The sequence below is a fragment of the Chrysemys picta genome, chromosome 10, assembly GCF_011386835.1.
Source record: "Chrysemys picta bellii isolate R12L10 chromosome 10, ASM1138683v2, whole genome shotgun sequence".
NCBI classification, from domain to species: Eukaryota; Metazoa; Chordata; order Testudines; family Emydidae; genus Chrysemys; species Chrysemys picta.
Genome location: NC_088800.1, coordinates 17,620,039 through 18,112,964, shown reverse-complemented (window position 1 = coordinate 18,112,964; position 492,926 = coordinate 17,620,039). Strand labels below are relative to the sequence as shown.

Here is a 492,926-nt window from a genome sequence, read left to right as displayed (position 1 = left end):
TGAGGAAGAACAAGTCAGCCAAGCACCTGAGGGAGAGAATACTCAGTAGCATGTCAGAGCCCTAGCCCATCCCATGCTATGCCCCATCTCCAGCTGTGGCCATTCCTAATGCTTCAAAGGAAGGAAAATTAAAAAAAAAAAAAAAAACAATCCCAGAATACATTGGGAGGAAAAAAACCCTTCATGACTCCTGCAGATGTCTGGCTGAAACCTTAAAGGATGAGCTTTTAGGAACAAACACAGACACAAACCAAAGGTGAGCCCTAGGGCTGTTGAGCCCTGCCCTCTACAATTACGAGCAACTCCATTCTACAATCACATTAATAATTTATCCACCTTTCTCTTGAAACTAATTAAGTTGTTTGTTCCCACAACTCCTGTGGAAGGCTGTTCCAGACCTCACCCCTCTGATGGTTAGGAACCTTCTTCTAATTTCCCGCTGAATTTGTTCTCTGTCAGTATATACCCATTTGTTCTTGTGCCAGGGTTGTCCTTTAGCTTAAACAGCTCTTCACTTTCCCTGGTATTAAACCCCCAATATATTTATAGAGAGCAAGCATATCTCCTCTCAGCCTTCTTTTTGCTAGACAAAATAAGACAAGCTCTTCCAGGTTTTTTTTTTTTTTTTTTTTTTTAATATGGAGATATACCTATCTCATAGAACTGGAAGGGACTTTGAAAGGTCATCGAGTCCAGTCCTCTGCCTTCACTCGCAGGACCAATTTTTTGCCCCAGATCCCTAAATGACCCTCTCAAGGATTGAACTCACAACCCTGGGTTTAGCAGGTCAATGCTCAAAACACTGAGCTATCCCTCCACCCTGGCCTATGAGTTTCCTCTCATACTCCAATCATCCTAACGGGTCTTCTCTGCACCTGTTCCAAACGCAGTTCATCCTTCTTGAAGATAGGCCACCAAAATTGTACAGAGTATTCCAAATGAGGTCTTACCAGTGGTTTATACAATGTCATTAATACTTCTCCCTCTCTACTGGAAATGCCTTGCCTGATATATCCTAGAATTGCATTATCTAATGAATCATTTCAATAATGTCAAAATATTTCATTTTGATAAGGTCAAAACATTTAGTTTTGACTTCATTATTTCATATAGTTTTAGACTTATTTTAAACTAAATTTTAATGTTAATATCAGGGCCGGCTCCAGGCAACAGCATTCCAAGCAGCTGCTTGGGGCGACAATCTGCAAGGGGCAGCAGTCCGTGTGTTTTTGCCGCCCCAAGCAGGGCACCGAATTGCCGCGCGGATGGCGGGGGCGGTCCGTGTGCCGTTAGGGCGGCAAGTGCGTTTCCGTGGCGGCGGCAATTCTGCGGCAGCTTCTATGTTTAGCTGCCTGCGGCGGCAATTCGGCAGCGTCTGTCTTCCGGCTGAAGACAGAAGCTGCCGCCAAATTGCCGCCGCCGCGGAAACGTGCGTGCTGCCCTAACGGCACACAGACTGCGCCCGCCGTCCAGGGCGGCAATTTGGCGCACTGCTTGGGGCGGCAAAAACAGTAGAGCCGGCCCTGGTTAATATATATATATATATATATATAATCTTAAAATAAATTTTATATTGTAATATAGAAGTCAAAATGAAACATATTGACATTATTGAAACAATTCAACACTATCAAAACTAAATGATTTGATGGTCCTGCATGAACATTTTTAATTTTTCAGGAAGTTTCAAAATTTTGTTTTTTCATTCCCATTCAGAACAAGTTCTGAAGTTCTGCAATTTCCTACAGAACAGAAATTCCAGTTCCACACTGCTCTATATCTGAATTTGTTGTCTATCCACTTAGAAGAACGCAATAGTGGACGTCAACCTGCTGCCACTGAAGTCAATACCAAACTCACATTGACTTCAAACAGAAGAAGGATTAGGCCCAGGAAGTCTTTACTGGTGTAACTCCATCCTAACCTGAGTAGAGGCTGCCTCATTCACTTTCATGTTGTCTGTAATAATAAAGGACAGTTCCACTGTGACTCCATGGTGGGGAGCAAGGTGACCAGATAGCAAGTGTGAAAAATCGGGACAAGGGGTGGAGGGGGTAATAGGAGCCTATGTAAGAAAAAGCCCCAAATATTGGGACTGTCCCTATAAAAATCAGGACATCTGGTCACCCTAGTTGGGAGGGAGCAGGTTAAACGAAAAAAAATGGCAATCTAGGCAATCTACAGTGGCTGGGTAGCACTTCGGCCAAATATTATTAATGGCATTAATATAATCCCACTGCAAACTGCGACAGTCATTTCAGGTCCCTATAGTCCTTTAAATAGGTTAGCCTATTATAACAAAATGTGTGTTAATAGCACCATCAGTATAATGATCTGTATTCTAGTTCTGCAGGAATCATACATCAGCAGTTATATTTTGCTAATATTCCCACTGATCAAACCGTTTCTCTGCTAGGCAGCATTTACACTGCAGTTTCTACATGATGTAGCAAGTCTATCCCCCCCTCTTTTCTAATAAGCCTACAACAGATTATGACTCCATTTTCATTCAGCTTGTGCAGTTGTCTGCCCTGTGGCTCTCCTCCCTAGTACTGACTTCTGAGGCTCTCCTCCTGCAAAGTATATAATGTGTTCAGACACCGGGGATGCAGGGAGAGACTGCAGTCAACATGAGGCATGGCAGAAATGCCAGCTACAATCACAAACTTGCCCCAACCAATTCTGCTTCCGACATAAACTATGTCAGGCACAGAGTTGGCAGGAAGCGGTTTCCCAGGCAGTTAGCAAGGATGCAGTCAGTGAGCATGAGCCAGCCAGCCTTATTTAGGAAGGAGAGTGCAATTGTTTTTTAAAAGCAAAATATTTACCTTGTTTCCTCTCTGTCCTTCTCAAAAGCTCTCTGCTAAGCCAATGCATTTCAGTGGTGAGAAAAGGTGTGTCTCTATTTTTCTACCCAAATGTCCCTATTTCTAACTTCCAAACACTGGTGGATACAGAGGGCCAGAGAGCACACAACCTGCTGCAGATGGGCAAGTGGATGGGAGCCTTCCCCTTCTTGTACCCCAGTGGAGGGGCAGGACTCCATCATGGCCAGGTGTGCAGGTGATTCCAGGTGGCAATATGCACCCTTACCACCCCCAGGGCTGGATTAAGGAATCCCAGGCTCAAGGCACACCAGGACATGTGGCCTTGCCTCCTATTTGGAGTGGCAGTGACAGAGGATCCCTCTGCCCCTCCCAAAGAGGCAGGGTAGTGGTATAGCGCTTCTCTTCTGCTCCCAGAGTGGCAGCAGTGGTCCCTCTCTCCCTTCCCTCTGCTGAGAGGCAGGGGCAGCAGCAGTAGCTCCCAGTACATGCCCTAGTAGCCCAGATGTATCTGCCTCAGTGGGTTGGCTAAGCCTGCTACACACTCCTGCAACACACACAGTTCTCTGCTGGGATTGACAGAACCCCCCAGAGCAATGAGTCTTGGAGTTAACACCCCATTGAGTTGCATGGGTACTATCACTCCTCTCAGAGCTATTGTCTTAGGGCTTGTCTCCACTTACCAGGGAGCGACACACAGTGATCGATCCACCGGGGGTCGATTTAGCAGATCAAGACCCGCTAAATTGACTGCCGATTGCTCTCCTGTCGACTGCGGTACTTCACCAGAATGAGAAGCATAAGGAAAGTCGATGGGACAGCGTCTCCTGTTGACCCAGCATGGACACCGCAATAAGTTGACTTAAGGTATGTCGACTCCAGCTACATTATTCACATAGCTGGAGTTGCATAACTGAGGTTGGCTTAGCCCTGTAGTGTAGACGTGCCCTCAGACTCAGGCAGATATACCTGCATCAGTTTCACTCCAGTCATGTTTTCATCCACCAAAGATAAAAATTTACTTAAAAAAATAATTAAAAAAAAAAAAGAGAGAGAGAGCTGCCATTCTGAGGTAATTGCATGATGCCAGGAGCTGGGCCCTAAGCACAGGCCCATTGGGTCTATGCCTTAATCCAATCTGGACTGCCCCAATGTTGTCCAGTGGCTGAAAAAAAATAATTTTGGGACACAGAGGCAGGGTGGGCTCAGTATTCTCTCATTGTCACAGCGGGGAACTAGTATCCAGGTTTTGTCATGGACTTACCATGTGACCTTGGGCAGGTCACTTAAGCCTCTCTGTGCTTTAGTGTCCCCACAGGTGAGATGAATACAACAATCTTACCCACCTCATAGGGCTGTTGGAAGGCTTATTTTATTTTTTCTAAATTACCTTGAGATCCTCAGATGAACAGTGCTGACAGTGTAAATTATTATTATTCCTCTCTAATTACAGCTCTAGTCCATGCTAGGGGACTGAGTACTCACCTTGAATGCTGTTTCACAGAAAAATGAAATTTTAAACATTTGGGAGAGTTTAAAATAATAAGAGAACCAGCTTGTAGTTTTCATGCAACTCAGAGTCAGCTCCCCACAGAAAGCCAGTGGGCTAAATTCACCCCTGAGCTACTATGTTGGCTTCTGTCAATCCAAACCAGGGCACAGGGCTTCTGCCAGGGAGAAGAGAGGTCACACAAGTAGAAAGGACCCACTGCCTTCCCTTTGTACCAAAATGAGGCCAATATAGCACTTGGCCAGAGAAGGTTCATTCCCATGGCAGCCCAAGATGCCCTGATCAATGCATCCCTTGTGGCAGCCTCTACTGACAGGGTTGTTCTAGATTTTAAAGCTGTCTTTGGCAGAATCTTCCACAGGGGAGAATGATGGCAGATCCCCTCCGGCAATTCAAGGGGCTTTGTTCAGGCATGGACAGGTCTTTTGCAGGAGTAGAGATGACTCCAGCTAAATGGATGGAATCCATCCTAGATGTTGTCTTTCATGTTTATGGCATTATCTGTGGTTTTGTCTTATGTTCTATTGTAGTGCTTAATGTATGATCAGATTAAGCAGGGTACCTGTTTTTTGACTGGAAAATAGCTGAATCACTCAAATGCTTTGGAGGTGGAGTAGAGCAGTGTTTTACAGCTAGCTGTCCTCATTTCTCAGTGGTCACAGAGTGACAAAAACATCAATGCATATCCACTATGCCAACTGTATTATTGCTGTGCAGAAACTCCCATTTGGCAAGATATGAAAAGGAGCTTAGAAATATGCTAATAGTAATTAGGGTTTACTGTGCTCTTAGCACAGTTGTAGATTACTACTAGAGATAGCCCAAAATCAGAATTCTGAATCTAACCCCCTTCATATTTAAGGGGAGTTTGGATTCAATTCTTCCTCCAAATCCAAACCTCTGGCTTCAGTACCTGACTGGCTCCAAGATTAGAAGGCACCTATTTTTTGGTTCAGATGCAGGGCCGTCTTGGAAGACCTTATAAAATTTCTGCCATTTGCAGCTCAAATATAACAAGAAGACTTGGTGAAGTTTTAGTGACGTCAAATCTGAACCCAAAATCTGATTTGGCTTCATAACTCAGGCCCAAGACCTAAACTAAACCTAATACAGATCTCAACGTTGCCTTGTAGATCACTCTGTAGGTAGTCCTGTGCCAGTGGGAAAAGTAGTCTATAAAACACTAAGCCAAAAGCATCCCTGGTGCAACTCCACTAATTTGATGAATATGGCCCCAAGTTTATTCTGTAGGAATACACAAGGAACTAGTTTTATGGATAGTTAAGATTGTGAGTATGGGTGTAATCATCTCATCTTGGTCCCCATTGGAACAGATCCCAAAACCACCACACACTTTGACACTGTTTATTACATTTGGCAACCTCTGTCGAAGCTAGGTGGGTGCATTGGCAGAACTTGTAAGGAACCTCTCCTCTTTAATTGGTGGGAATATACCTGTAAGCCTAAGCAGTGTTTGGTAAGGCTAAGCATTCCCGCAAGGGAAAACGAAGTGAGACAATTCAGTTGGTGTTTAGACTCTCAAGAGACAGAAGGACTGAGGCACTCTTTCACGTTGCCTAAAGGGCCCTGTTAATACCTTCTGTTGGTTTACTCTGAAACTGTGTCCCTTGTCTCAGTTAAAGCAGAACTTGATGAAACACAAATCCAGCCCAGAGGAGTTCTTCCCAAGCTCTGTAGGGAAAGTTTGGACAAGGCCCAAGTGAGGCTACTGTTATTATACTCTTACTTGCATGAACTTCAAATTCATGCTCAAGCTTCTTTAAAAAAAAGGTTTTGACAAACTCTTTAAAGCAAAGAAATTCAGAGTTACAACTGGCAGTAGCCTGGTATGTATATTCCTTACATCATTCCATATCAGCAAGATAACTGTGCTCAAGAAGTGAAAAATTAAATAGAAATATTTTTGGGATGTTCACTGTGCCTAATGTCTGCCCTGTGCTTTTGTGTATTTGACTCAAAATTTGTGATGGTTATAAATTTCCTAAAATTAAATACAAATTTCACGTGTTGATCTTAGCGCCCACTGGCACACAAGAAGACTTAAGAATAGAAAATGCGGAAGAGGGGAATTCATTTAGGTTGTATCACAATTTTAACATTAGTAAACCTGTTTTTATCAAGAGTGAAAGGACTGGACACAATTCCCAGTTTCACTTAACTATCCATAGCCACATAAATGCCATTGTGTGGTTGTGTGTAACAGAGCCACGTGAACTCGGATGCTTGAGCTGATGGAGACTCTCACATCTAACCACATTCTGGTCTTCCAGCAACTACAGGCTAAGGTTGTTACAAACTGAAACCCCTGAACAGGTGGTACATATACACACAGTCCCCCCGACACGTTACACTGGGCCATAGGTGCCAGGAGTTCTGTGGGAGTAACATGCTCAACTGATGGAAATAAAGATGTATGTAGTTAATGCTTAAGGTCATGTGATTCTACACCCTTTCCTTAACATATGATGGTCTGATCCTGTGAGGGACCACATGCCTTCTGCAAGGTGCTCCTAGTTAAGCCAATGGGAAATGAGGGATCAAGTTCTAATGGCTCCAAAAGGGAGCCAAGCCTGCACCGCCTCATGTACACACAATCTTATCTATCTCCCAGGCCTCCTCACCCCGAAGCAAACTGGTCTCACACCCTGCAGAGTGTGTGTAGGGGTGGTTATGGGAGGGAGAACAGTTGAGTGAAGGGAAAGAAGTTGGCAAAACATTGTGAATTGTGAACAGGTGATTGATGTTATTAGGGACTCTATATTGCAGCTGTAACAGAAATAAAAATCATTTAAAATGTGTAGGTGTGAGAGTTTAATCAGGATATAGATAATGTAAAAGATTGGGGCTTTGATAATAATAAATACTTACACAATAAAATACTTTTACTAAGTGTATTTCAATGTACAAATATCCTCACTCTTTTTAATAACAGCTAATACTGTCATTTGACATGTTTTGTGAAGTAATTTTTTTGGCTATGATTTGTTCAAAATATTAAGAGAGAGAGAGAATATAATCTGGTAGTGACCACTGCAGTTGAGGTTGCATAACAGTTTCAGTTAAAACTATCTGTTTTCACACTGGCCAACAAAATTAACCCTTTGTATTGACATTTTTCATGCCTGGTCAGTGTCCAAAGGTGAGTAATGTTTTAAAAAAGTTGGAGGATTTGTTCCACAAAGGTGAAAAAATTCACCTTTTAAAAAAGTCTGCTTGTTTGAATTTACTATAAAAATAGCAGAACTTTGGGATGTGGCATGTGAATAGTCGTCAAAGAGGAGGAGGTACATCTGCGAATTAGTTATAAAAATTAGTGTGATGGTTAAAGTTATCAAAGTAACAGAAAAAACACCCCTTGGTACACTCCGGAAGGAGTTTTTAATCAATCTAACGAAGCCCTGCCCACTGTGTAAGATCACACTATGCATTCTCCATTCCTGGCCCTACCAGGGGAGTTCAGGCAGGTATTAAAAGTGACTGCTGATGTCAGGCTGCTGAAGTGATATTTTGCAAGATATTGTGTGTCTCAGCTGAACACACAGCAAAGTTCTCCATAAAATCACTGCCTTAACCTCAAAGACAGGAGGAAAAAATGGCAGATCAAGAAGGTTAGGATATCTCTACAATATTTGTTTCATTCTGCAAAATCCCATTAATTCCAGGCTCGCTAGTATTTAAAAAGCACACACCTTTCTAATGCTCAGATACAGCCAAAACAATGGGCTCAGTCCTGCCCTCATTGACATCAATGGGATTTTTGCCATTGACTTCAATGGCAGAAAGACTAAACTCAATTTGAAGAGGTAGAGCGGCTGCCCTGTTAACCCAATCTTGTAGAAACAAATTCCAGAAAAACTGCAGTTGTAGCAAAGGTTGTAATTTACCCCTGACCCACACTACTCAACCCCATGAGGTGTGAATTGCCTCCATCTCCTCTACAACCAAGTGGCTCACCCATTAAGGCTGGGGCTAGCCAACCCAGATTACAGAATGAGCCACATTGGGGCAAGAGCAGGATAATTCTCAATAAAGGGCAGCACATAGCTGTAGTGAAGGGGGAAGCAAGAAAGGTTTCTGGAGGGAAGACCCTGACAGCAGGGGGTTTGGAGGCAAAAGCCAGAAAGTGAATGCTCCAGCCAGGGGCTGGGAGTGACCTGCCAAAGCAGGAAGGCCTGGGAGTAGAGTGAATTGAAGACTGCTTGGAATGAACAAGCTTCAGCAAAAAGTCCTGGAATATGTACAGTGAGACTACAGGGAGTGGGAGTGACCTGACAAGAAGGTAAAACTGATGGACTGTGTTTTAGGACCTTGACTTTCATTTTGGAGCTTTATTTAGGTGAATAAGCTCAGACCCCTGAAAAAAGGGGGCAAATGGACAAGAGAAGCCTCTGTGGCATTTAAGAAGCCCTTTGAAGGAGCAATTGTTATCAGGGCAGTACAGAGGTGCCCCTGGCCTTGAGTGGGCACACAGGCTGCAGCAGACCCCACTACACCCTCACACATCTCCTAAATTAGATGTGTACTACAAAGCTTCCCGCTGATTGTTTCAATGCTGACGTTGCTTTGCACAAGCAATACTTGTCACTTCTTCCTTAAAAAAAATAAATTCAAGGAAATTAAGTACAACTCCCCCCTACATTATGCAGGCTTAAGGTTACAGTTAAAATTACTTCTCAGGAAATGCAAAATTTAACTTTCCTACAGCAGCATTAACTTGCCCTGATTGCACAGTTTGTATTTTGTATGATATTCATTTTTACTTCAAACTCAGTAACTTGTCAAGCTATGAATTCAGCTAGGAACTACTACGTATGTGCAACATATGTGGGGTGATAGTGATGTACAGACTTAAACCTTAGCATTTCTTGACCTTAATATTTTTATCTGTGCAATCTTAAGGTTGCATTTGTATAGGGTTTCTCATCTTTTGTCATCCCCCAGCCCCCCCGGCCCATTGAACATTATAAGGCTGCCGAACTAATATGTAAGCCCAGTGTGAACTTTTATGGCTGGGTTAGAATTACTGAAAGTGGAAATGCTGACATAATCTTAGCTATAGCTGTGTTAGCAGAAGAATATTTAATGGAAAAAATGAAGGAGACAGATTCTTTTAGCTACACTTGCTTCATTGCTTTTAGATGAAAATTCTGGTAAGTATATCCTCGGTTTATGTCCTTGATTACTTAGAGCATTCCTTCATATATAGGAAATATTGTGTATATATAAGAAATACTATGATACACACTGAATGACAAGAAGTATTGTCAGTACACAGAAACCTCTGTTACCAATAGGCACTATTAAAAAATTAGATGTTAATAACCTTATGCATGATTTCCAATATATGTTAGTTACTATAACATTTTTAAAGATCAGAAACAATTGTATTGATTGGGGCGTGAATTGGTCATTTTCTACCAGCTCATCCTGATGTATTATTCATTTGCTTACTGCACTGTAAAGCCTTGACAAAATACTCCTCAGAGCCGCGTCTACAGTTTTTTCCTTTCCCACACCTGCCTCCCCTCCACAACTCAGTGGACTTCAGATTTAGCTTAGGCTGTAGTCTTTCCAGATGGCCTATCTATGAGCTCTGGGCTTTATAGCTGTCGAATGACAGTTCTTATCAGCAACTCCCTAATGAAAGTGGGTTACCAAGAGGGTTCAAATGGCACCAATTTATGTTACCCCCCTCCTCTCTCAAGGTCTGTGGAAATATGGATACTTGTAAACAACATTCAATTAAGAGCAGACCCCAAATTTGTAATTTGTTAGAACACTCCAGGCAGTTTTAAATCTTAACAAGAAAGTAAAACCTGAATTCAACTTTCACGTAAGGTGTTCTACTACTTTGGGCCACATTTGGAATGACACAGTAGCACCTCAACAACTAGCATAAAGGGGTTTTTTTGGTTGTTGTTTTTGAATGCACATACAAGTAGAGTAGGTAGGCGTATTTCTTATAAACATTTTAAATTACAAACAAATAATACATAAAATGAACAAATTGTAGAACTGTTGAACTTGGCCGAGTATATTTAAGATGCCAACAATGGGTAAATCAAGTTGTCTGATAACGGAAAAAATGAAAATAAACCCAATGGAAAAGATGAATAGGGGGAATGACAGTTCTACAGTTAAATTTAACAGTTCTTTTATCAGCATGCCAAAGAAGCTGCTTGCTAGCAGACTGGGGCAACATTAACTAGAAGGTCATTCTTCCTAAGATGATACCTGGAGTTCAATTTTTACCTTAAATGATAATGTCTAAGCCCCCATTAGTATGCTAAGTAATATCAATTCTTTTGTAAAATATCTTGAAGAAGGACCTGTAAGATATCAAACACCGATGGGGCTACTCAGTGACCAGGTGCTTTGTTGTGGTAGCAGTTATCTGCAAGGTCCTGCTCTAGACTCACCACCAAGCCTTTAGGAACAATGTGCCAAGCAAATATTTATGTATTGCCTTGACTCTCCTGGAACAGCAATGCAAGTGTCTCCCAGGCGGTGTAATATGAGCCCCAGCATGAATTTCCTGCTAGGTAGAAGGGAATCTACCACTTTCTCAAAAAAAGCTATAACTTGTAATCTCTGCTTGTCACACGTCCAGCCATCAGGGTGAGATTTGGCACCAGTCAGGATACAGAATGCTCCCACGCACAGCTAGCCTTTGAGGGAAAGTTCACAGAGAGTCCCCATCCCCAAGTACTGCCAACAGGCAAACTGCAGCTGTCTGGGCCAGCCTGGAGCTATGTGAATGGCTCAGGCTTGGTCATCTTGATCTTTCTAATAATCTTGTGCATCAGAAGAATATGTAGATCATTTCAACCAAGGATCTCAAAAGAGCTTAGCAATTACTGACAGCGGAAGGATCCCAAGTGCACTTTAAAATGTAGTGGATCAGATTCTGCCCTCACGACAGTAGTCTTAGTCCAGAGTAATTCCAAGGAAGTCAATAAAGTTACTTTACATTTACACTGGTGTAACCAAGAACAGAATTTAGTCCACTCATTTTTCACTATAGCCTGTTACCCCTACAGATGTGGCACTTGTACTTTTTTAGTCTTCTAAATGTTTCATGGTCTAACTATTTTTTTCACCTTTGAGAAAAGGAGGTCTCTGTTCTGAGCTGGATGAAAATTGTGGAGGATGCAAAAGAAAGGGAGAGATTTCAAATATATTTTCATCAAAACTTTCATTTCTCTCACTGGCATTGCTGGTGTTAGCCCAGAACCCCGCAAAAGGCAAGCTGCAACCCATCATACATCTCAAGATATGAAGGGGTTAATTTCCTTTCTTGCAGTTTTCTATACCAGACCAGATGCTTGGTTGGGAGGAAATGTAACCCAAGCACCTGGACTAGTACAGCATATTAAATAATGAAAATATTTTTATGCACTATGCTTATAAAATGCCCCGCTCACTGTGCAATACCTGGTATGTTTAGAGCCTTCTTTCAAGGATTTTCATTTCAGACTGAGAAATAGATCCACATGCTCCTTGTTAAAATGCAACTACCCTGTAAAATACCTAAACTTCTTTGTGAACACTGATCCTTAGCTGTTGGTCTGTGGATTTACTGTACCTTAAGCTTGCATATTAAAAATAATAAACCAAGGTGATGGAAATCAGAGTATTTAAAGTGCCACTTTAAACTTCAGTGTAAAGTTTATACATCAAGTGCAGTGCATTCTTCTGTTTCTCTGATGACAAGTTAATGTGGGTGATAAGATGGAAACAAAAAGCAAGGGAATAATCTTTGATTCAAAGAGGTTAAACACAAACAGCAGTAGAGAATATTATTCAAGGAATGCACAGGTTCTCTTTACATAACACTTATTTCAGCCAGTTATTACGACTGCTGTCTTAAACCATGACAGATTGTGAAGGGTCAAAGATAATTTTTATCAATCAGCCTCTTTTTGTCTTTGGCAGGTTTAATCATGTCACTTGGAATGTAGCATGAGGGGTCTGATGAAATTGGAAAAGCATGTGGAGATAAAAATCACTCTCAGATGAATTCAGACACTTCCTGCCACTCGGCAGATGCCACAATGCTGCAAGCCACCCTCCCAGGGGAGATGATTCACCTGGAAGGAGGGCCAGCTCTGCCAGATGTGTAGGAAGCTGCCTGAGACCCACATGCTAACACAGTCTCAATTGTATGAAGCATATGCTTTCAGTCAAGGGTGGAAAATACAGGCACCAGCACATGCCAAAAGTCTTTCAAGCATGGCCCACCAGTCAGCCTGAAGCTTAATGCGCTGATCCATCGAGTCAGCAGATGTGTGTCACCACAGTACAAGTTGAGGCTGGTTACAGCTATACAAGAGCTAAGTGACCTAATCCAGATATTTAAATCCTACAAAGAAAACCATCTTGTTGTCACTTGGAAGGCTTAATGTGGGACTTCAAGGTTTTCAGTATTTGTGCTTAAAAAAACCAACCCATACATAGCTTTGAAAGTACAAACCCCAACCCAGAGTTACACTTGTATGTATTCAGAGTCAATCTGATCAAGGCATAACATGACATTGCTTTTAAGCATGGCACACACAAAATGAACATCTGCAGAATTTTATTGCTAGAGCCGTAAATGCTCCTTATCCACTTGGTTTGAGGCAGAACTCCAAAAATACCTGAACAGAAAGTTTATTTGCAGTGTACCACCATGTACTTGGTAGAACCAGTGAGTTATACAAGCTATTCCTTCACTCCCAGTGAGTACTGTTTGTGTCAGCAAGGAGTCCAGCAGCAGCAGCTGGCTCCGTGCTGCCTGGGAGCTCCTCCCTCTTTTCCATTTAACGATCTTTTAGTGGGGTACTGTGTTTCCTGGCACACACAGAACAATTTACCACTGAACTATCTGCCTTGTCCACACAGAGGGACTGGTTTAAAGAAATCAAAACTTCTTAGCATCCAAGGATCAACATAAGACAGTGCAGGAGTGCAGAGCGCCACTTCACAGTCAGCAACAGTCATTTCAAACAGGTTGTCCAGACATAAGTGATAAGATGTAGCTCTTACTGGACCAGGGCCGGTGCTACCATTAAGGCAAACTAGGTGGTTGCCTAGGGCGCCAAGATTTGGGGGTGCCAAAAAGCGGTGCCTCCAAATTTTTTTTTACAGCATTCCTGGGCTGGGCTGCCGGCGGCGCGCTGACACGTGCGGCTCAGACTCTCTCTCCCAGTGCAGCGGCCGCTCCATGCAATTATTGTCATTGCCGGCGGCGGCGTGCTCGGGGAGGGGGCATAGCAGAGGTGAGCTGGGGTGGGGAGCCCTGTGGCAGCTTCCCCCCCCCGCCCTGAGGCACCCCCCTGCGGCAGCTCCCCACCCCAGCTCATCTCTGCTACGCCCCCTTCCCAAGCACGTGGTTGCCGCTCCACTTCTCCCGCCTCCCAGGCTTGCGGCGCCAAACAGCTGATTGGCGCTGCAAGCCTGGGAGGGGAGGAGAATTAGAGCCGGGGCAGTGTGCTCGGGGAGGAGGCGGAGCAGAGGTGAGCTGGGGCGGGAAGCTGCCACACGGCTCCCGGGGAGGGCGGAGCTGCCGCGGGGGGGGGGGGGGGGCTCAGGGCGGGGGGGGGAGCTGCTGCAGAGCTGGGGGTGGCGCAAGGTGGAAGTTTCGCCTAGGGCGGGAAACTTCCTTGCACTGGCCCTGTACTGGGCAAACACAATTAGGCTGATGGAAAGCCTTTTCTTAAAAGAAAGTCTTTTCTATAGATCACCTGGAGTCCAGTTCAGAGAAAGCTTTCTTAAAATGTTTCTGTCTGTAAATACCCAGACCTTTGGAAGAACACTGATGTTTCACAGTCATTTAATTGTGCTTTGACATGGCTCCCCTGTGTCTGTGGCAGTCACACACCTGTTCCATTTATGCCCAAAAGACCACAAAAGGCAGATTTACCTCAATCAGTATTTAAACTCAAAATAATAAACAGGACTTTTCTGCCTTGGAAAGCGTCAGTCTTGCAATCAGTTCTTTGGAAGGAATACCTGGACATTTAAAAGTTAACTCCTGAGCAGATAAGACCATATCAGATTTAAGAAAATAAAGATTTGTTGGTTTATATAGGAAACTCACTGGACAAGCAGAGATTTTTTTCTATCACAAGCCCCACATATACTCTGCATCCTCAGGCACACACCCATTCTACACCCCGATAGACCCCCCAATCTCACATTTGCCTCTTGTCCTAACAAACCTCTGCTTCTCCTGCAGCAGTGGCATTGTTTCACCTCTCCCAGGCTTAAGGGAAGCAGCTCCTCTCCTGCTTCCCAGACCTGGTTTTGCAGCACAGGGACTGGGGGAGTGGGGAGGTAGCAGGGAACAGACTGACCCATTTTTCACAGGAGGGGACTGGAGAAGGAGCGAGCAGAGTCACCCTGAGAGCTCTCTTCCTCTATTTTGAGAATAGTCTTGGCTGCACTCCACCCTAAACCTTGTCTCTACTTCTGAAAGTAGGAAGAGGAGCATGCGGTCTACCACCTGCAACAGCTGTAACTGGCTGTTCTTCCCCAGGAGGTGGGGAGTAGGGAAGGCAGCCAATTGAGAGGCCATTTCCTCAGCCCATCGCAAAATTGCTCCAAGGCTGGAGCTTCTTGCATCATGGCAAGATTGGCCCCAGCAGAGGTCAAAATAGCGATAAATTCACGAGAGGGTTGCCAACGCTGCAGACAGGGGTGGGAACAAAACAACAGTGACACAAACACAGTCCAAAAGGAGGAGAAAATGAAATGGCTTTCTGTTCTAGTTTAGGTTCTAATGCAGCATCAAGCACCATCCTGTCTAGCTGTCATAGTAACCTAACACTGTAACATTGATGTTTACAGCTTTATATACGTGTTCACTTGTTTTTAAAAGGCAGCATACATTCCAATTATTCCTTGCTTAGAAGATCACCACCGACTTCCTGTTGAATTACACACCCTAGTAAAACCAAAACTTATTCCTTTACTCTATAAAGTGAAGAAATTGTGAGCTCTTCAGGGCAAGAGATGTGTCTTGCTGCATGTTTGGACAGTACTTAGCGTGTTGTTGGTGCTATCAGGATACAACTGCATCAGTACACTCCCAATGATTTTAAAGAAACAGAAATTTTGTGAGGACAACAATATATTGTTAATTTAATTAAATATGTAATGTATTTAAGCAATTGGGAAACATTTGTTTTTATTCAAACCAGCTGTTCTGAAAGAGTTAAGCTACTGAATTATGTGTGGGCGAACTGCTTTCCGTAATTGTTATCTACAACAGATCTGAAGGGAGATGTTTATCTTCTGAAATGAAGTGTGTAGATGCAGGTTTCTGTAAACCTTCTTAATAAAAATACCAACCTATTTTTTTTTTTGCCATGGATCTTTTGTGTGCAAATTGCTCAAATCCAGACGGAAAATTAAAGACCTCTCCTTAGACAAGTACAGTCATTTGAACTTATGAAAATACATGGCCGCATGCAGAAATCACATCTAAACAAACATGACAAAATGTCCCTTCTGCCCACAGAGGAACTGATCATATGATTCATAGTTGGAGTTTACATGTATGCATATTCAAAAATAATTAGTCATAGCTGCTTTTTCTGCTCCATTGGAGCAGTAACAGGTAGCAGTACAGAATGGCCTCATACACTCACAAACTCTTGCTCAACTTTGTACCTTGGAAAACCTCCTCCCCCCAAAATCTTTATTAGTTCCACTAACCCAAATGTTTTATTTTCATGTCTAGAGACAATAAAAAAAAAAAAAAAAAAAAAAAGAAAGAAAAAGGTCAAACACCCCCCCCAAAACATGCAATTCTAGGAGTCCGCGTGTATACAACTTGTTGTCCGGTATTGGTTGAGGGATACTTTCATTCCAGCGAGTTGGAATTCTAATGGCGAACACAAGGACAGGTATGGCAAGATGTATATATTACCATATAATCTTTCATGCTGCTGGGATTTTATCTTTAAATTCATAGGAGCATTAAAATATTGTATTATTACTGATGCAAACATTCCCAGAGCCTTGAATAGGAGTCCTTTAATTATTTTAAAGCTAAACAAATAAAAATAATTAAATACAATCTTTGACCATAAAGCATTACTGAATTGCTCCTTTCAAGCAAAGATGAACTCTGAAGCCTAATTATGACTACTAAGATGCCAAAATAGTTAACACTTGTAACAGGATGGCTTGCCCTTTAAGGATGTAAAAGGATGGTTACTCAAGAGGCACACCTGAGTTGGATCAGGTAAAGGGCAACAGGTGGCTACAGTGAAGGGGGAAACAGAGGAAACTGCAGAAAGTAGGAAAGGCTGCTGGAGGCAAGATCCTGATATCAGGGGGTCTGGAAACCACAGAGTCCAGCCAGGTAGGGTCATGTGGGGGTAGCCTGCCAAAGCAGGAAAGGCCCCAAGCAGGAACACCTTGGAGTAGGTTGAACTAGAGACTGCTGAGTGTGCACGGGGACCAGCAGAAAGACCTGGAATGCAAGGCTTCCCTGCTGAGACTACAGGCAAGAAAAGCCTGGGAGTGACCTGAGAAGAGGGTAAAACGGATGGACTGTTTTGGTACTTAGTTTTATTTTGGAGCTTTATTTATGTGAATAAACTTGGACCCCTGAGAAGGGGTGGCCAATAGACAAGGAAAGGCTGTGTGGTGTTTAAGAAGGCCTTTTGCTAGAAGGGCACTGCTGAGGCACAGCTGGCCACAAGGGGATGCTCAAGAAGTGGCAGACCCTCTTACAACACTGGTACGCTGCTGAATGACCTACCAGATCCAGTCAGCAAATGCTGGTGTCCAATATGGCTGACCACCCTGGGCATAGATAGCTTGATGTTACATTTGTTTGAAATGAGATTGCATAGGTGACAGATGCCCACGACAGGAAAGACTGTGAAACAACAAGCTGTGGCAGTTTGGTTTAGAATAAAAAGTTACTATATTTTTATATATAAATAAAATAAAGCCACCAAAAAGGGGATACGCTTGTTAGCTCAGGGCCCAGGGACACACTGTAATAGTAACTCTCCCAATGCCATTTCTAACCATCAACTATATTTATCAGGTCTATTATATTAATTAGAATGTAGTTCAGCTAGTCTGCACCCAATCATTCCCTTTTACAAAATGGAGGGAGTTATTTTTAGGTTGGAAAAAAAAAGAAAGATCGATCATACGCCTGTTTCTCCATTGCTTTACAGTAGTCTAGTCATTACTACCTGTGCAAAGTGAGCATAAAACTTTATGAAAACAGAATGGCATTACTTCTTACTCAGTTTGCATATGTCATGTAAATGACTACAGAAGGTGCCAGGCAGTAGAGATTCAGGCTCATAAGACTTGCAATATTCTCTGCTTTCCTCATAAATATCTGCTTTCTGAAACTAGAAGGAAGATATAGCGCCAGACTAGTTTTAAAGTCACACTGTGACTGTATGAAGTGTTTGCATGAAGAGACACTGTAATTCCTGGAGATGTGCTGCCTGCAGAGAACAAAGAGTAGGCAGAATGCGTGGAAGAGAGCATACAGGAATGGCCATGGCTACACTCAGTAACGTAACGGTGCTTCCTCCAGTATGTACCACCCCAAATCCTCCAGTGGGTCCATATGACCACAAAACCATGTCCCAGTGCAGTGGGTCTCAGCTCTTACAGCAATCAGGGAAGGGCAGGGTTGCCATAAACCCTGACACCTGGTTGTGATCCCAGGATTGAGAGAACAGTCCCAGGACTACAGCCCTATTCAGGGAAAGCAAGTAAATTATACCTCTGTGAGGAATTCAGTTAGGCCCATAGATTTGCAATGGCCTCTATTTACAACACGGGGGCTTACTTCAGTTGTTTTCAGGAGAGCCTATACAAATTACTTCTGTTTACAGTCTTTAATTACTCCACAGTTTTAGTTCAATACTAATTTTGAAATGGTGCTTTAAAAAAAAAAAAAAGTCATGCCAGATTTGCTCTTAAGTCAAGACTAGTCTTTTTTTCTCTTTGATTGGGTCTTTCTATCCACCTTATGCTGTCAACAAACCTAAAATAGATAAGATATCCAATTTTAAAAAATCCCTGCAACTTTATTGCCCACCCCCAATAATTACCACAACAATATCTTTTATGGCTCCCAAAGAATCCTGCTTGGAAAGGACAAAAATATACAAATCTATTACTTAAATATCCTTTGGATGATTATTTTTGTCTAAAGGTGGAGTTCTTCTAGGGAAGAGGATAGAATTATGGAAATATAGGGCTGCAAGGGACCTTGAGAGGTCATTGAGTCCAACCCCATGCACTGAGGCAGGACCAAGTAAACCTAGACCGCCCTGAGAGGTGTTTGTCCAACCTGGATGATCATTCACTGTGGACTCAAGAACAAAACAGCACCATGTAATTCCTTTTCTTGTCTTACAACACACCTTCTTACACATTTTTCAGTCATGCAGTATCTATTTGATCATTTTCCATGGGGCACGTGAGGAGACCCTTTCTTGCCTTTTGGCACCAGACACAATGAACATCCAGCACTATTCTAGACGCTCAGCACTTTAAACAAGAAATGTATGCATCATCAACACTATTCCAATGCACACAGCATTCATTACATGGCACACTTGCTAAAGCTGACCTCGTAGACTGGGTAAATGTCTTCATTCAGGTGATCTTTGAACTTATCCCCTTCTTATGTCTTTCTCTTTCTCTCTCTCATGACACACTTCAAAGACTGGGAGTGTATGATCTTCCTTAGAGGGAAAATTTATATATGGGGAGGGGGGGAATTATGGCACTTTTGTAGCCAAAGATGAATAGGTCAACTAGAGACGGAAACATTAATAGAAAAATTAAATAGCAATGGCACTTTTGAGTCATAAAGCCATGCTTGCAACCATTAGGCTTTGTAAGGCAATGTTTCCCAAACTTGGGACGCCGCTTGTGTAGGGAAAGCCCCCAGCGGGCCGGGCCGGTTTGTTTACCTGCCCCATCCACAGGTCCGGCCAATCGCGGCTCCCACTGGCCGCAATTCACTGCTCCAGGCCAATGGGAGCTGCTGGAAGCAGCGGCCAGTACGTCCCTCGGCCCGCGCCGCTTCCCGCAGCTCCCATTGGCCTGGAGCAGCGAACCGCAGCCAGTGGGAGCCGCGATCGGCCGGATCTGCGGACGCAGCAGGTAAACAAACCAGCCCGGCCCGCCAGGGGCTTTCCCTACACAAGCAGCGTCCCAAGTTTGGGAAACACCGTTGTAAGGGATTAGTTACATAAACTCTCATTTTGAAGTGTCTATAGTTATTTTTTTATGGGAGGTGGGGGTGGGAATAGACATGTCCCTGGGCAACAATTTATTGGGCATGTTAATCTGAAATTTCAAGATTGTTTCTATGGACATCAAATTTTTCTGTTAAAGATTTCACAACTTATTACCTAGTGTTTTGTTGCATTGATGTTAAAAGGGTAAACATCCAGCTATTGGATCAGGGTACGCTGGATGGGGGCCTAAATCCTGTTCCTGTTCTAGGCCTGACCATCACTTCCTGCTAGAAAAGTCACAGGCAGTGTACGAAGGGAAGGAAATCCATAGTTTTTTTCCTCACAGATTTACTCTGGTTGGTTGGGAGCATGTGTGTGGGTGAGGAAATGAGGTTTGCCCTAACCACAGAACAGACCACAGGAGATGGCCCACAAATTCTGCAGACACACAAGCATTAGCAGCACACCACGGCCATCCACGTGGAGCCCTGTGCATCCGGTAATCCCTACATCCACTTAGAATGCAACTCCATTGGAGTCTTGCTATCAGGGACTCTGCCATTAGGGGCTGCCCCAGGAATCCAACTTAAAGGGAGGATCTCCATTGTGAAGGGAGCCCATGGAAAGAGAATACAAGTTGGGGCTAAATTATCTTTCCTCCGTGATTTCCAAAGGCAAGGTGTGTGTAGGGGAGAAATGGTGTCTCCCACAGGCCTAGCAGCCTTCCCTATTGTGTGGGCCCACAGAACACCCTCTGTGAGGTTCATGTGAGGTAAATGTGGGAGTATTTGCCATGGAGGAGGCAGAGTCTCCTTTACATATTGGGAGGGTGTGATCCACTCTCAGAGGGTCCTTGTTGGGATCAGAAAGATACAATCAGGCCATTGGTTATTCTAGATTTACACCGATATACTGCACATATGCCAACGGAGTTACTCTGAATTAAAAATGGAGCATCACCTGACCCAATATTAACTAAACATAACCTCTCTGCCAATATTAACTAAACATATACTATATTAATTTTCTACTCTGTAAAGATAAACACTATATGCACTAAATAATGCTACCTCTATTACAAAAATACAATTTAGATCCTTCAGAAGAATAATTTTCCTGGCTTAACTTTGAAATATTCTCAGTATTGCTTTAAAGTTGGGCATTAAAATAACTGTTAGGGAAATACATCACTAGAGACTATTGTTGCTTTCAAATGCAGTTTACTAAAAAAAAAGTTTAATTGAGTATCAGAATAGTCAGATTTTTTTTTTTTTGCTTTGAACTGCTCAGGCAGAGCATGGTTTTGTCATTGTTACTAGTAGACGGCATCTGGTATTTCAGATCAAACACAGTATGTAGTCCAGATGTGTTAACTGTCACTCTAAGAGTAAACATTTCTGATGGACAGTGTGTTAACAACAGATTATTACTCACGATGTTACATAGTTACCAAAAGTTAGTCCAAGAATCAGAGATAACACCACAGAGTACTGCTCCTAGAAACGATGCAGACTGAAATGTTTATGGATATGTTTACTTTTTTTTTTAAACCTACTCTTAGAGGGAGACTGAGACATTACAGTCTTCTGCAAAAACAAGCGACTTTAAACAGCTTGCAGTGACCACATAGGCAGTATGGTACTATTAATTCTGGGGGGCAGAACTGACAATAAACCAATAGCTAGCAAGGAACAGTTATCCACTAGAAGTACTCAAAATATATGTAAGTGTGACTTTAGTGCTAGGCATGTTATTATTTCAGACTCATCTATTTACATTTTAAAGGGAATGTAATGCTTGTGAAGTGTGCCAGATTGACAGCCCTTTAGAGGCAAGATATTTATCAATCCACACACCAGATGCAGCACAAACAATAGTATACGCAGTACAAGTTTCTCCCCACACCAACTGACCTCAATCTTGATGAGAAGAAACCTTTGTGAGGGCAGGACAATTGTTCAGGTTCCATGCCCGTTCAATCCTGGGTTTTTCTTCTGAGACTGCCAACAGTATGTTGTGTTCTGTTATGAGCATGACCTGTACTGAGATAGTCAGCCCATTTCACGTAGTTCACCAACCAGCCATCAATGGCAACAATCTTTGATCACCAGGTTGAACCTGAGCCAATTCTAGATATTTTGTTTTTTGCTTGTTAGGTTATGTGGCTGTTGTCAATCTCAGACAGATGTTACACCATGAGAGAGAATTTCAGGCAGCTAAGGACTTGTCTACACAGGGAGTTATTCTGGAATAGCTATTCCAGAATAATTTCCTATGTGGAACTTCCTGCGTGGACGACTTCTTCTCAAACAAGAATGCCTTATTCCAAATGATCTTAACCCACATTCAGAGGGCTTATCTAGACAGAAAGTTAGTGTGCAGCAAGCTGGGGAGTAAATCTACATGCACTACTGTCACCCAGGTAGCCACATTCTGGCCTAAGAACTGTCACAGAGAGGCATGGCACTAATTGCTCTCAGCTGTTCGCAGTTTTCATGCTACTGGGTGCTCTCACACAGAGTATTATGAAACAGATCGAGTACAATATTTAGTGGATCCCAATGCAGGATCAGGGTCTCAAATTCTCAAGTCACCAATTAGTTTCCCAGGACTAGATACGTTACCTTAGAGAGAATGGACCTTTGCCTGACACTCAAATGTCATTATGGGAGCTGCCTTGCTTTGCCCATTAGGATAGTTCATATAAGCTGAACTGGCGCTCTGCACCCCCATATGCTGAGGGACAGTACAAGGCCTAGGCAGTACTGAAAGGCCCAGCTAAACACTCAAAATAGGGATTAAGTGGGATTTGTGAATTTCAGCCACACTCAATATTGTTAATTTTGTCAAATATCTGTCAAATAAGTTACAGAAATCAACATAATTTACGTTTTGGAGAACCCCAGTTTCCTATGCACTGCAAACTTTAGCTGCTCTTTAAAGTCATCACGCTTTATGCAAATCAACATAGCTCCACTGAAGTCAGTGCTATGCTGACCTACTCCAGCTGAGGAGATAGCTCATTGGTCCCACCCTACTCATATAATATTCTTTACAGATTTGAATAGGAAAACATTTTAAATTGAGAAACCATTAGAAAGCATAAAAGTCACTGCTTAGCACAGGAGATATCCACTTTAGTGTTAAAACTGCAGGAAACGTGCTTTTGATTACAGGGGTGTGCCAGTGGTGTTACAATTAAAGGTGTGCTGTCACTTCAATCATAAGTCATATTGTTCAGTGTTTATAAAAAACTTGCCGCAGGCTGAAATGTCTTCTAGAAGTTCTCAGCTAGGGAACAAACTTATACCCAAGATTTTAAAAGAAAACGAATGAGCCATGTCTTATGTTAGACTTTGAGTGTGTTTTGTGCTTCTAGAAATGAAACATTTAAAAATGTTTTATAGTTCTAAATCTTCAGTGCAGAGAAGGCTGCTTGCTGATTTCTTGCCACAAAATTATGGAGAAATTCAGCTGTAGAAAATGTGTGGTTTGTGTTGTTTGTTTTTGTGTGTAAAAGCATAAAACTTTTGCAAGTCTCTCTGATAACTAGAATTGGTGGACAGAGCCCACCAAAGCAATAAAAGGCAAGGTTGGCAGTGTAGGAGGGCAAGATTGGTAGAATGGGGGGAGGGATAGCTCAGTGGTTTGAGCATTAGCCTACTAAACCTAGGGTTGTGAGTTCAATCCTTGAGGGGACCACTTAGGCATCTGGTGCAAAATCAGTACTTGGTCCTGCTAGTGAAGGCAGAGAGCTGGACTCAATGACCTTTCAGGGTCCCTTCCACTTCTATGAGATGGGTATATCTCCATATATTTATTATTTTAGTCTAGGAGAACCAAACCCACTAGTTACCCAGAGAAATTACCAAGCATGCTGGTTCTTTGGTGATGTGGATGACTGTTCACTCTGAAGAGGACCCATCAATGCAGTACACACAGTTCCTCATTCCTGTGGCATTGGCACACACTGAAGTTCACGTTCCAGCACACATGTTTATGCTACTCTGGCAGTTGCTAGGAAGCAAGAAGAAAATGCTGGCACTGGTTCTGAGACACGTATAGGCAACTTTCCTGTAGCACGGGAAACAGGCAGGAATTCTCAAACAGATTTCCAGGCAGGATATGCGAATTAAAATTAAAAGACTATAACTGCAAGGTTGGGAATGATGGAGTGAGGTAAAGAGGGAGGATACTGATTGTGCATGCCTCAAAGATGTTATTTCTGTGATGAATTTCAAATGGGCACCTTGATGTACTTACTGAGCAGCTGACATTCCAACAAATCTCACATGAATCTCAGCTCAGGATAATGAGTGATAAATGGTGATAGATAAGTACAATAAAAAAAAAATCTATTGAGGGCAGTACTGGTAATACACTTCAAAAAGATACTCCATATCCAGCACATCTTATTGTGGAAACTGCTGACAGAACCCAACGGCAGAGTTTTCCTGATGGAGGAGACTGAAACCAAACTGCAGGATAATTAGAAAGCTGTAGCGCTAAAGGTGCTCCAATAAATGGGAGAGCTGTGACTGTGGTTGCTATAGGGTTGGGGAAGTCAAAAAACCTGTCCTTACTTGCTAAATTAATTAGAAATCTACCTGGCTGTGGGCCTGGCTGTTTCTGAGTGTCATGGGTTTCACATAACACGAAAGGAACCAAGAGTGGTAGAAAATGACAGGATAATGCTAGATTACAATTTTCTGAAACAATTTTTTATGCAGCAATTCAGGAACTTGATGGTAATGAGCCTTAATTAAACTGTAGGTCCTGATCCTGCCCATTGAAGTTAATCGCAATATGCCCCAATCCTGCATGTATAAAACCTTATTATTGCAAATAAAAGACTAACATCCTACACCTTGATTTGCAGATACAAATCAGATTTGAAGCCATAAAAAACAGAATATGGACATCAGTAAAAAGACTGTACTAGAGGAGAGGCTTTATATTTGCCCACATAGGAATATAAGTTATATATGGCCCCTTATCTACAGCAGTTTTTGGCTCCTTCTACTTTCGATTTTCTCACAGGGAGGCCCAATTGATTGGTAACTTTCCTCTGGTGCTTTCAGGGGTGGCCAGAAGGTTCACCCCCACCACCCAGTCCTTGTTCAGTACGTTTGGTAATGCTCAGGGATCTGCAGCATTTCTCTTTCCTGTCTCCTCCCCCTCCACCATGGTGCTAACTATTAACAGAATGGGGGCATAATGCTGCTGGTGACAGCAGGCAGGAGAAAACAACAGTCATTTCCTCCTCTTGCCACGTATTGCTTCTGTATGTTGTGCACCTAGAAGCGCAGAGCAAGTACCATATCTGATTTCAAATACAGAATTGATGATGATGTTAAGCTGAAAGCCTGAGTGGCATTAATGTGTATCTGCGATTAGTACTGTATTTTGATATATTCTATACGCACTCATTGTAAACATGTTTTCAAAGGCAATACAATCAAATAAATGATTAACTTAGAAATGACTTACTTTACATTTTAAAAATGCAATAATTGTTAAATATAAATATTATCATGAAACAAATGCACAAATATAGTCCAAAACCCTTTTTATAGGGATCATAGGCAGATTTTCAGCCCTAGCTCCACCTACTCTGCAACTTTCCGCATCAGAGAGGAACCCTGGGATGGCATATAGCCAGCTCTATGCTACCTGCTCTTTCCCACATCCAGTTGTGTAGAAAGCATTCTGGGGTGGAGTTCCCGGAATCTTGCTTGATATCAGGTTGGCACAGTGGTTTCTGTGAGATCACAGCAGATGGCACAATTTAAAGCAGCCCCCACATCTATCAGTACATTTTTTCTTACTGATTTTCTAAAGCAAAGATGCGTGATCCAACCTTTTCATATTTTAAGATGCACCCAAACTAGATAATGAGTTGAGACATACAAAGATATTGGGCCAGAATCTGCATTCATTTGTACTGGTGTAAATCTGAGTGCAGAATCTGGCCCATTGTACACACACACACACACACACACACACACACACACACACAGAGTGGGTCCAGTGTATGGTGCTGTTCAAAAAGAAAAGAATGTTGTTGTTGTGTAGGCACAATATTGTCCAGCTTTTACTGGCATTTGAGACCAAGCTGCACTAGGCCATTTTAGCAATAACAACCAAAGCCCAAGCCTTCCCTGAAAACTAATGACTGGTTAGGAGGATAGTTTGAGGTCCGTTTACCCCAGCTTGTCCTTAAACGCTGCAAAGGCTTTTCCTGAGAATTATTATTGCTGTAAATTGAAAATGGAGGGAAGGGTGAGGTGGTTTCATCAGTACAGTGCATTTCTGTTATACAATAATATACAAGCCCTGTATATTAGCCAGACTGTTTGAATAATTTAAGCATCTATTCATTTATAAGTAAATAACTCTTTGTGCTTCTAATACCTCTCCTCTGACCCGAAATCCTTTGCAGCCAATTAATTAAGCTGCAGTACCCCTGCAAGATAAGTGAGGAAAGATAGGGTTACCATATTCAAAAATTTAAAAAAAGAGGACACTCCACGGGGCCCCGGTCCCGCCCCCGTCCCTGCCCCAACTCTGCCCCTTCCCCACCCCTGGCCCCGCCCCAACCCCGCCCCTTCTCCACCCCCAGTCCAACCCCTTCCCCAAAGTCCCTGCCCCAACTCTGCCCCCTCCTCTGAGCACCCCGCATTCCCCCTCCTCCCTCCCGCTCTGATCTTGTTGGGGGTTGCTAAGTGCTTCCCTGCTCCCCACTTGCCCTGCAGCCCCTGCACCCCCGCACCCCTGCAGCCTCTATGCCCCTGCCTGCCCTGCTCCGCCTCGCCCTGCAGCCTCTGCGCCCTGCAGCCCCCCGCCCCTGCAGTCTCTGTGCCCCCTGCTCCCCACTCGCCCTGCAGCCTCTGCAGCCCTCGCCTGCCCTGCCCCTGCAACCTCTATGCCCCTGCCTGCCCTGCTCCTCCTCGCCCTGCAGCCTCTTCATGCCCCCGCATGCCCTGCTCCCCCCCTCCCCTGCTCACCCAGCAGAGGGAGAGCTGCGGGCTCCACGTGGACTCAAACACTGCCGTGCTGCTCTGCGGGGGAGGAGGGAGCGGGGGAGGGGGAGGGACTCTGGCTGCTAGAGGTCCCAGTGGCTGCAAGCGGCTTTCAATCAGGCACAGCCGTCCAATCAGCCGTGCCGCACTCTGCAGGAGGGGAAGGGGGAAATCCCGGACATTTCTACTTGATTAGAAATCCCCCCCAGACGGCCATTTAACGCTGAAAAAGCCGGACATGTCCGGGGAAACCCGGACGGATGGTAACCCTAGGAAAGAGATATATAGGGATCACTTCACTCTTCAGTGAAATGCAACTGAAGTTTGGGTGGAGAGTGATATCTATTTAACAGCTGACAGCACCCCTACACAACATGTGAGGGCAGAGAGCAAAGAAGGTCATAATCAGCTTAAACTACAGCAGGATGTAGGCAGACAGAATGTAATTGCTTGAGCAGAATTTGGCCAGGGAACTGAAGCCAATATCCCTTACTCTTGCAAAAGGTAGCAGTGGTTCTTTAGGGATAGACTGCTGAGCAATTACAGAAATAATTCCACTGAACTTTAATGGGACTACTGCAGGGAGTAAATGCTCACCAGTGTGAGTAAGAGGTTCACAATCTGACCCTTATCACAACAGTCAAGAGTGTATTGGATCATTGGGGTTCCCCAAAGCCTGTATTTTGTGATTAAAAAGTACTAATTCACCCAAATATGTTGGACTATAACAGGAGTCACTCTTATTAAGAAAAGTACAGCTAATTAAGTTTAAAAAGTATCAAATACTATATCTTACCCCAAACTTAATTTCACATCAGACTATAGAGCATTAGTAGTAATTAGCCTGAGGAGGGGACAGAGATTTTTTTTAAATGAGCACAATGTGGCAACCAACTGACAGGTCAGATTTAAATCTCAGAGGTGTTACTTTTAATTGTACAGAGGTTGGCAATCATGTCAAGACTTGAAGTAGGCTATGTACCACATTTCGCTGTGTATTTTCCCACAGCTTTAATCTAATCATCAACAACAACAAAAACAACTTGTCTTTAGCATTATTATAAAAGAAAAGACTTCAGGCATTCAAAATTAATCATGTGACTCAGACAGTTCATCTCTTTTTAAAGGCTCAACACAGCAAATAAAGTTAAATAGGCTTAATTTGTGATGAAAACTTTTAGGAGAAGGTTTGATCCAAAGCCTTCAAGAATCACAGAAAGAAACCCATTGACTGGAATGGGTTTTGGATCAGACCCAGAGAGATATTCTACAAGGGTTTGATTGTTTTCTCATATACAAATAAACTAGATACTCCATGTGCATAATTGCACATGGACAAGATTTAGGACCAGGGCAATTTTTGCCATTTAAAACAAGTCTCTTCTTACCCCCAACTGCATTCTCCATCCCTATCACCATGGCCTAGATCCTTAAAAGAAATAGATTTTCTACACTGGCCTCCATTCTACTTGGTGTAAATAATAGTGTAATTATTTGCACCTTCAATTTAGACCTCTTAAATGTTTAAACCCCACATTTCCAGGCACAGAGATTTGGTAGCCTAAGTGAACCAAAGTCTGGGAACAAATAACTGTATATTCTAAATTTGACCCACAGTTATTTGCACCCAGAATAATGGAGATCCACTGAAGGCAGTGGGAAAATTTGCTTCCAAACATCACTCTCTTTTAGACATAACTTTTTAACAAACTATTTTAAATATAGTGTTGAAAAAATGCAATTTACACTGAAATCTTGACGTGGTGCACTTTCCTCCAAATATTTTTAAATTTCAGGTTTGAAGTCTACATATAAAGAACTTTGGACTGAAACCATCTTCAAAAGCTGATGAAACTTTACATTCAAAAAACTATTTTCTGAATGTACAAACAAATATCAATGTTTATTAGAAATTAATGAAGAGATCTCAATGGAGATATAACTCAGAAATCAAAAGTTTACAGATCTCTTTGTTAGTTGATTTTATATTCACAAACATACATTTCCTTTTATGAAATGTTATTCTGATATAATTGAGTTTATGAAATTTCACACTTTGGGCCAGATTCTGATCTTATTTATCATGTAAATACAGAGTAGGTCCAGTGGCATCCAGTTTACACTTGTGTCCCTCATGTCCCAGAATCTGTCCCTTTTTTTCTTTAGACAGCCTAGGCTGTAACTTTCTGAAAAATCTGATTCAATGGAAATAGAAGATCGACTATGAAGGAAGTCATTCGTGCTCCTGTACTAAGAATAGCAAACAGGAGTCTTGAGCTCTGAATAATTCTAACATTCCCATTCCCAGATAGTAAAATAGTGCTTCTGATCTACTTATTTGTCTCCATTAACAAATTAAAACTTTGTCCCTGAAAACTGGGCAAATAGCAGTCTGCGCAAATGTATGTATTACCATTACCTGACCCTTGCTCCTTTCCTTTGTTGGTTTCACTCAGCTGCTGTGTCTCCTCTTAAAGTAATGACTTGATCCTGCATTCATTAATTTCAATGGAGCAGGATAACGCCCTCACATTGTAAGTTATCTGAGGTAGGGGCAGTTTCTGTGGTTCTACCTCTACCAAATGGGGGATGAAAGAAATGATTTGTAAAACATCTACCTCAAACACCTGATTCTAGGTGAGTGCCTAGACCCCTTACTATAGTTATCTGGCCTTGAAAATCACGACCATCCCTCCACCCCGAGGCTTTCTAGAGCAAAGAGAAGAATGAACCTTCTGCTTGATAATAACTTTTAGAGCTTAGTACAGCATATCTCCTTAAACAAGAGAAGCTGATCTCATTTTTGCGGGCAGGTGTGATGCAGAAGGGCACAATCGGATTGTTAGGTGCCCATAAAATACTTACAGGGGAAACACTCTTTGGACATTAAAAAGGGACATTGTCTGATCAACATAATTCATAAGAACAGTAATGTGTGGCATTTCCAGTCACATATAGAACCGAGAAGGCACCAGAATAAGCAAAAGTGAACCCTGCTTATACATGCCTTCCAAACCCATTTTCCTGTATGTACATGGGAAGACAGCAGAACAACAGAGGTGGGGAAGTTAGTGTGTCTGGCTTGGCTTTGTGTTTATGAAAGATAAGCCATGCCAAGACAGAGAGGTTATGCTGACATTATTTATTGGCACTTCACTGTGAAAGCTTATATACTTTACACTTTATTAATTTCCTGTTGTATACATGTATAATAAATTTATGTAGCTCCACTTTTTTTGGCTCATACAGCCAAGCCATATCCCTTGGCTTTAGGCTACTTCCAAATGTCCTGACTTGTCCTGGTTTACATGAGAGAGAACGTCCACACTATTTGGGTGTTGCTTTAATGACATTTTGGGGGATCTAAACATCATTGCTAGAAACAATTTTACTGTATTTACTCAGATACCACTACAATGGGCACAGTACAAGAACCTGGAGAGACAAAGATTAGACTGGATAGATACTATGATCCCAAGTAATATAACAACCAAATTCAAATGAATAGCTGGTCATTTGGATGTTGTGATTCAGACTTGAAAGCAGTAAGCATCAGAAAGACAACACACTGAATAAACATGTGGTGCCTGATTCTTCACTACCTTGCAGCTTGTACTGTTACCAATATCCATAGAGTGGATGTAAAATGCTTCCAAATCAAACAGTAACATTTTACTTTCTCCTTTCTCATGAGTAAGTGTAAGTGACGATTGAAGGTAGAAGACAGAGAAGAATCAGGACCTTCATGTGAGAAATTCTTTGTTTCCATACTGAACATTCCATTGTTGATCTCCAAAATGAAACTTGTAACAGAGATTGGGTTCAAAAGAAAAAAAATATTAGGAAAGTTGCTGATTCTTAACTGTTTGACCTTGCTGAAAGTAGAATTAAAATGTGGTCCTCAATGCAGAGCGGGGGGGGGGGGGGGGGGAGATGGCAACATCCACATGGTTCTAGCTGTTAAGTTCTTTGGCAAGACCGATGCCACAACATGGCAGCCAAATACCGATAGATCGCTCCACAATCTAAAAAGCAATGATTTCAAGCAAAATAGCCTTTCGAGGGCAAACATCAAAAGAGAAACAAACTCATACCTATGTCAACTTGTCAACAGGCAGTTAAACACTGCTATGAGAACTGTCACAGGAGTGCTGAGGTCAACACTGAAAATCTGGCTCCCCATTCTTGTACATATCTTAACACCATTCCTCCAAAGAGAAGCAGCAACAATATGTGAATACGACTGCATGATAATGAACCCAGACTTGTCACTCTATGACAACCCCTTACCCTGCCCCACATGCTGCCGTAAATTCAGGAAACCCATCTGGTTAGTGGCCAAAGCTATGAATATTTTAGGACAGTCACCAAAAGATAAGAAGTGGAGACTATAGGGAAACAGAGGGTTCAAGATCACGGATCCCACAGACCAACCATCCATTTCACCATGCCACTTAAGATCTGGATCACAGCAAATTGCAACAGAACTTCACAAGGGTGTTGCAATGACCTATTACACAAATAGAAAATGAAGGACAGCCAGATATGTGAATGTAAAGAAGATATCTAAACCATGGAATATCTAGTAAATCTCTGCCCTCTAAGATCCTTCTCCAGCGGGATAGCTGTGAGTGATTCATTCTATGCCACTGGAAGCCATAGAATGGATGGCTAACTGGAACATCAACCTTTTGTGTTGCTTTTTAAGTTGCCATATAAAAGAAGAATGCACAGTATCTCATGAAACAAGGCAGTCAGCCACGTTTTAAAGTGCAGTTCTACCTTAAAATGTAGCCACAGCTATGCCTGTGCAATTCTGTTGTCTTCAGATTATATTCTCAGTAATGGCTATACAATTCCATTAGCTCTAAATAAGTGCAAAAAGGTTATCACTAAAGACAACAGGTTGCACAGGTGTAGCTAAGGGTATAAATTGGCCAGCATAATCTTTGATTCATACAGATGCATGAAATGGAAAGAACCCAGTTTGGCTGTCTGAGCTCTGTTGAGTTTGTGGGTATACTAAATATGGGGATACAAATTTTACTTGTGAACTGAGCAAATTCGATATGGGAATAAGCGAACACATTGCATTTGGAACCTCAAAGACTCATATTCAGAAAAATCATTTTACATTTTTTCCTAAATAAGGATTTAGAGCCTGTTGTTGCTCTTGTTGACATCAATAGTAGTTTTACTATAGAGTTAAGTGAAGTAGGATTGGTTGCTTAGGTCCAATTTCTGATTCCAGTTACACTGGTGCAACCATAGAATAACCCTTAACTTAAATGCAAGAACCCTTGATTTGTACTGGTGTAAAAGTAGAGTTTGGCCTTTAATTTATATTTGAATACATTCAAGCAGACTGCTTATTTGGAACTTGCTCATTCAAGATCAGTATCTGTTCTCAGATATACCGGTGTAAATTGGGATTTATTCTGGCAGAAGTGAAAAACAGTATTTATCTCTTAACTTGGAAAATATTCATAAAACAAGCAACATTTTAGCCATTAGATTCGAAGTGTTACAGTATACGTGCATATGTTCATCTGGTTAACATGCAAGGCATCTAGTAAGACTTATGGAAGTAATGCATGCAGGAGAGAACACAGCCTAATGTGTAAAACTTATGTATGATGACACAGAAGAAAAGATACAGCTGTTACACATAATATTGACATCTGTAAGCATTAAAAGTTTCTATCACCATACATTCATTCTACCACCATGAGTGCACAATCACCATTATGCTTTAACAAAGCAGCAGAAGGAAAGTTATTATGCTACAGTTGTGAATTAGGTAGGAATAGAACATAAATATTATCTTTTGCATTAAACTTTTAATAGTCAAGGGCTATGCCTTCTTTACTATTTTAGTCCTGAGAAGTAGCTAAAGATATTGGGAAAGCAAAAAATAAAACAATTCATTGAGCATAAGAAAAAAATGTCATTTAATCTACTCTGTTCGAAGAACATGAATTGTTAAGTTTACCTTGCTGGATAGTTTCTCATTATATATGAATCCATTGATAAAAAAATCATGACACTCATTTTCTGCTCAGTAGCATAACCAGCCATTTATAGTATGTCTCACAGTGACAGGAAATGGGGGGGGGGGAAATTAAGACTTACAGGCAAAGTTTAATGCAAGCTAGCATAGCATATTTTCTGCTATCTACAATGCAGAAACTTCGTTTCACATAAATTTTACATGCAAACCTATTATGCTTTCAAAAAGATGTTAAACAACGAACATAATATGCTTATAGCTAAGCTTAATTAATTAGCCAAACTGTTGAAGGAGGAAAATTGATTCACTGTGTAGAAATTGTGTGAGTTATATGTGGTTTCCCCTGCAACACCACAGAGTACAGTTCATTTAATGTGGCATTTACAAGTACTTTCCATGTATTTCCATATTGTCTATTGTAATATATCATCAGTGTATCCCTTGATTTAAATTGTTGCCATCATTCACTGTTGTGCACTAATATATGCAATGTTTCAAATGCCAAAATACCGTAGCCTTTTTGTGCTACATACCAGATTTTGTAAATATGTGGAATTGCCTCCAATGCTTACAAGTTGTGAGCAGAGGCCAAAAATGAGCCTCCCCAGACACAAAAAAAAATAATGACGATTATGATTTAGTATTTCACATTCTAGCCACAGTTTCAACATCCCGTACCCCGTGACATTAGGGAAGGATAAATCAACAAGCATGACAGCTCCCTTGTAGAGACTGGTACGGACCTGGGATCTGCCACAGCCAACACCCACACAGCTTCTGCCAGATGTCTTTGTTTTGTGGTATTAACCCCTTCAGGAAGAAGTAGTGTTCTTATACTGAACTCTTACTAAGCAGAGTACTTTTAAAAAAAAAAAAAGAATAACTGTTTTGACACAAGTTAATTCAGCACAACTAAGCTAACCAAAAGAATAGATATAGGCTAATAATGATAACGAACAATTAAATCTGAGCCATTTAAACTTTATGTAAATACATGAAATACCTGAATAAGTTTTCCTTAGCTTAAAGAAATGCAAAAGCTTGGGTGTTAGTGTTACATCTTTTACATTCCATGGTCTGACTTGATTACCATAACATAGTTTATGTAGTTTACTCAACTATAGGATAATAAAAAAATCAGAGTAGTATGTTAGGATCATTACATTTGGGAGCCAGTTCTGCGTTCGTTGTGCACACAGAACTTCCATTAATTGGCCTTAAGCCAAACAGTTAGCTCTTTAGGGCCCCAATTCAATAAGGTTTTTGATCCAATGCCCTTTGAAGTCAATGAAAGCACTCACATTGACTTTTCTGGGCTTTGGATCAGGCCCCAAGGCTCTTAAGCATATTCATAAGTTAATCATGTGAATAGTCCCATTGGCTTAAAGTTATGCACATGCTGAAATTCTTTGTTGAATGAGGGTCTTAACTCTGGAATGAAATGGAGGTTGTGTAAAGAATAAACTTTTTTAAAAAAAGCATTTTCCTCCTGAAATAGCAACTTCATGCAAAATATGCAACAAAATATAAATTCTGCATCTTAAATTGTACAGTGGCTATTCACGAGGAGAAGCCATCAACATTAATGTGTGTTGTTTGATTTAAAAGGGCAGTCAACTTAAAAAAAAAATCAAACGTCCTCTGAAATTCCTTCATTTAGTATTGTAGATAAATGTAACTACAGGTACAGGTAACACCCATGATGACTTAAGTATCAGAAAAAAAAGTGGTCTCTCAGTTTCATTTAGTTTACTTTGTGCATTTGACAGCACTTTGTCTAGTTCATTTGACTGTCTCTCCTGCATTTCATTTCTTAGTCTCCCCAGTTTGTGCGGTTCTTTTTTACAGCAATAGGGAGAAAAATATAATTAAAAGGAAAATGTGGTACAAACAGCAATATTGGAAAGGGAACTCATGAGCAATGTACTTCATGGAACTGCTTCTAATTCACTTCTTAGATTAACTAGATTTCAAGTTGACAGTATCCCTTTAAAGGATTATAAATGATCCCATATCAATTTTTTGCCATTTGTGACAGAATTTATATTGAGAGAGAGAGAACTCTTTCAAAACTGTAAGTGCCATGTTTCTGAAAGCAAAAATATTTACAATCATTACTGTTGGACTCCGTCACAAAAATTAAGTTTAATACTTACTGTAACTATTTTTATTCTCAGTAACATGCCATTGACTGTGCTAAAACATTCAATATAAATTTCATCTACAAAAAGAAGAAAACTTAAGCTGAGATTCATTACAATTGTTTAAATCACACACACCCCACTCCAACACACACTAACACTGGTGGATTCAAGACTAACTTTTAACATCTGATTGGCTACTGTACATTTTAAGTTGCAGAATCTGTATTTCATTGCATGTTCTGCATCAAGTTGATATTTTGAGAGGCAAATGTATTTTATAAAGTTGTCTCTTTACACATCTTCCATTTCATGCTAAAGGGTTAAGTAGCTATAATATACTAAAGAGCAAACTGTTTGCGCCTTAGGGCCATCTTCTCCTTGTTCCTGATGAATTGCCTGACACTTCATGCATCATGCATTACTTTTCATTAGGAAGTAACATTTGGTTCCAGTCATGGTACAAGACCTGGCCTTGGTGATGTGAAGCAATAAGGAATGTGCCAGAAAATTAAACTCTTTTAGCGTCTGCTAAACAAGCTGTTCCTAAAGTGTAAACTTATTTATAAATGAATGTATTCATCAGTTGTATTTTAAAAGAATATTGACATAACAGTATTTGAAGGTTAAGTTCTACATAAGACAAGGCACACAGGAAAACATGAGTTATGCTAATGCACTTCATAGATATTTATGTAATCGCACTACGTTCTTTTGCAGCTATGTGCTCCAGGATGTAAATATCCACCTATAAAGTTATTCAGAATACAAAGGGTAGATTCAGCTAGGCAGGTATGAAATTCCATAAGTTTTCTCCTGTGCAGGACAGTCACATATGCTCCTGGGACTTGAGACCCAGAGAGAGAAAAATAGGATTACAGATGTAATTTTAAAAAGCCCGGACACTAGCTATTGGGGAAGATCATCTGGCTAAGGCACAGGATTTGTGTTTCGGAGATGTAGGTCCTGCTCCAGGCTCTAACACAGCCTGTGTGTGGTGTTACGCAAGTGTTCAGAAGCACAGAACACTTATAGCTCCCATTGGAGTTGCCAGTGCTTAGTAACTGAAAAAAAATCAGACCCTCAACCTCGTGTGACTTATCTCCTATTTTATGGATAAGACAACTAATACTTCCCTACATCACAGGGGTGTTGCAAAGGTCAAGTCACCACTGTTTATAGAGCACTCTTAGGCAGAAGGTGCTACAGATGTGCAAAATCCCTGGATTACAGGTAGGCTTGGAAGGATTAAATGTTTATCAGTAAATGTTGATTTCATTGTCCACACACACAAACTCCAGACAAAAATATTTCTATCCATAGTAACTGAAATTTACAAATAAGCAAAGTAAGAAAAATGCTGCCTGAGAACTTAGAGACAAAATTCAGTGATTTAGACTTTGAATTTGGCTGGTTACAAATGGACTACCAAATAATAATAAAAACAGATATGATTAGTTGATTTAAGGATATTTGTTTTATATATTTTGACATGTGATGTTGACAATTTGTGTTTTAATGGTTATAAAGCTTTAATTTTCTGAATCTCAGTGTCTACTGTCATAAAATAATTGTGTGACTCCCCCCGCAAATTTCGTGCAACTGTGAAAGTTTAGCACCATGTACAGAACTAAGAGCAGGGAGAGATTCTCTCCTATGCTCTCAATACTCCCCCCTGTTGGTACCTAAGCTGTGTGAAGGAAAAGGAGGAAGCATCTTGACTTGCTTGAATGCTGAGAAGTGAGGCGCAGGGGAAGAGGAGGACAGCAGCAGACTGAAGGGGGTGCAGGTCAGGGGAGAAAGGAGCAGAGGAGGACAGGGATAGGCTGTGTATATTTTATATATGTAACCCTTCTGCCCATCTGAGTTGGCAGCAACAAGGGCCGGGTTCAGTATCTATTTCAATAACACAATGCAAAACTGGCTCGAGCCCCCACCCAGTGACCTGGGACAATTGCATACCATCCCCCGGGCGCCTCTAATAAAGGAGGGAAACAATGCGGCATTATGTTGGGGAAACACCACAAACAGGATTCATGACACAAACCATGAGCAAAAGACCCACCCCCCTCAGGGTCTTAAGTGCAGCAACCCAAAAATCACCCAAAAGTCCAAGAACCCAAAAGTCTCTGTCCCTGGTCAGTGCAGCCCCAGAGTTCAAAAGTTTATCTGCAGAGTTTTACCTCCCAGCCCGGTGGGGGGTGGGGGGCACAGCAGTGTTAAGGGGTACCTTACATGGTCCAAGGCCGACTGCCCCGCCTCTCCATGGGGTTCTGCTGCAGCCTTCACCGCAAGCCACTCCACCAGCCACCCCGTGAGCCGCTCCAGCCGTTCTGCAAACTGCTCTGCTCCACCAGCCATCCCATGAGCCGCTCCAGTCGTCCCGCAAACTGCTCTGCCAGCCGCTCAGCAACATATCTTCACCCCGCCCCCCAGCACTCAGTGATTTCAGCTCTCAGTAACTTTAGCTCTTTAGTGATTTCAGCTTGTAGTAGGGGAGCCTCAGTGCTGGTGCACCATTGGCCCAAAGTGAATTCAGCTCACCAGCCTGTAACTAGATTCCTAATAGAATTAAAATTAGCTCTGATATTCCACACTGTAGAGAGAGAGAGAGATGGAGGTGGTAGTGCAATCAGTATTTCAGGACCTCAAAGGGCACCCCTACCATCAGTTGCAAATACCTACCCCCAGCCTCTCTCAATTCACTGGGTTTTGGAACCCATGTCCCTTGTCTAGCGAGTGCTACTTAGTTGATGGCGAGTCCCTCTGTCATAAAACAGTTTCATTGTCCTTGATTCACATAATCAGGGTAACAACACTTTATTCTTCCTGCCCCAGTAACGGAGAAACTGGGGATCCCACAGCAGCCAAAGTGACCATTTGGGCTCATGCTAGGCGGGGTGGGTGTGCCTATGCAAACAAGATCAGCCCCTGAAGATCTTTTCCACAACTCACCATAATTCACCACCAGATGTCATGGTAGAGCTCATCCTGACTCTGCTTACATCTATATATATGTATATGTAGGTGGGGGAAATAGAAGTGGGGCAGGAGGTGGGGGGGAGAAAAAGATAGGTAGAACCCAGGATTCCCAACTACCAACACTTCTCTGCTGTACTGTGTAAGGTTCTAAACTAAGTTTTCAACCTTGCTGATGACCCAGGTGTGGGGGATCAAGATGGTTTTTCATTTTGGTTAAAAAACACTTTAGGAAAGAACATTAAAATTATGTTAAACAAAATTAAAGTTGCAACACTGAGCATTCTAAAGTTAAGAAATGCCAGAATGAAGGTTGTCTGTGCAACCTTAATTAGGCCTTCTTTTATACCAGTATTATGATAGTCTTGGATTCATCACACTTTTTGGGGTTTTTTTCTCCACAGGACTCCTGCTTCATTCAGTGCACAGCATGGAAAGTGCTGGGTAAAGTTATGGCCTGTATGATCTTGCCTCATTTGTTGCAGAAATTGCGAGATGTACAGTGAATGAGGCAAAGGATTGCAGAAAGAGAAAAGATGGCCTTGTGCTTAAGGCAACTGAATGTAACTCCGGAGATTTGGATTCTATCCTTGCCTCTCCCAAAAATCATCTGTGTAATGCTGGGTAAGTCATTAAATAAATCTTTTCACAGGTGGTCCCTATGGCTTCCTTGTTTTCTCAGTGCCTAACTTGAGACACTTGGGGACTGATTTGCAGAACTACTGAGCACTCACAATTGCAACTGGTCGATAAGAGCTGTGTGAATGTACAAAGAGCCATAAATATGCTAAGTACTGTGAAAAAGTCAGGCCCACCTCTATTTAGCATCCAAACTTAATAGATGCAAGATAAGTTCAGCCATAATCATATCAGACTCTTAGATGTAAAATAGAGACAATACCATTATACCTTATAGGGGGGTTGCAAGTAGGGAGACCAGGTGTCCAGTTTTCAACTGGAACATCTGGTCGAAAAGGGATCCTGGTGGGCCGTTGACTGTCTGGTTGGCAGCGCCATGCAGCGGGACCGGCAGGTTCCCTGCTAGCCACCGTCCCGTGCGGCTTCCAGGAAGCAGCCGGCATGTTTGTCCCCCCTCCGGCTCCTACGCCTATGGCCCCATGGTTCATTTCATATGGCCCGCAGTACCCGCCCCAAATCCCTCATCCCCAGCCCGACCCCAGAGTCTGCACCCCCAGCCAGAGCCCTCACACCCCCTGCCATAGCCCAAAGCCCCGTCCCTCACCCTGAGCCCCTCATTTCTGGCTCCACCCTGGAACCTGCACCCCCAGCCCAGAACTAGTACCTCCTCCAACCCCCTGCCTCAACCCATAGTGGCGGGGGGGGTGGAATGGAGTGAAGGGGCGTGGCATGGGTAGGGCATCGGACAAGGGGTGGGGCAAGAATGTTCAGTTTTGTGAGTAGAAAGTTGGCAACCCTAGTTGCAAGGATAAATTCATTCATGTTTGCAAAGCATTCAGATTCTACAATGAGTGTTTTAGAAAAGCCAATGAGAAAATGAATAATACTATATTTAGTAAGAGTTTAAATAGTGCGCAGTCAATAAGGCATGAGGCCACACACTGGATAAGGATAAAAATAAATATTAAATGGTTTCCCCATTCAGTGAACTCTTATCCATTATGTACACTGAATGAAGCTGGGCCCTGTGGAAAAAACTAATATATGATTATGTAATTAAAGTCTGTATGTAATGTACATGCACAATGGGGCTGGATGAAGGCTGCACAGGCATTCTGGCATTTCCTAACTTTTGAATGCTTAGCTTCACAGTCCTAATGTACTTTTAAAACAGGATTTTTGTAGGCATTATACAAACATGGTAGTAAATTTCCAAGCAGCCATCAGCCATGACAAGAGCATAGATGTTTGGCCTTCACAGGAAACTGCAAGTGACTCAACCAAACTTACATTGTACATAGTTAAACCCTAGCCTTCTTCCCCAATTGCAGGTACTTGTCTAAGAGTCTGATTCTCTGCAGACTTCCAAAGAAGCAATCTTTTGGGGTTTTGACTCTGAACAATGATGTTTTGTGGCCATCCTCCTATGGTTTGCTACGTTTGCTCTGTAGGGCCAGATCCTGATATTGGCTAAACAGGCCTAAATCCAGACTAACTTCATTGATTTAAAATTAGTTACTCCGAATTTAGACCCAATGATTCAAGATCAGAATGTGGCCCTAATACTTCAACCCTCTACCAGATCTTGATCCTGTCTCAGTCTGATTGGAGAACTAAAGTAGCATCCCTAAAACTCAAGCACATTTGGATTTTTTGGTTTTGACATCTCCTATTAGAATTATTAAAAAAAATCAAATGGTTTTATAATGACAGCAATTTAAAAAGAGGGAGGAAAAAACAAAAATAATGATAACATAAAAATACCTTGAAAATACAATAAAAGATCCAGAGGATGGAAGTTAAACAAATAAAGGAAATAAAAAACTTTGCCTAATTCAAAACTGCCCTTCAAAGCCGTTACACAGCAATCAGAGAAGTGATCAACAGATGCAAACATCAGATGAAATACTGCAATTAGGACAACCCATTCCAGAGATAAGCTTCTCAGTCTTTTTGAAGCCTAACACCGTGCTGATTTGGCTGTAAGAAGAGTTACAGCAAGGTTTCAAGGAGAAAATACATTAGGACATAAAGCAAAAAGGATAAAAGCACATTTCCATATCTATGTCCACTTGCTTTAGAGAGGCCTTTCATGTTTTTAGTTTGTAGACTTTTGTTCATGAAAAGGTCATATTCATCCATGAGTAATAAATATAATCAGAAAGTCTGTTAGCAAGTGAGAGATCATCCTGGTGCCAGACTCCCTGTAATTGCAGGGGACACTCCCAGCAAGGCGAGATGGAATGTTTTAATACAGTAATTAACTCATAACACGTAGACCTTTGCTGTGACAATAACTTCTTAGAATTTGAGTGTCCAAGGCTAACCTGAGGATATAGCTGGAATAGCAGCCAGTCACTAAAGTGATGTGGAGGATCACTGTGGATTATTACTACTGGCAAATCTATAGCAATTACTGTTGAAATTTTAAAGCATTGTAAGGATTTTTAAACTCTTCTTAATTCATGCACTAGAAAAGTTCCATTTGTCTGTTTCTGAGTGTTCTGAATCTGTTAACAATTAGCCATTATCTAACCACATCATGAGTGTCTAAACATCAGAGGCCAAATCATGCCCTCCTGCAATAAAACCCAAAGAGTAGAAAATTCAATGATCCTGAGGTCAAACAGATTCCAGCAAACTACCCTGTGAGGGCCCTGGGGTTGGGAATCTGCCCCTTTAATATTTGTATTGTCCAAGGATAATATTCCCCCATCTGCCTGTGAATTCTTTAAGGAGCTAAATCCATATGTGCCTCTCTCCCTCAAGACCCTAGTGCGAGATGATTCTGGGACAGAGAACACAGTTCCACAGTCTAAATAAAGGGTATTACCTTTGCCACACAACACAAATGTGGCCTCTTAGAGTAGTATGTGACCATGGTCCTTGAGGTGGTCGGCACACCAGCGATCTCATTCACAGATTCCTCCCCATCCTAGGGTGACCAGATGTCCCGATTTTATAGGGACAGTCCCGATTTTGGAGGCTTTTTCTTATATAGGCTCCTATTACCCCCCACCCCCTGTCCCGATCTTTTACAGTTGCTATCTGGTCACCCTACCCCATCCCCTTTGTTTGTACCATAGGGGGAGGGGACACAGCCCCCCCCCCCACACACACACAGTGGTTTGGAGAAGCTCCAAGAGGAGAGCTTTGTAGTCTGCATCCCCCCCCAATATGTTTGCAGCTTGTTTATGTATTTCCCCCTTAGTTTTCATTCCTTCCTACCATCGATAAAGGCAAGCTATTGAAGTCTTGTGGAAGCGCCCTTTGCTCAGAGCGCGATCTGCTACACCACGCCTGACCTCTGCCTATCGGACAACACATTCCGTTTAAAACACCGAGTAGCCAAGAGAGAGTCCTCCGGAGGCCGGTCGCAGCAGCAGCAGAAGCCAAAGGCTGTCTGCAGCCTGAACTGTTATGTTTCGGCTTGTGCCTCCTACGCCCTGGGGAGCAGCTGAGCGCGGTGACTGCAGCCCGTGCTTTCCCCTCCTGCTCCCTGAAACTTCCTCATTGGGCTCTGCAGCCTCTCCCACTGGAGAGCCGCTGGGACTGGGACATCCACCCGTCCAGGCTTCCCCGCGGAGCTCTGCAGGAAGTTCCTGGCAGGGTCCTAGCCTCGGCCGACCTGACCATGCTGCAATGTGTCTGAGCGTGCCCCATTGAGTCCCCGGCTGGGCTGCATTTCCCACGAGGGGGCAGCTGGGACCGGACCGTGCAGCGGGCTTGTCTCCCCAGCACGTTGCAATCAGACACCAGCTGGGGCGGGGCCGGGGGGCGCTTCCGAGGGCTCCCTGGCTGCAGCCCCCTGCGCGTCTGCTCGGAAGGGGGCTCGATAGCGGTGGCAAAGCCCTCCAGTCCCCCTGACACCCCGCGTCTCCCCCGGCCCACAGCCAGGGGCCGCCCTGAGCCCGCCTTGGGCTGCGCGCCAGGTAGAGACGGGGAGGGGGGGGGTAACTTTACACCTCCCCCTGCCTAGCTCTGTAAGCAATGGGGCTCGAGCCCAGCCCTCCCCCGCTCCGGTGCCCACACGTCTGCCCCACGTGCGCAGTCACCCAGCTGGTCCCGCAGCCGGAGCGCGGGGGCTGCGGCTGAGAGAGCCGCCTGCATGAACCGGTCCGGAAAGTACTTACCGCCTCCATCTCCAGCGGGCCCCGGGGGGGACCCAGCGCGGTGCTGAGCCGAGCCTGGCTCGGAGTCCAGCAGCCACCCCGCGTTGTTGCGGGAGAGGAGGGAGAGCGAGCGGCCCCGCCGTTTAATGGCTCTGCCCGGTCAGCGGGGAGGGGGTGACACATGCTGATTGTCACCTGCCCCGAATGTCCCCCGGCGCGGGGGCGAACCTGCCCAGCCACACCTGGGAGCGCTGCGTGGGGGCTGCCGCTTCCCGGGGCAGGGGGAGCAGCTAAGCGCCAGGCTCACACGCGGTCGGAGCGCGGGCAACTGGCCCAGGCTTCAGTCCCAGCCTGGCCAAGTGATCCTCCTGGGCAGGGAGGGTCCCGAACTGGGGGTGAGTGTGAGGCATCCTCCCGCGGCTGGGAGAGGAAGGCTTAGCTGGGTGGGCTCAAGGAGACCGACGACTGTTTAGCAGCCTCGCTCTCTTAGGGAGCAGGCCGGGGCTGCACCAAACTGCTCTGGCCCCAACTGCTAGCTTCATCTTCAGCTGTCCTCACCCAGAGAGTGCCAAGGACCTGCTGGTTCTGTGCCACGTGAGCCAAAAGGCAAAGACAGGTGGCTCCTGGGGCACCCAACTGCAGTGGCCACATTTGGAAAGTTGGGCTCTGCTCTTGGCCGGAAGGATTTTACAATTTAATCTCCAGGCTCAAGGCAGCCCACAAAGTTCTTCAGCATGGCCCTCAATTCTGCTAAGGAGCTGGGCTATCTGCTGGGCTCTTAAACGGTGGCATAGTCTCCTCTCCATCCGCTTATCCCCGGTTATGGAGACTGCGCCTCTCAGAATCAGGCCCCCAATGCCCATTTTATAAGTTATGGTGTAGAGACCCATCTATGCACCTATGCCATTAACTTCATCCTCTGTATCTGGTTAGAAGTTTCCATCTGAAGCACAGAGCCTAATTCTGTTTTGGAGGCCATCTGTCACTGCTAGTAGCAAATATCCCCAATAGCTGGAGGTGGGATACTAGATGGGGAGGACTCTGAATCCCCACTTTGAACTTTAGGGTACAAATGTAGGGGCCTGCATGAAAACTTCTAAGCTTAACTACCAGCTTAGCTCTGGTTCCGCTGCCACCATCAATTTTCCCTCCCTGGGAAGCCTTGAAAAACCTTCACCAATTCCCTGGTGAATACAGATCCAAACCCCTTGGATTTTAAAACAAGGAGAAATTAACCATTCCCCCTCCTTCCTCCCACCAACTCCTGGTGAATACAGTTCCAACCCCCCTGGGATCTACAACAGGGAGAAATTAACCATCTCCCCTCCTTCCTCCCACCAACTCCTGGTGAATCAAGATCCAAACCCCTTGGATCTTAAAACAAGGAAAAATCAATCAGGTTCTAAAAAGAAAGCTTTTAATTAAAGAAAAAAAGGTAAAAATCATCTCTGTAAAATCAGTATGGTGCTCACTCTGAAACCTGAGTTTACAGTGAATTCTTTCCCAAGTGTGTGGCTGGTGGGCCTTGCTGACACACTCAGGGTCTAACTGAATGCCATGCTTGCAGTCAGGAAGGAATTTTCCCCCAGGTCAGATTGGTAGATGCCATGGAGGTTTTTTGTTTTATTATTTTTGGTTTGGTTTGGTTTTGCCTTCCTCTGGGGCACTTGCTGATTTAAACTAGAATAAATGGTGGATTTTCTGGAACTTGAAGTCTCTACATTATGCTTTGAGGACTTTAATAACTCAGGCAGAGATTATGGGTCTATTACAGTACAGATCTGTCACATCTTAGGCACATTTAACATGCACGATTTCAGCTTTATGCGGTCGGCAAAAAACAAAACAAAAAAAAGAGAAAAATAACAATTTAAATACTGTTTCTGTAGTGCGGGTGAATCCACCCGCCATTACACTCAATGTAATTTTGACTATACACGATTTTCGCTTTAGGCGCTGACTGTGGAACGTAACCCCAGCGTAAAATGAGACAGACCTGTAGTGGGTGGGTGAGGTTCTGTGGCCTACAATGTGCAGGAGGTCAGATTACATGATCATGATTGTCTCTTATGGCTTAAAGTCTATGACTCTTATCAATATAAATCAGAAGGAATTCTATTTAAATAAATAGAATTACACCAGTATAAAACTAGTGTAAGTGAGAGGAGAATCTGGCCCACAGAGTTTTCACTTTGTCTTTGTGTCTTCCACAGCTACACAAGGGCCCCAGGATTTAGTCCTGTGTGCTCACAGACTGAAATGTAAAAAGCTGAATGATTTATATTTGTTTTCCTGAACAACATGCATATGTGGAAGTACAGGAGTCTAAGTGTGGAACTTTCAACAAACATCAATGACAAAATTAATATAAATACAGCATGGATATTACACATTCCATGAGGATACCCTATATACTGTATGTGTGGGAAAATGGAAAAAAATCTATTAACTCTTTATAGCAGTAATAACTAGTAAAGAGAGTCTCAAGAGATTCTAATGTACTTTTCTGGGAGATAATCTTGTACAGGTGCAGCACTACCATTTCAGTAATACACAGTTATAACATAAATAGGTTGTAATTTATATGGAACAAGTATACTGTACATCACGGAGATGATATTTTACTCAACTGCTGACAAATATGATTAAGTACTCTTGCTAGGTCCAAAACTGCAAATGTTTACACATGAGTAACTTTATTCATTCTGTGGTCCCATTGACTTCCCAATGGGAATATTCAAGTACGTAAAGTTCATCACATGAGGCAGTGTCTGCAACATCAGAGTATTAATCACACACAAACTAATATTCAGATAATGAATTAACTAAGCAATAAACTAAAAGCAGTTTGCTTTTATGGCTGTTGCTTTAAAAATACCACTGCAGTTTCTTTAGCTATTAGACTTTTTTCAGTTTGTGCCTTTTTTATTTGCCACATATTTCCCCCAGAGCTACTACAATGAATATAGTTTAGAAAAAAAAAACTAATGTGTTAAGAATACTTACACTCAAAGTTTAAAAAAAATAGTGTATATTGTAATAATGATTGAACAAGAGGTGCAACTTTTTTGGTAAAAAATATCACTGCAATTTACTACTATAATCTAAATTATTACTAATTATATCTTTCTTTAATAAGAATTTTGAAACTAAACACCACCACAAAGACATTTGATAGGACACATTTTTTATTGACGTTTGTGATAATATCAGCAGGACACTGGAATGAGCTAAGCCATGAAATTTCTTCTGCTTAGAAAGTCTAGAAAATTAAGTCTTTTACAAATATAGTGCATTTAAGGATTTACAAGGGTAGTGGAAAACTTGTAATCAGTTTAATTGTATAGAAAAGAACAAAGTTCTTGTGGCACCTATGTATTTTTAAAAGTCACTACACTAATGATTTGAAAAAATCTAAATACACAGACAAATAATGATTCTGAATTGGATAAATATATGAATGAGAGTTTTAAGAATTTGATTATTGCTTCTATTTTGTAAACAGGAGTTTAAAACCCTTTTGTTTTGTAAGGTGAATTGATGCTTATGAAAGTAAAGGGCTGAAAGCACTGGTAGACTAGTAGATCAAAGAGTACTAGAGAGAAGCCGTTGAATTCAGCTCCTTCATAAGACTGTGCAGTTCCCATTGAATATGGTCAAAGCACTTGAAACTGAATCAGGATCTCCTTCTTGGCAGCTTGCAGGACTAACCCCAGCCTACCAGGCCAGCCTCTTGATCACTTTTCAACGCAGTGAGTTTAAGTTCGTGACCATGACCAGCTGTGTGAGATCTTCCACAAAAGGAAAGTCCACAGCAAAATGAGATGATTTGATATGCTCATTTTGCCCATTTCCATTAGTTTCCTAGAGTGCTGGTTTCTGAGTTCTGGAACAAAGTGGAAAGATTTGGGAGCATGTGTGTGTCATGCATACTTTTCTACACTTTAAAACATGACCATTTGCAAACAGAGGCCGGGATTCTGCTTTGTGCAGGCATGTGTGACTGGAGCGGCTGAGTCTTCTCACACTTGTGCAGCCTGCGTATGAGCTAGGCACAGTTGCAATCCCTGAACTCAGGGAAGCTTCAAGGATGCCTCTTGCTACTCCTCCAGTGGTGTATGACACCCTAAAAGGGGTAGAGAGAAGGCGGCCAGGGTTCTGTTCCTCCCCACCCAGTGCACTAGCCAACAGAGCCAACCAATCACCTGGAGAAATACTGAGCTGCACCCTCCCTCCCAAAGGGAATATGCAAACCCAAGATCCCAGGGAGATATTCTGGGATCTCTGAAGGATACCTCTTGGTTCCCCCATCCCACCATGCTAAATTCAGACTTGCTGTAAGCAGGCAGAATTTCACTGAATAATTATATTCAATTTCATGGAATAATAGAATGTCATTGAACCCACAGCATCACACAGGGTCTGTAGTGGGTAGCAACATCTGGCCCATAATTTGTTTGGGATGCCATATTATTTTGTTAGAAAAACACATTGCTATTAAAGTATTAGAAAAAACTGCATATTCAGTAGCAGCTGTGTAAGGAATCCAGAGCCAACCTTGTCCTGTAATAATAACTTTTAATACTTCATAATAAATATTACCTAGAGTACTTAAACAAATTTACTAAATCACCTATATTCAAAACTATTTGGAGTAAAGCAGCTTGGAACAAAAGTGATCGCTTCTGATCTAAGCACTGTGAAATGATCAGATGATCATACCAGGTGCATATAATTATAGAGCCCCTGCTATCATCATAAAAGAGTCCACTGCATGAGTCTTCAGTAAAAGAATTTGTGTGTAAAGCTTTAACATACAGCAGTGTGTAAATTCCTTAGAATCAAAAATGGCTAAAAGGAAAATGGCATTTGGGCATAAAAAGCAATTTATCCAGTGCCATGGTGACTTAACTCACACATGATCATGTATTCTGCTTTTGGTATTTTAGCTCACCCCGGCCGCCAGCAAATGAGTAAGATACATGTCCATTCACAGAAGGACAGTCTACTCTACTTCTGAAAATGATATGGTGCAGCTTCACTTCTGGCTCTTGTTTCTTCTTGTACCTTTATTACGGGTCTAAACTTGCCAGGTTGTGATGACCCTCAACTGAATTTATGGTTACTCATGCCAGCTTAGCTAAAGGCTTGACTCTGCCACCCTTATTCAAGCTGAGTGGTTCCTCATTCTGAGAGACCTGGAATGTGAGTGGTGGTGGCAGAATCGGGTCCTATGTGTTCAAACTCTCGGTTTGTTACTAAAAGGTTGTCAGGTGGCTCTGGGTGTTCACATAGGTTGTCAGATCATATCATAGAGTATAGGAAAGGGGTAGAAAACAGGGAAAGCACTATTGTAGTTTTTAGCCAAAACTTACCAAAGGTTTAATTGTGTCTTGTAGATACAGCTCTGTGTTGTGGGCAGAGCCCAACTGCACTGTCTCAGAGGGAGCACCAGGAGGCATTCTATGCACCCTCTACTCTTCTATTTATGGAGTAGAGCATGCTACCCCACACATAGCTGGCCTGGATGGTGTGGAGGGGGTCATATGTATGTCTCCCTCCCTTCCCCACTGGAGAGCTATGTGCCTGTGGGAGTAGGGAGAGAGGAATCTGGAATTCTGCCTTCAGCAGGCTATGCAAAAGGTGTAGTAAGACTTCTTAAGGTCACCTCTCTGCCCACCCACAGAAGGGTCCAGCAGAATCTGGCCTTAGTTTGGGAGAGATTCCTGAAGGTTGGTCAATGGTCAGTATAATTCTAATATTTAAAAACTGACAAGAAAGTCTGAGTCACTGTGAAATATTGACTCATCTAATCTTTTCTTATGCAAATCAGGACGTTTCTGCCCTGCTACAGCAGCAAAGGCAGCATAACTGTGAAACCCTCACAAATTATATGTTCTTCTGTGTCATTATTTTCTTTCACTGTGAGCCTTATTTAATAAAGCGCTTAGCATCTGGAATTACAGACCAGTTTGCTTAATTTCAGATGTAGGGAAGATATTAGAAAGTACTTTAACAGATTAAGAGGAGGAGTACCTAGTAAAGGCATCCTTCAGCCTGATTAAGGATAGACAACATACTTTAGGAGGCAAAAGTCACGCTTCAATACCCTTTTGGAATTCTTTGAAGATAACACTGCCAAGAGAGGGTATACAGTGGACATTATATTGTTAGATTTTCAGAAGCTATTTGACAATGTTTTACACAGGAGATTAATGTTTAAGGAGAAGAGGATCAAGGAGCAGGAGAACATTTGGCTCATTAAGTTGAAAATTAGCTATAAGGCAAGAACAATTAGGAGCTGAAAATGAAAATTTTTATCCGCTAGAAAAAATATAACTTGTGAGGCCCCCCCAACATATCTATGCTGAGTTAACTTGTTTAAATAAATTATCTGGATGGAGGTACAGTATTGAAACTGAAATGGTATGATTATTTCTTTGTAGTGCCTAGAAGCCCCAAATGAGATCGTGGCCACAGAGTGTTAGGCACTGTACATTCACATACTTAGGCTACATCTACAGTATTCACTAGGGGTGTGATTACCAGCTTGCATAGACATACTTGCACTAGCTCTTATCAAGTTAGTGTGCTAAAAATTGTAGTGTACCCGGGGTAGCACAGCCGTGGCAAGCAGCAGCACGGGCTAACCATGCCAGCTACATACTCATAGGGTTTAGGCAGGCTTGTAATCAGCACGGCTAGCTTATGCCACCGTTCTCCACTGCCCATGCTACACTACTATTTTTAGTGCTCTAGATTGATGAGAGCTAGCACGAGCGTGTCCATGTGAGCTGGGAGTTACCCCCCCAGCTCCAAGTGCAGGAATACTCTTAAGAGACTGTCCACGCTCCAAAGAGATTAGCATCTAAATAGACAATACAGACCCAGAGTAGGAGAAAGGAACTATTATTTCCCTCATTTATAAAGGAGTTTCTGAGTAGCAGCCATGTTAGTCTGTATCCGCAAAAAGAACAGGAGTAGTTGTGGCACCTTAGAGACTAACAAATTTATTTGAGCATAGGCTTATGCTCCTGTTCTTTTTAAAGGAGTTTCTGAGGCGCAGAGAGTAAGTGTCTTGTCCAAAGTTGCACAGAAAAATTGTCAGAGCTAGGAATTGAACCAGCTTTCCTGAGTCTCAGTCCGGTGCCTTAGTCACAAAACCATCCCTCCTCTTAATCACAGATGTTATAGTTTGCAGCTGACATTTCATAGGGAACAACAGAAAATTCTAAGGAACAACAAAGCGGCCCAGTGGTGCTAGAACTAGAGGGGTTGGAGGTGCTACTGCACCCCCTGGTTTGAAATAGTAATAACAAACACCAAATGCATGGTTTCCATCATCAGCACCCCCACAATCAAAATTGTTCCAGCACCCCTGGCAAAGCCATGCTCCAAAAGGGAAATATCCCCAAGTCAACAGATGTCAAATGTATTTCCATACCGATATTTTGAAACATTTTAACCAGGAAAGAGACCTGGGGTTTATTGTAAAAGGACATCTTGCAGTGTCACCCCAATATGCAGCTTCAGCAAAGTCTTTTGAATACATTGAGTGACTTGTGAGAGCACATTAAAATATGTAGTTAGCTCTCTGTGGGGTTAACAATGTTACAAAAAATGATACAACATTCCTATTTAAATCTAGCTTGAATCATATATGACTACGTTATAACCTGAAACCTTGTCTTAAATGTCATGCCTGTTTATGTAACCATTGTACAATGAAAGAACCCAACTGTGCACACCCCTTATTTTGTCCCATGATATGCAAATGATAGAACAGCACTGACAAAGTGAGCAAGTGTGGGAACTGATCTGTCTACAACTTGAGTCTGAAATATAAAACTATGTAAGATGTGAACATGACAGCACACATATTCCAAGAATTTTGCGCTCCCTACTTGTGCCTAATTCCTAGCGTACTGTACTTACAATCTAAACTGGGGATCCCGTTTTCAAAATGACTGCTTAAATAAAGTGTACAAATCATGCATTTGTATGCACAAATGGATGTTTTAGGCTCAGACAGGCATGCAAAATGGATCCAAGTGTCTTTTACTGGACACAGTTTAGGTGACTACTTTTGAAAACTGAGGCCAGTGTCTTTGATCTAACCCTGCTCTTGTCCTGTCCTTAAGTATCCCATCCATGAATCCTGCCTGATTATACTACTCTTCTAAGTCTACACCTTACGCGTGTAATTCAGGTGACTTCAGTGGAGATATTCCTGATTTACAATGGTATAAGTAAGATCTGATTCAGGTCTATTGTGTTCAGAAGTGTTGCCACCCTCTCTGCTATTACACTTGTCTTCCCCCATATTACTGATAGCTCTGCCAGCTATCTGACACTGCTTTATTCAACATCTTTGATCGTTGCTGCTCTGCTACTTGCCCATCTATAATCTACTAGTTTTGCGTGTGCACACATATGTGAATGAGAATGTGCTAGTGTTCTCTAGGGCTGCAGCACAGAAAGGATAGTGAGCTGATACAAGCAGCAGCCAAGGGAGTTTTTCTTTAACTCAAGTAGTAGAGGCCAGTGTTTTGGAGCTGAATGACAAAGGTTCTAATCTCAGTTATGTGTGTGTGATTTATGTAATAACTGTGTCTGTTTTATGCAAACCGGGGATTTGTTACATGTCAGATGAAGCACCCAAACAAGCACTGTTGTAGCTGATACAGGGGCAACTATAAAGCAGTGAAAACACAGTGGATTACCGTAGTTGGTGCTCCAGAGCAGAGAGGGCCTGATTCATCACTCATTTATGTTGGTGTAAATCAGGAATAAGTCAAGGGAGTTGCACTGGAGTGAGAGAAGAATCAGACCCAGAGATTTAATCCATACAGTGAAATTTATTCTTTGTGCAAGCTGACTGCGTTAGGGTCTTCTAGGAAGACTTCAATATAGAGTGCAGCTGTGCTTAGGTTAGGAGTGCCACACCTTTTATGTGGGCATAAGTATCTAAGCTAGCAAAGCTGTTCAGTGTGCTGTTATTGCTTGTGCTATGTCCTAAAGGAACATGAGTCAATCAATAATTAAGCCATACAGTATTACTTGTTGACATGGCAACATGTTCACAGAAGTGATGTGAACTTAATGTCCTTCTTTCATGTCTCCTATGCAAGTAAGACTCAGATATGGAACAACGTGTACAAATGGAACAGGCTCTACTGGGGAAAAGGACATAATGTAAAACTCAGTCACTTTCTTTTACACACACTGATCATTCAGAAATGTGAGGTGTTCTTAACAACTTTTAGAGAGTTGTTATTGTAAAAATCTGTTATTGCTAATTCCCTTTTGGAAATTTGAAAGGAGCTTCCCTTTGGATTTTTTTAACTGATTTTTTTAACAGCACTTAAATGAACACCATTCCTTTAGTTTACATCTCGTTTTAGGCACCGGATGATGTCAGGAAGAATCTGCACAGCTCAGAGAATGTTAGCTGACAGTGGTTTATGCTAAGTGTTGGTAGTTAGTCCCAGATGTGGAATTGTCATCATCAGCAGTAGTCTTTCCTGCTGGTGACAACAGATTAAGCAGGAGCATTTCTGGAATCGTAGATTGCTAAAAGACTCCTCAGTTTCCACAAGTCGGGCAGGAATAAGAGTTCATTTTTGTTGCTTGCATCTGCAACTCCTGTACGCTCTCTCTGCTTGCCATTTACCCTCTTTTTTTGTTGACTTGTCTTGCTTCCAAGTGTTCTACACCAGATTTTATTTTGGCTCACCAAAATGATTCATTTGCCACTGCAACTTCACACATGTTACTATCTGTGTCACAGTGGGCGAGGTTCTTTTTTCCAGGGCATCTTTGTATTCCTGCTTCTATCAGTCCCTTGATCTTTTACACATTAAGAGTTTCCAGATTTTTTTTTTTCTTTGGGAGCCTTTTGTCATCTATGCAAAGGACATGTCCAATCCAGTAAAACTGTGCTTTTATAAGATTGCTTCAATGCTGTTTGTGCAACCTCTTTGCAGAACTTCTTTATTCATGATTTTATCTTGCCACTTGATATGCATAATAGCTCAAAGGTGCCGTTGATTAATTTTTTTCCAGTGCTTTGATGTGCCAGCACTACCATTTCCATGTTTTCTAGCTGTAGAGTAAATTGGAAATCAGTACAGCATGGTAAAGTTTGTTTTTCACCCTTTGGGTGGTACCATGCTGGTTCCAGACTCAGTGGACCTGATTCTCCTTCTCATTTAAAAATGCATTAATCAGGAATAAATCCACAGAAGTGAGTGAAATTACATTAGTTTAAAACTAGTATAAAAGAGATGTAGACCCAGCTTCCAATCTGCCATACTCAAACCCTGCCTTTTTAAAATTCAAGTAACAATTTTTAATCAGTTAAGTCAGTTTTTGACAAAATTCCTCCCAGGTAGGTAAAATTCATTGCCTCTTAGAGTTCATCACTACTGATTGCTATACTCAGTGTGATGCATTTTCCAAGATGTGGGTTGCTACACTGCCTCAGTTGTCTTCAGATTAATGGTAAAGGTCTATAGATTTTACCTACCTCAGCAGATTTTTCAGTGATAAACTAGAGTTCTAATGGAATGTGTCCAACAAGAGCACTGTCATTGGCAAAAGGAATCTTATAACGGCTTTTTGTGGAGGATTCTATGGCTTTCAGTCTGCCCAGGTTTGAAACCTTGCCAGAAGTTCAGAATGTGAGAACTCCTGGCATAACACCTCTGATCACACCCTGAGTCATTGATCATCACTGCAAAGAAGAGGCTATAGAAAGGGATTCAGTGCAAAAACACACCCTTTCCCAATTCTATTTCATGTTACAAATAGAACCAATAGTTTATATCCAGTATTCTGTTATGCAGGTGATGGATGGTTTATTCAAAAACCTCTGTAAATTCAAACTTTTAGGGGAATTTCTAAAATCTTAGGCCCTGACCAGCAAAGCGCTTAAGCACATGCATAAATTTAAGCATGGGAATAGTCTCATTGACTACACAGGTGCTTAAGAGCCATAGTTAGGGTGACCAGACAGCAAGTGTGAAAAATCGGGATGGGAGTGGGGGGTAATAGGTGTCTGTATAAGAAAAAGCCCCAAATATTGGGACTGTCCCTATAAAATTGGGACATCTGGTCACCCTAGCCGTAGTCAGCTGACAGCATAAAAAGTTTTGTTAGTCACTGGGCCTGATGCTGATAATATGAAATAAATTTTCACATATAGATATGTTCCCTTCCCGGAAGAGTTTAAAATTTAAATAAGAAAAGACAAAATGTACAAGACTGTAAAATACTCAGGGCAAAGGACCAAGTCTTCTCATGTGTACAGCACCTCACACAGCAGGGCAACCATCCCAACTGGAGACTCTTGGCACTACCGCAGTATAATAGAAAAAGAGCTAGAGGGAGATTCTGCTCTGCTGTGCATGGCAAGATGCTGTATAAAGTGCATGCCATATACTGCATTAAGATTAATGCCATTCCCTAGCTTGGTTATAGTTTGAATCTGCATTCAAACTATCAACCAAACCTCAGCCATAGGCTGATGCACAGTCTGAATGTTTTGGGGGCTATATTACCTTGCAGTCAGTACTCGTCCTCCCCTTCCAAACATAAGGTATATGAAGAAATAAGATACATACACAGTGTTATAAGGGAACAGAACAGATTGCTAAGACAGCACGATTACTATACATCCTCAGCAAGTCCACCTAAGTGAAGAAATTTCACATACTTTTACCCCACTACTTCATTTTCACCTCCTCTTTCATAAGGAAAAGTGTGTCCCTCTCTTGTTCTTCTCTTTCGTTTGTTCTCTGCAGCATCCTCGGCAATTCAGATCCTCACACATTTGAACTCTTTTTAGGAAAACTTCTTGCTCCTTCTCCTGTCTCTCTGTGCATCAGTTTTGGCCACAAAGTTGCAGTATACCAAATACAACTCAGAACTAGGGTCAGAATGAGTTTGAGAACTTCAGGGCCTTAGCTATATTCTTGGTATTAGGTCTGGGCAAGATGTGCAGTTGCATAGTGTATCTCTTGCACCCTTAATAAATAAATTGCCCACTGGCTGCTTTGCAAGAAAACTGGCAACTCTTAGGCAATGCTCATGTGTCCTTGGTAATGTTTGAAAGACAGATTCTATTGAGCTGGAAAAAGTAAAAACCCTGAATATTTAATTTCAAAGACTGAAATGGCAGTAACAGCTTTGTTATTCATTTAAAAATAATGCTCTAAGATGCCATAGTTCTTGATATGGAATTTTGCTGTGACTTTTGAACACATAAATCAGTATATAAACCATACAATCCATACAATAATTTACAAACAAAAACTAAAGACATTTAATGGGATTTCTGCAGGCACCTTATAATTACACCCAAACAACAGTCAGAGAAGGGAGTGACCATAGTCACATTAGGAAAAAAGGAGCATGACTATCTATGCAAGACTTAACTTGATGGAAATCTAAGATATTCCCATGGCAATTCCAAACACTGGAATTATTTGGTTTAGTACTTCGTGCCCAATCATGAAACCTTTACTTTTGTGAGTAGTCCTTATTTGGATGAATAGTACATTGAAGTAAATGGACTGTTTGTATGGATGAGAATGACTCAAGTGAATAAAAGTAGCCCTTATATAGTCTAACACATGCAGCTCATCTCAGATCATACTCCAATACACACACACTTTTAAAAAGTGTTTTTGCTAATGATAGTATTTTTCTACTTCATTCATGTAACTTTAATAGCTAACCTAGCAGGAATGACTTAGCACATGCTTCTGAGTGGCTCTGTTTTAACAAGGTTTTTGTTAAACTTGTTACTGAAGGAGTTTTGGTTTCCCACTGAGTGAGACATAAAATAGATAGGGCAAGTGAAATCAGGGATACCTATCTCACAAAGCTGTGGAGCTTAATTATTTTGGGTTTGTAAAGTGCTTTGAGATTGTCAGAAGGAAGGTACTTTTTTGGTGATAAGTATAAAATGGGTTTTTGTGGGACACTGTCTTCCCAAAACATTCCACAAATTTCCACTCAAAGAGAAAAGACAATTTCAAGTAATGAAAACTCAGAAATTCAGACTAAATGTAGCTGGCAATGACCACTGGAAAATAAATTGGAAATGCTTAGGGCAAAGTTTTTCTTTCAGTTTGGGGGAGAGGGATAGCTCAGTGGTTTGCACGTTGGATCTGCTAAACCCAGGATTGTGAGTTCAATCCCTGAGAGGGCCACTTAAGGCTCTAAGGCAAAAGCAGTACTTGGTCCTGCTAGCAAAGGCAGGGGACTGGACCCAATGACCTTTAAGGTCCCTTCCAGCTCTATGAGCTAGGTATATCTCCATATATTAATATAGATCAAGTCTGTTATCCGCATTGGTACAAATATCTAATTTGAATCCATGAGCTCAGCAACTGTGCATGTAGACTCAAAGAACAACAATGCATGTAAACTCTGAGCACGCCTGTAGGATATTGGTACGTGGCCTTCTTTGTAACTCTAGGGGTTTGTCTCAGTGTCCGTGGCCAAATCTTTCCCATCCCTTCTTCCCATTGTTGTATAGCTTGCAGTGCACCACTAAGATTTTTGCCTCCCAGGCAGCTGCATTTCATTCAAGTAGCATCCACATTTTCATTTATTCACCTTTTGACTTAAATGGTTGTTTAGGCTGCCCAATGAATGAAATATAGGGCCAATTTACCAAGTGCTTTCGGAGACTTCTGGAAGGAATGTGTTACATAAATAATTATTATTGACATCAAGGTCAGTTATATGCATGCAATATGCAGCAGAGATCCCCCTGGCTAAGCATGCAGCAATGCAGTTATGAGAGAGGTGGTGGTTTAGTGAGTGTGGCTGATAAACTCATATTGATAGAAGAAAAAGCAGATAGGTGGAAGACTTTACAGAGCTTTCCCTTTAGCAGTTGCTCTGAATGATGTAAATGAGTGATAGTAATATGCATTTTTTAATTTGATTCACTACACATTTCATCATTATCGTCATCATCATGTTCCTATTACACCTCTGGCGTTTAGGGCAGTGACGAAGCTCCTCCACTCCTGTCTGTTTCTGGCAAGTCTTTCAATGGTTCCCCAACTGTGTCCCAGGTTTTTCAGCTCGGCTTCCACAGCTCTTCGCCATGTTGTTTTTGGGCAGCCTCGTTTTCGCTTGCCTTCAGGTGTCCATCTAATTGCTACTCTGGTGATGGAATCAGTTTCCATCTGAAGCACATGACTGAACCATCTCCATTGACATTGTTGGCATCACCGAAACTTGGTGGGATAATACACATGATTGGAATGTTGGTGTGGATGGGTACAGCTTGCTCAGGAAGGATAGACGGGGGAAAAGGGAGGAGGTGTTGCCTTATATATTAAAAATGTACACACTTGGACTGAGGTGGAGATGGACATAGGAGTGTTGAGTCTCTCTGGGTTAGGCTAAAAGGGGTAAAAAACAAGGATGATGTCATGCTAGGAGTCTACTACAGGCCACCTAACCAGGTGGAAGAGGTGGATGAGGCTTTTTTTAAACAACAAAATTATCCAAAGCCCAAGATTTGGGGGTGATGGGGGACTTCAACTATCCAGATATATGTTGGGAAAATAACACAGCTCGGCACAGACTATCCAATAAGTTCTTGGACTGCATTGCAGACAACTTTTTATTTCAGAAGGTTGAAAAAGCTACGAGGGGGGAAGCTGTTCTAGATTTGATTTTAACAAATAGGAAGGAACTCGTTGTAAGTAGAAGGCAGCTTGGGTGAAAGTGATAATGAAATCATAGAGTTCACAATTCTAAGGAAGGGTAGAAGGGAATACAGCAAAATAGAGACAATGGATTTCAGGAAGGCGGATTTTGGTAAGCTCAGAGATCTGATAGGTAAGGTCCCATGGGAATCAAGACTGAGGGGAAAAACAACTGAGGAGAGTTGTAAGTTTTTCAAAGGGACATTATTAAGAGCCCAAAAGCAAGCTATTCCGCTGGATAAGAAAGATAGAAAATGTGGCAAAAGACCACCTTGGCTTAATCACAAGATCTTGCAAGATCTAAAAAATAAAAAGGAGTCATATAAAAAATGGAAACTAGGACAGATTACAAAAGATGAATATAGGCAAACAACACAGGAATGCAGGGGCAAGATTAGAAAGGCAAGGGCAAAAAATGAGCTCAAAAGGGCAACAAGAAGACTTTTTATCAATACATAAGAAGCAAGAGGAAGACCAAGGACAGGGTAGGCCCACTGCTCAGTGATGAGGGAGAAACAGTAACAGGAAACTTGGAAATGGCAGAGATGCTTAATGACTTCTTTGTTTCGGTCTTCACCGAGAAGTCTGAAGGAATGCTTAACATAGTGAATGATAATGGGAAGGGGTAGGTTTAGAAGATAAAATAAAAAAAAAGAACAAGTTAAAAATCACTTAGAAAAGTTAGATGCCTGCAAGTCACCAGGGCCTGATGAAATGCATCCTAGAATACTCAAGGAGCTAATAGAGGAGGTATCTGAGCCTCTAGCTATTATCTCTGGAAAATCATGGGAGACAGGAGAGATTCCAGAAGACTGAAAAAGGGCAAACATAGTGCCCATCTATACAGACCAGTTAGTTTAACTTCTGTGCTAGGGAAGATAATGGAGCAAGTAATTAAGGAAATCATCTGCAAACACTTGGAAGGTAGTAAGGTGATAGGGAATAGCCAGCATGGATTTGTAAAGAACAAATCATGTCAAACCAATCTGATAGCTTTCTTTGATAGGATAACAAGTCTTGTGGATAAGGGAGAAGTGGTGGATGTGGTATACCTAGACTTTAGTAAGGCATTTGATACTGTCTCGCATGATATTCTTATCGATAAACTAGGCAAATACAACTTAGACAGGGCTACTATAAGATGGGTGCATAACTGGCTGGATAACCATACTCAGAGAGTAGTTATTAATGGTTCCCAATCCAGCTGGAAAGGTATAACAAGTGGGGTTCCGCAGGGGTAGGTTTTGGGACTGGCTCTGTTCAATATCTTCATCAACAACTTAGATATTGGCATAGAAAGTATGCTTATTAAGTTTACAAATGATACCAAACTGGGAGGGATTGCAACTGCTTTGAAGGATAGGGTCATAATTCAAAATGATTTGGACAAATTGGAGAAATGGTCTGAGTTAAACAGGATGAAGTTTAACAAAGACAAATGCAAAGTGCTCCACTTAGGAAGGAACAATCAGTTTCACACATACAGAATGGGAAGAGACTGTCTAGGAAGGAGTATGGCAGAAAGGGATCTAGGGGTTATAGTGGACCACAAGCTAAATATGAGTCAACAGTGTGATGCTGTTGCAAAAAAAGCAAACATGATTCCGGGATGCATTAACAGGTGTGTTGTGAGCAAGACACTAGAAGTCATTCTTCCGCTCGACTCTGTGCTGGTTAGGCCTCAACTGGAGTATTGTGTCCAGTTCTGGGCACCGCATTTCAAGAAAGATGTGGAGAAATTGGAGAGGGTCCAGAGAAGAGCAACAAGAATGATTAAAGGTCTTGAGAACATGACCTATGAAGGAAGGCTGAAAGAATTGGGTTTGTTTAGTTTGGAAAAGAGAAGACTGAGAGGGGACATGATAGCAGTTTTCAGATATCTAAAAGGGTGTCATAAGGAGGAGGGAGAAAACTTGTTCACCTTAGCCTCTAAGGATAGAACAAGAAGCAATGGGCTTAAACTGCAGCAAGGGAGGTTTAGGTTGGACCATTAGGAAAAAGTTCCTAACTGTCAGGGTGGTTAAACACTGGAATAAACTGCCTAGGGAGGTTGTGGAATCTCCATCTCTGGAGATATTTAAGAGTAGGTTAGATAAATGTCTATCAGGGATGGTCTAGACAGTATTTGGTCCTGCCATGAGGGCAGGGAACTGGACTCGGTGACCTCTCGAGGTTCCTTCCAGTCCTAGAATCTATGAATCTATGTCATACTTTCTCATTCCCCAGCATTCTGCACTATAAAGTAGTGTTGAAAGTACGCAGCTCTGATAAATCTTGAGTTTGTTTTTGGTGTTGTATTTTGATGATTTCCAGTCTGTATTTAAGCTCTTGAAGGTGTTCCTGGCTTTAGTGATTCTGTTCCGGATGTTCCACCTTCTTGGCTGATGGTGCTGCCCAAGAATGTGAATGTTTCTACATGGGTGAGAACATAATCCTGTATCCCAGTGTTTCTCAAACTGGGGCTGCCGCTTGTGTAGGGAAAGCCCTTGGTGGGCTGGGCCAGTTTGTTTACCTGCCCCATCCACAGGTCCAGCCGATCGCGGCTACCACTGGCCGCGGTTCACCGCTCCAGGCCAATGGGGGCTGCTGGAAGCGGCGCAGGCCGACGGACGTATTGGCCGCTGCTTCCAGCAGCTCCCATTGGTCTGGAGCAGCGAACCGCGGCCAGTGGGAGCCGCGATTGGCCGGACCTGTGGACGGGGCAGGTAAACAAACCGGCCCGCCTGCCAGGGGCTTTCCCTACAGAAGCGGCAGTCCGAATTTGAGAAACACTGCTCTATCCGTACTGGTGATGGTGAGGCAATATTAAAGGTTATGATATCTGTCTTATTGCGGTTGATTTTCAGTCCAATTTGCTGGCTGACTGCATTGAGTTGAGTTGAGTTTTTTTGCATATGGTGTTGGGTATGTGATAGGAGAGTGACATCATCTGTGAAGTCCAGGTTTTCAAGGCATGAGAAAAGTGACCATTTAATGCCTCTTTGCATGTCTTCTGTTTTACGCCGCATTACCCAGTCGATGGCAGTGTTGAAGAGAATTGCAGACATGACACACCCCTGACGTACTCCTGTTTTGACTTCAAAACTGAGCTCACTGTGATCAACACAGCATGTAAAGTTGAAATAGAAACTTTTGATGACATTGATTATACGGAATGGAATTCCATATGCCTGCAGAATGCGCCCTAGGCTGGTCCTGTGAATGCTATCAAAAGCCTTCTCAAAGTCTATGAAATTTATGTAGAGTTGCCATTGCCATTCTAAGCACTGTTCTATTATGTTTTGTAGAGTGAAGATCTGGTCTGTGCATCTACCCCCTTTCTGAAAACCAGCTTTTACTTACACTTTTTACACATTTATTATAGTTAAATAAGTTTCACTACCTAGGATACTAATAAACCTGGAAACATTTATCTTACACCATGGGAGGAAAAGGGGGAGCCAATCAAGTGGAGGCTTGAAAGCAGCCTATCAGGGCCAGGCTGGGCCCTATAAAAAAGCTGCAGGGCAGAGAGGAGCCAATGATGAGAGTGGCTAAGCCAGACTTCAGTTTGCCCTTGGAGGAAGGGGCTAGACTGAGGACTGCAGTGAGCCACTAAGGTGAGTAATAGAACCAGAAGCCGCTGGTCCCCCGGAAGTGGGGGGAGAGCCAGCGGAGCAGGTACAGCCAGACGGCAGTGTTCAGAAGTGGATGCGGTCTGGGAGTGACGTGGGTTCGACTGTGAGGACGGTGGAGACCGAGAAAGGAACAGAGGATGAGACACCACTAGCAAAGGCACGCCGCTGAAAGAGCTAATTTCCTAACCAACCATCAGGAGGTGCCGCTGTGGTGAGTCTGCGCCCCATTACAGCTTGGTATAACTAACATGCAGCAATCCCCTGCAGCATTTCAATTTGAAGGAAGAAAGTCTCTTAAGATATATCTACACTGCAGTTAAAAACCTGCAGCTGGCCCATGCCAGCCAACTTGGGTTCATGGGGCTTGGGCAGTGGGGCTGTTTAATTGCGATGTAAATGTTTGGGCTTAGGCTGAAGCCTTGGCTATGGGACCTTCCCACCCTACAGGACTTTTAAAACAAGTTAGAATCTAACAGAAAGAGAAAAGCATCCCTACAAAAGAGAACCAAAAAGAGAACGAATACATGTAGTGATTCAGTTCCTTAAAGTCCATGGTGTAAGATAAATGTTTTCAACTGTTATGGAGCAAGAATAACAAGTGGTATTTTCAAAAGTGATTATATTACTTCCATCACTAATGAGGAGGTAATTGGCTGAATTCACAACATAATCAGAGTGATACTTGATATCATCAAGATGATCTGATGAAGAAAACTTGAGTTTGCTTAAAAGTTGCTAGGTGAAATTTTCAAAAGGACCTAAGTGACTTAAAAGCATGAAAGTCAATGAGGACTTGTGCGGCTAGGTCTACACTACGGGGGGCAGGTCGACCTAAGTTACGCAACTTCAGCTACGCAAATAGTGTAGCTGAAGTTGCATATTTTAGGTCAACTTACCTGGCTGTGAGGACGGCAGCGAATCGACCACTGCCGCTCCCCCGTGGACTCTGCTTCCGCCTCTCGCTGCGGTGGAGTTTCGGAGTCGACGGCAGAACGATCGGGGATCGATTTTATCGTGTCTACACTAGACGCGATAAATTGATCCCCGATAGATAGATCGCTACCTGCCGATCTGGCAGGTAGTGAGGACATGCCCCTGTGCTTCTAAGTAACGTAATCACTTTTGAAAATACCACTTGTGACTTGTTATCCTTGCACCATAACAGTTGGCACCTGACTTACAGGGCCACATGATACCTTTCTGCTGAAAATCATGCATAAATACTAAAATAGCATGGAAATTTCTGTGCAAATACCAGTGCACAAGATACAACACAGGATATCCTCAAACTATAAAAAAAACCACACAAATTATTTTAAAAGAAAACTTGGGAAATTCATCAGCCAAATGTACAAAATTATAATTTCCTACTAAATAGCAATGCTCTTGTAATATCTTTGTAAGTGTATAAGAAACTTCTCTTTATCCTTCCAAATGAGTTTAACATAGTGGTCCAAGTACCTCTGTCCTGGCGCAGTCATAATTTACCCTGCAGTTCTACTGTTTTCTTTCTTCAGAGATGTTCTGTAATTAACATGGTTTTTGATCATAGGTAGTCCATCATTTTTTGCTTCACTGCATCTCTTTACAGATCTCCCTAAGTTTTAAGAGAGAAGTGGCCATTTATATACAGTGGAAGAATCGGATCCTGCAACAGGATTACTTAGATGATTAAGGATTACTCACGTAACTAAGAGTTTGCAGGATCAGCCTGAAAACAGTACTGTTCAAAGGAGTGAGGGACCATTTGAGCATTGGTTGCAATTTTAGAAGCGGTACAGGGAATTTAGTCACACACTAATTTTTAAATTAACGCAAAATGTGTAGCTAAATTTCCTAATCAGCACTGAAAATCTCAAACATCAACCAGAGTGTTTCCTCAGAAGATACACGAAGAGCCTATATTTAGGAGGCAATGGTTATTACCTCCTAAATAATCATGCCACAAAAAACAGGTTGAGATGTAGCCATCTGAATAGCAACAGTGAAAAATGGACACTGCAGTTTAGTTTGATGTGATCTGCAGCAGAGCTAACCCAGACCATTTTTACTGCTACACAGAGGTCTGGCTATCTCCTTTCCCCGGGCTAATCCATGTTCTCTTCTTCAGGAATAGTACTCGCATCTCTGTGTGTTCACTTGAAGAACAGGTGGCTCAGATCAGCCAAATGTTAATCCTGGCAGACCTTGAACTTACTGGAACGGTATTGCTGTTTCAACAGGCTTAAAAGTTCCCTTTTATTTTCCTGCCATTGCTGTGATTAATGCTCCTTCCATACACACACATGCACACAAATTAGAACTAATATACACAAAATAGAAAACCTAATGGGTTAAGACGCTGAAAAGAGAAATGAATCCGAAGAGCAGAAGCCAACAAGGAATTTGCAGTTGGTTTTTTTTAACGTATGTGTTTGAGGGGTGGGGATGCATATTTTTACTAAAGGAAGGGAGAGAGTTAGTACTTCAGATAATCTTACAAGTCAGAAACAAATTCTCCTCATTATGCATTGATTAAAGGAAAAACAGTTTCCTAATCTAGATCCACGAACAGCTGGACAAATCACAATACTTTTTAGATAAATTATTGCCAAATGTTTTGAACTATACTATGTCCTGCCTGTCCTGAGCATTCAGACTGAATGTTTATACTATTTGATTATCTGAGATGACCAATTTGTACTTAGACTGGGGCAGAGCCTAAGACAACACATCTCTTATATCTATCCATTCTCGGTAATTATTTCCAAAATCTAAACTGCCCACCATGCAGTTGGAGTGCTGAGACCACTTACGGACACTTTTCCAAATTATGACTCATTACATTAAGCCTTCTCTTCATGAAACTATGCTTAACTGTGCATGTGCTGATTGTTTTCTTTGTCATCTGACTTTCAGACTGGTTACTGATCTCCTTTGATATACTGTGTATGACATCCTAACAAAACCAAGTCTTTAATCAAAATGATGAGGATTCAAATGAGTGCCACTGTCAGACGGCAGGTTAAGGCTAACATGCAGCAGATGTGTACTTGCAGGTCAGATGGAATTAATGGATTTAAGACATCCAATTGGTAAAATCTTGAGATTAACCCTAGATCTGATTTTAAAACCCAACTGGGACATTTTTGCAATGCTGCATGATGGTTTTAAGTGTCATTTGGAGAAAGACCTAATAACCATTTTATAAATTTTGTCTGATTTCAGAAGTCTTACAAGTGATAATCTATTAGGGAACAGGAATTTGTCCCTGGGAATGCAAATGCTTTAATGGCTCTGTGACGAAGTGTCTTGCTGCTGGGAATGTATAGATTGACATAAATCATTTATTTTAGTGTTATCGCAAAAAATTCTTTTAGTTTTCATATAACTAATCTACAATATATGGAAGAGGAAAAGAAGCAACCCAAGGACTGTTGTTTCTAACAGACTCTTTATGAAAACAAGTACAAAATACTAGATAGCTGTAGGCTTTCTTTAAGCAATAAGCCCCAACATAGCAGTCCCTTATTACTCAAATAAGGACTAGTCAGGGTTAGGAAGTACCCAAGGCAAATATGCGATTATACTCCTCATTATGATGTCATATCACTGCCGAACGGGGTAATGTAGGGCATGTGGATTTAATCTTTTTTTTTAGGTCCTCAGTTGAACATTACATAATGTATCTTCTGCCCCAAGTAAACAATACATTAGGAAGGGGCCAATCCTGCCAATGTGCTAAGCACATCCTCCAACCTAGCGGGAGTCATTTTACAAATTGCAGGATCCGTTCCTAAGTGACAGGTTCCAGTGTTTAAGCTTCAGTGTACTGTCTCTTTCTTGAATTCAATACAGATGCAAAGGTTAAAACTGCGTAGAGACTATTTAGAGCACAGTTTTTCATTAAAGAAAATGTCACAAGGTATTTCTTTTACCAGTTTTGATCTGTTCCAGGGAAATACTCTAGATATAATTTAATATACTGCAGAAGAAAAAGAAGCAGAATATGCTATATTGATGGCTACAGCAAGATACCAGCTGGGGTAGTGATCTTCGTTTCACACTGATAAGCAGGAACTGAAGAGCGCCCCCTCATTGCTACTGGCATATACCTACAATATGTGAATTCAAGCTTTAATGTACACTGGTTAATTGTAAATTCACTGAAAATTCCCCAAGAAATGCTGATGTAATAATAAAATGAATAAGCATTAAACACAATTAAACAAAATATCATGGTGATGAGCATAGTATAAATACCCAGGTACATGGGTAGTTAGATTGTTCTTGGGCTCAATCCTGAGACCTGCTCTGGCCCAGGTGCCACTCTGGTGGCTCAAAGAGGCCAGAAACCTGGCAGATCTTCCCAGCTGGGGATTCCTCTTGAATTAAAACGATGGCACCCTCCTACCCCATCCTTTCTCTGCCCCAGTATAGGAGTATGCCAGTACAACAAGTGGGTATAGCTAGACCACACCGTGTTCTGGTGAGCCCCATCTGGTACACCAACAACTTGGGGCCCATAGCCAGATAGACATAATTTAGAGCAGCCCTGAGGGTGCTTTGATTTATGCCAAGGGATGAAATGGCCCCTGGGAGTCCTCAGGTTCGGTTCCCTCCTGCGCTGACCCCAGCACTTACTGGGCACAGCTGAGACTTGAGGATTTTCTTTTGTTCCTGATTAACGGCTCAGTGCTGTAACCCTTATGCAAATACTCCTTACTCCTGTAATTAGTCCCAAACCACTGAGGTCAATGAGACTGTGCACATGCATAAGGATTGTGGGATCAGGACCAATGCTTGTATTCGGTTTTATCACATACTATACTATTTGTATGGTCACAGATTTCCCTGGCTTTAGAGATAATACAACAATATCATTTTTAAAAAGGTTTCATAGGACAAGTGCCCCTGTTGTTTACTCAAATGTTCTATTAGGTCTGCTAAATTGTGAAGCATACATTACAAAAACTACTTTTCAAGTCAATTACTTTCCTAGATTATTCTTACTGATATAAACACAAAGAAAGGCTTTTGCATCACATGTCTGTGTTGGAAAGATATGAGGCTCAATTCTGATCTCACCCACCCCATTGTAAATCAGGAGTAACTCTGCTGAAGTGAGTGGAGTTACACTAGAGTAAAACCTGTGTGAGAGCAGTATCAGCTGCTTTGTAGCTCCCAGCATACCCCACCCTATGTGCACCCAATGAGCAATGGGCACATCAGACAATCTAGTCTACATTTTTCCTATCATAAGGGGAAAATATTATATAAAAGTTTTGTATAATTATGGAAATAAAGGATGAGAACTGAAAATGTACGTTCACACTTGTGATCTTAAGTAGCACATTTTTCTTCAGCATTGTTCAGCAGGCTGTGAAAACTAGCCACTTGAGGTCAAGATGAGAATACACACTGTTGCCAAAGCAAAGCATAACATGCCAAGTACAGAATATTGTAACAGTTGAAGGTATTAAATAGAATTCTCTCTGCATGACCATGACCATGCGGGTTGGTTATTAAAATAAACTAAATGCTGTATAACTTACGTTGCACATTGCTAGACAGGACTTTACTTGGATGGTTTCTACATGATATCACAAAATATCATGCCATGTCACCAGTGTTAATGAATGAACTTACTCTGGTATGTTATGAACAGTGACCTCAGGTACCTATATAATTTAGCAGTTAACTTGTATCACCACTGTACATGGTATTCACTGACAGTGAAGACTAGTGGGAAGTTTCCCACTGCTGTTGCAAAACACTTTGGGGCCAAATTCTGCCCTGGGATACATACAACCATCCAGTTTTTAATGGGGTGGACAAGGGTGCAGTTAAGGCAGAATTTGTCACTGTAGCCAGCATCATAGCATATTGTCTTTCTATATTATACTGTAAACAGGCTGCAGTAAAGAAACTTCTTAAAAGTGATCTCAGCTTTCACCATCCTTGACTAGTAAATCAGTACAGCTCCAGGACTTGGAAAGACCGATACATTTCTTTCTCTAGAAATCAAAGAGCATGAGTATACTTTGTGGTCTGGTTGTCTTCTTTTAAAAAACAAAACAACCCCCCCCCCCTCTCTCTTGTTGTGACAAAGAGGCTTTAGGCAACACAACAATCACAGCATGGTCTCCTCTTCACCATCCCTTCCCAACATACACAATAGAACAGGAGACTGTATTTTATCATGGAAATGGCCACAAGAGGCTTACTTTAATGTTATTAGCAAAGCTTCTTTGTGTCCAAACCTGAGGGATCCAAGTCAGTATGTAAATTTCCACTTTGACTAGTTGAACAAGTGAAAAATGCAGCAATGTTTTCATAGTGCACGGATACCCAATAAATAGACTGAGGAATCGGATAGTTTCCTAAATGCTGCACATAATGCTGCCCCAGGATTGGGCACAAGAAAACCCACTCATGACCACACTCCCACACCACACCTCTTTCACTGTTTTGCATCATGGCACAAATTCTAAGTGCAGAAGCAGTATACTGGCCTTATGCACCCTTTGTTTTTCTAGGCTGATGTAGGCATCTGGGGTGAAATCCTGGACTTATATGAAGATTTTCTTCAATAGAGCCAAGATTTCACCCCTGGTGTCTAAAGGAAGCAGAATTATTCCAAACTTGCCATAATTGGTGTTAGTTATTCTGCTTAACTCATTGTTGAATCAGGACTAGCTGTGAGCCATTGTCCGTTTAGGATCAAATTAATAGATGTATACCCTTCAAGTAGAAAAAGCACATAGCTTAATTTATTATAAATCCAGAAGTCTTATGTCAACAGAAAAGTAGTAAATCTATGTGGACAAAACAGGTTAAATAAATCTCTGCTGTAAATCTGTTGCAGTCAATGGAGTTACACCAAGGTTGAATTTGGTTCATTATCTTCAGCCATTATTTTGGCATCCTATACATTCTTTGAACCACAGTTTGAAAGTACCCATTAAACTTCTCTTCAGTATCAATACACTAATGTAACATTCCAAGCTTGAATTAATTCAGCTATGTAAATCAATTCAAAGAAAGAGTCCAGCTGTGCATTTCCTTATGTAACTTGTATTTGATGCACTATTTCACCATTATAAGAGTTACCGGTCAATATCTGAGTTACATCACTTTGTCCTTATTACTTTCGTTTATTTTTTGAGTCTGAAAGTCAATATACAGTACAGCATTTCCCACTGAACTACAATGCCCGTGTGGATTTTTTTTACCAAGAGGGCTAAGCAAACAATGTTTTTATCTCCTTCAATACAAATTCAGTTTGGAGCTAATTGTACATCATTTTTACTAGCTGTAGTGAATCCATACTCTAAACTTACCTGATTTCTGGTGAGAATTCTACTGTGCCTATAATCTTAATGGCTCTTTACAGCCTTTAATAAAAAAAAAAATTTAAACCTTTATTACTTAAATATCTCTTGGATCAAAAGAACAGCCATAACTGAAGAAGAGCCCCATCCCAAAAAGCTTGAGAAGATGCAGATTACTTAGGTCTAGATTGTGAACCACTTACATTGATGAGCAGCTAAAAATGCAGGCAGCTTCATTTACTTCAATACTGAGGTCCATATTGAGGTATTTCTCTTCCTGATCCTAGTTCCTTTATTTATCGGGTTTTTATTCCAAACAGGCTGAAACTATGGTCATGTCCATGTTACCTGTCTGGTATCAGAGTTGTTTGCTTGACACCTCCAACACAATCACTCTCTGAATATATAACTATGGCCTGTTTACTTAGAGTCCAGTGGTTCTGATGCATCACTATTTTGAACTAGACTTAGCATAGCTTAGCTTTTCTCTAGTCAAATTTTGTTTCAGTGTTTACGAGAGATAGTAACATGAATGAAATGACTATTCATATCACCTAAAAAACTGAGTGAAGGGAAGAATTCATCAATAAATCCCAAATTGCTACACTTGTCTTTTAAATTCATTACCATATAATACTTGATATTTTTTGGCTACTGCATGGTTGCACTGTGTCTGTCATAGTATCACAAAAGAGCTTCAGTTTATAGCAGAAATGGTAGAATGCTATTAGCTTAAAAAATTTAAACTAGTAATTAATTAGATTGGTTATGAACAGAGATATTAAAGTCTCATACTATCATACTGTAATTTATAAAAATCAGTATAATCTGTATTACAGTATCAGCCACATTTCAGTTAGGTGTCCATGCTGGCTTGTTTGTTTAGCTTGTATAATGACTGTACGTATAATCATCCCTTTGCCTGTGGGTCTTTAGCCTTTTGCAGTTCATTGTTCAATGAGTGTGTCTGTTTGCTTTTTTCGCTTGCTGAAAAAGAATTTCAGGCCTTGATGTTATCTTAGGATACTTTGTCTATCAGTCATTGATTGAAAAAACTGGAGATAATCTCTAGGAAAATAGAAGAAATGGGGGTGCACACACTGGAATTGCAAAATGCCTCTGGGGCAAGCAAAGGGCATCCATTTCTTCTGCTTAGATTATACAGTCGCAAAGAACTCTCTAACAAGGTAGATATAGATCCAGACTTCACAGCATGGTCCTCTCTATTGAATAAACCAAATCAAAACTCTCAAGATGATCCAAAACTCCCACGCTTTGGTAGGAATAATGTGCTGGATTTAAATGAAAAATGGTTACCAGTGTGTGTCAGGATCTGGTTTGCTTTACTGTAAATAGGAGGCCACCAACCTAGAAATCTCTTTCTGTATCAACAGCAGGATTTGTTTGGATAACCTGTGGTACACTTCAAACCCTTAGAGTAACCAAATCCTGGGATCAGTGCTACAAGTGCTGCATCTGCAGAAAGAGACATTTAGAGCTGGCATACCAGTCCGGCTGAAGACTTAGAAAAGAAAAGCTTTGTTGGAGCTGAAGGGCAATGGGAGCGACACTGCACTTACATTAGTTTCTGTGGGGCTTTGAGTGATATTTGGAGCGCATGCTTTTATTTTTAAGATTCAAGAAGATTTGCTCATTATTGCTACTGAGAATGTGGAGATGAATTTGGTCCTGTATTGAAATCCATTAGCTCATTAAGTCTGCTTCCACAGCAAAGAGCAGACTGAAAGCCAGTTTAACGGGCCACCTAGGGATTCACTGGATGTAGGAGCATCTCCAAGCGGTGCACGGCTGATGAAATGACTCCTATATCCCCTACCTTCCAGCTGCACTGTAAGGGGTGTGGCTGGGCAAAATTGTGTGTGGCCAAGGAACTCCATGGCTTGCCTGATTCCCAGCTGCCAGAAGGGCCCCTTGGGGCCATAGTCCGGTGGTACAAGACTGAACAGCCCTGAGGCTGCTCCATCACATCACATTATTTCCAACTCTCACAGCAAGTCTCATGATATTTGGTGTTTTTCCAAAGCCCCAGCTTCTGAAATCCTGTGAGTAGGTGAAAATTTCAGCTTTCATTTAAAAATAAAAAGTTTCTAACCTTCATGATTGCAGAGAAAAACTTGGAAATGTGACTCAAGTGTACTATAAAGGCCCAGAAACCAGAAGGCAAATAAAAAGAACCCAAATTATAATTTTTTAACAAATACATTTCATGATTTTTAAAACAATCTTGGGACTTTGGGGAACTTGAATCATGTATTTTGAGCACTTGGGGTTGCCTTTGCTGCTATCTTGTGCTGGGACTGTGGAGCTGGGACTGTGGTACGTCTCCACTGCAATTATAAACCTGCGGCTGGCTTGTACCAGCTGATTCGAGCTCACAGAGGCTCAGAGGCTGCTTAATTGCGGTGTATGCCTTCAGACTCAGGCTGGCACCCAGGCTCTAGGGCCCTGAGAGGTGGGAGGGTCCCAGAGCTCGGGCTGCAGCCTGAGCCTGAACATCCACACTGCAATTAAACAGCTCCTGAACCCGAGCCCACAAGCCTGATTCAGCTGGCACAGGCCAGCCGCAGATATCTAATTGCAGTGAAGACATACCCTTAGTGCCATTAGACCGCCCCTACTTGCTCCAGGCAATCAAATGAATCTAGGCCACAGTATTTGGGGGGATGTTTTCATGTGAAAGGTTGACTGAAAAGCTCCTATAAATAAATAAAACACCCATAAGGACCCAAATCCATAACAAAATATGTGCTCTCTGCAAACTCAACGTTACAAACATATTTCTATTCTAAAACAAAATATTGAAAATTAGTTTCCTCCTCACTTACCTGCCTAGGTCTGAGTTTATGGTTCCATGTTTCAGCAGTGGTTGAGGACATGCCAGCTATTTACAGGATTATAATTTCCCCATACTTGGATGGGTTTCTTGTTTGTATTAAGACTGCATGATGGTGCTATATAGCAGTGCCGGGAAAATAGGGAAAAGATCTGGCTTACGACTTTGTTGCCATCAGTTGTACCAGGAAAAACGACGAGAGACAGATTTGCTAAACTTGCCCTCCCTTTTTGCACTTGCAGTTGGTGGGCACAAATGATTGTGGATGTGTTGTTCATTTTGCACCCACAGCTATTTGCTGGGAAAATTTAGACCTCAGAGGACCTAAATGCACCCACAAATCAGACTCTTGGGGCCTTCATCCTGCAAGGTGCTGAACGCTGTGGCCCAGATCCATGGAAGAGCTTAAGCACGTGCTTATCTTTAATGAGCAATCCCTCTGAAGTCAAGCATGTGCTTAAGTGCTTTGCTGGATTGGGGCCAGAGTGCTCAGCCGTTGCAGGACTGAGCCCTCCATGTCTAAATGGCCTAGTTATTTGCACCCCAATGTTTCAGACACAGAAAGGAAGACTCAGGTACCAGAAAGGAGGAAAATATTTGATTTTAAAACAATTTTTTCCCCATTTTTATGCTTACAAATAAATGTTATTAATGATTTGGGATTTTAAGTAATTTAATTTTTTGAAAGCTTTTCAGCTCATATCATGTGAATTTAGGAACTCCTTCAAATGCCTATTCATGCGTTAAAATGTACTTTGGAGACTTTTATGAGGCTTAGTATGAATTCAACAGACCATAATGACACCTTCAGAAAAGTTAAGGTCTATCAGATAAATAAGTATTTAGGGACTTCTTAAAATGCCTATTATTTACTCAACAGACTGTAACTGCTTCTCTAGCATACCAATACTTAGAGACTTAGTCCATAGATTATTCAGTTGCCCTGTGTGAGAACAAAGTCTATGTGCTAAAAACTTGTTATGAAATTTTGATTGAAAAAATTGTGTATGCACTAACCAGCTTTCAACATGAGATTGCTCAGCCATATATTTTTCTAAAATGCCAACAGGTTTAGTTCTCCATTATTTACTAATTACTTGCAACATTTTATTTAAAACACATTAATATTTGTTTAGTTATAAGAGCACAAAACTGTAGGACTCGATGGCTCAGAGAATTAGTAGTGAGATATGGCGCTCTTTATTTCTGTCACCAGTATGAATTTGACCCAGGTCAGTAGTGACTGAGAGCCATTACCAGCTAATGGCTGTTTGGTGGCCTATGTCAAATAAGCTGGTGGTCTCACTCTTGGTGTAATGGTCCAAGGTTTCATACACAGACACCGCAGTCCTGAGCTAAAACATATGCATACTGCCTGGAAAAGACCATGTAACTCATGACTGATGTTTTTAAAACACAGGCTGCTACCACTTGAGTCAAAAAAGACACCTGTGTCAGCAATTAATAGTGGCAAGTCTTCTATTGTGCCAGTCACAGGGGACAAGACAGTCACAAATAGGCAAGTCTGTTTCCTTCTGCTCAGGCAGTAGAATGCATATGTACTAGCTGGAATGTTACATTATACTAAAAAAAACTACTCGACATACTCTACTAAGTATAGTTGTAGCTACCAAGTAAATCCCTCATGCCACCTGGAGTCTGTGAGCAAAAACTCAGTGAACGGGAAGGTAAAGAGACGGAGAACCAAAGTGGGGGCAAGGCAAGAGGGAGCAGTAAGGTGATGGAATGTTGCTGGAGAAGAAGAGAGAGGGAGAGAATAGAAAGTGAGATGGCAAAACTAAGCAAATAGGTTGAGGAGGGAGCTACACTTTCAGAAGGATTCGGCCCCCTTTTGTTTTAATCCATCCCCTGTAATGCAGCTTCTTAGTGCATAGAAACCTGGGCCCAAGTTCAGGAAGGCACTAAAGCATGTGCCTAACTTTAAGCATGTGAGTTATCCCATTGACTTTTGTGAGTCCATGCCTCATGTAAGATATGTACTTCAATACCTCAGTGGATTAGAGCCCTAGTAGGGGTTAGTGACCGCACTATAGGGACTGCCCAAACTAATGGGCTTGGCTATGATTTTGATTGGTGGTTTAACTACACCACTGGGAGGTGGGATGACAACCAGGAAGTTGTCAAGGAGCAGCAAAGGGAAACAAAAAGCACTTCCTGAACTGAAGCTTTTAAAAAGGTTGGGAAGGTTTTTAGAACTGATACATGCTGGGTCAGGAATTTTTCCAAATTGGTTCACCCAATCCTACATTTGCTATTAAATATCTGTGAATACATGGGTTGGTTCAGTAGTGAAAGGCTTAAGGATCAGGCCTGGTTGATATTTTTCTTGTAAGGCTCAATATCATGAAAGCATTTGAAGGGTAAAGTGCTGCCGAACTGGCTAGTTTCACATGTCATACTGATGCTGTGTGGCTTTGTAAAGAACTGATACACTTTGACGCTGTAGGCCTGAAGCAAATACAAAGCAAAGGACTTCAGAGCATGTTAAGAGACCGTGAAGCAGCAGCAGAAAGCACCAGGTAAGATCAGATTCCTGGCTGTCTTCCATTTCCTTGTCACACTGTGTATGCCTAATAAACTGTTTTACAATAGTGATCAGATATGACTGCCACCTGCATGATATGTAATATATATACTCTATGTTGTAAGCACATTTAGCAGCTGCAAGATATTACTAGTTAAACTTAGAATATCTAGGTGTTCTTTGGTGAGTTTGCCGCTCTCTGAGCTGTGAAAATGCTTAATCTGCATGTCACTTTATATTAATCTGCAATCTAATGTTATCAGTGGGTTGGCACAGGGGCATAACCAAGGGCAGAATCAGGCCTATCATTTTTAGTAAGATATGGTTCCTCAACCAAAAATAGTGCCGGCCAATGTGTGTATATATTCTGTTTTGTTTTCCACATTTGAAAAGCAGTTAAGAGTGGCTCTTGCTCCTTTCAGAGCTGCAACTGCTAGCCCCTTTAAAAACATCAGAGCTCATTGCTGATATGAGATAATCTATAGAGGATAAGAATATGGACTGGTTTCTAAAGAACTATAGGAAAAATAACCAACTATAATTGGCTGTGAGCTGCTTTTTTGTCTGACTGATATTTAGATTGCAAGCTCTTTGGAGCAGGAACCATCTTTTTATTCTGTGTTAGATGGTGCCCAGTACAATGGGGCCTTAATTCTGATTGGGACATCAAGCTTCTACCACAATAATTAATAACAATTAAATGTACTATAAGGCCTTAGACTAGAGTGGCCTCAGGCATTTGGTTTAGGGTAGGGTCCAAGAGATTTATCAAGGGCTTTGGTATTAAAGCTCCTTTTCTGTCCTTAATTCTTTCCTCTTTTGTTTCTTATAGTTACTTTTTTGTCAGCTTCAGTTGTAACACTTCCTTCTTTTTATGACTTGCCCTGTAATACCAATAGATTCTGCTCCACTCAAAGGCAAAACTTTATGCTAGAGTTATGGCAGAGGATTTTCTTGATGTGTTTAGCCCTTCACTACAAACTTGGTGCTTCCCACGATCAGGTTGCCATGGCAGCCCTAAGACTATTACAACTACATTTTTATCTTCTACACCCCACCATTGCTGAGAACATAAGAAATCCCAGCATCTTTCAAGAGAGGGGAAAGCATCTCTCTACTTTCCAATAGGTAACTACTGATACTTCATACGTAACTATTGATTTTCTATCCAGGGATATGCAGGAAATTGTACAAAGAGCATGAGTAAGGATGCATCTAATAACATGTCAGACTTTTCCTGTTTCCACACTTGGATGCTCAGTCCAGAATACTGATCCATGCACCAGAGAACAACCACAGTTTACAAAGTCAATATATACTGTATGAAGTAGCCGTATAGTGATGATAGCTACCACAGGGAATGAAACCTAGACTTTTTAGATGCAAGCACAGAGCATGGGCAGGATCTGACTTTCCTCTGAAGTAGGCTCAGCTAGAGGAAAAGTATTGATTTTCACCACAGCCATCCCTCTTTCAAAAATTATTTCATGTTTGAAAGGAATGTATGAGGTTATGGAGGAAGAGAAAAAGCGTGGAATATTATTTTAATTTTTATAATTATTTTATTTACAGGCCCCAGTCATTTTATTTTTTGTTCCTGAGTAACAAGAAACAAATCATGTGGAGGGTTTTCTTTCACCGCAATGCACAGTGCAGCACTGTAGTGTGAGTAATGAGCATTAGCCGTCAGGCCGACTAGTCTTAGCAGTTAGTGTGTGGGCAGACTTTAGTAGTTATTCTTTCTTCCAACTAGATATCGTGGACATTCATATAAAATAAGAAGTATCAATAAGCAAATCATGAATGGTTTGGGTCCATTTGGATAAGGACCCAAACAATGAGGTACTTCTCTAAACCATTCCAGACTCTTGAGTCTGCAAAAGAGGACAAGCATTTCTCTAAGGCTCTGTGAAATCTGCCGTTTCAGTTCATGAGGATTTCACAAACGAAAATCAGTAGGTTTGATTCATAGACCTTCAGTTGATACTGGCCACTGTGAGAGGCAGGATACAGGACTAAGGGGTCTGATCCAGAATTGCAGTTCCTTCGTTCCTATGCCTATACTTCCTGCGTGATTGAGGAAAAAATTATAATAATAATTACCATATATACTCGTTCATTAGTCCATTTGTTTATAAGCCGACCCCCCAAGATGGTAGGTAAAAATAGCAAAATCTATATGACCCTTTCATAAGCTGACCCTATATTTCAGGGGTTGGCAAACTTTGGCTCCCGGCCCATCAGGGTAAACCACTGGTGGGTTGGGACGTTTTGTTTACCTGGAGCATTCACAGGCATGGAGCCTCTCAGCTCCCAGTGGCCGCGGTTTGCCGTTCCCAGCCAATGGGAGCTGTGGGAAGTGGCGCGCCACTTCCCGCAGCTCCCATTGGCTGGGAACGGCGAACCGCAGCCACAGGGAGCTGAGGGGCTCCATGCCTGCAGATGCTCCAGGTAAACAAAACGACAATGTATTAGATATTCAATTCAGTGATTCCATAGAGTTTAAAATCATCAAATTTTGGTGTAGATCCGTTTATAAGCCGACCCCCGCTCTTTGATGCATCACTTTTTCCCCAAAAATATTTGGCTTATGAACAAATATATACAGTACTTATAAAAGAAACAAAGAGCAATCCATACAACTCTCACATTTTGACATCTTAAGTGGGATAACTGTAATTAACTGGTTTGGAAATATAGCAGAAGAGTTATTGTGTAACTGCCTGTAGCAATATAAAAACAAAAATATAACTGCAGTACATATATTCCGGTCATTTTAATTCTAATATCATTCCTATCCCCTTTATAAAAACTGTAACCCTGATTTTTTTTTAAATTAAACAGTTTTTTCTTTGTGTTCTCTTTGTACATTTTTCTGAAGTTCTGCCTGAAGCACTACTACCGTATACTCACACAAGATATCAAGATATCAGCATTCTCCTGTATTCCAAACACTCCTAACACTGCAGTGCAAACAGCTGAGGCTGCATTTTTTGAAAAGTGAGACTTGCATATTCTTAAAGAGTTGAAGTATTTTTTAGTTAAAGGGCTCAGCCCTGAACACCCTTCTTGGGCAGAACTCCAGCCAGTAGTTCAATAGGAATGCTACACATAGAAGGTTTACAGGTTCAGGCCCAGAATCTCCCAGATGTTTTTTGTGACAACAACGACAAACAAACCCACAACTCAACAACAGCAACACCACCCACCCAACAGCCTTGTCTATATTAAATGCAGCTATTCATTTGTGAAAGAGTAGATTTTTTAGTATATGAGAAATATCTATGTAATTAAAGTACTGCATTCTAAATCAAAAGCCTGATCCTGCATTCTTTGCCCACTCAAAGCTTCCACTGATTTCACACAGCAACAATGAGGTACATAGGTTTGGTCTACACTACCAACTTATGTCAGTATAAATTCATTGCTCAGGAGTGTGGAAAATTCAATGTAGCAATGTAGTTATACCGACCTAACTCCCAGTGTAAGCAGCGCTACGTTGACAGGAGAAGCCCTCCCGTCAATATAGCTACCGCCTCTTGGGGAGGTGGCGTACCCACACCAACGGGAGAGTTCTCCCATCAGCGTAGATAGCATCTTCACAAGCACACTACACTGGGGCAGCTGTACTGGGGTAGCTGTGCAGTGCTGTAACTATAGACAAGCCCCAAATCTATGTAACTGTTATGACATTGTTTTTGTCTCCTACAGAAACTAGCAGCCATTTTGTGTTCACTTCAGTGCAGACTGTGGTTACAGAAGAGAACTAGGCACTATATTCTCATGAAAACATCACTTTTGTTCTTTTCTGCTGTCGTTCTCTCAATCTAATATAAAAGTTAGAAAGATAGTATGTGTTTGCACTGTGCATATGTAAAAACATAACACCAAGAAGGTAGTGATATTTTGGGGATTTACATTGGTAACTCCCAATAGAATTAATAAGAGAACATACCCTAAACCAGTGGTTCCCAAACTTGTTCCACCGCTTGTGCAGGGAAAGCCCCTGGCGGGCCAGGCTGGTTTGTTTACCTGCCGCATGCACAGGTTCGGCCGATCACGGCTCCCACTGGCCGTGGTTCGCTGCTCCAGGTCAATGGGAGCTGCTGGAAGCGGTGCGGGCCGAGGGACGTACTGGCCCCCGCTTCCAGCAGCTCCCATTGGCCTGGAGTAGCGAACCGCAGCCACTGGGAGCTGCGAGCAGCCGAACCTGTGGACGCGGCAGGTAAACAAACTGGCCTGGCCCACCAGGGGCTTTCCCTGCACAAGCGGCGGAACAAGTTCCCTAAACTGCCCTAAATGTTCTTAAAATTTCCTTCTTTATGATAAAGTTCAGCTGTAAAAGAACATACAGGAAACATGAACCACATTAATACAGCAGTTATAAGGAGTTACTAAGAATCAGGTAATTATAAATTATATCAAATGTATAACAAAAGGTCATGGACCTCAACTGAAATCTAGATGAAAATTGAGTGATGGACTTTGGCAGATCCTGCTAAGGAACAGCAAGTTGCAAATTCACTGAGCCCAGCAGAGGGAATTAGATGAACTAAATACAAGATCATTCATTCCTCAGTTGACTCTGAAGTAAAACACTTCTGCATGAAATAGATACACTAAAGCTTTCAGCACTGATACTTACAGTGGCTTATTTAAAACACCAGACATTGGAACATTATGGGAAAATTGGTGAATAGATTCCTACCAGTTTGACAAGCCTTAATACTATTACTTGTGCTCAGAAACAAGGTCCAAAATTCTTGTATGCTGATATATGACAACACGGGAATGTCTGTCGTCAAACTGTATTATATAGTAAAATCTGCAGAAATATGTCTTCAATTCTTTTCTGAACAAGATAAATTTCTTCTGTCAAGCCAGAGCAGTGTGTAAATTCCAAGTCAAATTGCAGATGAATGAAGTAATAAAATGAGAAGGGCTTAATTACCTGATCATTTAAAATGTGAAGATGTCTGGGTTTTTTTTACTTGTTTAACATTGTTAAAAGAGACTATTTTAATGGAAGCTGTTTTATCTGTGTACTTTAAATATATTTTAAGTGAGGCTATCAACTTTGAGGGAGATTTTTCAAAGAACAATGGGGGCCCCACTCCCACTGATTCTCACCTCTTTGTCCTTGGTGTCTTCAAAAATCTCTCCTTTTATGCTATTTCCTTCCATTGAAGTCTCATTGAAATCAGTGGAACATCCAGACATACAAAATGTGGTACTGTAGGTTAATCTACATTGTCCAGCAGTCAGCTACTGCATTAAATCAACTTAGATATTTTTCTAACTGTTAACTCTTCCCACAGAACACAGAGTGCAAAACTGGTCCGGAAGTTTTAGAGAATGTTTTAGTGTCTTATGGCATCAACTGAATCCTGCCAGTTGAAAAAATGAGAGGGAAAAACATGGCAACCCAAGCTGTTACATCTTCAGAAGGATTCATCCCTGGAAAACACTGCTTATATTCAGTGAAATGGCCTCACGAGACACTAGTCACTCCATCTTGTCAGCCTCTCATTCCCCCCACAAATCCAATCCATCTCTCATATCTATATGACCCTTGTCTCTTCCCAACACTGAGCACAGCTATTAGAGTGCTTGGTCATAGGTCCACAGTCCTATGTTAAATTTGGTTCAAAACCCAGCCCTGATTATTTTCAATCCATCAGAAAGTGGATGAGCAAATTTAACAAGATGTTTATACTTAATTGGATGAAAAAGTGGGTTTGTGGAGATGCCCCAGGGGCATACAAAATTGAAGCAGTGTGGGAAGAACAACATTCTCATCTGTCAAAACCGAGTAATTTCTAGTCCTGAGGTATTCTTTCACAAAGTGAAAGAAACCCCCACTTTTCTTAAGGCCAATGGTAACAGGTTCCACAATTTGATGACAAAGGACTTTTTATCTATAACTTGTACAGAAGGCTTTCTAGTGCATGGTAGTTTTAATCCCATAATGGAACATAAATTATTAACTGTTCTTTTTGTTTATGCAGTATAACCTTACTAATTAAACACCAGTGACTGGGAACACCAATATCAATTACTACATTTGCAAATTTGTGAGTTAGCAAACAGTGTTGCCAACTCTTGTGATTTTATGAATTTAATGATAGTTGGTGCTTTTTCTGAAAGCCCCAACTCTGGGAGACGGGATTACATGAGAATCTCTGCTTCCATTAAAAACAAAAAACACCTAGGTTTCCAGCACTAGTGAAAGTACAGTTGCAGAAAGTGAGTTTGAAAACATGACCCAAGTGACCCCTAAAGACTCAAAAACCAGCAGGCAACTAAAAAGAACGCCAAATGTATCATTTTTTAAAGATATCATGATTATTAAGCCAATCCCTTTATATTTTATGGCTTGATTCATGGTTTAGGAACACTTGTGGTTGGGGCAATACAGAAAACAGCACAATATTGAAACAAACAACACTCCGAGGAACCTATAAGACAAAATTAATTTATTTATTTGCATCCTGAGTCTGCAAGTTGCCAAGCTACTCCCAGTGGGAGCTGAGGGCGCTTAGCACCTCTACAATTTGCTCAATATTGTACAGGATTGGGCCCATATTTAGAAAGTGTAGTTAAATAATTTATGAAAATACTTTGTAAATCTCCATGTTATAGTATAGTATAGACCATAAAATCAACGAAGTCTTGGCAAAATGAGACTTCAGTACAGCACTCTGGCCCTAATTCAGCATAGCACTTAACACGTTTATAAAGTTAAGCATCTGCTTCAGCGTGATGACTATTCTGTACCTCTCTTTTTTAATCTTTGCTGAGAAGTATAGAGAGGCTGGTGGCTTCTGGATGCCCTTTAGAGGGTGCCCAAATTATTTAAATCACATTTTAATTTTATTTTATTTTATTCTTCATTTAGTGAAATGAGTCAAGCGCTTTCAAGCAGAGGTATGGGCCACTCTTCATAAACCGTCGGACCTTGTTTTATTCCATGTTGGAGGCGCCCAGTTTTCTCAGAATACATCTGCAAGTACACTTGCTTGCGGGCTGAGGAACACTTTTATCTGGATTCCAAATTGTACTGGTAATGAAGTGATGTTTCTAATAAGCATATTTGGGGTTTTGAATGTTTTGACCTGGTAGAATATGGCACGTATTCCTTTAGGATTATTGCAGTCATCTCAGCTAAATCCTTACATCTGCCAGAATACAGGATTAGACAAATTGGTAAGTGGTAATACTGGCCAGCAGTACTGGCCAGAAGTTATGAGATTTAGCTGGCCATTATGGTCAGATTACATAGGGTAGCAAGAGGCAAGGAAGGACGTCATTTAATACACACAGTTGCTTCTGGCACAGCACTGTCTCCCTGCTCCAGATGTGCTTCTGGAAAAAAAATCACTGGGGAGCAACCAAAATTTGAAAATTATATTACAAATTAAAAGTGCAATCAGAGTTATAGGGAATTTGCTTAATAGACAGATTTTAGTCTGGCATCATACCCCAACACACTCTTGGGCAAGCAGGAGAAGAATCAGGCAGAAATCAGTCATTTTATGAAGCTCAATGAGGATTTATTGTGGGCCTTATGGCAGAGAGCTGGGGTTATTCTGCTGTCCAGTGAAGTGTTCATCTGCGGGTTGATTAAGGGGTCAATTTGACATGTGGGGTGTAGGGATGTGAGGTATATGACAAAATGCATATGCTGGTGGGAACCAGGGCAGAGACAAAAGACCAAGTATGAAATCCGGCCCACACTCAAGTCAATGGCAAAATTCCAAGTAACTTACATGGGGCTAGGAGTTTACCTCAGATTCTTCACAGGTGTAAATCGGTCTAGCTCCACTGAAGTCAACTGAGCTACATCATTTTATACCAGCAGGCCCCAAAAGAGGGATTGGCTTTTATTTTTGACACCTCTGAAGGAAGCTCACGGTCTCTGGGCCTGATCCAGTGCCTGTTGAAGTCTAGGGGAGTCTTTTCACTAGCATCAGTAGGCAGTGGGTGATGCCCTGTATTGGGGAGCCTTGGCCTGATGCTTGCAAAGAACACATTGTGTTATTATCTGTACTTATTGTCATGCTGTCTGGAGTGGTTCAGAACCATGAGTGCCAACCTCAGGACAGATTGTCAAAAAGCAGGGCACAAATCCCAAACTGGGAACGTGTTCTACCTCCAGCTTTGTTGTCAATATCCATTGTGACCTTGGTCTAACCAATTAACGTCTTTGGACCTCGGTTTCTTGATCTGCAAAATGAGGATAGTACTTGCCTATCACAGAAGGCAGTTGTAAGGTTTAATTAATTAATAGTTGTAAAATGTTTGAGATCCTTGGGTGTAAGGTGCTATAGAAGTGCAAAGTGTCATTACATTACATTGGGAATATGGAAGGTCAGAGCTTGCTTTATGTAATGCCAGGAATTCCAGGTATGCCTCATTTGGAGAGGTGAGCACTTCCATCACATACTACTGTACATGGGCTTGTGGGCAGGAAGATTTGTTTTCTTTCATTTGAAGTGCATAGTGACCCTGGACTGTAAGGTCTGCTCTCTGGTGAGGCCAGGGCAGTCCCTAGGGAGGTGCAGGGCCCAGGACAACCCCACCCCTGCTCCGGCCCAGGCCCTGCCGCCGCTCCACCCCTTCCCCCAAGTCCCTGCCCCACCTCTTCCCACCCCTGCTCCGCCCCCATTCCACTAGCTGCTGTTGGTGCCAGGCTCCCCGCTAATCCCCCAGGCCACCCTATACCCTGCTTCCCAAAGCGCGGGGCCCCCCAAAACACGGGGCCCGGGGCAGTTGCCCCGGTCTGTCCTATGGACGTGTCTCTGAGTGAGGCGAATAATATGGATGTTGTGTATGTTAAACTGATCTAGCGTTCATGACTAATGCTTGTTTTTATGGATAGATATGGCTATTAAAGCTGCAGTATTTATATGCCACTGTTGTGTGGTGGTGTGTTCTTGCAGAATAGATGGGGGGAGAGCTGGTGAACAGGGCAACATTAACAATACTCCAGGACTTGTGAACTTCTGCATATTTTAAAATATTTTAGTGAGAACCTTTTACAGAAAACTGCCTTTCCCCCCAGATTTTGGGGTTTATTTTTTCTTTAAAAAAAAAAACTTTTTTGTAAGCAGGATAAAAAAGAGAAAATATTAAAGGGTCAAATTCAGCCCAGCGCTTTGTAGTTTGTTGTGTGCTGCCATGTGGTGCTGTTGTGGGAATGATGCAAAAGCTAGTTTTGTACAGTTTGGTGGAGTGTGCCCGCAGAACTCACCAGTGTGTTTACAATGGTCATGTCTTGTGTAATATGGTCATTTGAACAGCTAATCCTTTCCTCAGAACATGGCTTTTTTTAGATACTTTAATACCCTTACAATTGATTTGGGTTTATCTGTGTTGTAACTATTCATAGCTTGTGTTCCAATGTCTCTGAAATATATTTTAATATAATTTTTATATCCAAGTTTCACCATTGATCTAGCATATAGTATGAGGTGGGGTCATCTTTCTTCCCAGACCAGGTCTTTCTAAGACTTTGAGTTTGGTCATCTCCCCTCCAGATGACCCTTTTGCTGGTTCCTAAGTGTAGCATTTCACAGGTTGGTGTGTAAATTTCTGCCTGACCCACCATGCTATTGTTTTTGATGGGTGTACTCATCGTCATTGGGGAGCATACCTTCATCTGGCTGGGTGGAATGTTTTCCCCCCGTAAATCTTCACCTCCTCACCTTCCTTGGTTATCAGATATCAATTTTTTAACGACAGTAGTTGGTCTGTCACATCCATTTTACCACATTTTTAAAGGAACTTGAAGTCAAAGTTTATTAAGGAGATCTGCCAAAATAAATAAAGAAAGAACAAAATCTGTCTGGACATCATTCTAAAAGTACAGGATCTAGCATTAAGCCAGAATTTACACAGACAGAAATGTAGAACTCAATACAATTTAACAAGCTATGTTGTTTTAATAGCCACCTCGGTAGAAGGCAGAAGATCTGTAGCTCTGTAAATATGGAGTAAGTCTACGGAAGTCAATTGATTTGCACCAGTATAAAACCGATGTAAAGGAGTTCAGAAGCAGGGCCTATTGTGTATCTTATGTATTCTGTGCAGTTCTTCCTGGTCAATCTAAGGAATGGATGTGTCAGTCAACCGAAGAAGAGGATCAGAGGAGGGACCATCTGATATTCTTGGCACACATCCCATTTTCATCCCATTTATGGAAAGTGATTTCAGCAGAGATATAGACTACACATTGGATGGGGACTGAATGCCAGACATGGTACTCCAAAGATACCAAAGAGGGAGGGCATTTTTAAATTATCCTGTGGGAACTGTGATTAACCTCCCTGACTCTGGAGGTCAGGAGACCTGAAAAACTCCCACAGATGCTACAAAAGCAATTTTGTATTGAATCAAGCCTTTAAAGAAAAGTAGAACTTGAAACAATAGCAGGTACAAATGGGCTTCTGGCAACGTACTTTAAATCACGTTTCATTAGTTTGCTCAGCAAACTTTCACCAAAGGTTGCCTGGAATTCTGTATATTGATTCAAGTCATGCTTCAATAAATGTTCAACATGACTTCAATGGATGAGTGAGTTTACATTTGTGGCTGCTCAGTTTACTAGCAGACAATGCTTCTAACCCCTGTGGAGATGCTATTAGCCATTGGTTGACCTGAAATTCACATGAGCTGGCTCAAATTCCAGGGTTGGTCTGCTCTGCATGGTTTGCCTTACTTAAGCCACCGGTCAAAAAAATGTAAGTGTTGTTTGAGTTCAGAAAAAAGGTGGAGGGAACTGAGCATGCTTTTAAAAAGTTTCAGCAGACTCTTCACTAATGAATGGTAGCTTGATGGGGCAGTAAATCTTAAAGGACACTTTGCAAAAGTAAATATTATGGACTTTTTTTCAGACTCATGTTATGCAAATCCATTCCAGTGACTGGAATTCAGTTTTGTAACTCATCCAGTCATTTTTAGAGCCTTTGTATTCTCTAAAATTATTAGATATCAATATAAAAAAATCTTTCTTTGCAAAGGAACTGAGAAAAGAGGAAGGTGAGCAAGGCAGACTTCTATTTTTAAATACTAGGGACATGCTCCAATACTACACTGATGGACCATTGTCACAAACCCCATCTTACATCTTCTGAAAGAAATTTCCTCTCTCTGATCCTTATGGTCAGCCTCTCAGCATTGTGCTGCTGTCCAGATAGCAACTCCTTTGCATCCACAGATCTTTCTTATCAAGCCCTTGTGGCTGGGTCAGCTTTTGTTTTCTGACCCAGCTCCCTTGATCTAGGGTAGCTACCTCTCACTTTCCAAACTAATTTTCTCCTGTTACTTATACACACAGTAGGGTTTGGACTCACCATTTTCTCTTGGAGATGGACCATTGAGAGTAAAAAGACCAATTAACAGTGACTAATATATGACTTTCAAAGGCTTAATGATCTACCTCAGATACCGCCTTTCACAGACCACCTTGGCTGATTGTCTGCAGTTTCAGTCAGGCCTCTTGTTGAAATCCCCTAAACAATTTTTCTTTTTCAAAAGTCCCCAAACCCTCTCTCATAACTATATAAGTACTTAAATAGAAGATACAGATAGATGTGCTGCTGTGCTGTTAATTTGGCCTTGCAGAAGACAATCTACAGGCAAATAGCAACAACAGCAAAAGTTTGAGCTTACCACTTCCCTAATCCTGGTTGTTTCAATGAGGTGTGACCTTCAAAGTCTAGGGACTTGTCTACACAGGAAAGCTATTGCAAAATAAGCTCGGGTATAAATTTAGAGCGCAATAGCTATTCTGCACTAATTCTCTTGTGGGCTCTCTTATATGTCATTTTGAACTTTAGTTCAGTCCACTTCCCAAGTGGGTTAAGCTCTTCCCAGCTATTGTGGGCTATTTCCCTATGTAGACAAGATCTCAGTGAGATGATTTCAGTGCTACACTCACTAAGCAAAAACAATTTCTTTTTTCTCATCTTTCCTTAAAAAAAGGCAACAATGCAGTTTAACATCTTTTGGGGGCATTCTTTTTTAGTTTTGGATTGTTTTCTTTTTATATTTAATTACCGGTATTTAAAAATCTAATCTGCGGCAAAATTTCAAATGTAAAAATTATTAACATAGAGAAAATAGACTATTTATATCCTAACATTTGTTACTAGGTATCTGGACTAATATAAGCTATTCAAAATGGATGATAGTACAAGATACAAAGTGTGACTTACAAGTGTTTTTAACTTTAAATGCCCTGATTTTGCACTCCTTGTACATCAAAAACTCCCTGGTTGGTAATATAAGAGCAGAATTCCAACTCTCTTCCTTGGTATTTCTTCTATAGAATTTTTTAGTCTTGCCATAGATTCAAGAACACGGATAGTATAAACGCCTTTATCCTGAAATGACTTTCTTAAATAAACAAATAAATAAATAAATAAGATGGTAAAATAAGTTCTCAGCACTCACTGCTACATCAGTTTTTGAGAAAAAAGTATTGCCAATTAAAGAGAAAATGAGAATCTCAGTTTTGGTTTAACATGGCCTCGCCATTTTCACTAGCTAATCAAGATCTATAGGGACTGTAGATAAGTGTGTGGTGATTCCACTTATCTTGTACAGGTCCATCCTAGAAAGATACATGGTTACTTACGCCTGAGATGGACAGGAAATAACAGTGAATGGGAAGAAAGTCCTTATCTCATTAATAACATTACTTTTTCTATAGTGCATTTTATTCATGTGTAAAAGTTAACAAGACAATGCTAGCTTACAGTCCTGGAGGAGGGATGTGATCCTTATAAATAACGTATCTAGAAGTAGCAAGATTTTTCCTAATATATACTAAATAACATTTCAAATATACCCTGTGTATTTTTGGGTTAAATACATTTTTGTCAGTTCCTTGTTCTAAGTCTCAAGGGCTGCATCTATACTGGGAAAATTAATCTTATATATACTTGCTCAGTTTTTAAGTTAAAACAGGAGTACGTCAGGAGTGTGTCATGTCTGCAATCCTCTTCAACATTGCCATCAACTGGGTAATGCAGAGTACAACAGAAGACATGTCAAGAGGCATTAAATGGACACGCTTCTCATCCCTTGAAGACCTGGACTTCACAGATGATGTCACTCTCCCATCACATACCCAACACCATATACAAGAAAAAACAACTCAACTCAACGCATTCAGCCAGCAAATTGGACTGAAAATCAATCGCAATAAGACAGATATCATAACCTTTAATACTGCCTCACCATCACCAGTACAGATAGAGGATTATGTTCTCACCCATGTAGAAACATTCACATACTTGGGCAGCACCATCAGCCAGGACGGTGGAACAAGTCAGGACATCCGAAACAAAATCAATAAAGCCAGGAACACCTTCAGGAGCTTAAATACAGTCTGGAAATCATCAGAATACAACACCAAACCAAACTCAAGATTTATCAGAGCTGTGTACTTCCAACATTATTTTAGTGCAGAATGCTGGGGAATGAGAAAGTACGACATGTCCAAACTGTCTTTATTCTATACAACCTGCCTCAGAAAAATCCTCTGTATCTTTTGGCCCAGAAAAATCTCAAACCTAGATCTATTGACACAGTGCAGCCAAGAGAATCTGAGCACCATCATTGCCAGGAGGTGTTGGAGATGGATCGGTCATGTGCTTCAGATGGAAACTGATTCCATCATCAGAGTAGCAATAAGATGGACAGCTAAAGGCAAGCAAAAACAAGGCAGCCTGAAAACAATATGGTGAAGAGCTGTGGAAGCCGATCTGAAAAACCTGGGGCACAGCTGGGGAGCCATTGAAAGACTTGCCAGAAACAGACCGGAGTGGAGGAGCTTCGTCGTTGCCCTAAACGCCAGAGGCATAATGGGAACATGATGATGATGACATTATTTATTACTGAAGCACATAAAGGCCCCAGTTAAAGTTGGGAGCCATTGTACTAGATACTGTACAATACACAGGAAGACAGTCCTTTCCCAAAAGAGCCCACAGTCCACACTGACAAGACTGACCAAAGAGATTGTATTTCCATTTTACAAACAGAGAGCTGAGGCAGAGAAAGATTGCCACACAGGATGTGTGTGACTGAGGTCTGAAACAGTTGAGTCTTTTTCGGGAGCCTATGTTTATCAATCCTATAGGTTCTGTGTAGGTGTAGCTATGGGGATACTCTCAATCACAGCTAAGTTTACCATACACATAAAAAGGTACCTTATTGGCATCTTTTACCTATCATTATATCAAAATTACTGTGAACCAGCTGCCATGTCTTCAAGATGCTTCTTCCCATATGTCAACAAAGGGTTGGTTGTAAGAATAGATAAGAATCCATCATACCTTTGGCACTATGTAAAAATACTTAAAAATTCTTCTTCTCTTATAAGTAACCTCTTTGCCTTCTTTCCTTAAGTTTACACACATAACTGGTTGTGGTTCTGCTTAACATGTATTTTTCCTACTTTTTTGTACAGGTAGGAACTTTTAAATTAACTTTGAATACACCCCAAGAACAAAATAATTGGTCAGTTCCTTCTCAGGAACTTTTACAACTCTTTTAAAAATCCTCAATTATTGATCAAATCTGATTTAAGCACGGACACTTAGTAATAAGAAACATGAATGTTTGATTGCAAGTAATACTGATAAAGAAGAATCATTTAGAAAAGTAAAAATGTGAAGTGATACCAATTCATTAAAAATAATAATAATTAATATAGTGATAGTCAAATACAAGAATTGTCTTTCCCCTGTGGTACATGCTCATAACTTTAAGAAAAAAAATAATCTGAACATTCAGAAGTGGTCTAAACTTTGTATCTGCCCATGGGTGAATTTTTTGGAAGGTTTAGCACAAAATCCCTTAAAATGTTGTGGCCCTGTATGTATTCATGTCTGCTGACACTTTTTACTGCCATTGTCCATGCACAACCAACACACTTAAGAGAGACTGAGTTGGACTCTCCTCCTTACTGTTCATCATCAAACTGCCTTGTAAGCTGTTTTTTAATTATCGTGAAGGTGCAAAATATGACCATGTCCCCAGCCCTATCCCCACTGCATTACATGGTGGTTATCATTATTTTTAATTATTATTATTTATTTGTATTACTATAGTTAGACTCATAGACTCATAGACTTTAAGGTCAGAAGGGATCATTATGATCATCTAGTCTGACCTCCCGCATGATGCAGGCCACAAAGCCGTCCCAACCCCTTTCCCTTGACTCTGCTGTTGAAGTCCCCAAATCCTGTGGTTTAGAGACTTCAAGTAGCAGAGAATCCTCCAGCTAGCGATCCCTGCCCCATGCTGCGGAGGAAGGCGAAAAACCTCCAGAGCCTCTGCCAATCTACCCTGGAGGAAAATTCCTTCCCAACCCCAAATATGGCGGTCAGTAGAACCCCGAGCATGTAGGCAAGATTCTCCAGCCAGACCCTCATTGGCCATTGATACTATTGACCAGCGATGGCACGCTGTTGATAAACTCACGTTATCCCATTAAACCATTCCCTCCATAAACTTATCTAGCTTAATCTTAAAGCCAGACAGGTCCTTTGCCCCCACCGTTTCCCTCGGAAGGCTGTTCCAATATTTCACCCCCCTGACGGTCAGAAACCTTCATCTAATTTCAAGCCTAAACTTCCCCACGGCCAGTTTATATCCATTCGTTCTCGTGTCCACATTAGTACTGAGCTGAAATAATTCCTCTCCCTCCCTGGTATTTATTCCTCTGATATATTTAAAGAGAGCAATCATATCCCCCCTCAGCCTTCTTTTGGTTAGGCTAAACAACCCGAGCTCCTCGAGTCTCCTTTCATACGACAGGTTTTCCATTCCTCTGATCATCCTAGTGGCCCTTCTCTGTACCCGTTCCAGTTTGAGTTCATCTTTTTTAAACATGGGAGACCAGAACTGCACACAGTACTCCAAATGAGGTCTCACCAGTGCCTTGTACAACGGAAGCAGCACCTCCTTATCCCTACTAGATATACCTCGCCTAATGCATCCCAAGACCGCATTGGCTTTTTTCACCGCTACGTCACATTGCCGACTCATAGTCATCCTGCGGTCTACCAGGACTCCGAGGTCTTTCTCCTCCTCCGTTACTTCCAACCGATGCGTCCCCAGCTTGTAACTAAAATTCTTGTTAGTCATCCCTAAATGCATCACCTTACACTTTTCACTATTAAATTTCATCCTATTTCTGTTACTCCAATTTACAAGGTCATTCAAGTCTCCCTGCAGAATATCCCGATCCTCCTCCGAATTGGCAATACCTCCCAACTTTGTGTCATCCGCAAACTTTATCAGCCCACTCCTACAATTGGTTCCTAGAAGTCCTAGTCATGGACCAGGACCCATTGTGCTAGGTGCTGTACAAACAGAACAAAAACATGGTCTCTCCCACTAAGAGTTTACAGTCTAGATTCTTGATCCTGCTTCTATTTACTTCAATGGTTAGGGTCAGGCTTTGTTTGCTCTAAATTATTGTGTGTTGTAAAAGGAACAAACTGTTGTATGAAGCCTCAGCAGAAAGACTAAGGGTTGCGTGAGCAAAGAAAATGAAGTTCCCTCTGACCCTAAGTTGTCCCTATGGGCCCCAGTTGAATCATATTTGCGGGGTAGCATGAGGAAGTCTGCACTGACGCTGCCTGGGACTGTTTTGTGGACAACCTGGAAACTTCTATTTAGGTTACAATGCTCTTAATGCCGAACCATTTACTAGTGCTAAATTCATCTATAAGACAAAACACTTCCTTGTGCTATATCCACAGGAGGACTTCTAGAACTTTGACACTGCTTTCCTTAAAAATTGTATAGCTCCTATCCTGACATTGTTTTATACACTCCAGTGGGAATTATGCATGCAGACGGAATGCCGGCTCAGTAAGTATCAATTCCAAAACATACCTGATTTTCACTAGGCCAGGCAGTCTGCGTCTTGAGATTGATGATGAACTGGGGTCTCCTACAGTCCTGACACACTAGCACAAAGGAAAAAGATTACAATCACCTTCACTCCTTCTTTCCTTTTTGCAACCGTGTATGAAATGAAGTAGTAGCAGCGCTACTTGAGATACTTGTTTGCATTAACTTTGGGTGACAAAATTCACTATGAGCCAATTAAACATATTAATTTGTTTATGCTCCAAGAAAGTTGAATTACTTAGATACATTTACTCTGCTTTACATATTTGCTCTTCACCTTTTGTACAGCAGCAGCCCATCCCAAGCTGCACAGCTCTTTTCATAGAACAGAACTACTTTGTTACCTATTTCCCCACCACAACTAATAAAATAAACCAGATATCCAAGTGCGCCAAGTTATCTGCATGTGGCAGTTCGCTGCTCCAATGGGAGCTGCTGGAAGCGGCGCGGGCCGAGGGACGTACTGGTCGCCGCTTCCTGGAGCTCCCATTGGCCTGGAGACGCGAACCGCGGCCAGTGGGAGCCGCGATTGGCCGGACCTGCGGACGCGGCAGGTAAACAAACTGGCCCGGCCCGCCAGGGGCTTTCCCTACACAAGCGGCATCCCAAGTTTGGGAAACACTGCTATAGAGAATAACGGAAGCATAAGACATCCAAACTACAATTTGCATAAGGCACTGTGTCAGCATTTCAGAATCAAAATATTTCAGTTTTCAATATTTCACTGAAAACTCAAAATTTGACATGAGAAAAAAATCCATTTTCTGATTGGCTCTGACTATAGGGGATAAAGGGTAATTGGAATAAATGATAGCCTATGCTACAGAAGTATCTGAAAGTCCCATTAACTCTTTTGGGGTGTCCATTGTCTAGAAGGACACATCTCATGGAGGCAAGAGATCGTACGCTGATGGCGAACTGCCAAAATGTTGGAGATTGTAACCTGTAATCTTGAAGTAAGATGGCTAGTCTAATGGATATGGCACTAGATTGGCATTCAGGAGATCAGAGTTCAGTTCCTGGCTGACCTCTAGACTTCCTCTGTGACCTTAGGCAAGTCACTTAATCTACTCTCTGCCTCAGTTCCCTATCTGTGACATGGATTTATTACTTACTTTGCAGGGATGTTATAAGGATAAAATCCATGAATGATTGTTAGGTGCTCAGTTACTATGATGAGGAGATCCATAAAAGTACCCAGACAGACAAATCATGGAAGTAGAAAAATAACTGTAGACTATATTCAAGTGTGAGTGTGAATGTATTGTTGTGGAATTAATAAGAAGAGGGAGTGGGAGAATGGAAATGAAAATAAGTAAAATAGGAGAAAGGATAAACAAAAAGAACAGTGTGACAACAGAGAGCATGACAGGGTGCTACATAACTTTATTAGAGACTAAAGGTAATTGTCTGTGTGTGTGTGGTATATTTAAAAGGACTCTGGTATATTTAAAAAACAAATTGTTTGAATAAAATGTATCTTAATTAAGATTTTTTGCAAGCTTACAAATTTTACCAGATTGTCCCTCTGAAACGTTCACTGTGTGGCAAAGAGCATCTCTCAGAGACAGGAGCAGCTGTTGCTTCAATGCCAGCTAATGTATGTGTTTTGAGAATGTAGGAAGTTAGTTCATTGAACCTGAAGTAAGTTCTATCTACGACATTAATTTTTTTAGAGACATAGGAAACAATTTGAGTATTTGAGTTAGATTCACTGTGCTTTTTTTTCTTGACTTACAGCATGAGAGAGATTGTGTGTATGTAATTAAAGAGAGAAGTCTATAAAGAAAGGCCCTAATGACTCTCTCCTTGAATGCCCTCTCACATTTTGGGATTTTTTAGGGGGGAAAGGGGTGACTAGGTGCAGTACATCTAGGGAAGATTAAGGGATTAGTCTTCTGACAACAAAATGTAAGAGGCAAAATATTCACTATCTCGTTAAAAAGCAAATTCTTTTTAAAGAATGTACAAGGTATGTACAAATGAGGTGGTAAATTAGGAGAAAGAAGTGCTGCTGCTTTGCTTGATTTTTACTTCACATCTCCCATGTTCTTTTGTTTGTAAGTATATATTAAGGGCATCGGGGCCTTGGATGGGCATGCTTTGGTGAGGAGTTTGTGTAAGACCAAGCTCTAAATAAATAAGTCCCTTACCAGTAACACATTTTAAGCTCATGTTAACTAAGTACATTAATAACAACACTAAAGTCAATACTAATACAGTGATACTAATTCTGACCTGTACGTGACAGTGACCTCAACTGAAGTACTCAGGTACTTAAAAAGTTATGCACGTGCTTAAATGTCTTGCTGGGTTGGGGCTTAAGTAAATATATTTAATAAACTAATATTCATTTCAGGGGGAGTATAGAAAGAAAACAGGAAATCCTTTCTTTGTTTTATAGCCTACACTATTTGAAAGGTGTAAACAGTGAGAAAGGAGAAGTTATTTAGCACAGCAAGAGGGGAGGATAACTAAAAGTAACCGATGAAGTGGGCTGTAGCCCTCGAAAGCTTATGCTCAAATAAATTTGTTAGTCTCTAAGGTGCCACAAGTACTCCTGTTCTTTTTGCGGATACAGACAAACATGGCTGCTACTCTGAAACCTAAAAAGTAACTGGATGAAATTAAGAAAAGGCAAATTTAGGCTAAATATCAGGAAAAACCTCAAGATATTGAGATCTCTTAGGCTACGGTAATTGCCAGTGGAAGTGGTAGAAGACACTGTTACTTCAATAGTATGAGAAATGTGAGCCCCCCTTCTACTCTGCCTTATATTGGCTAAAATTCAGCCCTGTGCAGAAAAGTCCTATGCATCATTTAACTCCTACTTAAGCCCTCCAAAAACATCTTAAGTGATGCCCAGATCTTATGCAGGCTCTCTGCATGGGTAATAGTTGGACCTGCATCTGTCAAAACTCCAGTTGACTGCAAAGACTGCAACTTTAAACTTAACTTGTTTTTACAGATCCATTTGACATTATATTTTCAAGTGTAATTTTTTTCTAATGTAATAGTGGAAGGTCACTGCCACCTATGGATTAGAATTAGTATCTCCATATTAGTATATACTATAATGAAAAACACATAGCAGTACAAAGGGTCTTTGGCCCAGAGATTCTATCCCATTTCCCTCCCTGCCTCCACCCTCCCCTTCCTCTACTCAGCTCCTCCTTACCTGAAAAAAGCCACTTTCCCTGTTTCCTGAAGTAATACTTTCATCAACACATCTTGTAGGAAAAGTGCACTGTGTCTATTGTGCCATACTGTATTTAAGAGTCTAGAACCTTGAGACTTTTCATGCTGAGTTTAAAAAGTCACCCATGAATTTTATTGTAGTATGTGAATAAAAGCCATTATGAATGAAATTTTCTGAAGGGCCTCTCAAACAGTGACTGAAAACTTTGTGGATATTTGTGTATGCGGATTGGGTAAATGGGCACCCATGCACAAGTGCCTGGTTGTATTTGCAATTGGATACACTTGCAAATGCAAAGGCACTTTTAGAAGCCCTTATAAAAATCAGGAGCTATATATAGTTTAGATTGAAAAATTAAGTCATAGTCTTCCCTTCTCCCCACTATGATAATTCTAAGGAATTTCTGGAGAAGCCTGGTGCACTTTTAAAATATTGCAATAGAACCGTACATATGTACATCAGATAAAAGACCATTACATTTAATATAGAATCTAAAAGCAATTGTACAGAAAAACAAGAGTAAAAACATAAGGGTTCTTCCATATCTAAATGCAGAAATATGCAGGTGGAAGGTCAGTTTATTTGTCTGCAAAATGTTTTCCTTACACTTTTGCATCAATTATTTTTTGTTATCTGAATACACAGTGGTTGCTAGTACACTAATAGTGACTACTTTAATCACTTCCATTTTTATTTGGTTTCACTGAATCTTTAAACTTAAGGCACATCTATTTGCCAGCTCAGGCATATGAAAATTTTGTTAAAATTTTGTATTATTTAAGGTGACATGAATTGCTAGTTTAGGCCTAAATCCAACAGTATTATACATATGACACACAAAGGAAGTAGCGGGAGAGTATGAGGGAAAAAAAGATGGCTAAACTCCCATTGATTTATATGGGTGCAGGATTAGGCCCGTTTAAGTTATTTTTCCTTTCCTCTCAGGTTGACAATGACCATCCAATAAGGATAAGAAAAAGTAAATGGTGTTCAAACAATCTGCAAGTGATCACCCAATGAGGATAGCAGGATAAAGAATGTGAAATTAAAAGAGGTTCACATAGTCTGCATGTGCAGGGGAGTTTAGCTGGCCATCTACCCTCATGCTCTCCGAGTACTCCTCTGGTGCTTGCCCAAGTTAGAGAAGTTCCCTCTTTTCCCCTCTCCTTGTGCATCAGTATAATATATAGCAGGGTAGGATTGTGTTTTAACTTGGCAACTCATTTCACCTTGATAATACAAATACTTAATAGGCCATATTCAATGGTACGCTCTGTCAGCATAGAGCTGCTCTGGTGGAACAAATCAGCCATAAACCTATTACAGCGCAGAATAGCCACAGTACAACAGTGAATCTGGCCCAACATCTTTTAATTGTGAATATTGAAAACATCTGCAGTTTCTTGCAGGAACTGCTCAGCACTTTCCAGAACTGGACCTTCAAGATGAGATTTTTGAAAATAATCCGAAAGGAATTACGCACTACAATCCTATTGAATTGCAATAGGATTTGGGTACCCAACTCCTTTAAGGCCCTTTGAAAATCCCAATCTCAATGCACAAGTGCAACTCTCTAAATTTAGAGGGTGAATCTTGGCCCCATTGAAGTCAATGGCAAAACTCCTATTGACATCAGTTGTGCCAAGAGTTCACCCATAGTGTTGATTCAGCTGTAACTTTAAAGGACACACTGCAATAGTTCCAGGTTGTTTCTATAAAAAGTCAATGTCAGGTGTGTTTATTTTTAAAACTATCCCATTTCCTTAGGAAAGTAAATATGTTTGGACCTTTAAATTTCAACTAGCAAGCTAGAAAATGCATAGAAATTTGGACATTAAACTTTTGTGAAATATAATTTTACCAATTTTATAATTTTAATTAAATTTAAAAGGATATCTGGTAACTTTTGGATGAAGGCCCTATGTTTTCTTCCAGACTTTAAAAAAACAACAAAAAACACATTTCTCTGTAAAGCCAGAAGGTGGCATTAATAGTTTACTAAATGCCATTTCTTCTTTGCACATCTGTGTGTATAACTAGTCAGAAAAGCATCTGGAAGAAAAATACAGGCTCTAACATAATATAATTTACACAGTTAACTACAGTGGTTAATGTTATGTGCACAGCAACTTAATGTATTTCTTTTTTTCATGTTGTAAGGAGTGGCAGAATTATCCACTAGCAGACAGACCCCATCACCATTTCTATTAAGCAGGGACCTCTAAAATTGTTCTTATCTCACTGTAAAGATTTGATAGTAAAAGTGCTTCAGTAAGGTCATTTTGCTCCCCTAAATCCACACATTTTTGAATAATTCACAAACCCCAGTAATCTCCACCATTGTCACAAAGAGGTCTTTCTTTTGCTTGTGTTGCTTATTTGAACTTGATCCAGTCAATTAAGCCTAATGAAAATCTAGTTGTTCCCTTTAGTGATCCAGTGGGTCTATGGACTGTTGCCATATTTAACATCTGCGACCTATCAGGTCTTTCCTGTTGCCTCAATGATCAACAGATAACATGTGTGATTCCCAGATGTTCAAAAATGGCAGCTCCCAAAAGACCTATTAAATTACACTGAAAGGAAAACAATGTCCATGCTGTAAAACTTGTTAAAACTAGGCACGTGTGAATATTCACAAACTCCTACCAAGATGCAAGAATGTTTAAAACATCCAGGGCATGCAGATATCCAATTTACTTTCATCAGCATTACGGGTAAAAGATGTTTCCATGTCACATTAAGTTGAATTTATATTATATAAGGTGCTGTCTGTCACAAGAATGATTTTAACCCTGCATCCCATAGTATGAATTGAAGCCAACTGAAAGAAAATTGAGCATGTATTTTTGTGAGTGTGGTTACGCCAAAATGTTTAATATTTTATCCTTTTCAATTAAGAAAAAATCTCTAAACACATTCCCCCAAAAGATCTTTATTCAAATTTCTGCTGGTTGCAAACCTATTACTGACAAACCTGAACAGATCATTATTACTAAAAAGGTACTGTATATGTATTATCTTTCCTGAGTAGTAATATAAGGTAAGAGCAGATTAATCTTTATTGTATCCCTGCACTTATTTGCTTCTGATTGATTTGTATAGATTTAAGATATGTTATGTGTACCAATGTACAAATTATTTTTGCATTCAAATGAATGAAGATGGTTTCTGTTAACACTGTTTCTCAAACTGGGGTCGCCACTTGTGTAGGGAAAGCCCCTGGTAGGCCGGGCTGGTTTGTTTACCTGCCACATCCGCAGGTCCAGCCGATCGTGGCGCCTACTGGCCGCAGTTCGCCGCTGCAGGCCAATGGGAGGTGCTGGAAGCGGCAGCCAGTACGTCCCTTGGCCCGCGTCGCTTCCAGCAGCTCCCATTGGCCCTGGAGCAGCAAATCGCAGCTAGTGGGAGCCGTGATCAGCCAGACCTGCGGACGTGGCAGGTAAACAAACCGGCCCGGCCCGCCAGGGGCTTTCCCTACACAAGCGGCGACCCCAGTTTAAGAAACACTGTATTAGAATACTTGCCTTAGTCCAGTCACCATTTTCAATTAATAATGTTATTTTTAGAAGGAACTTTTAACACTAGGCTACTTAATAACATTGAGCAAAAATCAGAATTTTCATCCTGTGGAAAATTCCAATATTTCAACATTTATTTGTGTCCAAAAGCAGGATGAAAAGTTCATGTACTAACATTTTTATGGAATGAAAAATTAAACAAAAACAAAAACAAAAAATTCAGTTTGGAAAAGGTGAAATGTTTCATTTTGGAATTTTCAATCAGAAAATGAAACTTTTGGGTATTGTTGAATCAAAATGGTTGAGTTCAGTGTTTTGAAATGACATTTTGAGTCAGTTCAACATTAAGCTGCCTCTTCCTAAACTGCTGCAGTACCTCATGGAATTGTAGTTTGGATACATGATGCTCCATTCTCCTCTATGGACTGTCCTCCCTGGCTGGACTACATCTTCCATGATGCAAAATAGTCTTCCCTCTGACTGAGCCACATGGTACATTATGGGACTCACATGACTGCAGGTGCATCTTGGGAGATGTAGTTTAGTGAGGGAGCCTGGCCTATAGGGATTTTTTTTTTTAATTAATGGAGATATCCTATCTCCTAGAACTGGAAGGGACCCTGAAAGGTCATCAAGTCCAGCCCCCTGCCTTCAGTAGCAGGACCAAGTACTGCTTTTGCCCTAGATCCCTAAGTGGCCCCCTGAAGGATTGACCTCACAACCCTGGGTTTAGCAGGCCAAAGGGGCATTAGTCACCCAAACTACAACTGGAGAGAGTTGGGGGGAGGGGGAGAGGGAGAGAAGGCAATCCAAGGAGAAGGGTGTCATGTCATATTTTGTCAGTTTTCTCTTGGATGAAATTTGTGTGATATTATGTAGAGAGAGAAATGGAGGGAGGAGGAGGAGAAGGTTTGAGGAGTGGGTCAAAAGTGGTAAAAAGGCAGCTGGGATTGCAGGGATTCAATTAAGTTGGAGAAGTAGAGTTGTTTATCTTGGAAGAGATCAAGAACTGAAGAAGAACAGAACAAATTTGTAGTGGAGGAAGTCAGTCTGGTCATGGGCATTTCACCAGAGACACTGTAGCATGAGAGCAGGACCAGAGAAAGCAGATTTTGGGAGTGAATAAGAACTGGGTATTGACAGGGTGGACCTTGCCATAGGAGAGAGGGGCAAAAGAGTCAAGGATGGAAGAGACTGAAGCATGGAGAGAATTCAACAACTGTATCAATGGAAGACAGAGCACGGAGGAGAGGCCTGAGGGCAGATGAGAAGGCACAGAAAGGCTGAGTGACAGGGCAAAGGGGGCTAATGGGCAATGCTGAAAGAGACCTGGTGATGGGGGAACTCAACAACAGAGATATCAGAAAGAGAGCAGAGCTCCATGAAGGCAAAGTCAAGTGAACAGCCCTATCGGTGAGTGGGACATTTGAAGCAAGCCTGCAGGTCAAATGAAGGTCTGAGGGTGAGGAAGTGTGCAGCTAGGGGGACAGATGGGTCATCGACATAGAAGCTGGAGTCACTGAGGATGAGTGTGGGAGACTGTGAAGAGGGGAGGAGGGAGAACCATGTATTGAAATCAGAGAGAAAGGCTGATGAGAAGATGTTGGGTGGATGGTAGATGACAGGAACATGGAGGGGGAGAGGAGAGAAGTGTTGGATGCAGTGCTGCTCAAAAGAGGAGATAATAGGAAGCAAGAGGACTGGGGCTGCAAACAGCAGGGACATGAGAGGAGAAGCCCAATTGCCCCACCAGGGTCTGATCTGGGAGGGCAGTGTGAAAGGAGAGGCTTCCATAAGAGAGGGGGCAGCTGCAGAGGCAGTGTCAAATGAAGGGATCTAGTTCTCTGAGAGAGCCAGGAGCTGGAGAGAGTGACATATGAAGAGATTGTGAATGGACCAGAGACAAGAGAAGGGAAGAGAGTAAGAGGAGGGGATGGACTTCAGGTTAGGAAGGTGGCACGAAGAGTGTTACTTCTGGGGGAATTCTGCACCACTGTGCGTGCACAAAATTCATATCCCCTGTAGATTTCTTTGCTTCCCCACAGAAAAATGACTTTCTGATGGGGAAGCAAAGGGAAGCCGCAGGAGTGATCACGCGCCTCTCCCCAGCAGAGCGGGCGCATCGTTTCAGACACCCAGAGCATCTGGCGGAGAGATAAATCACAGTGGGGAGCGGGGCTTAGGATGCCCCTGCTGGTGGCTCAGGATGCTGGGCCCAGCTGCTAGTCCTGGCTGGGCTCGGGGTGGGAGGGAGGACAGGACTTCCTCTCTCCCTGCAAGGAGCGGCTGGGGTCAGGGCAGACCCACCCCCAGAAACCTCCCACAGCTGCAGGAAGCTCTACACCCTCCCCCCTTCCTGCCCCATTGCTCCTCAGCTGCGGGGGGAAGAATCACTGTGAGGGGAGCTACTCCCCCTGCCCGCCACCTGTGCATCTGGATACTCCCATACCCAGAGCCCCCCACTGAGCACCCCCCACTGAACACCATTCCCCTGTAGCCAGACCCGCCCTGAACTCAGATCACCCCTCGCTGAGCCTCCAGCACTCGATCTCCCATCCCACCAAGCCCCACTGCACCCAGACCCACCCCGCCGAGTCCCCCACAACCAGACCTCCCTGCTGAGCTCCATCCCCCCACACTCAGACCCCCCTGCTGAGCCCTAGTCACCTTCAGCTGGACCCCTCTGCAGAGTCCCATTGCCCTTGCACCTGCAACCCCCCAAAAAGCCTCTGTGCATCCAGATCCCCCTGCACCTGGACCCCCCACTGAGCTGCCTGCACACAGATTGCCCCACACAGAACCCTCTCACTCCACACCTGGATGCCTCCACACTAAGTCCCTCCACACTTGGATCCTGCTGGGCTGAACCTGCCTGCCCCTCACCTGGTGCAACTGGTGTGGAGGGGAAGGGTCCTGGAGTGTTTCTGGGGCAGGCCTGGCCCTTGCGCTGTGTCAGCGTCAGGTGCAGCCTCAAGGCCAAGTCCATGTCCTTGGGGTGGTGGGGAGGGCTGCAGGGGAATCTCCCACCTCTGTGCAGCCAGTGTCCTGTGCTCCCCACTCCCATGCTGGAGTCTCCACATTTATTTATTGACAAATAAAATTTGCAGAATTTTAAAATATTGTGCGCTTGTGGAGGGAGGAAGACGGGGGGTTGTTTTTTTTTTTTTTGTGCCACTTTTTTTGCCCTGCCCCCCCCGCGCCATACCCCTCCCCTCTCCCCCCCCCCGCGTCCCGATATTTGACCTAGGTGATCTGGTCACCCTAACAGTACTATAGTCAGCACTGCCCATCCCAAGCATTCAAGAATCATGAGTCAGACCCCACCAAATTATTCCTTTGCCACTGGTACTGCTCAATTAAAGAATAGTATTATTACTATTAGTGTTACTAATCATTTCTGTTATTATTAAAGGAGATGAATTTTGAATACATCAAATTTGGAACAGAAATTTTGTTTTTGGCTACAACACAAATAGCCTGATTTGCAAAATTTGGATCCCTGAGTTTGGAATTTGAAATTTGGGTGAGTTCAGGTGTGGGGTTTTGCTGCTGTCCCATCCCTTGATCATTATTATTAACCAATCAGTTAAAAACACTTTGGAATTGCCTTGCCTCTTCTTTACTGTATTCATATCTTCCAAGTTCCTTGTAGCAATCAAAATGATCTGGACAAACTGGAGAAATGGTCTGAAGTAAATGGGATGAAATTCAATAAGGACAAACGCAAAGTACTCCATTTAGGAAGGAACAGTCAGTTGCACACATACAAAATGGGAAATGACTGTCTAGGAAGCAGTACTGCAGAAAAGGATCTGGGGGTCAGAGTGGACCACAAGCTAAATACGAGTCAACAGTGTAGCACTGTTGCAAAAAAAGTGAACATCATTATGGGATATATTAGCAGGAGTGTTGTAAGCAAGACACGAAAAGTAATTCTTCCGCTCTGCTCTGCCTCAACTGGAGTATTGGGTCCAGTTCTGGGCGCCACATTTCAGGAAAGATGTGGACAAATTGGCGAAAGTCCAGAGAAGAGCAACAAAAATGACTAAAGGTCTGGAAAACATGACCTATGAGGGAAGATTGAAAAAACTGGGTTTGTTTAGTCTGGAAAAGAGAAGACAGAGGGGACACGATAGCAGTTTTCAAGTACATAAAAGGTTGTTACAAGGAGGAGGGAGAAAAATTGTTCTTCTTAACCTCTGAGGATAGGACAAGAAGCAATGGGCTTAAATTGCAGCAAGGGAGGTTTAGGTTGGACATTGGGAAAAACTTTCTAACTGTCAGAGTGGTTAAGCACTGGAATAAATTGCCTAGGGAGGTTGTGGAATCTCCACCATTGGAGATTTTTAAGAGCAGGTTGGACAAACACCTGTCAGGGATGGTCTAGATCAGGGGTTCTCAAACTAGGGGTCAGGACACCTCAAGGGGTCATGAGGTTATTACATGGGGGGTTGTGAGCTATCAGCCTCCACCCCAAACCCTGCTTTTGCCTCCAGCATTTATAATGGTGTTAAATATATAAATAAGTGTTTTTAATTTATAAGGGGGGTCCCACTCAGAGGCTTGCTATGTGAAAGGGATCACCAGTACAGAAGTTTGAGAAACACTGGTCTAGATAATACTTAGGACTTGTCTACACTGGCAACATTAAAGCGCTGCCGTGGCAGCGCATTAACGTGGCTTCTGTAGTCACGGCATAGTGCTGGAAGGGAGCTCTCCCAGCGCTCTAAAAAACCCACCTCCACGAGGGGCGTAGCTCCCAGCGCTGGTGCACTGTCTATACTGGCACGTTACAGCGCTGAAACTTACAGCGCTCAGGGGAGTGTAGACATGCCCTAAGTCCTGCCATGAATACAGGGGACTGGACTAGATGACCTCTCGAGGTCCCTTCCAGTACTATGATTCTATGAAAATCTTGTGCAAAACACAACAGTGAAATGCACTATATGAATGACATAGGTGTAGTGTAGATAGATAGGCAAGCAGGTCTTGGGGTGTCTGAAGTTGGGTAAATGAAGAAGAGAGAGAGAGAAATTAGATAACAAAGATTAGATGAAATATAAATATGAGAAAAATAAGATAAGGCTGCTGGTGTACAACCTATCATGTTGACCAATAGTGTCTCATTATTTCCTTGCAATCCCCCAACTGTTTTTCTGTCCCCACCTGCAGTCTCTTGTCTTATACTTAGATTTTAAAGGCTTTGGCGCAGGGACCGTCTTTTTGTTCTGTGTTTGTACAGCGCCTAGCACACTGGGGTCCTGGTCCATGACTAGGACTCCCGGGTGCTACAATAAATAACAAGATGTGGGAGAGTGCATGAGCTTGACTGGACAGAGTAATTGGCTAGCGATGAGGTGAGATAAGAAAAGAGAAAGATCAGACAGAGAGGCTGAGAGATTGAAAAGGAAACTGAGTAGGGAGCTGGCCAGACACATGGATAAAGGGATAGACGGCTCCGGGTGCTTGGCGAAGTGTACAGCGTGGGAATGATGCCCCTGCCTGCCTTCTGAGGTTCTTGTGTGTGTTCTCGGGCTGGTAGCAGCCTGGCAGGGACCTCTCCGGCCGACTCAACGCTCCCTCCCTCCAGAGTTGCTGGAACCTCTTCGCTCCCTCCTTCTACCGTCTCCATGCAACACTGTAGCGTGGGCGTCATCTGATTCCCCAATCGGCAGACAGCTGTGGCTCTCTCATTTACATAGACTTCGCCGGGGGCCAATGGGCTGGCAGCAGTGGAGCCCGTTTGGAAGGCGATGTTTCCACCCGCGCGGGGTTCCAGCGCGGTGTGTGCCCGTGACAGAGCCAGCGGCCGGGCTGGCCCTAACAGCCGGGAAGGGACTGGCCGGGCGCTCGGCCTGGGCAGCGCTAGGAACCGCCTATTGTTCGCTGCGGTGCAGGCTCCTGGGAGCGGCTGCTGAGCCCGGAGGAGGGGGCGCCGCGGGGACAGGATGTCTGTGGCGGGGCTGAAGAAGCAGTTCCACAAAGCCAGCCAGGTAAGAGAAGCGGGCCCTGGGGCGGGTGGAATGGCAGTGCCCCCGCTGCCTGGCATTCAAGGGTTACCCCTGCGGGGAATTACCCCCTCTCACGCAGGGGTTTCCCTTCACCTTCTCTGTCCAGCTAGAAGGATTACCCCCTCCCATACAGGGTTACATACATTTAAACCCTCCCCTGCTGGGGGTGGTTACCCACTCACCCGGGGTGTTACCTCCAATCCCTCTCCTTCCAGGGAGAGAGTTGTCAAACTACTCTTATTACCCCCTTGTACCCCGGGATTTATCCCTTTATTCACCCAATACCTTCCGGGAGGATGACCCCCTTGAATCTGCCGTTTCTGAAGCGGGATTTCCCCCCCACACACACACCCACCCAGGACATTATCTCCCCCCCCCCCCTTCCAACGCTATTATTAATGTTAATTAATTGGGACAGAGCCACAAAACAATCAAGGATGTGCTAGGTGCTGTACACAGGTCTCTTTCATCCATGCTATTAATTACATCATATCCCTTCACCTATTGCCCCTTTACTAGGTAGCTGGGGGCCTACCCTGTTGTTCTTCTGGTTTTACTCTTCCATTCTGGGATGTCACCCTCTTGTTTTATAGGGGTTACCAACCCTTCCAAGGAGTTTCTCCCTTTTCTAGGTGTCACATACTATCATCCATTTCTAGGGGACTTTACCACTCTCAGCTTCCAAGGAATTGCCACTTCTCCTCTTCCCCTCTCCGTGGTTCATCTTTTACCATGATCCTTTCCTCTCCTATTTTCTACCCCCTTTATGTCATGTGACTCTCTTACACACTTTTGCTGATTTTCTCCAGGATATGAAACCCTCTTTGGTAGCAGGTGAATTGATTGCCATGTATCATGAGCTGACATGAAAAGAATGTATTTTTGCTGATAGTTTCAGCAGCCATTCTCTATAGCTGAAGTGTATAGAAATCTGTTCAATGAAGACGCTGAGCACCAGCCACCTGTGTAGGTTAGATTGTTTGTTTGTTCGAAGTCCCAAGAGCTATGTAATTCTGTTTGCTATTATTAATGATAATGGTAACACTGAAATCAGCTGTAACCTGTTGAGTCTAGTTAGGCTCTGCTTGTTCTTGCTGTGAATGGAGAAAATGAGGGTTCGCTGCCTGATTGCCTGGCTGTCATTTTGTTGTGTTTTGTTGTCTTTATTTCTAGTATCTGATGGTTTGTGAACAATGCACACACATCAAAAACGTTTGGAAGGGAGTCATGTTCTTATCTTTCCTTGCAATAATGTCTTTTCAAGGCATCTGACTAATGTTTGGATGAAACAGTGTTACGAATTTGCGTGCTCGGCTCAACTCTCATCATGCCCATGACAAAATGTGGAGATCCCTAGATAAAGATATTCAGGGGGTAACTTGCAGATAGTTTGGGCTTGTTGTGCACCTTGAGTGTAAGATCTCTTACGATGATAAATGATACAACCTTAAATATGGTGCCTTCATAATACAGAGAACAAAAACCCCATAGCTGAGGAAGTTAGAGATGTAACCACAACAAAAGCAACATATAGTGTAGAAATTGCTAGTGACAGTGTGTTGCAATCTACCCAATCCTCTGGGAGATAATGAGCTAACAGAAACCAAAGTGGTGTATGTCTAGAACAAGCTAATGGAAATGTAGTGAGAGGTGATACTGCACTGCTTCCTATATTTAGTACAGCATATAACCAGGAAATTTTAAAAAGCACATCATGACCCAGAGCCTGATCTTGCTCCCATTGTGGTCAAGACAAAGCTCCCATTTCTTTCTGTGGTGCAGGATTGAATCTATAGTATGAAGTAAAGTGACTCAAGACACCTATGATTCTTAAGTAAAAGCACTAGTATAGCTGAAATTCAAGGGTGGGCTGGGAGTGAGGAAGACCTATTGCATTGTGTTCTCGAAAATGCTGAAAAAAATCCAAGGCAGTTGTTTTAGAACAAATTTTGGAAGAATTCAGCAGCTAGTATTGGGTGAAATGGAACAGGGTAAAGTAGTAGATGGGAAACACACAAGAGAAATTAGGAGTTTATGTATGGTCAAAATGTATGTGCTATCTAACTAATATGACTAACTCTCAGCAATCCATCCTCCCCACACACATACTCATATACTTTAAACTAATTTATAGCAGACAAACAAGGAGAGCAAAAAATAAGCCAGTGCAATAAAGAGGTTATGCCAACTGGAAATATTATGATAGAATTAAATTCAGAGAGTGTACTTATAATAATTACAAGACGAGCAAATGTGGAGTATGAAAGGAATATTGCTCATAAGGGCTTTTTATTTGTAAGTGCATAAAGAATAAGAGATCACTGAAGGAGGCATAAGTATCTCTCTGTATATGGAATGAATAAGAGATGTCAAGGATAACTGTTGACAGAAGAGGTAGGCATTGCTTGGGGGGAATGAAATTAATTCTTTGCCTCAATGTTCCCAAAGGAGGATGGGGGCAGATGACAGAAACAGGCAAATTTCCCAGAGGAGGAGAAGGAAATTCTGAAGGGGAATGAGGATCATGCCAGGCATGTGATAAAGAAATGAGAACATTTACAGACTGACAGAACTTGAAGACAAGAAATCTAAAGAAAGAAGCATGTCAGATCAGAGTCTACACTTACCAAATGCATTAATCATGTTGAAAATACAGAGATCTTGGCATTTCTTAGGCATTTTATGTTACAAGAGATTCTTATCCTGTTACAACAGGTATGATATTCTGTTCAGCTGGAATAACCCAAAACTCTCTGTTCCAGTCTCTTGAACCTGGAATTTCATCATTATACATCTCCATTTATCGTAAATATAACTTACATTCTATAAAAAGAGAGCGCTTTTTCATTTTCTTTCTGTGTTGCAGTTTTTACATCACCTTTCCACAAGCTTCTTGTCCATTAATTTTACTTCCAAGTTCTGAATTTCAGGAAAAAACATAATTACAAAATGTCTTATACACCACAAACGTTTGAATTGAATATTTGAATAACATGGATCTGACTTAAAAAATGTGAATGTAATTTGTCAAAACTTGTGATCAAGTAAATTTTGTTTTTTTTGTTTGTTTTAAAGGTCCTAAATAAAAGTGGCCAGTTTTTACTGCTTTAAAGGAGTTCACAGAAAGTTAAGGCTGACATGGTCTTACTTCTTTAGTCAGGGTACTAAAAGATCCTCTTGCCTGTGGATTTGTAATTGTATTTTTGAGTTCATTATAAATGTTTGTTTCCTGAAGTTTTGCCCTATTTGTATTTCCCCTCCCTCCTTTAGAAGTACAAGTCCACAATGACCCTCATTTCATCAGCCCCACTGTTGGGTAGTAATTTTTGATGGTTAGTGATAGAAAGCCATGAGAATGTCTTATTTACTACATGAACTCAGCTCTTTATTGCTATATTAATTGTACTTTTGCCTATTTCAGCTTCTAGGGGGCAAATTCTGCCCTACCTTATATCCTGTGCAAGCCCATTGACTTCATTCTGGTTTCAGATGGTGTAAGTAAAGTTAGAATTTGGCCTTAAATACATTATAGCTTTTTGGGGTTGGTAGTGGATAGGGTTACCATAGGTCCGGATTTCCCCGGACATGTCCGGCTTTTTGGTACTCAAATCCCCGTCCGGGCGGAATTGCCCAAAAGCCGGACATGTCCGGGGAAATAGGGAGGCAGCATAAGCCAGGGTCCGCCCAGCCCCAGCACAACCCGTCGGGTTCGCAGCGCAGCCCAGCCACCCGGCTACATTGTAGCGAGCTTGGGCGGGGGAAGGGGAGGGGCGCAGCCGCAGAAAACGGCGAAGGGGTCGCTGCTGCCCCCGGAGGCCGGGCGGACCGCACGCCCCAGCCGAGCCCGCAGGCCATGGGGAGGCTGGGCCCAGCCAGCGGGAGTGCGGCATGTGCAGGGAGTGCAGCAGGGAGGAGGCTGCGGCGCGGGGCAGGGAGTGCGGCGTGTGCCGGGGCTGCAGGGACCCGCGCTGCCCCGGTCGCCGCTGAGCATCCGAAGCCCCTGCCAGGCAGAGGCTGCCGGGTGAGTGGGAGAGCAGGGCAGGCGGGGGAAGGTGCAGAGGCTGCAGGGCGAGGAGGAGCAGGGCAGGCAGGGGCATAGAGGCTGCAGGGGCATAGAGGCTGCAGGGGCAGGGCAGGCGGGGGGCGCAGAGGCTGCAGGGGCGGGGGTGTGTGCAGGGGCTGCAGGGCGAGGAGGAGCAGGGGGGCGCAGGGGCAGGGCAGGCGGTGTGGTGCAGAGGCTGCAAGGCGAGGAGGAGCAGGGCAGGCAGGGGCATAGAGGCTGCAGGGGCATAGAGGCTTCAGGGGCAGGGGGCGCAGGGGCAGGGCAGGCAGGGGGCACAGAGGCTGCAGGGGTGGGGGGGTGCAGGGGCTGCAGGGCCAGTGGGGAGCAGGGGGCATAGAGGCGGCAGGGGGTGTGTGCAGGGGCTGCAGGGTGAGTGGGGAGCAGGGAAACACTTAGCAACCCCCAACCAAGATCAGAGCAGGAGGGAGGAGGGGGAATGCGGGGTGCTCAGAGGAGGGGGCAGAGTTAGGGAAGGGACTTTGGGGAAGGGGTTGGAATGGGGGCGGGGAAGGGATGGGGTTGGGGCGGTGCCGGGGGTGGGGAAGGGGCAGAGTTGGGGCGGGGCTGGGGGCTGGACTGGGACCCCATGGAGTGTCCTCTTTTTTTTAAATGTTTGAATATGGTAACCCTAGTAGTGGAAGAGTTAAAAGTCTTGAAGAAAACTAGAAAGGCAACAACGACTTTATTATATATGTTATTTAGGCTGAATTTAAAGACAGACTATGCAAGCAAACTGGAGTCAGGAGCATTCTCATTCCCATGTACCTCCTCTGACTGATAAGACACTTAACCAATGAAGCACAAGATAGAAGCACTGGAACATCAAAATAACTCTCATTGGTTGATCACTGGCTCTGAGAGCAGGATATTTCTGAGAGCTGATTAATTCTATTATGGGCCTCATTTACAACACAGGTTTTCTCCTGTTTATTGATATATTTCCAAATTGAAATTAAAAAAAAAAAGCAACCCACAGAGAACTTTCCTTTTGATCAATAGTTTGTCTACCATCTGTTACCACCATTCTTGTAGCTTCTGCAAAAAGAACAGGAGTACTTGTGGCACCTTAGAGACTAACAAATTTATTAGAGCATAAGCTTTCGTGGACTACAGCATAAGCTTATGCTCTAATAAATTTGTTAGTCTCTAAGGTGCCACAAGTACTCCTGTTCTTTTTGCGGATACAGACTAACACGGCTGCTACTCTGAAACTTGTAGCTTCTGTTTCCTGTTTTTTAACTCAAAAACATTTTGGCACAGTAAGTTTGTCTGACTTTTTGGTACTGCTTTTGTAATCCTCTTTCATATCCCAGTTGCATGTTTGTGGTAATTTAACCCAAATAGTGGTTGGATTTCATTTTCAGGTGTAAGCTAGGAATGTTTTTTAGAGAGATGTTTCTGTTGAGTGCCTCATGCCCTTATTCTCCTTTGAGAATTCATGCCATGGTGTCTGACTCAGGGAGCTTTCAGTTGACCTCTCAATACATTTTTGGCTTTTTAAAAAATATACTATATAAAACCTGTGGTTGGTGCAGAAGTCCTTATGCAACAACAGCTTCTGTATTTACAGCCTACTCAAACGACTCTTCTTAAATAGTTATCAAATACATTCCTTGCATTGGCTTCTGAAAGATAGCAGTAGTTCTCTGTGAGAAACAGAGATGTTAACAATTGATACCCAAAGACTAATGATGATTTAACTAACAACATAAAAGCAAATATTCTCCTGTGACCTTGTCTCCTTATATGCTGTTAATGACACAGAAGTCTCTCTAGGTAATGTATCTATAGCAAATGCTTTTGAAGGCCTCCTTGAATTGATTGTACTGTTCGCTGTCAGCAATGCCTGCTTTCTGGCCAGAGGCTGATCTCTTTGACATTGTTCTAATTACACTGATTTAAGTGGACTAAGTCAGGAGTAACTCTAATGTAAATATGATCGGAATCAAGATCTTAGTTACTTCCTTATGGAAGAATGTGTCTCTGTATGTCTTTTTCCCCCTCTTTCTTTAATGTGTATATGTCAAAGGTGGATGACATTAGCCTGCGTGTAACACTCCCACCTGTTATATCTTTATTTATATCAGGGCTGACATAGGTTGTCAATGTCCCAATGTTAATCAATTTGTTTTATTTTTACCATAAACTAACTCAGTGCCATGTTTAAATGGAAGGGGGTATTTACCCCAGTTAAATTAATAACCTGTGATGTGTTTGTGTATCTTTAGAGCAGGGTGGGCAAACTTTTTGGCCCGAGGGCCATATCTGGGTATGGAAATTGTATGGCGGGCCATGAATGCTCCTGAAATTGGGGGCTGGGGTGCTGGCTCTGGCTGGGGGTGCAGGCTCTGGGGTGGGGCCAGAAATGAGGAGTTCAGGCTGCAGGAGGGGGCTCTGGGATGGGGCAGGAGGTTGGGGTGTGTGTGTGTGGGGGGGGGTGAGGGCTCCAGCTGGGGGTGTGGGCTCTGGGGATGAGAGGTTGGGGGTGCAGGAGGGTGCTCTGGGCTGGGACTGAGGGGTTTGGAGAGTAGGAGGGGGATCAGGGCCAGGGCAGGGGTTTGGGATGTGGGAGGGGGTCAGGGGTGAAGGCTCTGGGTGGTGCTTACCCCAAGCAGCTCCCAGAAGCAGCGGCATGTCCTCCTCCGGCTCCTATGCGGAGGCACGGCCAGGCGCCTCTGCACCCTGCCCTGTCCTCAGGTGCCACCCCGCAGCTCCCATTGGCCATGGTTCCTGGCCAATGGGAGCTGCAGGGGCAGCGCTTGGGGTGGGGGCAGCATACAGAGCCCCCTGGCTGCCCCTACACGTAGGAGCTGGAGGGGGGACATGCTTCTGCTTCCGGGAGCCACACAGAATGGGGCAAGCCCCTGACCCCACTCCCCAGCTGGAGTGCTGGAATGGGGCAAGCACTCCAGCTGGGGAGTGGGCTCAGAGTTAGATGCAGCCCACCCCTGCTTTAGAGGAACCAACAAATCTTCTTATTTCTCTGTAGTGTCTAGGGGAGGGCTGGACACTACAGAGCACACAGTTTCTGGGAAAATTTGGGAGTGGGAGTGTATTGGGGTCACCCTGCAAGAAATAACTAAGAGACTGGTAGAGACCAGGGAGTGCAACTGATGTTTTGCTGGCCGGCTTCTGGGGTCAGAGTTGCTGCAGTTATACACAGACACTCAGGGTGTGACTTGCATACTTGTTGCTTCCTGTGAACGTCCCAGGCAGAGAGTTACAGTAGCAAAGCATTTGGAGCACTCAAGGTTACAGGGTAGGTGGAGATTCAATCCCTCACTGGTCTGGATTACACCCGGAACTCCGTAACATAGGTTAAGTGATGCTAAGCAAAAGGAATAAAATAATAGATATCTCACCCACCTTGTAACTAATATCCTGGGACCAATATGGCTACAACACTGCATACATAAAGTCTTAAGTAAATAAACCATTCCTGTGCATTACCCAGTGTCCACCTTATATTTAGCTGTGACACTCTGAATACATTTCCGAGACTTGAAGAATATCTCTGTGTAAGCTAAAATTCTTGTCTCTTTCTCCAACAGAAGTTGGTTCAGTAAAAGATATTACCTCCTCCACCTTGTATCTCCTAATAAGAGTTTATAAATATTAACAGAAGCAGAGACTGTAGTACCTGGATAAACCAAAAAGAGGCAAATAATATATGTGAAAGAAACCCTAAGTCTCACTATTGAAATAGAGAGAGAAACTCGTTTTGACTGAATGACACTTATAATTGTGCCAAGTGACCACAACTCTTATCACATAGTCCAGTGTTTCCCAAACTTGGGACGCCGCTTGTGTAGGGAAAACCCCAGGCCGGTTTGTTTACCTGCGTGTCCGCAGGTCTGGCCGATCGTGGCTCCCACTGGCCGCGGTTCGCTGCTCCAGGCCAATGGGAGATGCTGGAAGCGGCGGCCAGTACGTCCCTCGGCCTGCACCACTTCCAGCAGCTCCCATTGGCCTGGAGCAGCGAACTGCGGCCAATGGGAGCCGCGATCGGCCAGACCTGTGGACACGGCAGGTAAACAAACCGGCCTGGGGTTTTCCCTACACAAGCGGCGTCCCAAGTTTGGAAAACACTGAGCTAGACCATTGCTGACGGGTGTTTGTTGAACCTGTTCTTTAAAACTTCCAGGGATAGAGATTCCACAACCTCCCTAGGTAACTTGTTTCTCTTTAACTACCCTTACAGTTAGGAAGGTTTTCCTGATGTCTAACGTAAATCTCCCTTACTGCAATATAAACCCATTACTTCTTGTCCTGTTCTCAATGGTTAAGGAGAACAATCTATCACCCTCCCCTTTATAACAATCCTTTAAATACTTGAAGACTGTTATCATTCCACCCCCCGGCCCCCAGTCTTCTCTTCTCTACAAACCCAATTTTTTCAATCACTCCTTTTAAGTCATGAACTTCGAGACCTTGATTAATTTTTTTTTTTTGCTCTCCAATTTGTCCACATTGTTCCTGAAGCATAGTGCCCAGGAATGGACACAGTACTCCAGTAGAAGCCTTATCAGTGCTGAGTAGCGTGGAAAAATTATTTCTCATGTCTTGCTTACACTTCTGCTAGTCCATCCCAGAATGGTATTCTCTTGTTTTGCAACAGTATTACATTGCTGACTCTCATTTAGTTTGTGATCCACTATAACCCCCAGATCCTTCTCTGCAGTACTCATTCCTAGGCGTCATTTTCCATTTTGTATTTGTGAAATTAATTATTCCTTCCTAAGTGTAGTACTTTGCATTTGTTCTTATTGAATTTCATCCTATTTATTTTAGACTGTTTCTCCAGTTTGTCAAGATCATTTTGAATTCTAATCTTGTTATCCAAAGTGCTGGCAACCTTTCTCAGCTTGGTATCATCCACAAACTTTATAAATGTACTCTCTATGCCACTACCCAAATTATTTATGAAGATATTGAATAGAACCAGACCCAAGACAAATCCATGTGGGACACCATTTGAATATGCCCTTACAGCTTGACTATGAACTATTGATAACTACTCTCTGTGTACAGTTTTCAAACCATTTGTGCACCCACCTTATGCAGTAGGTTTGTCTGAGGCTATATTTCCATTGTTTGTTTATGAGAGGGTCATGTGAGACAGTATCAAAAGCTTTACTAAAGTCAAGATATCACATCTACTGCTTCATATTTGACCTATCCAAAAGTCTTAGTACCCTGTCAAAGAAGGATATGGATTTAGTTCCCAGCTCTGAGACAACTTTCCATGTAACATTGAGCAAATGATGTAATCATCCTGTATCTCAATTCCCCATCTGTAAAACAGGGATACACAGGTAGTGAGGATGTGAGGATAAATCTGTTAACCATTGAGACACTGAAATACTATGGGATGAGTCCTGAGCAAGACAGAATTACTTACACCTGTCATAAAAATGTTTAGCTAGTCTGCACAGCCAGCATGTTGGCAAAATGTTTGCCAAATTTATATGTCTATAGTGGCAGGACAATGAGGGATGAGGGGAAGCCTCCCTCATCTTTAAGGCATTCATTTGCACAGCAGGAAATGGATGTAAAACTTTAAATATCAGTAACACTCACAACCAGAGCACAATAAAAAGGCTACAGTCAAGATGGACAAGGAAAGAAAGATGAACTGGTGGTTGATCACAGAAGTGAAAACCAGTCTGGAATCTATTCCCAGCATTGCCACGTACCACCTCTGTAATAGAGGACATGTTGCTTAAGTTCTCTGTGTCTCAATTTCTACACTTGTAAACTGGTGATAGTAATATCAGTTGCCCTGGAATATTGTGGGGCTTTCTTACTCAAACATGTAAAATGCATTGTGATCCCCAGATGGAAGGGGCTTTAGAAAATGATTACAGTATTTGAAGTCTGTGCAAGCTTATTCCCAGTTTTCAAATATCTTTTTAGACTAGACATTTTCTAAAAACTGCCTGCTCTCTAAAATTAGGAGTGCTAGGATGTTGAAATCCCCATGCCAGGAAACCCACACATAAGGGCATGTCTCCAAGAGAAGCAGTTGTGACCATTTCAGCCTCCTTACAGGTCATGAACTAGCAGAAGGCAGTAGTAATATAAACATGCATTTATGATTTCTAGAAATGGAACTCTTAAGGCTTGCAGTAGGTGGGTCACCAAGTCTGGGAGCTGAGAATCTAATATTGACACAGCCTGCAATTTGGAGGACTTGCAGGTGTGTGTTGAAAAACGATTCTCAGAAAATCATTACAGTAGAGAAAATTTGTTTTGTAATAGAGTCAGATCTGGAACTGTCTTCCTTAAGTTGTGTATCCTTTTAAAATTGTCTTGCTTTATTGGAGCATGTCATGCAAGCATAATGAAACTCCAGGCTGAAGCTGACACTCCATTCTTAACTCATATTATTGTCTGAGTCACTGCAAAACATACTGGGTGATATATTACAGTATGTTCTCTTGAGAACCTGCAATACTAAGGACAAGTAGACCAGTTAAACACAGTAACAGTATCACTTTTAAATGTCCTTGTATTTATTAGTTTGCATCACTACCTAAATGCTACTTGAATCTATTGTCTTAAATATTACTTATTTGTTAAACATAACCAAATTCTCTTGTCAGTTACACCAATACGGAATTTAGCCCAGAAGCAGTATTTTAAACACAACAGGACTGATTCCGCTTTCAGTTACACTGGGGTAAATCTGCAGTGACTCAGTGTAGTTTCTTTTATTGGTACATATGCATACTACCAGTGTAAGCAAGATCAGAATCTGCCCCTCACTGCCTCAATCTATATGCACCATTCCTGTTGACATAAATGGGAGATCCCTGTGTGTTCAAGGGCATGACAGAGTTACAATTTAAAAACAAAACTAAAGTGAAGAATAAGTTGAAATATATATTCCATCTGCTTATTGTGCGTTCCATGAATCAGGCCCCTCTGTAACTTCCATATAAACATATAAGAAACCTGAGAAGTTAGAAAATATGTCTCCTTCGTCACCCCTTTTGTAACAAAATTGCTGCCTTGATTTGTAATTGTGTTGTTAAAATTATTCTTCTATTAATACCACTTTCATGTTTGTATATTAGGACAGGATAACTCCGTATTCTGTACCATTCTTCTTATAAATGGATCTCATGGGTGCACACACACCACAGAAATGAAGCCACTTCTGGAGATCTCTTATGGTTTAACATTTAGAAAATTGGGAGATGAAGGGCACAAGATACTTTTTTTTTTTTTATAACACTTTTAACAGGCCCTATTAGAAAGTGGACTGTTGAGTGTTGTCACATTGTATGTTGAATTCTACACTATACAGCCCTGTTCTCTCATCATCAGTAGTATAAGGGCCCTACCATCAATCAAACCCTAACCCCGCCCCTTGACCCCCTTGGCCCCTCCCATCTGTCACCGGAAGTCCCACCCCAAGGGGTATTACTTCCGGGGTCAAGGTGCCACCTGGCCGGAAGCTAGGTGTGTCATGTGACCCCTCTAAGAACTCCTCCCACCACCCTCTACCAATCAGGAGGGGTTTTGTCCCGATAGGACCGCCCCGAGAGGAGATTTTGACCAATTAGGGTGACTTCCGGGGCGGGGTGACCCGTCCGGAAGCGGGTCGTGTGACCCCTCTAAGAACTCCTCCCACCAACCTCTACCAATCAGGAGGGGTTTTGTCCCGATAGGACCGCCCCGAGAGGAGATTTTGACCAATCAGGGGGACTTCTGGGGCGGGGTGACCCGTCCGGAAGTGGGTCGTGTGACCCCTCTAAGAACTCCTCCCACTGCCCTCTACCAACTAGGAGGGGTTTTGTGCCAAAAGGACCGCCCGAGAGGAGATTTTGACCAATTAGGGAGACTTTTGGGTTGGGGTGACCCCTCCGAAAGGGAGTTGTGTGACCCCGCTAAGAACGCCCCAAGGCCCTCCGCCAATCAGAGTGCAGCACCATTACCCCATAAGTCCCAGCGCCAGACAGAGGAGGCGGCCATCTCTTACCAAGGACACCTGCTTTCGAAAGCGCGGAAAGGCTGCGGAGAGGAAACATGGCCTCCTTTACCACTCCCGTGAGAACTTCGGACTTTGTTTTAGCCCCGAGGCTCTTTGACCGCCGCTTCTTAAGCATTCATTTACCTGAGCGCCGTCTTTTCCGTTTGCTTTGTCCGCCTGTGACTCCCCCGAGCCACGATCGCCTTCCACCTCTAAGGGGGTGGACAAAGAGAGGCCGTCACGCTCACCGGTCTGCCTCACAAGGGTTTCGGGGTCGGGTTCCGGCGTATCCATCAACGGCTGGGCCAAAGGGCTCCCCTCGGTCGCTCCCTCCTCCTCGGAACTGTCGCTGATGTAGCGCTTTCTCCGCGGACGGTCAAAGAGCCTCGGGGCTAAAACAAAGTCCGAAGTTCTCACGGGAGTGGTAAAGGAGGCCATGTTTCCTCTCCGCAGCCTTTCCGCGCTTTCGAAAGCAGGTGTCCTTGGTAAGAGATGGCCGCCTCCTCTGTCTGGCGCTGGGACTTATGGGGTAATGGTGCTGCACTCTGATTGGCGGAGGGCCTTGGGGCGTTCTTAGCGGGGTCACACAACTCCCTTTCGGAGGGGTCACCCCAACCCAAAAGTCTCCCTAATTGGTCAAAATCTCCTCTCGGGCGGTCCTTTTGGCACAAAACCCCTCCTAGTTGGTAGAGGGCAGTGGGAGGAGTTCTTAGAGGGGTCACACGACCCACTTCCGGACGGGTCACCCCGCCCCAGAAGTCCCCCTGATTGGTCAAAATCTCCTCTCGGGGCGGTCCTATCGGGACAAAACCCCTCCTGATTGGTAGAGGTTGGTGGGAGGAGTTCTTAGAGGGGTCACACGACCCGCTTCCGGACGGGTCACCCCGCCCCGGAAGTCACCCTAATTGGTCAAAATCTCCTCTCGGGGCGGTCCTATCGGGACAAAACCCCTCCTGATTGGTAGAGGGTGGTGGGAGGAGTTCTTAGAGGGGTCACATGACACACCTAGCTTCCGGCCAGGTGGCACCTTGACCCCGGAAGTAATACCCCTTGGGGTGGGACTTCCGGTGACAGATGGGAGGGGCCAAGGGGGTCAAGGGGCGGGGTTAGGGTTTGATTGATGGTAGGGCCCTTATACTACTATCATCATACACATTTTTACTAAAGTTAATATCAGTTACTCATATGCATTGATGTGAGCATATATCCTTTAATTTCTTAAAGTATCTCAATTATCAACAGCAGTGTAAGTGAAACACAAAAATAACTTGGCCTTGCATGCTGCCTTTCCAAAGAACAGGGCTTTGAGTCTCTGATGAGAATAAGTTCTGTTTCCGTACTACATTAAACTATATTTTTTTATATTGTACCTAGGTTAATGAAACGTACAAAAGAGCCATCACTGTAGTGACATTAATCTAGTTAGGAAGAGAGTATAACTGTGACTAAGTATGGAGGCTATGACCTTATATGAAATCTAGGGTTTTTTCCCATGAACGACAGTTTCCGTGATCTTTGTGTACATGTTTGTATTAGAGATTTATAGCCAAAAGGAAGGGAAATTTTCCTCTTCTCTTTGTTGAAGCTTAATGAAATAGACTATTATGACTCTAATATAAGCAGTGCTTAATAATAATAATAGTTCTTAACTAGCCCTTTCCTTCCATAGATTTCAAAGTGCTTTACAAAGGAAGGTAGTATCATTGTTCCCATTTTACAGATGGGAAAATTTAGGTACATGGCAGTGAAGTGACTTGTTCAAGGTCATATGGCATGTCAGTGGCAAAGTCAGTATTAGATTTATTGTGTCTTTACTCCAAATCCAGTGCCCTTCAGTTAGAAATACTGCCTTCTGACTTAAATGGGATTTGGGTCAGCGTAGAAAGGTACAATCCACCACTCAGTATATTTCCCCACTCCCTTCATTAAATTTTGCATGCAGTTGCTGGTTGGCATAAAACTGTGGGTATGACCTTCATATAAATATTTTGGGCCAAATTTGTTGCTGGTATCATTGCATTGATTTAATCAGAATTACAGCAGGGATGAATTTGGCCCTTTCCTTTAACATTTCTGATTTTAAAATGATTCTATTACTGTCAAGTGACAATTTAAGAGCTAGGATTTTCAGGTAGTGATTAACCAGAATCTATCTAATTATATAGGAGATCTGTCTCAGGTTGTTGCTCCCATTCACAATTCTATACTTGTTCTTTATTTTCCTGTTGGTAGAAGTAGAAACAGAACTTTGAAAGGTGGTCTCACTGTCTCCTAAGTCACAGAATGCCACCAGTACGCACTTGTTTTCTATCTCCAGAAGAGGATATAACACTTCTCAGTCTGGCTTCTATCACAGTAAAGAGTAAAGTAAATTATTAATCAAAACCTAGAACTTTTCATCCACTTCAGCACTAGCAGTTTCATTTTGCTATCTAGAAATCCCTTCCTAAGAAAGTCATGATAAGATTTTAAAAGAAAACAGGTCAAATTTTGCTGTCCTTTGCAGTGGTGTAAATCCCACAGAAGTCAATAGAAGTGTGTTGTTGTAAACGTGGAGAGAATCTGACTCTCAGAATTTACTCAGCACAAAGTTTGCTAGCTTCTCATTTTGTGATCTTTCAAAAGCTAAATATTCCTCACTTACTATAATTTTCTAAGCAAAATACTAAGAACATTAGCTGATTCAAACTAGATAGCTGTGCAAAAAGTATGAAATATAGTAAAACCAAACAAAATAGCAAAAAATTGGCATTTTTCTCACCCTTCCCTGCAGCCCCAACACACACATGCTATGGCCAAGATCTGCTGTCAGTTACAATGCTGCAACTCAATGGAACTTCGCCCCTCTTATTATGTAATTTACATTCATGCTAGCCTGAATCTCCATGCCTCTCTCCTCAGTGTTTCATTTCCCCTTCTTATTAAATTAATGGCGTGTAGTTGGAAAGACAGGCATAGAAACACAAGTGACATTGATTTGCAGCTTTAGGGTTAAAAAAATATCAATACAAAGTTGACTGAAAGGAATCTGAAGGCTATTTTCTCTCTGTGTTTGGTTGAGTGGGAGGAAGAGGAGTATTTTTATTTAAGCCTTAATTTTAATGCACCATCAAAATAAATTAGTTTCCTATTCCCTATACTGTCACTAATCCTAATGCACTCATATTAAGTGGTATTGTAGCCTCTTTTATAAGAGTTCCTTGTAATCCAGCATGAATCTGTCATTCAAATAAAATAGTGGCACATGTTCAGATGAATATTGGAGACTAAGAACTCAATGGGTAATGCTCTACTTTATCATCAAATTAAAGATGTTCCAGGATCAGTTAGAATCTAACTCCACTTCTTGCAGTTGCTTGGAAACATACTCAGGAATATTGCCAAGGTTATCATCACTGGGAAACTCAGGCTATTGAATTAGGCAAGGAAAAAATAAATGGGCAGAAATCTCAATTTCTGAGGAAAATGCAACAGAAGACACACAGAGTGAAATGTGAATTTCTCTAGTGCATGCTTTCTCTAGTCAGAATTGGCCCTCTGTGTCTGTGCCTTCTTATTCCAAATATTTGTTTTGCTCCTCCTCCTTGTGAGCATATTCTGTAGTATCTGAGTATCGCGCTATAAATAACATTTCTTGGTGTATCTGACCTGATTACTGGATCTGTGGAGGTAAGTGTGATGATCTTTGGGTTTCTTGTATATAGTCATATATAGCATTCCATTGTTGAAGCATTCCATTGTGTCCAGGAAGTTCATGTTGGTGTGGGAGTGCTCCAGAGAGAATTTGAGCGATGGATGGTGGTGGTTGAAGTTGTGATGGAAATCTATGAGGGAGTCTAGGTCACCTATCCATAGACCGAAAATATCATTGAGGCATTTCAGGTATATCACTAGTTTTGTGGCACATTTGTTCAGAAATTCTTTCTCGAGGTGGTCCATGAAAAGGTTGGCTTATTGAGGAGCCATCCTAGAACCCATGGCTGTTCCCATGGTGGATAAAGTGTTTGTTGTTAAATGTAAAATTGTTATGGGTGAGGATGAAATGGATGAGTTTGGAGAGGATTTCTGAGCAGTGTCCTTTATCTTGTAGATATTTGAGGCAGGCAGTGCTGCCATCATGGTGAGGGATGTTGGCATATAGGGAGGTGTGATGTCCATGGTGGCAAGGAGGTGTCCTGAGGGAGGTTGTTAGTGTTGCACAGTTTTTGGAGGAAATTAACTGTCTTCTGGAGGAAACTGGTCCTTTGTGTGGTGAGTGTTTTGAGGATGGCTTCTATGAGTCCTGACATTCCTGCAGTAAGAATGCCATGGCCAGATATGAGGGCTGCCTGGGTTGCATATCTTGGGAAGCATGTTGAAGATACCTGGGGTGGATTCATAGAATCATATGGTTGGAAGGGACCTCAGGAGGTCATCTAGTCCAACCCCCTGCTCAAAGCAAGACCAATCCCCAGACAGATTTTTGCCCCAGATCCCTAAATGGCCCCCTCAAGGATTGAACTCTCAACCCTGGGTTTAGCAGGCCAATGCTGAAACCACCGAGCTATCCCTCTTCCCCAATTAAGGAGTTTTTCACCCCAGATGGAACTTGAACCCACAATCTCTGGCTTAGGAAGCCAACATCTTATCCATTAGGCCACTGGGGCATGAAATTGTAGAGTTTCTCTTGGAGTTGTTTGGGGAAGAATTTGATTATGTCCTTAAATTCCTGTGTGAATTGTAGTGTGGGATCTTCTTTAAGTTTGTTTATAGTATGTGGTTTTGAGGAGTTGTTGGTTGGCCTTGTTGACATAGTCATCATGATTGAGATGATGGCACCCTCTTTGTCTGTTGGTTTGATCACTATGTTGTGTTAGGGACTGTCTTCTGGGTAGTGGAGAGATTGTGGTGGATATGTTTTGTTAAGGATTTCACAGTCAATTCTACCCCACGCCCCAAAGTCCCAAGCAGTTGATAGAATTTCAGGTTTCAGATTTTCTCATGTATTCAGTGGCTTAAAATGAATGAATTTGCCAAAGTTCCAGATTGTAGACCAACAAAAGCACGCAGTTTTGTCAGTTGATGTTACAAGTGTCTGTATATATACATTAGAAAATGCAGTTTTCTTTTTGCCTTCCTCTGAGGGGCAAAACTGAAGAGGACTGTGTCTCCTTGGTTTTGTTTTAGTGACTCTTTAAGATAAAATTCTCTCACATACCCAATGCTACAACAGGTTGCAATGCTTAATTATAAGGCCTGTTTTGTCACAGAGTTCTCTGGGACAATACAATATACATTAATTGGAGTAAAGTGAAAAATGATGCAAAATTGGCAGCCTTAATGATACTTCTGTGTTAGAAGCTGGCTTATTGTCATTAGTTACTTTGCTTGTTTTTCTAGCTGTGAGCCCTTTATACCTCCTTAACATGCTGTCTAGCCTATTTGCTCTTCCAATCATCATTCCATTTTATAAGGTAATTGCCCCCAGTTTTCTCTGCCCTCAAATACTTTATTTTTATAGAGATTCATGCAAAGTCTTTCCACCAATTATCTCTATTTTGATTACTCTAGGGCCTTGTCTACACTACGAGAGTAGTTCGATTTTACTTGCATCGAATTTTTGGAATCGATATTGCAAAGTCGAACGTGTGTGTCCACACTAAGGACAGTAATTCGACTTTGTGAGTCCACACTAACGGTGAAAGCGTCGACATTCGAAGCGGTGCACTGTGGTCAGCTATCCCACAGTTCCCGCAGTCCCCTCTGCCCATTGGAATTCTGGGTGTAGCCACAAAAGCCTTCTGGATAACAAAATGTGTCCAGGGTGCTTTTGGATAAGTGTCGTCATCCGTCCATCAGTCCCGCCCTCCCTCCCTGAAAGCGCCGGCGGGAAATCAGTTCGCGCACTTTTCCAGTCATTGACAGTGCGGACGCCACAGCACTGCGAGCATGGAGCACGCTGCGACCATCGCTGCAGTTGTGGCCGCTCTCAACGCCTCGCAGCTTATCATACAGGTTTCCCTGAGGCAGATGCAGAAAAGTCAGGCGAGGAGGCTAGGGCATCGCGGTGATGGCCTGAAGTCTGAGAGTAGCACAGACCTCTCAGAAAGCACGGGACCCAGCGCCGAGGACATCACGGTGGCAATGGGTCATGTTGATGCCGTGGAACGGCGATTCTGGGCACGGGAAACAAGCACTGAGTGGTGGGACCGCATAGTGCTGCAGGTCTGGGATGAATCCCAGTGGCTGCGAAACTTTCGCATGCGGAAGGGAACTTTCCTGGAACTTTGTGAGTTGCTGTCCCCTGCCCTGAAGCGCAATGACACCCGGTTGCGAGCTGCACTGACTGTCCAGAAGTGAGTGGCCATAGCCCTCTGGAAGCTTGCAACGCCAGACAGCTACCGGTCAGTCTCGAACCAGTTTGGGGTGGGCAAATCTACCGTGGGGGTTGTTGTGATGCAAGTAGCGAAGGCAATCGTTGATGTACTGCTGCCAAAGGTAGTGACCCTGGGAAACGTGGAGGCGATCATAGATGGCTTCGCAGCGATGGGATTCCCAAACTGCGGTGGGGCCATAGATGGAACTCACATCCCTATCCTGGCCCCGGACCACCAGGCCACCCAGTACATTAACCGAAAGGGCTACTTTTCCATGGTGCTGCAAGCACTGGTGGACCACAGGGGACGTTTTACCAACATCTACGTGGGATGGCCGGGCAAGGTTCATGACGCTCGTGTTTTCAGGAACTCTGGTCTGTTTAGACGGCTGCAGCAAGGTATTTACTTCCTGGACCACAAACTAACTGTTGGGGATGTGGAGATGCCTATTGTCATTCTCGGGGACCCAGCCTACCCGCTAATGCCCTGGCTCATGAAGCCCTATACTGGCGCCCTGGACAGTGAAAAGGAACTCTTCAACTACCGGCTGAGCAAGTGCAGAATGGTGGTGGAGTGTGCTTTTGGCCGTCTCAAGGGGAGATGGAGAAGCTTACTGACTCGCTGTGATCTCAGCGAAACCAATATCCCCATTGTTATAGCAGCTTGCTGTGTGCTCCACAATCTCTGTGAGAGCAAGGGGGAGACCTTTATGGCGGGGTGGGAGGTTGAGGAAAATAGCCTGGCTGCTGATTACGCACAGCCAGACAGCCGGGCGATTAGAAGAGACCAGCGGGAAGCGCTGTGCATCTGGGAGGCTTTGAAAGCTAAGTTCCTGAGTGAGCAGGGTAACCTGTGACTTTCAAGTTTGTGTACAGAGAAGCTGAACCTGCCCCCATTTCTTTACCCAGTTAATGTTGAATATCCTATCCAGTTACATACCCCCTTCACCCCTCTTCCAACACACGTTTCGAAATAAAAATAGTTCAACTTTGTTAATGCACACCGTTTTCTTTAATACTGTTTTCGCGGGAATTTTTTAAAACTGGGATGCAGACTGTGGTGCGGAGCGGGTGTAGTGTAGTGACGCGAATGAAGCTTCTAAACTCAAGGATTGACAGGCTCCGCTGCGGTGGGATGGTTGTTTCAACGGAGCCTGTCACCCCTCCTGATCGGGACTGTGTGTATGGGGGGGCTATGTGACTTTGTGGCAGGGGGAGGACGGTTACAGATCCCCTGCTGCGTGGCTCTGTGATCCTGCATAAGGACCGCCGCTTAAGATCTGTAACTGCCCTCCCCTGCCACAGAGTCACAGAGCAACCCACCCCCCACCACATAACATGAAAACCACCTCCCAGACTAACCAGGGTAACTAGTCACTGCATCACTGCACTGTGTATGTGCCCTGCTGCTGTACCTGCCCCCGCCTATGTACCCTGCCAAAGGTGACTGTCCTGTCCAATTACCAACCCCCTTTCCCCTCCTCCTCCAAAAGAACGTGATTGAAACAGTAGTTAACAGAAACGTATTTTTTATTATCAACTACACATGGATCTGGGAGGTGAAACTTGGACGGGGCCTTGTGTCAGGCGGGAAGGAAAGAACTTTTCAAATTTTGGGGAATGAGAGCCTTCTGCTACTAGAGCTCTCTGCAGGGGTGGAGTGAGAGTTAGCACGGACTCTGCAGCCTCTCCTTCTTTGCACTTTGGGTGAGGTGGGTATGGGACTTGGTGGCGGGGGAGGGCGGTTAGAGATAGACTGCAGCGGGGCTCTGTCCTCCTGCCTCCGTTCCTGCAGAACATCCACAAGGCGCCGGAGCGTGTCTGTTTGCTCCCTCAGTAGTCCAAGCAGCGTTTGAGTCGCCTGCTGGTCTTCCTGCCGCCACCTCTCCTCCCGATCCATGTTTGCTTGGTGCATTTGGGTCAAGTTCTCCCGCCACTGGGTCTGCTGTGCTGCCTGGGCTCGGGAACAGGCCATAAGCTCAGAGAACATGTCCTCCCGTGTCCTCTTCTTCCTACGCCTAATCTGCGCTAGCCTCTGGGAGTGTGATGCCAGGCTAGGTTGAGACAGTCGCAGATGGGGCTGTGGAAATGGGAAAAAGGGAGTGAATTCCTCAGAAAGATAAATGTAGTTGTGAACAAAGAACATAGTCTTTCTCTGTGAACAAGACCATGCACAGCACCTATCACATGCGCACTCAGCACAAGGTCGAATTCTCGGCCTTCGCATTCAGTGCCTGGGGTCTTGCACAGCACATTTGAGAAGCGGGGCAGCACAACGGAATTTCTGTTGCAGGCAGACATGGTAAGCCGTACACTTGTGGCAGTTTAAAACTTTTATATTACCACTGGCCTCATTTCACATTTAAAGCAATGTCAGTCCCTGCTGTCAGCAATCCGGCAAGCGGGAACTCTGCCCCTGTCCCACCCCCTCGCGGCTGTCCCCGGGAACGATCCCTTTCGGCTGCCCCTCTCCCGCCTCCACCGCGTGGCTGCAAACCAGCGGTTACAGTTCTGTCAAGGAACGGGAAAGCAGTCCCAACACTAACATTCCCCTACCTAATTCAAAGCAGGTCACCCTGGGCGACATCACCCTGATGAGGATCTCTGAGAGCGAGAGAGAAAGCCTCCAAAGACCAGGGCCGTATGCCGCCCTGCTGTGCAGAGCAATGATTCCCGAGTACTTGATAGTCTCGTGGCGCGGCAACGTGTCGTACTTCGGAGGACCCAATAAGGCCGCTCTCCCCAGGAACCTCATGCAACGGCTTTACAATTACCTCCAGGAGAGCTTCATCGAGATGTCCCAGGAGGATTACTGCTCTATCCCCGGACATATAGACCGCATTTTACTGTAGCTGCAGTAGCAGGGACTAAACAGTAGAGTGGCTTGGGCAGGACAATCACGGAAAACCGGACATTGCTAGATTTTTTTTTCAAAACTTGCACTGCCCATGACTGAACCGTTAAGCGCCTAGGGCAAAGTAATCATGAACAACCCATTCTTTTAATTGTTAATATTCCTGTTCTGTTAAAAGTAAATGTTTAGATGTTTACAACACTTACTGGCTGATCCTTCCCCAGATTCTGTGTCCGGGGTAATGGCTGGGGACGCTTGGTAGGGGATCTCTGTAAGGGTGATGAAGAGATCCTGGCTGTCGGGGAAATCAGCGTTGTGAGCGCTGCCGACTGCCTCGCCCTCCTCATCTCCTTCCTCATCTTCCCCGTCCCCTAACATGTCCGAGGAACCGGCCGTGGACACTATCCCATCCTCGGTCACTGGTGGGGTAGTGGTGGCGACCGCACCGAGGATGGAATGCAGTGCCTCGTAGAAACGGGATGTCTGGGGATGGGATCCGGAGCGTCTGTTTGCCTCTTTGGTCTTCTGGTAGCCTTGTCTCAGCTCCTTGATTTTCACGCGGCACTGCGTTGCATCCCGGCTGTATCCTCTCTCTGACATGTCTTTAGAGATCTTCTCATAGATCTTTGCATTCCGTTTCTTGGAGCGCAACTCAGAAAGCACGGACTCATCGCCCCACACAGCGATGAGATCCAAGACTTCCCGATCAGTCCATGCTGGGGCCCTCTTTCTATTCACAGACTGCACGGCCATCACTGCTGGAGAGCTCTGCATCGTTGCCAGTGCTGCTGTGATCTCCACGATGTCCAGACAGGAAATGAGATTCAAATTCAAATTTTCCCGGGGCTTTTCCTGTGTGGCTGGTCAGAGCATCCGAGCTCGTACTGCTGTCCAGAGCGTCAACAGAGTGGTGCACTGTGGGATAGCTCCCGGAGCTATTAGCGTCGATTTCCATCCACACCTAGCCTAATTCGACATGGCCATGTCGAATTTAGCGCTACTCCCCTCGTCGGGGAGGAGTACAGAAGTCGAATTAAAGAGACCTCTATGTCGAACTAAATAGCATCGCAGTGTGGACGGGTGCAGGGTTAATTCGATGTAACGGCGCTAACTTCGACATAAACGCCTAGTGTAGACCAGGCCTAGGAGTCAAGCTATATTTCTAGATCAATTAATCTTTTCTAGTTTTGATTGTATATTTTCCTACAGCACATTCAGTGGGAATGTAACCTTTTATCCCTTCAAAGGGATAGTCCTTACCAGTTTTTTTTAAAGTGAAGTATCTTGACTTTTTAAATCCAGTTATAGCTTCAGATATTTTGTATGGTTCATAAGCCATTAATAAATTCACTAGTAGTTATCCTTTGAGGTTTGATGATCCATTTTTATAGAGTCAAACAATACATTTTGATATTATAGTTTGTATTTCTCTTTGAGGACTTTCAATTAGTAAAAAGAATTGGCGGAAACTGCTGCTTATCCACAATAAAAAAAATTGCGATCTATAAAAAGAGATTATGGCTCATATTTGGAAATGTTAAAAGCTATTCAAAGGTCTTACCCAACACCCAACTGAAATTAGTTAAAGAACTCCCATTGATTTCAGTGGTTATTGGATCAAGCCTTGAAGGGTGTGATTTACACTCTTTGTAGTTGAGGACAAACTCAGGCTTGTGGGGCTCACGTCTTGCTAGAGCATGGGGGCCAGCCCGATCCAAGACATCTACACAGCAATGAAACAGCCCCACCCTGTGATCCTGACTTGGCTACCATGGGCCAGCAATGAATATGTAGTTGCTATGTAGACGTACCACAGAGCTCTTCTTCAGGTGTGAAGTCTGAACAGAAGTTGTTCCAATAAAAGATAGCCTGAGAGACAAGGTGGGTGAGGTACTAACTTGTTACATTTTGGCTTTGTAATGTACATCTTGATACAAATAAGTGCTGTATATATTAGAGGTGGGCCTGAACCAAAATCCCACATTCAGAATGCTCCCAAACTGCAGGGGAGTTTGGCTCCAAAGTTAAGCTTTGTGGCTCTCTTTTAAATAACACTTTGTATCTAAAGATCCCAACATGCTCCACAAACTATAGATATGATATAACTACACCAGTATCTGCAGTCACCACTGAAGAGAGAGGGGGGAAGAGATGGCAGCCTTTAAGCAGTCCTTAGCAATACTCCACAGCGATTCAGCATAAAATACAAGAAGATTAGTTGGAATATTTTGAGTTATGAACATTTGTCCTGTGTGTGCTAAAATATATAACCAGAAAGCTTAACCCCTTTCTTTGAGTTATTTGAGGTTTAGTGCCAGAGTAAATACTAATATTAGTAGCATGAATAGAAAGAAGACATTTGTAAATTGGGTTAAGAACTGGCTAATTGACAAAAAGACTATAAAAAGTTGTCAGTAGGGGATTATCATTGAATGGAGGTGTTTCTAGTGGGGTTCTGCATGGATTGGTACGAAGCCTGACACTATTCAACATTTTCATCAATGATCTGGAATTAAATATGAAATGAATGCCAATAAAATTTGCAGATGACACAAAGATTGACAGAAAGGTAAACACTGATGAGGACAGAGCAGCCATACAGAGCGGTTCACTTGGTATACTGGGCTCATTCAAACAAAATGTGTTTAAATACAATCACATGCAAAGTTATGCATCTGGGAATCAGAAATGTAGGCCAGACATACAGAACAGGGGGCTGTATCTTGGGAAGCAGTGAGTCTGAAAAGGATCTAGTGGACAAGCAGTTCAAAAAGAGAAATGATGTGGCAAAAAGGGCTAATTTAATCGATTCACATGGCATATCTTTTAATTCATTCATACAGCAACCCTAAAGATATTGCCATTGCATTACAGGATGGAGTATTTTTATATGTTCAGTTTCTCATGTAACATGCTAAATGTATCAAATGAACTGTTTTTTAATAAAAAGAAGAACAGGAGGACTTGTGGCACCTTAGAGACTAACAAATTTATTAGAGCATAAGCTTTCGTGGACTACAGCCCACTTCTTCGGATGCATGAGTGGGCTGTAGTCCACGAAAGCTTATGCTCTAATAAATTTGTTAGTCTCTAAGGTGCCACAAGTCCTCCTGTTCTTCTTTTTGCGGATACAGACTAACACGGCTGCTACTCTGAAACCTTTTGTTTTTTAATAAGTATTCTGACATGCACAAAGCAATAAAACTATAACTCCCCTAACAGTTTCTGGTATTCTAACAGATGAAACTAGAGTAATTCTTATGATTAACACACCCATACAGTCTAACTGTTCTAAGTTGCATGAAAGTAAGTTACATTTCTATTGTCTTGGAGTTTTTTAATAAAGTGAATTAATTTTAAGTCTGACAATTACAACTCTCCAACATAGCTTATCATTCGTGTTGAGTCGGTAGTGCTGTGCAGGAAGCCTGCCTGTGCCTGCCTTTTTTTTTTTTTTTTTGCCTTTCTAGTATTCAGTACACATAAAAATTGCAATATGTGCTTAGATTTAATTCATTCAGGCTGTCTGCAAGGATTACTCAAACTAACATGTCATTTTTAAAGTCTTAATGAAGAACAATGACAAATATTGAATGATTTTTGTCATCTTCCACAAAAATATTGAATACCAAGCAAGTATAGCAGACATTGAAAATATATTTGAATAGATGTCTGGGTCAGGAATCAAATTTATATTAAAACAAATACCATGAGCTGATTTAGCAAAGGGACTTGGGTGTTGACTGATCCCAGTTTTTTTTTTTTAATTCTTTCATTTATTTTTCCACAAAGACTCTTGAAATCTCAAAAACACTTCATGAGTCAGTTTGTGAACTATCTTAAAGTTGTAAAGATTATTAATAAATGATGAGCTCATTTCCATAGATGTTTTCTGATCACCTTATTATTTGGTCAGAATGTACAAGACCGCATCCATGGCTTCACTATGTGTCTACAATATATCTATCATAAAATTCCCATTGGAAGCAGTTTTGTGAGCGCCAGTGATTTAGATTTAAGTGATCTCTTGAGTTGTGGTTAAATGTTCTTATTTTATATTCCTTCAGCTGTGCTCTATAGCAAAGCACATTTATCCCTTTCTCTCACTGGTCTTCAGTAGGAATCTTTGACTACAAGGCATTGTGCCCGCACAGGGGTTGAAATGCTTCTCGATCTCTTGCACTAACACATTTCAGGGCTGCCTTTCAAAGAGGCCTCAATTACGATTTCATCTTTGTCCATGCATCAGGCTTTACCTGGCTACATGTGCAGTTGGTGGATGCTCAGGTGTTAAAATCATTTGTCCACCTGTTCAGGAATTAGTGCTGCCAAGTGTGTACCTAGGTGCTCTCACACACAACTTTTCACAAACCTAGAAAGAGGTCACTGTTTGAAAATCAGTCTCTGGGTGTCTTATATGCTATGGGCCCACCTGGCTGCACAGATGTGGAGGAGTAAACAAGAATCTTTCCTACCCCCCACACAGCACAAAAGCGGCACACCACATCAGGGACTGCATGCTCCTGGACCCATTCCCACCCATCCTGAAAGCAGGATATGAAAAAGGAGGCAAAGAGGGATGGAGAAGCAGAACCCTGGCTGGGCAATGCAGATCTGAACCACCCATGCTAAGGCTTAAGAGCCACAAGCCAGGCATACATATGTTTCTGCGTGCAGGATTGCATGTAACAAAGTTGTGACAGTTGAACCACGGGCTTGGTTTAGCAATAAAGTAAAGCAAGAAGAAGCAGTGACTTCCTCATCTCAATAGCAGTCACAACAGTAGCAGCTGAGGTGGGACCGGGGACAGTGATGCAAACAGCAAGTTTACTTGTGTTTTGTTTTGGGTTTTTGTTATTGAATTGTGCTGTGGAATGCATAGAACCCTCAGCAGTCACAGTAATATTTGAGTCTGGAGGGTTTTTTTTTTTTAAATACATGAGAACTGTAATTAGCCTTTGGGTGGCATCAGTACAGAGAGCAGACATCCTAGGTTCCTTCCCAATTCACCAAGGCCCTCATCCAACTCCCATTAAAGCCAGAGGAGCTGTAAGACTGTCATTGACTTCACTGGGAATTGCATTGGGCTACTGTCAGAGCCTCTCATCTGGATTTTTATTTTCAAACTCTTTGCCTATAAAACAACTTATGTCAATTATTTTGTAAAGGGCACAAGAGCAGAAAGAAGCACTGCTTTATTGGTCGAACATTGTATCCTTGAACTGAAAAGTTATTTTTGGATTCTGAAAAAAGGCCAGCCATTTTTAAAAGAGAAACCGAAGCGACTTCAAGAACTCAAAAGCAAAACAGACAAGGAAGTCTTGATAATTTAAAGGCAGGGTTGGTTCTTTCATTGTAGCAGAACAGGTCATTGCCTAGGGCAGCAAAATATTAGTGTCAGTAGAATGTTCAGTAACAGTATGAGTGACAGAGGTTAGGTAAGGGGTGTTTTACCAGTACCCTAAAAGCAGCAGAAACCCTAAAGCCAGCCCTGTTCAAAAAGTAAGAAATTATACCTAGGTACTGCTGCCTCAACCAAAATAATGGGGATGAGAAACAATTAGCAAGAGAATTAATAAAATTCAAAGGGTAAATAAATGCTGAAACAGTAAGCAATATTTTAAAATACCAGATTATGTGGGGTGGAGGATCAATAAGCTATTTCTTTAGGGATGAAGCCATTTACAACTATTTCTTGATTTTTTTTTTTTAAAGAAGGAAATACTTTCTAGAAGAGCAATAAATAGAGTTTGTTGCCAGATAGTTTGTCAACTGATTATCAATTTTTCATGCACACAGAATTAATTTGCTGCTTGTCACTGAATAGAATATTGGGATAGCACTGGGGGATTAGTGTTTGAATAAAGAGAGAAATTAATTCAAAATCTGTCAAAACTAAAACTAGGATTTTTTCAATGCCAAGTTAATTCATTGTATTTACTTGTAAATAGCAGTTACAATGGAATTTGGCTCTGTAGAACCAAAGACACTAAAAGGCTGTACTAAGAATCAGACCAAGCTACATGGGCATGTGTTTTTTTTTTTTTTTTTTTTAATTAATTTAATTTTAGTTGACAATCTCGCATGGTGAAAGTGTGACACTTCATCTGGGCATATTGGACCTGCCCATCTTGAAGACATTTCTTCAACAGTATCACTTAAATGGATGTGATAAAATCATCCCTTTGAGCTACATCTTTATCAAGAAGTGTCTTATTACAGCTTAATAAATAAATGCATGCCGGGGGCACAAGTTCACTTGCACTGGGACTTTCAAAATTAAAAATGTCGCTCTTGATTATTTGCAGTGTTGAAAAAACATCCCTCTGGGTTTACTGTTCTGGAGTACAGACTAAATTAGGCCTTGTCTACACTAGGGAATTCATAAGTTCTGAGCAGAGAGGTAGAGGACAGTGTTAGAAATGTATGCATCTTGTCCACAGTAGCCCTCCCACCATTGCTACTACCAACGGAACGGTACTGGTGCAGAAAAACACAACATAAAACATGTAGGGCTCAGTCCTGCTGTCTGTTACATCAAATTTACATTGGAATTACTCCTCTGACTTCAGAGAAGTTGATCCTGATTTACTTTGGCATTATGGAAAACAGAATTAAACTAGCCCCCTCCACACAAATGGGTGAAATCATTTGCTCTCTACTCAGCTTTTATTCAGTCGTTACTCAGGCAAAGTTCCCACTGAAGTCAGTAAGATGTGAAAAGACAGTGTGAAAGGACTTTAGGGTCTGGACACACTGGCATTGGAATGTGTCTGAGGAATAACCAAAGGAAGAAACAGTGAGTGAGCAAGGTCCTTGGGATATGGTCCAACATTCTCTGTTTCTTTATATATTTTTATTTACAAATATGCTGAGCTGTGCTATTAGACCAGGGCTGATTTTAAATGGCCTTTTAATATTCTGTGAAAGCTGTCCAATAAATAGGAATCTCCTTGCCCATGAAAATCACAGCAGGGAAACTGGGTTTTCATGAATAATGCACTACAGTTAGGTGCATTCAAGAATCAATTACGATGTAAATGTTTTAAGTATTTTAGCAAAAAGAACAAGGAGTACTTGTGGCACCTTAGAGACTAACAAATTTATTTAGGCATAAGCTTTCATGGGCTAAAACCCACTTCATCGGATGCATGCAGTGGAAAATACAGTAGGAAAATATATATACACAGAGAACATGAAAAAGTGGGTGTCGTCATACCAACTCTAACGAGACTAGTCAATTAAGGTGGGCTATTATCAGCAGGAGAAAACAGTTGACAAGAAGGTGTGAGTAACAGTAGGGGGAAAATTAGCATGGGGAAATAGTTTTTACTTTGTGTAATGACCCATCCACTTCCAGTCTTTATTCAAGCCTAATTTAATGGTGTCCAGTTTGCAAATTAATTCTAGTTCTGCAGTTTCTCATTGGAGTCTGTTTTTGAAGTTTTTTTGTTGAAGAATTGCAACTTTTAGGTCTGTAATTGAGTGACCAGGGAGGTTGAAGTGTTCTCTGACTGGTTTTTGAATGTTCTAATTCTTGACATCTGATTTGTGTCCATTTATTCTTTTGCGTAGAGACTGTCTGGTTTGGTCAATGTACATGGCAGAGGGGCATTGCTGGCACATGATGGCATATATCACATTGGTAGATGTGCAGGTGAACAAGCCTCTGATGGTGTGGCTGATGTGATTAGGTCCTATGATGGTGTCCCTTGAATAGATATGTGGACAGAGTTGGCAACGGGCTTTGTTGCAAGGATAGGTTCCTGGGTTAGATGTTTTGTTGTGTGGTATGTGGTTGCTGGTGAATATTTGTTTCAGGTTGGGGGGCTGTCTGTAAACCTGTCTCCCAAGATCTGTGAGAGTGAGGGATTGTCCTTCAGGATAGGTTGTAGATCCTTGATGATGGCTGGAGAGGTTTTAGTTGGGGGCTGAAGGTGACGGCTAGTGGCATTCTGTTACTTTCTTTGTTGGGCCTGTCCTGTAGTAGGTGACTTCTGGGAATTCTTCTGGCTCTGTGAATCTGTTTCTTCACTTCAGCAGGTGGGTATTGTAGTTTTAAGAATGCTTGATAGAGATCTTGTAAGTATTTGTCTCTGTCTGAGGGATTGGATCAAATGCGGTTGTATCTTAGAGCTTGGCTGTAGACAGTGGATTGTGTGATGTGGTCTGGATGAAAGCTGGAGGCATGTAGGTAAGTATAGCTGTCAGTAGGTTTCCAGTATAGGGTGGTGTTTATGTGACCATCGCTTATTAGCACTGTAGTGTCCAGGAAGTGGATCTCTTGTGTGAACTGGTCCAGGCTGAGGTTGATGGTGGGATGGAAATTGTTGAAATCATGGTGGAATCCTCAAGGGCTTCTTTTCCATGGGTCCAGATGATGAAGATGTCATCAATGTAGCTCAAGTAGAGTAGGGGCGTTAGGGGACGAGAGGTGAGGAAACGTTGTTCTAAGTCAGCCATAAAAATGTTGGCATACTGTGGCACTGCTATGGGTACCTGCATGGCCCCACAGTATGCCAACATTTTTATGGCTGATACAGACTAACATGGCTACCACTCTGAAACCTGTTAAGTATTTTAGTTACCCATTACACACATGGGCCCTGATTCATATGCTATGTAATATTTCATGTTTAATTAACTAGGTCTTTTATTTTTATTTTTACTCTTTGATTTGAAATCCAGCTTATGTTCCTTTACGCAGAAAAATGTTGCAGGTTAATCACAACTCTCTGAAATGTCCATGTGAGACTTAATGCTACACATCGTATTTGTGGTAGATACCCAGCAATACACTGGCACATCACTATGGCCTTGATTCAGCAAGGTACTAAAAAACGATGTACCTAGCTTAAAGCATGTGCATAGCCCAACTGAAGTCAATGGGCTTAAAGTTAGCCTATGTCTGCACCCTGAGCTAGCAGTGTGATTTCCCCGCTCGTGTAGGTATATTCACTATAGATCTCACAGAGCTAGCACAAGTATAAATATTAGTGTAACGGCATTAGCATGGGCATCAACAGCGGTGGCATGGCTAAGTACAAACCCACCTGAAACCAGTGGGTAGGTGCTCAGCATGGCAAAGCCGTGCCTCCACTGGCACTGCCTGTGATACTGCAGCTATACTACTTATACTCGCGCTAGCTCAATGAGAGGTAGCCCAAGTATGTCTGCAGGAGCTGGGAATCACACCCCTAGCTTGTATTGTAGTTGTAGCCTTTGTCATGTACAGGCCCCAATTCAGCAAGGTGCTTTTAGCATTCTATAGTATAGTCATTAAAATGTGAACTAGCCACTCTGTCCTAATAAAATATGTTGCATGCAGTCTTGTTATGGCCATGTTGGCTCCAGGATACTAAAGAGACAAGGTGGGTGAGGTAATCTCTTTTATTGCACCAACTGCTATTGGTGAGAGAGAGAAATTCTCAAGCTTTCATAAAGCTCTTCTTCTCAAAATTGTGATTGGCATCTACTAGTTTTTTTCTAGGACAAAACAGAGCATGAATACTTGCTAGATGGAGGAGGAATTGATAACTGCCCTGTGACAATGACAGAAATGTAGAAACACTGTGCAGGTAAGGTAATATTAATTTATTTTAGACAGTGAGGCACCAACATATAGGAGATAAGCGTCTCAAAAACAGGGTTTTAGGTTACTGTTGTGCCCAATTATTTTTACTGTGCAGAAAAGCATTAGGTTTTTTGAATCAGTAAAAATATTTGATCTTAAATTAAATTTATGGAGATATCCCATCTCCTAGAACTGGAAGGGACCTTGAAAGGTCATTGAGTCCAGCCCCCTGCCTTCACTAGCAGGACCAAGTACTGATTTTGCCCCAGATCCCTAAGTGGCCCCCTCAAGGATTGAACTCACAACCCTGGGTTTAGCAGGCCAATGCTCAAACCACTGAGCTATCCCTCCCCCCAAATTTTTTAAATTTAAAGCTTACAGTCTAAATGGTATTAATGAATATAATAACTGGAGCAACAACACCGCAGACACAGGAAAATAGGGATACATTGGTGAGATCAACACATGAAGGCTTTGCAGATAGAGTATGTTTTAAGGTGGCATTTGAGGCCTGATCCATTGTGCACTAAAGTCAACAAGAGTCTTCCAGTTGACTTCAATGGTCAATTGATCAGGCCTTTGAAGAAGGAGGGAAGAGAGAGAATGCTTGGTCCATGGGAAGTGGAACCTGTTTAGGTGTAAGGGGCAGCATAGAAGGAGATCCTGAGCAGTTAGGATAGAGGATCTGAAGGTGGTGTGGGATGAAATGAGAGCAGAGACTTAGGTAGGGACAGACTTGTAAAGAGACTAGAAGGTAACAAGAGGGAACTGAAACTGATAAATTACTAAGAAATGCCTCCAAAATGACCAGAGACAAAGGTATGTTCATGCAGTATAACCTGCTTTACCCAGTTGTTGAACTTGCTACAACTTTCTGGGCCTGGTGTCTCCAAGATCTGGACCCTCAGTTGATGGACCTGCTGACCAACACAGCCCAGGCCCCCCACCATACTCTCTCTGAGAAGCAACTAAACCTGACTTCCCTTCCATCTAATGAGTGTATTTGCAACACCATGCATGACCCCCTAACCGAAACCTGGAGAAGCAACTTGGTCACCCTCCTAGTAGCATGTGTAATATAGACCTGTGCTCCTTATCCTTCAGTGCAATGAATATTTAAAGCTTATTCTAGATACTCTTCGGGTAAAATTAAATCTCTTCAGGGACCTCTTAATGATGGCTTGCTCCTGTCCATAGAAACAAGCTTCAAGCTGGCTGTTGAGAGCCTTCTCTAATGCAGGGAGATTGAGGTCAAGCAGGAGTTGGAGGAGTTACGAAGATAATATGAAGCGTCCTTGAGTGTACAGGAGCAGAGCGCTATGTGCTTTAAGTGAGGTACTCACCTTAAATAAATGAATGTTGAGGATTGTGGTTATATCACCAAACCAGTCCTTCTCAGTTTCGTTAAAGGACACATAAGAGGATGCCAGAAGAAAGGCAAAACCCACTTATAAGTACAAAGTACATCTCAAAAAGAAGAGTTTGTTTTAAGGCCGAGTTGAGAGTTAGAACCTGTAATTGTGTCCTTGCCAACTGAATTTTTGTTTCAGTAGTTGCTCTAGTATCCCGTAAAAGGAAATATTTAGTATGATAAATCCCAGTGTAATCCCTTGCCCTGTTTTCATAAACCCAACTCTTCTCTGTGGAGCGGAAGAGTATTGGCCATTTGTTCTATCTTTTAAATAAGATATTTGAAAGAAATGCAGAAAACGTAGTGCCATGTTACATGCTTAGCATGGACTCTCCCTCTCAATTCTCATTCATCATAATAAATGCTGTGGCATGCTGCCTGCATGCCCACATGCTTCATTTCAGACCTGATGCATCTTCTTTCTCTTCATAATCATGCTTAGCTTATCAAGGTGGATGAAGTAATATCTTTTATTGGACCAACTTCTGCTGGTGAGAGAGACAAGCTTTTGAGTCACACAGAGCTCTTCTTCAGGTCTGACAGGTGAACCTCAAAAGGCTCACAGTACATAATAAGAACTGAAAAGTACAACTGCCTAGCTGAATTACCTGCTCCTCTAAAGTCTGCAGAACTGAGTGGGAAGTCACTGGAATTAATAAGGAGAAATAAAAGTTAGCTGAACCTGTTTAACCTGTAGCCTATAGGACTAACCTGCTTGCTTGCAAATATGTATCTTTTCTTATAGTTTAAGTCAATGGTTCCCAAACTTGTTCCGCTGCTTGTGCGGGGAAAGCCCCTGGCGGGCCGGGCCAGTTTGTTTACCTGCTGTGTCCACAGGCTCGGCCGATCGTGGCTCCCTGTGGCCGCGGTTTGCTGCTCCAGGCCAATGGGAGCTGCAGGAAACGGTGGCCAGCATGTACCTCAGCCCGTGCTGCTTCCAGCAGCTCCCATTGGCCTGGAGCAGCAAACCACGGCCACTGGGAACTGCGATTGGCCGAACCTGCGGACGCGGCAGGTAAACAAACTGGCCTGGCCCGCCAGGGGCTTTCCCCGCACAAGCGGCGGAACAAGTTTGGGAACCACTGATTTAAGTATTTGGTTTATTGTAATAGGTTTATAGATCTATATTAAAGTAAGTTTGGCTGTAATGCAAGAGACCTACAGGCCAAATCCTGTATGTTAAGCTAAGGCAAAGTTAGCATATCTATATTAAGACCGTTTACTCAGAAAGTAAAGTTGACCTATAACTTGTTAACTAAATAGATAAGTACCCACGCCTATGTCTATGACCTTTTATCTAGACTAATAGACAATGGAGAATGGCATAAGGAGTTTTTCAATGTTGTACCCACAGACTTAACAGATACACCACAAGGAAACATATGTGCGTAGGTACATGTCATCAATACGCACATACATACTAGCCTATGGGGTAAGTGTACTCTAACATTTTGTGGGTGAGGAATGAAATTTGGGCGTAGGAGGAAGGATTTCTGGAACTTTGCCCTATAAAAGAGGTGACCCACCTCGATAGAGTACTCCATTCTCACTTACTTCCTCCACTCTCTCTATCTATTCTATCTATCTATGATGACTGCTACTATTAATAGGCTGTACTTGTTCTTCTTAAACTTTAAGTTTCAAGGGAACTAGGCTAAGCTTGGTTTCCCTAAGTTTTATTCTTAGTTTTGTTTATTAGGTTTTGATTTTAAGTTTAAGTTAGTCAAGTAAACCCTAATTTAGTTTTGATAGCTCTTAGCATTAGATTTTTCTAAGCACTGCATCCCTCACTCAAGAATTGAGAAACCTGAACTGCAAGGCTGGTCCTGTGTCTCTTACCACAAGGTTATCAAGGAAGGGTGTGAGTATATTAACCAAAGCGTTGTTGCATATAATACTATTTTATCATATGTATCTTTTGAATAGCAGTAATACAACTGTAAATTTGTAACTCTGATTATTTTACCATTTACTTACTATTATTGTTTTTAATAAAAAGTCTTTAAGGCTATATCTGTCTCAGTGTGAGCTTTCTGTCATACCCCCGAGGGTCCTTGTAAATTCTGTGGAGCCTGATTCGGGACAAGAACTTTAGTGACTAGATTCTACCCAGACCTATGGGCTTGATTAGGTCCACTGACAACAGAATGGTGACTTTACTGGTTACTGGACCGGTTTGTAACAAGGAGACTATTACTCATGAGTAATCCAATTTATTTCAATGTGATTATTTGATACGTATGATATGACTCTACATGAGGACCAGGGGCAGCAGGTTTGTAGAAATTTTGGTGATGCCCAGAATGCCCAGAGCCCACCTGCCTAAGGCTCTGGGAGGGAGTTTGTGTCGGGGGGAGGAGGGCTGAAGTGCAGGCCCTGGGCTGGGGCATGGGATTGGGGTGCAGGATTTGGGAAGGAGTTTGGGTGCAGAAGGGGTGAGAATTTGGGCTCTGGGAGGGAGTTTGGGTGGGGGAGCGGGTCTAGGGTGCAGGCTCTGGGATGGAGTTTGGGTGCTGGATGCAGGCAGGGGGTGAGGGTGTAGGAGGGGATGAGGGGTGCAGGCTCTGGGATGGAGCAAGGGGTAGGAGTGTAGGAGGGGTGCAGGCTCTGAGATGGAGTTTGGGTGCAGGCTCTGGGAGGGAGTTTGGGGGCAGGAGAGGGTGTGTGGGGAAGGGGGTGGGGGTGCAGTCTCTGGGATGGAGTTTGGGTGCTGGGTGCAGGCTCCGGGCCGGGGGTGGGGATGCAGGAGGGGTTGACGGGTGCAGGCTCTGGGACAGAGTTTGGGTGCAGGCTCTGGGGTGGGGCTGGGGGTGCAGGCTCTGGGAAGGAGTTTGGGGGCAGGAAGGTGTGTGGAAAGGGGTTGCAGGCTCTGGGAGGGAGTTTGGGAGGGGTGTGTGTGGGAAAGGGGTGGGGATGCAGGCTCTGGGAGGAGGTGTGGGGGATGCAGTGCTTACCTGGGGCTCCTAGGCAGGGCGGGCCGGGGGGCCTCTGCACGCTGCTACCCTCAGGCACTGCCCCTGCAGCTTCCTAATGCCCATAGGGGCACTTGGGGTGGGAGCAGCGTGCATGGACAGAAACCTGACCCACCCCGCCCAGGGGCTGCAGGGAGGGGCCGGTAGCCACGTGGAGCAAGCAGGCAGGAAGCCACTCAGCTTTGCTGCGCTGCCAGTGGTGGGTGGGGGCCACGGGCCATTTTAAATCACCTGGGAGACGCACGGGGGGGGGGAGCACCTGGGAGCGGAAGGCGGGGACGAAGGAAAGACCCGGCCTCAAACATTGCCAGAGCTGGGCCCTGGGCTAGAAATATTCCTGGTGCCCAGGCACCACGGGCCCATAGAACTTGCCACCCATGATGAGTACAGGTAATAAAATCTATCCTAAAGGGATTGGGTTTGGCTCAAGGCTGATCTGATGTCTGTGTGCTCAGATGTTAGCGAGACAAGGTGGGTGAGATAATATCTTTTATTGGACCTCACCCACTTTGTCTGTCTAATATCCTCAGACCAACATGGCTACAACTATACTGCATGCTCTGATGTTCTCCTAATTTAATTGAAATCAGGCTGGTTCTTTTGCTTAGTGATGATATTTTGCCTCCTACATAAGGGAACTGAATATTTTTAAATAATTTTTTTAGGATAGATGAAAGCATATAATTTTGTTCAAATAGCAAATTACTCTTCTCTTTTAGCAGAGTGTAACTCGTGTGGCCAAAATAGGTTGGATTAGCTAAACCTGATCATCTCAGTTGAGACATTCTCTTCGTTCTCTTTATTGGGAATCTAGCTTCTGCTTGATGACAGCTGATCTTTTCTTCTAGCGTATAATCCATATTTTTTCACATTATTCAACAGCTAGTGTTTAAATTCTGTGGTGCTGTTTAAAAAGAATAAAGGATGTATGTAATTATGAAGCTGGAGAAGCTGTTATATATTATTGGGGAAGAAATAAAAGACATCACTTTTACAGCTATAGCACACTGTCTTGCCAGAGATATCTATGTAGAGTTACTGATTGCTTAATAGTTTGCAACAAATACAGATTAATAAATGGAAATATTGTGCCCCATGTACAGTGTGCAGGATAAGAAAAACATTTAATCTCTTTAAGCTACAGATGGCAGAATAGACTCCTTTAAACATAGTTAATAGTTTCATGTTAGAATAACATTAAGCATTTCACATGCTCTTCAAACTATAAATTTGTCTTGTAATCTTATCTGACAGAATTTCAGGGCCTGACCTGCTGCAGCTGAAGTCAAAGGAAATTTTGCCATTGACTTCAGAGAAAGCAGGATAAGACCCTAAGGAACAAGTTTTTCATGCTTGGAGTTAAAGGTTTTGTCCATGTAATAGCTACTGATGGTATTTTTGTCCAAGTGACTGAACTCTATAGGAATCCTCTACTCTAGTTAGATGATTGAGGCATGAGAATGCGATCTTTTCCTGAACCCCGCATTACAGTAACAGAATAGGCATCCTAATAGCTAGCTGCTTCCAGTGAGCAACGAGAAGGTGGCGGTAATCTGTTGTGGCTCAAGTTTAAGTGTCAGTGTGTTTGTGGGAAAGTGCTTTGGCAATTTAAAGTCGGTAAGGCCAGAGTAATCAAACAAAGAATCGTAAACAGAGCATATCATTGTGATAGAGGTTAAAGCTGAGAGCAAGTAGCTTTTCCATACAAAGTTTTATTCTTCTTCTCCTTGAAAGCAGAAAAGCAACATTATATTTCTTTCTACCTCTTCTTTCCCCCTCTCCCCTCATTATTATCTGTTTCTCAAAATAATAGCAAGTACATTTTCTTCTCTGGTCGGTTTGCTACAGTATTTGTCTCCTAGGACTTTTTATTCTTTCAGCCTTGAGTTTGAGGCAGCATAAATCAATAATATAAACTAGGCTCCTAGTTTGATAGAAAAGCACAAGTGAGCCAATAAACATCTGCTGAGCAGAGCCTGGAGGAAAAAAAAAAAAAAAAGCAATGCTACATGTAGCCTATTTTTATAGTCTCGGTACAGAGGAAGGAGAGAGAGGGCGTATTGGTGGTTGAGAAAGAAGGCTGCACAAACTAACAATCATAAATAGAATCACTAATTAACTCACAGACTCTAAAAACATCACATTTCTTGTGTGAATATAACAAAGCTGCCTCCTGTAGATGCATCAACCAAAATGCTGTTGGCAGTGGAATTTTTTCTTGACACTAAGGGTATGTCTAGACAGCAAAGCAAAACCTGCGGTTGGTCCATGCTAGCCAACTTGGGCTGTTTCATTGCTGTGTAGCCTTCTGGGCTCAGGCTGGAGCCCAGGCTCTGGGACGCTTCCACCCCACAGGGTTCTAGAACCCAGGCTTCAGCCTGAACCCGGAAGTCTACACAGCAATGAAACAGCCCCACCGCCTAAGCACTGCAAGCCCAAGTTGGCTAGGATGGGTGTTTAGGGTATGTCTATACAGCAACTAAGTGTGAAATTCATCATTGTGCAGAGAGCCAGAACAAAAAGTGTTGGCACCACTTAGGCCCTCAAGATAGCATATAAGTGAGACTTAAGTGGCACATAGACCTTGTGCTGGTGCTCTGCAGAGGGGCAAATTTCATTCTAAGTGAAGATTAATTTTGAATTGGTACTTAGCATAGTGAATTCTGACACATAGTGTCAAAGGCTAAAGGATTTGCGAGGATCTGGAACAATTTTTTAACCTCGCTAAAAAGGAGGTGGATTGGAAACTTGGGGACAATCTCGCAATTACTTGCATGAATAATCGCTTGGTTTTTAATTGGTCTACTCTGGTGAGTAAGGACTACTTTTGTAAGTAAAGGCCAGAAAGCTGGGCCCTTGGATTGCAAACCTCAGAACTCTTTTGGAAGCAAGTGATTTAGAAGGTTTACACCAAGCAGTAAATGAACGATGGACATTTGTTGTTGGTGAGAAGAGGAGAAGCCAGGGCATTTGAAAATGCCAGTAAATTGAATTAATCCCCACAGTGTTGTGTAAATCGTATTGAATAGGCTACTCTTGACTTTCATAGTGGGATTCTATCTCTGCCCCTGTGATTGCACTTGTTTTCATTTTTATTTTAAATCTTTTCCTTGTGATTCCAATAAAAATGTATTATGGCTTGTATGCAGTCATAGAAATCTCGTGGGGCAGAAGACAGCAATAGCCACCTGACCAAGTTTGTCAGTCTGTTGGGAAGAAAAAGGAGCATGAAGTTTCTTTAGGGCAGTCATGATAAGTCTCTGGCATTATATAGTGTTGGTTTATCAGAGGAGTATTTAATTGTTATTGGTGTTACTCTTATCCCAAGGATGAGGAAATAGGCAAGTAAGTGGTGTTTGAACTAAGTCCAAAGTAAATCTCTCTACCAGATTTGCCTGCTGGACAAATTGCCAAGGGCCGTAATGCCACATAGAACAGATCCCCAATCAATACTTTTGTTATGCAGCTCCTGCTGATAGATATAATGGGTTACAGATCATACAAAACCTCTGTAAACCCTATAATTTGTAGCTTCAGAAATATCCTACTCTCATGCCATAATCTATCAAATACATAAGTTTTCAACAGATTTTCTGAGAGCTTTTGTTATTCTTATACACTATTTTGTCCATGCAGCTGAAGCGGTGGCACCACTCTCAACTCTGAGGTTTGTTGGCTTGTAATACTTATCTCATATTTCCAACTCTTGGGAATAGCAGGGTTGGCACATCTAGATAACAGCTGTATTAGTTTCAGCTTCTATCACTCAACAATAATTGAAAATTGAGGCCCCAAAGTAATATTCTGCTATTCTATCATACTTGGGGGAAAAATACATTCTACACAATGACTTAAGAATAGGTTGGGCATAGATAGAATTAGCTTCATCCATATCGCCTTAGCAATCCCCAGAACTAACCTCTTACCTGAGTATTATAACATTGTCTTGTTTGTGTTAGCATTTGTTGAGTTTACTGTACCACAGTGTTTCTTCTCTCACAACCAGGGAGCATATGTCAGCACTCGGAACTTGCTGATAGACTATATGGGAAAATAAAAAAGCACACTACAACACCAGCAGATTTCTCATAAAGGGACACCATCAGTTTGAAATGTGGATACTTTTAAAATAGTTGTATTAGTTTCAGATACTGCTGTTGCCGTGGCTTTGAAGAGAAAACAGTGGAAATGATTGGACAGAAGGAGCTGTCAATTGTGCAAAATCAACTGAAAAAAGAGATTCCATCTCTGCTCACCACCCAATTCCTCCCAGATGTAGCTCTCTTAGTGCTTCTTCTTCTTTTTTTGTTTATGCATTACCCCATTATGATCACTGAGTGCTACCTGCATGTGTTGGGAAAAGAATATATCCCTAAGTTTGCAGTATCAGTACTGTGTATAATGAGGAAGTGATCCCCACAAATCAACAATAAATATGTAAAACAGTTTAGATTTAAATGCTAATTTTGCTCATAGTTCCATGCATCTGAGAAATATTTAAATTTTTTTTTTTTCAGTTTATGTACATTTTAAAAAAACACGTATTCAATTGTTCCAGGGCCTAGGTGCTTTTGGAAACTTCTTGAAAAACATAACCATTCAAAAACAAATCATCTACAGAAACAGTGGATACAGCCACCCATGCTCTATGTGGTTTCTAGAATCAATTTTGAAGCTCACTCTGGAGTGGGAATAAAGATGCTTATTTTCCATTCTAACTCTGGAGAATTCCCTTTTATCCAACCTCTGAAGCCTCTGGTAAATCAGCAGGGTGTGTTGCTAGAGTAATATGGTACTATGGCAGAGAATTTGGCCCATAAACATGATGATGATGAAATTTCTCTATGAAATATAGATAGATAGATAAATAAATAATGATACGATCAAGTAGCCTACTCTGATGACAGCCAACACTGTTTTATCTTACATGGGTGTCCATGACACCCATCATTATGTCACTGACCGGAAGTGCAACAGAAAGCTTTGCAATCTATTCCTTTTGTTGTCTTAAGCTTTTGCAGTGCAGCAATGCCAATACTTTTTATGTTTAGCATGAATGGAAAATCACCTTAGGTGGATTTAAATTTAAAACCACAACAGACTGAAGATTATTCTATGGATAGTTCTGCTCATGTCTGGGTTTTATGATAGGAAATTGCAGGGGCTAGGGGAAATGACCCATGCACCCTGGGCATGTCCTTTCTGACTGTGTGCCATCTCTTGTTTGCTAGTGTGGGATTCTACACCACCCCCAGTACTAGATTTGTACCAGATCTGAAATAGTGCCTTTTTGTCCAGGAAAAGCATATTTATACTCTTTAGGTGAGGAGAGGAAAGTGAGACAAAAGGAAAAGAGAGAGAGGAAATGAAGAGGAGAGTAAACAACGAGAGCGAGAGAGAAAATCACAAGGTGTGAGGCAACTGAGAGCAGACTACATGGAGATAAAGTGCAAGTGAGAGAAGAGAATGAACTGCAAGGCAAGGAGGTGAGATTAAGAGGTAAATAGTTTTATCATGAGGCAAAAAATGTGTACACATTATCAAAAATATTGAAAGGAGATGGGAATTCTGCCTATTTAGGTGGAGGTGGTCGGAGAATGCAGAGCAGGTAAAATCTAAAGCTTACAATGGGTTAAACGATAACCCAGTAATTTAGGGTACTTGGCAGCCATCTCACATTCCTGAAACTTAAAGTATCAGAAAGCTACAGCGCTTGGTAGAAATACTCGAGAGATCTGAGAGAGTGACAGCTCGCTGATTATGTACTACAGTGTAGTTAAGCATGCAAATAGGACTGCCAAGAAAAACTGCCATAGCTCAATCAGTTAACTCAACTGAGTGCCATTGAAGTATAGCTGCAGCTCATACAATAGTTGTCAATGAAGAAGTATGAAGAATGTAGCTAGGGCTATATAAGAACCCTGCTACCAGAGGCTGCCTTGGGAATATTCTGAGTGCACCCCTGTCTGCCTGACTCATGCTTCATCCTTTGTCACTTCTGCTCGCTTTTCGATCTGTTGACTAGTTAATGGTCACTTGTACAGCAACAGCCCTCCTAGGGATGGACTTTCTGCAAGCTGATGCCCTGACCCCTGGGTTATGCTGGCAGAAGTTGGTATAATCCTGGGATGAATTGAGCCAATTACCTTTCATTTAAAAGTAATAGGCAGAATTTGGACCTATGGGAGTTGCATAAGGGAAATGGAAGGTAGAATTTGAGCCACATAGTTTTAGGATAGTAAATAAATATAATTTTAAGCCATTTATTTCAAGGTACCAAGTATATTGCTCTTTCATAGAAACATTTTTCCATCTCTGCAGTTTCCTTTAAAGTTTTTCTGATTTTGCTAGTGCTCTCACTAATGATACAGATGGGAAAGTTGGCTGGGAAATCTTTCCGACTCTGAAAATATCCAGTTGGTCAAGCTGTACTAACATAACAGAGAATGCTAATGGTTGGGAAGTAGTAGGTAAGGCAGAATGGAAAATTCCTAAAAGAAATAAATGAGTCCATTACAGAAAGAAAAGGATTGCTATAGGACTTCTGCAACAATAATATTAATTAATTAATTTAACATTATTATCTGTGCCATTTTTGTCCGAGGAGAAATTTACATTAGTTTGGATGCAAGTGTGTAATGTCTTATTCTATTCTATATAGGTTTTTATATGGCGCTCATCACCGTAGTATCTGATTTGCTTTACAAAACTTTATCCATTTATAATTATTATTGCTGTAGACTGTAGGAGCTTTAGTCATAGACCAGGATTTCATTGTGATAGGTGCAGTACAAATTCCTTCCTTTTAAAAAATATTTATCAACTTCCATACTGTACTGTAGTTTTAAACGTGAGATTTATCCTGCTGGAAAAAAAGTTAGGTGTTGTCAGGTCCTGTACTCAAAATTTTGAGGCTATTTGAAGTATGTTAGATGCTCTTTTGTAGACCTCGACACACAACATAGTTTACAAATGAAATAGTGGGTACAAACGTACATGTTTGTCCACATATCTTTGTGGTCAAGCATTGATGTGATTATGGATCATCTCTGGAGTGGTTTTCTTCATGATCGTTTGGAACCAGGCCAGGAGATGGTTGTTCAAACTGCCTACACTGGACAGCACAAATTATTGTGTTTCTCTTTTGCTCTCATTCATTTTGCATTCATCCAGATGGCATGGTGGTGTGTGTGTGTGTGTGTGTGTGTGTGTGTGTGTAAATAAGATTATTTAAATAAAGAGACACTTAGACCCAGATCCTCAAAGGTATTTAGGCTCATAACTTCCACTGAAATCAGTGAAAGTAAGGAGCTTAAATACCTTTCAAGACTGGGCCTGTGTACCTACCCACTCCTTTTTTGTAAACAAAATCTGTTCTGCTTTGAGGTCCTAAGGACTTTTTTCTGTGCAGAAACAACAGTGTCTGCAAGAAAATGCTGCTTGAAAAAAATACGGTGCTATGTGTGACAGACCCAGACCAATGGGGTACAGGAGTCTGGTAGAGGGCAAATATACTGGTCACTGGATGAGTAGCTTTCTGTTCCCTGAGTGACCAGAGCAGGGGCTGCACTAGAGTAATCAGGAACCTGCTAGAACCAGTTAAGGCAGGCAGGCTAATTAGGACACCTGGAGCCAATTAAGAAGAAGCTGCTAGAATCAATTAAGGCAGGCTAATCAGGGCACCTGGGTTTTAAAAGGAGCTCACCTCAGTTTGTGGTGAGAGTGTGAGGAGCTAGGACCAAGAGTTGCAGGGAGCTGAGAGTGTGTGCTGCTGGAGGACTGAGGAACACAAGCTTTATCAGACACCAGGAGGAAGGTCCTGTGATGAGAATAAGGAAGGTGTTTGGAGGAGCCCATGGGGAAGTAGCCCAGGGAGTTGTAGCTGTCATGCAGCTGTTATAGGAGGCACTATCAACAGCTACAGTCCACAGGGCCCTGGGCTGGAACCTGGAGTAGAGGGCGGGCCTGGGTTCCCCCCAAACCTCCCAATTGACCTGGACTGTGGGTTCTTCCAGAGGGGAAGGTCTCTGGGCTGTTCCCCAATCCGCATGGTGAATCTCTGAGGCAAGAAAATCTGCCAATAAGCACAGGACCCACCAAGATAGAGGAGGAACTTTGTCACATATGGTAGAAGCTAATTAAGCCTATGCTAGGTGTTTATGGCTGGAATCGGAAATAAAACAGACATCTGTTACCCTGGAACTGTTATTTGTGTACACGTTTCTAATATGTCTCTCTGAGCCAGATTTTCAAAGATATTTAGGTGCTTAAAGATGCAGATAGGTGCCTAGTGGGATTTTCAAAAACACCTAGGAGCCTAACTCCCATTGATTTCATACATGTTTGAAACAAAGCAAATGGAGATCATATTTGCCAATGTATTGCTTGCAAACTGTATATATGTTCTAATTACTAAGTGAAATTAGTGTTTGTGAAAGATACCAGATTCACAGCCTAGCACAGAAATCCTCTCCTTATCCACCAAATAGATGTAACAAAAGTAACAGCAAAACAGTCTTCCCACACTGCCCTGCCAATGTGTCTCAATCTCATTTTTCAGAGAGACCAACTTTAGGCGCAAGAAAGTAGTTCAGTCTCACTGCTAGTGAAATATTTAGCTTCTTTCCTGAGGCCTCCAGCTCATTTCCCATAGTGAACAAAATGGCCAGCAGATAATGTATTCATTTACTATCTCTCCTAGCTCACATTTGAACTAGTGAGCTATGAAGAGGTGAAACGCTCGATAGTCCAACACCAATTTATTGAGTCACTTCATAAATATACATATTGAAGTTGAGTAACTTCCAGTCTTCCTTTTCCTTACCATTTTTTTGTTTGTTTTCTTCTCCTTCCCCTTTGTTTGATTATTTCATTTTCAAACTGGGGCAGAATCTCACTAATCCTTATTCCTGGTGGCTCACATGAAAAGTGGCAGTCTTTCCCCACACATTTAATCACACAATGCCACAATAGGGTCTCTTATTTCTAAGATGTCAGGTTTTTTTTTACAGGGCATTTTTATTAGTGCATTATGAGGGATTTATATGTAAAGAGCTAAAATGAAAATACATGTGTAAGAATTAATGAACAACGAATATTTTGTAGTGCATTGTCCTTCTGTTTCTGCTAATTTTTCATGGTTCTCCTGGTCAGAACAAGTGAGAGACTGTTGTATTTACTTGGCTAATCAGTACTGAATAAGAAGAAAAATGTAATTGCAACTTTTATAAGCACACATATTACAACCCTTCATGCTTTATTATTTATTTATTTTAAAAGATAGCTTTGTTAGTTTGTATGATTCTTTACAAAATGTATAACAATGGGCTTGAGTTGTAACTTTACTCAGGTGAGTGGTTCCATTGATTTCAGTAGGACTATTTATGTGGATAAAAAGTTACTCGTGATCCATCGCTGCCCATCCTGGCTAATAGCCATTGATGGACCTATCCTCCATGAATTTATCTAGTTTTTTGAAGACTGTTATCAGGTCACCCCTAGTCTTTCTTCTCGTCTCAAGACGAAACGTGTCCAACTTTTTAAACCTTTTTTAACCTTTCCTCAAAGGTCAGGTTTTCTAAACCTTTGATCATTTTTGTTGCTCTCCTTTGGATTCTCTCCAATTTGTCCACATCTTTCCTAAAGTTGAAAATTGGACACAGTACTCCAGCTGAGGCCTCATCAGTGCCAAATAGAGCAGGATAGTGACCTCCCGTGTCTTATCTATGACACTTCTGTTAATACACCCCAGAATGATATTCACCTCTTTCACAACTGCATCTCATTGTTGACTCTCCTTCAATTTGTGATCCACTATAACCTCCAGATCCTTTTTAGCAATACTACCTCCGAGCCAGTTATTCCCTATTTGTAATTGTGCATTTGATTTTTTCCCCCTTCCTAAGTGAAGTACTTTCCACTTGTCTTTATTATATTTCATCTTATTGATTTCAGACCAATTCTTCAATTTGTTGAAGTCATTTTGAATTCTAATCCTACCTTCAAAGTGCTTGCAACCACTCCCACCTTGGTGTCACCCACAGATTTTATAAGCAAAATCTCCTATCCATTATCCAAGTAATTAATGAAGATATTGAATAGTACCAGACCCAGGACTGACCTCTGTAAGTCACCACTAGATATATCTTCTTAGTTTGACAGTGAACCATTGATAACTGCTCTTTGAGAATGGTCTTGCAACCAGTTACTCACTTACCTTTTATAGTAATTTCATCTAGAGCACATTTCCCTAGTTTGCTTGTGATAATGTCATGTGGGACGTTGTCAAAAGCCTTACTAAAATCAAGATCTATCATGTCCCCTGCTTCCCTCTACATCCACTAAGCCAGTAACCCTATCAAAGATGGAAATTAGGTTGGTTGGCATGATTTATTTTTGACAAATCCATGCTGGCTATTCCTTATAACCCTATTATCCTCCAGGTGCTTACAAATTGATTGTTTAATAATTTGTTGCAGTATCTTTCCAGGTATCGAAGTTAGGCTGACAGGTCTATAATTCCCCTTTTTAAAGATAAGTGCTATGTTTGCCCTTCTCCAGTCCTCTGGGAGCTCGTCCTCCATGAGTTCTCAAAGATAATTGTTAACAGTTCCAAGATTGGTTGAGCTAATATCTTAAGAACCTTATGATGGATTTCATCAGGCCCTGCCAACTTGAATATATCTAACTTATCTAAATATTCTTTAACTTGTTCTTTCCCTATTTTGGCATGCGTTCCTTCCCCCCTTCTCATTAATATTAATAGTGTTGAGTATCACCATTAACATTTTTACTGAAGACTGAAGCAAAATAAGCACTAAACCCTTCAGCTTTCTTGATGTTATCAGTTATCAGCTCTCCTTCACTGCTAAGTAGAGAACCTGCACTTTCCTTCATCATCTTCTTGCTCCTAATGTATTTAGAAAGCCTTATTGCCTTTTACGTCCCTTGCTAGGCATAGCATCCTTTTTGCTTTTTAGGTCTGTGACGTTATCTGTTTAAAATATAACCATATAGATCGGGCTGGACAAACGTTTTGGCCCGAGGGCCACATCTGGATGGGGAAAGTGTATGCAGGGCCATGAATGTAGGGCTGGGGTTGGGGTGTGGAAGGGGTGCAGGGTGTGGGAGGGGGTTCGCTGTGCAGGAAGGGTGCAGCGTGTGGCAGGGGGTTGGGGTGAAAGAGGGGGTGTGGAGTGTGGGAGGGGGCTCAGGCCAGGGGGTTGGGATGCAGCAGGGGTGTGGCTGGGGGCTCAAGGCAGGGGGTTAGGGGGCTCAGGGCAGGGGGTAGGGGTGTGTGGTGCAGGAGGGGTTCAGGGTGCGGGCTCTGGCCCGGCGCCGCTTACCTCGAGTGGCTCCAGGGTGGCAGTGGGGCTAAGGCAGGCTCCCTGCCTTCCCTGGCCCCACACCACTCCCAGAAGTGGCTAGCATGTCTGGCAGTGGCTCCTGGGGGTTGGGTGGGGCAGGCGGTTCCGCCATGCTCTGCCCTCGCCTGTGGATACAACTCCCGAAGCTCCCACTGGCTGCGGTTCCCCGTTCCCGGCCAATGGGAGCTGCGCGGGGTGGTACCCGCAGGCGATGGCAGTGCACGGAGCCTTCTGTTCCCCTCTCCCCCAGGGGCTGCAGGGACATGGTGCTGGCTGCTTCCAGGAGTGGTGCGGGGCTGGGGCAGGCAGGGAGCCTGCCTTAGCACCACTGCTCCACGGGGCTGACTATCCCGCAGGCCGGATTGAAAGCCCTGATGGGCCGTAGTTTGCCCTCCCCTGCTATAGATAATTGTTGCAACCACTGTTATATATTTGCAACAAATCTTGTACAAAATGTGGCATGTAAGATGTCTGTAAAAAGGTTATGATTTCTGGTTATGATTATGCTAGCTGTCTGCATGTATCATTTTTGTATTTGAAGTTATGAGTATTGGCGCTATACCTGTATTTCAAATGTTTGCTCCTGGGGTAACTAACAAGGTATTTAGCCAGCACATCTTGGAGGGACTATTCAAATTGAGTGGCCCACCAAAAGGACATTAATTCACAATGGACCTCGGGAGACGCCCATCTATACTGAGTGGACTGTCCTGTATACGTGCTGTCTGGAATATAGGTAATGGCTTCCTGCAATGTCTGAGCGAAATTGGGCATGGACATGTGATTCCAAACACCCATATTTTACCTGTAATTTTCCACTAGCTGTGCAGAAGATATAAAAGGCCCTGAAAACCCCTGCACCAGCCTCTATCCTGCCCCAGCCTCTGGACTATGGACTATACTGCTGGGAGTATTCTAACCAATGGACTGAGGACTTTCCAATGATTTGCAAGCAGCCAGAGACTTGACTTAAACCAGCAGTTTATTCCATCACTGCTACAAGCCTGAACCAAGAACTTTGCCATTATTGTATGTATTTGATTTCTTTCTTTCTTTAAACCTTTAGATTTTAGATACTAAAGGATTGGCATCAGCATGATTTTTGGGTAAGATCTAAGTTATATATTGACCTGGGTGTGCAGCTGGTCCTTTGGGATCAGAAGAACCTTTTATTTGATGAGACTGATTGTAAAGAACCACTCACTACTTTAAATCCAGTGTTTTCGGTGGTAATACAAGGAGTGGAATGCTGGAGGAAACTGCTTTTATGACTCTTGTTAGCCAGTGTGGTGAAACAGAAGTTTTTACTTTTGTTGCTAGTTTGGTATATACTATGGGGGATTAGCCACAAGTCTTGGGGTGTATCTGCCCTATTTCTCAGCAGTTTGTCCTGACTTTGGCATCCTCAGTTGTGGCCCACTGAGGCATGGTTACAGGGTCATTAAAGATGATCTGATGGAGTGTAGTTGTAGTTATATTGGCAAAGTTGTGCTTTTACCAGGATAGTTTATTTTGTTCAGGACTAGTGAAGTAAGCTACACCAGTGAAAGCGCAACATTGCTGGTGTAAAACGATCCTTCCTAAACTGAGTGGTCTTAGCATGCAACTTATGCACGTGTTTTCCACTGTGATGTCCTTACAACTCTTCTTCCCATTACTTGTCATTAGTTTGATTCCACAGCTGTGTTTTACAGATGAACATTAAGTTCAAAGGTTATTCTCTGAATTATTTCGGGATCTCAATCTTGTATTGGTTTAAAAGTGACCTTTTCATAATTACAGTTGATGTTTTGCCATTTTTCTTCCCCCTCAGATTTAAAACAAAATTCAATTTTCTGTGTTGGTGTCTGCACTAATGACGGGAACACATCTATAGTTATTCTTTGGATTCCATTCAAGAACATCTTCCTTTTGCACTGGGTGTAGAAAGCTCATGTTCATTTTGTGGTTTCATTAATTGTTTAACAGTGGCTATCAAATGACAGGGATTGATGTTTCAGTTTTTTAAATGATTGTTAATTTTTGGCAGTTTACAAGATATTATACAATCCAATGTGATTTAGGTGGACATATCTGCAAAGTGTTAAGCTAGATAAGGAGCTTAGATGTTCTGATATTTCTCCTTTTCACTCCTGCACCTAGCAATAAGGCTCTGAGGAATTACAGAATTTGCTGTTTCAACTCTCAAAGATACAGAAGTGGCAAATATTTAAAAAAAATAAGTCTAACAAAAATTATATGGCTCCTAAGTAGTTGCATACTTTCCAATGCAAAGTGTCCTATTATAGCTGCTTACTTTCTCTTTTCCTCCTTCTCACTAGGTTATTTTTGCAGTTCTCATTTTTATGCCATAGTCATGACTTCTTTAAATATTGTGTACTTGCAATTTCTAGTTTCACCTCAGTGCTATTTATGCACAGGGTAAATTTTTTCAGTACAGCTCCAGTATTTTTGATGGGAGTTGCATGCCTAGTTTCCCCTGTTGTTGGAATTGTGCTTCTAGGACAAAAGATTAATTTCTGCTACATTTTGTAAGTTTCACTTGTAGATGTCATGTTTGACAGTTTCATTCTAATTAGTCACAGATAAGGCATGCATTTCTAAGAACTGCAGCCATGAGAACCAGACTAAAGAAAGTTTCTCAAAATGTGTACATGTCTGCAATTATTTAGAAAATAGAACTATTTGGAAGTCTGGAATTTATTTAAAATATGTGATTACATAGGTCAGCACTGTAAACCATCATCATTTTGCAGATCTCAGATCTTAATAAAAGTGTTATCATTCCAAATCTGAAAATCCAGATGACAGAGGAAACATCTGGCCAGATTAGTTTAATCATGGAAAACAAGTATAACATCATTTTCAATTTCAGTTTTTCAATAGACTGTACTATGCATACACGGTGTGTGTTTTAATCTTGTTTCCTGATAAAATCTGGAATTCTTGTAATTAATTTTGTCACTGTCAGTTATTGCACTGTCACTATTTTTTTCCTAATAAATATAACTTAGATTTTATTTACATTAAATAAAAGTACATAAACAGAATAGCATATGAGAGGAAGCATGGAACTCCCAGGGAATTGGGAGTCAAGATTCTTGGGTTCTAGTCCCAGATCTGCTCTTTACTGGCAGACCAGCTAAACTCTTTCTGCCTAGGTTTCCCCTTCTGTAAACAAGTGGCATTAATACGTACATTACTGGGAAACTTCAGTTAATGTTTGTAAAGTACTTCAAGATCTGCCTTCATAAATTGGAAGTATTGTTATTCATATTCAGAATACCTTCTCTTCTATTAATATTTCCCATTCAGAATGCAGAGCTCAGAATGGAACTCAGAAGCTGAGCAGGGAATATCAGAAGTAGAATTTACTGATCAGGGCATGGTATTCCTCTTATGATATATCCAGGGCTCTGAGAATTCCATATGAATTGCCAAACCAACTATACCTTCATGCACGGTGAAGATAAAATATTCTGAAATATGTTAAGAGTTCAAGAGAATGGCATCTGAAAGGGAATATCTTAGAAGAGGAGGAGTTAGCATAATTCCCAAAGGTCTAAATTGCGCAACCTTTACTTACATTGTCTTCAGTGGGACTGTTCTTGTGAGTAAGTGATTGATCTAGACTATAGAATTCTTTCTTACGTTGGCAAAGAGAGCTTTGTAATGCAATGTATATACTGTAAAATGTATGTAGTTTAGGCAAACACCTAATTAGTAAAATCTACTTCATAATAAGGTAGACTGCTGAAAATGATTCATTTAAAAGATTGCATCTGGATTAATTTGAGGCTTGATCATGCATTCACTGGACCGCAGGATTGGGATCTTTGATCTGATTGTGAGAGAGGCTGAGTGCTCACAACCCCTTTACAAGTCAATCTTGGGATCAGACCCTTTGTGTTCAGCTTCCTGCAGAACAACTTGAAACGGAATCACTGCCACAGTATAACTTCTCTTGATAATGTTCCCAAGACCAAAAAAGCAGCTTCTGTAAAAAGTTACATATGTGGAATATGCTAGAAAGAATATAGGTATAATACAGAGGCAAAGCTTAAAGCATTGTTGCCCGAGAAAACAAAACTCAGCATTAATTTATTTCACAGCTATGGTGCATAACACATTGAGTCATAAATAACACTTAATTAAAAATCATCATTGACTTTCATAAATGATAGGTCCATGACTGGCACAATGTGGTGTTTTTACTGCTGATTAAACAGTTAATGTTGGACATTTCAAGTTACCTGTGTAGTTATTGATCATCTTTAGAGCAACCAGAAGTCAAGTGCATTGTTTCCCAGGTAGTTCAAACCTTTGGAACTTCAAAAGCACCTACACAGTCTCCAAAAATATTTCCAGGCCTTTTGTGTACTTTTGTCCTGTTCTTATTTTAAAAAGCGGGACTCAACAAAGTTTCAGGCACGCGCTGGTTATGTCAGTAGAAATAATTGCAAAGCGGCTAGGAACATTCAAAAGTGGTCAAGCACCCACATCTCATGTATCACATACCAGCTGATGTTACCATAAAAAAAATCCTTATCTTTGTCAAAACAGTTTGCAGTTATATCTCCTAATACTTTCTTTACAAATAATACTAATATGCAAAACAGAAATCTTTGGTTTTAACCGTGCAAAATATCTTTTTAATTATTTTTTAAAAATCTTATTGAAAGAATTAAATCAACTTCTATCGCTAACCTAATGTAACTAACCTAGTACATGTCTATTCCTAACCTAATGTGTCTCACTTCTTGAATTCCCTTCTCCCCCCCCCCTTTTTTTTTTGTTTGATGTGGCTTTTAAAGCCCAGGCCACTAGATAAAATAAATGTCAAAGCTATTATTTTAACACTTGAATTTGCAACCCATAGTCACCCAAGCTTACTGTAGCTTACTCCTGGAGAATTCTGCACCTCTGCGCATGCACAAAATTCATGCCTCCCTCAGAATTCTTTTTCTCCACAGAAAATCCGTTCTGCTGGAGAGGCGCTGCAGTTATGCCTTTTCCCCCACCAGAGTCTGCTGTGGCACCAGAACAGAGGGCAGCCACTCCTGGGCGGGAGCAGCCTCTGTGGATAGGGAGGAAAAGAGGCTGCATTCCTCACAGCACCCTGACCTTGGAGCCAATGAGGAGACATGGGCTATGGGCACAGGGGACTACTGGGGGGGGGGTCATAGATTAGGGTTCAGAAGGGCTAGTTCGGGGACAGACTGGAGAGGGGCCTGAATGGTAGTGGGGATGCAGGGCCGGATGGGGGAAGAGGGGTGGCTGAGTGAGGGTGCGGGGCCACATGGAGATGGGGGGAGGAGTGGCTGAGTGGTGGTGGTGGTGTAGGGCCACATGAGTTGGGGGGAGGGTGGCTGAGTGTGGGGGTGCAGGGACACATGGGGACAGAGGTAGACGTGACTGACTAAATGAGAGAAGCTGGGGTCAGCCAGAGTCTGCATGGGCAAGGCTCCCCAGCTTCTTAACAATCCTCCACCCCACCTCCCAAAATAACCTGTTCCATACTTCTCCTGCCCACACCCAACAACCCTACAGGTTCACTCCCAGGCTTCTTCCCGACAATTACTTCCCTTTCCCTCAGCTGCTCCATTACTCCTGACTCCCCCAAGCCTTTGCGCTGCTTCTGAGGAGTGCAAGAAATGCATTTCTATATAGTGGTTTAAATGAATGATTACTCAACATTCTGTATTAATATGCCTAGTAAGGAATGTATTCATCAAAAAACATTTCCTGAATCTTTTTTCTTGTCTTTATTGTTACAGACATACTTGCTGTCCGGTATTTTGAAATAAATTACCAAAATAATTGAAACTGGCGTGATTATATTGTGGTGTTATGACAAATAAGATATGCACAATTTTAAAATATTATGCACAGAATTTTTATTTTTTTGCCACAGAATTCCCCCAGGAGTAGTAGTTGCAAGGAGTCACGCTGAAGTGAGTGGGAAGATCTGCTGAAAATGTAATAGCAAAATAGGACTCTACTTAGGGAATTGAAATCAGTGGGCTCCTTGTGCGAGTAGGATTGGGACTTTAATAGAGGTCTTATCATGCCATTGGTTTGGAAGCAGAACTCCCCATTGGCTTCATTAGGGAGTTTTGCTGAATAACAAATGTCATGGTAATGGCCCGTGATTATGTTGTGAGAGTTTACATAGATACGTCTGGTTTGCAAAAAAGAATTTGGCCCTGAGCTCCACGTATTTAAAGGCACACGTAGAGACTTTGTCAGTCCAGCATGGACTGGTCACACAATTTGGGCTTCCTTTCTAAATAAAACCTAACTGCCAGTTCTGACTTTCTGCCAGGACTGTGCTTCTGCAGCTCAACAGCTGTAAGCTGTTCATTGATTGAATTTGGTAGCTCCAGCCCTAGCATTCCAAGATCTGATTTTTTTTCCCCCTCCTGTACTAGCATATGGGGTTTTTGTTGGACTGAGTCCACCCTTGTTGATGCTGGCAGCTGTAGAATTGACTCTAGTTGGTCTCAGCTGATTGCCTGGCTGGACTACCTTCGCTTTTGGATCATGCTTAGCTGTGAAAGATTTGCTCCTTGTTCTAATGTAGGTTTAATAATAATGATTTATGTAGATCCAGATGCAACCCATTACCAGTAAAAATGTTTTAGGCTAACAGTGGTGTAGTAGTAGCTCACACAATATCACTATGCAGGAAACATGCACATGGGGACAGCCTTGGATCCCGGCTCCCGAGGCAAGTGGAGACCAAGCACATTGCAAACAGATCTTTCCACTGTTCCTCGTCATAAGGCTCATTACTGTACACTCATCTTCTGGGCCTAAATTTACCTCTGACCTTGTTTGGTCTCACTTGTATTATTGTAGACTGTTTGCATTAGAAATACTGAATTAAGAAATGAAGCATTTATAAAGGGTAGGTAGACAGACTAAAGCACAGATAGGAAATAAATCCAATACTCTCTGCTCTGTTTCTTGCAAGGGGCTGGGGGGAGGTGGGGTGTGTTTGTGTCCCTCAGATTCAGAGCTATCTGGGCAGAGAAGACATGTTTGGTACCTTGGGAAGTGAGGCCCTCAGTATTCTTTAAATAGGATTTTAACTTCATTGAGCTATGGGTCAGGGTTTGCAGGTGGATCCACCGAAATGCAGTAATGAATACCTTGGGGCACAAGCTGCTCTTTCTACATTCTCAAACAGAAATACAGTATTGCGGTGGCAGCTGCCTCAGTCTTTGTCGTGTCCCTGTACATGTATATATGCCTAAAATTTTCATTTCAGTGGTAATAGGATCAGGTCCCTTGTGGGAATCAAGGGGCCCTTGGATGTGTAGGGTATATTTTTAGAGCTTAGTCTTACTGACTCTCCATTTGTAGTATGTAGAATTGAGCCTTAGTAAATTACAAGAAGAACCATGCATTATATAACCATCCTATTGTATTTAATAATTGTTTGCCTGTATCCTCATGCAGCCCTATGAAAATTTACCTCTGAACATATTGTCCAAGAAGTCGACATTGTTCTTTATACACTTTAGTATTTAAAAAAAAAATTGAAAATGTTTTGATATAAAATGGCACACTAGTCACCTAAATATCCATGCATAAGGATATTTGTATCAGAAATATTTCACCCCTCCTGGAAAAAGAAGAGCCATATTTGTTTTTTGCACCTTATAATTCTGCCTCCACAGAGGTACAGACAGCCATAAATCAGAGATTTCTGGGGGGAAAAAAATGTAACACAAAGCTTGACACAGAAAGCAAATATCTGGAGAAACTTGATGGCAGCACAGGATATTTTAAAAAATAGTTTTCCACGTGAAGAGGCTTAAGGAACCTGAATTTCAAAAACAAATTTCCACTGCTCTGAGGCACGTGTTTTAAAGAGGTGTGGCAAAACTAGCAAATTGAGAAATAAGAACAAATGTGGTTTGGTGTGTTTGTTAATTTTTGCAATGGGAAGCGGCATAAAACACAAGATGGGAACAGAAAATAGATCTGTACATATGAATGGACCCAGTTCAATTACTTGTTCAGTTTCTTTTTTTAAACAAAAGGTTCTACTTCCTTGTGGAGAAATAATGTGGGCTACTCCCATACATGTTAGTGAGAGTTAGTACTACAGTTGGCCAAGTGTTTAGTAGGGCCTTGGCTACACTTACCCGCTAGTTCGACGGCTGGAAATCGAACTTCTGGGTTCGACTTATCGCGTCTAGTCTGGACGCGATAAGTCGAACCCGGAAGTGCTCGCCGTCGACTGCGGTACTCCAGCTCGGCGAGAGGAGTACCGCGGAGTCGACGGGGGAGCCTGCCTGCCGAGTGTGGACCAAGGTAAGTTCGAACTAAGGTACTTCGACTTCAGCTACGTTATTCACGTAGCTGAAGTTGCGTACCTTAGTTCGAATTAGGGGGGTAGTGTAGACCAAGCCTTAGAGTATTCAATATACAGGTGATGCCCATTGCAGGCTTGGTCCTGCAAGGAGCTGAGCAGTCTGATCTTGATCCATTAAAGCATTTAAGCACATGATTAAATGCTTTACTGGGTAAAGATCAGAGGACTCACAGGACTAAAACAGATACACACATTGCAGCAGACCCTCTATTTTAGAGAAGAGAGAGAGAGAGATCTGTCATGCAGAGCAGGATAAATCTATCCTCTTTCAAACAAATCAAAGCATGGTAGCCCTGTTTTCTTTTGAAGGTACATGTTATTGCAGCAACTTCAGCACTGAAGAGGTTTCACTGTATTTTGGTGCTTAACCTCTACAAAGCAGGTTGTTGGTTTTCTTCATAGCACTGGAATAATATAGATTCTTCGGTGTTGGCGATTTAGGTTAATTAAACAACACCCTCAAATGCTGGTACATTTTTTGGTTTGACTGTTTTGATCTCCACTGTTTATAATTGACTCTCACAATCTTGAAAATCTTTCTGCATATTCTGCCCATTTTCATTTGCAGATAATTATTCCCGTTTTTGTTTTCCCCTATAAAGCAGGGAATGATGGATGGATGGGTCTGTGCGGCAGCACACCCTGGCTTTGAAGTAGTAATAACAACTAAATACATAGTTTCTGCTTTCAGCATCCGCACTATAAAAATTGTTCCACCATCCCTGCCATAGAGATTCCTATAAAACTTCCTGGTTCTGTTTATTCCTTTGCATCAGCTAGTGTAAACTGGGGGGCCTAACCCTGTATTCGTTGGGAATTTTAGATGCACAAAGAGTGCATAGCCCTAGTTATCAGAGGTGTAGCCGTGTTAGTCTGAATCTGTAAAAAGCAACAGAGGGTCCTGTGGCACCTTTAAGACTAACAGAAGTATTGGGAGCATACGCTTTCGTGGGTAAGAACCTCACTTCTTCGGATGCACCTGAAGAAGTGAGGTTCTTACCCACGAAAGCGTATGCTCCCAAGAACCTCACTTCTTCAGGTGCATCCGAAGAAGTGAGGTTCTTACCCACGAAAACGTATGCTCCCAATACTTCTGTTAGTCTTAAAGGTGCCACAGGACCCTCTGTTGCTTTTTAGCCCTAGTTAGTGGAGCTCTGAAGTTTGGCTTTGTTTGTTTGTTTCCACGCCCTCTGCTGGAACTTCTGCTGCAAAGTACCATGCAAGTGGCTTACATAAATAGGAGCCTTTTATTTAGGTTCATATTTTCAGGTGTATTAATTCTGGACACTCAGTTTGAGACACCTACAGCCTGATTTTTGTAGAGGTGCTGAGCACTCAGAAATTCCATGGAGCGCTGGAAATCAGGCGTTAGTTGTCTTAAGTTGAGCACCCAAAATTAGTGGATGCTTCTGACAATGATCTCAATAATGCATGGACCGACTTTCCACCACACTAGATATTCTTGGGCAGGCAGACCCTTAACTGATGTAAATTGTCGCCGCTCCATTGAGGATCTGCCTCTTTGTCTCCTAAGTACATTCTAAGTTACACCTTTTTAAGGCAAATTGTATTGAAGATTGAATTGGTTGCTAGGGGATAGTCTGCTCAGTTACACCATTATAAATCTAGAGTGTCTCCAGTAACAATTACCCTATTTTTCCAGTATATCAACTAACCTATGTGCAATACAAGAGCTAGGAAGAAAGAAGAGCAAACAGTGGTACATCATAACACAGTAGTTAGCACTGAAGGGACGAAGCAGCATTACTGGAAGATGTAGATAAGAATTTTTTGTTTTGGAAATTTCTAATGCTCCGTAACCTCCATTAGCAGAGTTTGAAGAAGGAGCATGCTTTGAAATTGTGATTACTTGGTATATCTGATATTATAAATAATTTTTGCAAGACAAGATTTTCTAAAATTCATATTACAATATATACGATGGTGGAAAAGTAACTGCACCTGCTTGTGCAACATAGATTATAATTCCTTAGAAAGCTCTGGTTAAATGTTGAAAGGAAACTAATCTATTTAAAAAGCTAGATGGAAGATAAGTCCTGTTGACTGAAAATAGCTAGTTAGCTTTAGATCTTATTTCAAACTATCAATGATCATTATAATCTGGGCCTGATTCTGATTTTGTTTAGAACATGTATATCAGAATTCTAATGAAATTGGTAAAAATACACTTATGTAAAACTGGTACGAGATCAGAACTGAGCCCTGTGTATCTTTGAGTTTATGGAAGAGTATTTTTCCACACAGCAAAAGCCAGAGGATGTTGGAGGTGTAAATTCTTTAGAAGATCGATGTTTACAGTGCTGCATGAAGCTGTACTACAGAAATGTCTTTTATATTTTCAACATTAATTGCGCATATGGAGTTAGCTAAAGCATGACAATGTTTTGTTTCTTTTCAAATCCCAGTTGAATATTTTCTCCACATCTGTCAGTCAGGCACATTCCAGAGAAAGGCATTTAGCTTGTGTGCTGCTACATTGTATTTAATGTTTCAATATGAAAAAGAACAGCATGGTCTGGGAAGTGATTGGAGCCAAGACGTGTTTATGCATATGGAAGTACAGTATTTCTTCATGCAGAAACTATACCCTTGTATGCTAGACAGAATACTGGCTCTATTAATAAACTGTGACTTGGTAGCTTGCAGTAGTATGTAATTATGAATAAGAACTAAACAGAACAGTAACAGAGATGGTAAAAAGAGTTTTATTGCAGTAGTGTAATTGGGCTCAACTCTGTGCTCTAATGCAGCCACTGATTTCAGTCAGGCCCTAGTGTACAAGCATATATGGTGTATTACCCATGTGGGCTCTTGCTAGCTTGTGGAATTTGTATACTATAATATTACAGTTTTTCACTATTATTTTCAGCCTACCGTATAAGAGAAAATAAAAAAAAGTTCTAAGCAGTGAACCCTTCTCTGCTGCCCTCATCTAGTACAGGAGAATTGTTGTGGGAAGTGAATAAAGGCTCTATTCACTTTCCTCCCTGACCAAGTGAGTAGCTAGATTTGGTGTATGGGGGTTCCACAGAGGTTTAAGAGGAAGGAATCTTCCCCCATTCCCACACTGTGGAGCTCCTCTCTAGTCATCAGTGTAGTAGATTACAGCCCTATTTAGGTCTGAAACTGCATTAGCTCCACCAGCAGAATGGCCAGTGAATCCATAGCTCCAGCCACTGAGGATGGATGTGCAGGGAGGCCCTGCAATGGTCTCATACAGTTAGACTCCCAAATGCTGGCCCCTCCACTGTGCAGTGGAATTGCACTGATTCCACTGCATCTGAGGGAGGGGTCAGGATTTGCCCCATACAAATAATTCTAAATGGTTGCAGTGCACAGGCCCATATAAATTGTAGTAGTGGGTTCTGCGCTTGACTGGCCGACTCATCAAAACCGATATATGTAGCCTTATAATTACCCAGGTCCACAGTCAACCATGTTCCTGTTTAAATCCAAACCATTATGTTGCATACACGTAAATGATGCTTGTAAGATAGTCATATAACAAACACTCCGCAGTCATTTCCACGGGGCAGCCATTCTCAATAATTCATTGGGTATCCTGTGACTTTTCATTGTCAGACTAGCAGTGCCGCTCTCACAACTGTTAACGTCCGTATGATCAGAGCAGAAGCCGCAGAAGAATTTACGTTTCTTAATGTGAGAGGAGTAAAACTGATCCTGAGCCAATGTGAAATTAATTGTAATTGTAAAATTTAATAATAATAACAACACATCTATAGCTGAGGGGCTTGAAGGAATTCACAGGCATTAAAGGAATAAGCCAGGCAGCATCTCTGTGAGGTAATGAAGCGTTTAACCCCATTTTACAGCTAAGGAAACTAAGGCCTGGTCTACACTACGGGTTTAGGTCGACTTTAGCAGCGTTAAACCGAATTAAGCCTGGACACGTCCACACAACGAGGCCCTTTCTTTCGACTTAAAGGGCCCTTTAAACCGGTTTCTTTACACCACCTCCGACGAGGGGATTAGCGATAAAACCGGCCTTTGCGGGTCGGAATTGGGGTAGTGTGGACGGAATTCGATGTTATTGGCCTCCGGGAGCTATCCCACAGTGCTTCATTGTGACCGCTCTGGACAGCGCTCTCAACTCAGATGCACTGACCAGGTAGACAGGAAAAGACCCGCGAAGGTTTGAATTTCATTTCCTGTTTGCCCAGCGTGGAGAGCACAGGTGACCACGCAGATCTCATCAGCACAGGTAACCTTCATGGAGTCCTCCCAGGATCGCAAAAGAGCTCCAGCATGGACCGAACGGGAGGTACGAGATCTGCTCGCCATATGGGGAGATGAAGCAGTGATAGCTGAACTCCGTAGCAGTAAAAGAAATGGAAAAGTATTAGAAAAGATCTCCAAGGCCATGAAGGACCGAGGCCATAACAGGGACACACAGCAGTGCCGCGTGAAAATTAAGGAGCTACGGCAAGCCTATCACAAAGCCAGAGAAGCAAACGGAAGGTCCGGGGCAGAGCCGCAAACTTGCCGCTACTACGCGGAGCTGCATGCGATCCTAGGGGGTGCAGCCACCACTACCCCAACCGTGTGCTATGACTCTCTCACTGGAGAAACACACAGGGAAGACGGTTCGGGGAACGAGGAAGATGACGATGGAGGTACTGTAGGTAGCTCACAGCAGCAAGGAAGCGGAGAAACCGGTTTCCCCAACAGCCAGGATATGTTTGTGACCCTGGACCTGGAACCAGTAACCCCCGAACTCACCCAAGACCCTCAGGGCACACAGGAGACCTCTGGTGAGTGTAACTTTGTAAATATTTGTAAACATTACCAAAAAAAAGCAAGCAAGTCTGTTAACGTGTATGGGGATGGAGCGGAAATCCTCCAGGGACATCTCCAGAAAGCTCTCCTGGTTGAAATGGGGTGATTTTATTAAGGGGGACATTCAGAGGCGCCCGTTCCTGCTATTCTGACCAGAAATGTTCCCCGCTGTTAACCACGCGGTGGGGGGGAGGGGTGAAGTGATCATCCCAGAGAATCGTGTGTGTGTGTGTGTGGGGGGGGGTGGTTTACTTGTGTTTGTGCCGCATGTTAACCGGGAAACCGCAGCCCCCTCCTTTTACATTGAAACCCCATTTTAAATGGACAACCCAATTCATCCTTGATATGGGAAATGCGCTGCTGTTTGCAACCTTTCCCGCATGTTAAGAAGGTTAAAAAAGCCAAAACACTGTGGCCTACGATGGCTGCCTGCAAGCCGAAATATGCGACCTTGTAATGAAAGAGTGTACCCATTGTTCCCTAAAATGTGTCTTTTTTAACCACCTCTCCCTTCTCCTCCACCAGCTGCAAATGTTTCTCCTTCGCAGAGGCTCGTGAACATTAGAAAGAGAAAACGTAAGACGAGGGACGAGATGTTCACGGAGCTGCAGATGTCCTCCCACGCTGATAGAGCACAGCAGAATGCGTGGAGGCAGTCAATGTCGGAGATGAGAAAAGCCCAACATGAACGAGAGGAGAGGTGGCGGGCTGAAGACGATAGGTGGCGTCAGCTTGCAGACAGACGGCAAGAGGCAATGCTCCGTCTGCTGGAGCATCAAAGTGATATGCTCGAGCGTATGGTTGAGTTGCAGGAAAGGCAGCAGGAGCAGAGACCGCCGCTACAGCCCCTGTGTAACCAACAGCCCTCCTCCCCAAGTTCCATAGCCTCCTCACCCAGACGCCCAAGAACACGGTGGGGGGGCCTCCGTCCACCCAGTCACTCCACCCCAGATGATCGCCCAAGCATCAGAAGGCTGGGCTTCAATAAGAGTTAAAGTTTTAAAATGCAGTATGTCCTTTTCCATCCCTCCTCCCCCACCCATCCCAGCTACCTTGGCAATTATCCCCCTACCTCTGTAAGGAACTAATAAAGAATGCATGAATGTGAAAAAACAATGACTTTATTGCCTCTGCAAGCGAGAGGGGAGGGGAGGGTGGGGTGGGGTGGTTGGTTTACAGGGAAGTAGAGTGAACCGGGTCGGGGGGGGGGGGGGTTGGAGGGTTCATCAAGGAGAAACAAACAGAAGTTTCACACAGTAGCCTGGCCAGTCACAAAACTCGTTTTCAAAGCTTCTCTGATGCGCACCGTGCCCTGCTGTGCTCCTCTAACCGCCCTGGTGTCTGGCTGCGCGTAATCAGCGGCCAGGCGAGTTGCCTCAACCTCCCACCCCGCCATAAAGGTCTCCCCCTTACTCTCACAGATATTGTGGAGCGCACAGCAAGCAGCAATAACAATGGGGATATTCTTTTCGCTGAGGTCTGAGCGAGTCAGTAAGCTGCGCCAGCGCGCTTTTAAACGTCCAAATGCACATTCCACCACCATTCGGCACTTGCTCAGCCTGTAGTTGAACAGGTCCTGACTCCTGTCCAGGCTGCCTGTGTACGGCTTCATGAGCCATGGCATTAAGGGGTAGGCTGGGTCCCCAAGGATCACGATAGGCATTTCAACATCCCCAATGGTCACTTTCTGGTCCGGGAAGAAAGTCCCTTCCTCCAGCTTTCGAAACAGAGCAGAGTTCCTGAAGACGCGAGCATCATGTACCTTTCCCGGCCATCCCACGTTGATGTTGGTGAAACGTCCCTTGTGATCCACCAGGGCTTGCAGCAGCATTGAAAAGTACCCCTTGCGGTTTACGTAGTCGGTGGCTTGGTGCTCCGGTGACAAGATAGGGATATGGGTTCCGTCTATGGCCCCGCCACAGTTTGGGAATCCCATTTCAGCAAAACCATCCACTATTGACTGCACGTTGCCCAGAGTCACTACCCTTGCTATCACCAGGTCTTTCATTGTCCTGGCAAATTGGATCACAGCAGCCCCCACAGTAGATTTGCCCACTCCAAATTGATTCCCGACTGACCGGTAGCTGTCTGGCGTTGCAAGCTTCCACAGGGCTATCGCCACTCGCTTCTCAACTGTGAGGGCTGCTCTCATCTTGGTATCCTGGCGTTTCAGGGCAGGGGAAAGCAAGTCACAAAGTTCCATGAAAGTGCCCTTACGCATGCGAAAGTTTCGCAGCCACTGGGAATCGTCCCATACCTGCAGCACGATGCGGTCCCACCAGTCTGTGCTTGTTTCCCGGGCCCAGAATCGCCGTTCCACGGTATCAACCTGCCCCAGTAACACCATGATTTCCACATTGCTGGGGCCTGTGCCTTGTGAGAGGTCTATGGCCATGTCAATTTCCTCATCACTCTCGTCGCCGTGCTGCAATCGCCTCCTCGCCTGGTCCGGGTTTCGCCTTGGCATGTTCTGGCTCTGCATATACTCCAGGACAATGCGCGTGATGTTCATAGTGCTCATAATTGCCGCGGTGATCTGAGCGGTCTCCATGATCCCAGTGCTAGCTATGGCGCCTGGTCAGAAAAAAGGCGCGAAAGTAGTATCTGATGGACCAGGAGAAGGAGGGCGGGAGGGAGGGAGGGAGGGAGGGCCGAGTGACGACATGGCGTACAGGTACAGGAACAGGGAGAAACACAAACAACTGTCACACAGAATGGTGCCCCCAAAGATTAAACTGGAAACCCTGGGCTTAGCAGGCCGTTGATTTCACGGAGGAAGGGGAAGCAAATGAACACAGAACAAATCTATTTTTTACATCTTAAGGTGGCAGCCGACGCTGCAGCATGAGTGACAGCCATACCAATACGACGACGATGGGTACCAATCATAAAATACCATCATCTGCCAAAAGGCAAGGGGCTGCTGCTGTGTAGCAATGCAGCCCCACGTCTGCCAGCCCCACGTCCGCCAGCACCCAGCATCGCCCTCGGCCTCTTCTGGGTGCTTAGCAGACAATACTGGGCAATTGGCAGAAAATAGTATATTATGACTGGTAACCGTCATCATCAAAACAGTAGCATGTCTGCCCAGGTGGCCATGATTGACAGCCATACCAGTATGACGACGACGGGTACCAGTCACAATATACCATCGCCTGGAAGGGGCTGGTGCAATGCAGCACTACGGCTGCCAGCCCCACGGCTATCACTCATGCTACACTGTCTACCGCCAAAAGGCAGTTAGCAGCTGCTGCTGTGTTGCAATGCAGTCCCACGTCTGCCGGCACCCAGAGGACATATGGTGACGGTGAGCTCAGCTGAGCTGAGCAGGCTCCATGCTTGCCGTGGTATGTTGTCTGCACAGGTAACCCAGGTAAAAAGGCGCGAATCTATTGTCTGCCGTTGCTGTGACTAGGGGGGAGGGGCCTGACGACATGTACCCAGAACCGCCCGCGACACTGTTTTGCATCATCCGGGCATTGGGATCTCAACCCAGAATTCAAAGAAAAGGCGTGAAAGGCGCTTCTCGGCTCGAGCTGTGGCGCAAACGTAGTATCTGACGGCCTAGGGGAAGGAGGGAGGGGGGCCGAGTGACGACATGGCGTACAGGCACAGGGAATTAAAATAAAGAACGGTGGCTGTGCATCAGGGAGAGACACAAACAACTGTCACAGACTGGTCCCCCCCAAAGATTAAACTGAAAACCCTGGGTTTAGCAGGCCGTTGATTTGACGGAGGGAGGGGGAAGCAAATGAATACAGAGAAAATCTATTTTTTTACATCTTAAGACGACGGTGCAGCGTGACTGATAGCCCTCGGCATCTTTCTGGGTGCTTGGCAGCAAATACGGGGCGGTGTATGACGATGGTCTTCAGGCCTATTGCACAAGCTGCTGCTCAGGGAAGACTCTGCTAACGTGCGATGACCCGACTTGTAATAGGCCGGCTAACAGTCATAATACACCATTTACTGCCAAAAGGCAAGCCCCACGGCTGCCAGCACCCAGATCGCCGATGAAGGCTACCAGTCTACTGCACCGTCTACCGCCAAAAGGCAGTTAGCAGCTGCTGCTGTGTAGCAATGCAGTCCCACGTCTGCCGGCACCAAGAGGACATATGGTGACGGTGAGCTCAGCTGTGCTGAGCGGGCTCCATGTTGTCTGCACAGGTAACCCAGGTAACCCAGATAAAAAGGCGCGAATCTATTGTCTGCCGTTGCTGTGACGGGGGAGGGAGGGGCCTGACGACATGTACCCAGAACCGCCCGCGACACTGTTTTGCATCATCCGGGCATTGGGATCTCAACCCAGAATTCCAAGGGGCGGCGGAGACTGCGGGAACTGTGGGATAGCTGTGGGATAGCTACCCATAGTGCAATGCTCCGGAAGTCGACGCTAGCCTCGTACTGTGGACGCGGTCTGCCGACTAGAGCACCTAGAGCATTTTATTGTGTGGACATACACAATCGGCTGTATACAACCGATTTCAATAAAACCGGCTTCTATAAATTCGAACTAATTTCGTAGTGTAGACATACCCTAAGGCTCAGAGCAGCTGTACAACTTCTCTAAGGTTACACAGGAAGAATGCCGCAGAGCCAGGAATTGCCTGACTGGTTGATGTTTGTACAGCACTTTGAAGCTGTACAGCTGGATTGTTTTTTTTAATCTGGACAATTCTTTTGCGCCTGGAATCAGTCGAGAGCATGATGTAGGTCATTTAGATGTTTTAAGTATGTGCCTGTGCCTGCAAATCTAGTATTTATATGTGGATTCAATTTCTATAATTTAGACAACTAATTTTGAATGCAAAATTGCTCCTTTATTATCTGCAAATAGTAGATGATGGATAAATCTCTCTCCAATGCCCTCTTGGATGAAGATTGATGCAAAGAAATCACGTAACTCTTTTGCAGCATCTTGGTCTTCCTTAATCGCTCTCTTTACTCTCTGGCAGTCCAGCAGGCCTATTGATTCCCTCATATTCAGTGATTCATTGTCACTGTAAATTTTCCATTCTTGTATCAGTGGGATCAAACTGCAACAGCACAAAAGAACACTGAAAAGTGTTTTGCTGTGCTTCAGAAATGAAAGCAAAATTGAATCTGAAAAGGTAATATGTAAATCGAGTGATGCATCTTACACATGCATAAGATAATCTGAGTTACTACACTGCGTATATCTGATGTCGCTGAAGATATAACACATAAGAACGGCCACACTGGGACAGACCAAAGGTCCATCTAGCCCAGTATCCTGTCTTCCAACAGTGGCCAATGGCATGTGCCCCAGCGGAAATGAACAGAACAGGTAATCATCAAGTGATCCATGCCCTATTCCCAGCTTCTGGCAAACAGAGGCTAGGGCTACCATCCCTGCCCATCCTGGCTAATAGCCATTGATGGACCTATCCTCCATGAATTTATCTAGTTCTTTTTTGAACCCTGTTATAGTTTGGCCTTCACAACATCCTCTGGCAAAGAGTTCCACTGATTGACTGTGCATTGTGTGAAGAAATACTTCCTTTTGTTCATTTTAAACCTACTGCCTATTAATTTCATTTGATGACCCCTAGTTCTTGTGTTACGAGAAGCAGTAAATAACACTTCCTTATTTACTTTCTCCACACCAGTCCTGATTTTATAGACTTCTTATTGTGCTCTGTTTTTAACATTTTATTGTTGCTGTTTTCAAATGATCGCAAAGAGCTCACTTTAAACTGGTAAAAACCTTTGAGCAAATTTCATGTGAAAAAACTTCCTGTTTTTTTTTTTTGGAAGATGTATTAAAACACTGTCCAAAGTACAGTGACACTCAGCTATGCCAGTTTACACCAGCAAAGGATCTTGCCCTTTGTAATTTTCCATCCTATTAGTAACATAGTGCTGAGATCTTAAATTACAAGAAGCAATGACTTGCATATGATGTCAGACGGGATTTTTTTTAAGCACCTAAGTGAATTAGGAGCACAAGTCTCTTGACAATATTTTTTTTTGTGAAGACCAAAAATAACACTGATGGGCTGATGTATCCTGCATACAAAAGATGAGGTGACATTTCCGGTATCTTAGAATGGTTCAAGTTGCTGGCTGGAATCCTGCAATTAAAGTTGCTTCTATGAGATGCATAGTTTTGAAGGCAGCATGCTTTCCACCCTCCCACCCCCTTAAATAGCATAAAAGGTAGTGGATTGTTGTTGATAAGTCTATCTGATTGGAGTGTGCATGGATAGCTCCCATTAGTGTTAAAGGGAGTTTTATGAATGCACTTACAGGAATCCAGGGCCGGCGCTTCCATTAGGCGACCCTAGGCAGTCGCCTAGGGTGGCAGAATTTGGGGGGCGGCATTTTGCCACCCTGGCGGAAATTCTGCGGCGGGGGGGTGGGATCCTTCCGCTCTGGGTCTTCGGCGGAAATTCGGTGGCAGGTCCTTCACTCACTCCGGGACCCGCCGCCGAATGCTCAGAGGAGGAGCGCTGCCGCCTAGGGCGGCAAAAACCCTGGCGCCACTCCTGCCAGAATCTAATCTCATTCTAAACTGGAGTAACACCTTTGACTTGAAAGAATTACTCTGGATTTGCACCAATTTAAATGTGATCTGGCCAGTAGACTTCTATAACTGAAACCTACAGTGTAGCTTCTGAGAGTACAAATGATTCAAGAATGAGAAATCCTTTCTTGTTCTTCTAGATCACTTTGGTGATTTCCTAAAAACCCCTGTTGGGCATTTCCCCCTCCCTACAGATGGCATTTCCCTTGAAGAGAAAGGAATGTTTCTTTCCTCCTGTACTTACTACAGACGCCTTGCTAATGTTTTCCAATCTCTAATAACTTTCTTTTGTCTCTCAGGTGTATGTGTTCTTTCGTAAAGTAACAATACTTCATTTTGTGTTTTGCAGTTGTTCAGTGAAAAAATTAGTGGAGCAGAAGGAACAAAACTAGATGAAGAATTTCAAGAGATGGAAAGGGTAAGGAAGCCAACATAAGCTCTTCAAGGTTACACCACTGATGAAATATTTTTTTTCATTCATTCCTTAGCATAAACAAAATATGTAATCCAAAAAATAAGTATGTAAAAAAAATCCATAGCTATTATATGATCCAGTCCTGTCCTCCTTGAAGTCCATAAGGGACAAATTCTTCTTACAGTAACACAAGAATATTGAACTCAATGAAATCACACTCTTGTAACTGAGAGAAGAATTTGACCCTGAAAGTTTTGTCTATGACTTAATCAGGAACAACATTGGGCTCTAAGAACTTAATTTGTTAGCATGAACAGTAAAGTATTTGTGTGGCAGATATAATCTCGGTAGAAGTGCAAGAATTTAAAAACGATAAGAATTGCCCACTGTGTAAGCACTGCAGTATGGCAGTTGGAACAATGTTACTCTCAGCTTTTTTTTGTTCCTGCTTTCTGGTTCTCAGTCCTTCACTCTGGGTCTTTGTCAGATATATTTGTTACATATATTACGGACCCCTCTCCATGGGCATAGTTTAACTTCTATATTTGGGGAGCAGCTCCAGTCAGGCCAATGGAGCCGTGGGGGGCAATGGGGGGGGAATGGGCAAATTCTGCGCCTGTCTGAAGCTTGCAATTTTTTTGCGGGGGGGGGGGGAGGGCAAACAGCCCTCTGCCCCTCCTCCCCCATAACTCTTTCTGAGATTTTGTTGTTGGCGGATTAAGAAAAATGTTCTGCATAACTTGTTTTTTTGTTTTTCAACACACTTATTTTGTATCTATAAACATGTTTAAGCTTCAATTTTCTTTGGTTCCAAAATAATCATCTGTTTTACAAGAAGAAAACACTGTGAGTCATAGAATAGAAAAGAGAAGAGATAGTAGTATACAGTATTTGAGATACTATTGACTGGAGATGCAATATGGGCTCATGCAATGAAGTACACAGAACATAGGACTCGGAGGTAGGAATTCCTGAATCTGCTTCCCAGGTAGATGGTTGATATAGTAGTGACAAGAGGGCGGGGGAGGAAATTGTGATTCCAAAATGTAGAAGTGTTATTCATGAAGAATAACTCCAAGCCCTGACACATCTACACTTCGATGATGGCAACTGGGCTTACTCAACGCTACACTCAACTTCATTTCTTTTCAGCATCAATAATGAAAGCTTTGGCACCACAAAAATTAAAATGATAATGTTTTGTACTGATTTTAATTAACATTCCTTAGTTTGCCAGAATAATACATTGTATCTAGTCAGAGGATAAAGACTCAATAAAGGATTGTGGAATTTAATGTCCTGTTACATTTCTCTTCCAGAAAATTGATGTCACCAGCAAAGCTGTAGCAGAGCTTCTGTCAAAATCCACAGAGTATCTTCAGCCAAATCCGGGTAAACTGAACTCCTACAGTTTCTCTGTCATACTTAGCCTATGAGTTGAACTTGAACAAGGGGATATACTGAACCCCTGTGGGTTGCTAATATTTTTAGGGAATATGAAACATATCAGTGAAACGTAAGGATATCTCTCTCTCTCTCCCTTTTTCAATGACTTCATCTCCTTTTCTGAGGACTCCTAGGTTTCCATAACAGACATTGGGAAGCTCATTTACAGGATTTTTCAAATTTCAGTTTGAGAACAGAGAAAGGAGGGACATTGATGCTGGTCATTGGCTTGATTTAATGTGATCAAGACACAGGGCATTAAGAGACTGATCCACTGTCCACTCAGTTCAATGGAAAGACCTCCATTGTCTTCATTAGAACAGAGGCTGATCCTGGATTCCTTATGCAATGACTTCAGTGAGATATCTACCCAGCATGGGTGCATTATGAGACTCATGGCCAGAGGGAGATTTCAATAGATTTCCCTGAGTAAGGAGTGTAGGATTAGGCCTTATCAAAGCTTAATGGTTGTCTGGGAGGCTCCAGATGAAGCCAGAGACCATGGCTGTTAATCTGATGAATGTCCAGCACAAGTCCACTCTTGTATTATGAGGCTATTGTGTGACGAAAATTAAGAGTGGAGTGGGAAAAACTCTTTAAAAATAATTGTCTGCTTTTGACACTGCATGCACAGAACGTCGACGAAATCAGCATTATTCAGCATTAGAGCAGTTCTAAAACATTAATTCACGGTGTCTTGGCCAGTGGAGCTGAGCAGATACTCCAGGGGAAAGTAGTTCTGAACGTTGGGGGTGGGGAGGGATAGCTCAGAGGTTTGAGCGTTGGCCTGCTAAACCCAGGGTTGAGAGTTCAATCCTTGAGGGGGCCATTTAGGGATCTGGGGCAAAAATCTGTCTGGGGATTGGTCCTGCTTTGAGCAGGGGGTTGGACTAGATGACCTCCTGAGGTCCCTTCCAACCCTGATATTCTATGTTTCTATGTTAACTGAAATAAGACCATGAAGTTGACTTTGGCAGCATTCATATCCCTTTTGTGTTTGCTTTCTGTAAAAATTCTAGTAAAGGAGTTTACTAGTCGGAATCTTCCTGGGAATAGTGAATATTAGTATATATCTACTGAAGGTGATTATGGAACTCTTCAGTGCAAGTATTCACACCATAAACCTATAAGAGCTAAGCTTATCCAATCAGGGAACGGAACAGTATCATATGACCCATATGAAAACATCACTCACATTTTGATTAATGAGCATTTTGTTGCGGGAATTCAATAATCTACAGACCAACTGTCACCCACTGAAATTATTTGTCAAATAATTTAAAGTAATTTAGCATGATTTTCTGTAATTGGTATAAATGGATGCTTTTTTCATACGGTTTGTAATACTTCTAAGCATACAGAGCCAAACTGGGAATGCTGAACACTATGTCGAAGATCAGGGGACAAGTTAAAACCACAGGATATTCCCAGACAGAAGGGCTATTAGGGGATTGTATGCTACGGTATGGCAGAGAACTTGGGGAGGATTCTACATTTGGTGAGTTTGTATAGCTCCCCTCTGCATGTCTCAGCATATGTTGTACGTGGAGTAACACTACTTATGTATATGTGATTATTGCTTACAAGATGGAAGCCTACATGCCTAACATATAGTGATTAAATATTGATAGATACAATATATGACGCCTTTAAGCATTTTTTGTTCCATCATATTATAGGTAGTGCTGGCAGTATGGCCTATTGCCTGATAATTCCCGTTATAAGACTTTGTGTTCAGTTGCTTGTAACTTTTCCAAAGTTCAACCATTTGGGCTGAAATTTTTCAGACTGTCTGCTTCCGGCTGATTTTGGTAAATTTCAGACAAACCAGTTCAGTCATTTCTGAGAACGAAGCTGGGTGGAAATATGTTCTGCCCATGTTAAAAAATCATAGTAACCTTTTCCGTGAAATGCTGTAGGGCTCTCGTGCTTTGGAGCAAGGACCTGGAATTTGGCAGGGTGGTAGCCTTTGTTTCAGGGTTGTGACTCTCGCCATCCCCAGGAAAATCCAACCTACGTTTGGCCAAGTTATCAGGCTTTGAAAAATTGCAGTTTGCACATGCTCAGTAGAGAACTGCTGAGCGTGCTCAAGCCTCTGGCAGCACCTAGGGCTGACCAGTCTGCACATGTACCATCCCCACAGAGCAACTGAGCCTGCTCCATTCCCTCACAGCTTCTACATGTGAACAGACTGCACATGCAGTACAGAGTGTCTGAGCATATTCCAACCCAGGGCTACGGGGGCTTAGAAGGAGTTTCCTTGTAATGGCTGCTCCAGGCTGGGGTGGGGCTGGGCATTGGAACTGAGAGCAGATAGCAAGTCTCTGCTGTGGTCTGTGACCACTTCCCTGCTGGTGCCCATGCAGTGTGAAGGGGGAAGCTGGTATTACATTATGTACGTTTGTATCTGTAGTGCCGCATAAGAAGGTCTTGCTGAAAGAGCAACAGCAAGATAGGCACTGGAGACTTAGGACTCAAGATAAGGCTTAGCTTTCCAGGCTGTGAGACATGTTGTGGAGGACACCGTTATTCTCTTGGAGTTTGTTTATTCTCTCAGGAATGAGTGAGTGGTGCAATGCCAGTCACGAGCTGTGTATATTTGTGCATTTGCAGGTGCCATGGGGATACAAATTGGAACCAGGGCCAGGGGAAAAGAAATGTCAAACAAAATGTTTTGCATGGGCACACTTGAGTATGTTCTGCGTGCTTAACAAATAATCAGTTACACTACTAACATGCTTAGTTTTTTTTTTAATCCATATTAAAACATTTTTTTAACAATATCAGCTTTGGCCAAAACCTGGGACAAATGAAAAGTCATTGTGATGAATCTGAGATACTGTGAAATTACATTTTTGAGCTAAAAGATATTAATATTTTGGGGCATTTTGAACCCAAATTAGCCAATTTGGTTTCCAGTTTGTAAAATGTAAAAGATCACTTACTGTCTTCATGTTGTTCTGTCTGCACATCTCTTGCCCTGAAAACAAGAGTTCTCAGACTTGCAGGTACTAATTGTGACACTTATTGCAACCGCACACAGTATCTTTGGGGGAACATATTGTATTAAGGTTATGAATGGTTTATGTATCCCTGTGGGCCAAGGATTCTATGCGATTCTGGGGGGAGAGTGGCACTTAGCTTCTCCAGGAACTGAAAACAGTGGGGGGGTGATTTGAGTGACTCACCTTAGTTGTAAACATGTCCAGAGAGGCACCACCTGCTGGGAATGCTTGCATATACTGGGTTTTCCAGAGACCAACAAACAAAGAAAAGGCTTTTGGCATAAAAAGGCTGCATTTAAACTGGCTCGGGATCTTCTTTCTGATCCAACAAATGGACAGCACCTTCTCTGTCCAGGGAGGCTCCAACCCTTGTGGGAGGGTTGGAAAGACTTTGGCCTACTAGGGCTTCATAAGACTGATTGGTGACCTCTGGTAAGTTTTTAGCATGTGTTAAAGGAACTTTTCTTGTTTTCAATGTTTTCTCTGTAATGCTTTTACCTTAAGAATAAATATGCTTGCTTAGAAAGAACTGTGTGGTACCTTGTAACACCTAGCAATACACTTTTCATAGCGCTCCGAGAGAAAGCAAGGTGCAGGCACTGGCCTTTAGGCAGATTGGCTTGCTGGGGGTATCACAGTGTACAACAGGGAGCTGTGCAGCCTCCAATCCCCCGAGAGGAGGGAGAGGGAAGCGGGTCTCCACCCAAGACAGGTGATAGATGGGAACTTGAAACCCTAAGTGGGACCCTTGAGGGGGAATACCAAGTGCAGTTGCCCTAAAACTGTGACACTAGTCATGTTAAAGTGACATATGGTATCTTTTGGCCTTGTGATATTTCTGGGGCCCTACCACCTGGAGAAGCAGCTACAGAAGAGACTGTGTATCCCATTTTGAATAATCCAAGAATGGAGACAATAATGCAAGCCAACAATAGTTTTCTTGGAGGGGTAGTGGATAAAGATGGAAAACATTAGGACAAAATTCTTTCTAGTTCTGGAAACTCTAGGAGAAGAGGGCAAGAGTATAGTCTTATATTCTGCATTCTACATCTTAAAGGGCCTGCAGTCAACATTTTTAAGAGTTACCTAATAAAAAAATGTCTCCTCTTTTTACATAAAGTGCTATCTACTGTGTATAAATATTATGTTCTTCCCTGTAGGCAATGCACTGCTGGATGTTGGTGAAAGCATGAAGCAGATGGCAGAGGTGAAGGACTCTCTCGATATTAACGTCAAGCAAAACTTCATTGATCCTCTACAGTTATTACAGGACAAAGACTTAAAAGAGATTGGGGTGAGTTTTTGAGGTTAAAAATTAGCCCTATGACATTGAAAATATATGAATAAACAAAGTCATTAGAAACCTAATCCACAGGAACTTTTTATGCAGTATATTCCGCCATCAAATTTTAAGCAGAACTCTCCTGTGAAATCAGTGATGAAATCTACTTAAAAACTAGTGTCAGGATATATAGGTCATGGGCACACCTATTTTACTTTATTTACAATATAATAAAGTTGAATACAGTAAAGGACAGTGTAGCAGGGTGGTTACCCACTCCGGCCCTGACAGGGTAGAAGCCAGCCCTGGGAGAGGGTGAGGGGCTAGGAGAAAAAGCCCAAGCTGATTGGGGAAGGAGCTACACCTGGGCCACGCCCCAATCAGGGCAGCTGGGCCTTATAAGAAGGCCAGGGCAGCTAGAAGCTGAGCGGAGTCTCTCCTCTAGTGTTGGAGGGAGACTGGCCTGGCTGCAGGGGAGTAAGAAGGTACCTGGGAGTGAAGCAGGGCTGGGGAGGAGCCGGGGAGTTCCAGTCTGGTGACTCCCCAGGCTGCAGGGCCTGGTTCCAGGCCCATAGAGGTACTGGGTGGTAGAAGAAGGCAGCAGGCCAAAGCCCCTTGCTTGTGATGAGTGGATTTTATACTGCAGTCAGCCCCAGTGGGCGGGGGCTAGCTAAGCACTGGCAGTAGCCCAGACTGAGGTGAGGTGGGGGTAGTGGGTGGGGGCTCCCTCGGGAAGGGAGACCCACAGAGATTGTGGGGGTATTGCCAGGAGGCAGCACCCCAGAGAAAATGGGCACTGGAGTCTGGGAGGGACACGGGGGCCAAGCTGTGGCGGATCACCGGCATGCAGAGGGTGCTCCGGGCTGGAAATCGAGCTAATTCCCTGAGAGACCAGCAGGAGGCACCGCAGGGGTGAGTCTGCACGCTTACAGACAGTAAAGAAAATGAATATTAATATTTTCTGTTGCTTATTTTAATATAACATTTCATTAATTGTTATTAGCATGTTGGGTGCCAATTATTTCAGTTTAGTTCTGGTTGATTTTGAGTTGCCTGCCTCTGGCTCTCCCATGCTGGAGTTAGCTCTAAAAAGGAGTCAAATAATATTACTAATATAGGCTGTTTAGGGCAACAACAGTGAGACACATATGAGACCAAAGAGCAGCACGACAAATAACATGAACCATTGTGGCAAAAAATAGGAAGCTGGGGAATTAATTTTTAGCCTTCAGAAGAAAGTTTTTCATTGCATTTGCTTATGATAGAACAACTGTCCGGAAAGCCAGGCACAGTTTAAAACTGGGCCTCTAGATTCCTATAGACTTGGGTAATAAGAAAGTTAAAACCCTGATGAAACACAGAAATTGAAGTTATATTTACTTATACAAAAATGGATTTAGAAACCTGTGCCCAAATTAAAGAGCAGAGAGACAGTAATCTCTCAATGGCTGCAGATTTCTCATGTGCTGGATGACTCTATTCTCAGTTATTGAGTTCTGAATTGATGAAAAGAGAAAAAAACCATGTAACGTGTTTTAATAAGCACCGTGTGCAGTTGCTTTCACTCCATTTTGAGAGTTTGTCAAGTGCAGGATTTTTGGGGGCTGGAAAGCTTTGTGCAATTTGCTCATTCTCAGATTAATACCTGACAAAGAATTCAGGAACGAAGGGGTTAGTTGGAGTTCTGCTCCTGTAATGGGAGCAGAAAATAGCCCTTTAAATTTTAGCTGTCACGCTACAAATAATACAACCGCTAGAACTGAATTACCGCCAGACTGTAAAGGAAAAGCACATTTCGTCTGGATCCTGCTTCTAATTTAGACAATCTGCAGCTTTTGCATGTTTAGCAAAGTTCATGAGGTGGATGTCTTGTATAGCAAATTTAGGTAGCCAATTCTCAAAATGTTCCTAGATGGTGCTTCTTGATGTCTGTACCATTTTACATTTCATATATGAATAATTGTATCCATAATGAAAACCTACTTACAATCTCAACATGCTTGTTTGGGTTTGTCTCCATTTGATCTAATGGGAAACATTTTTCTCTAATTTAGCATCATCTGAAGAAGCTAGAAGGCCGTCGTTTGGATTATGATTATAAAAAGAAGCGTTTAGGGAAGATCCCAGATGAAGAAGTTAAACAAGCAGTAGAAAAATTTGAAGAGTCAAAGGAGCTGGCAGAAAGAAGCATGTTCAACTTTTTAGAAAATGATGTAAGTCTGTTGTGCTGCTGCGAGTCCTGCAGCGCGCACAGAAGGGAGAGTGTGTATGTGTGATAGGACAAATCCTCTCCTCTCCTTCCCAGATGTGCAAGGACTAAAAAGTAGAGCAGCAGCTATGGATCTGTGGCTCAGAAAGGGATGTGCTGCAGAGCCATGTAAGGGTACTCCACAACCCTGCCCTATGGAGCAGCACACTGGGGCTGTGAATGTGGAAAGTTTGTGGGAGGGAGGAAACTGCCAGGGTCATGACCCCCATGCTCACAACTAGGCAAAGCCCATGTGCAGGGGCACATGCACTGCTACAGACAGCTGGCAGTAACAGCAGTCATGGAGTAGCTGAGCTCATACTGAGTATCTTGCTGCTGATTTAGAAGGGAGGATTCTGTCCCCACCAGCCCCATGCATGTCCCCTGCACAAAATTTGTTCATCTGGGCCTTACTCAGGGTCAGAGTTTGCTTAGCATGCAGGTATACCATCAAACTATGTCTAAATTAATGTAGCAGCTGTGGCCATTTAGGTTAGTGTTTGAACCATAGTGGGAGGCACTGGCAGGAATGTCTATATATGTATTGAAATGTAGATGTGAAGTAACATTAGGGTTACCATACGTCCGGATTTTCTTGGACATGTCCGGCTTTTTGGTCGTCAAATCCCCGTCCGGGGGGAAATTCCAAAAAGCCAGACATGTCCGGGAAAATAGGGAGGGGTCGTGGGGCTTGGATCCGCGCTCGGGCCAGAGCCGGACGGGCTGGTGCCCCGGGACCCGATCCGAGCTGGAACCGCTGGGGCCAGAGCCGCTCGGCCAGTGCCCCGGAGCCGCTCGGCTGGGGCCGGTGCCCGTGCCTTGGAGCCCAAGCCGAGCTGGAGCCGCCGGGGCAGGCCGGAGCCACTCGGCCGGAACCAGGGCCGGTGCCCCGGGCCGGAACCAGGGCCGGTGCCCCGGGCCGGAACCAGGGCCGGTGCCACTGGGCCCGGAGCCACTCGGCCGGTGCCCGTGTCCCGGGGCCCGAGCCAAGCTGGAGCTAACGGAGCCACTCGGCCGGGACCAGTGCCACGGGGCCCGAGCTGAGCTGGAACCGCCGGGGCTGGCGCACTTGGCTGGAACTGGGGCTGGTGCCCCAGGGCCTGAGCCGCTCGGCCAGGGGGCTGCACTGGGCCGCGCCGCCTCGTGCCCCCCCCGCCCCAGTTTACCTGCTGCCTGCCTCCCTGTTTCAGGCTTCCTGTGAACATTTGATTCGCGGGAAGCAGGGGAGGGGGAGGAACAGGGGGAGGAGTGTTCAGGGGAGGGGGCGGAGTTGGGGCGGGGCCCCTTGAAGTGTCCTCTTTTTGTTATTTTAAAAAATGGTAACCCTATGTAACATGAAATTTTTTTGTGCCAGATCTTCAGCTGGTGTTGGTCTCTTGACTTCAGTGGAGCTACATCAGTTTACACCAGCTGAGGATCTGGCCCGATGTATTTAAATTATGTATATTGTGTGGCAATGTTTTGCTTCATTAGGGTTCTAGCAGAGCTTTCAGTAAACACTTTGAGTAGGAAAAAGCAGATAAAATATTCAACACAAACCAATAATTTAATCTTAACAAATCTACCCAGACATCTTCTCCTGATCAGACTGAGTAGAGGCCTGAGAATGTGATATGTTGCATTTCACTTTGTCATGTATTTAAAAAAAAACAGGGAAAAAAAAAAGAATGAGAGAAGAAGAAATAGACTACTTTTTCAGAGTGCTATTCTTGGATTGGCCAGATTGTGCTGTGGGGCAGAGAGTATTTTTACTGTTTTTACAAATATTTTTGTGACTGCGTGAGAGAACGGTGTTTCCCTCCTTCCTCCCCCATTTCAATATACAGATTCTGGAACAATTAGCTGCAATTTTTAAATCTGAGCTGATAAATAAAATGTTATTTATCAGTTTATAAATGCTGCCACCTAGTGAGATAAGTCTGGACCTTTTTAGGACTGCAATTTGTGGGCTAAAGCAATTACACAACCCATTAATGTTGTTTTGTAATAAGATATGGCATAACCTCACTTAGGGTAGGTCTACACTACCCGGTAGTTCGGCGGCAAGCAAATCGAACTTCTGGGTTCGACTTATTGCATCTTGTCTGGACGAGATAAGTCGAACCCTGAAGTGCTCGCCATCGACTGCGGTACTCCAGCTCGCCGACAGGAGTACTGCGAAGTCGACAGGAGTACTGCGAAGTCGACGGGAGAGCCTGCCTGCCGCGTCTGGACCGAGGTAAGTTCGAACTAAGGTACTTCGAACTTCAGCTACGTTATTCACGTAGCTGAAGTTGCGTACCTTAGTTCGAATTGGGGGGTTAGTGTAGACCTGCCCTTAGTCAGACCTCACTGATCTGAAAACCACTGCTACCAGACATGGGATCTTGTCCTTGTCCTTGTCTGTTTCAGAATAGTTCCCAGCTAAGTTAGGGGAAAATATACATGTCTTTGATCAAGTTACTTCGTTTGAATAAGCCCCATTGTGGACACGAGACCATGCCCTGTATTATGGTCCTGATCCTGCAGTAAGCCCCACTGGGGCTCAGCACAGTCACAGGGCTCTGCTCACATACAGCTCATTGCAGGCTATGTCAAATCCTTACTATATAGAAATATCCCCCTGTAAGATCTCAAGAACTTATGAGATACCTGGTCTATTTTGAGTGTTTGTAACTGGGTTTATTATTGTCTGTTTATAACCCTTATAGTTGATTCCATAGCCGGCACGCAGACTCCTTAAAGTCATTTTCTATTTTATACTTCAGGTAGAGCAAGTTAGCCAGTTGGCAGTATTTATAGAAGCAGCATTAGACTACCATAAACAGTCCACAGAAATTCTGGAGGAACTGCAGAGCACACTGCAAAACCGGTAAGAATAAACCTGGTCAGAGAATTCTCATCATCTTTTGGAGCTAACGTTCAGGAGTATGAGGAGACATTGAGTTGCAGTTCAGAAGCAGCAGCATTTCACAGATACCTCACGTTTGCATCTTTTTATATCCATAGTCATTTGTTACATCTCTGTATCTCAGTGGACTTAACCACCTTAAACTCTTGCTAGCTGTCACTTCTTGATGCACTGTAAGCCTTTAAGAGTTCACACCCCTATGTATAATGAAATCTGACCACAAAACTTATGGATACATCCTTTTGTGCTCATGCCAAACCCCACACCCACATATACAGGAATTAATCAGGAGCTTCTCCATTTACTGGTGGGTTTTGTGCATACAAACAGGCATGGCCATATGTTTTCTTAGACACGTTTTTGGAAGCCTTGTTAAAAAACTGACATATTTATCATCCTGATGGTTGTACACACACAATCCTACAATGCATCACGAAATTGCCAGCTAGGAGCACAGTTCTGGTGTGATGTGTTGATGATTGGCCACAGAGACTTTGTGTGATACTAATGGAGCAGAAAGGAAAAAAAATTACCACTAGTAGTTATGCTTTATGCTCTCATAGTTAGAACCAGCAAGGATCTGGATTCTAAATGGTCTGACTCATCATTGGCTTCCTGGCTGCGTTTCTGCACTTGTCATTTTGTAGCCTGAGTTTCAGGATGTTTATCACCCAGAGCATCCACTGAACTCAATGATAGCTGTGGGTGCTCAGCACTTCTGAAAGTCAGGCTATTCATCTTTGTGCCTCAGTCAACACAGCTATAAAACTGGGTAAAAGTAGAGACTTTCTGAAATGTTACATTGGAGTCAAGCAGTTCTGGGTGAATAAATTACAACTGTATTTTTTTTTTTTTAAACCAGCTGTCCTTCAGTTGTTAAAGCACTGAATCCAAGTAGAAGCTCCAAAGGTCCTGTTGTCTTCCAGAATTAAATCTCGTGCCAATCTTTCTCTGTGTTTCAGAATAAATGGAGCATCTAGTCGTCCTAAGCATGAATTCAAGCCAAAACCTGTAATAACTTCAACTCTGGAAATCAGTGATAATCAGCAGCACAATGGGATATCGTACATTTCTTCAATAAAATCATCAGGTGAGCCCATGATTGAGGAATCAGCCTGTTGATGTATGCATTTTATGGAGGAATTATAATTACTGGAGTTGAAGTATTGCTCATATAATGCTAGTTGAAAACCCATAGAGTCCCACTGCTGTCTAAGCAACTAGGCTGCCTATGCCTACAGTTAGCCACCCACACTTGGAAAATGGTCTCCTTTCTGTTTTTATTAACTTTTAAAACAGTTAAAGGTAAAACTTTAGGTGTAACACAGAAAATTAAATATGAACACAACTTATTTTGTTAGCATGTAACCCCTTTTGGTTCCACAAAGGCAGATCAATAAAATGTGCAAACTTATTCTGTGTAGGAGAGACTGCTGTACCTATTAACATGTATCTGTTACCACTTCACATGCATAGACCCTGATCTCGTGAAAAAAATTATGGTCACCTTTTTTGACATTCTCTTCTAGGTATTTAATATTATGAATCTTGTCACTGGTCAGTGGAGAAGCTAAATGTAATAACTGATTTAAATGTTGGATCAGACCCTTTATTTCTCATCTTACTGATCAGATGCACTTTTCATCTGTCTCTCTTACACCCTTAGTGAGCTATATGCAAAGGCAAATAATGAAACACAAAAGACAAACAATAATAAGGCAAAAGGAAAAGAGTAAGAAGCCACCAGCACTTTTTCCATAACCAGGATAGGCGAGGATCTGAAAGGAAAGCACCGAGGGAAAAATTGATCCAGAGGGTTCATCCTTCCCTTGGCTTGAGAATTAGGAGCTGGCTGTTGACTCCAAGACACCGTTACTCTCTGGGCTACTTTTCTACCCTCTGGCTTTATTCACTCTTTCCAGTTTCTGTTTTCCTCCTGTCTTGTTTCTTTTTACAGAGAGCTGGGAGGGAAACAAAGAGAGAGAATTATAAGTGGTGGAGGAGGATGGAAATATGGGGCTATACTTCATGCTCTCAGCTTGAAGAGAGGAAAAAAGGCTGAGGGTATATCTACACCAGGCTGGGAATGTGCCTTGTGCCCTGGATAGATTCACTAGCTCTGCTTGAGCTAGTGCCCTAAAAATAGCAGTGTGGATGTTGCAAAGAGAAGGATTGAGGGAAATATTTTGTATTCTGTTCTATAGACTCTCTAATGATACCAAAAAGGTACACATTGTGGTTACCTATTCTAGCACACTCAATTTTTCCCCCAAAAAAATTTGAGGACTTGGTTGCTGTTCTTACCTCTCCCAGCAGATGTTATCAGTAACGTCATGGGTAATTCTCCTCTGTCTCCTCCTTCCCTGCACTAGAAAGTGAGCACTAACACTATTGAGTTCTGTGCCAGGGATAAACGTGGCTCTGGCAGTATAACCTGGGAAGCTTGCTGTGCTTATTTTATATTTAAATAAGACTGCTGAAACAGATTTGACTTATACTATATGATTTAGAAAATACTGTTCAGACAGTTTATGCAAAATGGTGCCAAGTGTTTTAGATGTTAGGAGCTGGGGAAGCTTGACAATATGTTCAGCACTCTCGCCTCATTCAGATCACTCCTATAAACTCTCTTCTATTTTCTACAAAAGCGAGCATTTTCACACTTCCCTTCTCTGCCCATCCCTGCTGACACAATCAAAATATGTGTCTGGCATCCCTCTGGTCACTTGAACTAGATCCTTTATCGGGGGTAGCCGTGTTAGTCTGTATCCACAAAAACGACGAGTCCGGTGGGACCTTAAAGACTAACAGATTTATTTGGGCATAAGCTTTCGTGGGTAAAAAACCTCACTTCTTCAGATGCATGGCGTGAAAATGACAGATGCAGGCATTCTATATTGCAGGGGTAGGCAACCTATGGCAGCCATGCCGAAGGCGGCACGCGAGCTGATTTTCAGTGGCACTCTCCCTGCCCGGGTCCTGGCCACTGGTTCAGGGGGCTCTGCATTTTAATTTAATTTTAAATGAAGCTTCTTAAACGTTTTAAAAACCTTATTTACTTTACATACAACAATAATTTAGTTATATTATAGACTTATAGAAAGATCTTCTAAAAATGTTTAAATGTATTACTGGCACGCGAAACCTTAAATTAGAGTGAATAAATGAAGACTCAGCACAGCACTTCTGAAAGGTTGCTGACCCCTGGTAAACTGACACAACTAGATCCTGACACTCTTTCTCATACTAAATAGAACCTTCCTCAAATATATCCATTGAATTCAATGGGACGTCTTGCAAAGTAAGTTACTCCCCGTTAAGTGTAACTGCTATCAGAGTCTAGCCCTTTGCTTGTATGTTGGAATGCTTTATTCCATATTGTGCCTTGTACATTGTAAGCTCTTTGGAATAGGGGTGGTGTTTTCCTTTGTACAGTTCCTAGTACAGTGGGACTACTTACAGGAGAGACATGCAAACACAGTGAAGTATCAGGTCCTTAGAAACATTATTTCATGGAAAAAAGTCCTGGATGATTTAACTGCTTTACTGATTAAGTGCAGATGACAAATCTATGTTTTGTTCTAATTTGCTGTTATCCTAATTAATCAGCAGAAGCTGAGAGTGTCATCTGGCTCATTATGAAACAGTTTAAATGCAGAGTCACATCTTGCCTCTCATTCATTTTGCTCATCAAAGGAAAGTAGTTGTGGTTAGCTGTCCTATGTTTGAATTTAATGGGACTAACTCATGGGAGTAAAGTTGCTTACGTGTTTACAGAATCATGCTGTAAGAGGGCTAGAATAATTGTATCCTCAGGCACATCTAGGATGTGATTCTGTCTTTACTATATATTTTGCTACCGTATGTGTACTTCAATGTGCGGCAAACAGAGGAGCAACACCTGCCAGAAGTTTCTTTTGAGGAAAAGTGGCATTTTTAGATGGTCATCTGGCATCAGATAGGACAGTCCCAAAAGTACATTCAGCCTCATGCTTACCAATACTTTCTCCATGTTCTTTCATTATAAATTCAGTCTGCATTTGGGGAGTCCAATAGGTCAGCATAAACAGTCTTTCGATATGTTTGTTTATTATGTTTGTTTATGGTGCATTCGCATAGCACCAAGGAGCCTTGTCATGGACCAGGACCCATTGTGCACAGTGCTGGACAAGCGTAGAGCAAAAAGACAGTTGTTGCCCCAAGAGCTCTCAATCGAAATCCATGAACTCAGCAACTACAGTAGGCAGCATGTTGCTTCAGCTACAATTAGAGAAGCAGGCGCAGTACTAGAAATTAACAGAAATGCTGCCGCAGTTTCCTTAGCTTCTTAAATCTCTGCAACAGCCTTCAGATAGTTTGCACAGTGGAGAAGGATGGTGCCATGTGACCTCTTTGTGTTTGTTAAATTGTGTATTTTAAAACTAGCAACCAGCGCTGCCTCTGCTCTGTTCAGCTGGGAAGCTTTGTTTTGCCAGACTGTACAGTAGTGACACCAGATGCAGTAGATTAGCAGCAGCTGCATTACTCTAATGAAGACCTTGACTGATGTTAGGCTCTGGAGTAGCTGTAGCCATTACTTTAAGATCCTTCTGTGTTGCCTGAGATTACCCTCCTCCCCCATGTGTTTGGAGCTTTAAAAAGCAAAAAGTTCCTTCCCCACTCCCAAACTTTTTATCCCTCCTCTCTTTAAGAAAAACAAAACCAATGCAATATACTGTGTAGTTATGATCCTAAAAGACTCACGCTTTAAAAAAAAATACATTCTGCACCCAGCATTCTCAACGTAACATCATATATCTTGCTGTGTCAGAAATAAACTGATTGGTGGAATAAAAGTTGTATGTCAAGCCCCGGGCCAGAACAGCTGGTGAAAACAAGAAATGTTTTCAATTATTCAGAGAGACTTCTTCTGCTGTTGGAACTTCATATGAGCAGATACAGCTTCCACATTTTATACTGAAGAAGCTGTTTGAAAACACTCAATTATTTTTTTAAACTATTCACCCTATTTCTATGGAAGACTATGGCCCAGATCCTGGCTTCGTCCCAGCTGGGCTTAGCATAGGTCAGGAAGAGAGTACAAAAGTACCTTTAAAGAACCATCTGACCTGATTTGCTATTGTGGCTGTGAATGGAAATAGCCAGAGCACAGCAGATTCTGGCCACACCCCATTATGTGCTCTAGTGCAGGGCTGTGAGGGGAGTGGCATAAAAGCACTCCATCTTTTCTACAACCTCTAAGGGAACCCCCTTTTGCTGAGGGAATTCCCTGGGGGCCATTTCTACTGTGATTATTGCCCTTTTACATTGCTAGAGTGGTGTAAACAGGCTGGAAAGGAATGGGGAATCCATCCACGAAGCATAATGTTAAAATTTTGGGGCAAAAAAAATCTAACATTGTGTCCTTACTTTTGTCATCATCGCTTTAAACATCCCTTGCTAGTGTTCGTCCACAGATACAAGAGAAGCATTTACTGGTTGAGTTGTTTTGCTTGCTCAAGATACTCTTTCTGCTTCTCGTTGCTAGAAAATTTGTCTGAGCAGCTACTTTCTGATAGTTTCCTTTCCTTACATTTTATAACAATAGCACTGATTAGCAGATTTAAAAACTAATTTTAATGAGTGACATGGAATTTTTAACAGCTTAATTGGTTTTGAAAATCTGCGTGCGTATTGCAATATTTAACAGAATGTATAGACTATTCCAGACAGAAATTAGACCTCAATCTGATTGCTTGATTAGCATGCTAGATAATTTGGAGAGACAGACAAGATCAGAATATTTGAGAATAGTGCAGCTTTTGAGCAAAAAGAGTAGCTAGAATAATTTAATATTAAAGAGCCTCCTTAGCTGTTTTGCTGTAAGTATTAAAGAGCATTAAAAACTTTTGTCTTGATATAATGCACTTTCCTACTGTAAATTAGCAAGAGGCAGCATGAAACCTTCCCCTGCCCCCATTTCCCCTTTGTAAATAGACTTTATTCAAAATCACTGGATTTTTCTTTTAGTAAAATAGGTAAAAAATAAATTTAAAAATCAATGTCATAGAAAAAAATGAATCTCAGCTGAACCTATGGGTAGCCCTCTGCCTATGGAACCGATCTCTAGAATATGAATAGCGGAGGAATGCTGTTAGAATAATTTCCTGTTCAGAGGTTAAATGAATGACTATAATAATGTATTATTCACATATCCCTAGCTGGCTTGGATATATGCTAACCATCCATACATGAGAATGTCTATAACACTGAAAAGATTACATTCGCAAAGTTAGCCACTTTGGCTAGCTGTGAAAATCTCTTGTACTTTATTAATCATACATGTACAATAATTATCCATGTTGACTTTTCCTCATAAGTTTAAGTACTGGTTTTAGTATTATGTATATAATGCCACTAATACTTAAACACAAAAGAAGGTTTGGAGTGAACATGTTACAGTGTAACTAAGCCAAACACAATATACTAAAATCACAAAGCAAGTCAGATACTGTGTGAGTGGGGCTGCAATTAATCATCATCCAAAAAATAGTTTTACAAACTTTAAGAGGCACTGTTGTTCGTAATATAACTGTTGATCTAATGGAGGTAAAGGGCAGATGCAGTGAGTGGTTTGAACACAGGAGCTGCCCTACCAAAGCAGCTATCTGTAAATACAACTTAGAGATAATTGTCTCTCTTCATGTGGCGAAGAGGATAGAACCTCATATCCCCATTTGGCAATTAAGGTCCCGATCCTGAAAACATTTTCATATAAGAGGGGTGCTCCTGAAATCAGTAGGGCCATTCTCACGCATACATGTTTGTAGGATTGGATCTTTAAACTGTTTATAGTTCTGGTGTATAGTGTTCTTGTTGAGTTCCTGTCCTCTAGTTAGATTCCATGCAGCCCAGTTCCTAGTTTTATAGGGGCAAGATTAGAAAGGCAAAGGCACAAAATGAGCTCAAACTAGCTACGGGAATAAAGGGAAACAAGAAGACTTTTTATCAATACATTAGAAGCAAGAGGAAGACCAAAGACACAGGGTAGGCCCACTGCTCAGTGAAGAGGGAGAAACAGTAACAGGAAACTTGGAAATGGCAGAGATGCTTAATGACTTCTTTGTTTCGGTCTTCACCGAGAAGTCTGAAGGAATGCCTAACATAGTGAATAATGGGAAGGGGGTAGGTTTAGCAGATAAAATAAAAAAAGAACAAGTTAAAAATCACTTAGAAAAATTAGATGCCTGCACGTCACCAGGGCCTGATGAAATGCATCCTAGAATACTCAAGGAGCTAATAGAGGAGGTATCTAAGCCTCTAGCTATTATCTTTGGAAAATCATGGGAGACGGGAGAGATTCCAGAAGACTGGAAAAGGGCAAATATAGTGCCCATCTATAAAAAGGGAAATAAAAACAACCCAGGAAACTACAGACCAGTTAGTTTAACTTCTGTGCCAGGGAAGATAATGGAGCAAGTAATTAAGGAAATCATCTGCAAACACTTGGACGGTGGTAAGGTGATATGGAATAGCCAGCATGGATTTGTAAAGAACAAATCGTGTCAGACCAATCTGATAGCTTTCTTTGATAGGATAACGAGCCTTGTGGATAAGGGAGAAGCTGTGGATGTGGTATACCTAGACTTTAGTAAGGCATTTGATACGGTCTCGCATGATATTCTTATAGATAAACTAGGCAAATACAATTTAGATGGGGCTACTATAAGGTGGGTGCATAACTGGCTGGATAACCGTACTCAGAGAGTAGTTATTAATGGTTCCCAATCCTGCTGGAAAGGCATAACAAGTGGGGTTCCGCAGGGGTCTGTTTTGGGAGCGGCTCTGTTCAATATCTTCATTAACGACTTAGATATTGGCATAGAAAGTACGCTTATTAAGTTTGCAGATGATACCAAACTGGGAGGGATTGCAACTGCTTTGGAGGACAGGGTCATAATTCAAAATGATCTGGACAAATTGGAGAATGGTCTGAGGTAAACAGGATGAAGTTTAACAAAGACAAATGCAAAGTGCTCCACTTAGGAAGAAAAAATCAGTTTCACACATACAGAATGGGAAGAGACTTTCTGGGAAGGAGTATGGCAGAAAGGGATCTAGGGGTTATAGTGGACCACAAGCTAAATATGAGTCAACAGTGTGATGCTCTTGCAAAAAAAGCAAACATGCTTCTGGGATGTATTAACAGGTGTGTTGTGAGCAAGACACTAGAAGTCATTCTTCCGCTCTACTCTGCGCTGGTTAGGCCTCAACTGGAGTATTGTGTCCAGTTCTGGGCACCGCATTTCAAGAAAGATGTGGAGAAATTGGAGAGGGTCCAGAGAAGAGCAACAAGAATGATTAAAGGTCTTGAGAACATGACCTATGAAGGAAGGCTGAAAGAATTGGATTTGTTTAGTTTGGAAAAGAGAAGACTGAGAGGGGACATGATAGCAGTTTTCAGGTATCTAAAAGGGTGTCATAAGGAGGAGGGAGAAAACTTGTTCACCTTAGTCTCTAAGGATAGAACAAGAAGCAATGGGCTTAAACTGCAGCAAGGGAGGTTTAGGTTGGACCATTAGGAAAAAGTTCCTAACTGTCAGGGTGGTTAAACACTGGAATAAACTGCCTAGGGAGGTTGTGGAATCTCCATCTCTGGAGATATTTAAGAGTAGGTTAGATAAATGTCTATCAGGGATGGTCTAGACAGTATTTGGTCCTGCCATGAGGGCAGGGGACTGGACTCAATGACCTCTCGAGGTCCCTTCCAGTCCTAGAATCTATGAATCGACATTTGTTCAGCTGTTGCCATCATGCCTATCCACTCGCCTCTTTTTAAAAAAAAACCATGGTAATAGAATTCATGACCACCCCAAATGTTAGTGATTCAGGTTTCCCAAGGGAATTCAAATGGCAGTAAAAATATATATTCGCTTTTAAGGAGAGGAAAAGAGAGCTACCCTGTATGCAGTTCATCACCCTTTATGCTGTACATGACATTACATGGCAGGAACAGACTTTCTATAGGTGGAAGTGGTGGAAAACTAACAGCACCCACAATATGGGCCCATTCAGCCCATTGCTGCTTCCAGCAGTGCTAAGTTTGTCTCCTTGTTTTCATGCTCAATAGGTAAGTGGAGTACTTTAAAGCGATTATTAAATATTTTCTTTTCTGTCACTGGGGCAGGTTCTTCAGTGCACATGGATCAGCCTTGCTGCCAAGCTCTGTATGACTTTGAGCCAGAAAATGAAGGCGAGCTTGGATTTAAGGAAGGTGACATCATTACTTTGACCAATCAAATTGATGAGAATTGGTACGAAGGGATGTTAAATGGAGAGTCTGGCTTCTTCCCCATTAATTATGTCGAAGTGATGGTACCTTTGCCTCAGTGAACACCTAATTCAAACAGTGAACATAATTTCATGATTGAAATGGATTCACAATTGTTTCATCGATGTGGCATTCTGTGAAAGCCTTGCTATTTGACTGACAGATTTTTGTATGCATCTTTTTTTAAATGTATTTATTTTGTATTCCTTTAGTTTGTATACAAAAATATCCCCAATCCTTCCTTGGCTACGTGAAAATGCAAAAAACCCAACCTCCACTTTTTTTGCTTTGTGCCTGGAAGATTACTGTCTGAGGTGTTTACTGGTAGCTCAGTGTTGCTCCAAAAATGCATTCCTTTGCTCTTACTGTATGTGGAGCATTTTTTAAATAATCCTCTGGCTGCAATGATTTTTGCTGTTGAAAACTATTTTTAAAAATACTGAGTAAAACTAACTGTAACCAGTTAAGAATTACTAATGTCACTAAGCCTTTTTCATCCATCGCAATGTAATTTACTGTGATCAACCTAATCTGTGCTTCACATTGAATGTTGACAAAAGGCTAAGATGTTCGTGTACTAAGTACAAAATTAGAATTGAATATTCCTCTAATTTACTGACTATACTTAATAAATATTACTGTGGGGAAAGTGTAAAGACTGCTGCTCACACAGTTGGATTTCTGGAACTTGTTTTCAAGCAGTGTTTTTAATGCTGTGGCCGAGCACGTTCCTCTATAGATGCACCTCCATTTTCAGACGGCCTTTATGACATTGTACAAAATGAACTGTCAGGACCAATTCCCTGAATCTTCAATGGCTGCATTTGTAACATTGTGGTCTCACTTAAAATAGAATCCTAGAAATGTAGCTCACTCACATTCATTCATAATGCCTGTTTATATTATCTTTTATTGACAGGAGAGGAGAAAAGCAGCCTTTCTCTTCATATTCATTTGAGCCAAGTACAAACTGGTGCTAGATCATGTCTGCTGTGGAGAGAGCTGTAGAAGATAACTTGATTGAGATGGATGGGGAAGTGTATTTCTAGAGACTGGCTTGTAGCCAATTGAAATGACAATGCTAATTGACCCTCCCCTTTTTAAGGGGGAGGGAGGAAGAGGAGCACCAGAGAATGTGCAGAAAAAGATGCAAGCCATTTCATAGCCCAAGAGGTACAAATCAGGCTAAGTCTCTGTCCCTGCCTTATTTCTGCAATGGAGGTATATAGCCCAGTGGTTCTCAAAGTGGGGCCACCGCTTGTGTAGGGAAAGCCTCTGGTGGGCCGGGCTGGTTTGTTTACCTGCCCCGTCCACAGGTTTGGCTGATCACGGCTCCTATTGGCTGTGGTTCGCTGCTCCAGGCCAATGGGGGCTGCGGGAAGCAGCACGGGACAAGGGATTTGCTGGCTGTTGCTTCTTGCAGCCCCCATTGGCCTGGAGCGGCGAACCGCAGCCAGTGGGAGCCACGATCGGCCGAACCTGTGGACCCGGCAGGTAAACAAACTGGCCCGGACCGCCAGGAGCTTTCCCTGAACAAGTGGCGGACCGGCTTTGAGAAGCACTGCTCTAGGGCACCCTTTCCAGCCAGAGGCCTGCATCTTCCATTCTTCCACTATAGAATCCTGTAATTCACTTCCACTCTTTGACTAGCTCACCAGATGACCATACTCATTTACCAACTATAGTACCACTGCAGCCCTAACTAGGTTTGGACCTTGCTACAAAATTATCTCCAGGAACTTGTAACTAGTATAAAACTGCAGAGACATAGGGCAGCTTCTTTTTTAAAGAGTATGATTTATGTTCATAAAAACTATAACATGCAGCGAGAAACCAGTTAAAATAATGAGTCTAAACACATTCCTACCTTAACCTAACATTTGCCTCATAAAAACGGGCACCAGGATTAAGCAGGGGTCTGCTCCAGTACCTAGGCACTGGGGCCCTATCTGTTTCTCTGCAGACCCTTTTTCTCTCTCCTCCCCCCCCCCCCCCCAGCTCAGCTTTTAAACTACTTTCAAGCTCTTCATTTGCATGTTACCACCTTGAAATGCTGGGAGTCTCAAACTAGGTTCCCCCCAGCCAGTTCCTAGTCTGCAACAGTAGAGTTGAATGTCAAACAAATTATCACTTCTATGTCTGCTTGAGTAGTCCCAGTTGCACTAGTCATTGTCTGGTTCCTGTGTGTGTGAGAAAAGCTCCAGTGGGAATGAACTCTGTTCCACAGCTATTATGCTTTGATTATTATATATAACTCCCCCATTCTTCATCAGAGGTAAGTGATACTATTTCAACAGGAAAATGCATATTTTAAATGCTTAAAGCCTTCACCGATTTGAAGTAGGCCAGGGGTAGGCAACCTATGGCACGTGTGCCAAAGGCGGCACATGAGCTGATTTTCAGTGGCACCCACGCTGCCTGGATCCTGGCCATCAGTCTGGGGGGGGCTCTGCATTTTAATTTAATTTTAAATGAAGATTCTTAAACATTTTAAAAACCTTATTTACTTTACATCCAACAATAGTTTAGTTATATATTATAGACTTATAGAAAGAGACCTAAAAACGTTAAAATGTATGACTGGCACGCGAAACCTTAGAGTGAATAAATGAAGACATAGCACACCACTTCTGAAAGGTTGCCAACCCCTGGGGTAGGCTCACCTAGTTCTAGACCAGAGAATGAATAGTCTCCTCCTGCTGCCTGCAGTCAACAAGGGATGGAAACTTGTACAGAAGCAGAACAATACCAAGGGCACAATCTAGAGGCTGAGGGCCGTGTGGGGGGGAAAACCAGGATGCTCTACAACTGATTTGTTCTAGCAAAAAGAAGCTTCCAAAATTGACAGCAAAACAAAGTCAAAGTGATACTTTCTTGACCTTAATGCCCACTTCAGCCAATTAACAGCAGCACAACCTATAGCAACACAGTATAAATCCTTCTCTGCTGTTGATGGATGCTTTCCAGGGGCATTTAATTGGGAAATGGGGAGCTTTTACTTAAATAGCTCCCAGCTTGTTTATTTGCAGTGCCTAAGACTAGAAAAGAAGTCCTTGTGGCACCTTAGAGACTAACAAATTTATTTGCGCATAAGCTTTCGTGGGCTACAACCCACTTCATCAGATGCATAGACTAGAACATATAGTAAGGAAATATATATATACATACAGAGAACATGAAAAGGTGGAAGTAGCCATATCAACTCTAAGAGGCTAATTAACTAAGATGAGCTATTATCAGCAGGAGAGTATCACTACAAAAGTTTTTTTTATCAAGCTGGCCCACTCCAGCTTGACAAGGTGTGAGGGTACTTAACATGGGGAAATAGATTCAATTTGTTATATACACTGCTCTTATTTATCCTATGCCCCTCATGACACAGCTTGTCTTAAGTACAAGACATCAAGAAGATCTAGCAAAGGTGGGTAGGTATAGTTTCCAGAGATGGGCCCTAGAGAAGCCAGTATTAAACACGTGGTTAGGATTTATTACTTTGCCTAGAGCTAGTACATGTTATTTTTGCCTGTTGTATACCTGTAGCACTATCCATGCAGGACCTAGTACTTTCAGAATAAGTTAGCTTTAGTGTCTATTAACCAACAGTTAGCCCCAGACCACCATTGAGTGTCCTATGACCCACTGTGGGAGGATGTGAGCTGATTTTATGTCACCTGGGAGTTACCCTAGGGAAAGCACTTTAAGCAAGCTTTTGATTGTCTTGGTGCCAAGGGGACAGCAGAGATGAGAATATGGAATACATCTTTGATAGCCTAAAACAGAGCTGCTATTGTGTGCTAAGGCAGCCTGGTTTACCAACAACTATTACAAGCTATACAGCAAGGGGTGAGTAACATTTGCCTTTTTGGGATCTTGAGAAACAGCTCCCAAAAACTGGCTGCAACTGCCTCACAGAGTCTGTGTTTAGAACCCCAATCAGTGATAGAAGCTACAAGGCCAGGTTGACATGCTAAGACAGCCCAGACCTGTGCTCTCCACCCAGATAGATAGTATTCAGGGGAAGGGAGTTGGCTACTGGGTACCAGCAGAATGAAACTGAGCTGCTCCCTGCAGGGGTAGGCAGAGAACTCCATTTTGCTTCTCACCTGAGTGACCCAGCTGACCAGGAGCACTCAGCTAAGGGGGACGCACCTTGTGATGCAAACTACTTAAACAGCCAAGCTGTTGAAAGCACCTGACAGGGAGGAAAACCTATCAGCCTGACTGAGCAGGAAAGGATTTTCTGTTGACCTCACCAGTTAGGCCACCTTTGCCCTAGAAGTCCAGAGCTTGAGCCACTTGGGAACTGCTCCATCCAGTGAAAGATCTGCCTTGTAGCTTTAACTGTAAGTATTGGGGCTACTTCACTTAACTAGAAAGGAAAAGGCTCCAGGTAGGGGGCCACAGGCACATCGGAGGAGGAGGAGGGTACCTCCATTGTAAATCAGCAATAGGCCTGTAGCCTCATTTTTATATAGTTCCCTGCTGTTCAGGCAGCCCTCTAGAACTCCACCACAAGAACTGTGTACACAGCAGCTGTGTCTGGGCCAGGTTGGGATTGTATCTATCTGATTTTTTTTATTTTGAAGGGATATTTTGAAGATATTTCTTTTAAGCTGGATCTGTGCATTAGGTGCAGGGTTTAACCTGTTTATCTAGCTGTTCCTTGGCTTTTCCCCCTTGTGCCTTTTATGTCCTAGGGGTTGCATTTTAATTTATTAACCCAGTCCCCCAATAGCGAGACTCTGCATTGAGAACAGAGTTTAACTCCAGCAACCAACAAGGTAAGGGTAAGACTCAACAACCCACTAGTCCTCAGGAGGGACAGAGCCATACAGAGGGAAGTGGATAGTCTTAAGGGGTTCAGGAGGGGTCTACATGTTGAAACAGGGCATGGAGGTGAAGTCCTTACTCTAGTGGAAAAGACAGATGGAGTGATATTTCAATAGTTTTGGCTCTATTTTTAAGATGTACAAGGGGCAGTTTGTCTTCCTGGAACTGTTTTGAAAAAGGAGTGCAAAGACAGCAGGAGGACTCCTCTTGCTTTCAGAATTTCTTCCACAGGAGGGCAAAGTCCTCATTAGTTGATAAATCATGAGTCCTTGACCTAGGGACTATGGTCTCTTCCAAAGATGTAACCAAAACTGGTGTTCTCTTAATTTTATCTAGGCCTGAGGTGGGCAAACTACAGCCTGTGGGCCACATCCAGCCCCCAGGACCCTCCTGCCCAGCCCCTGAGCTCCTGGCTCAGGAGGTTAGCCCTCCTCCCCGGCAGCCTCAGTGAGCTGCATCGCCGGTGCAATGCTCTGGGCGGCACACTGCAGAGCCTGGCCTGGTGCTCTGCAGCTGTGCTGTGGCATGGCTAGCTCCAGCTGGGCAGTAGTGCTGCCAGCCACCGGTGCTCCAGGCAGTGGGGTAAGGGGGTGGGGGTTGGATAGAGGGCAGGGAAGGGGTCAGGGTAGGCAGAGGGTAGGGAATGGGGGGGTTGATTGGGTGCAGGAGTCCTGGGGGGGGGGTAGTCAGGAAGGAGAGGGGCAGGGTTGGATGGGTCAGGAGGCAAGGGCCAGGCAATGCCACACCTGGCCTAAGCAGCCCTCCATACAATTTCAATTTCCAGGTTGGAAAGGAGATTCGGGGGCGGGGGGAGGGGGAGAGAAGGGAAGAAAAATATGATCAATCTAAACTTATGACTGGTGTGGAGAAAGTAAATAAGGAAGTGTTATTTACTCCTTAACACAACTAGGGGTCACCAAATGACATTAATAGGCAGGTTTAAAAACCAACAAAAAGGAAGTGTTTCCCCTCCCCCCCCACTGCAGACAGTCAGTGGAACTCTTTGCCAGAGGATGTTGTGAAGGTCAACAGGGTTTTAAAAAACAAAATAAAAACAAACACGACTAGGCAAGTTCATGAAGGATAGGTCCATCAAGGGCTATTAGCCAGAATGGGCACAGATGGTAGCCCTCGCTTCTGTTTGCCAAAAGCTAGGAATAGGGGATGGATCACTTGATTACCTGTTTTTTATTCCCTCTATGGCACCTGGCATTAGTCACTGTCAGCAGACAGGATACTGGGCAAGATGGACCTCTGGCCTGATATAGTCTGGCTGTTTTTATGTAATTTATATTTAAGCACTGCTGACTGGGCTTTATTAGCTTAATAGTAAAATTAGGGTGATTTAATTTTTATGGTGCTGTTCACATCTTTGCAGAAGACTGGCTGTTTGAAAATTAAATTACTAGCAGTTTGAACATAATTTGATTCAAACTGTTGCAGCTTCTTTAATTAAAGATTACCAGCATTTCATCCTCACATACCTGTAGCATAGTATACCATTAACTCCTGTTACTATTTGGTATGTAAAAAACCACTTTTCTTTGTACAGTAGGTTCAGTGCAAGTTCAGCTTTATTCAGAAAGTGTGAATAGTGTGCAATACTTTCTAGAGCAGATTAGTCTATTGTTGAAAGACTTGCTTCTTAAGGGAAAGGAGACTCAGTTCTTTAGGTGTATTTGTTTTTCTTAGCTACAAGTAGAATTCACAAACAATACAGATGTTAAAATAACTAAATCTCTCTAGCAAAGTGAGCATAAGTTTAACCATTAAAGCCCAAGAATGATAATGTACATAGAAAATATCTTTAATAGTAAAAATCAATTGAACAGCCCAAGATTATAAACACAGCAAGATCATAAACAGAGCTTATTTTAAATTCTTCTAAAGTGATAAGGTGCAACAGAATGAAGAATTTGGGTCTGCTAAAATACGAAAGGCCAAATTCACTCACCCTTTAGGTGTCCAGTGTCTTAAAATGCTATATTTTTTTAATCAGTCTAACTGAAGGGAACTCTAAAGCACTCTAAAAAGCACGGTCCTAACATGGGCCAGATCTTAAAATTCATACAATACAGTAGAGACTTTTGGCAAGGCAACAAAGAATTCTGAAAGCTGCTCCAGTGCTCAGATGGGGCTGTATTATCAGTTAACTTTTTAGCACGGAAACAGACTTGTGTTGCTTAACTAGGGACTCTTGCTGGGTTATTTCCCCTCTTTTGAGTATAGCCACTAGGTAAACAAAAAACCCCATTACAATGGCTAACTGGAGTGGCTACTCATGACCAACCCCTCTGTGCTAGACATTTTAGCTGTACCTTGTTACAATGCTATATATTAATCCACTTGAACTCAGTGCTGTAATAGAGAATATATCTAGCTATTTAACAAAATAGAAGTTGTCCTCACCTCAACTATGAATACAGAAGTACACATCCTTATTTCAGATGTTTAATAAACACAGGAACTTTCTTTAAAAGTTATCAAGACTTAGCAATCATTGGAGTGTGTGATCATTAGCTATACCAAACTAATTAAATTAGTTCAGTCCCCCATTAATGTTTTGCCAAGTAAGCAGTTAACTTGGGTACTGCTGTATTTAACCACAGTATTGCTATGTTGGCATCAGACTAGTTCACATTTATAGTGCAAAGCTACTCACCTCAAAGTTTCAAACACTTTACTGTACATAGTTTAATAAATAAACTCAAAATGTCTAACCGGTACTCGGCTATAGAAACAGTATAATGGTTGGTTTATTTAACTACAAGTTAAAAATACATGTTTTACAAATAGCTTGCTCATTTTAAAACTTTACACCAGTAGATTATTATATCATTTGGCTTAGACCAATCAAGGGAACTTTAGTATCAGCTTCAAACATAAAATGAGTCCTGGGGTGTTTGAAACAAGGATAACAGTTTGCTCTGACTTTCAATTCAGTGGAGCTGCACAAGGTAGAAGTTGAGGCAGTATTTGGTCCACCTAAATTTTGGTCAGGCTTGAAACAGTTCTTCTAAGTCCACTTTTGAGAAAATATTTTGAATAAATCAGGAGTTCAGAAAGCTGAAGCCATTAAATTTGTGATCATTTACCACCCCTGGCTAGGACGAGACATGCCCAGCAGGAAGTTACTGTAAACTTTAGGGCAAGTAGTTGTGGGTGAATAAATCACAATACTTCTATTTGTCATGGAAAGACTTGGAAAAGGAAATGTGCACTTGGATCTAGTTTCATTGAAGGCAGGGCCCAATATCAACAAATAGGAAGTTTCACATTCTGGAGGATGCTTTCTCCAAACAGGTCCGATAGGGGAAAAAAATCCAAGATTCACATGTTCCAGAAGTTGCTGAAAATTCATGCAGTCTGAAGGGTCACTTTGGTTTAAGGAGTGGTTTTAGGTAGTCACTACCCTGGTTTAGTTACATGACAGAACAGCTAGGATCTTCATTTTGCTGGAGACACTATAAAGAGAAATTAAATAGGTTAAGCCCAATGAACTACTGAGTAGACAATTTAGCATCCCTATTGTAATCAAGATTAATAAGAGAAAGAATGGAGAGGAGTGCATGATTAGGGGTTAACCATTTACCTTCTAACCAATTCCCATGTGGTTTACTCTTTGTTCTAGAGAAATTTTGAAGGTTAAATTTCTGTATTAAAAGGAAAGCTTAAGCCATAACAGAGGAGATGGCTTCTGAATTACAAACTGCTCAAAGCAAGCAAGACAGTCTAATGAATTCAAAGCTTGTCTTACATACATGCAAAAATCATGCTTTAAGACAACTAAAATGGCATAGGGCAGAAGCAATAGGAAAAAGTTGTGCTGTAGTTTAACAAGGCATCTTACATGTTCTTTTCACCTACACAACGCATGAGGAATTACTACATATTCCTTCACTACTCTTCTGGCCTTTCCCTCTTGTAATACTATAGGGCCATATGGCTCTCACAGTATGGAGTCTTGCTAGTTAAACCATGTTTTGTTAACAAACAGAAAAAAATAATCTATTTTGCAAGCTAGACATTCTTATTACACTCTGCCAATAGTACCTTCAAAGTTTGTTTTAGGCTGCTAGCAAAGGTGGGTGTTGGTATTTTAACACAGGATTATTTAAAAAAAAAAATAAGTGTCCTATTTAGTATGTTCTGTATTTGAATTTCAACCTGGTTTAAGAGCTTAAGCAGAGCCATTTTGCCCACAGGGCTGGCTATATCAATAAAAGTTGATTAAGGGTATTAATACACTTAAATAGGTTGCCTAGCCTATGCAGTTAGACAGCAGGATCAAAAGGTCTGATTTATTTAAAGTAGATTCTACGTGTGTGTTTGGGGAGTTCCAACTTAGAGATTAGGGGTACAAGGATTCTAAACTTTAAGAATTGTGATCTACAGCAACATTTCAGAAAGTTCTGTACCTTAGTTCTGCACTGTAAGGTTGTCACCAACTAACATCAGGAAGAAGTTATCCTTCCAAGAGCCTAGTACTGTAGTTCGCTAGGTGCCTGCTATTTTCCCTTCTAAAGCACCTGGATATATATATTGAACAAGAGGGACAATTGGTTCATTCTATGTGGCATCTCCTGTATCCCTTGTAGGTGTGACTTGGAGCAAGAACTGGTTAAGTACAGCCAATCATTTTCTAGGATGCAAGAGATTGTAGACACCCTTAAGACCCATGGCTGCAGAAGTCTATAATAGATCCCTGTAGTAGAAGGTGCAACTCCAAAGGCCAATTTTATTCTGTTTGACATTTTTGGGATGGTAAGAGCTCTGAAGTTGGGAGGGATACCTAGGTAATCCCTCTCACAGTTAGTATAAAGCAGCACTTAGAGTATAGTCTACTGGCTTGCATGACTGTTCCAGCCAAACTGGGATGTCCTATTGGAGTCAGCACTTCCACAGTCAGAACACTGAAAGTTGTTTGAAGTCTTCACAACTGTGAATAAATGATGCAATAAGAGTCTTGGTACCAAACTTTAATTTAGAATTCAGTTTTAAGTGACCAACACAAATCAAATACACCAATTAATCTTCATCACTAAGAGTTTTGTAATCCACAACTCAAGCCCCATTTGGAGGGTGTGTGGTAGGTCTTTCACATGACACGATGATCCAGAAAGTGGCCAAGACGACACTAGGTAAGTTAAATAGCCAGAACATGTTTTGGCTTCAAGTGGGCTTACTCTCACAGTACGGCCTGCATCTGTTCTGATCCCACCTGGAAAATAAACTCAAGGGAAGAGACACTAGTGGGAGGTAGGGATTAAGCTGCAAGTAGATAACTATATGCAGTGGATAAATTTCAAAAGCACCTATTAATAATGGCCTTAGGAGCCTAAGGCACTTATGAAAGTGTATCCAAGGGCTTTTAGTACATTTCAGTGGAAATATTTTCCTTCTATAGTCCAGATTTGAAGTTGCTATTATGAAACAATAGAAAGGACACACTGAAATTGGATATTCCAAATGAAGGAAGTCACTCCCCATTCCTTCTTCTGCTTGGTTTCCACAATTGTGGAAGCAAAAGATTTAACTATGTTACAGTACACAAGATTTCTAGTTGCAATAAGTTAGATGCACAATATTGGTATGAGTATTTAGTCATCATTCCGGTCTTATACTACAGTTAGCTAGTGAATTTGTTCCTAGGCATGAATAAACAGTAAAAAGGCTCTGCTAGTTGTAGTTTGTTAACATTCTGACCAGTAAAAGACGAATTAAAATGTGAACCTCTAACTACAGCAATGTTGTGCTCCCAGATTGGATATGTGAAGCACTGATTTCAGCTCACATGCAAAGCCATGCAGAGACTACACAGAAGCAAGAGATTTCAGCACTACTGATGAAGCAAACATTTCTGCAAGAAAACAAGCACAATGCTCACTCTGAAACAAGCAGGATGCTCACTCTGGTCTCACCTATTTTGTGATGCTCACAGGAAACACAATCATGACACCAAACAACATTTCTTTTTTCTTCTTTTGGTCTGACATCAGGGAGAAAAATGGCAAGAGTTGTAGGCCATGGGCAAGACTTTGGGGCATGTTTTTAGTACTGTTTACTACAAAAGAAAGCCACTGATTACTTTTGTTGCTACTATGTTCTGAATGCAGAAAGATTCTTACCCGACGATGAAACTCCATTTCGCTCCCTGTTATTTCTTCTTCATCAAACTCATCTTCCAGTTCACCACCTTCTTCTCCTCTGGATACATGTATGACCTTCCGTTCTGCAGTCTCCTGCAATAAGTTGTGTCCCCCCCACGCAAATTAAATAAGCTTGTTTGTTCTTCAGCAAATTGAAGACTAAGCAATAACCAGTTGCACCTTTTCTACTTACCTCTCCATCAGCATTGATGAGTGTAACACCAATGTTATCCCCAGTTCCCCAAGACTGCTGGGATTTCCAGACCAGATCACTAGGACTCTGGTTTACACCAGCATCAGCACCCCAGATCTAGAGAGAGATTTAACTGATGAGCTTTAAAATAAAATAAAATAAACCTTAATTTTAAACAGTCAGTAGACTGGTATTGGAACATTAAAGACCAAATTCAGTTTGCAGTAAGTGTCTATAGCTCCCATGTAAAACACTAGACACCTGGTCTAGCAGAAATGTGGCTGTGAGGTGCTCAGAAACAGGTCTAAGTGGTAAATTAAGGCAGATTCCATGAGTTGCCGGAACACTTAGTCTACCCACTAGGGCGGCAACATGGAAGAAGTGCAGCAGGCAGAGCTGCTAATGGGAGGCTCTCCCCGCTATACCCTCTGAATGTAGAGTTCTTGTTCCTGGCCAACCATTTTGTCCCATTAAGCCAACAGACTTTTGAGGTCATTTATTTAGTGCTGGCAAGTCTGTTTAGTGTTCAGTAGTGCCTTATCTATGCTAGCTTAATGGCACAGGTTTTCTACTGGGCAGAAAGATCTGTTCTGAGCAGGGTCTGAAAGATGTAATCAGGCTTAAGTACTGCACTTGCTTAGAGTAGGTCTAAAATATTGTGCTTAACATGCTGCCACCAGCATGGGCTCAACATTGCTACCACTAGAGCAGCTGAACCACCAGCACTAAAACAACCCCCTCAACAAACCACTTAGTACAGAGCAATGCACAGGTTCAAGTTCACTACCAGGCAAGTGGCCTGCACTACTCCAATTGCCCTTGAGCGAAGTGCTAGGGAGATACTTGGATTGAACAGCCCCCTTTCCAGGCCATGGAGCAGCTCTACAACCGCCACTCCAGTCTATTAGCCTCCACAGCCCTTGCTGTGCTAATCAGTTGTGTGAGACGGTGACAGGAAGAATTGCACAGCTTAGAAAGTGAACTGCACAGCATTTATGTTCCCCCCAGCCCATTCCCTACTGGCCCATTTTTAGCTTGTAAATGAAGAAAACTAAACCTCTTCGGCTCAGAATATGCCCCACTTCAACAATTGCAAGTGAAATCACTCCAAGGTTTTGATCAGGCCTCAACTATTAAGATGGTGCTAAATCACTCCATTCCTAAAGTTGCACTGAAGTTTGTCAGGCCATCTCAATCTTGCCAAATGGTCAGGAGAAAAAAAAAAAAGCTTCCCCAGCATAGGCATTAAGTATACTTGCCTTCTTTACATGATGGTAACCATAAAAAAACCCCCAAAACTGACTTTTAAAGTCAATTAGAATTACTTGCTTGGCAAGTCAGATTGGCAGGGCAGTGTTAAGTTACTTACCGTAACTACTTGGCCTGCTTGAAGGACAAACCGAGCAGGGAATTTGTATATTATTTCAGACAAGCTTCCAAGTCGTCGTCTTAGTACCCATCCATTTAGTGATTGATCCTGCAGTTAGGAAGGCAAGATACCATTACAAGAGGATATGAAATTGTAACTAGATGGACATCCTAAAGAAATCACACCTATGTGCTGGCATCATTTGTTAGTCTAGGCCATTTTACATTTCCTACATTCTGATTTGCAAGGTACTGTTCCTGTCAAGACAGGGGCCATTCTTAACATATAAATTTAGTTTAACACTGTTCCATGTTATCACTGAAGATTCTGGCAGTAGTGGTTGATCCCATAAGAGTTCCCGAAACAGTGATCAGACTTAGTAACTATACAGGTTTGTCTCAGCCTCACCATTCACTAGAAGCATTCAGGATAGCAGGCATCAATAGCACTTTTTCTTTTCGTTTAAGAGTGTTTGGAGATTCATAACCACTATCCTGGAGTAATGCAAGTCAGACTGGATCATCTTCACCAATGAAGAATGGCCATAAACTATTTAGGTTGAAGGATACCTCCTTGATCAGGCTTCTTCATACCATTTCAGTCTACATGTATTCTCAGCTAGGGTTAAGCTGACTGATGTGATGTTTCATAACATCAATTTTTAATTCTCAACTTTTTCCATACTAAGACTTCCCTTCTTAGTTTCAAGTTATTCATTAGTTCAGAAGACCGCTCTTTAACAATCCTAGTTAATAAGGCAGAGAGGGGATTCTAGACACTTAGGTAAGAACTCTGAGACTAAGATGTATAGTCTGAGAATCTAACCTCTATCCAATTCTGCAGCTGTTTTACAGCAGAATGAGAACTACCATTGTTCATATAGGCTTGTTTGGCTGCAGTGTTACAAGTTCAGACACCTTTGAATTGCAGAGCTTTTCTGTTGTCCAGTTGCCATTTTAAGAACTAAAATCAGGTCATACCCTCTGCTTTAGAGCAAAAGCTACCCTTGTAATGCAGCATTTCCCTCCAGTCCCTGTTAGTGTCTAGGGTTCTGCAATGTTGGAAGAATAGGACCAAACAACTTATTTGCAGAATCATCCCTTCAAACCTGTGACCATTTCCCTGTTTAAGACATTTTTGTACACAATATCCTGTCCATCCCATCCCAAAGGAAGTAGAAAGCCTGCCCTGGGAAGGGAGTTGAATGGCATTATTGTACCTTCTTCAGGAGCCAAGTTCTCATGGGGTAAGGGTGTCGTGCCAAGACCCATAGCCTCTGTGCAAACAGATCTAATGGGAGTTTGTTAGGAATTGTATGCCCCTGAATTTTCCTCAGTCAGAGCAACAGTACAAGTACTATCCATTCCATTTGTGAATGCTCTAAAGAGTTCGTAGCAGTCAGAAGTTGAAAGTTTCCTGGCCTGTCTGACCAGTGCCTTCTCCTGGGTATTCTGCTCTGAACCCCCTCCACAAGACTCCATTAACTCCCAGCACTAGTGAAGCAGGGATTGTGGGCAGCTTGGGCTACTAAAGTCTACCCAGAGGCAGCTTTTCTTCTGCCCTGGTTCAGCAAGTCATGTTTAGAACATATAAGAGTGACTTAGAGCTGTGGATGTTGTCCAGCCTTTGACAGGTAGCCAGCCTAAAGCTAACCACTCACTGCCCAGGGTTGAGAGAACCTACTTTGGACTACTACCTAGTTTGGTAGGGTACCCTGCATGTTCTTAACATGCCAGTTGAATACAAAGATACCACTCTTGACTGTGGCTTTGCCAGACTTCCCAGCAGAGAAACAGTTAATTGAGTAAGTTGAACCCCCCTCCCCATCACCAAGCAGTTAGATAGTTGCAGACTACTGGATAGACTAGGTAAAAGCTATCTGATTAATTGGCTGCAGAATAGGAGCCCTGCCACAGCTAAAATGGACCTAAACAGCTATTGGTATTATCTGACACCCTAAGCACCTTACATGCTTTTATCCTTGATTAAACTGGACTGATTGTCTTTCTGCATCCACAGACACACCTATAGCTTTCAATAAAATGGTATCTGTTTCCCACAAATGGTCTTGTGGCTTCTCTAACCGGCAACAGCTACTATGGACCATTTCTTGAACAATATGGAGATGGGTATGTTACTTTAAACTGGTTCTTGAGGACCAAGAGAAGAGGAAAATCATTAGAAGAGCAAGATGCTGAATAAACTGGGCCTTATGATACTGGGCTAGATAGTTTAATGTGTCGATATTGGTTGTGTGTATGGGGAAAAAGGTGGTTGAAGTTTGATAGGCTATCAGCTATTAGAGAGCAGGGAAGGAGTACCTCGTCCGAGTTGTTTTTAAGCTTGACAAAATTCCCTTCGGTGTCAATTTCTTCTATAGACACATTTCCTGAACATGATGCATGCTGAACAATTTTAAAGCTGACACTGTGCTCTCCCTTTTTGGATTCTTTCAGTTTTCTTTTTTTTCCATGCAGGAAGCGATGCCCATGGCTGGTTGTTGCCTGGGTTGCAACACTTTGGGAAGATGGACTAGATGACAGTTTTAGCCTAAAAAGAGCCAAGTGACCATGTTAGGTATGCAAGTTGTGCCAACCCCATTGTGCCCAGACCTAGTGTAGCTTCCCCTCTGCCCATACCAGCTTAGTTGTAGTCTTGGAGTGTGGTATTTTATTTTATAGCAAGGAGTCTCCCAGTGAACAATGTGCAAAAGCTTATTGCCTGCTTTCCAATTTTTGCAAGAAGAGTTCAGAGCAAGTTATGGAATTTCCACCTCCTCTCCCCCTGTCCCTCAGCTGTTGCATTATTTTCTCTCTCTTATGGACACTGCAGGAATTAAGATCTCCATGAACAAACCCTCTATGGTAAGTGGTTAGACAGCCAATCGACTTGAAAAAGCATTGAGGATTAACATTACTATAAGGTCTATAGGAAAATTTGGCAGCCAAGGGATTCGTTTTGTCACTTCCTAATGTTACTAATTGCTGTTTCAGGGTACATGATGTTTCAATCAATGCATTTATCATTTAGAAGAGATTGCATATACTAACGTATAAAGCCCATCTTCAGTATTTTACATACCGAAGCCAGTAGTCTGAGTTCTCCCAATAGCCAACTGGGAACAAGATTAACTTCAGATTTCTCCCCTCCTACTCAGTACACAGACTTATAGAATGAAGGTATGTTGGAGGAAGAAAGTCTTCTTGTATTGCTCAATATTGTATCCTACCTCTGTTCTTCTCCTTCCAGCATCTTTCTGTAGGCATTTATTTCTAGATCTAGAGCCAGTTTCACATCTAGTAGATGTTCATATTCTTCCAACTGTGCTTGCATCTGCCGCCGCGTTTGTGCCATTTCTTTATCTTTTTCAGCCATACGTCTTCGATGCATCTCACGGTCATAATCCAGGGTCTCCTGTAACTCTCTTATTCTGTTCTCCAATGCACAGTTCTTAGATTTAATTAAATAGGTTTAGTTATCAGTGATTATTTTGAATAAGATACTAAAAATAGAGCTCAGTCAAGAGCAATTTTGGGGAGGGGGGAAAAAGCAGATAATGTCTAGAAAATACAAATGTCACTAAGGAAAAAAATCCAATGATCTCACTGAAGAATGGTACCTGGCTTTGATAATGATTAAGCTGGGATGTCAAAGTGTCAACTCTCATCTTTGTTTCCATCAGCTCCTCCCGAGCAGCATTGGCAAAGTCGCTATTTTTTGCAGCAGAAAGTTGGGCATTCTCCATCTATGAAGAAATAGTTGTCAATAACTGATTAGGACTCTGGTGACCCTTTGTTCTAGTAAAAAGGGTTACCAAGTGATTTAGACATACAGATCTAGTTGCATATGTATGAAGACGTAGAGTATCTTAATAGTTTGTTTACAGTGGAAATTGATTTACCAAGACATAATTCAACATCACAACCCTAATCCAGCTCTCCACCACTGTCTAGACTATGGAATATTTCCTGTTACATAGATTTGTTGAAAATGCACAGAAATGACAGAACTAGAGAAGAAACTCAAGTTCACTAGTGGTACCATGGCTAATGGGGTAGGAAGCTGCCTTGAGACAGTACAGGATACTAGATAGTTTCTTTGAGTGTCAGTAATCAAATGCTCTTTCACACCAATGCTGGTACCAGAGCTCTGAACAAACAAGCATAGCCATGTTTAACTGTGTATTCAGGAATCTAACTAGTCAGAGCAAGTAGAGATTGAGGTGATGTTCCTTTAAGAAAGGGGGAAAATGCTGGAGGAAACTAATGCAGTAACAGCAGCAGGACCCCACTGAGAAAAGAATAATCAGGGCAAAGGAGTTAATACTGCAGGGTAAAGGGAATGTTAGTGAGTTGAAGACTAACTAGACAAACGGGAAGGAAGTGAGAACAGATATCAAGGAATCCACTCACAAAGTATGATCACATGTCTCTGCAGATAGTACAGAGGGCTTGTAACACTAAGTGTCTCCATTAATAAAATTCTTGGACCATATTCCAATCTCACTTCGGTTTTTTCCACCTGTGACTATCTCTGGTATTTCAGTGACATTACCTATTGTAACTGGACTCAGTTCTGGGCTGGGGGTGACATCATTAGTATCAAGGTACTTTTGTAATCCTGTCTTGGTAAAATGGTTGCGATTACATCAGCTACCAAAACTGGTAGATTAAGTTAATTCACCTTCATTACACGTGTGCACACATTTCTGTTAGAGGAAGAATTAATCCTGCTGTAACTGGTACACAGTTTCAAACTTTAGTACCATATTTCCTAGGAATTAAGAGAATGATATTGGCAATAGACTAAATTCTGCTCAATTATTATACCACATTAATTTTTGGTGTGATTGACCTGGCCCTATGCATATAACATCTATGCAGAAAGTTTAGATATTTGTAATGAGCACATCAGAACCAAGATTGAAATTTGCTGATGGGAATGTTTAAAGTTTTATAATTCACACCAACTACTCCTGTTATGGAGGATAGTATATATTTATGCATCTCGACCAATTTTATTGGACAGTGAAGTGACAGCAGATAGCAAGTTCTATTGGCAGATCTTGGAGAGACTGTTCAGAGATTGAGGGATTCAGGATAGTGGCTCCTACTGCAGAACAGTCTTCAATTAATGGGTCTCTACTACTTGAAGCAGATGGACCATACTCTGTGTCAAATACATTAGTCAGCTAGTTCAAGGAAGGGTCAAATGCTTCCTTGCCATATGAAGATGCAGAAAGCATGACAGCTTGTTCATTTGATTTGCAACTTTTGAAGACTCACTTTGGCACTGAATGTGCGCTCCAAGTCATCTTTGTATTCTTGAATTTGTTCTTCATGCTCCTTTCTGAGTCCTTGAAGAGCATCTGAAAGTTTGCTCTCAAATTCCCTCTGACGGCCAGATTCTATTTCTGCTATCCTGCTCTCATGGAATCTTTTTGTTTCCTTGAGCTCCTAGAGGAGGAGGAGGAGAAAAAGTATATGGCTTAAAGGTCAAATGAAATACCACCATTTAGCTTGAGTAACTGATCTTATGCAACTGCTTTAACAATAAACCAGTGTAGCAAGTCAATCACACAATACTAAAGCAGATGTTTACTGTCAACTATTTGGCCATTTGTTTTTGAATCAGGGGATTTAGAGATGGAAAGGTCCATTAGGTCATCAAGTTCATCTGACCCTGCTGGGTTATTTTCCCCTAAGTAAAAAAAATGGAAAGTAATAGATTTAAAGATCTCCAATGGGGTTCTCATTAGCTGAAAGTGTATTCCCCTGCCTGTTGGATTATGCGGTCACCACATTTTTCTAGTTACCAGTCTAGCTAGAAAAGACAATACCTTTTTTTTTTTTAAATGAAATCAGAAGTGTCTTTTCCCCTATCCTTGTCTTTATTTGAAATTCAGTGGGATTTTGGCTCTTAAGTCACTTAGACATTTTTTTAAAATTTCATCCTAAAAGTTCCATTCTACAGCTAAATGGAGAATAAATTTAATTAATCTTATACTATATAGAACCTGATTATGCAGCAGTCACCATGAAAAATACAAAAGGAAATCGCTTAGAAACAAGAACCTATGAAGTTAGTGGGTTGGTTTGTTTTTTAAATTAGACATCCAAGTAGTATTAGGACTGTAGTTATCTTAACAGGTGTAATTTGAGAGAAAGCTAAAACATAACAGTCAAAATTGCAAAGATTTCCAGGTGTTTGCAGAAAGCCTAAAGTAAACCAAATCTCATACTCCAGCAGATAACACCTCCGCCTCCCCCATATTAGAAAAACAACTTGAACTTTACAGGTGATTTATAGTAGCATAATAGAATATTAACTACTGGATTTCAATGAAGCTGTGAGGTGGAAGGAGAGAAACATGCTCAAATAGATTAGGAGATACTGATGTTACCTAAATTTGTGCACATCCCTGGAGTTTACCCACCTAGGTGGCTTTTGCTGGCTGGCAGAGGGTCATAAGGTTGATTCAGCTAGTTACCTTTTTAGGAATCAAGTGCATTTTAACATTGATTTTGTAAGGGTATCCAGGGGCAATGGCAATTGGCATCTAGGAAATCCTTGCTAAAATTAACTTAGACATACATCTTCATGAAGGCGTTTCTGGAATGTCATTTGTTCCTGCACAGTTTTCATTTGGTTTTCCAGGTCCACTCTCTTCAACATTTCTCCATGGAGATGCTTTTTGGTATCTTCCAATGCCAACTTAAGCTAGGAAAGAAAAGATTTTTGTGGTAGATCAGAATGCAGGAAAGTGACGTTTTTACACTAACAGCCAAAGATTAGATTTCAGAGTTACTCCTATAGTCAACTTTAAGGGAAGGAACCTTTCTGATTTAGTTCACTATCAATAAGGTCCAGAATATGTTTGGTGTTCTTCACATGGAAGACACTTGCAGTCCTGCCCCCCAAAAGCTTAACGGAACAGGGCTGCTTTCTGCTCCCAAAGTGATCAGATCTCCAGAATGAACTAGGCTACTTAACAAACCAAGTATACAGAAGCCTCATTAATCACTGACCAGCTAAGTTGTAGAACTACTGTTTTCCAACCCTACTCAGCTAAGGAACCCAGTTATGCTAGGATTATCAGTTGTACCAGACCATTGTCATTTCCCTCCATAATACTAAATGAGCCAAGCCTCAATTTGAGATAATTATGAAAATCCAAAGGCCTGAAACCAATAGATGGTGTGCATTTATTGTAAATAAGTCTTCCTTCTAAAACTCAATTATATCCTGCAAGTGCAATTCTTACCCTAAGCCAACACGTCTACATTTTATGGCAGCATTTTAAGCCATCCTAGTGAAACAGACACACTTACCTCATATCTAACAGACCCTAAACTGCACTATTCTATTAATCTCCAACCCCTAAAGAACTCAAAACTGAATAGTATTCTAAACCCAAAACGCAATACATTTCAGGCAATTTTTACAGTAAGAGGAAGAGCTTTTCTCACACACACACACACACACACACACACACACACACACACACACACACACACACACACACAAAAAAGACATTCATTAAATCAAATGGGTAGAGGGTTTCCTCTTAAAGTTAGGGTAAAGCACTTAAAGATACAGTAAGAAGGTCCTTCAATCCAGGTGAATAGGAAGACATTAATTTTCCCCTCCCTAGTATCTGCCATTTCAGGGAAGGTTACACAGGCTGTAACTAGCATGTTAAGAGCAAAGTTTAGTCTCAGCTACATGGACAGGACCAAAGAGTGTCATTCAATTATATGAAGTCAAACTAGATGATCACAATGGCCCTTCTGGCTTTATAATTTATTAATTCATGTGATGAAGCAGGATTACAAGCCTCACAACATGGTTCCCTGACCCAATATTTTGACATAGATGGGTGACCAGGACATGTGCTTTTATCAAAATTCTGCAAGTCCTTCTCTCCCAATCCTTACCTATTAAGTACAAGGAACTTCATGAGTTTAAAACTTTAAGCTTATTTTCCCCAAGAAGTTTATAAACAGCAACAGAGACAAAATAGAGAGTCCAGTGTGGGAAGTCATAATTGAACTTCTGGTATCACCAACCATGAAATAATGTAGATTCTATGCAACATCTATCTTACAGTGACTATTTGATCCTTTAACTCTTGAAGGTCGCCCTCCAAACTTCTTTTTCCACTCAAAGCTGTTGCTAAGTCAGCCTCCTTGGAGTTCAGCTGAGCATCAAGATCTCTTATACGAGCCTGTGCCAGGTTTAAGTCAGCTTCTTTTTTAGAATTCCTGCAAGTGAAAGTTTTACATTCATAAGAATTTACTGCTGGAGGGGAGGGAACAATATATTTAATCTTGCTTACATTTTTATAGTTTCTACCACAGCCAGTCATTTCTTGTCTATTTATAAATGGTTAAGAGTAGCACTGGAGTATAATTCACTATCCATCATCACCCAAAAGATAAAACTATACAAAAAACCTGCATGCAAACATTAACACCTAATATTATTTCATTGTACCCTCGAATCACCAGTTCATTCTGTACATCCTCTTACAGTGCCCACTGCAGTAGCACTGACCCCCACCCACCCATCTAAAGTAGTCTCAGATTTCACTATCTCCCCTTGAGTGTTTTCTGAACAGACAGCAGCTAGAAGCTCTTGTAGCAGTGATCGTGACAAGGGTGAGAAAGAGCAATTCTCCTTTCAAGTAGCTAGAAGACAGAGCTTTAAAATTTGACATCTGCTAGCCAGAGAGGAGGGAAAAAAGGAGTCCTACAAAAGGGCAACAGTGGTAGAAATGCCAACAATCTTCTTCTCATCAGCTGGGAGTAAGAGTGGGCATTGCCCCTTTGACCTTCAAATGGGACCCTCAAAACCTTTCCTTTCACATCTTCCTCTGGGCTAGGTGATTTACTTCTCTGACTAGCACATGTCTAGCAAGTGTTTCAAGCCCAGGTTTAACATGTAATGCCAGGACAGAAGGGGAATTTCAGTCAGCTGAGTGGCTAGTTCAGTTACACCCGTGTCGCATCAGGCATGTGCTTAGCATCTTTCTTGGCTCAGGCGGACACTAACATTAGGGATGTTTAACTGTTTCCTCAAACTTTAGCCAAATCCCTGGTAAAGCAACTCCAGGCTGGCAGAAAACATTTCTGGGGCCATCCACTAATCCAAGTGCCAGCAGCCTGTAATGGCACCACCCATGAGAGAGGGAGGAGTTTTGGCCCCAAGAGGCCACCATCCTGGCTATGATCAGAGTAGGGCACAACCCTGAGCATGCTCACTAGGAAAGCAACTCAGTCACTGGCCTCCTGGAGCATAGGGCTTCATAGCATGGGGTTACGTGGAGCGGGAGAGGAGAGAGGAGCCAGGAGAATGGTATCGGACGGCCAGTAGGCCTCTGCCTCAGGACTAGATGGGCTGCCAGGCTCACCCACCTCCACTTTATTCTCAGAGGGAGCTCAGACCTTGGCATCCAGGACAGGATTCTGGTAAAGTGATTTTTATGTGGAAAAACCAGGACGCAGTAGGAAGTTTGGTGGGCCAAGAAGGTATACACTGGAAAGTATGGCATGCCCACCTCTTTCCCCAAGCAATAGGTCAGTGGGCAAACTACAGCCTGCAGGCCAGATCCGGCCCACAGGACCGTCCTGCCTGGCCCTCGAGCTCCCAACCAGGGAGGCTAGTCCCTGGCCCCTCTCTCGCTGTTCCCCTCCCCAGCAGCTACACCGCCGCATGGGCAGCAGGGTTGCGCGCTCCTGCCAAGCAGTGTGTCTGGCTCCAGCCAGGCGGCAAGGCTGCCAGACTGCCAGACATGCTGCTCTGAGTGGCATGGTAAGGGGGCCAAGGGGTTGGATAAGGGGCAGGAGGTCACAGGGAGCAGTCAGATGGGGCAGAGATTCTGGGGGGCAGTCAGGGGATGGGGGGAGGGTTGGATACGTATGGGAGTGCCAGGGTGCCTGTCAGGGGACTGGGGTGTGGATAGGAGTCAGGGGACAGGGAACGGATGGGGATTGGATAGGCATGGGGTCCTGTCAAGGGGCACGGGTGTGGATAGGGGTCAGAGCAGTCAGGGGACTGGAAGCAGGGGGGTTGGAATAGGGGGTGGGATCCCAGGGACGGTTAGGTCCCGTGAGGGGGCGATCAGGGGACAAGGAGCAGGGGGGTTGGATGGGTCAGGGATTCTGAGGGGGGCAGTCAGGGGGCAGGAAGCGGGAGGGGTCAGGGGCCAGACTGTTTGGGGAGGCAGAGCTTTCCCTACCCAGCCCTCCATACAGTTTTGTAACCCCAGTGTGGCCCTCAGGCCAAAAAATTCGCCCACCCCTGCAATAGAAAGTGCTAGGGAAGAGCATGGGACTCAAAGACACTATAATGTTTCTGGCCTCAAACAGCTATGACAGACATGGATTTGCTAGAACTGATACTGGAAAGTGACATTCCTGATTATCAGACAGTCCTTTGCTTAGATTTTAAGGCACAATCCCTATTTTCTCATGGTGAAATCAACAATCTGGGAAGTGGATGAATTGTGAGTTTCTAAGTCAGGATTTACAATTAGTCATTGAGTTTGTCCTTTATCCCCTATCCCACAGGGCAATTTAATTGTGCATTATTGCTGTTAATACAAAAAGTTAAGACAATTATTGGTTCCCCAGCCAACAGCTACTATAAAATTCAAATACGTCTTTACTCTGTGTGGTTATGAGTAAGAGGACAGACATTGTCGGTCATCTGTTCCCATTCATGTGGAATTCTTATTCTGCAGGTTTGAATTTTATTAGACACATTTTCCCTTTTGGACATGTGCTGCCATATTCCCACCATCTAAAAGTCTACATTACTCCTTAACATAGCTGTTGAATGACTGTCAATGCTGGCTTTTAGAAGTGTATACAAAATTTCATAGTTCGCAGGACTGCCTTAGTGGTTGGCTACTAGGAATAGTGAATGACACCCCAAAGTATAGAGTTATTTTTATTCTTCCTCCAGTCCTCAAACAGATATGGATCTCAGATTGACTAGAAGAGCTTAAACCAGTATCAGGGGGTAGCCATGTTAGTCTGTATCCACAAAAACAACAAGGTAGCCTTTAAGGTGCCACCGGATAACAGATTGATTTGGGCATAAGCTTTCGTGGGTAAAACACCTCATTTCTTCAGATGCATCAGTATTAAACCAGTATTTTCAGAGTCTGTTTCTTACTAAAGAAAGATTGGGGTTTACCTATATGTGTCTAAGATCTGAGGACATCCAAAACAGTCATAAGAGTCACTTATGAGGTCCCATTTTGCATCACTGAACTACACATTGAGGTGGAACCATCATATTTGTATATTCAGAGTTATTTGTATCTCTAAAACCAGTTAGACCAAGTATCTTCCTGTTTATTACTTGTATTCTCTTCCTGTGCCCTTACTCCTGTTCTGATCTTTCTCCTGCAATTGTGATGGGATGAGAGAGCTAGTGGGACTATGCCAGTCATTCTTTTCAAGCATCCTACAACTGGCTCTTCAGTTACCACTATTGGAGTAAGTATGCACTTGCATCTCATGTCTTTATACTTTAAGAGTGTACGAAGTACTGTGTAGTAAACCAAGTTGAACAACTAATGGTTATTGCTTGCAGGAAGAGTGTTAGATACTGTTCGCCCCATACGAGTTCTAAGCTATTTAAAGGGTATATCAAGTTCATGACATCCAGGAAGATAAGGTTGTTCCAAGTCATCTGAGACACTTGCTGTTAGACTGCACAGAAACAAGCACCTCTAAATATTAGGACTTAGATCTAGTACATCTTTTGCTGAACATACTGCGTATGTAAGCCCTTTTCCATTTTCAGGAGGCTGTAAAGTCAGTCATTTCTAAAGCCTAGCTGTTTCAGAAAGTAAAAAGCACCAATTCTCAGGATTACAGATCAGCCAAGTCTAAGGTTCTATAAACAAAGATCGAAGTTATCAAAACACAAAGTAGTTGAAAAATTTCAGAACTGGCACCAGTCCTTTCCTTGCTCTCCAGTCACAAAATGAGAGATTAGCTTAAACTTCTGAACCAAAACCAAGCATGCAAGACATAAGTCCAAGAGTTGTAAGCCGCTGAAAGTTGGTCAGTAGAGAAAGCATTTGCTCCAGTCTCGGAGCACCCACAGGCTTTATTCCTGTACAGGTTTAGAATGGGAATACTTTAGAGACCTACTCACCAGGTCAACCCTAGCAATAGATATCGGCATGTAAGGGCCACATTAGGGTAGGATTCTTAACTTAACAGGCACCTCTCGACAGGGGTCAGTTAAATGGGGCATCAATAGCCACACGGCACACGGGTAATCCATTAAAGCCAGGCTCCCCCATAACGTAGCTGAGGCCTGTCATTTTACAGGTGAGCGATCCCTCTATACTTTTATTAGTTGCAGCAGATTCGGTTGTCCCTGGGTGCTAAGCACCTGTTCCCAGGAAATCCCAGTACCATACACCAATCTGCGAGCTGCCTGCAGGAGCCGTGACCAGCAGGGAAGTTCGAGAGGCCTTTAGCTATAGGAAGAGAGGAGGAAGGAGGAGGGCCAGGGACACAGAAGAGGGGGGGCGGGGTGCGCTAATAGTAGCCGCTGGAGCCAGAGGCTACTCCCCCTGCCATGTGACAGGGGCCAGGCCGTGCAGAGCAGTCTCTCGCAGCCCGGCTAGCGCAGAGGGAAGGGAGGAGACACCGACCTGGCGTGCAGCTGCCGGTGCTCCTCGCTGAGCTTGCCCAGCTCCACCTGCAGCGTGGCCCGCTCGATGGCGATGCAGTCCAGCGCCTTGCGGGCATCCGCCAGCTCGGTCTCGTAGCGGAGCCGCAGGTTGCCCAGCTCCCGGCTGCTCCCTTCCTCCTGCTCCGCCAGCCGCAGCTGCAGCGTGGATTTATCGGCCTCCAGGGCCCGCACCCGGTCGATGTAGGCGGCCAGGCGGTCATTGAGCTGCTGCAGCTCCTCCTTCTCCTGCAGCCGGCTGAGCCGGGTCGGGCTGAGCGGGGAGAATGCGGCCGAGCGACCGAGAGCTCGCCCGCTGCCTCCCGGGGTGGAGGACACCGCCGTGGCCATGGCCGCCTCTGTACGGGCACGATCCTCGGGGCTAGCGCGGCCGCCGCCCGGGGCGCCTCGGGCTGGGCAAGCACCTTCAGGCCCCTGCTACATCCATGGCAGGAAGGAAACGCCCCTTTACAGGTCACCCCCAGCCCCTGCACAACCAAGCCGGCGCCTCAAGGAGACATGGAATCCCGGCGCCCGCCCCCTGCGCGCTGCGGCCTTTCCCTGCCCACGCTCTCACTGAGGCACAGTCCGACTCCCCCTGCTCCAGCCCGGGTATAAATAGCCACCACCAGCTGCAGTTCCAGGGTCCTTCCGGCACCGGCTGCGGCACCGGCGGCAATTTAAAGGGATAGAGCCGCTGGATGGAGGTGGAAGCTGTACCAGCCCGGGAATGAGAGCCTGTTGGGATCCCAGCCCCGGGTGGGGTCTCCCCCCTTTAGAAAATGGGGAGGGAGGATTTTTGTTGTTCGCTTTTCAGTAGGGCAATGAGCGAACTCCACACTCCGCTTCCTTTTCCAGTCTCCCCGTTCAGATTAGCACGGCTGGAGAAGATACAGCCCTGGTCAAGAGGTGCGAGAAAAGACATGCCACTGATGGGCGTGGGGAGTGCCCATTAATACAGTTGCTAATTCTGAGTTTATATTCAGCACCCTAAAGGGACAGATTGAAAATGTCATATTTAGAAAAGTATCAGAGGGGTAGCTGTGTTAGTCTGAATCTGTAAAAAGCAACAGAAGGTCCTGTGGCACCTTTGACTAACAGAAGTATTGGGAGCATAAGCTGTCCTGGGAAAGAACCTCACTTCTTCCTCTGTTGATATTTAAAGAAGCATCCTTCCTTGTGTTCACGTTCCAGTGCTTAATTTGTGCCAGGGTTGAGACCCCCCGTCACTCTAAGTTTGGCAGTTCATATCCCTTGCACCTAATTGCTTGAGCCAGCCCCCCCTCCTGCCCCCCATCTGCTGTGTTCAGATTATTACAAACAAAGAATCTTTCAAATCTCACTTACCTTTTCTGATTGGTGCTTTGTCCTTTGTTTACCTTTATTTTATTTTAACATTTTATTCAGATTAGTCAGTGAAAAGTAAATTAGTCTTTTCCATTGTTTGTTTCTAGCCATTTTTAGCTTTCAGGTCAGTTTCTGGTTCTCATCCATGTGTGCAATGTTTAGGATGCAAATTGCTGGGGGGATTTTTACATCCAAACAAAAATGTTGTCACTTACATGTGAAGCCATCGTGAAAACAATTCTATCAATTATAGGTTTGATCAAATTGATTTTTTTTAACAACACTCTATTTTTGTAATGTCCCTTTCATAAGGAAGTTCACTGGCAGTTGTAAATTTCCTTTATTCTCATTTGAGATTGTAATTTCCATGCATGATTCTTACTGTTTGGAGGGCAGAGCCTGTGTTCTTTTCATACTCAAACCTTAGGCAAACTCCCACAGATTTTATTGGGAGTTTGCCTGAGTAAAATTGCAGGGAGGATTTCAGAATGTTGTTGTTAACATTATTTATCATTTGTATTGCAGTAGTTCCAAGATGCCTCAATCAAGATCAGGGACCCCATGTGCTAACTGCTGTCTCTACACAAAGTAAGAGAGAGTTCTCTGCACCCAAAGAGCTTGAAGTATAAATATGCAAGACAGACAAAGGAGTGGAAACCGAAAGGTTAAGTGGATTTCCAAAAATTCATAGAGCAGGTTAAAGGCAAAGCTGAGAATAGAACCCAGGCCTCCTAGGCCAGTGCCCTATGCATACCATGGTGCTTCCCACTAGATTGGGCCCCAGGTGCATAAAAAACAGATAATATTTTAACACAAATAAGTGCCATCTATCCATTTTAATGTGGTTCCATTACGAGACTGCATCATAGTCTTTGAAGAAAAGTATTCCTACATCTGTTTTCTTTACTAATAATATGACATAGGTGACTCTGAGAAACTTTAGGTGTAGTTTGTGACTGGTACTTTCAGCCGTGCTGGCCCATGAAGAAGGTACACTACTTTGAATGGGGTATAGCAAGCTGCCTATTCTGCCCCTAATCGGCGTGCTGGTCCGGTACTGTGCTGGGGAGAAGCTCTCACAACTGTGCTCTCACCGAGGCTGAAATACTGACTCCACTGAAGTCAATGGCAAAACTTTGATGGACTTCAGTGGCGCCAGGATTTTACTCCGAGGCTCAGACCCACAAAGGTATTTATTGTCTTAAGTTTTATTTTAGGAGCCTAAATACCTTTGTGGATCTGGGCCTTAGTTTTCACAGAGTTGGTAGGAAGGAGCAGAGATTGCACTGTCCGTAGTGTTGTAGGTGGCCACTGTGTGGAGTGCGTCTTGCGCCCTCTCTATTTTATTCACCCTCCTGCTACATGCCCATGACATTCTGGTCCTTTATGTACAAATTAATTAAGCCCTACCCTACAGTTTACAATGTATGAATAGTCTGCATGCATTGTAAATTGCAAGAGTGGGGCCCTTAAAAGTCTTAAAATGCCTTAAAGGAAAAGTCAGGGTTTTAGTAAATTTATGGAGGCAAATTATAACTTGTATTCTTCATTGTGATTATTTATTCATGACAGCCACTTCACAGGCTGCTAGGCACTTAACAGAACATACCAGAAGACACAATCCCTGGAGTGAAGAGCTTGCTTTCTAATCATATCCACTATACATAATAAAACTACTAAGAGTTACATACAATAGATGGGGTAATAGAAGAATGAGTGACTCAGGGTTTATTCTACTCTTCTTAATTTGATCAAATAACAGCTGTAAAAAAACAAAAGCATAAGATTGTTTTGAAGTGGCACACAGTTCATGCAACCATATGCAACATGACTGACGTATGACCATCTAGTTCTTATTCCTGTAAAAATAACAGGAACTTCTTCCTCTTCTTTTCTGCAAATCAGCTTAATTTCTTCCTTTAATAATGTTATTATTTGCCAATAGAAAGATTGACTCAAGAAAACTATTGATGACGACCTAATTCTGAACATGTGCCTTCAGGAGCTACATGAGTACATGTGAGGGCAGACTTTGGCTCTGAATCCTCAGTGTCCTACAAAGGCACAGTATGGATCATATGGCAGGATCATGTTCGAGGGTTGTGTTTACTATCTAGCTGTTCAAATGCAATCTTGTGCATTTGGAACAAATATAGAAGCAAGTAGTCTGCTGTTCTAAGAATCTTCACTTTGCTTCCCAAAACTTCTGTAATAGATCAAACAAAAAGTGCTATAAGAGAGGGTTCAAAAATAGACACAATCAGTTTTATCTGTTGTACTCCTCATCTAACCCCCCATACAAGAATAGGAGAAGACAGCAGAAGGTACATTATGAGTGGGTAATGGAAATCAAGAGCTGATTCTTATTTTCTGCCCTAACCACGCTTATTCAGGATTGCAGTCTGGGCTCTTTACACCACTTGGGTGGAGTAAAGGGGCTGGAGTCCAGATGGAGCTCCTCATTGGGGAATCTCCACAATGTAGGCCAGATTAGCTGTATGCTACATTCCTATATAGCCCCCAGCACAGAGGCATGTCAGGAGTGTCTCAGGAGCAGGAAAAGGTGCACTGGACTATGGCTATTCTGGGCTCCAGTGTGTTCCACAGGCAGCCATTCCAATCTATTTAACACCTATGTAGGCACATGCCATAATTTAGAGCAGACCTTAGAACTGCTCAAAGTTATGCCCTGGGCTCCACTGGATCAGGCCAGAATTCAGAAGGTGCAAAGATGGCATAAACCGCCTTTGTTCTTCTCCCTCTTGGGCAACAATACAGATTCTGGCCCATGGTTGTTTTCTGGATTCATGTTCTTTCAGCCATTGAACCCCAGTGTTTTGGTTTTTTTTTAAGGATTGTATATTGTATTGTACCATCCCAGTTCCCCTTGTGCATTTCCACTGTCAGCTCTCTGGGACAGGGATTGGGTATACATTGGCACTGTTCTTCTGTTGTACAGAGCTGATTAACTTGAGGTGCTACAAAAATGTGGCCAGATTCTGACACTTTTACTGGGGTGGAGTAGCACTTTCCTCCATATGTGATTGCATTGGCTGCAGTGGGGCTACTCATGGAGTAAGGTAGTGTTCAACATGAGTGAATGAATTTGACCCATAATAAATAGAGCAGCATAGAAAAATTCAAAATTACAATGAAATATAGCGAAACCAAAAACCTTCTGAAATGTTTGTGGGTTTCCCCCCCTATTTCTTTTACCAGATCTAGAGCTGGTGAAAGAAAATGAAAAATTTGAATGAAAATCAGGGGGGAAAAATCCAACTAAACGATTTGCAGGTTCCTCCCCACATTTTCTGACCAACCCTATCAATAATAATCATGAACTGACAAGCTTCTAGAAGTCCCTGCTCTCTAGACAGACATATTCCCTTGAGATATGACTGATCTGAACATGTTTGCAGACTGGTATAGTTTACGAATATTGTTTAAACAAAAATGTTTGAGGCTACAGACAGTAGGCAGGCTGGGTTCATTAATATAAAAATAATGAGATCTGCACTGGCAAATTCTAGGAGTGGGTGCAAAGTTTACATAGTTAGCAGAGGTTTTCACAACGTATTAGCAGTTTCCATTCTTTTACATCCTCTCTCCTTTTCCATTCAAGAGGACCCTTTCCTAAACCAGCTTTTGGAGACAAAACAGGACAATGGACAGCCTCCAGAATTGTACTGTAACAATAAAAAAAGCCAAAATGGTTTACAAACCACTACTACTTTCTTGATTAAATGAAGAATGATATTAACTGGATGCATTTGAATATATGAATAAACATTTCTCTTAACGATCAGTTTATGGACAGGACACTCTTAAATCAGCCTGTAAACATTCTAATGCTTGTGGCTCATGCATTAGTCCTCAATGTTTCTGTCTCTGTACCAAGCCTCACTGAAGTGGGATTGTGAGACCTGACAGCTTGATAATGGTTGTGCTAATGTATTACTAATAATAACTGGATGGGAGATGGAAACTCCTTGAGAAAGTCGAGAGTCTCCCACCAGGAAATTAGAGCAATAGAAGTTAGAAAAGTAGTACCGGTATATATCACAGTTAAATACCAGACTAGAGTTGTGTGGCCTATAAAATGGATTCGGAACACACCTCACTTCAAGGGGTGAAAAGGCAATTAGTCTTCATGTCATTGATTGTAATATACACAAATAGGGATTTAACCCCCTTCTTTGCCTTTGAATCATACAAAATATCCACAACTGAAATTTCTATGTAGTATTGTACACATAATACTTGACTTGTCTGCCTAAAGAAATCAGGGTGAGTTTCATAGTGCTTGCTGTGTTTTTAGTCTTCTGTCAGCACTACAGGCTTCTTTTTAAAAATTGCCTTATTTCACAATGGTCAGCACTAAACAAAGAAACAAACTAACAGCCATACCATGTGAACTATTTATAAAATCTTTATTTGCCTCATGATCGTTTCTCTTCCATTATATTGCAGAATTGATGGCTCAGTGTCAGCTAGTCATCACATATTTTTACTAATAGATGGTAAGCAGTCAGGAAAAAATGAGATTTTGGAACTGAAAAATGACTAAAACATTTAAAAGTGGCTATTTTAAAATAAAATGACTTTCAAAAGTTACTTTTGGACCCAGAGTTGTGGCACTTTATACTACTTCTTTATACACACAATTATTCTTGTGTACATTTCCCCCATCCCTATATATGTTTTATATTTTGAATATTCTTTTAGTTTTTTGAATTTTAGAAATTTTAGTACTGATTTTTATCAATTTATGAGCCAAGTGTAAAAATAAAACAATTGATTTTTTTCCTGACAAAATCTGAAGTAAGATGTGTGTACCTGATAGCAGTGTTTGGTCATTGATGTCTTTTTTTTCTGATATAGTGTCATATTCTTTCTTTACTTATCAGTGTATTAGACTATTCTGCTTTCAGTTACAAATACAGAATAACTCTATCCACATGATCACAGTCTAAAAGGCTATCTACCTCTTCATACTCTCACCCCCTGACATTTGCCAAGAACACACATTGATATCCATACAAGATCCCTGTGTGGAATAAGAAAGTGGGCCGAAATTCTGCTCTCAGTTACTCCAGATTTATAAGTGTACTGACTTAAACAGAGATACTGTGGATCCATTCCAGGATAACAGCAGGCTTCAATATTAGGTCATATTTGAATCTGTGTTTTCACTTTGAGGAAAAAGGGCCCAGGTTATAAAGCAGAGGAAGTCCCAGTGCTGGTAGGAAAATTGCTATCAAAGAAAAATTTTGACAATTGGAAAACAGAAACATTCACACTTCTTTTCCTACCAGCTGTATTTGATATCCTCAAAGTCTGAATCTCCAGAATTTCCAAGTAGTCTGCGTTTAATTTTTTAACCTTACTAAACCTCCTCTACTCACACTGCTTTTCTTTCCTCACAGGTCCCAATGACCCCTCAATTATTCCTTCCCTCTCCTTCATTATTTACCCCTCTTTCCCTCCCTTAACCACTCCATGCTTCTGGTACCCTCCCCTCTGGTTCACTCTTCATTTCCCTCTCCCCCTTTCATCTGCATTTCAGTAATTTGCATGGTGATAGGACAAGTAAAACTACCTCAGATTTGGGGCACCCACTCCCCTCATGCCCTTCCCATCACCATCACTGCAGAGTTTCAGTGAGCAAAAGTAAGTAATACTCTTTAACTACTGTTGAGTTTTGTTTATCTGCTGTTGTCCATGGCTTGCAACAACACTGATGGCCCCAGAGCTCCTGGGCCAATGTATTTACCGTTACCTGATGTAGCACTGATGTAGATCAGTGACACATTTGCAGGAGGACAGAAAACTCAAGCTCAGGAATTCAAACTTGGCAAGTTCCTAGTCCTCAGTAGGGATGAATTTTTTGCAAAGTTTGAAAAAAATCAGTTAAGGAAACAGACATTATGAGTAAGTAAACATAACATACTTTGCCTCTGCAGTATACTTTCCCTTTGATTTATCTGCATACAGATCTTCATCTGTGCATGTTTACACATTTTCAAATTATGCACACAATAATCACCTCAATCCCTCTGTAAAAAGATATGCCACAAAACCACATAACAATCATGTAAATATGTTAAAAATTGAGCTCCAAATGTCAGTACTAACATTTTATTGAGGGCTTTGACCATTACAGTACAATAAAAACTAAAATGTATGCCATCTGAATCAAGTTGTGCTTATTTTGGAGAGGAAAGTAGTGACATTTAAGACATCTGCTACTACTGTACAGGATCATAAATACGCAAATGAGTCACAAATTGTTTCAGTTCAGGCTGAAAAAGAATTTGATCAGAAAAGATGGACAATTTTTATTAAAATACTTGAAACAATGATGAGTTGCATTCATGGTGGGAGTTAATATACTTATTTAACCATAAACAAAAAAGTTCAAACTAAAGGCACTGTTTCCTACCTGCTTTTCTGGCCATATACTAATAGCACTGGATAAGGGGCCATGTGGAGCACAATGCCTTCCACAGCTCCTTGGGATCAAGGCTACACAACCATACTTGAGCTCCCCCAACTTACACCAGCAAAGAATTTGGTCCTTATATAGCATTGTACGCTTGTGAGGTCTGTCAGTGTATGATCCCTGTCTCAAAGAGCTTGTCATTTAAAGGCAAACACCAGTACAATACAAAACCACAGAACAAGTTATACAATACAGGGTGCATGTGATATTAGTTACGTGAAACTAAATATTTTATTTTTACTAGTCTATCAGGTGTTGCTCTTATTGATAATTTAGGGATCTGAAGCCAAAATTCAGTTTCTGCAGTTGTGACACTTGCAGCTTGGTACTCATTAAATTTAATCTTGACTTAGGAGACAAAAGCTGTTCTGCATTGTTTCAATGGAGCTCAGACTTGTAGCTTTGCCAAATACTCCCTGACTACTGTAGATTTTCCCTATGTAGTGAAAATGGCCCTCATGAACATCTGATTGATTCAGTTAAGCATGCTTTAAGAGAACTGTGTCATAAATGGGTTGAAGTATCTCAAAGAGAGTGATAGTTTGCTCCTGCTCTTGAATATGATGATGACATATAAAAAAATGCTTAATTTTCCTTTTTAGGCTTGCACATCCTCTGCTGGCACACACCTAGGGGCTGAATTTTGATGGTCACAACTCACTTAAACTGCGCTATTGTAAACTCCAGTAGACTAGCTAAAATCAGATTTTTTTTCCTCTTTGATTTTGCCTTTGGTTATGCCCCACAAAAAAACCTCTTTTCTCATGTCTTTCCTATTTGCACTGTTTAGTCTCATTTGGAAATTTCAGTAGTTAAAATCAAGCCTAAGTGTGGGTGTGAGAAAGTGTTTCAATGCTGGAATAAGTTGCAAAGGCCCATGGTCTTAAGCTAACTCAAAATAAATAAAGGATAATGCTATCATAGTTCCAACCAACTTCCTTGTGGGAACATGCCAGCTGCACAGATGGACAGGATCATAGTTGCAATAGTTCAATGAAATAAGCATAAATCTTCATATTTCACAGTTTTATGAACAACGGGGCTTCACAATTGCCATGTTTAATATTAATCTAAATTATACATATTTTACAGTCCAGCAAAAAGAAAGAATATGTATAATGAAAAACATAACTACTGACAACAGATTAATAAAGAAATTATGCATGTGAACTTTGGAGTCTATCAGCGTATCAGAATTGTTTCCCACTACAAAGAGTACATCTAAATCCCACATACCCAATGTGGGATAACTGAATTAAGATTTGGGATATACAAGAGAATTATCTATGCAGTATATGTGCCAAATACGTTATTGTTTCCATGAGTTTTTATGGGACTTTACAAGAAGCAACAGTCTAATCCAAGAGAGTCAAAAACAGACCAAAAGGGGTGGTGTGGAATGGAAGAAACAAACAAAAATCATGTCACTTGGATGGTTTAGGTCAGGAGCACTTCCTTTCAACTATTAATTATAATAGATGTTTACAAAATACCTGTATGAGACTGCACCAATCCATCAAGTACTAGTAGTGTTTATTATGGATACAATGTATAGTGCTCAGAGGTCACAATCAAGATCATGCTTCCATTGTGCTAGGTGTTATAAAAACACCAATGGAGACATGGTCTCTTTCCCAAATAATTTACAGTCTAAGGCCCTGCAAAGATTTAAGCATCTGTGTAACTTTATGCACACGAGTAGCTTAACTGAAGCCAGTGGATCAATTCACTTGCATAAAGCTAGAATTTGGGTCTTAGAATCCATATTTATTTTTCTGTTTTTAACACTCTGCTGGTGGTTGATGTCTATAATTTATTTTACTGGCTATTACAATACTTTTCTCCCATTTCACAACTGTGTTGAAGATTAACCAACATTTCCAGGAATCATATTTTGGGTTGATCATTTCCTCTGATATGCAGGCACATGGTGCCACTGCATTTTGTAGAAAGCGGGTATAATGTGCAATAGCTGATTGTGCCTACCAGTCTGGAAATGGGTGTCAGAAGCAAATGATTATCCTTAGAGAAAGAATTTAGTTGGGTTGGGAGGACAGAGAAAGAAAATAGAAAAGCATAGAGTTGGAGAGGGAAAAGAAACAACAACAAAAAACTTGGACAAGCACTCAAATGGAAAATATTTATTAGAACCACATCTCCAAACCTTTTGAGTTTCTTCACTAATTTCAATTCTCTTCTCGAAATTGAGAGCAAACAGGCACCACTATATCTTCATGCAGATCACATTGCTCTCTAAATATGCCCATTTTGGAAAACAAATTGTGTATTCAGTCAGTTATTTACTGTAGGATAGCACAGCAAAGTGTTTTTTCCTACTCTGCAGCCTTTATTCTGGAGAACAGAGAGATTTTAGGATCTCAAGAGTGCTACACATTTTTAACATGTAGTTCTGCTCTAAACAGTGATTATGTAACTAGGGCACTTTTTTATACAGCAGATGCTGAGTTGTCTGCATTCAGAGTCAGATTTGCTTACTTGAGTGAAAACACGTTTTATTGTTAGCCCTTCAGAACCAACATAGTTCTGGGACAGTGAACTATATCTTTTTTCTGGTTCCTGACTCAACAGAACTGTTAACTAAATTCCAATTTTGGGCCACCTGTGTAACCTGATTGGCTTCAACGTATATCCTAGTTACACCTGTGCAACCTCACTAATGGTAATAGTGTTGTACAAGGTCTAACTGAAAACATAATTTAAGGACAATGTGGTTGCCTTGTAAGTTGCAGTGTAACTGAAGTCACTGGATAGTGAACTCTGTCATAAAACAGATGTACTAACCTTCTAGTCCCGTGTCAGGTGACTAGGACAGGCCAACCTCTTAGTTTTAGTTATAATTCCTGTTATAACACAAGCCTATTGCTCATGGTAATGAATGAACAGGAAAGGAGACAGCTTTTCCGATGAGTTTGCTGGGCTGACATTTAGATAGACATCGGACACGTTCACACGACGAAGCCCTTTCTTTCGACTTAAAGGGCCCTTTAAATCGGTTTCTTTACTCCACCTCCGATGAGGGGATTAGCGACAAAATCGGCCTTAGGGGGTCGGAATTGGGGTAGTGTGGACGGAATTCGACGTTATTGGCCTCCGGGAGCTATCCCACAGTGCTTCATTGTGACCGCTCTGGACAGCACTCTCAACTCATTTACTTGAAAACTGAGCATGTTTGATAAGGGAACGATTGAGACATAAATAAGCCGGGACCCCGTAAAGCTATTTGTACAAAGCCAGGAAAGTTCATTAGAACTTTCACTGTAAAAGATGTTACATTGGGTTTAAGGCCGTCCCCCAACATGACCCTTCAACTCACCTTCCTAACTTCCATCTTCTCTTTGGGTCTCTTCTCAAACTAGTTGTTTCACTAGAGGGCGCTCCGGTCCTAACTATGGAAGAGAAAATTTTTAGCTTGCTTTCGAGAAGTCTAAACAAATTGGAAAAGTTTCCCTTGCAACGTATTTGAACAAACCTTCCATCGGTTATCTTTAGTTCACTGGTGTATATTTTTAATTTCAGTGGCACAGATAAAATAATAGACCTTTTTACTGTCTGTTGAGTATTGATGCTATGTAACTGGAAATTTCCTTTGGCCCATGACTGGGAAGCAACAGTGAAAAGGTAAAAGGATTTTGCAATGTTATATATCGTTCATCAGTCTCAAGTAAGGGGATAAAACGTTACCAAGTGTTGTTTGGGGCATACACAGTCGGAGACCTAAAATATCTTAAAAGACAGAGTGATTAAAGTCGTCTTTAGTGTGTAAAGAGATTTGCAGCTGTATTGAGAGTTATCAGGATTGTTGTGGTTTGGGAATTGATCAGCATCAATTTGCTGGCTAAATTACACTGGGGTAGAAGAACTGCCTGCTACTGCAGGTCCCTTTGTCCCGGCAGGGCACATGGGCTAGGCAGTGGGGGAGAGTCGGCTTTTGCTAACTGGCTGAGAGTTTTCCAGGACAGGGTGAGTGTGTAACTACCTGCACAAGCTGGGACTCCTGTAGCTCGAGGATCGGTCTGCATTGGCCTGGGGCTGCAGGTGGGGGCGCTGAGGCGGGATCTTGTGCGTTGCTGCAGGAAGCTGGACGGCGGCAGCCCCGCGAGTTGGGGCGGAGGAGCTGGAAGGTGGGGGTACCTGATGCACGGATGCGGTGGCTCCACCCGGGGTAGTGGCCTGGGGCGCTGGATACCGGATTCCCGGCGTGGCGGTGCTGGGGCCGCGGAGCTAGAAGCCAGACGTCCCGCTGCAGGGCAGTTGGAAGCGGGGCTTATAGGCCACTGGCACCGAGGAGGGGGTGGCTGGCAGGCAGCCGCGCGCCCGGGGCAGGGGCGGGGAGCCCCAGCGCTGCAGGTGGAGGCGCGCGCGCTCTCCCGACTCCCGCCGGCGGGGTGCAGGGGGGCGGCTCGGCTGTCACAGGAGGGGGGCGGCCCGTTTCCAGCAGCCGGCGGTGGGCTGGAGCCTGGCGCGAGGGAGGGGCAGGCGCGTTTAATTCGGGATGCTGTAGCCCGGGGGCGCTGACAGGAGAGGTGGGAAGCAGCGTCCCGCAGAGCCTGCGCCGCCTGCCCCTGCACACGCTGCCCGAGGAGCCGGGGGCGCTCGGCCCTGCACAAGGTGGGTGAGGTCGCGGCTGCTGCTGAGCCAAGGAAGCTCCCTGGACCAGAGCGGCCGCTGCTGCCCGTTACGCGGGCTGTTGCCTGCCCCGGGAGGGAGGCGCCCCTGGCTCTTACGGGGCTCCCGTTGCTGCCGTCCGGGGGCTACTGAAATCGGGGGGGGGGCACGGAAGGGGCTGGGGGCTCATACCCGGGGGCCGTGCATTAGCTCCCTGGCGTAGGAGACAGCGAGGGGCGAGGCATTGGCTCTGTGGCTGGCACGGTGCAAGGGACGTGGGGGAGCCCAGCTCAGCGCCGGGGGTAGCGCTAGCTTCAGGGGAGGGCAAGAGGGTGCCGAAAACGGGGCTGTGTCCAGGGACCCCCACGCCAAGGCGCTTTGACCCAGTCCTCAGCTGGCCCGAGGCTCGAACATTTGCGGATTCCATTTACCCCCCCCCCCCTTGTAACTCATTCGCCAGATTGGCCAAAGCGATTCACCAAAATAGGCAGGTCATGTTCATTGTAAACAGAGGCGCCCTGCACTTCGCTTGTTGTGCATCGCAGGGCTTCATTTGCTACACCGCGGCAGATCGCTTTGAAAAAAAGCCTCATGGGAATCTATCTACCGAAGCCTGTCACATAGACAGCTTGGCTCAGTTGTGTCAAGGGCAATAATGCATGGGGGGCGGGGGAGGAAGGTAATCTTCATTCTTGAAATGTTGTGGTTGATTAAAACTTTTGAATGACAAAAGCATACGGCAGCCCTGCCGAATGGTAAGGAAGTAAACAGCCTGATTTCCGTAAGGAATCTTAATTAGAGTTAGCTGACAGGTGCAAGAACGGGGCTGTTTTGATAGGTACTGTAGTTTTCCTTTGGGACATCTGGCCTATTTAAAAAGGAGAAGTGTGTGTGGGGAGGGGGGGAGGAGGGTTGTTTTTTGTTTTAAGACTAGATTTGCATTCAGACTACTTTAGGGCTTTGCACAATGTCCCTGGAATGAGGAGGGTGGCGGTGGGGAAGCGTGCGGTTACCTTTCTGATGAGATCACTTTGGTAATGACGGTATAGCCCACTCCAGCTTTAAGTCCGAGGCGAAAAGGTTTATTTACATTAAAGGTCAGTAACAATTAGTGGGCTTATTACATGAGTCCTTTGGTGGGTTTAAATGAAAGTTTTCAGTAAAAACGGCAGACAGCCGTTGAAGGATGTAGCCTTCAAACTGAGGGTGATCGCTACTAAATTGATGGGCTTAGTTTTCCTTTCTTAACCACTTGTCTATGAGCTGCGTGGAGCTAGCAGGGTTGGAAGCGGTGGAAATGAATGGCGACCTCCCGGAGCTGGCCCCTTAGCTCTGAGTGGGCGAGGATGTTGAAGAAAGAGCTCATCAGACATCCTCTTCTCTGAGGACTGGGATGGGAGGCGTTGCTGATTTGATAAATTAACTCACACGTAGGAGAGACTCTAACTCGCCCCCTGTTGCCAGCTTCCCCAAACGTATTTGTTTCCCGTCCTGTTCCCTAACTGCAGGCTGTGTCTACGGCGTAAGTTGCGAGTCTGCTTTGCTGGCCAGCACAAACCTCGGGTGTTTGGGTTGCATTCCTTCCAAAGCCCAGTTCCCTGTCCTTGCCCAGTTTGTTTTAGTCACCGAGACTCTGGCAGGAGGCACTTGACTTTGTTTAATTATAACTGAAACCACCTCTCTCAGCAGAGCCAGGGCAGGAGGATGGCCAACCCCCAAACCACGGGGCTCTCCTGGGAAATCACTTGGCTTGCAGTTATCATCTGTACCCATCTACAGGTAGGTGATGATCATGTTGCTGTGTTAACAGCCAGACATTGGTCTGCTGAGCATTTTAGACACTTCCATTTATTATTTTTAAATGGAAAATTGTTGAGGCAACTGTGTGCCCCAGGCTCCAGTGATGCCATGAACAAGACTTTCCTGTCATTGAAGCTAGAGTCAAAGGAATCGATGCAGGAAATTGGTATTTTCCTTTTTGCTAGTACTGTTCTACCTGCCTTTACAATTTGGGACTCTCTTGCTAGGTGTCAAGGGGCTGGTCTGCTTCAATGTGATGCAGCTGCCTCTTGCCCTCAGGAGACTTAGGAACAGAGAGTCCTCAGTTATTATGGTGATGAGGGCCATATAAGTATGTGGGTAGCTAGAGCCAAAACCCTTTGAAGCCAGTGGAAGTCTTTCTACTGACTTCAGAATGGGATTTGGATCAGGTCCTTAGTGCATTCAGGATCCATGGAGGAAAGCCTTGGCTGCCAACTGATCTATTGCCTGACACATACGTCTAATCAGTTCCAAGAAATGAGTAGTTTTAAAAATTGAGTGCTTCCATACAGCATAATGTCATCACAGTATGTCATTCTCTGCACTAATATTTCCCATAGTGCAGTAAATGTGAAGTGCTCTTTGAAGTTTTAAATCCCCACAAATCAAGAAATCTTTAGAAGAAGAAAGCAAAGTGAGTTTGACAACATTGCTGAAACAATATTTTACCAGTCTCTGAAAATCATACTGTGGTGAAACTTTTTTAAAATAAATACCTGATAAAACAATGATTTTGAAGTAAGCAACCATAGATAATGTCATTGCTATTCATATTATGATTATCTATTTATTATTTGTGTTGTGGTAGTACTGAGGGCCCACAGTCACTGACCAGAGCCCCATTGTGCTGTTTACAAACAGGTCCTGAAGAGTTTACAATCTAATTCGACAGGAGTAGTGGGGCAGACTGCCTAGCTAATTATAAGATTAATAAGGCCTGGTCTACACACACAACTTAGCTTGCTCTAGCTATGTCGCTCAGGGGTGTGAAAAAGTCACTTCCTGGGAGACGTAGTAAGACAACCTAAGCCTCGGTATAGACACCGCTAGGTTGATAGAGGAATTCTTCCATCAGCCAAGCTATCACTTCTCAAGGGGGTGGATTAACTACAGCGATGGAAAACCCCCTTCTGCTGCTGAAGCAAATATCTACACTATGATAATACAGTGGCATAGTTGCAGCTGTAGTGCCTGTAGTGTAGAGAAGCCCAGAGCTTGATAAATTTATGAATGGGATTATAAAATGAGGTTCTTTGAGGAGTGTCCCTAGGGTGCTCAACTTCAGATTTTCCACTTCAAGTGCACATGGGCTGCTGTGCCTTTGATCAGAAATTTTTGACCGCAGTGCCTGTTTGACCTGCACATGCACCCTACACATCCTTGTGCCCAGTAATGAAGATATATAGGACTATGCGGGCAAACCGCCCTCAGTTCCTCACCAACTGCCTTCTGCCTGAGATGAAGCATAGAGCGTGCCTGTTCCCGTCACACTTAGTTTTTGTATAGTTAGTATTGTTAGTGTTAGTTGGGACTGTTTCCCCTTTTTGTTTTTTACCCCCTTAAAGGGGTTGTTCTGGAGTTTGTTCTGGGGTATGTCAAGATTCCTGGGCTTTAAGAGTGTCTTTCCTGATGGGAAGCTATCCTGGTCAGCGACGGGCATCCTTGGTACCTCGGCTGTTTGGGAGGCACTGATATCCCTAGCAAGTGTAAAATCTGAAACTCCTTTAAAAGTAGATCTTGAGAAAATAGGGACATCAAGCTTAAATTATTATTTATAATGGAGCAAGCCTTAAGTCTGGCTTCTGACCTGCGTGCTGAAAACTCCCCTGAATGCAAGCCTGTGAGTACTGCTAGTGCCCATCTACCTCGAGATCCTGGTCACCAAGAGCCTCAAGGAACGTATGTGCTGCTGCACCATCCATGGCTGGATCTTGGTCACCGAAAGCATCAGGGCAGACAGCTTCTGCATCGATGTCCATGGTAAAGAGCGATGTGTTATCTACGTTTTTGTATATTCATCTTGTGATTATGGACAGAACCTAGGCCTTAGGTTTTTTTTTTCTCTTCACTGTAGAATTGAAACCAGTATTGGCACAGTTCCCTCATCCCCACAAATGGTTTTGGCATTGCTTCACTTGTCTCTATCTGTCTGTCTCTCTCTTTTTTTTAAAGAACACATTGAAGTAATCAATAGTCCGTTGTGAGTAGCTTCATGAACATTTTAAGCCAGGTCAAATTTTGGTCTTGACCATCCTTTTAAGTATTCTAATCTATTTGCCATGATTCTGGGCAGTATAAGGTATGGAAACTAAACCCAACCTTGCAGGAAGCCCTTTATGCTCCTAAGTTTTAGCTGTTTTATTACACCTTTAGTGACATTAAAGCTATTTTACATTATTTAACATAACATTTCTGGTTTCTAATAACCATTAATTATTTAATTGGTTGCTTAGGGCCATACTTTGTGGGCCACACATGGCCATTCTATCCCCATATTGTACCATAACTTACAATTGTGTTGTTTTTGGCTATTAAAATGCTTGTGTGGAGCTCATCAATTTGAAACAATTGGATGCTGGGTAAGGTCAGACATCTGTGCCATGCCACTTGTGTGAAATTGATTAATTTTATCCTGCTTGAAGCAGGTACTGAATCAAATAATGACCAGGTTAAAAGAATCTGCTGGAAATATGGTATGAATGTAATGGAAAGAAAACTGCAGCATGAGTTGTCAAAAGGAGGTAGTTATTATTGAGAAGAAATATAATGAACTTGGGTTATAAGTGCTCATTCTGATTCTTGGATGCCATGGTGATGAGCACTGCATAAATGTCTAGATAGATTTTGACTCTGGAATTGCATTCCATAGGTTTTCAGTTTCTGTCTCAAGTTGCGGCAAGGCTAGTTTGTCATGTGCAGATTAATCATTATAACGCGGACGATATTGCTGGCAATCACTCCACCTACATAGGATAATCCAGTAAATATTTTACCAATGAATGCTTTAGTGTGGGCTTCCTCTTGAAGAAATCCATGTTGTGATCAAGGGATGCAGCACAAATCTGACTCTTTGGCACCATAGAATTGATCAACTGATCATTCACAGGCGAGACCTTGGATTTTTTTTTTTTAATATGTATAGGTGCGACGTCTTAAGTCACGAGTGACTCTAATGATGTTAGTGGAACTACACCAGTATGAAACTGGTGTAAATCAGAGCAGAAACAGGTCTGTACAGTTTTCTTCAGCCATTTTAAGTGAAAAAGATAGCCGAAGTGTCATTAAAGCATTAATTATTTTCAGAGATCCAGGATGATGAATCTGTATCTACAGTGACTTCTGTACTCCCACTGTCCCAGAATCAGTACTTGAATTTGTGGCCATTCACCAAATATTTCTGTGAGCTCACACGTGCCCTTGACTTGGTTTTAAACACTCACTTATATATGTTTCTGAGTATGCAAACAATGTTCTAGCACAAAAATGAGCTGTTCCTTTGTGTTGCTAGATGGCAATGGTACAAAGGATATGTTGTAGATGTGATGGAGGCTGAAAAGACAAATAATTTGAAAATTAATATACATAATAGAAGTACTTAAATGCAGTTTTGTTGTTTTTATATGTATTTCTTAAGGAGACCTGATTCTGCATGGTGATAATGGAGACAACCTCTCCCTCTCATCATGGGATCGGTTTCCTGATTAACATCACGGGATACCATTTAGCTAAGGTAGTTTTGTTAGGTACACACACTTTTCATGAAATATGTTAATTTATATCCTTAATAATAGACTAGCTGTGGTTATTAGTGATTGCTAGCAAATTTAAATAGACAAAATATTTATTTCCATCAATAATTTTCACACCCAGATTTCATACTGTGCACTCAGTTACTCTTTGCTGTGTGGTTTTCAAAGCACAGATACAATGACTGTTTAAGATGCTACTGTTTGAGAGTTGTACTAGATAAGCCCTCTCTGAACAGGGTGACCAGATGTCCCATTTTTATAGGGACGGTCCCATTTTTTGGACTTTTTCTTATATAGGTGCCTATTACTCCCCACCCCCTGTCCCGTTTTTTCACAGTTGATATCTGGTCACCCTATCTCTGAATCTGTTCATTTTATCTTCTGAGAAATGGAATTGCTAATATCTGAGGATAGAATAACAACAAATACCCTTTTCATGTCCAGACAAGGTGTATTAAACCAGGCTTTCTTTGGAAAAGTGAATTTCATAGTCCACATATAATTGGGACTAGTGTTGGTTGCTGTCTTAATTTGTGTTTCTGCAATCCCTACATGTATTCTGTTCCTTTTTCTAATCTGTAATATTCTGGATTCAAAAGATATACATGCTGAAAACATTATCTTGCTCAAATTGATTCTGCCAAAAACTACCAACATAGTAAATGTCTTTAAAGTTAGGTTGAAGTTGCAAGTCCAAAAATCTGATGTCCATTATATGACATACTGAACTTGGAGACCATATTCATGGAAAACTTTTGGAATACTGTTTTACAGTAACTGAGTGTATTGTATACTAATGTTCAGAAAGTAGATTATGATCCACATACCATACGAGAGTCAGGATGCATAACCCACTCAATAATCTTCATGAAAAAATGTCATGATGAGATTTGCAAATCCTGAGCCAAAGCTAGAACAGTTACATTGTTTCTGTGCAGGTTTAAGACACTAGGGGTAAAATCCTGGCCCCATTGAAGTCGATAGGAATGTTGCCATTGACCTCAGTGGGTACAGGGTTTCATCCTGTATGTTTTGAAGATAGAACCCTGCCCTTCCACCTTCCTCAGACAAGCAGCACTTAAGAGACTCTGCAGAATGTACTTTATCTTGAAGTATCTGTTATCACTGACAAACTTGTTATTCAGTGACAGCTTTGTAAACTTATGTAAATTCTTGTAGTGAATTTATGACTAATAGTGGTTGCTCAACTAATATTCACGGGATTTGAACTGCTGCTGCCCCCAATTTGCAATCCAAAAGAATTGGATTGCCAGAATATTTCTCTATGAATTTGAGTCTGACTCAAGTCACAAACTGTGAGGATGAATGCTCATTTTTTTTTCTTCAAGTTTACTCTGATCAAAAATAGACTAAAATCAACACTGGAAGATGACCAAGGGACTGGGTTGTCACCAGTATCAATTAAGTGATTTGCTTTAATATTTTAGGAAGAACTATCAATGGTTTGCTGTCAAACTGGGAGGGCATATCTAGTGGGGTCACACAGGGATCAGTCCTGGGACTGGTATTAGTCAATATTTTCATTAATGACTTGGATAATGGAGTGGAGTGCAATGCTTATAAAATTTGCAGATGATGCCAAACTGGAAGGAGTTGCAAGCACTTTGGAGGATTGGATTAGAATTCAAAATGACCTTGATAAATTGGAGAATTGGTTTGAAATCAACCAGATGCAATTCAATAAAGATAAATGCCAAGTATTTTAATTAGGAAGGAAAAATCAAATGCACAACAACAATATGGGGAATAACTGGCTATTTGTTAGTACTGCTGAAGAGGATCTGTGGGTTACAGTAGACTGCAGATTGAATATGAGTCAACAAGGTGATAAAGTTCTGAAAAAGGCTAGTACAATTCTGGGGTGAAGTAACAGGAGTGTTGCATGTAAGAAATGGGAGGTAATTGTCCCATTCTACTTGGCACTGGTGAGGCTGGAATACTGTGTCCAATTCTGGGCTCGACTCTTTAGGAAAGATGTGGACAAATTGGAGAGAGTCCAGAGAAGAGCAACAACAATGATAAAAGGTTTAGAAAACCTGACCTGTAAGGAAAGATTTAAAAAATTGGGTATGTTTAGTCTTGAGAAAAGGAGACTGAGGGGGGCCTGATAACAGTCTTCAAATGTGTTAAGGGTTATTATAACGGAGAAGGTGATCAATTGTTCTCCATGTTCACTGAAGGTAGGACAAGAAGTAATGGGTTTAATCTGCAGCAGGGGAGATTTACATCAGTTGATTAGGAAAAACTTTCTAAGTATAAAGGCAGCTAAGCTCTGGAATCAGCTTCTAAGGGAGGTTGTGGAGTCCCCATCATTGGAAGTTTTCAAAAGCAGGTTGATCTAGATGATGGTTGGGAATGGGGTAGATTTACTTGATCCTGCCTCAGTGCAGGGGGCTGGACTTGATGACTGACTTTTCAAGGTCCCTTCCAGCCCTACATTTCTATGATTTTATTTTTCCATTTTTTTGCATGAATGTTTCCGTTGTAGTGATTGTGAGTGGTGTCACATACATGTCTTGTAATGGCACTGTCCAGGCAAGTAAAGCTTACTTATACTGTCTCACAAATGTGTCTTAAAATTGCCTTAGAGAGACCACCCCAATGGGGAAAAGGTGATTCAGTCTCCAACACCGTTTTGACCTTGAGTTTCCTGAGACTTCCAACAAGAGTGCCAGTTAGTACTAATTTTGTTGGTAGCTTTATGATGTGGTCACACAAAGAATTGCACTGAGATCACCCAGCTAGTTATGCATTGACCTCCTGCCAACCAGTATAGTAGCTGGGCTACCAAGATATCAAAAACTTGCCTAGGAGCCTCTGTGTAGGAATAATCTTTTGTAAATGAATAACATAACTTTGACAAGATAAATTAGGTAAACAAACCTAAGAATAGCTCGGGTTCGATATCCCCCCCCCCAGCTTTAGTAGATATGTGAAGGCTTAATCACAGATAATTGCTCATTCAGCCTATATTCTGTGCAAACGGATATTTCATGCTCCTTACCAAATCAGTCTGGTCCTGAGGCTGCTGTTTTGCACAGCACACCAAATTCCATTCCTGCCCTTGTCGCACAGAAAACCTGAGGGCATGATTCTGCTCCTATTAACGCAGTATTGCTAACCTCAGCTGATCAAAAATCATGAGTTAGGCCCCCCAAAATCATGAGATTAGCGTAAAGGTCATAATTAAAAAAATATGATTTAATTTTTAAAATTTGCCTTCTGGTTTCTGAGCCACTTTCAAGTCTTCCTCTGCAACTGTGTGGTCTAGAATCTTGCTTTTTTATTTAAAAAAAAATAGTGAAAACTGAAATTCTTATATAGTCACTTGACTGTAGGCACTGGGGCTTTAAAAAACACCAGCTATCATGAAGGTTGCAATAAAATCACAAGAGTTGGCAACATTCTACAGTCAATTGCAAAACTCCTATTAACTTCAATGGGAGCAGGTATTTAATTGGGCTCTCTATTTGTGCTTGTTTCATAAGAATACTGTAAAAAATCTCTGGAGATGGAATAGTGTTGCATTAATGCTATGCAAATTTTGGACATTACAACAGCACAAATGTGCCATTAAATCAATGGCTGCCAAAATTTTGTATAGCTGATAAATTGTGCATGGCCATGATACATTATTTTCCATCCAATGCAGTCTTAATGGAACAGTTGCAGTGTAATTCTTACGATGCAAAATCCTTCTGAAATAGTTTGTGTATAGTGAAAGAGTTAGTTTGTTTTTGGAGTGCAGTTCATTAGTGTTCTTAGTGAGCTCAGCATTCCAGAAAAGACATTGGGTATAGCCATGGCAACTCCAGAAACCACTGAGTAAGGGTAGCCTGGTTCTGAAGGAAGGCCTTAGAAAGGAAAAGCAGAGAACTGGTGGAACTGGAGTTGGCATTCAAAGGAGTGAGGCTGGAGTGGGTCTTAGGTCAACTTCTGCATGCATCTTGACATTAGAGGGGTCTGATTTTGAAAGCAGGACTGTTCAATAATCTGGTCACTCAATTATTTCTTAAGCCTGTTCTACACTTAAAATTTAGGCTATGTCTATACTACAGACCTTACAGTGGCACAATTGTACCACTGCAGCTGCACTGCTGTAGGGTCTCCCATGTAGCTGCTGTATGCCAGCGGGAGAGAGCTCTCCCACCGGCTTAACTAAACCACCCCCAGCAAGTGGCGGTAGCTATGTTGGCAGGAGAGTGTCTCCTGCTGACATAGTGCTGTCCACACCGGCACTTTTGTCGGTGAAACTTATGTTGGTCAGGGTGTGTTTTTTCACATCTCTGACTGACAAAAGTTTTACTGACAAAAGTGCTAGTGTAGACTGATTCTTAGGTTGACCGAGCTATGTTGCTCAGGAGTGTGAAAAATTCACTGCCCTGACAGATGTTGTTAAGCTGACCTAAACCCTAATATAGAAACCACTAAGTCTATGGAAGAATTCTTCCATCAACCTTGCTACTGCCTCTTGGAAAGTTGGATTTACTACAGTAACGGAAGAACTTCCATCTCTGTAGTAAGTGACTCCACTATAGCAGTGCAGCTGCAGCACGGCCGTTGTGTGCCACTATAGTGTTTCTAGTGTAGACATACCCTTACTGTGTGCATGTGTCCTGAAAGAGGTTTTAAATCTTCGTCAGTTTAGGGATCAGAGTATTGTTTCTGTTTCTCTTTTTGCAACATTTCCTTTGAACATATATTAGGAAAGGATATCAAAAGCTTATAAAATTGAAAATACAGGCTTTATTTGTGTCTGTGTATTTGTTTTGAATGTGGTCTCACTCCTTAGCTGTGCAGTAATGCACTGGAATCCTGTGAATCTTGTGTGTTGTTCAGATCAACCTATCACACTTGTACAAATATCCATGTACAAATGAAATTCTCCTTTGTGCAGAGGATCCACAAAAGTAATGTGCACTACTTAAGATCTACCATCCTTCTCCACAGGGCTGCATGTGAATTATCCAGTTTAGGTTCTAGAACATGGGTGGACAAACTTTTTGGCCCGAGGGCCACATCGGGGTGGGGAAATTGTATGCAGAGCCATGAATGTAGGGCTGGGACCGGGGTGCGGGAGGGAGTGCTGTGTGTAGTAAGGGGCTTAAAACAAGGGCTCGGGGTGCAGGAGGGGGCTCAGGGCAGGGGGTTGGGGTGCAGGAGGGAGCTCAAGGCAGGGAGTTGGGGTGCAGGAGAGGGTGCGAGGTGCGACGGGGGATCAGGGCAGGGGGTTGGGGTGCAGGAGGGGTTTGGGGTGTGCGCTCTGGCTTGGCGCTGCTTACCTCAAGTGGCTCCAGGGTGATGTGCAGTGAGGCTAAGGCAGGCCCTGCACCACTCCTGGAAGTGGCCAGCATGTCCAGCGGTGGCTCCTGGGGGTGGTGTGGGGCAGGCGGCTCTGCCATGTGCTGCCTTCACCTGCAGGTACCACCCCAGAAGCTATCATTGGCTGCGGTTCCCCGTTCCTGGCCAATGGGTGCTGCAGGGGGTGGTGCCTGCAGGCAAGGGCAGTGCATGGAGCCCTCTGCCCCCGCCCTGCTTTCCCAGGGGCCGTAGGGACGTGGTGCCAGCTGCTTCCAGGAGCAGTACGGGGCCAGGTCAGGCAGGAAGCCTGCCTTAGCCCCACTGCGCCACAGGGCTGGCAATCCCACGGCCAGATTGAAAGCCCTGATGAGCCAGAACCGGCCTACGGGCCGTAGTTTGCCCTCCCCTGTTCTAGAAGCAGGTCTATAAATACATTTTCCTCTGCACTCTTCCCATCAGAATGAGGGTTTTAAAAAATATCTGCTAAAATCTGTATATTGTCAGCTGCTATTGAATGCCAGGTTCACATTTTCAAAACAGCTTCAGTCTGTTTTTATATGCAATTTTGAATGCTCACTTTTTGACCACTGTCACCTGCACACAGGTGATAAAATTATGCACTTAACCTGCTTAGGCACTTCTGTAAATTTTACTTTATGTGCCTATTTCCTAGGAATTCAATAGGAGTAAGGCACTTAATCTGCTTAGATGCCTAGTGGGATTTTCAAAAAGATATATCTTCATCTGTAGGCACCTCAATACATTTGAAAATCTGGCTTCAAGAGCCTAAATCACTTTTGAATTGAGACTTCAGCTCCTAAGTCATTTAGGCACTTTTGATAATTTTACTCTTAAATCTGAAAAATAGGTTTGTGATGTGTGCAGATATTGGCCAGTGCTTGAAAATTGCATGTGCAAACATTACATGTGCACAAAAGGAAAATTTGGACTGAAATATCACTTCCAGACATCATGTTATATAAATTATTGTTTTGGAATGGTGTTATTTCTGTTTCTAATTTATATTTATTAGATTTAACATCATTATGGAAAGAAAATGAAAACAGTACTCCCAGTCTGTTTTGAGTAATGCGGTTTCCAGGAATTGTCAGTTTGTCATACTTCTGGATTCACTAGAAAAACGGTGAACACAAGTCAACTTGATTGAAATGTAAAACAATGTTAAAAATGCACTTACGGGTGTAATTACTAGATTGCTGCTGTATGCTAACTGTTGTCATTACTGTCACAGTGGGAGATCTCCATTGTTTATCAATGCTATTTTATAGAACTAAGTAAGTGAAGCATTTATTTTTTGGGGGAAACAATGTCTTGTTTCTCTCTTTGTACATTGTTCTTTCTGTCGTCAGTTGGTTTGTCAAAAACCTAGATTGCTGTCAAAAACCTAGATTGCTTAAGATTTATGGGATACATTCTCCTGTCGGTACATGCAAGCTGCTTGGAGTATGTACTGTGTATGAGTATGTTGGATGACCTACAGTGGTTGGCTGTCTGGGCCATGGCAAACTGCAGGAGAGTTTTAAATACATGGTCTGTACATTTATTACTTAATACAAAGTAAAATTGGGCTGATACTGACATACCTGCACTTCCATGTAATGGAGGAGTAAGGCAGGGTATCCCTCTGTTCGGTAATAAATGTTTCCTGGCCTGCACCTTGCAGGAGAAGCCCTTGCAAGTTTGCAGAAATTGGCTTTGCTCCGAGCTTGCTGATTCAGTGAGAAATTAGCTAGCTCCTAAAAGAACTTGTTTTTTTCTTTTGGTTACTGATATTTTACTTGTGTATTTGTTTGTGGATACTGCAGGCCATATACTGGCATGCAGAGGAGATGTGAAAAGCTAATGCAAATAATGGCCTGTTTTAAAACATGATTTGGCTTCCTGACTTGGGGAGAGTCCCTTTTTATTAAAGGGCTTGAAGCACTCATTCATTTGGAGACTCAAAAAACACCCCAATTAATTTTAAACTGTTCCCTGGTTGATTAGGGTTACCATATTTTGTGCCTCCAAATGGAGGACACTCCACGGCCCACGGCCCCGCCCCCAGCCCCGCCCACACCCCGCCCAACCCCGCCCCCTCCCCAAAGTCTCCGCCCCCTCCCCTGCTTCCCGCGAATATTTGATTCGCGGGAAGCCTGAAGCAGGTAAGGGTGGTGTGGGGGGAGGAGGCGCGGCCCAGGCTGGCCCCCCGGCGTTTCCAGCCTGGGTCAGCTCGGGCCCTGGGGTGCCGGCCCCGGCCGACCACCCCCGGCCCGCCCAGCACTGCCGGCCCCCGGCGGCCCGGCGCACCCCCCGGCTCCCGGCCCCGCGGGCCCGGCTCCCCGCCGGCCCGGCTGACCGGCTCCCCGCGGGCCCGGCTTCCCGCGGGCCCGGCTGACCCGGCTCCCCGCCGGCCCGGCTCCCCGCCGGCCCGGCTGACCCGGCTCCCCGCCGGCCCGGCTCCCCGCCGGCCCGGCTGACCCGGCTCCCCGCCGGCCCGGCTCCCCGCCGGCCCGGCTGACCCGGCTCCCCGCCGGCCCGGCTCCCCGCCGGCCCGGCTGACCCGGCTCCCCGCCGGCCCGGCTCCCCGCCGGCCGGGCTCCCCGCCGGCCCGGCTGACCCGGCTCCCCGCCGGCCGGGCTCCCCGCCGGCCCGGCTGACCCGGCTCCCCGCCGGCCGGGCTCCCCGCCGGCCCGGCTGACCCGGCTCCCCGCCGGCCGGGGTCCCCGCCGGCCCGGCTGACCCGGCTCCCCGCCGGCCGGGGTCCCCGCGAGCCCGGCTGACCCGGCTCCCCGCCGGCCCGGCTCCCCGCGGGCCCGGCTGACCTGGCTCCCCCCCGGCCCGGCTGACCTCCCGATTTTCCCGGACATGCCCGGCTTTTGGGGATTTCCCCCCGGACGGGGATTTGAGCCCCCAAAAGCCGGACATGTCCGGGAAAATCCGGACGTATGGTAACCCTATGGTTGATTGACCTGGCTACTGGCTGAGATCAGCCAGTTGTGTAGTATTGTCTTTAGTATAGACTGCTTGTAGGGCAGTGATGTTCTAGTTGGAGCACTTAGGGTACACTCAGCATATTGCTGCTTTTTCAGCTGACCCCATCAGCACTTGTTCAAAAGGCAAAGAGAGCGAGTCTACATACTACCAGATATGTGTTCTGTATGTGCTTCATGGATTCTGGACACTTCCTATAGTAGTATTACCATGTAATTTCTATTCTGTAGAACTATGGATTCAAATAATACCAGAAGCTGATGCACCATTTGGGTGGTGGTCTATGATTGTACTTCACTCAAAAGTGGTCTGATTCTGTAACCCTTGCTTACATGAGTTGTTTCAATGAAGCCAATGAGATTCCTTATGTGGTTAATGGCTACACTTTCTGTCTAGAGTATAGAGTCTGTGAAGCTTTCACTCTTGAACCATTGTTTAAAAGTTTACATTTTTGTTTTTTAAATTGGTCTCCAGACTTTCAATGCCAGTTGGTACCAGATTTTTTTGATTAATAAACAACTCTTTATTTATTTCATTTTTTTTTTCTCTTTGTGTTCTACTCAGAAACTCTATAAACCAGGGGTCGGCAACCTTTCAGAAGCGGCGTGCCGAGTCTTCATTTATTCACTCTAATTTGAGGTTTCACGTGCCAGTAATACATTTTAACGTTTTTAGAAGATCTCTTTCTATAAGTCTATAATATATAACTAAACTATTGTTGTATGTAAAGTAAATAAGGTTTTTAAAATGTTTAATAAACTTCATTTAAAATTAAATTAAAATGCAGAGCCCCCCAGACCAGTGGCGAGGACCGGGGCAGTGTGAGTGCCCCTGAAAATCAGCTCACGTGCCACCTTCTGCACACGTGCCATAGGTTGCCTACCCCTCTATAGACCGTTCTTTTAGGTTTGCATAGAGACTGGCTATGCTAACTGATTGCTGTGGTGGTCTGTTTGTCAGTCCCATGCTAACATTTCCTTGCTACTGAGGGAGCACGGCAAAGTAATGGCTACTGATATTTTACTAAATAAGTCTTGACATAATGTGCACTTTCACCATGTGATCAGTCCTGTGAGCAAGATGCACATATTCCAGACTCCTTCCCTGCATGACTGCATGTTTTGCTTAACCTCAGAGTGATATCGGGCACTCAAACTTTACATTTTCCTTTCCGACCCCTTTGAATTAGATTTTAGAATACAATAGGTTGGTTTAATACTATAACAAAAGCTCCAGAATGCCATCTTAATGTATAGTTTTGTACTGTGTAGCTGTTTGCCTTATGCTAAGAGGAAGCTATAAATGTATTTTTAATGCCAAGAGTTAGACTTAAAATGCATTACTCACCCTGTGGGAATAGCTTGAAAATTAGTAAGCAATTAGATTAGTAGGAAAACACATTTTACTTAGTTTTGTGAGTCTCATGGGCCTTTCGAATATCCTGTTAATATTACCTTTTTAAATCACAACCTTTTAAATCTTTACATAGTTTTAAATAACAGTTGTTCTTTGAAAGTGAAAATTATCCATATTTTTATTTAATGGGTCTAAGTTTCCTCATGGAAACATGATTAATATGCAATAGGAAATATGATTGGTTGTATCCTGAACTAGTGTAGGCTAAATGTAATACTTTTTAAAAGTTACACAGTTTCTGTAGGGATAACAGAGATGTATTCAGAAAAACTAAACTTTCAGAGGTGACACACCCCTTTGCAGAGGGCCAGCACAGGAACTGTATATTGCTATGGCTTCAATTAAGCCCTTAAGTATAGTGGGGACATATGTAATACATGGTCTTTTTCTGATCCTCTGCACAGGGGAGAATTTCACCCTCAATGGCCACCTGTGAAATATTATAACAAAAATGCTTATTTTTGTGGCAGACTTTAGAATGTTGTGAGCCAGCCATCATTTAGAAACCATTATTTAAAAAAAAAGTTGCAAAAAAGTAGAAGAATTTATAAGCCAACATTGCTCATTATTTCAACCTGTAATGCCAATACTCCAACAGGGTAGTGCACAAAGGAAGTCGCTGCTCTCTTTGACTGTAATGTAGGAGTGTCAAATAAGGGGCTGATCATTCATTATCTGGGCAAAATTCCCATTAATTGACTTCAGCAGTAGTTTTGCCAGTGTGGGGACTACAGGCCTGGCCACATATTCCCAGATCCTAGAATCAGATCCATGTTTGCAGAGCCCCATGGCATATGCTTCGGTGGGGCTGTGTGCAGGCATAAACTCCAGATGAGTGGGCCAGTTCCAGGACTGGGATTTAAATTTATAAAGTTCAGGATTTCTACTTCAGTAGGACTGTACTGTGAATGCTGTGCACAGGCAAAACTGCCAGTGAAGTCAATGGGAGTTTTGCCTGAAACATAAGTGGGAGTTTTTCCTGAGTAAGGCCTACCCATAAGAAGCAAATCCAAGCTGAATTTCATTAGTGTTAACTAGTTGGTTATGATATCTGATCCTCTTGGATGGTGTGAATCATTTTATCTTTTCTTCATTTTACTACAAAGGATAGATGACATTTAAAGCTGTTTCCACAGCTGTTAGTTTTCTTAGAAATTGGCTCTGTTTATTCTTTTTTGGGAAGAAAAAAAGATCATCAGAAAGATAATTTGCTTATTGCTTATAACCCTTGCAAAATCTGAAGCGATTCCCATTTTCTACAGTCACTTTTTATTGTGTCATTGAGGAGCGTTTTATCAGGTGTTCCAGACCATCTCTGTTGGCAGGGATTTCCCTGAATTACTGCAGAGGGAAACATCAGAAATCGTTCTTAGTGCATGTATGCTATTTTTCAAAAGAATTGAAGCAGAACATGGAAATTCACTTTTAAAAATCTGTGTGGCTTTTTGCCATATAAGCTGTATTTAAAAGATTCTTTTGAACCCTTTAAGTGGTTGTACTCTCCACTGCACAGTGCATTTGTTCTGATGTAAGTAAAGAGGAAAACATGAGCCCATCATAAATAAAGAAGATCTGATATAGAGTTGAATTCTACATATAGCATTTTGTCCATGCATATGAAAATTGACATCATTGTGCTGGAATGTTGACCGTGTTTTGCATTTTGTAAGCTGCTTTTACTGGAAAGCATGTGTTTCAAAGGGAGTTTTTGATTTTTATAAGTCTTTGTCTCCATAATAGCCCAGTATTATTTTGAATGTGGAATTCAACTATGAATAAAATTTAACTCCTGAAATAAGAGATGCTCCAGCATAAAATAATATTTGCATAATTCATTCATAACTGGTAACATGCATGCCCTCATCAGAAAAATCAAAGATAATGATTAACTAGATTCTAGCACCCTTACTCAAGTTGAGTAGTACTTTACTCTGCGTACTGCCTTTGATTTCAATGGGGCTACTCATGAAAGAGACATCTCAACATGATTCAGGTGTAGGGGCATAATCTGGCCCCTAGAATTTAGGAGTAATTGTATAGAAAAATCAATCCTTTTAGAGAGCTTTCAATATTATGGAAACTGTGCATTATTATGATCTAGATTAAAGCTGTAAATCAACACTGGGAAAACATTTAGGGCCTAATGCAAATCTAAACTATATATGTTTTACACCAGGGGTCGGCAACATTTGGCACGCAGCTCGCCAGGGTAAGCACCCTGGCGGGCCGGGCCAGTTTATTTACCTGCTGATGTGGCAGGTTCGGCCGATCGCGGCCCCCACTGGCTGCGGTTCGCCGTCCCGGGCCAATGGGGGCGGCGGGAAGCCGCGGCCAGCACATCCCTCGCCCGCGCCACTTCTCGCCGCCCCCATTGGCCCGGGACGGCGAACCGCGGCCAGTGGGGGCCGCGATCGGCCAAATCTGCTGCGTCAGCAGGTAAATAAACTGGCCCGGCCCGCCAGGGTGCTTACCCTGGCGAGCCGCGTGCCAAACGTTGCCAACCCCTGAACTATTCCCTCTTCCAACCCATAGCACTGTGTACATCCATAGACTACTACCTCTTTAATCCCCCAAAGCTTGCTTTCACCCACATGGCCCCTGTGCATCCCTACTAACCTCACCTTCTCCTCATATGTTTCTCAATCCCTCATGACTCCCAAAGCTTCCCTATTTACCACGCTGACTACTGTGTCTCCCCTAGAGCTCTCTCCATTTCTCCTACAGCCTATCTTGCCTCCTTGGATCCACATGCTCTCCATGAGGAAGGCAGCTGGGAAGTCAAGAAGGCAGGCTTGTAGCATTGGAAAATGGAAGTAGCCAATGAACTTGACAGTTCAATTAGATGATACCGTCAAAACTCAATTAGACTCTCCCTAAGTAGAGGACTATAAACTGCTGGCCTGTCTCTCCAGCCCAGGAAGGATAGACACCATGAATGGAGTCTGGCTTAGACCTGGTTCTGGCCCCTTTTCTCAAGTCTTCAGCTTTATTTCTTCCACGTAAAACTGGTAACACAAATTCCACATCCCAAACCTGTTCCTTCCCCTGACTCAGGGGCTTCCTGCCACAGCAGCTCTGCTTCTAGAAGCTCTTCCTCAGTCCTTCTAAAGGCTGTCTGATTGGGAGTCAGACTGCCACAAGCACCGACCTGCTTCCTGCAGCTCTCCCATCCAACTGTGAGTACGTCTACACTTTGAGCTGTGAGTATAATTCCCATCTTGAGGAGACAGACATGAAGTAGCTCTCATCGAGCTTGCGTGCTAAAAATAGAATGTAGTTACCACAGTGCAAAAGGCAGGAGAGGCAAGTCACCCTGAGTATTTGTGTGTGGGCCCCTCCCGCCATTTGTGCTCCCATTACTATGTTCTGATATTAATGCTGCTGTGAGAACGTGTCTTTGAGCAGGGATTGTGATTCCCAACTCAAAGTGTAGATGTACCCAGAGTTACTCACTAGCTTTTAAAATCACCTGATTCTCAGCTAGGAGGTAGCTGATAAGTCAAAGGTGAATGTGGGTCCAGCTTCCCATAAGGGACTTGCAATCCTGTGAAAGGGTTTAAGAACCAGATCCTCAAAGATATTTAGCTACCTAACTCCCAGGCATTATGTACCTAAATATCTTTGAGGATCTGGCTTTAGTCCCAGTCCCAGGGTTATAAGCCTGAAGGCCCAGATCCTCAAAGGTATTTAGGTGCCTAATTCTTTATATGTTTAGTTTTAACATTTCAAAAGTGATTTATGTTCAGTAAATCCTTGGGGATGAGGGGGAAGAGAAAGAGAAAGTGTTTCTTTGCAGTCTGTGTAGTCCAAAAAAAAAAAAAAAAAAGGGGGGGGGGGAGGGAAAATTTCAAAAATGGAGCATTTAAAAAATCATTAAAAATGTATTCTTCCTTTGAAGTATTATTATGTCAAATTTGGAGACTGAGTTCATCATTAAAGTGTGAAACAAAGGGATTATAGTCTTGTTTGTGCAAAATTTCAGTGCAACCTTAGCTACGGAGTCAGTACCAAAGCCTCTGTTATATTATTCTCAAAGTATACAAAACAACATAGAATCAGGTACAGCATTCACCTGAATTTAGAGACACTATATCAGAAGTGGGCATCTTGATGATAGATTCCTATCTGCAGTTAAGCTTCAAGACTGCCATGCAAGAACAACATGTATGTGGTTTTGTGGTTACACTCTGGAATAATTTTAAATAGAGAAAGTGGACACAATCAGATGTCCTGGCATGTTTAAACAACTGCAGCTAAAAAATGGGGATCGAAAAGGAGTTTCATGCTCCAGGCAGCTTGAATATTTGTTCTGATTTGTGGCTTCATACTGAGGAATGACAGGTTTTGTAAGAAGATAGGCCTGCTTGCTAAACTTGAATGTTGAATTAGAATGAGCTCTTATGGTGCACTTGTATAAGTGGGGGGAAAAAAATCTCTTCAATCCGGATAACGTTTTATAGCAATTTCATTAGATTTCAGTAAAATATATTAGGAACTTGTTAGGGGAGACATATTCTAAGACAAATATTATATATTTAGTCCTGAGGAGGTACTTTAAATATGAAATTTAGAATGTACTAAAACACATATGAGCATGACAGATTATCATGCATCCTGCTTTCACAGACCTCTAATATTCTCTGCAGAGGCATCTGCTGTATCAATATTTTTCAGCTCTGTTCAGCAAATTAATTTTTTTATTTATAACACAGCAGGTAAATTAAGTGCTTCTGTGATGCTCTAGTGCCTTTTGACCCACATTTAAAAGTACATTGGAAGGCCCTGATCCTGCAATCGCTTACATGCATGAGTAACTTTATGCAGATGTGTAGCTCTAATGAGTTCAAGCACATGTGTAAAGTTAATCATGGACATAAGCATTTGTGGAATTGAGGCCCAACCTTGCAGTTTTGTATACATAGTTTACTGTCTCTTTTTTGTCTCATTTGATTATTTTTTTCCAGAATTCTATTCAGCTAGGATGACATTTAGTTTGTCTGCCTAAAGCCAGCACCACAAGCTGTATGTGATGAAATGGCTAGGGGCTAGAGGGTTAAAATCTATTCCCTCAACCCAAAATGAGATTGTGGCACAGCCCATCTGTGGTCACTACACCATTCTTGGGCTGCCATGACAGCTGCGGCCTCTTACATGAAGAGTTAAGACCAGTGGATTTCTGTAATTGCAATAGCCGTTTTACTGCCCTCCACTGCTCTGTAAGGGACTAGCACAGTGCTCAGCTACCCCAGCATGTACAGGAGTTGTGGAGCCCCCTCTGTTGGACAGTTCTGCTTGCGCTGCCCTATGGAAGGTAAACCTGGAGCTCTAGTGGTTCTTAGGGCCATATGTGAACCCAGTACACCCATGGGAATTTCACCCTTTGTTGTTGTTGGGTTTTTTTCCTCTCCCCCCCTTTGGATTCTCCAGCAGAGATCTTTGAATTAAAAGATGGGGGAAATGACACACTTTTAAAAAATATGTAATTTAAAAAATAACTTTGATGCGTGATTATTGTTGATTTTCAATCATAACAGGTAAAATTCTGCCAGCTAATTTTACATCCCCAGTGTCCAATTAATATTGCCATTTTAGCTACCTAAGAATTCTTTTATAGGTTAGTTCTAGACTCCTATTTCAAGCATAGCAAGCTTTGTACAAGCTTTATTGTTAAGAATGAAATTTAAGCTTTATTAGGATTAAGTGTTTAATAGCATAATTTGCTGCATATGTTGCAAATACAAACTGCTATGAATAGATCCTCTGTAACAAAAAAGTATTTAATATGTTATATATGGACTTAAATCCAATATGTTATCTTTAACTAAAGGAAATTTATAAAAAGAGCTTTACAGAGGGGGTTTTATTCTATCAACTTCAATTTCTTTAAAACTTTTCAGAACTGAAATTGAATTGGGTTGGGTTTTTTAGATTTTTTTTTTTTAAAGAAGTGGTGCTACCATCACTTCTTTTATTTCCTGAATAATAATCCAAGTAATAGTACAGGATTGCCTGTGTTTTACATGTTTGACAGGAGACAAATATTAGTAGGGTGGTAGGTAAGTATTTAGTATAGTGAATTACCACAGAGTTCTGTCAACTTGTAGCTTCATTGAAGATTTAGATGTACCGTTTACCTTAATGCTAGTGGGAGTTTTGCATGTAAATATCATGCGTATTAACGGGGTGAAAATAAAGACTCCTGTATGCTGCTTACCTAGGAAACAGAGGAATTCAAGCCTGTTAATTAAGAATGAGTGTCGTTTTGGCTTGGGGCTGAGGCTCAAGGAACCTAGTATTCCCCAGTCTACATAAAATGTTCATTAATCTGCATAATACAAGTGACTGGTTTGGAGATCTCAGTGGTTTTAAGCAAGCCGCGATGTTTCCTTGTTTGTAAATAGTAGTGATGAATGGCTTTGTCTTATTTTAGGATTTAGAAACCTTATTAGGTTATCTCAACAGAGAGCTTTGACTTCTTGCAGAAATTTGGAGATTTTATTACTGCTTCACACTTCCTTCTAAAGTATTCAGCTCCTTTTTATTCCAGGAAGTAATTTTATATAGGTGAGTAAATTTCCATTTTTCGCCTTCTGTTTTTTGAATTTGCTATGTTACATTATTTAGTGTTCTATAAAATATGTTCCCGCTTCCATTATTAAAGCTGGAATAAAATAGAAGATAAGAAAAATAGATGCCTGCAGGAACCTTAAGAGAAGAGAGAAATCAGAAGTAAGGGACAAATCCTGCTCAACTTATTCTCAAAAGTTAACAGGGTGGCGGATTTCAGTGCCCTATGTGTAGGTGCAGGAATCTTCTGAGTCCTTTGGATGTCAGGAGCTTGAACCTGCATGAAAGTGCAGTGTAGTTATGCTGAGCCAGAATAGCAGATGGGTTTTGTATTCTCCAGCCAGGATAAAATGGATTGGAGTATCTTTTCTGGATAGAGGGAACTAAGATCTGGGACAGAGAGGTCCAGCATTGATAATCCTAGGTACAGCCAAGCTTTGGATGAAAATGTGGGTTGAGATTTACGTTTGGCTGCTGTTTGAGTCACTAAATCCCAGGGAGTGTATATGTTTGGATTGTATGTAATGTGTTTACTTTATTCAGAGTAGGGTGGGAGCTCCACTGTTTACATAGCCCCAATGAAGTCAACAGGATTACTTACATGATTAAGGCCAGCAGGATTTGGCTATGAAAGTAAGAGTATTTTACAGCATTTTTACCTGTAAGGCAACAAAAGATGTGGAGCACCATATAGTTAGGCAGAGTGAGATCAGCACAAGTATTTGGCGGCATAAAATTCTGCAGTCTTGTTTGCAAGGATAATTGATTACACTGTACAAGTCATAGCTTCAACAGCTTCTGGTGATATGAGCTCCTCCTACATGAGGTTCGAGATAGGATTAAATTAATCGGTGGTGTAACTTAATTGGAGTTAAAACAGATGAATTTAGCTCCTTAATGTTTTCATGATCCATCACTTGTGGGTAAATTCTGGATTTTGAAAAGTTTGAGAAGGCTAAGTGATAAACATAAGAATCTGGAACCACACTAGAACTGTAGACTTGAGTTCCTGTGTATCTGGTCTCATGGTTAAATTTAGCTTGTGTTAGTAAACCAAGCACTGGCTATGGATAAGGAAATCCTGGGTAAGTTATTGCCACTGGTTGATCCAAACATACTAAAGAAGAGCTATTTAAAAGTTTCCTGTGGGAAGTGTGGGGGTAAAGCTACTTTTTTGTTAACTTGTTAAATTAAACTCTACTGTCAACAATTCTATTTAACTTTATGTGCAAGAGCAAGAGAGGCTGTAGAGACACAAGAATAGTCCCTTATATGCTAATGGTTAGATGTCCTGTACATATTCACAGAACTGCACAATTCCCAATGCCCCTGCTGTGTTGGGCAGTTCGAAGTGTGTGCCATATCATATAGGATATGTCTATGCAGCAGTTCAACGCCCATGTCAGCTGACTTGTGCTAGCGGGGCTCAAGCTATAGGGCTGTTCAGTTGCAATGTAGACATTCGGGCTCAGGCAGGGTCTCTGGGCTCCAGTCTGAGCTCAAATATCTACACCGCAATTGAACAGCCCCGTGAGCCTGAGTCAGCTGCCATGGGCCAGCTGTGGGTGTCTAATTGCAGCATAGATATACGCATAGGGACATATGTAAAATCTTTCCAAAATACAAAAATAAGGTGGGCAAATGAGAACTAGATGCACTACTTTAGTGGGATGAAAGAAGTGATTCGGCAGTTAGCCTCAGTGTATATAAAGCTGCTTCTGAACAGCCATCCACCTGTTCGGTGCTACCTCTGAGAAGCACAATTACGATCTCAATGTGGTCAAAGCAACTGAGAATGTGAAACCAGGGGTGGTGTCTAAAAGATGCATTTCTCAACCTTGCTGAAGGACAAGTGTGACAAAGAGACCAATTTGATTTCTTCCAGCAGTAATAAGGACATAGAGAAAGTCAGCCCAGCAACACCTTAACTGTAATGATCAAAGAAAGATACTCAAGGATGTGTATAATTTCAACATGTCAGTAATCCCACTGATGTGAATGGGACTACTTGCATACCTAAAATTAGGCACACATTTAAGTACCTTGCTGTATTGAGACCTATAACAGCCTGACAAAGGGAGACTAGAGACAATTTAGCTTACTAGCCATCTGCCATGCCATCATCAACTTCACTGTGCTAGTCTGAAGAAGTAAAATCATATTAACATTCCCACAGAAAGACAACACTAATGGGAAACAATGCATGACTTATGACATGTCTCAATTCAGTTGTCCTGGGAGCTATCAATTGTACGTACACATCTGCTTCTAAACACCCACGCAGGATGAGGAGCTTTTCAGCAACAGGAAGTCTTCAGTTCCCTCAACATGCAGGTTGTATGTGTTGCCAAATCACAGATCTCGGACATGGTAACCAAGTTCCCAGGATTGTATCATGTTGCGTAGGTATTGAGGCAATTTGTCCTACATCAGCTCTTTGAATTAGGCTAGTGTTTCCCAAACTTGGGACATCGCTTGTGTAGGGAAAGCCCCTGGCGGGCCGGGCCAGTTTGTTTACCTGTCGCATCCACAGGTTCGGCCAATCGAGGCTCCCACTGGCCGCGGTTTGCTGCTGCAGGCCAATGGGAGCTGCTGGAAGTGGCGGCCAGTACGTCCCTTGGCCCACGCCGCTTCCAGCAGCTCCCATTGGCCTGGAGCAGTGAACTGCGGCCAGTGGGAGCCGCGATCAGCCGAACCTGCGGCCGCAGCAGGTAAACAAACCGGCCCGGCTCCCCAGGGGCTTTCCCTACACAAGTGGCGTCCCAAGTTTGGGAAACACTGAATTAGACTAAAAAGTGTCTGGCTAATTAGTAAGTAACACAATCTGATAGCTATTCTTTCAGTGTTCTCAATTAAGATCTTAGAAAGAACACCTAACTCTGTCTTTTGCCACCTGCTGTTACTGTTGGCAGACCGTTGCTTGGGTAGGGAGAATCAGGGCGACCGCTCGGGGGCACCAAGCTTTGGGAGCCCTGCAGGCCAGTGCGATTGGCCGGTCCCAGAAGAGACGAATCCGTCACTTCTGCCCCGTGCCCCCCCAGGGATGGCCCTGACTGTTGGTCACCCTCTGAAGATGTGGTTTATGATATAATTTCTTAATCCCCAAACACCTACAGAGTTGAAGTGTAAAGATACAATGAGGCTTATAAGATCACCATATCAGTTTTAGTACAGACAGTGGTACTTAAAGCAGCTTAGGTGCCTGGATAGATCAGGGGCCACATTACTCTGAACTGCTCAAAGTTCCTTGAGTGATGTTCTGCATGCTAATGAATAACCTATCGCATATTCTGAGATGAAGGAGGGAATTCAAGTTAAGATGAGACAGAGGTGGAAACACTTCCTCTTTCACTCTATGGAAAATGATTTGAGATGTGAAAGGTCAGGCAAAGTTATTTGGATGTAATTTTTGCAGCTAAATTCTCATCAGTGTTCAATGGACAACATAAACGTGGACATTGATCAGTTACAAGAAGACAGTGCCTGCTCTCTAGATCCTTAGGTACCAAAACAAATACCATAAAATTAAGTATGAGCTGGCACATCAATTTCATATGTAGACATGGGTTTCATTCAGTTTCATGCTCCATACACACTGCAAAACAGCAAACAGGGCATCAGTGTATTTAAAACACAATGAATTCTCTACCATGTTCTGTTGCAGCTCAGCTTCTACTGCTCTCCCTGGTACTGAGACACTGGATAATTCCTCATCCATGGATTATATACTATAAGAAGGCACTGCCACATTAATAGGTTCTCCATCCTTCTTCCTCCTCATTCATCACATTCATTGCCTTATGTCTGTCGTCACCTGGGCATCAGATTTAGAATCAATTAGTTATTAACCTTTCATTGCTGGCCACTGAAGATGAGTGTTGTGATAATTAGGTTCAGATCACTCTGATTGTCATTCCGGCAGTCATCTTGTTTTTACCTACTGCATCAGCAGGTTTGGCTGATAGTGGCTCCCACTGGCTGCGGTTCGCTGCTCCAGGCCAATGGGGGCTGCGGGAAGCCACGGCCAGCACATCCCTCGGCCTGCACCGCTTCCCGCCGCCCCCATTGGCCTGGAGCGGTGAGCCATGGCCAGTGGGAGCCGTGATCAGCCGAATCTGAGGACGCGGCAGGTAAACAAACCGTCCCGGCCCACCAGGGTGCTTACCCTGGCAAGCCATGTGCCAAAGGTTGCCAACCCCTGCACTTCCTATTCACTCCCAAGGTCTATTTACTTACTCTTTCCAGTAGGAGAGCCCATAGCTATCTTTAGCCTCTTCCTGTAAGGGCCCCCCTCCTTTTCATTCTGACTGTGATTTCCTCCTATGTTTCTGTTCTGGGTTTGTCAGGCCCATTTCATTCTTCGAAGTGTCTATCCCTTCTGGATCTCTGAGTCCACCTTCCTCAGACTTCTGGTCCTTATCAGCAGAAATGTTAGTCCCTGATATGTTAAAGTACCTTCCACCAAATCCCTGAGATGAGGAACTAGAATGGAGAGCACGCTCATTCTGAATTTGGTAAGTGGCCAGCAGCTGGGTTCATTCCTCTTCCTTGAGTTCCTGAATACATCCTTGAGAGAAGAAAAATCAACAGCCCATTAAGCTAATGACCATTACTACTAATGGCTACCAGTGAACAGATGATTGCAATACCTTCCAGTGAAGTCTTTCTGCACAGATACTACATACTCACCTACATATTGGCTTGTTATTAAGCATATGCATTAATTATTGTAACCTAATTCCAGCTCATCAGCTGTGACCAGAAACAGCCATAGGATTGATGATAGATCCCCTTTCATATTGGGAAACAAGAATCTTTTTTAGGGTGTTGGGTTTGGGATATTATTTGTTTTGGGGCTTCTGCACATTTTTCTCACAAATCTGTGTTCATCTATATTCTCTCTAGCCCTTTTGTGCAAATCCCACCATCTCTTTTTGTTTGATGTGTGGTCCATATTTTTCTGCCATAGGGAATGTATTTTGGTCACTATTTGTGTTTTCTATATTGTCCATTAACATAAACAAAAAGCAGGCATTTTCCCAAGCAACTGTCTTTGTTAAATCTTACCTCTGTGCTTGGTGCAATAAAAGACACACAAATTAAAAACAGTGTCCCCCTGAGGCATGTACCCAGTAAAAGACACAGAGAATAAAAGTTGCAGTGGGAGACCCAGAGGAGAGTGTTAACTTAGCTTATTTTAAAACTCACTTAATCTCTTTGTGAAATTGGAGAGGAGACGGTGTTTGTGGCTTAGTGTTACTTGGCTATGCAGAAGTGAGACTTTAGGAGGATTTGTTTCAGGAGAGGGTTGGGGCTTGGAATTGAGCTCATATCATATATATGGGGCAGTATGGTAGAGGAATGGAAACAAATTGGAGAGGAGAATGGAATGGGCTACTGAGACTGTCTTCATTGGTGCAGGAAAGGGTCTGAGGGGAGATCAGAGATACTGGCCAAGAGAGTTATGCAAAACCTTGAAGTTGAGGATGAGAAGTTTAAATGTTGAACAATGGGAAAGGTGTTTGTGGAGGGGAGTGACAATGTCTGATCAATGGGCCAGAACGATAATTTTAGCAGTAACAGATAAGATGGGGATTATCTGGTTGTCAGGACCCGGGGGAGGGTAGGCATTGATAGAAGAAGGAAATGATGAGGGAATGAACAAATTTATGACATTAACATCATACGATCATCTCCACCTAGTGAGGGAAATAGCTTACTTGGAACTAGCATGCTTCTTAAATCTCTTGGTGTGTTAGCGTTTCTTTGGGACAGCACAGTCTAAAAAAGAGTAGATGAGTGGAGTATTTGTAAATATGCTTATGAGACCTATAGTGGGGTTGGATGGGTAATGGGTTGCGTGTTGTGCACAGAGTTTCTTTGGGAAATGTCTCTTTAAAAAATCATGCTGAAACAGGTGTGCCTGAGTGAAGGGTGCATGGTTGGGAGGCATTCACCTCACATGCCTCATTACTAGTCTTAAACCAACATTCCTACAGCAGAGCCATGACCAGTTAACTGCTTCTTTTATTATGAAAATGTGGCTGGTTGAGTCGGTGTGCTAGGCTGCTCAGACCATAATCCCTATAAAATACTTACTGACAATAGAACAATAGAGAGACAGAGGAATGGACAAAGAACAAGGGGACTCTTATTAATACAAAAATAATTATTAGGGGTGATGGAACATTAGCAGTGGGGAAAATTGAGACTGTCCTCTTTGTGTTAGATGTAGTCATGCTTTGAGCTGGCCATGAGTTAGGATGGAGTGAACATTGGGCTGGGACATTCTCTACTCCCCACTTTCTATCTGGTAAGAAGACATCTGCTAGAATTAACAGGAGGGAGAGCTATATTATTTAAGCTATTTATCTTAACGAGGAGGAGCTTAAGAGGTGACTTGATCATGGTCTAGAAGTACTTACAAAGGGAAAAGATTTCTGATAGCAGAACGCTCTTTAATATAACAGACAAAGGCACAATAAGGTTCAAAGGCTGAAACAGAAGCTAGACAAAATCAATAGAAATGAGGTGAAATTTTTCAGCAAGGAAGGTAATTAACTATTGGAACAACATATCTAGGGATGTGATAGATCCTCCATTACATGGAAATCTTTCAATCAAGATGGGATGTCTTTCTAAATGGAACACTTGAGTTCAACCTGAAATTAAGAGATTGATGCAGGAATCACTTGGTGAAATTCCATGGCCTGTGTTGTGCACGAGTCATAGTGGTCCCTTTTGGAATCTATAGGTGAAATCCTGCCCCATTTGAAGTCAGTGGAAAATTCCCATTGACTTCACTGGGGCCAGGATTTCATTCTGTGAATCTGTGCTTATTAGCCTGTACTTAGTCCTATCTGCATATGCTCGCTCCTGGTGAAAGTCCCTGAAGTAGGCCAACAAGCAATCTAGATTTTACTCACTTCCTACCCCGTTTAGCCTTGATGACTTGGCCATCTTTGCACGTTTGCCAGAAGCATATTCTTTGGGTCCAGTTGTGAGCTGATATGACTTGACCAAAACTGCAAGTCCCAGTGACCTAGCAGAGGTGATAAATGATTATTTGCTTTCTGTGCTACATTAGCTGCCATTTCCTGAAAATAGCATGCTTGATTGTTACATGAACTACAGCTGATCATGTGATATTTATAGGAGTTACTGAAGGTGTCATTTATGGAGCAATTTTAGTGTATCTATGACCTTAGGTGTTGACTGCCAAACACCTCTTCCTTTCTTCTTGAGATCTCTGTTACCAGGCTGCATCTGTGCAGGATTTAGGCCCCATATTTGATTATTATTATTTTTTTAGACGGTAAGTGTTGTCTTTCCTGCCCCAAAGGATATTTTTTTCTTTTGGAGTGTCTCAGTCTCTCGGGACTGAAAGGTTGCCTTGCACTTGGGTTGATATCTTTTATTAGAATTTGAATTCTTCCATTGTAGCTGTGCCACTTCATGCACTTCTTCACCTACACATTGAGTTAGTGACAAATAACATCTTAGTGCTAGTGACAACACTGCATATGTAGTTTAATTAAAACCAGTAGTGCCTCTGGCTGGTCTTCCGTTACGGTTGGAATATTTTCCATTCCCCCCGCCATCTGTATTTGTACCCATGAAAGTTTGCATTACCTAGTTCTGTAGTGTCTCATGGTGACAGGACTTTTCTTTCCCTAACTGCTGTGGTTGCACTACCATTCCCTACCCTCACACTTTCCCCTCCATTCTTTCGTTATGCAACAGGGATCCTCCCGTAGACATAGCAGGTGTTTGGCAGCTAATGCTGTGGCATTTTTGCTTGCACGACTTATGGATGAGAATTTCAGTGCTCTAGGGCACAATTTCAACCCAAGTATATGAAAAGCATATTCCTATGTCAATTCAAATTATATCCCTATTAAAGGGAAAAAAAAACTCCAAAGGAAATTAAATACAAATAATTACACTAACATAACATTAAGGTTATAATTTAATTTAAAAAGTATAAGGAAATTGAGTCAGGTTTCCCATGTCACTTTTAGCCGGACTTTCTTGAGACTACCTACTGTAAAATGAGATAATGACACCTTTGTTAAGTGACTTGAGCTCTACTGATGAATAGCACTATGTAAGAGCTAAGTACTCATTTTTGTGTGTGTGTTCTGTTACCTTTCATCAGGGAATAATATATCTGTTGGTAGTTAGTTACTTCTACAGTGCCCAGAACTGTGCTAGGACCTTTACAGTAAACATACAAAACATTACTTGCTTGCTTTTTGTGTAACTTTTAGTATTATATTTATACCTGCATGTGAACGTATGGCTGGTATGAACTTCAAGATGTTGCTGGTTAAAGCCTTGATCCTGCAATCACATCTGTGTGGGTGAGTCCCTGTGCCCACTCCACACCCCATTGAAATCAAAGGGATACCTTGTGAGTGCAAGAGTCGACCTGCGCACATCTGATTCCAAGACTGTGGTGTAAAGTCTCTCATGCTCAACACCTGACATTTATTTATTTTTAGCTGGTTTCCCAGTTCCAGCAAAGTTTTTGGTTATTTGGCATATACATATCTTTTCATTTCCCCCTCCCTTCAGCTTCACTGGAGCAGTTACCCACAGCTGATTTGCTGGTGGTGCAGAATTATACTCCGGTCAGCTAGAAAAGGGTGGGATTGCTTTTCAGGACTATTTTTCCCACTAGAGATTCCCACCAGATTGTTTTGTTCTCCTCTTTCTTGTACCACTTAAACTACTGGGCTGTATTCATTCCAGAGCATGTACTCATTCATAGGATTTTATTATTCAGCTACCTCTGATAGTAATCCAACATTACTTTAGCTGCTTTCCTTTCTTGCCTTTCAAAAATAAATCTGCTCTTCCCCAAGTATACTTACAGAATATCACAGAGCAAACTGCAGTCACAAACTTGCCCATAGATAAACAAGCAAGATGGTCTGTTTGTTTTCTATAAATTAGTCTGTTCAATCTGTAGCAGTTTGCCAATGTGGCAAGAAGAAATTCTTTCACTGTATAACATTAGACATTAAAGGGCAATTTAACATATCTTTAAAAAATATTTTAGATTATCCTGATTCTGCTAAAGGTGCTGACAAAATATCCCTTTATAATATATTTTTTCTGCAGAGACTATAAAGACCCTTAGAAAATATCATTGTGTAAGAGATAAATAGATTTCCATGAGAACATGCTGCTAATGATGCTGTAGGGGCTTGATTTATGAGAAGAATTTTGCCAATTATTAGGTTACTAAATAAATAATAAAGAGGTGGTTTCTGTTTGGAAAGGGGCTGAACATATGGTGTGGGGAGGAAAAAAAACACCTCTTCAGAAGACTTTAGTTACCTCTGTCTGTGTCTTGCTCACAAGATTTCTTTTTTTATAGAGAAAATACATGAGTTTTAATGAAATAGTATTTTCTGTCTCATTTCCAGACTTTTTACAAGAGATTTCTTCCCTTTTACTGTTTTAAGAGTTGAGGTGCTTTCCATGGAGAGAATTTTCATCCAAGACTTTGAGAGAACCTAAACTTGAACTTTTAAATGAAATTTAGCAAGAAAATATGCTGGTTGGTGGAATTTCTCTTCCTCCCCCCCACCCCCTTCGCCCTTTCTCATTCAAAATAATGTGCTTTATTACACTTTCACAATACAAAAGGTAAATACTTCATTTAAAATACATTCTTTGAAAAAGATTGGTTTGTGTGAATATATTTTTTCTCCTGTGCGGAGGCAACACAATAAAATTATATGTCAGAGTAGTCAAGTGACTAATATGGAAGCTAAAAATCCGCACTCTAGTTCTTGAAGAATACACTTTTTGGATGCCTTTTGGTTAGACAGAGAAAATGTTGTCCTCAGATGAGCAGTAATAATACTTGGTTCCTATATTGCACTTTTCATCCATAGAGCTGAAAGCACTTTCAAATGGAGGTCAATATCACTAGTCCCCATTTTACACTTGAAACTGATGCACTAAGAATATGCCTGGGAGTTGTGTGCATGTTTTTAAGGGCAGAATCTGATCCACAGTCATTTACTTTCTGACACTGATATGAAGTGATCTCTTCCAGGGCCAGCTTTTCTCTTGGAGAATACTCCAGGGGCGCTGGAACAATTTGTATAGTGGGGGTGCTAAGAGCATTGAACCAAACTGTAAACCCTGGATATGATGGAAACCACTTCAAGCCAGGGGGTGCGACATCACCCCCAGCACTCCTAGTTCCAACACCTGTGAATTACTCCATATTTTTCACCTTCACTTTTATCTATGTAGAGTCGAAATGCATTGAGTAACCAGTACCAATCACAGTAGTAATGAATGAACAGTTTATTTTATGTAGTATTGTACTGTTGAAAGTGTAATGCCTACATTTAGGCCCAGATTCTGCACCACTGAAGTCAATGGGAACTTTGCCATTGACTTAGTGAGAGCAGGGTCAACTCAAGCCCCTCATGCAGGTGATTTAAATATAAGCATGTCACTAAGGTGACCATACATTCTGATTTGGCTGGGACAGTCCCCTTTTTAAGCCGTGTCCCTGGCGTCCTGACTTTTTTTTTGGCAAAACTAGGCATTTGTCCTGTTTGCTCTTGCCAATCAGTTGCCAAAAGCAAATGGGACAAATGCCCAGATTTGCCAAAAAAGTGGGGTGCACCCTGCTAGTGGGGTGTGAAGGAACATTGAGGGCGGGGGAAGCAGCGATGTTTAGGAGATAGGGGAGAGGGGACAAGAGTTTGGCCGATTGTGTCTCTGTTATGCTCTGCCCGTCCAGTTGGGGAGTGATGGAGTGTCACGTGTCACTCTGCAGCCCAACCAGAGGGCAGCGCGGTTAGGGGCCTAATTCAAACTCTTCTCCGGCCAAGTCATGAAGCTGTGACTCGTGGGCCCGGGCCCTACCCCACAACCCAACTGGTAAGTGCCCAACGGAGTCCTGCAGCGTCCACTTGTGCCAGGGCACTGAGCATGGTCTGGACCTGCGAGTGGTCCCTGGAGCCCCCATCCTGGCCTCGTGTCCTTCTGACCCACCATCCTTCAGGGCTGATCTCCAGAGTCCTCTTCAGCCCACCCCACCCCAACTTGTTTCTTTCCCTCCCCAGTCTACCTTCAGTCATCTGTTTCTGTCACATCCTGGCCGGGGTGCCATTTAGGGAGGGAAATGGGAGGCACCTGCCCCGTCCCCTAAGTTTCATACAACCAGCTGCAAGCAACCCTCCACTGGTCCCTTGTCGCTCGCTCCTCTCCCCCATCCCCTCACCAGCTGGGAGTTGGCCCCTCTCCATACCAACATCTGAAATGGTAGCCCTGCATGCTGACCTCCCCTCGCCTCCCCAGGGCTGCTCTCAGGAGTGTCCTTGGTCCCTCCCACTACCCGGAGCTTCCTTCCTGCCCCTCTGCTATCCCAGCCCCCAAAGGGGCATCACACTGCTTTCTTGATCGTAGTCCAATAGCTTCAACTCCTGGCTCCAAGCCCAAAAGTTCTCACACTTGCACACTTACACGCTACTTTGCTGCCCAGATCCCAGCCTATACCCATTCCTCTTCCCCTTGCCCCCATCTCTGCTACTTGGCACAATTAGGGGCGCAGAGGAATGGGGAGATGAGCGGGGGCATGGGGGATGAGTGGCAACTCCAGGCGACTCGGGACAGCCCCATGTGTACAGTTTTCAGTTTACGGAAAAATGGTCACCCTACATATCACCCCAGTCATGTGGAGAAGAAGTAGACTGTACCTAACTCAGTGTTCAGAAGAAGCTCATCTGGGGAAAAGACATGTAAAATTCTAGAATTAATTTCTTTTGGAAATGTGAAGCAGAGTTGAGAGTTAAGCTGGATTTTGAAACTAAATAGTATTTTGGCTAAGCACTACTGAAGCATTTCAGTGAAAAGTTAAATCTCTTAGCCAAACTATGTCAAGAGAAAACACAATTAGTTGTTGATAAATATCCAAAAGCTTAATCACTAGGATAAACTTTAAAAAGCACAGGAAAAATGTTCAAATTTATTTTATCTACAGCCTGCAGCAAAAGTTTTGCCAAAGGAAATGTATTTATATTTAATCAAGATGAATTTTGGAGAAAATAGGCTTGTTTTAAAAGAGCCTGAAAGAATGACAGCACCATATTTTTAAAAACAAAATGATCTGGATTGTCCTTCTCTCTTTCAGTTTTGGCTTCAAGTGAGCAAACCTAGGGCAATCGAAACTTCACTCTAAGCCCTATATTCTGTGTTCTCTGGATCTGATCTAGGGCCCATTCAAGGCCATGGAAAGGTTCCCAGTGGCTTGAATGGGCTTTGGATCAGGCCGTATTTGAGCAGCAGAACTGGTATCAAATGTTGCCTTCTCACAAACATGGATCTGGCTGTAGGACTGGTTTGTAAATATGTTCTTCAGAAATAGTCAGTGTCCATCTATGACTGTAAGAGTTGTTCACGAATGGTGCCTCACTCTCCTTTCAAAACCAAATGGGCTCCGTGAAATACCTCTCAGTAGTCTTTCAGATACCTACACATGATTATCTAGAGCCACTGGGACATTTCCCTAGGGCACATTCCATTTACATTTGGACTAAGGGAGTCTAGAATAGGAGTTAGTTGACAAGGGGAAAACATTAGGGCTTCTAGTTGAACCAGAGAGGTTTGAAGTCTGCTTTCAGCAAGGTCAGAGTGAGCACTAGGGAGAGGGATTGGAAAGTCACACTCAAAGTACTGTTGATCGTGTCACTGTATGTCTGTCATGACCGCGGTTTTTATGACCAAAAAATGAAACTTTTTTTTTTTTTTTTTTTTTTTTTTTAAATAAAAATGCTTGGTCTCTGTTACTGCAGTCAGCTGCTGAGCAAGACTCCTCCATGAATATTTTACAGATACAGACCTATAAATGTTAATTGTAGTAGATATTTATAAAGTGAACTTTCAAGGATTTAACTATGAATTTAATATTATTCAATATTTTAAATAAGTGGCCTTGTTTTCATAAGTGCAGTGCACCTGGCAGCTCTCATGGAAAAATCAGCTCACTTATTTAGGTGCCTAAATGTAGATTTAGAGACCTGAGTTTAGGAACTGTGTAGACTGGAGGCCACTCCAGCGTGCTCCCTTTCGGTCAGGTGTGTTGCTGCTGGTGAGCCCTGCCTCACTTCCATTCACCTAGGTTATAAACAAGTCCAGACAGACCTTTTAAATCAAGGAGCGCCCCTTTTCCAAGGGTCTCATTTATTATCAAGAGCCATAAACCTAAGTAGGAGTTCACTCGGATACATCCGGGGATGTTTGTCATCTCTGGCTTAGTCCAACTAGTGGTCTCTGGCTCCATCTGTCAGGAAATTGTTCTTTCTTGCTCTTGTAAATATTCTCTATTTCTGGAACCGCTCCTAGTACCATCCCTGGGATACTCCTTTTCAGTCCCTCTAACCAGGAGTCCGCAGCTCTCCTTTTTGGAGCTGGGCTGTATTGATTTAGTCTTGTTCTCACCTTAAACAGGATCCCCCTTCTTCTCTCTGGAGCTAGGTTCTATTAATCCAATCCTCTGTTCCTCCTTAAGCAGGAGCGCTTAGCTCTCTTCTCTGGAGCAGAGTTGTGGCTTAGCCCAGTTTTTTCCCTCCGCTGACCCCTTTCCTTAATTAGGCTTCAGGGTGCTCGCAAGCCCAGCCTTTCTCTGCTGATGTTTCCTGGTGTCTACCCTGCTACGAGAGAGGAGGCAGCTTTTATCTTGGTCCCCTTCTCCCAGCTTATCCTCCAGTTGGCTGCGTGAGAGTTGAACCTTGCCCTGCCCTCTCTGGAAGGCTCTTGGCCCCAGGTCATCAAAGAAACTGTAACAGGATTTCCTCCCCAACGCTTCTCACTCCTGGGACTGCTTCCCCTTTCCCAATGTCTCTTGGGAGATATACAATCAGACCTTTCAGCCTCTTAAAGGGCCATGCTACATGATGGGGTGAGCTGACTGTTAGGCCCCACTAGCCTTAAGAGACATCACCCCGTCACAAACCCATTTTTGAAAATATTGGCCATGACAAATAGCTAGTCTTAGTCATGGATACTTTGATATCTGCTCATCATAATTATTAACCATAGAAATGCCGTGAAACTATGGACCTTTTAGTGTGATTTTCTTTATTTATCTGATACTTCACAACTGGATGATTTGTGATAAAGTCTAGTGACATAGCCCACCCAACTGTTTTGTGCTAGATTCCTTGAAAGTACATTAAAATTAGCTGCTTGTTAGCTGGTATATTTCTTCCCTAGGGCACAAATCATATGCTACTACAGTTTAACAGACTGGAAGATATTTAACTGTAAGAATCAAATCAAAGGTTCACACTTTTTGATATATGATTGGACTTGCAGTGCATAGTAATCTGACAAACATGTATTTGCAAGTCAATAAGAATGTGAGTCCAATTCTTTTCTATTTGCCATCTGTTCGTTTGTTCTTTCTTTAAAAAACAAAAATCTTTGCACTCATTTTGGAGACTAACTATTTCTTCCTCCTCATCTCCAATTTTCTTCCAAGTTACCCTTCCCAGCCACTGCCAGTTCAAGACTCATCAAGCCACAGAGAACTTGTTGCATTCTCTTAGGCTGTTGTTTCATCATAGGATTAGAGATGGAAGAGACTTCATAGTTCATCCAGTCCTTTTCCTTGATAATAATGAAGGATTATTTCCTACTGTACATTTTCTAGTGTATGAGGCCATGATTCAGCAAAATACTTTATACTATATATATATATATATAGTATTTTGCTGGCTTGGGGCCTTGCTGCTACTTTAGTAGTAGACTGAATAGGCTGAGTGCCTTTTACCCTCGCATGTAGAGGATTAAACTTTATTGCCAAGAGAGGGCTGGAAAGGAGTGTTACTTTGTGGCATAGACCCTTGGGGCTTTTTAACCTTCACTTGGAACACTGAACACCAGTTATCTGTTAGGCTCAGGTGAGTGTTATTGTGCATTAACAGTGTTGCATGAAGGTGAGAGAAAGATAGATATTGGTGAACCTCAGTCTAGCCTGTTGTCTTCTTTTTTGTTCTTAAGTATGCTCTCCCCCATAGTGTATCCCTGACTGAATGTTACATAATCAACGTAGATAATATTTTTTACGGTAGTGCTTTGAATTTGTGGTCTTCTGGTTATAGCAAGGTATTGGGAACCAGGAGTATCTTGGAGCTAATGCTGCTCGAACCACTGAGTGACTCTTTGATTTTTGGCAAGTCACTTGGCTTCCTTGTACATCAGTCAATCCAAATATAAATTGGGTAAAATACAGGACCTCTTTGAAAACCTGATGCTACTTTTGAACTGAGCTTTTCTTGGAAAATAATGTAACCTTGTGTAATTGTTTATACTATATCTTGGTCTCCCAAACTTTTGGAGCTACTAATCCCCTTCTGGACTAAAAAGTATTTTGCAACACCCTACCTTAAAATCTCAAACCTCGAACATGAGCAAGTTATTTGTTGTAACCATACCAGAAATAATTAACTATAGATTCATAGATTCTAGGACTGGGAGGGACCTCGAGAGGTCATCGAGTCCAGTCCCCTACCCTCATGGCAGGACCAAATACTGTCTAGACCATCCCTGATAGACATTTATCTAACCTGCTTTTAAATATCTCCAGAGATGGAGATTCCACAACCTCCCTAGGCAATTTATTCCAGTGTTTAACCACCCTGACAGTTAGGAACTTTTTCCTAATGTCCAACCTAAACCTCCCTTGCTGCAGTTTAAGCCCATTGTTTCTTGTTCTGTCCTTAGAGGCTGAGATGAACAAGTTTTCTCCCTCCTCCTTATGACACCCTTTTAGATACCTGAAAACTGCTATCATGTCCCCTCTCAGTCTTCTCTTTTCCAAACTAAACAAACCCAATTCTTTCAGCCTTCCTTCACAGGTCATGTTCTCAAGACCTTTAATCATTCTTGTTGCTCTTCTCTGGACCCTCTCCAATTTTTCCACATCTTTCTTGAAATGCGGTGCCCAGAACTGGACACAATACTCCAGTTGAGGCCTAACCAGCGCAAAGTAGAGCGGAAGAAGATGTCAGACAGCAAATTTGAATTACAAAGGTGGTCCAAAATTTTAGCTGAGGCAGGGAGGTATAAATTATACTCTGCAAGTTTGAGTGAATCTGGCGTTTTGTCTCCAAATCAGGCTTTGTTTTTAGGCATTTAAGAAGCTCCAGTAAAATATAGTATTTTATAATCTTTGGCATTTTTAAAATCTGTTTGATTTTTCTCATTAGCTTTTCATCATTACTTAGTAATGTAGTACAGTTTGTTTTGAGCAGAGTACCCCTTGCTTATGCTTCCCCCTTGTTAGCTAACACACCACGTAGGCTTAGAGGGGGAATAGCTGATTATCTTGGGTAATGTAGGTTTGTGTGAAGGGCAAATGTACTTATTGGTACATTCATTTTCTTTTAATGAGTGTTTGGCTCTCAGAAACCTGTGCTAAAGGTCTTGAACTTGTCACCATACCCATGTCATAGGCATGAAAGAATTCAGTGAGTTATGCTCAAGTCATTTTTTTGAGATATTCCACCTCCATTTTCTCATCTTCTTGACCTTTCATCAGTAAGAATTAACAGAAGTTAAATCCTAGTGCTGCTGTTTTGATTCTAAACCTCAAATTAATACCAGAAGACATGTTTATATATAAATATGAAACAATTACTTTAGATGTCCAGTGGTTATAGTAAAATAGAATGGAGGCATGTTATGTAATGTTCAGTTGAACTTTGTAAAAACCTTCATATCAAACTGACTACAACAGCTTTAAACTAAACTGCATCTTTCAATTTAATTAGGAATCTGAAATCTTACTAATAGTTATGGATTATAATACTTGGATGAATTCCTCAACATATAGTGTCTAATATGCTGCTGAAGACTAATATTTATATAAGAGTACTGTAACATTTAGGGTTAGGGAAAATCCACCCTTCTGGATTAATCAGATATGACTAATATGTATCAGTTGAATATTGATACTAAATATGAATCCTGAATAGCAGGAAAAGTGAATGGAGAAGAGTCAAACTGATATGGGGAGGGAGTCACTTCAGTAAGGAATGAATGGGGCTGGGACTAGACTTTGTGAACACGGTTGGAGGAAGCCATTTTATATATCCAATATCCAGAGTGAATTTTAGAATCAGACTTATATGAATATGAATCCAGCAAAATGGGCAGATTTGCGTGCAAACTGATTGTGGCTTAGGGAATTTTCACATCCCTAACATATTTGCACAATGAGGAAGGATCATTACTTGAAAGATTTCCTGTGTGAACTTGAGGAGTATTCTTCTGGAACTCTTTAAAACTGATTTGTTAATTCAAGAATTTTAAAATCTACTGGCCAATGGTTAGTAGGAAACTTTCCCTGGCAAGTTAAGGAGGAAATGTCTCCTGACGTCATTTTTTTGCATAATTTAAGCCTTCATTTAAAAAAAAAGTCAGGTTTCCAGTTTTTGTGGTGGCAAAGAAGACATTTTGAATAGAACTGCTGTGGTGTTGTCTGACTGAGTCTGCAGACAGACCGCTCCATTACTTCTGCTGCAGCACATAGCTTTTCCAGGCAGCCGCAGAGTGAAATTAACCAGACTCTGGAAGATTTCATACAGTCTACTAGGGGCTATGTAGATCTAATTTATCTGCAAAGCCCTTAGCATTCATTGGTGTAGTAGCTATAGAAAACCCTAAAACAGATAGATGGCTTTACTGCTGCTGCTCAGAACCCTAGCAATGAAATTGACAAAAATCATATCTCTGTTGCTCTACAGTAGAAGCAGAGGCAGTCTCTAGGAGCACTGCAAGAATGGGGATTTGGGTATTGGCTGTTGATTTCCTTCTCTCCCATAATCAGAAACCAGAAGTTTGGAGAAGTGAGAATAGTTTAATCCCTCACTAGTCAAGTGATGGATAAGGGGAGAAGAGGATTAAAAATAGGGAGAGCTTTCCCTTCCAGCAGTCAGGGGGCTGGTGAAGTTCGGTTTGAGCAAGTATCTACCAACCACAGGCTGATACCAAGCTTGGTTCAGGAAAATGAGCACCTTAATAGAAATCCTACCATCTTCCCATTCTCAGCAGTCAGATTTGCGAACTGGTCATCTCATCATGTCTCCTGGACCTCACTGGTGGGATGGAATGGAGTTGAAAGGCAAGAGAGACCTTTATTGTTTGTTTGGTCTCTGGCTAGCAGGTATCTGGGAAATTTTTCAAACTAATGTTTATCTATTTCTTCCCTGACTTTAAATCTTCTTGCCAGGTATGGTAATGTCTATGCCATATTTCCTCCTTTAATGGCAATCTGACATTTATTTTACATTTATTTTTTAAATATTTTATGCAATTACTATTTTTTTGTGGTTGCCTACCTAAATTATCAACTACCACCTTTCCACTTCATCACAATAATATTTAAGAACAGCATAAAATCTGGTTTAAAATGACTGTTCTAAATCTGAAGTACATTTATAATCCACCTGACATGTTTAACTTGAAGCTAATAACATTAAACTGTCTTGTTAAGTGTTCTTAAAACGCCAGGATGATGTGTAATTGTTTTCTGAAAGTAGAGGCACTTTAAATCTTCAGCTCTCATTTAAGTAATGAGTGTACTGCAGACTAGCCAAGCCATTAAAATTGATGTCATCAACTAAAAAATGTGGTGAATTCTCACAAAGTTCTGAAATTTGAATTACTATCTAAGCTAAATATTCATAATAATAAAAGCTTTATAAAGAATCCTGAAAGATCCCACATGTTAAAAAAATGGACCATGGAACAAACTAGGACATACTGTATTCAAATAAATACAGTGTAGGAATGAATGCACATTAAAGCTGTTCAAATATTATTAGTAGAACTGGTTGAAAAAATGTCTAAATTTAGATGATTTTTGGTGAACTTTTTTCTCTTTTTGACTAGCTGGTAGACTTGAGACTTTTTTGAAATTCTTTTGAAAACTATTCATGAATTTTTGTGTGTGTTTTGAACAGAGCTCAATCAATTAGATCTCAGCATTGGCTTGCCATGACAATTGACTTATATTAGATTCTAGGAGATTATTATTTATGACCCCAATCTTTGCTATCTATCTCTGTCCTTCAGTTCTATTCGGTACTTAGTAGCACCCACAATAATTAAGCAAACTAGTTGCTCTTATAATCCCCACATATAACTTTCTAAAACACTCACCTCTTGGGTTGAAATTTTCCATGATTGTGGCCAAAGTTTGCTTGCCTTAATCTAGCAAGTAGTCTTGTATTTCACCCAGTGGCTAACTGCTCATTAGCTTTTGACACTTAAATAAATGTGTGTGTGAAACATATTTCAATTTTTCTTGTAACACTTATTAAATTTGTTATTTCAGCTTCAAATGTTGGCATCTTATATATTCAAAGCTTAATGATATATGTCTGAATGCTTTGTAGTTTAAATATTTACCTTATAAAGATGGGAAACACAAGTTAGTTAATCACTGCATATCCTTCTGGCAAACTTGTTTATGGGAAATTAAGCAACAGTATGTTATAGACCTTTTTCTGGGAAGTGTGGTGGAATAATTTGGATTCTCTTCTATCCCTGAGCTCGGCAACTCTTTCCAAAATGTTAGCGATTTATAACAACACTTAGCACTGCTCACTTTCAAAGCATTGTACAAATATAATTAACCTCCACAACACTGTTGTAAAGTAGGTCAGTGAATGTCGTTATCCACAGTTTAAACCTGGGGAAATTGAGGTAGAAATGTTAAGTAATTTATCCAAGAGCACTGTTCTTAGCCACCAATACTTTGCTCACATCACTAGATTACACTCTTCTCCTTTATTCCTATATTCTCATATAAGATGGATCAATGGAAAATCTATCAGTGACGTCAAAAGATCAGGATCAGGGTCATACTAAACATGTCAAAGGTTGTGACTGCTGTGGGCATATTGGAGCCAGCACGAGGAGACCTCCAAAAGTAGCTGGCTTGACTGAAGCATTACTGAAAACTATGTTTATTTGTATGATGGACTTTAGTGGGAACCCTGAGTTGACCATGACCAGCTAACACACACATAATCATATCTTGCCCTATCTACACGAGGTCTGAAGCCCTGTTTAAAATCCTGTTTACTAACACTCTTTTAAAGCACTACCATTGTCCCGATTCTAGACATGCTTTTTACAAACAATTTCTAGTTATATGATTCCTTAATTTAAAACAATTAAATTAACTTAGTGCTCTTGATATGTGATGGGGTTTATAGCCTGAGCAACTGTCATCCCCTCTTCACTGCAGAATGGGTTCATGGAAAGCAGTAGCAATGTAAGGTTCTCCAGAGTCCAGACTACTTTGCCAGTGATGTGGTCACAGCACTGCTATGAGACAGGTTGCAGGCTTCAGCCTCTTTGCAAAGGATCATGGCTCTCTTCCATTCAATCGAGAGAATTAGTGTTAGAAATCTGTGGAATGTTTTCGAAATTTTGTAGACCATTACTATATGTTGGGTGTCTATTTCTGATAGGTTACGGTTAAGGTCATTAAGGTTACTTATCCTATAATTGATACTTCCATTTCAAGTCAACCATCGAAAAATCAAGCTGGTAGCAACTATCAGCCTGTTTGTAACATTCTCATCACATATACTCAGGACTAAATGTTCAAAATCCTGTGCGCAAAATTGTGCATAAAATTGTGTGCATGTCGTGTTTGAAAGTTTTGGTGCTTGTCACTAGACACCCTAAAGTGACCTCTTTGTATCTCTTACAGATCAAAGCAGAGCAGGCGCAAGGGGCGTACTTCTTGCCTGAGTTTGCACTTTCTCCACAGGGGAGTTTTCTTGAAGATACAACAGGAGAACAATTCCTCATTTACCGCTATGATGATCAGGTCAGTATTGCTGTACGTAAAAACAATAGAGCTTTGTCGGATTCACTCCAGAGTGAATTGTTTGAATGTTCCTGTGAAACAAATCAATCATTCATTTTGTATTGCCTTGGGATGGTGCATCAGGTTGGAATACGGTGAATCAAATGATCACACATTAAACAAGAAGCAAAATTAGAGCAGTTAATTGTAGAAATTAAACAACACTTTGTAGAAATAAAACAAAACTTTTGGAAAAGTCTTAGAGTTTAATAGAGAGGAACTCTATAATGTTGTGAGGATATTTAATAGATTACTACAGAAGTATTCTAAAATACATGCAACTAATAACAATTGGTATCCTTTCTGTGGGTCATTTGGACTATCTAAAAGAATTCTATAACAGGGATATAAATTTCTATTAAGGAAGATGTCTACTGAGATATTTAAAAAAATGACTGAAATCATATTTCATTAAATTCTACATGACTTTTCACAGGGGAAACTTGTTTGTATGTTAATGCTTTACAATTGTATAACAGCATATAGACAATAAGTGATTTTCATAACACCTCTGTGACAATTTTTCTAACTTTACACAGTCAATTGTAGAGCCAATATTAGAACTCAGAAGTTTCTGGTTCTGTGCTTAGTTGCCCAAAACTTGCTGCTACTTTTCATGTCACTTTAAAAAGAAATAGAAAATATTTATTATTTAGAAAGTCTATTTTTATAAAGAAAGATTAGTGAATGCAATTTATATTTTCTAAATGACCAAAAGAACTGAATTAACATAGTGGGCTGAATTATACTGGGATATGAAGTTTTGTATCTTATAAATTGTTTGAATGTTACTTGGTATTTTGTATTTCTAGCTTATTTAAGAGGTCAGTGACCTAGCATGTTTTAAAAGTGAATTGCAAAGGAACAAATACAGGGAGCATCGTAATGGATGAAGCAGGGTATCTGGAAAATAACAAATTTTGTATCTTAATTAAAAAACAGTAATGCTTTCTCCAGACCCTATAGATAAATTATACTAAACATGGAATACAGATATAAATGTACAGAAAGTACATGAAAGAAACCCTGTTAATCTTGGCAAAAGATCTAAAGTAAACCTAGGAAGTGTATGGCATGCTGTGGAAATTTACTCATAACACAATGTGTTCCAGAAGTCCACTGAACTCCATATCAAAACTGTCTGAGTTGCATTTGTAGACATACAGAGTACATTTTTTAATGTAAGCGAAATAGGAAGATTCTTAGGGCTTGTCTATACTTACGCGCTGGTTCGGCGGCAGGCAGTCGAACTTCTGGGTTCGATTTATCGCGTCTTGTCTGGACGCGATAAATCGAACTCAGAAGTGCTCCCCGTCGACTCCGGTAATCCTGCTCGCCGCGAGGAGTACGCGGAGTCGACGGGGGAGCCTGCCTGCCGGGTCTGGACCGCGGTAAGTTCGAACTAAGGTACGTCGACTTCAGCTACGTTATTCATGTAGCTGAAGTTGCGTACCTTAGTTCGATTTGGGGGTTTAGTGTAGACCAAGCCTTAGAAAACAATGCATGTAAAGTGACAGAAGAGCAGTTCTTGCCCTCAGGTCTGGGTATGCTGTCTGCAATTGATTGCCAGTTTTATTGTGAAGGGTGGTCTCATCACAGTATCTAATTTGAGGAAAAATATTGTGATGTTTAACCGCTGACTCTAAGGGCAAAGACTGAGATGGGCTTTGTAGCCTCTTCTTGCCTAAAACTGTGTATCTGTTTACGAAGAGTTAAAGGAGCAGTTAGAATCTGAAAACATGCTGAACTACTGTAAATTATTTGTTTGAATACTGTTGAAAAATATGTACAGTAATTCATACTTCTGGTACCCTGGAGGCTTTTGATTGATCTATAGAGAAGGTACCTAGATGAGATGTCCCCTGGACTCAACACCTGGGAAAGCAATAACTTACAGAATAGTAAAACACAGCTGCAGCACAGGCTGCATTTAATGACAAACTTGTAAAAAAAACCCAATAAAGATTATACACTTTTTGATGAAAATAGCTTCCATTGAATGGAGCAATATTTAGAAAAGAAGACAATAAATCCAAACATAATTGAGTGCATTTTGGAGACTTTTAATCAATCACATTATATGGTGAATACTATAGCTCATTTCTGACAATGCCTGTTCCAAGGCCCATTGTAGTCAGTGGAAAGATTCCTATTAACTTCAATGCGGTCTGGATCAAATCCTGCCTGTGAACAACCTGAGTAGTTCTTCCACAGACGACATGTAACTCTGGAGCTTGCTTGCAGGAAAGGGCTTGGTTTTAGAATTAGTCTGATGCTATACTATTTACAGCTCCTCCCGAGAAATTAAAATGAGTCATCTTGAAAATAACTTTGGATTCCTGGAACTCTTAAAATAGTAGACCTACAAATGAAGAACTCAAAAGTCAATACAAATAATAGTACTAGTGCTTTAGCATGGGAATTCAGTCCTATGGGATTTTTTAATATAATATCAAACTGTTGAATGCAAACAGTAATTGCTACAGCTCTAGGCTTGAGCCTCCTGAGAGTAAATTAAGAACTCTTTCATGATTGGGAAAACTCTTTGGCTGAATTGGTTGGTGATATAAATAAAATAATTTATAATAATTAAAGCTACTGTTACTATCACTTATGAAGGTGTAGACACCTGTGTGAGATAAAAGATAGATATCTATCTATAGATAGATAGATATAAAAAATACAGAATTTACCATATGCCTCTTGGTAAGCTGGAAACTTGAATGTACTAATTCTCTATATTTCATACTGGAATGGAAGAAACTCTAAAGGCAGAATATGAAATTCTTCACCAGGTAATTCTCTTTGAATTCTCTGGGCTAGATCCTCAGCTGGTATAAATCAACATCAATATAAATACACCAGTGTAGGATCTGAACCATGATTATATTGGTCAGATTCTTGTTATGGTTGCATTGTTGGCTGACCTGGGGAGCACCATTTTCCACCCTTCCCAACTATCTGTGAAATAGTCTGTATCTTGAGTTGTATTTATTTTGTATTCCGTTTTAATGGTTAGAAAATACGGACAAGTTCAGCAATCAGTTGTTTTAGCATCATCATCATCATCGTCATGATCCAAGATTGGTTTCCTTATGTTCTCCAAACACAGGAATGTTTCAAAGAAGTTTTCTTTGGCTGTTGTGTGTGATATTTTTCAAGCAGTGAGCCAGTTTAATCTGGATCATTCATTCCTTTGTTAGTAAGTAATCTTGGTAAAATAGAGCTGTTACTTCAATATTCAATAGTATTTGCTATCTTAAAAGACAAGCTTAAAGCAAGTAAGTATTAATGGGAACACATTGTACTCTGTTCTAGCCCGACAGAATTACATATGGATATACAACATAGTACGTTTTGTTCTGGCTTGGTCTGGCAAGAGTGTGCTGAAATTTTTCTACAAGATTACACTAAACCTTTCACATGTTGGGTTGCTCTGAGTATACTAAGGAATTACAAGCAGATGAAGTACTTTTCTTAGATGGCTTCTAAGACCACTGTTAAATACGTTTGATCAAATGGTTTTTCTAAGGAAATCTATGATTGCAGAAGAAACTGTGTCCATAGTTAGATATTTTTGTGAATGTCTGTATAAAAAGAGTACGTAACATGGTTTCTAGCACATTTTCTCTTTTATCTCCAGGGAAAAATAAAGTCAACAAAGTAAAACCAGTACATTCAAGGGTTCCCCAAGAGCAGAATCTTGCTAAAACATAGAAGGATGCATTTTCTAATAGCTCCTGGAATGTTAAATAAGCTACATCTTGCATTGGTACATTGTGTACCACAGTTCCAATTGAGTCAATGTCATTTAAATATAACTTAGTATGAAATAAATTTTGGTATGTGGCCAAAGATCTTGCTTGCCCTGAGACATGCCAGACCAGAAAGAAAACTTTACTTCTTTCCTTTCACTCTGAATTTGCTTTTGCTTTTTTTTTTTTTTTTTAACACATCCCATTTTGAGATGCTAGTTGTACTTTGCCATAAGGAATAGTTTACTTTGCTGGGGTTTTTTTTGGCTTCTCACCTTTTAATCTACTACAAGGAAATATTTTTTTTCCAAAATACTAGTAGTACTGGAAAGTTTTCTTTCAGAAATAAAATGTTCTTGTTTTCTGACACTTGAGGTGCTGCTTCCAAGTATTAAAACCATTCCATATGACAGACCACCAACAAAGACAGCAGTGAGAATTTGGTTGGTCAAAAACTATTTGAAGCACCTTCCCTCTTTGATTGGTTGGGTCTGACAGATTTTGAATAAAGAGGGTATCTTCCCTTGTTAAGTGAGGAAAAGGCTTTCTTGACTTCTTTGCCTCTAATGGATCTTGCATCTTCTAAGTTTTTGATATGTGTCATCTTAAACTGCTAACAAGAGTCATGATTTTGGCATCAGATGTGGAGCTAAACTGTCAAATCTTGGCAAGGAAATAGTGTTTCTAAACAAATCTTCAAAAACTTTGAGCAGAAAAGATGGTAAATATTAGATTCATGAGAAATCACCCAGCAAGAAATCAGTATAATGGAAATCTGCACTTGGAGAGTTCAGAGAGTGTGTTTGGATGCTCCAGGTGAAATGGAGGCCAGTGTGTCTGTTTCCAGTACATGTTGCAATATACAAGTTGGATTTGCAAGCAAAAGAAATCTGCCATGGGGTGCAGGTCGCACTAGGGAGACTGAAATATGCCTATGTATGCCTGGTCCTCCAAGAGGACACACATCCTGGCTGACTTGTAAAATAAAACTTTTGGAATGATATTAAAAAGATGGTACAAAAAGGCCATGCAACCCAGGACCTGGAGGATCTCAAGGATGTCAAGAGAAGAATATCTGAGCTCCTTTTACTCTTCCAAGTACATATTAAGCTAAGGTTCATGTAATAACACAATGCTTTTGAGATGCTGTAATCCATAGTAAAACACAGAAAACAATGTGATAGGTCTCACTTGCAGTGGGGTAAAATTGGAATAACTTCATAAGAGTTATTCTGGATTTTCACTGGTGCAACTGAGATCAGAATCTGAGATCAGTGACCACAGCTTGTTCAATAAGAATAGGTGAAATTGCATTATCTCTCGGTTGGACTCCTATTCTCTCCAGTGAAACCATGGGCCCCACTTCTGTGTTTATAGTGCATTAGTACATGTTTTCAAACACGTTTTGAAGCTAGCTATATACCTTTGGCCTTAACATGAAATTTAATGAACTGATGTAAATCCTCATTTGCCAGCTCTTACTTCTAATGTGTCCATGGGCAGTTAGCAACAGATTTGTATTTACTGTATAACATACAAGATTATATGTATGCAGTGTTGTTGTAGCTGTGTCCGTCCCAAGATATTAGAGAGACAAGGTGGATGAGATGTCTTTTACTGGACTTACTTCTGGTGGTGAGAGAGACAAGCTTTTGAGCTTACACAGAGCTCTTCTTCAGGTCTAGGAAACTTACTCTGAGTGTCACAGCTAAACAGATTGTTTAGCATACATAATTAACACATTTCAATGGACCGTTCAAGGTGAAGTGACCCATTAACACGCCTTCAGGTTTTGCATCGGTTGTTCTGCAGGATCTGATGCCGCTTTGAGTTGGTGTGTCCTGGTCAGTAGGGAGCTTGCGTCTGATGATGAGGTTGGGGGGTTGTTTGAAGGTCAGAAGAGGAGGTTTAGGAAAAATTTCTTTCAGGATGGAGTCCCCATTGAGTATGGGTTGTAGTTGTTTGATATCTGGTATGGGTTCCAGTTTGGGGTGGTAGATGACAACTAAGGGTGTCTGGTTGGAGGGGGGTTTATTTCTGTATTGAATCAGGTTCTCTCAGGGTATTTGTGTGGCCCGTTCCATGATGCTATGTACTTCTCAGGTGGCATGTTCTTGTTTGGTGAAAGCAGTTCTGAGTGTGTTGAGGTATATATCCTGGACTTTCTCCTCTGAGCATATTCTGTGGTATCTGAGTGCCTGGCTGTAGATAACAGATCTCTTGGTTTGTTTGGAGTGATGACTGGATCTATGAAGGTAGGTGTGTTGATCCGTGGGTTTCTTGTATATGATTGTCTGGAGGGTTCCATTGTTGAAGCTGATTGTGGTGTCCAGGAAGTTGATGCTAGTGTGGCAGTGTTCCACAGAGAGTTTAATGGATGGGTGGTGGTTGTTGAAATTGTGGTGGAAATCTGAGTGAGTTTAAGTTGTCTGTCCAGACAATGAAAATATCTTTGATGTATCTCAGATACAGCATTGGTTTCCTGGTGCATTTTTCCAGAAATTCTTCTTCAGGGTGGCTTATGAAGAGATTGGCATATTGATGGCTCCTCAGACTTCAAAGGGAGTTGAATAAGTTCGTATATTGGTAAAGCTGTGTAAATATATAAACATGAATAGGTGTTGCATGGTTTGTGAAATTTAATTTAGGATGATTTTAGGTGCTCATTTATATTGACGTCTCTTTTCCCTTTCCTTTACTCTCTGTTTTTTTAGGTTTGTTTTCTGTTTGTTTGTCACTAGTGTTTTTCTGAATTTAAAGAAAATCATTTAAATATTTGAATAAAGAATTTTAGTTCCTTAATCATCTGAAATGTGTTTTTGATTTGGGGAGTCAGGAGTTGGGGCTGGGAGGCATCGATGAAAGACAAATGGAAATTACTTACAGTTCAAGGCAGATCTTGTCTCATGAGTTGATATACTATAAATCAAACATGATAGCTTTGTTTGAAATTTTAGTTGTGTTTACGTTTGTTTAGGCTAACTGGTTGGCTGCATTTCAGTTACCCAGTTGTAGGTAGTTTGTAGCTAGCTTATACTTGAGTAATTAAAGCAGTAGTAGCATATTCTTTGCATGATAGATTGATGAGCTAAATACTCTTTTTTTTTAACAAATGTTAGTTCTTTTGGCAAAGTGGATTATGGATTGGTAACTCCTTAAGCTCTGACTAACATGTTTAGGTTCAAGGGTTTTATTGTTTGCAGTTTATACTATGAATGCCACATATAGTAAGCAGAGACTTTTCTTGGTTTGGTTTTGTTCATGTTACTTAGGTTTGGCAGAATTCAATTGTAATTTTAAAAAAATGTTGACAGATAATATTGGTGTTTATTTTTAAGCATAATTTTCAATTTTTATTAATTTTAAATTTTCACCGCTGTGGGAAGTTATAGGGGGTCAGACAATGGAGGGAAGGGAAGGGCTTCCAAACCTAGTGTTACTGTATAAGTTCTCACTCTGGGGAAAAAAGATCAGTGCAGGTGGACCCTTATGCACTGCAGCCAGTGGGCCTCTGCACAGGTCCCTTTGCAAGATCAGTGCCTTGACATAGAGTTTGAAAATTATCATGTAATTTGATCAGGAAAACCCTATGCCTGCTTGAAAATATACTTAGCCAGTTATAAACTATATTATTTAAGGTTTGGTTAATTAAATACCTGCCACAAACAGCAAGTAAGAGTTTGTTCCTGTTTGAAGTCAGTTTTGGATCAGAAACTTGGCCTTATTGTGGTTGAGATAATTGTCTTTACCCAGCTAGTGGTGGAGGTTCCCCATAGCATGGAGCTGCCAGAGCAGCTCCTGCATTAACTTTCTCCAGGTGCTTCCCAGAGAGGGCTTGTCTGGGAAGAAAGGAGCATGGCCAAGACTTCCCTGCTCTGTAACAGTTCTTGGATGCTGGAAGGGCTCATTGGGTCTCTGAGGCTGCTCTAATTTACACAAGGGACCAACTGACTCCAGCTGGTTCAGGATCAGGGTAGAGGGGGGAAGAGGACGAATGAGGGTGGCATAAAGTTAGCTTTTTTTTTCCCCCCCTCGATATGCCATATCCTGCACTGTGCTTAGAACATCTTGGGCACAGCCCAGGATTGGGTCATTGACTTGAGCGGGAATAGGATCAGGCCCTAAAATGAGAAGAAACATTTTAGTTATGACAGCTGATTTAGATTTATTTTTTAACAGGGGGAACACAATTGGATTATTAAAACATATTATTTTCTGATCTTTTTGTCCATTTTAGTATTTTCCTTGTTTGGTTAATTTTATTTTCAACAATAAATTGTATTTCTGGGTTGTATTTGAGGTCTAATTTTATTTTGAAAATAGATGTTCGTGTGTAATCTGAGTTTGTGTGTGTGTGTGTGTGTGTGTGTGTGTGTGTGTTTCTCTCTCTTTTGCCCTGTCTCTCCCCGAATGGGTTGATCCTGCAGATCTCTACTCATGCTAGTAATGTCACTGAAACACATGAGTTACATGAGAAGGGAATCTGCAGGATCCACCCAGGAATGTGCATGTGTCAGGACTATTCTCATAAGTAGGGTCTGCAGTAGGACAGAACCCTTCATCTCTTGTCTGTCTGTTTATGTCTCCATCCTCTTCTGTGCTTACTGTGAATTTTTCACTTTTTTTTTAATCCACTTTACTATTTTTTTCCCAATTTCAAGGCTTTCTATTTATAACTCACAAATTGTTTTTAAATTCCTAGTTGAATTTTTAGATTAGCACTTTAATTCTCTAAGAGCTACCAGAAAATGGTCCACATGAAAATAAATCCATCTTGAAGTTTTTTATTTTTCTGTTATAATCAGTTAGTAACAAAGAAAACATCTGATTTAAATTAACAACGTATATACCAGACCTTTTACATGACCTCGTTGACTGAAAGATGAATAAATAGAGTGAAATGTAAAAATTGTTAAACCCTCTTTAGCATTGCACAGAAGCATTATTTTCAGATTTGTACAAGGTAATTAGCACATTTTCCCCTCCTCCCTCCCAGTTGGCTCATGTACTTATCCAAGAATTGTGACATTGATGAAGGTTTAGCTTTTCCCTTCTAAATTAAGACGCTAAAAAGGCTGGAGCTAGCTGAAGAGATCCCTTGCTTAAACAGTTCTGACACAACACTGTTCTCATCTATCATTGAGAGTTCATTGAAATACAGTAGCACAGGGATGCTTCTAATTCAGAAAAGATATACTTCAAGTACTGCAGCAAACATGTCATTTGAAGCTGTATTTGTATCTCAAGGAAAGACATTCTTTGGGCTCTGCATGGAGAGGAGACATTAATATGTCAATGGACTTTATCTGCCTATAATCAACTTATTAGCACAGTTCTGTTACTAAAATGGTATAGATACATTTTGTAGCAATAGCTTTGCACAGGTTTATTTTTGGCTATTTTTTCTCAGTCATGAAAAACATAGATTACATTTTATTTTTAAATAATAAGGATAAACTGTTTAAAAGCTGTCTGAAAAATTACACAAATTATCAAGTAAAATAATTATTTAATAGCTGAGTGTTTTAACAAAAATATGTATGTTTAATTTGATTTTTTTTCTGGTCTGTTCTCATCACAGAGAACATTTAGAGTTGCTGTGAGATTCTGTAGTAGCTACTGTATGTTAGCGACGTGCTAAACCTATAAATACTTAGTGTAAAAACAACTCTGAAGATGCTTTGGTTAATTTGGCTCAAGAAGGATTCTGAGTGCAATTGTGGCCTTGCAGAATTCACCATGCTGAAGACATTTCATCTGATATAATCTCATTGCTTTGCAAGATAGTCTGGATAATTTAAATAAAATAGTGCGTATGGTTATGTGGAAAAATTTCCTTACATTCACATTGAATCTGCAATTATCCTTTCAATGTCTCTCCCATCATGGTGTAACCCTTCTGCCAGGCCAAGTTGATAGCAGCAAGGGCCGGGTTCAGTACATTGGGGTCCCCTCCCAACAACGTAACACAAAACCAGCTCGAGTCCCCACCCAGTGACCTGGGAAAATCTTACACACACCCCTGGGCGCCTCAAAAAGTCAATACTTCCCCTCTCACAAGCACAGAGTCTCGGTGTAGCAGAAAATTTTTAATAACATGAGGTAAATGACATCAGCATTAAATTGGGAAAACACCACAACTAGGGTTCATTGGGCCGTGTCCTTTCCCTTTGGTTCTTAAGTCCAGCAACCCAAAAATCACCCAAAGTCCCAAAAGTCCAAACACCCCAAACGTCTCTGTCCCTGGTCAATACAGCCCCAGAGTTCAAAAGTTTATCTGCAGAGTTTTACCCCCCAGCCTGGGTGGAAATGGGGGAGGGGTGTGGGGTGTTAAGGGGCACCTTACGTGATCTGAGGCAGACTGCCCTGCCTCTCCATGGGGTTCTGCTGCAGCCTTCACCACGAGCCGCTCCACTCCACCAGCCATCCCGTGAGCCGCTCCAGCCATCCCACAAACTCTTAACAATATATCTTCAGGCCCCCCCACTAGTTAACTCAGCACTCAGTGATTTCAGCTTGTAGAAGGGGCGCCCTAGTGCTGATGCACCATTGGCCCAAAATGAATTCAGCTTAGCAGCCTGCAACTAGATTCCTAATGGATTCAAAATTAGCTCTGATATTCAACAGTGGAGAGATGAGACGGTGGAATTGGTGTTTCAGGCTCTTAAAAGAGGCCCACACCACCAGGTACAAATACCTGTCTCCAGCCTCTCTCAATTCACTGGGTTTTGGAACCCATGTCCCTTGTCTAGCGAGTGCTACTTAGTTGAGGGCGAGTCCCTCTGTCATAAAACAGTTCCACTGGCCTTGATTCACATAATCAGGGTAACAACACTTTTTATTTTTCATGCCCCAATAACAGAGAAACTGGGGATCTCACAGCAGCCAAAGTGACCATTTGATCTGCTGTGGGTTCATGCTAGGCAGGGTGGGTGTGCCTATGCAAACAAGATCAGCCCCTGAAGTTCTTTTGCACAACTCGCCACAATTCATCACCCGATGTCAGGGTAGAGCTCATCCTGACTCTGCTTACATTGGCAAGTAAATTTATGGTACATATTGCATGTCATGTTGATTTCCAAATGCTAGAAGCTAAACAAAGTCCTGTTCAATTTATATCTGCTACTAATTCTACAGATACATTCTTTTATTAATCTGCATTCATTGACTATTTCTAGAAATAGTTAAAGTGGCAGATATTGTTAATACCTGTATAATGAACCAGCCATGGGACAGACCCATTAATTGCAACTAATGTATGGTAGTTTTGCCACTTAAAACATTTATTTTACTCCACACCATCATAAAAATAATTGTCAACATTGACAGTGATTTTGATTTATTTACACTGGCTCAGAGTCTTCAAAAGCTGTTTGGCCAGAAGGAGGATTACATACACTAGTTAAAGATTTTGGTGGAAATAGCCAAAACACTAAACGTAGATATCTGAGTGGATCTTCTCCTTATTGGATTAATTTTAGTAGTTGTTGACATCTGTGTTTCTTATTATTATTTTCAACATTTACCAAGGATTACACGTTGTGATACATGTCAACATAGACTAAGAGGCATTCTGAGCCTTTTAATGCTCTTAATATCAACCATAAACTGTACTAGGTTTTGTAACATGAAATACTAAAGTGCTGCTAATATAAGAGTAAAAAGGGGATTGCATTCTTTATTTCCCAGTTCTCAGCAGCTGCTGTGTTACCTATTAATACTGTAATAATATGTCTTTGTGAATGTAACCAGTGATCCAGTCACAATGTGATTTAAAGCAGCCACTCCCTTCCTTTCCTCATAATTCCATACATGCTAAAATGTTAAGTTGCTTTATAAACAAGTTTCTCAGTTTGAGACAACACTCCTGTTATGTGGTGTCTAAAGCCCCTACCTATTTTTTGACAGATGCTCAGAGAGAGGGTCAAAAAGTCCCTTTCTGAGCACAGAAAAAGACTATAGTTGACTATTCCCACCGCAAAAATTGTAATGGGACCCATCCATGGGGTGGGTTGGAGGATGGGCAACTGCTTTCCCAGTTTATGAAGTACAGGCAAGATAATTTGTGACTGATTAGGCTCAATAGCAAAAATTTGCTGAAGTGTAGCTTTTAAATTAACCTGCAGGAGATGGTTGTGAGTGTAGTCAGAAATCTATAGGTTTCTCTTTGCTTGCTGATTTAGGCCTTGATCCAAAAACTCCCATTTATTTTAATAGGCTTTGGTTCAGGCCCAACACCATTAAAGTCAATGGGAGTTTTGCCACTGACTTCAGTGGGGTCAGGATCAGGCACTGAGGTTTTACAGATACACCAACAGAAATATTGTCTAATGCCAGGTTAAGCAGTTAGTGAAAAATTGGATAAATACTAGAGAACATGAACACCCCTATTGTTTCATTACTCTTCAGGGAAAGACCCTTAGCTATTTTCAAATCTGATGCAATAAATGCAAAAAGCTGTAGGAAAAACACATCACATAGAAAAACCTCACTAAGTTGCACCAATGATGGACAGATTCCTTAACAATAATAGAATTTTCTTAATTAGCAAGTAAGTGACCAAACACGCACAAATCATGAAATGTACTAAGTTTTGATAATGTTAGTTCTAATGATTTGCTACTTCATTATTTGCATGCTATGCCACAGCACATTATGAAGTCTTAGCAAAATAGACCTCTCTTTAGTAATCTCCTATTGCATCTTTAGTGAAACTGAATAATGTTTTGTATTATTTATGTATCCTGTGGATCAGTGAAGTTCTTCTGAGTGCTTTTAATTTTGTATGCAGTTAAGCTGTTGTAACAAACCCCACTCCCTCAGCCAACTCTTCTAACTTCAGTACGAGGCACTGTAACAGAATACTTCTTGTTGTTACACCACCTACAAAAATAGACTTGCTTCACATATTGCTTACACTGCAAAAATTAAATACTTAAAAATATATGTCAATATTTGTAATAGGATGCACTGGCTTAAAGGCAGTTTTTTGTAATTTGGCCTTTTGGATAGTAATAGTAGATGGTACAAAATGTATTCTCTTATGAGTAAATATTATGTTCTGAAACCCCAATTCTGCCACCTTAAATGTTGTTTTGTATGTGTGGAGGGGAGGTGTCTATTTGCAATAGCAAGATAATATTCTAGGTGAATATACATAACAGAACTGGTTCCTAAAGAGCAAATTTTACTATTTGGGCTAAATCAAAGCCTGCTGTTCCCTTTTTATCATTCCAATTCAAAGAGAAGTTTTGTTCCTTCTGCAATTTTTTTTATACTTTTTGCCATGAATCTGCCAGTTAATGTTCATTCTCCTCTGCTGCTTTAATGTTAAGGCTAGAAAATGTTCTGTTTTTCTCATATTTTCAGCTCTGTGTTCTAATGAATATGAAGGGAGGGAGTGAAAGTCTTGTCTATCCAATGTTCCTGTCAAATTGACTTGCTGTCTTTTAGTAGACTATATCACAGAATTGGTTTAAAAGTAGGGTTGCCACCCGTCCTGTTTTCACCCAGACAGTCTGGGTTTCGGCTTGTGTGTCCGGATGCCATTTGACAAGCCCAGTTGTCCTGTTTTTATTGATCTGTTGAAAAGATGGCAACCCTAAGCAGAAGGAAGGAGGTGTCGCAACAGCAGCAGCCACTCCACCTCTGGGGCCAGGCTACCTGTGCAACTCACGGTGGCGCGTGGCCCTGTGCAGCCTGCAGGTAGTGGGCAAGGCAGCCTCGGCTGTGCTGATGAAGACCCTGTGAGTGATGGGGGTGGTGCCTTGTGGGGGAAGAAGCAGAGCGGGGTGGGGCCTTCGGGGTCCAGTTACCAGCCATTAGAAAGGTGGCAACCCTATTTAAAAGATTGGGCCCAATCTTTAGGTACAAAGAGACAGTGTAAAAATTGTCCCAAAGCAGGGTATAGAGCTCTGCAGTTTCGAATCACATCCCAAATCATCCTTTTAAATATGCTGCAAGGCAGACTTAAAGTACTATATAGGGCACAAAGTTTTTGCTGAAGTCTGTCAGAAGATTCATTCTGCATGGTTTTGTTAAGTACTTCTGTGAGTGTGAACAGAATGTTTTTAGGATTGTATACAGACCATATAGAACAGATGGTCCCTGCCCCCAAAACCTGACTGTCTACGAACTGACCCTGAAAATACTTTTATGCACATGTATAACTTAATTCATGTGAGTAGTCCCATTGACATCAGTGGGACTGTTCACATAAGTTACACACTTGGAGAAGTGATTCAGGGATCAAGGTGTAGTTCTCAATTAAGTCCTTTTGAAGTACACGGCAAAACTCCCATCAGATCCATACCTGACGATAGCAAGCATCTCCTGGGAGGAACCAAGCACCTTCCACTCACGTTGTAGTGAGTGAAAGTTGAAATAACTCATCTTGCGTGATTATGTCCATCATGCTTTCTTTTACACACAATATAGCAATGCACAAGACTAGTTTAATAATGTATGGTTATTTAAGCATTCTCATAAAGCTTATAGTGAATCACAGTCATTCTAGTCTACATTTTACATTTTATGCTACTTTTGTTTTTTTAGAATGAGGGATATACATTTCTTTTTGTGCATTGACAACATCAGAGGTTTTCTCCAACTTAATGAAAAAATCCAAATGACTGTGTAATATTTTCAAAGAACAGACTGATGGAGACTGGCCTGTTATCAAAAAAGCACTGTAAGAATTAAGTTTACTGTGTTATGATTTAATTTTAAATTAACTTATGGTTGTTGACAACATTCATATTTCATAAAATAGGTGTGGGTGCAAGTTTTCTCTATTTCCTACCACTAAGAAAAAAACATTAATTCTGACATCTGTTTTTAACACTTTCCCTCATATTTTTGGAAGAATGCCTGGCAAAAGCTGGAAAGTGACTAAGAGATCAACTAAGATGGCCTAAGGGCCTGTTCCCAGCTGGTACAACATCTGGAATGTTACATATAGTGGATAAATTCAGAGTTGTAGTTTAATAAGATTGGTATTCAAGATTTCGGCCTACAGCATAGGAAAGGACAGTGAAACTGACCATACACAATATATCAACATATCTGAAATACTGTTTGCTAGGTTTTTGCTTTCATTTTGGCAGATGCCTCATACTTTATATATAAACTTTCTTCTAGTATTGTTTTGGAGCTTTACGAGATATTCAATGAAGTCATATTGGTATTATATCCAGAATCTTATCTTTTCAGTGAGCTTAAGGTATGTCTGGGTTTCTTTTCTTTTAGTTTTTTTTTTCTTTTAGGAAAAAAGTGCTAAAGACAGATTTTCTGAGTTGACTAGAAACAACTTAAGTTGCTACATTTGGAACTTGTTGACAGGAGATGTTGTGAAGGCCAAAAGCGTGACTGGGTTCAAAAAAGAATCAGATAAGTTCATGGAGAACAGGTCCATCAATGGCTATTAGTAGAACCCGGCGCAGAATCAAATTTATACCCGTGGATGTGGATAGCCGTGGCTATAAATCGGTATCTGCGGAACCGCAGGGCTCTCCCAAGAACCACAGCGGCAAAAGGAGCAAAATGTGGGGCTGCTGCTCCCAGGACCAACGCCCGGCACCGGGAGCTCTTCTGACGCGTCTGTACTGCCGCAGCCCTGCCCCCAGCTCTTCCACACAGGTGTATGCATCTCCTGTCTTAGGGCATGCGCGCCGCTTGAACACAAGAGAGTGACCGGGTGGGTACCAGGGACAGCCGCCTGGTACCCACCCCAGTGGGAGGGGCTGGGGGCCGTACAGCTGCACCGGAGGAGCTGATGCCGTGGGGCGATGGCTCCTGGGAGCAGCGGCCCCACGTTCTGCTCCTTTCGCTACTGTGGTTCCTGGGAGAGTCCTGTGGTTCCATGGATATAAATTGGTATCCGCGCAGGGATCTAGCTATTAGCCAAGATGGTCAGGAACACCACCCCATGCTCTGAGTGTCCCTAAACTTCTCACTGCCAGAAACTGGGAGTGGATGCCAGAGAATGGATTGCTCAATAGTTGCCCTGTAGTGTTCATTCTCTCTGAAGCATCTGGCACTGGCAAGGCCACTGTTGTAAAACAGGATACTGAATGAGATGGGCCATTGGTCTGATCCGGTATGGTTATTCTTATGTTCTTATAAGAGTTGGGAGACCATAAGATCAGATCTCAAATGGTTACAACAGACAAGGAAGGAGCTGGTTTCTTCAAAAAAGGATCATGTGCTCCATGCCCTGGTTTTTACGCCACATTCTTAAGTAAGCATTCTTTTTGTTTGTTTCATGTTGAACTGCTGTTGGCCATTGACTGAGGCACTTCCTGTGTGACATGTGAGCCCTACAAATTATGGGGCTTTGGTAAAATTTTCAGGAATGTCTAAGTGACTTAGGAATGTAAGTATAGCTGGCCAGGAAGCCTGATTTCAACTTCATGAAAATTGTTGAGGTTTTGGAAATATTTGTTCTCCCAAACTGGGACAAAAAGCCAAAAACATGAAGATTTTCAAGTCAAGTTAACAAGTCTGGTCAGTTTCATCACTGCTATTCAGTGGTGAGTGGCTGTGAAATTAACAGGATTCATGTAAGTTTCAGTCATCTGTTTCTAGGGCTTCTAGTCAGCTCAGGTAAAACATTCTTCCATCTCTGCAACCTAGTTGTTCTTCTATTCAGAATAATTTTCACTTCTTTAGAGACTATACATGAGGTGCATTTAGAAAAACAACATTTCTGCCTGAATCATAACATTATTTTAAGGAAGAACATGATGTCAACTAACTATAAGGCACTTCCACATGGCTTTGGGCTTAAGTAATGTATTCTTGAGCCTTATGCAGGTATCTGTTAAGTACAAACTGAAATGAATTGGCTGGAGGAAAAGAGAGGCAGCAGTGGAACTGAGTGCAAAGGGGACCGAGGAACTGGGATATTTTTAAAAGCAAGACAGACTCATTGTGTGTTTCTGTCAGGTTTTTCACTGTAGGGATCTGATCCTGTGTTCTTGATACAGACAGAACTCCCAGTCGGGCCCTATGTTATCTGAACAGCATGCGATTATGTGGATTAAGTTAAACCATACAGAGCAACTTTATTTTATTTTGTTACTAATACTGAGGACTTGCTTAGAAGAGTAGTTTCAGATTGAAAATAAAGGATGTGTGTTTGATTCTCAGTTGGAATTTAATAATCATGTTGTACCTGATGTAGAACCACTGGAGGAAACCTAAAGTTAGTGTCAACACCTTATCTATTAAAGACCATTTTTGTATAAAAATTGATAACAAATTCTGTGATGTCCTGCAAAAACCAGTTGTGTATTTGAATTTATAAATTGTTTAGTTAATGAATAGCTATTGCAGGGCGGAATAATCCTTTGCAATTTGAGAGTCTGGGATAGTCCACCCACAACTTTTAGTTGGGTTATATAGTGTTTTATGTTAGCTATGTGAATAATAATGTTTATATATTTGGAAAGTTTTTAAAATAGGGTAGAGCAGTGTTTCCCAAACTTGGGACGCCGCTTGTGTAGGGAAAGCCCCTGGCGGGCTGGGCTGGGTTTGTTTACCTGCCGCATCCGCAGGTCCGGCCGATCACAGCTCCCACTGGCCACGGTTTGCTGCTCCAGGCCAATGGGAGCTGCTGGAAGCATCACGGGCCGAGGGACGTGCTGTCTGCCCCTTCCAGCAGCTCCCATTGGCCTGGAGCAGCGAACCTGCGGACATGGCAGGTAAACAAACCGGCCCGGCCCGCCAGGCTCTTTCCCTCACAAGCGGCGTCCCAAGTTTGGGAAACACTGGGGTAGAGGAACGTAATGACTTGTCCCTTTAAACATTTGAGCACAAACACTTCTCCAGTGCAAAACCTCACTTTCATGTTGGTTTCAGTTTTGCTGCCTGAACAAAAAAACAGCAGCCAACAGCTGTGTTTCTATTTTATCTGTTGTGTCCAGATATAACAAATTCTAATGTAGGTGTAAAATATTAGTGCCAGGAGCAAAACGATTTACTCTCTTTCATATTGTACTCTCTATATTGCTTATTTAATAGAAAGGTAATACAATACAACATCAGATATGTTTCTGAATCTGCATTTACTGTGAACAGCAATCTTTTAGAGTATCATGTAGCCCACTTTTCTGCTTGTTACTTGCAGCTATGTAGTTATATTTTAAAGTGGAAATGTTTTCTGGTTTACTGCATTTTAAAAAAATAAAACCTAATTGCTACATATCATTTATACAGAGCCATAAATAGGATACATTTCATGTCTTGAAGATAATTAATTGTAGTAATTGTTAGGAAAGAATGAAAATAATAATGTTAAATAAAATGCACACTATAAAGAATAATCTAGATTTTTTTTGCCTTCAGCTTGCAGCAGCATTTCACATTTTATAATGTATGAATTAATTAGCTACCACTTCATGACGGAACGATGAGTTAAATAGTTTTCAGTGATAGTTATACAGGGACCATCAAGTTTCATTATACACTGGTCCACAATATAAATTGCCTCTTTAAAAAAAAAATTCTAACTATTTTTTTTGCAATACATTTCAAATTAAAAGTGAAAAGATACACATAAAAAACTAGATTTAGGAGCATTCCTGGCCTGTTGTTAGGTGTTAGTACTCCATGTACTATTTATAAAGATTTATGTCCCCTTGTTACTACAGTTTATCTTATTACCCTTATAATTATTAACCTTTTTGTTTAAAGTAAAATTCTTTCCGCTAAACTAACATACCACAGGTGATATGTGGTGAAGAATACATTTCCAGCAGATTTTTTGCCAATGAGTAGTAACAGAAATGCATCCAGATACTATTTAAGTTTGTTTGGGAATAGGACTGAAATTTTCTATGTATATGTGCCTTCGAGTAGGATGGCTCCAGCTGTAGTAAGTAAGTACTATTAAGTACTGTCTAGAGAGTAGATTCTTGTCATATGAAAAACTGCCTGAAACCATTTGTATTCGTGTATAATAAGCAAAGGTATTACTTACCTGCTTTCTGTTATTACTCATATGGAATGGTAAATAGAATGCACTTCCAAACCTGCATGACTTAGTTAAGCTCTGATCACCCATGCGAGTTTGCATATCAAGCCAGGGTTTTGCTTTCCTGTTCAGTGGCGCTACCTTTGGTTCATGCAACAGACACAAAAGCTAGTTAAATCACGATAAGATTAGGGTGCTTCAGGTCAGAATGAGAACCATGTATTGGGCCAAGTTGTTCAGCACATTATATGTTTCTTACCAAGTCAACAGGTAGCATTGTTAAAATGTTGATGCTGAAATGTGTACTTGGTTCCTTCCTTCCTTTTGTCTTGGCTTTGTGCCTCACATGTATCCCGCCCTGCTGCTTAAGGACCTGATCCAAAGCCATTGAAGTCCTTGCTCTACTGACATCTATCACCAAACTCCCACGGACTTTACTGGGACCAAGATTTCACTGTGGGAGTCTTTCCATTGACTTAATTGGGTATTGAATCTGGCTCCAAGCCATGATGCACGATTTTGTTGTTAGACTTTTGCATTAGGATGTGATATCATAGTGTTAATATGTTGTATGTTCTTTCCTTGAGATTTTGGTATAATTATGACTGGATTGTACCATCAGAGAAAATTTGGGGTTCAATATGTTTTAAGTTTAGGACTTAGTTATGGCTCTGAAGCCTGAACTACTCTGGGGAAGGAGGAAAGATCATTAAATGGTAGTGCTTGGAAATACTGTGTCTTTTGAGAAGCCTCATGGGGAGATGTGCTTTTCTTAACAGATGTAGCAAGAGGTGTGTCCAAAGCTCCCTCAGTACAGTCCAAGGGGCAATCATCTGCCCTCACCCAGAAACGTGGACAGTGCTAGCTGTCATCCACTGTGCTCTTGGAGACAGATTTTGCACGGGCTTGCATTCTCTGCTGGTTAGTGGACATCATAACTGTTTGTTTTTTAAATCTAATCTCTTGGCAGTGTTTTGGTAACATTCTCTCACCAATCCGTGTTGCGGGGTTTTTCTTGGGCTGGTCTCTTCTTGAGTCTTTTCTGTTCTTCTTAGCTGTCATGGCAGGTGATTGTAGATATGGGCAGGATGAGTTGTGGAGTGCTTGCTTTTAAGCAGGGTTTGTGTGTCTGTGTGAGAGATGCTCACTTCAGAGGTTTTTTATGCTCTTCTCCTTCCTATTTCTATGAAAGTATAGGAAAACACACCTCTTTCAGGGAAGTTTAGATTAATCTTTTATTAGCTCCATGCTTTCAGAGTTGGCCTAGGTGACACCTTCAGTTCCTGAATATGCAGTCTGCTTAACGAATATGCCACACTCTTCTACTTGCTTTTGTTCTTCTCATGGCGGGAAAACATCAGATAACTTTTAAAGTTTATTTTAACTTTTTTTTATTCAGTCCATTTTCTGAGATAAATTTTTCAATGTTGTTATTTTGACAGAAAATGCAGTTCTGTTGTTAAAAAGTCCAAAAGCTCCTGTTTTTTATATAAAAGACTGCCTGAGTTGGGTGAGAGAATTGCTTGAGCTCTACCAGTAATTAATTAATTCCCAATTAATATAAATATTCTACTTAAATGGCTTCTTATAATTAGTTTAATAAGGTCCTAGATTCCAGGTTGGTACATAAAGCACTGTACTCTTAGTGATTTGTTATCTCTTGATGCAAGCTCTTTACAATTACAATGTGTTACAGCAATTAGACGTCATACAAAATACTTAATAAAAGCCCAAATTTCAGTAACAAATACATCTTTTAAACACAGCACAAAAGAAATTAGAACAAAGTTAAAGCAATGTGAAGTTTAAAATGCAGCTTTCCTGAGTTTGTATAACACTTTTAGGGGTAATAAACATGGTTTTATGTTCATAGAATATCAGTGTTGGAAGGGACCTCAAGAGGTTATCTAGTCCAACCCCCTGCTTAAAGCAGGACCAATCCCCAGGCAAATTTTTGCCCCGTAAATGGCTCCCTCAAGTAGGGTGACCAGACAGCAAATGTGAAAAATCAGGACAAGGGGTGGGGGATAATAGGATCCTATATAAGAAAAGGACCCAAAAATCAGGACTGTCCCTATAAAATCGGGACATCTGGTCACCCTACCTTCAAGGATTGAACTCACAACTCTGGGTTTAGCAGGTCAGTGCTCAAACCACTTTATGGTTAAGGACTGTTTATCTTCCAGACATTTTGTTTGTCAGGAGACAAAGTAGAAGCCTCCTGGAATTCCTTTGTTTAACTTGAATATTTCATATAATTACATAAACAAAATTATATGTATGTGAGGTACATTTGCTCCACCACCCTACATATGAAAGTAATAATAAATATATTGTAAGCTTCAGTAAAGGCGCACACAAGTTTAATGTAAAAAATTTTTATAACAGTTTTATTAATGTCACTTTTGCGTTAGTATTGAGGTGTGTCTCCATCTCTGATCAGTCATTCTTTCATTTTATGTGTTTGCCTTAGAAACACTAATAGCTGCTTAAATACTGCCATCAATTTCTTGTGGTAGTTTTGACCAGTTATGGGGAGTGATTATGTTATCCCACATTTCTGCCAAGCAGAGAATCCTATGAAAATGAACAGGTTTTACCACTCTTGGTGGTGTAATATATCCACTGGGCTTTAGAAGTTGCACTTGTAAACTTGGCTGAAAATAATTTAATTTGGTACCTGATTGCAAGGCACATGGAACATTTGGCCTTCCAGATAAAAAAAGGACTCACTTGACACCAGCAGCACAGCTCCTCTGCACAGCCTTAAAAACCTCTTCTCTATAGATAAGGTCATTTGAGGATATTCTTTAAGCGTGATAAGTGTTTGTCAGTCATAAAATGGATGGCTGAAAGAATGGCCACCTTTCTTTGGCTGTGAGCTGAGAGAGGAATATGTTTGTTCAAAAGCCTGCCCAGAATGCCTCAGTGCTGGATACTGTCACAGTCATCAGCTTTGAGCCTGCACAGGTAGGAACTGAGTGCTCCTCTTCTATCTTGAGTTTTGGTTGCTATTGTGACTTTAAATATAAAAACGAAGAGCTAGTCACGAGCTTCTTTTTTATATAGGAAATGGTGTATTTATTACAGTAGCATGAATCAAATGCAAAGGCTGCTTTCATGCCCCCGGGGGATACAACCTGATGAGGCTTGTGAATTAAGCTGGCTTCCTTAAACTTATTTTTTCAGCATGCAAATATATATTGTTAGAGACAAAACTAAACTTGTTGGCTCTTGTCTTTATTTCTTCACATGTGTGAGAGAACGGCCACTGTTATTAGAGATCTAGAATGCTGAATGAGGCCATCAAAGCAAGAAAAAACATCTCCATGCCCATCTCTCTCTCCCTGTTTAAGTCACAAGATCAAAAATCTGTTGCTGTGGTTTCATTTTTTTTAAAATTAAGAATATTGTGGTGGTTTTAACAGACCAAAAGAAGGTAAAGTATGGTCTTGTGGTTAAGGCACAGAAGTGGGGATCAGATTTTGGGATATATTCTAGACTTTGCCACAGGCTTCCTGTGAGATCATACAAGGTGCAGAGCACCTTGTAGGATGCGGCTTGATCTTCAAAGCCTTAGTCACTTGAGTTGGCCTCATCGTGGGACTTCTGGCATAGACAAGGATTTGATGGGTCAGACACACATCCTCTCTGTGATATGGAACTATATTTGTTTGTAAAGCACTTTGAGATCTGTGGATTGAAGGTGCTACATAGTTAGTGACAATACACCTCTACCCCTATATATCACAAATTTGGATATAAGGTGGTAAAGCAGTGCTCTGGGGGGAAGCTGCGCATTCTGGTGGATCAAAGCAAGTTCGATATAACGCGGTTTCACCTATAATGCAGTAAGATTTTTTGGCTCCCGAGGACAGCGTTATATCGAGGTAGAGGTGTACTGTTACTATTATGAACCTAAAAACTGCATCACTTTAAACACTAGCATGTGAAGAGGACTCACTAAAGAAAAATACAGATGTCAAGAAATGGGTTTGTATTTCTTTTTAATTGAAACCAGGATGTGTTTAACTCTTCTGGTGTTGATATTTTAATAAAATTAAAAGCCTTGTTAATGTTTTATTGTGGGCAGCATTAATGAAACCACTGCCAGGCTGGTCCTGGGAGTCAGTATGAAAACGAATCTGTCCATTACAAAGAAAAAACAAATGTAAAATCTTTATAATACAATAACTGGTGAATTAAGGGCACACTTGAAAGTACTTGAACTGGCTTTCATTTACCCTTAAAATGGGACAGATGTGGAGGGAACTTTTCTGTTGGCATGTTCTTTCCAGATTTGTGGTAGGAGGCTGGATGGAAGTTGGGGGCAAAATAATAAACAGGATACAGTGCTAGGTACTAAAATAGTGCTCTGCATCCCCAGAGTGCTCTGCAAATCTCAATGACTTTTTTTCTGTTGAGGAAGCTAACATTTGAAAGAGGAGATGAAGTCAGAGACAGAAAGCTACTTACCCCACAAGAGGTAAATAATAACTCTACATTACTGTCACTTAAAATGAATTTGATTTTTCTTGGCACATGTCAATTGTGAATAGGACCCTTACTTTATAAAGTGTATAGTTTGCCATTTATTAAACCCTTTTTATAGAAGTAGATATCCTCCAACTGAGCATCCAAAGAACATGCAACGGCAGAAAAAGCACTTAAAAGGAGTGCGTTGCCTGTTCTCTCTGACACTAATAATGGAGCACATGATATACAATCTATCAGGGTGATTCATTGTAGCAGACTCTAGGAGATGCTCATCATTGTATCAGATCTGTAGCAATGAAAGAGTCTTCAGAAAAGTCTGAAGATTCAGCTTTTAGGGAAACCCCTAAACATTCAGTTTACTTAATCTATAAGTAACTCTTTTAAAGGGTTTCTTTCCTTCTTGCAGGCAAATAAGAAATCCTCTGATTTCTTCTGGGGCATACCTACCCTACCTGTAGTCACCCCTGTCTTTTTGGTAGGAACATCTCTTTAGTGTGTGTGCATGGTTACTGTGTAACACTTCTCTCTCTCCCTGCTGAGAGTAACAAAGTCTAATTATGGGGCTTTGCTAGTGGAGAACATCTTCAGCAGAGGCGGGAAGCGAGATGTTTCCCAAAAGTACCTCCTGTCTTCCCAACGTCACCTGTCAGCCTCTCAGCCAGGCCCTGCTGTTGCTCTGTTTTAATTTTAGTGGCTCTCCAGGACATTCAGGTTGAGCTCTAGAACTTGCAGGGCACTTTCAGAGAGCCTCAGAGTAAGCAAAGACCTCATACCATTTCTTGCCAGAGCCAGCATTCATGTGGAGGTGGATCTTGAGCCGTTGATATCAAAAACTGTTCTTAGCACCAACCCTCTCCTGCATGCTGATTCTGCTATTTTTGAAAAAATAATTCTTCATTGGAGCAGAGGCTTCCTATCTTCTGGTCTGTTGGGAAAGCTGTAGCTGTTAACTAGGGAATGCTGGAAGTAAAATGCTTAGGCTTGGTCTACACTAAACCCCCAAATCGAACTAAGGTACGCAACTTCAGCTACGTGAATAACGTAGCTGAAGTCAACGTACCTTAGTTCGAACTTACCGCCGTCCAGACCCGGCAGGCAGGCTCCCCCGTCGACTCCGCGTACTCCTCTCGGCGAGCAGGATTACCGGAGTCAACGGGGAGCACTTCTGAGTTCGATTTATCGCGTCCAGACTAGACGCGATAAATCGAACCCAGAAGTTCGATTGCCTGCCGCCGAACCAGCGCGGTAAGTATAGACAAGCCCTTAGTAGATAATAGTGAGGTACAACACTGAAAACCAAATGTCTTTACCCACCTGAGTGTCTTGCATAACTGCACTTCCTAAGGGTACGTCTATACTTACCTCCGGGTTAGGCGGTAAGCAATCGATCTTCTGGGATCGATTTATCGCGTCTTGTCTAGATGCGATAAATCGATCCCGGAAGTGCTTGCCGTCGACGCCGGTACTCATGCTCCGCGAGAGGAGTACGCAGCGTTGACGGGGGAGCCTGCCTGCCGCGTGTGGACCCGCGGTAAGTACCTGGTAGTTCGAACTAAGGTACTTCGACTTCAGCTACGTTATTCACGTAGCTGAAGTTGCGTATCTTAGTTCAAACTGGAGGGTTAGTGTGGACCAGCCCTAAATGACTGTCTTTGTAGACCTTTTCTGTTTGCATTTTTGCAACAGCTGGCTAATGAATTAGGACTTGTGCAGTTAGGTCAGATTCCTACACAACCAATCGTCAGCCAATTGGATTAATAACTTCACAATGGCAATTTTGTAAACAATGTTTATATACCAAGTATCTGTGTCACCCCCTAATACCAGTGCCAATAAGACAAAACTGAGAAAAAATCTCATTATGTAGCTTTGCTTATATGTTTATACAGATCAGATCAGAATATATAAACAACTGATCATACAGTTCATGCTTTGTTTTCATCTCAAACTTCCACAGCCCTAAAGAAAGCTTTTTTTTTTTTACAACACACATATATACAATACATTCTTGTGTAACAAGGGTCTAAAATCAGTGGTCACTTTATTTCACATGGCATACAATTTTTGGTGTAAAATAATATTAGGTGAAAAGTCCTATTTATTTTATTCAAAACTCCCTTACATTATCTACTTATAATTCCTTAAATGATTAAAAGAAGAAATATTTTGATTTTTAAAGTCAGTTTTCACTGTTCATGCTGTTTGTTTAGTTTTTGAGTTTCATTTTCTTGGAACGGGGAAGTAAACTACTCAGTCTCTCTTATTGATTCTCTTGCATTCACACAATGCTGCAATGTTTGGGTTGTAAATGTTGTGGGGGAACAAATTTAATATTTCATGATTTTTTTTAAATTAAACATTTCTTTAGTAGGCTCTGCATAAAAAAAAAATGGAACCCAATTTTTGTGCCTCTTTTACCTTGATGTATTCCTTAGAGATATTCCGGCTACATTTTAAGTTAGAAATCTTTGCATTGTTTTGGAAAATTAACTTTGTTTTGACTTTCCTAACAACAAAGACAGTTTTATAGTACACATGGTTTAAAAAAAATCCCCCAAAAGTGATGCCCTTTGGAGGAAGCAACAGAGGGTCCTGTGGCACCTTTGAGACTAACAGAAGTACTGGGAGCATAAGCTTTCGTGGGTAAGAACCTCATAAGTTATCAGTAAATTGTTTTCTAATGCAGATTTTAAAAGCAAGCTTAGTTATTCACCAAGGACTGAGAGAGAGTTAGGTCAGTTTTCACTGAGACAAAATTACTGAAATAACAGAATGAACAGGCCATGACTGTGAACAGTGCCTTAAACATAAATGTTGTGATTGTGCCAGGACTAATGTTTGAATTTATGAAAGAATTTAGATAAGCAATATGATGCAATGCTTTCAGTATTTAGAAAAAAATAATTGGTTCCTTTGAAGCAGGGGAAACTTTCCAGATTCTAAACCATTGGTTTCAATATATCAACAGGAGCATATATGCAGAGTTTGCTTTACCATGTCCTAGTGTTGCAAGTTTACATATAGAGGAAACGATGCTCATTTAGTACAATTAATGAAGTTTGCAATCCTGAATTCCTATTGGTTCCTTATTTACTCCTGGATGTCCTGATGATGGTAGTGCCAGGAGTCCCATCTTTATTGGGAAGAATGTTGCAACTTCTCCATTTCATGTGCAGACCTCACCATTCTTACCTGTGCCTTTGCATCATCCAAATTGGCTTTTGCAATATGTTTTAATAGGGTGAGCCTTCAAGATTACATGGAAACTTCAGTTAGTGCGCAGTGCAGCCACCCACTTACTTTAACGGTGTTTCTCACAATGGAGTATATTACGCTTGGAACACCATCGACAGCATTGGCTGACAGTTTGTTTCCAGGTGATTGATATAAAGCCATTTGTGGTTCATTTCCAGTGTACTTTAGAGTGCCATCTCCTTGTTTCTGTCTGGCAGTTGAGATGAACCGGAAAAGTGTTGGTGGCTGTCCTTTAGTTAGTACACATACGGGCCTGGAGTTCTCAATGGAAGGCTTTGAACTCTGCTCCTCCATTATTTTTCTGAGGGCGTGGCATGAAGCTGGTGTGTGATCTAAGTAGTTTTTTGTTTGAGTAGTTCTTATTGGAAGACCAGAGGCCAATTTATAGTGATATTTGTACTTCATTTATTTTTGGACATGTTCCCATAGGATATGATATGCACATTTTAGACTGGGGGGAAAGCAGTAAAAGAATATCATAAGCCAATGCCTATAGGTAGCCCAGTTCTCTCTTCTATTTAGAAGAGTCAATTAAATACTTAACGCGACACTGGTAACCTTTGTAAACATTGTGAAATTACCTGAATTCAACTCACTTATTATTCTGGCATTAATTATCATTATTTCTAATTGGTCAGAGAATTGGTCCCCTTCTTCCAAAGATAGCAGTAGACTACTTGTGGGTTCTGAAGAAACATGTTTTCTGTCTGGGTGCTATGGTCAGGGTTCTAGTGGGCAATCTAGGATGAAGTAGGAAAGAGAGAGAGGGACAGCACAGATCCAGAAACACTTGCTTTCTGTGCACTTCAGACTGTATCCAGTTACATCCACTTGCACTGAAAGGAGGTTAAGTTCTTGCTGCATGCAGATGGAATGCCTTTATCTAAGTTTCTATTTAAGTAGGTACTGAAAAGAGGATTAACACAGGCAGGATTTAAATGTGCAGCGTATGGCACGTCTTCCTCTGAGATTAGGGAGACTGCCTCTTCTAGACAACTGGGTATGCTAGTGCCATATTTCTCAAACTGGGGGCCAAACTTCTAATTGACCAGAACTTCCTTTGAAGTTAGAGTTGCTTGATTAAGAATTGCAGAGTACATTCCTTTGTTTTGTAACACATCAGAACAGACAGGGCATGTCCAGAGGCAGATTGGAAGGAAGGTGATCCCCTGTTTCTGTTCTAAAGCAGTCCACAGAATGAGAATTTGGAGAACCTCTGTGTTAGTGCACAAGTAATGAAACGTTGACCAAAAACACATCAGGACGTGTTCTCCCAAAATAAATGAGTTGTGTGCATACATCATAATTAAGTCAAAATATATATTTAATTTTATGCTTTATTTGTTTTTTTTTTAAGTGGGGGTTATTTTTTCCCTGCAGAGGTGCTCAAGTTTTATTTATTTATTTATTTTTTTTAATTTCTTACAGAATATGGAATGGTCCAAGCAGTTGGTGATAGGTGGGGGTCAAACTAACTGGTTCAAAGTCAGCCTAGGTTAGTCGTGAATGGAAGCTGCTACAATCCCCAAAGCTTCAACTGAAATGAGCCAGTGTTGTGAAAAATCAACATGATAAAAAAAAAATATGGAGATATACCTATCTCATAGAACTGGAAGGGATCCTGAAAGATCATTGAGTCCAGCCCCCTGCCTTCACTAGCAGGACCAAGTACTGATTTTGCCCCAGATCCCTAAGTGGCCCCCTCAAGGACTGAATTCACAACCCTGGGCTTAGTAGGCCAATGCTCAAACCACTGAGCTATCTGTCGTCCCTCTCTCCCCCCCCCCCCGAACTTTGAAACGACTTATTAAATAAATTCTAATTAAAAACAACATTAACAAATGCTTCACTTTGGAATTGCCAGAATTCTGTAAGACCATGTATGTGTGGTGCTGGTATTTGAGGAGAATGGGGCAGGATAATTGAGTTCATTTTGTGGCATAAAAGTTTTCTCTTTATGTCTCTTCCTTTTGAGAAGAATTTATGGTTGGTCTGTGTCTGAGAGACATAGCCATATAAAAATAGTAATGATATTTGTTTCATTTTACAGAGCACATATGCTAATAGACACATACTTGCTAAAGGTATTGTATACCAGCTTCCCACTCGGGCTACCAATTCCCATTTAGACAAAGATACACACCAGTACACTGGTAATACATATCTCTAACAAGACAGACAAAAAAAACAAACTGTACTTCTGAGTTCTACCTGCATAAGTGTGGAAAGTTTGTGTGTATCTTTATGGCACAAACACTGCAAATTACTTGTTATTCAGTTCTTGCTTTTCAGATAATCCTTGTTGGCAGTCCTGGCAGTGGGCAAGGCTGAGTAGTTTATATCACATCACCAGAACTCTCTGATGAAATATTTTTCACTATTTCATTACTGCTTTACTTTTATATATGACAGTTGATTCAAGGGAGAAACCACACCATGAAAGATTATTGAAAATCTTCATCATATAGAATCCTACAGTCAGATTTTTTACAATATTTTTGTTGTGATAGTTCATGGTTTTTAAAAACAGATTTAAAAACTGTTAAGAAAAGTCTTTTTTCTGACATTTGATCAGTGAAATTATGACTGTGACTTTTAAAAGGATAGTTTATGAGCTAGTAATTACCATTAACCCTATATTACATTTTGCTATATCAAATTCTGAAGCAAAGGCATTCCTTATGCTTAATGGAACAAACAATTGCAGTACTTACTTGCAACAGATTTGCTCCTTTGGCTAATCTTAACTGCTGGCTCCTAAATTGGCTGCAAAACAGCCTATGGGTCTGATGCATAATCAGTCGTCTGTTGGCATGTGGTTCTGGACATTTTTCCTTTGACTCATCTGTGATTGCAGGGAATTTGCTATTGGCTACAATGCATTTGAGAATAAGGCTATATACAAATTCCTTATATGAGCTGAAGGCAAAGCCCCTTTTATGGTAAAAGCAAATTGTTTCACTACTGTATAATGTGAAACTATCCATCATCCCTATTTATTGTATTATTCCTGGAGTGGTGTTCTTGAATTAGGAAATGTTATCCCCTTTTTCCATATAAATGACCACTTTAGTGCTTGAGATCCAAAAGTCTTTGTAACTGAGCTGTGCCAACCAGTACCTCTGCTGTGCTTCGATATCATGCTGCAATAATTAAGAATGAGCTGCATTCAAGGTCAAAAAATTTCCTTATAGTTACAGTTCTATGACTAAAATAGTATCAGCTTCTCTGAACATTTGCTATGGAGTTGGTGGGTCATGATGGGTGGGAATGGGAGTGGACAGGACAGTGTCATAGATACAGCTTACCCCTTTCCACGAGGGAGGTGTAAAAGGTCATTTGCATGCGGAGGGTTCCATTTATGCGCAGACGCTGGAGCCCTAATCTGTTGCCATTTTGGTTATTAAATGTTGGCTCAATGCTTCGTATCAACACTGATGAAGTTATGTAACACTTAGCAATGTTGCTGTTCTACAATTTAGGGAGACAAGGTGGGTGAGGTAATATCTTCTATTGGATCAACTTCTGTGGGTGAGAGATACAAGCTTACACAGAACTCTTCTTCAGGTCAAAAGTTTGACTCACCAACAGAAGTTGGTTCAATAAAAGATATTACCTCTCCTACCTTGTCTCTTTAATATCCTGGGACTGACATGGCTACACCACCGTACAGTTTGACTATCTGAGTATCATTTGAAGATAATTTTCTAAAAATAAGATACTGCCTGCTTAGACCAATTTATCTTTGAGTTAGTTTTGTATATACACCTCTACCCCAATATAACGCTGTCCTCAGGAGCCAAAAAATCTTACCGTGTTATAGGTGAAACCACGTTATATTGAACTTGCTTTGATCGGCTGGAGTGCGCAGCCCCCCCCCCCCCCCCCGAGCGCTGCTTTACCAAGTTATATCCAAATTCGTGTTATATCGGGTCACATTATATCAGGGTAGAGGTGTATTATTAATATATAACATTGTTCCTTCTCACAGTTCTAGCCCAAACTCTGTAGATTCCTGATAATTCAGTAGTGTACAAAATAAATAAAATGCTATTTTCTTGGGTGGTTTGTAACATCTAGGGCTGACTTCTGGTCATGTGTTATGCCTAAATGAGACTAGACTAGAGTGCCCTATATTGAGTCAGAGGTGGCAGAGTTTAATAGCAGAGGTTTTCTCTTAATTAATAGTGAAAGGTACAATATTTTCCTTCATTTTAAAGGAAAGATGCCAAATAGAAGCACAGTCTGTGTTTATGCTGAGGGAGGTTGTAATACAATTGGTGCGCATATGTAAAAAGTCTGGAATTCTGCTTCTGTATTGTTAACATCAGTAGTTTATGAACTTAAAGGAGCTAGCCAAGGAAATAGGACATTATTGTGGGAGACAGAGGGATAATTCTGTCAATTCTTAAACAAAATTCCAAGTCACTTCAGTGAAAGCTTTGCCTGAGCAAGGCCTGCTAGAGTTGTGTGTTTCAACTTGACCGTTCTGCCTGGGGTGCTGATAATGTTTAAAAGACTCTCTGGGTGATATCAGTGGAGAAGCAGCTCAAAAATTCTCATTGACCTACCAAGGGGTCAGCCTTCTTCTTGTATTTCCATCTCTGTTAATATTTGTTAATGCTAATGATTTTTTTAATGTTTTAATACTGTTTCCTGTACTGTTAACTGTTAAAAGGAGTGAAATATTCCTCACCTTTTATTTGCATTAAGTAGCTTGCCAGCTTTTTCCATTATAAACCCCTCCCCCCTTTCTTTTCCTTGAAGTTTTCACTTGGCTGTAAAAACATGCTCAGAATTGAAACTTGCCCTACCTTGGGCCTGGCCCTATGGCTCTTTTCCTTTCTACTCTTTTAAGTTTCAGAGGCTTTAAATAAATCTATTCGGTCACTATTTTAAAATTATAGGAATTTTAAATTGTTTCTTGACTTATTTTTTATTTTAATGGTTGTTGTAAAATTTAATCCCCAAACACACTCTTTTTCAAAAAATATACAGTTAGTTTTTACTGATGCCCATCACAGAAAGGCATCACTAAAATCAGTCAGTTACACTAAAACCCTTCGAATCTGAAATCTATATTTCTATTCCTAGCTCTGCCTCTAATGTGCTGTGTGATACAGAGCATGGGTCATTTATTCCAAAAGAAAGGTGCCAGTAGAAGTCTTGTAATTAATTAATTAAGCCTCACAATACCCCTGTGAATAGTATGTATCTCATTGTCCCTTACTTTTAACTGATGAGGTAAATGACACATACCTACCTCCAAGGGGGTTGTGAGAGTTAGTAAGTGCTTTGAGATCCATGGATGGAAGACACTGTAAAAGGTCAAAGTGGTAGCAATCATTATTTTATTTGGACTGGGCCCATTGGCATTAAAAGTGAAAATTGTTGAGTTAATGAGACAGTACAGCTTGTTTAGACAGCCACACAATGTCTGAAGCAGAGCTGTGAGGTGTGCCCGTTCCAAAAGCATCTTTTTATGAAGTGCCTAAACAGAGTTATGATAAACCAGAATGGCCCCGAAAGAAAGGCGCTGCTGCTGCCGAACACAGAGATAGGCATTGAAAATTGGTTGGGTTGATATTTCAATGAGCATGACAGACTGTGATTTGTGAAGGTGCCTGTTACCTTTGAGTACATGCTGTAAGAGGCACTGTTGGTAAACCCCATAGTATAGTATCAAACAGCCCATTGTATTCACTTTCTTTTGAGTAGGAAACAGTTCAAGCACCTAATCCTGTCTATCTTTACTCACACAAATAATCCCATTGATTTCAGATGTGGGGAACTACATTGGAGTAATTTGGATTTGTCCTCCATTTAGGGTAGTATCATCTGGATCAGGCTACTGTTGGGTGGTGTAGGAGTAAGGACCACAGACACCTGTTAAATGTTTCATTGGCAATTACCTGGAAGTAACAGAGGAATTAGCATTTCTGAGGATTGCCTACATCTTTAACTCTTTAAAGTACTTTCCAGCCTATGCACCACTTCCAATATTAAATCAAGCCACATATTGGATCAATGGCTACTTTACATGCTGCAGTGGGTTCTGTTGGTCTGTCTAGGTAGGTACTTACATAGCTCCTGTTATGTATGGTTTTTTCACCTCTCATCCACCCCCACGCAACTCCTGTCTATCTTGCTTGAGAAAAGAGAGGCAATGCAGTATTTTCAACCTAAAAAATCACAGGCCAAGTTGCAAAAAAAATCATGAGATTCTAAAAAATAAAAAAATTTTCCCCCTGGGGATATTTTCAAGTTTTTCTCTACAACCACGAGGGCTAGAAACATATTTAGTTTAAAAGAAAAAAATACAAAGCTGAGACTGATGTATTAACATGACTCCAGGAGCTGGAGCTGTCAGAAACCACCAAATATAGAGATACTGATGATAAAATCACAAGAGTTGGCAACACTACACTGTATTGGGTTCTTCCCCACTTTGTATGCCAGGCGCCCAGAATTGCTACCCTCTCATGTAAAGTCACAGCTCTGAAGCTGATGCGAAGGGAAAATTACATTATTTGCAGAGTTATTCTGTATCCCCTGCCACCTGAAGATCCTTCCCATAACACACAAGGAGTTTTTTAAATTGCTAGCATGAGGGCTAGGGCCTGGGTTTATTATCACAGTTAGGATTTTTTGTGTTCATGGCAGTATTGTTCTATGTGCAGGATCAGGCCTGTTTCTGGTTGCTCGTTTCATCTGTGTTTTTTCCATCTTCCCTGATGAAGCAGTTTATAGTTGGAACAGTATTTCTGTCTGGAATGCTGTTTAATTAGAATGAATGATCGTGTGTGTATATATAACGTTTATTTTTCTTTAATAAATCTTTTCTCCACATGTATACTCTATGACCAAATTAATTAGAAACGACAAACTTAACATGTAATTCAATAGGCTAGAGGAAAAACTATTTTAGTACCTTCTGCACTACTGCTTCATAACCAAATCATAGACACTGTGGGCTCTTTGTTTGCTTTGTCACCTTGAAGTTTGTCTCACCAAATTTAGTTCAGCCTCACAAATTCTAGTGTTCTTTTAGCTTATGCTGTTAGCCATCTCTGCGTTATTATTTCAATTAAGTTTCTATTGCACTGATGCTTTTTATTAAGTTGCCCTGCTTATAAAAAATCACTTTATTTAACTCTAGCAACAAAATAGTCATTAAATTTAAATGACTTTTTCTCAATTACAAACTTTTCTCCAAAACAGGAATTTAAATGAATGGAAAGTTTGTAACTTTTGCTGTTTTAATTAAGAGTTTAAAATCTGCTAGGTTAAATGTAGTTATGGGGGCAAGTTACTGAAAGAATTTTTGAAAAGAAATGTATTTAAGAGGGCTAATTTTAAGCGCTTTCCACCCTGTTCTTCCATTTGTTTGCACAATGACCTTTTTATGTGGGGTTTAATTCTGGATTTTTGTTGCTGTCTGAAATGATGCTTCACATCTGCTCCTAAAGCCTGTAGACTATTGCTTCCATCTGCTCATTTTTAGGGCACAGATCCTGCTTCCATTGAAGTCAGTGGCAAAACTCACATTGACTTAAATGTTGCAGAATCAGACTTTGTCTGCTTCACTCATTCACTCTTCCCCAGTGAGAGCTTCAGATTCCCAGGTACTCCCTAACCCCCATTAGACAGTAGCCCCACCAGGCACTCTCCTTCTGTGGTAGACTCAGACCCTAGCCACTCTTGCTTCTCTTATGTAGGCACCAGACAACTTTCCTTTATTCCTTATTCAGCAAGATTTACCTTTTTTCCCAATTGGGAGAAAGCTCAGCTTTTTAAAATAATGGTATTTGATGTTAGTATCAATGATAATATCATTATCTGTTTGTTTCCCATATTTGGCATATGAATGTTGTATGAAAATATGGCTGTCCATTGTTGTAGGCGGAACCAGTTGTCCCAGTGGGAAGGCATTGTGTTACAGGGTGGGCAGGAAGAGCACGGCCACTGACGGGGGTGTGACACCTGCTCTTGTCTGTCCCAGCAACAGTGCTAGCTTTTGAGCAGTTCTTGTGTTCCCTCCACACAAAGCTTGTTGTTATACTGCATCCCAGTGCTCCTTGAACTTTTCCTCCCCTTTATAGGAGGACTGAGTATAGTCCTGCCCTGTGAATTTACTGTAAGTACCACAAAACTGTTTTTCAGAAACAGGTCTAATCTAAACCTATCTTAAATCCACATGAAGACACTAAATCAATTGAGAAACCCAAGTGAATTTTTCTTCTTATGGCCAAGGGAATAAACATGCTTTATAATGTTTCAAAATATATAGAGAGAGCTTTTTTCTTTAACTTGGTGATTTACTTCTATTCACCGTTGGCTTCTTAATATAGAGAAACATTGTTTTTTGTGCCAAAAATCATTGGGAACATAACCCAGATCAATTTTTTTAGGGCACTGTTTTTAAACAAGCTTCTGGAAGAAACATTATTTGACAGCCCAGAAATGAAATAACCCAGTTTGTTATTTTTATCTCACATCTCCACTTCTGGTGTTTTGTCTTGTGGAAGGTTTGCACTCAACAGGAGCTTTGGTTGATGGGTACCATAAATGGCTTAAAAAAGATTGCATCCATGTATGTACACTAAGGCTATGTCTACACTACAGCAACATAGCTGCATCTCTGTAAGATCCCTAGTGTAGCCGCTCTATGCTGCTGGGAGAGAGCTCTCCTGTCAACATAACTAATCCACCCCCAAAGAGTGACGGTAGCTCTCCCACCAACCTAGTGCTGTCCACACCGGTGCTTATGTCAATGTAATTTACGTTGCTCGGGGTTGGGGGAAGTGTTATTCAGACTCCTGAATGACATAAATTATACTGACATAAGTGGTAGTGGAGACATAGCCTAAATATTGTATATCTTTGGCACAAAGCCTGGGTAGTACTTTGAAAATCTCCCTTCACCTGATGAGACTTGGGGGTGACTTTCCCCTGCAATATGATAATTGTCTTCTTTTATTCCCTAACTGTAAAATGACAGTTGTAGTTTCCCAACAAGGATGTGTTGCCTGATGCTCAGGCAGACTCTGATATGTGAAGACTTGAAGTCAGCTGCTGGGTTTGAGGTTTTAACATTCTATTTCAAAAACTTGTTGTTAGCTGCACCAGCATTATTTAATTTCTTTATCTGAACAGCAATGAAAGAAATGTGTTAATTACCACAGGGCTAGCTTATTGTTTTCTAAGGCTTTGTTGATTGTAGGAAGGTACTTGCCTCTTCATAGTTAAGGTTGCAACTGATTTTCTGTGTAAAGCCACATTTTCACGTCCCATCCAAGATCTATTTCCCGCCCCCCGCCCCAAACAAACATACAAACAAACAAAACTCGGATCAGCCTGAAAGGTAGAAAGTTTCATCCAAGGCTGAGGTGGACTTCTGAGGCAGGAGGATGGGTGCGGGAGTTGAAGTTATTTGAACAAGGGGTTCCTGAGTTATTTTCAAAAGTCATGGGGCTGTATGTGAAGTCACACCTTACATGTACATTTCCTGGTCTTCAGAAGGTTTGTGGGGTTTTTGTTTTTTTTCTAGTCACTCTACAGGTTTTCAGGAATATGTCTGGAGACATTGCGCAGTAGCCCAGACTACAACATCTAATTGGGTTTTAACTAGTGTTAGCTAACAGGATTGTATATTGCAGTTCAGACAGAATGAACAGATATTTGATCCTAGTCATGTTTAACCCTCAGGTGGATGTCAAATGCTGCATGAACTTGAGGGTTAATCATGACCAGTAACAAACATTTGTTCTTTTCTACGCTACATGTAAATCCTTGTCAGATTCTGTTGTTACCAATGCCCATCTGCATGAAAGGCACAGTGGCAACATTCCATTCACACAGTGTATTCTAGAATGCATTGGGTGGAAGGCACTGTGAACCATGAAAGGAAACAAACACAAGATCTGGGCACAGGTAGAGATCTGGGAAGCGAGTAAGGAGTGGGGAAGTCATTTGGGAACCTGGGAGCTCAACTCTGTAGTGCTGCTTTTGGCTACTCTGACCCATTATATGCCTGTGGCCTTTTGAGTCACTTCATTATTTACCAGTATCTATCGTAACAACATACTTCAGGATATCTTGAGTATGAAATACAGCGTGTGTGTAAAAACAACAAGGAGTCTGGTGGCACCTTAAAGACTAACAGATTTATTTGGGCATAAGCTTTCGTGAGTAAAAACCTCACTTCTTCGGATGCATTGTGTGTGTGTGTGTGTGTGTGTGTATTTCACCCTTTCTGATGTATTTTTCCTTCCCTAACCTACTCTAATGAGCAGAATAGTTGTCAGCTATCAGAAACTGACTCTGTGCTTCAGCAGCAATAATGAAGTGATTGATTTGTAGCTCATGGTGCAGTCACTGATAGTATTGGTGGAGGCTTTCTCAGCTGAGCATTTCATATGCAAAATATGAATGGATCAGAAGAACCTCTACCTCACATGGAGATAAAATAATGACTAATTTCCCTTCCTGCTATGCAGTTCTGGTGCATTTACTTCATATATATGCACTCAGAAATATACTATTTGCATAAAGCCTCCCGATGTATCAAGTACTATGGCTTCAGGGATTACAGATCTATCATTCACCTCATTACTGATGCTGAAGTCAGACATGGATGTCAGAGCAGACCTAGCTCTCTTTCTAGCGAGTCATTTGAAAGGTCTCCTTTTTTTGGCCTGGTGGGTGGATACTTTCCACTGACTTTGGTTTCTTCTATGCTGGTTAGGCCTTGTAACAAAGTTTAATAGCAACCATTTACCTGGAGTAGGGCTGCCCAGAGGATTCAGGGGGCCTGGGGCAAAGCAATTTCGGGGGCCCCTTCCATAAAAAAAGTTGCAATACTATAGAACACTATATTCTCGTGGGGGCCCCTGTGGGGTCCGGGGCCTGGGACAAATTGACCCACTTGCCCCCACCCCACCCCCCGGGTGGCCCTGATCTGGAGTCATCAGCATTTAGGGGCAAACATAAATCAGATTTGTGCACCTCTATAAAATCTGGGACCATGCAGTGTTTCCAAATAGAAGGCTCTCCTTTGGAGAAGTGATATGACTTGCTATTTGAAGTGGCAAAGGTCAAAACTTCTCATTCTAAGGTAGTTTAAGCCTTGCCTTGATTAATATAGAATAATAATAATCTCACCTTAGCACTAAGGAGTATATTGTAGTAACATTACCTAGCATTTAAATAGCACCTTGCTCTCTGAGGCTCACAAAGTGCTTCTCAAACATTCTCAAATATTAGCCAGGATGGGCAGGGATTGTGTCCCTAGCCTCTGTTTGCCAGAAGCTGGCAATGGGCAATAGGGGATGGATTGTTTGATGATTACCTGTTCTGTTCCTTCCCTCTGAAGCACTTGACATTGGCCACTGTCAGAAGGCAGGATACTGGGCTAGATGGACCTTTGGTCTGACCCAGTATGGCCATTCTTATGTATTAACCTGATAGTCAGAAGTGTTGTGAATCTTCAGCATCCATTGACTAAAGCGGAGGCTGCAGGCACTTGGCATCTCTGAAAATCAGGCCTTCATTTACTAAGACTGACAACGCCCTTGTTAGCTAGTTAGGGTAAATTTTATTTAATCCCATTTAAATGATGGGGAAACTGAGTCAGAGGGAGGCTTAGTGATTTATTCATGGTCACACAGCATGTCGCTGTCAGAGCAGAATTAGAATCCAGGTCTCCTGATTCTGAATCCTGTGTTCTAACCATTAGATCATTTTCTATGAGAGTGATATTGGCAACTCCTTTTCTCCAGAACAACATTTGGGCTTTACTATATTTCAGTGCCCTCTATTGCTCTATTAAATAGTGCTATTTTCTTGCTTTTTTTAAAAGCCATAGTCTCTTTAATTTTGTTTTGCTTTCTCTTTTGGGCTAATGCCGCTACACTGTGAAATTCCTAGTGATAATCATGGGTGTCTCTGCATATGTATTGTGCTGAAAAACTATATGCGTTGTGCTAAAAATTCACCTCCCTGAAGAGATGTTTTTTTCTTTCTGTGCATACTACAACATGATTCAGATTGAGAGCATTGGTGTGTTTATTTGTGTCAAGTTGCTTATAGCAAGAGAGTGGAGAAAGGATTAGACATTTTCACAAATGTTTTCTAATGGTGGGGGCCTCAGTTTTTGGATCTCAAACTGGAGATGTTTAGGGCCTGATTTTCAGAGGTGCTAAGCACCCACCGCTTCCACTGAAGTGGGTGTCCTTAACCTGAAATTGAAAATCAGTGTTAAAGAGCTTTAATTTGGGTGCTTATCTGATCCAGACTACCTGAATACATGGAGACCCATACCATGCCCTTGACCCTCCATCCTTCCAATAGGTACTATGATAGACCCTCCCTCAGATTAGTATTGTCACACTGGGTTATGGTTTGGTGGCTTGCAACACCCTTTCCAGAATCTTTGATGGATGGTAGGCCAGTAGCTGCTACGCAGACTGAGCTTAGGTAGTCTTTGTAGGAAGGTGGAAAGTATCCTTATAGTCATTCTTTCAGGGAACAGTGTGGAAACATAACTCTGTAATCTTCTGTATTCTGTTTTCCAAACAAAATGGTCCAAGTGTTTGGAAATCTCTCCTGTTATGGAAACCACTGCCTCAATAATTTCTGTTCACTTGCTTTGCACCTTTTCTGGCTTTCCTATGGCATTCTTGAGATGAAGTGACCAACAGTGAATGCTGTAAACTGAGATGATGAAATAATATTTTTGAGGTTATTCTAGAATTCATAAATTCCCCTGCCACCACCTATCCCTTCCAGATTAACCTAAATTATTTTGTGTCATCAGCAAAATGTATGATTTGGAAACGTAAAATATCCCTAGACAACATTGTGAAACCAGTTTGCCACCCTGATGATCCAAGAGTTGTGGCACAGAGTTCTGGCTTCTTATGGCTGCTCCCTCTCTTCTGCCTGTGTGGTTTATTCTGCAGCCACACTGCAGTCGGCTCTGTCCCAGCCCCTGTGCTCCGCCCAACCCATCCAACACCCCACAGGAGATAGGAGGCTCAGATGGTGAGTTAATGCTTCTTTGGCCCAGAATTACCCTCTAGGTTAATTACCACTGAGAAATCCAACTGGCTCAATAGAGAACATTCCACATACTCTAGTCATTCCCCTTGCTCTGCCTCTCCACTTCTACTGACCTTCAACTTTGAAAGAGTTTCCATGGACTCCACACATGGAGTCACACAGCAGAGTGGGTGCTGCTGCCTTAGATGACACCCTGAGCTCCCCACCCCCAGTTCCTCCAGCTGTAGCTCTCTCCCTCCAGGGCAAGCAAAGCTAGGGGAGCTTAGCACCTCTTGTGTAATTATATATGCACCAGGCCACACATTCCATTTCATTCAGCATTTTAAATGTACAATTTGCTGTTAGGCTCCCTGACAGCCGGCCATGCAGGTTGCCAGTTAATTCTGAATTCCTCAGGTGATTGAATTAGTGTGGTAGCAGCTTGGAATTTTAGTCCGCTATGTTTCATTTCGGTACTTGTGTGAATGACGAAGAGCACACTTCAGAAGTACTTGATTACTGCTTCACACCCAAATGATCATATGGAATATATTCTCTCTCTTTCAGGAAATGTACAGATAGGGAGTTGGCAAATTTCATTCTTCATTTCCTAACTTTTGAGTGCTTGACTTTTCAACCTTAGTAGCATTCTTTTAATGAGTAGTCTTTGTATCTATTTACACACCGCTATATAGAGACAAAACAAACACTTGTATTCTCTTTAAATATTCCTATTTGCCTATCTTCTCTCTCTCTCTCTTGCATACCCTTAATAAATAATCACATTTGCCTTAATTTTTCCCAATTTTCATAGAGATTAAAGCCAGAAAGGAACATTAGATCATCTGGCCTGACCTTCTTTATATCACAGGCCATTAAATTTCACCGAGTTACCCCTGTATTAAGCCAAATAACTTGGGTTTGGCTAAAGCATATCTTTCAGAAAGGCTTCCAGTCTTGAGTTGAAGACAAAAAGTGATGGGGAATCTGCCACTTCCCTTGGTAGTTTGTTATAGTGATTAATCACCTTCCCTGTTTCTTTGTTTCTTTTTTTTTAATTCTGCATTATTTCTAATTTGTAGTTGTCTGGCTTCAGCTTTCAGCCATTGCTACTTCTTATGCCTTTCTCTGCTAGATTAAAGAGCCCTTTAGTACTTGGTATATTCTCCTCTTAAAGATACTGATATGCAGTAATCAAGTCACCTCTCAATTTAATTTTTTTTATACACTAAACAGATTGAGCTCTTTAAGTCTTCCACTGTAAGGCATTTTCTCCAGCCTAGCCCTTGAATTATTTTTATGGATCTCTTCTGCACATTCTCCAGTTTTTCAATGTTCTTTTTAAAATCTGGACTCCAGAACTGTACACAGTATTCCAGTATGTTTCACCAATGCTGTACACAGAGGTAAAATCAGCTCCCTACTCCTAGTCAGTACTGGACTGTTTATTTTCATTTTATTCATCCAAGGATCTCATTAGCCTTTTTTGCCACAGCATTACAAAGGGAGATCTTGTTTAGTGGCTTGTTTTCTTTGCCCCCCTCCCCCCAATGCTTTTGTTTTCCAGTATATAGCGCTCCCTCTTTCCACCCCTCTCATTCTGTAGGTATGGCCTGCATTCCTCTTTCTTGGATGTATAACTTTGCATTTGGCTGTGTTCAAACAAAATGTGTTTTAATGGGCCCAGCTTACTGAGTGATCCATATTGCTCTGTTTCAGTGATTTTATATTTACTTCCAGATCATCAATGAAAATATTTAAATAGCATTGGGCCTAGTACTGATGCCTGCAAAACCCTACTAGAAACACCCCCATTCAGTGATTCCCTACTGCCAGCTGTTTTTTGAGATCTGTCTGTTAGCCAGTTTTTAATCCATTTAATGTGTGCTTTGTTGATATTGTATGGGGCTAATTTTTAACTGGAATATTGTGCAGTACTGAAGCCTTAGACCTTTGTAAGGCTTTACTAAGTACACTACATGTATACAGTTACCTTTTTCAACCACACTTGTAATCTCATCAAAGAATAAAATTGTTTGTCAAGACCTATTTTCCATCAGCATACATAACAAAATGTTCTTTGATTCTATGTTCATTCTTGGCTGTTTGCAGAAAGCACATGATTTCTCTTATCTGTATGAAACCATTAAATTGGCCCAGAAAGCAAATGCAATGTATTACTTGGTTTTTAAAATGTGTTGTCAGCAAATCTTGTCCTGATCACTCTTGTGAGTATCATATACAAGAAAATAATTGTTCCTATATTTGTGATTAATGTAGCACAGCTGATAAAAGTTACATTGTTTAAATACATTTATAAATCACCCTGTCCATATGCTCATTTCCTGTAATCTGTCATTATGTTTCAAATATAATTGTGAGAGACACAAAACTGGCTGAGATCACAACACTCTGGAAGAAGTCATGCTTCCATTTCCTTATTCCTTGAAAGGAGGCTCAGAGCAAAATTAAATTAATGGAAGATAATACATGGTATGAAAGGATACCTTTGCTTTGTGGTTTTGAACAACTAAGGAGTGTGGTCTTTTCCCCCCGGTACATGAACTATTCTCTTAGCATCACTGGGATTTATGCAAGTGTACTGAGCAGAGTGTTACAGTCCCTGCATGACTGTGGGGATCACATGGCTTTTCAAAGTTCTCAAGTGGAGGTTATTACTAGACAAGAATGGGTCTGGAGTCAGTGTTGAACAGGGGCTGTGGTTCTGCATGACAATTACTGGACTGCTGGATCTGTGGTATGTGACAGCTTCTGAGTTCTTCTGCTTCAATGCCCACCAGTTCTGAGAAGGGTAGAAGGAGATGAAGTCCCCACTCACCAGCTACTGTGCCAGAACGAGGAGTGTGGCTTAAAGCCTCTCCTTCCCCCACTGCCTTCTGCAATACAAAGGGTGTGGAAGATTTTTGCTGAGCAGCAGCAGGAACTACATCCCCATTCGGCTCTTTAATTAATTGGGGCAGAAAGGTGGTGGTGGCAGAGGCTTCCTACAGCTCTATTACAGAAAAGCTGCTCTAGCAGCTCACCATAGTAGGGGGCAGGGAACTGTGAAAAGGGGAACTGAACTACATTTAATATGGTTGCCAACCCCCCCTCCCCCGGATTGTCCTGGAGTCTCTAGCAATTAAAGATTATGTCAAGTGATGAAACCTCCAGGAATACCTCCAAGCAAAATTGGCAACCCTAACCCTTAAGGAAGCAGGAATGGCCCGAGAAAGTGGGGGAAATAAAAGCAAACCTTCACAGGGTTGAGTGGTGATGATATCAGAGTTCCTGTCGGCTATCAGTCCCAACTAGCCATCATTGCTCCCTGGGTTGGTGGGAGAGAGTTAGAAGAAAACTCTCTCTAATCTTTTGGTTCTTCCTCTCCACACCCACAATCAGAGGCACTCCCCATTTGAGAGGGCTCAGCAGCAAGATCCCTTAACAGACAACAATAAAATTAAAATCTTAATGCGGGGGATCCCTAGAGCTAAATCCTGCATGAATATAATTTGCACTGAAGTCTTGCAAACCTTCACCCATTTGAGGGCAGGATTTGACCCCTTTTGTTCTGCATGATTGGAAAGCATCCTTATATATTGGTTTTAGTTTTAGCTCTGAGATACCCTAGTTTTTCCAGACCCCTATTAATCTGATATTCATAGTAACCCTCTATTGCTACTAGTGAGGGTTGATCATCTCACTGTAGAATTTTGCTGTTCCATCCCATTTTTTTAAGACTCTACCTTTAAAGAAGAACTATAAACTATAGAATATCATCCTGTGAAGCCTGCACTCCTTTCCCTGAAAGAAACAGCACCCACCACCTCGGTGAACCATTTTGTCTTCCTTGGACATGTGTGTTTGACATGGAGTCTGTTCTCTTGCTCAGCTCCATCGGATAGGATGTGTTGTGCCATCTCCACAGCCAGTCTGCCTGACACTTGCATGTAGTAGTGGAAGAATGGGACCCACTGAATATTTTGTGTTGTCCATCTTCACTTTATGCTCACCACTTTGCTGTTTCCCGCAGAAACAGTCTTTCACCTTTTCATTTTATAGAAAAAGACTTTACAATATCGCTTTCATGGGCAGCCAAATGTGCCAATTAAGTGAGAGTCCCCTTTATTGGAAGTTATTTAGAAGAACGGAACTAGTGCATAGGTTTGTTCGCCTTAACTCTTATTTTTCAAGGAAGGTAATAGATCAGTCACTCAGGTGTGGCAAGCCCCTGGTTAACAGTTTTCTCCACTTTTATTACTGTTGTTATTATAAGTAGTAATAGTACCGTAGAGTTCTCATAGAATCCTACTATATCAGGGTTGGAAGGGACCTCAGGAGGTCATCTAGTCCAACCCCTTGCTCAAAGTAGCACCATCCCCAATTTTTGCCCCAGATCCCTAAATGGCCCCTTCAAGGATTGAGCCCTAGTCATGGATCAGGACCCCACTGGGCTGGGTGCTGTACAAACAGAGAACAAAGAGACAAGCCCTGCCCCAAAGAGTGTACAATCTAAGTATAAGGCAAGAGGCACCAGCTGTAAATAGGCAAACAGATGGGGGAAGTACAAGTCAGTGTATTAGGCTTAGCTACCATCAGCCTAATCATTGTCCTGTGGCTAATTAATGGCTTTTGCATCAACACTGGTCCAGAAATCCTAGTTTCTTCGGCTTGACATCTTCCACTTCAACACGTTGTCCCATCTTCCTGTCATTTATATTGCAAACTAACCTTTTTATGACCCTGAAATAAGATTCCTGCATGAGGTGTAATTCTCCGAGACAGGCACTTTGAAATATTAAAATTCCTTATTAATGATGAGGGCAACTTGAGGGGAGGTTCAGTTGTATCAAGCACTGTAGTCTTATCAGGTTGCTTTGATTAGCAATGCAGCAGGAAGAAAGCAGTTATTAACAAGTCCAAATAGATGGAAATTACCAATACACCATCACTGATAATGCAGAAGAAAATTTTCTTGAATGCATATGGATAAATGTCTTAACAGATAAAGCACAAGATGTGGGTATTAGTTGGTGTCAGCTACAGACCAATAAATCACACTAGGGAATAGGATGACCACCTCCTTATGCACATTATAGCGGGGGGGAGGGGAACTGTGTGATCATGGGGAGACTTCAGTTTGAGTGACATATGGTGGAGGTCTCATGCAGCCAGTACTAAAACAGGCTTGGAATTTCTAAACATTATATATCAGAATTTCCTAACTCAAAAAGTGCTGCAGCCAACATGGGGCATTCTTTTATTAGACCTTGTTTTAAATTAATGGTAGCTAAGGGTCAAGTGATCATGACTTATCATATTTATAAAGTGCAAGCAGAATAAAGTCCAGACAAGGAATATATATATATATACTTGGAGCTTTAATGGGGCCAGTTTCATAAAGCTGAAAACAATTATGAGCCAAATCAGCTGGGAGGAAAAATTTAATCAGAAAAATTTGAATGACAATTGGGAAAAGAAATGGAAGAAAGGGGAAGCTGACAGCAGTGAATACAAATCCGAAGTTAGGATTGTAGAAATTGATAAGAGAAGCAAAGGGACACAAGTTGAAATCTATGGCCAGCAGAGTTGAGGATAATAAGGAGTTTTTTAAATACATTAGAAACAAAAAAGAAATTCTGACAATGATATTGGCCATAACTAGATGGAAATGGCAGAATTATCAATAATAATGCAGAATATGCGTAAGTGTTCAATTGAGACCCTTGTTCTGCATTTCATGAATAAACAAATGATCTAGTCTCATAATGTGGTGATAACACTTTCTGTATTCCACTAGTATCTCTGGAGGATGCTAGACGCTACTAAAGTTAGACAATTTTAACTCAGCAGGTCCAGATAACTGGCATCCAAGAGTTTTAGAAAAATTGGCTGAGGAGCTCATTGGGCCATTAATATTGATATTCAATAAGTCTTGGAGCACTGAGAAATTTCCAGAAGATTGGAAGAAAACTATTGTGCCAATTGAAAAAGGTTAAATGGGATGACCTGGGTAATTATAGGCCTGTCAGCCTGACATCAATCCCAGACAAGATAATGGAGAGGCTGATATGGGACTTGATTAATAAAGAATTAAAGGGGGGTAATGTAATAATGCAAATCAGCACGAGTTTATAGAAAATAGATATCATCAAACTAACTTGATATCTTTTTTTGATGAGATTACAAGTTGGGTTGATAAAGGTAATAGTATTAACATAATAAACTTAGACTTCTGAAAGGTGTTTGACTAGGTACTGCATGAGATTTTGATGTAAAAAACTAGAGCAACATAAAATGAACATGGCACATGTTAAATGGATTAAAAGCTGGATAACTGATAGGTCTCAAAATGTATTTGTAAATGGGGAATACCCACTCAATGACTATGTTTCCAGTGGGATCCCGCAGAGATTGGTTCTTGGCCCTATGCTATTTTAGATTTTATTTAATGACCTGGAAAAATGCATAAAATCATCACTGATAAAGGTTGTAGATGAGACACAATTGTGTGAGTGGTAAATAATGAAAAGCACCGGTCAGTGATTCAGAGCACGCTGGATCACTTGGTAAACTGGGTGCAAGCAAACAATGTGTTTTAATATGGCTAAATGTTTACATCTAGGAACTAAGAATATAGGCCATACTTACAGGACGGGGGACTATCCTGGGAAGCAGTGACTCTGAAAAAGATTTGGGGGTTGTGGTGGATAACCAGCTGAACATGAGCTCCCAGTGTGACACAGTAGCCAAAAGAGCTAATATGATCCTGAGATACATAAATGAGAATCTCAGGTAGGAGTACAGGGGTTATTTTACCTCTCTACTTAGCACTAGTGTGACCACTGCCGGAATACCGTGCCCAGTTCTGGTGCCCACAAGTCAAGAAGGATGTTGATAAATTGGAGAGGGTTCAGAGAAGAGCCACAAGAATGAATAAAGGATTAGAAAACATGCCTAAGAGTGATAGACTAAAGAGCTCAATCTATTTATCTTAACAAAGGGAAAGTTAAGGGGTGACTTGATTAGAGTCTATATGTATCTACAAAGGGAACTAATATTTAATAATGGGCTTTTCATTCGAACAGAAAAGTATAACAGGATGCAATGGCTGGAAGTTGAAGCTAGAAAAATTCAGACTGACGTAAGGTGTACATTTTTAACAGTGATATTAACTTACCATTGGAACAATTTACCAAGAATTGTGGATTTTCCATCACTGACAATTTTAAAATCAAGTTTGAATGTTTTTCTAAAAGATCTGCTCTAGGAATTTATTTTGGGAAGTTCAATGACCTGTGTTATTCTGGAATCAGACTAGATTATCACAGTGGTCCCTTCTGGCCTTTGAATCTATAAATCCACTATAAAAAGGTGCATTTGTGCCAATTGAGAGCCAAATTCTTTAGTCAAAATTTATATTGAAGGACTGAGAAATGATTGCAGGATTTGGCTATAAGTGGCTAATTAGGCAAACCTATACCAATTAACCATAAAATTGTCTTCTAAGATAACATCAAGAGCTGTTAGGATTCCCCAGCAAGCATCCCAATTAACCAGTCATCCCATTTAACGGCTTTCTGATTAAGTGGATTTTACTACATGTTGTAGTCATGAAGTGATTGGATTGATTATAATCCTTTGTATTATTTAGTGTAATGTCTGAACTAGTTTTCAATAGAATAAGTATTTCATTAGATGGTATTTGTGCTGCTCTCTCATTGAGCTGTGCTTTGATGCAAACTTGCTCTTATCCTTGAGTTGTTATCCAGACTGCCATGTTCTCCATATTGGAGAGCAAATGAAAGTAATATGTTGAGTCTGTTTAAAAAAAAAAAAAAGTTGTGTAACTTTTAGGAAGCAGATACACAGTATCATCCTAGGCAGGCAGCATAAGCTTCATTCTAACAAATTAGCAGGTGCTAAGCTACAACTCCCTTGGTCCACCCTAGAGTTTTAGAACATGTTAATTAGAGAAGGCTAGCTAACATCATCTAAAATAATGCCCTATATCCTAGCCAAGAAAAACTGTGTCTCATTTTTTCCCATATGAAAAACTATGAAATGTTGTTATACTTATTCCGGTATTGGGCTCAGTACGGGAGAAACTGGATTAAATGGCCTGTGGTATACAGGAATCCGACTAGATGTTCACAATGGTCCCTTCTGGCCTTGAAATCTATGAATCCCCTATAAAAAGGTGCAGCTGTGCCAGCTGAGGGCCAAATTCTTGTAATAGGTCAGACTGGATGACATAATGGTCTCTTCTGGCCTTAAAATCTGTGAATCCACAAAATTATTCCCATTTCACAGGAGTGCCTGAGGTTTAATTTATTAATGATTTAAGCATATTAGTATCCGGAGCTTGTTAAGGTGCTATATAAATACAAATTATATGTTATTTTATTATTATACTTTGTACCAGAACCAAGGTTAATTTGACTGGAGCTTGCTATGCCCTATTGGTTGTCATTCAGTTTAGAAAAATCTTTTCGGTAGCTGTAATTTTAGGGAAGCTTTTTTGAGACCATAAGGAGTTTTACTGTTAACTTAGGAAATGTATTTTATTTGGTGATATTCATTGCATGTCTGAGGGGCCTTATGCCAGCAGAACCTTACTTTCCTTTGGAGCATCTTTGACTCTGGGATATTTATGTATTTTTTCCCCATATGAACAGACACACTTGAAATCTGTCTTTAATTACAGGATAGGATCTACATGTAAATGTGGCTCAAGCATACAGTACTGTTTATCATACTGTAGGTCACATCTAGAAAACTGTCCAGGAAGCACATTTTTAGATGTCTTACTTGTATGGACAAGTAATGCAATAATTGTGTCAGTTTTTATGAGATTATGAACACTCTTAAACTGAAAATATTCTTGGATTTAGCCAAGACTATAAAAAGGCATTGTTTCCTTATTATATACTACTTTTTGTTGTTCTCTAGTGAGCACTAGACTTTAAAAACCCATGTGATTGCCTATGAATAGATCATCTTGTAACTTGATAACTTTAGCCAAATTACACAAAGTAGGTTAACTTGTAGATTCATAGATTCTAGGACTGGAAGGGACCTCGAGAGGTCATCGAGTCCAGTCCCCTGCCCGCATGGCAGGACCAAATACTGTCTAGACCATCCCTGATAGACATTTATCTAACCTACTCTTAAATATCTCCAGAGATGGAGATTCCACAACCTCCCTAGGCAATTTATTCCAGTGTTTAACCACCCTGACAGTTAGGAACTTTTTCCTAATGTCCAACCTAGACCTCCCTTGCTGCAGTTTAAACCCATTGCTTCTGGTTCTATCCTTAGAGGCTAAGGTGAACAAGTTTTCTCCCTCCTCCTTATGACACCCTTTTAAATACCTGAAAACTGCTATCATGTGCCCTCTCAATCTTCTCTTTTCCAAACTAAACAAACCCAATTCTTTCAGTCTTCCTTCATAGGTCATGTTCTCAAGACCTTTAATCATTCTTGTTGCTCTTCTCTGGACCCTTTCCAATTTCTCCACATCTTTTTTAAAATGCGGTGCCCAGAACTGGACACAATACTCCAGCTGAGGTCTAACCAGAGCAGAGTAGAGCGGAAGAATGACTTCTCGTGTCTTGCTCGCAACACACCTGTTAATACATCCCAGAATCATGTTTGCTTTTTTTGCAACAGCATCACACTGTTGACTCATATTTAGCTTGTGGTCCACTATAACCCCTAGATCCCTTTCTGCCGTACTCCTTCCTAGACAGTCTCTTCCCATTCTGTATGTGTGAAACTGATTTTTCCTTCCTAAGTGGAGCACTTTGCATTTGTCTTTGTTAAACTTCATCCTGTTTAACTCAGACCATTTCTCCAATTTGTCCAGATCATTTTGAATTATGACCCTGTCCTCCAAAGCAGTTGCAATCCCTCCCAGTTTGGTATCATCCGCAAACTTAATAAGCGTACTTTCTATGCCAGTATCTAAGTCGTTGATGAAGATATTGAACAGCGCCGGTCCCAAAACAGACCCCACTCATTATGCCTTTCCAGCAGGATTGGGAACCATTAATAACAACTCTCTGAGTACGGTTATCCAGCCAGTTATGCACCCACCTTATAGTAGCCCCATCTAAATTGTATTTGCCTAGTTTATCGATAAGAATATCATGTGAGACTGCCTTACTAAAGTCTAGGTATACCACATCCACAGCTTCACCCTTATCCACAAGGCTCATTATCCTATCAACTTCCCTGTCATGTTTTTATAGTTTTATTTTTAAAACCCTGTATTGGCATCTTATGAATTTTGTTCCTGTGTTTGTAAACTCCTGTCTAGGATATAGATGTGCAAAATTGTATTTGCCACCTTGTTAGTGTAACCCACACACACCTGGGTGTGTGGGTTACATTAGCAGTATATGTAATAGCTGAGAGAGACCGTAATTAACAGTAGGGAGATCAACAATCTTGATTGAATGAGATGACTTAAACAGGGATTGAAAACAGTGAGACTGATTCTGCCTTGCATTCATGCCCTTATACACCTCTGTGCATGGGGGCTCTACAGGAGATGCCCGGGACTCGGGAGAATTCACTCGGCATGAGAAGTGTAGGGTTATTGTAGGCCGCACCATGCTGCCCTCTTTTAACAGCATAAAGGGAGTTCCATGGGAAAGAGAGGGTGAGCCTGTAGAGTTGAGTGCTACCGAGATTCTGGGCTGCAGTAAAGCCCAGAGACACATAGCTGTGGGGAAGCTGCTGTAAGCTGCTGGGCATGCTATAACTTATACCAGGGGGCATTTTGACCTCTGCAGCAGCCCAGAATCCAGATGGGGCAAAGGTATTCTAAAACTCACTCTGCACCTGTTCCTTCCCCTCTCCCATGCCTTCTGTATTTCTTTTCTTAGGAGTTGCAGCACAGAATCCAGCCCAGTACATTACATGAGGGTGAGAATGATCCAAATGGTAGTAACTTGATTCATTCTAAGTTCTGGGTGCCTGAATCCCAGCTGCCCCACCAGAGTCACTACATTTTATTCATCCTCTCCTTTTCCCCCTCCACCCCTGAAGTATAACTCAAATATAAACCTAGGGGAAACATTCTACAAGTGGGGGGCAGGGAGTGGGAGTGAGAAAACAGTAGAATTCTGGATAGATTCTGTGGTGTAATCTGAAAAGAAGTCAGCATCTTGCTCCCTGCTCAGGCTAGAAGAGATGAGGGGAAGGATACAAAAGAGTCTGCACATCGTGCAAACCGAGTATAAACAGTATCTGAAATGTTAATGGATGTCAAGGAATGGACTACTTAAAATAAAGAACGGATGCTGAACTATGGAAGGGAGATGTAGTAGCTTGGCAAGATCTCTGCCTCTACCTAGCTAAGTAAAAAGAACTCTGAACGTAAGACTGTCTGATAGTATGGAAGATCCTGAAGATCAGTTACAGACTGGTTGGATAAACAGAATGGGAGATGGAATAGTCACATCCTTCCATTTAACTCTTTGCTAAAGGGGATTTTTTTTTCCACAAAAAATACTGCTCCTGGAACGGACTCGTAGAAACTTACAGCCAGATCTACCCCTGAGATATAGAACTTGTGCAGATGTAATTAAAATATTAGGATAAGGGAAACATTCCTATGGCTAACATGAGATGGATTCTGTACAATATAATGGAAATCATTAAGTGGTTTTTCCTGACTTCAATGCAGAAACCCAGAGGAAGAATTTATTCCCATGCTTCTACAGAAAAAAGAAGAGGAAAAAAGCATAAGCACTTGAGCATGCAATTTGCATTCTAGTATCTGGCACAACTGTACTATTATAGTCACAATAGAATGTCCAAATTCTTGACAATGTCAGAGGAAGTCAAAACATTTCTTGACATCCTAGAATATGTTCATAGGCAGGGTAGCCTCACCCCCATATAGAAACTAAACTACCCTCTGGGCCATGCAACAAATTTCCAATAAGGCATCAGATACCCTGGCTAATAAAGTTTGAAGTTTCAGTAATTACTTCTGGAATTTTCCCCTGGATGGGGGAGAAAAAAGTGTTTGATTTATCTACATTTGCTAACTACGTTAGATTGGAGAAGGAAAAAAGTCTTAAGCTGTTAACATTATGAGCACACAGGAGACAAAACGGGGGGGAAAGAAAAGGTTTTATTTCTTTATCCTTTATTCTTATATGGATTCTGCTCTGACCGTGCTGGATACACAAAGAAAAAGGAGATCAAGAACACAAACCAAGTATTATTTTTTTCACTTTCACAATTCTCTCTCTCTTTAGAGATACAGATAAGTCTCTCTTTAATGTGTAACTGAATGAGATGTTGTGGTGTTACTATTACACAGATATTTTCTTGTAGATATGTATGGTATGTGGCTTTGTATATGAGAGAAAAAATTGTTTGTTAGAGGCACCATCACACTGTAAAGAGAAAAACTGTGGATGTTGGTCTCCATGCTAGGTTAAGTGTCAATGTAATTGAAGTGATCACTATATTGATAGGGAGTGAAATGCAGATCATTATTTGTGGGGGAAAGATATGCACCTGGAAGCTTTGAAGAAGGAGACTTGTCTTAAGATATTAAAGATTCAGAAAGATTAGACAATACTATGGTGAACTTTGGTAAAATCCCTTACCTGGTGTGTTTAATAAAATGGATAGCTAATTAAAACCTATTATCTTTCTGGAAAATCTTGCTGAAGAAAAGGATTATAAGGAAAAAGAAGAAAAGTTTGAAATGATTACAGAGATCCAAAGATCATTAGGCAAATTTTCAAGATTTGAAAACAAAATTGCACATATCCCATTATAATAAAATAAAAACAGGTCCACCTGATTTTGATCATTTTGAAAAAGAAGCACTACGAGAGCTTTTCTGTCTATTTAAAGTAATGGAGAAGTCCTTTGTTAGCTTAAAATTGGAGCAAAACCTGTGGTTACATTTCTTTTAGGTTGCTTAGAAGCATATCAGACTTTGATTGTGAAAAGTCTCCAGTCACACGTTACTCAAGAGGAAGATTTCTGATTGTTATGTGTCAATCACAATTTTCAGCATGGATGTGAAGATCTCTGCAGATATACTAGAAGTGAGGCTTGAGATTAACCATCAATTGGTTAATAACTATCAACTGGGCTTTATTATTGGAGGGCAATCCTTGATAATATGAGGTGTACCTTGAACTGCATCCTTTTGGGCTGATTAAGTAACAACTGATCCTTTCTCTTGATACAAATAAAGCATTTGACTGGGTTAAGTGTTCCTTTCTTTTTGGATGTTTGGAGAGATATCGTTTTGGACTCAGATTTAGATACTGGATGTCTTACTTTATAGCAGGATCCTTATAAATGTAGAACTGGCAAAAGAACTACATTTTAGGGGAGCAATTAAACAGGGGTTTTCCCTCTCCCCTTTGATCTTCATCTAGCAATACAAGTATGAAATGAAATATGAATCTCTGGTTATATATCAAATAGAGCACAAATTTCAACTCTTCTTTTAGGACCTGAGACAAAGTCCTCTAAAGGGAATGAGAGGCTTTCCATTGGCTTCAGTAGGCTTTGGATCAGGCTCTATTTGCCAACTCAGAAATGTCTTGCCAACTCTTATTTCTGTTTTAATTTAGTTTATCAATAAAGTTTAGCTACAGAATTTGGGAGCTTTGCTGGTAGGTTTGTCTCAAACACATCAAAACCATAATACTAATGTCTGTTTTAATGAAGAGAGGAAAAACCAAAAAAACTTCACATACTGGCAACCTATCAGAATTATATAAATAGAAACTCTTACCATTGCTATAGAAAATTAATACGGAAGTCCTATCTTGGAATAAGCTATTCATTAGTTGGCTTGGCAGAAGGAACTCAATCCAAATGAATAGCCTGCCAAGAGCACTTTTAGTATTTTTATATGTTGTCCATTCAAATCTTGGAAAAATTCTTTAGAAATTGGACAAACTGACCACTCATATTTTTATGGGCTTTTGCAAGACCTAGAAGTAAAAAACTAATTTTTGTATTTAGCATCTGTTAATGGAGGTTTCGGGCTACAGAACTTCAGACAATATTGCCGGGCAGCTAATATAGTAACCATAACATATTGGACTAATAATAGGAAACAGTGCCACTGGATAGGTATGGAGATATTCCTTATTCCTATTTGTTACCCTGGGCCAGTACTAAAGATGCTGTAATTAGGTATATACAGTCTTAGAGATCTGGAATAAAGTCAAGATGAAGACTCAAGATAAAAGAATCTCTCTTCCCTGATCATGCATAATTAGGACTAGAAATTTTTATGCTCAGGGAATAAGAACAGGGAAGCCAGTCACAAAATAATATAAACTAGCTTACTTTCTAACATTTTTCAGAACAGAGAATGTATTGCATTACACAAAATATGTAGTATGGCCTTTGTCCTGCTTCAATTGAAGTCAGTGGGAGTTTTGTTAATAACTTAATTGGGAATTGAATTAAACCCTAAGATTCATGTGCAACTTTTCCCATGTTACCTATTTTTTAAGTTAGGAGCTAGGAAATCAATAAAGGAAAATATTATTCTCCCGATAGCAAGTAAGTTACACTAGACTGCATTTTATTTGTAGCAATAAAATAGAAAGAAATAACAGGAGAAATATATAGATGTCACAGCTCACCATGAACAAGGAGTTTCATGCTGCATGCCCCTTGCTACTCCCGTAACAACTGAAATTTAGCTACAAAATGGCTGCCTGGCCTTTTAATGCCACAACAGAAATAAACAGTTTGTTGTACAGTTTAACAAAGTGCAGTCAGGTTGTGAGGCACTGTCCCAGGGCTAGTTGCTTGGTTCTCCTCTCCTGCCTGAGCTCCACCCAGCAGTCCTCCAGGAGAATCAGGCAAGCCTTCTTATTTAATTTGGTAGATCCTGATTGGTTATTGCCTCCTTCGGCCCTTCTAGCCACTGGAGGACCAAGTCTTGGTGGTTCTTTTGGCAGAAGAGTCCGAGTGGCTTCTCTAGGTGCTGCTTGGAGGTCAAAACTCACTGCCTCTCTTTCCCAAATGACAGTTTTCCTTCTGGTGAGTGTGTCATGGCAGGGGACAGAGAAAGCCTGGTACACCTCCTCACACAAGAATTTTATTAAGATGATGTTTAAAAAAAGTGAACAGTACAAAACTTTGGTGTGTGTCTTGCTGTATGCTCTGAGGTAGATATGTGTGCAAATTTAAAGGAGGATGGAGACAGTAGAATGGATGCAAGCCTTTGAGTATGGATTGGAACTGGCAGAGTATGGAAAGGCACATCTTTCAAGCATTAGATAGGCAGTGTTGTAGCTATGTCAGTCCCAGGATAGTAGAGATATAAGGTGGATGGGTAATTATATTTTATTGGAACAACTTCTATTGGTGAGAGAGACTCAAAAGCTTTTCTCTCTCAGTAACAGAAGTTGGTCCAATAAAAGATATTCCCTCACCCACCTTGTCTCTCTCAGCATTATATATGGCAGCATCAGGGCCATCAGCATAGACAGAAGCAATTCATACATTAATTTTCCTTGGCTGAAAGTAATTTGTCATTCTTGCACATTTAACCACTGATAAAGGCTCACAACCCCTTTGAGTCAGAGTACCGTTGTGTAAAGGGTACTCTTCACAGTAAGGCCCAAATCCATACCTGAGTTAAGCAGCAGAAAATCCAGGGAAGGCAGTGGAGCTGAGCATGCTTGTTCTAGAGGTTAATTTGGCCCTAAGACATAGGCTGCTGCCAAATGGGGTTAATAAAGAGAATCCCTAAAACTATGTTTAGATTCTGAATCAATCATACCACATTGACCGATAGGATAGCCTGCAGTTAAAGTGTCAATTTCTGCTCTCTTATATAAATGTAAACTGAGTTACTTCACGAAAGTTGGTAGAGTTACTCCGGATTTATACTGGTATAAATGGCAGCATAATGGGGTTCACAAATCTTAGATTTACTTTGGGCAACATAAAGTACACTCAAACCACTTCTCAGATGAGGGACAAAACAGAATTATGCTGAAGTTTATTAATTAACAAAAGCCCCATACAATTCAGTAGTTGCCACCACAAATTAGGACAAAGCTGCTATGAAATAAATGATTGCCTTGAAAGTTTGTAATAGATTTTCTGTAATGTGAATTTGGTTAATTTTTTTTACCTTTATGGAAAGGAGAGTTAGATTCTTAAAATTGCTGTCAGCTAACAATATGGCTTTAATTTTTTTCCAGATTGACAGATTTGTTCAATTGCCAGGAGTATCTGCTATATATTCTATGATCTGTTTTGCATTACTTTTATAGAAATATTACTATTTAAAATTCTATATATAGTATTAAATAGCAGGGTGAGTCAGGAGAGATGGGTCAAATCTCTATTTAGGTCAGAAATGAAGAAGATGTTGAAAGTCTCATTTGAGTGATGTGGTATAAAAACATGTAAAGAAACTATCAAAACAATTTGGCACAACAATCTCTGCATTAGACAGAGGCAAGATTGGAATACCAGAGTTTCACAGGTTATGAATAGGCAAAAATGTATGGAGAAGTCTTTTCTATAGCAGCTAGTTCTGCAACAGTTTATTCTCATGTTCATGTTTCCCCTATAAATTCCCATATTCATGGGTTTGGAATTTAGCCATGCATTTTTGCTTCTAGCTAAATTTGGCAGACATCATCTCAAGCCAGGAAAATTATTGTTAACAAATTTTAAATATCTATGTTGTAATATAGAAGTGAGCATTTTACATTTTTAAATACATTTTAAATGTATTGTTTTCAATCCTTTTTCATTTTAATTCCTGTTACTCAAATGTTTAATCTATAAAAATCTAATTATTAATATTAATTATTATTTGTATTATTGTAGAGCCTGGGAGCCTCAGTCATAGACCAACCCCGCACTGAGCTAGGTGTTGTACAAGCCCAGAACAAAAAGACAGTCCCTGCCTGTCACGTCCGGGATGCAATCCAGACCAGTGAGAGGTTGTGTTATTGCCCCGCAACCTCATTTTTATAATCGTTACCTTTTGAAATGCATTTTCCTAAGGATTACCCCCAGATAAAGTTAATTCCATCTCTGAGGAAGGAGAGGTGGGGTCTAGTGGTGAAAGAGGTTCCATGTTGTTTGCCAAAATGCACATCAATCTGTTCCTGCCCCCCCTTCATTGCCAAAGAATAGCCACTTGACAGGTGATTGACAGTCAGCTTTGATGACACTTGGCTAAGGTGTCAGCTTGTCCTTTGTCTTTGAGAAACCGGTTTACCCCATCCCCAGACTTGTCTGGTAAACACATTGTAGTCATAATTTCAGTTTATGTTAATAACTCTTAATATGCATTTTGTACATACATTACACAAGAATATTGATGAACTGTGTGTTAGTTTTTAAATGATACTTCACAAGGCATATTTTGCACAAAGATTATTGGTGTGTAGGGTGTGAATTTAGCCATAAATTTTAGCTCATTAGTTAATATGGACTAGGCACTTGCTTAACTACTATATATTTGAATAAGTATAGTAGCAAAATTTCAGTCATTAATAGCTCACCTACTGCAAAGTGATTTGGTTTTAGAATAACATTATAAGTTAAACTTTACAGATACATGCTGACGTGAGTCGTAACATGAGTCGTCATAGACTGATAACACCTTTTTGTGTGTCCAAAGAAGCTGTTATAAACTGTCAGGTAAATAATATGTAGCTTAAAAGTTATCTAAATACCTACACTCTCAGTTGTCATGTTATTTACAAACCTATAATTGAAATGCAAATTCTGTACACAAGAGCAGAGGCTAAACCAGTGATTAAACAAACTGAGCACACGACAGACTCTTTGCCAGATATTATGGGTGGAGTGTCAGTTATATAATATTGTTTTAAATCCATTAATAGTTTTTGGGTCCAAACCTGCTCAGATTGCACCTGAATTCCATGGAAGAAGGATCAGCCTTTAATCCATATTGTTCTTTATTAGGTTGCATTTATCACTTTACAGTGTTATTCATGTAACTCATTTTACCAAGCATGTCTTGAATAAGCCACAGCCTAATAGGTCCCCACTTTGAGGCAAGTGTCACTGTTCTCATACTCAGTAGTAGTTGTTTTCCCTCCACTGTGTTCAGGACTGTGATGTAGTTTGTAACTTTTGGGCCCAGGTTATGAAACTGAGAGATAAACTGAAAGCAACTTTACCCAGTTATTAGCAAATATATCCGTGACATGAGTTAGAAATGATGCCAGACATGTTTCTGAAACAGGAATCCCTTTTACTGTTACACTTCTGAGGAATGCTGCATATTGCACTCCCCCATACACACATTTATGCTGGATGAGGACCATGCAGTGCACAGTGTGAAAGTGTGTGTGTTTGGGGGCGGGTGGGAGGAGGGAGAGGGGAAGTGTATCCAACTGGAGCTCTAGAAGAAGCATTCAATAAGACATGGATGAATTTTATTATTTTTATGGACTCCAGGTTAGACAGGGCATGTTGTTAATGCAGATTTTATTGATGGACTGAGAGTTAATCATATCCATAAGGTCATAAAGAATGTTATTATTCCCCTTCACATTTTGTATTCATTATCATAGATTCAGTATTATGGGGGAGAATGATTGTATTCACAATGTGGAAGGCAGTGTGGTCCGATGGATAGCACACTGGAATGGAATGCAGGAGACATGGGTGCTATTCCTACCTCTGCCACTAGCATGCTTGGTATCCTTTGGCAAGATCCTTCACCTTTCTGAGCCTCAGGTTCCCTATCTGTAAAATGGATATAATGATACTTCCTTTTGAAAAGTGCTATGTAAGACTAGATGTTATTACATGAAAATGTGTTTTTTCTTCATCAAGAAGAATGTGTGGCAAGAATTCTTCCACAGAATCAAATGCAAGGACTGCTTCTTTAATAATAATAATAATAATAATAATTAATAATTAATTAATATTATTTATGGTTAAAGAAACAGTCCTTGCATTCATATGAAATACAATAAAAAGTTCCTGTGTAATTTATTACCATGGAGAAAGTAGAAATAATTTTATTTGAATAAAGCCATCATGAATTTTAAATTCCGCGTTTAAAATATTAACATACATAGATGGTATTTTTAAAATGAATATCCTGTTTCATATAAAGATTTTAAAAAATGGCACTTTTTTCCTTTTTTGTCTTCCTCTTTTCCAGGCCCAGGCAAGTATCTGCTATGGGCTGGCTATTGAAGAGAAGTGCAAAGATTGCTGCAGTTCATTTTATTCTCTTGCTTTCTGTTCCCCTTCAGAAACTGTGCTTCTTTCCCAGGCCTTGTGGCTTTTAGATTGTTTGCCAACTGCACGTACAAATCTTTATTTCATAGTTCTCTAAGCAGCTTAGCTCTGTGGATGGAGAGAAATTGAGTGACGCTCAGAACTTTCTCAGTGTAATTTCTACTTTGGATGTGGAGTGAACATATTATTGGACTTCAGATATATATTCCCAGTCATGTAGCCATGTTGTGCTAGTGCTTTTAAATCTTGAAAGGGATAAAGTACTGGCAGCCAGTAGAGGAGTTCCTGGGATCTCTTGTTCCTGGTCAACTGTCTTGGATGATAGTACCTAAAAGCAATAGTGGAGCATTGACTTCTCTGAAATGGATACCACCAAGGCTGTAGATGAGGCGGGCTACTCGTCTTTCTCGCACACCCCAGAAGATTAAACCTGTTCTCAAATATTACACTGATGAATGTGGAATAAATACTTAGATGGATAGGATGGATGCAAGGTCTGTTGGAAATGGTGAGGGAATGAGTGTATGAAATCCTGGCCCCATTGAAGTAAATGACAAAACTCCCATTGACTTCAGTGGGACCAGGATATCACTCTGGGTGTGTGTGTGGACAGTTAGCGGAGTTACAGTTTGTAGGAGGATTGGGTTTCCATCTTAGAGAGCTTGGACAAGCATCGGATGGACACTCCTGACACTTAGGTAATTATCCAAACGAACTCTGAAAAGTTCCAACTTCGCTCATCACTCTGCTCAACCTACATAAAATTACATTTTTCTTCTGACTGTTTTTTTCTGTAATCTTTTCCTAAGTCTGAATCAGCCAGAGGGCATGAAACTTGACTGCTCTTAGAGTTGGTTACCAGTTTAATTGAACAGTGCATGCAAATAGTAGGCATTGTAGGCAAAGGGTGTAGCATCAGAAATAAAATTGCCCAGAAATAAAATCCAGTCAGTTAATTAAATCCTGAGGTCCTTGCTCTGTTTGTACTGAGTCCATTGAATTCAATGGCAGTTTGCCTGAGTAAGGGCCTAGAGATTGGTTCAATGTTATCATGAACCTGGTAGTCTTTTACATTTGGCATACATCCACATCCATTGTCTTATTGTGGTTTTAGCTAACATTTTCTTCTGTTGCACAAATGCTTAAACACAGTAACTCATATGAAAAACAAGACTACACTCTAATGGAGTTTTCATCACCTCTTACTATCACATGAGAATTGCATCATATTTCCATGGAATTTTCTTTTCAGTCAGAAAATTTGACATGGCTGTATTGTCACGTAGAGGTCTATCTATATTTGTAGACTGCCTGTGTTGTATGACTAGTGGGAAACACCTGTTTCATCACAAAATTTGCATATATAGCAGGTTTTTAAAAATTGAACTTTCTCTTTGTTAAATATATGTTGTATGAAATGTCGTGATTTACAGAATATCATTTAGGAAAATAAGATTGACTGTCTTGATCCAGAGAAGCAAGATCTCAGTAGAATGAGGAGCAGAGGCAAATACGGTATCCGTAAAAATCTATCCTGTAATTAAAATGTACCCTGTGTTTTGGCTTAAATCGGGTGGCCAGCCTGAGAAGGAGCCAGAATTTACCAATGTACATTGGCAAAGAGCCACAGTAATACGTCAGCAATCCCCCCTCAGCTCCCTCCTCCTGCCCACCAGCAGCCTCGCTGATCAGCACCTCCCCCTCGCTCCCTGCACCTCCTGTTTTGTGGCGTGCAGGAGGCTCTGGGGAGGGAGGGAGGAGGAGTAAGGGGGCGGAAAGGGGAGGAGTGGGGGCAGGGCCTGTGGCAGAGCCAGGGATTGAGCAGTGAGCACCCCCTGGCACATTGGAAAGTTGGCGCCTGTAGCTCCAGCCCCGGACTCGGTGCCTATACAAGGAGCCGCATATTAACCTCTAAAGAGCTGCATGTGGCTCTGGAGCCACACGTTGGCCACCCCGGCTTAAATAATCTGAATTGTATGCTTATCAGTGATGGACAACCTCAAAGTGTGGAGGTTTTCTTCACCTAAGTATCTGAAAGATTTTTACTCCTGGTTCAGTGAATTTATTAGGGTTTGTCTAGAGTAAATATATATTAGAGTATTGAGTTTGTTTGTGAATTATTTGTGAATCTGTAGGTGAAATCGGCAGAATCCACCCCTTATTATAGAAACTAAGATGTTTTTCTTTAAAGATTGAAATGTTCAGTTCTGTATGTCTCATGTTAGTTGCTTAGATCCATATTTAGACATTTAAATAAGTGGCCTGATATTCAGGTTTGAAATTTTTGGCCTAAGTTTCTTTGCTTAATGATTGTGAACTGAATGTAACCAGTGCAGTATTGGCAGCTAGAATGAGTGAACTATTTAAGACTGGAAGGGACCATTATGATCATCTAGTCCAGAGGTCCCCAAACTGTGGGGTGTGCCCCCATAGGGGAGCGTGGAGGAACATCTGGGAGTGTGTGGCAAGGCCTAGGCCAGCCCCCGTGGGGGCGAGGAGGGAGCACCACTCAGCACTGCTCTGCACAGGTCTTGCCCCCAGCTGCGTCCCTGGCTCCCGTCCCTGCACCTGGCCTTGTCCCCAGCATCAGCACAGCTCCGCCCCCACCGCTGGCCACAGCTCTTCCCGCTGCCCCCCACTGTGGCCTGGCTGTGGCTCTGCTCCTGGCCCCTGGCTGTGGCCCCACTCCCAGCCCCAGACCCACCTCCAGCTGGAGCCCTAGCCTCAGTCCCCTTACCCTTGCCCATATCCTGTCCCCCCCCGAGCCCCATCTCTGTGAGGGGGAGGGGCTGGGAGCACAGACAGGGGTAAGTGGGGGGGACATGACCCTCAAAAGTTTGGAGACAGCTGATCTAGTCTGTAGTCTGACCACCTGCATAATACAGGCCTGAAAATCTCACCCAGAAACTCTTTATCAAGCCCATAACTTCTGTTTGAGCTATACCATATTTTATTTCATCCATCTCAATAGGCTTGCTATCTCATGAACCTACTGACGCTAATTTAAATGTCAATATTTTATTAACTACATCACTGCTGATCATTTTAGCAGAAACACGCGGGTAATGTGTTACCCATTGTGGTGGACACGGTGATATATTTTGGGTTGGGATAGAGTTGCATTTCTTTGCTGTCACAGGTAGTTGGAGTGGGAACCAGGCATTCAACTCCTGCATGCCCACAGATTCCAGTTCCCCTCCATCGCTGCTCATCAGTGCCAAAAGCCTTGGCTGATTCCTAGATGCCAAACAGCCAAACTACGTTTCATCCCTTTCTGGCCTCAAAGTAGCCCAGGTCTAGCTGCCAAAACATCCATCTGCCAACTCTTATGGTGCAGTTCTGTGTTGTCAGTATGAAATTCTGCAGCACATTGACAAATGAAAATTTGGGTACAGTCTAACATTAAAAAGTATTCCAATATAGAGATTTGCCTGCAATTTAATATCAAAATAGAATTACCCAGTGAATACTATCCCGGGTGCATGAGTCATTTGCATATTTAATTCCACAAAAGCCTAGTTTTCAATCCACTGTTCTCAAAGCTGCTGTGGAAATGTCAGTGTGCTGCAGGATTGAGCACTAAAAGTCCCACACTACGTGGGGCCCTACATGTATTCTCCTGTGCTGCTTGGCAGAGCTATCCTTTGTTTCTGCAGCTCATTTAGTATTTAGTGCTCATTTACTATTGGTACTTCCCCTTGCTGATAGCTTCACTGGGTTGGTTTTTAAAAATGTTCTTTTCTACACCCAGTTAAGGACACTGTCCTGCACCTGGATTCATGTTAAGGGATCCCTGTGTACAATTGCCGGGCAAAGCCTGAAACAATGAATTATTAATACCATAAGCATACAAAAGTTAGTGTGAGTAACATTAAAATGATTTCCTTATAATTGGTAGCTAAAAATGTTAAATCAGTTTAAAGCGGGTAAAATTATTTCCAAGTATACACATCATAATTTACCTTTATCAGAAGTGGGCATATCTCCATCTCTGCCCACCACCACCACCTGGTTTCCTGTTCAGTAACTTATAACTCCAGCTGCAACCCTCTTAAGGTAAAACAAAAAACTCTAACGCTTTGTTATCAAGAGGTAAAATAAGGTCAACAATATTAATTAAATGGCATTTACATTATCAAACAGCTCAGTATAATGCATGAACGATGGCACAAAAATATAAGCATATGGGATGAAAACCTAACCCCGCTGAAGTCAAGTGGGAGTTTTGTCATTAATTTCAATGCACCCAGGATTTAACTAGTTATTCCTACTTGTCTGGAAATATGTTTTGACTGTTCCCCTATTTAGTTGCTGCAATAAATCAAATCATTCCTTTCAAATATGTAATCTACATCTTACACCTTATTTAAATTGTATTAAACCTATAGGAATAAATCATTTTCACGTGATCATAGCATGTAGACAGAATTCTAGTATAGACTATTGTGAAGCCATAGACATAACAGCCCCAAAAAGATGTGATGGTACAGCCGAACGGCATTTCCACCAATTATCCACAAGTAAATACTGGTTCTTCCAGATACCAGCTCTGCTCATGGATACACTCAACAGTGCAATTTGATATCTTTCCCATTAAGTAGAGTGTCTGGAAAGAAGAATCTGGGAATCACATCACAGAGGCACTCAGGAAGCATATTTTCCCTGCAATGTTGTAATTCCTTGAGCTACCTCTGTTTGGAGGCACCATAAGTGTGACCAAAAGAAATTGCAGTGTGTTGTGCTATGCATAAAGGTCAGTGAATGCCAAAATACCCTTCTGTTTCAGAAGACTCTGAATGTTGGGATGGAATTAATGTTTATGGGTTGCCAGAATGAAAAGAATTAATAAAAATGAAATGGTTTAACCTCTATTCAAAATACCATCAAGGGATGAAATTCATCTCATTGTAAAGGGCCAGCACCAGGCCCCATGTACCACTTATCTCCATAGTTTAGAGCTTCAACAGGGTTTAAATGGTTCTCATACCCTTGAGTGGGTCCTCTAAAGTGGGGTGAATTTCACCTAACGTGTTGAAGGGCCTCATCCTATAAACTCTTAGAGTTTGTCAATGTGGGGGGATTACTGGCATAGTCATACCAGTATGATTGTCCGGCATAGGTAGAGTGGTATAATATCCTTTGTAATTTAGAGTGCCTTTTTTCAGTTTAGATTAAACCACTTCCAAAGAGACATAAGGTGAAACCAAAGAAAGGCACTCTAAATCCCGAGAGGGTCCACATGAAGAGTTATACCGGCATAATTATAGCTATTCCAGTAAATTTCCCCATGTAGACGAGCCCTTACTCCCATGACTATTCTTTGCGCATGAGCCCTGTCCCACTGAGTACCAGTTCCGCTGGACAAAGCCATCTTTAAAATCCATTCAGGGCTCCACAGCACCTCACATGCACAGGCTGCCAGGAAGTTGCAGTGAATCTGCTCTTACAAATTTGTAGATTCCAAGGCCAGAAGGGACAATTGTGTTCATCTAGTCTGACTTCTTGCATAACACATGCCATAGAACTTCACTAAAATAATTCCTAGAGCATATCTCTTAGGAAACATCCAATCTTGATTTAAAAATGATCAACGATGGAGAATCCACCACAGCTCTTGGTAAATTGTTCCAAAGGTTAATTACTCTCACAGTTAAAAGTTTTACGCTTTCTTTCCTGTCTGAATTTGTCTATCTTCATAAGAACATAAGAATGTCCATACCGGGTCAGACCAAAGGACCATCCAGCCCAGTAGCCTGTCTACCGACAGTGGCCAATGCCAGGTGCCCCAGAGGGAGTGAACCTAACAGGCAATGATCAAGTGATCTCTCTCCTGCCATCCAACTCCACCCTCTGACAAACTTCCAGACATTGGATCCTGTTTTATCTTTCTCTGCTAGATTGAAGAAGAACCCATTATTAAATATTTGTTCCCCATATAGGTAGTTATAGACTGTAATCAACTCACTTCTTAACTTTCTCTTTGTTTAGCTAAACAGATTGAGCTCTTGGAATCTATCATTCTTAGGCACATTTTTTAATCCTTTAAACATTCTCATGGCTCTTTTCTGAACCCTCTCCAATTTATCAACATCCCTTTCAAATTGCAGACACCAGGACTGAACACCGTATTCTCGCAATGATCACACTAGTGCCGAGTACAGAGGTAAAATAACCTCTTTACTCCTACCATTTATACATCCAAGGATTGCATTAGCTCTTTCGGTCACAGTGTCGCACAGGGAGTTCATTTGCAGCTGATTAGCTACCGCAATCCCCAAATCTTTTTTGGTCACTGCTTCCCAGGATAGAGCCTCCCCCGCTCCATCCTTTAATTATAGTCTACACTCTTTGTTCCTAGATGGATGCATATTACATTTAGCTGTATTAAAACACAAGGTTTGCTTGCAACCACCGTACCAAGCAATCCAGATTGCTCTACATCAGTGACCATTTCTCTTCATAATTTACCACTCCCCCAATTTATGTCAGTTTTGAGGCAGGATGTTGAAAGGAGGACCGGATTTTCCAGAGGAAAAAAAATCAGGAACATGTGGCAAAGTGACAGAGTTGCAGCCCAAAACCCCAGCTCCAAACATCCTCTAGCCCCACCAACATACCCTAAACAAGCCGCGTCAGACATTTCCCCTCACAACTTCCCCAGGTCTAACTCCCAACGTACCCAAAGTGCTGGGTCTGGACATGGTCTCCCCAAAACACCACCTCTGAAGCCACCCATGCACCATTATATCCCGAAGATTTATTACCAGGAAGTGAATCTGGCCTCTTGTCTCTCTCATTTATTTTAGTTTCAGTTGCAACACTTTCTATGCGTTGCACCAATTCAAACATATAAAAACTATTCAGAACCTGAACGTGAGGCACAGAATAAAATTTTTGTACTTGTCTTCTTTGTATGTATATGGTTAAAGTTAAATTATGTATAAAAATTGTGAAAAGACAAACAATGTACCAGGGCATTTGTGTTAAGAAGCGGAATCTTTGTTCCACTGAATGCTAAACATTCACATATCCAAGCCTTATGGAATGGATGTTTGAATAATACTAGAACTACATAAACTGACCTTCATTCTTTGGCACCATATCTCCTTTGAAGTCTGCATGACCAAATTCAATACAATTATGTCATTCTTCATAATGGCCAAACAAAAGTTTGGCCAAATAACCATTTTTCTGCCACATTACAGCTTTGTATATGACACTGTAATATATGTCAATGTAGCTCTTATGATTGACTGATTACCGGGGGTAACACTCTACAAAACAATATCACTTTGTTTTATGTTGAACCGCAGCCCTGGAAACATTGGGCTTTTATTTGCTTTTTCAAGGGCCTGCTTCTGCCATGGTTAGTCACTTTGAGTAGCACATTACAATGCAAGTAGTCCCATCAAAATAAACGAGGTTGCTTTCAGAAAAAGGTGCTGCTAAACATGAGCTAAGGTAACAAAGGCAGAGGGGCCCCAAAACAGAGAGAGAGAGAGGTGGTGAGAATGAGCTTTTCTTTCCTTCATACAAATTCACATTTGATAGTGTGACACTTTCAGTAAAATTTGTCAAGGGCAAGGCCCTCTTCACTACTTAAGGCCCAAATTAGGGGCTCAGATTAAACCTAACTGGGCCTCATACCTGCAAGATATTTGGCACCCTCATCTCCTGTTACAGGAGGCATCTATGCTGCAATCACGGGGTGAGATTGAAGGATGGGTAGACATACCTGAGCTAGCTTTAATGCAGGGGTGTCAAACTCAATTGCACAGGGGGCCAAAACTCAAAACTCGCGGGCCGAACAGTATAACCATTTATTTAACAGACTAAATATTTATGTTTTTTAACCATTAATATGAACCAAAATACAGGATATCATTCCAAAATAAATACATTTCAACTTAAAATATTTTGCTCTTCATAAAAAAATATCCTGTCAATACAATACATTCAAAATCTGTACATGCTGGAATATTAAAAAATCTGAAAATATAAATAAAAAATTGAATTTAAAGCAAAAGTATAATCATAACAAATCATAACATTCCATTTTCTTGTCCTATTTAGTCAGAGCCTGATACTTGGAGTCTTTTCTTTGCAACAAGTTCGTTTATGTTTGGGGTTAGGTTCTGTGTTGTGAAGATTCTCAGGATCGATTGCAGGTGTTCATCAGTGAGGCGACTCCTGTGTGACGTTTTGTTAATTTTCATCACAGAGAACAGCTGCTCGCACAGATATGTGCTGCCAAACATGGACAGGATTCGAGCCGCATGTTGGCGGAGCTGCGGCATCGCTTCAGGAATGAAGCGAGTGAACTGTGCTGGCCCCGCAGTGTCGTACTTTGCCTTCAGTGTCCCGTTACATTGCAGTTCTATCAGCTCCATCTGCATTTCTACAGGTGCGGTTTCCACATCGACTGCAAATGGGTTGCGAAGCAGCTCGAAGTTACTTTTCTGTGCCTCAAAGTCACTGAAGCGCCGTGCGAACTCAGTGCGCAGCGCGCTGAGTTTTTCAGCAAAGGTGGCATTTGGGAAAACTGTGGCACTTTCTTGGTTCCGTATTACTTGGCAACAGGGAAAGTGAGACAAGTTGCATTGGTGCATTTGTGTCTCCCATAAGCGCAGCTTCACTTGAAATGCCTTCACTGCATCATGCATATCGGTTATTATGTGCTCCCGTCCCTGGAGTTGAAGGTTTAAAGCGCTAAGATGCGACGTTATGTCAGCCAGGAACGCCAACTCACATTTCCACTTTTCATCCCGCAGAACTGTGCAGTCTTTCCCCTTACTGTCCATGAACTGGCAGATTTCCTCTCGCAGCTCAAAGTGTCTTTTGAGAACTTTTCCCCGACTTAGCCACCGGACCTCCGTATGATATGGCATATCGCCAAACTCGCTATCTATTTCCCCCAGAAAAGACTGGAATTGGCGGTGATTTAAACCGTGGGCTCTGATAAAGTTGACGGTTTGTGTTACAGTGTTCATCACATGATCCATTTTTAGGACTTTAGCACTCAGCGATTCCTGGTGTATGATGCAGTGATACACTGTCAACTCACCGGCACAGTTCTCCTCCCGCATCTTTGAGCGCATCCTTCCCACCAGTCCATTTTTTTCACCACACATAGCAGGTGCGCCATCTGTTGTAAGTCCAACGAGTTTTTCCCACGGCAGTTTCATGTCGGTTACACTTTGAAATACATTTCCAAAGATGTCTTCTCCTTTCGTTGTCCCGTGCATCGATTTAATGTCCAGTATTTCCTCTGTTACGCACAAATTGGAATCCACACCACGGATAAATATCGCCAGCTGTGCAGTGTCAGTCGCGTCAGTAGTTTCATCCACGGCAAGGGAGTATGCAACAAAATCTTTTGCTCTTTCAATCAACTGTGTTTTCAAATCAGTCGCCATCTCACAAACCCGATTAGCAACAGTGTTTCTGCTGAGGCTTACATTTGCAAACGCTCGCGTTTTATCTGGACAAAGGACGTCGCACACTTTCATCATACAATTCTTTACGAATTCCCCCTCGGTAAACGGCCGTCCTGATTTGGCGATCTCTTCGGCCACAATGAAACTTGCTTTCACAGCAGCTTCACTTTGTGATTTTGCTTTGGTGAAAAACGTCTGCTGGGATGTCAAATTCTTCTTCAACTCCTCTACCTTTTGTAGCTTCTGTCCTGCGCTCAGGTTTTTGAATTTGTTCTCATGTTTCGTCTCGTAGTGCCGTCTTAGGTTATACTCCTTCATTACAGCGATATTACTCCCGCAAAGGAGACACACTGGTTTACCTGCAATTTCAGTAAACATATACTCATTCTCCCACCGGCTTTGAAAGCCTCGGTTTTCAGAATCAATTTTTCTCTTGGCCATTGTTGGGGTCTAGCTTTGATTTGATATTAGCGTTGTATACATCAACAGACCGCGAACTTGAACCGCGGCTTGCCGTTGGCGGCAATTGCACTGCATCATGGGATTTGTAGTGTGTGTTATTGGGGCGTCATATCACAGGGCCATTAAAAACAGATATATAAAACGATTTCGCGGGCCGGATATAATTGTATGGCGGGCCGGATGTGGCCCGCGGGCCTTGAGTTTGACACATGTGCTTTAATGTATCTATCTCGAGTATGGGAGCGGTGAAGCCACAGCAGCACAGGCATTAACAAAAGCAGTACAAACCCTACTGGAACCCTGGGTACTTACTTGTGGGGCTAGACCATGCTGAAGCTTGTGCTGCTGCCACAACTTTACTCCTCCCAGTACCTGATTTTACCAGATTAAAGTTCGCTTGGGTATGCCTACATGAGCTACAATCACATCTCATGATTGCCATGCAGACATAGCCATCGTTTTTGGGAGTTGAGGGCACTTAGCAACTCCCAGCAGCTGCTCAGATACTTTCAGGATTGTGGAGAGCCTTGCACAGACCCTCTGCACTGGGATGGATTGTTGTCTTGTTTTTTAAAGAATTGGTTATAGATGAAGTGCAAATTGTGATGAAATATTAAAAAAAAAAACTATTGCCTATAAGTAGGAGTGACTTTTTTGTGACACATTGCACAGGTTTTTGAAGTAAAATTCTGTTAAATGCAATGAATGTATCCTAATCCTGATTTCATATAAAGTACATTGGGAATGGATACAATCCCATCTAGACTAGCTGGACTAAATGGAAGTGTGATGGCATGGGACCCAACTGCCATCAAACTCTATATAAAGAACCACCAAATCACCCAACTTTTCCACCGAATTACATTTATAGCCCTTCTCAGTTATTGTGTCTGGATTCGCTACAGCTGCAGTGATGTTATTCAATCTCTCTCTCGCTCTTTCTTTCTTTCTCTCTCTCTCTCTCACACACACACACTCACACACACACTCATATACATAACACTTTATCATTTAAAAAAAATGAAAGGAAAATCACACAAAACCTTCATTACCAAAGAGTATTACAATCATGTCTTAAACTCTCAGAAGCATGAAAACTCAGAGTTCAGAAGCAAAGTATGAATATGGTCCCTATGCACAATACAGCTCTTCTGTGCCCTATTGTAATTAGCTCTTGATTTAATTCCTAACTGTGAACTTTCAAGCTCTTTTTAATATAAATCATACCTTTGGTAATCTTTTCTTTCTTATACTTGAATTTGGTACCACAGTGTAGACAAATGTAATATATAGAGTTTATGAAAGCTGACAGCTTGTAAATCAATATTATTTTGCTAGTAAATTACCAGGCCAGCTCAAGCTGCTTTTAACTCTTTCCCATGGGATAAATGATTTGAACTGGCTGAAGTTTAAGTCAACACTCTGGGCACTGATTAGGTTGGTGATTATGAAGAAGGCTTTGTTGGCACAAACGTGTGCTTTGATCATCCTAATAGTTGGAGTTTTTGAATTAGTTACAGTTCAGAACAATAGTTTTATCTAAGCCATTTAGTAAGTGAATAACTATTACATTGTTTAGGGGGCTAGATGACATTCTGTCTGCTAGCATCATGTGACTGGTTATTAATACAAATAATGAAGTTATGATGACTAGGTTAGATGTTATCACTGCACTGTCCCAAGAAGCCAGTTATTCTGAAAGCGAGAGACTGGTTTGACTGGTCATCTTCGGTATCATGAGGTTCTTCACTTTTCTGGTTTCTTTGTAATAGGATAAACATATTATTTATCTTTGGATTGGATGAGGTAATTATACATTCTGAGTTAGCACATAGATTTTAAATGATCTGATTCTTGTGTTCCTTTTGTCTTTCATTTGCTTTTGGGCCTGATCTTATGTGATTTCCTGAGAGGTGCTGAGCGCCTTCTACTCCCATTGAGTCATAGAGTTGAAGGACAGAAGGAACCAGATCATCTAGTCCAACCTCCTCTATATCACAGGCCACCAATACTACCCAGCATCCACATACTAAACAACTGAAATTAGACCAAAGTATTGCAGCCCACAGGAGCCTAAACGATTATATTCCACCGGCAGAGACTAGGAGAGACTGACGTGCATCAGTGTGTAAGGCCCCTGCAGTGGCAAGGAATTAAGTGAGAGATACCCAGATAAGACAGCGAGTGACCTGTGTCCCAGGCAGCAGAGAAAGGTAACCCCTCCCCCGCCCCAGGTCACTGCCAATCTGACCTGAGAGAAAGTTATTTCCCAACCCCACTGAACAGTTAAAGCCTGAGCATGTGAGCAAGAACCAGTTTGCCAAGCACAGGAGAGAAAGAATGCTCGGTGCCACCTCAGAGCACTGGCCCACCCTGTTCAGTTTGCTATCTTCAGCTGCAGCCATCTCTGATGCTTTAGTGGAAAAAACAAAAAAAACAACCCAGAATACCTACCTTGCAAGTAGTAGGTAGGTACCCAGGGCTGCTGAATCCTGCCCCCCACCATCAGAAGCAACTCTAGCATACACCACCACTCACCAATTTGTCCAGCTTCCTCTTCAAACTAATTAAGTTGTTTGTCCTCACAACTCCTACTGAGAGCTGTTCCAGAACCTCACTCCTCTGATGGTTCGAAGTCTTTTAATTTCCAGCCTGAATTTGGTCAGGGCTAGTTTATACTCATTTATTCTGGTGCCAACATTGTCTTTTTTAGCTTAAATAGCTCTTCCCTCTCCCTGGTGTTTACCCCTCCACCCGTTATGTGTTTACAAAGCACAATCATATTCCCCTCAACCTTCTTTTTGCTGGGCTTAATAAGTCAAGCTCTTCCAGTCTCTTCTCATAAGATAAGCCCTCCACTCCCCTGATCATCCTAGAAGTTTTTCTCTGCACCTGTTCCAGTGTGAATTCATCTTTCTTGAACATGTGTGATCAGAATTGTACACAGTATTCCAAATGAGGTCTTACCAGTGCCTTGTGCAATGGCATTAATACTGCTCTATCTCTACTGGAGATGCCTTGCCTGGTACATCCTGGGATTGCATTTGCCTTTTTCGCAGCATCATCACATTGGTGGCTCATTGTCATACTTTGATCGACCAACACACACGGGTGTCTCTCCTCCTCTGTTGCTTCTAGCTGAGGAGCCCCCAGCTGGTAGCAGAGATTCTTATTATTAGACTGTAAGTACATGACCTTGCACTCTGTGCTACTGAATTTCATTCTGTTTCTGTTACCCCTGTCTTCAATGTCATCTAGCTCTTCCTGTATAATATCCCAATCCTACTGTGCAGTGATGATGCCCCCCCAACTTTGCGTCATCAGCAAATTTCATTAACCCACTCCTGCTTTTTGTGCCAAGGTCATTCATAACAATATTGAATCAGATTGATCCCAAGACTGATCTTTGAGGAACTCCCCTCCCTCCAGTCCAATAATTTACCTTTCAATACAACCCGTTGCCATCTCCTCTTTAGCCAGTTCCTTATCCACCTGACAGTTCTTATACATCTTCTGCATCTAATAATTTCCCAGGTGGTACCATGTCAAATGCTTTATTGAAGTCCAAGTATATTAGATGTACAGCATTTCTCTCATCTAAAAAATCTAGTTATTTTCTCAAAGAAGGAAATAAGATTATTCTTGCACGATGTACCTTTCGGAAACCCATATTGCTTCACATCCCCTTTTCAGTTTACCTCCATTATTTTTTCTTTGGATACTACTGAGTTCAGACTAACAGGTATGTCATTGCCTAGCAGGGCCACCCAGAGGATTCAGGGGGCCTGGGGTCTTCGGCAGCAGGGGGCCCCCGCCGCTGAATTGCCGCCGAAGACCCGGCACTTCGGTGGCGGGTCCTGGGGTGGAAGGACCCCCCACCGCGGGTCTTCAGGGCACTTCGGCGATGTGTCCCAGAGCAGAAGGACCCCCCGCCGCTGAAGACCCGGTGCGGAAGAAGCTCTGGGGCCAGGCCCTGCAAGAGTTTTCCACGGCCCCCGGAGCGAGTGAAGGACCCCGCTCCAGGGGCCCTGAAAAACTCTCATGGGGGCCCCTGCGGGGCCCGGGGCCTGGGCAAATTGCCCCACTTGCCCCCCCCCAGGCAGCCCTGTTGCCTAGAGCACATTTTTCCCCCCTTTCTTAAGCATAAGTACGATGTTAGCTATTCTCCAGTTGGTACTACCCCGAAATAGCTAGATTTATTAAAAATTCTTGCTACTGGACTAGCAATCTCATGTGCCATTTCTTCAGTATTCTGGAATGCAAATTATCCAGTCCCCTGATTTGAATGCATTAAGATTTTAAAGTTTTGCTTCCACATCAGATGTGGTAATTTCCATATCTGAATACTCATTTCCATCAGCCATTCTGGCTTCATACCTGTGTTCCATATTATCATCCTTATTGAAATCCAAGGCAAAGTATTCATTTAGTTTTGGGGCCATATCTAGATGAACTTTTCTCCTCCCAATCCAGACAGCATAGTAGCCCAACCTAATCCTTCCTTATTCTACTTTTATTTATATAACTAAAAACCCTCTTGTTATTTATTTTTTAATTTCCTTAGTAAGAGCTAATTCAGCTTGACTCTTAGCAATTTTCACTTTATTCTTGTATTTCCTAACTTCCAAAATGTAGCTTTCTTTGCTGATCAATCCCTTTTTCCATTTCCTGTAGAATCTCTGTTTACTCCTAATAACCTTTTTGATATGCTTATTCATCCAGTTGGGTCTTGAGCCTTTCCCTACAAGTTGTTTCCTCTTGCTCAGGATGCAGATAGTTTGGGGGGGGGGGGGGGCGTTTAATAGTTGATTTAAAGAAACTCAAAGCCTCCTCCACATTTAAATCCTTGAGCCTTTCAGTCCAGTTAAGTAATTCCCATAATTTCCCAAAGTCTTTTTCCCCAATCACAAACCGTAGTTGTCAATCTGGTTTTTGTTGTTGTTGTTTTTTTTTTTGAGATATCTTATCTCCTAGAATTGGAAGGGACCTTGAATGGTCGTTGAGTCCAGCCCCCTGTCTTCACTAGCAGGACCAAGTACTGATTTTGCCCCAGATCCCTAAGTGGCCCCCTCAAGGACTGAACTCACAACCCTGGGTTTAACAGGTCAATGCTCAAACCACTGAGCTATCCCTCCCCCCTTTGTTTGTTTATTTTTCCATTTAATTTAAACTGAATCAACTCATGACCACTTGATCCAAGGTTATTTCTTATGGCCAGCTCTTCTATGGTGTCATAGAATTGTAGGACTGGAAGGGACCTTGAGAAGTGGTCTAGTCCAGTCCCTTGCACTCCAGGCAGCACTAAGTATTATGTCTTCACTACTCACCAAAACCAAGTCTAAAATTTCATCGTGTCAGTGATGATTTGATAAAGAAAACTATTATCTATCACATTCAGGGATAGCTGGGCCTTACCTGTATTAGTAGCATTTATTCTCCAATCTATATTTGAGAAGTTAGTCTCTCATTATGACTTGATTCCCAGTAGTATTAAAGAGCTCTCTATCCATATCTGAAGTCAGTTGGTTCAGTTGTCTGTGTCAGACATTTCAAGACTGGTCTTGCTTCTGATGTGAAGGTAAACCCAATGCAGATTCTAAAATTCCTAGGGGATCTTGGCAGAGCAAGGCTCTATCATTTCTGGAACAGTAAGATGGCCTGAGTGTATTTTTAAAGTTTACAGTAAGTGCTTCTTAAACTTTAACCTTTGGGAGCAAGAAGGTAAGGAAGCTGCTAATTTAAATGTTTAGACCAAGTTCTGCAGTTTATTATTGCTCAAATGGGGATTGCTCCGTCCATGTTTTATATAATAAATTTGGTGACAAGAGATTTCTTCTTTTATTTTTCTGGAACCTATTTATCCATTTGTGGCTAGGAATATACTTTAAAATTGGGAATGCTTCTATTGCAGTAGATCTGACTGCCTTTACTGAAGTTTCTAAATAATTGTCTGAATTGTCCTTAACTTTATTTGTGTAAGGCAAGCTTATTACATTTTTGCTCTTTGGATATCTAGAATGCTGCTTGGTTCAACAGTCACTCCTTACAATAGCAGTGAGAGAAAAAGATCAGTGAGGCGGAGGTAAAGTAACATAGTGTTGGCTAAATGTAACAGACTAGACATTTACTTACATTCTGCATTACAGGATTACTTTACATTTTGTTAGTAGCAGGATGATAATCCATTTAGACATAACTGATATCTAACCAATGGAATATTGCTGGTATGGTGTTGTTTTAAACAATACTTTGGTGATTTTGTCTCTCTTGGCTCAGAAGTCCCTGGGTTTTCTGTCTTGGTTCAGCTTTCACAGGGCTTGCAATGGAGCTAAGTGTACCAGCACTGCTCTGATTTAAGAGGAGTTTACAGTGACCTTTGTATATGTTACCATTTTTCTTTTTCTTACGCCATAACAATTGAATTACAATACCTAAGATTCCTTTTAAATGATTGATTTGGGGCATACCCTTGGAAGAAAATAAGATCAGATCTTCATCTCTTCTGAGCTCAGTTAACTTGGTTCTTAAGAATCATCTGGATTTGTAAATGAGGGGAAGAAAGGAGATGACCATCGAAATAATTAATGCAAACTTTTAAGGCTACTGCTCAGTGAGATTTATCCCCAGCAGCTTGAATCAGGTGATCCAACAATAATATTGCTTATTTTTTAGATAAGTTTAATGCTAGCACAAAGTGTCATATTGACAGGAGTGAAGAAAGAAGTCCTTTGTGTATCCATAGAACAAGTCTAAAATTCGCAGCAGCAGTGTAAGCATCCCAGCCCGGGTCTGTCTGTCTGCCTATTTAAAGGTATCCTCAAGGAACAGGACAGTGACAACCAACACATTTTCCATATAGTAAGCCACTGATCATCAGTTGGTAATAGCTTTTGGTCACTAGTGACCTGGTTTAAACGTAAACTATTTACGTAGAGCAGGGGTCAGCAGCCAGGGGCAGCTCTATGTATTTTGCCACCCCAAGCACGGCAGTGAGGCAGCCTTCGGCGGCATGCCTGCGGGAGGTCCGCTGGTCCCGCGCCTTCAGCGTACCTGCCGCCAAAGCCGCGGGTCCAGCGGACCTCCCACAGGCATGCCACTGAAGGCAGCCTGACTGCTGCCCTCACAGCGACCGGCAGGCCACCCCCCGCAGTTTGCTGCCCCAGGCATGTGCTTGCTGTGCTGGTGCCTGGAGCTGCCCCTGTCGGCAACCTTTAGCATGTGGCTCGCCAGGGTAAGCACTCTGGCGGGCTGGGCCAGCTTGTTTACCTGCTGCATCCACAGGTTCGGCTGATCGCGGCTGCCACTGGTCGCGGTTCACTGCTCCAGGCCAATGGGAGCGGTGGGAAGTGGCGCAGGCCGAGGGATATGCTGGCCACCGCTTCCCGCCACCCCCATTGGCCTGGGATGGCGAACTGCAGCCATTGGGAGCCGTGATCAGCCGAACCTGCGGACGTGGCAGGTAAACAAACTAGCCCGGCCCACTAGGGTGCTTACCCTGGTGAGCCATGTGCCAAAGGTTGCCGACCCCTGACGTAGAGGTAAAAGGTCCATTCTCAGAACCATCTAGTTTCAGACGAAGTTAAAAGTAATTGAATAAACTTAAGAAGTGCTCTTGTGGCTCTGCAGAGAACTTTCCCTAATATCCAGTTGTTCTCAGCAGCGCTGTGTAAATGGACTAGGTAAGGATCCAAGAAATTTTGTTTGATATATGGAGCAAACAGATGGTTATATGTTCACTAGTTTTGGTGTTAAGACATGGCCTAATTTCTTGAAATTGCCTGCGTTTATTCATATAGCTGAGATCAAGGTAAATATTTTTATTTGTCTATTTTAAAGGCTCTTCTAAACTGGAGCGGAGGTTCGTGTAGTTTTTAATTTGTCTCATGGTGTTTACTGGCAAATATATTCATCCTCTTACTGGAGTGTGTGTGTGAGAGAGAGCGAGAGAGAGAGAGAGAGGATGAGTGATTGGTTAAAGTTCTGCAGCACCTTTTGATAAGATGCACCATTCTTACATGAGATTGTATGCTCTTATTTAGCTACACCTCTACCCCGGTATAACGCGACCCAATATAACGCGAATTTGGACATAACGTGGTAAAGCGGTGCTTGGGGGGGTGGAGGGGGCTGCATACTCCGGCGGATCAAAGCAAGTTCAATATAACTTTTACCTATAACGCAGTAAGATTTTTTGGCTCCCGAGGACAGTGTTATATCGGGGTAGAGGTGTATTTGAGGCCTAATTCTATGCCCACTGAAATCAATGGGAGTATCTCCACCGACTTTGTAGAGCACTGAATCAGGTCCTTAGTTTCTAGTACAGAGATTTAAGGTTCTTAATTACATAAATGGCTTTGCTATGGGTTGATTGGTTGAAACGAAATGGTGTTGAGATAACTGACTGTATATATAATCATTTCAAGAAAGCTTTGATGAATACTTTTTGCGTTCGGTCATTCTGTGATTGTACTGAGGCAGATGTTGGTTCATGTTCTGTATCATTTTAGGGAAGCTATTTCTTTTACTTCATTTTATCCACAAAATATCTTTAATTCTTTAGTGACATTAGTAGCATATTTTCATTGAGTTTACAGTAGGTTATAACTAAGCATTAGCTTTGTGGAACACAGAAATCACCTGATGGTGATGTTCTCACTCCATGTGTAACCAATGGCTGCTGTTCCTCACAGAATGTAGTTTGTTTATAAAAAATTCTGATTTCCTTAGGATAGCAGTCCCATCACGTAAATGCACTAGCAACTATGGATTTGTCATCATTTGCCTCTTGGTTACAGAAGATCTGCACAGCATGTCTTTTTTTTTTCTTTCTTTCTTTCAAGGAAAAGTTTTTTAGACATTTCAAACATGGAATGGTAAAAGTAGGATGTAAATAGAACAGCCACTAAAGAATTGTACAGAAGGGAATGCTTGAGAAAATTGCTATTTGATTTTCCCATTCTTTCATCATGGAGCACAGGCTGGATCTAGATTCAGAATAATGAACAATTCTTTTAAACAGGATTCAGTTAGCCCTTAATTCTGATTTTATTACATTTTAACTGTGGCCTATTTGGATTAAGGAGTTGCCACATTCCAAAATATTGCTTTTTTGGGATTTTGGATAATTCTGTGAAATGGAAAGGCAGCATGTTTTATAAAGCAGGGGATAGGGAGGAACATAATTTTATTAATTTTTTGAAGGGATCAAAGTTTGTTGTGGGGAAGTCTACTCTGCTCCTATTGAAGTCTGTGGGAGGAGCCTCAGGCTCCCTAATTAAGTGGTTCCATTTTCAAATAGCTTTAAAATTACTTCTTAAGTCTTTAGTCTTGGTCCTCTTTTAAAAGTTACTGGAATAATTCCAAGTGACTTCACTGCAACCAGAATTTGGTTGTAAAACTCAAGACTTGATTCACCTCCAAGATTGCAGTGCTTGGGGGGTGTAATTTGCAAATGCTCATGAGACGTCCTGATGGTATGGTAATGGTGACCACATAAGTACCTCAAAAAGATGTCTAGAGAGAAACATAGTGGTGTCTAAGCTCATACAACAATTTGATAGACCGCAGTGTGATCAAAAAGGCGAATTTTTCACAGGCTGCCCTATGTCTAGATATGCATTTTAGTTTGCTTCTGGTATTGTTTCTTCTTACCTTCTATTTTTCTCTCTCCCATTTTCTCATTTGGGGGTTGGTCGTAGCGCTTATGAAAGAGATGGGTCTTGCATATAGACCTGAAAATGATCAGAATCTCACTCTGCCTGATTTCCTTTGGAAAAGTATCCCACAGAGCCACACCACAGTACCAGAAATGCATCCATAGATTTAAACACTCTTCTGAATGATAAAAAGCTACTCGGTCTTTGATGTGTCATGCTCATTTTCAACAAAACCATGGCACCATTCACAACGGCCCTGATCCTGATAGGTGCTGAGCCTCTGCAGATCCCTGTGACCTCAGTGAGAACTGTGGATAATCAGCAGTTCTTGAGGTGTCTTGGTTTGTATAGGAAACGAGTAGTGATAATACGATGTGTTTTTAATTGTATCTAAGAGAAATTGTTAAAAGTAAGCAAATGGGAATGCGTACAATAACTTATGCAAAAGTCGAAATACTGTTGTTTTGCCAATGAAAACAATTTAAGATTCTTCTCCTACCAAATGGACTAATGTGCAGACTGATAGATTTCTCGACAGTCTGTAGTACTGGGAAGTACATTTCTCGTGCAGGGATTATCATTTGTGTAACCTGCTAGAACAAAATATAATGTGTTCATCTGCAAAATTTCAGACTCTGAACAACTGTGAATTATGTTTTAAATTCACTTGGCAGCAGCTCCAGCTTGGGGGCATTTAATATTAATATTATGGGGGAAGAAAAAAGATTCTGCTTGAAATTTTGAATGATAAGCTAGGATTACTGTCTTTTTTTTTTCTTTGTACCTTATATCATCTTCCAGAATTCCGTCAGAGTCTTCTTAGCACCTTGTCTCTAGTTAAAGAAACTATTCATGCTGCTGTGTTAATGGATATGGCAGCTTTTTTACATTGGACTACTTCCCTTTTACTGATGTTTATTATTGTTGTTAGTTGCATTTATTATCATACATTATTTATAATAATTTATTACCATTCTGTTTGCATTACAGTAGCTCCCAGAGGCCCTAGCTGAGTTAAGGGCTAATTTTTATGCTTATAACTTAGTCAGAGACAGTCCCTGCCCCCAAAGATTTTACAGGACAGGTAATGGGTAGGACAGAGGAAGTATTATTATCTCCAGTTTACAGAGAGGGAACTGAGGCACAAAACGTAAGTGACTTGCCAAAGTACATTGGAAGTATGTATCTAAGCCAGGACTTAAACCCAGCTTTCCTAGTCCCAGTCCAGTGCCTTAATCACAGAACCCAACCTGCCTCTCCAGTCTTCCCTTTCTTTCCTGGAAACAGTTTGCTGGACATCCAGACTTCTCCAGTAAATAAGGGGGCTGCCAGAGATCCAGTCCAAGACTGGCTGAATTGTGGGGTCCCACTCTTTGGGAGAGATGCAAGGAACCAGGCTTGTCATCTGAAGGGTGCACTTTAGTGGGACTGAACGGTGTCTAAAGCATGACCTGCCCTGTAACCATGACACCACCACATCCCCGTTCTGGCATTTGAGTATTGAATATAAGCGTCTGATACCTAGACTTGGCAGGATTTTTTTTTTTTTAAATTTTGACGGATAATATCTATGTTTGTTTTAAGCATATTTTTAGATTTAAATAATAAATAAATAATGTTCATAGTTGTGGGATATTATGGGAGGAGCTCAGACAATAATTATGTAATGACAGGTGTTGAGATTCAATAAGTTAAAGCTTTATAACCATTAAAATACAAATTGTCACCATCATCTGTCAAAATATACAAAGTCAGTATCTTTAAATTAAACTCAAGCAGCATTTTTCTTTGCCTATCTGTACATTTTGATTCTTATGGATGGAAATTTTGTCATTGGTTTGTTTGTGTACAGTGACATTGAAGTTTACCAACATTTACTGATAAAAATTGAATCCTTCCATCCCTATTAGTTCTACAGAAAATGTAGGAAATAGTAAGATGGCATAGAAAAAACATGCACACTTCCTTTGTGCTTTCTTGAGAGCTACGTTCTGAAGCATGCAATAAAGGGGGAAGTGGATAACGGACTTCAGTGTGGCATTGGACAGCACAAACCAATAGCCGTAAAACAGTGAGCCTGGTATTGTTCAAGTAGTCTGTTTCTTTTCTCATTGTAACTATCACATCCTTTTCATTAAAATATGAACTTAATCTGAAACATAAATCTTTGAATATGAATCTTGTTGCCCTGTACCAGAGCAGTAATCTTCCAAAGGCAAATAATCAGCAAAAGAATGTAAAATACTCCAAGCAAATTCAGTGACGTTTTTGTTTTGTTTTGTGTTTTTTTTTTCTTCCATTTACAGACCTCCAGAATTGCACATTCTGATGAAGATAAAGAAGGGGCCTGGGATGCGTGGGGAGCATGGAGCGATTGCTCGCGGACTTGTGGAGGGGGAGCATCATATTCTCTAAGGAGATGTTTAAATGGCAGGTTAGCCCCATACCTACAGCTATGGTTCTACTCCTCATCAGCTATGCTGTGATTTCCCCTCCTCCCATGCTACCTTGGGAAGTATTGTTGTATTCTCTTTGTGAACCAATTACTGTGCAGTATATGAAATTTAGTGTTTTTTATAAATCTCTATGGGTAGTCAGATAAATAATTTAGGCCCCAATTCAGGAAAAAAATTAAGCATATGGTTAACTGCTGTGCTGAATAGGGAGGTTTTATTGAGTCGGGGCCTTAAATGTTTTTTTTATACCATTAAGCGAGTCATTCTTGCTATTTAAGGCCCTGATTCAAGAAAGCCTCCCTACTCAATGCAGCAGAAAAGCCCCCTCCAGTAGGAAAAGGGATATGCAAGTCCATGTCAAACTAGCTGTGTACTTTAGCCCAGTGCGTAAAGGGAAGATCACCTGTGACCACCTTATTATCAAAAACAACTCATTCCACATGCAGGTGATGTGTCACACTGCTTCTCTCCCTTGTGGCTCCTGTCCTCTTTGCCCTGCTAGGGCTATGAAGATCTCAGAAGTTACAATAGTCCTATAGGCTGGAGTGACTTCCATGAGCAGCTGTCTCCTGTGGCTTTCTCATCTCTAGTCATTGTAGATGAGTAATGAGTCCATCCATCCCTTGCTAACAACTGCAGTATCTCCTGTCCCTATCCCTGGATGAGCTATGGTGGACTGAACTCTTCATCACAGTGGCCTCCGAGATCTCTCTCTCTCTCTCTCTCTCTCTCTCTCTCTGGCTATACTTTGTAAAGGAAGTATAGAGAACAAAGACTTCAGATACATAGTGCATTTAAATTTTACCTAGCTCAGACTGCTAGGGACCAGCCTGTCCCCAGTAGTCCCTGGATATCTGCCCCCAAGTTAAAATTGTGTGATCAGACTGCATGGCGAAGGGGGTATCTGTGGAGTGCGTAGTAAGCAGGGTGGATTGATTTAAATCAAAGCAATTAAAATTGCTGATTTTAAACATTATTTAAATCTGAAAACAGGAAACCTTCATTAAAATTGATTATTTTAACTTTGTTTTGCATTTGTACCTTTTAGTTATTTTCCTAAAGAAAGGTTGATTCTCATTCGTTGGTAACCATTAGAACACATTCATTTGCAACTAAATGTAGCCATTACACTAAATTTTGGGGCTTCATTTTGATAGCCAGAAGGATACACTATATTTATATGTATTTATTTAAGCAATTTTATAACTTAACATATATTTATTCAGATTCTTAATTTTTATATTTATATTATATTAGAAAACGGTGAAGGATGCATTTCTTATTTACTAGAGGATGATTATTTTTTACTTGTGATTTATGTTAAGCTGCATTTGGATGGGAATTCAAATACAATTATAAATGCACAAAACCAGCATCTTAATGTGTTTTTAAAGCTATTTTTAAAAGTGCTGGACATGTAAGAAAAAATGGTTTTTGAAACATTTTAAATTTTAAAACAAACGGATATATTAAACAAAGGAAGTATCTCTAGTTAATGAATTGAACTGATTGTTTCTGGCCACCATGTCCTCCAAGATTCTAAAACCGTCTCACCTTCTCGCACCTTGCCTTTATTCACAGATTGGAAGAAGAAAACAAACTTTCCTATCTTGACAGCTCCCAATTACTTTTTAAACTTTGAATTAGTCAGCCATTGAACTGGACTAGTTGAATTAACTGAAGACAGTATTCTCTCTGCACCTGCAGAAGAGTCAACTGCTGTCAAAAGCTATTTTAGGTCTTCGACAAATTCTGTTGCCAGGTGCTTAGCCAGTGACTTCCTCCATTCAGGGATTTGACTTTCTTTAAAACTTGGCAGCAAACGTGTACTGCTTAATAATGTTTTAGTATTTAATTGAAATGATTTTAATAGACTAGTCCTTAACATAGGTTGTCAATTTCAACACTAATTTTAAATAGGTTTATTGTTTTAAATAAACCTGCACTAAATTTAATTTTTATTTAAATTAAAATAAAAGAAATCAATTTTTTTAAAAATCATTGTTTTTTATCCAGTCTGCTAATATAGCATTCCACATCTGTGAGAGAAGGGCTACTTACCCATAACCGTGCAGCCCAGAAAGCTCACACAACTCTCACAAACAAGCCTTGATTGGGTCTGGGAGGAAACTGCCCTCAGTCTGTAAAACAAAACAATCAGAAAACCAAACCAACCACCGAACAGTACAAAAGTATTTGACTGTAACCCTTTAAATTCAATATTCCTAAAAGTGTAAAGATGGATTAATATAGGTCCTGACCCTGTGGTCCTTTCACCCATGAGTAATCCAGTGGGTCTGTTACTATAAGAAAGGATTACGGACATGCTTAAGGGTTTCACCATTCAGTCCATAATTGCTTTTGTTATTGAATTCCTGCTGATTTACGTTGTTCAAAACCTTTATCGGTTGTATTTAAATTCCCATTTTGTTATGATTGCACAATATATGGTATGACAGCCAGAAAGTCAATTTCTCTTAATGAAGGCTTGTAATGTGATATTCCAGTCAAGTCCCAGGATTATGAAATACATGGCTAAAGCTGACCATTATTAAAACGGTTCCCGTTTCCCAGTGTGCATTTTGCACAGGGATCTTTGAATGTACTAACATTTGCAGAAAACAGCCACAATACTCTATCAATGTGTTAGTAACTGTGAAATGAGTGCAATAAATTGTTGCAATATAAATTCCAGTGTGGTTTCATTAATATTTTTAATATATTCCCCTGTGGGAAAAACACATGTTTTCTATACCTTTGACAAATTTATAGTTTCCAAGCTTTTTTTGTGTATTTTTTTTATTATTGTTATGTCCAGGAAATACACATTGTGAAACAACATTTTCACATTTTTATATGCTGAAAACCTAATTAACACACACCATCTCTGTGCAAGGTAGGGAATTGGAGGCAACAAAGCAGTGCTATCTTGAGGTAGGGGAGCCTCCTCTTCAGCACAGTTGGCTTTGCTCTTACTCCAGCTTCCACTGACCATTCTTTTTATAGGAATATTTTATTCCATTTCATATAAATTTTATTGGATATTTTTCTAATTTTTTAAAATGGAAATAATGCAAAAAGAAGGAAATTTAGCACACTAGATGCAAATTACTAGGTATCACTCATTTTCTCTCCATGGAAAGCAGTTCTTTATCAACACTAAAACTATTCTAAGTTTTAGAAACAATGTTAATTTTAACTAATTACTTATCAAGTCATTTAAAATCTGAATTTAGGATTTAGGGCTAGATTCAATCACCTGTACTCATAATGGGTAGTGCCTTATTCCATGAAAGTTCCAACCACTGGGGCTGCTTATGAATTAAATGCTCTGTGTAAGGGTGGGAAACCTATTTAACCTAGCCCTTAATCAGTGGCATGTAAGCCTCCTCTGATGCATATATAAATACAAAGAGGTTACAGTGCTTAAATGACAGGGCAGTTATAGGACAATTCCTTTTTTAAATTGGTGCCATTTCAGCTTCCAACAGAAGACTGCAAAAGACTTGAATTGTCTAGGCTACATGCATTTCATTTTATGATCCCTGGAGAAATACATATGTTACATTTATAGTATTTTAGTTCAAATAAGACTGGTATGAGTCTAGAGGAAGTTTTTCTAATGCAGTCTGCTCATTTGGCTGTGGGCCAGGAGAATTGCACACACCACTGGAGAAAAATGGGAGAGAAAAGGAAGAAGTTTGGGTTGAAATGCAGGCAGCTGTTTCTTTGTGAAAACAAAAATGATTAAAATGAAATCAATACACATTAGTTATGTGCAGAATGTAGATTCTTCTCTGACTTGGCCCACATACATCAGAAGAAATTCTGTTGAAGTCCATTGAATTAGGCTCAGAATCAGGCATAGGGTACACTGTGAAACCTTCTCACAAAGTAAATTTGTCTTTCATAAACTTTGCAATAGGTTAGGATCACAATATAAATGAAACCTAACAGGAAAAGCCAAACTGTGTTTCATAAGGTGGACAGCAATGTAACCTATTCAGTTCCCAAAACCTATGGTGGAGGTTTGAGTTTAAACCTTGCATTTTGGGGACAGATTATGAAAGAGCTAAGAAATAAAATTCCAGTTTTCAAGAGAATAACTAGTTGTAAAATGTGCTATTTTTTTAACTATTACTTCTAGTCAAAGCCCTTGTGTTTTTCAGGAATTGTGAAGGTCGGAATATTCGATACAAAACCTGCAGCAATAACGTGAGTTTGGCCTGTAATTTAGTTTGACTATTTTTCTTATTTCTTCAAATCAAATATGTAAAGTTTCATACATTCTAATCCTTGTTTGAAATCTAAAGGATTTTCTTCCCACTCTATATTATTGCCCACTGATAAAGATTGACTCTTTGCCTAATTGACACCATCAGGTTTTGAATTTACATTTCCTGAACGGACATTATCTTGTGGAATTTTAGGCCAGTTATGATTGAGAATGTTTTATTTGAATTATTAGGCTAATCTGTTTTCGTCCTAAACTAGCTAGTGCCTTTCCTGGGGAATCATCTCTCAGATGAGGCATAAAACTGAGTTCTTGACAACTTGTTGTCATAAAAGATCCCATGGCACTCTTCGCAAGAGCAAGGACACTAATCCCCGTGCCCTTTTCAAATTTCAAATTGGGTAATTACTACCAGTATTTCCTCTGCACTGTCAGGCCCAGATTTTCTTACTTATAATATGCAAAATTATGTGTTTATTTCATGCACAATTCCCACAATTGTGTAAGCAGTTTCAGTAAATGCATATATGAGTTGACACGTGAGTATGCTGTTGTCATAACTGCGATAATTGCATGTGGAAATTTTACGTGCATTTTTGCACATGTTTATGAAAATCAGTTGCATATGGCATACTTCATGCGTTGTGCTAAATTGTCTTGTTGTGCTGTTAAATAGCTGTCACATTTCTCCCAGAAAGTGCTGCATTTCTTTGGTTTGTAGTTAGTAAAGCACTTTGTGATCCCTCTGAATAAAAGCCTATATGTAAATGTACTGTAAATTGTTATAGGTTGGTTTCACGACAAGCAGCCAATTCCTATCAAGGTTTACCTCCCAGAGTAATAGGACACTGGGGTAATCCCATTCAAGAGAGGAGGGAAGGTGGCTAAAAAATTAAGTCAGAAGCATATTGTTTTATTATTATCCCCATTTATGTTTTATTGTGAACTTGATTCAGCCCCACTGGTTCTGGGGAAGGAGCAACTATTGTCATACAAGCCCCCTTAACCTGTGAGGCTTGCAGTGCAATTTTACCCAGTAAAGTGCAGGTGCTGTTTGCATCACTGCCAGCCTCAGCAGTGGGCAGCAGTAAAGTGTGACTATCAGAGGCCTGATATTGGCGGCTACACAGGAGATATGTTGAATCACTACATCTCCAGGGAGCCCTGGCTACACCCAATACTCAACCCACCACACCTACTTTCTCTGCTGTGCCATTTGGCTATCAGGGTCTGTGGAAGACCGGTACTAGTGACTGGGACTTGGGCGTTCTGACCTGGTGGGCAATGTGGTGTTTAGGAATCAGAAGCGAATGGATAGGTCCAGAGTCAGAAGTCGGCTGTTGGAACCAGGATCAGACAGGAAACGGGAGCCAAAGGCAAGGATCAGCGCTGAGTTGGAAGCCAAAGGGCCTTAGCCTAGGGTTGGCACCGGAGCAGTCAGCCACCAAGGTGACAGGGTTCAGGGACAGAACAAGGCTGAGGGCAGGAACTGGGATGGGTCAAAGTCAGGAAACCGGACGAGGTGGGGAATCAAGTTGCATATGGCAGAGTCTGTATCAGCAGCAAGCCAGGTTCCACTTGTTTCACAGATAACTTCCTATGTCTCTCTCTTAAATAATGCACCCAGCTCAATCAGGGATTCCAAAGATCCTCCAGTCAGGTCTCTTTAGTGGAGCGTGAGGCCTTAGGGCTCCCAATTCTCCAGACAATAGTAGAACCCTGCAGAATGGGGCATACAAGCACCTTGAATTGCTTTGACACCACACACCCCAGCTTGGGCTTAACTTTCCACCACTGGGTCCAGAAGCCCAGGTGTCTGCTGGCAGAAGCTAGTGGAAACCATTAGAGTCAAGCCCAATGCATGCAAACATTGGATTCTGGAAATAAATTCAGTCACTCACCCTTTCAAGAATAAAAGGGTAATATCAGTGCTACAACAGCCGTGACCCCAAAATGAAAATGCCATGTACAAAGAAATAACATAAGCAGTTTAAACTGTCATAAACAAATATGCAGCCAGCAAGTACTCAGGCAGTAAAATAAACAAGCCACTATATAAATTATACATTTGGTGCATTCCTGATCTGGATAAACTCTGTGCAGTTTATAAAGAAATAATGCCTAGGCTCATTTGAACATATGTACTGAAACTCTACCTTCACACTAATACAAAAAATTAAACATAAAATCTGTGACTCATCTTGCAAAAGCAACAACAGAAAAAAAAAATACACATGCAGCATATAGAAAAAGGGAAGAAACATTTGAGACCCATCTGTGCGCATCTTTATGTAATAAACTGAGGGCTGCATTTTCGAAAGCTTAAGCAATCACAAAGTTAGAGCTATTGCAGTCACTCAGGATTTAAAGGATGATGCATTTAAAGGATCAATTTTGAGAATTAACACTCTTGTTTATAAAATTGAAGTCGTTAGAGATTCAGGGTGAATTCCTAGTCCCACTGAAATCAATAGGTGTTTGAATTTTATATTTTAAAGTGACTGGTGGCCCAAAACTGGAACCTTGAATCTGAATCCCTTTGAATATTGTGGTAGTTCAGAATTGGATTGAGGTCTGAACCTGCCTTTACAGTTCTGGTTCTCTGCCATGTCTGGAAGGAGCCTAGTTTCCAATTTCAGTTCAGATGTGGTCAGAATCTCTCAAGGACCACTGTTCTCCTGAGCTTTCAGCATAGATGATGGGAAAACTCCTGAGAAAAGTTGCGGTGGAGAGATTACCACTTATTTGGGCTGAAATCTCAAGAGAAGAGCTCATGAAATTTTGGCCCCACTGAATTAAAACCTGAACTCTAGTCCTGATTTTACCTTGAATGCAACCCTCCAGCCTACATCTAATCCAAATCTGACCAATCCAGCCTGACTTTATTTAAAATGAATTGTTATACCTATAGTATTATTTTAAAAGAATACTTCTCCTTCTATGAGTACAATTTTAGTTTGAAAATTAGGATTTTATACCAGCTTCTTTCTGTGTTAGTAGGTGTTATTGTTAACCATATGAGAAATTCAGTATATATACTGCATAAAACTGATTGTCTGCAAATGTAATTTTGCTACATGATACATTGCACCACTAAAATCTATATTGAGGAGTACAAATGAAGCACAACTTAATATGTATGTGATTTTAATGAAAAGAACAAGAATCATTTTACCAGAAAATTGGTTTCATCTGGATTTCTAATAAAATAGTAGTAAGTTCACAAAACTCAAGCACAGTATGGAGGTCCCAGAGTAATATTAATGATATTTCAATCAGAAAATGAGTTTGAACAAAAGAAATCTACATTAATCTAAACCTACATTAATCTACATTATAAACCTGCTTACCTTTTTTGATCATAACTCCGATACCAGTTACTTGATTCTTTAAAAATGTATGTATGCGTCAAACCTTTTTATGGGTACTTCAGAGAAATAAACTATATAGGCTATTCATTATACACTACCCAGTGAGATTTTCAATCTTTCTTAAGCCCTCTGTTTTATATTTCCATTTTCATATATACTGTTAAATTCTAATGCTATGATGTGCAGTATGTGGAAGTGTTAAAGATAATCCCTTAGGGTCCTATTCATAGAACAAGTTATTTGGGCCATTTCTGCATAAATTGTGTGTTCTTACGTGCCAGAAAGTCACTTTTATTTGCCAGAGTGACTTCCCTGAGTCAGAAATAACAAGATGTAGTAACAGAGATTTGCCCACACAAACTCCATTATCAACTTCCATTATGCACAGATAATTCTTACACCTGTTCAAAATACAGTGCATTCAAATCCTCTCCTTAGCTTTCACATATTAATCACTAAGTAATGTTAACCTCATTGTACCCCACTCTGAGCATCTTGGCTGACCTAGAAATATTTTTAGTCAAATAATATTTCTATCTGTATATCTCTATGTGCCTGTATCTCTAACCTTTATTTTAGTTGTAGCAATCATGCCACTGATGCACTCATCACCGTAGAACCTATGGCTCTCAGCCACATGTAGCTGATTAGTTGTATACGCCTGTACAATCACTTCCCTTCAGGCCACCTTTCACGCCTGCATTCTGAACTTTTGAACCTCTTTCCATTCACATCTCCTCTCCTTTCCTTTCTGTTTATCTAATCGCCCTCTTCCCCAAAAATTGGAACTAACATTTGCAAACCATCATATTTTTCGCAAACCATCCTATTGTTCATTCTGCTTGTATCCTCTACATTCCTTTCTTCCCACCTCTTGTCTGTCTTTTCTGTTTAGATGGTAAGTTCTGCTCTTTCCATATATTTGTACTGTACATAGCCCAACAGGGCCTTGATCTTGGTTGGTCGCTAGGTGCTGCTATAATACAAATAGTAAATAATAAAAATATAGTTCTTTGGGGTCACTCATGGGGCGCTTGTTGAGTCTCTATGTTTGAGTAAAGCTAGGGTGACCAGATGAGAGGAAGAAAATATCAGGACACATGGGGGGGGGGGGGCGCCGGCGGAGCAAAAAAAGGAAAAAAAAAAAAAGGAGTGTGAAATATCGGGACAAATTGCGTCCTGACCAAAGCAGTCCTGATTTTATTGGGACATCTGGTCACCCTAGAGTAAAGCTGAAATGTGAGGCAGGTGGAATGAGCAAAGAAACAAGAGCTGCTCTGGTTCCTTCATGTCCTTCCAAGTAGCCAAGAGAGAATAGGGAAAAAAGAGAAATTTCTCTCCTTTCAAGCAGCAAGAAGTGAGTGAGAAGAAAAAGTATCTGTTGTGTAGTATTGAGTTGGTGGGAGCTGCAATATAACCAGTGAGTGATGTCTTGACATTATGATGTTTATGTCCTGACATTGCATCAGCACCTGGTGATAATGAGTTGTAACAACATCATGTCACGATCCTGTCTAATGACATCACTCCCTAGTTCTTTTGTGGGTGGCTGTCTATGCTTGTCTGTGTGATGGAAAGGTTGCTCTGCAGCTGCTTAGAGTTGAGTGGCACTGCTCTATAGTCTGACATGCAACTTCTAACTTGACTCAGAACTAACTTCCATAAGTTATTCTTATCCTCTAGCTGCAACTTCATTTACTGTGACAGAAGAGAACCATGCAGTGCCCATAAAAACTTTTGGGTCTCTTGACTCCTCTCTGCTCTTTAGGTTCTCTTCCGTGGAAGATCAGAGAGTCAAATTCTGTTCTCAATTATAACAGTGAAAGTCCTGTGAATTTCTCTGAAGTGGGAGTGCTGCACATGAGAGAAGAATTTGGTGCAGCATATGTATGATGTTATTTGAGGTAGCCTCTGCATATTCCCATCTGTAGGAATGTGCAGAGGCAACACTCTCAAAGAATTACAGTAATTGTTAAGTAACTTCTCTTTTTCACTCACTGTGTATTTTCTAAACAAATCTGACTCATAACTGGCAAATGGAATTGCCCTATGTTAAATACAATAATAATGCAACGTAGTAACATCATTTTGAGCTACTTTCACTGTTAAGGGTTAGCACTGGATGAAGTTTCAAAGCATTGGCAGGGGTTTTACTGCATGGGTCCCATTGACTTATAGAAGATGTTTGGATAAAACTCTGCACACCAGTCTGAAACATTAAGGATTATTGTTTTAATAAAATATTGTACAAATAAGCCAGTAACATAATTTGATTACTACTTCGTACCAAAACTAAAATAAACAAGGTAGAGTATTGAAAAGGGGTGTAGGCTAATGCAATGGCTTCTCTGCAGTTCGTCCTGCTGTGTGCATGTGGTTGAGGTGGCAGCAAGAGGATGCCTTTAAAAGGGACTCATAATCAGAGTGGAACTCTTACCCTTCTCATATAAATCTCTCTTCCAACTACTGCAAGTTGTAGCCAGTGCTGTGAAATGTAGTTGTAAATGCATTAGTATTTTCCAGGGAGGATTTAAATCCATCAATCTGAATGGCATTGATGCATTGTTCAGGTGCAGCACTGCTAGCTGACACTTAGTAACAAGTTCCTTGAATTTAGTTTACATGTCACAGTCTTTCATTTTTATGTCCAATGAAAATAAAACTTTGTTTGTTGGAATCACTCACACATATGGTATATATGTGTGGTTGGAATTCTTGGAAGAATATGCATTCAGTCTAGCATATAGACTTTTTGACACTGGCCATACTTTTAAATGGAGTTTTTAGTGAGAGATGGTTTGACACACTAATTCTTTTGTCAGATCCTTCCCAAAGTTCTTTCATATTAATCTATGTATGCCTTCGCTGCTGCTGCTATAATTTTATATTATGTTTGGGTTAAATGCTTACATGTACTAAACCTTTAAAAATTGTTTATTTAAATGTTTGTAAATAAGAAATTCCATATATTTTATAATTCAGCAGTATGTGCTTGGGGAACAAAGAAATTAATTGAGTTCTCTAAATAAAACTTAAATTACATGATCAATTATGACAAACTTGAAGTATGTTTTATTTTTAAAACAGTTTTCCCATGAAAAGGAGCATGTCTTTGTGTAAGATTATAGGACCAGGAATCCGAAGTTCTGGGCTCTACCCCTGACTCTGCCACTTGCTCCCTGTGTGACAGCGGGCAGCCACTTCACTTCTCTGTGTTTCTGTTTCTCTATCAGTAAAATGGGGCTAGCAAGCCATACCTTGTATGAAACTTCTTGAATGATTGTAAAACACTTTGAGATCCTGAGATGAAAGGAGCTATGAAAGTATAAAGTATTAAATGTATTGGAGACCTCATTTTAGTGATTCAAAAATATGTATCCTTTTAAAGCCAATTTTTACTACAGAACCCAACTTGAAAAACAATTTATTTACTGTACGAACCATTGTAAAAAAGCTAGGGATATGAACTTGTGCTCGTGGGGTCACTATTATGGTCACATGCTTTACACTGTAACCTTCACAGCTAATAGTGGATTAAGCAAAATACAGTGTTTTAATCCTTAAATTAGGACCTATAATATGGGCTGTCTGTTAGGTTGGGCCAATCCTTCTCCAAGCCAACTTGGGTAGTTTCTATATAATTCATCAGACACAATGATCCCAAATGAGAGGTGGTTTCTTTTTTTAAATGATTTCCTATGATTTGTTTTTAGGACTGCCCTTCAGATGTTGGTGACTTCAGAGCACAACAGTGTTCAGCCTACAATGATGTCAAGTACCAAGGACATTTTTATGAGTGGCTTCCTGTGTATAATGATCCCAGTGCACCATGTGCCTTAAAGTGTCAAGCTTTGGGGAAACAATTGATTGTGGAGCTTGCCCCAAAAGTACTAGATGGTACTCGCTGTAATATTGAATCCCTGGATATGTGTATCAGTGGAATATGTCAGGTATGTCAGTATTGTCTATCTAAAGTGTCCTTTGAGAGACATTTTCCTTTTATTATAGAATATTAAGGCATGATGGAAAGTACATTTGTTTGGGTTTTCCATATAAAATTGTTTTATTCTGTTCTTGTTTATCTTTATACCCAAGAACATGGCTACTAACATTTCTGTAGGCACTAGCAGTTGTTCTTAAATACAACCCATTGTAGAAAGCTTTGTCTTCTACTTTTATTCATAAGCACCTAACTGTCATGGCCAGAGATATTGTATAGGTTAATAATATTAAATAGCATCCGTATTCAGAGCTTCGTTCTCAGATATCTAGCCAACTATAATCTGTGCAATCTATCAAAACTAGCTAGTTTGCTGCTCTCTAGTATGCCCATCACTCTGGCATCTGAGTAAATTGGATAAAATAACACTTGTTCTGAAGGAGTGTATTCTTCACTCTAGCCTTGTATTTGATTAAGGCCTCACTCCTGTCCCCACTGAAGCAATAACAGGTTTGCTAGTAACTTCTGTGGCTGCAGGATTGGGGTAGTGTGTGTGTTGCTCCTATTATTTATTTCTAGGGAGGCATTCCTAGCCTGTGCACCAAGTCGTCTTATTGTGGGAAGGCTTTCACAAAGAGATGCTTCTGTATAGTAAGATCCAGGGCACTTCTCATTTATGGACAGAAATTCTATCCGAGAAGACCTGGCACTAAGAGAGCTTTACCCACAGCACCAAGAACCATATGCAAGGCTCTGTCAGACGCAAAATTCCTGCTTAACATGGCTGCTGTGGTGTGCCTTGAAGAGACAGCCAATGCCTGGCTGTCAGGGCCCAGCCCAGGGAGTGTTCTGTAGATTAGGAGCAAGACTAACATTGCAGTGAATCTAGTATTGGTTTGGGAATGAGTGTAGCACCCACTGTATGAGAGTGAATTTTTGCTGTTGGTCTGTATTAGCTGGCAGGTGGTCCACTGCTTGTAGAGCCAAAACTTTCTTGCGGCTTTTACTTTCATACCCAGGTTTAGCCCATTGCAGTACTGGAGCCTGGTGGTGATGAATGCTTGGATCTCCATGGCTAGGCCTGGAACCCAAAGATGTACACAGCATTTCTGGCTACTGTTATTATGTGGGTGCTCTGGAATAGCAAGACATCCAGCAGACCCCCAGTACTGTGTGCTACCTTGACAATCCAGGGACAAATATGCATGATCAAAGGGGATGTCTGTACAGTCCTTTAAAAAAACTTCCCTCTTACCTTAATCTCGTCTCCTCTCAGCTTTTGTTTTAGCCAGCTGATACTCATTCAGGTGTGCAACGTTCCTAGCTCCATTCATATTCCACCCACTGTTCCCTCTAGCCTGCCCAGTATACACCCCTTCTCCTTACTTGGAAACTACCCAGGCTGAGAGGTTTCTGGAAGTGTGTGGGGGATGGTGCTACACAGGCAAGTGAGCTTCACTTGTGCATGGAAGGGGTGAAATAAACGTACAAAGGGTGCCCTGCATGCATGGCTATGAGGCATTATTTGGGCCACTGTGGGCAAAACTTCTTAGTGGCTCAACCAGAATTACTTCTTGAACCTACTCCCCTATGATACTTAGGACAATGTTGAGAATAACGTCTCTTATTGTGTACTGTAGAACTAGCTGTTCCAAGAAGCAATCATGCCAGGTGTTGAGAATCATTGTAGAAGGGATAGTCAGTATGTGCTGTGCCTAGGCTAATAGATTTTTAGGATAATTTTACTAGACATATATATATATATACTTATTATTGGAATTATATCATCCATGCAAGCAAGTACAGAAGAAGAAAAGAATGGTCATATTTGAGGCTTGCCAGCCTTACCAGTTTCCCATTAGCAAAGGAATATTGTGCCTGTGGTTTAATGTACAGTACACATTTATATAGCATGGATATGGTATTGCAATTAAACTCCTTCTCTCTGCAAGTGGCTATTGCTCTATTAAATGTCTAAAACGTGTGTGACTCAGAAATGCATGACATGGCCTGATGAGTGAAGTAGTTCTGTTATAGGGGAAAATTTGACACATTTGGCAAAAGACTGGTGCATGGATTACAGCAACCCTAGTATGTGATCTGGACCTTACTGTTGGTTTTATGTGACTTTTATGTATTCCGTACTCCCAATACCAGTCACACCAACACCTAATGCATCTACTGCCTTTGAAATAGAAAAACAATTTTATACAGTGATCCCATTAAAGAGTCAGCATTTGCCAACAGAACCACACAGTGGTCTCTGATACTGCCCCATTTCCCCTTATCTTTAAAATAGAAGATGACCATAGGAACTGTGGGAGCAGTTGGCAAATACTGACTTTTTTTTTTTAGTGGTATCTCCAGTATTTAGAGCAACTTTCAGCTGGGAGGATGACAAAGTGCTTCACAGAGTATCACTGATATGCCCAGAGTATCATTTAAACACAGCCACTGCTATTGGGGTGCAGAGTGGCAGGCAGGTGGGCTATAACACATTGCAAGCAGCACAGCAGGATTTTGGGGCTCTTACAAAGAATGCTATGGGACTTCCATTGTCTACTATAAAGTCCTACCCTCCCGCCAAGTATGCTGCATGGAGTTTGTATATCTGAGAAGTTTGAATCCAGTCTGCCAGTATTTGAACTTGTGGAGAACAATTTAAATGTATATTTATAAGGGCTTCCCTAAGTGTCTCTTTCGAGTATCATAAGGCGCTCCTATGCTCTGTATGGCTGATACCAAGTACTTTGAGCTATATGTATTCAGTTATTAGAGTAGCCCAAATAGTAGTAACAACAATGAGGAGTCCTTGTGGTACCTTAGAGACTAACACATTTATTTGGGCATAAGCTTTCATGGGCTAGAACCCACTTCATCAGATGCATGGAGTGGAAAATACAGTAGCAGGTATACATGTGCTGTGTATTTATACCTGCTACTGTATTTTCCGCTCAATGCATCTGATGAAGTGGGTTCTAGCCCACGAAAGCTTATGCCCGAATACATTTGCTAGTCTCTAAGATGCCACAAGGACTCCTCGTTGTTTTTTTGATACAGACTAACATGGCTACCACTCTCAAACCTGTCACCAAATAGTAGTGTTAGCTTAATTCCTGAGACAGGCAGGGGGAGCCCTGTTACATAGTTAAAGATAATGGAATGACCCAAGAACTCTTCTTCATCATGCCTCTTTTCATTGTTGTTTCTACTAACTTACAGGCGAAGATTCTACAGCATCTGTTGGGGGAAAAATAGGTGCTTAGAACATTAGTGTGCCCTGTGCTATGACTTGTGTGTTTGGGTCCAGTGCTTCATAATTTCATCCAACCTCAATAAACTGTGAGACACTTTTTTTCTCTGATCCGTATTTGTGCACAAACATAAGATTCCTTCTTTAGCCTGCTCTTGCTGCTGAAATCCTTCTGTAATGGCACAATCCAGTATGGGCCTTCGCTCCATAGAGAGAATAAAAATTAAAAAAATCAATTTAGTTGGGAATTGGTCCTGCTTTGAGCAGGGGGTTGGACTAGATGACCTCCTGAGGTCCCTTCCAACCCTGATCTTCTATGATTCTATTATTAAAATGTATTATACTTGGGTGAGGTATTGAATTAATAGTTTAAAGCAGTGGTTCTCAACCATGGGGGCCCGCAAGCAGATTTCAGGGGCTCTGCCAAGCAGGGCCAGCATTAGCCGAAGCCCCACAACATGGAGCTGAAGCCTGGGGCCCCAAACCCCGCCATCCAGGGCTGAAGCCAAAGCCTAAGAAACTTAGCTTTGTGGGTTCCCCTGTGGCATGGGACCCTGAGCAATTGCCCTGCTTGCTACCCACTAATATGTGCTCTGGCTTTTATATGCAGAAAAACAGTTGTTGTGACACAGGTGGGCCTTGGAGTTTTTATAGCATGGGGGGGGGGCTCAGAAAGAAAAAGGTTGAGAACCCCTGGTTTAAAGGATTTATTAACTTGTAGTTCTTGTTTCATTAGTACTTGAACTCTCTTATTAAAGAAGTGTGACTAATTGATATCATGACTTCTTAAATCTTGAATCATATTGAATGACAGTACATTACATTTATTATGTAATAATACCAATTGCTGTAAAAGTTGGGAGTGGAATATTTTTTTGGTATGAGGCAAAAGGGAGGTCACTCTAGTAAAAAGTAATATTTGGAGACTTCCTCAGAAGCTGACACAAATGTTTCTCAATACCTCTACTTAAGCAGGAAAAATAAACAAATTGATATATAATCTTTCCTGCAAAATGTGGTTGCGTAGTCAACAGCTGTTAAGGAGAGAGACAGCACAAGTTGTGATTCTCCACAGTTGTTGCTATAAGATCAATCTGTTGAGTCCTGACATATACTTGGCATAGACTGCAAATACCTTGGCAAGTGTTTTTACAGTTAACTCATCTAAATAAACATGTCACACTGCTGATGTGGAGATCTTTGCTTTTGTGCCTGGGAGCAACAAAAAACTAATATGAGGAGATTGGCCTGCCTGATTCTCTTCTCCAACTATTCCTGTTTTTGCTCATTTAGTGTCTTAAAATGTTGGCAAGTTTTATAAGATCTCAGCCTTGTTAACATAAGCATGATTTCACTTCCATCTGTTTTCATATTCTTAGTAGGGTTGATCTGGTTCACTAATTCTCTCATTCAACCCAGATCCTAGTATACTCTCCTTAGTATAGTACTTATTTACTGTAGCATTAAATCAGTGTTGTCCAGCTTGATTTCTCATTCACTATATGTACTTCACTTAACAGATGGATTCAAACTAAATAAAGCCCCTTATCAAACAAAAATATGAACCACAAAACTGCTCTCTGGATAAGAGAGGTTTGGTACTTCTGGGAGAGTAAAATCTGAGGAGAATGCAGCAAGGAAAAGCTTCTTGAGAAAACCATTAAGTTATTTTGGGGGCTGCTGGAGGCTCACCTCAGCCAAACCATTCAATCTTGTCTTAGTTTGCCACTGCCTTTGGTAGCTCCTGCTACCAAAGAAAATATCTGGAGCTCTTATGTTAAACAGGAATGAGTCAAAGGTCTGCTGTCAAGAAGATTTTCACACTTAACTTCTGATATTTAGCTGGTCCCTGTACATGAGCACAGCAGCACAACTCCTACCTTACTTCTCCCTATAATGTGTTCCTGCTGTGTCTATCTGGGTGCAGGAGATCTGTGGGCAGGGAGGTTTTAAAAAAATCTGCATGTCAGAAACATGTGGGCATCATTTAACCAGTGACAAACCCTGTATCAGAGCCAACCCTCCAGTTTGGTTTTTGTGTGTGTGTGTTTTTTGTTTGTTTTTGTTTTGTTTTGTTTTGTTTTTTTAACTCATGTAGCCGTATTTTGTCTGCCAAACACAGAATTGACTCCTTATTCATTTCACCACCTGGAACTGATAATCTTCCTAACCTGAAACAATGCTTTTGGAAGCATGTATGTGCATCTGCTGAAAGACTGGAGTCCTAATGAATAACCCGGGCAGTTTTGTCACAGACCGGTCAAAACTGATATAAACTCTCAGCTGAACTTTCCATCAAGTGTCAGCCAGTCTGTGGTCTAAAAGAAAGATCGTTACTGTGCTATATTTTGTAGCATATGGTATAAATTTAGCTGTCATGTGGAGTGCCATCAACTTCTGCCATGATTAGTTCTGCACTGGTATGTCATATACTTTGTGATGTTCCAAGTAGGTACCTTTCACACTTGCCACATAATAATAATAATAATTAATAATAAAACACACTCTGACCCAGGTGTAAATATTTCTTGGTTTGATCTCTTAAATATGGTAGTCATAAGCTGTTAAAAGTCTGTCCTGCCTGTTTTCTATGTTTAATTCTTAAAATCAGATTGAATTAGTCATCTGATCTGAACCTGACTTCCTTCATTCTGAATGTTATTTCTTCAGAGTGCTAGTCTGAGGCATTTTGTGTACTTTCCCTTTGGGTTTGTTTGTTTAATGTGCAACTGTTTTCACTAAGGGATTGTTCAATTTCAGATGTAACTTTCAAGAAATATTTTGAAAAAGGGCTTGTTTCCTATTTTGCTTTCTTATGATGTCTAAAGAAGCACAGAAAATATTTTTGATTTAATTTGTTTTTAATAGTTTTTTTTTTAACCTTAAAATATCAAGTATCTCCAGTCTGTTCTTTACTGGGTTTGCTGGAACACTTGATTGGAATCTGAGTTTGTATATATTATTATTCTCACACTGTAATTGAAGGGGAAATAGTGTTGAGGTTTCCCCCAAAATGTCCTTTTTCCAAAATATTAATTGTTTTTAGTTCTTAATTGCTAACAAAAATAAATAAAGTTGCTCTTGGCTTTTGTGATGCTACTGGTTCTCCAGTCCTCCTAGACACTTGTAGGCTATAGAGAAGCTGAATTCTCATTAAGAAAAACAGCAGGAAATAAAACCTTTCAGGTCTTTATGCTGCAGAAAGAAGCAAAAAAGGGCACAAGTTCTCTTCCCCATCCTCTTAGCAGTTCAACTTAAAGCAAGTTACTGATGGGAAGAATTGATTTCATGGTGCTTTGTGCTAAGATAGCTTTTATGCCAAAATCATATTCTCTTCGTGAGCTCCATTAGCAAATGTGGGTCAGGAGCTAACCACATGTTTTGGTATAAAGAATCCCAAAGAGAATCAGTTAAATGGATTGGTCCATAACAGACCTCAGTTAAAATATGTTTCAGATATAAGTTTATGTAAATCTGGTAGGAAAATGTTGCCACTAATATGCGTGGAAATATCTATGTATTCCTTATCTTTGTTATTATTTATTTTAATCACAAATAGAAGTGTTAACTGTGATCAGGGCCCCTGTTGTTCTAAGTACTATACATCCACGTAGTAAGACAAAGTCTCTGCCCTGAAGAATTTACAATCTAAATAGACAAGAAAGGCAAAAGCTGGCTGAAGATTTATTAACTTCATTTTAATGACTGGGATCTGAGGCACTTGCGTATTGCCACAGGAAGTCTATGGCAGAGTTAAGAATTCAACCCAAATCTGTTGAATCCCACCCCAATGCTTTAATGACAAAACCATCCTTCCTCTCACTTTTCTTTCTTTTCATAGTGTGTAAAGGTTTGCGGCATGTTCAATTAAGAATGTTCTCTGTGGTGCTGCTTGGCATTGTCTCAGAATATAACCACTTCTCATGGTGGGTCTGTCTCACTGGAGCTGGAGGTGTAATTCCTGCTTGGATACATGTACACATGCCAGCTTTGATCATGCTAGCATAGTGTCGCTGCAGCAGGGCAAGTGGAGGATGGATTGGCCATCCAAATAAGAAACTAGGGTCTTGGATGGAATTGTACTTGGTGCAGCTAGCCTTTCCCACCACCCATCCTGCAGGGGCTGCACAGCTATTTTTAGTGCGCTGAAGCAGTCAAAGTTAGTGTATGTAGGCTTACCGGAACTGGAAGCTAGATCTCCAGCTCCGGTGTAGACATAACTGGGTCTGTGAGGAAATATCATCTTTTGATTGAAGTATATTATCTTTTGAATGGAACTCGGACCTCTAAATTCAGGCAGTTTCTTTGTATTCTCAGCCTGAATTTTTATACACACAACAATAAAATAATACATTATTGTGTGTGTGTGTAAATACTTTATTAACATCCAAAAGTGCCTGCAATGTGAACTCCCTGGGGTGTGTATAGTTAATGATTCACATCAGACACCGTTCACCAAGCATCAGAAGGAGCTTACGGTGAAGGCACTTTAAAGTGTTAATAAGGCATTTATAAAGGTCTTTCAGAAGCCTTTATTTATATTTTGTGCCTAGTAACTTTCTACTTTTGCTCGAAATTGTAACTTTTTGCCAGATACCTTGTTTTTCAAACTACTGTTGCTAATGCTGGAGTATTGCCTGCAGGGACTTTTACTTCCTACCGCTTTAGCCCTTCTTTCTATAAAGCTGTCAAATATGTAGGGGATTCCCTCTGATCTCTAATTTGTCTTATCCACACTCTTTTCTTATCTAAGTGACTGCTAGTACTCAGATTGCTGTGTTTTATTTTGTTGTGGAGGTGGGGGTTGTTAGCTTTGCACAGATGTGGTTGTAGGTCCCAATTCAGCGAGGTACTTAAGCATGTGGGTAGTGACATTTCCTTCAGTGGCACAACTCAGATGCTTAAATTAAGGTATGTGCTTAAGTATATTGCTGAATTGGGATCTTAATCACCTTCAAATCTCTCTAAGCCAAATTTGCCTTCATATAAAGTAAAAGTGTATGCACCCAATCAGAAAAGCAGGTGACAGAGTAATCTGATTCTGTATATTTAATTAATTCATTTTATTTATTTGACAGCATTCTGATAGATTAACCACATCAGGCCAAAACCCACTCTCACTGAGTTCAATGAGATCCTATTGGACTATCCTGTATATTTTTGAACTGGAAACAGTGGTGTGTGGGAAGGGGCACTTGCTCCAATAGTGGGTGGTCCTGTAATCTCAGAGCTGCCCCAGTGCTTTAATATGTTCTTTCATAAAAATTAAATAGTTTTGAAACACTCTGTTTTATTTGATGGAAGTGGATTTACTGTTCTGGAACACATTCTTTAGCTTCTTGCTTTCATATATAAAATGTTGCAAAATATGTGGGAAGTCTTTTGAGGACCCTCTTAGTATGCAGTGAATATTTGGTATTGTATTTCTTTTTCTTCTGTTTTCTTCATTGCTTAACATTCCTTTCCCTGGTATTGAGGACAGAGGGATTTGGGCATCTGATTATGTCTCTTGATGGTAAACCATTAATTTGGTTTATGTTATGCTCCTATTCCCCAAGCCTCAAACCTAATTTTTTCTTTCCCTCCCTTCTTTACCTCTCAACCCCCAACTTCTTTGCCCCATACATACATGTCAGGCCACATTCACTCCGGGGAAATTTTCTTAACATTTCCCGCTGTCACTAATATCAGTCTAGTTCCACAGGTGGGAGCCCTAGAATAGACAGCCCATTGGTAGCTGCAGCCTTGTTAATGCTGTGTCATGTATTCATGCCCAAAGCAGTATGGCATGACTGAAGGGTACTGATTTCTGAAAACAGTGTATTAACCTTGTGTCTCTAACCAAGTTACATCTCCAGTAATGTGACGTGGCAGTGAAAAAAGCCAATGCAGTCTTGGGATGCATTAGGCATTGGTGAGACCACATTTGGAGTACTGTGTGCAGTTCTGGTCTCCCATGTTTAAAAAGGATGAACTCAAACTGGAATGGGTACAGAGAAGGGCCACTAGGATGATCAGAGGAATGGAAAACCTGTCGTATGAAAGGAGACTCGAGGAGCTCGGTTTGTTTAGCCTAACCAAAAGAAGGCTGAGGGGGGATATGATTTCTCTCTTTAAATATATCAGAGGGATAAATACCAGGGAGGGAGAGGAATTATTTCAGCTCAGTACTAATGTGGACACGAGAACGAATGGATATAAACTGGCCGTGGGGAAGTTTAGGCTTGAAATTAGATGAAGGTTTCTAACCATCAGAGGGGTGAAATATTGGAACAGCCTTCCGAGGGAAACGGTGGGGGCGAAGGACCTGTCTGGCTTTAAGATTAAGCTAGATAAGTTTATGGAGGGAATGGTTTAACGGGATAACGTGAGTTTATCAACAGCGTGCCATCGCTGGTCAATAGTATCAATGGCCAATGAGGGTCTGGCTGGAGAATCTTGCCTACATGGTCGGGGTTCTACTGATCGCCATATTTGGGGTCGGGAAGGAATTTTCCTCCAGGGTAGATTGGCAGAGGTCCTGGAGGTTTTTCGCCTTCCTCCGCAGCATGGGGCAGGGGTCGCTAGCTGGAGAATTCTCTGCGACTCGAAGTCTTTAAATCACAGAATTTGGGGACTTCAACAGCAGAGTCAAGGGAAAGGGGTTGGGTCAGCTTTTGTGGCCTGCATGATGCGGGGGGTCAGACTAGATGATCATAATGGTCCCTTCTGACCTTAAAGTCTATGAGTCTGAGTCCAGTGAAGCCAAAACCAAAATTTTAAAATGTCTCTGGCAGCTAATGAGCCATCCAAGCTAGGGATAACACTGGTGGAGGTGATCTGCTAGTAGTGATGGCAGTAAATGATTAGATATTTTCCTTAATGTATGCAGGTCCTGTTATCTGCCCATCTTTTGCATGGGACTGAGTTGCTGATCTTCAGTGTGGAGAAGGAGCTTTGTGAGCCTTTTCTTCATGCTCTACTTGACTTTTCTTTCAACCGTTTTAGAAATAAGCTATCTGCTGATTCCACCATAATTCAGAAGGTTGAACATGAGTTACATTGTGAGTGAAGAGAGACGCTTTACATGATAGACTCTGCAATTTACAACAGGGCAAAGATACATGGGAAATGTTAGAGTAAGATGCAGTATAAATTCCCCATGATGGATTTTATAATCATGCTTGTGTGGTCATAAAAAGGAATTCCCATGACCATATTTAAAATTCACTATCTGTTGTATAGATGCCAAAATCCTTAACGTCTGCCTGTCATGTGGTTTTGTTGTCAGACAAATAAGGCGGGAGAAAGTACAGTAGGTAACTGTCATTCATGGAATAAGAGCTGTGCATTGTGTGAACATATGTGAGCATAAATTCCAATATAGCTTTACTTTTCAATTTTGTGGCTTACAAAAAGTAAAAATAAAAATTACATCCTTTTTCTCTGAAAGTCCTGAGGATTTTAATCAGGCATAAGCAGGCAAATTCCAATCGATTTAAAAGGAAATTTGCCTGAGTAAGCACTTAGGGATTTGCCACACTCTTTCTTTTAACGTTTGTAGTTAAAAAGGAAAACAAAATGTTATGGCCCTTTTCAGCTTATTCAATGCTTGAAGGACAGATTTCTGCCAGAGACTGCTGAGGAAATGTTTATCTCACACAGTGCTTGTTGCCTTTTGCAATATGTGGCTATTTTTCTGAGCTCGGTTTTAATTCCTACTATTGTAAAGCTGAAGATAGAAAATTAAATGTCATATCTTGGTTTCCCCCATTCAAAGCCCAGTTAAAAATACTTTGGGTGGGGAAACTGTTGTGAGGCAACCTGGAGCTAGCTGAAGGATTAAAGCAGCAGCTATTGCTCTTTGTGATCACCACCTCCTGTGGGGTTTTGTGGCTTGATGGATCCATAGTGTGGGCAAATCCATTGACTGCCTCCCTTTCACATTCTGTCCACCCAGAATATAGGAACATGGAACTTGCCATCCTGGATCAGACAAGTGGTCCAGCTAATCAGGGCCGCCCAGAGGATTCAGGGGGCCTGGGGCAAAGCAATTTTGGGGCACCCCTTCCATAAAAAAGTTGCAATATTATAGAATACTATATTCTCGTGGGGGCCCCTCCAGGGCCAGGTGCCTGGGGCAAATTGCCCCACTTGCCCCCCACCCCGGGCAGCCCTGCAGCTAATACAGCATTCTTTCACCAAGAGTGGCTAGTACTAGGTATAGGATTTCAGAGGAAGGTTAAAAAAAAAAAGCAAACAAACCCTACAATAGACAGTTATGGGATACCTGCCATCAGAGAAAATTTATTCCTACCCCCTGATAGCTAGAGGTTGGTTTATGCCCTGAATCAAAATGTCTTCTGCCATGTTCCTATGTACAATACTTCTAAAGAGCTCATTTGAAGGAGAATCATATATTACCCCAGGGGTGTGCAGACTTCCAATCACGCCCTCACTTACTGTTCATGGAATTTGTCACCTCCCCCTCCCCCCCCGCTTGTTAACGGAAGTAATCCCTTACTTCTGCGCTGCTGCTGGCAGCGACACTGCCTTCAGAGCTGGGTGGCCGGAGAGTGGCGGCTGCTGGCCTGGGCGTTCATGTTGTTTGCGGAGCAGGAGGACTATTTTTTTTAATCCTGCCCCACAATACCCACTCCGTTTTTATCCCACTCCCGCTATTATGGCCGCGAATCCTGCGGGACCCACAAGATCCCAGCTTCTTCACCCCCCCCCCCCAGGAGAATGTCTTGCACACCCACCCTGGGGAGGGAAGGGTGTACCCCCAGTTTGCGCACCACTGGACTACCCCCTACCCAGCCTGTCTGTGGACTGTCTTCTTGCTCAGCAGAAATGTGGTGTTTCTTTTGCATTTCAACCCTTATGTGCCAGTGGAGAGGAAGCCAAGCCTTTTCCCTAACTTAATTTTTGTTTTTGTTTTGCTTTGGGAGATTTTCACTTACATTTTCATGTTTCTCTTTCTCATTTCCTTGCCAGCATTTTGCACGAGTGCAAACATTTATGCAGCTTTCAAAATTAGCTTTGCAATGGAAACTCAAAGGTGCTAATGTACAGGGAACAGATTGAAATTTGATTTCAGAATGCATTGTTTGGCTTGCCATACATCACTAGTGAGTAGGCTGATAATTGTGTCATTGTAAGATAAGACTGAATTGGTTTTCTATTTCTGTTCTATTTAAAAAATCATCATGCTAAGAAAGAGCAATTCCCGCTGACATTCACTGCCTCTGGCCCACTGGAATATAGACTATTGAAAAGCACAATGAATTAATGAAACAGGACATGAATAATTGACAGGCAGATCCATTAAATTAGAGCACTATAGAACATCAAAGAAAGTTCAAGGCAGTAATTATTATTTATTGTATATAACGTCTTCAGTCCTGAAGTGTTCTGAAAAGTCAAGTTGTCCCTGTGCCAAGGAGCTTAGTCTAAGACAACACAGTCATAAAACAAACTCAGAATGGAATTAGTGCATTTTAACTCCAATGGTTCATGGAATGTATGTATCCATGACTCTCGAGTGCCCAAGAAGCATTAATATTCCACACCAAAAAAAGAGCATAATTCATATTTTCAAGGAAACTGGTTGTGTCTGTGGGTGGGTGAGTGGGAAGCTGGATGGGAAAAGTAAGATTAAGCAGCCCTAAGAAATGCAGCTCTGACAACCTTTCAAATGCCCAAAGATTTGAAGCTTGTGACCTGATCCTGCACTGAGCTCTGCATGGGCAAACCCAAGTGCTTGCATGGAGTCCTGTTGACTAAAAGGGGGTTTGGCATGGGGATGGGGTCCACCAGCATGATTCTCCTTGCAGGATTGGGGCCTTAATTAATAATGCTATTGCTTTCCAGTCCTGTCCATTTTCTCATTATAATTAAATGTAAGCATCTGTTTAAAAAATGAAAATTCTTGAATTTGACAGATTGTACGTTAACCTTCACAAATCTGAATTAAATATCCTATGTTCGTGTTTTTCATTTAAATCTACTTCCTCAGTTGAAACGAAACTAGGAGGAATAAGAACCATAGGAACAGCTCTTGAAATATCTGAGTGATTTCTGGATTCACAGCTGTGAAATATTTATGAAGTTACATAGTCAGCTCTAATATACCAATTTCATCTTTCTCCTACATTTGTATTATTGTATTTTATACCCTGGCCTAATTCTGCTCCTGTGCTTCCTGAACTCAGTTGAAATATTTCCAGTATTTCCACAGAAAATGTAGTATGTTTGAGTTGTATCTTATCTAATAACAATAGAACATAACAATATTCAGCTTATATTAAATTTTGGAAAAGCAGTTGAAGATTTGGGCTCTATTCACTGTTAGCATAAGCGTGTGCTACTCTGCCGATTTATACCAACAGACAGTCGGGTCCTCTGCATATTTTTCGAGTACCTTTCTATTTAAGAGAGCACAGTAACAAAATGATTTATTCAGATCCAGCCCTAAAATATTTTCTGGTTGAAACATTTTTTAGAAAATCATTGCAGTCTATCCAAATTCGCAGGTGCCCAATCAATGCAGTTATTGTAAAAACTTTATTAGATACACTATACACTCATTTCTCAAAACCCTCTTTATTTTAAATTTCCAGTTATGTTACATTACATTATATTGGCCACTGATTCTCTCTGAAAACATACCAGTTCAATGTATCTGTTTGGGGGAATTTACTTACAACCCAGTCATTATAGTATTTTTATCACTTTTTATAATTATGTCATGTTGGTTCTTTTATAACTTAATATGGTCCCTATTCTTACATTACACAGCTTATATTGTCACTTGTTTCATTTATGCAATCTATGTTAAAATCACCTAATATAATTATTTCTGAATATGCCCCGAAAGCCTGCAGATGTTCTCCCAGTCTGCCTATAACATTTATAGTTGATCCCTTTGCTCTGTAAATAGCCAACAATATGGGGTAGATTAACCCTAACAAATGCCTTAATCATTAAAATCTTCAGACCTTTCTGGCTGGCTGACATGGAGTGTCAAGCTGAGGAAGGTAATTCATTATTGCATATTGCTGGATTCCAACCTGAATTTCTCTCCTGAAACAAAATATAACACTAACTGTTTTAAATGTTTATCCCAAATTAGGGATTTTTGACTATTTTTCAATAAAACCCTTGGCCAGAATTTTCAAACCTGAGTGTCTAAAGTTAGGCTCCAAAATGCATATTTTGTCACTCAAGTAGAAGTGGCCTGACTTTCAAAGATGCCAAGCAACCTGCAGCTTCTATTGGCTTCAGTGGGATTAGTTCATGCTCAGCAACTCTGAAAGTCAGGCCAGCTCTATATAGGTATCAAAATACAGATCTAAGAGGCTAACGTCAGGCATCCACGTTGGAAAACATTGACCTATTGTGTATGCCATGTTCATTAAGGCCTCGATCCAGCAAAACATGTACACGTATGCTTAACTGTAATCTTGTGAGTAGCACTGCTGACCGGACACTAAAAGTCCGGTTACAGGAGTAACTGCAATCAGCCTCCCTGCCGGGGTGGGGGGGTGGGAAGAGCAGCTGCTGCTACCTGGAGGAGCTGCAGCTCAGCTCGAGAGAGGACTGGCTCTCAAGGATCCAGCTCCAGCGGAGAGAGGTAGGTACTGGCTCCGTGCTGTCCCAGGGCAGGGGGGGAATCCTCTCCCCCTGCCCTCCCATTGTGCTTTTCCCTGGCCCCTGCCTTGCTCCAGGAACTGACCCCCATCCTCGTCCCACTGTGCTTTTCCCCCTGACCTCTGCCTCGCTCTGGGGACTGCTCCCGCCCCTTTGTCCCACTGTGCTCTTGCCCCCGGCCCTTGCCTTGCCATGGTGGCCCACAAATGTGTTTGGCACTGGGCCCACAAATGGTTGATCAAGCCCTGATGGCCCCCATCACTGTAGTACCTGAGAGCCTCACAACCTTTAGTGTATTTATCCTCACAACATACCGGTGAGGTAGGGAAGTGTTGTTATCCCATTTTACAGATGAGGAACTGAGGCCCAAAGGGTAAGTCTACCTGTGATAAAAGACCCATGGCTGGCCTGGGTCAGTTGACTTAGGCTCACAAGGCTCAGGCTGCGGAGCTATAAAACTAGTGTAGAAATTCAGGACCATGGTGGAGCCCGGACTCTGATATGTCTCAGAGGCTGGGTTCCAGCAAAAGCCCAAACACTGCAATTTTTAGCCCCGCAGCCCATGGCCCATAAGGCCAAGTCCACTAGCCCAGGCTCTGAGACTCGATATAGCAGTATAGATATACCCCAAAAGACTATATGATTTGCCCAAGGTCATACAGGAAGTCTGTGGTGGAGCAGGGAAGTGAACCTAAGTTGCAGCCCTGTGCCCTGACCACTGGGTCATCCTCCTTCTCAAGAACATACCCCTTCTCTGCCTTATAAAGTATATGCAAATGTAACATGTTAACACACTGGGGCTCTTTGTCCCCCTCTAGTGGCTGGACCAAGTATTGAGGGTTCTGAGTCTGATTCTACCTCTGAGCTAATGGACCTGAGGTAAAATTTCCAAAGGGACTAAGGGCCAGATTTTCAAACATATTTAGGCACCTAAAGATGCAGATGGGCACTTAGTGGAATTTATAAAGGCATCCTAGGCTCTGTAAAATTTTACATCTGGTCTTTTACCTCAGGTGGTAGATTAATGGTTTAAGATCTGAGGTCCTGGCTTTTATATTCTTATACCTGACTTTTAAATCCTTAACCCAGTCCTGAAGTATAATGTTGGCAGCATTTGTCGTCTTCTACAACTGTTCATGTGTTAAGCTGTTTATGGGCAACATTATCTAAATTGTTCTGCACCCTTTCACAGACCTGTGCATAATTGCTCAAGATTGGCACTTATTTCTTTTTAAAATTAATACTCGGTTTAAACCTCTCGGGTTAGCACACACCAAAGCCCTTCATACTTGCAGAAAAAGAAGAGTTTCCTCTTGTAAATGTATTATTCTGCAGCAATTCTTACCATGATACTAAAGCCACTTCCTTTTAAGTAAGCACCTTCCTGGTAAACCTAAACTAAGTTTTTCTTTCTGTCTTGATATCACAGTATATAAAATAGTGTCTAGATTAGAGAAAACCAATTCAGAAACCATCTGACCCTTGGGTTAAGAAATGACAAGATTTGTTTCTTAAAACAGTTAATGAGAAAATCAAAGATCAGAGCCTAAGGGGCAGGCATTTGGAAGTCTGCTTTCTTTGCTTTGCATATTCATAACCCTCTTCTCCTAGTCAACTTCATATGTACCTAGAGGAGCATATATTCCATAGAATGTCAAGGAAAATGCCTTGATCAGTTGAAGAGTTGCCCCCCAAAATGTGCCCAAAATTGCAGTGTGTCATGCTCCATACTGCTTAGAGGTCATACACACTCTGTAGTTGCAGATCAATTGAGAGTTTGCTTTGTTTTTGTTTGTTTTTCTGCCACCTGTTCAGCTCTTTCTGAAACTAATAGTAAATCTCCCACTGACCTAAGTAGGAACAGTATTGAGCCCTTCGTACTGAACCCTAGTTTTGCCATTCACCTTAATTCAGAACTCAGCTAATTGTATGCACCTTCCATTGAAGCCAATGGGGTAAATCCTGATCCCTTGGAATTGGTGGAATTCTGCCACTGACTTCAGGGGGACTGTCCTTTGTCTCAGGAGGACTTCAAGCCACTTTGAGGAGAGAAACTAGTCCAGTAACTTCTGGCCTTCCTATCATTTTGTTCCAGTTCTGGAGCTGCTTCCTTTCAGCTGTGGATGATTTCAGATTCAGAGCAGGCTGATAAGTCTCCTGGAGACAGGAATAACAAAGCTGAAACACTGATTGTTTCTTTAACAATAAAATGCTGAATTAATGGGTATTGTCCTGAGAAGCTTGCATCTCCCTACAATCTCGTCCTGTCTCTTTTTTCACAATGCTTCTTTTCCCTTTTCCTTATCGCTCCTTCTCCCTTATTTCTTGTATCTTATCTTTCATTTGTTTTTTGATCTTCAAAAGCAAGTTAATGCTGATTCTGCTACTCATTAATTATATAGCAATGCCAAACAGGCCTGCTTGGTTTAAGCAATAAACCACAGCTGAGTAATCAGAATCTCAAATATCATCTGTTACCCAGCTATCTAATAAAATATTTGTGGTCTCCTTCAAAGCAAAAGTCTAAGGGTCCAAATTTGTGGTGAGGTAACCACTGCATCCCCTCAACACTCAGGATCCAGCCATGAGGCTACAGTTCCCCCAGATGGCCCTTTTGGGGGAAAGGGGGAGGTAGAAGCTGGCTAGCCCAAGAGGGTTCCTTGGTTGCATCCTTTAGATTCCTGCCACTCAGCAAGTTGTGACACATTACCCAGTTCTGAACTACCAAGCAGAATGTGCTCTATTTGCCTCGCTATCATGTAGCACGTGGGGAGCAAAATCATAGACATGGAGCAGCTCCACCTCTTCATGTCTGGTTATGGATCTGCCTGCAGTGGTGCTGGAACAATTTGGATTGTGGGGGTGCTGGGAGCCATTGAACCAAAGTATAAATCATGTATTTGATGGAAACCACGTCAAGCCAGGAGGTGCGGCAGCACCTCTAGTTCCAGCACCTGTCTGCATGATTTGGGCCTTCTATGTCCATGGATCTCTGGCTTACAGAGAAATTGTAGGACTCTGCCTTTTGTGTGCTGACTCCATCCCTAATTCTTCAAGGAAAGCATGTGTCATTTCTTGGCAGCTAACCTTGCCCCTTCCATGCATTTTTATATGGCAAAGGGAACGTATGGGCCAATTTCACAGTTTTAACTCGGCTGTAAGTTGCGAGTTTCCACGGCATTTTTCACTGATTGTCACTTCTGGGTTTGTAAAGAATTTCTCTCCATAATAGATTAGCTGCACCTTTGGGGGGTACTTGCTTAGAGCAGCTTGTCATACAAGGCAGTCTTAGGGCTGCAAGACAGTACTTAACATGTTACTTAATATTTGACGTCACCTGCACATATCGTGGTATAAAATCTCAGGTTAAAAATATGTGGGACAAAATATTGCTCTCCCTTTCAACAAATAGACATTTTTAATAAATTCTGTGTACTGCTCTTAAACTGTTTTCCCTCCTGAGCCCCATATTTCTTATGAAGAAACTGATTCAAATAAAAATGGACAGATATAACATCTGTGTGCTTTATAGTTTGGAGGGTTTTCATTTAACATTTTTTTCAAAGAGCTTGCTTAACACTTCGCTTTTCTGAAGATTCTTTTTCCATAGGTAGAATTTGCATCAGCATTAAGAAGTTTAGTTTGGAGACGGGGCACACAAAATAAACTCAAATAAAACAGAATTGAAACCTTTAGGGTTTTCTAAATCCAAAATAGCTGAAGTGAACTAACTGGAAAAAAAAAACTTATCTGGTGATCTGGGCCCATATCAGTTAAATTTTGAAAAACAAAGATATTAGATCATGAAACCTGCCAGGAGTTTCTTAACTATGGATCTAAAACCAATGTGCTACTTTAATATTTAGCTTTGGTTGTTTACATGCTTTTCTTCGCTCAGACTGAATTTAGCAGGTGATGAAAGACAAATTCTAAATAACAAAGTAAAAGTTGACCCCTGTATGTTGTAGCGAATAACACCCAGCTTTATACATTTGGGAAAATAGTGGGAAAGTGACTCCTGTATTTCTATGCTTGGATATCTTAATGTATTTAATTGTTGTAACTCATCATTAAAATCATAGAAATTGCTTTTAAGACCCCATGTAGCTTAAATTTGAAAAGCAAGGTATGCTTTGAAAGAATGAGGCCAGCTCATAAAATCAAAAGGATAACATAATAAATAAAATTCCAGAAACCTGAGCATGTCTACTATAGCTTTGCCCTCCTTCTGACTGTGGTGTTGATGTTGGCAGGCAGTAGGCTGTGATCGACAACTTGGGAGTAATGCCAAGGAAGACAACTGTGGAATCTGTGCAGGAGATGGTTCAACATGCAGGCTTGTGAGGGGACAAGCTAAGGCACATGTTTCATCAGAAAAAAGTAGGTTGCAAATTGATCCTATGTTGATTTATCCTTGACTATGTTTTCTGCTTATATATTAACACAACCTATTGCAGAGTCTGACCTTTTCACTATATACTTGTTTGCAGTTATCCAAAGCTACTTATTATAAAGTCTGTGCTAGATTAGTCTATTGAAATTCCATGAGGGATACCACACATTAGAGTATAGCTAGGAAAGAATTTGAGATATGCTTTTTTTCTCTCCCCCCCCCTTTTTTTTTTTAAGAGCAATTCAATTTATTCTATCAGGAATAACCATCAAGATATGCATCTCATTTTATAGGGTATCCTCATGTTGCAATATATGTGACACTGGCAACATTTTCAAATCATGGAAACATCTTATGGATGGTCTTATGGAAATTGTTGCATGTGGTTGAAAATGCCTGGTTTTTAAGTTAACTCTACTCCCTTTTTAAGCTTCTAAGACAATTGTGGTTCAGAGGCAAGTTAACTACTTGCATGGTGCAGGACATACAAGGTTTAAAGAATTAGGACATACAAGGTTTAAAGACACATTAAGATTGTGTCTGCTCATTGTGTGTTTGAGTCAATCTGTACATTTTGTGGCAGATTCTGCCACCTTTACTCATGGTGAGTAGTACCTTACTCTATCAGTAGTTCTGTCGACCTCAGTAACACTATTCATGGGTTAAGGTACTTTCCAGAGTGAGAAGGAGGCAGAATTGGGCCCTTTGGGTTAGACTTGAGTAGAGGGGCGACATGTAGTTGTGCTGCCTCAGGCGGAGCCACAGGAAAGATTTGCAACTCGGAGGTACCACTCTGACCGTTTCTCCACAGCTCATATTTTGCTTCTCCTGTTCAACTGGCTCTGCTAGTAGGTGTTGGGGTGAACAGAGCTGTGGCTTTGCTGGCTCTCTAATCCTCACAACTCCCTCTCTGTCTCCATCCTCACCTCCTCCCTTCCCACTTACTCACCGTGGGTGAGTAGCAGCTGCATAGAGCCTGTTCTCCCTGCAACTGTTCCCGGACTCACAATGTGGATAAATCCTGTACCATGCAGTGGAATGGGACCCTATTGGCTCCTTACTCCCCTGCAGAGCTGCATAGGGCGGAGTGACAGTCTAGCCCCTCTGAAGTCAGAGAGATCAGTGCAAGTATGAACAGACATTTTAGCAATGATCAAGAGTGGAGTAACTGCCATCTTGGAGGGCTGCACCAATTGTAGCACTTTGGGGTTAATCATTGTAATTCAGCCTCTGAACCATTCACTATCAATAAGATTTGGAAAGAGCTGTTGTACATAAAGTCATACGTAATACCTGTTGCAGTATCTCTAAATATTTCATGCTGTTTCTGTGTCATAGCTTGTATATTACATTTTGTTTAAATGTGAATGTAATTTGAAATACATTACATACAGTTTGTCTTGGTGATGCACGTTACATTACATTGTGATGACGTAGACTCGGCTGTAAAATTTCATGCCAGAGCTTCCCCAACATTGTAATTTATATTTCTTGTTATTTGACAATTATGTATAGCTAATGTAACCAGATTTTTAAAAGGGACACATTTGTTGCAATTCTTTTTAGGATCAAGAAATTCTTTTCTAGAAGACAAAAGCACATAATTTATTTGATCTGCACTAGTGTTGCTAGTGCTACCTTCTGACTCAGTAGTGACACAGGCATATTTCTTGGAGTGGAGGTTTTTATCGAGTAATTTAGTATTCTGAATGTGTTCATCATAAAACATTGACCAGGTGTGATTAATGTTCATGTAGAGCAAAACAGCAGCTCACTTGACTGTTCTCTTCACTCTACACATACTCATTTCAATAGACTGTTTGTCCCCAATGAACAGAGCAAATTCTATTTAATTTAGCAGGAAGAAAAATTGTAATTATTACAAACCCAAATGTTTTTAATGTAATCAAAATAGGACATTTCAGGTGTACCCAAACAAGTTCTTGGGACATTGGGACATCAAATGAAAAATCAGGACATATGGCCTCTTTATGCATGGCCAAACATTATTCTCAGTGGTACCTCTCCAACTCCATACACTTCCATGGGGTTTGCAATGGATGTAACTGAGAATAGAATGTGGCCCAACAGGTCTGAGTAAAGTCTATTTTTTATTCTCTGCTGCATCCAAGCACAGCTCTGACATAGTGAACAATGGCAGCCACAAGGTGTAGGGTGCGGCTTCCTGACCCCCAGCCTCTTAGCCGCAGTGCAAGTCAGAGTGGCAGGAGGCCTACTCTATGCTGCTGGCATAGGCTCTGTAATGGGAGATCAGGTGTAATGGATCTCTGTTCCACCATGCCCCCTCCCACTCCAGCCTTGTGCACAACATGTCTGCCTCTGTGTTATCTCCTCCCATTATGCCAGGGGTGGAGGACAGCTGGCATAGGAGGTGGCTACGCCACATTTAAACCAGCAGAGATTCCCCTACACAGGGAGAATTGTCTAGGGTAAAACCCAGGTGGTTTAAATGCACTTTGTGCCACCTCTGTAGCACACAGTAAATTTGTCAGACCGAGGAATGTGGCCAATGTGTGATAATTGAAGTAGAGTTTCAGGTTATATTTAGTAATAATAATAGAAAGAGCTTGTAAATAGGAGCAGAGTTCCAGGTTTTTGGAACTGTAGTGGTTAGATAGTTGGCAAATGGTCCAAGTAAATACTAGTTCAGTTCTTGTGATCTTGCAGCATGGCTAAGGATTGGGGGCCTGATCTAAAGTCCTTATGAAGTCAGTGGAAAGACTCCTCCATTGTCTTTGACATCTTTGGATTAGACTCATAGCTCATTGTTTTCTCTGTTCTGCTGTGACAGTTTCTTAAGAAGGATTTGATTTGAGAGCAGCAGACAAACAAAAGCTTTTCTCTTTGGCTGTTTTCTCTCTCCTAAATGTTATATTTCATTGTGGTAGGTTTGGTTATAAAAATGAATATATCAGACACATAAGCAATACAACACACACAGAGACGTCACTCTTGCCTTGGCCTTATTGCTGTGATACTAGCAGACTTAAAACATTTTTTTGGCTTTGATTGTTCACATACCATATGGAAGTAGTTCCATATAATCATCCTGTGTGTGAATGAAATGTGGAAATAAAGCCATGTTTCTTTTGCGATAGTGTATCAGTAAAGGCGTACATAATAAGTGAAGCCCTTAAGAAAACTTTGCCAAGAGAGTGTTTGTATCTAGGAATGTTGTGGGGTTAGTGTTGAGATGCTTGACATTGGCATGCTGATGTCTCTCTGTTAAAGAGAGAGCATGCAAGGTTGTGAATGAGATGTAAAATCCATTATACAGTGAAGCAAATTAAAGATTTGGGGAGAGGACGAGAGCCAAAGGCTTTATTATGGAAAAACGAGACATTTATCCAGAGACAATATTTAAATGACATTTTGAAAAAAAGAATTGGTATTAAAATTTAAGAGAAAAATAAGTCTCTAGATATGTTGGATCTGACACTAGCAGGAAATGGAATTTGAAATGTGGAGTTAATTAAATCTGGCCTTACTCAGTTCATGAAAAGTCTTTGCTAGCTGCAGATTTTTGATTTTTGTCATTTTTTCACTGAACACTTTATACAAAAGATTTTAGATGCAAACTATTTTAATTTAATTTTCTCATTACTTATTATTTCTTACTGTCAATGTGTAATTTACCATTGGTCACTAATTGTCACTTTACAATTTCATCCCAAAACATAATTTATTTAATCACAAAACTAATTTAAATTTTATCATAATATAGGTAGGACTGGTAGGTACCGCCTAATATTAAGGTTGCCTGATACTTCCCATTACAAGACCTTGGTTTTGGTCGTTTATAACTTTCCAAACTTTGACCATTAGAGCTGAAATTTTCCATCCAAGATGTCTTTGAAATGCTCTAGTTCCTCCATGCTTTGAAGCAGGGACTTTACATAAGTCAGAGAGGGGGCCTTTGCATCGGGGATCCCTTTTGCCATCCCTGTGAAAAAGTGCCCAAATTTGGCCATTTTACAAGCAGGGCCGTCCCTACCCATATGCAAAGTACGCATGCATAGGGCACCAGGAAATTTGGGGCACCAAATTCCCTGGTGCCCTACGCAGCTGCGTGCTGCTCCAGCACCTGCCCCGCCTCTTCCCACCCCTGCTCCGCTCCAGCCCCACCCCCACTCCCCTGAGGACTGAAGCAAGGCTGGGCCTGCACTCACCGGTAGCAGGAAGTGCAGCAACCCTGCCCCAGCTGCACCGCTGGTGAGTGCTGGGGGGTGGTTCCCTCCTGCCCCCCCCAGCCAGCCCTGCCCCCCCTGGAGGCCTGCCCCCCCTACCCCACCAGGGGGCTGCGTATGGCCCCAGAATAGGTAGGGACAGCCCTGTTTACAAGCCATTGAAAAATTGCAATTTGCACATGCCCAGTAGAGAATTCTTTGATTGTCCACCCATCACAGCATCTAGTGCTGACCCCTCTGTGCATGCACCAGCCCCACAGAGTACCTTAGCATGCTCCAGCCCAAGGCTGCAGTGGATCAGAAGGATTTTCCCTGTAATTGCTGCTTCCAGGCGCTCCAGGACAGGGTGGGCCTGGGCACTGGAACTGAGAGCAGAAAGTCTGTCTCTGTTGTATTCTTAATGACCCCTCTCCCGCTCCTTTCCCCTGCCCCCCCGGGGACAAAAGCCAGACTGGAGGGAGGGAAAGGAGTAGAGTGGGACAAGGAGTCTAGTAAAACTGGGACGGAAGAAGGAAGAGAGAAACTCGTCCTGGGTCCTGGAGGAAGAGGAAAGTCTGGGAGCCTATGAGGGAAATATGGAGGGACAGGGACCCAGTTGGCTTGTTGTGGGGAGAACAATGAGATTTGATGTAGAGCCGGGGAGAAAGGGGGAGATTGGGGCTGGGTGGACAAGGAGACTTGGGACTATGAACTAATAGGAAGAACAGGGCTAGGAGTGTAGGAGGAGAGACAGATCTGACAAGGAGCTGGGGAGACCTGTGGGTGGCTGGGCAAAGAGACTGAGAAAAGGAGCCACAGAGGGTTTGGTGGGGAGACTGAGATTGGATAAGGAGTCTGGGGATAGAGGCCAGGACTGTGAGCCACTGGTGGGGAGGGGAGAGACAGATTGGACAAAGAGTTGGGAGGAAAAAACTGGGAATGGCTGGACAAGGAGACTTGGGCTGGGTGTGGCAAGGGGGAGAAACTAGGAATCAGACAGTGAGCCTGGAGGGGAAGAATAGAACTAGCTTGGTAAAGAGACTAGTACTGGGATGAGAAGCTAGAGGAGTGGAGACTGGGACTGGATCAGCAAGAGGACTTGGGACAAAGAGACAGGTGTGAGGAAGAGACAGGACTGGGTCAGGGAAGAGGACAAGGCAGAAGGAGTTAAGCTTAGAGGAAATGACCAGAAGATGCCATGCCCACTAGAGCACACTTCCCTCCAGAGCTTGGAATGGAAGATTCCTAAGTCTCACCATTCCTCTTCTGTCAGCAGCTATCTGTGAAACCCTCTGGCAAAGTATCTCATCCGCCATGCTGTTCCACATGGAGCATGGTGGCCTATTACAGTCCTGCAATTAGTTACTCCTTTAAAGACTGAAGTCTGTGCAATGGATCTAAAGATTCCACCCCTCTGATGACCCACATGGGTATCAATATGATGCCACCTAATTAGTGCCCTGTCAAATTCACGGTCCATTTTGGTCAATTTCACGGTCATAGGATTTTAAAATTTGTAAATGTCATGATTTCAGCTATTTAAATCTGAAATTTCATGGTGTTGTAATTGTAGGGGTCCTGACCCAAAAAGGAGTTGGGGGGGGGTCACAAGGTTATTGTAGGGAGGATTGTGGTACTGCTACCCTTACTTCTGTGCTGCTGCTGCTGGCAGTGGCGCTGCCTTCCGAGCTGGGCAGCTGGAGAGTGGCAGCTGCTGGCCGTGAGCCCAGCTCGGAAGGCAGAGCTGACGTCAGCACACGCACAGAAGTAAGGATGGCATGGTATGGTATTGCCACCCTTACTTCTGCATTGCTGTCTGCAGAGCTGGGCCCTCAGCCAGCAGCCGCCTCTCTCTGGCCACCCAGCTCTGAAGGCAGCAGCGCAGAAGTGAAAGTGGCATGGTATTGCCACGCTTATTTCTGTGCTGCTGCTGGCTAGGAGCTGCCTTTGGAGCTGGACGCCTGGCCAACAGCTGCCACTCTCCGACTGCCCAGCTCTGAAAGCAGTGTAGAAGTAAGGTGGCAATACCACAACCCCCCTAAAAGAACCTTGTTACCCCCCCTGCAACTCCCTTTTTGGTCTCCCCCCATGAAATCTGTATAGTATAGGGTAAAAGCACACAAAAGACCAGATTTCATGGGGGGAGACCAGATTTCATGGTCCGTGACATGTTTTTCATGGGGGCTTTTCATTGGCGTTTTTAATGGGTGTAGAATTTTTTTCAGTTTCCTTTTTTAAAAACATAGGAAATTAAACATACAAAAACTGTGTTATAGGAGCATAATTAGGTTGCAAATTCAAGCACTCAAAAGTTACAAAATGCCAGAAGTATCAATTTCCTCCTAGGGAGTTCCTTCAGAGCAGATTTGATTACTGTACAGCAAATAAGACATGGAACAATGAGGAGTAAACCAAAGTAAGTGAGCACTGTCCATTGTGTGTACTGAATGAAGAAGGGAACCTGGGGGGGGGGGAAATAGTATGTGATAATGTAATTAAACACAATATCATGATGCATAATCTTAAGGGGGGCAAATTAAGAAAACATTAATTCTGGCATTTCCTAACTTTTGAGTTCTTGACTCATACAAAACAAATAATTGGCTTGGAAACATTGTGCCCCAGAATTCATTATGTATTTCACTTAGTAGCTCACAAAAGATGTTCAGTACCATTTGATCAGCTCTCATTACGTAGTCTGTTATGCAGAGGAACTTTGTGTTTCTGTAAGTGGTTGACTGAAGAAGAGTGTGTGTGTGTGTGTGTGTGTAACACATTTTAGAATGTAAGGCTTGTTCATTATGTATAATGCATGAGCTGTTTTCTTCTCTTCTTTATTCCCTCCCCAAATGGAGAATGAACCAGTAACTCTACAGAGTGAAATCCATGCAGTCTTTTCTAAACACCGATAGTTCTGTGAAGGAAGAACAGTCTACTACTTTCTCTTCATGGGAGTTCGTTTGGTTGGTTGGTTTGGAATTACTCTTGGACTTACGAGACTTGCTTGCTTTCCTGATCTGTCTTGGCTTGTGTAGGAAAACTCTGGTTTATGAACATTGGCTGTCCCATTGTGTATTGTACATTTCATTTCCCTGAGATCCATTTGCCTGACAGGCTGCTAATTGTATGTCTTTATTCATAAAAATCAGTGAAAGAGTTTTGTTGATTTAAGTGACAGCCTGAGTCATTCTGTTCCAAATTTTAACTGGAAAAAATTCTTACTCCTAAGCTAAAATTCCCTATAAAAGAGGCTGATGATACTTCTGATAGATCTAAAACAAAACTTGATCTCGAACTCAACAGTGTATGTCCTGTTTTTAAAATGTGTCTCTGTGTTGTATAGTACAGAAGCTCAGTATATAATAAGTAATTTCATTTGTAGTGTTAGGCCAGGGGTCGGCAACCTTTGGCACGTGGCTAAGCACCCTGGCAGGCCGGGCCAGTTTGTTTACCTGCCCCGTCCGCAGGTTCGGCTGATCACGGCTCCCACTGGCCAAAGTTCACCGCTCCAGGCCAATGGGAGCGGTGGGAAGCGGCGCGGGCCGAAGGACGTACTGGCCACCATTTCCCACCACCCCCATTGGCCTGGGACGGCGAACTGCAGCCAGTGGGAGCTCCGATCAGCCAAACCTGCGGAGGTGGCAGGTAAACAAACTGGCCCGGCCCGCCAGGGTGCTTACCCTGACGAGCTATGTGCCAAAGGTTGCCGACCCCTGTCTTAGGCAATGAGGTCAGTGCAAGCAGACCCCTGTGTCAATTAAATTCACCGTGGGTGCAAGGATCTACCTATGCAGAGTTCATTGCAGGCTCAGAGCCTGTGCTCACATGCCAAGCTAGTTACTTGCCGCAGAAAGCAAGAATGCTATAGAGACCCATTGTTTTATGTTATTTGAGTATGATTTATGCTGTATATTCTGTTTGTAGATCAGCTTTTAATAATAATAATTAATAATCTCAATGTGAAGGCTATATCATAATATAATTCATTTTCATTCAGATCAGTGGTCTTTATTCTTGTATCATTTATAATACTGCACCGATGGGTGATTATCAAACAGTTAGAAATAGCAATAAAAAAGAATACTGAATAATAACCTGTCTTTGAATTAAGAGCTACACCAAAAGTTGTCTGCCTATGCTGAATATCTGATACATTGCTTGAACTGAAAATAAAGGTCCAAATCATGGCTGGTTCTTGTGAGTAGTCCCACATAAGTCAGTGGCACTACTCACGTAAGTAAGCTGAACAGGATATGGTCTAGAAAGTAAGTCAATGAGGGGAAGCAAACACTTCTATATTTGTCCAGCTTGCCTCTGTAAAGACATGTCATGTACTCGAGTGGTAATCAGACACAATCAGAACAGTGTAGAAGGCATCATGTAACTTGCTCTGCTAATGTAATGGCATCACTGCCCCTGCAAAGTAAAGTGTGATCCAAGCTAGGGCATCGCTTAGAATACAGGGGGGAGAGCCAGGACTGATAACAAGTTGGATAGCGCCCAGCAACAGCTTGTATCAAGAGAAAGTTGTTAGGAAAGTACTGGGGGCTAGTGTATTTTATTGCAATGGGAGCTGATAGGAAGCTCTTACACAACTATGAATTTAGGTTAGGGCAACTGGATTAAACCCTGCCACAAAGGGACCATTTTTTTACTCATCTTTGGTTTTGATTTTGGTTAAGATAATGGTACCCCAACATGCCATACCAAGGTCCCAAGTGGTGTTGGCCATGATTGCACAGCGATATAATATTTCCATTAGACTATCTTCTTCTGTTAATTATTATTATTATAGTAGCACACAAAGGCCTCAGTCAGGTGCAGGCACCCTTAATGTGTTAGGCTCTGTACAAACACATAGGATGTTGTGGCCCCTGCCCCAGTGAGCTTTCTATCTAATTTAAGACAAGATGCAACATGAAAGTGAAATGATGACAATAACAGTAATAAGCGCACAGTAATGTGGGCTAGTGATGTGCGCACTGGTCACTGGCTAGAGCCTGGCTATAAATTGCTTGTTGGTTGACATAACTGGCAGTGATACTGTGAAATGGGTTATCTTTGCCTTCATACTGTAGTTACAGGGAATTATTGCAGGTGTTTTTATAGCATAGGACAGTGTTTCCCAAACTTGGGACGCCGCTTGTGTAGGGAAAGCTCCTGGCGGGCTGGGCCGATTTGTTTACCTGCTGCATCTGCAGATTCGGCCAATCGTGGCTCCCACTGGCCACGGTTCGCTGCTCCAGGCCAATGGGAGCTGCTGGAAGTGGCGGCCAGTACGTCCCTCGGCCTGCGCTGCTTCCAGCAGCTCCCATTGGCATGGAGCAGCAAACCACGGCCAGTGGGAGCCGCTATCGGCCGAACCTGCGGATGGGGCAGGTAAACAAACCGGCCCGGCCTGCCAGGGGCTTTCCCTACACAAGCAGTGTCCCAAGTTTGGGAAACACTGGCATAGGAGGATAATGTGATCTATAAAAACCTATAAGTATACAAAAAGCTCAAGATATCCAGAGAGCTACTAGAGGGGGAAAGCATACTTGCAGTCTGTGCTGTTCAAATCATTTGACTCCAAAGATCGCACCTTCATAGTACCACAGATGTGGTGAAGTACTGGCTTCATAGGGAATACACAGTTTGGATGTGCATAGCAATAAGATACTTAATATTCATATTGTCGAGCTATTTAAATAAGATACACCCTAAACAATGAAGGTAGGGTTTAGTAAAACAAACACTTGCAATGCTTTCATTTGTTAAATTTATCAGGTTCTGATAAGACAAAGATAGAAGAAATAAACCTTTGATAGTTATTTCTCTCAGACTTGGATGCAGGAACAGGGAGTCGGGACACCTGGGGTTTGTTCCCATCTCTTCCAGTGACTTGCAGCAAGTATCTTAACCTCTCTCTGCCTCAGTTTCTCCATTAGTGAAAAATGGGATTAATAGTTACCTAATTATTGCAAAATGCTATATAAATGTAAAAGATTATACATATGTGAAAGAGGAGAGATTGCAGAAGTGGTCAGTATTCTGCAGTACCCAATTGACAGCCAGTTCCAGTCTTGCTCATGATTCATGGCTTACTTGATGTGGAGTTATTGCCAGTGACATTAGAGCTTCCATTCATGAGCTCATAGGAGTTATGGAGTCTCATTTATGTAGTGTCCTTTATAGGAAAAATATTTTTAATAATTTCAGCAACTATTCGACAGTCTAGTCACTGTCCAAAAGTAGCATGAGAATCATCTGGATTTTTGCCTTAAACCAGTCATATGTGTTTGACTCAAAGTCTGTATTCTAACAAGTACCCTAAAGCTACAATAACTTTAGCTTTCTGCGGCAGGCTATGCAAATATAACCGCATTCCTAAATGTTGGTGCTATCCTATGATTTATCTAATTTTACCCCATCCCCTACTCTAGGACATCTCTGGGGATTCTGCTTGGAGATGGGACATTAGCTTAGAATAAGTGTCAGCAACTGATATTTCATCGTGTTGAGTGGCAGCAGTCTCAGCTGTTTTTTATCTCCCTAATGATTCATTATCCTTTTTATTTTATAAAACTTGCCATGAATGTTTCAATATTAAGGCTTGTCTGCACAGAAAGTTAGTGTGAAAAAGCTAGGCTGTGATTTTAAAGTCCAATAGCTACTCATGAACTCCCTGTGTGGACACTCTCTTATTTTGCACTGAGAGAGCCTTTTGCAGTTTAGCTTAATACACTTTAAAGTGGACTAGGCTCAATGGCACAAAGGCATTTTTAGTGTGGAATATGAGTGTCCACATAGGGAGTTAGTGCCAAATAGCTGTTGTGCTTTAAATTTACAACACTAGCTTCCCCTGTAGACAAGCCTTTAGTGAGTTCACTTTTCCACTCACAATGTACTTAACTTTTAACTATACTGGGCTGGACCAACTTAAATCGAGCAGCTTTGTTGCATTGTGTCATGCCACCCTTTCTGTGCTCCAGTCTTAAGGTTTGTAATAAGAGTGTTTCATGCAACTCCCTTTGGAAAGCATTCCAGGAAAGCATGAATATTCTAGGAGCCTTTTGTAAGTCTGCTTTATAATTAGACAGGAGAGAGACTACATTGTTCCATCACATATATTGGGAAGCTGATGAAGATAAGGATGTATTTTAGTCTCACTTGTATTTGCATAACAGTTTCAGAGGGGGCTCAGGAATGTGGCTCCCCCATTTTCAGTCCCAGGAATCTGGGTGTGATCTTACTGTCTCTGGGGCTCTCTCTGAAATCCAATGTCTAAACTCCCACAATTGTCATCTAAAATTGAAATGATCCAATACGCTGAAAAGTGAGTGCCATATTTATTATGTGCATCTGAATCTTGTGTGTGTTTGAGATATTTGACAGAGCAGAGTGACCAGTCCTTGAGCTACGACAGAAGGTGGAATATTACTCCAACACAGCAAAATGCAGGATAAGGATGATTTTAAAAAAACAGGAGTCTATAAAATAAGCAGCCTCAGGCAGGAGATACAAGATGCTAGTCATGTGTGCCTTGGTTTTTAATGGGAACGGTGGTGACCTAATGCCAGGCATTTCCTTCCAGCTTTCGTGCATGGTAGTGTTATGATTTTTGGCTCATTTGATTTTCAGCTATAGATAAAAGCTAGCAATTAAGCTTCAAAGATATAGAAATAGTATAAAAATGGTTTTGGAATCTCTAAGTACAGAACCTGGAGTAGCCACTTCCTCTTAAATTTTTATAGGCGTTTGTATGCTTTTAACAGTATGAGTTCCATTGATTTAATGGGAACTGTGCCATTTAAAAACCACTGCACACCACTTTGGCAATACAAGGGCTCGTGTTCCAGTAAGCATGTGGAGCATGTACTTTCCAGGGAGAACCAGACACCTTTTAAATTGTTAGATTGGGAGCGAGAGGCTGGCTCATGCTAAGCCCCCTTTGCACTGATATAAAGCTCCCCTAAAGGCAGGGATAGCTAAGGGTTCCCATGGCATGGGGAATGCTCAGTTGATGTGGAGCTAGCTAGGATAACTCTTTCCATTTCCCCTCATCCCCTCCGTCATTAATGTTACTGTTGTGCCTAGGGGCCCTAGTCATGTCGTGCTGTATAAACCCAGAACACACAAGATGGTCCTGTCCCCAGAGAGCTTACAATCCAAAAGCCCACACTGCAATGCCTTGCCAGCATTATTGTCCATGATCATAATATGAATTGGGAAGCCAATTAGAAACTGCCCATTTCCTGAGGGCTTTCTCTGACTAATTCATTTGTTGGCTGGATACAGGGCAACCACTGGTGTAGGAAGGCTCCCAACACCAGGAAAAGCAGCCCTGTTTGTGCATACAAGCATTACGCTTGGCCTAGTGATACCCATGTGTAGCTCAGGCCCAGTAGAGAAGCAGCGGATGATCAGCATCATGTTCTTTCCCTTCATTTGCCACAGAAACACCGATTGTCCTTGTTGCTCATCCTGAAATTTGCCTCTGTACTGGTAAGAATGACCATTTGCCTGAGTTTCTGAATGCTGTCTCAGCTCATCATTGCCTCTGGGTGTGTCCCATTTTTCAAACTCCTGAGTTTTTCTTTCGCAGCTGGAAATATTGTTCTGAGCAACATTAGTGGCCCGGGCTGGTCCAGACACATTGTTGTACATACCCACTTTGTCTCCCATGAGGCAAGGAAAATCGTGTTGTGGTGCCAGCCTTACCAAATAGCATGATAGCAAACTTCGCACCCCCACCAGAACTTTGGGCCTACTAGGGAACATTGCAGCGAGTGTGGAATATGTCAGAGATTCTGCTGAAGGAATGTGAAACGGGAGCTTTCAGGACTACTAAGATTGAACTAGACTAGTGAAGTGGGGGAAGAATGGTAGAAGTCATAGGGTGGCCTTGCCTGGAGCACCCTCCTCTGGCAGGCCGCAGCATGACAAGCATACCTGTCTCAGTTTCCCCTTTCCACAGCCAATGCAAAGGAACATGGTTTCTTTGTGTCTGATACAAAGCCCACCTCTGGGCATAATTTATTCACATACACCAGTGCAATACTTCCTCCAAACCTTGTAGTAAAACCAACTTCCAGTAGCCACAGTAAAGAAACCTTTTTCCTGTTCCTCTTTCCACAGACATCACCAGCAAGAATCAATAGCAGCTCTTGTTCTCAGTTCCTTTGGCCCCTGATCCAGGGCCTCACTCTCTAGGCCTCCCTGATTGAGATTGACCAGTCTTCCTGCTGCCGTTCACCCAGGGCTTTAGGCCTCCTCATCCTGCATGGTTCCACTCCCCCAAACCTCCCTGCCTGGGAGTCATACCCCTGGTCAGGGGATCCACCCTTCTGCAACAACCCTCTTGCTTCCAGACTTGGCTTCTTCTGACCAAGCTGGATCTTCCCCTTTGCCTGGTGGCCACTGCCCAAGCCTCCTGCTCAGCAGCGGTCCCCAGCTTTGGTTAGTTTTTACCAACAGCTTCCTCCAAGCTCCTCACCAGCAACTCAGTAACAGCTCTGCTTCCAAACTCAGCCCCCTGCCAAGTAACTCCTGGCAGCTCTTCCTTGCTGCTTCTCTCCCCTTTGGGTTGCAAGCACCTCTCATCTACCCCGTCCTGGTTCCCTCAGGCTGTGATTTGCTAGGTCTCTGACTAACCAGGTATCCTCCTTTCTAGGGTCCCCAGGCTCTCTTTTGAGCCTGTTACAGACCAGAGTTACAGTCACCCCTACCACACAACCCTACAAATTTGCCACTTTGAGGCACTTCACAGATTGGGCCCAAAGTCTCACTGAAACCAATGGCTCAGGGTGCTCAGTGCTCTCCAGGATCAAACCCTTCTTAGAGGCTGTGTGCCCTGGCCAGGGTCTGTTTGGCTTACAAGGAGAGGTAGAGTCATTGATTAAGTGGGGTCAGACAGGCCCCTGGAAACCTGTCTTGTCTCTAATGCTGGAGGGCACTTATTATTATTTGTTTATTATTTGTATCATCATAATGACTAGTCCCGAATTCAGCAGTTATTTCATTGTACTTAAAGGAATAGTCATTCATTACCTTTTGGCTATTGATTGCAATTCAGCTGATGAAAAACCAAGAAGCAAAGAGATATTAAGTGGCTGAGTAGTTAATGTGTTTTCCAGGTCTCCTTAGCTGTGTTATGGTTCTGACTGTAGTATTTTGCATGCTGATGGAATACTTATATATGAAATTAACAAGGATCACATTTCATTATGTCTAAAATAAATGGTTATATTTAAATAACTTTCCTAGAGATTGGAAATATAAAAACTGTAATGTAAGAAGGTGATTATTTCAGAAGAAAATAATTGTAGTGTTTGTTTGAAGTATCCTGAACATTTGGCAGTATTTTATACTTATGCTAAGGAGAGGTAAACCAGAAGCTGATAATTTAGCATCTACTGTAAAAAGGCCTTGTTTCACATGGAAAGAAAGAATTCTTCAACTATTTTAGTTAAAAATTATAACCCAAATATTCTCAAAATATTGTACGAGTATTTCTGAAGCAATGTATTGCTAAACTTCAGTTAATAGGTTACGGTTACTGTCTTGAACCCACTACAGTGAAATCCACCACAACAAACACATAGCATAAGGATAGACTTACCTACAGAATCAAGTGATTGAATATGAGACTTTACTGTTCCTATGGGTACTTGGCAATACCAGGGCAGTTTGCTAGGAGAAATGTAAAATGTGTTTATCCTCCATTATGTTCATGGTTTTGTGATTACTTTGTAGGATTTGTTCTTCTTTTGCACTGCCAGTGAGAAAAAGAAAAGTTATATTTTTGTTGGTTTTGTTTTTTTGGTTTCTCAAGGCACCGGGCTAGGAAGCCTTATCAGATTTTCACCATTCCTTTAGCCTCAGCTACATTATTTTTAACTTTCCAAGGGGCTGATGATGTTTACATTGAATCAAATGGCAAACTTCCTATTGAATTAAATGAAAGTAGGATTAATCTTATCGTCCATCTCTCTCTCTACATTTCTTCATGGACTTCGGATGTAGTAACCTACTTCGAGGCAACCTAATAGCACCTGGGTGTTATTGTTAGGTAATTTCAAATACAGATTAACCTGTATGGGATATGCCTGCAGAGAGTGTCTCTGTGTAGATATTGGCCAATGTGGTTGATATGTGGAGAATTGGGTTTGCAGCTTTATGACGTTTGGGTTGGAACATGATGGATGTGGGAAGGGGCAAGGTCAAGGGTCTGTCAGGTCTCTGTGGCATCAACCCCCTCCCCTCCAGAACCTATGGGGATTTAGAACTCCGGATAATGCTGATCCCTTTTGCACACTAACTCTTCCCCCTTCCGAGGGTATGGCACATGATGGAGTGGAGAGGCCCTGTATCCAGAATCATTAGACCCCAGGGTCTGTTGGCTTCTCCATTGATTTGCCATTGGACCTTGGCTAAGTCTCAGGATGCCCATCTATAAAATGGAGGCAGTAATACCCACCCACCCTTGTAAAGCACTCCGAGATCTACAGATAAAAATAGTTATATATAAGTTAAGTATGATTATTGTTAAGGGGTATTTCAGGCAAGCAAAAGCTTTTTTGTTGTTGGATTGTCCTGTTTGATGCTGGTTTGGTTTATAGTTTTAACTTGGGACCGTTCCTGGAAGGAATAATCTTATATTGTAAGTTACAAGCAGACTTTGTTATAATTTGCTCTTAACTGGTCTGTAATTGGTTAAGGGTTAGTGTTATGTAGATGATTTATTTCCTGTAAATCCTGCCACTTATTAAAGTTGTGACCTGCTCTAGGAAATGAGGTGTGGGCAAAATGAAACTGAACAGCTGGAGGTACTGGGGGATTGCAAGGGGAAACACTACTTAAGGGATTTGCTAAGTCTGTCCAGTGATTAGGAAATAAAACTAGGACAACAAAGTATAAATATGCACCTAATGTACTACTGACATTTTAGTTGTTTTTGTTAATAGAAAATAATTTACCAATAGCAGGAAAGATTTACACGTCCATATGTAGGTCTTAATAGCTGCATAGCTTACCAAACAGACTTGGTGTATTATACTTAATAAAATAACATATTATTTTAATAGAAAAATTGTGGAACCTGTTAAATATTTTCTGAGACACATTTGACAGTTTTCAGTCTAGTTACGTGATGTGATAATTCCCTGGTGCAAGATCATTTCTAAAACAGTTTCTTAATTTTCCTAGGGGAAGAAATTGTGATTGCTATACCTCATGGGAGCCGCAGTGTGAGACTTACACTGAAAGGACCAGCACACTTTGGTATGAACCATTTTTTATATATTACTAGGCAGAGAATAAAACCAGAACCTTTTATCTGAGTGCATCCAAACTTCAAGTGTTTTGGCAAGATCAAAGCCTTGATTCCTCTTCCTGTTTTTAATTTTCAACCCAAACTGTTCGTACAGAATATTAACATTACATTGATTTTGGCTTGTTTTCAAAGAAGTTGGTTTAAAAATCACAATGGTATGAATATATGTGTAGTTATGGTTTCTTTATAATGCTGAACTGTACAAGAATTCTTGTATAGAGTATCTAAAATAAAGTACACTATTCACGAGACTTGGAAAACCTTCCATCAAAACTATGTTCAGTGGAGGACTGAATGGGCTTTAGATCAGCAATACGTATATACACCAGTGATAGGCACTATTTACAGATCTTTGAGAGAGAGAGAACTGGTAATTGGACTTAGACACCAAGTAACCAGTTCAAATCCAGACAAGGCTGATAATGACCCAAAATGGGTTCCATGGCCTGTGTGAAATGAGTAATGTGGTCTCAGTCTAGTTCCCCGTGGATTTGTGTTACAAAACCTACCATTATTACAACTGGGATTAATAGATACCTCTCTTGGCAGTTTTAGTATAGAGGCCAAAGAATGACTGACCATGGAGTTTTGAGGGCTTGATCCTGCTAAAGGTGTTAAACTTTCTTCCCTTGATTCATCAAAGCACTTATGCACATGCTTAACTCTTAAGTGTATGAGCAGTGTCACAGAAATCAATCCCTAAATCTGCTGCTCAGTAAAATAAATAAATGAAAAAAACAAAGTCTGAGCAAAGTTAAAGGATGCAAAGAAAATTAGTAAAGTAACCTACAAAAAGCCAATGCTGGAACAAAGCCAAAGGAGGCTCCATGTGGCTCCCGTGCCGGGTTTAATCCTGGGAAATGGGAAGCACCCTCTCCCGCAGTGGGCCAGTGGGTGCCAGAGATTCCCAGGAGGAGAAGCTACCTATTGTCCCTTGGTGAGTGTCTCCCTCACTTGCTATTGTGACTGTCCCTCTTTCACCACCGGCCTCAACAGGTTCCGCAAACAGTTGATGCAGGTGTGTGGTACTTCCTCTCTAGCTATTGGATGTGTAAAATCTGTGTGTCTTTCCCACCTTTCATCAACAGTTTGGTGCCTTTGTGAAGCATTTATTTCCAAATGTTTTCCAGTGGCTCTTGGTTATGTTTGTGGTTATTACTTAGAATTCATTTCCTTACTAATGAGCAGTTTTTACATATAGAACTTATCATTTAAATGGAAAGTGTGAACATCCTCATAGACAATGAAATAAACTTTTAAATCTGATATTTCAAACAATATTTTATTAGTGAAATTAAAATATTTTAGGGCTATTAGTCTGAATCATGATGATAAAAAGGACTTTTATTGCTGTGAGAAGTGTAAACAGCGAGAATGAAACATATTTTGCCTCCATGTATCCTACGTTTCTTCTAAGACAATGTCATCATGATTTTATTTAAAAGAACTTTGAATGACATTAGGTTTAAATTTGAAGCTGATAACATTAATGTAACCCCTGAGTGTAACATTGAAAGGTTCCATGAATGTATAAAATAAGCTATTCTTCCTCCCATACTAATTGTCTACAAAAGAGAAACTTCTATCAACATAAATGATATTGCTTTTAAAAAATGTTGCAAGAGCTATTTAAAGCAGTGGTCATGATTAGTTCATAGCAGAACTATCGTTCTCTGACTTTGTTTTAGCCTGTTTTAATTATTAGTACTTGTAGAAGGGAGATGATTGTTGCCTCAGCTTCAATGAATCCAGTGGAGCCAATGTTCCCCAACTACGTTGCTATTTTTAGCACGCTAGCTCCAGTAGAGCTAGCCTGTGTCTGTCTACTCATGCTGAGAAGCGCACCCCCAGCTGCAGACATACCCTTGGGGTAGAATGCTTAAGAGAGGCTCCTTTTTTCCTCTTACCCTCTCCCCAACCAATCCCTCTGCAAATCTGGGAGGAGTCAGACACATTCATTTCACACTCCAAATTCATTTAACCTATAATCTTAAAAATGACAAAAGTGAAAAAAAGTGAGTGCTGGGCAGAAACAACAATTTTTCTCACTCTGTGGTCAAATCTTAACAGTAGAGACACATGGAAATGTACTACTGGACAATCTGCCTGACCTCCTCCTGTGACTGAAGTGTGCTGATGTTGTAAAGGTCATTTAATGACAGAGCCAAATGCTACTCTGTTATTCTCATGCAACTCCATTGACTTCAGTGAGAGTGTGTTGGCATAGTTATGGGCAGAATTTAGGAAGACTTATTTAAAATACCAGACACTGTTCTGGTTGTTAGAGGCTCTCTTGTTAGTTTGTTTTGGGGTAGATTCTCTCTCTTTCTCACAGTTTTATTGGCACCCATGTCGGAGTATCTGAGCACCTTCTATGTAACATCAATAGCAGTAGTCATGTTTCTAGTGGACTTCATAGAGTCTGGCATTTCTCCCGTTTAGGGGTACATTTTTGTGCAGAGAGGGGAGAGGAAAAGAATTGTGAGAGGTTTGGGAATAAAAGGGGGTTTTGAATTGTGATAGCCACTTATGGTGGAAAGACTTTCTCAGAGAAGAAGGCTTTGCAGTATTTCATAAAGATGATCAGACTTTGTATTTCTCTGATCTCCTCTGGAAGATAGTTCCACATCTGGGTCTCCTTGACAGAGAATGTTATGTCCCAGCTTTCACCTGTTTCATCCTGGTCTCTGTGATCTGCATTGTCCCAGAATAGCACAGCTGTCATGGTGATTCATAAATTTAAATTTGGTCTTTCATGTAGCAGGTAGCAGATTCCAAACAAAGAAGTGCTCCACAAAATTGGTTTTGTCAGTATTTAAGCATGCTGGAAAGATTCCACTTTTTTTGTGTATTTTGTGGACAGTTTAAGATGTATGATATATTATTAAGCAATCAGGAGGGGGCTCCATTACGCTAGTCTCTTTACTAACACATAAGAAATCCTAGTCCCTGTCCCTGGGAGCTTACAGTTCTCATAGTCTCGCTTTTTAATGCCTGCGTTTTGTGAATAATGCAACAGGCAACAGCATTGTCACTTTGTACCTAATTAGTTTATGAAACAAAGTGTTTTGTTTTGGAATAAATTATGGGTTTTCTAATAGTTATTTAAAAAGCTTTAGAATCAAAAGTAAGACAGAGTCCTCTGAAAATAATCCTCCTGCAGAAGAAACAGGAAAACCAGAAGCTAATATTTTTACAAGTGGCTAATGCTAGATAACTGAGTTCATGAACTTTGGGAGAGTGAGCTTAACTAGAAGAAACTGAAAGAAGCTGTATCTTTTTCCCCTTATGTGAATTTCTATTTTAGATGATGCTACTTGCATTAGTTGAGCTATTAAGTATTTGGCCATACAGACAAATACTTGTTTTTCTTCTTGGCTAGTATTAAAAGAAGTAGCATGCAGTTTATAATTGGAAAAGAATAACTGCTTTTATTCCAGGGTCTCATTTTCCCCTGTGTGAGAATAATCTATGCATGAATTTAACATGTAGAATGTCCTGCACATTCTTACGCTGGGCATGGAATAGCTATCTCCTATGGATTCCCCCCCATTTAACCAACATATTCTCCCAATATCTACGCAGAAGATGGGAGATCACACAGGGCTTCCTAGTGAACGTCCCAAGCCACTGCAGAGTTGCTGAGCAGTACTGACTCCTGTGCTGCTGAGCCCTATGGGCTGCAGCCTGCCTCTGGATCCATTTTTTCCAAGGGATCCCTCAACCACAAATTCCCCTCTGGAAAGAGAGGTTCTACGTTGTGAAGGGGAAAACAGCACAAGATAATAGAGCCCTGGGTCCTCAGCATAGCTGATAACCCTGAAGGCACCAAAACAGGTTAACTCAGCCTTGGCCTGTATAAACTTGGTCTGCTTTCCTCAGGGGTGTGTCAAGGAGAGAATCTGTAGGAGCCCAGCTGGGTTTCCTACCCCATCTGACTCGGTGAAGTTGGAACGCTCCGTTCCCCATCCCGAAAGGCTTCCACGGGTCAGGGCTGGGGAGCATGCTCTGGAGGTATAGCTTCTCACTTCTGCAGGAGCACAGGGCTCAGAGTTCTTTTGAGTTCTGGGTGAGTGTTTGGTGAACTCTTTTCCTACCATTCCCCGGGGGCCAGGCTGTGGACTCCTTTCTCAGCTAGCAGTTACTTACTGCATTTAATCAGTGGGAGCTCTTGGGTAGGTAATTGTTTCCCAATAGGAATAAAGGGTTCCCAATCCAGGTCTGTGTGGGTAGTAAATTTATATATATATATATATACGTACAGCTCTCTAGATGTGAGTGGTAAAAGTAGGGTTAGTCTAAATATTTTTTTTTTCAGAGAACCATTTGCTGAAGCCCCCTGGAAGGTTATTTGTAGATATTTCCAGATGCCTAGATGATAGCCTGCACAAAAGAAAAAAAATCCTCAGTATTTTACCTATGTATTTTCAAAAGTAACTTTATAATGTTACATGTCAGTTGTTTGATTTTACTCGGTATGGGACGCTTAAGATGACAGGCAGTGGCTTAGGCTGAGTGAGAATATATTGCAGCAAAGGTTATCTATTGTGCTGTGGAACAGTTCTTCGTCTCACTCGGTTACACATTTCCTTGGAAAATCTGAGTAGCTGGTTCTAAGTTCAGCAGAGATCTCTCCCTGAAATACAGACTGTCTCTGCACAGCTGTATCTTACAAATTGTTAAACACATTGAATTCCTCCCTGGTGTAGCTCTGTAGACTTTAATTACACGTGCTGGCATTGCACCAAGGATGAATTTGACCCACTGTATTTTCAGATTGTCAGTTCCTAGCCAGTATTCTCAGTTTGACCTTTTTTGTAAATTTTGTTTAATTACTTTATTAAGAAAAGCTTAGAGATTGGAAATGTTAACATCTCGATTTGGCTCAGCTCCCGGGATGGATTAACCTTCAAGTGTCTCGCTCCCTTCTCTGATACTCAGGTGTCTTTTTTCGTGCTCTTATAGGGCCAAATTCTGAGAGGTGCTAAACACCTGCAGTTCCCATTGACTAGATCTGGAGTTGCAAGTGCTCAGCAATTTCCCTTAATGAATTTCTCTATTGTAGCCATGTACTCAGTTCCTGTAAAATAAAAAAGTCACTGCTGCCCATAAATCATTTTTTGTCTTTTTCTTAGCAGAAGTGAACCTCAAAATGTACCAGTCTCTCTGAAGCCTGTGGCACACAGTGTTTTCACGAAATTATAGGAAAAATATTCAAATAAAAATAATAGAAGGGAAAAGACATGCGAGAGAAACTAAAATAAGAGTTAAAGTACTATAAAATATTTGTTGCTCTCTCTGTGGTTATTTCTGATCTGTTCCTGGTTGTAATTGCTTAGAAAATGGGGCATTTTAATTTCTGATTCTTTTGAGCGCCATCAAAAAAGTAATTATATTCGACTTCATGCTACATTTCCAACCCATAACCATGCTGGAATTATTTTTTGGAGGAGTTTCTTTTACTGAAATTTCTATCAAAGTATGTACAGGATCCCCTCACTGTTCTATCCATTAGAAGAGTAGAAGACAATCTTTAGAAAGCATTTGGTGGGCACTAGTTAGATTAATACAGATTTTACACAGTTTTACACCTGTAATTGTTCAAGGAAATGACTGCTTCTTCTAAAGTGACAACTGTATGTCTCCTTTTTTGGTTAGGGATACAACAAGCTACTTTTGTGTCTAAAAAGAGATTAGAAAATGACAGAGGCTGCTTCAGGAATGCATCTCTTACACGAAAAGGAGTGTCCAATAGCCATTTTCCTTACTTTTATTTATGATCTAGGTAATTCTCTAGTGTTAACAGTCCAAGAGCATCACTGCCACAGAAATTAAGTTGAAATTTACAGCTAGCCTATTAGTCAACTCCTAGCTTGGTTTTAGAAGTTTGGCTTCTGCAGGAAATTCCTCTGAGACAGTGTTGGGTCACATGATCCGGGTAAGTATGAGCAAAATAGTAACTCTTTTTAAATAATTTGAGTATAATAAGTACCGTAATGAAAAGTTTTATTGTATGATACAGTATAGAATTTATTGCACCAAATGACTACACTTTCCTGCCTTGTGCCTAGATAGCCATCAAAATTCCACAATCTGTAAAATTGCCAGTATTTTAGACTAACCTTTTAAAATCTAATTTAATATAACCCTGTATTTTAAGGCAAGTTTAGCATAATTTCAGTTTTCCTTGCTCCTGTACAGTCTCTGAGAGTAATTTAACACCCTTGGATCTTATTTCAGTAATGGGATTAGGAATTAAGGGCCTGCTCCTGCTCCTTTTGAAGTAAATGGCAAAACTCAAACCACTTCAATGGGAGCAGGATCCAGACCCTATCTATAGCCATATTGAAGAAAACAAACCAAAATGCTTGGATCTGGTAATATTCTAAAGTGCCTTAACAGGTTACCTTTGATCCCTCTTGAACATAGGTATGTATTTTGTAAAGTCTCCTTCTTATTATCCATCACTTTTTTTTGCCATTTTTGTATGACTTGTGGGCATCAGTCATGCCATAGGCAGTCTCTGATTTAAAAAAACCTCCTTACACAGTTCTATGTACTTCATGTACTAACCTAGACACCACTGCATTCCAGGTCATTCTAAAACAGAATTTGAAAATGGCTATGAATCATAGGTTTTTTTTTTTAACTAGGTAAATTAAGGAGTAGGTTAATTTCTCCACACTCATTTCCTCTTGGGATTTATTCAGGATTTTAATCCAAGGCTCCAGATTGGGAAGGGTTAGTGTATTTACTGTGCCATATAAACTACATCTTTTCTTGAAGGGTATAGGCTCTTGTCACCAAGAGACCTTTTAAAATATTATTTTAAAGGGTTAATTTTTATCATATAAAATATATCTGCTAACCCCCAAAGTAAACATAGAATTTAACATCTATTTCAAATTAAGGCTTGAAGTTTTGTTTGCATGTCCACCAAGTCCCCAAAAGGGCAGATTCTATTATCTCATTAAGACTTAGAATGGCTCAAAAAGCTATTTAAATTATGTCAATTCTTTTTAAAGAAATCTAACAAATTAATTATATCCCTTAAGCAAATATTTTTATTTTACTTTTAATAGCTGCATATAGTCAGCCTGCCTGTGATCTGGGCAGTCCAATAACTAATAACCGGTGCTGCCTAGATGCAGTGAGCCAAATTCTTCCCTGTTCTAACTCCACTCTTTCAGTGTACCAGTGATGAATTTGGCCCACTGTACCTTATCCAGATTTTTGCAAATGCCTTCTTCCTAGATATTTTGGAAGACTCTATCTTGGGCTTCTAGTAGCACCTTCACAAGGCATTATGGGAGACACTTCACAGAATCCATACAGTGTCAGAGATTATAAAGCCAGTTCCTCAACTACACTGACCCATAGTCCCTTTGCTGCTGATACTCTTAATTATTCAATTGGTTGATAAACCAACTCATGAGTGCTGAGGAGTGAATTATATAAATTCAGTTACTCCTCATTAAACAATTGCCTTTTCTTTTCCCTTAAACATTTAGTATCCACCAATTTGCTCTTTCCTATGACTACTTCTTTCACTCTGTCATAACTGGACTGAAAAGATGCTTTTGTCAGGACCCTTCTAGCCTGGCTAAGGGCCTACTTTCACCAGTAAACTTAGGTCACTAAAGAAAAGAAACAGGCACTCCATCAAATGTACAAATATGTGACAAAAAATGTGGTTTACAAACATTAATTGTCCTATGCATATTTCTTGAAAAAACACAAATTTCTATGTTGCAAAATAATTGCTTTATCCTTTAAAATGTTGGGAGTGAAGGAGAGAAGTTGGCACTTTGGACAGAGAAAAATGAGAGGTGATCAATCCAAAGTCATTTAAAAAAAGATAGTCGGGAGAAATGACTGAGATCCCTTGACATAGTTATAAAGGTATAAATGTTCTTACATTGATATAGCTATTCCTGTATGGGAAGAGGAATAAACTTTACTGATATAAGGCACCTTAAACTAGTATAACTGCATCAATGCTAGGGGTTGTTCTGGTATAACTATTTCATTACAAATCACTCCCATAACCGACACAGTTATGCAGTACAAAATCTGTGCGTAGACCATGCCTTACTCCGAAACACCCCTTCAATAAGACTGTAACCAACCCCTCATTCCAACGCATGCATTCAATATTGCCTTTCAGCACTGGGCACATACCATGTTATGGAGTGCCCAGAGGTTTTCCTTCCTTAATATCGTCTTCATTCAATTTCGGACAACATAGGGCAGTCGATATGTGGGAGGTTATCCCATACTAAGTTTTTTCTATCTTTTGGAAATTGTAGCCTACTCTGTTTCTAAGGAATGCAAAATAGCAATGGAAAGGTTTTCATCATCACCTATTCCAAGAATATGACATCCCTACTCACCTAACTCTTTGTCAACATAGTAAATATTCAGAATTACGTTATGGCTTCCAGATGCTTAGAAGGATAAAGATATTGAGGTGGTTGTCCATTGGTAGTGGGAACTTCAAGAAATAAATGCGTGTATCAACACCTGCAGTTTGTCATACTGAATCTATTGCTTGATACATAATATTGAGGCAATTGATTTGGGTTAAATGGTATTAGCAGTACTTCTCTTTATATCCCATGTAAAAGAGTAGTGTGATCAGGCAGATAGTTATTGTGTCCAAAGAATGCTGAGCGAACTACTTCATGAATGTATATATCATCCTACAATACAAAAGCTGAAGTGTTCTCTGCTCATGCAGTTTTCCTATGCACAAACCCTGCTACTTCTTGCAAGTCATGATTTGTTCAAATTGCTTTCTGACTTACTTGAAAATAAAAAATATACTCTGTTTGACTAATTAAATTATATGGTTTCTTTGTTAGTTATTGAGTCAAAGACACTACAAGGAGACCAGGGAGAACACAGCTTTAATGTCCCTGGAATATTTGTCATAGAAAACACAACTGTTGAATTTCAGAAGAGTTCAGATAGAGAAACTATAAAGATTCAAGGACCTCTGGGAGCAGATTTCATTATCAAGGTAGGATATGTGTTTAGGCATGCTGTAAGCTGTGTCTGCCAATATATTTGAAGTATATTGGAATTTAAAGTAAAGGAGAGTGAACATGTTATACTTAAGTGTATGAAACTGTGCCATAGTTACAAGGCAATTTGTATATTCCCTTGTTCTTTATATGTATGTTCTAATGGACCACTGCATATACCACTGAACTATGGCCTTGATACATCAGTCAGATCCATATGGGCACACTCTTGTACTCATTTCCATTGACTTCAGTGGAGGTCTGCGTAAGTGCAGCAGTCTGTGTGCACAAACCTGATTGGATTACAGAGTCAGAACCTTATCAGCTTTGAATAAGCCACTGAGAATCATGAAGGATTTTACACAGTTTTCACACAAGGAAAGATGCAACCAATTTCTTCCAGTCATTATAGGAACCTTGTCCATTTCTAAGGCTCTTCACCATTATTTACAATGGTATAAGCTGCTGTAAACTCTTGTTCTGGCATTCACTTTGGTGGTAAATTTAGTGCTCTATCTTAAAAGTAGATATATGTGTATTAAAAGGGGGGATTGAATGGTGCAACAGATATCAGAAAGGCAAGATTGAGATGAACTGGAAGAGGCAGGCTAGTTGGCGCTAATCTTTTTAGCTTTCTAGGACCTGTTTATCTCACAAGTGAAGGGAAGAGAAGGGAGCACACATCTTAGTTTTTGTTTTAAATGTAAAAGTTTGAATAAATTTGAATTATCAAAGTGAAATTCACTTGAAACTGGTGAAATTCACATGATTTCATTTCAAAGCCATGTTACAGCCCTGGAATGGTTGTAACTCTTAACAAAACCTCCAGTGATCCTGATATGAGTTTCAAGTTAATAAAGAAACCCCAGGATAGGTGAGTTTCCCCTCCCCAAAATAATATGAAACAATCCTAGCCTCATTCTCTTAAGAGACTGAATTTTGTGTCTGAAGATTCCCAGGATCATCAGATTTACAAGTTCAGGTAGGTGCAAATCAGGAGATTAAAGACTACATTTTTAGGAGTGTGGGCAAGGTTTTTCCTACAGGAACTAAGTGTGTAAAGAATATTCTATGTGCATTTGTGCACTGGGTGAAAGCATGCCTTATTGTAAATATTGGTTCAATCAGGGGAATATGAAGATGGTGATAAGTGTACATGCATATTTGCGCACACATTATTTGTACATTCTTATTTGGTATGCTCAAACACATGAGTCTGTATTTTTAGTCATGGACTCTGATTTTAATTGCCCGTTTTGAAAATGGAAGTTATTAGCATTTCTAAACATTTCCTCTCTATAGTGGTTTGAGCTCTATGCTTGTCTAGGTTGAGTTAATTGCAAGGTAAATTATCCTAATTATTAATGGTATGCGGTGGTGTTGTAGCCATGTTTATCCCAGGATATTAGCGAGACAAGGTGGGTGAAGTTAATAAAAGATATTACCTCACTCACCTTGTCTCCCTAATTATTAAAACATTCCAAATTTAAGATATACTGTAAAAAAATTTTTTTCCTGAATTGTTTTCTTTCACTACACCCTCAAATAATTTCTGTATAAGTTGCCATTGGTTAATTGGTTCCTGAAAATTTTCTCTCCCCTTTTGGGTAATATCTATAAGGAATGAAATGCCTTTCTGAGTTTAAAATAATGTTTTATTTGAAGAAGATGCCAAAAGTTATATGTGCATAACACGTAACTCCCAGGGGGGAAGCAAAATTACTAAGCTTTAATACAGTTCATTTATGGCTTCCAATTATTTTTATTGTTATTACTATGTTTTTTTACGCACTAATCACAATGGCATATGCACCTCTTAAAAAAACCAAACAGTTTATATTAAACTATCCACTAACATAAAAATTATAAGATTTTTCCCCAGGAACCATCCATAATCAAACAAATGTCTAATCTGAAAGATGTGCCTTCTCCCAGGCTCTGAAGATTTTTCAACTCTGTCTTTGGTGGATCATGCAAGGGAAGTCAGGGACCCTGCACTGAAATTTCCCAGCCTCCATCCTTGACAGCAGAAAGAAATTGTGATTTTTTTTTAAAGCTACTTTTCAAATAAGAGTGTTGCTAACATGGGTATAGATAATTTAGCTCTCACCATTGGTGACAAAGCCTGACTCTTATTAGCTTGACACTTTCATCTGTTTGTGAAGATTCTGAGGGTATTATTCCTGTGTGCATATAGGCCTAGATAGGACTCAGCATTCTGATCTTTCTAATGCAGCCTGAGAAAAGCTTTTGGTAGCTAAAGTGAATGACTGGAGCCTGTCATGTTTTAATTTATAAATAATGTCTTACATTTATAGGCCACACTTCATCCCCAAGATACCAAAGTACAGTACAAATTATATATAGAAGTCCTTTCACCTCCTTTAGGGTAGAAAGTGGAAGCTGTTTTACAGCATGCAGCAACACAACAACAGAATTTAGGAGGCAAAGAGAAGTAGAAATTCTGTCTAATTAAAGCTGCTGAGGTAATTTAGATGGGCAGACTATAACTAGCCAAACTGAAATTTGGCCAGACTCTTGGGCTAACAGCCTTACTGTAGCGAAAAGCACCATGGGATCATTACTGACCCAACCAACCAGGATCTCTGTTTTACATTTCATCCAAAGGATAGTGTTACAATGCTCCCTGGCAAAATGATGTAGCATTGGTTCAGCGTTAAATCAAAGGGAAGATTACCACCTCCTGAATCAACAGCCTCACTTTCGGCAGCACCCTAGGTTTCCCTTCGGGTATGTTTACATTGAAATAAAAACCCCCATACCAATTCTCACAGCGTGGGTCAGCTGATTTGAGCTTGCAGAGTGTGGCCTAAAAATTGCAGTGTAGATGTGCGGGCTTCCACCTTGTGCAGTTTTATAGCCCCACAGTCTGAGCCCTGCAAGCCCAAGTCAGCTGACGCAGGACACCCACAGCCATGCCGTGGGTCTTTTATCAAGCACAGATGTACCCTTTGGAATTGCCCATCCAAGTACTGATCATACCTGGTTATTAGTTATTGATCTGCCCAGGTCACAGGCTGACAATATGCAGCTATTAAACATGCACAAAAATATCAATAATTTGCCTGTACCCAAGGGAAGGTACTCCTCGTTTTTTCCATTGAAAACAAATGATCTTACAAGGTAGTATCTTTTATGGGACCAACTTCTGTTCATGAAAGAGACAGGGTTTCAAGCACCACAGAACTCTTCTTCAGGTCTCTCTCTCATATCCTGGAACCAATACGGCTACAACAACACCACAGCCAAATGATCCTATGTCATAACTCCACTTCGATGCAAGCCATTGGTTTTGCATGGCATAGAAATACACTAATGCACAATATTGTACACCTCAGATATTGTGTGCACATCCAATTTGACCCATGTCTTATCTGAACATGAATCTGTATGCCCTGTACTCAGTTCAAGTTCTAGATCCATATATTCCCTATGGAATTTTGAAAATTTAGCATATAGTATTATAAAGCAGCGGGGCACTTCCAGGAGCTTTGCCAGCAAGGGAAGAAAAATCACCAGAGGGACTTCTCAGCACTGTTACATAATTACAGGAGAATAATTTGAAAAAGGCAACATACAAATGTTTTATTATTAGAAACTTCTGTTTGTATTGCTCCAGATTTCTGTGTGGTTTTCTGCCTATTGCCATATAGCTCTCTGCATTATGATTACCTATGAGTTATGTTGTGAAATGTCATGAATATTGGCATACAGTATACAAATGTGTTGTAATGGAAATCTCTTTAGACCAGGTATACTGCCCCAAAAGACAGTGTGGTTCAATTCTTTTTCTATCAACCCATCAGTCATCAATGGCGACAGACAGAGTTCTTCCCGTGTACTGTAACATGTGGAGGAGGTAAGTAATGGCTGGGGCTCAGGAGTGTTTACAACGCCGGATTATAAATGGCTGATTTATAATTTTCATACAGGGTTGTTTTTGAAATCAATTAAATAAGTTTATGCTGCTTTGCACGTTAGTGGTTGGTCAGCTAAATAAGTGACCGAGTACAAGGGTAATATCTGCAGTTAATAAAAACATATTAGTCATATTTAATTGTTTTACATACTATTGAATGTCAGTGTGTACCTCTAATGAATTACCTTATGAGAAAGAGATCCAGAAAAATAAAGAGGGGAGAGTCCAAGTGATGTGGGGCTAGAAGTGAGAGAGAATGGATTGCAGTATGAAGATCGCAGGAAGATGAACAAAGAGATCAAATGGGAAGACAGAGATTGAGAGAGAAGGGAGGAAGGAGGCATTTCTGGCTATAGATTTAAATGTTAGAGTGAGAATGTTAGAGCAGTGCTAATAGATAGGAAAGTCAATGGAGTGAAGAAAAGAGATGAGGTAGGTGAACAATGAGGCAAAAAATTGTAGACTTGGTACATGGTATTGGACCAAGTGAAGTGGCCAAAGAGAGGATTTTTGACAAACTAGCATACTCATCTTTGCAGAAATAGAGGTAAGTTCCTAAGCACATGGGCAGTATTTTTGCTGTATCAAAAGTATGAAACTTGTGGATATGTGAAGTGTTTAGAAGGTAAAATTTCTAATATTTACCAACATGAGACGTGTATGGAGAAAGGAAGTTGAGGGTCAAAGGTAACATCAGAGTTTCTAGTGGAGCCACCTGGAAAGACCGGAACATCATAGACAAAAAGCTGGGAAAGAGGAAAGAGTAAGGGATAGAAATGGAGTGATGCAAAAGAAATGGCATAGTGTTTAAGATCCACTTTTAAAGCTTATTCACTTGACTACAATTTTATTTGCTTTGCCCCTGATTCTCCACTACAAGCAGATGAGGTAGACAGGAGTAGCTACAGTGACCCCCGTAGGGCACTCTGAACCCCAGCTGGTTGGTCCTGGTAAAAGTCAGGGGGGTCTACTCCAACTTCCACTGCTGGTTTAAACTCTAGAGTTTATACAACCAGGAGATTAAGATAGAGCAGCTCAGTTCCACCATACCCCCCTTCTGCCTCAGCCCTGCACTTGTGATGTCCTATCTTCTCCTGATGCAGAGGTGGTGGTTGGAGAAGCAGTTGGCATAGGAAATGATTATACTGCCTATACCTGCTTTACACTGGTGCAGATTCATCTGACACGGAAGTTCTCCAGGGGGAGTCTGATAATAATGTTCCTTTACTCATTCTCTTAGAGAACACACTAGTATTATTCATGTGGACTAAAAAAAGCAAAATAATCTAAATAATTACTCCACTATTGCAGGACCCATTAAAATGCTGTTTTTCAAAGAATGGCTCATGTGTGTTTGCTTTTTAAAAAATAAGAGAGCCTTGTCAAGTGAAGAGTCTGGTTCTCTTCCCAGCTGTCTCAAACCAGTCACAACATCTCTTTGTGCCTCAGTTTCCCCACCATAAAAATGGAAATAACGTACACTCACGATTACTATTTCTAGGTCTCATGTCTCTAGCTGGAGTCATGGTGGGAAACTCCTCTATCTCTGAAGATTTTTGGCCCTCTGAGACATGACTCTCATTGGAAATGTGAATGGTAATCCTGTGGGATGCTATCATCCAAGAAGTAGAATTGCAAGCCTAAGTGTTTTTCCTTTATGTTCCTCACCGGGGAAGAAGTGTACAGTATAATAATTTTTATTGTGAGCATTGCAAACACTGGATAGCTCAATGGACACCTTCCCTTCTAGGTTGATGGCTCAAATCCAATCTAAGACCGTGTTGTCTTGAAAATTATTACCATCTGATGACTGCTTATTCTCTTTGAAATTAGCTGGTAGCTTCAGTGCAATTCCTTGTGGATGGATGTCCATATTAGGAAATCACCATCTTTATCAACAAAGCTTGGTGTTCTTGTTGGCAGTCCTGAGAGAAAGGCCAGTAAATAAATGAGCCTGGAGACTAAGCTACACACAGACCCCAGATAGAAGCAGTGTTGAGGACTGTATGTTACTGGGGAAACTTGCACTGCTGCTGCCCAGCCTGAACCTATTATCTCAGAGAAGATTTGGTCTCCAGATGCTGTCTGAGCTCTTTCACCAGCACTAAAATGACTCAGACCTTTCAGATAGAAAAAGTTCCACACAACAAAAAATTAGAATCAGCTGCTTCACCAGTATATCATTTCTCAGTTGGATCACTCCATATTCAGTTCTGTAATCTTTGTGTGGGTGAGGGAGAGGTTTGGGAGTGCAGAGAGGAGAGGTGTGGTTGAGAGTGGCTCATCGAATACAATCAAATGCAAATAAAAAGGAAAGTTTTAAAAACCTGAATTTTGTTTGCAACTGGTAATTCTTCTGGGTCTGCTGGGTGCTCACAAGAACCGACACATGCATGCTTAAGATGCTGGAACTGCTTAGTTTTTCTTTATGGTTATCACTCTCATGCAGGATGACACTTTGGATCAGCCAAGAGACACATAAGTGAAGCTGTTGATATATGATACTTTAGCATTTTCAGTAGACACAGTTATGCTATTAGTTTATTGACTCCATTTGGATTTTCATTCTTGTGGTTTCTTCCCTTTTCTTTTTTTAGCACATACCAGAACATCCTTCTTGTCTTCTCTGTTTCAGTGAAAGACAATTCCTGAGAATAAGCCTTTTTTTTCCTAGCCAAGAAAGCAAACTAGCGGTTTATTAAACTCAGATCTTTTTTGTTAACGAGTCCTTTTTTGCAGATATTTGCACCAAGTAGTTACTTCCGGTTTTCTTTTCTTGGCTCTTTAACTAAGAATGTTCTTGAAAATATTTCTTGGTTTTCTAAAGTTTAACTTAATACTGTCTTTGGACCTCATCTTCAATTCCTCTGGCTTTCTGTTTTAAATATTTTTCTTACCACACATGACCACCTAATAGACCTCTTAGTACTGCACTCAGTAAACCCTTCTGTGTGGGTTTTATAAATGTGGATGTACCACACGGCCATCCGATTGTGCACCTCAAGAAAGTGAAAGGTGAGGTGTCCCAGTAGGTGTATAACTGCATCTGTTAAAATTTTGTTATTTTTAGTGTCTTCCTAAAACACTACTAGAACAAAGGGCCAGACTCTCAGTTGATGTTAATCAATATAACTTCCTTGACTTCAGTTGCTGACTTTTACCAGGTGAAGACCTGGCCCTATATGTCTGAGTAAAGCGTCTCCTTACTAAAACAACAACAACACAAAAATCACTGCATTTAACCGGGTGTATAGTTCAGTATTTGAGAAAAGAAAGCCGTTTGAATTTATCTCCCTTCATCACAAGCATTAGCATGTTCATCTTTTGCTCCCATGTTAGGTTATCAGCTTAACTCCGCTGAATGTGTGGATATTCGTTTGAAGCGAGTTGTTCCTGATCACTACTGTCACTACTACCCAGAAAATAAGAAACCAAAGCCTAAACTAAAGGAATGCAACATGGATCCCTGTCCTTCTAGGTTTGTATGACAAATATGTAAGTGGGATGGTATTTTTAGTTACTAAGTAGCAAATAACCATATTTATTTGACTTTTGACACACTTTGATCTTAAGACTGTTTAATCTTAATTGTTCAGGACATTAAAGAAAGTCTGGCAGTTGGCACCAACACAAACAGGCTTGTAGCACTTCCTCAATCTTATACAATAGAATGACAACTTGCTATGTACAGAGATGGTTTCAATAGTCCATTTGTTTTTGTTTGTGGCCTACCTTTGCTGCAGATTTCTTGGAGAGCACTATGGCTATGTCTACTCTGCCATCAGAACAGCACATGTAGAAATATTCAAGCTAGCTTTGGTTGAACTAACTCACTAAACGTAGCAGTATGGCTGTTGTGGCACAAACAACAGTATGGGCCAGCCACCCCAAGTATGTGCCTATGGTCCCAGGTGAAATTGTACTCACATGGCTAGCCTGGGCCACTGCAGCTACATCTCTATTTTTAGCAAACTGCCTTAATCAAAGCTAGCTTGGATATGTCTACACAGGCTGTACTTCTGTACTTGTGCCTCCTGATTGCAGTGTAAACATACCCTATGGCACCAGTGCATACATTCTGTAGGATTACGTGAACATGAGAGACTGTATGTCTGCTTTTGGATTTATCGATGCTGTCATACGTTATTCAGGATTTCTCATTAAAGGCAGGTAGTAGCTCCATTCCTCGTTCAGCATAAAGTTCTTGCACGTGGTTTATCCTGGTTTGTCCATCTGTCTGGTATAAAAATTTCATTCACCATTTTCACTCTACAATTGGTCACATAATATTTAAAGTTTTGGGAGGATTTTTTTAAAGTTACAAGAGAGTCAGAAAAAAATCAGTTCAAATAAAAGTACTTCTGGTGCAAATACCACCGAATATTATTGCCAAATTATAAAGGCTACAGTAGACATAAACTGTATTGAATTGCTCAGTGGTATTTAAAACTAACTTACTTTTGGATTGTCTGGTGAGGTTTCCTGGCTGTGCTGAAGTATCTTAAAATACTTCACAGTGTCAAGTCCCAGAACCTCACATTAATATGCCATCTGGCTGGACTAGAGTTATATATAAGAAGAGGAGGAAACACTCTGAATGGATTTCATTTCCTATAGCTAAACTGTCCATTTCCTTTAATCCGTGTTAAACATAATCATCGATGGTGACCTCTACTAAGTATAGATGCACAGACTTTAAAAGCTCTTTTCTAAAATGCCAGTTGATAGGCAGAATGGCAAGACCTTAATACAGTTTATCTGAAAAAACTGTGGAATATTACAATGCTGGGATGGGAGTACGACAGGTAGGAGAGTTAGAAATTATGAGCTCTTGCTATACAGATTTACCCTACAAAGACAGACCAAGGGGTGAGGGGAAATAATGTCATATTTCACTTCTCCTTGCAGACCTGAGGAATAGACCTTCCCTTAACCTCGGAGCCTGCTCCTGCTAGGTGCTGAGCAACTTCTGTAATTCAAGTAAGCAGCAGTTGAGGGTGCTGGGCACCTTCCAGGAAGTGCTCAGCACCTCCATAGATTGAACCCTTATCATGCATTATTTCAGCTGCATGCACCTTCCACAGATCCCTTCATTACAGATTTCTCTGTGGTGTCCACTTCTTTGTTAAGAAATGACTGTGCATCCCGGGGAAGTGGCACAACCTGGGAGGAGTCGCACATAGGAGGATTACGTAGAACTGTTTCGTGGTCATTCATTTCCTTTTGAGGAGAAATTGCTTTTTCCATTTTTGTGGAAGGAATTAAGGAGTTTATACACCGAGTGTTTCCAGCCGCTTCAGAAATGATGGGTACATAATGGGTCATCTTGTTCCACAGGAAGATCCTGTAACTGGTCACACATTTCCTGATCTCATGGTGGGATTTGTTCACTTTTAAACATGATTGTGCCTAACATGTAGAGCAAATAACATCTAGGATATGAGAAATAATGATGCCATATTTATTTTATTGACAGTGATGGATTTAAAGAAATCATGCCCTATGATCACTTCCAGCCTCTTCCTCGGTATGTATGGGGACTATAGCATGTAGGTCAGCATTAGGATGAGATTTCTGTGGGAATTTAATATTCAAATACAAAGACTCAAATCACTGTATAGCTTAGAACATTATCTACTGTCTTTGCATATTATCGTAGTAGTTGATATTCCAAGTTATATTGAAGAGAGTAAATCCTGGGCTCAATCCTGCAAACACTGTACACTTGAATGGGACTATTCCTAAGGGTACATCTTCACTTACCGGAGGGTCCGGCGGCAGGCAATCGATGTTCTGGGATTGATTTATCGCGTCTGGTTAAGACGCGATAAATCGATCCTGGATCGATCCCGGAAGTGCTCGCCGTCGACGCCAGTACTCCAGCTTGCCGAGAGGAGTACGCGGCATCGACGGGGGAGCCTTCCTGCCGCGTCTGGACCCGCGGTAAGTTCGGACTAAGGTAGTTCGAATTCAGCTACGTTATTAACGTAGCTGAATTTGCGTACCTTAGTCCGAAGTGGGGGCTTAGTGTTGCAGGATTGGGCCCTCTGTTACTGCAGTAAAAACCTGTTAAGTGCATAACTGTTTAGTGCAGAAGTAATAGTCTGTCAAAATTTCTCTAAAATGCATGTATTTATTCATTCTTTTCTGTGAAGGTATATTTTGGTTGGATTAATAAAAAATGTGTGCATTCAGAGTAACTATTCATGTAATGGGCACTCTGGGAATGAATTCTTCGCTTGTTAAAATATATTTCTCTTCTATTCTTTTTGTTGTTTATTCCTACATGCTGCTTGTTCATATACACACTGCTTTAATACTTTGCAGATATGGAATTTTTCTGTGCTTCTTCATTACCTAAGTGGTTTGAGAACATTTTTTCACCAGAGACAGTCAGAAAATTAATTTAATGCTTCTCTGAAACGTGCTAGATGGTTTTTTTTATAAAGAAGTTAGGGACTTCAATTTAAAAACAGTGGGTCAGATCTGCAGCTGGTTTAAATCAGTGTAGTCAGTGGCGATAAGCAGATTTACACCATCTGAGGATCTGGCCAGTTTAATGAAAAACTAAAATTAAAAGTATATTTTTCTGAATAAACAGAATATGGTGGGAGAAGAGTGAACTTGCAGACTGAATCGACTGAGTGGAACTCCTTGGATTCCATCAACTCGTGTAAATTATCATAGCTCCATTGACTTGACAATTTACACAGCTGAAGATATGCTGCTCTTTGATGTTTTTTGGCTTTGTCAGATAGGTGGAGATGTTTTCTCCTGTGGCTTAGTACTGGAGTTTTGCAATTATCCTGCTCCTATCTTTCCCCTTTCCTCTTTTCCTTCTGCTGCCAGACTCTGCAGATTTCTCTGTGTTGACCTCAACACAATTTCTTTATATCAATGCTTCATGTTCCGAGTGGTTCAGGAAACCAGTTGGAATTAAGGTTTAGTTTCCCTTCTGTGCTGTACTGTGCCTGTAGAGACTGTACAGCACTGTCCATGGTAAAGGAGATCATAAGGAGGGTGAAGTCATGGACAACTGCTCTCATTGTAAGCATTAAGAACTGCAGATAAGGGCTCCGTGTCTGTGCCAGCAGATACTGGTCAGATCCCCATGTGTGAAAGCTTACTGGGGGCTCTGTTGGTTTTGTTGGTCTAAAGCAGTCACGATCACCCCATCCACTCAGAGACCAGCCAGCACACACCCAAAAGTTGGTGGCATTGACTAAGGAAGGGGCGAGAACAAGGCAGGGCTGATTCAATGTATTGCTGCTCTAGCCTTCAGTGGGAGAGGAAAGCTGCCCTTCTCTAACAGAACTAGAAGAGGCAGTGGTGGAAACACCTGGCCACTTTGCACATTCTGGTGAATCTGGCCCAGTCAGGAGCTAAATACTGCAGCAATTTTAGCATATATGCACTCTGTGCTTATTGGCTGTAAAGTTGTTGCAGATACTCCACATTAATTCTGCTTTTTACCTGTTCAAGTGCTGAGCATGGCTATTCACACATAACAGGCATAAAACAAAGTGCTGTAGATGCTCTTCACCAAAGCTTTACGAGCTCGCTCTTCTTGAGCAGCCGTCACCTCCCAGGTAACACAAAGGCCACGTGCAGGGCTGCTTTGCAATCCTGTGGCATTCACCACCATTTTCTCATTCAAATGAGGAAGTTGTGGGAAAGTCACGATGCACACTGCAGGCTCTTGAAAGAGTTCTCTTGCGGCTGGAGCTGTAAACGTCCTACTGAAATATTTCTACAGATGGAGATCTTTGAAATAAACAGAAAAATTTCCCAGGATAAAAATTTTCTTTTAAGGCTTTTGGAACACCTCCATATATCTCAGACTTGTTGGACTGTTGAGGATCCCTTGACAGTTGCGGGTTCTGGAAAGTGTCTCCTTGACTGCCTGCCCACGACACTTCCCCTCCTCCCCCCAGTAGCCCTGGACCTCACTCCATCTTGAAAATGCTCATGGGAATATGGGAACTGGAGTGTGTTTGAAACTGATGAGATAAAGAAAAACAACTATAAAACTTTATGCTATAAACACTTCTAAGAGTAGTATTACATCTAGCACAGTCAGCTTTACACACATGAATCCATGAGCTGCTAACTCATTGAACAGCTAATTGCTCTTTAGTTCCTGATATTTTCAAAGAAAATGAGTTGATTTTAACACTGGGCATTTGTTTAGGTAAAATAGTGAAAAGTATAACTGACTTTTTAAATGCCTTTTTCTCTGGTAATATGAAATGAGTATTGAGTCAGTCAGCTATAGGTTGTCTGCTTTTGAGCATATATCCTACGTTTAAAGTTCAAAGGAGGTTTTTGTATGTTTAAAATTGACTCTGTGCTATAGTGTTTGAACATGATTGATACGTTTCTTGTAGACAGCTTAATGAACTATTTAAAATAGGAAGTATTCTTGAGTTACCTTCTGTATCATAGGGAGTAGGTAGTACTTACTGACGTCTGCCTTTGATTTATAGGCTTCTGCTCCATCTACTCTGATATTATGACTTCCTTTACAAAGCCTATGTTACTCTCGATGAATTGATTTAGGTGGGATATTGCTATACTTGCTGAGTCTATCATTCATAAATGATATAATTTTTTTCACAGTTCTTTTCTGAGCCACTGCAATTGTAATATTTAACGGTTTTAGACTGGCTATAGTAAAGTCTTCTTACTCACTTCCTGCCTTGATTTGCCAAAGCTAAGATGTGACGAGCTTTTAAGACCAGGTGCAGGACCCAACTATTTCCCCAGGTTTCTTTGTGGGGGCAGGTGGATGGGACAATGAGGGATTGAGTAGGGCTGTGTGAGAACCAAAGGAGGAGCCCAGGATAGAGGCCTTGTAGTTTGTAATTGTGAATGATACACTTACATCAGGAAGATCCTTGAGTATGTCTTCAATATTTATCTACTGTCTTTTGTGAAAGAGTAGATGCCTAAATGTGTGGTTTGTACTTAGAGTATGAGATAAAGCCCCTGAAAAATGTATAACTTTACTGTCATCCCCACTTCAGATGTCACAGCAAGTTTGATCTTCAGTATGTTTATATCTGGGGCTGTAAGCTTTTCAGAGCAGGGGCTTTTATTTTTATGCAGCCTCAAGCACATTGTTGGTGCTAACCAAATAATAATGATGAAAAATTACATATAGCCATGTAAAGTAGTAGCCTAAGCGTGGAACACGCTTCATTATGTTGATTCATTCTAGACATTATTCAAATAATCGAATATATTGTATTCCTGCTTTAACTCCTCAAAATGTATACAAGAGAATCAGGTTATTCCAAACACTTCAAGAAACTTACCTGGGCACTTTAGTCGATTTATTTGTGTGTTCATTTTGGCACATAGCAGAAAGAGAGCCTGAAACAAAGGCACAATATGTTTCTGATTCTATATAGATTTTTGTACAAATGTCAGAAAATAGACCTGATTCTGCTCCCTTTAGAAGTCTGTGGCAAAATTTCCATTCACCTCAGTGGAAGTAAGATTGGGTTTAATATTTTGCTATGCTTTATAGATGGCATTATTGTTAATGTATTTGGGATTTGGTTGTTTTTTCCCCCTAGCTGGGAGCATAATCCTTGGACTGCATGTTCTGTTTCCTGTGGAGGTGGAATTCAGAGGAGGAGCTTTGTTTGTGTAGAGGAGACTATACATGGAGAGATACTGCAAGTAGAGGAATGGAAATGCATGTATGCCCCCAAGCCCAAGGTCATGCAAACCTGTAATCTATTTGATTGTCCTAAGTGGGTAGCTATGGAATGGTCTCAGGTAAGTTGAAAAATTATTTGTACCTAATTTTGAAAGGCAGCCTCTAATTGTGTGCAGTCATATAATTGTGGACAAAAATAATTGTAGGCACATTTTGTAGCACTTAGCAGTAGATATATCTCTGTGGAATAAAATGCATGCACATTTTCTTTTGCCTGCAGAACTGTGCTTCCAACTTTATGTGGAGGCAAAATTATAGCCACAAAATCAGAGTGAGAAGCTCTTTAAAAATCAGGACTTTTGTCTCCCATTTCTTGATAGATGTAATCAGGGGTGAAAGTAACTTAAGGGACTTACCGGTACGCAGGGCAGCTGGGGTCCTGAGCAAGGCGGAGGGGCGGCTCAACTGGAAGAGGCAGGCTTCAGGCGGAAGGGGCGGGACTGGGGCCAGGGGCTCCCAGCTGCTGCCACTACCCTGGGGCTCCGGTGGTGATTTAAAGGGCTCGGGGTTCCGGCCACTGCCGGGAGCCCTGGGCCCTTTTAAATTGTCAGGCCCTGGGGAAGCTGCCCCAGTACACCGGACCGGACCGGCTTACTTTCACCTCTGGATTTAATCCTCCACTGTGGATAATTTGCCAAGAACATGGCTGTTTGGGGATTGAGAGTTATCTGTATGGATGATTTTCCTAGCATTCTTCTTACCTTTCATTATAGTAACAGGAATATAGAGCAAATTATCTTGGCTCTGGTTATCTGACATGGACAGATAACACTTCTATGTTTCCTAAGTTCATCCAAATAAGATCACTGAAATGCAGTTGGAGAAGCATTCTGATGTTTTTTCTGACCCAAATTAAACCAAAAACCACTAAACATGTCGTGAGAGAGCTTATTCTCAGTAGATTCCCAGTTCCATTATAGACCGTAGCTCAGGGGTCGGCAACGTTTGGCACGCGGCTCGCCAGGGTAAGCACCCTGGCGGGCCGGGCCAGTTTTATTTACCTGCTGACGCGGCAGGTTCGGCCGATCGCAGCGCAGGCGAGCGATGTGCTGACCGCGGCTTCTCGCCGCCCCCATTGGCCCGGGACAGCGAACCGTGGCCAGTGGGGGCCGCGATCGGCCGAACCTGCCGCATCAGCAAGTAAATAAAACTGGCCCGGCCCGCCAGGGTGCTTACCCTGGCGAGTCGCGTGCCGAACGTTGCCGACCCCTGCTGTAGCTGTTCAGATAAGCTTTGCAGAACCCAGGAAGACACCCCCCACACACACACATCTTTAGAAGTTTGTCCATCAGTAGCCATCACTAATATACTTTAGTCACTTGGCAATGCAAGGTTATATTTAAATAACGTTTATCTGAAATCTGATGGAACAGCTATTATAGTTTTCACTTAAAGTTTTCACTTAAGGCCTGATGCCACGCCCACTGAAGTCAATAGAAAGACTCCACTTTACTTCAGTGGGCTTTGGGTAAGGACTTAAAGCTTCCAAATTCATATTTATGAATGGCAATATTTTTGAAAAATATTTTAAAAAGAATCTGTGGAGTAATGTTATTGTATTGTCTCCCTTAGTGTACGGTGACCTGTGGCCGAGGCTTACGTTACCGAGTGGTATTGTGTATTGACCATCGTGGCCAGCATGTCGGGGGCTGTAATCCACAACTTAAGCTACACATAAAAGAAGAGTGCATCGTGCCAGTACCATGTTGCAAACCAAAAGGTAACTGGAACTTTGTCTGCGTGTATTATTGTTTTGCAATTTTGTTAACAGAAGTAAAGGGTCCCTAGTCACCTCTCCCAGAAGTGCCAGAAGCTCAAATTTGCCTGGACTTGTTCCAGTGTTGGCAAAAGGAAGGGCTGTTGCCATTGGTGGTAAGAAAGGTATATGTGTGATATTTTTTGCTGATAACCTGATATCATGTAATGAAAACAAGCGCTCTACATTAAAATACATAACTTAAGTTAAATAGCGGAAAAGTGGGAGCAATACATTAGGTGCTGGAGGATTGCTCAATAACATTTTCAATGGGAAGAGTAATATGTAATAGTGCTTATGGTACATATAACCATGGCCCTTGTTCCTCTATATTGACAGCTCGAACTACAGAATTCTGCATGCAACATGGAAAAACCTTAAATAATGTCCATGCTGATTTCCCTCTCCTTTTCTTTTCCACTTCATTTCTTTTAAAATAATCTTTAGTGCTTAATGACATGGATTAACAAATGTCCTTTAAAATTAATTGAGGAATAAAAGGTAGATGAGGGATTTGGGGAAATAAGAGGAAACAAAGATATAGAGGTATGAGAAGATATAAAAGTGACATTTTCTATTCCGTTCTTATCTCATATATACAAAAGATAGGTAGGTAGATAGATAGGTAGGCTTCTCTGTCTCCTGTCCCAGTTCTGGTCCCTCAACCTTAAGGTTGGAAGTCTTTTCAGTCTTTTCATATTTATTGGAAAAACTTGCTGGGAATATTCACAACTCAACAGTAAGCTTTACATAGTAAAATGAATAGCAAATGTAGTTAAGTGCTAGTGAAACCCAATGACTTACCACAAATAAGTTGGTAGGGCAGGATATTTTGAGGTTTTAGGGAGTTCTCCAGGCAAAAAATCATCAAGGGACAAATACAACAGAATTCTCTAAGCATTGCAGCAAAAATGGTAACGAAAGTATTATGGAACTTCAGGGGATCTGCAAGGAGAAGAACTTGGTATGAATGTGCTTGTATCTGCACAGTCCAAAAGGAGTTTAGATAACGTTCTTTGAAGTTTCATTCTTTTCAGTACATGGAGAATATTTTGGAAGACTTCAGAGCTTAGGCCAGTGTTTCTCAATGTTTTTGTGCTGGCTACTCCCTTTGGACTTTAAAAAAAGTTGTGACCCCCACTACCAGAAAAAATTGTGACCCCTTACCATCAGCCCCAGGGGATGTGGGGCTCCAGTCCTCCTTGGGCCACAGGGCTTCAGCCCTGCGCAGGGCTGAAACATGTAAATTAGCTTTATGCAGCCCCAGGCAATTTCCCTGCTTCCTACCCCCTTAAGCCAGCCCTGCTTGAAATTCCCCCCCCCCCTCAAAAAAACCCAAAACCAAAACAAAACCTTGATCCCAGTTGAGATATACTGGCTTAGGCAACCAAGAGAGAAAGTGTTTCACATCCAAGTCTCTAGTTTGAATCCAGCCCATCTGTATAATGATTGAAATTTGTTACCCTTTGACAATTCTTCTAACCATATATGGTGAGCTGGCATTGCCAATCTATTACTTCAAGATTTGGGTGTCCACATCACAAAATAACATCATTGCAATTGGCACTCACCAGCTGCACTTTTGGGAAACTCAGAAAAGAAGCCAAAGATTGAATGGATATGGAGACTGAATTACTGATACCTTCTCACCCACAGAGGTATTCCTGCAGGTCAGGGTTTAGTAACAATGTTATAACGATATGGCGGAAGTTGTATTACTGAATAAAAGATTTGCAGTGCTGCCTATCTGGTACATTTCTCAAATAGTAAATGAATATTACAAGGCAAACAAAATGTAAAAAGAGAAGAGTTTCCTTATCTGAATTATAAATTTTACCTTATAAAGAATTCTAAGATGTTTTATGCTCAAAATTGCAGATTGAGAAATATTGTTGCATTTTGTTTAGTTTTGTTGGAATAAGGAAAAGGCCAGGAATAGAAATTGTGGTAAGTCACATTCAATTTGCCATAAATACTCATTCACTTTCCTGTTTAAATTCTTCCTTTCCATAGATAGTGACACTGAAGTGAGTAATAATACAAAATTTGCATTTAAAATGCCAAAAATTATTAATAAAACAAAGCCATGCCGAATTTGTTCTTGCTGCAGTTTTCTCGATGTGAGACATGCCAAGCAAAATGCCTGCCCAGGTGCAGACAAATCAAATGGAATATTATATAAACACTTAATGAATAGAGATTAAGGCAGTTGTCAGTCTCAAAAAGTAACAGCAAATACTTCAGCTGTAATATGTGTCACTAGTATTAATTTCCAAAATCACAGTGTGGGTTAACAGTAGAAGAAGAAGTGGTTTCAATAGCAGAGATGGGCCTGTGGGCAGATTCAGTTCCAAACTTCTCTAGAGTTCAGACGAGGATTTTTGGATCTGGGCATTTGTTTTGGACCCAACTTTACTCAATGCACTATGTAGACACTAATGTGCTGAAGTCAATAATGCAATGTGTATTAAATGCTTCTGAATTTGATGGAATGAATTATGTTTTTTTCCTTACCAGAAAAAATTCCTGTAGAAGCTAAGCTACCCTGGTTCAAACAAGCACAAGAAATAGAAGAGGCCAGAACAGCATCAGAAGAACCAATGTAAGTTCCCCTTTCTGTGTGGAAAAAATATTGCTGATATAGTGTACAAGTCAAGTCTGTTGTCACATAGATGGATTTGGCATTTGATGCTCTGCGGGACTGGGCTACCTTATGGGCTATTATTCCTGGTTTTATATCTTGACTGCCTGGCTTTTGGAACAGCTGTCTTGAGTGGCATAGAATACATGGGCCAGATTGGTGGCTCCCTATGCATCAATGGAGCAGTGCAAGGGGACCTTAATTTAGCCTTGAGAGATGTTGAGGATTTCCCCAGTGTGGGAGAATCCTCAGCTGATGTAAAGCAAGTGTAGACTGCTTTAAGCCAAACATTCCCTCCCTCTCAATAATGTAATGAGTGTGTTGGAGATGGAGAGGGGCACATTGCTGGAAAGAGAAATACCTCTATGCCCCCCCCCCCAAAAAATACACACCATGCTAGTGAATTGAGGGGAGTTACTTATAATTATCTGAGCCATTCAGAAGATGTTGCTTGGGCCACCCACCACTTTGGCCCTGGGGCTGAGAAATACTTGTGTTCACAGCATGTGCATAACTGACATTCCCTTGAGTCCAGCTCTATTCACACCCCTTTAGTTCAGTTCAGATCTCCGATGCAATGTACATTCATAGAATCACCTGTGTGGAGAATAACTGCGAGTGGTGCTTATCTCCTTCATATATTTTAACTCCAGCAGGTGTTTACATGGGTTTCCAAGGCATTCGCTGTAATGTGTTGTGTTTGGGCCAAATTCTGCTCTTATTTATAATTATGTAAATCTGAAGTTACTCAGATGAGCTCAAGATTTACACCACTGTACCTGCGAGCAAGAATATGGGCCCCTAATATTTTATTTTTCTTCTGCTGCTTAGCAATTCTTTATTTTGGCTCATACGTATTAACAGGTGCCATTAAGAGTAATAAAGCATTTGACACCTGCACTGGCTCACAAAGGACACCTCCTGCCAAACAGGTGTTATTTGCACTATTATGCTAGCTGCCATTGGAAATTTTTCATGGACTGGCACCTATGGCCAAGAGTTGACTATTTGTGAGTGGTTACCCTGCTCTCTAAATTGGTGGCCACGAATGCAGAGGCCATGTGAGAACAAGGCCATGACAGAACAAGGAGTAATGGTCTCAAGTTGCAGTGGGGGAGGTTTAGGTTGGATATTAGGAAAAACTTTTTCACTAGGAGGGTGGTGAAACACTGGAAGGGTTACCTAGGGAGGTGATGGAATCTCCTTCCTTAGAGGTTTTTAAGGTCAGGCTTGACAAAGCCCTGGCTGGGATAATTTAGTTGGGGATTAGGTCCTGCTTTGAACAGGGGGTTGGACTAGATGACCTCCTGAGGTCCCTTCAAACCCTGATATTCTATGATTCTATGTCTGAATGTGAACTATGATTGTTGAGGACAGTAATGCTAGCTGAATGAGCCTCTTCATGTTGAGTGTCTGCATCTGGGAATGGACAGATGTGAAATCGCCTCTAAAGAGGATTCAGCCTGAAAAAATAGAGATGTTTCTTTGGCCATGCAAAATCAGGTGTGGTGGTATATGCTGGTGGGAAGCATGAACTAATGTATTCTCCAGGCCCTTAGGGTTCTCGGTGATATCTCTACAGAACAAGCAAAGCACAAACTAGTGGTACAGGTCATCCCAGCTTAGCAGTCTGAATGTCTTAAAATGACAGTGGAACCATAAACTTTCTAATGGGTTTACTTTTATTCTTAACTTACAACCACACCAGATAAACAGTTTAATATGGCTGAATTACTGTACTGATGCCTTTTCTCTCAGGTGCCCCGCATTCTGAAAGATACCATGCATTTGGTTAGGTTTTCAGTGCATGCCCTGTCATATCTCCTCATTCTCCTGCCTTTGGTCCTCCCTTGGAGACCTAACTTCTGTTCACCTTTCAACCACCCTACCCTGTCCCACCTTCAAGGATCTGACTTTACCATTGTCATAGCAAAAATATCTGGACCTGGATCCAAAAGGCCTCTTCAGCCACTCATCACTAGTGAGTCCATGACACCCCTTTTCTCTACTAATTTTCATGGTGTCCTCAGGTCTTCCTACTCTGGCACTCTGTGCTCCCCTGGGACCCAACTCTATTACCCCAGCCAGATCCCTCATTCACCCACATAAGTTGCTGCGGTCTTCTCCTACCACCACTAGGATGCTAGACCTGCTCTTACCCTATTCTTCTGAGAAGGCCGGCAGGTAAGGGGAATTCAACAGCCATTAAATAGATCTACAAGTGAAGCTGACCTTGAACAAAAGTAGATGAACTAGAGTAGGACACTTCCCAGCTAACCTCCTTATTAACAGTAGAATATGGATTCATTACAGTCCTTGGGACTGGCTACTGAGGCCTCCATTTTCCAGCAAAATGGAAGGATTCTGCCTTCCTTCTCTCTCTCAGCTTGCCCTTCAGTTACATGAACAGTGCTTTGCAATTACAACGATTTGTCACAGCACCTTTTGAAACTTGTATTCTATCTGATCTGGCCATTTCCAGCTGGAATAAGCTTTTTTGGAGTCAGAGCATAGGGTCTAAAGGAAAACTGTAACACACGGTTGTTACTTCCCCCAGAGTGAACAGTAACAATAATTCCCTCCTGCTTGGAGTATGTTTAACTTTGCTTTTGTAGTTTATACGTGACACAGTATGACAATTTCTAGCCCACCTCTGGCTAGCATAGGGTTTACAGTTTCCTTGGTACGTTGCCACTTTTAACTTTATTTATTCTTTTGTCATCCAAACTAAAACCGCAACATGAAATCTCAGCTCCTAGTTCATCCTTTTATTACAGCTGTCTTTTGTGCCTTCAGGCGATATTTTAGTTGATAATGAATAAGGGAATAAATGCAGCTGTGTTTTCAAACCCCACAAACAGGGGATTTGCCAAACCAGGAAGACAAATACCTCTGCCGCTGTGGTCTACCACGGCTGGTGTCCTGAATTTACATAGAGGGTGAATGTTCAAAAGCCTTTTTTTATTATTATTAGGAAAATTTTAAAATGACTGCTTGTAAAGCAAGGCCAAGAAAAATGTAGGTTTGACCTTTTTAGTTTTTAGTTGTGGAATGTGATGACAGTTGATACCCATCATTATTTTAAATGTTCCTCCCTTGAGCCTTCTTAGTTACAGTAGGATTCACAATGAGGCTTCAGCAAAATTTTACAACCTTTTCTTTTAATAATAAGTTAAAGAAATAGACACCTCTGCTGCCTTTTCCTTTAATAACTTAGAGAAATAGAGGATAAATTTAGAATGCTTTCAAAAGCTAGTATGTTTTCTCAGCAACATGAGAACATCAAAAATAATTGTTCACTAGGTTTGTATAGAATTGCATTTACTAAAACTGAAATGTGGTGGGGTCTTTAAGGGTCCTATTCATTGCATTTAAAAAAATTCTCCCATTTGTGCCCTTTTTATTTTAAGTACATGTATTTCAGGCTTTCTTGCAGCCTCTCCACAGAAAGGTGGTCATATATTTTTCCCAATATGTAAGCACTCAACGTGATAAAATCTGTGGCTCTGGATTATAAAGAGGTGGTTCAGTGATGGGCAGGACTCCAATGTTTTAGAGGTTCTATTCAGATAAGCACCCAAACATTTAGATGCTTCTGCAAATCTTATCCAGTCTCCTTGGATCTGCAAAGTTGGACTGGAAATATCAAAAGAACAGCCTTTCTTGAGGGATTTTGGATTTCCCAAATCAGAAAGTGCAGGCATGGGAAAACTTAATAATAATGAGAGAAGTTAAGTTTTCCAGATCTTCTGAAACACAGAGAAGGTTGAGTTTGAGCAAAGGTTTGAGTTGAATTTTGCATTATCTTTACCAATTTTCTCATCAGTAGTTTAGATCACTGCTTCTTTTTCCCAGCCATCCCAACAGGGCCCTACTGAACACCCACTTTCCTCCTCATTAGATCATGATTGATGGGCCTGGTCTCCACTGCATTGCACCTTGTGTTTGGTCATTTACACACGTGCAAAGTGTGCCAAATCATAATGATAGCATTTTACCCCCACTTTGCACAGATGAAAGTGATTGCACGAGGTGGTGAGACAGTGGAGAATCAGGCCTCCAGTGACTTGCATAAATAGCTTTTTCGATTTGATTTGGTTGATTGTTTTTTTTAAGCATTCATGCAAATCAGTATGAACACATCTTAAAAACTGGAGCCTTGTCTATGAAATTCATTAAAGGCCTCAAAAAACCTTCAGAATCCTAAACATTCCATTATAAACTACCTAACAACTTGCAAGGGACAATAACTTGAGAGCTGCTTTGATGCTACTTAATCCTGATCTAAACTCAGTCTGGGCCTGTTCCCATTGAAGTCAAAGACAAAGTTGCCAATGACTTCAATGAAGAAATATCAGGCTCAATATGTTGCCAAGTGAATGCTGCATATGCCACACAATGAAAAATATAGATCCTCTGATGTTGGTGGATTATTCCTTTTTATTATCTCAGTCGAACACTGAAGACAAAGGACCATAATTTCTGCTTCAGGTTGTGGATTTAGCTAATTAATACAAAACTGGCACCTGATCCAAATTCATGATTTAGACAGAGTACTGTCCTGTCTCCAGAGCTCTGCATGCTGCCCAATCAGCTATATGCACTCATTTTGTATTAGTAGTCTCCATTGGCTTTTGCTTAATTTTAGCTATTTCAACTACAGCTTACCTTTGATGAGGTCATGAACTTGAAAAGAATTGCTGTAATATGGGGTTGTTCTAATTAACCCTACAGTCATGTGATTTGGTTTAGCAAATGATAAAGTAGAAATTCAAAACCCATGTTTTAATTTTTTTAATCTTGAACTTTGCTATGAAATCCCAGGCACGAATATTCAACAGGAAACCCGCTAGTACAATATAGATCTGGTGTAAGTCAAGGAATAATTGCCTAGAATTTTCTGAGTTTCTTTATAAATTCTATGTATGTAGAATATTACCCAGATATGGTTCTTTTTATGGAGAGAAGATCAGAATTTTGTCAAAGCATTATGCACAGTTGCCCCGATCCAGCAAAGCACATAAACATGTGTTTAACTCTAAGCATGTTACCGTCACACTGATTTCAAGGGACTACTAAAGTGCATAACGATAACCACATGCTTATTGTTTTGGAGGATCAGGGCCTTTTTTGACATAACTATCTAGACATTTTATGTGGCTCCCTTTGGACCTTAACCTAGCCTCTATTGAGGTTATGAGGTAACTTTCTTTGTTAGCAGGTTTTCCCATTGCTGTGTACTTCAGGGTTTCTCACTCATAAGCAGCTGGCTGCTGTCAGACAAGTTGCTGGACTAGATGGACAACTACTCTGTCCCAGTATGGCATTTCCTATGTTTCCTGTCACTGCAGTATAGGAGCACCTGTAGTTTGTTTCTGGCAATACTCTTCCAATGTAGAAGATTATTTTAGTGCACTTCAAATGTTGTCAAACCTGTGATATGCTGAACACTTTCAGTTCCTGTTGACTTCAGTAGGAGGTGACGGCCCCCAGCACCTTTCTGGATGCACTCAGCACCCTCCAAAATCAGGCCAAAGTTTGGGATGTTTCCATTCAGGTAAAAGTCAAAAAAAGCCAAATCTTGACAAATTTGGAAGTCATTATTGGGCAGAACTTGTCGGGGAAGTTCAGCAGCAGCTCCTCAGGGGTGATCAGCTTCTTCCTAACCTGTATTAGCTAGTGCTCTTTAGAGAAGGGGAAAGACTCACTCTTCCCTCTTCTCCACAGCAGGTGCTCTTTGGAAAGTAGCCTAGAGGCCTAGTGGGAATATATCTATAGCATAATTACTGTGTTATCTCCTGCTCATGTCTCCTCATGCCACTCTGCAGTCGCAGAAGGCAGTTGGCTTGACATACTAGTCTGTCCACAAACTCCTATTCTTCAAATTTAGCAACATTCTGAGTTTGAGCTCAGAGTATCAACCATGCTGTGTAGGTGTTGTTTACACTTAGAATAAACACAGAGGGCAAAACGATGGCTTTATCTCAGTCTTACATAACTGGCTGCTTTTAAATTTTAATAAATATTTCTCTGCAACAGAGCAATGGATTTTTTAATTGCAGAAAGGGGAGGAAAAGCTGTTGGAACAAATAGATGTCTAATTTGGCTCCTAAAGAGGTGTCCTTTGCTGATATTTTAGGAGATAATAAAGAAATGTTTTTATTTCCTCTGACTGTTTCATGTAGATCTGATCCAGTTGGAAAATTTAAAAAAAATCTGTATATTTCTTTCACCAAAGTGTTTGAAACCTTAAGAAAATGACCTATGCAATTACGTATTTAACTTGTCAAATTATCCACAAATCCATCCAAGATGATTTGTGGAATTCTGCCCTATTGTAATGGTCCAGTTTTGAACATTAGTATCTGACATAATAAAGGCCCTTGAAGTAATAGAAGATTACACATTTTTTTAAATATTACCTCTAGTCCATATATTAATGAGATGTGTACAATAAGATTTAATGATAGTTACTCAGGAGCATAAAGACACACTGATGAAAGTGATAGTCCACCGAGCAAGTTAATCCCTTCATCGAAGTTAGACCTCCTATAAGATGAAATCTAAATAGCATCCTGTAATGTTCTGCATTGGAGGTGGCTACATTTCAAAAAGTACCTTTCACTAGGTCTATTAAATGTCATTACAATGATGTCCTGTGGTAGCCCTTCTGGGAAATGTGAATAGAGTGCAGATGTGCTTTTGGCATATGTATGACATTGTGTGCCTTGAGAGCTATTGTAACTCGATGTGTAGACTTGTATATACAGCTTGGCCTTCTGAGTGCTCCAGGAATTTTGAGCTACCTTTGGGTATTGTCTTTTTTCCCAGAAAGGTGAGTTGCTTTTCATTGCTCCGTCTGACTTTTCTTCCTCTCCCCCACAATCTTGTCTGTTGTCTTTGTTTAGTTATGTGGAATTGTGGGTAGGGGGAAAGTGAAGAGGATGTATTCTTGGGGCTTAATGATAGGATTTGGGTACGTTATGAAACTGTATCTCAGTATAACCCATATTATTCATCATATGCTTTGCTAGTATGTTGGCCATATTTGCATTGTTATATTACATTAACTTTTTGTAGCAATATTTTAACTCTCCACATACATGCAAACTCATATCAAGTGCAAATTTCTCCTCCTTCAGTTTTCTTTAAGTTGCTGCACTATGATTATTTGCAGGTTTATTCCAGAACCCTGGTCTCCATGCAGTACTAGTTGTGGTCGTGGCATTCAGATGCGAGATGTGAAGTGCCGTGTTCTTCTCACATTTACTCAGACTGAAATGGATCTGCCTGATGAGGAATGTGAAGACCCCAAACCAGCAACAGAACGAATATGCCACCAGCCATCCTGCGACAGTGATCCTGTCCCATACACCCCAGAATTTTCACGTGCAGAAGATAGCAGTTTGATTTATGATTGGGAATACATTGGTTTTACTCCATGTTCGGCCACATGTGTTGGAGGTAGTTTAAACATATTTTCATCTATGGTGTTTAAATTTGACATTGTCAAATAACTGTTTGATATTATTCCAAATTAGTTACATTGACATGTAAAAACAAATTCTGAACTTTTAACTTGTGTTAATTCTTTTTACCTTTGATGATAGCATCTAAATGTCCCTTGCTTCCACATGCCTCACAAGGTAATGGAGATAAAATTGGTTTTCTATAAATCTTTGAATGAGAAACTGGTCTGTATTCAGTCAACCAAGTTATGGAAAGTTTCTGTCAACGTTGATGCAGCAGTTAGTCTTGTATTATCAAAAGATAAGTTACAAGGAATCACTTCAGACTATCAGCCGGTTTATGGGTTTAGATAAATGAAAATATATGTAACAAATCAATGACAAATGTGCCTAAATGTTCATTTTTCTCCTAGGAATTTATATGTGCAGTTTCTGAACTAAAATATGCATATTAACTATTCACTATCTTCAAAATGCTGTCATTTTTTATGGTACTGTAGATCTGTGATATGGTAGCACAGGGAGACATGTCTCCAGAAATGGCTGGGAAGGAGCTCAAATAGGATGTTGTTTAGGATTTGGTCCAGCGTATCCTTCTGTAGGAAGCCTGTGCCATACATCTGTCTGCAAGTAGTTAGGCACATTCCTCCTTTAGATGTAATCTAATCTCTCAGCCATCTGAACTATATATTGCTAGACAATGTTGCTAGTGTTGCTACTATGTACTGTACTTTGGAACTGACCATAGAAGTGAGTTATGAAGTGCAAAGTGGAAGCAGTGGAATTGTGAACACACCTGTATGTGACAGGAATGATGACATCAATGGGAAGTGAAGACAGTTGTACCCACAGAAGAAATGTAATAAGTAGAAAAGGGCTGAGCAGCAACAGTTTGGAAGTCAAGAGCCAATCTAGAGCTCATAGAAAGTGGCCTCCTTTGTAGTGGTCACCATCTGGAAGTTTGAAGACAGGAGAAGTTGGGAAAGATGCCCAGATAACTATCCGCATGATGGTAAGTGACCAATATAAACGCTTCCCTTATCATTTAACATTCTTGTTTTATTGATGGCACTGATCCCTAATAATGACAATGTACCTGATCATGGAAAGTGTTGCTTTCTGCCATTCCTCACTTGTTTCATTGGGCATTACAGGAGCTTAGCCCCAGGAGGCATGTATATGCATGTATGATTTGTTTGCAGTTTTGACAATGACTATTGTGATCGATTATTTTATCTATCTGCTTTAAAAAATTGAGAAAATATTTAAAACCAATAAGGGAAATGGTATTTTAAATTAGGAGCAAGGCTCTCACTAGCTATAAGTTTTTTCAGTTCTCTTGATTTTACTATCCAAATTTATTTTTGTAACATTTAGTCATTTTATCTCCATCTTTAATCTATTTTACCAATGCTTCTGGAGGACTTCTCAACCAACGTGTTTTCAAAAGGTGTTGAATTCTCTCTGGCAGTTTTGAATTTTGAGCATAGAATGGAGGACACATAAGCCAAATTTTCAAAAAACAAGTATCAGAGGGGTAGCCGTGTTAGTCTGAATCTGTAAAAAGCAACAGAGGGTCCTGTGGCACCTTTAAGACTAACAGAAGTATTGGGAGCATAAGCTTTCGTGGGTAAGAACCTCACTTCTTCAGATGCAAGGAAGTCTTAAAGGTGCCACAGGACCCTCTGTTGCTTTTTTCAAAAAACAGACACTCAAATTTTACCTCATATATAGTCAGTGTAAAAACTTACATGTGAAAAATTGTACCTGCACGTTGACGATTAAATTTTGGAGGCTGTGTTGAGGCCCATAATTTCACATACCAGAAACAAAAAGATGACATCAATGGGAAGTGAAGACAGTTGTACCCACAGAAGAAATATAATAAGTAGAAAAGGGCTTTTTTTTTTTAAATGGTTAATAATCGGAATCAGGGCCTGATTCTGCTCCTGTTATAGCCAAATGGGAGTTTGGGCATTGACTTCATTGAGAGCAATATTTGTCCTTTGTGATTTAAAGAGGCAGTTCAACCAAACATTTGCCTCTGGGTATTCATGAATTGAAACTACTTCTTCGGCATGCAATGCCGAATGTTTGAAATGAAGAGACTTTTCATATGTGTTCTTGAGTCTTCAGTAGAACCCGTAGCACCACATGTCTAGATGTTCTTCATATGTGCTACTCTCCCAGGAAATGTGGGAAGTTTTTGAGACTATTTGATCAAAGTTGAACAGCAATATCTTTCCTGTTATGTTAGTTAGATAATCATGACTTTGTTCTCCTATCAATGCTGTTCATCTAGCTGCCTTGGCAAACACTTTCAAACAGACTAAAAATTACCTGTGGATAAATTGTTTTAAGAAACCAGACTTTTCTTGTGTTTCCAACTTATTGCAGTGTACTAACTAATGATCTCACTATGTCTGTTTTTTTCCATTGTGTAGTTCAAAGGACCTGATCAATTTCAGCTCAGTTTTAAGTCCGTATCTCATTTCAGTAAGATGAACTTTTTAGTTATAAGGAAAGAAATATGATCTTTTAAATTAGGAATATCAAAATTTAATGTAAAGTGTGAGAGCTTCTGTGTCTCTAACATGCATGTATCTATCAAGGGCTTTTAAAATACATTCCTTAAGATTTCTATTTACTTGGAACTTTTCCCTTAGTTTCTTAATGCCTGCTTTTCCCTGACCGAGAGGAGGTCTGCTCAGTCTAAGCAAGTTGCAGACTTTATTGTCACTATGTCATATACTGCTTGAGCAAGGTCTGAATCTGTGTTGCAGTGCTTGTCATCTTTATGATACATTACCCCTAAATCCTCATGTGGACCATGCATAAGGTTCCGTGTTTGTCACAGAGGTCATGGAAATCGTGGATTCTGTGACTTTCCGTGACTTCTGCAGTGGCTGGTGTGCCTGGTCCGGGGACCACCTGAGCAACTCAGGCACCCCCTGGGCCAGGTGCACCAGCTTTTGCTGGTGCAATCTCGCTCCCCACTCACCCCACAGTAGCAGGAGTTTTGGGGGGGGGTTTCAGGGCTGGGGGGTGGGGTGCAGGGTGGTGCTTACCTAGGGCAGGCTCCCTGGAAAGGAGACAGGAACGCCCCTTCCTCAGCTCCTAGCTCCATGTGCTGCCTCTATTGGCAGGCACCGCCCCTGCAACTCCTATTGACCACAGTTCCCAGCCAATGGGAACTGCAGAACCAGGGCTTGGGGTGGAGCAGAGGCAGCACATGGAGCTAGGGAGCCTACCCCAGCCCCGCCAACCCTCCCCCACGAGCACCCCCTCAGGCTGGCCCCCTCCCCAAGCACCTGCGGAGCCCCCCCGCCAGCACCCGCGGCACCCCTGGGCTGTCCCTCTGAGCCATTCCCACCCCCAAGTTTTAGTTAGGGTATATAGTAAAAGTCATGGACGCGTCCTGGGCCGTGAAGTTTTGTTTACTGTTCGTGACCTGTCTGTGACTTTTACTAAAAATAACAATGACTAAAATGTAGCCTTAACCATGCATTCAATGTAAACTCGCTCAGCCCCTCTCCTAAAAAGAGGTAAAAATGCACGCCGTAACATTCTTTTTTATTAGATATATGAAGAAAGACCTGTCTGCAATTCATTATCCCACAGCTTCTTTCTCTACAAATTAATTATTTTAGCCAGGCTTTTTATTGTGTTAGACTGTGTGCACTCTGAGGAACAGACCATCTTTTGGTCTCTCTTTGTACAGCACCTAACACAATGGGTCCTGGTCTATGACTAGAGCTCCTACACACTATAGTAATACAAGTAATAATAATTATAATAGTGCTGTTGACAAGAACTCTTTGGCTATTCTTCGTGATTATTCTGTACTGCATCTAGATAAACCATTACGGCCCATGATGCAGCAGCAATTTGGGTGTCATAAAAGTTACTGCCTTATGACCATTAGCCTATGTTATGTCACTTATCATAATTATTACTTCTGTCATCAGTCTTTCCATGAATGCAAGTAAGAGGTCTCCCATGTTAATTAATTATGAAGTAGGCATCATTTTAAAGATCCCTAGTGAGACAGAAATTTCCAGAAATTTGAAGAATTGTCTATATTTCCCTTAGTACCTGAAGAAAGTCCACACACCACAAAAATCATGGGTCAGATCCCAAGGACTTTGCTCATATGAGCCCATAATCAGACCAACTCCCTTTGATTTATTTAGGGTTTTGCTTGAGTAAAAATTGTGTTGGGAACTCAAGGTTTTGCCTCATTTGTCCAAAGAAAGTGTGTGTGTTTTTTCACTGTTTGAAGAACTATGGCCCTGATGCAAGCACATGGGATGCATGCATAAAATTGATATGCATGATACTGTCTGCAAGAAATAATGCCAGTACTTGTTATGTGCCTGGTTATCAGATTATTTTTTGTTTTGTTTTAAATCTGCAGTATTTCTTCAGTCTTTATGTCAATTAGTTAATGGAATATGTAGTATTCTAAACAGATTCTCTCTATTTCAAAATTCTACAATCTAATTTAAAAAACAGATTTCTTTACCTACTTTCCTAATAATGCTTTTGTTTATAAAAGAAAAATTGACAATCCAATGTACTTGTCATTATTAATGCTCTGAATACTTCTTTGAATTTCTTTCTACTTGGACAATAAGAATGAGTTAACTCTATTTCACTTTCAGTAATTACCAGTTTCATTTTAAGATTCCTAGAACTGCAATATTTGGGTTTCCAACATGAAAGGGGAATGTGTGTTTATCAACTGTTTTCACTTTAAATTGAGGGAAAGTTTCTTTTAGAATCATAGAATATCAGGGTTGGAAGGGACCTCAGGAGGTCATCTAGTCCAACCCCCTGCTTGAAGCAGGACTAATCCCCAGACAGATTTTTACCCCAGTTCCCTAAATGGCCCCCTCAAGGATTGAACTCACAACCCTGGGTTTAGCAGGCTCAAACCACAGAGCTATCATTTTTTAACTGACTAGATTTTAAATTGACAATTTCTCTTTTAGTTGACAGCAAGGCAAAAGTAATCTGAAATAAGTAAATTTTTTTTTCCCTTTTCTAGGTGTAAGGTTGAGTGAAGAGACCATCCTTCTGCCACTCACATTTAGCATCTTCTGTCCTAACTCTTTACGGTTTTCCCTTTCTAGAGTTAAAGTAAAGTATGCATTTTGCAAACACTCTGATCTTTTAACACAACTTTGTGCACTGTATATTTCTTCCCACAGCAAAGTTGTCAAAAACTGTGAGTTTGTGAGGGTTGTATGCTGGGTTAAAATAGAAAATATTCTGTTGCACTGATTAGTAGAATAATTACTATAATAGCACATCAAAATACTGTAAAAATACTTAGTGCTCTATTGAGACCTGCCTGAGTAACTTATCTTATACTTGGGGGGATGGGGGGGGGGGAGATGGTTAAACGTTCTACTATGTTAGCATCACAAGGCAAGAACTTCACACATATGACACTCTGTTGGTTTGTCTGAAGGTTTTATGACTTTTATGGTTTGCAAGATGCTTCCCAAACCCTGCAATATAAGAAGTTTTATCACTGATTCACGTTACAAGCCAATATTAAATTGTGGTTGCAAACAAATTTATAATTAAGATCAATCTCTTACACATTTTATAAGTAAATTATAAGGAAATGCTGCATCAATGGAGTGTAATTGTTTATTGGAAAGCAGCATAGATCTGAAAAACAAGTCTGCTTTACAAACTTTTTACAGTATCTCTTCTGTTATACCTTAAAACATCAAAACACTATAGGTTTTATTTTCTTAAAGCATTTGGAGTAGAGAATTGTAGCAGTTTGTGGCACTCTGATGAGTGAAATGAAAGACACCTCATACACTGGCTAAAGGTGGCATGTCACAGCCAAAATTAAACAAAAGGTGTGACATGCCTTTTTTTCCCCTCATGGATATACTCACCACAACATTGTAATATAAACTGCTGATGACAGAAATACTGACTTGCAGAAGGCTCAATATAGGAGTCTCATATCATACCACCCTCTCTGTGCGAGAAGTTTAGAAAATATTATCCAGCTTAACCCATTGCAAAATAACTCTTTTTCTGATCAGCTTTGACTATTTTTTGTTTTTACACAAACGTGAATGTTTCCATTCTAATCCCTGTAAAAGAGATGTAATTTAAGTGTGTTCTAAAGGCAAAATTTGGCCTAAAATAACAACTAAGAAGCCAATTTTGTCTTGCTAGCCAGAACAAGGCACTTGAAGCAGAAACAAACCCTTAACACTATTCCCAGTGCAGGCATGGGCCTTGCAACTGGATGAATGATGAATATATGTTTGAGTGCTCATCTGATAACCTCTTCCACAGCTCTACCTCAGCAAAATTCTACATCTGGATCTTTGTTTTTGAATTGTACATTAGAAGCAATATATTTCTTATTCAGGGAAACTGAAGGAAACCAAAATGTTTGAATAAATTCTTCTGAAGGTGCGTCAGTCATTTAGGAGGTACTGCAGTATCCATGGTACCCTGGTCTTTAGTTCTGGGATAGAACCTTGGAGTTCTGTAAAACTCATGGTGTGTGGTGATTTGCTTTGATTTGGTGTTTTCACCCTTGGATCATGTTGTGTGGACATTCGATGTAAAGGATATAATCTAGTCCCTAGTGTGAAAGAACATTTTATTAAATGTATGTGTTGCAGGTAATGCAATTTTCAACACTTAATGACTTTTATTTAATAGAAGTGACTAGGCAGTCAATTATGCATAAGGTCAGTGCTCCTGTTACATAAAAACTCAGCACTGTGCAGACATAGTCAAAACAATTACACAGCAAAGGCTTCCTGGAATGAACATCAGCCCCAAATGGGATTAAGATGGATCCCAGTGAAAGTCTAAAAGAAATCTAGAATCCATAGTGTTGTATACATACATACATACTCCTGCTACACATATGGTTTGTATTATGCATGAAATGGTTAGATTGGTACCTATATCATCACAATGAAGACTTGCAGCCTTGGTCTTGAAAGAATAAATATGCTGGATTGTATCAAGATAATTCATAGATGGGGGCAACATTGATTTGTGATAGGAATTGCCAGTGTTCAGGAATGGATTGTACTAGCTCTTGACAGAGAGACAATTGCAATAATGATCAACAGAGTAACTTCAAATGCTGGGCACCTGCTACTAAATTATAATAATGAAGAAAAATATGTCTTCTGCCTAAAGTGCATGAGGCAGTTCAGTTTGTTCTTCTACATACCATTATGATGGCCACTGGTTGTACAAGTGCAAAGTCTGAGATGATAGTGGCAGATGGAAGCACTTGAGAGCACATTATAAAATCATTTGTCACTCTCACTAGGAAAGAAAAAGAACAGTTATTACCTGAAAGTCATAAAACATGCACCACTAACCTTAGGCAGAAAATTTTCCAACACAGAATATTTCATGGAGTCAGCTGAAATCAAATGGACTATTAAATAACCAACAAGTGTCAAGAAACAATTAATGGCGTACAAATTTATCGAAAGCAAGGGTATTTATAACAATCATCGTCTAGTGATAGTTGGATAAAACAGAAAAATATGTGATGTTTTAATGTACCATACATAAATAACCAGAGGAATTCCAGTTAAAAATACAAACATATTAGAAACCTTTCAAGCTTTTACACATAAGACAAAGAATATAACCTACTACGGAAAACACATTTGTAGCCCTAGGAGATCTCTTGGGGGGAAAAGTAAATTTAGAAGGAAGGAAGCAGATTCTTTGAACTGTGACCATGTTACCTGTTGTGTATTACATTAGCCATTTTCACATGGTACCAACAAAAGTGCATGTTAGAGTGCATTTCAGTGCTGTACTGTTCAATAGGTCAATGATGATGACTGTTGTTTTTATTGCATAGATACAGAAGATTTCCAAAGCACTTTACTAAGTTTTGTGTCCTTTATTTCTATGTGCATTTCTCCATTAAGTGAATAGGATTTGCACATGGAAGACATAATACTGCCTTGTAGAATAATGGTATATGTGAAACGGAATACACCATGCAACTTTAAAATAAACAATAAAGCTCACTAATTGACAAGTGTTCACCGAGTTGTGTTGATCTAAACCAGATTTATCGGACATCATTTTTTCTGACTGATAAAAGTTTAATTATTATTGTTCTTTCATGCCTCAGCATAACTATAATGATAGCTGCATTTTGGAGAGCAGCTGAGGGGAAACCTGTGTAAGGGAACATTGTATACACTGGGCCTAGATCCTTAGCTGGAGCTGAGGAGCCATTGGCTTTATGGAGCTACACCAGTGTCTATCAGCTGAGGATCTGGCCCAACGGGTATCTGTACATGCTGAGTCAGCCATTTTCTTGGCTGTAGTTTAGAAACTTTATCTAATTTTTGTCGCTTCAAATACTTAGCTCATTGAAATCCCATTTAAATCAGTAGGAATAAAACAGCATTCTGCTCCTATGGGGTGAGTCCAGCTCTTTGAAAAAGAATTTATTATACACTGACTGCCAACCAAATCACTCTAATTGCCTTGGGGTAGCACTATTAAATAGAGGGAACTTGCCAAAATCAGTGTCATCAGGGTGCCAGTCATGGTGTCTTGTTTTCTTGGTGTTACAGAGAGAAAGGCAGACAAAATCACTACTTGCCAATTTTCTGTTTTTCTGAAGGGCACAATGACAAACTGGCACCTATCAATATTGTTTATTTGTATCCACTCCAAGAGCTGATTTGAATCTAGAAAAAAAATCCTACATTGGGGCATTACTGGCTGTGAATAAGAAATCCCGGAAATGTTGCACTGTAACTCGGTTTTTAATTTAAAAACGCCTTCTGAGTTTCAAACGTATTTTAAAATATTTCCAGTGCTGTTATGAATCAAATTGTTAATTTTAAATCTGCCGTCTAATTTGGCATCCAGAATTAGTTCTGACTGAGACTGGGGGGAAGAGAGAGGAGGTTATAAAAATTGTTCATCTGTCCATAGAGCAACTCATGTGTATGTGTGTTTTTATTTTTAAATCCAGGGACACAAGAAGCCATTGCAGTGTGCCTGCATGTGCAGACAAAACAAGCTGTCAATGACACCCTGTGTGACAACGCCATGCGACCACCAGCAATGACTCGCACTTGCAACATGAAACTGTGCCCACCACGGTACGCTTTAATAATGAAATCAAATTGTGGAAAAGAAATGGTTAATATGAAATAAATAACCATACATTGTCTACTGACTTTATCAGACAAGGATCAGGTTTAGGGTTGCCAGGAGCCCGTTTTTTTTACCGGAATGCCCAGTCGAAAAGGGATCCTGGCGACTCCGGTCAGCACCGCTGACCAGGCCGTTAAAAGTCTGGAAGCAGCAGCATGTCCCTCCTTCAGCTCTTGGGTGTAGGGGCAGCCCGGGGGCTCCGTGCGCTGTCCCCAACCCAAGCGCCAACTCTGCAGCTCCCATTGGTGGGGAATCACGGCCAATGAGAGCTGTGGAGTCAGCGCCTGCAGACGGGGCAACATGCAGACCCACCTGGCCGTACCTTCACGTAGGAGTCAGAGGAGGGATATGCCACAGCTTCCAGGAGCTGCCTGAGGTAAGCGCCGCCTGTTTGGAAAATATTTAAATTCAATTTACTGTTTGGAAAATATAGTCATCTCAGAAAGGCAGGGCAGGATTTAACAAATACATCAGCTGAAGAGCCTTTTTTATTCACCTAAGAAAACAGAATGAAGATATTATTATATACTGTGGTGTAATTTTTTAGCTTCACAATGCAGAGGTCTTTGTGGAAACCACTTTGATATGAAGCTCTTCAATAGATCTTGCATTAACCCTTCAGAGAGATTCCTTTTCCCAAGAGCCCAGTGTTAAATAGTAATTGCATAGAGTTAAAGAGAATAGCCTTAGTGATGTATGTTTTGTGAAGGGAACTCTGATGCCCCCTTTTAATTGTAAAATATAATTCAACTACCAAAAACTTAGAATATTGCATTCAGTGAGAAAATTATGGTTCAGAGGAAAAGGTCAAAGCCAAAACAATAGTAGATGATAGTCTGACCCTCGCAATATAAATATGCCTTTGCTTCTGCTTTGTTTTGCTCTGTGTGGGTATAATTTGTGTCCAGATAATCCCTCCTCCACACGCCATTCTTCTGCATTGTTTAATTAGAGTGAACTTTTTTGCCAATGTGTTTTTTGGCACAGGTGGGAAACTGGCCCCTGGAGACCGTGTTCTGCTACTTGTGGAGTTGGGATACAGACAAGAGATGTGTACTGCCAGCAACCTGAGGGATCCATTGTCACTAATGAAGACTGCAAAGATGAAAAGCCTCACGCTTTACAAGCGTGTAACCAGATTGACTGCCCCCCTGCTTGGCATGTTGAAGAATGGCAGCAGGTACAACAGATTATGGAAATAGTTTAGTTGTAAGCATTTTTCTTCTGGTTAGTTACCTAATGTGCTCTAATTAGAGTAACCTGGAAGGTCACTCAGAAGTTTGTTATTGTAGCATGGTTTCAGCTGACATCGAACTTATTACACCTGTAGTCTCCATTCTTCACTTCACTTCTGGGTGAAATTCAAGGTGCTAGTTAATGTCTTGGAAGTCCGGAAAGGCCTAGATCCCAGTTAGTCCAGAGATCACCTCTCTCTCCATACCCCACAAGTGAGAGAACCTGCATTTGGAAGCAAGGCTTAACTTACCTGTCCCAAAGGTGAAACTTCCTAAGCTCATGCCAGATACGCACCTGAGCCTTAGCTTGGCCAGTTCTAGAGGTAAAGTGCACATCTTTTTCCTAGGCTTTCCACTAGCTACTTGCATTGCAGTTGTCTGGCACTGAGCTCATTAGTTAGGTTTTCCTGGCTTGTGGCCCATTAGCTAAATCAATGCTACCAGGAGCATATGCTGCTTGGTTTTGGAAAATGCTGCTCACTTTTTAATCTAAACCAGTAAAGTGTTCAAAGAAAACATGGTGATAGCTGCCTTCTAAATGCCTGTATAAAATAAGAGTATAAATGAGTGAAGACAAGTGTGTGTGCGGCTATGCTTTCCACATTCTTATCTTCGTCTTAGTGTTCCCGTACCTGTGGCGGAGGGACTCAGAGTCGCAAAGTTCACTGTAAGCAGTTGTTGACAGATGGAAGCTTTCTGAAACTCTCTGATGAGATCTGCCAGGAGCCTAGATTGTCTGCTCATAAATTGTGTGCCAAAGTTGATTGTCCCCCTCAGCTAGTTGAAGGGGAATGGTCCAAGGTGAGTGGTCCCGAGTAAGAGCTCACTAAACCTCCCGATACAAAGGGAACTCAAGGGATTTCTAGCTGGGAGACTACCAGATAATCATTAAAGTACATAGTGTAGTGTGGACTCCAGAGGGAATGCAATTAGGCAAAAGGCCCTACCCACCCAGTTGTGGGGAGGAAGGAGGTAGAATGCTTCAAGAGGTCTGCTACAACAGATGATCCGGATGCACCCAGCCCCAAAACATAGCTGCCTACCCTTTCTGCCCTCATGTTTAAACTGAAAAACAAGAGTCCATAATGCTTCTTGTTCATTTCCAGTATGGTTGCATCAGGTTGGAGCATGTTTAGCTTCCAACCACTCAGATTTATTCCCTAGTTCAGGGGTGGTCAACCTGAGCCTAAGAAGGAGCCAGAATTTATCAATGTACATTGCCAAAGAGCCACAGTAATACATCAGCAGCCCCCTCATCACTCCCCCCCTGCTCCCAGCACCTCCTGCCCACCGGCAGCCTCGCCGATCAGCACCTCCCCCTCACTCCCCGCACCTCCTGATCAGCTATTTTGTGGCGTGCAGGAGGGGAGAGAGGGAGGGGAGGGGAGGAGGAGGAGCGAGGGCACGGCTGGCTCAGGGGAGGAAGTGGGAAGGGGTGGAGTGGGGACAGGGCCTGTGGCAGAGCCAGGGGTTAAGCAGTGAGCACCTCCTGGCACATTGGAAAGTTGGCGCCTGTAGCTCCAGCCCCAGAGTTGGTACCTATACAAGGAGCCGCATATTAACTTCTGAAGAGCCGCATGTGGCTCCGGAGCCACAGGCTGGCCACCCCTGCCCTAGTTGAATTTCTGAAAGGCAAAATAGTGCATTGAATGCTATTTTTCTCCCTCTCCTTTAATCCAAGCCTCCAGTCTCCTCCTAAAAAAGATCCACCGAAAGGCATAAATATAGTTAAAGATTACAATTAAAAATCCTGTCCAAATGCAATATGAACGTGCAGAGTGACTTGAGAGACTTGGCCCAGGCAATTTAGAACTTGTTGAATTATACATCTGAGAATAACAAGTCTCATTCTGCATTACATCCACAGTGGGACAGTAAGAAATACTGTCATTTTCCTATAATTGTTTCTGAGCTGTTTGGTGGAAAGGGTTAGTCACTTTATATTCATATTGACTTAAAGCCTGGAGAGCACTTTGGATAGCATGGGGATCCATATGAAACAGCGTCCTTTAAAAAAAATCACTTTAAAAGTAGCATGTATGAGACAGGACACAAAATTCTCTCTGACTATATCCTTCCTTTTGCAGTGCTCTCTAAGCTGTGGTGTTGGAATCCAGAGAAGGAAACTTGCCTGCCAAAAGCTAACAGCAAAGGGCCAAAATGTCACATTAAATGTATCAATGTGTAGCAGTCTCCCTACTTCCTCACTTGTAAGGTCCTGTCACGTGAATGACTGTAACAGTAAGTGTGTTACTTTACCTAGTGCCCTGCTGATTTGAAATTATCAAGTAAAACCTGTGTATGTGCTGCTAAATTAATTCATTTCTCTATCCTTGCTACATTTCATAACGTTACCGATCAGAGAGCAACTTAGGCATTGTGGTCACAAGACCAACAATAATAGGATTGTTTTAATTTTATGAAATTTATATCTTCTCAGCCCAAACCAATGGTTCCAGTTTATTTTTTTTAAAATATAATATATGAATACATGTTAAGGGTTCGGGGGGGGGGGGGGGGGGTTGGGCTCTCTATATACGTAAATGTATTTGGCCTGGTTCTTATTTACCCTTTACACCATTCTGATGGTATAAAGGTGCCTTTGAGTGGTATAAATTATTTTTATACCTGCTACAGACTCCATTTCCACTGCCAGAGCAGTAAAAGGGGGCCTTCGTGTAAATGAGAATTGGGCCCACTGTATATCTGTTCAGTGTGTGTTCTTAGAACACTGGGCGTTACACTCCCATCAGTGTTAAAAGTTGCAAAACTCCCATTCCAGTGGCAGGTGCAGTGCCTAAGGGAGTGTGAAACCTATTCCCTTTGGCTTCACAAGGTGTTTTGAGGGCACAGTCGTAGCAGGAGTAGACACCTTTTTTAAAAAAAATATATATATTTGGCTCATTACTTCTAGAAATGTTCCCACAAAAATGCATGTTTTGTAATTTGAGCATGATCTTGTTATGATAATGATTGTAATTGTGCTAATGGCACATGCGAAATAGCCAGGTAGACAATTGTGCTAACTGCACATGTAAAATAGCCAGGTAGATGTCTCTTTTAGGTACAGTTATAGTGAATGCATGTGCAAACATTCCCTCAATGTGGGCCTCTGTTTTTCTTCCTTTAGAAAGGAGGATATAAATTTGTGTCTTTTTTAAAAAAAGGCTCTTATGAATGGCCTAAATGTCAGATACAATTTGATAAAAGTCTACTGAACACAATATATTTAATGACAACTATTCAATTGAAAACATTCACTCTAGGTTTGGAAGAATTGAAAGTTTTGCATCATACAGATCTGTAAATATCCGGTAATATGTGCAGGCTTTTTGGTTTTAATCCAGTTAATGGTCTTGTCCAGAAATAGCTACTTCGTTATGTATTTTCTAGCTTTGTATAAATGGTTATTCACAACACAAAATAATAGTGCAATTCTGATTCATACATAATATGAAACTTCTTTTCCTGGACTTCATTTCAGATTAACATGCCAGAATCCTGAGGTTCAAAACACCACTTAAATAAAGCCCCATGGACTTTCAGGAATGTCCTTGGCATAAGGTTTAATAAAATATTTTGAGCTGCATATCTATCTGAATTTAATTAATTGTGGATAGTTGAATGGCAATGTGGCCTGCAATGTGGTCTGCAAATTGCTTAGTGGAGAGTGATGTTAAAGTAACATTGTCAGCTTCCATTGTAGTAAGAAGGGAGCAACGTATGAAGACATACAGTAGTTATTAGGGCAGGCAGTGGGGTGCAGACCAAAATGATGAAAGAGGGCTAGTGACCAGCCTCTCCCTTCAAGTTCTCAAACTGTTCAGGACAAGGTTTTTAATTCATTAGCCTCTAAGGCTGGATTCTGCCTGGCATTTACATGAGTACACAAAGGGTGAGAGAGGAGAGCATACTCCAGATTCTCACTTTTGCTTCTTGCATCAAGGGCCAGGGACAGTAGCAATCCTGGGATTCATAGGAACATTCAGGGACTGTTTCCTCCTACTACATCCAGGGACTCAGCACAAGTCACCCGAAGGGAGTGGGTGGGAGACAGGAACTTGGCATCACCCCAAAAAGTAGAGCTCAAGGCTACAAAGAGGAGAGCAGGCTCCACTGTTCTAAGGGATGGTGCACCATGCACACTGTCACCAAAGCAGGGCTGCTTTGGGAGAGGTGGTACCTCCCAGAGCTTGCACTGAAGTGGCATTCTTCAGTGCCCCCTCCTCAGGACTCAGTCTTCAGGGCACAACTGAGCGCTTAATTTTTACTATCTGCTTATGGTGATGGGGCTTGTTAGTCTAAGTCTGACTCCTTAGACACAGTATCTGGGCATGCTCTTTACTTTCTGAAGGCCCAATCCAGGTAGAAATATCTCTGGCTTCCTAGGTCCTGGGAAATAGCTTACAAGCTTACAGTTTACAAGCCAGATCGCCAGTTGGTAAAAATGTGTGTAGCTCCATTGGAGACAACAGAGCTACACCAGCTGAGGATCGGGCCCTGTGGCATTAGTGCAGGCTAATGTATTCAGCAGGTTTACCTTTCGTGGAATCCCTCCCAAAAAGCCCACCCCTTCCAAAGCTGCAAATTATGATGCTTCCAGGGATCCAGAAAGTTCATTGTGGACTATTCTCCTGCAGTCCACAAAACAGAATGCTCTCTCACTTCTAACTCTGCCCCCCCCCACACACAAACACACACACACCCTCTGTTGCTGCAATGCTAAGAAGAATTGATGCAGTCTTTCTTTAAAAAAAAGTTAAATTGATCAGTCAGACTTGAACGTATTTATAAACACGCACTGGGTTTAATTCTGTATTGGAATAACTAATGTAAACATAGCATAGCACAAAGTATTTTGTGTGTATAAAGTTACACTAGCTGTATATGTATGCTGGGTTTTGGAAATTGAAGCTTTAATACTGGAACATTTTCATTAAAACAAATATTTTGAGCCCAATAGTTATTAAAAACAGGACACTCTTTTAATAATCCTAGTCATAAAATGGTTGGTTGAGGGAACCATGTATCTGGATAACAAATACTGATTTAAGAGCTATGTAATTATGAAACCAGGATATCCACATTGGTCAGAACTCATTAGCCAAAATATCGAAAATAACTACAGTATTCTGTTTTATAAGCATAAGAATGTACTCTGGGGTGTAGTTCATACAGTGTGCACACTTTCTGAATGCTTGAAGCATTTAACTTTTTACCTCTTCCTTTACAACATATCCAAAGCATATGTATATGATATCTGAAGCACTCAAATTTTTGCAATAACTTGCTGTCAAGGTTTGTCTTTTTTTTTTATGTTCTCACCAAATGGTATAGTAGTAATGATTTTAGATTCAACCAAATGCAGGAATGTTTGATTAATTTGTCTATTTCTCTGACTCATTCAAGTCATTCTGCAGCTTGCTGGGTTTTGTTCTCTGTCACATACCAACAGAATGGGTCACTAGTAAAAACTGAGTGTTCTCTAGCACCCGTCTAGGGAGTTTCCTGACTCCCCTGGCTGGCCAGTTTCACCTTGCCTTGCACAAAGTGAATAGCCGGGGTGTATGCTTCTGCTACTTTCCTTCTGCATTGTTCTGTTTCTCAGCTACCTAATGTTTTCTTAGTAAGATTAGTTCTGCTGATCAGAAAGGGGCAGAGTAGTTACCAGTAATGAGTCAACAAAATGGTATCTGAAATACTGCAGTCATTTTCATACTGTGTTCCTCTGTCTATCCGGCCACTGCTGGGAAGGCCTGTCTTTGGCTATAGTCATGGAGGCAGCTCTCCAGAAACCTTGTTGGGTTCAAATTCCTGCTGTGTAATGCAGGAGGTGCCTCACCATACTCAGCGTTCTGCCTCCACACCTTCCTGCATGAAGCTCGTCTCAGTTTTCTCTTCAGCTTGTCCACAGGCATCTTCTGACTTACCAGCCCTCTCCAGGATCTGACTTTTTTCTCTCTTTCTCTCCCCCTTCCTTCCTGTATTCCTGACCCCTGCTAACAGCAGGACTCTGTGACCAAAGCCTCTTCTAGCCAAAGAAAGTGACCACCAGTCCAATGATAGTAGTATGGCCTTCTCTGTTCCCTCACTGCATATTCATTGACTCCTGTTCTCATCTCCTGGCTGCTGTCAACTTGATCTCAATCTGCCTGCCAGCCAGCCAGCAGGTCTAACAGCCATAGAAAAGAGAGTCCTGCTTTTTCTAATGGTCTTTGTGTTATCCAGGTGCCCTACACTCACTGCAGTGCCCAGATGTTGGAAAAGTGATGTTGCGCTCCACCTTTTATTTGGCTTTTCCTCTTCCTTTACCCCCTTTCTTTCCCTTTCAACTGGCAGCAATAAGAATAGCAGATATAGCATGCCTACCTTATTGCACTCTTCCTCCTCTTCCAAATATTGCCCTCTATACAGATATGTGTTATATGTGCCTTCTCATTGATATGATAAGAGCTGCTGGAGGTTTAGAGAGAAGCAGGAGAATGCCTAAATTGGGGCCAGAACATTTGACCATATCATTATTCCTGATTGTGTGTATGTGACACAGATAAAAATCAGCAAGTTGGGAGCTGACCTGAACCAAATCAGAGAAAATGCTATGACCAACATTCTCAGAAAAGCAGAATTTGTTAGGGAGAGTGCCAGTGATTCAATCTTTTTCAACACTTGATTGCTGTTTCAGAGATTAAACAAGAAATTAAACCCAAGCGTCCAGAGAAGCATGCTGCCCATGGACCTCAGATTGTCAGTATACACCGAGTCTACATACAGACACGGCAAGAGAAACGCATTAATTTTACCATTGGAAGCCGAGCCTATCTGCTTCCAAAAACATCTGTTGTAATTAAGTGCCCAGTACGAAGATTTCAAAAGTCACTTATCCAATGGGAGAAAGATGGACAACATCTACAAAACTCTAAAAGACTTGGCATCACTAAGTCAGGATCACTGAAAATACATAGCCTTGGGGCTGCAGATATCGGAGTGTACAAGTGTATTGCAGGCTCTGTGCATAAAACATTTGTTCTGAAACTTATTGGCACTGACAACCGGCTAATAGAACCTCCAACTTTTAGAAAACATTCAAGTGAGACCAGTGGCACAGATCACAATGAAGCCAACAGTTTTGGAGCCAAATGGCATAAAATGAGCAAAATGTGGCAAATATGGAGTAAAAAAAATGAGCTGTATCTCGGTGATGGACAAGTTAATGATCAACCATTTCTGAGAAATTTTGAAACCCATGTGAGTAATTCAGCAGAAGAATACAGCCCTCCTGAGTTCAAGAACAAACGTCTGGAGGCAGCAATTCTTCAAGGTGCTTACAGCATGGATACTGTACAGTTTGAAGAACTGATAAAGAACATGAGTCAACACATTGAAGCTGGAGAGGTCAGTGATGATTTAGCATCCCAAGTCATATATCAATTAGTTGCTGAATTATCTAGACCACTACAACTTACTACTGAAAAATGGAAAGGCTTGCATGAAGAAAAATTAGCCTCGAAGCTCACTGGTAAATCACCAAATGTATCTGAACGTTTCAACACAAAAACCCTAGGCAAGCTGATGTTCAATCAAAAAGGACCTGGTATTATAAGGCAAAAACAAGTTCCCAGAGTTTCCTTTAATAAAACAATAACTGCACGAATTGGAAATACAGTTTTTCTGACCAAGAGTACTAGCGCTGTCAATTTACTGTGTGAAACTACAGACATTAGTGAGCCAAAATATACTTGGACAAAAGATGGAGAAGCATTACAATCCTCTGAGAAGTAAGTAAATATGGTTTCTTTTGGTTTTATATGAATCTTGTTATGTTATTGGCAAAAACTAAAATCTAGCATGTTGTGTAATGTTAAAAATGCATTATTGTGAAAATGAAGTAAATGTGAGCACTGTGCTTTTCATCTCCTTCTTACAAAATTTATACTTTTATTTGAAATGTGTGTCAGATTGTCTCACAAATCATTTCATTAAAGAAACAGTGCACGTATAATTCTATGATATTATATGGCAGGATTAATTTTTATATCACAAAGGAGGCTATACTGTGTGTGTTTTATACATTCTGCCTAAAGTAACTTATCTGCATTAGAGAATAAATAGACGTATACTAAACTAAATATAAAGGGAAAAATGTGTGAGAGCATTTTTGATATACCATAGAGTAGAGCAGGGGTCGGCAACGTTCGGCACGCGGCTCACCAGGGTAAGCACCCTGGTGGGCCAGGCCAGTTTTATTTACCTGCTGATGCGGCAGGTTCGGTCGATCGCAGCCCCCACTGGCCGCGGTTTGCCGTCCCGGGCCAATGGAGGCGGCAAGAAGCCATGGCCAGCACATCGCTCGCCCGCGCCGCTTCTCGCCACCCCCATTGGCCCGGGACGGCGAACCGCGGGGGCCGCGATCGGCCGAACCTGCCGCGTCAGCAGGTAAATAAAACTGGCCCTGCCCACCAGGGTGCTTACCCTGGCGAGCCGCGTGCCAAACGTTGCCGACCCCTGATTTAGATAATGGGATAGAGCAGGGATTCTCAAACTTCATTGCATCATGACCTCCTTCTGACAATAAAAATTACTACACAACCCCAGGAGGGACTGAAGTCTGAGCTCTACCGAGCCCTGCCGCTTCAGGTGGGGGGCAAAGCCTGAGCCCCACCACCTCAGGCAGGGGGGCCAAAGCCCAATCTGAGCCTCGCTGCCCAGGTTTGAAGTCCTCAGGCTTTGGCTCCAGCCACAGGTCCCAGCAAATCTAAGCCAGCCCTGGTGACCCCATTAAAACAGGGTCATGACCCACTTTGGGGTCCCAATCCACAGTTTGAGAACCGTTGGCAAAGAGAGTATACTTATAAAGTTTGTGGACGATACCAAGCTGGGAGGGGTTGCAAGTGCTTTGGAGGATAGGATTAAAATTCAAAATGCTCTAGACCAGTGGTTCTCAAACTTTTGTACTGGTGACCCCTTTCACATAGCAAGCCTCTGAGTGCAACCCCCCTTGTACATTAAAAACACTATTTTTATATATTTAACACCATTATAAATGCGGGAGGCAAAGTGGGGTTTGGGGTGGAGGCTGATAGCTCATGACCCCCCCCATGTAATAACCTCATGACCCCCCCAGTTTGAGAACCCTGATCTAGACAAACTGGAGAAATGATCTGAAGTAAATATGATGAAATTCAATAAGGACAAATGCAAAGTACTCCACTTAGGCAGCAACAATCAGTTGCACACTTACAAAATGGGAAATGACTGTCTAGGAAGCAGTACTGCAGAAAGGGATCTGGAGGTCATTGTGTATCACAAGCTAAATATGAGTCAACAGTGTAAAGCTGTTGCAAAAAAAAGCAAACATAATTCTGGGATGTATTAGCAGGAGTGTTGTAAGCAAGATATGAGAAGTAATTCTTCCACCCGACTCAGTGCTGATTAGGCCTCAATTGGAGTATTGTGTCCAGTTCTGGGCACCACATTTCAGGAAAGATGTGGACAAATTGGAGAAAGTCCAGAGAAGAGCAACAAAAATGATTAAAGGTCTAAAAAAACATGACCTATGAGGGAAGTTTGGGGATAGTGGGTTGGTTTAGCCTGGAGAACACAAGACAGAGAGGCAACATAACAGTTTTCAAGTACATATAAAGTTGTTACAAAGGAGGAGGGAGAAAAATTGTTCTCCTTAATCTCTGAGGATAGGACAAGAAGCAGTGGGCTTAAATTGCAGCAAGAGATAAGCCAACTGAACATTAGGAAAAACTTCCTGTCAGGGGAGTTAAGCACTGAAATAAATTGCCTAGGGAGGTTTGGAATCTCCATCATTTGAGATTTTTAGGAGCAGGTTAGGCAAACCCCTGTCAGGAATGGTCTAGATAATACTTAGTCCTGCCATGAGAGCAGGGGACTGGACTAGATGACCTCTTGAGGTCCCTTCCAGTCCTATGATTCTATGTCAGATAGGGGGATCATTTTAAAAGTTCCTTCCAGTTCTAGAGATAGTACCAATTCTAGTATTATTCACCATTTTATGTATAGGAAACATCTCTGAAAATTTTACTTTCTCTAAAACTAGAATGAACTTTTAGATGCGCTCACTGTGCATAATTTGTACAATGTAATATTGTCTTAGAAAGAAACAAATCCTTATGATTTTTTTAAATCCTTCATTACATACAGATCTTTCTATTAAAGATAATGGAATGTCAAAATTTAAAAGGACCCTATATTACAACCACAGTTTGGAAATGTACTTGGAGAAAAGGTAGAGCAACGTGTATTATCAGATATTTGCTCAGTTTTGAGCAAATACTTTTACTCCACTGCTGGTAATTGAGAAACTCAACTGATAATATTAACATTAGCTTAATGGTTTAGCCTGTTGAAATTATAACTAGCCTTTGAGTAATGAAGAAATGATTCTGAAATGATAAAGGCATTTTTGGATATTTCTCAACATACTTAACTGATTAACCCAATTGCCAAGAAAAATATAATTCTCTAGGGCTATCAATTAAAGTAGGGATGCCAAAAATAAGATTTTTTTTAAGAATGAAAATGTTTTTGAAGCATGATGCTCCTGCCAATTGTTCTTTAGTTTGTGGGACATTTGTAATTTCCCATTTATTTGTTGCAACTGATGTTTTCATTTTAAGTATATGTTGATATGTAAGTATCTTTTTTATTTCTAATACCTACAATTATAAATTGCACTTTCTAACATAGAGATCCTTACCATTTTAGGGTTTCACTAGCAACCGGGTCTCCAGTCCCCTCTTTTTTGTAGTAAGATAAATAATCTATGTATATTTAGAAATGTATGAGACAAATACTAATGTCTCTTCAAAATATGTTTTAGGTGTGGGTGCTGTGCTATACAAGTATTAATTTGCCCCAGAGGTGGGGGAAAACCAGGTTTTGTTCCATACGTGAAGCAGGACTTCATTTGTAACATAGTTTTGTGTTTCCCACATAATATAGCTTTATCTTTGTACATTTAGCCAATCAAGTAGGATGTCAGATCAACAATTTATTTATGTATGCATTGGTGCACAGTGTAGCTGAAGTTACTAAGTGCCAGGAAATCTAACAAGGGGAAAAAGTATAAATACACCAGGTTGGCATTCTCAGAATCTTCCCACATGGTTTTGGGTCATGTACCTTGCCGCTGAGATACTAGGAAAGGGGTTCAGATGGAAGACAGTATTTTGTGGAAAGCTGCAGCTTTATTGCTAATGGAAAAAATAATTACAAACTATATCAATACACAAAGTCAGGTAGCCCTTAAAATTGTAAATCCTTGATCCTTATTTCCTCCCCCTGCTGAGAACCCAAGGTCCCACCATGTGCCAGGCCTAAGACTTTCCATAAGTCATATCCCAGCCACCTTGCACGTGTTGTTCCCAAAACTGCTGGTCTGAGGTGACAAGCCCACTATGCTCTAGAGTGCTTTCGATGGGACATAAAGTATTTTTTTCTAAAAATTGCTCATAATTTTTTATTATTGTCCCACAGAAACTTGTTCATTTCAGGTCTAATCCTGCCACTTCCTCTGTGGGTAGGGGGAGGGGTGTCTCTTGGCAGCAAAAGCAGGGTTGTACTGCTGCACAGTGGGGAGGAAGGGTTTGGAGATGCTGTCCATCTTCTGCATGGCCCAGACTTCAGCTCCACATTGCTGTTTGAGAGGAGAGGATGAGTGGGAGGAGCCATCACTGCACATATCCTTCAGTGCTTCTCCTTGCCACCAGAAAGGGGGCACACTGGAGGCATGGAGGCTGCTCTCCTCATTGGACTAGAGTAGCTTCTACAGGGCAGTTCTGCTTCTGCTCTGTCAGGGCGGGCTTTAGGAAGTGCGAGGCCCGATTCGAACAGTTTCAACAGGGCCCCGGCAGGAATGACTAAAAAAAACCACATGGGGCTTGTATTCACCGGGCCATGCTCCTAGTCTTTGGCGGCGGGTCCTTCACTCGCTCCGGATCTTCGGCGTCACTGAAGGACCCGCCGCCAAAGTGCCACCAAAGACCCGGAGCGCTGCCAGGTGAGTAAAAATTAAAAAGGCGCCTCTAGCCAGGGAAGGGATTCTCTGCCACTTGCCCCCCACTCTGGGCGGCCCTGTCACTGGGCGCGGGGCCCTCTTAGGCGCGGGGCCCGATTCGGGGGAATTGGTGGAATTGGCCTAAAGCCTGCCCTGTTATCCTTGATGGGAAGATTCTTCCTCCTATGTTCTTGAAGGGAGACTTGGTTTACAGCTGAGATATGTAACTGGGCATGGGATTTGTTCCTACATGAATAAATCTTTTTTTCCCCTTAAACATTCTTCAGAGTGGTTTTGGATGTCACTGGAAAAGTACAGATTCTCAATCCTACCCGAAAGGAACTTGGCGTGTATGGATGCATGGTGGTCAACGACTTTGGTTCTGATATGGAAACGTCTTCGCTGTTGTATGCAGGTAATGCTGATCATGGCAGCTATAGTATCATGAGTAGCATTTCTTTGTTTAGCACTAACACTCATCCTCTACTCCCAAATCTGGATTGAGTTTGACTGAATTAGTAACTAGAAATAAGGATTTCTGATTGCTGTTAAATTGTATTTCAACTAAAACCATGCCAGCCATGAGCCAAATTAGCTGATTCACCCTACTATCGGTATGTTTTTTTTCAACATTAATACTGCTTAAATGATGATAATTTTAAATACAAGGTCTATAACGTACATAAAACTTAAAATAAATATATTTTAAATTGATAATTCCTTTCCTTTTCTTTTGAAGAGGCTCCTGTCATTTTGTCCCCTGGAATAAATGTCACAAATCTGGAAGTTAGTAATCTCTCGGTAACTGTTGGAGGTGTGATAGTGGCAAGAATTGGAGCAAACATTACAATTGAATGTCCAGTGACAGGTAAGCAAGAACACCATTGGAGTTCCTTGTAGTGCTGGAATAAGAAGCTCACCTGGAGTCTTGAAAAAAGTTACCGGTAGCAGCAGAACATGATTCCTTTTTACTAGGCATGTCAACCTTGGTCACTCTATTTCATCTCTCTCTATTTGTTTTCTTGAGACAGACAAACAGACGTACACACACACACTGTCTCTCTTGCTTTGAAAATTCTTTCTTCCATGGGATGGTCTGTGACCCAGCACAGTGTTTAAGGACCACAAAACTGATGCCCATCTTGGGTACTGGCTCCACAGCCAGCTGACTTGCTCATCAGAAAATTTGCTGCACCATTGTAGTCTCTTGCCCTCATAGGAAATGCTCACATGTCTGGGCCATATAGAACTGCAAATAAAATCTCCAGTCTCACCTTCACAGAACTTTAAATTTGATGGTAAAATAAGTGTGTCTATTACAACCAGCATTTTGCAGCTGCAGGAAAGGGACAAAGAGGATGAGGCTCATAGATTCCAAGTCACAAAAGTCTGTAGAGTTTCTTTAGGTCAACACCTCTAGAGCAGCACTTATGGCGAATAGAAGCTACATATATTAAGTACCGTATATACTTGTTCATAGGCCGAATTTTTTTTAGTAAAAAAGGGAAGCACCAGAGAAGGGGGTCGGCTTATGAACGGATATAGAGAGGGAGAGGTGGGACACAGCCCCTCCCCCCAACAGAGGGAGCAAGGAGAGGCAGCACAGCCAGCAGAGCCAGAAGGGAAGAGGCGGGGCCAGAGTCTCTCCGCTTCTGGCTACGTGGCTCTTCCCCCAGCCTCCGAAGCAGCTGCAGCTCTGGGGCTGGCAGGCTGCAGCCGTGCCGCTCGGCCCTGCCCCCCAGAGCAGGCTGTGGCCGCACTGGCCTGGCGCCGGAGTACGCTGCAGCCGTGCCGCCCGGCCCAGCCCACTGGAACGTGCTGCGGCTGCGCCGCCTGGTCTGGCCTGCCGGAGCAGCTCCAGCCAGGCCAGAGACATCCTCCCCTGGCCCTCCCCAGATAAGGTGAGAAGGGTTGGAATGGGGAGAGTGTGGGGGTCCCGGGCTAGGGGTGGGGTCATGGGGGTGGTCACAAGGGTTACTCCCCTGACTCCCAGCTTCTCCCCCACAAAAAGTTTCCCCACCAGTTGCTGTCTCGGCCCGTCAGGATTAGCAGCTGGCGTGCCGGGACACTTGGTTTACTGAGGTTTACCTCCATGCCTGCGGACGCACAAGGTAAACAAACCATCTCGGCCCACCAGCGGCTTATCCTGATTACATTAACATTAATGGAGATATCCCATCTCCTAGAACTGGAAGGGACCTTGAAAGGTCATCGAGTCCAGCCCCCTGCCTTCACTAGCAGGACCAAGTACTGATTTTGCCCAGATTCCCAAGTGGCCCCCTTAAGGATTGAACTCACAACCCTGGGTTTAGCAGGCTAATGCTCAAACCACTGAGCTATTCCCCCCCCCCCCCAATGGCCTGGGACCCAAAGTTTGCTGACCCCTGAATTATAGGGTCGGCTTATGAATGGGTTATAAAAATTTTCCATTTTTACTTATCCATCTTGGGGGAGTTGGCTTATAAACTAACGGGCTTATGATTGAGTATATACGGTAATTCTGTGTCTTGTCTTATTTTCTTTATCTCAGTTTGTGCAGGCAAGGTAGATATTTTACCTGTTAATCTCTTCATCACTGTGTTTTAAACTAATCACCTTAAAAGTTAATTCCCCATAACAATAGAACCCTGCCAACTATTTTAATAAAATATGCATCAATATTTGGTGTCTTGTTTAATCAAGAACATGAAGGTGAATGTTCAGCTAGCACATTGCCAATAAGTTTGCACTAGTACTTGGAAACAATGAGCGTTACAACTAATTGAAAATAAATGGTTAGACAAGTCAGTGTGCCGTTTCCATTTTTATTGTTTTTGGGAAACTCTGTTTGCAGTTTTCCAGAAGAAAGATGTTGATATTAGACCAAAATAGCGATAGAAATATATGACTGTAAATAGTTCTACAAATAGCTTTAAATAATAGTGGTGCCAGACAGATGAATATTGGGCCATGTGGCCCCGCTAGTCGCTGTTCTTACCAAGGCTGTTGCTTTGGGGAAGTAGTATTTTCCAACTATATTTTGGCAACTCTTTGTACAACTGACCTGGATCTCAGATTCAGCAGAGTTTAAGTCACACTGTTAGTATTAATTTTGTTAGGATGGGTGAGCATTTAGTAATCTAAATATCAATTAATATTCACACATGGGACTTCTAATTTCCACACACTTTGGAGTTGTGTATGTTGGTGGGGCAGGCATTAGTTATGCTAAAACTGACACCACTGTTGACTTAAAAATGATTTATCTTATTGCTTTATTTCCTGTAATTGCTGAGGAAGTAGAAGTTATTATTTTTGAATTAGAAATGTAGCTTGCACTTTTTAAAACTTCTATCAAACTAATAGCAGAAAAATGAGCTTAGAAAATGAGGTAAGGACACTTTTTCTGTCTTCCTTTCATTAATCAAAAATAGTGCACCACTGAATTGCTCCAAGAGTAGAGAGTTAAATAGCCTTATTAATCTGTTTTATTTAAAGAGAGGGGAACAAATCTGCCAGAGTTTGCTTTTTAGCAAAAATGATAACTTTTTAAAAGAATGCTAGTAACACATTGTTTACAGATTTCTTCGACCCTGGTGAAAATGCAGGACACTTTGGCTTGATCTCTGAAAAAGTGCACTGGAAAAGAACTAACTATGTCTCTGTACTCTATAAGGACAGCACATTTAAATCCGGATCCCCCAGAAACTTATGCATATGCATAACTTTGCTCATGTGAGTGGTCCCCATGGGGATTACATCATGTGCTGAAAGTTGAGCATGTCCTAAGTGCTGTGGTGAATCGGGACCTACCTGAGGAATAAGCAATTTTTGACTAAAATTGCAGTTTCCAAACTGCTTAGTCCATATGTGCAGGAAAAGGAAATAGTGTACTATGTTATGTTATTGGCCCCATCTTTCATGTCCTATTTGTGAATAGTTTAACTGAAGCTCATGTAGTAAATAAAACATATTCAATTCTTTTGATAAAATAATGGCTTTGCTTTTCATGTAGAATCTTCATAGTTTCATGATTACAAGTGGACTGCCAGCCAGGAGACCTGGGTTCTATTCCTGATTCTGCCATTGACTTGCTGTGTAACTAACTTGTGTCTGAGTTACTTCACTTGCGAACTGGGGAGGTCGATATCTTCCCCTATTTGCTGAGTGATTTTGAGACGTTAGGATGAAAAGTGATAAGCACGTGTTGTTGTTACTTTTGTATTTACTTAGTTATTCATTCATCCCTCAGGAAATTCATTTGACAGAGTATCCAATGTATATGATATCAAATATAGGTCTGTAGGATTAATGGGTTTATGGTGTCCCTAGCCTCTGTTTGCCAGAAGCTGGGAAAGAGCGACAGGGGACGGATCACTTGATGATTACCTGTTCTGTTCATTCCCTCTGGGGCACCTGGCACTGGCCACTGTCGGAAGACAGCATACTGGGCTAGGTGGACTCTTGGTCTGACCCAGTAGGGCCATTCTTATGTTCTTCTTATGTTCTTATGGGTTTACACATTCTTCCTCCTCATCATCAGTACCTACAGATAATGTTGATTAGACGGTAGGCTTCTTCTTTTAGTATTCAGGAGACCCTGATTAGACCTGGAGGTGTTTTTCCCCCACTGTCCTTTCTCATAAGTAGGCAAAAAGAAGGATACATTAGCTCAGCTGCAATGTCCGACTTCTTTTCTGTGAATGACAGCCTGCCTGTTTTTGTACATTAAGTATTACCAGACAAGGCTCAGCAGGGTATGCTGAGGTGTGGTCAGCAAGGGCCCTATTCTGCAGATCTTATTCATGCAGCTGTCCCATTGATGTTGAGCGACTATGGTTGCCATTTAGATGCTTGCCATGCCACAAAAAAGGATGTATGTAGGGAGGACCACAAGGTGTCTGTATGTGCGTGCCATGGCATAGTTTATGTAGTTGGCAGAATTTTTAAATTTTTAAATTTCTTGGCTTTGGTGTTTTTTAAGTTGAACCAAATTCTACTTTCAGTTACAGCTGTGTAACCCAGGGGTTTCTCTCTAGGAAATTCTTTACATACTGTACTTTTGCACTCTGTGTCCCACTGTGCACACACTTCTCTCTTGCCAGTACAGTCCATGTAGCAATTTTCTTACTGCAACATACAGAAAATATTAGTTAGGATCCGTACAAAAATGACACCTTAGTGGTTCATTCAACAGAACACTGTTCCACAGTGCAGAATTGCTGGGACTAGGAGCAGCCTGCCACGCAAACTGGCGGAGAGTGTGCTGAGAGCTGCAGATCTGAGGATGGGGGGAAGGATGAACTTTCTAGCATCCCCTAGTGGCCAGCTAGTGGCTGTACAGTGTACTGTGTAATTGAATTACTCATGACCAACAAGCCTACAAAAATAATGCCTCTGAACAGAATGCTTTGGGATGCTAGGTTTATTAGACTGTGTTACATGGAGCAATTTAAGTATCCATTAACATCATCAAACAAAAAGGTTTAATATTATGTGATATGTGCCACATTTTTTTTCCTGTCTCACTGTTTCATTTATTTGATTTTCTCTCTCTCTCCAAAAGACTTTCTCTCATGCGCTAATCATCAGTTTCGAATTACAAAAATAGAGAGATATCGTGTAAAGCATATACTCTAATAAGTAACAGACCATCAGGGCAAGGGCTAAGAAAGTTATTTTTACTGATTTGCTGAAGCTAATAGTATAGATTTCTATTTTCCTTTCAATTTATAATAAAAATATTTCCCCACTAATTGTAATAAACTCACTTTTATATGTCCCACACCACGTATGTTAGGAGATATTTATAACATTCTGGAGAGATTCATATTCCACTGTTATAGCCAACTACTTTTCAATCAACATATATGGTATAAATATCAATACCACTTGCTCCAAATTGCTCCTGGATAACATTTATTGTATTTACAGAAAGGATCTTTTGTGATTATTACACAAAATAAACTAAACCTGTCAGACTCTATTTATTCTAAAAGGCAGAAAGTTCTAAGCTGGAGTAAAATGGGGGGTGGAAATGTACAAATATGTATAAACTGTGCATTGTATGCCACCTTCTGGTGAGAAAATAGAAAGGAAAACTGCTGAGTATTAAGTGGTATAGACTACATACATTTTATCGCACCTCTGAACTTATTTCGTATTGAAAGCTTCTCAGAGTAGGGGACTGCATTGTAATCCATATTTTGTATAACGCTGAATATACTTTTGCTGCTCTACATATAGTAATATAGTGTTAAAATCCATTAATGATACAAAACATATTGAACCACCGTGTTAGCTTGTTAGTTCTCATTTACACACATTAAACAGATATGTACCATCCGTATCAGATAAGCAATTTTACACAGTTGAAATTGTTGCAGATGAAGCCAACAATTTGATCTTCCATCTGTCCTTTTCATTTACCTACATTATGCTAAATGTGCCTTTGATGTTGTCATTCTATCCTTTATATTTTATTTTTTACTTCAGAAAAATCGGGGTGGGGGGGTGAGAAGGATATAATAGTAAAATCCCTGGGCTTATGAATCATTCATGTTGTTTAGCTTCCCTTTTGTGTTTCTAAATGCAAATTAATAGTGGGTTTCCTTGGCCCCGAGCCTTCCCTATCCCTGGTAACGGACGCATCGGATGTGGGATGGGGTGCACATCTGGGCGACCTCAGGACCCAAGGCCTTTGGTCACAACAAGACCTTTCGTTACACATCAATGTCAGGGAATTACGAGCAGTGCGCCTCGCATGCATAGCCTTCAAATCCCAGCTGGCGGGCAGGTGCGTTTCTGTCCTCACGGACAACATACCAACGATGTTCTATATCAACAAACAGGGTGGTGCTCGCTCCTCTCCCCTGTGCCGGGAAGGCCTCGCATTATGGGACTTTTGCGTATAGAACTTAATTCACCTGACAGCATCCTACCTACTGGGGACGCAGAACGGGCTTGCAGGCACCCTCAGTCGCTCGTTCCAAGGTCACGAGTTGTCTATCCACTGGGATATAGTACTCTCAATTTTCTGGCTTTGGGGTCATCCCCAGGTGGACCTGTTTGCCTCCAGAGAGAACAGGAAGTGTTGCCAATTCTGCTCCCTCATGGGATGCAGTCCGGGGTCTCTAACAGATGCCTTCCTCCTCTCTTGGGTGGACGGCCTATTTTACGCCTTTCCCCCGATTCCTATGGTTCACAGAGTAATCCTCAAGGCCTGCAGAGATCACGCTCAGGTCATCCTGATAGCGCCGGCGTGGCCGCGCCAGCACTGGTACACGTCGCTCCTGCATGTGTCTATACAGGTGCCCCTCAGGTTGCCCTACTCTCGGACTTGATCACACAGGATCGGGGTTGCCTGCGTCACCCGAACCTGGAGTCGCTCCACCTCACAGCCTGGATGCTCCATGGCTAAACCCTGTGGAGATGCAATGTTCTCATCAGGTCAGGCAGGTCCTTCTTGGTAGCAGGAAGCCCTTAACAAGGACCACGTACTTGGCCAAGTGGAAGCGCTTCTCCCTCTGTGCCACACAACGGGGTCAGGCTCCCTTGCTCGCCCCGGTCCCTCTCATATTGGACCTCTTGTTACATCTGAGACTCCTGGGACTCTCCCTCTCTTCTGTTCGAGTACACCTTGCTGCAATGTCAGCGTTCCACCCTGGAGCGGGGAGTACCTCAGTGTTTGCGGACCCACTCGTTGGTCACTTCCTCAAGGGCCTTGACAGGTTGTTCCCGCACATTCGTCAATCTGTCCCTTCTTGGGACCTCAATTTGGTCCTGTCCATCCTCACAGGGCCCCCCTTCGAGCCGTTGGCCTCGTGTTCACTGTTATATCTTTCATATAAGGTTGCGTTCTTGGTGGCTATCACATCAGCTCGGAGGGTGTCGGAACTCAGAGCACTGACATCTGAACCTCCATACACCGTCTTCCACAAAGACAAGGTCCAACTCAGGCCGCACCCAGCGTTCCTTCCTAAGGTGGTTTCCCCATTTCACATGGGCCAAGACATTTTTCTCCCGGTGTTCTATCCGAAACCGCACTCCTTGGCTAAGGAGCGTAGGCTACATTCCCTGGACGTTCGCAGGACCCTCGCGTTCTACATTGAAAGGACAAGACCCTTCAGGAAATCGACCCAAATTTTTGTTGCCGTGGCCAACAGGATGAAGGGGCTTCCTGTCTCGTCACAGCGGATCTCCTCTTGGATCAAAATCTGCATCCGGGAATGCTACAGTCGGGCTAACATACCAGCCCCGCATATCACGGCCCACTCCACAAGAGCACAGGCCTCTTCCGCTGTGTTCCTGGCCCAGGTCCCGATGCAGGAAATTTGTAGAGAGGCCACGTGGTCCTCAATCCACACTTTTACGGCACACTATGCCATCATGCACCAGGCTAGAGATGATGCAGCCTTTGGCCGCGCAGTACTCCAGTCTGCAGTGACCTCCGACCCCACCGCCTAGGTTCAGGTTTGTGAGTCACCTGCTTGGAATGGGCATGGACAATCACTCGAAGAAGAAAAAACGGTTACTCACCTTTCTGTAACTGTTGTTCTCCGAGATGTGTTGTTCATGTCCATTCCAATACCCACCCTCCTGCCCCTCTGTCGGAGTGTTGGCAAGAAGGAACTGAGGGGGTGGAGGGTCGGCTGGCCCCTATATACAGCGCCATGAAGGCGCCACTCCAGGGGGCGCCGAAGCCGACCCTACGGATGCTGTTATAGTAAAATCTTCTGGCTGGTGTGCACACACCTGCTTGGAACGGACATGAACAACACATCTCAAAGAACAACAGTTACAAAAAGGTGAGTAACCATTTTTTTTCCTCCATGGAACATTGAGTGTCTTAGAGCTGCTCTGGTACTGGTGGAAAGTAACCTCTGTTTGATGTCAGATAAATAGATTAAACTTTAAAATTGGTTTTATAGCTCCTTAGGTCCATAGCAGGCAGTTTTAACATCAGAGGGTTTAGATCCATTACAGATTAAAATTCTGATTTTAAAGTTGTAAAGATTATTTTAAAACCAAATCAGGCCCCCGTTCAGGAAAGCATCTCTGTTCAGGAAGGGCAGTAATGCACATGCTGAACTTTTAGCATGTGCTTAATTGCTTTCCCTAATAGGGATGGATTTAATCATGTGTTTGTGGTTTCTTCAACTGACGCCATAGGGTATGATGACAAAACTCCCATTGACATCAGTGGGAACTGGATTGTGCCCAGAGTTTCAGAACCTTATGATTGTTTGGGGAAGATTAGACACCTATGGGTTTGTTCCTCAGTTGCACTGATCCCAGGGAGGGTGACTGTAAGCTACTTTTCTGCCTCCCTTAATTCTGGGATTGGCTGGCAGTCAAACCAGCCCTCTGCATAAATTAAAGCAGTCACAGGGCCATGGATTCAAAATGATAGCAGAGTAGTCTGGGGTAGCATCGGTGGTGACTCAGGTTAGCAGCACAAATATGTACCCAACGGGTCCAGGCAAGTTACTCAGGTAGCAAGCCTGAGCCGCCACCCATGCTACTCCCAGCTGCACGGCTATTTTTAGCATGCTAGCTTGAGCAGAACTAGCACATGTCTGTCTGCTCAAGCTGCAAAGCCTGCTTTGATCTGCAGTGCAGACAGACCCTTACACTAAGTACACTTTACACCATTCTGGGAATGTAAAGAGGCCCTAAAACGTGAGGAAATATAATTTATGCTTTTTTAAAGGCCGAGTTAATGGCCCTTTGTGGAAATGAGAATCAGATCCACGGGGTGAAATTCACTCCTGTGCAGAGGGCTAGGTACCACTGAAATCCTCCTTAAGCAAATAGGGTTAAATAACAATTTTGGCTTCTGTTCAGTTTGTCACTGCTAAGAGGGAAACCCGCCATATAGTCCTATTACTAGTTTGGCAAAGAAACCTCCTTAATATTTATAATAACTTTTAAAGCTTATTTACATGAACTTTTAAAGGGTAAAACACAAGCCTTAACTATTCTTTCTAGGAAAGGCAGCTCTTGATTTCTATGCCATGCTGTGTACCACATCCTGAGTATGTGAACAAGTCCTCTGGGCAGCTGATTCAGTGCTTCTTAAAGTCGTACTGTAAGATCCCTGTCACGGGAGGAGTGGGAGAAAACAGTATCCCTTGCCCCAGCTGTTCACAAGACCTGATCGTTCATTCGTTATGCAGCACAAAAACAAAAATAAAAATAAAAGTAATATCTCAGCTCATGAATATTAAATACAGGGTAGTTTTTAAAGCCAAATTAGATGGAAGCTACATAATGAAAGGCTAATCAACAAAAGTGTAAAAATGAGGTTTGTGAATTGGCTCTGGCACTGTGTGTAATCTTGAGAGAAAGAGTTGTATGTGAAGCACTGCTGAATGTAGGCTTCGTGCAAAAGGTAAATGCACTTCTAAAAATAGTTTTTCTAGAGTATTTTCCAAAAGTCAGAGTTTCTGCTGATAGGAATTTGAGAAAGGACAGTATGTGCAAGAACTCAGTGTTTTGAAAGAGAGTCAGGGCAGAAAAAGATCTGTCATTGGAAGCATGAACGTACAGATAAACGGAAGGGGTGCAAAACAGCTTGAATGTGCATGTTCCATATCCAAGAGCAAAGAGTGGCCAGGGGACCCTATGAGAGAAAGTAAAGGAGTAATTCAAAGGGTTACTTTATATTTTTCTTTTGCCTCTTTTGTTTCTTTAATCCATTTGTAGGATGCATATCTCCAGACCTTAAAGCACCATACAATAAAAAACAATTTCTGGACAGACTGCTTCATGTCTCTGGATACACACCTCATAAGGCACAGCCTGGAAAGCTTTACGCCACCTTTGTGCTTCCCAGATACTGGGCTGCTCCAAGGAATGGAGTATGGGGCTGCTCTAATTTACAGCAACCTGACATGGCTGCCGCTGGGCTGCTCTGAATGGTGGAACACAGCAGCATACACTGCCCTGCCCTGCCCCATGGCCTCTGTTCACTGCCAGAATAGTGTGACAGAGAGAGAGCAGGATTTGGAAACTAGAGTCTGGGCTCCAGCCTGAGCCCAGAAGTCTACATAGCAATGAAACAGTCCCACAGCCTGAGCCCCACGAGCCCAAGTTGGCTGGCACAGGCCAGCCACATGTTTTTCTTTGCTGTGTAGCTATACCCTAATGCAGTGATTCTCAACCTATTTACCTACATATGCAGCTCTCTGTGTTATGTGGGCCACATCCACACACTATATAGACTACCTGTATGGCCCTGAGGATGTCTCATGGGCCATAGCTGTGTGCTGATTGAGCCACAAGCAGCCCGTAGGTTGAGAACCACTGCCCTAAGGGAATGTCTTTACTGCAGTTAGCTTGGCTGTAATCCAGGTGCTGACACTCAGTGTTTAAAAGAAGAACTAGAAAGACAGCCCAAGGGCAAATCCAACCATCTTTAACCAAATAGCCCAGTAGCCTCAGCCCACTCACAAAAGGATCATTTTTCAGTTAATAAGAAGATTGCGGGCGGGGGAATCAAATGTAAAAACTAGGGGAATATCCCCAAAATGGTCACAAGGAGGCCAACTGAACTAAATGTAATGTAAATCCACTCTGTATCAGACGTAAGCTTAATTATCATCAATTTCCAGATAAAAACACAACATGCACACAAGTATCTATCAGTAATTTAAGGTAAAATACATTATAGGGATGTTGCAGTTATCTGCAAAACCATTATCATCATCTCAGAAAATTCAGAGTTAGCGTTAACCTTAAAAGAAATCCAAACATATTGAGGCATGGAAATGAACAGTAAAGGAATTCAAACAACCTCAACTCTGCATTGTAGTGATACCATGTAATAACCACACAATTATGATTAGTGCTTAATAGTGTTCGTTGTCCCAGATTAGATTAAATTTTTTAAGACGTTAGATTTTCCCCCCCCATATTTTTCCCCTCATGGTGACGCTACACAGCAGATTTAAGGATAATTGTGCATTTCTATTGGGGGTAAACTGCAAAACAGCCATTTGCAGTTCTGTTTACTCCTTAGCCCCATCCTCCTTGTCAGGGGCAGGGTTTGAAAAATCAGTGCTTCAATCTTTATTCACTTGAGGAACTTGGCCCACCTCCCAGCATGGGCAGTCCTGCTTGCTATTCTTCGCCAAGCAGAAATTCACAGAGGCTGTTGAAGCAGAAAGAAAGATTATTTACTAATCATTCCAATTGACTTACAAAGTGGGTGTGACAGGTGGCGGGGTTTGGGACCTTCAAGGAGAGGCAGGACTGTTCTTCAGACTCCTTGTTTATTCTGGAGCCCAGGCCAGGGGAGTTCACTAGCTCCAATACAGGCCCCAAAAGGCTTAGATGTTGTGGCTTGGGCTCTGAAACCCACCCCCCGCCCTAGGCTTCAAAGCCCATGCTGCAACAAATCCACTGCTATTTTTAGCACGGTAGCCCAAGTCCGTTAACCTGGCTCTGAGACTTGCTGCCGCAGGCTACCACTCTCTGTAGATGTACCCAAAGAGGGTCAGAAAGAACGAGAAGCAGGGAGAGAGCTACCTCGCAGGGAGAAACCCTAGGAATACGACAACCTTGTAAGAAAGCTTAGACTGTGCTTTGTGGTTTATATTTTATTTAAATTAAGAATACAGATAAATCCTAGGAATTGGGTACATTTTGGACACTGGGTGTGCGTGTTCGTGCATGCCGTGTTGAGAACAATTTTCCATAGGGCTTAGTGAATCAAACAAATAACACTATCTCTGATGTAAACTGGCCCATTGCTCTCTGAGAAGGATTCATGTTAGCCAGAAAGTTTGGGTTAATTACAAAAGGGACACTTAAAACAAGAATTCTTCCTAATCCCAGCAGGATTTCTCAAAATGGTATAAAGCTTCTTCTGGAAAAGTTGAAAGATAACTTCTGATTTTGGACTCTTGTGCACGCTACAGACAAGCACTTGTTTCAGGTGGGAGGGATAGTTCAGTGGTTTGAGCATTGGCCTGTTAAACCCAGGGTTGTGAGTTCAATCCTTGAGGGGGCTACTTAGGGATCTGGGGCAAAAATCAGTACTTGGTCCTGCTAGTGAAGGCAGGGGGCTGGACTCAATGACTTTCAGGGTCCTTTCCAGTTCTATGAGATAGGTATATCTTTTTAAATTTTTTGTGCTATTTTGTTCAGTGGTACACAATCTTTTGAACCTAAAAATACTTTTACTAGTTGCTAAATTGTCTAGTTTAAATCTTTGATAATGTGGTAGGGTGTTTCTGTCTGGTGGCTTTCTAGACAAATTGGTGTGAGGAACATTTTCCTTCAGTGAAATAGCTGAATCCAAAAAATATATCTGGTTCTTATTATACTGAAGGGAAAATGAGAGGTGTGCATTGAAAGTACTAAGCCAGTGATTGAATTGTTAAAGTTCTTCTTAAGGGCCATTCCACATCATGAAGACATAATCTGTAAAGCAATACCACACAATGATCTGTGAAGAAAGGGGACTGAATTAGCATTCAATATGGTTAATATTTCCAAATGTCCCACATAATCAGGTAGGTCCACCCATTATAATATCCTTAAATGGCCAATGATACGTGTTTTTAGGCAAGAAAACACTGTGCAGAAGACAATTTAGCTTTTTCATGCCTGATTCATGTGCATCATGCATAATGCCCCTCTCGGGTTGGCCACAGTGCCAGATATGACAGAGTGATTCAGTGTGATTTCAATGGACCTTTGGGACTTCAGAAGAATGCCCCTGATTCAGCAGCTGGCATGAAGGGCCAGCAATAAAGTGCTTTTAATGTGCTGGAATTAATGGCTTGCAAAATTTCCATTTAAAGGCAGATGTTTGGGGATAAGAGCAACTTTAGAAAGCATCCAGTATTGCTAATGCTGTTTGATTGACAAACATCACTCCTTTAAAAGAAAGAAATATTCATAGTTTGACACTTGGGATGTCAAGTATCGGACAAAAGTGAATTCTTGGAAGTTAATGGTTATAACAGGAAAGATGACAGGATTTTAATTAAAAAGCAGCTCGAATACAGTTAGCCTTCTGCAGCACAACAAATAAGAGTGTTAATGATTGAGGCTCTGTGTCAGACTGTTCCCCTTTCTATCCCTTGACGTGCTGCAGATACAAGTAATCGCTGCAGCTCCTGTCATATGGAACAGCCTTCTTGTATTCTTGGCACACACTGAGCCCATCTATTCTCAAATCTCATGTGCATATTTCCCCCCAGGTGTATACTATGCCCCCTAATTACACTCTTTCTCTGCTTTTGTTTTAAGAATTTTGTAACTTTATTTTTTATCCTGTGATGTGTTCTGGGATGTAGTTTGTATAAAGGATGCTACTGGAAATAAGGACCTGATCCTGAAAGCCTTTACATGAGTTGTCCTTATTCATGTGAGCAGTCTCATGTCATCCAGTGGGATAAATCACTTGAACATTGATACAGAGCTTAGGCCCTTAAATTGTAATATATTACTTTCTGAGGATTGACAGTCATTTGTAAAGCCATTCTATTAGCTTCCCACAGAGTGCTTAACCTTTTATCACTGCTCTGTGCTGAAGTACTACTAGAACTGAGTATTATAAATGAGAACTACCCATTTGCGGATATTTTGTTATAAATGCAAAAAATGTGCTTATTTTGTTAAAACTGCTGTTGTTTTATTGCGCTGTCTGAAAAATGACATTAGAACTCAAGGCACTCGATATTACAGTGATGGGCAGCAGTGCAAAAGATAAAACCCAAGGTTTATATAAGGTGGTCAGCATTTTTATTATTTGCCTTTTTAAGGTGTTCCCCAACCGAAAGTAACTTGGCTTAAGAAGAAAGAATCCCTACGAAACAATTCTTTCTTGCTTTTGAATGGGTCCTTATTTCTGCAGAATGTTTCATTTGAAAATGCAGGAACATATACTTGCACAGCAACCAGTGCTCTTGGAAAAGCAGTAGCCACATCTGTCCTTCACTTATTCGGTAAGTGTAAAATCATAGTTCATCATTCATAAGCAATGACAAACCATTTTGGTTATAAAGTGTTGTTCTTAGAATGGATAGGGATGTGTTTGGAGAAATATTTAATCCTCTAATTGACATGGGTTTAGAATTTCCTGATGGAACCTGGCCCTTTGAAGTGTGTTTTTCATTCCATACTGTCTGTTTGTGCTAACTTTGAGCACAGAGAATTTGAGTTCTGATGCCTCTTTCTTGGGCTCCATCCACTTGCCACTGGGCAACTGTGCCATCTTCTTGGCAACAGCCAATAGCCTTTAAGCAAGAGACCTGGGTCTTCTAGAGCCTTGTGGACACTCTGTAGGAGATAAATCCAGATTAAAGAATGCATGGTGCTTTCACCTGGGGACAGAGGACAGGATTTACAAGGAAATCCAGAGCAACCCACTTCCCCTAGTGAGAGTTGTACTTCTAATCTCAGAGGGCAATAAAACATACACAAGTGAAGAATAAAAATTAAAGAACCTGGGCAGCCCACCCTGAATGTCTTTATTTACCCTAGTAAGGGGTAAGAAGCTGAAAATGAAAAACTAAAAATGGCTGGTTAATCAACTCTACTGTAAATAGATTAGTCTTGTAAAATCCCACAATGCAACCTTGACCCCCAAGTATCCCCAGTGAATGGATCTTCTATCTGTAAAGACTAACTCCCCAAACACTTTGTGCTAGCTAAGCATACTGAGTTCTGTTACACACCCTCACTGTTAAGCACACAAACATTAGCTGGCTTATAGATGATGAGGCCTATTTCCGCAGGTAAGACATTTGGGGAGATGTGAGTCTCTTTGTAAGAGTGAGGGTGTGGAGCCTACTATAAACAGTGGCAATAGGATACACTCATGGTTTCCAGCTTCCTGGCTGAAGCAGAGGAGCCAGATGCTTCTGAGGAGGACAGTGTAATTAAAGATGTGTCACAGGACTGCTGGTCAGAGCCTGAACTTTATTTCTGGTCCCAGTCACCTGACACTGATTTAAGTGAATCTGAAGTAGGTAGTAGGGGCCAAATCCTGCATTTCTTAGTCTATGCTCAACCAAAACTCCCACTGATTTCAATGGGGAGGAAGTTTTGTCAGTCAGGACTTGAGGACTGGACTATTTTGGGTCTTTGAAGCTCCTACCTATTTTAGAGGGGCCATGAATAATCAGGAGCCCCGCAGAGCATTGTAGGTCAGGCAGTGGTCCTGCCCCTCTCTGGCAAGTTATGTGGCAGCATTATATATATATTTATTTATATTTAGGTCTTTTATTGCTTTTTTACTACTTTCTCAGGCTTGCTCCCATTAATTGAACTTTTCTGCATTTTTTATTACGTAGAATAACAAAGAAACATCTGATGCATTTGTGTGCATGGTGGTATGTACAGTATGTGTGTATATATATAGTCTTTATACTCAGGGAATATAAGGACTAAAGGTTTGACTGGCCACTACTGAGGAGGGATGGAAATGAGTGCACCCTGTCTCCTCTTTATGTCAGTGCAGGGTTAGTTACAGTCGGCTGTATATACCACCATGCACACAAATGCATCAGATGCTTCTTTGTTATTCTACGTAATAAAAAATGCAGAAGAGTTCAATTAATGGGAGCAAAGCCTGAGAAAGTAGTAAAAAAGCAATAAAAGACCTAAACCACAGAAGGAGGCAGGATCATGTATAATATGTACATTCACTAAAAATAAACTTTGACAAAGTGGTAAGAACTATGTGTATTGACAGATTGACCATGTTATTCTGGCATTAATGTGAAAAAAGAAGTTACTATAGTGACAGGCATATAATTTCATCCATATTACGCGACCTCTACCATGCAGAGCAGATTTTTAAGAGATTTCTTTTTATTATTTTAGCAATTTGTCATATTTCCATCAGACGGAAGCAAGGAGTTGAGCTGACTCCAATGAGAGGGTTTTTAAAAATTGCTTCATATGAATGTTTGATAATGAAATGATAAACGACATTGTCATGAGAAACCGTAAACAAGGCCAAAGATTTGGTAAATTTTTTATGACAGTAGAAGGATAACAGGGTTGTTTTGTTAAAAGATGAAATTTTGAATGAGGGTCAGTAACAAATGTTACTGTGAAAAACCTTTTAAAGAAAGAGATGTTTTTTGTGTTCTGGTGCATTAATGTACAAGATGATGATCCTAAAGAGTTCCAAAATACTGTAATTCTTCTGTTTCATAAATAGAACCTTGGACAATTTGATCAAAATCATCCTTGTCAATATCTTTTCATCAAGTATTATAATGCATTGTTTTCCAGAACAAAAGTTTCCAGGGACTAACACTGTATCAACAAAAAGTAGCAGGAGGAAGCGTGTCCTGATGGCATCTGGAATTGGTACAAATATTAGTGTGATACGTGGTGATCTGCTAAGGATAGGTATGTTGCCTTGGCATCATTCTTGTTAGAATTAAAAGTTTTGTTAGTAATAATTTTATTTAAATGGAAAGGACATGATTAGGATGGCCCCGTCACAAAGACTAAACCCTAAGGAATATCTATTTTTATCTCTTGAGAAACATAGATTCATAGATTCTAGGACTGGAAGGAACCTCGAGAGGTCATCGAGTCCAGTCCCCTGCCCTCATGGCAGGACCAAATACTGTCTAGACCATCCCAGGTAGACATTTATCTAACCTACTCTTAAATATCTCCAGAGATGGAGATTCCACAACCTCCCTAGGCAATTTATTCCAGTGTTTAACCACCCTGACAGTTAGGAACTTTTTCCTAATGTCCAACCTAAACCTCCCTTGCTGCAGTTTAAGCCCATTGCTTCTTGTTCTATCCTTAGAGGCTAAGATGAACAAGTTTTCTCTGTCCTCCTTATGACACCCTTTTAGATACCTGAAAACTGCTATCATGTCCCCGCTCAGTCTTCTCTTTTCCAAACTAAACAAACCCAATTCTTTCAGCCTTCCTTCATCATCAATCAGCAATCAGGAACAGGTCCCGAAACTCTGCCTAGTCACCGCAGTCTACACTGCCCCAATTGTGGTGCAGTGTGATGGAACAAGCAATGGTGCTGTGTTATGGTCTGCAGTGAATTCTCCAACATTATCATTAACTGCTGTTTAAAAATTGTACTATCTGACAAAATATTGTGCTAATAATTCAGGACTTATTTTAATATTTAAAAATATAGAAACAAAACTGAAGAAGGAACAATAAATATATAACAGCCATATGAGCGATTTTATTTTGTTGGTTCTTAGTTGCTCACAACCATCTTGCTATTTAGTGTAGTCCTGCATATTAATATAGCTGTGCCAATATATCATGATTGCATGCTAAACTGATTTATTGTTTTCAGCCACATTTTGTCATTCTGAGGGGTTCACCACATTCCTGTTGAAATATTGAGGGTTCTTCCAATTTTCCTGTGGGCCATCATCTTTACTTCTGCCTTGGTTTGTCAGAGCCCTGATTTGTTAGCCTTCAGGACATGCTATCTGCTTTCTCAGATTTTTACTTAGGAGGGAGAAAATAAGAAATGATGGAGTTTAATTTTTATATAAGGAATTTTTCAAAACCGTTTTAAAAACGGTAACTCTGCGTATCACAGGGTCTATCCAAATGAATCATCATTGGACTGAATAGTGAAGTTTCTCTTTGAGCTGCCCTTGAAAACTGTGAGAGATCCACCTGGACTGTAGATTTGATTTTGAGTTCTCCATCTAAACTAATATGTCAGTTTCCATTCTTGTCTGTTTCTATAAAGTGGTATGCAGCAACATGTAAGCCACGTTTAAACATGGTTCACAGTCTTGGAGTGAAATCCTGACTCTGTCAAAGTCAATGGGAGTTTTACCATTGACTTCAATGGGGTCAGGATTTCACCTTTGGTTCATAAAGAACATAATAAACTCTCACTTAAAATGGAGGGAGAATGTAAATTATTGTGGCAGATACACAAAAGAGCCTCCACTTTAGCTAAGTGGAAGATAGCTCACCTGGGAGCACTTGAGACTAGTTTTGCCTTACCTCAGACTTCTGTAAATTAATACATATCCCTCTTTTTCCTTTATACTGCTGCAAGAAGCTTCCACACATCTATGCACAAATAGAAAACACAGATATCACAATATATACATTAAACTTAGAAAAAATACTAAAATGCCGTTGATTTCTAGGTTGTCCAGTGCATCCTAATCACGGAAACATGATTCGTTGGTTCTTCAGAAATCGTCCCGTTGAGGAAGTTAAAGACTTGGTATATAGAGCCTTGGTTGGGGGACGTATCCTAGAGGTGAACACTGTGTCTGGTCAATTTGCTGGACAATACCGATGTCGGACTTCAACTAGTGTAAAACCATTGTCTGTTTGGGTAAATGTCAAGAAGGAAGGTTTGTTGAAAATTCTATGACAAATTCTTACTTTTTAATAATATTTCACCCTAATGTTTTGAGAATTTTATTGCTCTATTGCTTATTTTTACATATAAAGTATTAAGCCCCCAGTTCTGTAAACACTAATGTGTATACTCAACTTTATGTATGTGAGTAGTTCCGTTTCAATCAGTTAAAGTTAAGCAGGCGCATACATGTTTGCAGGATCAAGGCCTTGAATTTTATGTGAATGCTCATTTTATTCATTTATTTTATAGTATGTTATCAAGAAGCTAAAATAATACTCCTCAATTCAGTGACTTGATATGTTACACCGATATTAAATCAGGCCAACCATACACAAACTTCTGCTTCAACAGGCCATATATATTATCATTGTGATAGTACTGTCTGACTAACAAAATTGTCTTTGGGATAAAGATTGAAAATATTAGATGCTTTAGAATGTGTATGAAAAGTTATTAATTATAATATTAACATTTCATTGGTATTACAATGTTAAATCTATTCCAGTGGTTGCCCTTAAATTTACCAGTTTACCTTTAATAAATAGATAGGGTAAACTGGCTGTATTACTATACTACTCTGTGTTTACTATAGGTCCTACTTGGAAAGTACTGCAGATACCAAGGCGATGTTAATTTTAAAGCTATTTTAAATTTTTGAGAGTAACCAATAAGCCCCTGATCCTGCATAGTGATATGTGCATGTACAGAGCCCCATTAGCTTCATTCGGCTACACAGTGTAAGAATGGGCCTGAGAGAGAGAGAGAGAGAGATACCTTACATATGTGCTTACAGGAGAGTAGACCCCATCTGCAAACACTTTATTGTGAAGTTCATAAGTCTTCAATGTGCCCTATAATTCATTCATATTAGATAATAAGAGTGGGGAGTGTGATTTTGAAAAGTGCCTAAGAAAGCTATGTACCCAAGTCCCACTGAAAGTTTTGGAGTTAGGCGCCTGCCTCCCTTAGACATTTTTGAAATTCTTACCCAATAACTCAATATCAGGAGAATTCTAAAGAGATTTTAAAAGCAAATGTTTTTGAAAATTGGAATCAGTTACTTATCATATATCTCATGTACAAGGCCTTTCATTTTCAGTTTTTACTGATTTTTTTAACCAAAAAACCCCAGGGTTTTCAAAAGTTATTATACATTTTTTACCAATTTTCACCTGAATTTTGGACCACTCAAGAACATAAGGATACTGATTATGTTAAAAAAAAAATCCAGTACATTACAGTAGGTATGTATATATGTAGGCATACGTATGTATACGTCAGTACTCAGCACCTCAAAAAAAGAAGGGCTGGAACTTGCCAGATCCGGCTCCCTGCTCCAGAAGGAAAGATGGTGGCTCTGTAACCTGAGCAGTCCATGTAATTCCAGGCTGCCAGTTCTCCTTCTGGAGTGGGCCTGAAAGCAGAAGAGGTGGAGAAGGCAGTGTGAAATGGGACCCTTGCCTTCTCCACCTCTTCCATTTCTAGGCCTGCTCTGGAAGGAGAGATGGCAGGTCGATTATCTGGGCCACACAGGTTACCAGTCCACCATCTCTCCCTCTGGAGTGGGGAGCCAAGTCTGGGGATCCCTGGGTCCACCCAAGTTTCCAAGCTGCCATCTCTCATTCTGGAGTGGGGAGCTGGCTCTGGGGATCCCTGGGTTCCATACAGGTTACCAAGCAGCCATCTCTCATTCTGGAGTGGGAAGCTGGGTTGGAAATACTCTTCCTTTTCTCCATTTGTTGCTGTTTTGTTGTCCTCTTGTCCCCTAATAATTCTGATATTTATGCAGAAAACTGTGAAGTTAATTTTTACACTGATTTTCACCTGTTTTTAATTTTTTATTATGAACACTGATAAATTTTAAACCACATAAAAATCAAAAATAAAGGGTCTTGCTCATATTTTACAGATAGCAATATGATTTGGCTTACTGTTTATTGACAAAAGATCAACAGAAGATATAATGTGTGATCCTGCAATCCTTTACTTCGATAAGTATGAGTAGTCCAATGACTGCCACTAGATTATGTATGTGAATGAGGACTACTTTAGTATGTAAGGGCTTTCAGGATCAGAGCCTGAGTTATCTGATTACTACAATGTAGTAATTTTACTAGAAATGTATCCATGGTCAAAATATGGCCTACTGATGACAAATCTGAAATTAAAAGTAAAGCTCAGTATTAATTTATTAAAACTATTAGAAAACATTACATGTGAGGGTCTCACTCCATGAGTGTGTGTATGTCATTGAAGCTAGTGGAGTTCTGCATATCGCTCTAGTTAAGTATATGGCATCTAGTGTCTTTCATCTGCCTGCACTTTGTTTGTTTACCAATACATTTCATGTTGATATTGGTCAGTATTTTTACTGGGGATTTTTTTTTCCAATCATGAGCTTTGATTTTGAGAATTGCACATGTAAATGGTCCATCATTTAGATATCCAAACCTTTTTAAAAATGCGAGGACTTCTTTGGTGTTTTTTGTACAGTAGGCATACTGAGGGCACTGCTGCACAGTGGCATCATAGTTAAACAAACAATACAGTTTCTCCATCACTGTTGCAGCCAGTAAATTTAACCATTTCTGCTTTGATATTATTTTAAGAAACCCAGAAGTAATTAGGAAACACCGAAAAACAATAAGTTAAAGAATTCAGTATGTGCTGTAGGATTGAGGCTGTGGACACAGCTGGTAGCTATCAATTATTCTTGGTTATTACAGAAAAATCTGACTCCTTCTGTAATCACATAAAAATCTGTCAACATTGCATAGTACTTCATCTTATACCAAGTGTCAAAAAAAGGGGGGAGTGTGTGGAAAGGAAATCATTTGGAATTGTGACCAAATATAAGGGCTATAATTGTTGGAGATGACCAGTCTTTAATATAGTGGGTTCTTTTTAAAAAAAAAAAATCCTTTTTCATCTTGCCAAATGCTTTAGTGGCAAATTATTTATGCATTAGGTGCATTTTCTATAGTTTATACCAGGCAAGATTCTCTTAAATCTTGAAATTATGCAAGAGGTCTGAAGTAATGACAAGAGCTATACAGAATAGGCTCTTTACAGCACAGCAAGAAACATGGAGATTATTATTTACAGTTTCCTTTTTTAATGCTCACTGTATAAAGAATGCTATGAAAGCCTTTAAAGAGATTCATCAGTTCCGACTGTGAGCAAATTCTATCCGTCTGCACAGACGCTGATCCTATTGACTTCCGTGGGAGGTTCATGTACATACCTGATGGCAGAATTTGACCTTACATGTTAGACAGGAACTAAGATTTTTTCCACAACAAGCGTGGTAGCTGTCTGTCTTACGGAAACTGCTGTATCACAAATACATTTGCTACACAATTACTATCTATAATGGTTTCTCACACTAATTTTTATTTGCATTTCTTCTCCTATTGACAGACTATAAATGGGAATATGCTGAGTGGAGTCCTTGCTCTGCTACCTGTGGGAATTCAGGAACTCACTTCAGAAGGCTGCAGTGTGTGAATTCCGAAGAACAAAAAGTGAATGAATCATTATGTGAAGACCGTCAGAAGCCAGTGGTTAGTTATCAGTCCTGCAACATACATGACTGCCCTGCCAGGTAAACCCCTTCCTGATGTGTTTCGATCTGTATTAATACTTCCTTTTAAAATATGCTCATGAACCCCTGAAATTGTTTCCATGTGTTCTATTGTGACTCTGAAATATACTAGCTTTTGTACAGTGATGAGTCCTAAGGCAAGGGAGATGTGAAGTGCTGCCATCAGCAATTACAGGGATACTAATTCTTCTAGAGACAGGGCCGCATTCAGTCAGAATTTTAAGCAACTTGATATTGGAACAGCAAGGTTCAGAGCTCTAAATTTCAAAGTATCTAGCAGAGGGGTCATCCTGAAGTCATTTTTAACACCAAAGTGGACTCTCAAGATGGAACAGTTTATATTTGTGGATTAGATGGTAAAATCCTTGTAAAACATACTTGCTTAAGGAAGTATTAATGGTAATGAATCAAACAGCTGAAATATCGATATACTTGCATATTACTTTTAGATTTAGATATATTTTGGCCATGCATCCTGTCTTAGACTTGAGACCTTCCCAAAATTTCTGCCAGTTTCCGAGTGGAATGGGGACATCCCCAGGGCTGGCTAATCTGTCCATGACGTAGCTCATGTCTAGCTCTGCTTGGGTTCACAAGGTGTTTGGAAGAGAGTGGTGCAAGGTGTTTTTTCTCTTCCTTGTGCACTTGCACAGGAGCCAGAGTCTTGGTGTTTGCACTTGCAGAGGACAAAGTTAGAGTGTGTTTAGCATCAGCAGTGGTGCTAGACAGCGGAGCTTGCCATGGACCATTGTTACACACCGGCTAGCAGAACAGGGTTGATGCAGAGGGGGAATATGTACTGTAACTGCTTATCTGTATGATCTACCTATCGTGTTCCTATAGGACCTATCACGATAGTATCTCAGCCTTTCAGACTGTGTTGCAGCTCCCTTTCTGGCATGCAGTTCCTCACCAATCTTGTTGGCCTTCTGGCTAAGTCAACTAGAATGCCTCTGGGGACTGCTCTTGGGACATGTCCATACACGTGATGCAGAGACACCAAAAGCTTTAGCTGTAACTGCCAAGAACTCAGCTCCAGTTTTACCACTCACCACGCCACTGCTTGTGAGGAACTTTCCTCCCTGTCAAAGTTCTGTTCCCAGCCTGCAGCAGGAACACTTGCTGCCACATGAATACAAGCACTCTGCATCTCCTGTCAGGAAAGGGCGTCTCCTAACTGCCAGCAATGTGAAATTCACAAGGGAGAGAAAACTCATGCACATGTGTTGGAGTTGCTGGTCATTGGAAAATTGTTGGAGGGAAGTGTTAAGTCATTAACTGACATTGTGGAAGTACAATTGCCAATATGTTCTAAAAACTTTGTATTCTAAATATATTAAAAAACAAAACATAGCAACAGATAAATAGAAGAAGAGATGTCTTTATATTTCAATATTGGCAGCCAAAAAAACAGATCACTCTAAATTGGGAGTCTGAACTCAAGCCATCCCATAACAAGTGAATTTCCTGCCAATGGAAAAATACTAAAATAGCAATAATAATCTGCAGGAGTTTGAGAAGCATGGACTCCACTGCAAGCTTTCTTCTAAAATCAGGCCAGTCGACTCAGGTGAAAGAAAGAAGGAGAGTAATGTAAATCCTTAGGGGATTCATGCACCTCTGAGAATTCCAAATACGTATGTAATGAACTCTGGCACACAACTTGGCAAACTCTATTAAACTGGTCCGAGAGCAATTACATCAAAACTCTCACAGTTAATTCATATGACAAAATATACTAATACCTAAGTTCTCTCTGACCTAAAATATTCACTAACGTGCTTTACCTTACTGTTTACTTGTATTGTGTATTTTGCATAGAATTATTAGAATTTTAAAATATATCTATTAATATGCATATAGTTAATTAGAATTAGAATTTTGCATTTGTTCGCATGAATTGAAATGTTTGTTTCCATATCGACAGTACTTAATTTTTTCTATATTTATATTGGTATTTTGTATTAGAGAAGAATGAAAATATTTGAGTATATTTCCTTAATAAAAACATTTCCTTTTATAAAAGAACCCTGTGTCCCTTACATAAAAAGGGCCTGCTGATCCCTAAGAAATGGGTCTATCAGGAGCTGCTAGTGACTGGCACAGACTCTCCCTTTTCCTGTTGCCTCCAGTATGGTCATTCACCAGGGAAGTTGAAAGCATTTGAACCTCCAACTCCATTCCCCACATAAGTGGCCTGTGCACTGCTGTTAACCCACTGTACCACTCCCAGGATGACTCATAGAAGTATATGGAATTTAAATGTAAAGCAAAAGTCGTAGGCACCGATTCAGCAAAGTATTTCAGCGTATGCTTATCTTTAAGCTCATGCTGAGACTTTAGCACATGCTTAGCATGTACTAAGTACTTGCTGAACTGGGGCCTTACTGACCTATTGTACAAATACTGTAAATTTGTACAGTACTTGAAAGAAAACTGAAATGAAGCAAAGAACGGGTGTCCCATTTTTAAAGGCAGTAATCCATCCTGAGTGGACAAACTACTCAGCCACAAGGGAACTAGATAATTGCTGATTAGAATAGCATATCCCTCCTGTTTTCACAGTTATGCTACATGTAATTTCCCAATTCCTATTTTTAGGTTGGATTTAGAAAAATATTAAATAGAATAAATTGAACCACCTCTTGCTTCTTCTGTTGTGCCTGTTGTTCCTAGCTGTTCAGATAAACACTAAATTATTCAACATATCATTTGATAGAAAAATGTTCAGCTCAGTCCTTTATATAACAAATTTTGGTGACCTGTGACACCTGTTACTTTAATTACATTTGGGTCACTACATGTCATCTTATAATATAAGCTGTGAAAGAGAGGGTCTGTTATTAGTTCAGAAAGAATCTCTAGATTCATAGATTTTTAAAGCCAGAAGGGACCATTATGATCAATGGTGGATTCTCTGTAACTTGAAGTCTTTAAACCATGATTTGAGGACTTCAGTATCTCAGCCAGAGGTTAGGGGTCTATCAGAGAAGTGGGTGGATGAGGTTCTGTGGCCTGCAATGTGCAAGAGGTAAGACTAGATGATCATGATGGTCCCTTCTAACCTTAAAGTCTATGAGTAATCATGTAGCCTGACATCCAGGATAATACAGGCCAAAGAAATTCACCCAATAGTTTCTGCATAAAGTCCATAACTTCTGTATGGCATATTTTCTTAAAAGGATGTCTTCTGAAAATCATCCCTATCAGTCCTGCCTCAGAAGAAACATTGCTTAGGAGGTCATAATACTGGCTCATATTTTTCTCATGTTAAGGAGCTGACTTTAGGCAAACGTCTGTAACTTGCAGCTACGATAGTAAGTTCCTGTAGTTTTTATTTTTAGAGAATTTGCTGTGATATACTATTGTGTTTGCATTACCTTCCTATTTACTGTCTGTTTCTCTTACACCCTCAGATGGGTAACTAGTCCATGGTCTGAGTGCTCTGCTTCTTGTGGTAATGGATTTCAGCAACGACAAGTAACTTGTCAACAAGCAAAAGCAAATGGCACTACATTGATGTTGTCACCAGTTGCCTGTGTTGACAAGGATAGTCCACTGGGAAAGAAAATGTGCACAGTTCATTCATGTACAGAGTGGATGATTCAGTCATGGGGACAGGTAATCTATCCTTTAAAAATTTTGACTGGAAACTCACTGTAAATACAGCTATGCCATCATACTGCGATCTTCAAATTAATGTTCTGACCTCCATGCTTGGTAGTTCTGTTACTGTTGGAAATCTTTGTAGATATTTCTTCATTTTACAGTAGTTAATATTATTTGTTTTGTACCTAGAAGGCCTTAATCGGCATTAGGGTCTGTTGTGCTAGGTGCTGTCCACAGGCATATAGGAAGAGCCCCAAAGGTGTAGCTGATGTTAGCTTTCAGACAATGTTTTACAAGTCTTGGCTCCTTTATTTTGTTATGTCTAGTAAGTTTATTTTATCAGTCAAAGAAAATTCTGTGGAAATGTAGGCTGGGTATATGCAAGTTTTATCTGACAAGTGAGTCCTGCACAGAAAACAAAACATACGCTTTGAAACCCTAACGTTAGCATCACTTTATTTTACAACCTGGTCCGTTTTTCTCTCCCTCCCTCCCCAAAACTGGTACAGTGCTTTTATTGCACTTGTACTGGAACCGTAGCTGAATCTGTGAAAAGGCAGGTGTGTGGATGTGCTTTAACAGTAGATGACACAATATTTTAACAAGAGGAATTGTGCTTTTTACTTTCATGTTACAAATTGCAATAGCTTTTGAATTTATGATGTTTTTTCAAGAGGACTGGGATGGTGTTTACTATTTGACCTTAATAAACATTTCAGAAACTTTTCCCTGAATATTCACTCAAATAGAATTGATTTGGGTTCAGCTATGATTATTTCCCTTTAATGTCCATCTTCAGCAGCTGTTTTAACAAAGGCATTTACCAGAAGAACTTGCTTGAAGAAATGGTTAATTTTAAGTGAATTTTAGAAACTATTTGTAAAATGCAGATTTTGAACTTGTACATGCAAATATTCATACTGAAAGCCTGATTCTAAGTGATGCATATAATCAAACATGAAACAGATTCATGTGCCTGATTCTAAGTGATACATATAACCAAACATGAAACAGATTCATGTGCCCAATCAAAATTAACAAATACAGTTTGAATTTTAAATATCAAATACTCACAAGAAACTGCTTCTGAGCAATGTACAGACCAAGAATTATTGACAAATAATTTCAAGTAATAATTTCAAAAGCGTCTCATGGACAATTCACAAACAACAACAAAAAAGGATATATTGGCAAGTTAAGTTTTCACTGTGAATTATTTTCTTAGCTCTGTTTACTACAGTATAACAAAGAAACAATATTTTAATGGACCATGCACTAATATCAAAACAAGCAGGTAACTTACATTTTATGTGGACATACATAAAGGTTATATTTGCTAACAGAAGATTTTTTAAATTTTATTTTTAGTGTTCTGGTCGCTGTGTAGGCCATGCTGTGGGTTTACAGCACCGTCACATTATATGTCAACATCGCAATGGATCTGTCGTTCCAGACTCTTATTGTGATGAAAGAAAAAGGTATGCAGTTTGAAGCAGTACAGAAACTGTCCTGCTTTAGATAATACTTTTTACTTTTAGTGTCTTTCATCCAATATTTCAGTGCACTTTTATAAACAATGAATTAAGCCAATCCCCCAGGAAATAGGTAATTATTATTATTCCAGTGCTACAGATTGAGTAACCTCCAGGTCTAGAGAAGTTAACTGACTTCCCAAGTGTCACTCAGGGTATGTCTACACTACCCTCCGGATCGGCGGGCAGCGATCGATCCGGCGGGGATCGATTTTTAGATGCGATAAATCGACTCCCGAGCACTCTCCCGTTGACTCTTGTACTCCAGTGCCACGAGAGGCGCAGGCAGAGTCAACGGGGGAGCGGCAGCAGTCAGCTCACTGCGGTGAAGATACCACTGTAAGTTGATCTAAGTACTGTCAACTTCACGTAGCTGAAGTTGCATAACTTAGATCGATCTCCCCCGCAGTGTAGACCAGGGCTCAGTATGTTAGTGGCAAAGCCAGGAATAGAACCATGGAGTCTTGAGTCCCAGTCCCATGTTCAAAGGACACTAGACAACATTAACCACACAAAGGACAATGTTAGTCCAGGATAGGGAGCAGGGTCCAGAAAAATCTAAGGATGATGGACAGGAAAGAGAGAGATGGAGAGAAAATATAGAATCAAGATGCTTAATTTTAGGTTAGAGATTGTATATGAGTTTTTTTTTTTTTAGGCATCACTTGAATTAATCATCACTGTTAATTGTAACGGAAGCTGAAAAAAATCAGAAATAAAACACCACCCTTTATTATTTCTGAATCCCCCTCATCCTTGCATTGAACCCCTCCCCTGCTGAAAGAGAGGGTAAGGGCACTACTTGTCAAACACCACAATACAATCCAAGCCCTACATTCCTCTAGCACAGAAAAGTCACTTGCCTTTTCACTCTTTGATTCCTAAATGGGCCACAGTGTGTGTTTTTGACTTAGAACAACTTAATGACTGAACAGTTCAAGAGAAATGGGGTATTTTTTGCTCTGTGACACACACACATTGTATATGATAGATTTTTACTTTTTTTAATATCCTACTGTATGTTTGGGTCCAGTAAAAAATTAAAATTAAATAGGTCTACCTTCTTGTAGAGGCCTGTCATCGTTTTCTTGTCATTGTTGAATTGGGCCTCTCCTGATAATCCTGATCTCAGAGTACTGTGCTGAAGATTAAGTTTTGTAAAATTACAAAGTTCTTCTGGGCATCATAATATGCAGCATATGGATCACTATGCTTCCTCTAAGTGTATGATGCCAAAGCTATACACCATTTTGCATTTAGGCCAAGAAATATAAAATTGAATAAAGATGAGCATATGACTCTGATGATCTGTTCTACAGAGCCGTGTTCTTTCTAGGCAACCTTTTGTTTTGTTTTTAGCTTCTAAGTAGCTCCCTGTTAAAGGAAAACTACAGCTTTGACATCAGAACAAGATCTTAATTCCAGCAGATTGTGTTGGCATATGTGGGATTTTTTGGCATGTGCTTAAGTGTTTTACTGAATCAGGGCCTACATAGAGTGGGCATAACCTCAAAAATTAATAGGACAATTTGCCCAATAATAAGGACTGACTTAAATTGACCTGTGGGAGGAAAAGTTTGTCCCATATGGGATCAAATATCTAGGTGAGTAGGTGAACAGATAATGAAAAGTATGGGAAGAACATGTAATCTGCACATATACATTTGACTTTTTATCATGTTTTTAGATTAATTAGACCTGAATCTGTGAATATTTCTCTCATAAAAGTGTTTCTACATTGTGGTATGTAGAGTAATTGTAGCCATGTTGGTTGCAGGATATTAGAGAGACAAGGTGGGTGATGTGATATCCAGTATCTTTTATTGGACCAACTTCTGTCGATGAGAGAGACAAGCTTCATTCAATAAAAGAAATTACCTCACCCACCTTGTCCTTCTAAATTGTGAGCATTTTAAAGCCATTTTCACTAAACATTAGGGCTGAAATCTTTGCCCCATAAACTAAATGTCAAAACTCCCCCTTACTTCAACAGGCCAGGATTTCACCCCAGAAGGTAAAAATGTTTGAGACGTTTTAGTATCAGTGGGAGGATGCTATTCTGTATTGAAGAGAGTGCTTATGTATAAAGCATCTATAGCAGTGGTTCTCAAACTGGGGCCGCCGCTTGTGTAGGGAAAACCCCTGGCGGGCCGGGCCAATTTACCTGCCGGGTCCGCAGGTTCGGCCGATCGCGGCTCCCACTGGCTGCAGTTCGCCACTCCAGGCCAATGGGGGCTGCGGGAAGCTGCGGCCAGCAAATCCTTTGTCACGCGCCACTTCCCGCAGCCCCCATTGGCCTGGAGCAGCGAACCGCGGCCAGTGGGAGCCGCAATGGGCCGAACCTGCGGACCTGGCAGGTACACAAACCGGCCCAGCCCACCAGGGGCTTTCCCTACACAAGCGGCGGTCCCAGTTTGAGCACAACTGATCTATAGCATTCAATATGTTAAATGGTGAATTTACTTTAAAATGAGGTTTTGTTTTCTAACTAAAAACTTTCTTGTTAATATTTTGCATAAACACCAACAATTTCTTCTGTCGCAAGGCAAAGGAGCAGTAGTTAAAATAAACTGGGACACGTTTCTTCTCATTTTGTGATGACTGATATATAACAGATAACTCTGTGCTAAGAAGCATCTAGCACAGAAATCTTTAACTATCGTGTTTTTTCTTCACAGATCAGCTGTCAGAAGAAACTGTTCTTCAGAGATGTGTGATGTGTATTGGCGGACAGGTCCATGGAGGCCCTGCAGCGTAGACTGTGGAAGTGGATTCCAGTCACGACGAGTAAACTGTGTACACAGGAAGAATAATAAAGCTGTGGCTGATCAGTACTGTGGGTGGAGGAAGAGACCAATGACCTGGCAACATTGCAATGTCACTTCCTGTGGCAGTACGTAAACATTTATTTATATCTGAGCATAGTCATAGTTTGTAGTAGTTATACTTAGAGAGCAACTCCAAACTGTACCCTAATGATTTTGCAAGCATCTGATTGCACATCAGAGGTAAAGCTATTTTCTCCAACAAACACTTCATTATCCCTGCTATACTTTTCTCCAGTTCTGGGTCACTTTGATATTTAAGAATTAAAAGCACCAGTTAAAATCAGGCATGTTATGGGTTAATCATATACAGGTTTCCCCTACACAGCCGTGCCAGTACAACTCATTTATGAATCTCTGAGCACATTGCTGATTTTACTAAATTGTGGGGTAGTTTTGTGAAATGAACAATATATGATGAGATTACCAGTCATTTTATTTGTGACAGCATCTGAACCCCTGTTGCTAGAGGTGAAATGCTAGCATAGTAACTGTTACCATCAAACCGTTGTTTGTGTGAAACTATGATGATTAGTTTTACTATTAATCCCTTATTCATTATAAAGCCTTTTAATGTTTAAATATATTTTTCAGAAGGCGAATGCAAGGATACAACTCACTACTGTACATTTGTAAAACATCTAAAGTTATGCTTAATAGACCTCTACAAACAAAGGTGTTGTCAGTCATGTCAAGAAGTGTAATTCTTCTGTGGAAAGTTCATGATGCTGCAGTGAAGAGATGAGAAAACAGGTTCATTAAATCTAGACTGTTCAAAGAATATACTTGTAAATAAGACAGTAGGCATAATAGTTAAATGGATACATGGGACTGATGAAAAATAGCATTGTAGATTGATATGCTTGAGAGGAAATTTTGCTGGAAGCGTACATTGGCCACTTTACTGCAGTGGAACTTGTAATGTTTCAAACATTTTCATGTCTGGATTAAGAGGAGAATATCATGGCACATCATCTGTAGAACTTCACAGGTCATCATAGTACAATTTTATTGGGGGGAAAATAACATTATCTAAAAAGGACCGGGTAATGCTTACTTCCCTTTACTTATAAGAAAGTCTAAGTCACAAAATCCTTTGAAGAATTTTGGAATGCAGCAACTGATGTCACTTTTTATTTTCATTGTGTTATCAAATTTAACAAGATATTTAAATTTATAGACGCATTGGCTTATAGCTATAAAGTTTTTGGCAGTGATTACATTTTCATAAACAGCCTGAGCTTAAACTATGAATAAGGGTCAATCTTACAGGACAATAATAATCTATTATTGAGATCAGCTGTCGGCTGAATACACAGCAGTACATTTCATTTTTCATTCCTGTATTTATGTATATGCACTGTAGATGCTGTTATGATTTTCAAAACAGCAATGGATCTGTTTTTGAATAAATGAGGTGTCGTTTTCCTTTGCTCCTATTCTTGTTCTCCAGTCTCACTGAAATATGATCAAAGTTGAGGCATGATTAATCTTCTCTACTGATTTTAAATCAGACTCAAGACTTCCTTATAAGAGCTGTGAATGAAGTGTTCATGAGCACTATTGTCTTGCACATAGTCAAATGGGGAACTAAAGCCAATAACGGGCCAAATGTGCCTGTCCAACTCTATCCCTTCAATAAATATTTTATATTTTCCAGTCATGGAAAAAAGTGAGAGGAAAGAGTTGTTAAATATGAAGAAAAATGTGTAAGAAATCAATTTCATTCAAGTTGATTTTTCATCATGACCATTATCCATTCAAGTCTTTTGTGTGTGAGTAAATTCTGACCATGACATTCTTAAGTAAATCTTTTTCTGGACTGCAAATTATATGCCTGATTGGGCTAAACATTTTGCTTTATCAAAGAGAAGCCGGCACAAGGCTGAAGATGGCATTTTTTTTCTTTTGCAGCTTCCAACTGTTGCTCAAATTGGAAGCCTGAATGCATATCTTGAATTGGACCCTGCGTTAGTAGATTACTAGACTGCATTGAATTGTGGTTAGTAGGCATGCTGTAAGAACAATTTTAGAAACAGTATTCCTATACCATGGGTTTGCATCACTGAAAATTAGACTAGCACTACTGTATAGAAAGTGTTTAAAGTGGGCAGTTGTGTCCTTGCTGACTGCAAAGGGAGGATATTCCTGGTCATTACCTTTTTAATCAATAATGGGTCTTGATTGCTTAAGCAGTTTTTTAAATTAAAAGAAAACACTTGTAAAATACTTTTGTATATATTTATTGTCTGATTTTAAAGTGCAATATTTTGTTTTGTACAGTGTGTAATAAAGATTTTGGGACATATATTTTTCTTATTACCAAAATTTGTTATTCATGTTTTTCCTTTGTATTTAAAGTTTTTAAATGTTAACCCATAGCACTCCTTTGCTGCTGTTATTTTATCTTTGGTTAAGTATGCATGCTGTTTGGAGACAGTGCTGTAAATGATTGTTATTGCAATTGGCATGACATTCCTCTAGGTTATTTTTACTGCTACTCCAGTAACCAAGGAGGCTAACATTTATCTTTCATTGATATTTCTGAAATAAACTCTACTTTAGTTATTCATCTGCATTATTACACAGAGATTGTTTATTAAGGTCATTTTCATAGAAGCTATGTGGCTGTCACCAGTCTTGCGTTACCATTCTGTTCCTTCCCTATTTTTAACTTCTCAAAAACAGCGATATTTCTCTCATTTTGCTGGTTTCTGGACCAGATCTTCAGCCCCACTACAGTCTGCCTGGCACTGCTCTAGAGATGCGATGCAGATGTAAAACTGCCTTACATAGGTAGGAGACTCTTCCAGTACCAAAAAACTCTTGTGAGCAGCTCTATAATACACTCTCATTCTTTCTCTCATTCACACCTTATAACTCCTGGCATATGGAACATGTCTGGGGGTAGAGGGGAGGAGATAGCCAAAATGCTGCTGTGCGCTTGCAACCCCAGCTGCTGAAACAGCTCCTTGGACGCCATTGCAGATGGGTGTGAATTAGAACACATCTGAGGCTGTTGTAAATGGCAATGAGCACTGAACCAGTTCCAGAATCAGGATTGCATGTAAATGTGGAGTACAGCCCTTCCGCTGGTCCCTGCTCTGCTGAGGAAATAATGGTGTTTGAAGAGTAATCCTAGATGTTGTTAATGAAATACTATACATGGAATCCTATTTTACAGTATCCTTTCTGTGCTGCCAACTCGCTCTTTTTCTGAGTATCCTTTAGAGATAAGGAATTCTGCATGACCATTTTACAGACCATTTTGGTGGCCTGGTGTATAAAATGTCTTAGAATTATGATTGAGCCTGTTTCAGTAATTTTTCTGCTTTTTCATCTTTGAATACTGAGGCACTGTAAAATCTTGATTTTAACGGTCAAGAAGGATATTTCACTGGGAATATTAGTATTCCAACCTATTTATTCTGACATTTTTAATACCAATTTGTATAGAGAAGAATTGACATGAAAACTTGAAAATGTCTGTTGCTGTAGGAATCTTTATAATACCAAAACTATCGGCAGCACTGTGGGGCTGCTGTGCTTTTGATGTTGTTATTCCTAGAAGCATCACCTCCAGTATTTTCAATAGTAACAGCAGAAAGGCATAGGGTTGCCAACTTTCTAATTGCTGAAAACCAAACAGCCTTGCCCCACCCCCTTCCCTACCCCTTCCCTGAGGCCCTGCCTCTGCCCCCGAGGCCCCGCCCCTGCTCACTCCTGTCCCCCCTCCCTCTGTAACTCGCTCTCCACTCCCCTGTCTCCCGGGACTCACCTGCTGCCTGCAGAGCCCGGCTGGGAGGAGCTGACGCAAAGCCTGACTGCCTGCCCAATTGGGGCACAGCGGTCGGGCTCTGGCTCAGAAAAGGAGCATAGTTAGCAACGGGGTAGTCAATTACTTTTTGTCAAGGTCCACATTTCTTGGTCAAGGTATCGTCGAGATCCAGACGCCAGAGAAAAAAATAATTAAAATGATGATGATACAAAGATTTCGGGGTCTGTTCAAAAGTGTCTGGCAGTCTGGATTTGGCCTGCAGTCTGCCTATTGACTACCCCTGGTTAGCACACTGCAGCCTTTTAACACTCAGTTTTCCTATTCTTTCTATTTCAATGTACAACTGTATTGAGCTTTTCCTGATTTAATGTAATCACCTCATTGATTTATAATTAAATTAGAGCCTGGTAACATAGTGAAAATGATGGTGAGATTTTATTGTTTGATTTGATCTGATCTGTGCGATAGTATTTGCATAAACCCAAGGTGGATGTTTAATTACAGTTTTTCTGTTTTCAGTGGAGCTAAAGTTAACATAGGTATTTTGACCAGCTTGTGTAACATCCAATTCTGCAAGGCCATCTCTGTAAATTTCCATTGGTTCAATTAGCACCACCCTGGGAAGAGCACTAACTGCTGCAGCTAGCACATCAAACATGAAACTGCATGCTTACAGTTTCACCATTTTTCATGTTTAGGAGAGTATTAGTAAGCCATGACAAGATGATGTGATGACTATAAAATAATATAATTTTTGCTTGCTTGCCCCAGATGCCTAAATGCCCCCCCTCAAGGATTGAACTCACAACCCTAGGTTTAGCAGGCCAGTGCTCAAACCACTGAGCTATCACTCTGTTCCTCCCCCCCCCCCCAACATGTTGATATCAGACGTGCCAAACCCACAAAAAAAACCCCACAGAAATTTGGCTTGGTTTTGGCTTACTTGGCTTGTGAGTTGCTTGTTGGCTAGTTTTTTGGCTTGTAGCTTGTTGCTTGGTGTAGCTTGTTGCTTCTTTTTTGATCAGCTCCTGGCAAGCAGGGGCAAGAGGTAGAGAGAGTCAGGGATGCAAAGTGGGCCCACCACAGTCCCAGACTGCACGCCAGGGGGATCTAGTCACCTAGAGTGTTGGGGTTCTTAGGGTTTGGCTTGTTTTGGCCTTGTTTTGAAATGGGATTAGCTTGATTTTTGGCTTACTGTGAAAGTCGGGTGTTTATTTACCATGTGAAAGTTGGCAACTATGGTTAATATATTAAGTCAACTTTATTAAGATAATATATTCTGAATTTTGTTTCTACCTTTATGACCATAAAAAACCCCACCCAGAAGCGAGCAGGCAGAGAATTTAGTTCATAATCCAACATGACATCCCCATCACAGAAAATGTTTGTTTACATTTCAGTTACCAGTTTGTGTCAGGGCATTGGTGTGCAGAGGGACAGTCCGGTCTCTCCTCTGCCCTGCCTGCGGCACAGACACTCTTCTCTGGGCTCAGACTGCACTCAGTGGGGTGAGCTGAGGCCCAGGGGGCCTGCAGTAGGCAGTGAGCAAGATCTGGAGGGTGCAAATGATACTGGGGGTTCCTATTGGTAGTGGGTCCCCGCACAAGTGTTATAGCTTCTATGGGTATGGGTCCCCGCCCTTGGGTTAGGGTTCCTATTTTAGGGGATTTGGGGCTAGGTTTAAGGTTCCTATAGATGGGATCCTGTCCCTAGGCTTAAGGTTCCTATGGATAAGGGACTTGGGGCTTGGATTAGGACTCCTAAGGGTAGGGGCCACACTGTAGGATTAGGGTTTGTGTGGGTATGGGATTTGGGGCTAGGCTTAAGTTTCCTATGGGTAGAGGTCCCTGCCTTAGGGCTAGAGTTCCTATGGGTACGGAATTTGGAGCTAGGCTTAAGATTCATATGGGTAGGGGAATTGGGGATAGGGTTAGGGTTCCTGTGAGTAGGGGTCCCTGCTCTAGGGTTAGGGTTCCTATGTATAGGGGTCCCGCCCTAAGTTTAATGTTCCTATGGGTAGGGGAATTGGGGCTATGGCTCCTGTGGATAGGGATCCCCTCCCTAGGGTTAGGGTTCCTATGGGTACGGATCCCTGCCTTAGAATTAGAGTTCCTATGGGTAGGAGTCCCCACTTTAGGGTTAGGGTTGATATGGGTAGGAGACTTGGGGCTATGGTTAGGGCTCTCAAGGGTAGGGGTCCTTGCCCTAGGGTTTGGGTTCCTATGGGTAGGGGTCCCCCTAGGCACTCCATCCTTAAAATAATGAGTTTACAGGTAGTATTCAAGACCATAAGAGAAAGAGAGAAAAAATCCCCCAAAATACCTGATCTCCAAATACACCTGCTTCAAACTCTATTACACCTGTTTGAGTTTGCTCTTCTGTTTCCCCTCAGTATTTATCATTACATTTTTGTATCTGTGAGTAGCTGGTAGAGTCAGTATATGAGTTTCCTTAAATTATT

The 492,926-nt window shown here is 41.5% G+C and overlaps 5 protein-coding genes and 1 long non-coding RNA gene across 22 annotated transcripts; 4 read left to right on the top strand and 2 right to left on the bottom strand.

Moving 5' to 3' along the window:
- The first annotated feature begins 102,634 nt into the window (after positions 1-102,634).
- SH3GL3 (SH3 domain containing GRB2 like 3, endophilin A3) lies at positions 102,635-190,817 on the top strand. Of its 5 annotated transcripts, none has more exons than XM_042845693.2 (10): positions 102,909-103,192; positions 106,632-106,704; positions 169,884-169,952; positions 171,269-171,341; positions 172,750-172,893; positions 175,561-175,694; positions 177,737-177,895; positions 180,678-180,781; positions 181,783-181,910; positions 189,987-190,817. In XM_042845693.2, exons 3-10 carry the CDS (start codon positions 169,944-169,946, stop codon positions 190,190-190,192), a joined length of 957 nt encoding a protein of 318 aa, XP_042701627.1. In that variant the 5' UTR covers positions 102,909-103,192; positions 106,632-106,704; positions 169,884-169,943; the 3' UTR covers positions 190,193-190,817. The 5 variants fall into 5 exon arrangements, with proteins under 5 accessions (XP_005307292.1, XP_065415423.1, XP_042701627.1 ...); XM_065559350.1 differs by lacking the exons at positions 102,909-103,192; positions 106,632-106,704 and adding exons at positions 150,389-150,519; positions 150,606-150,812; XM_005307235.5 differs by lacking the exon at positions 106,632-106,704 and having other exon boundaries at positions 102,635-103,192.
- LOC135973912 (myb/SANT-like DNA-binding domain-containing protein 2) lies at positions 123,166-125,593 on the bottom strand. Its single transcript, XM_065559354.1, has 2 exons — positions 124,667-125,593; positions 123,166-123,686 (listed from the first exon to the last, which is right to left on the bottom strand). Exons 1-2 carry the CDS (start codon positions 125,232-125,234, stop codon positions 123,661-123,663), a joined length of 594 nt encoding a protein of 197 aa, XP_065415426.1. The 5' UTR covers positions 125,235-125,593; the 3' UTR covers positions 123,166-123,660.
- On the top strand, positions 150,838-164,110 carry LOC135973911 (myb/SANT-like DNA-binding domain-containing protein 2). Its single transcript, XM_065559353.1, has 2 exons — positions 150,838-162,962; positions 163,513-164,110. The coding sequence occupies exons 1-2, from the start codon at positions 162,422-162,424 to the stop codon at positions 163,980-163,982; spliced, it is 1,011 nt and encodes a 336-aa protein (XP_065415425.1). The 5' UTR covers positions 150,838-162,421; the 3' UTR covers positions 163,983-164,110.
- Positions 190,818-196,516: 5,699 nt separating the features above from the next.
- Positions 196,517-216,131, bottom strand: LOC101932735 (lamin-B3-like). Of its 4 annotated transcripts, none has more exons than XR_256806.5 (12): positions 215,354-216,131; positions 210,779-210,935; positions 209,266-209,391; positions 207,957-208,127; positions 206,291-206,416; positions 205,901-206,121; positions 204,993-205,221; positions 202,672-202,779; positions 201,303-201,419; positions 201,089-201,202; positions 200,848-200,949; positions 196,517-198,424 (listed from the first exon to the last, which is right to left on the bottom strand). XR_256806.5 is itself a non-coding variant. In XM_005307234.5 (12 exons), exons 1-11 carry the CDS (start codon positions 215,719-215,721, stop codon positions 200,911-200,913), a joined length of 1,776 nt encoding a protein of 591 aa, XP_005307291.1. In that variant the 5' UTR covers positions 215,722-216,131; the 3' UTR covers positions 196,517-198,424; positions 200,882-200,910. The 4 variants fall into 4 exon arrangements, 3 of the variants coding, with proteins under 3 accessions (XP_005307291.1, XP_005307290.1, XP_065415420.1); XM_005307234.5 differs by having other exon boundaries at positions 200,882-200,949; XM_005307233.5 differs by lacking the exon at positions 200,848-200,949 and having other exon boundaries at positions 196,752-198,424.
- LOC122172759 (uncharacterized) lies at positions 215,842-221,327 on the top strand. Its single transcript, XR_006173309.2, has 3 exons — positions 215,842-215,982; positions 217,243-217,305; positions 220,340-221,327. It is a non-coding gene; the product is annotated as an uncharacterized LOC122172759 (long non-coding RNA).
- Positions 221,328-226,684: 5,357 nt separating this feature from the next.
- Positions 226,685-489,259, top strand: ADAMTSL3 (ADAMTS like 3). 10 transcript variants are annotated; one of them, XM_042845687.2, is made up of 31 exons: positions 226,685-226,858; positions 229,535-229,624; positions 270,479-270,598; positions 351,284-351,411; positions 355,603-355,648; positions 362,752-362,988; positions 382,116-382,242; positions 398,629-398,703; positions 407,620-407,777; positions 411,550-411,661; positions 415,061-415,199; positions 417,198-417,248; positions 421,303-421,507; positions 423,021-423,168; positions 425,722-425,806; positions 433,023-433,309; positions 442,337-442,466; positions 443,509-443,701; positions 444,378-444,557; positions 445,844-445,997; positions 450,439-451,531; positions 456,069-456,196; positions 456,521-456,649; positions 470,538-470,720; positions 473,020-473,139; positions 474,894-475,106; positions 478,538-478,721; positions 482,138-482,342; positions 483,699-483,808; positions 486,541-486,755; positions 487,282-489,259. In XM_042845687.2, exons 2-31 carry the CDS (start codon positions 229,550-229,552, stop codon positions 487,389-487,391), a joined length of 5,340 nt encoding a protein of 1,779 aa, XP_042701621.2. In that variant the 5' UTR covers positions 226,685-226,858; positions 229,535-229,549; the 3' UTR covers positions 487,392-489,259. The 10 variants fall into 10 exon arrangements, 8 of the variants coding, with proteins under 8 accessions (XP_042701621.2, XP_042701620.2, XP_042701619.2 ...); XM_042845686.2 differs by lacking the exon at positions 226,685-226,858 and adding an exon at positions 227,292-227,361; XM_042845685.2 differs by lacking the exon at positions 226,685-226,858 and adding an exon at positions 227,305-227,361 and having other exon boundaries at positions 229,532-229,624.
- Positions 489,260-492,926: the final 3,667 nt, after the last annotated feature.

Coding starts and splice junctions, on each gene's coding strand:
- LOC101932735 (XM_005307233.5), bottom strand. CDS start 215,721: ATGGCCACGGCGGTGTCCTCCACCCCGGGAGGCAGCGGGCGAGCTCTC. Junction 202,780..204,992: donor TTAAAAACAACTCGGACGAG/GTACTCCTTCCC, acceptor TCCTAACTGCAG/GATCAATCACTAAATGGATG. Junction 201,203..201,302: donor TCATCAATGCTGATGGAGAG/GTAAGTAGAAAA, acceptor AACTTATTGCAG/GAGACTGCAGAACGGAAGGT.
- LOC135973912 (XM_065559354.1), bottom strand. CDS start 125,234: ATGCAGAGCTCTCCAGCAGTGATGGCCGTGCAGTCTGTGAATAGAAAG. Junction 123,687..124,666: donor ATCTGGGGAAGGATCAGCCA/GTAAGTGTTGTA, acceptor CCATTTCCACAG/CCCCATCTGCGACTGTCTCA.
- LOC135973911 (XM_065559353.1), top strand. CDS start 162,422: ATGGAGTCCTCCCAGGATCGCAAAAGAGCTCCAGCATGGACCGAACGG. Junction 162,963..163,512: donor GGGCACACAGGAGACCTCTG/GTGAGTGTAACT, acceptor CTCCTCCACCAG/CTGCAAATGTTTCTCCTTCG.
- SH3GL3 (XM_005307235.5), top strand. CDS start 103,148: ATGTCTGTGGCGGGGCTGAAGAAGCAGTTCCACAAAGCCAGCCAG. Junction 103,193..169,883: donor AGTTCCACAAAGCCAGCCAG/GTAAGAGAAGCG, acceptor TGTGTTTTGCAG/TTGTTCAGTGAAAAAATTAG. Junction 177,896..180,677: donor TCAACTTTTTAGAAAATGAT/GTAAGTCTGTTG, acceptor TTTATACTTCAG/GTAGAGCAAGTTAGCCAGTT.
- ADAMTSL3 (XM_042845687.2), top strand. CDS start 229,550: ATGGCCAACCCCCAAACCACGGGGCTCTCCTGGGAAATCACTTGGCTT. Junction 398,704..407,619: donor GAAAGGACCAGCACACTTTG/GTATGAACCATT, acceptor TTTCTTTGTTAG/TTATTGAGTCAAAGACACTA. Junction 445,998..450,438: donor TCACGTGAATGACTGTAACA/GTAAGTGTGTTA, acceptor TTGCTGTTTCAG/AGATTAAACAAGAAATTAAA.